At 45.7% G+C, this 528,668-nt stretch overlaps 3 protein-coding genes, 1 long non-coding RNA gene and 1 pseudogene across 55 annotated transcripts; 2 read left to right on the forward strand and 3 right to left on the reverse strand.

Moving 5' to 3' along the window:
- Positions 1-39,246: 39,246 nt before the first annotated feature.
- Positions 39,247-89,699, forward strand: HELLS (helicase, lymphoid specific). 2 transcript variants are annotated; one of them, XM_090056685.1, is made up of 22 exons: positions 39,247-39,386; positions 39,564-39,685; positions 43,848-43,970; positions 45,439-45,498; positions 46,115-46,151; positions 46,260-46,324; positions 48,704-48,745; positions 50,684-50,908; positions 55,055-55,237; positions 55,487-55,630; positions 59,390-59,586; positions 60,790-60,886; positions 62,168-62,329; positions 63,044-63,186; positions 63,439-63,577; positions 65,105-65,188; positions 65,280-65,399; positions 72,052-72,168; positions 77,119-77,278; positions 80,731-80,827; positions 82,423-82,499; positions 89,213-89,699. In XM_090056685.1, exons 1-22 carry the CDS (start codon positions 39,356-39,358, stop codon positions 89,308-89,310), a joined length of 2,523 nt encoding a protein of 840 aa, XP_089912811.1. In that variant the 5' UTR covers positions 39,247-39,355; the 3' UTR covers positions 89,311-89,699. The 2 variants fall into 2 exon arrangements, with proteins under 2 accessions (XP_089912811.1, XP_089912812.1); XM_090056686.1 differs by lacking the exon at positions 50,684-50,908.
- Positions 89,700-94,796: 5,097 nt separating this feature from the next.
- On the forward strand, positions 94,797-98,687 carry LOC149859610 (uncharacterized). The gene is made up of 3 exons (XR_016443500.1): positions 94,797-94,937; positions 97,206-97,248; positions 98,344-98,687. It is a non-coding gene; the product is annotated as an uncharacterized LOC149859610 (long non-coding RNA).
- Positions 98,688-109,934: 11,247 nt separating this feature from the next.
- Positions 109,935-182,005, reverse strand: PDLIM1 (PDZ and LIM domain 1). Of its 3 annotated transcripts, XM_090057191.1 has the most exons (9): positions 181,829-182,005; positions 157,696-157,847; positions 137,363-137,447; positions 135,942-135,944; positions 121,453-121,523; positions 120,449-120,757; positions 116,073-116,227; positions 112,803-112,920; positions 109,935-110,477 (listed from the first exon to the last, which is right to left on the reverse strand). In XM_090057191.1, the coding sequence occupies exons 1-9, from the start codon at positions 181,922-181,924 to the stop codon at positions 110,291-110,293; spliced, it is 1,176 nt and encodes a 391-aa protein (XP_089913317.1). In that variant the 5' UTR covers positions 181,925-182,005; the 3' UTR covers positions 109,935-110,290. The 3 variants fall into 3 exon arrangements, with proteins under 3 accessions (XP_089913317.1, XP_089913316.1, XP_089913315.1); XM_090057190.1 differs by lacking the exons at positions 121,453-121,523; positions 135,942-135,944 and adding an exon at positions 121,778-121,974 and having other exon boundaries at positions 181,829-182,002; XM_090057189.1 differs by lacking the exons at positions 120,449-120,757; positions 121,453-121,523; positions 135,942-135,944 and adding an exon at positions 121,778-121,974 and having other exon boundaries at positions 181,829-181,994.
- Positions 121,990-130,917, reverse strand: LOC149859612 (uncharacterized; annotated as a pseudogene).
- A 33,093-nt stretch (positions 182,006-215,098) lies between the features above and the next one.
- Positions 215,099-486,667, reverse strand: SORBS1 (sorbin and SH3 domain containing 1). Of its 49 annotated transcripts, none has more exons than XM_090057663.1 (35): positions 486,581-486,667; positions 413,836-413,891; positions 310,244-310,299; positions 302,969-303,040; positions 298,986-299,081; positions 295,286-295,405; positions 293,478-293,593; positions 290,059-290,892; positions 289,138-289,509; positions 285,211-285,358; positions 278,550-278,579; positions 272,747-272,922; positions 271,847-271,910; positions 269,804-269,878; positions 269,404-269,466; positions 264,570-264,617; positions 264,319-264,448; positions 259,791-259,905; positions 256,123-256,206; positions 251,702-251,767; positions 251,052-251,153; positions 249,676-249,725; positions 246,096-246,271; positions 242,298-242,386; positions 240,320-240,487; positions 238,376-238,422; positions 236,347-236,461; positions 236,116-236,241; positions 234,648-234,842; positions 231,209-231,964; positions 229,677-229,793; positions 221,188-221,247; positions 220,419-220,609; positions 218,768-218,880; positions 215,099-217,175 (listed from the first exon to the last, which is right to left on the reverse strand). In XM_090057663.1, exons 3-35 carry the CDS (start codon positions 310,251-310,253, stop codon positions 217,108-217,110), a joined length of 4,992 nt encoding a protein of 1,663 aa, XP_089913789.1. In that variant the 5' UTR covers positions 310,254-310,299; positions 413,836-413,891; positions 486,581-486,667; the 3' UTR covers positions 215,099-217,107. The 49 variants fall into 49 exon arrangements, with proteins under 49 accessions (XP_089913789.1, XP_089913817.1, XP_089913791.1 ...); XM_090057691.1 differs by lacking the exons at positions 413,836-413,891; positions 486,581-486,667 and adding exons at positions 243,124-244,641; positions 322,397-322,522 and having other exon boundaries at positions 242,298-242,383; XM_090057665.1 differs by lacking the exons at positions 413,836-413,891; positions 486,581-486,667 and adding an exon at positions 468,746-468,824.
- Between the last annotated feature and the right edge of the window lie 42,001 nt (positions 486,668-528,668).

The following is a 528,668-nucleotide window of genomic DNA, read 5'->3' on the forward strand; positions in this document are numbered from 1 at the left end:
AAAATATATTTTCTTATATACAAGGTTAAGGCAAAGGCTTAATCTGGTAACTTCTAAGCATCATAAAGTCATCTACTAACTTAGTCTTTTTTGGGAGGTTAGGCAGGCTGAATGATCAGTCTTGTAGCATTTGTAGTTTCCAGTAGTAAATTGTTTACAATAGGAATTGACTTTTCATCCAGTTGAATTGCTGGGTACAATGCTCTTGTCCGTGTAAGAAAAGAGAAATGATTCCCTTTTACCCAGTCTGAGCTGTACTTGAAAAACTGCATACCTTTTGTGTGATTCTGCATTATTCACAGGAACTGATAAAACCAGGGGGAAACCTAAAGGAGCCAGGCAGTAGGTACAGGCATCTGCACTGTGTAATCTATGGAAACAATGAACACTGTTGCTACCAGAGAAGAAGGAAGGATTTAAATTGTCTCGCATCAACCTCACCTCCCGCATTTTTCAAAGTAACCTCTTGTTACACTCCTTTCTGTTTTCCTTCCCTGTGGTGGAGCATATATGTACCGATGAGCTTCTGGAAGCCCCTCGCAGCTGCCCTCGGTATCTGTGTTGCCAGAGCATGAAGTGGACTCTGGGAAGGCACCAACCACTGAATGGACCATAGCAGCCAGCTAGAGGCACGGGAGTGATTACGCCCAACTTCAGCCACCATAGACAGTGGCAGATGCCATACTCCACCCAGCAGATACAGTTGAACTCTGCTGGCAAAGTGGAGTGAGAGAAACTTTGTATGCAAGCATGCCCAACGTTTTGCCAGTGGAAGTGCACTGAGACCAAGGCCTTAATGATGCCTGAAATTGGGGGCCTGCCTATACGAGAGGCTGCATAAATACAGCAGGAGAGAGGCAGCTTCTGCCTCAGAGCTTAAAGCATGGACAGGGAAACAAAAGTTGAGAGACTTAATCAAGGTCATACAGTAAGTCAGTGGTAGAGCTGACCAGCATGTCCCCTTGCCACCTACCTTCTCTCCAGTAATGCCTACTGACATACCTCAAACTCAGTTGGCCAGTGAGGCCACCCTGGGCTAATCCCTATGGCCACTGTCAAGCACACCAGAGACCAAGGGCTCAAAAGCAGGTACACAGGGACCAGCCTGGAGCAGTCTCATGCTGCATCTGTGGAGCTAGTCATGTTGTCTTAACATCGGTTCTTGTCCCACTCATTTACCCACATTGTTTAGTCCGATTGCAATGAAGGTGTTGGAATCTGTACTCTTGTACCTTTCAATAGTTATTACAGACTGACCAAAGGTAGACAATAGAAATACCTAGTCATATCCCTAGGGTTGGGAAAGCATGTTTTTTTTACTTCTGGAAAATTTCAAATGGTTTGGAAGTACTGTTGCTGAGAATTTGGTGGGTTTTCCCTCATCATGTCCCAGTATACATTAGGCTGCCTTCTTGGGAACCCTCTTTCTCTCCATTTCGGAGGCTTTTTTTTTTTTTTTTTTTACCCCCATTTTTCAGTGTAAATCAGTAAAAAATGATGGGGGGTGGTGGCAGCAGCTGCACATGGGGGGGCGGGGTGTGATGGTGAACATGCAGAGGCCGGGGGGTTTGGCTGGAGCCACTGCCTGGGGACACAGGGCTCCCAGCTCTGACCCCAGCTGGGACACGAGGGGCTGTGGGAATCGCTCCCAGGGCAGGCAGGTCTGAGCTGCATCCAGTGGCTCCAGCTGCGGCCCTGTCCTGGGGCAGGAGAGGCCAATGCTGGGGTCAGGGTTGGGTCCCCCCACCCCTTCCGGTTCCAGCCACACGCCACTCTGCCCTTCCCCCAAGCACCAGGGCAGCCTGGCAGCAGGCTCCTGCAGCAGGGGGGAGAGGCACGGCACAGCCTGGCAACAGCTCCTGGGGCTGCAGCAGGGAGCAAAGCAGAGGGAGCTGTAAGTGGGCATGGGGTGGGGAGTGTGGCTCTTGCTGCTATGCACCCCCTGGGAGGGCTGCAAGCTGGGGAGCTGTGCCAGGCTTTTCCTGGTTGATCTGTGCATGGGACAAAAGCAGGCTGCCGCTGCTGATTGGGGCACCAGGCTCTTCCCAGTGCTTGGGGTGGGTGGCAGCCTGCTGTTGTCCCACATGCAGATCTGGGGGCACGCACCCCCTCCCCTCCGGGAAGAGCCTGGCGCAGCTCCCCAAGCCACAGGCCTCCCAGGGGGCACATAGCAGCAAAAGCCATGCCCCTCCACCCCACCCTGTGCCATGCACTCACTGACAGCTCTCCCCACTTTGACCCTGCTCCAGCCCCAGGAGCACCCAACAGGCTGCACTGCACCCCTCCCCCTGCCCCTTCACTAATCCCAGCCTTACTCCAGTCCCTCCCTCACTGCCGTGGAAACATTATTTTCCCTGATTTAAACCAATTTCCTTTTCTTTCCTTTTCTTTTCTTCCTTTTATCCCAATTTCAACCCACTTTTTATGTTTGGAAGATAAACGCTGAAAAATTCCCAGAATTTTTTTTTGAAATAAAAACTGAAAATGCAGAACACTAACAATTTTGTTATGCTTACTATGTATTACCTAATAATCAGGGATTCTATTTTTCTCTGATAAAACCCCCCAAATCCATAATTAAAATGAAAGGCCACTATATATATAAGTATCAGTTGAACACAATGTTTTATTGATATATTTACAATTTTAAAGCAATTTGGAAGCCTACTAGTGCCTCAACCACTATAATAAAATACATTTTAAATACCTTTAAATTTTGGTATTTGATTTTGGGGGTTTTTATCATGGAAAATCAGAGTTCCCCCTGCCCCTTTTAACTCACAGAATGCAGGTCCAGGTCCCTCACTCCCCACCCACAGCCCCCTGCCCCAGTGGTGCCAATTGCCCTCCCCCCACAGCCCACCCAGGCCTGCTGGTGCCCCTTGCCCCCCACCCACAGTGCCCTGCCCCCCCCTGCTGCCAGGGCACACACTCTCCAGATCTGTATGTGGGGCAGGGGTGGGCATGGGCTGCCCACTGTGGGCTGTGGCTCCCTGCCCTGTTGCCCTCCACTGGGGCCTCTGCAGCCCAGTGGGTGTGACCCAGCACTGCAGGGCACAGTGGGGCCATATGGGGCAGTTCATTGCTGCTGTGAACTCCACACTGCCCTGGCAAGGCACCCCTTGCCCACACAATAGCAGTGGAGATGGTGGCACAGGGTTGTGCCCCTCACAAGCAGGGGATACCTCATTAGAGCAGCACAGAGCTCGCAGTGGCAACAGGCTTCTCCATATGGCTCTGCTGTGCCCTGCAGCTCCAAGGTTGCACTCACTGGGCTTCAGAGGCTCCAGGGGATAGCAGCAGGGTAGAGAGCCCAAGCCCACAGTGGGCAGCCCACACCGGCCCCTGCCCAATGCCCCTGGGAGTGCATGCAGCAGCAGGAAGAGGGCCCTATCACTCCACACCCTGGACAAGCCACCAACATCCCTGTCCTGCTTCCCGCTGAGGCCCTGCAACAGGGCACTCCATCACCAGGCCCTGGGCCCCAAGTCCCGCATGCTGCCCAACTGGGCAACAGCCCAGCCCTGCCCGACTCCTTCCTTCCCTCCCTCCCTATGGGGGCCTCAATTCCTACCCCACTCCTCTTACCTATAGGAGCTGCTCTCCAGGCTACCTGGTGGCTATGTGTATATACACATGCACGTGGGGCCCCCTGCCTGACCCCTCCTCCTCCTGTAAAGAAGGAAAATCCATCTTTTTCTCCATTCTTCCATGAGAAACAGAAAACCCCTATCCCTGCTAATAACACTGCACAGAAAACTATTAGCATGGCTTTTAACCACCATGCTACTGTGTTGTGTCATTAGGTTAATGCGCAGAAAGTGTCTCATATAGACATGCCCGCTATTTCTCACTTAAAGAGTACATATTATTTACTTGACATTAAAAAAGGAAGGAAAAGGGAACTAGTTGTTCAGCAACTTAGACTTAATCTGCACTTCCAGCTTCCACTGGGGTAGTTTATATCAGATAGAGCATGTGAAACATTATGATGTCAGCCACCTCATCCCTCCTTCCTCCCCATGCCCCCACCATGAGGCTGAAGTTGGTTCCTTATTCCCGGTTTCCAGATCCTTTTTCAAAGGCAATCTAAACCCAGTTTAAGATCGTTGTTAATAAATTACACATCCTAAAGAGAGAGAATTTCATTACCTATGTATATGTACTATATGTAAAATAATATCCCACATCAAGTGGGATACAGATGGACCTGGACAGACTCAAGAGTTGGGCAGATCAGAACCAGATGAAGTTTAACACTTCCAAGTGTAAGGTGCTCCATCTGGGGGCAAACCCTGAAAATACATACAGGCTTGGAGGTGACAGCTTAGAATCATATCATAGAAGTAGGGTCGGAAGGGACCATATAGATCTTCAAGTCTGACCCCCCGCCTGGGCGGGAGAAAAACTGGGCTCAAATGACTCCAGCCAGGTAGGCATCAAACCTCTTCTTAAAGATCCCCAGGGTAAGAGCCAGCACCACTTCCTTTGCAAGTTGGTTCCAGCTCCTAGCAGCCCTAACTGTGAAGTAGTTCTTGCGGATGTCTAATGTAAACCTACTCTCCAATAATTTGTGTCCATTATTCCTTGTCATGCCAGGGGGCGCTAGGGGAAACAGTGTCTCCCCCAAACCCTTCTGGTTCCCCCTAGTGAGTTTATAGAAAGTCACCAGGTCCCCCCTCAGCCTTCTCTTGTGAAGGCTGAACAGGTTCAGGTCCCTCAGTCTTTCATTGTAGGGTCTGCCCTGTTGTCCCCGGATCATGCAGGTGGCCCTCCTCTGGACCCTCTCAATGTTGTCCACATCCCTCCTGAAATGGGACGCACAGAACTGGACACGGTACTCCAGCTGTGGCCTGACCAGTGTCGCGTAGAGGGGGAGGATCACCACCTTGGCTCTACTTGAGATGCACCTGTGGATGCACGACAAGGTCCGGTTAGCCCTGCCAACCATAACCTTGCATTGTCGGCCCATGTTCATCTTGGAGTCAGTAATGACTCCAAGATCCCTTTCTGCCTCTGTGCTCTCAAGAAGGGAGTTTCCCATTCTATAAGTATGCTGCTGATTACTACTGCCCAAATGCAGCACCCTGCACTTGTCAGTATTGAAACACATCCTGTTTTTGTTAGCCCACTCCTGTAACCTATCAAGATCTTGCTGCAATCTTTCCCTCCCTACTAGCGTGCTCACCTCACCCCAAATTTTGGTATCATCAGCAAATTTAAACAGGTTGCATTTAACCCCGTCATCCAAATCGCTGATGAAGAAATTGAACAGCGCAGGCCCAAGGACCAAGCCCTGGGGGACTCCACTGCCCACTTCCCCCCAGGCCAAATATGACCCGTCCACCACCACCCTCTGAGTACGACCCTTGAGCCAATCTGCAATCCATCTGACTGTGCAGGCATCAATGCCACAGTCGCCTAGTTTTTTAATGAGGATGGGGTGGGAGATGGTGTCAAAGGCCTTGCTGAAGTCTAGAAAGACTACGCCCATGGCGACACCTGCATCCATTGCCTTTGTGACCTGATCATAAAAGGCAGTCAGGTTGGTCTGACATGACCTGCCCCTAATGAAACCATGCTGGTTGCCCTTGAGCATCATCCCTGAAGCCGGCCCATCACAGATGTGCTCCTTGAGGATCTTCTCAAAGAGTTTCCCCAGGATTGAGGTAAGACTGAGGGGCCTATAGTTGCCTGGGTCCTCTCTCTTCCCTTTTTTGAAGATGAGGACCACGTTAGCTATCTTCCAGTCATCTGGCACCTGGCCCAAGCACCATGAGCGCTCGTAAAGCCGTGTCAAGGGCCCTGCAATAACCCCAGTTAGCTTCCTCAACACCCTGGGGTGGAGAGCATCTGGACCTGCTGACTTGAACACATCTAGCCCCTCCAGAAGCTCTCTAACCCGGTCCTCCCCAACCTGAGGTCTGGAGGTGTTCTCTCGAGTCCATCTGGCATCACAGCGGGGAAGTCCTGGTCCCTGCACAAGAAAATGGAGGTGAAGAATTGGTTAAAGAGTTCTGCTTTCTCCTCTAGCGCAACCACCAGATTGCCCAGCATACTTTGCAGGGGCCCCACATTACCTGGTGCCTTCTTCATCCTCCCTATATATTTGAAAAAGGACTTTTTATTATCCTTGATCTTGGACGCTAGTCCTAGCTCTATGTCCACCTTAGCTTTCCTGACAGCCCCCCTACAGGCCCAAGCAGAGGATGTATACTCCTCTTTGGAGATAGCACCCTCCTTCCACCGGGTGTACACCGCCTTTTTGGCAATCGGGCATTCCTGGACGCCCTTGGTGAGCCAAGGGGGCTTTCGGGCACTCGTGCCCCCCTTGCTTCTTGTTGGGATGGACTCCCCTTGGGCCCTGAGTACTGTTTCCTTAAGGAACAACCACTCGTCCTGGACACTGAGTTCCCCTGCCCTCAAGGACCCCAGCGCCTCACCCACTAATCTCAACTTGTTGAAGTTGGCCCTCCTAAAGTCTAGGGCTACCGCCTGCAATGCAATGCTGTGGCTAATAAAGCGACCGAAACACTGGCTTGCATCCATAGATGCTTCTCGAGCAAATCCCAGGACATCATTCTCCCCTTATACTCGGCCTTGGTGAGGCCGCAGCTGGAGTACTGCGTCCAGTTTTGGGCTCCACAATTCAAAAAGGATGTGGAGAAGCTTGAGAGAGTCCAGAGGAGAGCCACGCGCATGAGCAGAGGTCAGGAAAACAGATCTTACGATGACAGGCTGAGAGCCATGGGACTCTTTAGCCTCGAAAAGCATAGGCTCAGGGGTGATCTGATGGCCACCTATAAGTTTATCAGGGGTGACCACCAGGATCTGGGGGAACGTTTGTTCACCAGAGCGCCCCAAGGGATGACTAGATCGAACAGTCACAAACTCCTGCAAGACCGTTTCAGGCTGGACATAAGGAAGAATTTCTTTACTGTCCGAGCCCCCAAGGTCTGGAACAGTCTGCCAGCGGAGGTGGTTCAAGCACCTACATTGAACACCTTCAAGAGTAAATTGGATGCTTATCTTGCTGGGATCCTATGACCCCAGCTGACTTCCTGCTCTTTGGGCAGGGGGCTGGACTCGATGATCTCCCAAGGTCCCTTCCAGCCCTGATGATGTCGATGTCTTGCTGCAGGCCCTTGGCACCCTGCACTGGATGGTGAATTCCAGCAAGCGATGATCGCTATCGCCCAGGTGGTCAAGAACCTGGAGGCCCCTTACCAGGTCATCACCTGTGGCCAGGACCAGGTCCAACAGGGCGTTTCCTCTGGTGGGACCGTGTACCTCCTGAATTAAGTGGAAGTCCTGTATCTCAGCCAGGAACCTCCTGGAATGGTCCGTCCTGGCTGACTGTTCCTCCCAGCAGATGTCCAGGTAATTAAAATCACCCATGACAACTACATCCCTTGCCTTAAGTGCCTCTGCAAGCTGGCCCGGAAATTCCCAGTCCAGCTCCTCCCCTTGGTTGGGGGGTCTGTAGTAGACCTCCACTGTCAAATCGCTCTCCCCACGGCCCCCTTGAATCTTAACCCAGAGCATTTCAGCCTGCCCTTCCTCTGACCCCATTCTGCTGGCAGAGGATGTGTATTGCTCCTTGACATAGAGCACCACGACCCCACCTTCCCTTCCTTCTCTATCCCGCCTGTAAAGCCTATAGCCCCTAATGCTAACTGCCCAGTTATGGGACGAATCCCACCACGTTTCTGTTAGCCCTATGACATCTGGGTTTGAACGAGCTATTCTGAGGGCGAATTCCTCCTGTTTATTCCCCATACTGCGAGCATTAGTATATAGGCATTTAAGGCCTTGCAAGACTGTGTGTGGCACACCCCATTTAGGGAGACTGTCTGGACCCCCATTCCTTACCTTAGGACTCCTTGCCTTTGTCACCTGTCTTGCTTGGATGGCGTCTCCTCGTCTTCCTGCAGCCCCCGGCGAGCCTAGTTTAAAGCTCGCTGTACGAGATCAGCAAACCTGGAAGAGAAGACACGTTTGCCTTTAGGAGAGAGATGAAGCCCATCCCACCCCAGCAAGTCCCCTGCCCGAAAGCATGGGTCATTATCAAGGAACCCAAAGTGGGCATGGGGCCTTGACTTGCACTATGGCCAAAAGGGACCTAGGAGTAATGATTGACCATCATATGAATATGAGCCGTCAGTGTGAGGCGGTGGTTAGCAGGGGAAACAACACACTGGCATGCATCAACCAATGCATCTTGTGTAAAACTAAGTGATGCTCCCACTGTACTCAGCACTGGTGAGACTGCAGTTGTAGTACTGTGTCCAGTTCTGGGCGTCACACTTCAATAACGATGTGGAAAAATTTGAGAGGGTCCAGAGAAGAGCCACCCATGTGATCAGGGACTTACAAGGCAAGCCATACAAGAAAAGACTGAGGAACCTGGGCTTCTGTAGCCTAAAGAAGAGAAGGTTGAGAGGGGACTTGATAGCAGCTTACTGCTATACCAGAGGAGTGCATCAGGAGCTTGGTAAACAGCTGTTCACTAGGGCATCCCTGGGAAAGACCAGGATCAGTGGATACAAACTCCTGGAAGGCTGCTTCAGGCTTAATACCAGGAAAAACTTCTTCACAGTTAGGGTGTCCAGACTGTGGGATAAACTCCCTCCAGAGATGGAGCAGTCACCTACTGTAGAGTTTTTCAAGAGGAGACTTGAAAGTCACCTCACCAGGGTCACCTGCTCCTGCCTTTGTTTCAAGGTAATTTGCATCATCGCAGATCCTCACAGAAGGTGAGAGGCTCCATACCAGCTATGAACTGCCTGCTCAGAGGAGTTTTCCATCTATTGACTCCTCTGTGAAATCGTATGAAATATGAACTTTCATTTCTACCTAGAAGAACTTTTACAATCTTTTCTCCGATGCCTGATGAAGGGTGTTTCTGCCCAAAAGCTTGCAATTAAAGAAATTTTTTTTCAAAACTCTTATTGGTCTAATAAAAGATATCATCTCTACTATGAGTCCTGATTGCCTTTTCCTTTAGACTAATATGGCTACAACCTGGATACCTGAGCCCAAAAGCCAGTTCCTTATTCAAGACATTATACTTAGTACAGTGGGCATGGGGGCTGTCCGTTGGCAGCCTGGCATGGCCAAATCGTGCTTTGGGCCGGGCAGGACTGTGGTCAGGGTTCTTTGGGACAGTCCTCCAGTGGCATCAACAGGAAGTTTGGGATGGCACAAGAAGTATTTTGCCCCATAATCCCATCCTAATCTGACCTTCATTTAGGACTCTGTACTTGATGTGGGATATTATTTTACATATTAATTAGTATATATACATTGCTAATTAAATTATTTCTCTTTATGATGTGTAATTCATTAACAACAAGTTTATATGGGGTCTAGATTAGCTTTGAAAAAGGAACCAGGAATAAGGAACTGGGAATAAAGAACAGGGAATAAATAACCAATTTCAGCTTCATCCCCCATCTGCTTTTGAATATCGAGTTCTTCTCTGCTGGCTAAACTCTCATTCAAGGAGATGGAGCAGCTAAATTGACTGCTTCTAACACACACACACATGTGCTGCTGTATTCCACATCTCCACTTTGGGGGCATGCAAAACTGGTAGCAGCAGCCAGAGGCGTGTCACATAAATAAAGTGCCCAAAGCAGATCTCTCTCTCTCTCTCTCTTTCTCTTACCCTACCACACAAGTTAGCCCATAGCAGCAGCAGCAAAGAGCAAATATGGCTGTGTCATGGATTGCAAGGCATTCTGGGAACTCTAGTTCTTAAGTAGCACTGGGGATCATTGCTACTGCTAGGCACTTTTACCGGGGGGTTTTTGGGTTTTTTTGCTGTTGAAACCTGAAGTAAAAAAAACTCTCTCTCGGTTCGTTTTCTTTGGAGGCTCATTGAATAACAAATCCTTAGGCACACATTGTTGGTGAGACAAAAGGTATATATTTGCAAATAGGGTCAGAGGGAGAAGACAAAAGATCAAAACCCTCTGCCCCTGAGTACAATCATTAGCAGGCTTTTATCCCCTCTTTTCTGGCACGTGTACAGAAACAGGAACTCTTACAACTCATTTCCGGTTCATACAAACATGCATGAGAATACGTCAGATCATGCATCCCATGTGTATTATAATTAACTACTTAAGTATGCGGGGCGGATAGGCTTAATATGTATTAGGTTATTGCGCTTGCCCAGAAAGCACTGGAGGTTATGGAGGGTTTAACCTCAAGGCTAAGATGGCAATTATTCTTATCTTAGCCTAAAAACCGTGGGAGCCATCAAGGAAAGTGTGATTTAGTGTAACAAAGAGATAGTAAATTTGCAGAACAAAGAGAGCTCTTGGAGTTTTTCCTTCAGTTTCCAACCCCCCCCTTCCCTCTCTCATTAAGGAGACAAGGAGGGCTGGCAGCCTTGCTTATTCAAAGGACAACCCTATTGATGGGAGCTAACAGCTATTGATAATGCATTTTTAATAATATTTCTAACAAACCCATGGGGGAGGGTGGGCAAAATTGCTGATTTTTTTTCAGTAGCAAAAAATAGGATCAATTCTCTTCCCTCTCTTTCCTCCCACCAGCAGTGAATTTTTGCCACTCTACAAAACCACAGTCCCCAGAAAGCCTTGTGCTTTATGACTAGGATGGCCATCATAGAGGACATTCCAGTTTTCTGTTACTCTGTCCTCTAATGATACAAAACCCGACGCCTTTCTGATTTTCTCTTCAAGAGAAAAATAGAGGACATAAAGGCATCCAGTTTCATATCAGTAGAAGACAGAGGACAACCAGACTGTCCTCTCTGATGGCCACCCCATCTCTGACACATACTGTCCACACTATGGCAGTGTGCAGTCAGGAAGTGCAAGCTAGGTGGGGATCTAGAGTAAGGCACCCCTCACCCCCCTCTCTTTCTGTGCCTCTTCCTTAGGCAGTGCCCAGAGCACATGCCCCTCTCTCCCACCCCACTTTATGCTGCTGGCAGCAGCCCCATAATATAACTACATAATATAAACAGTCCTTAGGCTACTGTGTCCTGAAACCAGTAAACATTAGGAAAGCTGACAGGCCAATGAAATGAAATAATTTGCCACAGAGGCTCTGATACTAGAAGGGGCCAAGTGAAGACCATATAACACACCCCAAAAAAATCAGTCTAGAGCAGTGTTTCTCAACCCATGGGTCACAACCCAAAAGTTGGTTGTGAGCATATATGAAAGGGTCGCAAACAAACTTTAAAAAAAAAGATCAACAAACTTTAAAAATGGAGCCTTTCCCTTTTGGGCTGTCACAGTTCCAGCCTTTGAGGGGCTGCTTGGGACCCCCTGCGCCACGCACTGGGGGGCTGGGGCTGGGGGCAGTGGGTCAGGAGTGAGGGACACTGGGTCAGGACAGGCCATCAATGTTTATAAAGGGGTCATGGTATAAAAAGGTTGAAAACCACTGGTCTAGAGGAGAGTGTTGTCTTGCTGCTAGGGGCTGGCCTGGATAACCCAAGCAGGTCCTTCCCAGTTCTACCGTCTGTTTCTTTTAAATTTCTTTCTAGAAATTTCTTTCTATTTAAAAGCTGTTTATTTGCAGTCAAATCAATGGTCTTTAGTATGTGCATGATTCCGATATACAGTTCTTGGGTGTGTATTTCCTGTGGACATCCCAGAGGATATATCTGGCTCCACTGTTTTTCAATTTAAGATGGTAACCTGACTGTAATAAGCTTACCATTACACCATAGCTTTTCCATGTGGGCACATAAAGCCACAGAATTTGTTGTGTTTTGTTTTTAGTTTGGAGTTTTTTCTATTAAATTTAGCATCCCCTCCATGTGGTAAATGGAAAACTGGGACTGTCACTACCAGTGACCTCTTCTTTGACCTTGGGTGCACACTTTACCTCCGGTGCTCAATCATACAAATGAAATAAATATTACCATTTCCTTTTTAAAGTTCTTAGAGCTTTTCCATCAGAAATCCTAATATAGGTGCTACATGATTTTATGCATAGCATGTAATCAGTGCTATAAACTGTAACAAAAAAATTATCGAGTTCATCATACAATAGCATGGATGGTTTTCTAAAAACTACCCCCATTTTTGGACTACTCAGTTCCAACTCAGTTTAGCATCAGCCTTATCCTGATCCAGAATGCATTGGAGTCAGTGAAAAAAGACTTCAAAGGGCTTATGGTCAGGCCCTTTCACTTTAGCCTTGGAAGCATTTCCTAACTTTTATCTGTCAAAATAGCATTTTTTTTGTTTGTGTTCCTGTTCACTGTACAATGAATGGCTATATGTGTACTGTTTTAATATAAATATAACAACACTTATTAACTGAAGGCTGCAGCTTGATCAGAGTTCTCCAGGTCTGCTACAGTATGCTCATAGGAAGGCCCCTACTTAAGTCAGGATTTTTCAGTTTTTGCGGAAACTGCAAAAAATGATGATCTCTGCAGTTGCCGTGAAAAAATGGCATTGGCCATGGTTTCCCAGAAAATCAACCTAAAAGAAAAAACTTTGATAAAAATAAAATGCTGGCTCCCCATTGGGAGCCAGTGGTCCTTACTGCTGCTGAAGCCCAGCCTCGCTGCCCACCCAGGAGGAGAAGGCACTGGCGGGTGGGGAGGCACAAAGGGCAGCAGCCAAGGCTGCTCCTTCATCCATCCTCCCCCCAGGGCCTCTCCACCAATCAGCACTGAGGGGAGAGTGAAACGACCTTGAAATCAGCTCTTCAGGCCATGACCAAGCCATGAAAATTGTTTTCTCTTGCCACAAGTTATGTAGGTCCCTATACATAGGAAGTCCATACTTTATATACATTGCTTTCAAGATTGATAAAAATTTTGAAGTTTCATGAGGCTCATGGAATGTAGTCTCAGGATGCTGCAACACCACCTTATATTAATTTGCAATAGGCAGACCAAACATCACAACAGCAGAATGAACAAATAATCGGTCTGATGCTTTTGTCTTACAGGGTGATTCTTAAATGAATGGCAATGAGTTGAAAACAAGCTATTTATTTTGTGTACCAATTTAAAGCATATTTTAATTTATCTTTCACTGGTTTTGCTCCAAAATTGTTTCCTTCCTTGCCTTCTAAAATAATTCCTGGGAGAGTGGGGTGTTTGTTTTTAAGAGAGAATATTGACCTTGAAGTGACCCAGCTTTAAATCTCAATAACCTGCAATCACAATAGCACTGTGTACTTGCTCCTACTTCTTGAATTCTATCTAAAGCAGAGTCCAAGACATGATGAATTTTGTTCAGATTCTGTTATTTCCAAGGCGCAGACTGGACTGAGAGATCACATTATCCCAGCAATCCAAACAGATTTGATCTTAACTGAATTAACTGCACCAGGGATTATCTGTAAACAACCACAAGGCAGATTTTGCAAATGAGATTTACATCCTATTTAGGCAATTAAACACAGTCAAATTTTTCAAAAATGTCCAAAATCAGAGGTTCTCATGACCAGATGTTACAAAGTACTTATGACCCAAAGTTCAAAGCAGCTCAGTGACAAACATACAGAGCTGCTTTCACCCATTTTTGGTATGCAAACTGGGGCTGAGCCCTTTCAAAAAATATGGCCCCAGTTGTATATTCTGACCTGCTTAGAAAAGTTACGAGGTAGCGGCTGAGGTCACTACATGGCTTGGGGGGCCCATGAGAGTGATTCTAAAACCAAACCAATGGATGCACATTGGATATTTCTGTAAACACAGGTTGATTTCAGGAAATAAAGGACTCGGGAAGAACATTTACCTGAAATTATATGTAGCAATGGACCATGGAACTTGCAGATATCATAGGTGGCCACAGGAATCTGTGAAGTCGGGGTGGGTGTCTGTAATTCCCCACATGTCATCTGTCATGAAATCAAATGACAGGTATATATAACAGGAACACAAGACTGACAGACATGATCAAGAGCCTGTGTGAAATACCTAGTCAGTGCTTTGAGAGCATTCAGAAGGGGCCCTCAGTACAGTGGGCAAATTGTGGAATGGCTAGAACATGAAAGGAAAATGGTGGGATTTGGAAAGGGAGAAGGCAAAAGAACAAAAAAGGGGAGGGATAAGGGCTGAAGTGGGAGATGAGGCTGAAACATGGGGAGTCCCTAAGAGTAGCAAAAACAATCACTTCTTCCCTCTCTATGTATAATGGCAGCAGAGTAGGGATAAAAGGGAGAACGTACCCAGTAGAATTAACCCTGGTTCCATGATGTAAAGTTGGGGAGCAGTGGGGAGATGGAAGGGAAAAAGAGGTAGGAGGAACTGAGGATGGAGGGAATAGTGAATAAGTAATACATCCCAGTTTCTTGCAGTGAAAGAGAAAGAGGATGACTTCTTACCTAACAGTCTCCCCTACTTCTGTCCCCAGGGTTCACATTGGCAATATCAGTCAAAAGGGGCTGAGAAACAGCTTTCTATCAGCAGCCCTGCCTCTTCTGGGCATCTGCTACCCCAAAGCTTAAGAATATCAAGAGTTTAGTGTTGATGTCCTAAATCTTCTCTACATTCTACTTACTTGCAGTGGTTTGAGTTACTGCCTATCTTGATCCCATTTGTGGTCAAACACTTGGCAAATGCTAAACCATGGAAGATATAATTTGGTTCCATGGTTGCTGCTGAACTGATGGATGGGAATAAAGGAAGAAAGGATAAATCAATGCCTCTTCTGGCTGTAATTGTTCTGGCTCTCTTAAAACAAGCCTAAGATCCTGTTAAACATTGTAAACTAAGCCGGATTGTACATGCTAAGCACTCAGATGGGGACAACTAAGAAAAAATTATGACACTTCTGATGTCAGTAACTTATTTTTCTCCAAGTGTGTGAGCCTGCTAATCTGGCCACACTTAGGAATAAAGAAAACCAAAGCCCTAGATCTGAACCCTCTGTAGTTTAGGGAGGCACAGATCCAGGTTTGAATTTGGTGTTTCAGACCCAACTCTAGATACCGGAGTAGGTAGGTGGAATATAAATAAGATAGATTTAGATCTGACTGATGTTCAGGGCTTTGCCAGTGACTCCAAGCATTGTAGAAGTCTGGTACAAGCCTGCTTGTCTCCGGGGTATGATTATAATTCTACTTTGATGTCAGGATGAAGAGGATGTAGGCCATCAAGAAGTCAACATCATATACTTGGAGATGAGGTCAATGTCATACAGTTGAATTTCAAAAAGGCTTTTGATTTGGTCTCCCACAGTGTACTCAAGGTAAAATTGGCAAGTTGTGGCCTCAACAACTTAATGGTCCAGTGGCTAGAAAACTGGCTCCAAGGTCAGATACAGAGAGTGTTAATAAATGGACCAAGTCAACATAGCAAAAGGTGACCAGTGGTGTCCCTCAAGGTTCAGTACTTGGACCAGTGCTTTTTAACATTTTCATCAATGATTTGGACACAGGTGTGGAAAGTGTACTGGCAAAGTTTGCAGATGACACCAAGTTATGGAGAAGTCCAGATCCACTGGAAGACAGGTTGAGGATACAGGCTGACCTGGACAAGCTTGTAAAGTGGGCGGATCTAAACCTGATGATGGTTAACACCAAGAAATGTAAAGTGCTCCATCTGTAGAAAAATAACCCACAATATAATTACAGGCTCAGTTGTGCTACATTAGTCATCATCACAACCAAAAGAGACTTGGTCACGATCGACCATAAAATGAACATGAGCCACCAGTGCAATGCTATAGCTGTCAAAGTGAACAACACTCTGGCATGCATCACAAGCAAGGCAAAGGATGTCATCCTCCCGCTCACTCAGCATTGGTAAGGCTGCAGCTGGAGTACTGTGTCCAGTTCTGGGTGCCGCAGTTCAAGAGGGATGTGGAGAAGCTGCAAAGAGCCCAAAGGAAGGCCACATGAATGATTAGAGGTCTGGAAACAGACCATACAAGGAGAGGTTGAGAGACTTGGGACTGTTCAGCCTGGAGAAGAGAAAACTCAGAGGGGACTTGGTGGCAGCCTTTAAGTATATAAGCAATGAATAACATCAGGGGCTAGGAGAACACCTGTTCACCAAGGCATCCCAAGGGAAGACTAGGAATAATAGTCATACACTAATAGAGGATGGCTTCAGATTAGACATTAGGAAAAACTTCTTTATGGTTTATGTGCCCAGAGTCTGGAATAGACTCCCGCCAGAGGTGATATAATCACTGTCTCTGGGTATCTTCAAAAGACGACTGGATGCACGCCTTGCTGGGGTCATCTGACCTCAGCAGTCTTTCCTGCCTTGAGCACGGGGCTGGACCTGATGATCTCTGAGATGCCTTCCAGCCCCTAACTTCTATGAATCTATTAATCATATGTGCTGACTAAACTGGTTTCCCTGACAGCATGTACTCAGAGCTGATATGTACCCAGTTTGCTGCTGAAGACCACTGTACCCACCATCTTGTTCCTTAGTCAGGAAATGTTTTCAGGGTATCATGTTTTCCTTCTCTACACTTCCAGACATACAGTTAGTAAATGGACCTCCTACAACTTGTACTGCTGCCTCCCACATAGATTTCCTTGTCAGGGATAGGCATGTCTGGGGCTGCCTCTGGGACTGTTCAAAATTAAAGGAAAATCAGACATTGTTATTCCCCTTGCTGCAAACTAGCAATTGTGCCTGGGGTGGAATGTGCTGTCTACATCAATGAAAGACAGGTCCCCATCATCTGGTCCTTTTATGTCCAATCTGTCTGGCTGTCAGTAGACTGTACAGTCTGCTCGTAAGCCAGTGGATCTGCATTCCTCTGTCTTAAGCAGCAAATCATGGTTTTACCAGATCCAGACTCCATTTAGTCTTCCCTTATCAAGCTGACATATTTCTTTTATACAGTGCTTTAGGGGCTGCACAGCTGGATTCCAATTATAGTGTTTTGATTTTGCTGTAATTAAAACCACCTCCTTTTCTAACTGGCTTACTGTACAATGGAGAGAGTGTGAGTTTGTGTATGGTTATTTTCAGTTGGCACAGGGAATGGGCATGGGCCAACAATAATTGATATTAAACCTTTCTTGGCAAACTCTCACTTCTTCAGAAATTACCCATTGCCAGAAGCCATGAAAACGTACCTCACCAGGTGTGTACATGAAGCACAGAGCTATTACCAGGAAATGTAACTTACATAGAAATGGTGCAGAAGCTATCATATCCCTTTCATATAATTGATTCATTTTTACAAGCAAAACCTATATGCAAATAATCTCCATAAATTATATGTCTCACTCTCCAATGAGAAAGCAGAGCTGATTGGTATCAGACTTGGAAAATGCTTGGCATCATGTTACATATATCACTGTAGTTTCTGCTGTCTTCAGAGAGTTTCTCAAGGGGGTGAATCTCACAGTTAATGAAACTGGGAAATGATCCGAAACCAGAGAGTATGGACACACACAGCACTTAAACTGTTTTAAATGCAGTTTAAATCTGAAGCAGACAGATCTGTGATTTAAACCTGCCTGGAATGGCTCAAAATTGTACCAGGAAAACTAACTACTCTTCTGAAGTTATTCACTGTTGTGTAGATACCAGGTGTTCTATGACACAGGTCTGGCCGGTCCTCCAGACATCCAACACTGCATCATTACTCACCACCCTTAATGCCTCCCCTCCCCAGCCACCCCCTGCCCCCGCCACCCAGGTTGTTGCAATTGAACCCTCTGTATGTAGTCAGAACCCTACTGCTTCCTTTTTTTTTTCTTTTACATGGCACTTTATATCAATGAACTCCCTTGCACTGCTTCAATAAAAGCTATCTATCTTTCTAAAAAACAGCTGTGTCGTCACTTCTACTTGACCAAAGCCCCACATCATGTCTCCACCTCACCCCGGGAAACCCCAAAAAATTGGGTCAAAGCACTCCCTCCCTCTCAGGCTCCCCAAGTTGGGCAAGCACACCACAGAGTTTGATCAAGTGAAGGCTAATGAACTTCACTGCACTTTTTTCACTTTCCCTTCTCTCTAACTAATGTTTAGGAGAGAAGGGAAAGTGAAAAAAGTTAAAAACCCCAAACACAGGTCACCTACTAATCTATGAATCTATGGGATCTCCAAAGCATTGGTGCAAGCATTTCTCCTTTTCCTCTTCCCCCCACAATGGACTTGTGGATACCTCTGACCTGTGACAATGGTGAACTAGTTCCCAACCAGTGATATCTGGGAACGAGTCAATTGTTCAATGTGTCCACACTCTTAGCTGGAACTTTTCATCAGTAGAACTGCAAGCACTTTACAAAGAAGCCTGTAGCATTCTTACCCATTTTGCAGATTGGAATAGTGTTCTGTCACTGAGGCAGGAGCAAGAGAAAATACTTTTTTCTTCTAGAGATCTGTTGTGTATGCACAGTGGAACGGTACCTCGCACAACAGAACTCTAATCCCTGAGTGAGGCCTCAAGGCACTGCTGAAATACAAATCAGTAATATTTCAACATGGCACTGAAAACAGGACAGTTTCTCCAAGGAAATGTGAAGAAAACTGAGAAGCCTTCTTTCCCTATGGTGGGGGAATTGTCATTTTCATTACTAAAATATTTGTTCATTGAATGCAAATAATTATAAATGGAACAAGCCACTGTTTTGAATAAATGCATTGCTGGACTTATTTTCCAGCAAATTAGTGATCATTTGCACTTCTCTACCTTCTTTGGGGGGTAATATAAGAAGCACCCTTTTTCCCCAAAGGATTGCAGACTTCATTTAGGCCCCTGGTACACATTATATTTCTTGTGCAATCAAGGTGTTAATCACTCCAGAAATAGCAACTGGCCACACATTCATGGAATTTATGGTGTCGTAAAATTGCAAACCAAGCATAGAGATATTACTTGAAAAATGTGTGACATTTTTGAGGCTGGTTTGTATGGCACCATAAGCTGAACATGTGGTATGCTGTCATTCCAGTGCCGACAATCAGCTGACTATCAGCCGCAGGATCTGGGCAGCGCTGAGCCTAGAACTTGACTGGAGGCTGTCCTGGGCTGACTCACTAAAACTCAGCAACTTAAAAAGCCTTGCCCTACAGGCTCCAAAAGGTCCTTTAAAGTGCCACATTTCAGTGCACCTCAAGGAAATTTCAGATTGTGGGACACAGCTCTCCCCTGCCTGATCCTCAGGATCAGACGGGGACAGATTGGGTCCAAATTGGGATGGCGCTACTTGGTGTCAAATCCCAACACTTAAATGAGTGTTGGAATCTCGCACAAGGCAGCCCTGGGGAGAGTGAGGCAGGAGGATTGAGACAGGTTAGGCTAGGCACAGCTTCAGGTCCTGAACTCAGCTGCTCCGTGCTTTATACCTGAGGATGCTGGGCATGTAGTGGGGGATGAAGGAGTCTCTTCCATCCCCAGCTGCACTCACTGACTTAAAGAGGCACCCACACAACCAGCAGGGATGGAAAAGCTCTCTCATCTGCAGTCGCTAGCACCAGACAGTTCTTTAAAAGATTAAGTGCAGCTGGGGGTGGGGCAGCTGCATGTGCCCCTTTAAAACAGTACCCAGCACAAGCATTTGGGGCTGTGGGAGCTTTTTCCATGCCCAGCTGCATGTACTAGTTTAGAGGTGCCTGCACAAGCAGCAAGGGATGGGAAAGCTTCCCCGTCCCCAGCTGGACTATGGGGGCATTGTGAGTCTGGCATCAGGGAGCCTCTCCCCACTGTTAGCAGCTGCATGCCCACCTTTTAATGTTCTGGGGCACTGTGAGCTCAACATCAGGGGAAGGCTTCCTTTTTGTTGGGCTCGCTATGCCTGGGGTCATATAAAAGCTGGTGTGCAGCCAGCATGCAGCTGGGAGCCCTAACTGCTTTTCTACATTCCCAGCTGCAGAGCAGGCAGCTTCTCACTCTCCACCTGTAGGTGACCTCTCCCCCTAGCCCCCTTGCAGTTGGCAGCTGTGTAGTTGGGGTTTGAGGAATTTAATGTCCCGTTCCCCAAAAACACAAATCTATTAATGTCTGATAGCAGCCTAAGAGTGGACAGGAGCATTCTGTCACTGTTAACATGATGTGAATGCCACAGTGCCACTAATTCACACAGCTGGGACATTTTAAGAATGCAGTTTATTCCAAATTATAATCTGTGTGGAAGCCCAGGTCTTATACTTCTGTTACCAGAATGATTGTGCATCAATTCAAGAATGAATATGCACAGTGCCCTAAACTCAAAGACATGGGGTATTTGCCTCCTTGTTCACAAGCACAGAAATGAGATTGATCACTGAATGCAGGATTGAAAAAGCATTCTGCTTCATGATGTTTTGGATTAAACTTTTCCTTTCAAGGAAGAAGTAGGGGGAAGCTTATTTTCTTTCTCTGGAGCTGCTGAGGTAAGTGAACAAGAGGTAAGCATATCTTTTATCGTGATCAGTTTTTTTTATCTGTGTCTGGTTTGAGGCCTCTCGGGGAGACGTCCATCAACTTGCAGCACTTTGTCTTCTGTTTCTCAGCTTTAGTAAATGACAATTTACCTCAAATGGACTTCAAATACTGTACAGGTGAAACTAAACCTAATACCTCTGCACAGATCTAAATACTTCCACTTTGTTGCTGTGAGTTTTCTCTAAAGCTTGACATGCTGTGATGTATAACTGTCACTTCCCTGTGATATGAGCAATCACCAAAACACCCTCTGGCTATTGTCAGTCTAGCTTAAAGCACCATGGCAGGTGTGGTCACAGCAGAAAAGCTGTGTCTGCACCACTGACAAAGAAAGAAATAATTTTCTTTCCCTTCTACCTACCAGGTAAGAAAAAGGAAAGGCCCATAAAGGGACTGCAGTAAGTCTGCTGGAGATGTCTTTGCAGCCTCTTTCTCCTCCCCAGATTGGAATGTGCTTAAGCTCCTTTGGTCTGCTTATTTCTTTTCTGGCAGCCCTTGGGGCAGGTACCTAATAACTTATAACAAATGTTATTTATGGGCTCAGAATTCCAAGAACAGGCCTTTACAAATATGCTATACGCTACATTCTGCACCTTCCCCACTGGCTCCTAAACATGTTAGACCACCGTGCTCAGGTTTCCTTGGGTTTTGCTTTAAGCCAAATCCAATTCTCCTGATATTTCCACAGAAGCTGAGTACTGTAATAAACAAAAGCGTACCTGTGTGTACCTGTGCGTCTTGCTGCTCAAATAGGTGCCATAGACTCTATACCTTTTGTAGCTCATGAAGATGCTTTCTTAGCTGGCAGGATACAGGTTTGTGCTTTAGGAGGAGGGGAATGTAAATTTTGCCTTGTGATCAAACTGCTTCAAATGCATCAAAGTTGCAACAATGAAATCTTAGATTATGTATAATAAGCTTGTGGTGCTAGGAAGAGATTTCTTTCAGTCTGCCCTAGTCCTTCTCTCAGGCAGAACATGATCTTCAGCAATTCTACACTCAGTTCAGACAAAGGGCTTCTCTGGATACCACTTCTAAATCTGTTTATACAGAGATTAAAGGCAAACTTTTATTCAAGGAACACTTTTGGACACTATGATAGACAGTCTCTATCTAATATTAGAACAAAATCCCCTCCTCCCTCCCCCATGGGAATTAAGCCTTGTTTTTTAAAAGCAGGATGACAAAGTTAGGAGGTTAGGGACAAACTTTACACACAAACCAGTTTAAGTGATCAGAAACTGGTTTAACCGTGTAACAGAACAGATGTTCAGTGCACGTAAACCAATTTGAGAATGGCAGAAACCGGTTTGAGATAACCCTGGATGAATTTAGTATCAGACTTAACTGATTTGACTCAAAACAGTTTATTCAATGTCTGTCTCAGACCCCTTGCTGGTATAAGATAAACCAGACACCCCCAGCATCCTGGCATGCTCTCTGGGCTGGGCAGGCTCTCTGCTCCACAGCAGGGTTGGCCTCTCCTCTGCTCCCTTGCTGGAGCTCCAGAGACTGTGGGCTGCTTCCCCACTCCACTCACCACTTCTTGTTAAGCAGGAATCTCCCCATCCCCTCTACCTTGTAGAGAGGTGTCTGTGTATTAGCTAGCAGACCACATGCAGGCTATGGTCGTGCTGAATCAACAGGTAGAATCAAGGGGTAGAATCAGCAGATAGCCAGTAATGTCCTTCTGTTGTTTTCTTAATTGGATGATAAAGACAGTTATGAATTCCCTGATGGGCTAGTCAGAGGTCCTGGGAACCTAGCCACATACCCCCCAGATCCATGCTGTGGAAGAAAGGGAGGGCTGCTCTAGCGCCCCCTGGCATCTAGCCTGAGCCGCTGCAGGCATGTGCCTGCATTTCTAGGATGTCTGTCCAATTACAAAACTGATTTAGCCTAGCCAAGTTAAACTAACCTGCAAAGATTTAATCAATTCAGACTCAGGCTTTTTGAATGTCTGTCCCTAGCCCTTGGGATCAAGAGAGTAGCGAAAGCACCAATATTCTGAGAGGAATAGTTCCTCACGGCCTGCTGGAAAGGAGGACGTATTGAGTTCTTAGGAGATTTAGTCTCTCTGTTCTATAGCATGTTTAAACCCTTGTGATTCCAAAACTCTTTACAATTCCTGTTTCAAAGACAGCAGGTTTTTAAGCAAGATATCAATACCAGTCAAGTTTATGACAGGAAGCAAAGAACATAATATCCATTTGAAACTCCAGAATACATTCAGATGGGCTGAGATGGAATTTGTCCAAGATGCCAAAGTAAAGATCTATGCTATTACAATAAATGCCATCAGGCCTTTATGGTTACAAGTGCATTCAAACTTTATGTTTGCATAGAAAAACATTTTCTGGTGTAAGTACTTTACACCAGAAAACAGCATTTTTTCTGGAGTAAATGCTGTGTGTCCTATGTCTACTCCACTTTCCCTCTAAAGTCAATAGGTGTCTTTACATGTGCTCCAGGGTGTGGGGGTAGGGGTGGTGCTTTAATTAGATGCCCACTAAAGCACCCACATTATTCAAAATAGTAGCAGGGGCACTTTAACTAAAGCTCAACTAAAGTTTTAACTAGAGCTTTGTTGAGCTTTAGTTAAAGTACCCCCACTGCAGTTTTGAATACATGAGACATGGAGGCTGCTGGAGCATGCTAATTGGCACACTCCAGCAGACTCAATAGAGACTCAGTAGAGTCTTCTCCTATGCATGCTAATTAACATGCATCAGAGCAGGTGTTGGGCATCTGTGTAGGTGTCCAATGTGCTGTGTGTCTGGACTTGCAGAAGGATGGCTGTTTACAACCAACACCGATTCCTAAAGCAGGGGCAGGCAATTATTTTGGGTGGAGGGCCACTTACCAAGTTTTGGCCATCGAGGGCTGCAAGGGTATCTCCGCCCCTTGACAGGTGCCCTGCCCCCTCATTGCCATCTTGGGACTGGAAGTCCTGCCCCTAACCCCTGACCTTTGCTACCTGAAGTCCCCCTTGTGCCTCATGGAAGTACTCCTTTCAGCAAAGGGTTTTGCCATCTCAGAACCCCAAAAATACCAAATTATATTCTAAAAATCAAACGTACTACAACTACATTCATTAATTTCATTTAAAAAATATTTTTGTCCTGATTTACATGTGCTTGTGTAGTGTACACATAGGTGATTGTATAATAGCTTAAAATGAAGTCTTACTCTTGTATATTGTGGTAGGGTCTGGGTGGATGGGTATAGGTTTGTGGGAGGGTGTTTTTATGGGGTGTGGGTGTGTGGAGGGGTTTGTGGCGGGGTGGCTAGGTGTGAGGTGAGTGGGCATGTGTGCATGTGGGTTGAGGGAACATGGGTGTGTGTGGATGTGTGAGCTGTGCATGGGTATGAGGTTTGTGGGGGGTTGTGAGTGTGTGGGGGGTTAGGGTAGCTGGGGAGGGTTGTGGCATGTGTGCAGGGGAAGGGTTTGCCCACAGCCCACCCCCCACATGGCAGGCAGAGGCCCCACCAGTGCTTCTACAAGCCTGGGCTCCACACTCCTACCACTCCTGGCCCTGGGGCACCAATGCAGGCATCGTGCTCCCACTCACTGCCACTTCCCCCTTCCATCTGTGAATGCTGCCCTTCTCATGCTGCTTTCCCATCCCCACCACTGCATGGGGCCCATGCCAATACACTGGGGTCAGCGCCCGCGGGGACCCAAGGTGGGGTGCAGGCCATCAGGGGCTCTATGGAGTTGGGCTGGGGTGCACCAGCAGGGAGAGAGGGGAGCCAGTCTGGCTCCATAGAGCTCCTGCTGACCCAGCCCTGTGCTCCTGCTGCCCTGCTCTGGGCCCCACTGGTGCTGGCTCCAGCGCACCAGTGCAGGCCCCTTGCTCCCACCTGCTGTTGCTGTGCTCCATGTGCCCGCTCACTGCCACCTTCCACAGCCATTTCTCTGCTCCTTCCCCCTCCCCCCCCATTCGCTGACTGCTCCAGTGCCACATGGTTCCCAGCTACAGCACCAGAACCACAGAAGCCACCCCAGCCTGGCCCTGAGGGCTAGGGTGATCATCCACGGTCCTTCCCTGCCTCCCTCCCCCACCCCCCTCTTTTTATCTGAGTTTCCCTCCAGACAGGCAGAAGCTTCCAGCTGGTGGGGGGGCGGGACACAGGGCCAGGCCGGCCTTGCTGCTGCAGCTGCTTAGTCCTGCTGCTGGCTCCCCCTGGGTCCTACTGCCACTGTCTCCTGTCGTCTTTGACAGGCAGCCAGGGGCAGATAAATATTAATTTTCTAAATTTTTAGGGGCCCCACAGGCTGTATTTTGCCCACCCCTGTCCTAGAGTGATCAGCCTTGTTAGTCTCCCATCCAAGTACTAACTTATCTCACCCATATACACCTGGCTTGTATAACCTGACTTGATCACAGCAGATGCTTTCCTTACAACACTGTAGACCCCCAAGTTGCAGATAAATATAGGGGGTAAGACTGTAGCCCTTACAGAATTCAGTGAGAATTTTATCAAGGATTTCAGTTAGGCCAGGACTTAGCTCCAGATATTTTGGTCTCTGGCAAACCCACATTGAGCGCAATGGCACTAGGAATTCCTCCCCTCCCTGGGGAATTTTGGAACACTTCTCTGAACCTCCAAGTCTTTTGAGGTTAATGTAGTACTGATCCTGAAAAGCAGCAGTCTTTGGCCTAATATGAAGCAAGGCTCTGGCATCTGTAGATTTCAAACACTGGTAGAAAAGGTGGGAGCTGCTGACTTCAGACAAGATTCCAAAGCTGTTGGAATTGTTTACAGTAGAGTCCCATCCAATAAAGATTCATTTAAAGAACACAGAGAGAGAGAGAACAAAAACAAAATACCTAGAGGTGCTTACTTACCCTCTTCAGCCGTCCTCCCTCACTGATAATTAATCATCTCCCCCCACCCCACCTTTGAGCCCAACAGACCAGATATGTTGCATTCCTCATCTTTAGTGTTAGGAAGGGGTTTGCTTTTTTGCATGCCATTCACAGGATTCAGAGGGCCTTTGCACTGAGGTGAGGGTGAGGGTTGCATATTTCATTCACCAGAACATATTTTTTAATAAAATAAATGCTCTGAGCTGAAGTCTTCACCCCACCCAAGCTCTGCTCAGACACAGTGGAGTGTGCAGCTGCAGAGGGCTGTGCCTCATTCTGTACCACAGCCTCAGTCACACAGCGTGGAGTTAGCAAACTAGAGAATTCAGATATAAATATACTGGTCTGTTATCTGCAAATTGCATCATTGGATGTAAATGTGTCTCATTCCTGTAGAACTGAAATCCCTGGGAGTCACTAAAAACTAGCTAGGGTGGAATCAGAAGGAATTACATTTCAAACAAGATAGGCACTCACCTTTATGGTCTGCTTATTTGTGTGAACCTAACTACCCTACAAAATGTCACATTTAGAAATATGGTTGTGGTCAAATCCTGTTACAAAGGTTTATCCTTCCATCTGTAGACAGATGAATTATGTAAGAGAATGAGGTTATATCCTGAGGGGACATGTACTCTAAGGCCTCTTTGTATTGCTCTGGGTAGTGTAAATTGGCCTGAAAGTGAATGCAAATGCAATTGAGGAACAGGTGTTTACTGAGGTTAAAACTGATCCTCTGGGCCCCCAAATCTACCAACATATCTAACACTATGTTCTCAATGAAAGATGAGACATGGATATGTAGATCTGCTTTCTATTACAGAGTTTATCAGCTGTGTCCCTTCCCCTGAACCCCATTTTGAAGTGGCATCAAGAAGACTTTACAAGCTGATGTAATTCAACAGCTGCATGGACCGGCAGGGTGACAATAATTTTAAAAGATGTATTGCCCACAGTGCAAAAGAAAAGATGAATCTGAAGCTCATAGGGAAAGTTTCAGTGACTTCAGTGGGTTTTGGATAAGGCTGTACAAAATTTCACCGGGTGTTTTGTTTTGACGCTGTTTCAACTCGTTTTGAGCTTGAAACAGCAAACTTGAAACAAAACAAAAGGCTTCAAAACAGCCTTGAAACAAAACAAGGCCAGTCAAAACATTTCAAAAGCTTCAAAACATATCAAGTTTCAAAGCTGGGCTTGCTTACAGGGAAACAGAAACTAAGGAGAGGTAGTGGGGAAGGACTGCTCTGATATTGACGTCTGCAGCTGGCCAGTGACTGTGATCCTTCCCTGAGGTCCCTTCCAATCCCAGTGCTCTGGGGGAGGGATGGAAAACAGCTGCCCCTTAACACACACACACAGTAACACGTTACGAGTTCTGCTTGTCAGCAGCTTGAGGTGCAGTTTCCCAGAAACCCCTGTACCTATCCTCCTTGAAGCCTGGCAGGCTTTGTGGCCTCAGCAGAGGCTGCCATCCCTGTAGTTTTTGCCCCCCTGTGCCTTCACACTTACAAGTAACACAAGTTTTGCTTCCAAGAATTTGAGGTGCAATTTCCCACACACCCCTGCATCTATCTCCTTGAAATTCGGCAAGCTTCATGCCCTCAGAATGGGCTACCATCCCCACTGTTTTCATCCAAATCTGCCAAGAAATGACAAAGTTATAGGAAGTTTCATGCTTCCCCATTATAGTCTATGGGCAAAACATTGAAACAGCATCAAAACAGTGAAACAGTTTTGACAAAACGAAACGGAACAGAACTCTGAAACTAAATAAACTTGAAACGAAACACTGTCCCATCAAAACAAAACAGTTCCGTTTTGCACAGCCCTAGTTTTGGATCAGGTTCCAAGAATCTGAGAGCTGGAATTAGATCATAATGCTCTGTCCACTAGAGTATATACAATTTTGGTGTATAACTAATGCACAGACATAAGTAGGCCCTTGGCCAACCTAGAAAGGATCAAGCTGTTATCAGTTCACCATTTACACATGTACTGGTGGTTGGGCTAAGAATGGCTACAAGTGTTACCGCCAACGTGAGAATTTACACGTAGTCTCCTTTAGTTTGGATAATAAGGTTGAAGTTAGAGTCTTGGTTTTGAACCCAAAAGTAACTCATTTTATTGCTCCTGATGCATGTGTTTGGTTTTTATTAGAACTTGGGTATCTGCTTGTATGAAGCCAATGATTTATTGGAAATTAACACCTGATTGAATTTAATGTGTGACCCATTTTGCCTGCTCAAGAACAAATTAGTCCTCTGTTGGTTGTGTATTATGACTGCTACTGAGGAGTAGTGGTTCATGTGCAGGCATAGTGCACTCTTCTGCTATATAAAATCAGACCTGCTCCAAAGTCTGTAACTATCTTGCCCTGTTGGGATGGCCTAAAAAGGAGCTATAACCTCTGAAACTGCTGACAGTTCTTATTCATCTCAAGTGATAGAAGTCAGTGGTTCTGGAGCAGAAGGTTATCAGGACGTGTTCTGTTCCCCATACTGCACAGTAGATTCTGGTGTCTGTGTAAATGAAAATGCAGTCACAAATCATTGCAAAGAGATAAGTATGGTCAGAGGAGACAGGAAGTGATTTTGTTACCATGGAACTTGAACGTAACACAGTAAATTCATCTCTGATATAATTACAGGCATACCCCGGAGATATTGTGGGTTTGGTTCCAGACCACCGCAATAAAGCGGATATCGCAATAAAGCGAGTCACACAAATTTTTTGGTTTCCCAGTGCACATAAAAGTTATGTTTACACTATACTGTAGTCTATTAAGTGTGCAATAGCATTATGTCTAAAAAAACAATGTACATACCTTAATTAAAAAATACTTTATTGCTAAAAAATGCTAACCATCATCTGAGCCTTCAGCGAGTCATAATCTTTTTGCTGGTGGAGGGTCTTGCCTCGATGTTGATGGCTGCTGACTGATCAGGGTGGTGGTTGCTGAAGGTTGAAATATTGTGAGAATTACCAAAATGTGACACAGAGACACGAAGTGAGCAAATGCTGTTGGAAAAATGGCGCCGATAGACTTGCTCGATGCAGGGTTGCCACAAACCTTCAATTTGTAAAAAACGCAATATCTGCAAAGCGCAATAAATCGAAGCGCAATAAAACGAGGTATGCCTGTATTTGACAATCAAAAGGGTTTGGACAAAAAATTTTTTATGTGGTGGTCACATTCTCCCGTATATGAGCAAATACAGTAATGCCCACATCTAAACAGAGTGAGAAAAGAGGTCATTGGAGCAATTAACTCAGTTTAAGTAAATAGGGTGCTTAAGTCCAACTTGTGTAGTATTCTAGTAATACGCTGAAATCTGCCTATACTTACTGATCAGTTTTGTTTACCATTTTCATTAGCACATTTTGAAAGAAGAATGAAGGGACCCCCAGACTCCAGGCTTACACTCCACAAGGTCTGTGAGATAACAGCTTACCTGCTGGAAGACAACACCATACCATCAATCCTATCCCTTGACAACTTTAATCTCTTGCTGGCCACTTAGGCAGGGAAATTCAACAAGAGCTGAAGAACTGACGAATTGATCTGTATACCAGGAACAGTCAGGCAGCCTTGTGTTGCCTACCAGTTACAGCTATTGAGATGTGGCTGTAAATTGCCATGTCCGTTTAGATAGCATTTTCCATAAGCCACTTTAGAATTAATAATTACATCATCTGCCCCAAGTCAAAGATGAAGTTGACAGGAGCACCCATTTCTCTTGACTCCTAGTCCTCTGCTTTAGCTACAAGACTCTCTTCTTTTGCCACAAGCTGTACAAAATATGTAAAGAGATGGTTTCTTCCATCTACCCCACTCCCCCTGCACCCCGCCTCAAACAACGGTCTTATATAAATCTATCCTTGCAGATAGGATAAGAAGTTATGGATTCAGGTATTGTTGGTCATGGTGAATGCTCTACAGAAGAAGTGAGTTTAAAGCAGGGATGGGCAAATTACAACCCACAGGCCAGATTTGGCCCACCAGGCACTTTCATCCAGTCCCTCGACAACCCCCAACAAATTGTGCCCTGCTCAACTCTTCCACCCACAAGGGTGGGAGCGAGGTGCCTACACCTGCCCCCAGCATATCCTATTATTCCTTGTTCCTGCCCTCATGGGCAGAAGGATGGACCCTGCTAGCACAGGGGAGGGCTCCCTCTGAGCAGCAGGTAGGGAAGTTGTGGGAGGGGGCAGGGCTGCAGCTGGGTGGGACTGCAGAGAGTGGGGCTGGCTGCAGCGCAGAGTCCTTGCCCAGGGGTGTGGCAGCAGTGTGGAGCTCAGGTGGGCAGGGCATGGATGTGAGGAAGGAGGGGTTGGGGACCCCTTTCACAACCACCTCCCCACATTGGCGCACAGCCCTGGCAGGCAGCAGGGGCTGGCAGCAGCAGCAGGGGGAGCAGGGAGCCCTCTGCTCGGTGCTGGTGCCTGGCTCCGGCCAGCGCTGTGAGGCGGACAGCACCCGCCAGGTTGTTTGTTTCTCCACGTGGTCCCTGCACTCATGGGGCACAAGAGGGAAGCCTCACACACTGGAGTGGGGTGGGGAAAGCAGTGGCTCCAGTGCCTGGGGCTTCCCTCCTGTGCCCCACAAGTGCAGGAAGTGCCTGGGGAAACATACAGCCTAGTGTGGGCTGCGCGTCTCACTGCAACGTGCAGTACTAGCCAGAGCCAGCCACCAGCACCCCCACCCACCCACCCACTGCTGCACCATGGTGGCACACCCCAGAAACCACCCCTCCAGTGTTGCCTGCATTGCCTGCAGGAGAGGACGGTGTGTTCCAGAGCCACACACCCACATGCCACAAACACCACACAACCCCACAATATACCCTATGTCCCCCCACACACAGCCACACCCCTCGCAAACTCCCCCCCATACCCACCCACACACCCACCAACATGCACCCCAACATACACACCCACCCACCATACACACACATCCCCAACAATATCTCTAATACAATATAAAACCATAAGAATTTATTTTTGAGTTATCATATGCATTCCCCTCTATATAGCGCACACAAAGAAAAATCATGACAAAAATATTTTTTGTAATAAAATTGAAATATGTTATAGTAGGTGTTTGACTTTTAGTGTATGATTTGTTTTTTTTCTGGTTCTAAGATGGCAACTCACCTTCTCCCAAAAGGAGTATTTCTGGGGGGGCAAAGGGATGGACTTCTTGTGGCAAAGGTCAGGGGTTAAGTGAGATTTCCAGTCCCAAGATGGCGGTCAGGAGGCAGAGCACTTGCCAAAGGTGGGAGGCTACCCATACAACCCTCGGCATCTCACCAAACCTCATTTAGTGGTCTTCTGCCCAAAATAATTGCCCACCTCTGTTTTAGAGGAAGGACTGGCATAAGGAAAAGAGTGGAATGAGGAGCAGATCACAGGGAAGATAGAAGGTTTAGTCCAAGGATAATATAAAGCTGAAGGTCTGATGCTCAGATCACATCTGTGTAGTGTAGACAGCTCCAAACTAGCTAGCCTGAAGGCTGGTACCAGTCTAGCCATGAAAGCACACAGCTCCATGCAGATTAACTATTCCGGTATTCAACCAGCTTCTCAGGCAGGTTTTCCAGCCTACCCTGAACTTTGTACTGCTGCAGCTAGGATGCTTCTTGTATCCAAGCTAGCTGGTTTAAAGTTAGATCCGTATGTCTGCACTATACTCCAGGCAGAGCAGCGACTGTAGAGTAACAACCAGTTAGTCTCTAAGGGCACCTATACACAAGCAGTGAGGCTGCTCTGACATGATGTAATTACAGCAGTTGAAGCAGGCTTGATTAACTGAGTTAGCTGGACCGTGGTAATTACCATGCTCCAGTAGAATCCAATGTCTCATGTAGTGGCACTTAAAAATGGCAGCAGGGGCACTCTAATTAAAGCTTGTCTGACAAATTTAATTAAAGCACCCCCATCACCATTTTTAAGCACTGGGACACTGATACATGAGATACTCTAGACACTTTAATTTGAGTGGCTTTCAGAACCACTCTAATTAAAGTACCCCCCCACCACCACTTGTGAAGCTCATGTATAAACACCCTAAAGTGCCAACCTAGCCTGCCTTATATGAGAGAGAAACAAAGGAATCAGGTAAGAGTAGGTTTGAATGGGATTGTCCTTTTCTGTGCACTGATGTGAGACTGTGTCATTAGCTGGCAGCACATTGATCAGTCCTCAAATGCAAGCAGTCCTCAGCTTACGACTCATCAAGTTATGACAAACAACACTTACGACCTTTGTGAATTATGACACTGTTTTGAGGTTCAAACAGGGTTTCGACTGTATGACGCTGGACACAGCTGCCGCCAGCTGGTAAGTGTGTTGTGGGGGGACAGATCAACACCCCTGCAGTAAGTGAGGGATTGGGGCTGGGACAGGGGCTGCCCAGGGAGAAGGGGGTGCGGGGAGGGGGTAGGGAGTCTTCCACCGCTCCGCACCCCTGGTCTGGGAGGGCATTGAGGGAGCATGTGCCCCCAGATCTGCGTGGAGCGGGCAGGGCCAGGGCTGCGTCGGGCTGCACTCCGAGCTAGTGGTGGAAGGCGCTGGGAGTGGGGGCTATGTCCTCCTTCTGCTCACCTAGCCAGGACGAGCAGCATCAGGGCATGAGTGAGGTATGTGCCCCTGAATCTGCACAGGGTGGCCAGAGCTAGGGCTGCATCAAGCTGTGCTACAGGCAGGCTGTGGGGGCTATGGGGAATTTTAGGGTGGCTGCAGCCCCCCCCTACAGCCTCCGCTTCGCCACCCACCCCGCCCTTATCTGGGGGCACACTCTCCCCGCCCCATGCTTTGCCATTGCAGCCACTGCCACTTACCCCGCCCCGGTGGGGCAGGGCAGGGCAGGGTGGGGGAAAGCCACACCTCATCCAGGAGGCATGGGGAGGCCGGGGTGGCTCTGACTGCTGTGCGTTGCTTGCCTATAGGCAACGCAATGACTCCACCCCACCCTGGCTGGGCAAGTGGCAGGAGGGCATAGCTCCCACACTCAGCACCTTCTGCCTTCCATCCGGAGTGCAGTTTGGCACAGCCCCGCCCCTGCCTGCCCTGGGGCTCATGCAGATCCAGGGGCATGTGTCTCCCCCTCTGTGCCCTCCCACACCAGCGACAGAAGCAGCAGTGAGAGCTGCTAGATGAGCTGCCAGATGAGCAGCTCCCGGACCAGCAGCCCACAGCGGTGGGAGACACTCACCCCCTCCCCATGTCCCCCCACCCCAGCTGGGCACCATTTGCCCCAGCCCCTGTCCCAGCCCCAGCCCCAGCCCCAATCCCTCCCTCACTGCAGGGTGTCGATCTGCCCCCTCACTACAACAGACTTACCTGCTGGAGGCAGCTGTGTCCATCCTGGTAAAGGAGCTAATCTGCCATTTATAACATTGTTTCTATGGGAAAATTGGTTCCAAGTTATGTTTCAACTTAAGATGCAGTTTTTAGGATCCAGTTGTGTTGTAAGTCTGAGGACTGCCTGTAGCAAACTTTACACAGCAGTGATACTTGTGTCATTTGAAAGATGCCCCAATTCAACCACCAGCAAAGACCTTTTAAATCATTTCCAACACTTCCCAATGCACAGCAGCTCTGACTTCGCTAGCTCAAACACTGCAAAGGGACTTTCTACATTTGCTGATGAAATGAGACAGACTCAAATAAAACACATTCCAGCTTCACTGATTAGCAAGTAATAGCAGCATCTGTCTTGAATATTTCAGGCCTAGAGGCTACATACTGTTATCCAAAACACCATGCAGGACTGCACAGTTAGTTAGTATTCTTGTGTGCATGTAGCTGGAGTTCTGCATCCAGTTCTGGGGGCTGTACTTCAGGAAGGATGTGAAGAAGCTCAAGAGGGTCCAAGGGAGGGCGACGCACATGATTAGAGGCCTAGAGACCATGTCATATGAGGAGAGGCTGGAAGACATGGGACTGTTCAGCCTGGAGAAGAGAAGACTCAGAGGAGACTTGGTGGCAGCCTGTAAGTATATCAAGGGTGTACATCAGGGCCTGGGCGAGCATCTGTTCACCAAGGACCCCCAGGGGAGGACAAGAAATAATGGGCACAAGCTGATTGAGGATTGTTTCAGGCTAGACATAAGGAAAAACTATTTTACGAGTCAAGTACCGAAGGTTTGGAACAGGCTTCCCCCACAGGTGGTAAAGTCACCCACCCTGGCAATCTTCAAAAAGCATTGTGACACCCATGTTGCTGGGGTCATCTGATCCCAGCAGTCTTTCCTGCCCAAGTGCAGGGGGCAGGACCCACTGATCTTGTAAGGTCCCTTCCAGCCCCTAATATTTATGAATCTTTGGATCTATGAACCTCCTTTAAACTTAATGTGCTGCTACAAATCAAGGTCAACTTGTAAGACCACCAACCATTTGGATTATTTCCTACTGATCTGTCTGGTTCTATGGATACCTACTTCTGAGTTAGGGGAGATATAGTCAAACCTGCTAGCCCATTGAGTTTAATATCCTTGGGGAAATGTAGTGACTGCACAAACTGGGAGGGCATGATCCTTCCTTTGTTCTACACCCAGCTACAGAAAGAGTAGACATATATAGCTGAGGAGAAAATTACTGTTGCAGAGGTGGCTGCACTTCAGTTGCATCTAACAGCTTCTGATATAAAGAAGGCCACATTCAGACTGGGAGTAAGTGGAGTAAACTTCATGAATTTCAATGCAATTCCACCAGTGATGAATTTGACCCAGGGGTTCTAAATCATCTTGTAACCTTTTTTGCTTTGACCCTCTTTGTTCAAGATGCTGAAGCCCTGTGCATTTAAGATGAATGAGCAATGTAAAGTAAGAATATGCTGACTCTGTGTATTGCTCTTTCTGATGACAAGAAAACCATCCTGCAGCAATGGTTCAGCTGTCTCTTTGGCCACTCAGTAGACAGGACAACTAGTCCAATGCATAACTTTTATGGTTATGGGTAGATTAAACAGAAAAAAACAGTTCTAGAGTGGGCAACAGCTTCTAATTAGCATGGTGAAATGACTTGCAGTCTCATGGTGTTACTTACAAGATTGACAGGTGAACTTCAAAGACAATGATCCAGGGTTTCTGTACCTTAGCAGCACCCATTTGCCTGACCTGAGAACAGAACTGTCTTTGTTTGCAATATTCTCCTTGTGCTGACTTTTATCTGTCTCTTTTGCTGTCCTGTTCTTATCCTTGCCCATAAGCTCACCCCTCCCTGAAAGTTTTGACTGCTAATTAGCCAGGTGTGTTATGACAGGCCTTTATCTTCTTCTGAAATATGTGGCAATGGTCACAAGAGGTGGGATATTATACTTGATAGGATCTCTAATGACCAAGCCATCCCCTCCCACCCAGGTCTCCTTTGGTGCTTTGCCATAACACAAAAGGCACTGTGATTTCATGTATGTAGCAACCACAGTTGTTTGCATGAATTGAACTTAGGACTTTCAGAGCCTGCTTGAAAATCTGACAGACGATAAATCCCTGCCTACTGAGATAAAGAAAAGCTCCTGTAACTGTACATTGCAGACAGTCCTAATAGAAGACTAGTCCCTGGAGCCAGACACAAAAGGGAGGCTTTACCCATGTACTAAGACAATATATTAAATGCACTTACCTGAAGAATTGAACATGAAGTTGACACATGCTCCCCCTGTTAGTGTCCACCTCTACAATGTTAAGTACTTACATGGTATGTGTTGCAATATGATTGTTATTATTATATATTTTAACTTTTTATTTCTGTGCAGTATTTTATGGAAAACTACATAGTAGCCCAGTCCCTACAACTGGAAGGCCTAAACCTGCAAATCGCTACATCTTAGAGTCATAATCTTAGGGGAAAAGTTGCCAATTGGACAAGTTGCCATTAAGAATTTATAGCATGGATCCCTTAATCAATAGATCAGTGGTGCTCTGCCTTCCAAACCTACGGGCTAGATGAGTGACACGGAGTTGAACCATGGGCCAGATCAAGAGTGGGGCTGGTGCATGGGGTTGGACTGCAGATGTGAGCTGGCATGATGTAACATGTTACAGAATAATGTATTGTGTATGAACAATGTTAATATGAATAACTACATATGGAAAATATAAACATTGGTCTCAGCCTCCAAAATAACTATTCAGTTGCATCAAAGTCAACCAGAATGTCTTTGTTGATCATTAATGGTCATTCCTGTAAATCTTTTTTTCTATAAAATATTGAGATAGGGAAATATCTGACAAATATCTCTCATGCTAACCTCTGAACTATGTCTGACAAAGCAACATTACCACCATTCCATAGCTATATTCCAACAACCAGAATCAGCCCTTCAGGCCTCAAGGAATGGTAACCGTGCCATCCATCTGAACAGGACACCTTAGTTATGACCCAACTGGTCATTCCTCTTTCTTTTGTACATCTCTTTCTATAATTAGCCATCCCAGTGGTTCTTGCATGAGAAAAGTTTAAATAGTTTAAATAGTAGAAATGCTTGGCAGTACCCATTATTTGACAATCAGGTGCTAGAAATCTTTAGCCCAGTGTAAGTATTTCTAGTTCGCCTGTTTTCAGGGGTATGATAAAGTAAGAGTTATTTTGGGGTGCTTGTGCTAATTAACACAAGGTAAAGGATTTCTATCTTGAAAATTTCAAATATGGACTCTTCTAGAAGCCATACTCTAGGTAAACAGAATGTCAGCCACCATAACAATGATCCGGCTAGCATGATCAGTGCTCCACTGCCCTCTACTGGAGTGAATCAGAACAACTCTGCCATATATTAGAACCTGACACTGGCAGAACTAGTTAATTATGGGTACATTTGCTCTGTGCACTAGGGTACAGTGTACAGCAATGATTCTTACCCTGGGGTGCCAGATCTTGTTAAGAGTGCTGCATGGTGCAGCTCAATATCAGCACTGATAGGTATGTAAATGAATATACATGGTTCACAAAATAAATGCAGAGATTTCAAATAGGATTCTACAGTAATAAAAACATTCCACGTGATCTGAGTCCTTTACAACAGAAGAATTGCTCTCTTATTTTTCTGCACTCAAGAAATGAGTGAGAGTTAAGAGCTGGCATTTTTGAAGGGGTACCTTGAGTCTAACAAGGTGTTTCTGAAGTCTGAGGAGGTTGAGAACCACAAGTGTAGATACATAAGTTGCCAAGAGTACTAGGAGCATCTAGCTGTGGTATCATACAGTCATAGAAAATTAGGGTTGGAAGGGACCTCTGGAGGTCATCTAGTTCAACCTCCTGCTCAAAGCAGGACCATCCCCAACTAGAACATTCCAGCTGGGGCTTTGTCAAGCCAGGCTTCAAAAACCTCCAAGGAAGGAGATTCCACCACCTCTCTAGGCAACCCATTCCAGTGCTTCACCATCCTCCTAGTGAGAAAGTTTTTTCCTAATATCCAACATAAACTTCCCCAGTTGCAACGCTTCTCCTTGTTCTGTCATCTGCCACCACTGAGAACAGTCTAGCTGCATCCTCTTTGGAACCACCCTTCAGGTAGGTAAAGGCTGCTAGCAAATACCCTGCCAGGCTCCTCTTCTGCAGACTAAATAAGCCTAATTCCCTCAGCGTCTCCTCCATAGGTCATGTGATCCAGCTCCCTAGCCATTTTCAGTGCTCTGTGCTGGACTCTCTCCAACTTTTCCATATCCTTTCTGTAATAGGGGGCCCAAAACTGGACATAGTACTCCAAATGTGGCCTCACCAGTGCAGAACAGAACAGAACAATTACTTCCCTTGATTTGCTGGCAATGCTCCTACTAAAACAGCCCAGTATGCTGTTAGCTCTCTTGGCAACAGCAGCACACTGCTGACAGGTATCCATCTAATTGTTCACTGTAACCCCCAGGTCCTTTTCTACAGAGCTGCTGCCATGGGTGACTGGTGCCTCTAGAGTTTGGGGGGGCACCAGCAGCCGATCGCCAACTGCAGGGGAGGGAGGCATCCCCCAGCGGCCAGTCACTAATGAGGAGTCCCCCCAGTGGCTGATCACAGCACTGGTGGAAAAAAAAACGGAAGTGCTGCTGGCGCTTCTCTGTGCTGCCAGGCACCAATCTCGGGGGACACCAGCTGGCACTTCACTCAGCATCCCCACTCCCCAGCTAGCAAGGGCCAGTCTTGGGGTGGCACCTCCCCCCCCACGTGTCGCCTATGGCTGCTGCTTAGCCAGTCCCCAGGCGCATGGGATTATGCCATCTAAGTGCAGGACTTTGTACCATACAGAAACTGAGTAAATTTGTCCACTGGAACTCCATGCTACCACTAGATTGCTCCTGGTACCTAAGATAGCTCTGGTATTTCTACACCACAAAGCAGCTTGCAGCACGGAAAAGTCATTTAATCAACACGTTTTAGAGCAGGCATCTCTCTCACTGTCACTGTGGGACTCAGGCTGGGTGCAAGATGCAATGCAATGACAGAAATGAAAGTCCAGCGCGATCGCTGTGCTTTACTGCATTCCTTTGTTTCAACTGCTCATCCCATAGCCAGGAAGCATCTGTGCCTACAGAGAGCAAGACACAGCACGTAACAGTGCTGAACGGGAAGTCCTGTCTGAATGGACACATTCAGCCTGAGGGCTATGTGTGTGCACGTGTGCACGGGCACAGCTAGGACTTTGAGAAAGGTGGGTATAGACAGTGTGGTTGCACAATGATATATAACACAACACATGTTCTCCAGTTAAAGAGAAACTAGAAGCTTTACCAATATACTAAGGCCCTAGCACAACATAAGTCAGTTTAAGATCAAAATGAAAACGCATATAACTTCATAGGACTGTGTACTGATTTGGTAGGTAATATATTAAGTTTAAGCAACTCAACAATTTAGGCAAAAATACAAATTATTTTATTAGTCTTGTTGTCATTACAAGTAAATGTCCATCTCTTATTTGGATTTGTTAAACAAGATCTAACCTTCCTGCGTATCTCAACAGTGCATCCAACACTTCACTGTCAGTTATTTCCACACCTGAATTAGCCTTCAGCTGAATTAATGTCACCACACCTAAAAGAAGGTTTGTAGCTAAAGCCAAAAATAGGCTGCAGGGCTGTGAAACTGGAGAAGGATGCTGCCAGGAATGGCTAACAGGTAAGTCACACTGCAGGTATTTTGAATAGTGGAAAATCAAGACCATTTAAAAGGAGATTGGTTGTAGCCCTGTTGGTCTAATGGCATAGGCAGACAAAACTCTTGGGGCAGAGGTGATATCTTTTATTAGACCAAATAAATAGTTACAAAAAAACCATATTTTTCTTTGCAAGCTTTTGGGCTCAGATGCCCTTCATCAGGCAAAGGAGCAAACAAAGATGTTAAGAGTTCTCCCAGGTAGAAAGGAAACTTCACCTTGCAGAGGAGAAACCTGAAATGTTGGGGTTTCTCCTGAGTGGAAAGGTGCATTTGTAAAAAGCTGCTCTGTGAGAAGGTAAATTAGGAGCAGATCATGGCTGAAGCTGTCTGGTTACTTGAAGGTGTCCAATGTCAGGCAGGGTGTTGAATTTGTCGTCTTCCTGCGTTAAAAAGGAGAGTGTGTCATGAACACGTGTGGAACAAAGAGAGATTAGCCTCAATGGTCTCCCTCAGTGCTGCCTGCCTAGAAAGGCCGGGTTTGAAGTTTGGGTGGAGCAGGAACCACAGGCGTGCAACTGCACCTGCCTGGGGGAGGGGGGTGCGCAACTCTACCTCAAGCCCCACTGCAACTGCCCCAGAGTCAGGTTTCTCTCGAGCAAGGGGGCTGCCACCGCCGCCCCAGACCTGCCCTGCCACCCCGCACATAACTGAGACAACGAGCGCTCTGGCCCCCGTGGCACACAAGGGGTTAAGCGCGTTGTGCGGGACGAGGCCCCGGATGGGCAACTCTACCCGCTGGGGGTGGGACGTGACGCTGCGTCTTCCGCGCTTGTCTGTTGGAAGCTCTCGCGACAGTGCCCGCTCTCGCAGGGTTTCGGGCAGCGCGCGGTTTTTGGGGGGCGGAGGCTGGGGGCGGGTTCTTGTGAGATCCAAGGGTTTCGCGGCGCGTGGTAGGAAGGCAGCGCGGGAAGCTGAGAAGCGCCGGACGGGTCCACTCCGCCCCGCTCCCCTCACGGCCTCTGCTCGGCGCGTGGGGCAATGCCGGCTCACAACAGCCCGAGCAGTGGCGGTGAGCGCTGCCCGGCCACGCGGGGCGAATTGTCTCAGGGGGGGCGAGCGAGGTGGGGGGGAGGATGTCGCCGGGACTGGGCGGGGGCGGCTTGTCGCCGGGGAGGCGGGGGAGCTGGGGGGAGGATGTCGCTGGGAGGGGGGCGGCCACAGCTCAGCTCCGTGCGTTCCTCGGCAGAGCTGCTACCAGCGGAGATGGGCGCGCAGGCGGCGGCGGCGGTGATCACGCCGGCCATGCTGCAGGAGGAGGAGCAGCTGGCGGTCGCGGGCGCGGAGGAGGAGCGGCAGATGCTGGCGAAGGTGAGCGGGGGGCGGCACCGCTGGGACCCGCGAGCCACGACTCCAGCTAGTTAAGAGCTGGCATCAGTTCAGAGGAATCCTTAGTATAAGAGCTACCCTTGAGTGGGTCATGGCCAGGTCCATCTTGCTCAGTGTCCTTTGTCGCAGGTGGCCAGCCCCATTGGATGGGCAACCAGCTGCCTACCCGGTACCCGCAATCCTTCTGAGTCCTGGTCCTCAACATGGTGCTGGCAGGGAATGAAGCCAGGACACTGGAAGTCCTCAGGAGGGTCCATCCGAACCACTCCTTGGACATTTGGTGCCTGCCAGCCTGAGGATGCCGCCACCACCTTCCCTTTCATAGGTAGCATGGAGGAGGAGGAATTGGTGCACACGGTGTTGGACTGTGGCAGAGAGTGGATGCTGAAAGATAGTGAGCTGGGTATAACCAGGGTTGAGGCTGTACCTAGGGTAGCCATCATAATAGAGCAGAAGTCTCCAAACTTTTTTGATCGCGTACCCCATCAGTAAAAAATTTTTGAGCACGCACCCCCAATATATGTATTTTTATAGAAATAGAAGTTCTAATATTTTCTTCCTGCACCCCAGTGGATCATCTTGCACACCCCCTGGGGTGCGTGCACCCCACTTTGGAGACCATTGTTGTAGAGGACAGTCCAGTTATCTTCTGGCGATATGAAACTGGGTACTCATGCCTTTTTATGTCCTCTGTTTTTCTCTTGAAGAGAAATAAAGGGCATAAAGGCATCAGGTCTCGTATCAATAGAGGACAGAGTACAGAAAACCAGAATGTCCTATGACGGACCTCTCAGTCCCATGCTCAGTCTCTATCTATGTCCCTTTCTTCCAAGAATGTGTCCAGTCCCTTTTTGAATCAGTCACCTTCCACAGCTCCCTGAGCAGAGATCCAAGGAGCTTCTGACTGTTGTAGAATTCAACTGCTCTACAACTTGTGTGGGCGAGGTGAGGGTGAAATGACTCTATTCTAGTAATGCAATTTTTTACTTGGACTTGTCAAGCTGACAGAGCTTGACATGGTTTAGGAAGGTTAACTGCTCTGTTTAACACTGGTCTTACAGGCTGATTCAAGATCAATATTACCTTGTTTGTAAACATAAACTTCTTTAAATTGAGAGGAAATGCAGTTTTCTGTATTCATTACTTAGATTTGGAGAAAATGTTAGTATGATTTTAAATCTAATCTGTTGTTCAAGTACCAGAAAATGTTGCTCATGTAATAATGCAGGATCAATTCAAAGCTGATTTTCCAGAGCTATACACCCTTATGTTTTATTGCTTCTTGTGGCATATATTCAAGCTTTGATATTAGAAACAGTCAAGTGGAACTGGCCTCCTTTCTCATTACCTTTTGGAGCAAGGGAAAATGATGGTTTATAATAGTAGAGGGTAGGAGGTTCTGAACTTGTGTTATGTATGCTCATTTATGCATTAATTTGAAGAAAATTAACCCATTTCACTTGCTAGGTTTTTTTTCTTAACTTTTTTTTTAAACAGGAAAGCATACTTGTCCATAGAGTACATTAGTTTTGATGTTTTGAAGTTAAATCTAGTTTATCTGAACACAGGGTGTGAGTATGGATATAACTTTCAACCTTGGAAAAATACATTTATCTGTTGCTATGGTTGGTCAAAACTGAGTGGCCTTCTTAGACTTTTAAAAGAAGGGCAACTTCTGTAGTGGAGCAAATACAGTATTTCAATCTGAAGGCTAATATTGAAAAGAGAAGCTTTAAATGCTTTCCCAATTTATACCAGAAACGTAATAGACTTATTAATTTCATTTTAAATGTCTATACAGTTTCTTTGGCATTCCTTTCTCTCACAGTCATTGTTCTATCCTACATGCTTACTGGTACCTTGCAGGCAAGGGAGGGGCCTACTTGTGTCATTACATTCAGGCCATTAGCAACCTGCAAGAACCTACATGTTCATGAGGCCTTATTTCTTTAATGCTTGTCACAACTGTGCACCCCCTGCCAAGTGATTTGTACAGCAGCTTAACAGAAGCTCTGCTTGTCTATTCTGTGGTATGACAGCAAATCTGATGAAAAAAACAGCAAAATCTTTCTAGCATTAGCAAAGCGTTAGGAAAATCTTGCTTGGGGTACAGGAGCAAATAGATGAACAGAATAAAAGTCTGTTCTGGACAAACTGAGTGAATCAAAGGTTTAAAATTCTTTGTGGATCTAACCATCCTATTCCCCTTTCTTGCATTTTTCTTGATTAGTCAAGGGGAAAATCCTTCAGATTCACTAATTGTTTGGAGTGAAACTGTGTTCTAGCCCAGCGACAAGTCAGCAATAGCAGTTAGCTGAAAAAGTAGCTTAATTCTAACTGGAGTCTTGGTACTGGTGGCCTTACAAATACAAAGCCTTCAGGAGCTCAGGTACTATTTAGCAAGGAAAGAAAACTGAAACAAGGAAAGCAGAAACTAATGGAGATTGTGTGAGAATGGGGTATAGTTCCAAAAAAAAAAAAGTGCGCTCATGGCTGGTTAGACAGTTCTTCCTATAGGTTGCATAGTTAGTCTCCCATGCCTGGCGAAAATGAAATGCAGGCAATTTGGGTGGTGGGGGAAGAGGTTGCCTGCATTCCTGCCCCCTTCTGTCTCCCCTGTTATTTATTCTTTTTCTCTAGAATTAGCCCAGAGTTGTTTATAGCATACTTCGATATGAGACAGTTTTGCCCATACCCTTTTTACCACATCATAGCCTAGGGTTGAGACTCCAGAAACTGCTTTATCCATTGTTACCTCTCAACTTAAGGGGTTGTCATCATTTAAGTGCATTTTGTGTGAAATTGATCAACCAAGGGCAGCAAGAATATAACAGTAAAATAGCAAAAACAAGACTTGTACACACATGTGTAGATGAACCTTTGAAAATGGGTGAAGCAACAAAGAGATAGTTTAAAACAAACTTCCGCTCTTGAAATCAATCCTGTCTGCTAATTTGCTGCATTGGCTCATAGAACTGCTTCCATCTTTGTTTCAGAACCTCTCTCATGTATTGACTAACATTTTCTAAGTGATTAATCTAGTTCACCTCCAGTGCTCACTGTCATGTCAAGGGGACAGTCACATTAGGATTGCCACAGATTAGCAGGATCCTGGTACTGTGTCTGAAAGAAATGAGCAAGCTTCCCTTTCTCTCCTAATAATTATTGTTCTATCATTCAGTTACACTGCCCTGCCATCTAGCTCTAGCACTTTTCTATCAGCATTACCTTCCTCACTCAATGAGGCTTTTGAAGATTTTGTTCAGGTAAGGCACTTGGACCGCGAGCCTTTGCATTTCTTGCCCTGGGGAACATGCTGCTTTAGAGATGCTAAATCATCCCCTTTCAAATGTTTAATAGCTATTCTAGCAGAAAACTTCCTGCATGCCACATTGTGCTAAGCTGGGGCACCCTGGCTGAGAAACACTGCTGGTTTTTTGGGCTTAGGAAAGGAATTCACAAACTCTTATTAGTGAGCTTTTACTCACATTTTATATATCAGAGTACCAGTATCAACTTTTGTTATCAAAGGTACTAAAGATAGTACTATCAAGTGCATGTATGATAATCTTTAATTACCCTGTCCAGTAATCATTTGGCTTCATCCACACTAGGAATTAGTTTGTTTTGTTGGTGTTGAACAGGAGTTATTCTAAAAGTTGTTAAAACAGATTATCTCTTTTATCTCTAGAAACCCTCCGTGTATTAGTAGGTATCACAACATGAACACTGAAAACTGCCAGTAGATTTAGATTTTGCTGTCAAGGTTGGCAAGCACCAGATTAATTCAAGTAAACTTATGCTATAGATCTGACTTCAGAGACTAACGTTTAGGTTTAGTTCACATTCAGCAAACTCTCTCGCATGCTGTTACATTAATATAATGAATAATATCTATTATAGTATGTACCATTGCAGAACTGTCATTCACGTGGCAAAGAAATAAACACAAAAGCAGATCATTTGACTATTTGTGGGAGGAATATGTTGTGTTCATAAATCTTTTGCGTATGATTATTGGGGGAAGGTATCTCAATACGTACAGTACAAGGGTATTTTATGGGATGAATAGAATGATATTTATTAACTTCAAGAACAGTAAAAGCTGAAGAACTAAATACTTTAATTCCTTCTGTATTTATAGGCCCGAATGTCCTGGGACAGAGACTCTAGTGAAATGCGCTACAAGAGGCTTCAGCATTTGCTGGAGAAAAGCAACATCTATTCAAAATTTTTGCTAACCAAAATGGAACAACAGCAGCTGGAGGTGGGTATTTTAAAGATAAATTAAAGAATCTTGTTTGTTCTTTTTATGTAGAGCAGGCTAAGGAGTAGATGTGAGGCAGTAGAATGAGAGATTAGTGGTTTAATTTTTATCAGCACTACCGATTCTTATGAAAATTTCCCCTCAAAGGCAAATCTAGAACAAATAAGGCTGTGGTGGCTTCTGATGCTTGCTTAAACCCATGTAAAAATGGGCTTTGGGAAATGTGGTACTCCAGGGCTCTTCTTTGTGGGTTTTTTTTTTTTTTTTTCAAGTCTCTGGTGTAGGAACTAAAGGTACCCAAGGGTATCACATGTTGTCATGTGAAAATTAAATTAAATTGCCCTTCACAAAGGATAGAGTCTAATATTGGAAGAGTTATGATATGATGAAGGCAAATCAGCAGAAGCTATATGGGCTAATCAGAATTAGATGAAGAACCCAGAATGTTTCCCTGTTGAACCTCATCTGGATAGGAAGAACCTTTACCATAGCTGTAAGATAAGTGGTAGCCCACTGGCTGGCACAGCATCTGAATGGGACCTGGCGATCACTATTGACCAAAAGATGAATGTGAGCCATCAGTGTGAAGAAATCGCCAGCAGGGCAAATAGAAGTCTGGCGTGCATCACCGAGTGTGTTGCCAACAGATCCAGAGGTGCTTCTCCCTCTGCTCAACATTGGTGAGACTGCAGCTGTTACACTGTGCCCAGTTTTGGGCACTGCACATCAAGAAGGATGCAGATAAGTTCGAGAGGGTTCAGAGAAGGGTCACTTGCATGATCAGGGGCCTGGAGGATAGGCCCTATGAGGAGAGACTCCAGGAACTAAGCTTGTTCAGTCTGACTAAGAGGAGGCTGAGAGGTGACTTGATAGCCACCTACAAGTATGTCGGGGGGAGCACCAATATCTGCGGGAGCAACTCTTCAGGAAGGCAGTTCTTGGGAGGATGAGGACCAATGGTCACAAATTAACAGAAGGAAGATTTAGACTGTTCATAAGGAAGAAATTCTTCTCCGTAAGGGTAACTAGAACCTGGAACACGTTTCCAGCAGAGGTGGTACAGTTGCTATTGTTGGAGGTGTTCAAGAGGAGGCTGGATGAGCACCCTGTTGAGCTAGTTTGAGCTCATTAACCCCCTGCTATTACTCTTGTGTAAAATAAGCTTAATGACTAATATGCTTCATTATTTTATAGTAGTCTACATATCAGAAATGCTTTATCTCCCTGATGGTATTTTATGAAGCTGTCAGAAAACAGGTGCAGAACAATTCCTCTTATTTCACCGAGTGTTTTCAGCTATTTTGTTTTGGCACTATTTTGAAATGTGTGAAACTGCAGAAGTAAATCAAGTCCCAGACTGTATTGTTCATGCAGATGCATGTCATTGGAATTCTTATAATGGTTTAAGTTACTACAGGTGTTCTGTGTAGATAAGAACTTTGTGTTTTGTTTTTGCTTGTTTTTTTAGGAACAGAAAAGGAAAGAGAAATTAGAAAAAAAGCGAGAAGCATTACTAAAAACTGCAAAAGTAAGATATATTGGCTGTTTTGTACAAAGCTATTCATTAATAGTGTGTTTTGAAAGGATTGGCATAAATAACAAACTTCCCAATATCGATTGTGTACAATGTGTTTCACAGTAGGTAGAATCCTTTTCCATTAAGTGTTATAGTTAACATTCAGCTAGTAGGAGAATGTAGATTCCCTTCCCCCAGCTCCAGCTATTAGCTTCATATTCAAATATGCCCATGGTGTACCATGAAAATTAAACATTAGCACTCAGTAATGGCTGATTAGTTATCTGGCATGGATGCCTTTATAGAAACGTCTCTGAAAATTATTATAGAGTGATTTTTAACTAGAACAGTTTTCTGCACTGCTGCTGGATAGTGCTTCCTACAAAGCCTTTGGTAGGTTGTAACTTAACTCAAAACTGTTTAACTGGTAAGTTTGAGCTTGTTAAACAGGCAGTATTTTTTTTTTTTAGCAACATATTTATATATAGTGTTATTTTGAAATGTAATTTCAAATGTAGTTACAAATACTAATGTGAACAGGCTAATTTTGATTACAGTTAAATGCTCTCATTTATCCAAATAACATTAGAAAAATACATAAAGTGATTTAACCACTTTTATTTTCCAGGGTCAAAATCTAACTGATGGAAAAGACGAGAAATCAGGTAATTGTTTTTACTTTGGAGTTTTTGTCCATGTTTAATTTTCTTTAGATAAAAAATGTATACCAATAGTTTTTGAGCTTTTATGATCTCTGTAATATCATTCAATAGCCATGAAAAAGAAAAGAGGAAGAGAAGATGGAACCTATAACATTTCAGAAGTAATATCCAAAGAGGTAATAGATTGACTACTAGAGTACTTTCTTTAGCTTAATGCAAATGTAAAATTGTTTTCTGTAAATTAGTATTAGATTGTGATATAGTTCACCACAGGACAGCAGTATTTGAAAGTAATGCAGCATATTCAGAATATATTCGTGTTGAGCTGGAATGTTCGTGATATTCTGGGTGCATCTACATGTTCAATTAATCTGGCCAGATAAACTCTGACACAGCTCAAACTGCTCCTCTGTGCATGTGCGCTCAGGACAGCAGCAGTTTGAGCCAGGGCAGAGTAGCCTGATAGTACTATCTCTCATATTCAAGGATCCTGGTTTTCTATGATTAAAAATTTGCAAATTCTCTGATTTACCGCCCCCCCGCAATCCGTGATTAAAATTAAATGCCCCCCCACAACCCTGATGGTGCCCCCCAGCCCTGCAGGATACAGAGGGCATGCTTGCAGCGGTTGTGAACTGGTGGAAGACGTGGGGAAGGCTCCCTGGCTGGGAGATAGTAGGCTGTGAAGAAGTCCCCAGGCAGCCCCACAGGGTGGGAGGGGGCTGGGGCCACAGCTGAGACCTCTTCTGCACATAATTCCCTTGGCTATACAGGACATTCAAAACTGTGTGCAGCAAAACTCAACATTAAGCAAAATTAATTGCTTTCTTAAAAAATATGTAAATTAAATATAACAATATTTGACTGGATGTGGGGGGGAAGGGTGGCGGGGTGGGCTTGAGCATGGTGTTTGTAGGCAGGTAGCAGTGGCGGGGGTGGTGTGAGAGCTGCTGCCATCAACCTGAGCAACCTCTGTACCTCCATGTGTAGCATTCTGTAGGAATGCAGGAAGCTGCACGTGGAGGTCTGGAGCCTGCCCAGCCTGGCACCTCCATGTTACACTTGCAGGCAGCTGGCACTCTGGCGAGCTGCAAACCCCCAATTCCTACTGGAGTGTCCACCTGCCTGCACGTGGAGTGGTAGCAACCCGACTGAGCTTGTTGCCTCCATGCCTAACATGTAGCTGGGCAGGTATTCCAGCCAGCTGCAAACCCCGATCCCTATCGGAGTGCCTGGCTTTATACTGGCGATTTCTACCCTGTGCAAACCCTAGTCCTTGCCAGTATAAAGCTGGGCACTCTGGCACGGATCAGGGATTTTCACGAGGGGTTGGGGAGGGATCACCAGTATAAAGCTGACTACTCCAGCAGGGATCAGGGGTTTGCAGCTGGCCAGAGTGCCTGGCCGGCTACACATGAAACATGAAGGCCCAAGCCCAGTTGGGCTGCTAGTGCTCCGCATACAGGCAGCCGGGCGCTCTGGCCAGCTGCAAACCCCTGATCCCTGCCAGAGTGGTTGGCTTCATACCAGTTATTTTCCCCCCACCCCATGCAAACCCCCAGTCCTCATCAATTTGAAGCTGGGCACTCCAGCAGGGATCGGGGGTTTGCACGCGGGGGGGGAATCGTTCCCCACAGCCCTGCCCCACAGTTCCTGCAAACCCTACTTACCTCTTCACAAGCTCTAGAAGGAAATGGAGCATGACCCAACACTTGGAACTAACTAAATGCCTCAGGCCCTGCTCCTCAGGGCAGGGCTGGGGCTTTCCCTGATGCTTTTGCAAACAGCTCTTGCAGGCTGGAACTCGGACACCCCACAGAACTCTTTGCAAAAGCAGGAAAATCCACGGGTTTCTCTGCTAAAAGAAAGAATCTGCATTTTCTCTGCTAAAAACAGGAAATCTGGAATTTTCTCAGTTTTTCCATGGGAAACGGAGAACCCAGATCCCTGCTGATATTACTGTCGTTGATGGTACTATCTTATGGCAGAGTTAGTTAATTTACTGCACGCTAATACTGGTGCACATGTAGATGGTGATGCTTTACTGCAGAGCTGTAAAGCACATGAGGGATGCTCATCCCCCCCCCCCATGTTTTAAGAGAGAAAAGGCCAGAATCTGCCTCATCCATGAATAATAAATACAATATAATTCCTTAATTAACAGTAAATTGTCAAGTGCAGTTTTGGAGAAGCTGCAGGCTAGAATTTGGTGTGTGATTTCTCTTTTTATGCTATCTAGCATAACTACATATAATTTGTTAAAAATGAGCAATCCTTAAATTGGAATGAAAGATGTTCTTTTCCTTTCTATCCAGCTGCTTTTGGATAAGAATTCTCAGGATTGACTGACTGTATAGCTTTTAAACATACTTAAATTTTCTGTATCCATTCCCTTATCTACAAATGGAAATATTTACTTTTATGATGTACTGAAATTCATTTAAAGTTTTTTCAGTTTCTTGGATTAAACATGCTACAGAAGTGCATATTGCAGTATTAGTCTTCAGGGTGGCTAGCAAGGCATGCTTTACTGTCCATTTGCTTTTTATTTCTAGGAAATCTTGTCAGTGGCAAAAAAAAGCAAAGTAGAAAATCAGGTATGTCTGCACAGATCACACCTTATAAGTGCACTTTATGCCAACTTACATATGTATCTTTAATTATCTGCCAAGATGCTTTTAATTTCTCAAGATTCCTTATTGCATTTCCCTGCTTCCATCATTCAGTTCTACATATAATGTCTTTTATTTGGCTACTGAAAACGTATTTATAACAGTCATGTATTGTTATAGTGCATACAATAAGAGATTTAAGGATATAGACAACAATTGAATAACTTGGAGCTTGAATGTCTTTAAACATTACACCTCTTTATTTCAGCTGAAAAGAAAAAAGCAAAAATCTGCATCTTTTTTATAAAGGATAAATGTAATTTCAGGAATGGAAGAACAATAATGCTATGATATTTTTGTTACTTAACTTTTACCTGACTTGATTGTATTTGTTGCAGTAAGCACTTTAAGTGCAACGCAGTTATAGATTTAGGAAGCAGGTTTTTAAACCTAGTGCTCTGAGAATTGACACAACAATCAGTTGATGAATAGCAGAAAGGTTTGTTTTAATAACTACTAATAAGCTACAAAACTAAATAACAGAAAAAGACTTTCCCAATATGAAACGAGCTGTTAGTCTTTGTATTCTCTTTAGCTGCAAAGTGATCTTTACCCAATGCGGGCAGGAAGCAGTTCTTGTACAGCCTCAAAGTGTGGCTCCTTTGCTTGTTGGCTGGGTGGCAGAATGGCTTCTTGGTCTACCTTGGACTGTCCACACATTGGTGGCAGTTCTGTCTTGTTTCTATGCTGTTGAACTGTACAGCTTCGAAGCATTTTTCCTACAGTTGTTAAATTGCCTGGCTCCTGTTTTGGATCTGTCTAGGTGTGAAGACTTGTTTGCAGCCACTTCAGTTAAATGTGATGAGCCTTGAGTGGGTAAACAGGATGCTTAGAGACATTGGTTACTCTTGAGTTTCTCTTGAGATGCATATTTAGTCTTTTGTTTTCTTTAGCTGCTAGGTCAATTGAAATGCGTATGTAGTTTCCTTGCCTTCACTGGCTGTCTTAGATACACATGTGAGGAGCAGGCCAGGTCTCTGCCAATACTTTTAAACATTACTTTTAATATTTTATGGCATGGGTCTGATATTGGGTGGCATAAGCACTCCACTGTCTTGATGCCTAATGGCTTGCAGCCATTAGCAGAATTTGACATTCTTGTGGCAGTCTTGTTTATCACAATCCAGTCTTGCCCCAGCCATTGTATTGCATTTTTTTGCAAGAGACATTGTCCAAGCTTTCACAATTTTCATATGCAGCACCTGTTATGAGGAGCTTGATATAATGTTTGTAAACTTGTCCTGCTACAGATTTGCCTGATCTGTTAGATTGGGGTGGCAAACCCATGGCACACATGCCAAAAGTGGTATGGGTAGCCTCCATATGTGGCAGATTGGAGAGGGAACAGAAAGCAGAGCAGAAGGTCAGGGAGGGATCGTGGTGCAAAGCATCAGATCAGGCAAGGCAATGGGATTCGTATGACACTTGGAGGGGGTGTGCGGCTTAAATTGTGGTATGCCTACCAAAAAAGTTAGGCTCCACTTTATTAAATGTTTTTAAAATGTGGCATTTAGTCATACATTAACTGAATGTTAAACCTAGGCCTTCAAAAGTGAAATCCCAAATTTTTATCTTTGAGAAAAATGAATTAAGTTTCTGATAGTACAGATATGTAGCATACAAGTTTGCAAGGGAATCAGCTATGTAGCAATGAATATTAAATTGGCTCAGGGCTATACCCCCCCACCGCCTCCACTCAAACTAAATCTTTGCTTTTATCTTTGACTGGAGGCTTATTTGTTTACCTGCAGCACTAATATTGACTGCAGATTTGCCAGAAATCTCAGCAGCTTACAGAGGGTCTGGGATAACTAAACTGTGCTATGTCTGTACTTAAAACATTCTCTGAACTCATCCCCCTAGGATGAAACCTCTTCTCATAAACTGTGTGCGGAAGACCTACAGAAGAATGGAGACTCTAATAGTGTCATTAAAGATAGGCTATCTCAAGCTGTGCGACACAATGCCAAGCACTTCCTTGATCCAGTACGGAAATTCAGTGGGCAGCCAGTACCCTTTCAACAACCAAAGCTTTTTACTGGTGGTGTTATGCGGTGGTACCAAGTTGAAGGCATGGAATGGCTCAGGGTATGAACTGATATTTTTAAACTGGTGGCAAAGAGAGGGCAGTAAAGAATTTCTAAAAAACTGTCAGCCTCAGACATCTTTTAGTTTTGCAATGACACATGAGGAACTGTCTGGATGTGTAGTGTTTTTAAGTCTTCTAGGGTTTGGGGGTATGGGGGTTTTTTTGGTGGGTTTTTTAACAGTGCTAACATCAAATCTAGTCTTCCTGCCTCTTACTGTAGTGATAATGTGTGTTATCAACTCTTCCCCTAAATGGAAAGGTGGAGTGTTGACTGTGTAACAAAGACTTCTTTATACATTGTTCCATGAATTTTCCCCCTTCCAGTTGCTCATTTTCTTTGTCTGTGTTATGCAGAGTGACCATAATAATAATTTTAGGGAAATCTGGGACAAGGTAAAGAAATCTGAGATGGGGGGGGGGGGTAGGGGGGAGGGTACTGCATGCATCCCCTGCAGTATAACCAGCCCTTCAGTGTGCTGGCTGCGATACTAGGTGGAGCCCATGTCTGTGCAGCCAGCATGATCCAGGTTTTCACTGCCTCCCAACCCCTAGCTTCACTGGGCTGGCTTCTGCCATCTTAGAGCTGCACTGCCATCTGCTGCTTCCATCCCCTGCCAGGATCTGGTGACTGGACATCCTCCTGTCCCTGTCTCTGTCTTCCTGCCTAGGGAAAAAAAATGCTGCTGGCAGGTAGGGATCTGCAGGCTGCCTTCCAACCTGCCTACCTAGAGCAGTAGCAGACTATGCAGCCCCCTTCCAGCCACTACCACCATCTGTCTCCTTCCACTGCACATCCTGGCTTGTCAGTGGCCTCCTACCTCCAGCAAGGCAGGAGAGGCTCCCAGCAAACAACAGCAGCGGCTCCAGCAATTTAATCTCCCCAGATCAGCAGCAGAGAGTTAGGTGCACCCCACCATGCCTTTGCACCCTGCTCTTCTCATAGACATGCACAAAAGCCCCAACCCTGTGGCTTCCAGGAGTCCTGATGGCAGAGAAGGGTGGGGCAGGACAGTGCAGAGGCCCACATCTGGACTCCACCCTTTACACAAAGAGGCTGTACCTGACTGGGAATGGTGCCCCTGGGTTCTGCCAGCCCATGCTGCACAGCCACATGGCACCTCCTCCTGGTGGCTACTGCCCTGGGATTCCAGTTGCATCCTGGGCTTTGGCTGTGGCTGCAGAATGTGAGGCTGCTGGCAGGGGAAAGGTGCAGTGTGGCACCACACTGTGTCTGTGCCCAGGGGATTGGGCTTAGCCACAGGCCTCTGCACTGCTCCCCCCACAGGTGCCCCAGCCCAACTAATCCTTCCAAGGGTGGGGATCCAGGCTCAGCCCAGCTCATCCCTGACCTTCAGCTCCTGCTCAGAGGAGCCAGGCCAGGCACTTGTGGGCAGGGTGGCACAAATCTGGGACTTCTTTAATTCTCACGAACAGCCAGGACACCAGAACAGCCTCTGAAATGTGGGACTATCTCAGCCAAACCGGGGTCAGGTGGTCACCGTACTATTATGGGAGTATTTATTAATCTGTCCCCTTTCAGGTCCTTCTGAATGCAACTCCTGTGGTGGTACTCCTCTACTGTTATCTCCCCAAATACAGAAACCTTGCGACCGTTAAGGCCCAACTCAGCTTTAAACACCTGTATTTCCTCTTTCTGCGAATTTGTATTTAATGATAGTGAGTCAAAAGCCTTCTTTAAATATGTTCTATTGAAAATAGAAGTAAAGTGCTAGATGTCTTAGTAACGGAGGAAAATGGATTTTATCACATGACACCCTGTGATGCTATGAGCTGCTTTTATATGAGCCATGCAATATTAGCACTGTTAAGTGTACCAACTCCTACATGAGATTAACATGATAAACCCAGAGATTTCAATTAGGAAGCCATGGTGTCAAAAAAACACTCTGACCTGGTATGGTTGTTCTGAGTTCTTTGTAACAGAAGAATTGTTGTATTTTTCTTCAGTCAGAAAGAGAGTTGGGATTTTTCACTTTCCACGGTGTACCTTGAGTCTGAGAAGTTTGAGAAACAGTGGTCTTGACATATGGCATGAATGAGCTAGAGCGGTTATTCTCAGTCAGATGTGGGGGTACGCTGGGGCATGTGAGATCCTCAAAGAGTTTGTAGATGAGCAGATAAGGGCAGACTCAGGCTTTCCCTCGTATAGTTGTTCCTCTACTCCCACTGCCTGACCCATCTGTAAGGAGGTAAACACTGTAAGAAATGTCATTTCTTGAAATAGGATGCCACTTAGTTCTCAAGTTAAGGAGGAGTGCTTTGAGTCAAAAGGTTGAGAACCACTGAACTGGAGACATTACTCTACTTACCCTGGAATGGTCTGTTAAGGATCCCTAAATATAAGCTGATAGGCTACTATTAAGGAGATAAGGTTCGTTCTTTGTGAGTAGAAAGGCCTTCAGAGCAAAATATCTGCTCTATATACAGATGCACCAAAATAGTTCCATATCTACAAGCTGTATTAGCAGTAACAACATCCTCGTATTTATCTTGCTCATCCTTTGTTCTCTCGTGGTGATATCGCTTTCCTGTGTCCCCAGTCATAGGACTCTGTCTGTCTCAAGGATTTCTGCAGGTAGTTAACGCTGGTCAGGCACTGGAGAACACAGCTCCTCATACCCCTAATGTAGACCGTCATGTCAGCATAAACACAAACCAGTCTGCTTACTTCTTCACACTTAAAGCATGAGCCTGCCTCTTACCTGATTATCTCCTCATACTTTGTTTATCTCTTCACACTTCCTATGGCACCCTTCAAAGGATCTTGTGGCACCCCAGCGTTCCCATCACCCTGGTTGAGAATCACTGGCTTGGGTTATAATATACCAAGAAAGAGCTCATAATGTAGCCATACATTTTTTTTTGGGACAGAATCAGACTTGGCTTCCTAACACAAGGGGGAAATTGATATACAGGAAGCAGGTTCAAAGGTTATTAAAAGGAGGGTGTGAACAGTTTCAAAGGGAAATTAAAGGATTCAAGCATGGGTTATCTTTTGCTAGTTAATTTTTAACCAAAATCAACTTACTGGCTTTAGTGGGGTGAAAGCAGGCAGTTGAAGTTAGGTAAAAAGTCTTGCTTCTTTGGCAGACTCCTACTTGTGTGCTGATATTTTTTTTTTTTTTTAACCATCTGTACTCCTCTCTGCTTTTTCTGAGTGTGCTTTGAAGTAGTCATCCTGGAGCTAGTCTAAGTGCAATTTTAATTTTTTTTATTTTTTCAATATTAAAAATTTCTAAGTGGTTGGAGCATGAAACGTGTTCTGCTTGGTGAGGTCAAAAGTACCCAAAGGATGCATTTACATATGAATTAATTTGAAGTAATAAACCCTGGAGCAGTTTGAGCTGGAGTAAACTACTCTTGGGTGCATAGCTACACCGGCACATGGGACAGCAGCTATTTGAGCCAGGGTGGAGCAGCTTACACCAGGGCCACCTAGCCCTGGGTTCCAGCTGGCGGTGGCAGGCAGCAGAGCAACTGGCTGGGGCACAAGGGTGCTGAAAGTGCAGAGCTATATGGCTAGGCACCTGTCTGCTCCTGGCTGGCTGGGCTGATGAGGTGCAGTTTACACTTGCGTTTAATCACAGTTAATTACTCTACTGTAAGATAGTACTGTCCCTGCCAGCACTATTTTATTACAGAGTTAATTAGATTACTATGGCCTAATAGCATGGAATGTGTAGCTGGTGTAGTAGTCTAATTAGCTGCTTTACTGTGCAGCTAATTAAACTACTCCACAGTTAGGTGCATGCATAGATATGGCCAAAGAGAATTATACCAAAGCTTTACTTCTGAGTTTAGGAACAAGCCTGAGAAATGTCAACAAAAAACTACCAGATAAATTGGACTGGGTTTTCAGTTAAGTACAAGCAAATATCTAACTTGTCCAGGTTTTTAAACTTTCACATGGCTGAATGGACTCAAAACTGACACTGTGTGTGCACGTGATTATGCAGTTAGTACATTCCTATGTATTGTTTCTATTTAATGTAGGCAAGGAAAAGACCTTATACAATTTTGCAAGGTATGTGGATGTGGAAAAATTGCTAGCAAAAACTGAATTGTGAATTCAGTCACAAGTGTTATATATACTAATGTAAAAATGTTTCTTTCTATATATGTAGATGCTTTGGGAAAATGGCATTAATGGCATTTTGGCTGATGAAATGGGATTAGGAAAAACTATTCAGTGCATAGCAACAATAGCACTGATGGTAGAGAGAGGAGTTCCTGGACCATTCTTAGTATGTGGTCCCCTGTCTACACTTCCTAACTGGATGTCTGAATTCAAGAGGTTCGCTCCAGAGGTAAAAAATGAAGTCATTTTGTGTTTCAGAAGAGTAAATTATTTCATGTTCCTAGCCAGTCTTCTAAAAGCGTGAGGACGATTCTTAATGTGATTGTAGAAAATGTTTCAATTGTTTCATATTAATAGAAATTTAAAAGTGCTTTATTTGGTAGTTTTATGTATAACTTCACAGTATTAAGTGTCTGTGCTACCTTCTCTTAGATGTAATTGTAAAATGGATTCAATGTTCAAATCTGATTTATATTAGATTCCCACAATGCTGTACCATGGAGCCCAGCAGGAACGTCGCAAATTGGTTCACAAAATTCACAGGCAACAAGGATCACTGCAGATCCATCCTGTGGTCATTACTTCATTTGAAATAGCCATGAGAGACAGAAATGCCTTGCAGGTACTCTCATCTTTTTTTCAAACATTTGACAGGGTGGAGGGCCTCATGACTAATCATTTAAAGCCATGTGTTCTGTTCCACTGAAATCTTCACATACACTATCTACCAAGAAGTTGTCCCAAAGTAGGAATAGGTATGTTTTCACGTGTTTGTTTTTTTTTTTTCAGTGGCTTGAGGCCTAGCTTGAATAGTTAAGTAAGTTCTTAAAATAGGATGCATTATTGAGAGGGATTTTGGAGAAATGGCAGGAAAATTGACAGACAAAAAAAGAAAACAAACAAGGAATATGGTAAACCCATCTGGAAGTGCACCTCTCCCTTAGTGTTTAATCCACCAGCTTTTTTACTTAACACACCTAGCCTTTCTAAAGTAGTCACTTAATAACAGTTGTCCTTTGGACAGGTTTCATGCTATAGTCTAGATGTGTTTCTGGTGCAGGGTAGCCTTCTATAGCCAACTGGATAAAATTTAAATTTAGTATCAGTTTGTGATGGCTTATAAATAAGGCACAAAAAATGGTTAAAGAACACAGCTTTGAGGATCAGCTGCTCAGGAGTTAGAGAATTAGGATAGCTTGTGCAACCTTGATTTGGCCACTTATGTATACATAGCGATCACATATTTAGACCTTAAGTGCTAATTTTGTGCATGAAAAATATAAAATACTCCCTACTCTGTGCAGTTACTGAGCAGCCATTCAGTATTTTCCCTCTCCTCTCCCCCCACCCCCCTTTATTGGTTGATAATTGGCCTTGGGCCTTATTTAACTAGGACTTTTCAATCCCTGCTCTAAAGATGAAATAGTCTGGGAGAAAATTAACAATGTCAGTGCACTACTTTTGCTAACTTAATAAATTATATTCACAACATCTGTGTGAAATAAAAAGAGAACTATCTCCATTTTACAGATGGAGAAATAAAAAGCACAGAGACAAGCATCCACTAATTCAGGCTACATGGTTCATGGCCTGACTGTTTCAGAGTATGTAACAACATAAACCATTTCATACATTCCAAGTGTGGCTTCCATTTCAACACAGACCCCAGGACCTGAATTCAGAAAACTAACATACAACATAATTTTTTGTGCATCATTTCTTAGAGGGGGGAAAACCAATTTCCATCATCCAGCATTGTTGTATTCATCAGCAGAATAGGAACCTTCTGTCTCTTGATCTAACACAAGAAATGACAGCTGTAACACGGTGGTTTTCAAACTTTGTAAAGTCACGGAACCCTTTCATATTACTGCTTCTGCTGTCAAACCTGTTCTTGGCTCTGCTGCCTGTCTAACCTGATAGAGTTAGGTGACCCGGGGTGACAAAGGTAGCACACCACCTCCCAACCTGCTTGACCATTAACCCCAATATCTTTGTGGAACCCGTGATGACCTAGTTTGAAAACTATTGCCATAGCAGGCGTTTGTCTTCTGCAGACCAAAGTTAGAGGGGTTGAGATGCTGTGCTGCAGGGGATGACCAGGAATCCTTGGTTTTCATGCCAACCTTTGGAAGATTGCATGTTCTTGTAGATACTCTTCTGCCCTTTCCCTTCAAATCTATCACAGTCCTTTTTCTTCCTGACTGCTAGCTCTTTGTTTTATACCCATTCTCTACTTCCAGATGGTCCTATTTTGAATTCATTATACTGCCTCCAAGCTCTCTCTCCTCTCCCAGGCCAGTTCCTAGCCCTTCACCCCATCAAAGCTCTTTGTCTGCTCTCTTATCCTCCCTGGTATCTTGTGCAGACTTAGTGTCTCTTCCCCCCACCTACCAGTTTCTTGACCCAGTTTTTATCCACATATTTCTAGGCTTTCCCGTTGCTCCATTTCCCACACTGGTTGTAGGGTCTAGACCTTGTCACCTCTAAATTTGATTACCCAGCCCAAACAACATAGAGGAAGCTGAGGTAATTAGAACACAGGAGAGAGAAGCCCCATTCTTTAGTGTCAGATCTGAAATGGCACAGTGTATCTAGAAACTGCAGTGGCTGGGAAGTTCTGCCCAGCTCTCCCATGTAGGTTGCATGGCCAGTGCAGATACAGGCAGTCCTCGGACTTACAACACAATTGGTTCCTGAAAACCATGTCTTAAGTCAAAACATTGCAACTCGGAACCAATTTTCTCATAAGAAACAATGTTATAAATGGGGGGTTGGTCCCTGAACCAAGGCCTGATGCCCTTTTTTCACCAAAGATACCCCAGAATTTTGTACTTGATCAACTATAGATGAGTAATATAGTTAAATTAATGTATTTATATTGTAAATAGCAATGATATTGATTTGGAAGGACTTCTTTGAGGTGTCTTTGCTAGACTTTTGAAGAGTTGGACTCTTGAAGGGTTCTTGGCTGGAGTCATCCCAGGAGTCTTGGCTGCAAGATTTCTGGAGTCTTGTCTGCTTTCTTAAAGAAAGTGTCCAAGCAGGTTTGGACAGATGTCCTCCAGGGAGATGAGCAACACAGCAAACTTATTCGCTGGTGTGGTGTTGCATCGGATCAAGCATTGTAAGTCAAAACTGGTGTCATAAAGCTGAAATGGTGTCAATTTATAAACGTAACTTGAAACGTGCAAAACGTTGTAACTCAAAACTTTGTAGGTCGAGGACTGCCTGTAGTATCGTCGGTAAATTGAGCTAAAAATTTCTAGTGCGTAAGAGAGGAGGACATGTGCCATAAAGGCCACCCCACATCAAATTTCAGATCTCCATTTCAAAGTATGGAGGCACTGAACTTCGCATAGAAAAAGTTTCTAGACTTTGGATGTAGGCAAAACCTTTCTCTCTCCCTTCCTCTGCCCCAACTTCATTCCTGGAAATAATTTTATCACTGTGGCTCCCTATACTCGCCTTACTATGGAGGTTGCAACATTGTGGGCTGTCCAAGGATATCATTCTCCTGTTGTACTTGGCTTTGGTGAGGCCGTAGCTGGAGTACTGCGTCTGGTTTTGGGTTCCACAATTCAAAAAGGATGTGGAGAAGCTTAAGAGGATGCAGAGGAGAGTCATGCACATGATCATAGGTCAGGAAAACAGACCTTATGATGAGAGGCTGAGAGCCATGGGGCTCTTCAGCCTGGAAAAGTGCAGTCTGGAGTGAAGCTGCTGGCCACCTATAAATTTACTGGGATGCTCATCAGGATCTGGGGGAACGTCTGTTCGCCAGAGTGCCCAAAGGGATGACAGGATCGAACGGTCACAAACTCCGCCATGACCAATTCAGGCTGGACATAAGAAAGAACTTCACTGTTAGAGCCCCCAAGTTTTGGAATAGACTGCCACCAGAAGCGGTTCAAGCACCCACTTTGAATGCCTTCAAGACACATTTGGATGCTTATCTTGCTGAGATCCTATGATCCCTGCTGACTTCCTGCCCCTGGGGCAGGGGGCTGGACTCGATGATCCTCTAGGGTCCCTTCCAGCCCAAATGTCTATGAAGTATATAGGAACTACTACACCATGAGTAGTCCCACCATGTAGCCACCAAACCCTTCAGTCAGATGGAGTTTATGGTCATACCCAGGACTGACAGCAATTGCATTGTTAGTCTAAATCTACAGTTCTCAACTTGGCAGCCGTGGCACCCAGAGGTGCTATGCGATTTTTTTTTTTGAGGGTGTCATGCAGTATTAGCTGAGAGAGATACTTTACAAAGGGTGGTCTCTGGCTGCTTTTATTAAGTAGTACTACTTATTCAGCATTTACTTTATAGTGAAGATCACGTTTTCTGAAGTAGTAGGTGACCTTTTCTTTTCTTTTGTAGCATTGCTTCTGGAAGTACCTGATAGTGGATGAAGGTCATAGGATTAAAAACATGAACTGCCGTCTTATCAGGGAATTAAAACGGTTTAATGCTGACAATAAACTTCTGTTAACTGGTACTCCCTTGCAAAACAACTTGGCAGAGCTTTGGTCTCTGCTTAACTTCCTGCTCCCAGATGTGTTTGATGATTTGAAAAGGTAGGCCACAGTCTAATAGTTCAGAAGCAATAATACAGTACACCAAGTATTTTAATTAACACATGTATTTGAGGTACATGGTTGTCAGATCTTCTATACATCATAGTTCTGTGATGAAAATAATGTTCTTTTTAATTTTACTTGTTGTAAAGGCATTTTTCATACTTGTGGTGCTTTTCAAGCATAACCCTATATTTGGTGTTGAGACTGGTTTTAGTAATAAAGAATAATGCATATGGAATAACTCGGGGGGGCAGGGGACAGTTATTTGAGCTGGAGGGCCGCTTAGAGTTTGGGTGAGCTGTCTTGGGCTGGGTCCACCCCTCCCCACAATGGCTCACCAAACACAGAAATACAGTGTGGCACCAAGAATACGGTGTGGCACAGAGGAGGGGAAGGGGGGCTAGGAGCCATGGTGTATCTAGGCCTAGCTAAGTTGGTGCTGAACTGTTTCTTTCTTTTTCTCCCCCCCTCCCCCCCCCCACTCCGCCAGCCCCAAGTCCCTGGCATGCAACGGAGCCAGGCGAGGCTGGTGCGGCACTGTGTTCCCGCATGACGCTTTTGGCCGCAGGGTGCAGCTGACTCGGCTCATGCCTGGTGCAGCTCTTCCCAGATGTGGCCGCTGGGGACTTGGGGTCAGGCGGAAGCCATGCCAGCTGCTCCCAGCTCTGCCCAAATGTCATGGCCCAAAATGCCATGAGGGAAGACACCACAGCACTGCATTAGCAGTGCCTATGTCCGTACCAGACACTGGCCTGGAAGGACCTAGATAACTTGTGGCTCCTGGCCCTCTTCCTGCTGCACACTGCCCCCCACCAGTAGGGAGAACCTTACCTGAGCATTGACTTGCTGGGGTCAAGGCTGTCTGGTCTGTGAAAGGCCACAGGGTCAGAACTGTGTAGAGACAGCCTCACCAGGCAAAAGCCTGGTCAGGAGCTCAGTGCCCCCTTCCTTGAAGCATACATAAGACAGGACAGGCAGGGAAGGGAGTGGCAGCTGCTGCTACTACTGCAGCCAGTTATGGCACAGGGCAGAGAAAGAAAAGAGGTGCTGAAAGCCAGGTTAGCCACAGGCCAGGTACTTCAGAAGAGCAGCTGCATACCATTTAGAATCATTTGGCAGGCCAGGTCCATCCTGTGAGCTATATTTTGCCCACCCTTAGAATAACTGCTTGTTTCTCTCTCTCTCTCTCTCTTTCTATAGCTTTGAATCCTGGTTTGATATTACAAGCATTACGGAAACAGCTGAAGATATTGTTGCTAAAGAAAGGGAGCAGAACATCTTACATATGCTGCATCAGGTCTTTAATTTAAAATTGTTCTCACTGATATTTGGGACTCATTCTAAAGTTTTACTGCACCATTAATACTGAGTATGCTTAGACTCCATTGACAAAGTATTGGAATAGATTTATTCTTGACAGTTAATATAAAGGCCAGACTTGTTTGTTGGTTTTAAAACCTTAACACTTGTACTTTCATTACTTGTTGAACCTTTTTAATATTAGAAAGTTGCATGAGTGATGCATCTCTTAATAATATTTTTGTTTTATCTTCTGACATGAGCAGAGAGTTCAGGAAATGAAAACTAATTAATTTCCATGTCTTTTAATACTTTTCTAATATATTAAGTCTTTAGTTTACCTTGCTGACTTGGTTACTAGCATTAGGATTTGTTTCATTTTGTAAATGACTTGATTTATAGGAGTGCTACTTCTGATATTTCATAAATAATGTGTTTGCTACTATTATAGCTACGTTCTGGTATTCTAGCTGTCTTTGCTTACCTCAGGATTGTCATTAGTTTAATTCCTTCTTCAAAGGTAAAACCAAACGGCTATTAAAATGGTATCATTTCTTTAAAAAAAAACCAATAAAACAAAACAGCACAGTGCTTGAAAACAGTTGCTGCTCTCTTCCTATTCTAAGTCTCTAAGGGAGTAATGTTTATCTCCCAGATATGCTGTGTGGTAAATGAACAGATGCTTATTCTTAGCTGACAAAGATGATAATGTAGTTAGGATGCTACTTTGTCATTGTGTTAGGATCAGGTCCACATAGGCCAGGGAACTGCTTTGATGTAGGGAGTGAAACTTGCAGAATAATTTGTTTTAAGATGCTTGTAAAAGTGACTATGGCACATATTCACCTCTTGTAAAAATGTATGTTTTAAATCCTTACTAGCATCCTGTGGGTGGTGTTCACCGTCTGTCCCTGCAGGTTAAACGAGTGGGGCAGGGTGGTCCTCAGGCCAGTTCTAGTATGAGGCTAGTGCACAGAGTTAGTCTGTGGGTGTGGACTCCACGTGCTGTATCCAGCCACTGCTTGGCCCCCACACTGGTGCATGAGACCACATTCAGCCTCCAGAGATTTTAACACTATTGACATAATGTATTCTAAATACTGGAAGGCACTCCCTTTCCCAAGCTTTCTGTAGCTTATAACGTAGGACTTAAGGGGTGAATTAACTCTACATCAAACAAATTGTCACTGTTCTATTGAAATCATGAAACTGCAGTGCCAGCTTAAAATTTTATGCTCACTTCTTTAGAGACTGTGATATCTTTTTGTTTAAATTCTAGATTTTGACACCCTTCTTATTGAGAAGACTGAAATCTGATGTAGCTCTTGAGGTCCCTCCTAAACGAGAAGTTGTGGTGTATGCGCCATTGACAAAGAAGCAAGAAACCTTCTATAAGGCTATAGTAAACCGGACCATTAGAAAACTGCTTGGGAACAATGAGGTATCCACTAATAAGGACTTAACAGGAAGTACAGGTTTTATACATTTAATGGTTCATGAATGCAACTACCATAGCTTTCGTCCTGCAGTTGTAATACTGAAAACACTATTTGCTTGTTATTAGCCAGAGCAACTGTAATTAAGCAGAAGTCGGTGGTGGTGGTGTTGTCGTCAATGAAAATGTATGGCTGCTAACTTCAGTGAGAACAGAGTTAAACGTATGTGTCAACATAAATTTAAAGAGCATGTTCTTACTGGCTAGTTGTAGCGCAAAACAAACAGAATGGTATTTTTGTATATGATGGTTAACTGTCCCTCCTTTTACTTCAAGTGTTGGTAAAAATGGTGTCATAAGCTTTAGGGCAGTGGATACATGTGCATTTCTTTAAAAAGTACAAAACACAGCAGATCTAAAAAACATAAAGCTAAGGACCTAGAAAGAAAGGGCAGTTTTACAAATTTGTAATTCTTATGGTGTTTTCTAGTTTACTACCCTTAATAGATTTTAGATAGGAAGACTTCCAACGATAACTTTTTAGGTCAAGGATTAAAGATGGTTAACTTTTTAAACTGTAAATGCTACAAAATGGTATATTGCTTACAGTGTTTTCACTAACAGCATGTATATTGAGGGTTCTGGGTCAAATCTAAGACGCCTTTTTTTCCTCTGTGATCAACAGTAGCTTCCTATCACTATTTGTATCATTTTCTACAGAAAGAAGTGGTTGAGTTGAGTCCTGCAGGCCGACCAAAACGCCAGAGTCGAAAATCCATTAGTTATCGTGAAATAGATGAAACAATACCTGATGATCTGGAAAAACTGATCAGCAAAATGCAGGAGGAAGTAGAAAAAGAGAGGTGCCTATTTAGAAACAAAAGAGTTCTTTTGAATATCTTCCATATGTCTACAATTGAACTTTGTAGTAGATTTGAAACTAAATGGCAAAACAGATGTCAAGATAGATGGAAAATATATGCCATGATACATTGGCTTTCCTTCCTAGTCACTGCTTTACTAATTCTGAAAATCTTGAGTGATCAGTTAAACTGTACTATACTTGTAGTGCATTGACATCTTGTTATACTAATAAGATTATATGTTTTTGCAAGGCCAGTGATAGAAATGAGCATTCCCATGGATTCAGAAATTAACCTTAAGATGCAGAATGTTATGATGTTACTGAGAAAATGCTGTAACCATCCATACCTCATTGAATACCCACTGGACCCTGCCACACAACAATTTAAGGTACATACTGTACAACGATTACAGTAGTGTTAGCAGAAAAAAGTTAAATGCCTTTTAAGTGCTGGTGATTTGGCTTTGGACTGAGTACTAGAAAGTGGTTATATCTATGTCTTCATATGGCAGAGTATCCCCAAATCCTACCAGTGTGATTGTCTTGTGAGAGGGACTAGATGCCTGTTCAGTTTTTGCTGCCAGCTGCAAGGGACGTTGTTTCTTGTGATGGGTATACCTTGGAACAAAAGAGCTGTGAGCTGGTGTAAAACTGGCCTTTTCCCATTTGACTCCCATGGAACTTTGGGAGAACAGCTGAGGACCTGGTCTTGAAACAGCAAGTACTACTTGTGCATTTGCTTTCAAACCTGAAAGTGCTGACTCCTACTATGAAATGTGTATGATAAGGGTTATGCGTGTTCCAGAGAATACAGCCGAACCTTATTTTCTTCTAAACTGGTACATGTTACAAAATTACCATCTTGGGTCAGCATCTAACACTCACTCAAAGAAAATACAAATATATCAAACATGCATTAAGGGCACATTTAAAAGTTTTATCCTAAATAAATAAGTTTGTAATAATGCAACATTGGAAGAAATTTGGGGTGAAAATAAATCATAAACTTCACCCTTTCTTGCACACGGGTGTAAGTGCACCCCCTACAAAAAGCACCGCCAATGCTGCAAGTGACACCCATGGGTGGTCGCTGCTCACCGCCCCCCCATTCCCCCAGCCACCAGTACTGCTGGCGACATCTGCGAGTGCTCCCCTTCACTGTTGGGTGCTGGCGACATTCGCCACCACGGCTGCCTGTAGGAGCTTACCACCGTCTGCGAGTGGTCACCTTGCCCCCTCAGCCTCCAGGGGCATGCAGCATTCATGACTTAATCCATCAATAATAACCAGAAGAGTACATTCAAAAATAGTCTTCCAAATAAACACAAGCTTGACTTCTGTAGAGTTGAAACCATTATTATTCAGTGGGATACTTCACAGTGTAAGATAGTCAAATCAGCAATCCATCACTGATGCAACCTAACATTCTCTAGATGGGACAAGAATGGAATATAGGATGAGTCAGATATATATAAAATGCTGAAGGGTTGTGTAGGTAATTGCTGCTGCCGAAGGTGCCTCTTGACCAGCCAGTGCCACGTTGTTAAAAAGTGGTGTTGGTAACTAATCAGGGGCTACAAACTTAAGCCAGTGCTTTGTAGCCTGAGGTTCAGCAGCTTGAAGTTCAGTGTACTGACTGTCAACCCTGTACAGTGGGGTAGGAAATCTTATTTCTGCCTTGTGAAAAGTTCATTAGAAGTGTCTTCCATTGAGAAACAGAATGACAATCTGTTTCTCACCAGACCAGCAAGAGTGTTTTATTTATATATTTGTGTGTGTATAATAAAATCTTGATTTCAGCTAAAAAAAATTTTAATAAAAAAGGTTCTAATTGGCTCTTACCTGTAGCACCGGCGTCAAAACCTTGGTTAGAAATGTACATATGCACAATCGCCCTTTCTTTTCTGTATTTTAAGGTTGATGAAGATCTAGTGAAGAATTCGGGCAAATTCCTGCTCTTGGACCGGATGCTTCCAGAACTGAAAAAAAGGGGGCATAAGGTAGTTTTGTTTTCTGTACTGATATTGTAACAAGTGTTGCTTTTTATTTTTCCTTTCTGATAAGTATTCTAAAGACTTTTAACTATTTTAGGTGCTGCTGTTCTCACAAATGACAATGATGTTGGACATTTTGATGGATTATTGCCATTTAAGAGATTACAGATTTAGTCGTTTGGATGGATCCATGTCCTATGCAGAGAGAGAAGAAAATGTAAGTAATCCACCCTTAAGCATTTAGGCTAATTACACCAATTCATCTAATAACTAATGTGCAGCATAAAACCAAACTGCTCCAAAAGACAGAAAACGGTTTAATGGGGTAGTCATGAGTGCAGCATCACTGGATCAGAAAACTATGCAAAAAGTCTTGGGGTATGCCTACACTGACAAGTACCCACCCAAACCATAGAATCTCATAGTTAGGGTTGGAAGGGACCTCAGGAGGTTAGCCAATGCAACCCACTGTTCAAAGCAGGACCATCTCCAACTATATCTTCCTAGCCAAAGCTTTGTCTAGCCGGGTTTTGAAAACCTCAAAGGATGGAGCTTCACCCCCTCTCTGGGTAACCTGTTCCAGTGTTTTACTACCCTCCTAGCAAGAGAACGCTTTCTGATTATCTAACCTAAACTTCCTTTGCTGCACCTTGAGATCGTTGCTCCTTGTTCTATCATCTGCCACCACTGAGAACAGTTTAGCTCCATCCTCTTTCGAAGCCCACTTCAGGTAGTTGATGGCTGCTATTAAGTTCCCTCTCAGTCTCTTCTTCTCAGTTTCCTCAGTCTTTTTCCTCATAACACAAGTCATGTCCCCCAACTCACTCGCCATTTTTGTTGCCCTCTGCTGAACTGTCTCCAAATTGTCCATACCCCTTCTGTAGTGGTGGGCCTAAAACGGGACACAGTACTCCAGTTGTGACCTTACTTGTGCTGAATAGAGAGGAATAATCACTTCCCTTTACCTACTGCCAACACACCTACCAATGCTGCCCAGTATGCTGTTAGACTTCTTGCCAACAAGGACATACTGCTGGCTCATTCAGCTTATTGTCCACTGTAACCCCCAGGTCCTCTTCTGGAGAGCTGCTGCTCAACCAGTCAGCCCCCATCCTGTAGTGGTACATTGGATTGTTCCATCCTAAGTGCAGGATTTTGCACTTGTCCTTGTTGAACCTCATGAGATTCCAAACCTCCAATTTGTCTAAGTCACTCTGAATCCTAGCCCTACTCTCCAGTGTATCTATTACTCCCCCCAGCTTTGATGTCATCTGTAAACTCACTGTATGCCATCTTCCAAGTTGTTGATGAAGACATTGAACAAAACCAGCCCACGACTGATCTCCAGGGCACTCCACTTGATACCAGCTGCCAACTAGACATCAAGCCACTGATTTACTGTTCTCTGAGCCCGATGCTCCAGCCAGTTTTCTATCCACCTTACAGTCCGTTCATCTAGCCCATACTTCCTTAGCTTGCCTATGAAAGTGTTGTGGGAAACCATATCAAAAGCTTTGCTAAAATCCAGGGTACTCCACATCCACCAGTCTCCCTGCATCCACAGAGCCACTTATCTCATCATAGAAAGCAATCAGGTTGGTCATGTCCCTGGTAAATCCATGCTGACTGTTCCTAATCGCCACCTTCTCCAAGTGCTTAGAAATGGATTCCTTGAGGATCTACTCCATGATTTTTTTTCAGGGACTGAGGTGAGGCTGAGTGGTCTATAGTTCCCTGGATCCTTCTTTTTTCCCTTTCTTAAATATGGGCACTGTTTGCCCTTTTCCAATCATCCGGGACCTCTCCTGATCACCATGAGCTTTCAAAGATGGTGGCCAATGGCTCTGCAATCACATCAGCCACCTCCCTCAGCACCCTCAGGTGCATCTCATCTGGCCCTGTGGACTTGTACACATCCAGCTTTTCTAAGTAGTTCCTAGCCTGTTCCTTCACCACTGGAGGCTGCTCACCTCCCTAAACAGCTGCCTGGTGCAGCTGTCTGGGAGCTGACTTTGCCTGTGAAGACTGAAGCCAAAAAAGGCATTGAGCACTTCAGCCTTTTCTGCATCCTCTATCACAAGGCTGCCTCCCCCACACTTTCCTTGATCCTTCTCTTGCTACCAACATACTTATAGAAACATTTCTTGTTACCTTCACATCCCTTGGTAGCTGCAACCCCAACTGCGTTTTTGCTGACTTCATCCCTTCATGCCCGAGCAATACTCTTATTTTTCCCTAGTTTGTCCAAGTCTCCGTTTTCTTATAAGCTTCCTTATGTTATATGGCTCAGCCCACATACTTGAGTGTGTCACTTTTTTCATCCATGCTTTGTCACTGATGTCAAGCCCAGCTTGCCTGCATCCCTGCCATCCTCTTTGGAAATTTTGTGTAGGGGTGTATCATATTATATCATAGCAAGTAAAACTGGGAATTGGCCTGTAGAACAACCAGTTTTTCCCAAAACAGTCCCGAGTACAGAAGTTAGTTTAGCCTGTCCTTGAATGCAGCCATCAGAAGCACAGCACACCGCTCAGTTTGGCCCATATGTGATACTGTCCGACAACCATTGTAATGCACAAGAGAGACTGGAGGAGCAGGGGCTTTTGAAGAGCCACATATGCCTTATTTGGTACTTGGAGAAGCACCAACATGGTGAGAGATTATCTGCATTGGTGCCTGTACCTGGTACTATGAAGAGACCTAACCTTCCACAGGAATGGACTTTGGTGCTCCCTAACCAGAACTCTCCATGGGGGCTTGATCCTTACTCAGACCTCTTGTCTGCAAGGGGCTTTCAGGTTCTGAGACGTATTAATCACCACTGTGAGCAGGCACTTGGAGAGTTCCTGGTCTGTCCCATCTGTATGGCCTCCCTCCTTCCAAAACCTCTCCAAGCTCTTCTGTTCCCTGTCTTCCAAAAGCAGAAGTAGCTGCCTGAATTCCACACCTCGTGCATTTTGGACACAATGTCATCTACAACATGCTTTCCTACTATACCATTTGTGTGCTCAGGTTTTATATTGTGAAGACTTGCCCTTTAAATTTTAAAGTGCCTGCAATGGGAAGAACACCCCTCCTCCCCACCACCACCAGTCCATTCAGTATCCTTTTTTAATGTAAGCAACATAATTCCCCCAGATGACTCCTGTTACAGGGACACAGTTTGCAACTTCTATCATTTTTCATGTCATCCATCTTATTTGCAAGACCAGCAACCTAGAGGTAGAAAGTGAAAATTTATCGAGGCAGAAACGGATCACGTCTTGGTAAGTGGTGAGGATTTTAACTCCCTTCATTTAAAAAATGCTTACTTTCCGAGGACAGCAGTTTTGTCTTTGGTACAACAGAGGGAGTTGGAAAGTGCACAAAGACGGGATAGAATGCTGATGAGCTGTAGAAGTAACTGCCACTAGAATGAGATCTGCAAACAATCCTCCCATAACTACCACCACCTGTGCTGCTCTTACCGAAGAAGAATCAGTTGGTTTGGACTTTACCACTGAATGATTAAGCAACTTAACTTCAAAGATACAGGAAGCGCAGTAGAACCTTTGGCATGAAACCTCTGTTGCCTCCCATGCTGATACAGCTCCCATGAAGGCACACTACCAAGGACGATACAAACTTCTGTGGAAGTAACACTAACAAACTACCCACTAAAAGGGCCATATAATTAATAGGCCAAGTCATAATTTCATTTTTATAAAATATATCATAGAAAATTAGGGTTGGAAGGAATGTCAGGAGGTCATCTAGGCCAACCCCCTGTTCAAAGCAGGACCATCCGCAACTGTATCATTTCAAAAAAAGTTTTGTTTAGCCAGGTCTTAACCTCCAAGGATGGACATTCCGCAACCTCTCTGGGTAACCTGTTCCTATGCTTTACTACCCTCCTAGTGAGTCTTTTCTAATATCTAACCTGAACTTCCATTGCTGCAACTAGAAACCATTGCTCCTTGTTCTGTCATCTGCCACCACTGAGAACAATCTAGCTCAATCCTCTTTGAAACCACCTGTAAGGCAGTTTGAAGATTGCCGTTAAATCCCCTCAGTTTTGTCTTCTCCAGACTGCATCTTCCTGAGAGTTGCATGACTATAGTCAGTGACCATTTGGTGCTTGAAGCACTTAAGTGCATCACTGAAGTCCAGGTATAAATGGTATGAAGCTGGGGTATCACTGGACCTCTGCTTCCTATCTTTTGCAGCCTTACACATCTCTGGTTGTCAGATTTGCTCTCAGCACTGCAGTATAGTCCAGTGCATGTCAAGCTGTGAGGTGGCCACTTTCAAAATGACCTGGTAGTGTTGGATGCTTCTGCTGTTGTAGCTGAAATCCTGGTCCTCCATGCACCTTCCAAGTACTAGTAAAGATTTGACTGTACTACTTCTTTCAGCCAGTTGCATTCTGAGAACAGCTGATTGGACTAACTTGGGCTGCATTTGCCCCTGTGAAATCAATTTATAGATCTTTAGTGCAGACATGATGAGCTTGACCCAAAACTTGCAGCTAATTATCGGTGTCAACATAGCATACCTTCATTGTTTATACAATTGATGCCAAATCACAAAGAGATTGGGAAATGAGAGAATGGAAGTACTATCTGTAGTTAATATTGTGACCAGAATGTCATTAAGTTGCTGATGCTTCAGTCTTCCTCCTCTCCTTTTTTCCACCCCCCTCCAGTTTCTTAGAATAGTGTGTCGCAACCCAAAAGTGGATCAGAAGAACATGAAAGTTATGAACAAACTTAAAAAATGGATTCTCTTTAACCCTCATCAGTTCTTATGAAAACGTAACCATTGTTGGTCTCATGGGGTAACTTGTTATCCTGCCTGCATGAACAAAAAGGAACCAGTGATAACAGTGTAAATGTACCAGAAACTATTTATTAAGCGTACAGATTGTTTGAAAGAGTATTTATGATGAGTTGAACCCAAAATATTATTTAACTAGAACTATGAAAAAACTAAAAGAGTTTCAAAACACAAACGAACTTGGCAATTTGCTAAGTCTGCAGTTCACACCATTTTCAAACTAACAATTCCAAAAACATTTCCTAACTGTTTTAACTAAGTATTGCATTCCTCGCAAAGCAGCAGTGATGTACTGTGGTGCACACAAATAGCTTAATCTTCACATTTGTTTCTGGGTTTTGCAGTCATCTGCCCTTGGACAAAAAGCACAACATCCGCTTATGCTTGCAGAAGGTTCTACTGGGGTGCATTGTGGCAATTTGTAATTTAGGGCAGTCAGACCAGACTTAAACTTAGGCAGATTGTATGTATCCATCATTCTTTGGTTTACTTGTCTATCAATCAACTGTTCTCCAAACTCCTGCAAAAGAAAAAAAAAGTGCCATCTTCTTAATGTGATCTTTGCTTCCAGTTTGTGTTGTGGCTTAGCCAAGTGATGAGGCTGGCAATGGCAGCCACATCCAGCATATTGAAAAATAGTGTCATTGGCCACCTGTTGGTTTTCCGTCTGCAGGTGGGCATACAGACTAAGTGGTCAACGTTGTTCACCCAGCCCTTTTTTGTAGTCATGGATCACGTCCAGCTTTCTTTGCTCTCTACCCACTGTCAGGTCATGGTGCAATGCTTGACAGCAACAGCACAACTTTGGACTTCTTTGGAACATAGGAAACTAGGATGAGTTCCCCATCAAAAGCAAAAACGGATGAAAAAGTTTCCCGTCGATTTTCTTGTATTTTTCGTTTGTGATATTGGCCTTGTTTTTCCAAATCGTACCCACATAGGTCAAGTTCTGCTGTAGCAGTCTTTCTGCCAAGGCAGTACTTGTGAAGAAATTGTGATGCACAATATTCCTTCCTGTCCTGTACCAGGGATGAATCAGTTTTTCAGTGACCTGGGTACCAGGATTACCTTGGCGTGGAGGTTCTGGTTTGCCCAAGTAGATGTCTCCAGACAGGGGGAATGATGTTGCTGCATCACTGCACCACTAAATTTTCAAGCCATATTTGGCAGGCTTGCTGGGCATACACTGTCTGAAGGGACAGCGACCCCTGAATGCAATTTGCTGCTCATCAGCCATCAGGTGTATTCCTGGAATATACCATTTCCTGAGCTGCTCCACAAATTGTGTCCAAATATCTCTGAAGGTAGCAAGCTTGTCCACAACTGTCCTTTCCTCATGTGTCACCTTGTTGTCAAATCTCAGGTACTTGGTGATTTGACAAAATTGTTTTAAATTCATGGTGGCACAGAAGCAAGAACGCCTGGTGTGTTGCTCTCATGACTCCTCCAGTCCCTTGTGACCACTGTGGTATAGACCACTCAGCAGTAGGAGGCCAATGTAGGCTTTCAGCTTTGTTTCACTCCCTGGGCAGCTTTTCATCCACAGAGAGCAAACCATTCATGTAAGGTGGTTGTTCTTTGGGCATATTGTACACTGCGGTGCCAGTGAGAATGTCCTAAAAAGAAAATTTTTTAGAATTAATTAACTTTAAGATACTGCACAAGATGTGTGTCTGGGGTAGGAAATTACTCCATGGGAATGTATGAAGGTTAAAGGAGAAAAATGTGGGGAAACCATGGTTTTTCCTTGCAGGGTTGGCAGAGTTCCTGCCTGAGAGAGGCTTCTTGGGGTTGCCCATGCTCCACACCCCCCCAATACCATACATCCACCCCACCCCCTGGAGGGCAGGCTGCACTGGGTTGGGAGTGAGAGGCACTGGGTCAGGACTGATCACTGATGTTTTACAATGGGTCCTGGTACAAAAAAGGTTGAGAACTACTGTCTTAGAACACAGCTCTGCCCCCTGTAGAGAGACAAGGCAATTGTACGTCTCACTTAAACTGAAATCTAATTAACTATTTTTTAAAGCCCTTTATTCTGTTTTCTCTTCCAGATGCAGAAGTTTAACATTGAACCTGAAGTCTTCCTATTCTTAGTGAGTACACGGGCTGGAGGTCTGGGCATTAACTTGACTGCAGCAGACACTGTCATCATTTATGATAGTGACTGGGTAAGTTAAACATTTTTTCAAATGTTTTACATGGTCAGATTTTTTTAGTATGTTGCTACATATTTGTTTAGCAGCTTTCCTAGGTTATGGGCTATCCTACTTTTATAGATTACCAGGAAAAATTATATAACAAACTTAGTGTTCTGCATTTTTGGTTTTTTACCGAATTTCACTGATAAACTACCTGACTCTTTTTTTTTTATTGAACTTATTAGGTTTTTATTGATTTACATCCATTTTTCAGTTCAAGTCCCTGTTAACTGGCACAAGTGGGGAATGGAGGGTGCCAGTAAGCTAAAAGTGCCGGTTACAGCACGGGTTTCCAGCCGGGGAGGGAGGGCGGTAGTGACAGCCATTCACGGAGCGGGGGGAGGAGAGGCAGCAGTGGTCATGCTGGGTCCAGGGTAGGGTGGCTGGAGCCACTGCCTGGGCTCTCGGCTCTGACCCCAGGAGGAGCTGCGGGAATCACTCCCAGGTTGGGTGGGTCCCAGCTGCACCCCGGCAGCTCTGGCTGCGGCCCTGCCCCAGGTGCTGGGAGATGAAAGCCGCACCAAGGGGCAGGCAGGAGAGCCCAGCCTTGCTTCCTGTGGTGGGTGCTTTACCTGGCCACTTCTGCATGGGCCCATGGGGATGGAGCTGCTGCCGAGGGACGCAGAGCTCCCGGCTCTGACCCAAGGCGAGAGGGGACAGGTCAGGGTAATGGGGCAGGGACTGTCCCTGTGTCCGGGCACATGCAACTCCTTCCTCCTCTCCCAAATGCCAGGGCAGCCCAGCAGCAGACTGCTGCAGCAGGGGGAAGGGGCACGAACGTGATCAGGGAAGAAAGCAGTGGGGCATGGCACTGTGCACCTGCTGTTGAAATTCCAGTTAATGGAGTTTTCTGGTTTACTGTATTTATTTTTATGAAATGCCATCCTGATAGACAGTTTGTGTTGCAGCACTGAAGCAATTCTTAAATGTATAGCTCACTCCAGACACACAGTGGATCCAGTCAGATTTAAACTGTTTAATATCACACCATAATTGGCTCACATGACATAAACAGGCGCTTAGTGCTTCTGTTTAATGTGGGGCTGAATAAAAACATACACAGAAAAAAAAGTAAAAGTTGAGTAGAAAGCGCAAATCTATGTGAATATAGCCATGAAAATCGGTGTTTTAGAAGTTTTCAAAAAGAGTAAACAGGAAGGTGAAGAGGAAGATGCATTGCGCTGCAAGTACAGTGGCATTGAAGTCAGTTCTTATGCTGACAGGGTAAAAGAACATATAGAAAGCAAGTGATATATTAAAGGAGAATGTGCGATTAGGGATAAACAGCCCATATCTGGAGCCTTCAACAGGGCATTAATGAAAGAGAACCCAACACAACTGTTTAATGATTTTGTGCATGCTATTTGTTTTGCTCGGCAACCACTGTTTCTCATAGAGGGATTGATCAGTGATTTTGCTGCTGGACAGTATTGTTGCACAAAAACTCTTCCTAATGCAGACGACCTCACTCTTAAGTACCTGAGAGAAAATGATGAAGCTGTAGTATCTAAAGTGATTGAAAGAATTAATGGAAATGTGGTTTGTTTTTTTGATGAATTCCCTGACGCATTGGACCACCTGAATTTGGCCTTTTTTTTTTTTTATTTCAAAGCCAAAACCTGCATTCTTTTGTGCAGATGTGATATTCATCCCATTTACTGATACCCCAAGCATTCATGCAACAGTAAATGCGGTGTTAGAAATGTACCAACTGACTTGGGGAAAATGTGGCCACCACTAACATGGATTCTGCCTCCTGTATGTCTATATTTTGGATTTAAAACTTCATTGTAGAACAAGAACGTTTTTTTGCCTCCCTGCCTGACACCTCCAGGGAAGAAATTCTACCTGATCAACACATCAGAGAGCTACTCAACACAGCTCACAGAGGTACACTCATGGACCCAGAGGGACAGACTTCCACCTTCAGCTCCCTCTGTGCAAAAATGAAGTTTATTTCCTACCTGTGGGGACACTTTACCATCTTGTACCATCTACACTTTTCCCAGAGCCTTACGAAGGGACTTTGATCCCAAAAGCTTGCAGAAAAGGACAGTTTTCTTGCCGTTTTCCAGTTGGTCTAATAAAAGGTATCATTTTGGAACCAAGAGTTCTAGTTTTTTGTATGTCCTATATGGCTAAGCTTTCATGGAAGAAAAAACTCAATCAGAAACCAGAGCTATTATGAGTTACTTGTCCCACTCATTTAATCTTGCACTATCATCAGCCACAGCTATTGAAGAAATGAGAGACACAAAAGCATCATTGGATTTGGGGCTGTTTTCAAGCATGCAAACAAGCTCAAGGCTTTGTTTTATGAAGTGCAAGATAACTGCAAAATTGACTGCCAATTTATTGACTCCTGTTGTGCCACATCAATGAATGAATTTCTGCCTGGCTGCATGTCTTGTAAATAAGGCATGGACTTTGCTAATGTGTGTTTTAGATCACCCTGAGTTTGTCAGTGCTAAAGCAGAAACTGAAGAAACAGGCAAATAATCTCAGTGGCCAGCAGATCCTGCACACCAAGGTCATGTTCATTGCTGAGAACCTGAATTCACTGTCTGAAATTCTAAAAGCAGTGGAATTCTCCCATGCTGCCTTCAACACAGTATTTTCACAATAATACAGATGTTCACCACATACTGACAACTAAAATATCATCTGAATTGAACAAAAAAGCTACAACAGAAACATCCAGTGAGAAAACGCAACTGTTTCATGAAATCCTTCTGACCTTGGAACACGAAAGAACCAAAAAAGCTTTCAAAGTCTTAAACATTATTCTCTGTGGAACATGGCAGGTGACTATAACGTGTAATTTGAACCCCAAAGTGTTTGGCCCCGAAGATTCATTTTGGAATGTCATCCAGGTGTTGAACCCCTTCCTCAAGGTGAATTTTGCAGCAGACTATGACCACTATGCCAGAGTGTTTCAACCATTTGTCGTCAAAGATGAATTTACACATCTTAAAAGTGAATGCACTACCTACATGAACATGCCAATCCCTGACGATGTGGAACTGGATGTGCTGGTTACTTTCCAACTTTAGTAAAATTGCACAACAAGCTTTGAGTGTAGCCCCCAGCTCAATGGATACAGAATGCTTATTTTCAAAACTGGACTACATCCAAGAGAGCAAGAGGCTCAACATGAGTATGGATGTGCTCAACATGAGTGAGGATACACTTAAGAAAACAATGTGAGCCTATGCAAACCAGGATTTCTGGAAAAATTATTAGTTTTGATGGGACACAAAAATTAGTTTGTATTTAAAAAGTTTAGCCTAACTTTACTATTCTTTGTTCTTTTTGTAATAATTCAAAATCAGTTCTGAATTGTGAGGTAAATATGCAAGGTAAGTTCACTCTCATGCGATCGGCATAGGCACCCCCCCACCCCCAAGCAGGTAAGTCTGTGGGAGGAGGGAAGGGAGAGGGCTGTGGGGAGAGGCGTGGCATGACCCATCGGCTACTCCCTGGGCTGCAGCAGGGAGCAAAGTGGAGGCAGCTGTCACTGCGTGTAGGGCAGGAGGGCACAGTTCTTGCTGCCACACACACACCCCAGATGGGCTGGGGAGCTGCGCCAGGCTCTTCCCAGGGGGACATGTGCCCCAGATCTGCACGTGGGAAAAGAGCAGGCTACCACCTGCCCTGAGAACCAGGAAGAGCCTAGTGCCTGCAGCAGTGGCAGCCTGCTCTTGCTGCAGCCTGCTAAGCCCTAGAAGAGCCGGCTGCTGCCTGCCCCAAGCACTGGGAAGAGCCTGATGCCACTGCTGGCCCCAACCCGCCACAGCAGCAGGCTGCAGCAAGAGCAGCCTGCCGAGCTCCAGGAAGAACCCAGTGCTGCTGCCAGCTCCAGTTGGCAGCAGCAGCAGCCTGCTCTAGTCCCGCGCGCAGATCTGGGGGCACATGCCCCCCCCCCCCCCCCCCGGAAGAGCCTGACACAGCCCCCACAGACCGCAGCCCTCCCGGGGTTCACATAGCAGCAAGAGCCACACCCCCATGCCCTGCACCCACTGACGGTTCCCCCCACTTTGCTTCCTGCTGCAGCTCCAGGAGCAGCCAACGTGCTACACCATGCCTCTCCCCCAACCCCTTCTCTAGTCCTAGACTTACTCGGGTCCCTCTCTCCCTCACTGCTGCAGAAACGTATTATTATTTCCCCGATTTTAAACCAATGTGTTCTTTTGTTTTTTCTTTTCTTCCTTTTATCCCAATTTCAACCTAGTTTTTATGTTTGGAAGATAAACCCTGAAAAATTGCCGGAATTTTTTTTTAAATAAAAACAAAAATGTGGAACACTAAATAAACCAGGGATGGGCAAAATGTGGTCCACAGGCCACATGCAGCCTGCCGGGCCATTCTATCCAGCCCACAAGGCCCCTAAAAAATTTAGAAAAATAATAGTTATCTGCCCCTGGCTGCCTGTCATGCAGCCCTTGATGGCTTGCCAAAACTCAGTAAGTGGCCCTCTGCCCGAAATAATTGCCCACCCCTCAAGTAAACCGTTGGACTACAGCTTATATTTAGCAAGCAATAATAGTTCAGCAGGCTTTCACACACTCTTTACTACCTAATGTCATAACTATGATAGCTTTGAGCCAACTCATTTGTGAAAGATAAACAAATTTATACCATGTCTCAAAGTACTTTTAGTAAAAGGCTGGTTTCCATGACAACTAAATAGTTGGTTCCATGATCCAGTTCAACTGTAAAATTAACTTGTTTTTTTCAATTTTATTAACGCAATTAGTTGTGCACATACTCCCCAGAAATTGGAATGATCTTTTCCTCTTTCTGCAGCACAAAGTGATGCATTTTCAGCTTTAAAGCCTGTAGAGTCAAGTGACTGAAAGTAAAGCCCATTGTGCATCTTTATCAGCAAAGTTGTTTGTTTGTTTTTTTAATTCCTTTTAGAATCCCCAGTCTGACCTTCAGGCCCAGGACAGGTGTCACAGAATCGGCCAAACGAAACCAGTTGTTGTATATCGCCTTGTAACAGCAAATACTATTGATCAGAAGATTGTGGAGAGAGCTGCTGCCAAGAGGAAGCTAGAGAAGCTGATTATCCACAAAAGTTAGTAAATTTACTCCACTTTTTTTGTATTACTCCATTAAAACCCAGTAGAGAATTCTTGCCGCTGCAGCTTGTTGCTTTTAGTGATCCTAGTTGGTTGTGAAAAACTTCTCCTTTTCTTTTCAAGAGTCAAAAGCAGTCTCTTCTCTGAAGGCATTTGTTAGCCCAGTGTAGCTGATTTCTGCTGCAGATTTAGAGTAAGACTTTTCAGGCTTCAGAAGAACTGGGGTCATCATGCTGCATCTGTTGACCGGGGAGGAGGAGGAAGGTTTGCTTTGCAGGAAGAAAAAATGGAATGAAGCCAGGCAGTAAGGTATTTGAGTTGTTAGAATAGTTGCTGTGGAGTTGTAGATAAGCATCAGCCAGATCAGCTTCCTGACGGATCATTTTTCACTTTAAGGGAAAAGAAATGTCTGACTGCAGTGGATAAAATTTGTTGTTGTTGTTGTTTTTTTTTTTTAATTAAAGAAAAATATATTTAAATGCAACTGAATTTTAAAATTTGCAACCTCCATAAAGGTATAACTTTCTATAATTTTATTAAAATCATTTAAAAATATTCAAGCAGTATGTGTTATCTTTACATGTTTTAAAGAAAGTCAAAGTACTGAATTGGTGCAAACTACTAAATTAGGCTAGGCACCTAATTTAGCATAAAAGCCATGTTAGTTACAAATCAATGTGTTTTAATAGTTACCAGTGATGGTAAGGTCTTCTTTAGGAAAGTAAAGAGACCATGATTAGGTAAATGAGTTAACTTTTTAAAGGAAGAAAGCTGTATTTTGGGTAAGGTACATGGAAAAAAAAGAAGCACCTCTGTAGCTATTGGCAGCTACTTGGTGTGATGGTTCTCAAACTCTAAACCAGAAGGCCCCAGGGGGTAAACGGTAGTGGCATGGAGAAGCAGCAGCACTTCCAGTCTCGCTGCTGGCACTTCTGGTCAATCATTTGCTGCCGCCGCCCGCCCCCCCCGGGCTCATTGCCCAGCCTGGGGACTCCCTGTTTAACCTGGTATCTGGTTGTGACACCAACCAAAAATGATTGAAAACCCCTGCTCTAGACCAGTGGCAGTCAAATTTTTTGGCATGTATGCCACAAATTAAGTCCCACATCCTCCCCAAGCTCCATTCCAGTCCCTTTCCCCTTTTATCCTTCTTTTTCTTCTCCCTGCCCTAACCTCTGCCCTCCCCAATCTACTGCATGCCCTACAGAGAGGCTGCCTATGGCACCTGTGTTACAGTTTGGCCAGCCCAGGTCTAGATAATTAAACCAGTGCTAGTTTTGGGTGATATGTTGAATTAGGTGTCTTTTTAGTATTACCCAAGTCTCTTTTTATACTCCACTTGCTATCATGGTGCTTCTGTCTGCCAGCAAGCTCCTAAGATTTCATGGTCAGTTAAAATAGGAGAAAAGCATCTTTCAGAAATGTCTTTGCCAGAAATGTAACTTTTGGTCTAGTTTGCATGTAGAACCAAAACAGGAAGAGTAATTTGAATCCATCAAGGAATCAACCCATGAAATGATGAAGCATCCAGTACAGAGTTAAATATGAAAGGAGAGAGCAATAACATGGGACAGGTTGCCAAGCAGACTTACCAATTTCATTAAGTAAATACTTGTTTAATTGTTTACTAACCACTGCTAAGCCCAAGTTTCAGTGGTTTCCTCTAGGAACCCTTGCCTCAAGTAAAGGTTTAGGGAAGGCTGCTGTGATCACCTAACTAAGTAATCTGATGGTACCTTCTTGCCATAAATATAAAAAGCACGTAAAGTTAATTCCATCCTCTTCTGACCCTGCTAAGATGCTTTAGACATGTTTTAAAGGTATCTGGCCACCCAGCCTTCTGAAACCGAAATAACTTGAGTTGAAATTTATTACAAACCAGCAGAGCTGTGAAATCTTAGTGTCAACATCCTTTTAATTTTTATTTGTTCTTTATCTAAAAGAAGGATATTCATTAAAAAAGCCCTAAGCTATTTTACAATTGGATGGATCAGGCTTGAAGTAAGGGAATGTCAGAGTAGAGTTAAATTATGTGCAAACTTCTCTGTACACCAGCACATATTATGATGGTGCCTTTAAAAGAATTTTCTCAGACATATTTCTGCCACCCTAGATGCATTCAGTCTAACACCATACTGCTACTAATCGTACTTCACAGGTGATAACTACTCCCTCCCTTCCCGAATAGTCTTCCTCTACACCTCCCTAGGTTGCCTTATATTACTGCATTTTACCTTCGTAATAACTCTTCACTCCTCATTCACAGTCCCTTTGTTTGCATTTACATATGGAGTCTTTTCTGTGCTATTTAGTTCAGTTTGTATTTGTCTCTTGGATCCAAGGAAGGGCACTTGCTGCTGAATAAGCTTTCAGGTGTTTTTTACTGGACTAGCTATATAGTTGGAAAAGAAACCTCAAAAATCCTTGCTTCTCATACAACAGTAACATATTAAATATGAATACATTACTTCATGTGAGAAGTATGTAGTTAAGTAGTGGAATCATTTAAATATTATATGCATGTATGTTACCCAGAAATAGCAAAACCTGTGTTTAGTGGATATTTGCAAACCAGACCTGAGCAAGGGCAGAGGAAGTGGGTAAGGGAGGAGGTGAGATTGGGCAGCTGCATCTGTAAGTGGCAAGGTTGGGCAAGTCTAGTGATAGTAGGAAGCTACAATGTTAGTCTCCCCTGATTTGTCTGCTTTTCTTGGCTTTGTCCTCAGTCAACTTTGGCCAGTTGGAAGTAATCTTATGTTTCTGACAGACCTTGATAACCGATCCAAGTGACTGCTGGTTTTTGTCAGTATTTAGATGTCTAGTAATGAGTTGCTTAGAAACTTCCCTTCTGTCTACACTCAAGTCTATTGGAAAACGTGGAGGTTTGGGGTACTGCTAAGTGTTAGGGTATTAAGAAATGTTAGTCTGAGCAGTTATATCTCATTTATTAAGTATATTGAGAGAAATTAGTCTCTAATAAATCATAAGCATCTTTCACTGCTTCTCTGTTCTGTAGTTGTAACCCTCCTCACTTTGTTTCAATCAGCTAATGTTATAATGGGAACAAACTTCAACCTTCTCCATCTAATTTTAATTGCAATGTTTTTACTGTAAGTAGAACTAATACCTTTTCTATCATGTGCATGTCACTGCTGTTTCCAAACCATTTCTTTGCATGCCAAAATTAGTGACAGGTGTGCATGTAAGAGTTCTGTGCAATGCTTCATATTTTTTTTGACCTTTCAGCTTAGTAATAATTTAGGCATGTTGTATGTGCTTGGACAAAATGGTGAAGCACGATATTCACTATGTGCCGTTGTATTGATGTGCAGCGTGTCCAAAATAGTTGATTATCTGTTTCTTCAGCACATGTTAGATGTGTCAATTTACAAATTTGGTGGCTGCCTTTTATAGATTTTCTTACATGGGGGTTTTTCTCTCTGCATAGATCAGTTTAAAGGTGGTAAATCTGGGTTAAGCCAATCAAAGAGCTGCTTGGATCCTCAGGAATTAATGGAATTATTGAAATCAAGAGATTATGAAAGGTATGTTTTCACATTTTTGTTTGATTTCCACCCCGCCCCACAATTGGTTCTCGATCTGTGGCATATAAGTAAGTGTCAGATCATCACAGTGGCTCTGCCCTTTTCATGATATTACCGTATTTTTCGGACCATAAGACGCACCTGACCATAAGACGCACCCAGTTTTTATGGCAGGAGAGACTATGTGTGCCGGTGGCCGGCCATTTTTATTGCCGGCTCCCGGCCACCGGCACGGGCGCCGGCTTCCGGTGTAAACAAGCAGCGGATGTCCCACTCGGGCTCCGCCGCCTCCGCGGGCAAGCTCCGCCCCGTCTCCCCGGGACACGGCATAAACAAGCGGCGGGTGTCCCGCTCGGGCTCCGCTGCCTCCGCGGGCAAGCTCCGCCCCGTCTCCCCGGGACACACACCTTCGGACCATAAGACGCACCCTCGTTTTCTCCCCACTTTTGGGGGGAAAAAAGTGCATCTTATGGTCCGAAAAATACGGTAAATGGCATTCAGGTCTGCCAATTGGAAAGAAGCTAGGTCCTTAGGGAACTGATACTGTTACAGGGTGTCACTGGTGGGGTTACCCTGGGATTTCTGTCCACAGCTAGCTCTGCACTCCCCTTCTTTCGCTCACTTGACATGCCTTGGTGTTAAATAATTGCAGTAAATTGCCTCACTCCAGAGAGGGTGGTGATCTAAAGCCAGGTGGCACTACCTCATCCTTATCTGTATCATTACTGACAATGGTTGGGTCCAGACCAGACCCTCTTTCAGGGCCTCAGCCTTCTTCCTTTCAAGGTCCCACCTTGCCCAGGCCATCAGTCCTAATTCTGTCCCTTCTGTGTCTCAAACCTAGAACCCTTGGTTCCATTGGCCAGTGAATCGACCTCTGGGCCAGGTCCCTTTAGTTCTCACCCTTTGCTGCCCTGATAGGTCCCTGTCTCAAGGCAAGCATTCACAACCTGCTGAGGGTCAATTACTGCAGCATCTTGTCTCCATACAGTGCTTTGCTACGTGGCCTCCATATTACCCCTTATGGCCTTGTCTGTTCTACCAGTTGTTATCAACAGGTATTTTTAATAGACTGCCCTGACATTTTGAGCTACCAACAAAGTTCCAGACATAACGGCCCTCTTGTTATCCTTTTTGGGCTCAACAGAAAAAAAAAAACCTACACAGTTTACCCCCACTGAGATCCACATGTCTTCAGGTCCATGCCCCGTGTGCCCCAGGGCTCTGCTAGCCAGTTTCTGGGGTGTTTCCCCTCTCCCCCTCAAGAGCAAGTTAGTCCTGGTTCTGCTACTAGGCCTTTCCTCTCTCCCCCTGGCATTGTACAGCCAGGCCCAGCCCCTTTTCTGGTCACCTGACCACCCTCCTCCCCCCTTATACCAACATAGGAAGTCCTTGTTCGCAGTCTCCAGGAAGGGTGGGTATGCATCTTGTCCTCAGCTGCATATCTTTATTCCTGCCTTGAACAGTCCTTATCTTAAAGAGACCAAGTTCTGTGGTTCTGTTCCATGGTCTGTACCCTGTTTTAGTATGGAACTGCTGAATTAATCCAATGGTAACTTGGTTTTACGTTGTATCATTTTATCTTATTTCTGTAGAGAGGTTAAAGGATCCAGAGAGAAAGTAATCAGTGATAAAGATTTAGAGTTACTGTTGGACAGAAGTGATCTTATTGGTAAGTAAAGCTTATTTGGTCTGTCTTTCCTGTTTGACAGTAAAATATATCTATATGTCTATGTCTGTCATCTGGAGTCTGTTGTTTGGGGTCTGTCATCTATCCAAAACCTGACATGGGTAGATATTTCAGTTCCTATACTGCCAGAAAGTCTGGGGCACCCCTCAACAAATATCAAATTAAATCCCCATAATGAGTATTCGGTGTACAATACAGAGGGTCCTGATGTGTACATTTGGCTTTTACACTGACAACTTAAGGTAGCTAAGAACATTTTTGAGGAGCAGTGGGGAGTAGAATGCCAGTTCATCAGAACAAACTGCTCTTGACAATGGGTTTCTTTTAGCAAATTTCCCATTTCAGAATTTTTCCAAAATACAGTGAAAGCCGTGTTATCCATAGTTTCATAGTTTGTAGGGTCAAAAGGGACCTGAGCAGATCATCTAGTCCGACCCCCTGCCATGGCAGGAAAGAATACTGAGGTCAAATGACCCCAGCAAGATGTTCATCTAACCTCCTCTTAAACACCCCCAGGGTAGGAGCCTACACCACTTCTCTTGGAAGCTGGTTCCAGACCCTAGCCGCCCTGACCGTGAAGTAGCGCCTCCTGATATCTAACCTAAATCTACCCTCTGCCAGCTTGTGACCGTTATTCCTGGTCACTCCTGGAGGTGCTCGGGGGAGCAGTGACTTCCCCAATGCCTGCGGATCCCCCCTGACTAGTTTATAACAGGCCACAAGATCCCCCCTCAGCCTTCTCTTTTGGAGACTGAACAGGTTCAGGTCCCGCAGCCTGTCCTCACAAGGCCTGCCCTGCTGTCCCCTGATCATACGAGTGGCCCTCCTCTGGACCCTCTCCATGCTGTCCACATCCCTCTTGAAGTGCGGTGCCCAGAACTGGATGCAGTACTCCAGCTGCGGCCTGACCAGAGGGGGAGGATCACCTCCTTGGACCTGCTCGAGATGCATCTGTGGATGCATGCCAAGGTGTGGTTGGCCTTCCTGACTGCCTCTCCACACTGCCGGCCCATGTTCATCTTGGAGTCAGTGATGACCCCCAGATCCCTTTCTGCCTCCGTGCTGATAAGAGGGGAGTTTCCCAGCCTGTAGGTATGGTGCCAGTTGTTCCTCCCGAGGTGCATCACCTTGCACTTGTCTGTGTTGAAACCCATCCTATTCTCGTCCGCCCACCCTTGTAACTTGTCGAGGTCTGATTGTAGCCTGTTGCATCCTTCCAATGTACCCACGTCCCCCCACATCTTAGTGTCATCAGCAAATTTGAACAGGGTGCTTTTTACCCCCTCATCCAAATTGCTGATGAAGATGTTGAACAGTGCAGGCCCGAGAACCGAGCCCTGGGGGACCCCACTGCCCATGTCCTTCCAGGTTGAGAAGGACCCATCTACTACCACCCTCTGGGTGCAGCCCTCCAGCCAGTTGGCGACCCATTTGACTGTGTGGGTGTCTACACCACAGCCCCCCAGTTTCTTAATGAGAACAGGGTGAGAGACAGTGTCAAAAGCCTTCCGGAAGTCCAGGAAGATTATATCCACTGCTACCCCTGCATCTAATGATCTGGTGATCTGATTGTAAAAGGCCACCAGGTTGGTCTGACAGGACCTGCCACTGATGAACCCATGTTGGTTGCCCCTAAGCATGCAGTCTCCTGCTGGCCCCTCCTGGATGTGTGCCAACGTAATTTTCTCGAACAGCTTGCCTAGGATCGAGGTGAGACTAACCGGCCTATAGTTTCCCGGGTCCTTCTTCCTTCCTTTTTTGAAGATGGGGACCACATTGGCCTTCTTCCAGTCCTCCGGTACCTCACCAGAGCACCACGAGTGCTCATAAAGTTGTGCCGGGGACTTGCAATGACCCCGGCCAGTTCCTTTAGAACTCTAGGGTGGAGATCGTCCGGACCGGCTGACTTGAATACGTCCAACCCCTCCAGAAGCTCCCTAACTAAATCCTCGCTAACCTGTGGTCCAGGTGTGCCTCCCCCGGGGCCCGAGGGGGGCCCAGCAGGGAGGTGGCTGTTCTGGTCCCTACTTAGGGAGACAGAGGCAAAGAAATCGTTAAACATGTTAGCTTTGCCGTCTGATGTGATGACCAAGTTTCACATTGCATCCTGCAAGGGGCCCACGTTACCTGGGACCTTTTTTTTACCCCCTACATATTTAAAAAAAGACTTCTTATTGTCCTTAATCTGGGAAGCTAGTCCCAGTTCCATCTCTGCCTTGGCCTTCCTAACTACCCCCCTACATCCCCGAGCAACTACAGAATAGTCCTCCCTGGTGATGACCCCTTCTTTCCATTGGGTGTAAGTCTCCTTTTTAGCAAGGAGACATTCCCGGATGCTTTTGGTGAGCCACAGAGGCTTGTGTGTTCTCCTGCTCCCTTTGATCCTCATTGGGCTTACCTTCCTTTGGGCTTGGAGGATCATCTCCTTAAGGAGCAACCACTCTTCTTGGACACCTGGCTCCCCTCCCCCCCAGGACCTCAGCGCTTCTCCAACTATCCTCCTTAGCTCGTTGAAGTCTGCCCTCCTAAAATCTAGGGCCACTGCCTTACTGCATGCCTTTGCCACCTTGCGCTGGATGGTGAATTCCAGCAGGCGATGATCGCTGTCGCCCAGGTGGTCGAGCACTCGCAGCCCCCTCACCAGGTCATCACCCGTGGCCAGCACTAGGTCCAACAAGGCGTCCCCCCTGGTGGGGCTGTGCACCTCCTGGGTTAGATGGAGGTCCTGCACTCTGGCCAAGAATCTACGTGAGCGTTCAGACCTGGCTGAATGCTCTTCCCAGCAGTTGACCGGGAAATTCAGGTCCCCCATGACAACCACATCCTTAGCCTTCACTACCTCTGTGAGCTGACCCAAGAATTCCTGGTCAAGCTCTTCACCCTGGTTGGGAGGTCTGTGGTAGACTCCCACCGTTAAGTCCCTTTCCCCTCGACTGCCTTGTACTCTAACCCAAAGCACTTCAGAGTGCCCCTCCCCTGGCTCCTTGCTAATTAACGAGGATGTGTATTCCTCCTTAATATAGAGCGCCATGCCCCCACCCCTCTTTCCTATCCTGTCCCTCCTGTACAGCCTATAGCCCTTGACATTGACCTCCCAATCATGCGTTTATCCGGCACCTTACAAGCCAGTGCACTACTAACCAGCATGCCGGCTTGTAAGGTAAAGTGAAACCGGAATTGCCCACCGTGGCACTTCTGCGTTCTCTGCACTGCCAAGCCCCCATGGCGTGGGGGAATAACAGGCTGCGTGGGGTCCGCCTCCCTGTCCTGCAGGGCCTGCGGGAAGGTCAGCAATGCTGCGGGAGAAGCAGCAGCCAAACAAGTAATGCCTTTTCGGGCTGCTCAGTTAGCTGGCATATTTTGTTATCCAGCATCCCTCATTCCCGGGGGATGCTGGATAACAGAGCTTTTACTGTATTCCATTTCAGCATTTTTAGCTACCTTCCGTATTTTGAAATATAAACTACTTAGTTTTAAATGTGAAACCCATATTCTGATGACACTCTTCAGTGGACCCAAACCATTTTTTTTTTTTTCAAATTGCAAATATTTGAGACTTTTTTTTTAAACTTCGGTAGGCATGGGAAACTTTAACAACTTCCCCATGATGGGTAAAATGCTTCCTGTCCAGCTTTATTCATTAGTAATATTTTGACCTGTTGTGTTTCATTCAGCATCATTATATTTGTGGGTACCATTTACCATACTTAAGACAAAAATAAGTCATCATAGGATTTACAGATGCATGTTGAAGCCTGTGTCCAAAAAAAGTTTGCCTGATTCTAGTACAGTGTACTTCATGTCATTGTATAGCTTTGGGACTCGAAATGGGCTACGTGCTTATTTAGTGTACGTATTTATCCAAACCATTAATTCTCATTAAGTTCGTAGCCTTGCCTTGGTATTAGCAGCTCTGAAACTGATAGGATTGGCTAAGATGTTACATGTTTTGCTATGAGTAAGTCACAAAAGAACATTTTGTTATACCACCAGAAGAATTTGTCTGGGTGTGCAGCACATTGTCGTTAGAGCTAGATTTTACTAACAAGTCTGCAGTTTAACTGCAAGTGTCTAGGAGGAAAAACTATATGTAAAGGTTTAAAACTTTTTATTTAGGTGGAGAACTCTGTTAGGCTGAATGAAGAAACAAGTCCTTACTGTGGTGTTAAAGGTTGCATTTCCTTTCCTTTAAAAAAAAGAAAAGGAGGAAACCTAATTCATTCAGACTAAAAACAACTGGTTATCCATTGAGATCTAGCTGACACATTTGTGTTTCAGTGGGTTCTTTTGTTTTGGGGGGGGGTTCATTATTGTTTCATTACAACATGCATCTAACTTGCACACTTGGGTAGTTTGGGTTTTGGTGGGGTGTTTTTGTTTTGTTTTGGGTTTTTTGTCTTGGTATTCTTATGAGTAGGGGTGCACCAATAGAGAGCCAATATTTAAGGAGGCATATCAGCCAATACTGATCCAATACAGCTGCCGTCAGCTGGTAATCTGGTGGTGGAAGAGGAGGGGGGAAGGGAAGCCACATGGGGTGGGGCAGATCTGCACCCCCTGTGATGGAAGGGGCAGGGGCAGGCACTGCCCAGCCAGGTGGGGTGGAGCTGCAGCTTATGGGGTGGGAGTGGCTCCTGCCTCTGCTTCAGCCCAGTAAGGCGTAGGGGAGGTATGTGCCCCGGATCTGTGTGGTGCGGGGCGGGCAGCAGCTGTGGGGTGGAGCCAGAGCTGTGTGGGACTTTTTTTTTCCTGGGGGCTGGGCTTGGAGTGAGCTCCAGCAGTGCTTAGGTGAGGCTGCAGCCACCCCAAATTTCACCTCCGCTCCCAGTCCCGCACTGCTGCCTAGCTCAGCCCCGACTTTTCTTGTTGCTTGGGTGGAGGAGGGGCATTCAGCCAGGACTGCATCAGGCAGTGGCACAGGGCTGGGAGTGGAGCGGCAGCAAAATTTAAGGTGGCTGCAGCCTCCTCCCAGTGCCACTAGAGCCCTCCCTAAGCCCAGGCGCTGGCAAGAAAAGCCCCGCACAGCACTGCGGCTGCAGCTCCACCCTGCAGCTGCTGCCCACCCCGCGCCATGTAGATCCAGGGTCACACTCCACATCCCTGCCCAAGTTACAGCTCCATCCCATGCCCCTCCCTGCCAGCTGAGTAGCACCTGCCCCTGCCCATTCCCTCCCCACAGGGGGCGTTGATCTGCCTTCCCTGCCCTTCCAACTTATCAGCTGGAGTCAGCTATCCACGCTGCTGGCTCTGCTCCGGTATAGACAATTTTCTTCGTATCAGTACCAATCTGATATCGAACCAATGTACACCTCTACTTATGACCTGTCAGTGACCTTTAAAATGTAGAAAGAATCTTGCAACCAAACCAGAAGTTCAGATCAGAAATTGTCTGGATATTAGTAAATTTGCTGTTTAAACACTTATCATGCATGATTAACCCATTAACTGGTTCTTGAATTAATTTTTTGAATGCGTTAATTATGCACATGGTTTTAGAGCCTGCACCCAGACTCTGGGCTCAGCAAAGCAGCAGTGGCAGTGAAGAAGACTGCAAGGCAGCCTAGGCATGGGCTTCAAGCTGCTGCAGCAGGAAGGGGCCGAGGGGGCACAGGCACACAGTTGAGCAGCCACAATGGACATGTGGCCAGGCATGTAACCTGGCATCATGTAGACCAGTGCCTAGCACAAAAGTCAGGGCGGATGGGGACATAGATCGAGGCCCCCAGTGAGGGAGGGAATGGGGCAGGGACTGAGGTGAATGGGGCTGGGGCAGGTCATGGGACAGAGCCACAGGGCAGGGGGGCTCTCAACTGCTGCATGCACCCCCAGAGGAGGCATACAGGGCATGTGCCCCCCAATTTTGTGTGTGGGGCAGAGGCAGGCTGGTTGCTGCATGATGCCATGGGGTGCCTTCCACCAACAGGCAGGCAGGAGGTGCACAGTGCAGCCAGCGCATGGCTCACAAGGCAAAGACAGCAGGGCACAGAGCCTCAGCCTGCCTCTGCCCTGTGCACAAATATGCCCCTTCCCCCAGGATGTACCACAGTGGCAGAGAGCTGTGCTCCTCCCACGTCCCTGGACAAGCCACCTGAAGCTCTGTTCCACTCCTAGCCCCAGGGCCCAATTCAACCCAACCCTTGCCCCTGCCCTCTTCCCTCTCTCACCATGGAGGCCTCGATATGCCCCCCACTTCCCCTCCATAGACTTACCTGTTGGGTGCTATTCTACATGCTGGTGGGTCCTATAGGGTTACATTATTTCCAGTTTCAAAAAAGAGGACACCTGTGGGGCGGGGGGCAATATGACTGGCGGGGGCAATGATATGCCCTGCCCCTGTCCCTCACTACCACCCCTGCCCTGCTGCTACCTCTCACTCCTGACCTACAGTACCCCACATCCTGCCAGAGTGTACCGGGACCACCCTCCCCAGTCTCCAAACCACACACACACCAGCCAAAGTACCTGCATAATTTTGTGTTTTTCTGGCATAATTGTGTTTTTTAGCTGTGCAATTAAAATCTCAACTAATTATGACTAATTTTAAATCATGCAACTAATCACAATATTTTTTTTAAAATCATTTGACAGCCTTAGTTTTTTATTTTAAGGAAAAAAATACGACTAAGCCTCTTGCTCTACATCATTTTACTTCTGATCTGAGACTACTGACAACTTTGTCAATCTTTTTCTCTTAGACCAAATGAAAAGGTCCCAAACAGTTAAAAAGGAAAAAGTGGGTGTCTTCAAAGTCTTAGAAGATTCAGAAAACTCCAGCGTAGAATGTGTTTTTTGAAGCGATTGGCCAGTAAGCTACATGCAGCTGAAGTCAGACCATGCAAGGCCATCATTTTACAGTGATTCATTACACTGACTTTTAAAGCTGGTTTAAAATTTTATGCTTTTCTGTGATTTGTAACATACTAATAGTCTCATACTTGTAGCTTTGTTAATCTAACATGAACAGTTCACATAATAAATGCATTACAGGCTGTCAGTTTTTTATGATCCAGTGGCAAACACTGCCAAATTTGTACAAATCTTCCTGTGGAAGTCTTGCAAAGCTTTTTGTTCTCTACAACAAGACAAAAGTATCAATGGTTTTTATTTAGGAGGGGAAGAATTTCTAGTGCATTTGTTTACAACCAGTTGTGTAACTTTCAATAAATCTTTTTGATAAAATTGTCCCTTTGTCCTCTTGAGTGGTATGTTTTTTGTTCTAAGAAAAAAAAATCTGTTTTCCTAGTTTCATAGCAGGAAAGACTGCTGGGATCAGATGACCCCATTAAGATGGTTATCAAGACAGTTTTTGGAGCTCACCAAGTTGGATGACTGTACCACCTCTGGAGGGAGCCTGTGCCAAACCCTCGGCACTTGACTTGTAAAGAAGTTTTTCCTTATCTAGCCTGAAATGATTCTCAATTAGCTAGTGCCCATTATTTCTTGTCCTCTCCTTGGGGGGCCTTGGTGAACAGATGCATCCCCAGGCCCTGATGTGTATGCCCTTCATATATATATATATATATATATATATATATATATATATATATATATATATATATATATATATATATAGGTTGCTTCCAAGCCCCCTCTGAGGCTTCTCTCCTCCCAGCTGAACAGCCTTCCTGCCTTAAACTACCCTCACTCTAGAAACTTAGAGCAAATGATAATTAATATAATTTATATTTTGAGCTAATGGTATTAATGGAGCACAGATAAAGACTTTTCTTGGTTGATACCAATAGCTGATACCCATCCAATAGCTGATTTACAGGAATGCAGCCCAGCAGCGTGGAGAGCAGCATCCTGCTGGTAAGTCTGTGGGAGGGAAGGATCGTTGGGGCAGGCGCAAGTGCTGCCCAGCCAAGGTGGTGGGATGTAGTTGTGGATGGCTTGTCCAGGGAGCACAGGGGTGAGGGGCTCCCTGCTGCTGTGCGCACCCCCAGGGGAGGTGTGTGCCCTGCCCCCAGATTTGTGCTCAGGGCAAGGGCAGGCTGTACCAGCCTCCTGGCAGGGGGCCTAGGTTTGGCATGGCTCAGTTGCACATGGCAGGAGGTGGCACTGGGAAGGGTGATTACAGGGAGATGTAGGGAATTTTGCGGTGGCCATAGCCCCCCCAATTCACCCCTGCTCAGGGCATTCTGCTCTGCTGCCTTTCCCTTAGCAGCCCTGGTGCCTTGAGCAGGGGCGGTGTTAGGAAGGGGCTTAGCGGGGGGCTATGGCCACCCCAAAATTCCCTGTAGGTGCCACCTCTTTCAGTGCTGCTGCCACCACCACCTGCCCTACGCAGCTGAACCTACCGCAGTTACCCATCCCCTCCTTTCCCCTGCAGCTAGGAAGAGGGTGGGGCAGCCCCTAGCTCTGAGCCCACAGTGGCCAACCTGCCCTCACCCCATGTACAAATCTGGGGGAGAGGGCACACCCTTGCCCTACTCCCTCACCATGGGGGCCTCAATCTGCCCCTACACCCTTTCCTTCCCCCAGACTTACCAATAGGGCACTGCTGTCCAAGCTGCTGGGCTATATGTGTGTTGCGGCTTCACACGTGCATGCGGTATTTATCAGTGACATTATCAACCAAAAAAAGCTGATTTTAGAATCAAGAGTTTTTTGGGGGGTTATTTTATCTTTATTGGACCAACTGCATGGTATGAATAAAGCTAGACAAGATTTTGAATGCAAGACATTCATCAAGTTTGTAAATTCATGCTGTAGGTCATGCATTCACCTGGCGATTCCCCCCCAGGGTCTCCATAGGTAGGGCATGCTCAGTTGGGTGGATGGGATGGGATGGGGCTGTGTGTGGGGCCAGGGCCTGAATCTTGTGGTGACAGCACAGGACTAGAGTTGAGGGCAAAGCTGCCGTCTGCTCCCAACACCCCTGCCTGCTACGGCTGTGCGAAGCGGTTAGTATGCATTTCAGATTCGGGGACAGCGATTCATTTTGGTGATTTAGATCACTGTCCCGAATCGATTTTTGGCAGAATCCAATTCAGAGATTCGTCCACAGCTGAATCAGCCAAATCTGCCCTGTTCCCGCCCCCCCGCTGGCTCTCAGTGGCCGCCCGCCCACTCTCCCAGCTCCTGGCTCTTTTGGGGGTGAGGTGAGAAAAACGCACTCACTGGCTCCTACCAGGTTGGGGGGTGATTCCCTGCTACCCCCCACTGTGTGGGGGGCTCTGCCATGAGTCCCCAGAAATCCCAAGGCTGCTGTAGTAGCCAGTGAGTTGGGGGGGGTGGGGGTTGTTTTTTGCCTCTTTAAAAGCCAGGAGCTGGGGCAGGCAGGGCAGCCAGAGGGGGGCATGGAGAGTGGGTGGGGGTCAGGAGGCTCATGGCAGAGCCCCTCATGCAGTGCGGGGGGGGGGGGGGGGGCAGAAGGGATTCCCCCCCGGTCTAGCAGCAGCCAGTAAGTAGCAGGGGTTTTTTTAAAGAGCTGGGGGGGGGAGGGGAGGCAGCCATGGTGAGGCTGGGGGAGCAGGCAGGTAAGCAGTGGGGGTGGGACTCTGGGCAGGAGCCCAGGAAAAAGCTGTGAGGGGGAAAGCAGCCCCTCCCCCACTCTGTGGTCAGCGCCCCCTGCTGCAGTCTCTGGCAGCCCGTGCGGAGCTGTCCTGAGCAGGCCACGAGCCACTGCAGTGCGGGGCGCCAGGCATGGGGCACACGAGGGGCCACTTTTCCCGCACTCAACACCAGCTTATAACCCACCCCTGCCGCCAGCCTGCACCCCTCACTGGCTCTGGGCTCACCCATGGGGGCTGTACTGCAGCGGCAGCCGCTGCAGCCTTCCTGCTTGCTGCAATGGACATTGTTTGCTGCTGCTGCGCTCCCAGAGCTCATGCGCTGGACAGCCCTGCGTGGCCTGCGAGTGGCTGCAGCAGGAAGTGCCGACCACAGGGTAGAGAGGGGCCACTTTTTCCTGGGCTCCTGACCAAGGTTCCCTGCCCCCTTACCTGAGGTTTGGGCGCCAGTGCAGCCTCATGGTCCCAGGCCAGAAGCCCCTGCTGGGGGGCAGGCTGGGTGGGCCCTGCTGTTGCAGGAGTACAGGGTCCCGGGCAGTAGAGGCTGTATGGAGCCAGGCCAGCTCCCCCCTCTCCCTGCTGGTGCAGCCCAGCCTGGCTCCATAGACCCCTGCTAGCCCGCACCCTGCTCTGGGCACCACCAGTGCTGGCCTTGGGACATTGGTCCCAAGATGGTGACCAGGGGGCGGGGCACCTGTCAAGGTGCGGGGCTACCCATGCGGCACTCAGCAGCTTGCCAAAACTGGGTAAGTGGCCCTCCGTCCAAAATAATTGCCTGCCCCTGGATTAGACTCATGTGGGGCAAAGTGTGCACTTGTGGCTCAGGGCAATCTGAGCTGGATCTGGCCTACAGACTCTGTCTTTCCCTTCTCCCAGCCTACCTCATCTGGCAGCATCTCCAGCTGATTTGGGACCTGTGCTACATGTGACACATATCCCAAAGCAGCTGGGCCAGGTAATGTGGTGCAGTCAGGCTGGAGTGGCACTGCACTCCATGTGGTGAACCCTTCCCCAGGTAATGCCAGACTTGCTGGAGCAACCATCAAATCAGCTATGCTGGGAAAAAGGTCCACACACCCAATCCAGCCTGCAAATCTGCCCCATGCCACTCATCTAGCCCACAGGGTCAGATGCCTTTAACACCCATAATCTATTTTAACCACTTTTTTTATTTAAGCTGGGAGAAATGCTACAGAAGCTAGCAATGCCTAAAGTTTTAAAGAGTGTTTTAGAAATGTATGTCTATGCTAAATTCAGTCATTAGGGATTACTGCCAAGGAAGAGTATGCAATTGGTTAAACTCAATCAAGTCTAAACAGTGCAAAGTTTCAAGCCTTATTAAAACAGATATTAAGGTTACTATGATCCATTTGCCCCACCATTTTCTGTCTCTTCCTGCATGTTATTCCTACTTTTTCTCTGATATCTTTAAGAAAGTAGCATCATACAATAAAAAAAATCTGCATCATGTTGAGGACTTGGCAGGTAGGCATGGCATAAAGTAAATAGTGAGCTTGACGGATTTTTTTGCAGCCAAAAAAAGGTGAAACTTAGTATTATAAAATAAAAATCATATTTATGTGAAGCTGCAACAGAAATATCTGTCTCAAATCTGGGCTGTATGCTGTGAAGTATGTGAGGCTCCTATTAGAAATACATGTATGTATCTATGTTTAATCTATAATTTCAGTTAAGTAGAATTAACTTGTATTGCTCATAGTATAACCAAACCAGGATTTAGTAGGGTCTCTGCTTCCTGAGAAATGGTGAAGGGTCTGAAAAATGGACAACTCTGAAGCAACAGCAAAATAAGGTCAGCACAGAAGACTACAGAGTTTGGAGACAGTCTTGTAAAATGTTACCTGTGCATCACAGCACAGATGTTTTCCATGGGCAGCCAAAGAAGGTCAACTCACAGCATAAACTGTATTGCTCCCACCTCACTAACACAAACACTTTTACATGCAAATATGCTGAGAATTTATGCACAGTTGGGTCAAAGCAGGTATGCAACATGCTTGGGCCCCAACCCATGAGGTCATAGTATTGCAGAACAAGAATGCAGCAGATTAAATCCTTGGCCCATTCCGAATCATAATGTAAATAGGTTCTTTGTCGAAATAGGAAGCCATTATTTCCATGTGATCAGACCATAACTGCACTTTAAAGAAACTTGGCTCAACATACTAATATGATAAAGGTTCTGCCTGAATATTACAATTCCCTAAGATTTTGCTGTCAGAGAGTAAGAAATTGAGGAAAAAGCTGTCCAAAACCTGAGAACTGCGTTTATTTTCCCATCCCTGAAACTTGCTTAATAGCTCATCTTGAATTGTTTCCAGTCATGAAGATGCAAGTAAACTTGCTGACTTTCCATCCACCTTAAACAACTGATTCTTAGGGAATGCAAATTCATTGCCTGCTCTGTGACATCAACTGTTTTGACTCCCCAGAGGACTGCAAGTTGATAGCACCATGGGAAGGGTGGAATGATCTGACTCCTACATCAGCAACACAATTAAGTTTGGTTCACTTTTGCAGAAGCTGTAGCTACAGAGTGGATGCTGAATTATTCATCTGCACATAGTCTGATGCCTGGTAGATGGTATTTTAGGGTAAATAAAATCTACGTATTTGTGAATAATTAATTTTTCAGCTTAACAGATGGTTGGCTACTTGGTGTATAGTTTATTCAGTGAAATGTAACAACCAGTCAAATAAAATATTCATGTAGATACAATTTTTTTTTCATCATTCAGTTGGTTCCCTAACCCTGGTACTCCTGGCCAACCCCATGAACGTTGCCAGCTCCACAAGGACATCACTTAACTTTCCTGTGTGCATCATCATCATCATCAAAGCAACCTGACCTATTCCCTGCACCTGGACAAGCACCTCAAAGTTTGTATGTACACACACACACACACAGAGCTTCTAAGACATGATACTAATAAGACACGCAATAGCCTCTGGCCTGGAATGCAGGGGTTCTCATACCCTAGCATCTGACCAAGTCGGCTGTTGCCTATGCAAGGTTATGCTTCATCGAACAAATGAGTCTCTAACGTGCCCCCTTGCAAACCTCCCTCCCTGCCTTGTGCCTGACTTCAGACTAACGTGCCTATCTACTGCTCTCAAAGGAATGGTGGGTGTTGGGGGAAAGCTTTCTGCACCCACAGCTACGCCTCGGAGGACAGGGTCTCCTTGCGGAATCGGAGATGGTTTGCTGTTGGCTGTTCCAGCCCCTGTCCTGTCCACCTCCCCAATGCCTTTTTGAAGTAAACACCTGACTTCTGTTCCCATTCCTGTCCCCCTGCAACTGCAACTGCCAAGCAATGAAGCCCCTGTCAGGGGTCCCCAGTCCCCCACCCCAACTCACTTGCTGGCCAGACCCCGGTAGCCTGAAGGGAAGCAAGAGTTTAATACCCTATTGCGGGGGGCGAGGGGAGCAGCATAGGCTTTGCTTGTGCACCCAGGGCGGTGGCAGGCAGATGCCAGTAGCCTGACAGGAAAAGGCGGGCAGGAGAGGGGGTTTAATCCTCCCATTGCAGGCAGCAGTGGCATGGGCACCAACACAGTGCCCTGGGCAGAGTCCCTCTGAGGAGCAGCCAGCAGGCTGCATGTGATGTGGCTGCAAGGAAGATGGGGAACGAGGGGAGCTGGGAACTCAGCACTGTCTCCCGCTGGGGCAGCTCCAAGGGGCAGGAGTCAGTGCCCCCCTCTCCCTCCCACCTCCAGCCTGGCACAAAGGCTGTGGTTTGCAGGTGGGCTGCAGCTGCAGCTGCAGCACGGCTCCCTGGCCTCTCCCTCTCCCAGCAGCAGTGGCAGCAGAGTGAACTGTCACAGCAGGCAGAAGTGAAGCACCTGTCACCCGCTGCCTGCTTATGGCGGTGCCAGGTCCTCATGGTGAACTGTTGCAGGTCAGGAGCATGAGCAGCAGTGAGGGGAGCCAATGGACCACCTCAGTCCAGTCCAGCCCGGCCCTGCAGCCCAGGGATGTGAGCAGCAACTGGCCCATGTCAACCTGCCCCAAGCACCCAGCGCCACTGTGAGCAGGCAACAGGTACGTCACCTCCACCCACTGCGATGGTTTGCTCTGTCGGTACCACCAGGAGAAGGAGAAGCAGGCTGTCTCGGGCCAGTCACTGCCCACGCCCCTGGGCTGCAGGGCCAGGCCAGACCACACTGGGCTGCGACCGTCCATTGCTCCCCTCGCCACTGCCCACACCCCTGGCCCATGGCAGCCCACCCTGAGCACCCAGAGCTGCCACAAGCAGACAGCAGGTGACAGGCACTTCCCCTCCACCCACCAAGATAGTTCACTCTGCCACCAGCTGCAGCCAGCCCGCCTGCAAACCGCAGCCCCCATGTGGGGCTGGAGGCAGGAGGAAGTGGATACTGACCCCCACACACTGGGGCTGCCCCAGCCTGGGCTGTGCTGCCCCAGTGGGAGGAAATGATGAGTCGGGCTCTGTAACTAACCCCAGCTCTCCCCCTCTCTCCGCTGCAGCCAGGTCACATCCCCCATCCCTGTCCCATCCTGTAGTCAGCTGGCTGCTCCTCAGCGGGACTCAGCCCAGGGCACCATGTCAGTACCCTTGTCGCTGCTTCCTGCAAGGGGGGCATTACACCCCCACTTCCGCTCAGGCTCCTGGCATCTAGTCACCCTGGCCCCGGGTGCACACCCCCAGGTGCACAAGTGGAGCCTATCAGTGCCATGCTGCCCATCCACTGTAATGGTGGGATTAACTTCCCACTTCCCCTCAGGCTACTGGGGCCTGGCCCGGTCCCTGCTCCTGCTGCTGGAGAAGTGAGGGGGATGGGGGAAGCTGACGATGCCTGGCAAGAGCTGCTGCCCACTTGCCAGGCAGACCCAGCCGCACTCTAGAGCAGGGTTTCCCACCCAGTGACGGTGCTCCGGCTAGGGAGGAGAGAGGTGAGGCCAACCCTGCTTTGCTGGAACAGGTAACCCAGACCAGCCCAGGGCTGCAGACCATGCTGGGATGCTGGAGGACTGTTATTTAACTTAAACCAGAAAGGGATCTGGGACCTTCCAGAAACCAGTTTGACCTCAATTGGTTAGTTCTGATACTACATTCAGCCAGGTTTATCTCAAACTGGTTTTGGCCATTTTGAAACTGATTTATGTGCACAAACTTATGTTCTGTTGCAGGTTTAAACCAGTTTGTGTGTAACTTCTGCCCCTAGCCACAAAGGTAATTTTGCAAATGTTATGAGCGGGGACAGGGGCTGAGAGAGAGAGAGAGAGAGAGAGAGAGAGAGAGAGAGAGAGAGAGAGAGAGAGAGAGAGAGAGAGAGAGAGAGAGTAATAAAAAGAGAAAAAGAGAGATCTGACTGCTCACAGTCACTAGCACGTTTAAGCTCCCAAAGTACATATCACATCTGTCCACACAAGACAACAGTAACCCCTTGAGCCCTGCTTGCACATGTATTTTTCTCAGTGCTCTCAGGGATTTGGCCTATTTTAAATGCATGTAAGAATAAGGGCAAAAAAAGATGGGAACACATGTTGTAACTTTAATCCACTCAGTCTAGCCCTGGTGTATCCTCCCCATATGTGCAGAATGGTATCCTCCCCATATGTGCAGAATGGTGGTAAAAGCACTCGTACTACTCACCCTCTGCAGGGTGAACCCACACCGGTCCTCGTGAGCAGCGTGTGCCTCTGGCAGCTGCGGAGGCACGGTGGCAATGGGAGTGCAGTGGTGGTAAGTGGGAGCTCCCACCGATGCCACCGGCACTGTTGGCGGCAGGAGGTGGCGGAGGTGGCAACACCGACCTGGGGTCAGTGACCACCCGCAGACGCCACTGGCAGCATCGTCCTTGCTGCTCGCCCTCTGCAGGGTCAACCCATACAGCTATGCTAACAGCAGACCACAACAGCATTAACAGCTCTTTTGATACATTCATGAGCATTTCCAAGTTGACTCAGCAGGGGGCAGAAGGATACACTACACAGTCACTGGGGATATGACAAACCTGCTGAGGCATCCTCAGATTCTCAAAGGGTGGGGAGGTATGCAGTTCCTGCTTCAAAGACTTTTTGGGGGGGGTCAGTTAGCAGCTGTGGCTGATCACTTACACCGAGTCCCCTTTTACATATATCTAAATTATTTTTAACTTCTTGAGTGGGAGGCTCAGCATATTTTTAGTTTTGCCCTTACGCTCTTTTTTGGCACATTCCAGCTGTCTCTTAGGAGAACTTTGGAAAGTCAGCCTTGAATGAATACAACTTCCAAGTATTTATAGTATGTCATAAAATCCCAAACATTCCATTTTCATCATCACAGAAGCCACCGAGGAGGACACGAAGATTTCCCAAGAGTAATGAATATGGAATAACTTGGCTGCCCTGGTTCCCATAGTAATAAATGTTATCAACTCTGGGTTCTGTAGCAGAAACCTACCATTCAAGACCCAGGCTACAAAGCTTTTGCAGTGCCCCCTGCTGCCTCAAGAAGCAGACATTGTTTTCCCAGAGCTGATGACAGCTTCCACCCCCACCTCCTCTGCCTCTGAGATAAAGCACTTGTTCCTACACAATGAGAGGTTTGTTGTCTGTTTACATTGAGGGCTGCTAATGGGGAGTGGAGGGGAAATACCATTCATGTTTTAGCCTTCCCTGTCTGACCCACTGATGCAAACACAAGCCCCAGAGGTTATCTGCAATGAGGAGCTTTTACCAAACAGACACTTTCCTACTCAGTACAGTAGAAAAAGTTTTACTAACTTTCCCCAAAGTGCAAGCCCTCTTCAAAGGTCCCAGACCAGTGAGTGCTGCTTGCATATGGGAAATGGACTGGCCCTTTCTTGCAACATTTTCTTTATGTAAGGCAAATGCCAGACCCAGCAGCAGGCAGCCAAGAGCTCTAGGCCCACTGACAGTCGGCAACAGGAAGTTTGCAGTGCTCAGTGTGGTACCATGTTAGGGCCATCTCAAACTGCATCATGCAACACAGTTCTAAATCTGAGATCAGCCATACACCCCTTGGAAGTGCCAGGTGATCAGCTGCTGGGGGGACCCCCTGTCAGGCGATCGACTCAGCGATCAGCTACTGGGGGACTCCCCTTTGGTCAGCAATTTGGTACCCTCCCAGACTTGGGAGGCACCAGTCACCCATGCCAATAAGTTATGATAGTTGCTTAATAATGTGATTGTCCAGTTAAAAACATAGCCAGTGAGGCCAAAGAGAATATTTAGAATAAAATCTGCGGATCAAAGGATGACATGGCATGATAAAGAGATACCACAGGAGGTCTCTCTCACATGCACAGCACTGTAGAGAAGGAACAGCAATTTCACAGGAATGTCCCTGGGAAGATAATATGGATATAAAACACAGGAGGGAGGTGAGGGATGAGCAACATTTCCACCCAGTCCTCAAACTCCCTGAGGTTCCCTACACAACAAGTAGTCTGTAACAGCCTAGATTAGTTTAGATAGCTCTTTGCTGTGCTACGCCCAAGGGCAAATTCTTTACCTTCCCCTAATGTAGTTGACACTAAAGCCAAACAGCATCCTGTGCCAACAAAGAATGACGAATGGTCAAGCAATTGCCCTTGAGAAGCCTAGCAGGCTGTGCTGTCATGGGAACTCCCCTTGCATAGAGCCCACTCATTGTGTCTAGAGTAGCCTCAGTTTCCCATTAAGTGTGTGCATCCCTCTAGAGAAACATTTCCACCAAAGTCCATAGAAGGCACTAAAATGTATTTAAAACAGTGCCTGAGGGAGTTCCCACAATCCAGATAAGTGTGACCTGAACACCCTCAATGCCCAGTAAATGTAGTGGGAATTATAGCTGGTCACCCACAAAAAAAAAATCAGATGGTAACACTGGTGTAGAGAATAATTTATAATGTATAGAATTTAGCTCATCCTCTACTGCTGAGAACCAACAGACCTGGTCTTTCAGCTCAGGACAGAGGCTGTTGCTTTTGGAGCTAGAGGTCTGCAGATGATCTTACAGAAGGGGTTAGGTAATTTAACCTGCATTTAGTTTCTCATCCTTTAGCAGCTGTTTGACTATCAGTAACTTTAGACTGTAAAAGCTTGGTTGAATTCAGGAGGACACCACTGGTTTCTAGAGCCAAAGGAATGATGTGGCCATAATCACATCTGGTGACTCTGGACTCCCCAGTCTCAATAATCAGATACTCATTCATTGCCGTGTTGGCAGAAATCTGGCCAAAAAAGACAAACCCATGAGTTCTAGAGCCATAGCAGGACAGATGACCACTCTGTCACTGTGTCCTGTTCAAACATAGGAAAATATAATAAAAACAATTACTATGACCTAGCAGCTTTCACTGGTAGAGCCAAAAGCATGTTATAAAAGAGAACAGTACTGTTCATTGTGCATATGAGGAAACTGAGGCATAGACTTGCCCTGTGGCAGCCAGAAAACCAGTGTCATAGCCAGCATAGAACCTTGGCCTCCATACTAATAGCCCAATGCCCTCCAGGGGATTTCTGTCAGTAAGTTTTATACAGACACACATGGGTGACTGGTGCCTCCTGAGACTGGGGGGACACAGTTTGTGGGCAGCAGCATTGGCAGCATTGGTGGCGGAGTGGCGAGCAGTGAGAGCCCGCAGAAGCCAACAGCGGTGGGAAGGGGGGTGTTGGTGAGTGGCAACCACCTGCAGAAGCTGGCGGCAGCATCAGCAGCATGAGGGGTGGTGAGTGGTAACCGCCTGCAGAAGCCAGTGGCAGTGGTGGGGTGGTGGCGAGTGGCCCACAGAAGCCGGTGGCAGTGGCAGCGGTGGTGTGGCAAGCAGTGACCACCTGCAGAAGCTGGCAGCAGCAGGAGGAGGGGAGTGGCGGGCAGTGACTGTCTGCAGCCACCAGTGGAGGTAGCATAGTGAGTGGCAACTGCCCACAGAAGCCAGCAGTGGTGGCGACCAATCTCAAGGGGGCATGTGCCCCCTTCACTAGTCGCCTACGCAGACACATACATTTTCATTAATGATGTGGATCTATGTGTACACATATATGCATGAGCAAGCACACACAAATTGTCAGCCACATACAGACATGCAGTTTCTCCTCAGAAAGTTTCTGCTCTCTCAGGAGAAACAATGAGTGTACAGATGTTCAGGATTATTCTCCCAGAGCAAAAATGACCACACCAGGAAAAAAAAATAACCTGGGAACAACCAGGCTTAAATTAGTCCCAGGAGAGTTTCTCCTGTAAGAGTGTATGCCTGCACACATTTTCTTCTGAGAGAAACCACAGTATAGTCCTCCAGCATCCCAGGGTGCTTTGCTTCTGACTCCAGCTTCCTTACACAGAGACAGTGTGTTGCTCAGGTTAGATTCTTCTGCTCCAGCCAAGAATCAGGCAGCCCTATGCATTGCTGCTAACTGTGGCCAAGAAGACTGAAGGAGCCTACAAAGTATGCTGAGATGTGAGCACAAGGATCCCTATGGGTACACAAAATCAGTGCTGCAAGCTCTGCTCTTCGAGGGCTAATTATTCAAATGTCTGTTCGGACAGCTTTGGACAAGTTTTTCTATCACAGGAACAAGCCTGGGAGAATTCTTCCAGATTGTTTGAACATGTGTACGCAGCTAACATTAACTCAGATGTGGCATCTTTCTCCCTCAAACAGACTCTAGACACCTCATCTAAGGTCTTTTCTTTGCCAACACTTTCTGTAAGTGAAACAGCTGGTAAGATTAATCATTTGGACTCTTGCAAACATATGCACTCATGCACATATACATACATACACATGCGTAAATATACACACACCCACATGCACTTTGAAGGCTTTGGGGGTTTTTGTGGGTTCCTCTCGCCTCCCCCCCTTAACTTACAAGGTGTAGCAGTTCTATGGTCTTTACACATAGCAAGGGAAATTCATCCAATTGGTATTTCTATACATCTCACACATGGAGGGAAAAAAACACTCCTCCACCCCCATCCAGAAATATTTGCCCTTATATTTGTCCCATTATCCAACCCTTGGGTATCTGAGCAGCAACTTAATTTCATTAACTTGTAACTGCTGGGACTGTATAGCAAAACTTCTGGTTTTAGTCTTCATTTAATACTAGCACTCTCTTCTACTCATATGGTGCTGTACTTTGCAACTGCTGGAGTTGTAACTGCTTTTAAACTCTATTTAATACAGTACTGCATCTCAGCTCTTACCTGTGAATGTGTCTTGTAACTATATAACAAACTATTCTCTTTTAAGTTTTATTGCATTTAGTATATTTACTGTTAAATTCAGAATGGTTTTTACATTATGTATCGTGTTAGTATGTATAATTCCTCATAAGATCCCACAGGTTCATATCTTCAAACAGCTTTTGAATTTGGATAACCAAGGAGGTATTGCAGTAGGCTTAACATGCTGGTGTAGCCATGATGGTCCAGGAAATGTCTGAGAGGCAGGGGTTTTCTGTGATATCTTTTACTGGACCAACTGAATAGTTGGGAGAGCTCCTTCTTACACTGGTAGCTAATTACTATGCCTGTGCGAAGCGGCTAATATTCGCTTCAGATTTGGATTCATCCAATTCAGGGGACAGTGATTTGATTCAGTGATTCGAATCACTGTCTTGATTCGATTCGGCCAAATCAGCCAGGCCAGGCCAGGCCCATCTCCCAGCCCAGCAATGGCTGCCCTGCCTGCCCAGTTCCCAGCACTTGAGGAAAAATAATCCCCGGCTCAGCAGATGCTGAGAATCGCCCCACGCTGCATGGGGGGCTTTGCATGAGTCCCCCCCACCTGCCCCACCACTCACCCAGCCCCCTCATGGGTGCCCCGCCCGGGCCAGCTCCAGCTCTTTAAGAAAAAAAACTGAAGAAACCCCAGATGGGGGGTAATCCCCACTGCTCCCCACCTTGTGGGGGGCTCTGCAGTAGCCCTCGAAGCCCCAAGGCTGCACCAGGACTGGTGAGTCCCAGGGCTTTTCTCAGATTTTTTCTTTTTTAAAGAGCCAGGGCCATGGCAGGCGGTGCAGCCGTGTGGGGGCCAGGTGAGCGGGGGCAGGTCGAGGGGGCTCATGCAAAGCCCCCCATGCAGTGGGGGGTAGCGGGGATCGCCCCCCCCCCCTCCCAGCCGGCAGCACCTGGTGAGCAGTGGGATTTTTTGTTAAAGAACAGAGCTGGAGCCGGCAGGGGCAGCCATGGAGGGGCTGGGGAAATGGGCGGGGGTTGGGGGGGGCTGGGGGAGCGGGCAGGGGTCTGCATCCTGTTTTGGGCGCTGCACTTCAAGAGGGATGTGGACAACTTTGAGAGGATTCAGAGGAGGACCACTCGTATGGTTAAGGGCCTGCAGGCAAAGCCCTAGAAGGAGAGATTGAGGGACCTGGATCTCTTCAGCCTCCACAAGAGAAGGCTGAGAGGTGATCTTGTGGCTGCCTACAAATTCATCAGGCTGTGTGGGAGGGGGCAGCAAGGAATAAGAGATGCTCTGTTTATCAGGGCATCGCTTGGAATAACTAGGAACACCGGCTGCAAACTGATGAAGAGCAGATTTAGGTTAGACATCAGGAAGAACTTCCAAGGGAAGTGGTGCTCTTCCCTACCTAGGTGTCTTTAAGAGGAGGCTAGACATGCACCTGGCTGGGGTCACTCTTTCCTGCATAGGGCAGGGGTCAGACTCCATGATCTGCTGAGGTCCCTTCTGACCCAAACATCTACCTGGCTGGGGTCATCTGAGCCCGGTTTTCTCTCCTGCCCAGGGCAGGGTGTCTGACTTGAAGATCTACAAGGTCCCTTCCAACCCTACTTCTATGAATCTATGAAAGGCTTTGAGGTTCCCTTACTAGTTCCTCAAAGGGATGCTCTGTAGAAAGAATCTGTTATGGGTTTATAGTTGCTGAAGCTCTGATCCTTATTACATGTCAGCATTAACTGGAATGAGGCTCTACTTAAAAGGTGAGTTTTCTACACCCCATGGCTCGTACTCACACTTAAAACACTAAAGTGCATCAGTAACAGACATTCTCAGTCACTGCTGTTTATCCCAGGGAGTGGTTTATGCCAGGAATAAAAATCACTATATTAAAAACACCCTTGAGTCACGGTGATTTATGAGGATTATTTAACAAAGATTGGCAGATGCTAAGCCTTGAAAAACTAGCACTCTTGGTAGAACAGACTGAATAGTCCAAAAAACAATTATTTGATACTGATGTAAGCAAGTTCACTCTTGTATTTCATACCCATTCCTCCTGAGAATTCAGATAAATCTCTTTATTCACGCCAACCAATGAAATTGCAGTAGCTTTAATGAGGATGGCAATTCATAGTAGCAACCATTCATTAATGTCCCACTCAATGTGCATCAGCCAATCAAATGCCACAAATAATGATTAGCAAATAGTTAGATGCAGTGAAGACACATAGGCTGCATAGAACTGGCTGAAAATTTCTTAAGCTATTTACTTATGTTCCTTCTTAATGTCAAACCTATCCAGAGAGATGCACAGGAGTTTGGGACAAATTTGTTAATAGAAATCTGAGATTAAATCCATCTGGTAATTCATTTGGGGTCCCATTCTTATTAAGTACAAAGCATATTTGGACCAAACGCTTTTCAGACAGGGCTTGTACAAGTCTGCAGCTTCCAAACCAACTGTGACCTTTACACTTTGCACTGAGTTTAACCACTCGTGTATGTATCCATCATCCATTTGAACCCACTCCCTTCACGCATCTTGTTCCATCATATTCCATGACAAAGACTTCCTGAGCACAAACAGGTCTCACCCATGTGCCTGAGCGAGGTACTAATGTAAGAGGGGTGGGGTGAGGAGAGGAATTCAACTACGTTACAGAGAATACTATGTTAACCAACTAAGCCCAGGGTGGGGGGAGGGGGTGGGGGAAAGGGAGGTGCGGGGGGTCGTAAAGTTGAGAGAGAAAGAAGATAGATGCACACAGACCCGTACAATGGTCCACAATGGTGGAGGGGGTAGGTTGAAGAAGTTTCTCAGTCTATAGTCTTATCACGGGGGTCCTCTTCAGGTGGAGTGGAGTGCTCTGTCATTGAAAATTCCTCTCGGAGTCCATTAGGTGCAGAGGGGGATTCAGGCAGTCCCCTCTGGTTCCAATCCGGTGGCAGTCAGCCTGGTGAGGTTGGTGTATTGGCAATGGTCCATGATGTGCTCAATGTAGATGTCATGGGACCAACGGATGGTGTAGGACACCATGAGGCAGTGCATCAGCTTGGCATAGCAGTGGGAGATGCAGCAGGCACACAGGATGCTCTCGTTGCTGGGGTCCAAGCATTCCTATAATCGCGTTGACCATCATGTCATAGCTGCGGCCCCTCAGGATGTTGGCCAGTGGGACGTAGTTCTCCCGCTTGCAAGCCCAGGAGCCAGTGAAGGCTTGGCACTGGTTCTCGAAGGGAATGGTGATAGCCACGATCACAATTTTCTTGGCCTCCTTGTGGGTGATGATGATGTCAGGATGCATCTGGCTCTCACAGCCCAGGATGGTGTGGTTCACAGAGATCTCCCCCACTGTGGCCAGGACGGCCTTTGCCAGGCACTCATGGACAGCATTGTGGCAGAGCTGCCAGGCTCTGGCATGTGGCCTGCATTTGCACAGCACATGGGGGATGGTCTCTGCAGCATAGCTGTACTGCAAGCACCTCTTGTCCTTGTGGCCAAAGCGGACAGCCCTGTTTGCTACATATCAAGCTTAGGCAAGACCAGCCAAGTTCCTCATAGCTGTAAACAATGGCTCCCTGAGTCATTTGATCCAAGTGGATTAGAATCAAAGTACTGAAAATATGGGGAAGTAATTCAGTATAATGCAGTGATAATGAAAATAAATGAGACCTGAGTTAGGACTGACTTGCTGGGGGACAAAGGGTGTAGGATGTTGATGAGAAGTGGCTACAAAACAATCCCTGGAGTTCTGCAATACATGGTGCAGGATCCTAGGAAGTCTGCTGCAGAACTCCAGGTATTCATGGATTCATAGATTATTAGGGGCTGGAAGGGACCTTGCAGATCATCGGGTCCAGCCCCTGCCCCACTCTAGGCAGGAAGACAACTGGGGTTAGGGGACCCCAGCGAGGTGACTGTCTAGTCTCCTCTTGAAAGCCTCCAGGGTAGGTGACTGCAACACCTCTGGATGGAGTTTATTCCATAGTCAGGAGTTTGTATCCATTGGTCCTGGTCTTCCCCAGGGGCGTCCTAGTGAACAGTTGTTTACCAAGCTCCTGATGCACTCCTCTGATATAGCAGTAAGCTGCTATCAAGTCCCCTCTCAACCTTCTCTTCTTTAGACTAAAGAGGCCCAGGTCCCTCAGCCTTTCCTCGTATGACTTGCTTTGCAAGTCCCTGAACTTTTCTGGACCCTCTCAAGTTTTATCACATACTTATTGAAATGCAGTGCCCAGAACTGGACGCAGTACTCCAACTGTGTCCAGTGCTGGATGGAGTACTCCAGTGCTGAGTACAGCAGGAATATCACTTCCTTAATTTTACACGAGATGCATCAGGTGATGCATGCCAACATGCTATTTGCCCTGCTGACCACTGCCTCGCACTCACGACTTATATTCATACTGTGGTCAATCATTACACCTTGGTCCCTTTTGGCCATGGTGCAAGTCATGCTGTCACCACCAAGCCTGTATGTATGTTGAGGGTTGTTTGCCCCCAGATGGAGCACCTTACACTTGGAAGTGTTGAACTTCATCTGGTTCCAGTCTGCCCAACTCTCGAGCCTGTCCAGGTCTGCCTGTATCTGCAACCTATCTTCTGACATGATCGCACTGCCCCATAACTTGGTGTCGTCCGCAGACTTGGCCAACAAGCTTTTCACTCCCCCATCCACATCATTGATAAAGATGTTGAAAAGCAACAGTCCAACCACAGACCCCTGAGGGACACTTCGCACCAGGATGGCACAGATCCATTCATGGGAACTCCCTGGGTCTGACTCTGTAGCCATTTTCCCACCCACTGAACTGTCAAACAGCTGAGCCCACAATCTTCCAGTTTTCCCACAAGGATATCATGGGATACTAAATCAAAAGCCTTTTGGAAGTCCAGGTATATAGCATCTACCATGTCTCCCATGTCCAGGTGGCGAGAGACCTGGTTGTTGAAGGAGATGAGATTGGTAAGACAACGCCTACCCATGACAAAAGCCACACTGGGTGTCATTCAGAATCCTACCTTCTGTGAGTGTACCGCACATAGATTCTTTAATGAACTTTTCCAGGATTTTCCCTGGGATGGAAGCTAGGTTGACAGGTCTATAATTGCCCAGGTCCTCCCTCTTCCCCTTCTTGTAGATGGACACAATGCTGGCCCTCTTCCAATCCTCAGGGATCTCCCCTGTGCACCATGAATTCTGGGTTTCGCAATGACCTCAGCCAACTCCTTCAGCACTCTCGAATGGAGTTCATCCGGTCCCGCTGATCTATAAATGCCTAGCTTTTCTAGTTGGCATTGCACCCACTCAGCATCCACAGTGGGGAGGCTGTCAGTCCTGTCATGTCCCCTCAGAGCCTTATCTCACTTGACTTTCTCCTTGGTCCAGTGAAATACTGAAGAAAAGTGGGCATTCAGGAGTTCAGTTTTTCCCTGAATATTGTTACCAGCTGTCCCAAAGTGTTAAGCAAGGGTCCCACACTTCCATTTGTCTTCCTTCTACTGCCTACATACCTAAAGAAGGACTTCTTATTGTCCTTGACTTCAGTAGCTAACCTAAACTCCATTGCCACCATGATTTTCTCTAAGTGCCCATCACTATTGTTTAGTCCTCCTTGAGGACCTTCCCTAGCTTTCACTGTACATACACCTCTTTTTTTCTTTTTTAAAGGACTGCAATGTCCCTATTAAGCCAGGAGGGTTTGCCAGCCCTTCAGCTGCCTTTCCTCTTTGCAGGAACGGTTTTCTTTCGTGCTTTGAGGATTGTGTCTTTGAGCAATGACCACTCTTTGGGCACCCCATTTGCCTTGCCTTCCTGGTCCTGCATCACCTCCCCTATTAATGCTCTAAGCCTGTTGAAGTCAGCATTTTTGAAGTCCAGGAGTTCAATCCTGCCGTTTGATTTGTCAACCTTGCAGCAGACATCGAACCTGGTAATTTCATGGTCACTGTCACCCAGGTTACCCTCAATGTTCAAGCCGCACAATTGAAATCACCCATGATAACCAAGTCCCTTGCACACATGGTCTCTGTCAGTTCTTGAGAGAACTCCAGATCCAGCTCCTCCCCGTGGTTTGGTGGCCTGTAGTAAATGCCTAGTTAGCTTTCTCTCACCTCCGCCCCCCCTTCTCTGTAGCTTGACCCAGAGGGTTTCAAGCTGCTTATCTTTGGAGCCAATGTCAGCCTCCAGAGAGGTGTACTGCTCTCTCACATAGAGAGCTACCCCTCTGCCTTTTCTCCCTACTCTATCCCTTCTGTGCTGGCTACAGCCCTCTATGGCTATACTCCAATCATGCAAGGAGTCCCACCAGGTCTCTGTGACCCCTACTAGGTCATATTGCCCACTACAAAGCAGAAGGGCTAGCTCCTGGCATTGGTGTACAGGCATCTGAGGCCCCCAGCTGACACCCTCGATTTCCTGGGATGCTGTGAGAAAACTGTTTGGTTAACATTTTCAAAAACAGTTGTGCTAGTGTCCTCCACCAGGGAGCTTTCCTGTGTGCCCATCCCCAGGCATGCTCCACTTGGAGTTTCTCCGCCCCCCAGCAAAGTCAGTTTTATTGTGCTGAGCAGGGTAATTTCTCAAGCCCAGACACTCATCAAAATCAAAAGCTAGTGCATAGTTTCTCACAAGTGTTGCCCAAATCATGGTTCATGAACCATCAGTACCTTTGGAGAGATCTCTAGTCAAATGGTGCCAAGTGGCAGCTATGAACAAAGTCCTCTCCCCCAATATTACTTTATCTCATGAAAGCAATTGCTATAGCTGTCATATGGCTCTTAACTGATTGTAAATCAGGTGGGTAGGATGCCTGTGGAATTGTGAATAGTCAAACAGGTGGCCACTGCACTCTTCAATAGGCAGGTAGTATCTTAATTTCCTTCATCAAATGTCCTCCTCACTTGTTGCTCTAGAGGTTTGAGCTTCCCTTTTTTCATCCACACTGACTTTGCTTTCCTCCAGGTCAGTGGCTAGACATGTTGCATCTAGATGGGTCTTACTGTCATGGGCTGTTGATCATAAACAATGTATTTTGTGGAGGACCTAACTGAAACCTTTTCCTGATCACCCATATGCTGGTGGGAGGGGGTTGTTGAAACCAGATACAACCTGGAATCAAGTCACTCCCTTCCCCTGCCCTCCCCCCACAGCTAAGACACAAACTCTTTTCTGCCCACAATTCACACATGGCCATATGCTGCTTGCCCACATTCAACACCAGTGACTCCTTAGCTTCATAGAAGAATCTAAGAATCTTCCCACAATGCACTGACTCATACACTGCAGAAACAGCAAGTTTGGTAGTTTCTAGATATTTTTTGATAGACATAGTTGAAGTATTGGAACCTGCCCTTATAAGCTATGCTAGGAGTAAAGGGGACACACCATGGGGGTGAAGAGCAGGTCCTAGGGGTTGCCACTCTATGCTCTCACACAAGCACACAGGTGAGTGAATAGGGTCAATGAAGATAGAGACCCATCTCCATGCTCAGCCTGCTGCTCAGGAGAGCAGTAAGACCCACTGATGAACAAGGAAGTGAACCAATGCAGTGGACCCAAAGAGAGGATTATGGCTTACCATCATAATTCCTTCTCTGAAGTGCTTCTGGGCCACACACATTTCTTTACAGAGGGGACAACATACTAAGCAGCACTTCCCATCTATACAGAATGAGGAACATGCTTGCAGAGAGGGGAGGAGTCCAATGTGTGTTTTCACAAGAAATGCAGACAAGTTTGCCACATGGATTCACCCCATTTATTGAAAGTGAACAGAAGGCAAAGAACTGAGACACAGCACATCTGTGATTTGGCTTTGGCTCCCAATTTCTGTTTGTAACCAACAGTGAAAGGAGAAGGATCTGATAGTAAAAGAAGGGATCCCAATGAGTTCCTCAGCTTTTTCTTCTAAAAAAAAAGAAAGTAAATGTGGAACAATTAGTGACAGCTATTGCTAACAGATGAAGGATTAATGTGGCAGCAAAATAAAAAGCCATGCCTAATATTCCTTATTGCAAGGAGAATTCAGAAAGGAGTGGGGGGGTTGTTTTTTGAGAAACAGCTGTGGAGAGGGGAAAAAATGTGTTGTTGATGCGTTCATTCACTTTGGGAAGACAGTGACCACTTCATAGCCCTCAGGGGGAGTTACCCTCTCCCGGGCATGCTTCTCGCAGTAGATGCAATCTTCCACAAAGAAGTGTCCTTTGTGCTTGAGGTTTGTTCCACAGTCGCTGCACACATAGCACTCTGGGTGACGGTGCTTGTCCCGGAGCTTCACAAACACGCCCCTGGGGAAAGCAAACAATGTTGTTCAGCTGCAGAGTACTGGCAGCCCATACAGGCCTCCACCCCACTGCTGGGCCATGTGTGCTTCCAGACCATGGTAATCACAGCTGGCAGCACACAAATGGGAAGAGCGAAGCGGCGAGTGAGAGAGAGAGAATGCCGTCCCCCAGCCAGGAAGAGCAGGAGAGGTAACCCGCAAGAGGCTAAGGATTCCTCTTCTCACACAAGGGGGTCAGGGTGTATGCCTACCCCCTGGGTAAGCAGATACTACAGACCTGATTTTTAGCGGATATAAACTGATGATATCCTAGTGGCTTCAGTGGAACTATGCTGATGTACACCAGCTGAGGATTAGCCCCATCACTGTCTGGCCTGTGCCTCCCTTGAGAAGGCATTTTTAGAACAGTTCTTCCCAGATTTTCAAATTCATGCACGAAAGAATTTCCTCATCCTCTTGGAATGGCACCAGCTCCGATGCTCAGGGGGCCATGGACAGGGGTAAGGGTCAGGATTAAATATCTTTCACTAAAAACTGACTCCAATGCAGCCAGTTTGAACTAAAGGCTGCAGAACCAAAGGGCTGACCTTAAACTGGCAACTTAAAAGTCAACCAGATGGTTGTGGGAGAGGTACATGGGGATGCCCCCAAGCTATATTTTCAGTTGTGGTGGATGGTAGCCATTGCAGTGAGCACTGCAGCTGTGGCATCAGACTGCTTCATTTAACATGAGCTGCCTCCTTTAGGAAAGCTCTGAACAAGAGTATTTTCAAATAATTTAAACTGAAAGAAGGAATGGAAACTACACAGCAACTCGGCAGCTACTGGGAAAAGCTCCAGAGCAATTCACTAAGAGTATAATTTGACGCAAGCCACAAGCTGTATTTTCCATAAATTAATTAGGTCCAGTGCTATTTACAGCAGAGTGTGTTCAAGATCTACCCAGCTGGGAGGCTAGCTGCAGAATCTGCAGTGGTTCATGTTTTACATTACATGACATACAGCTCTGTTGACAGAATTCATTTATGGCCCATCTCTTACGTTCATCAGTTCCAGCTCTCCCAAGTCTGTTTGATTTTGGTACAAGGGATCTGGGCAGGAGGATGTGAAGAGACTCGGGGGGCACTTACACTCAATGCACAGTAATTTGCTCTACTTGGCAGTTAATTTGCTACCTGCAAATGGCGAGTAATTACTGCACAGTGCTGCACGTGTAGACTCCCTGTGATTGCAGTTGCAGAGCAAGAGCTGGCAGCTTCCTACTGCTGGGACAGGAGGACATTTGTTCCCACCTGGACTCCGGTGGCAAAGTCCACCCCACCAGCAGGCAGCTCCCAGGGGCAGGGAGCAATCTCCCACTCCCTGTTGCCTGGCTGACCAGGAGCAAATTTGTGTCTAGGCCCTGTAATTACAGCACATTGGATCAATCTCCTGGCAAATCTACATGCACCCCCTGAAAATAGGACCCAGACCTCTAAGCTCCCAGTCCAGTGCCCTACACACAAAGGCATGCTGCCTCCTTCCCTCTGCCACCTGGAGCAGGTCATGGAACTTGATGTCATGTCTGGAAGAGCTGAGATGTAGGGCCTACCACAGGTTTACACCAGTGTAACCCCTCTCCCCTCCCACTGGGGTGAATTAGGAGAGGTTTATAGCCCTACATCAAGGTAGCTTACTAGAATCTGGTACAGAGTTACTCCAGGAAAAATCAAGGCATAAACTACCCCACTGTTGTTTACACTGGTGTTGGTGCTGTGAGTCTGCTTCTATCCCTGAGTAGCTGTTTGCTCAATGCAAACAGACTGTTTTTGGTTCACACATCACCGAGGGGTAGGTAACCTGGGGGAGCCTGTTGTCTGTCTGTTCTGGACACCAATATATATTCCATAAGTGTTAATGTGTCACATATCCAGACCCAAAAAGATATCAACCATGGTTTGGAGAGGACATTTTGTTTCCCATGCCCAGTGGCAGAGTAGTTTGTATGTATCAGCTAAGATACAGAATGTTACATGTAGCAACTGTATCTGTTCTATGTTAACCTAAAACCCAGAAGCCATCCACCTACACTGAGAAATCCAATCCTGGCTCTTTATGCAGGGGGAAACCTAACCCCACCACATAGAGAGGGACATGGGGGATATGCAGAATCCTTTGCAAAATGCCAAGAGCCTGATTTGTAGAAGTGGTGAGCACCCATAGCACCATCTGAGCTAAATGGAAGCAGGGAGGTTTTGAATCAGCCCTGGAAAATTCACCCCTACAGACATGCACAACATCTACCTGTACATTCTGCTCTGTTAACACTTGCAGCAGGTTAACAACTTACACAATGCCAGATCCACACTTGTCACATACGGGCAACTTCTGGGCATTCCCAATGGAGGAAGCCACTTTGGTCGTGGGGGGTTTCACGCTTCTAAAGCCAGAAGGTTTACTTGCGTCTCCTGTAGATGGGGAGAGAGCACAAGGATTAGGTGACTGCACCAACTTCAAATGAAAAATGGATGTTATTTTTCTAGCTTAAATGCAGCCACTGGTCAGGTAGGAGGAACGAATCCATGGGGGTCTGATGGTCTGTAATGTTGAAGATTAGACTAGGTTGGCTATTATCAAACTAGAGCATGTAGCCCCCCCAAGATATGTGCCAAACTTCTACAAGATCTACCAGAAGGAGGAATAGGAAAGTAGTAGAAAGAAAAAGGGGAATATAAATGGTCAAAAAGGAAGAAAAGGGATTAAAAAAAAGTCTGTATGTTGTGGGAGAGGTTGCAGGGTGCTGGGACTATCTGTAACATGACATCACAGTGATACAGAACAATATCACATGTTTTAAAAGGAACACATGACCCCAAATCATTTGAGAAGAACTGGACCAGATGATCTGACCTTAAAAATCTAAGAAGCCTAGTTTATGCAAGCACCAATATGAAGGTGCTTTAGAGCTCTTTTAAAAAGTAACAGCCTCTCTAAAAAATGTTTTTATATTTCTACATGGGTGGAAAAGAAAGTGAATTACAAAGAGCACTCAATACAGTGTGGCAGCAAAGAAGGATTGGAGAAAGAGGTTTTAGGGAAAGAGGCACGACACATTACAGGTCAAGATAGAATAAGCTTGCCCTCCAGCAATCTGTTTTAGTGCAGACAGGAAAGGGAGGGGAGGTGACACCCCTGCAGCTCTCTGACTTCTGTGTTACTCAAACAGGAGTGTGGCATGCACCCAGCCTTATCAGGGGAAAAACCCACAGAAACAGCAATAAGGTCAGAGTCAAGTCATGTTACAACCCTGCCTCCTCAGCATTGAGATAATAGAGGAGGAAGCTGGGTCTGTTGTGCAGTTGCCAGCCACACCTCAGTGTGTCACAACAGGGCAGAGAGAAAGGCTGAAGTATGCCAAACAGACTTTACAAGACTGAGGTTGCACTAGTCTGCCTGTAGGTACCACAGCTCTGCCGTTCAATGTTGCCTTTAGGCCAGCAGGCTAGCACAGCTCTTATCTACCACAAGGACTTTCATAGTGATGTAACTACATCAGTGAAGCAAAGAAGGTACCAACCCTTGATGCTGATGCAATGTACCAGCAAAAAGAAACAAAGCTTGTGCTAGCAGAGTTAATCCTTCAGCACACTACTGGACTATCTTTCAGCAGTGAGAACCCCACTCTGCACCAGGGCAATTCATTCATGTTCATGTTTGCAACAAGAGAAGTCTGGCAAAGTAGTATACGCCTCACCACATGCCAGGAAAGATCTAGCACCACCTCCAAGTCAAGAAGACACTGGTGTGCCTCACTTAATGTAATTCTTGTTGCTTCCTCCAGCATCTCTCCTAATGTTCAAGCAAAAAGGAGCACACAGAAAAGATGCTCAGGAACTGGCTCACATTTGCACATTTCAAAGATATTTTTAGTTAATTTTTTTTAGCAAAATAAACCCAAAAGCAATATAATAAATTATCAAGGCCTTTACATGAAAATTAATCCTGCTCCCCCCTTCCCCCCAAGCCAATTCTAAGAATGGAGAGAGATGCGAGTCAAAATACAGAGGGGCGGTGTTATTTCAAACATTATTAACAACATCCATATTCCAAGGTAAATAACGATCCCAAAAAACAGGTTAGGCTCTTTGCTGGGGTAAATTATCACAGCTAGTGAGGCCAGTGGAGCTGTAAGTCATGACTTACGCCAGCTGGGGATCTGGCTCACTTGCTGCTTACAAGCCATAGGATCCTTCAGTGTTTACAGTGATAAACAATGAGTTTATCACAGCAAACATCATCTGATTATGTAGCATCAAACATCTGAGCTGGAATGCCAGAGCCTGGGTGACATGCTTTAGGGGAAGCACGTTCTTGGCAATAAACATTCTTCCAGGTCTGCGTAACTTTTCCGCTCTTGCTGAGTACCAGCAGTAATCAGCTCAAGATGAAACCAAGCAAAAGGCCACTTTTGACTCTTTATCAAGCAGGCAAATCTCAGGCTGGAGGGTTCCAGGAATGCTACAAATCCTTAAAAAAATAAAATAAAGAGGCATTTGCCTCTTATCTTCTTCAGTGCTACTGAGCAAGAGGTGGATACTGGCTTTGTAGTTAACAAAAGAAATGAGAGTTCCAGACAAATCAGTTCTCTCCCACAAACAGGCAGAACTCCCAGCAACAAGTTAAAACATGTATCCTAATTACAGTGTCCCTCTTTACACCACAGCCATGAGAATTTATCTTGAATTAGGGAAGAAGAATGTAAGAATTTAATTTGCTTCTATATGCAGATTACTTAATTTAAACAATGGAGTTTAAATTTTGCTTGATCTGTTTCACTTTCAGGCTAACATGCACAAACTTCAATATGCCACTGTAGATCTTAGTTTAAAAAAGAAGGTTTTAATGGGCACCACAAAAATATTCAACACCATGTTTCTTTTCTTACTCAAGTTTTTTGTTTCTCTAACTTCGTAAAAGAAAACAGAATTCTGACTTGGACCTCACGTATGTATAGGCCTAGACCAGCCCAGTGAAGGCCAGATAGCATTTCAAAAGTTTAAAAATGTCTAGCTAAAAACTTCTAACTTCTCAGATTACTCAGATAATCATAACTCATATTTTCTATTTTGCTGCTTTTCCACTGTAACTGAACCTGATTTTCTCCCCTTTCCTTGCATAGAAATGAAAACTAAACCCTTTAGGATGCATAAGAAGATTGCTCTTTTATGGTACCTTCCTTCTATAGTATCACAACTAAAAGATCAACTCTTAATGTAAAATGATGAAACCTGGTCTTCAGCATTTCCTAAATTTTCTGGGGATTCCTTCTTGGTATTTTTTCACCTTGGCATCTGTCAGCATAATGTCCATGAAGTAAAAGTTAGAAATAATAGGCACATATAGAGAGGAACTATATGAAAAGTATATCATGTGGTGCAGAAGTTATGAAAGAACCTATTAGTTTCTTTGGAAATATGCAAATACCACTTTAAACAACCATCTTATGAGGAAGAAGAGTGTCATAGGCTTTTGTTGTGGTTATTAACCATAAAGTATATCCTACAGGTCACATTAGGGCAATGAGCAGGCCAGCCAGACTGAGAACGCAGTAACTGCTTACCTGTCTCTTCAGATTCCAAAATTTCTTGCAATACCAGGAAGGAAGCAGATTGTCTGGGTGGTTCATTTGCCTCTTGGTTCTCCTGCAGCATCTTGTACACCTCTGACTCCTTGTCTATGACAATGTTACTTGATGGCTGATGAGGTTGGTCTAAGCTGAGGAGAATTTAACACACATATATGATAAATGATTGATGATTAAAGTGATACCATTGCCAATGTATAGATGGATCATAATGTAAGATTTCTAAGTGCTTACACATATGCACATGCACACACATGTGCTCGTGCCATTAAATACTGGCAGTGCTAGTTGTGTTTGCATACGAAATCTGCAATTATAGGTGAGGTTCGCCTATGCGAGGCCTATTAGAGCTTCCCATTTCTGAAGGATTGCCATCATTCCTCAATGCATTTTTTTTGATGGCTCCCTATTTGCCCACTCCTGCTCCAGTCAGTGCTGCAGTTCAATTAAAGAACTAATAGTTACTTTCTGGGAAATCATAGTTCTACTGAAAAATAATGGCCTTCAGTGCCACAGAGGATTGGGCTGCCCTCAGAGTTTCCTCAGCCACTTTGAGGGAAGGCTACATGGCTTTCTCTTTCACATAGGCAGAGAACAGAGCATGGGGAGAAAGTTTATTTTAGGAATGAAGGAGAAAGTGTAAAGTTAAGATGGAGCTTCACAATATAAACTAAGTTTAAGCTTCAACGCAGTGGGGATCATGACTCTTCCTACCAAAAAAATGGCTTGACTCACTGCAATAAGGGCTGCCCAATGTCTTGGAACAGGGAGGCAAGCAGGGCCTGACCTGGCACCAGCTACTTCAAGAGATCAAGTTCCAAGAGCTATTTTTTTTAAGTGAGAGTTAACATTTCCATTTTACAATGGGGACATTAAGGCACAAACCACTTAGGCAATTTGCCTAAGGTTACAAAGCAACCCAGTGGCAGATTCAGAAATAAAGTTTCAATTCCTGATGTTTATGCTCTGGATTCATCTACTCAATCCCACTGACCCCCTTCACATTTCTGTTCTCATTTGAGTACTGCAAATACTCATAGAATCATACAAAATTAGGGTTGGAAGGACGTCAGGAGGTCATCTAGTTCAACAACCTGCTCACAGCAGGACCACTCCCAACTAGATCATCCCAACCAAAGCTTTGTCCAGCTGGGTCTTTGAAACAGTCCAAGGATGGAGATTCCACAATCTCTCTGGGTAACCTGTTCCAATGTTTTATTACCTTCCTAGTGAGAAGCACATTCTACTCAGCACACTCTGCTTTAATAGAAACCACACTGGAGCTCAAATATAAAAGGCATTTATGCCAAATAAAGCATCTTAAAAATGCAATTGGAAACATTACCCAAGATCAAAGCAGAAAAGAATGGGACATTTGACAAAGAGCCTCTGTGAATGCTAGGTCACATAAAGTATAATTAAATTTAAATGGTTGGTCAGGAAAAAGCATCATTCTTGCATTCAGTAATTGCCTGCATTGCATATAAACATCCTGAACTTCAGACTAATTTGCAGAGGAAAATCTTTTTCATGACGATGAGTGTATTTCCATGCCAATGTGTATCCAAGCCATCCAGGGGTTAGTTGGCATCTGAAATACTACAAGCACTAGAGGTAAACTGATTGCAAACGTTATAATACACATTACCATACAAGAGTCTCATAAAACAGGTCTATCCTGGTATAATATTATGGGGTGAATCCATGGTACAACGTTCAGTAGACACCCACATGTACACACATATACATGAACTTTTCAAATGTGTCACATTTACCTGGAATTCATATTCAGGACAAGATATCTGTTATACAGAAAATTCCCCAGATTATCCCATGCCCCCATTCTATTTAAATCATGTAAATTGCAACCTGAAGATCTCCCACTGCCTGTCCCACCTTTCAAAATACTGGGCTGACGCCCATCTGGAGGGCTAAGGTGATTTAGTCATGTGAACAGGAAAAGCCAACACAAAATTGTCTTCAGGAACATTTGAGTCAAAACAAACACAGAGCATTTTAACCATGCATTGTGACAATGCACAAAACTGTACAAATCAGACCTTCAGTGATAAGCAGTGATACTTACTTGTTTTTTTTTGGGGGGGGGGAGATATTGGAGGGGGTTAAAGAAAATGAGACATTAACAACAGAACAAAAATAATTTCATGTGTGTTCTCAGAAGAAGGTACACACTGATTGTGAGACAAAAGGACAGGTAGATATTTCTTGACTTATATTAGGAATAAGAGCTCACAGAGACAGCTGTTTCATAAAAGACTACTCCAACTTCCTTTTGTGGGGATTTCATAGTTCCAAAAAGAGGACAGCAGAACCTTATTAGTTCAAGACAGCAACTAGCTGAAACAATAAACTTTGAAAATCAGCAAGAAAGCAGCCAGACAGAGTAATGAAAGCCCACAAGATATAGGTCATGTCTACATGTGCATTTACACCAGCTTGAATTTAGTGGGAATAGGCCAGCGTCTACACACGGAGGCATTAAAGCACATTTATGCTGTGTGTAACTTTAGTCCCAGGTCAGTCCACACATGCAGTGTTACTGTGTAGTACGACATCTACACATGCGTTACTACGCAGTAACTAACCGGGTATAAATTTGATACCTCCATAATGCAGATATCAAATTTACACTCAAGTCAGCATAAGTCATCATATTTACTGTGCAGTACAGGTGTGCATGTGTAGATGTACACCCATACTGTGCAGTAATTTCAGTTACTGAGCACTAAATGCACATGTGTAGACATACCTGCAGTGCCAACTTAGTTTTGATTAACACTGGATATGATTATCATACTGTGACACAATTTGGAAAGGTAACTAAGGTCCTAGAGACACTGCTTAATACAACTGACACTAAACTTCTGCTACAAAGTTAGTTGAGACCACTTAGAGTTTTTGTTACATTATCCAGTGGTCTGGAATTGCCAAGAGAACTAATGATGTATTACTGTTCCAGAATTATGCAAAACAAGCCAGAAAAGTGACCTACCATGAGCAATTTATGCCCCCAATTCTACTGTAATAAATCTAGGGCTGCCCACACTTTTGCAGCTGTTGTTCTACCACAGCATCTGGGTGCATGGATCTTTACAGTGACTGTGGGGCAAGAACTCTTCTGTTCCAGAAGGAAAAGGCCCTTGCCAGTTGAACAGACATGATGGTCAGCAGAATAAGACGCATGAGGTGTGGTCATGCAGTTCTAGTTCATCTAACAGAAGGGAATGAGCCTGGACACAGTGGCCTGTTCAATGTACTATATACTGAAATAGGGGCAAACTATTTTGTTCCAACAATGAAGAGGTAAAACCATTTCAGATGTCCAACTCATTTGAAAGGATCTGGCTTCTCAACTGTTCTACAAGGGTGTCTGAGATGGTCAGACCTAGGTCCCAGCACCACAATTCCAATGCTGTACATGCTCAACAACAGGATGGCTTGGTCTTTGACACATGGTGACCACAAAGATTTAGGGTAACTCAGAAGCAAGACCCTGAGATACAGTGCTAGGGCCAGCATGAGAAATTTCCCAGGATCCGTACAGGTTGCTGTAAGCTAATATGATATTTAAATGGGCTTTCATTTCTAGGCCCCCAAACGCTGACCAAAGGTGATAAACATCTTTCTCCATTCCTCTTACAGATGGGGAAACTGAGCCAGGAGTCAAAACTCTATACACTAGGGCATACTGCTCCAGAATACAGGGTAATACCTGACTAAGAGGCAAGCTCTGGGGAGGAACAAGCTGTTGTTGCCAGAGGTCAGATCAACTCATCCAAATAAGTGGCCTCAACTTCCTTTGACACATAAACAACCTGGCCCATGGTTCATGATTTATTTCACCTAAGCCACTTCCCAGCTGACAGACAGCAGAGATTTCCAGCCACTGGCAAACTCGGGAGAAGGGGTGAAAGGTTCTACACTTATCCTTGTGGTTGGGTAAATCCAGAAGAAATACCAGTTCCTGGAGGCACATGTTCCACCGCCCCCCGCCTACCGCTGAACCAGCACATGCAAAACAATCACTCTGCCAAGTCCACCAACCATTTCTGTTGATTTCACCACTATGGTTGTGTGTGTAAAACAAGAGATGACAGTGGCAAACCGATCTGGCACACACTGGCGCTTCATGTGGTATATGACACACGATGGCAAGGGCCCTTCTGTGAAGAGTCATGCACTAAGGTTCAAAGGTGAAATGTAACACTTCATAGTCTGTGTGACAGGCCCACACCATGAGCAATGGACAAGTATGAATCATTTGTGAAGACCAAGATGTGGAGAGTGGCACGCGTGTCTAGTCAGCCACATGGGCAGCAGGCAAATATTACCTGAGAAAAGTCGGGCTAATGGAAGAGATCTGCCCTTGTAAAGTATCCAGGATGTTTTCCTGTGAATAGAGCTGCAGGGGAGAATTAAACTGCACATGCAGCACTTTGAGTCCTGGCACCTCCACTTCCACAGGGCTGTTGGGGCAGATTTGGGCGGCTTGCTTCAGCCGTTCAGGCCCCACTCGGACTTGGCTTGGGATGGAGGAGGTGCTGTGCCTCCGCTGCAATGGAGATGCAGAGGCCTGCAGCTGTAGAGGGTTATAGACTGATGCGAAGGGAGCCTTCAGCGCAACTGTAGGTGATAAATGGCTACAGACAGGAGGTGGTTACCAGGGTTTTTAGTTGGTTAGTTTTTTTTAATTTGGAGAGTTGAGAGACAAATACAGAGGAGAAAGAAAGAGAGGAAGGAAGACATTAATGAAAGTCTACATTCAGTTCCCAAGCAATACAGAAATGAGCACATTAAACCTGCTTAGGTGTTCCTTTCACTAGAAGAGCATGCCATAACAGAGATCCTCTCTAGGTTCAGACTTCTGGCTGATACTGCTGTTTCAGTTCACCTCTTTGTCTCCATAGCCAGTAAAGGTGTTACTGCAGTGCCTACAGGTACCCCGAGGCTGGCTCTAACCTACCTAGCATAGATAATAGCAGCAGAAAGACATGGTGGCAGGACTTCAGGGTGGGGTAGCAACCCAAGTACATACCCAGGGCCCGCCGCAGGCTTCCACAGCCTGCACTGAAGTCAGTGTTGCTGCCTTTCCACCACTAGGGAGATTACCTGTGCTGCAACCCCACCTGTGTTTGCAGTGTAGCCACACCCAAAGGCTACAGCCTAATAGAAGGGACAGTAAGCTCTATTTCCCTGTAAGATTTCAAAGCTACCCTGGGAAAGGAAACCCATCCCATCAAGGAACTCTTTCCCATCTACTAAACCTTCCCGTGTGCTTGCAAAGCCAGAATAGCTCATTAACTTTACAAAGTGCTGATGATAAAGTGTAGGGCACCTGTTTGGGCCAGAGCGCGATTTTAAAGGTTGGCATGTCATGCTGAATGCACGCTGAAACTGCTTCGGTCTCTGGTGAACAAAGAAACACAACATTGTTAAATTCTCTTCTGCATCTTGGAGGCAATTCCCCACCACAGGGAGCCGCTTCCCCATGGCCTGCATCCAGTCTCATGCCTGAGCGCCTTCCACATTCCTGAAAAAGACAGGCTTGGGATTTTCACTCCAGGTTAAAGAACTGATATCCTTGCGCCAAGGCTGGCTTCACAACAACATACGTTCTGTGGAGTTTGGGGACAAGGATAGAAAAGTGGAGAAAGACTTACGTTTTACTGGGGTCCTGTACACCCCCGGCTGACTTAGACTCCACAGCATTGTTGAAGGTCTGGATGTTTTCTGAGGAGTACAGGCGTGCTGGGTTGTTGTACTGAGCAGTGATTACTTTGGGTGCAGTGCCTGAAGCTGTGGCAGCAGTGAATGGCATAGCACTCCGGTTGTGTGCACTTCCTATGTGCCTTATTTCCTGCATGCAAGGGAGCAAAGGCAAAATCAGGAGTGTCTGACATGCAGGTGGGGAGTGCAGAGCAGCCTGACAAATGTGCAACCACAAGAGGCAAAGGAATTACTTCCCGACTGGCACTCCAATGTGACAAATAGGGCTGAACTCTCAGGAGACGGTGAGGATCATTGCAGTGAGCATCACTTCTACCCATTTACTAGTGAGCCAAGGAGTATTTTTTGGCATCAGAGTCAATGCCTCACTGAAGTGAAGAGGTGAGGGCAAACCTGTCAGACTAACACTCGGAGCTGCCTGCGCTAGCTTAGCTGCATTTGGTCTCAATCTGTTGATGAAATATTTTGATTCTGGATAATGAGATAACCTTGTCACCTCATTGTGGATATAGTGAAGTCAACTTGCTTCATCCACTGGGATCAGGTGTGCAAAGATTTATCATGCAACTAGGCTTCCCTTTGGATCCACTATAAGTTTAAGGGCCTACTTTTAGGATGCCCAAACTTGCACACTTTAAGAGAGGTCATTCCCAGCTTGTGGGTGTTCAGTGCTATCTGAAATTCATATTCCTTTACCATGGTATAAGATGGTCACACAAAGTCAATAGGGAAACTTTCTAAAACACTTTACAAAAGGTGGGTCAGTATTAAACTTAGAGGTGAGTCATCAGTGCAGAATGGTTAGTGATTATGATTATCTAATCCCCCTTCCTAACCTACTTCTGTCATGCTCCTCTCCAGGACTCTTGGTTATATAGACTTCCAGTTCTGTGAATATACCCTTGGTATTTCCAAAATACATGAAATATGGGGATTTTCTTGCACACAATGTTGCACATCCTGCCCCCCCACACATCCTTATCATTAAACTGCTCAGACCTCTTGGTCTCCTTTATCATGCTCTTCAGCATGGTACTGGAACAGATATTAAGGAAAGATAATTTGGCTTCTCTTAGTTAAAATATAAATGCTTTTGTAAGTTTTGCAGAATCTAATGTGATCCAAATGCTAAGCCATGTGACCTAATAATATAACCTCCTTTACCATAACTCCTGAACTGGCTTTCAATAAGCAAACTATCCTATATGTCTGAATCAATTTCCTGTTTACATCCCCTTAATGGCATTCTATTAAGAACATCAATTGTTAATGTAAGATCATCAATTTTTCCCTTGTGTAATTTACAGACTGAAGCCGTGATGATTTCTTACTAATATTCCCCAGCTTCTGCCGTGCGAAAGGCTATTTTTATGGTTAGGAGAGCAGTGTTATGCACCTTGAATGAGATTTTAACAAAGGGAGATTAGTTAATTATTCTGAGGGTTCTGCCTTGTACTGGTGTGTGGGAAAAGCTACATGGATAACTTCTACACATATTGCCTTGAGATGCTTGTAAGAACAGCTTCTTCCACCCCATGCCTGGATGACTCTGCCAAAGTCATTTCTTTTGAATTGTTTGATACTCATGAATGGGTTTCATTCTGTTTTTATCTTCTCTACAGGCTCTTGTACTGTACTCATCATTGTGGTACCTAAGGGTCCTGCAACAGTATTTTATATGTCTCTTTGGGAATGGGAGCCAGCTAGTTAAGAAAAGTTGGGAATGTAAGAAAAAATACATAACAGAAAGTCTTTGAGGAATCTGTACACATAACAAATGCTTTGTGTTAGATAGCCTAGTTTTCTGGGTATCAGTGGAGTTCACTTCTGTAGATATAGAGATGTAGAAGTAGAGGGCTGTTGTATTAAATGAGGTAGAAGGTTATCAGCCCAGGAAGTTAAAGTGTTAATGAGACTCTTTTGTACTGTGTCACTTGATTCTTAGCAACATAAAATAGGTACAATCTATAGACTAAAAAAATTTTAAAATTCATGATATCAATCCCATTTTTTCTATCAACAATTCAACCAAAAGGAGGGAGGTATTTTGGTTAGAATTTCACCCCTTGTTTCTAAAGGCTTTAGTGAGATCTTGTGCCATCTCTTTGCTTTGTTTTTGCCTTGTTCTGTTTCCCTGATAGATAAGCAACTGATCTTATTACCAGGGATCCAACTTTTCCATTGGTGGTGGAAAACCACAGATGTTCTCCTTTATAGGAGAAAATCCCAAATTCTCTCCTGTAAAGCAGAAAAAAACAGGAAATAGTGGGTCTCCCCTTGCAGGCCGGTGGAGTTCCAGCCTGCAAGGGGGTGCTTGGGGCTGGAGGCAGCAGGGGGCGCCATGCACACGTGTGCACTCACACATACAAGTGGCAGTCAGGCAGTGTGGTAGACACCAGCTCCAGCAGCTCACTCCACGTACGTCTACAGGGGCAAGGCAGTGGGGGGGCAGGCACAGGTGAGGGGCACAGGCGGGGAACTGGGGGAGCACAGATGATACCTGTGGGTGGGGTGGAGGAGGATAGGTTATGCATGGGGGGGCATGTGCCCACCCAGATTTCTGTGCCTACAGCGGGGCTCAGGACTACAGCCAGGCCAGACCAGCTGTAGGCAGGAGCCACATCCGTGGCCCAGTGGGCAGGACTTGGCGCATGAGGGAGTGCCATGCCATCATGGTCACTAAAGCGAGGTGTCCCCTGCCCGCCTGACAGCAGTGGGGGGCACAACTCCGTGCCACCGCCACACTTGCCTTGGCGGCCATGGTAGCACGGCATTTCCTCCTGTGCTGGGTCCTGCCTGCTAGGCTGTGGAGGCAGCTCCTGCCTGGAGCTGATCCAGTCCCTGCTCCTTGTCCTTCGCCCTGTGCCTTGCTGGGGGAGCATAAATCGTGGGGGGGCACATATTCCCCCCACCGGTCACCTGTTCCACCCTACCCTGCACACTTTATCTGTGCCCACACCCCTCCTTTCCCACACACCCACCCTGTTCCCCACACACCTACCCCCTTCTTTATACTGGGAGGCTGGGGGTGGGGGGCAGCAAGTCAGGAGTGAAGGGCACCAGCAGGGCTGGGGGGGCTGTGGCTTGGGAGTGAGGGGCAATGCAATGGGCAGGGGTAAGTCACCAGAATATCAAGGCTGCTCAGCACCACAAAACAGCAGTGGTGATGAGCAGCTAAGCCTGGGGATTCCATCCTGGAGGTGGAAGAGGGCAGGGGGAGCTCTAATTTTCCAGGATAAAAAAACCATAATATATATATAGGTATTTAGAACGTATTGTATTATAATGATTGAGATACTGATAAGCTTCCAAATAGCTTTACAATTGTACGTATATCATAAAACATCGCATTCAACTGATACCGATATATATAGGGGTGCTATATTTTAATTGCAGTAGAACACATGTGTTAGATTTTTAAATCAGATAATTTGCAATTTTTGAACAGAGAAAAGATCAGAACGCTACAGTACTGCTCAACTTTCTACAGACAGGTTTTCCCATTGCCCCAAGGCACCAAGTACACTCTACCTTGCCATGAGTAAAGCAAGGGGCTGAGGACACTGTGCATGTTCTGCCACTGCAAAGATAGAAGTAGCATGTCAAAATACACTCAAGAGATCCAAGGAAGAGGCTCTCGCCCCCCTTTCCAGTAGCCCCTCATAGCCCATTCCACTCTGACCTTCTCCTTGGTCCTGTGAGCAGAGGAGCCAGGAACTTCTGGATGTCTTTTTTCTTTTTTTTTTTAAGTCTCAGCAGGAGGACAGTCCAGTCAAAATCCCCAGGCTTAGCTGCTACCAACACTCAAAGCCTCTGAGGTAGGTAAAAACAAAAACCCAACCTCTGTAGCAAGAGGAGCGAAAAAAATCCTTCCCAGCTCCATGTGCCTAGAAGGGACAGCAAACACAACTCCACACATCATACACCTTAAGTGAATGTAAATAGGTGGAAATCAGGAAAACAAAAGGTAGAGCAGGGAAGGGAAGAAGAAAAAAGGCAGGGGGGCAGGGGGAAAACTCAAAGGTGAGTAAGGGTGATTCTACAGCAGGGGTTTTCAACTGGACATACGTGTACCCCTGGGGGTACTTTGGAAGGCCCCAGGGGGTACATGGCAGTGGCATGGAGAAGCCAGCAACAGTTCCAATTTCACTGCTCCCCCCTCCCCCTTATCAGCCAGCCGCCAGGGTGCCCCAACCGAAAAAGGTTGAAAACCCGTGCTCTACAGTACTAGCAATTCAAGGTAGAAAAGAGGATGACTATGAAAAAGTAAATAGCTGGAAATTAGGAAGACAAGGGCAGAAAAGGAGAGGAAGTGGGGGGAAAGAAAAGTGTAAGAGGTCAGGTCTGGCAGGTATCTAGTGGATCAGATGTCAGGCAGACTGTAAAGTGTCATAAATCTAATATCTATATTGAGTCCATGATTTTTTGTATCCAGCAGATTATGAAGTGAAGTTCCTAGGCTCATCTACAAAAGGTGTTTTATAAATTCACTTTGAGGATTAGAACCGAGAGACTGGAGATGGAGTGATAGTCTTGTGAGAAGTGTGCCCCCACAGGTAGTTGGGTATTCATGTCTCTGATAGATTTTTGGCGTATGGTTATTCTGGTTCACAGTTGTTGCTTGGTTTCTCCTACATATTTTCCAGCAGGGCATTTGGTGCACTGGATGAGATATATAACATTACTGGAGGTGCAGCTGTAAGAGCCGGGAACGGTTCTGTTGGGTGTGGTTATTGTGGGAGTGCTGCAGATGTGTTGGCAGGTTTTGCATTTCTTGTCCTGGCATGGTCTGGATCCATTAGGTGTGGTTTGGGTCAAAGGGAGTTTGCTTTTGGTGATGAGGTTAGTGAGGTCTGGTGCTTGTTTAAAGGCTAGAATGGGTGGTTCTGGAAAGATCTCTTTAAGAGCTGGGTCTTCTTCTAGTATGGGTTCCAATTGTTTGAGGTTTTTCCATGTAGGTTCCAGGGATAGGTGATATGTTATAACTAAGGGTGTGTGATTTGTGGGGATTTTCTTTTTGTACTGCAGCAAATTTTTGTGTGGTATCCAGGTAGCTCTTTCAAAAGTGTGATCTGTCTCTCTCTGGAACAGCATCCTTGTTGGGTGAAGGCCCTTTTGAGATTTGTGAGCTGACAATCATGGGCATTCTCCTTGGTGCAAATTAGTGGTATTGGAGAGCTTGGCTTTAAATTACAGCTTTCTTGGTGTGTTTAGGGTGATTGCTGGTTCTGTGTAGATATGTATGTTGGTCCACAAGTCTCTTATATATTGTGGTTTGAGAGTTACTATTTTGTATATTGATCGTGGTGATCAAAAAGAAAATGCTAGTGTTAGAGTATTCAAGTGATAGTCTGATGGAGCGATGATGATTGTCGAATTTTTGGTGGAAATCAACCAGAGACTGCAGGATTTCTGCCCAAATGATGAAGATGTCATCTATGTATCTCAGGTATACTAAGGGTTTGATGGTTCAGTTCTTGAGGAATTCTTCTTTCAGATGGGCTATAAAAAAGATTGGCATCTTGTTGGGCCATTTGGGTGCCCATAGCTGTGTCATGGTTTGGAGAAAGTGTTGGTTGTTGAAACTGAAGTTGTTGTGTGTGAGGATGAAGTTCAATGATATCCTGAGGTCTATAATTTCGCTCTTGTAGATACATGAGGCAGGCTTGGATGCCCTCCTGGTATATAAACAAGTGACATCCATGGTGGCTAGAAGGATATTGCTGGAAAGGTGATTTATGTTTTTGAGTTTTCGTAGGAAGTCTGTTGTGTCTTGGATAAAACTCAGTCTTTGGTCAACAAGCAGTTTTAAGATGGATTCAAAGAAACCTGATACTTCTTCTGTTAGAGTTCCATGGTTTGAAATGATAGGTCTACAGGGGTTCCCTTGTATGTGGACTTTAGGGAGCAGGTAAAAAGTCCCTAATTTCAATGTAGTCTCTAATTTCAATGCAGGTAAAAAAGTCCCTAAGCTCAATGCAGTGAAGAAACTGCCATGGCACATTCATTCTTCCTATCCTGCATTTCCCCAACACATTTTCTTTCTCAGTAAAGCAGAACCACAATAGTAGCTCTCTTCCTGAACATTTAAAGTTATTCTACCTGAAGGAAAATCCAAAAGTGCTCGACCCCACCCATCCTGCAAGAGACTTCAGTGGTTCACTTTCCTGGCTATGAATCATGTTTGCACAGGTCTCATAGCTCCAGGGAAGCAATGTGTTGAGTGGCATTTATCTTTCTTGCCAATTTGGGCAAGAATGATGTAACTGAAAGTGCTGTAAATTCTGGGGAGGGTTTTCTAAACTAAAGCATCTAAGGGCTTGTCTATGCAGGATTTTTTTAAACCAGGTATGCTGCTATACTTGTACTCTTATAGCTAAACTGCTGAAGTTGAACTGAATTAAACATGCATGCAGACGCTCTGGATTTGTCTACATAGGAACATTCAGAAAAAATAATGTGAATTAACTTTTAAAAGTGGGTTTCTTAAAACACAGTAATACATTAAAATAAATCGAACAGGAAAATGGACACTCATTCAAAATCAAGGTGGCCTTAATTTCTGTACTTCGGGTTTTTATTCTATCTAACCAATCCACATTAACTTTCTGAATGTCCCTCTGTAAACTGGTAATTCTTTATGCTCCCAATTAAAAGAAGCCACACAGAGTTATACTGGAATAGCAACAACTCTTTAAATTCACACCCCCACTGTAATCTGAACTGTCTGTCTTGTGCAGGTGGTTGAAGTGCATTATGTCCCACTAGCAGTTGTGTCCCTGTGGCAGATTAGGATGTTATGCTTTGTGTTTCTGTCAGGGTTGACTGTGGTAGCTTCAATAAAGGTTAGACAATGGATTTGTACAGGACTGTTTGGAAAGGGACAATCCTACCTCAAGCAGTGTGTTGTATTAGAATAGATGACCTGTGGAGGTCCCTTCCAGCCCTACTTCTCTATGATTCTATGATTCCCTGGTCTTTTAGACTACCAGTTTCCAAACAGTGGCCCAAAAGATCATGGCAAGTGGTCCACAGACAGCATCTCTTTCAATGATAAATTTAATGATAAGGGTGCATGAGAAGATTTAAAGCTAAAGGGTTATCCATTGGTCCAAAAAGTTAGAGACCCACTAGCACGGGCATTGCTGAAAAATCCCTTCTTGTTCAAAGAAAAAAACCCAGCTAAACCTGGTCTTAAGAATGAACTAGATGCCTGAAGTTGGGGTTTGCTGTGGAAACACAGCTTGTGATTACCTCTGGGTAGGTGGCAGGAACAAATAGCTGTTGCTCAAACTGCTGAGTACAGAAGGCTGAATCAAGTAACTGAGATATAGCTGTACTTTGAAGCAGGGATAGCCAGACTGCTTCTGAACCACATGTGACTGCTCATCTCATCACGTTGCAGAAAATGTTCTCAAAGGCTATGATTTTTTTTACTGTGTGCAGTGGGTCTGTCTTTCCAGCAGCCATAAACCAAGTCTGGCACCTTTAATTGCAATTAGCAGTCTCTGAATGGAAAAGGTCAGGGACTGATCAATACCATGCTACTTTAAATAACCATCAAGGATAGAATATGGTAGTTGAAGTCAGGAACAAAACATATGGATATAACAAAGTAATACAAAGGCCTCTTTTCATTTATGAGCCCATTAGATGGCAGTACTACTTGTTCACATACTCAAAGCCAGTTCATTCTACCAGCATATTAGTTTGTTATATTTGTGTATTTTGTCCCTGACCTTAATTACCATATGCTATTCCAGTTGGTGGTCCCTGGAGGGTTCTTTCAGCACATCCTGACAGTGACCAGTCCCCGACCTTTCTTGAGCCAGTTGCCAATTGCAATGAATGGTGCCAGACTAGTATGACGATGTGGAAAGAAACATTTATGTCCAGAACAGGAAGACAAATCAGCGTTTCCTACTCTGTTGGCAGAAGACAGTGCCATAGAGAAAAAGTGGAAAAACAAAGGCTGCTTCCTCCTGGTTGTCCCACCCACTCTACTCAGTTCCAAGTGAAATCAAAGCCTTGCTTGTAAACTCTCTACAATCACTGCTTGTCATCACCTCCAGTTTGATGGTCAGTAAGCACTGAGCTTGGACAGCTGGTTCCCCTGAATGAGGCTCTTGTGTCATCCTCCCAGCACACAAAAGAGATGGACACAGCAAATACAGTCTGTGTCACCTTTTTTGGTTAGACTGGGCGAAGAACTTTTTTCCAACTGTTTAGTTGGTCCAATAAAAGATATCACATCTACCCAAAGAGCCTTGCTTGTCTATTCCTGCAATTCAGCTGCAGTGCATATGACTGGCACCTGTACTGATATATGCAAGACATTTCCATAGGACCAATGCTGCTGAAAACCTGTATCAGATATTCCTTGTCCTCAGCATTTGTGGGTTTGGGGTCTTGTCATATTTAGTGTTCCTAAGGCCCCAGTACCTGGAGTCATAAGATTATGTAAGAATCCCAGACTTCGTTTAAAGAAAAAAAAAAAGGAGGTATCTTGCCATTCTTCTACCAAAGAAAAGTTACAAAACATGATCCTCCCTTGGCTCAAAAATCAGAGGGCAAGAAACAAAACCTAGAGTTTTTAACATCTCAGGATTTGGGGGGGATTTGAGTCATGATTTTGAACAGGTGGGGTTGGCAGTCCTGGATACAGAAGCTGAACATTTGCTCTAATAAAAAGAAGCTTAAACATTTCTCAGTGTAAATGTTTATGTTGGTCTAAATTAGAGGCAGGCCCAAACCCAAAAACTCAGCGATCTAGAAGAGCTCCAGTTTTGTTTTCAGGGAGATGAGAGAAGAGGAGGAATTCAGCCTGGAGCCAAATTTCTCAGCTCAATCCCCGTGTTCAGCCACAGGCAGTGCTTCTACTTTGTGTCCATGCCTCTACAAGCACATTTGACAATATACGATTAAGCCAAAAGATCCAGCAACTTCAAAAAAATTGTTGTGGCAAACTCTCTCACTAATACATGGTTTATGTCACAGCTATAATCACTACTATGACCAGCATGGATTTTCTTCATACTGTTCCATCTCCCTGTTGCCGCCGGTTTTTCCCGGTTTGAAAAAATGTTCTAGTGCTTTGAAACTTGAATAGAAATTTGGAAGGGTTTTTTTTTTTTGGGGGGGGGGGGGGAGGAGGGGGCCTTGTTTGTTCTGTTTTGTTTTTTTAATTGTGTGTGAGGGAAGGAAAGGGGTAAAAGAACATGTCTGTCTCGTTTCCCACATCCTCTCTTTTTGACTTTCCTAAAGCATTCCACGTGCATGTAGTAATGCTGCTCAAACAAAGCAAAAACAATAGGTCACCACAAGCCAGAAGAGTTCAGTCATCTCCAATGGGAGAGTGTTATATTATATACCTATTGCTTCATACATGTTGCCAATAAGCTCACAGCCTTATCAAAGGTCAGACTAACAACACACCCAGTTTCTACACCAAATTACTTTTAGACATCCATGGAGACAAATACACAAAATGGAAACAATGACATCATTCCTATATGATGTGATAGGAAGGCTTCTAAAGAAGCCTTGAGAAAGAAAATAACTAGCTATTTTCAGCCATCCCACCGATGTTGTGTTTCACCCCCAGAACCACCCAGATCACATTTCTGTAGGGGGTTTCTCATTTCATTAAAAAAGCCAGCAGTCTTCAGTTTTGAAATCCACACAATTTCTCTCTCTCTCTAATCTTAAGCCTGGATATTCTGTCCACATTCTTTTGGGATGTTCTAATATTTGTGCTATACAGTGTAAGAGAAAAATATATTCTCTACAGAAACCAACTGAGATCAGGATCCCATTGGGCTAAGAGCTATACAATCTCTGCTTCAATGACAATATAATCTAAATAGGCAGAAAAGACATAGGTTAGGGGGAAGGAATATTTATTCTTATTTTACAAAGAGGGAATTGAGGCAGAGATCTCAATGGGAATCAGCTTCAGATCCTAAAAAGCACTGAGGATCTAAAGTTAAGCACAAATATTCAAAAAGCTCCTGAAGGAAGTACTCTGTGGTTTTACTTAAAGCGCTATAAGTTAGAGTGGAAGAGAACTGAACAGACATTCACTGTTTAGTGGGGGGCAAGGCTCGGAGCCTGCCTGCATTGGATGCTGGGGGTGCTCCCCAGCCCCGCCCCTCTGCCAGCTGGTGACTGGAAGCAGCAGCTGGGGTGGGTGAGGGGGGAATTGAGCCCCCCCTGCCATAAGGGCACCCCCACAGATTGCTGGCTTGGGTCTTGGGGAGGGCCAGACCGAGTCTGTGCAGCATGGGGGCTCCATTCCCCCAGCTGTGCCGCTTTTCACCCTGCTGGGAACTGTGACTGGAGGGGGGAGGGAAACAGAGCCTCTCTACCACATGGACCAGGCCCAGCCCCCAACAACACCTGAGCCCACAAGTTTGCAGGTGGGATCCATGTGGCAGAGAGGCTCAGTTTCCTACCCCCTCTGGTAACAATTCCTGGAAGGGCAAAAAAGCAGCACAGCCAGGAGCTTTAGCACAGAGCCCCCCTACTGCACAGATCCAGCCCGGCTCCCCCATAGGTGACCCACACAGTGCATTCCCCCACCCCCTGCCCAGCCATGCAGAGGGGAGACAGAGCCTTTTCTGACTCTTCTCTGTGACAGCCTAGGGGTAGGACTTAGCCAGCGCTCGCCAGGAGTAAACGAGCGCTGGCTGAGGCTAGCAAGCCAACCAGAGAAGGACTCCCGGGATGCCAGGATAATGCTACCTACCTTGACTCAGGATGGGATGTGGTACAGACATTTGATAAAATGCTCTAACCTAAAGCGCTTTAGTCTTATACCTCATCCATTCAAGGTTAACTTAGAGCTGGATCCACCATTTTTAAAGTGCTTTATATGCCATGAAAAATTATCTTGTTTCAGTGTTCTGTACTGAATGCATGATAGATGTAATGTCTGTACCCAGCCCAAGGATTGCATAGTTAGAGCCAAGGATTTAACCTCTTTGCCCCCCAATTCCAGTATATCACCTTAACTTTTATATTAGGTTTTCTTTTATACTGGGATCATGTTTAAACAGAGATCTATAGCACAATTATCAGATGGGTCTGTTACAGTCCTTTTCATAGAGGATGGTGGAGAGAAGGATAAATTATGGGAAATGATGCTGAATTTCATGTCCTTAAGGCCTGGGTAAAACGCAAATGATGTAATTGAAAAAGTCATTTCCTTCCTCCATTGTTGCCATAGTCACACCCAAAACAAAAGCTGCATCAACTGGCTGACCCACCATGGCAGAAGAGCTGTAGGCCCTTGATTTTATCATCACTTTTGAATCAGCTTAAAATAGCAAGGATAACCAAAAACAGGGCTGTAACTAGGGCTTTTGATTTCAAAAGTGTGACTTTTGAAAAAGTAAAAGAACTGCTTAGTGAAGTCAACTGGACTGATGCACCCAGGCATATGAGTAAGGAGACTTGTAATTCAACTCAAAGACTTAAAAAGTAACTGGAATTCACATCCTATGTAAGGGATGGAAAGAACTTAGAGGGAAGCGCTCTAAACCTAGCTGTCTGAAAATCCACCTCAAAAAGGAGTGGGAGTAAGGAGTCTGCAAGGGTGACAGCCACCACATCCCATTTGGGGCATGATGATGGATATAGACATTTGCAACTAGCAAAATCATTCACCCCTCATCATTTGGTATTTCACAGAGCCCCAAATTAGCTAACATGGCATGTCTGCCATCTTTTCAAGAGAAATTAGTATTCTAGAGCTGCTACTGCATTCATGGAGTCACTTACTGCAGAGTCACTTACTGCAGTCAATCAACGAAAAGAGGAAAGAGGCGAATACTAAAACACCCTAAATCTTACTTAAAGCAGATGCTATTCATGACATTATTCCCTTTTCCTTGGCAGACTGGTGTGAGGCACTGAAGAGACACATTGTTGAGGCTAGCAGACTAAATGGGATCTTGTGGTTTGTACTGTAGATATCTTTCCTCACTGTGCCAGTTCACTTTCTGTGCCAGCTTCAGTAAGAGAGTGGGACAGTGGCATTTAACAAGAATCCCATGCTTTGAATTATTATGGATAACTCTTGCACAAGGTAAGGGCACTGCAGTTGACTTTACTTTTAACAGTCTGAGAGACAGCAGAGAAATGGCAACCTGGATGTGAGGATCAATGCACAGACTTCGACCAAGTCTCTTTGGGCCAAAGGGCAAAACAGGCCATGAGAGCTGTGTCATCAACCAGCCTGGAGCAGTAAGTGTACTGATTAACAAAATATGCATGACCCTAACATTTGCTTTCACATTCATATTTCTTTACAGACCAATAGAAACTACATGTCATCTCATGAGCAATAAAAACCTGCAGACAGATCAATTCTCTGTTTGCCTGGCACTTTGAGGAGCAAGACAGCCAAAGGCTGCAATTCAAGACTACACAGGCCCTATTTTGTCCATGCAGATGTTAGAATGTGCTCATTCCCAAGAGACCTTAGTCTGGCCCTTCTTAAACTGAAATGCCCTGCTAGGCATTTCAAAGTGGATTTACAAAGCAGAAAGTAGTGAAGCAGCTATACAGACAAATGCAGCAGCTGGCATAAGCTCAGACATAGTTTCTTGCTTGGAAGTTAGTACAGTACCTTTTCACTGGAAGAGGAGATATTAGCTAGGATAGGGAGGAAATCCCTCCTTTTTTAGAACAGTGCTGTGGGGTCTTTAGTTTCCAGAGAGACAGTACTCCAAGGGTCACTTCCACCTGTCCCTTCAAAAGGATGGAGCTTTCAGTGTCCTGCAGGGCTGCAGTCCCAGTGCCAACTTCAATACTGAACTTCTTCACTAGTTGGAGGTCAACAAGAGTGGATCATGCCCATTCTACACAACACTCACAAACACATGCAAATCCAGAGTGACTCTGCTGATGTCAGTGCTCCAAATCAGCACAAGTATAACCTTCTGAAACTGAGTCAAAAATGCCCTTTTACCCTCACCAAGGCCCCTGGGGATTAGGCAGAAGTGGCTGTATAAAACATGCTAGTAAGGCCATGCCACAGTAGAAGGGGCTTTAAAGAGCTCTGGGTATAAAAGAAAAAAATGTGTTTCTCAAAATGATCAAGTCTTAAAGTTGGACTTCCTCCTGGCGTAAAAATATAGGCAGCCTAAAAGTTAGAACTGGACAGTGTTACAAAATGGGCACATTATCTTTGAGTGTCTAAAACCAATCCCACGCATTTTATTAGATCTGGTACCACTTAAGGTACTGCCACATGGCAGAAGCAAAATGTACCGGCAAGGACTTCCCAGTATGCCCTGCTCACCTACTCCCACTCCCACATTTCCACAAATTTGGGAGTGAGGCCATTCTACAGTGTCCCTCTGAGCTCACTCTCAAGAGCTCAGTCTCTGGTGCGCAGCTGCACAGGAATGCTCTGGAGTGGCCTCACTACTGCACTTCTGGGTTTGGAGCATGTTAGTTGGAACAGCTGGACAAGGTCAGCCACATCATCTGCCATGATGCAGACATACAGGTTTCCCTCGATTTATGCTGTACATGTGTTCCCAGAGAACAGCGCATAAAGCAAACCCACTTTACAATGTAACAAATAGGGATAGGTTCTCATGGTGGTGAGGGAGTGAGGCTGGGATTAGGGAAGAGGCGGCGCTCCTGGGGCTGCACCAGGCAGCAAAGGAGAGGGAACAGAGCAGCACTCACCCCCGTCCCAGCTGCAGCGGCCCCCGGAGCAGCTGGCGCTAGCTGCCTGGAGCCACTGGGCTACACTGTGCTCTGCCTGTACCCACTCACCTCTGCTCCTGGGCTGCACCATGCCCTGGTGCAGGCAGCTGGTGCAGCCAGGGCTGGGGTGAGTCCTGTGCCCTGTGCCACCCACACTCCAACCCGTGCTGGAGCAGCCCCAGGAGCAGCCGACACCCGCTGCCTGCACCATGGCATGGGGCAGCCCAGGAGCTGGGGTGAGCTCAGGCATAGGGGGATAGGCGGAGTGTGGTGCAACCCCAGTGGCTGCAGGCAGCTGGCACCAACCACTCCCAGGGCCGCTGCAGCCGGGGCTGGGGTGAATGGGGCCACAGCCCTTTCCCTTCACAGGCTTACCTGCTTGGGGGGGTGGCATCTATGCTGATTGCGTAAGAGCAAATTTACCTTGCATATAACAAATTACAGATCTAAATATGCTCATCGCATAAGAGCAAATTCACTTATAAAGAACCCGCATAAATCAAAGGAAACCTGTACTGCAAATACTCTTAGTCATGCCAATCAAGGGGAGAAATTTTCAAAGGTGCCACTGGCTGCATCTACACAGTGATTAATGAACAGTAGTTACTGCACGTTTAGTTTAGTACTTCCTTAATGAAGTACTAACTAAACGCAGAGTAACTAGAGTAGCACTGGCGTACAGTTTTTTTTGTGACAGTTACTGTGTAGTAGCCTAATAACACTGCACAGTAGCTTATTAGCACCGTTTTTGACTGGCACACTACTGCGCAGTGTTATTAGGCTAACGCACAGCAAGCGTCTCATAGATGCAACCTGTGTTACTTATAATTCACTGACTTCCACTGGGATCCTAACTGAGTACCTAACTGCTTTTAGTACCTTGAAAAATCTCCCCTAATTTACCAACATTTAATTGAAACCGGCAGTAGTATAGTGGATCGAGGTCACATCTAAAAATGATCTATGGATACCAGGCCCAGGCCATGCCACTTGCAGGGACATCTGAGATAAAGAGCTGGAGTCTCCCTGTGAGTCACTGCAAGAGTGAATCATTTGTCCCTTGCTCCAGGTTAAGAACCCCTCTTATCAGGAAAAGCAAATACAGTTAGCAATGGTGAGAATTAAAGTACTTCTGTTTATTAGTTGTGTTCCAATGTGCCTATATACACAAGAAAACTAAGTCCCTGCCCTGAACAGCTCACCATTGACAAAATATTTAGATAAACTCTTCATGGCCCCAGCCTTTCACCTAGCCATTTAAAGCACTTCTGAGGCTACATAGAAATGACCGGGAGCCAACTATGTTTTAACACAGGGGTGGGCAAAACGCGGCCCGTGGGCCAGATATGAGCCGCCAGCCCATTCTATCCAGCCCACGGGGCCCCTAAAAAACTTAGCAAATTAATAGATCTGCCCCTGGCTGCCTGGCATGTGGCCCTTGATGGCCTGCCAAAACTCAATAAGCAGCCCTCCACCCAAAATAATTGCCCGTCCCTGTTTTAACAGGTTTAAGTGCAATCTAAACTTTATCACACCTGGGTTCCAAAGCCATGAGGAGGCCAGGCTGGGTCTCACAATGCTGCAGCCCAGAATGAGTAAAAACTACTATGAATAGATAAGGCCAGGGCATATATTTAAAAACTAGCTTAGACCTCAGCTGAGGCATAACAGTGTTCTGTTTTCCTAGGGTAGTTGGGTCTTGAAGCTACTAGGTCCCAAGGTCACCAGGCTAGCAAGCACACAATGATAAGACATAGTCAAGCAAGAATAAATAGTGCAGATTTATTGTTACTTACCTGGGGCTGAGAGGCCAAATTCATTTTATATGGATTGGTTTTTCCCTCCTCTGTCACAAGAGGTGACCAGATTTTGGATTCACTTCTGTAATATAATAGCATTAATGATTAATTTGGCAGTTTTCTTCACTGGCTAAAGTTACAGTAATTAAACAAAATTATTTTAAACACTTCAAGAACAGGAATTCAGTAACAGGTGAAAAGGGCAACAGCTGGAAAACATTCTGGAAAAAGTAGTAAAAAAAAAGGAATCAGCAAGGGAGGTATAAAATCAAGAACCTATTGCAAAATGAAACCTCTGTTACAAGACCAACTCCAAACCAGAGAAAAGAGGCAGCCTGAAAATTTTCCTGCATGAGACTAGATCTTGCTGACTGGATACATGAAACATTCTTAACAAAAATACAAACCCTCAGAACTGTCAGCAAGTGAACAGGAAATGTGACATGGAACTAGGTAAAGTGCAGCATCAACAGCACACAAATTCAGCACTGTTGGCTTCCATTTCAATTGTCCCCTATGGCAGTGATTCTCAACCAGGGTACCACCCAGAAATTTCACATAGGAATCCACAGCATCAAAAACATTCTCTGACCTGTTATGAGAGTTTTCTGCAGCAGAACTGCTCTATTATTTTTCCATAGTCAAAAATGAGTGAAAGCTGACAGCTGGCATTTTCCAAAGGGTGCCTTCAGTCTAACTACGTTGAAAACCACTGCCATATGATATTTAGTTTGGGTTTTTTTCCTTCTCTCTCTCTCCCTCTCCTTAAAGCCTTAGCTCCTGGAGGTATGTGATTGGGTGAGAAGCTCAGCTTTCACTTAAAACGATTGTCTAGACTTCATATTTCTGGAAAAAGCTTGAAAATGTGGCCCCCAAGTTGAATAATTACCCAAAGCCTTGATTTTTATTTAGGTTTTTAAGCCAATTTCTGGAACCTGACTCCTAATTTTTGAGTGCTTATGGTTGGCAACACACAAATTGCATGTTGTAAATTCCAAAGTGGTTCAGGCATTCAGCTGATGTTACTGTCAGGGAATAATTCTCGGCATTTTAAGCTTGAGTTGGAGAAAGAGTCACTTAATATGAGCTTAACATTGTAAAATGGCTTAGGGGATGCCTTAGAGGGTGTTTTTTTCTAAGAGAAAACTAGGTTTTAATACAGGATTCACTGTATAGAACATAGATGGGGCCAGATGGAAACAACTTTAATCCAGAGTTCAACTCCAAATGTGTGAAGGGGGCTAATGTGCCCTCTTCTGAAGGTGTTGGCAAGATTTTGGATCACACCCCCATTTCTTACACAGCACTACTAACAAGCTGAACTGAAGATGCAATATAGAGTCACGTTTTCAATAGACATTTATTAGTGATTGGCAAACAGACAGTATTAAACCAAATATTTTAAGCAAATAGTATACACACTGGGAACAGATGCACAAATGTTCTGGGGTGGATTTACTTTGCAGTAATTTACTCTACAGTAAACCCACCCTGGACAGGTAGCTAGCTACGCATGTGGGGAAGTGAAAGTAGATTTGCTGCTCATGGCAGCAGTTTGCGTCTGCCCCACGTCAGTCTTGCACCAGCCCCCTGCAGCAGCCAGGGGGAGTTCTAGGCTCCAGGCTTCCCAGCTGTCTCCTGGCAGGGGCTGGTAAATTGCTCCCCTGCTGCTGGGGCAGACTCAGCCACCAGTCCAAGCAGGGTCAATGTCCCCCTGCCCTGGCTGCAGGGAGCTCCCAGCCCCAGATCCCCTGCCCTGCAGCTCTTTCAAAGCCCCACGCCTCCATCGCCCAATGCCATCTTACATATGCCATACTCCACAGTAATTACTCCCAAGTAAATTTGCTACTTGCATTTACAGATAGCAAATTTACTCAAGATTAGCACAAATTACTGTGTAGTGGATGATTACTGTGTAGTGGGCGAGATGCTTACTACACAAGATGCTTCCTGATCCTAAGCCTAATTACACTGCGCAGTAGTACGGCAGTTAAAAACTATGCTAATAGCCTACCGCTCAGTGTAATTAGGCTGATGCACAGTAAGCATCACAAAATAACCATGTGCCGGCATTACTGTTAGTGCATTTGGTTAGTACTTAATTAAGCAACTACTAAACTAAATGTGCAGTATCTAAGAGAAACACAAAATTCTAAAACTCTTGGACACCTTTTATTACACCAACTAAAAATAGCAAACAACATTCTTTCTTTTGCAAGCTTTCGGGCACACACACCCTCCTTCAGGCTGAGGAGAAATTAAAGATTGTAAAATTCCTCCTAGCTAGAAAATAAGCTCCATTTTGCACAAGGAAAGTTTTAGGCTGGAAATATAGTTCCATGGGTCTGGGAGAGTCCTTTTGTGCGAGCTGTTTTTTGATGTACAGATAAAGCTGCCCTCATCCCTGGAGGTGTCAGATGTCAGAGGCAGGCAAGGAAGCACCAAAATCATTCTTTCTTGTTTAGCAATGAAGTTTATCTTTCCAAAAACAGCAAAAATATGGTATCTTCCATGTTTCAGGGCTCTATTTTGTAGCCGTGTTGGTCTGGTTGTAGCCATGTTGGTTTGGTTGGCAGTGCTGGCCTCTTTTTTCCTATACCAACTTGCCTACAAAATAGACCCCAGTATCTAAGGTGCATTAATAAATTTGTAGATGCACCCAGTAAATATCTGCATGTGTAGACTGTGATGCTTACTGCACAATAATTTACTCTAATCTCAAGTAAAGCATCTTGTATAGTTACGCCCACTAAGTACCTGACTCTGTGGCCCTCACTCATGGGAAAAGTACCTGATTTTAGTGGGAAAAAGCAAGCGAGCAAGGCTGTAGGACCCTCAGTGTGTCTAAGCTATTGTGACTACACAGTGAACGGTCCCACACATAGAAACGGTGAATATGTCACACCCCTAAGCTAGGTTGTTCTTTATAGTTATAAAGATAGTTTCTAATTTGTGATTTCAGAGTTCTCTTCTTTTTGTATATAAAAGACTGTTACAGGTGAACAAGCAGATGCCCACAGATGCCTCGCATGGGCTTGTACAATGAATTGTTCAATTCCATACACTCAGGACCAAAGGGATCCATGAAGGAAGCCTGCATTGTTTTTGCTGGTTTATGGACTAATCTGGTCACTCACAAGAACACTCCAAACAGCCTGCAGCGCAAGTAAAGATGCTGAAAACAGAACGTCTGATTTGTGTTATAGGACCCTTTTTAAGGAGAATCTAATTATCAGAAGGAATCCAGGATCCCAGTCTGAAGGATGTCACTTCTTGGCATGTCATTCCTCTGTGCCTTGACCTCCCCATCTATAAAATGGAACAACGTTTAACTACCACACACAGGTATTATAAGATGCTTGGTTAAGGTTTGTGAAGCTCTTTACAACATACAGGTAACTCCAAACGTCTCTTTCCAGACACAGGCTGTCGTGAATCATTGAACATATAGTGTTTTAATGAAAAAGTTTCTGCAGGAGTTTTCCCCATATTTAAAAATAGAAAAGATTCATGATTTTTAAAAAACATTTCCACCAGAAACCAAAAAAAGGAAGAAGGAAATGAATTTTGAAAGTAATATTGGAATCTTCCTAATGTTTTTCCCAAATGTTTTTTTAATTACAAAAAGATTCAGATCAGCTCTACTAAGTATCAAACTTAAGAGAAAGGGAAAAAAACTTTGCTAACAGCTTTCTGTTTTAAAACAAAGATAATCACTTCAATACAAACATCATGATAGCTAGACACTAACACTGTGGGGAAATTTGGCTGGTAAGTCTGAAAACTATAATATAGTACTTTAACAATATGTTAGGTGAGATTCTCAGAAGAGCAGAATGTGATATGTATTTAGTCCAAGAAAAAACATTGTGCTGTTTTTCACAGTATCTCAGTTACAAGAAACATGCTTGCTGTCCTGATAAATGAAGACCATTGCTCATTTTTAACTGTAAATGCTGTAAAACATGTCAGCAGGCAGCTGAAAAGCTCTTAGGACGAGTTTTGAAAATTAGGTCCTGTGTCATGAACTGCAGTTTTTCATCTCAACTTGGTAGGGTTGCAAACTCTGCTTTCTCAATATCTATGAATTACCTGCACCTACAAATTAGTTGGTGAAACAGGTGGATTGTACCTGCAATTAACATACAGGCTCTTTAAAAAACAGGCCCTTACAATGACAAGGTTAAGGAAAGGGCAGAGAGTAAATACAAGGCTACTTTCTACCTTAGTTGCTTGTGCAGGGATAAATTTAACCCACGTCATTTAATAAGCAGCTGTTCAATTTGAAATAATCAAAATATAAAATCTCACCACACTGTAGTTTAGAAACTGCTTGACCATTACGTAAAGGTATGATTTTCACTTCAGGGGAGAAAGGAGAAAGAGTTACGTGGATCAGCATTTCTCAACCCATGGGTCATGACCCAAAAGTGGGTCACAAGAATATATGAAAGGGTTGCAAACAAATTTTAAAAATGTGTTTTCCTTTACAAGAGAAAAATGTGGGAAAGCATGGCTTTTCCCTTTTAGGCTGTCAGGGTTCCAGTCTGCAAGGGGCTGCTTAGGGCCCCCCCATGCCCAACCTGCCCCTGCCTCACTCTGCCACTCTAGCCCCATACACTGGGGGCTGGGGCCTGGGGCCAGCAGGTTGGGAGTGAGGGGCACCAACCGGCACAGCTAGGGACCTATTTTCCACTTAAACTATTTACAAGGTTGGGACTGGCCTTCAATGTTACAAAAAGGTACAAAAAAGATTGAGAACCACTGACCGGAGGATAGGAACTGCCTGCTATTAGCATCTATATGTACATGAAGGGCACTGACAGACATGGGAGGGGGGGCATGCTTTACTGGAAGCAGCAGCGCATTAGTTTGACCCAGCTCCACAGCATTTATATAGATCAGGTGCTTCAGCAAGGCTTTCTGGCACTTTTATCTAAAATTGATACAATCAGCTATTAGATAAAAGCTCCAGATAAGCCCTGCAGAAGCACCTGATCTAACAGATGTTGGATGAGCCAAGTTCGCTAACGCGATGCCTCTTTTGGGCATGAGCTGCGCTTGGTATGGGGGCATATGGAATTTAAAGTAAAGCACTGTTTTTCTGGGGGGTTTTACAACTGTAGCTGAAATGTTAAACGCTAGCACCTACTTCTAAGGAAACATGATATGCTGGAACTCTTTATTTAGAGAAGTAGAAAATGACTGTGGTTTGCAAACAGCAATCGCAACATAGTGAACCTTGCGTACTGTGCCAGGCAGCTTAAAAAACAGCAAAACAAACAAAAAAAAAACAACCCACCAGAACACACTATGAGAGCCAAGTTGTTGTATGAACACACTGCAAACTGGATGACCTGGGTTCTTGGCTTCTGTTGGGAGTTTTTGGTATATGAAGCATGTGGAATGAAGTCTGCTGTATAACCCATAAGCCAATCAAAATGCAACCCCTTCCAAGGTGGAGGTGGCAGTTAATAAGTATCCAGTGACTAGGTTCTGCCCAGAGATCAAGAACAAACCCCTATGCTTCAGCATGCATGCCATTAAGACAAGACCTCTGACTAACAGACTTAACTAAATCAGAGATGCATAAGCTTTTCTGAGCCTGACCTCACTTCATCCATGCTGTGAAAGGACATGCACAGAGCAGTTAATTGTAAAGGTGTGACCAGCCATAGCAGCCTATGGTACTTTAATTAATTTGACTTCTGATTAAAATAATACAAAAATAAGTTTGGTTTCCAGGTTTGGAACCATTCCAATTTATTACTGGATGTAAATGGAAACAGCAAAGTCACAATGGGTTTTACTTTCTTTCCAAATTAGAAGTTATCCAAACAAAATGGTTAAATAGTCAACATTTTTATCTCCCTTGGCCAGAGAGGATAAGGTTTCTTTTTGTCTTCACAACAGCTGCAGCAAAATCCTTCAGTCAATCACACAATGAGCCATTTACAGCACCAGATAAGGGATGAGGAGGGGAGACATTAGCACCAAACATTTTCAAAGAGTAGATTCTTTTAACAGACTGACATGCCCTCTCTGACTATATAGAGCATATGCAGTGTGATGACTTGCTGGATTACTATTAAAGGTGCTCATTAAAAAGTGATCAGTTTAAATCCAGCCTAGATAGCATCAATCAAATCCTGAAAGTCACTGAGCAACTGACTGGTGTCCTAAAGACAAGAAACTGGTGGTCTCCAGTCCAGACTTCCTGGAAAGGAGTCCAACCCATAAGAACTACCAGAAGGACTGGCTCCTGCACCACCTTCCCACACACCCTTGCTATCAGCTTGGGCAAGACTAAATGTTTCTCCTTTTCACATTCTTCCCTGCTGTTTCTCCTTTCTGCTGGAGACAAGAGTGTACTGGTGGACCATTAAGAAAGCTGTCCCTGCTGCTACCTACATGGTCTTGTATTTGCAGGTCCATCAGACCTGCACTTTTCACCAGTGGTAGGGCTGGGATTTTCCAAGTTCTCTCTGGAAGCTGGACACTCGAATTTCATTGGAAGTTGATAGGATTTTTTTCATCAAGCACCTCACTCCCTTAAGAATCCGTCACAAATCCCAGCCTAAGTTCTCAGTTTCATTGTTAAGAATTTGGTTTACAAACTTCTTTTTACAAACTTGCCAAAAACAAAGGAAGTTTAAATGTCAGAGTGCAGAAGGAAAAGAAAGGCTAAGAATGTTTCATTCTGAGATTGAAAAATAAACCAGAGATTTTGTGCCATGCAAATCAAACATGAATATGTGAAAAAGACTCCCATGTTGTGTCTGCAACCCAGATTTCCATGCTTTTTCATTTACTACAGCAGACAGTATGACAGGACAGGGGAAGAGTCATCACCATGGATCTGGATTTTCTGTTTCCTACAGGAAAATGGAGAAAACTGCAGATTTCCCATCTTTATCAGACAAAATGTGGATTTTCCCTTTTAGCAAAGAAACCAGAGGATTTCCCACTTTTGCAAAGAGCTCTGCAGGTAGGCAGAGTTCCAGCCTGCAAGAGCTGACAGCAAAAAGGGCAGGAAAGCCCCAACCCTGCCTTGAGAGAAAGGGGGAGGGGGCAGAGTGTGGCCTAAGGCTTTGAGTCAGTCCTAGGCTTGGCTCAGGCTCACTTTCCTTCTGTAAGGTAAGTGGGGCTTGCAGGGGGCTGGGAGGTTGCACCGGAGGGCTGGCGGGGGGGGGAAGCTAGCTGCGGGGAGCTGGCTGGGAGCTGAGGGAGCACAGAAGTGTTGGAGAAAGACACAGAGTGCCCAGCCAGCTGCAGATGGAACATGAGTGGCTTGATTGGCCTGACCCAGCTTGGTGTCTCCATGTGTGGCTTCCCTTAAGGGCATGGAGGAGACAAGCCAGGTCAGGCTGAGCAAGCCGCTCGCGTTCCGTGTGCTGCTGGCCAAGCACTCAGTGTCTTTCCCCAATACATCCCCACTCCCCACCAGAGTGCCGGCTGCATGTGGAACAGGAGTAGCTTGATCAGCCCAACTGGGCTCAGTGCCTCCATGTCCTTAAAGGAAGCCACACATGGAGGCACCAAGCCCAGTTGGGCCGATCAAGCCACTCGCATTCCATATGCAGCTGGCCAGGAACTCTGGGTGGGAGTGGGAAGGTGCTAGGGGAAGCTCTAGAGTGGCTACCCAGCCAGTGGCGCATGAAACTGGAGCAGCCCTGGAGTGGCTGCCACCGCTAACACCCCGCCTGCTGCTGCTGCGCTGGCTGCATGTATCGGCCACCACCACCACACTGCCAGTGCCATGCCCTGCGCTGTTTTCCCATGGTCAGCCGCATGGCTCCACAGGCTGCATGCAAGCCGGTCGCCTGGGGGAGAGGGGGCTTGCATGTGGCGGCCACCATCACACCACTGCTGCCACTGTCACGCCTTGGGCCACTTGCCTGTGGAACCATGCGGCTGCAGAGCTATGTCCATGGAGCCATGCAGCCGGCTGTGGGAAGGCAGTGCGGGGCACAGCAGCAGCAGTCTGGTGGCAGCTGCTCTGTGTGAGCCCCCCCACCCCCAGCCAGCTGTGCCACTTGCCGGCGGAGCCACTACCATCTCACTGCCACTGCCACGTCCCGCACTGCCTTCCTGCGGCCAGCTGCATGGCTCCGTAGGCAAGCTCCACGGGCACAGCTTTGTGGCTGCACGGCTCTACAGTCAAGTGGCGTAGGGCATGGCAGCAGTAGGTGTCATAGTGGCAGTGGTGGCCACCATGTGCGAGCCCCCTCCCCACCCCGGCAGCTTGTGTGCAGCCCGCAAAGAAGCACTGCTGCCCTCACCTCCTTGGCCCTGTTCCTGGGACACAAACTCCCCTCCCCCCCATTCTTGATCTGCCATCCCCCAGCCCCTTCTCTTCTTCTCACACACACTTACCTGTTGGGGTCTGTGACTGTACCTGTGTGTGTAACTATGTGTGTGTGTGTGTGACTGCGGGGGCTGTTGTGGGGGGGAGTGAAGGGTACCAGCAGGGCTGGGAGGGGACTTTAATTTTAATCATAGATTTTGGGGTTTTATCAGAAAATTTGCAATTTTTATGAGGAAAAGCCAGGATCCCTGGTCATCACCTTGCTGTTTCATCAAAGTAGAAGCCAAGAACCCAGTTCAAGTGAGAATTACCTCAGATCCCAAAACATATATTTACAAGGAATTAGCTGCAAATGGGGTGGGGTGAGGAAAACTGATGAGAGGGGAAACAGAAAGTACATGCAAGTTAAGACAAGAGCCTGGAGCTACATTTAAGAAATTCTGAACATTTTAAAAACTTGGCCTGAACATGATATACTGTAAATGCAGTAGAAATCTAAAGGACTCCAATGTGTTCTCAGCATTCTGCATATGGAGATAAGCCTAAACATTTAGGAAAGCTCAGAGCTGGTCACTGCTCCTCTCATGCTATTCATCATGAGATTGTATAAATAAAAGCCATAAGAGGGAGAAACAGATTTCATTCTTACTGGCCACATGTACATAAGACACTGACTACATAGTCATTATTGTGCAGTCATTCAGTTAGGGTTACCACTAGGGGTGCACCAATAGACATTTTGGGGGCCGATACCAACAGCTAATTTTTCAGGAGTCATATTGGCTGATACTGATCAAATTTGCGATACAACTGCATGCAGCTGGTAAGTCTGTTGTGGTGAAAGAGGAGGTGGGAAGGAAGGGTGGGGGTGCAGATGAAGGCCCCTGTGGTAAGGAAGGGAGTGGGGCTGGGGTAGGTGCTGCTCAGCTGGGGGCACAGGCACAGGATGGAGACACAGCTCATCTGGGGGGCTCCCACCGCTCGTTCGGGAGGGCATGGGGGGGGGCATGTGCCCTTGGATCTGCATTGGGTGGGCTGGGAAGGCTCCAGCACTGTGCTCAGGATGGGTGGTGGCAGCTCTGGAAGGGGGCCACGGGGGGGGGGGGCTGAAACCACCCCAAATTTTGCTGTAGCCTCCCCCCGCTCTGCAGCTTCCTCCCAGTGCTGCCGCACTTGCCCCGAGCACAGTACAGCATGGTCCTTGGCCCAACCCCGCAGCTGAAGCCCGCCTGGCCCACCCTGTGCAGATCCAGTGGCACACACTCCCCTTCCCCCTCCCCCCATGCCCTCTTGGATGAGTGGTGTGCAGCGGTAGGAGCCACCCGCCCCCCGCCCCTCTAAGATGAGCCGTGACTCCGTCCTACACCTGCCCCGCCCAGGCAGTGCCTACCAGAGCCCCAGCCCTGTTCCCTCCCTCACTGCAGGGGGTGCCACCATGCCCCTTCCTACCCTCCTCCCCTTTTACCACAACAGACTTACCAGCTGCATGCTACGGGGCTCTGCACATGTGGCTGTGTGCACACACAAGCATTTATCAGCCACATCAGGCGATTTCCAATATAGTCAATTTTCTTTACATTAATGCCAATTCAATATCAGACCAATGTATGCACCTCTAGTTACCATACATCTGGGTTAACCCAGACAAGTCCCCTTTTTGAGCCCTCCACTCTCCATCCAGGTGGGTTTTTTAAATCTAACCAAATGTCTGGGATTTCACTTTGCTCCAGTGGTGGGAGCAGGAGGAGAGCAATTAGAGGCAGCAGGTAGCACCACATGGGTCTGTGTGTACCTCTGCAGCTGCAGGCAAGTATATCTTAGGTCTCTGCTGCCTTCCATAGCCCTCCCCCTGCTTCCAGCAGTGGAGCAAAGCAAAATCCTTGACATTTGGTCAGGGCAGGAGGGTCGGAGGCTGGGGCTGTGGCAGGGCATGGGGGTGACAAGGGGCTGCCTGCTCCTCTAGCAGTGGAAAGGGATGGCGGGGGTAGTGAGGGTAGCGGGGAACTCTGTGGCTGGGTTGGTAGCACAGAAGCCAGTGCCGGTGCTCACAGGGGCTGAGCGACCAGGAGACACTGTCCGCAGGGAGGAGGAGGGAGGGGACCTTGGCCAGGCTGACTGGCACAGGGTGGCAGCTCCATCCTATAGCAGGGTGTGCCACAAGCATCCCCTCCTCTTCACTCCAGCCCGCACTGGGGTCAGACACACTCTACCACTGCCTGCATGAATCGGAGCCACCATGCTCTGGCCCGGTCAAGATGGGGTGGGGGGGCAAGGGCTGCAGATCAGGAGTGAGGGGCACGTGGGTGGGAGGCACTGTGGGCTGGGAGTCTGGTGCATTGGCATCACCAAGGGCCTGTGGGTCAGGAATGAGGGGCACCAGTGGGGGGGAGGGGAGACTGTGGCTTTGCACTGAGGGGCAACAGAATGGACAGGGGCAAAGCACCAGCATGTCACTGCCCCCCCCCAGTCATAATCTCCCCTGCCCCCTTCTCCCTCTGCCCCCCCTGCTCATGACAGGTGTTCTTTGTTTTGGACCTGGAAATATGGTAACCCTAATTTAGTACTTCTATAAATACATAATAAGTGACTCTGCCATAACCTGAGTTACTGCGCAGTAGTGCAGACAAACAGGCTTTTAGAATGCTACTGCGTAGTAGCCCTGAGACTACTGCGCAGTAGCGTTGCATCACAGGTTCTGCCACATAACGCTACTACACAGTAGTCTTGGGCTACTGCACAGTCTGTGTCTCATGTAGACATGGTCACTGGAACTGTTAGGCTGAAACAGAACAGGTAATATCTCAAAGAAATAAACCCAGTATAAAAGTTCCTTGGATAGAACAAAACTTGAGACTAGAAGGAGTCAGGAGATACAAATGGGCAAGGAAACCCACCCTCAAAACCCCCACATCTTTGATGGATTTTTAACCTCTGTGGAAAGTGCTGTTATACTCATGCGTTTTACAAGTCTTCTTGGCTAGAGACAGACATTCAAAAAGCCCGAACCTAAATTGATTCAATCTTTTCAGGTTAGTCTAACCTGTAAAGCTTGAACCGATTTGGAGATGGATAAACATTCCCTTTTCATTACAGAAATGCAGGCATGCCTGCAGTGGCTCAGGCTAGAAGCTAGGGGGAAGGGGGAGGGGCACTAGAGCAGCCCAGTGCTAAACTGAGAAGGGGCAGGGGCAGGGCCAGGCTCAGGCAGGATGCTCTGATTAGGGAGGGGTTTAAACCCCCACCCTGGCCTGCACCATCTTAGGCTTTTCCCCACTTGCTGCTCAAGGAACGAGGGTGTTGCCAGACCCCATCCCCGGACTAGCACTCTGAGGCAAAGCAGGGTGTGCAGTGTGCGCATCTGTTGATGATACTGAACTTTTCAATCTCCCTCTCCACAAACCTGTCTGCAAACCTGACAGCAGAGGGCTGATAAAACCACAGTGTTTATCAGCCCATCATCAAAACAAAAGTCTATCATTAGTTCAAGTTCTTCTTAAACAGCTTCTTCCAAAGAAAGAATGGAGGGACATTACCAACTGACCTGTTGATTAGCTCTAAAAAGCCCTAAGTGGACACTGTTCTGTCTGCCTTTGTCCTATCTGCCTGTCCCAGTGAAACTGGAGACACACACACACACACATCTCAGCATTAGCTAGCATACCACATGCCTAGGGTCCATAGGGCTGGGGTCCATGCTGTGGGAGATGGGTGGGAGGGAGGAAGGAAGGGGGGAATCCCTGCTTGAACAGCCAGCAGCAAGGGAAGCCATGCAGACCCTGCTGTGCCTGCAGTCTCCCCCAGAGCTCTGGCTAGGGAGGAGTGGGGCAGGACCAGCCTGTTCTCTGGAGCAGAGAGCACAACCTGGCCCAGGCCAGCCCAGCTCTGGGCTGCAAAGCATCTGGGATGCTGGGAGACTCTGGTTTAACTTAAAGCAAGAAGGGGTGTGGGACAGACACTGCATAAACCGGTTTGACCCAAATCAGTTAAGTCTGATACTACCTTTAACCAGGTTTATCTTAAACTAGTTTCAGCCATTTTGAAACTGGTTTATGTGCACTAAACTTAGATTCTGTTACAGGTTTAAATCTATTTCTGATCACTTAAACCGGTTTACGTGTAATGTCTGTCCCTAGCCCTTAAAAGCAGCACGGTACAAGCCCTAGGAAAAAGGTAACAGGCAATAACATTTATTGAGTTTTCTACTATATGATTGATTCACTTTGGTGAGTAGATGCCATTTAAATAGGCTGCCAGAAGGCTGCACACTGGGCATTCAGAACTTCATGAGAACAATGAGGAAGGAATTTACCAACTTATTTTGATCCAAGAAGCACATGCCTCTAGCTCTTGACTTAAAAGGCTTATCCTTCCATTAGCCACAACAGAGGACCACAATAAAGTCAAGCAGTTTCTGAAAACGCCTTAAAATAATGCAGATCCAACTGCCCCACAAACCCACTTTCCAACCTGTTCAGTTACTGACTTAACTATTTTTGTATGAAGGAGAAAGTCTACAGAAATGAGGCACGATGCAGATTTTACTTGCAAATCATTCTGAATGCACCAATCACAAAGAAAGTTCTCAGTACACACAGAGCCAGTCACAGGGATCTCCGGCATTACAGCTGAGCATTGAACAATCTGCACGTCCATATATAGACATATACAGAACATCATGCTTTTTCTCAGGGCCACAAGAATTATTAGTAATATGACAAGGCTGGAAAATTCCTGCTGGCAGGATGACAAAAGGCAGACCACAGTGAGTCAACAAAATCCATGGGTCTCCTGGAACAAATTATTTTCTCTTGTGGCTTCATACAGTGGTCCCCACGCTGAAAACTGGCAACATGAGAAAAATGGATTGATGCCTCCAGTAGCAAGGGCATGATATATATAAACTGTTTTTACATAATCTTTTCAAACCAAGCCCCGTATTTTGTCCTCCTCATAATCAGCATTTGGGTATCTGCAGTTTTTACTTTGTTTTGATACAGCCTAGTAGCAGAGCTTCCATCAGCTTTTGGATGTTTAGCAGAATGAACATGTAACTTCTCTTCTTGGCACTGGTTCTGCTAGGGTAACTGGTTCTGCCAGGTTGTTTTTCCAACCTTTTAAGTGCAGCAAGAATTAATGTACTGGCAGCAGAGCTGTGGAGAAGCAGCTAGAAAATATGATGAAAAAGGTGATAGGAGTTGAGAGAAAGGTTATACATTTGTAATCCTTTTTGCAAGTATTCATATATTATTACAACCTCTGTGCTTCAAGTCATAGCAGGAAAAGGAACATTCAGATAAAAAAGACTATTTATTTTTTTAATGTAGAAATGTATGAAGAATTTGGCCTTTCAGCTAGTTTGGTTACATACCAGTCTGGCACCACAGGTCCAAACTATGGTCCTTTCTAATTTAGCTGAGCAAATAAGAAGAGCCAATTCAATTAAAATTAACCCTAACCTGAGATAGTGAAACAGTTTTTTCTCTAGATCATCTAATTCCATTTTTTCTTTTGGATCTGGAACCAACTTCCAAGAGTAGTGGTGCTGGCTCCTACCCTGGGGGTCTTTAAGAGGAGGCTAGATGTACACCTTGCTGAGGTTGTTTGACCCCAGTACTCTTTCCTGCCACGGCAGGGGGTCAGACTAGATGATCTACTCAGGTCCCTTCCTACCCTAGAAACTACGAAATTATGAAACATGCAGAGAGTTTGCATAGAGCAGGATCAAATTCAGCACGTGCATTTCACCAGAGCTAGAGAAATGGTGCCTCTTTACATAAGCAATGAATTTGGCTGCTTCCCTGAGGTTTTCTCTTCCTCATTCTGTTCCTTGGTCCTTGTGGGTTCCATTCCACTGCCAAATATTCCAAACCAAATTTCCTCAATATCTTGGTGACTTTCTCCTCTGCTGCTCCTGCCTTGCTTGTTATCCCCCTTATGGCAAAAATCAGATACCCATTCTGAATAGATACAGCCTTGGAAGAGAGGTTTTACTTTGCTCCAAAACCCCACTAAGAATATGAACAAGAATAAAAGAACAAATCTTAAATAAAAAAAAGATAATGGCTCAGATCAAAGGCTTTGGTGCTGAATCCAAAAATTCCATCTCTCCAAGAATGGGACAAGCTCAGAACCCTGTCTATGAAATTTCTGATTCCTCTACTACAAATGCTGCTTTCACTTTGTCACTTCCAAAGATCACCTGCTATAGATCAGTACTTTTCTGGCTATGTAAGGAACCTGAGGGATAAAGCTTGGCCCTTCACCACTGGCCAGAAGAAAACTTTACCATTTATGTCTGCTATGCATTGAGAAACAAATTAAACTGTGTGGGGGGAGGGGGCCTCACTGCATGTCAGCTGCTCAATGGTAACAGTTTTGTGTGCATGCTCCTATCATGTTGAAAATGGAAGCTAAATTAACATGACTGTGCTGTTTCACTGAAAAGTAACCTGCCATTTTATATTCTACTTACTATGGCACTGGAGCAAATGGTAGCTGACGTGCACTAAGTTCCCTATTCTATTTTTAATTTGATTTAATTTGTTCATTTCTCCATGCCCTTTGAAAATAATGTTTTGTTCTTGAGAAGTGATCTTTAAACACTCTCTTGGTCACCTTAGACAACAAGTGAACACATGAACAAGGTCACTGACAGAATGAATGACATATACACTAAAAAATCAGCTGGAATTCGGGCAGTGTATCAACATTCTAGAACTATCACACTTAAACAGGAGGGAACAGAATCTTCCAAAGTTTCTCATCACGTCAATGAGCAAAACAGCAGGCACTGCATTTGTGCACTCAGTACAGCAAACTCATGCTTGTTGTTAACTCCTTGGAAGTTAGCAAACTTTCATGAGGGATGAATTTTCCCCATTGGGTAGAAAAGCAGAATGTTCATGCTTTCTTAAGCCAGTAAATTAATCCATTCCCAACAGCACTGTGAGTTAAACTATACTTCCTGACTACAATCTAATCTGAAATATTTTGGGGCTATTACCATCATTAAGGAAAACGCTGAAACAGGAAACATTGGAATGCTGTTGATATTCGTAATCAAGTACACAGCACAAACAGCATTTCCTTTACCAGAAGCTTTTACATGTTTCCAGTTATTACAGCTAAATGTTTCTTAAATAATGTAGGTATATCCAAGGATAGGAAAAAATGAACCATACAACTCCCATTAAAGTATAAGTGGATTGAATGACTAACCACCCACAGAGTCTGGAAGGGTAGTAGTAAACTTGCATAATACCTACAAGGTTTTTGGACATTTAAAAATTAATGAAAAAGATATTAAATCAATATCTTTCTGCTCTACACTTTATAAAATAGAGTCCACTCAGAGTTACCTATCTCTGCATGTATGAAATCCCCATCACCATTATGAGAGCCTAATTCAGCTGGATTCAAATCCATGACTCTAAAAGCACTAACTACTAAACAGAGCACTGGGGCAGCTTCTCCTCCCAATCTTTGTTCTCAAAATGTTTCGCAGATTGTAAGGAATAGCCCTAGTCCACAAGCCATCATTTCAAGTGACTCAGATCTAATATTAAAATCACTAGGGTTTTAGGCTTTTACAAAGTGTACATGGTAAATGGAGAATTCAGAGATTCTTCTCCCCCTTGAGAATCCTTCCAGTGCTCAAATAAATTGCACACACAGTGCTGACTACGCATGATGGCCTGACCAGATTGCAGGGCTCCTTGTTTCAGTCAGCAGAGCTACCTAATAATACAGAAACAAAGACAGAGATCCAAGCAGGGACCAGGTAGCAGATAGTGCTTATGGGTTAAATGCAGACAGTCAAAAAGCTGGAGGCTGAATTGATTCAGTCTTTGCAGGCTAGTCTAAGCTGCAAAGATTGAACCAATAAACAAATGAACAGACATTCACTTTTGATTCAGGGAATACAGCCACATGCCTGCAGTGGCTCAAGCCAGAGGCTGGAGGGCACTAAAAGCACAGCTCTCTGGCATGTAGCCTGCATGGGCTATGTGTTCTCTTCCTCTTCCTGCTGCCCCTAAGGTCTCTGGGATTTGCAGTCCAGACTCACAACAGCAGGACTCTTCAAAGTTGCTCATCACTTCCTCTTCCTGCTTCCAGGGGCCTCTGGGATTTGTAGTTTAGAGTCACAGCTGGCACTAAGTAAGCAGGGCAGGGCAGGGCAGCTCTGTACTTGGGGGAAGGGCATTTTAACCCCCCTCCCTGGCCCCAGACCCCAGCAGAGGTTTGCTGGGGGTGGGGACAGTGAACCACCCAGTGAGGCCAGTGAACCAGCTCTCACTGCTCCAGCTAGGAAGCAGAGAGGAGGGGCCAGTCAGACAGCATAGCACAACACAGCCCAGGGCTGCAAAATGCTGGGGTCTGGGACAGAAGTTGAATAAACCAGTTTGACTTAAAACAGTTAAGTTTCATACAACATTCAACCAGGTTTATCTTAAACCAGTTTGAGCCATTTTGAACCTGTTTTATGTGCACCGTACTTCTATTCTGTTACAGGTTTAAACCAGTTTCTGATCACTTAAACTGGTTTATGTGTAACTTCTGTCCCTAGCCCCTAGATCAAACAGTTTTCAAACTAATTGGGAGAGAAAAATCCAACCTAACCTGGCTGTATTGTCCACCCTGGACATCCTGATGGAGTTTGGCCTGATTGCACAAGCCAAAGCTCAGGAAACCTTAAAAAAATATTAGATGTCCAGGTAGCATCATTTTCCAAAAGCACCCCTTCTCCTCCAGCTCACTAGCAAACTTCATCTCTTCCTCCTGGAAAAGGACTTGGTCATAGTGCTTCTGCACAGGTTACCTCCATGCTGGATCACTGTAAGACACTCTATGTAAAGGTGAACACGCAGGTGATGCACAAGCTCCAAATGGCATAGACTGTACCTGCTTGTCTTCCCCATGGGTTAGGCCACCATGAGACCACCACATCTGTATACTCTCCACAGGCTTCTGATGCTATCTTAAGGCCTTGGTAATAATCTTCAAAGCAATTAATAGATCAAGCTTCTGATTCAAAGACCGAACATGAATCTGTGAGCTACCACAACCAGCTGCCGTCTTCTGGGACCAAGTAAATCAAAAGATCCAGGGTAGCTGGAAAGAAAGTTCTCTCAGCTGAGGGGATCTGTACACAGAGTAATGTCCCAAATGAGTTCAGGTTAATCCAGAGCTTCTTTTTCATGACACGCTCTTCCAACCTAAGTGATGCTCACATAAAAAATACACCCTCCTTCATAAAATCCTACCAACTCCCTACAAAGCAAAATAAACTCCATGAAATAGTCAAATTTTTGCTTGGGGTATGGATTGGCTCTCCATGAGATATGAAGTACTTGAGGAGTTCTGTTTGCTTTAAGGATGCCATGAAGTCCACTAGGGACTTGACTATTAATTTTACTTGGAATGCACTTAGATACCTTGGTATACTCCTGCCATACTTTGCTACCCAAAGATAAATGGACAGACAAAACATCACTCCAAGTCTACCTAAACAGAAGTATAAAAAGGTCTATGATTTCTCCTTCTTGTCTCACAGGTAATGTAAGTCTTGCTTCCTGAGCCTATCAGCATAAAGGAAGAAGTTCATATGAAATAGCTTGATTCCACATAAGGAGGCCACACTTGAAAAAGAAGTTGCATTGTGTTCATTCAGAGCCATTCCACAGTTCCGCATGACTACACATCCAGTTAGACTTATTCTCCAGGGCAGTTTCTATGCCCTGATCTAATTGAATGCTCATTGGGTAGTGATAAAGTTAACAACTTTTTGATTAACATTAGCAAACACATTCACAAACTAAATGATCTGTAAAGTGTGAACTTGCCTATGGGCTGAAACAGCCCCCTCCTCCTGTTTTCACTCAGCCAGAACCACACAGTATTGCTTTGTTCAGTTAGGAAACACGTGATTTCAAAAAGGCCAATAAGCACATTTCTGCATGAAAATAATGATTACTGAATTCAGATTTTTCATGAGAAAAAGTGGGGCTAATAAAACACTGTACATTCAGTGACCATGCATCCTGCTTTCATGCCATTTTCTCTCTACCAGCTTCATATTGCACACTGTTTTGCAATCATTTTGGGTTGGAACTACAACTTTTTGTTGGACTATAAAGTGTCTACTGAGCTACTGACATCACCCAAACATCACCCAAACTATAAAGTGTCTACTGACATCACCCAAACATCAGTAAGAGAACTCTGTGGACTAAGAGCACTAAGAGTTATCTCTGGCCTGCAAAGCTATGACTTTCTATCACATGCCCTCTAGCATTAGGTCCAAGAAAGCACTCCCACAGCAGTGGCAGGAGGTTTACAAGTGCTTTTAAGGGAAAGGAAAAAGGATTTAAAACTCACTGCAAAAGAAAGTGGCTTCCAAAGACCAACTCTGTCTCCATGCTCATATCTAGAGATCCCACTGAAAACTAGGGCAGCTGCAAGTTCTCAGAACCTCTTTTTAAAAAGTAAGGGTAGAAGGGAAGATTACAGTTTCCCCATCCCACAATGGTTCCAACTCTAGGCAGTGCGTGGTGAGGGACCAGGACAGTCTCTTTTTCCCCAGCTCAGAATGGATGATTAAGAGCAGACTGCTGGGCTCGTATAATCCCATTCAGAGAGTGGCTCAGCAGTGGAACAAAAGAAAACCTACAAGACCAACAGTGGTACCCAACATAAGTGACTTGAGGGAACCTGCAGGTGCTTGAAAGCAAAGCTGGATAATGTGAAGCACATGAGCGTGGGCTGAGGTTTAAAGAAACTTTGAAGGACTTCCTGACGCTATTTTTCTCTCCCTGTCTCCAGAAAAGGACATATTTGATGCTTTATCCAAAAGAAAAAAATAAGGTTGGGGTTGGCCTGATTGTCCATGGATTACTAAAGGAATGCCATTCCTGGACCTCAGTAAACTCAAGTGAGGCCACTTGGGAACATGCAAAACTAAGCTTGCAGCCATCCACATGGATTGTTGTGAGGCTGCATAAAGGCAACTTCCAGTACAGTTCACGATGAGCCAAGGACAGTATCAGATGGTCGAAGGTGTAGAGCTCCTGAAAATAATTTGAGTAAAACACAGCGTTGCAGATACCACCCAACCTGTACTCTCTGACTGAGAAAATCCATTCAGTCTTAAGATATGCAACCCTTCCTATCATCCTCATGTGTGGGAGGAACTGGGTGGTTATGGGGTCCCACAACAATTAAGTCTTGCTCTGCTTACTCCCCAGGGGGTGCGGGGAGCAGCAGGGGGCAGCACAGGAAGTAGCAGTGGTGCAGGGGCCATGGGAAGCAGTGGTGTGCCTGGCTGCATTGCATGAGGCTTACATGCAGTCCTCAAGAGCGGCACATGGTCTAGCCCCGTCTCTCTCTCTCTCTCTCTGTCTCTCACCTCACCCACTATAACCCCACACCCTCCCACAGCCCCCACCCCAACCACATACCCATCTACACCCACCCACCATACCCACATGCCGCCACACACACACACACACTCCGACTCCCCAACCATACCCCCCTACATATACTCCCTTACTGCCCACACACAGTATACAGTAGGACTGTATTTTATCTATTATGCACTCACCTCTAGATACACTTTGCAAACACATAAAACAGTACAAAAATATTTTTAAATAAATTTAAATAAGTTATAGTACGTTTTATTTTTTTTGTATATAATATTGGGTTTTTTTGGTTTCAAGATTGCAGCACCCTCCCTCCCAAAAGGAGTACTTCCAGGGCAAGCGAAGGGACTTCTGGTGGCAAAGATCAGGAGTTAGGGGGTGGGACGTATGGCCCAAATATGATGACCAGGGTGGAGCAACTGTCAAGGGGTGGGGCTACCTATGTGACCCTCGATAGCTCAGCAAAACTTGGTAAGCTGCCCTCCACTTGAAATAATTGCCCGTGTGGTCCAGAGAGGTCAAGACAGGTAAGCCAATCAGATGTGGTTGTTATAAAGAACCAACAAGTCCTGCCTCCACGTGGGCACATCTCAGTAACTTACCTTCCAACAGTCAGATTTATCTCATCTGTGCAAGCCTTAATTTTGTTCTGTGCTTCTAAGTGTGTCATATTGTCTGTGTTCACTCCATCAATTGCCATGATGACGTCTCCTATACATAAACTGGCTATTGCAGCTTTGCTCCCAGGAGTCACCTAAGGTGGAACAAAAAGGGATCCATTACAGAGAAACAGGAGCTTTTCCAAACACATTTTAACCCTGGGTGACTTCCCAGACAATGTTTCAGTAACAGAGGATAGCCCATAGGCTTGTCTTGCTAAAGCAGAAAGTGAGGGGTGGAAATCAATTAGAGCTGATTATAAATAAAAGTGGACCCAAGCTAATGAAATTTGAATCTGGACCTCAATTTCCTGCCATAGCCAGAAGTATTAATCTAGGATTTTGCCTGGGAATCATATGGAAATGGAGGTGTTACATTTTCCCTATATGCAAAGCTCAAATGTGTACTTTTCAGCCTCAGTTACTGATTTTGGACTAAAGAAAACAACAGACAAGAGGGGACACATATGAGAGAGACAGAGCAGACACCCAGTGACTCACTCACATCTAGCATAAGCAACGGCACTGAAATTGAGGGTATAGCACCGGACGATCAGGGAGGCGGATGCTCTACAAATAGAAAGGTACAGTCCACCCAAAAGAGAGAATATAGAAAAAACAGCAAACACCAAAGCGGCCAAATGCAAAGACTCAGCTCTGGAACAAGCTTTAAGAAATCAGTATACCGTGAGGCAGGGAGTCAGGCTTGGACCCAAGATTTTGGTTTGGGTTCACCTCTGCTTTTAATAAATCAGTAAGACCCAAAAAAAGAACCCAGGTGGGATTTCCAGCTTGAAATAAACAGTTTGCATAAAGATATAAATAGAAGCAACATGGGATGGAATGTTGCATAAAATGGCAGAGCTTCAGAAATTTAAAACCCCTCCACAAGGGCTGCAATAAATCTGGTATCATTTAGGAACAACAAAGGTAAAAAGGAGCAGAGGATCAACAAATGGTGCAGATAATCAAAAAGCCCAGATACTGGAGTTGGCCTAGCTAAAGCAGAACTCAAGTATCTACCCAAGGCTCTTGTGGCTGATTTCCATTTTTCTATGGATACTAAAATGATCTAGAAAGCACTGCAGAATATATTTTGCTGGGCATCAGAGTGGATTGCGGTAAGGTCTCTTCCAGTTTTAATAAGGAACATCCTTAATTATTCTCTGGGTCCGCTGAGGATAGCTAGGCATTAATGGCCATTTTTCCTTCCACCTGTGAAGTTCCTTACCATCTTGTGCAGTGATGGTCAAGTCAGTTATTATAAGCCAGCTAGCATGAAGTTTAGTGTAAGATGCTTATAATATGGGCCTGTTCCAAAGTCCACTGAAAACAATGTAAAGACTCCCACTAATTGCAGTGGACTGTGATTTTCTCCAAAGACAGCGTTGACTTAATCAGCAGACCGATGAGGGTACAGCATTTCCAGAAGTATCATCTTTTAGGTAAGATGCTAAACCTAACTCATCAGCCCTTATGCAAAGCTCTTTTTGTAAGAACAGTGGAACTGACTCCAGCAACCTAGCCTACATCCACAAAACCAACTCATGCTTGTGACATTCTGCCTCCAGAAAATATCCCTTTCCATGTTCAGCTCAGTCCAGTATTCTTTGCTTCTCATCCTAAACTACTGTGCTGTTAAACAGCTAGGCTAGGGACAGAAGTTATACATAAACCAGTTTAAGTGATCAGAAACTGATTTAAACCGGTAACAGAATAGAAGTACAGTACACATAAACCTGATTCAAAATGGCTAAAACTGGTTTAAGATAAACCTGGTTAAATGCTGTATGAGACTTAACTGATTTAGGTCAAACTGGTTTATTCAACTTCTGTCCCAGACCCCTTCTTGGTGCAAGTTAAATCACAGTCTCCCAGCATCCCAGCAGTTTCAGCCCTGAGCTGGGCTGTTCTGTCTGCTCCAGAGAAGCAGGAAGTGATGAGCAACTTTGAAGAGTCCTGCTGCAATGAGTCTTGAGTCTGGATTGCAAATCCCAGAGACCTTAGACGCAGCATGAAGAGGAAGTGAGCACACAGCCCATGCTGGCTACGTGCCAGAGAGCTGTGCTCTAGCACCCTCCTCCCCCTCACCCCCCAACTTCTGGCTTGAGCCATGTAAAAAGGAGATTTTTGAAAAACTAAGCCCCAGTGGTCCTGTCATTGCATCAGAACAAGAAGATGAATGTGCCTGTATACAGCTCCATTGATTTTAATGGGGCGAGGGAGTTGTGTGCACAGATCCAGTTGCAAAGCCACAGCCTACATCACAAACATCCACTTGTAGTTCCTTAACCACTAAGGGAAGTCTTATATGGCTTAAATGATTTTGGGGGAGAAAGGTAGTTATTATACCAGCTTTAATCAATTATTAATGCAGGCAGCCCAAGGATATGAAAAGGGTGGACTGATCCAAAATACAAGCACAGATTAAAGTATGTCTGAGAGCTGGTACATGCCCAACTTGAGAACCTGCTGCTATAATTATTCATACTTTGGTTTCACAGTCCTTCTTGGCACACCAGACTAGCTATGAATTATCTGAGGAAACCCAGCAAAGCCTTCAGTTATAAATATACCTTGTTTACAGAATATAGAGAAAGCATGCCTAGTATGGGCTGCAAGGCAAAGAACTTCCCTTGGGGTGAGGGGGAGAGAGAGAGAGAGAAATCTACACTGCTATGCATGAATATCACTGTGGTGCTGCACTGTTTAATGGGTTTGTCATGTCTCTTGGGCCAGACTGAGGCTGCTTAGTGTATCCCTTCCCAGCCTCAACAGGACACTCCCTGCACATGGAAGGGTGTCGTGGAATTAGATGTTTTTTCTTCATGCCTCTTCGCTATACAACAGAGCTTTGTGTCAAGCCAAGGTGAACACTGATGTGTTTCACCATAGCTGGATACAGACATTTGACACTAATCCAGAGATCTTCAGAAAGTGTTCAGATAACTACCTAACACTTTAAATCAACTTTTCATAGACAGCATGCCCCATCAATAGCTATGCTATTTGCTAGGCAGAATACAATACATCTGTCTCCTTAAAATATTAAGACTGCCCAAATTCAAGACCTAGCTCTGGGGAAATCAGGTCTGGATCCAAAGATATGAAGACTGGGACTGTCACTGAGCCAGCTAATTGTGCTCCAGTGCAGAGGAGTTCTGGCGTTCTACATTTGACTTAGTCTGACTTCCTCTGTGACCCTGGGCAAGTCACTTAGCTTTTCTTTGCCTCTGTTTCTCTAACTGTAGAACAGAGATAACTGCATTGTATTCATAAAGAGCAGTGAGGTTTAGAGATGATTATTGCCATTCCCTCTAATTGAGAGGATACTAATATTGCCAAATGCTTAAAATATATTATATTTCCAATAACCCTGGAAGAATTTCACCGAACTATGCAACTTTATAGATTAAAGCTTTCTGAGGCCAGCTATCTGGAATGATCCTATACTAAGAAAAATATCAGAACCAAGGCAGAAAACTAAGGTTTTAAAATAGCTAAGCCTTCTAAAGAAGGCCCAGTGAATCAAAATGCCATTAGGTTGAGTTAGTAGTGTCTGCAGGCAAATATCTGTTCCAGTCCATCAACACTCATGGTATTGTGTTCCCCTACTTTGCCCACTTCAGGACAGTATGGAATGCTAGCATTGTGGCTGTATCAGATAAATGCTATTTTGGGCATGAGGAAGATGAATGCTATTCAGGTATAGTGCAAACATCTCCCCTAATGAAAAGCCAGAAGCATGAGCAATGAAAAAGAGCAAAGCCAACTCACTGAAAACGGAAGGTATTCTTTTATATTTCTTAAAGTAATGACTTGCCATGAAATGTCACCTTAATTCAATCCTCTACCGTACTGCTTCCAGAACATACACTCTTTGGCAGGATGAAACTTGTCAGCACAAGAGCAGACTGCTAAAGTAAACCAGTCCCTCCTTAAATTATTAATAATGAGTAACAAAATTTCTTCTCTTCTCCATTTGACTCAGATCAGAGACCATGCCATATTTTAGATGCCTGGCAATGCTGCCTTTGAAATTCTCTCCCTTACCAGCGAAGTCACTGAAAGAGACATTTCAAATGTTAAAGAAATAGGATAAGATTGTGGTTTTATTATTGGTTCCTTTGCTAAGTTTTAGTGATGTTCCTGACTTGTCCATCTGGGAGGATGGAGAGAGGTGTGTGGCAGCAGGAGGAGACTCAGATGACAGGATGTAAACTTATTTGAAAAATGCTCGCTCCCAGCTGCAGCACAAAGCAGCTGACCAGCAAATCCCAATAAAATATTTCCAAAATTAGCATGAGTTTAAATTTGTTTTGGAGGTCAAAAGACAATGCACCATGACAACTGAATTCAGAGAGCCAGCTTTGAAGAGACAGAAAAATCAACTGGGCAAGAGGTTTTCAGAAGGAACTGGCAAAATATTGGAAAGTATCCCCACCAAAGCATGACATGAGGATAGTGGACATAGCTTTCTAACTGCTTGGTAATTCATTGAACTCTGCTAGTTGTGCCTCATTGTAGATCAGACACAGCTGGGTACATTTCTGTCTAATTTACCAAGGCTGGAATTTCTTCACAGTAGTGTAATTAAGGGTGGGTAAGTTGGGCACCAGCCCCAGGTATCAAATTAGAGGGGGCACCATAATGGTGGCCACCATAAAGCCCATACCATCACTGCTGCTGCAGCTGCTTTGTGGGGAGCCCGTCCCACAGCTGCAGCTTGAGCCCACACCTGCACCATGGCCAATGAGGCTCAGGACAGACATCCAAAAAGCCTGAGCCTGAACTGACTCAATCTTTGAAGGTTAGTCTAACCTGGCTAGGCTAATTCAGTTTGTAACTGCACAGACATCCCACACATGCAGGCAAATACCTGCAGTGGCTCAGGCTAAAAGCCTGGGGTGTTAGAGCAGCCCTTCCTTCCCTTTCACACTGCTGAGCTGAGGAGGGTGTGGCCAGGCCCCAGCAGGACCTATTAGGGTGGGATTCCTCCCCCACCCCAGCCCAGCAGGGAATTGATAAGTAACACACTGTTTATCACCCCATTAAGAAAACAACAGAGTGATATCAGCTGGCCCGGATGATCTCCACCCTAGAGTTCTAAAGGAACTGGCCGGGGTCATTGCAAGTCCCCTGGCACAACTTTATGAGCACTCGTGGTGCTCTGGTGAGGTACCGGAGGACTGGAAGAGGGCCAACGTGGTCCCCATCTTCAAAAAAGGCAGGAAGGAGGACCCAGGAAACTATAGGCCGATTAGTCTCACCTCGATCCTAGGCAAGCTGTTCGAGAAAATTATGCTGGCACACATCCAGGAGGGGCCAGCAGGAGACTGCATGCTTAGGGGCAACCAACATGGGTTCATCAGTGGCAGGTCCTGTCAGACCAACCTGGTGGCCTTTTACAATCAGATCACCAGATCATTAGACGCAGGGGTAGCAGTGGACATAGTCTTCCTGGACTTCCGGAAGGCTTTTGACACTGTCTCTCACCCTGTTCTCATTAAGAAACTGGGGGGCTGTGGTATAGACACCCACACAGTCAAATGGGTCACAAACTGGCTGGAGGGCCGCACCCAGAGGGTGCTGGTGGATGGGTCCTTCTCAACCTGGAAGGACGTGGGCAGCGGGGTTCCGCAGGGCTCGGTCCTCGGGCCCACACTGTTCAACATCTTCATCAGCGATTTGGATGAGGGGGTAAAAAGCACCCTGTTCAAATTTGCTGATGACACTAAGATGTGGGGGGACGTGGGTACATTGGAAGGATGCAACAGGCTACAATCAGACCTCGACAAGTTACAAGGGTGGGCGGACGAGAATAGGATGGGTTTCAACACAGACAAGTGCAAGGTGATGCACCTCGGGAGGAACAACTGGCACCATACCTACAGGCTGGGGAACTCCCCTCTTATCAGCACGGAGGCAGAAAGGGATCTGGGGGTCATCACTGACTCCAAGATGAACATGGGCCGGCAGTGTGGAGAGGCAGTCAGGAAGGCCAACCACACCTTGGCATGCATCCACAGATGCATCTCGAGCAGGTCCAAGGAGGTGATCCTCCCCCTCTGGTCAGGCCGCAGCTGGAGTACTGCATCCAGTTCTGGGCACCGCACTTCAAGAGGGATGTGGACAGCATGGAGAGGGTCCAGAGGAGGGCCACTCGTATGATCAGGGGACAACAGGGCAGGCCCTATGAGGACAGGCTTCGGGACCTGAACCTGTTCAGCCTCCAAAAGAGAAGGCTGAGGGGGGATCTAGTGGCCTGTTATAAACTAGTCAGGGGGGATCAGCAGGCATTGGGGAAGTCACTGTTTCCCCGAGCACCGCCAGGAGTGACCAGGAATAACGGTCACAAGCTGGCATAGGGTAGGTTTAGGTTAGATATCAGGAGGCGCTACTTCACAGTCAGGGCGGCTAGGGTCTGGAACCAGCTTCCAAGAGAAGTGGTGCTGGCCCCTACCCTGGGGGTGTTTAAGAAGAGGTTAGATGAACATCTTGCTGGGGTCATTTGACCCCAGTATTCTTTCCTGCCATGGCAGGGGGTCGGACTAGATGATCTGCTCAGGTCCCTTCCGACCCTAGAAACTATGAAACTATATTACCAGCTACCTGTTGATTCTGCCTTTGTCCTGTCTGCCACAGCACATGTGGTCTGCTAGCTAATACACAGACACCTCTCAGGAAGGGAAAGGGGACGGAGGAATTTCTGCTTAACAGGGAGTGAGCGGGTGGGGGAGCAGCCTGCAGTCTCTGCTGGAGCTCCGGACAGGAAGCAGAGGGAAGGGGCCAGCTCTCTGCTGTGAAGCAGAGAGCCCTGCCCAGCCCAGAGAGCATGCCAGGATGCTGGGGGAGTCTGGTTTAACTTAAACCAGCAAGGGGTCTGGGGCAGACATTGCATTAACTGGTTTAACCGAAATCAGTTAAGTCTGATACTACATTCAGCCACGTTCACCTCAAACCAGTTTCGGCCATTTTCAAACTGGTTTATGTGCACTGAACTTCTGTTCTGTTACACGTTTAAACCAGTTTCTGATCAAACTGGTTTATGAGTAATGCCTGTCCCTAGCCTAAGACTCTGCCCTCCCCCATCTTTCCAGTGCTCAGCAAAATGGCCCTCTGCAACTCTTCCGACCCTTCCTTTGCTGCACAGGGCACAAAAATGGCTAGCTACACCTCTGCTTTCTCACTCTGCCTTCTGCATCCTCCTGACCACCAGGCAGACTGAGCCAGAAATGCTGACTGGAGCCGGGAAGGTATGAAAAGAAGGGAGAAGAGAGTGGGTAGTCACATGAAAAGGGCAGGTGACACCAAAATGGCCTCTGAAAGGCTGATGGAGGAAGGAGAAAGATGCAGGCCACCAGACAGTAATAGGAGGGGAGCGAACTTGACTTTGCAGGAGAGCTGGCTCAGATTGGCACAGTTTCATGTGCTTTGTAGGTAACCAGCCAACAGCTGCTGGTGCGCACACAAGCACAATCACTGTTCAGCACTGAAAACTCTCTCGGCTCATAATAAAAGGTGTTGCAATAAAGCAGCTCCTGCAACATCATGCATGAGGCTCTTTTCAAACAAACTTTGCTGTATGTTGGCCTGTTTCCTCAAAGACAGTTGTGCAACATTTTCACATTGGGTCATCTCACTGTTCAAAGGACAAAGCGGAGGTGTGCCTAATAGAAGTGGCTCAGAAAGCCAACCTGCCCACTCCCTCCCACTGTGCACAAATGCCAACTCCTGGAAATAAGACAGTGCAGCTGTCTTACCACAGCCCTGAGCTCTGAAGCTCTGTGTCAGGCCTGCTTCCTGGTGCATACTCCTGCAGCCCTAAAGTGGCCTCATTTCCACTCATGGAACAGGAGCAAATATGGGGGGTGGGGTTACTGCTTCACAGCAGTACTCTAAGGCATGGTACTGAGATGGTGTAGACAAGCCCATAACTGCCCTCATTAACTGGCATAGGAGGGAAGGCTGGACCACCTTAAGTATGCAGCCTGTGCTTGTGCAACTCAATTAGCATTGGGAAACTAGCTGCTTTTGGTCTGTTGGAAGAAAAGGGAAAGGGAGGCTTCTTGCCTCCCTCAACCTCTAACACCCTTTCTGAGCAGCATCTCAAACCCTTTCTCTGCCTCTGAAAATTCTGTCCCATAATCACCTAAATGTGGTGGCAGCTGTCCTCCTGGATCATGGTATATGCACGAGGGCCACCCAAACCCTCGATGCATATGTCTGGGCAGGCATTTTTGGGGGAGTGGAGGCTGCCCAGACCTGCCACCATCCCTTTAGGCCACTGAGACAGAAGGCAAAGACCAGACTGAGTCCAGACATTTGGTGCCTGCATGGCTGTAGCTGTGTAAGTGTCTGGGAATCAAACCCAGGTCTCCTGCATGGTAGACAAGGAGTCTACCACTGAATCACAGGGGACTCCTCAGCCAAAAGTAACCATATATCAACTAACCCCCTACCCCACAGCAGTGTCAAAGTCTGCCAATAAGCTTCCCAACTCAGGTAGCACTCACCAGTCATCCCATATGCCTTCTCTGCTGTCCTCAGCCACTCCCTCACCATGGAAAGTCAGAAACTATGAGAATTTGAGGCTGACAACTATATATAGTGAGATCTTTCTACCAGGAACTACTTTAACAATTAAACTGCACTGTGACAGACATCTGGCATTCTATGGAATGAACAGGTAGATCACCTTCAGAAGTGTTACCAAGGACAGTGGCCCAATGGGCTTGGTAGAAAGCAAGTGATGGGAAGGGCTATTGGTTTCATTCACTACTTCTACTGGGTTGCCTAACCCTTCCCATCCACAAATGCATCATACCCATGCTTTCCCTGTTTGTATTATCCTTTCAACTTCTCTCTGGGACTCCACAGCCTCTGGTAACCCACTGGTCCACATGCATACAAGCCAGAAGAAGGTAATCAGAAAACAAAACAAGAGCAGAAAGGCAAATGAGTTGATGTGGGAAGAGATCCATATAAAAGGGCTACAACCTGAATACCTGACACAGGGATACTGAATTTTGGCCGATTCTTTAAATTAAATCTTCATAATTTTACAAGGAGGAAGCAAGTTTGACCACCTGAAACCTGAGACTCTGCTCCTGCCTTTGTTTAAGGTAATTTGCATCATCACAGAACCTCATCACAGAGCTCAGAAACACCTAACCGCGTAAGAAATGTCTGCCCAGAAGAGCAGTCCATCTTTTTACTCCTCTGTGAGATATGAAACACCATAACCAGAAGGAAATGTGACTACACCCTGCTCACCACCAAACAACTTTCAGGTAAACACACTATTCCAACATTGCTTTGAGCCTAATCTGCATATAAAATGAACTGCTCCAAACAGGAGAGTTTACCACACCTTCAGCTCTCCTATGAAATATGAACTTTCATTTCTACCCAGGAGAACTTGTACAATCTTTTCTCCCATGCCTGAAGAAGGGTGCTTGTGCCCAAAAGCTTGCAATTAAAGACTTAAAAAAAACCTCTAGTTGGTTTAATAAAAGATATCACTTCTACCACAAGTCCTGATTCCTTTTGCCTTTAGACCAACACGGCTACAACCTGGATACCTGAGATAATAGATCAGTAATTATTAGCCAGGGAGCCTGGGGTGCCACACAATATTAACAGCTAATAAAAGAAGAGATTTCTAATAGGAATAATTCATAGTGTCAGTAAATATTTTAACCAATTGTCTGAGACTTTTGCAACAAAAGAATTGCTCTATTACTTTTCTTTAGTTGAGAAACAAGTCCAAAAATGTTGAAAACCACTGATCTAGTTATACAGATGTTGGTCAGACAGGCTGATGGCTACATAAGTGTAAGATCCATCACCACCTAGGAGACAAATTCAAACACTAAATGTAACACTGCTCCACCCACGCATGCTTCTGTTTGGCCATGAGTAATATGTTCAGCATTTGGAATAGTATGCTAAGCAGACATGCTTTCTGCCAATGAATGCATACAGGTGGGTCAGCAGAGATCAGAAGCTATGAGAGAATTCAGGCAAATACATTTTCCTGTCTCATTAAGGGAGGAAAAACAGGTACTGCTATTCCTTTTATACCATTCTGTGATACTTGACATCTAATCATCTACAGCAACAAGTTAGGGGAATATTTAGTCAGCCACTGCAGCAGAAGGAAGATTGCAGGCTACTTTTGATTGACCTATCTACATATTAGCTCCAGGAGAAAGCAAATCTAAGTGACAATTCTACTACTCTTTTGAGAAACCTGTTTTAACAGTGGCAGCAAGTTTCCATGAAGTCAGTGCTCTATTGTGTAATAATCCCTGGCAATACCCAGGCCATTATCATGTTCCTGTTTGCCTTCAACCTGTTTAATTAAATGGATGGGGCACGTGACCCCCAGAAGAACTGCTGGTTTGGTTCTCAAAAAGCATGCATGTAGAAAAGGGAAAAAAATCAGGCATCTGACGCTGGAAATAGTGAACTGCCCTGAAAACGACAGTGCAAATTTCCAATTTATCCCCTAGGAAAATAATACACTTGAAATCTGATAAATGAATAACCGACTAGCCCTCAGCAGATAAACAGACTAACATCATCTTGCAAGTGCAGCACCTTCACCCCAGGTGCCACCCTGCCCTGCCCTTTTTTATAGCAGTAGATAATCCCCAGGTCGATATAGCCTGGTATTGGGTAGTTTCCAGGATGCCTTTGGGAGTCTCATGCCAAGGTGGGTTTCTAGCAGCTATTCTACTGGTTGGTACAAGTCTCTACTCACCCAGCCTCTCTCCCACCCCACTCACCTCCAGTATCAGTAACTGTCCCTCTCCCTAAAGCAGGGATGGGCAATTATTTTGGGTGGAAGGCCGCTTACCCAGTTTTGACAAGCTGTCAAGGGCCACGTGGTTAGCCCCGCCCCTAGACAGGTGCCTTGCCCCCTGGTCACCATCTTGGGACCAATGTCCCAGAGTCAGCACCAGTAAGGCCCAGAGCGGGGCTCAGGCTGGCAGGAGTCTGTGGAGCTGGGCTGGCCTGCACTAGAAGGGAGAGGGTGTCGAGTGCTGGTGCTGAGTGCAGGGAAAAGCGGCCCCTCCCTGAACCCGTGGCTGGTGCTCCCTGCTGTAGCCACTTGCAGCCCACACAGTGCTGTCCGAAGCAGGCACAGGCAGCCCCATGCAGGCTGCAAGTGGGTGGGTCACGGGGCTTTTCCCCATGCTCAGCACCAGCTTGTAACCCACCCCCGTGCCAGCCTGGGACCCACGCCAGCTCTGGGCTTGCCTGTCGGGGCTCCGCAAGGCTGCAGCAGCTGCGGCCCCCCTGCTTGCCATGCCAGGCAGCGTTTGCCATCACTGCCTCTGGGCTGCCCAGCGCGCAAGCTCTGGGCAGGCAACAGCAGCCAACACTGCCTAACATGGCAAGCAGGGAGGCTGCAGCTGCTGTGTGCAGCCCTGACAGGTGAGCCCAGAGCCACTGCAGGGCCCAGGCTGGTAGCAGGGGCAGGTTACAAGCTGGTGCTGAGCATCAGGAAAAGTAGCCCCTCACCCGCCCTGTGGCTGGTGCCTCACACTGCAGTCACTCACAGCCCACATGGGGCTGCCTGTGCCTGCTCAGGACAGCTCCATGCAGGCTGCGAGCAGCTGCAGTGTGGCATGCCAGCCATAGGGCAGGCGAGGGGCTGCTTTTCCCCAGGCTGCTTCCCCTGCCCCCTCCTCCCCCCCCACACACTTACCGGAGGTTCCGGCGCCGGGGCAGCCACATGGTTCCAGACCAGAAGCCCCTGCTGGGGCTTCTGGGTGGGCCCTGCTGTTGCGGGAGCCCACTGGGCTTCCCTGGGTCTTACTGCCCCTATTTCCTGTCATTTTTGACAGGAACCAAAGACAGATAAATATTAATTTTCTAAATTTTTTAGGGGCCCCACAGGCCAGATAGAATGGCCTCACAGGCCACATCTGGCCCATGGGCCATATTTTGCCCACCCCTGCCCTAAAGCCTCTACTTTATATGTATCTGATTCTGCATTGCATCAGGGACAAATGGGGAAGCCTTGTCAAGCTGGCAAGTCGGTAAGGGAATGCCAACATCTAAATGGCAGCTGTGCAAGGTGTGTCTGGACCAGAAAGCTGCCAGCTGCATTGTGACCGGCTACACTAAATCCTCCACCATCACTAAGACAGCAGAGGTGTACTAAGGGGAAATTCAGGTCCTGTTTTTGGACCAGCAGACAAGGCCTACTATTGCTTTCCATCAGGGAAGAGCCTAGGGCAGTGGTCACCAACCAGTGGATCTTGATCCACTGGTAGATCTCTGCATACCAGAAAACTTCCACACACACTGAAAATTGGAGAGGACTGTACTCACCAGCAGGAGAATGAAGCAGAGCTCCACAACCAGGTTAAACTGGAGAGACTGGGGACCAGAATCTATTCCACATATTGGGCATCCAAGTGGACTCAGGCACCTAACTGTGATTTATTCCACTGTGTTCAAGTCCCTGAAAATCCATTAATGAACCTGTTTTTGTAACAAGCCATCTTCTCATCTTTAAGGCTGACTCAAAAGAGCTGTATGGAGGAAATGCAGTAGAATCTGGACCTATATCACCAGTATTCTTCTACTGTGCATCAGCCTCCCTCCTAGTCCCACAGACAGCCTCCTCAAGGCAGCTCTACTAATGCTACGTTACAAGGTGAAAGTAAATCCACTTCAGTGTGATGGCTGCCTTGTGTTTCATTTTGTATACAAGTTCCTTATTTCATCTTCTTGATAGCAGGACTCTTGGATACATGGGGATATGACAAAAAAATGAGGTGAGCCTATCTCTGCACACAGGGTCTAGAAACAACCAACTGATGAGAAGACCCACATACCAAAGGAAGAGGGCTCCAGAATTTCTTGTTAGGGTGCTCTCACTGCACCTGGCTTTCCACTTCAGACCACTGATAAGCTTGAACCCCTCTGGTTGCTGGAAAGAAGGAAAAGGAGATCTTTCCCTCACTTTTTCTCGCCTTTTGGATGTTGTGTACAGCCAGGGCAGACTGCACTGGGCAGGTGCAGGCAACACATCACCTCTATGCATACAATGACAGTGTGGGTTCTGCACAAATTGCTAGCTTTGGTCCTTACACCCAGCCAGGAAAATTCCCTACTGACCAGGAACAAGGAGTCCTCATACATGTATATGTTAGACAACAACCCCATTGTAGTCAACAGAACCACACACATACACAAGGGTTGCAAGGTCCCTCTGTCATATCTTGTGATAGGAGTGCTGAGACCCAGTATTTCTATTGAGCAATCCACCTGATAACCTATTCCTTCCCTTCTACAACGGAGTTCAGCACTGGCTTTCAGTTATCGTTAAAGCCAGCAAGTGCTCTTTTATCATCTTTTGGATGATCAGAAGTCACTGACAGCATCTACCTGATGTGCCAGGTGTTCTGCAAATAACTTGAGCCATTTGCCCATTAGTTAACTGTTTCACAGTTCATGGACCATATAGTTCTGTTCACCCAAGCTGTGCCATAATGTTGCAAGGTTTAGTTTTGCTGTAGCACCATGTACTCTGAGTGTAATTCATGTGTCAAGAACTGGTTGGTAAAAATCCTTCAGAAATGTACATATGAAGCCACATTTGCACCTCCTCAAAGCCCCTTCCCAGCCTGCCTCTAACAAGACATCTGAAAGACAAGGGGAAGAGGCCTTGTATATCTCTAATCAGAAACACCAAAGTGTTAGAACTAGATAGTTCTGTGGTAGGTATGCAATCCTAGGTATATTCCCCCTTCCTGGCTCTTAGCTCTTTCCTTGCTTACACACACTGGCTATCTTCTCCATATGGAAAGCCAGCCCAACCCTAAAACCTATTAAAGTAACCGCACCCACTGTTTCCTTTGGCAGACAGCGTAACATTCCAGATATTCTCTGGGTGTAAAAGCCCATCCCATATCTAGCTTAGTCTTCTCCTTCAATTTTATACCGTGACTGCAGGTTATTCTTTCTGCACAGGAAAAAGGCTACATCCTAGATTCTGGCGTGGCCCCAAGGCATGTTAGCATATTATGACTAATCCTCCTCATACTGAGGAGGGTGAATAAAGAGCTAGTCAGTAGAGTTCAGTTTCCTTGAGCAGCTCACTACATGGAAATGATTCTTCTTTTCAAGGCAGCCTGTAGCTTGCTCCCCTGAGCTGCTCCTCTCCTCCTTTCTTCAGATATTTTTCTAGCAGTCTCAGGCCAATCTCAGGCCTGGCACAGGCAGCTACTCTGCACTGATGCGAAGAAAGTTGCAGCTGTTTATGCCAGGGCCAATTTCACACAGAGTACTCACATGCATTTAAATGGGCTAAGTTTTTCCCTTGAATAGGGCAAGCAGGATTTGCCCCCAAGTCTACTGTTGGGCAATAAAATCCAAATTATAACTGTAAATCACATTGCCCAGTTTACAGAAAAGACTGAGGTTAAATAAACTTTATGAATGCAATTAAAAGCAAACAAAAAACCCCCTTTACCTCCCTTTACATCCTGCTACCTCTATTGCTGAATTTCATTACTGGATAGTACATTAGACTAGTTCAGGATGCTGTAGTTGAAATTAGTGATAGGCATAACACTAAGATCCCAAAGATCTTTAACACATCCACAAAACTGGACTGCCACATAACTGCTTCTACTGAGAAAACAGTTATTACCGCAAAATATATTAATACAAGTACAACTGCTCTGGGCCTTTATAAAGATTTTTTTAAATTTATGGGCCAGACTGTTTTTGTTATGATATGACATGTTTTGAAGCCAAAATCCGTAGAGCCTGCATTATTTCAGTCAAAATTCTGTTTAGGATCAGCACAGTATTGAACATAAATTAGGTTAAGAACATGGGTTTCTAGGATAAGACCAGACATTTGCGACTGGGAAGATAAGCAAGTCTAGGAGGTTCCTCAACATAAGATGGAAATGAAACAGAGGAAATAATCCGTGTTTCATTAGTCCCTAATCAGAGAGGGTTCTATGATGTGTATGCCCTTTATACCGACATCTACCTTATCAGCAGGGATCCGGGTTTTCTGTTTCCCATGGAAGAACAGAGAAAACCACAGATTCCCTGTTTTTATCAGAGAAAACACGGTTTTCTGGTTATCTAGTTTGCACAATGTTTTAGGGATGCAAAGCGTTTGATGATATGTCCCAACAAATAGACTTCTGCAGTGCGGTGACAGCCATGGCCGCCGTGAAGGTGGGATGGTGGTGGGGACGGCTGCGTGCCACGCGGCACCACCACACTGCTACTGCTGCCCTGCTCCCAGCCGCACAGCTGTGGGCACAGCTCCACGGTGGCGTGGGAAGGTTCTGTATGCAGCAGCCGTCTCCGCTAGCACTGACCCACAGGTAAGTGGCAGCGGCCACAGCGTGCAAGCCCTCTAGCCCCGCCAGCCACCATCCCTCACTGCCGCTGCAGAGCTGGCCAAAAAGCGGTGCAGCTGCCCGCATGCAAGCCTCCCCTTCACCCTCCCCTGGGCAGCCGGCCGGGCGGCATGTGTACAGCCCACACATGGCGGGCACCACCACGCTGCGCCCTGCATCACTTGCCCACAAAGCCCACTGCAGAGGAGCACCCCTGCCCTCACCCCCCCACCCTTCACCCCTGCCCTCACCCCACAGCCCTACACCTCGATGCGGTGTGCTACCTGGGGCTGGCAGCACCCCCCACTCCCTCAGCCCCCCAACCATCTATCCCAGCCCTCTGCCACAGCCCCCAAGCCCCACTTACCTCTAGGATCCAGGGGTGAAGGGCGCGACTCCACAATGGCAGCACTTGCCCGCAAAGCCCACCCCCCCCAACCAGCACGCAGCCACCACCACCCCACACCACCGCGGAGCCATGCAGCCGGTCACAGGGCATAAGCAGCGGTGCAGTTGTGGCCGCTGCATGCAAGCCCCCCTTTCCACCCTCTGGCCAGCTGGCATGTATATGGCCCGCACATCGTGGTTACCACCGCACTGCTGCCGCCACGCCCTGTGCCACTTGCCCACAAAGCCATACGGGTGGCCAGGGGATGGTAGCACAGGATGCAGTTGCAGAGTTGCAATGACAGCCTCTGCATGCAAACACCCTGTCAGGTCAGCCAGCGCATGCGTCACCCACAGAGTGGCACCTCTGCCATCACCCCCTGGCCCTGCTCCTGGAAGTAGGCACAGTAGCACACTCCCCACTTCTTGATCTACCCCCCAGCACCTTCCCTTTCCCCCACCCTGCCCCACCCCTTTCCCACACACACACGTACCTGCTGGGATGGGTGTCAGTGTCTGTGTGTGCCTCTGTGCCTGCGTGTCTGTGCCTGTGTGTGTGGGTCTGGGGGGCTGTTGTTAGGGGCATCAGGAGGGCTGTTGAGGCTGTGGGGGGGAGTGCGGGGCCCCAATAGCTCTGTGGGGGGCCTTTAATTTTTATCATAGTTTTGGGGGTTTTAATCAGAGAATTTGCAATTTTTAATCAGAGAAAACCAGGATCCCTGCTTATCAGTGCCTCCTCCCATTCAAAATCTGATTTAATTCCATTCACCAGATCCACTAATCTCATAGGACATTATCTGGGGGATGGGAAGGGGGAAACAGCCACAGAGTAACTCCCAAAAATCCACTACCCTGTATTGTGTCAGTCCAGAGCCTGTAAAGTATTTGAGATAAGATGCAACCTAGCAATCCACAGCACAGCATCTTCAAAAGGTTAACAAAGACATGGAGCAAGCCCTATCTGCATGAACAAACTGATCTGAATTTGCTTCCTAGTATGTCCATGCAAGGTAGTTTGTTTTTTATGTTAAAAGAACTTGAAACAATTGCCTTAACTTAAAACATTTTTGGAGATTTTTTTTAAAAGGAAGTTGAATTCAGCATGAAAGTATCGTGAAGAGGTGTTGAGAACTCCTCCCTGCTCCATTCCAAACATCATACCAATGACTTGAGTGATTTAATGAGATCTGGGAGCAGACTATGATTGGACTGAGAAGACCCCATAGCATGTTGGAGCCCAAAGCAGTTTCAAACATCTAAGTAAACGATAAGAAGCGGTAAGAAGCACAGTGGAAACATGATAGACTTTTGCAATCTCTCTCATCTAAAATAAAATAAGATCTCAATGCCATTGGCTGCTATCAGTGCATTCAGGGCACTCTACTGCAACTCAGGAGACTTCTGCTCTCAACAGCAAACTTCCTTATGAAAGTCATTTAATCTACCATTTGTTATCGTCATTGCTAATAAACTCAAGGGGAGAAACCAAGTGCTCTGAAACCTTAAGTGAAAGTAAAACAAAGAAGATAAGTAAATACCAACTTTTCATGTCTTGAATCCTTGGGGGTAAAATACAAGAACAAATAAATCATGAAATGGTTTTGGGGCTTTTTTTCCTTTAGCTTCACTCATAGCCACAATCTCACATGAATAACTTTGCAATTATTAGTGCAGTTGAAGGCAGAAAAGCTACCCTGTTATTATGTACCCATCAGCACTGACAACAGCAAGAAGCAGAACTATACATTTAAAAAGCTATCAAATTAAACATGCTTCTGCTTAAAAAATCTTTTTTGCCTGCTACTGCTGAAAGGCACAGCAAAGATCAGCTAAATCAGAGATGTACAACACCTCATAAAAGTTCACAGTATACATCTCTGATTCAGTTAGTCTATAAGGTACAAATCTACCTGCCTGATGCCTAGCACAAAGGATGCATGTCTAGACTGGGGCTAGCAAAGTCCAGCCCATGGGCCAGATCGGGCCTATGGTAGACTCCACTTCCCAACAGCCCCTGCCCATGTCACTGCAGCCAGTTCCCACAGAGACCCCACCAGGGCAGGGACATGGGGTGGGGGGCAGGGTTTTAATGAAGACCAGCCCCAGCACACTGGCAGGGCATGCAGCTGGATGCACTGCTGCTCCAGGGCTGGGGTCTTGCAGAGGTGACAGCACGGAGCCATGCCTGCACGACCCAGGCAGGGGCACGCAGGCAGTGGATCATGGCTCTGCCCCAGCTCTAGGCCATGCAGTCACCACTACAAGATCCCAGTCCTGGCCACCACAAAACAACTCCCTGCCCAACTGTGCTCCCTGTCAGCGCTGCTGGGGCCAGTCTCAACGTGGGAAATGGAGTCTGGCTGCCAGCTGGATCTGCCATTTTGGCCACCCCTGCACTAGATGTTATTACAGTACAAATAAAACGAAAATACACAAGTCATAGATCAGTGGAGGCCAACCTTCCTGGCAGACCTGCCACAAATTAGCCCCACACCCTCCTCAAGAGCCACTCTGTTCCACTTCTCCTTTCTGCTCCCTAACCAATCTGCTGCTCTGTTTTCTGCTCCCTCCTTTACCTGCCACAGTGCTGTCTGTCCCTTCCCCAGTCTGGTGCATGCATAAGCCATGAAAGGCCAGGGCTAACGGGGCCTAGCCCCCCAAAACGTGGGCCAGCGGTGCACTCCTAAGCTCCAGCCCTGCCAGTGCCCCTCACTCCCAACCCACAGCCCCTGCCTCGCCCCAGCCCTACCCGTGCCCCTCACAGAGCACGTCACCCCCGACACCCAGTCACCTTGCCCCAAGCATCCAAGCTGCTCATGCCTGGGAGAAGCGGAGGCAAAGCAAAAACCCAGACTTTTGCTCAGATTTTAAAAACCCACATGGACACAAGGACAGGGGGCCAAAAAAGAGGACGTGTCCATGAAAACCCAGACGTATGGTAACCCTAGCGCTGCTCTACACACGGCTGGGCCAGGCTGAGTTCCTGGCTGCCTGCAGGCTCTGGCTGCTCATCTGTGTCTGTGTGCACTGCCACCGCCCCCCACTGCAGCCTGGGTGTGAGCTCTGGTGGCTGCAGCAGGGAGGGAAGGATGCACGCGGACCCCCGCAAGTAAGAGTGAGTGAATGTGTGTTTGTGTATGTGTGTGCATGTGTATAGGAAGTAGCTGAGTAGGCAGCAGGGCTGGGAGGACAGGGGGCTCTAGGTCGGAAGCGAGGGGCACCAACAGGGCTGAGGGGCAGGGGCTCCAGGTCAGGAGTGCAGGGCACAGGCAGCGCTGGGGGAGGCAGGGCTGAGGGTCGGGACTGAGGGGCAGTGGCAGGACTGTGGGGCAGGGGGCTGTGGGTCAGGAGTGAGGGTCACTGGCAGGGCTGGAGCTTAGGAGTGAGGCGCAGGGGCTTGAAGTGCAGGGGCAGAGGCAGGGCACAAGCATATCACTGTCAGCCCTGCAATCATATACCCCTCCCTGTCTCCCCTGCTGGCTCCCCGTCCCCTCCCCCACAGGTGTCCTTTTTTGATCCTGGAACTATAGTAACCCTAAACAGCAGGTAAGTGTGTAGGGGGGAAGCAGGGAGGGAAGGGGTGTGGGGGGGGCAGATCAAGGCCCCCATGGTGAGGAAGGGGGTGGGGCAGAGGCAGGGGTGAATGGGGCCCCAGGGTGGGTCATGGGAGGGTCAGAGCCCGGGCAGCTCATCCAAGGGTGCAGGAGGTCATGCCACTGTGCGCACCTCTGAGGCAGACATGGGGGGCACATGCGCCCCCCAGATCTGTGCACTGTGGACTGGGACTCTGTGCCCTGCTGCCAGTACCCCAGCAGCTATGCAACTCCACATGCCTGCCACATGCTGGGTGCACTGAGGACCCTCCCCGCCCAGCAACAGGAGGCATGTGGCGTTGGGCAACTGCCAGGACACCAGCAGCAGGGCGTAGAGCCCCAGCCAGCTGCTGCAGACCGCCTCTGCCCTGCACACAGATCCAGGGAACATGTGCGCCTCAGGCCTGCCCCAGGGGTGTGCACAGTAGCAGAAGACCCCGCACCCCTGGATGAGCAGCCTGGCCTCTGACTCTCCCATGACCCACCCCATTCAACCCAGCCCCTGCCCTTGCCCCTGCACCAGACCCACTCCCTCACCATGGGGGCCTCTATCTGCCCCCATGCCCCTTCCCTCCCCTGTGCCCATTCCCCCCTACACACTTACCTCCTGGGCAGTGTCTGTGTGTGTGTGTCAGCCTGTGTCTGTGTGTCTTTTAAGATTTTCTCCCTCCACTTATGGCTTCATGTCACACACAGAGGCTGCCCATGCCACAACTTGGCTTCCCCTGCCATAGATAAACAATACGCACAATGCCAGATCTATGAATCCAGTGGGTAATGCTAATGAGAACAAATCAGCACCTTGCAAAATACTCTAGACTTCACTTTACCCACTGTGACTTCATTTGGGGACAGCAAATGAAATTATTTTGTTGCAACATCTCCCCTTGTAACTGCCCTCTAACCTACTTCCTAGCTTGCCTTCTTTTCCTCCTAAAAGACAGGGATATGATGGAGATGTGGAAAGGCAGCCAACAGCAATTTACAAAAGCATCTGTAAACACAAGGGGAGAGTTTTAGCTAACAATGAAAGCAAAATATGAGAATTAAGCACCACATTAATGTAAAGGCGTTACTCAAAAAATCCTCTAAAAATAGCCTGTAAAACCAAACATATATAGTAACCTTCACAAAAATTGAATCTTTTAATCTTTTTTGAGGGTTTTATTACTGGCCTCAAAAAGGAATTGGCACATGAAAGCTAAAATATTGGCACAATGTAGTCACAGGCCAGAGTCAGTTATGATTTCTATCAGCCAGTCAGATTTTTCAATTAAGAGTAACATTAAATTGATCTCCATTATTCAAAATAGTTTTTAGCTCAGCAGCCATCCAGCCACCTGAGAGGCTATCACACAAACTTGACTTCTACAGCTATTACTTTGTGGGTAATGAAATCCTTGTTAAACACTTGACTGAAACATCCCACAGTGAGCAGAGGGAGATGAAAAGAACTGAAGGTTCTCAATGGAGGGATCTGGATTCAGTTCCTGGCTCTGCCTCAGGCTTCCACTGCAATGCTGAGGCTAGGACTATAGCTATAGGTTGTAGATGCTGTATATAGGATCGTCTGTTGTCTTTATAACTGTAGGGTCTGAGATGCGGCAGGCAATTATTTCAGGTGGAGGACTGCTTAACGAATTTTGGTGAGCTGTCAAGGGCCACATGGGTAGCCCTGCCCCTTGACAGTTGCCCCGCCCCGGTCATCATCTTCAGACTGGAAGTCCCGTCCCTAACCCCTGACCTTTGCCACCAGAAGTCTCTCCCCGCTTCCCCCTGGAAACACTCCTTTTGGGAAGGGAGTTGCCATCTTAGAACCAGAAAAAAACCAAATCATACAGAAGTCAAACACCTACTATAACATATTTTATTACAAAAAATATTTTTGTTGTGATTTGTGTGTGTGTACTGTATGTAAAGGTGTTTACATAATAACTTAAAAATAAATTCTTAGTCTTGTATATTGCGGGTTTGTGTGTGTGTGGTGTGTTGTGGATGTGTGTGTGTGTGTATGGCAGGGTAGAAGGGTGTGGGGGGTTGTGAGGAGATGTGGCTGTGTGTGTTGAGGGCATAGGGTATGTTGGGGGGTTATGTATATGTGGGGGGTTATGGGGGCCCGCTGTGGGTATGTGGTGTTTGTGGGATGTGAGGGTCAGGGGTGGGGGGACCCCCCTCCGCACTCTCCCGATGGCCCAGCAGCAGTGGGCGGGGGCACTCAGGATGCTCGTGCCAGGTGCAGGCGCTGGTGCCCAGCAGGGCGCAGCTCTGGCCAGCACTGCACATCACAGCAAGGGGCGCTGCCTCTGCTGAGCAGTCTCTGTCACCAGTGCTACCTGCCATGCACGTACAGCCCCCGCATTCACACGGCATGGGAGGGAAGCCTTACGTGTTGGAGCTGGCTGCCTTCCCTGCTGGGGTTGAGCAGCACAGGAGGGAAGCCCCAGGTGCCTTCCCCTGGGTGGCAGGAAAGGCAGCCAGCTCCAGTGCGTGGGGCTTCCCTCCTATGCCATGTGAGTGTGGGGGCTGTTCATGGGTGGTGGGGAATACCAGTAATAGAGACTGCCTGGCAGAGGCTGCACCCCTTACCGCAATGTGCAGTGCTGGCCGGAGCTGCGCCCCGCTGGGCACCAGCACCAATGCCAGGCACAAGCACCCTTGCATGCTGCTGCTGCTGCCACCATCACCCCCCAACCCTCCCTCACCCACACGCTGCCCACCCAAGCTCTGCACTGCTGCTAGCCCCCTGGGCATAAGGTCCGTGCTGCTGCCACCCCCAGCCCCAGGCTCCGTGCTGCTGCCCAGCTGCAGCTTGGCCCCCACCCCTGCCACTTCCCTACCCGCTGTCTGAAGCAACTGGGAGGCAGGGGAAGCAGAGCAGATCCCCAGGGGCTGTAGCAGTGGCAGCAGTAGCTCTGCCCAGAAGCTGCATGCTGGCTGGGCCCTTCTACCCATGAAGGTGAGAGCGAGGCACAATAGGGTATGTTTGGGGGTATATGTACACATGGGCTCCCACCCTCATGGGCTGAGGGGCTGGGCAGGGTGCAGGTCACTAGGGGGTGCCATGGGCTGAATGAAAGTGCCTGGCTGAGCTCTCTTTGTACCTCAGTTTCCCCACCTCCAAAAAGACACTTTCTATCTCAGAGGGAGTTGTACCTCAGGTCATCAATGTGTATGTGCAGCTCTCAGACTCTACAGTTATAAAGACAACAGATGATCCTATATACAGAGCCCTAGAGCTGTCTCTATGCTGAACTTCCTTTGGGAACCCTCCTACTTTCACACAACCGCCTGGTGACTGCATGAATGTAGGCCAGGCTCGACATTTTCCCACTGTACTGTGTAATGCTGCCAATAGTCCTGAAACCCAGAATCACCTCTTTCCCCACCGTCTGCCACAACAGCAGTTTCTGGCTAAAAGGCTGAGACTTCAAATTTGGGTGAATCTTCCAAGCCCTGAAAGTTGCTAATTAAACCATCATCCTTAGCCTTTGATTCAGCTACTCATTAAGATAAATAGAGGCTGACTGTTCTTCCCTAAGAATTATTTTTCTCTCCTTTCTGCAAGTCCGGTGAGGGAGCCCTGTTATACAGCATTTCCAAATCCGGTAATTATTCACATAGTGGTGGTGCGTGTGTGGGGGGGAAATTCCTTATGTTAATACTATCTTAATTACAATAGATTAGCCATTTAAATTAGCACTATGCTAAAATCAATTGTTTCAAAAACAGGATAAAACAAAAGGTGCTTTTGCCTAGTGGCAGGTGTTCAACCAGGGCACTGAGCCACATTTTCAAGGTTTTACATCACACAATCCCTGCCCACACCTCTGACCCTGTCTCTTTCAGCATTACATCACCCTGGATGTACCTTTGGTGTCTTACACCAACACAAAGGTTTTTAAACCTCCCAGAAAATACTGGCCAAGCATCTATCCTCACCAGCACAGTGCCCCAAAGCCCCACTTCTACTAAAATAAGGTATATTACAATATAGCCGGGGGGGGGACTTGATATTGCAATTCAAGTCACTGAAACATAGATGACTACACACTTTTAATCAGTTCACATCCCTCCTGGGACTTACTCATCCTAGGCCATTATAACTTCACTTCTCTATTAAATCGCTTTCAGGCGATGAACTCTTCAGAACTGCAAACCCTGCTCAGGATGGGAAGTGATCCAGTGCCAGGAACATGGAAGGCCAACACAGCAGATGCCATGTATCAGTGCACTCCGTTACACACGCACACTCACAGGGCTCAGACATGCATTCGGCTCGCACACGCACGCACGCGGCTCACAGAGACACACATGGCTTGCATGCACACACCCCCGGCTGGCACACACACGCGGACTCACACGCACTGGGCTCTGGCACCGGCTTTTTTTTTTTCTTTTCTTTTTTTTTTTCCTGTTTTTTTGCACCGGTCCTGGAAGCACTGTAATACCAGGTCAATGCATGGAGTGGATGGAGCACGCTCCGGTTCCACCACCCAATACCAAAAAGAATCTGCTCAATATAGACCTCCTATGGAGAACATATCAGAAACAATTACCCCGGGGACCTCGCTACGTGGTCACGCTGCTTCTGGACTGCAGACTCGCCCTCCCCCCCGCTAGCGTCGCCACGAGCCGAGCCCGAGGCTGAGCCGCGGCAGGTGGCGGTGGGCTCCCGTCCCGCCCTGCCCCGGCCCTCGCAGCCCCTACCCGGGACACGGTGAGCGGCTGCTCGAAGTCCTTGCCCCCCACCAGGCGGAAGCCCCACGGCCCCGGGCCCTGCAGGGCGACGCGGTGCGTGCTCATGGCTGCGGCTGCGGGACGGGACTGGCCGGGCCGGCACCCGGGCTGCGGGAACCGGCCGGCGGCTGCACCGCCCCGGGGCGGGGGCTGCGGTGTGGCCCGCCCCCGGCCCCGCCCTGGCCCGCGGGGGCTCCGGCGCCCTCCCCCGGGCCAGGCGCGCGCAGGACGCGCCGCGCGGGTGCGGGGCGCCGGGCACCAGGCCCCGGCGTGCACTGAGGCACGGGGCCGGGCGGGTCCCGGGGAGACGCGAGGAGGACCCGGGGCCGGGAGCGAGCACAGCGCCCGGCCTGCCCCACCGCCCTCCGCCGCGACCCGGACCCGCTGGGCACTGCCGGACGCGGGGGCGGCCCAGGGACGGGCAAACGGCCCTGCCCTTCCTGCCCAGGCCCTTCGAGGTGCCAGCCAGAGCGTGCGCCAAAGTCCCCCTGACGAGGGGGCCAGTCACGGATCACCTGGGAGATAGAGAAGGTGAAACAGGGACAGGAGTGACAGTCAGGGGCGCAGGATGAGTGCCCCAAGGGGGGACACCGGGTAGAGAACACCAGGCAGCACCCACTGGCCTTCAACGTGTCGAAGAAGCCGCTGCACACTGCCAGTGAACCCCTGCCCCAAGACATGAGTAGACCAGGGATGGGAAAACGGCATCATGGTTCCCAGGGTCCCCCCAGCCAGTGCCTCCCTCCTGGGCAGGTAGATGGCGAGTGTGGCTGTGGCCGGGAGGTGCCAGGATTGGTGGGTCTGTGGATGGGGAGCAGTGCAGCCAGGACCTCAGCAGGGGGGTCTGGAGAAGGCAATGAAGGGGCTGCAGCCTGGCACACTCCATGTGGGCTTGCAGCAGGATCTCCCTCTGCTTGCAGGAGGGACAGGTGTCAGGGCTCTGTGACCTGTGGCAATGGCTCTGTGCGGGAGCTGCCAGCGGTGGTTTGCAGAATCAGGGAGGCATACAGGCTCATCCACCAGGGACTTTTGTCCTCACCAAGGGCATCCCACCACTTAGTGTCTGGGCGGGACAGGAGGACAGGATGATGGAGGGTGCAGCCCATGAGCGTGTAGAGCTGGGAGTGATGGGCTGTAAGGAAGCAGATAAGCTCGGTATCTCTCAGCCTGCCGAGATGGTATGGTGGGGAGTGCCATGGGCCCTGCTGAGGAAGGGAGCTTACAACAAGCCTCGGGGGGCTGAGGGGTACCAGGGGACAGGGGCTCCCCTCGTGCACGACACATCGTAGTCGATGTAGGTGATGGCAGTGTCTGGCAAGGCAGCCTTGACCTCCTGAAGGAGGCACAAACACACTGGAGACTTGGGGAAGTCCCATGACTCCAGGAGCCTTGCCTTCAAAGTAATCACTGTCCAGGGCTGGATCCAGGGGGGAAGGGGCAGATCCAGAGGAGAGACAGGGCTGTGGCTGCACCCCCCGCCCCCTTTTTGGATTGGATCCAGCTCAGGAGCCTCTGGGGACTTTTTTGAAAGTCTCCAAAGCACCTAAGAATCCCCCTCCTTCCCCCTTGTGCTCAGAAGCAAGTCTCCACTGCCCCCCCCGCCCCCCAACTCAGATGATACCAAATTATGAGGTAAAGTTAACACACTAGAGGGGAGGGAACGAATCCAGGTGGATCTGGACAGGTTGGAAAAGTGGGCAGAATAGGAACAGAATAGGATGCAGCTCAACAAGGACAAGTGCAAGGTGCTGCACCTAGGGGGAAGGAATCACCAACACACTTAAGGCTGGGGGATGACCTTCTCAGCAGCACAGCAGCAGAAAGGGATCTCAGGGTCATTGTTGACATCAAGATGAACATGAGTCATCAGTGTGACAAAGTGATCAGTAAAGTCAACAGCATTTTCTCATACATTAGGTGCATAATGAACAGGTCCAGGAACATGATGCTTCCCTTCTATGCAGCACAGGTCAATCCGTAGCTGGAGTACTGCATCCTGTTTTGGGCGCCACACTTCAAGAGGGATGTGGACAACCTTGAGAGGATTCAGAGGAGGGCCACTTGTATGGTTAGGGGCCTGCAGGTAAAGCCCTACAAGGAGAGATTGAGGGACCTGGATCTCTTCAGCCTCCGCAAGAGAAGGCTGAGAGGTGATCTTGTGGATGCCTACAAATTCATCAGGCGAGGGGGGAGGGGGGCAGCAAGGCATAGGAGATGCTCTGTTTACCAGGGCACCCCTTGGAGTAACTAGGAACAACCACAGACTGACGGAGAGCAGATTTAGGTTAGACATGAGGAAGAACTTCTTTATGGTAAGAGTTGTCAGAATCTGGAATGGGCTTCCAGGGGAAGTGGTGCTCTCCCCTACCTTGGGAGTCTTTTAGAGGAGGCTAGACATGCACGTGACTGGGAACATCTAACCCCAGCACTCTTTCCTACCCATGGCAGGCAGTCAGACTTGATCTACTGAGGTCCTTTCCGACCCAAACATCTATGAATCTATGAAACTCCCTGCCTGCTGCTGCTGCTTTCCCCATAGTCTGGGGTAGTAGAAGCCCAAAATGCTTCTGGGGTAGGCTCAGCTGGGGACAGTGACAACAGGAGAGGCAATTGCAAGGGGGCCCTCTTCCCATGCCTCCTTCCCGGGGAATCCCCTTATCTAGCTGCTGCAGCTGTTACTGTTCCTAACCCCCACACAGCCCAGCTGGAGCAGGCAGAGCATCTTTGAAGCTTCCACATGCCCAGGATAGCAGGGAAAGATGTAGCAGCAGGGGAGGAGGTGGGGAAGGGCTGTGCCACTCAGCATGGACTAGGGATTCAAAAAATCTCCAAAGGCTGCCAAGACATGGAGTGTCCCTACAGAAGGGGAAAGGAGGTTGGAACCTGTCCCTGCACCCCACTTTTCCAAATCCTGGATCTGCCCCTGCAGTGCTGCCTGACTAGAAATGCCGATGCCACTGCCAATTGGTTTTAAACTTTTGGTGGAGCAGGAATCAAAGGGGGTGCAACTACACCACTGCATTTGCCATGGCCTCTCCTATCCTAGGATTTGCACTTATCCATGGGCTGATCTAGGATTTTGAAAAGCAGTGTGCAGATGGTGCAGTGCAATATCACATATAACAACACATTTTTATCCAGTTAGACTGGAATTAGAAGCTTTACTAATATGCAAGGGGCCCAGCATTATATCATTCAGTTTAAGGTCAAAGCAAAACCAAATTTAACTTTCTTGCAATGTTCACAGATTTACCAGATTATACATTAAGTGTAAAAAAAACATAAGAAACTATGCAAAAATGGTCAAAATAGTCCAAAGGTATTGTTTCATTATTCCTGTAGTCATTATAGTTATATGTACCTCTTATTCACATTTGTAAAAGAAAATCTCATCTTCTTGAGAGTCTTGGTAATGCCTCTAATACCTCCTGTTAGTCATTTCTACACCTGAGTTATTATACCCCAGTTAAGGTTTTTAGCTAAAGCTAAAGATAGTCTGCAGGGGTGTGAAACAGGAGAAACACATTGCCAGGAATGGCTAACAAAACAGCAAAATTGTAGAAGAAAGGATCATTTGAATAGTGGAACATCAAGGCCATTAAAAGGGAGAGGGGGTCATTTAACACCTATGGGATGAAGAGATACTAGCAGGCTTCAGGTAGATTATAATGAGCCATTAAGTCAATTGACTCCCACAGTGCTGTCTGAATAGAAATACTTCTGCTCCTCCCAGGCAGTTGGTTTTAAAGTTTGAATAAAGCACCACTGCACCCCTTCGATCCACCCCTGCATTCACCTCACAAGAAGTGAAAGTACTATGGCTAGTCTTCCCATGAACTAATATACTGTAAATAATAATGATAGCTCAAGATTTTGTGTTACCAAGGTTTATCTGACAAGAAATCACAGGAAATGTACTAGCATCCTCTAACACAGTGACTCTCGACTAATGTGCCGAGGTTCTTCAGGGTGCCTTGAGATCTTTTCAAGGGTGCCACAGTAAGCCACACAATGTTAGCACTGTTAGGGGTGCAGGTATGATTCACAAGATAAACCCAGAGATTTCAGATAGGAATCCATAGTGTTAAAAACATTCTGATTGCTATGGTCTTTCTGAGTTCTTTGTAAAGAGAAAATTGCTGAATTAGTTTTCCTGTAGTCAAAAACTAGGTGAAAACTAAAAGCTGGCACCTAGGGGGTGCCTTGAGTCTAAAAAGTTTGAGAACTGTTGCTCAAACCAAAGTATCTTTGGGGAAATGGTGTCTTTATTTCTTAGTTTTGTACCTCTGAACTGTGTGCTTACATTTTCACAAATTCAATCATGTTGCTAGCAGTGTCGCATATTAATAAGGTTTCCCGATGTGTTGCACCACTGTTTCCATCATAGAATGCAAGGGTGCCTATACATGCAGCAAGGCTGCTCCGATACACTGTAATTCCAGATTAATCAAGTCTGCTGGACCACGGTAATTACAAATGAGAAAGAGATGACACCAGAAACATTATATCCAGGAGTAGCGCCATGTGTATCAGTGTCCCCACTCTGAAAAATGGCAGCAGGGACAAACTTTAGTTAAAGCACCCCTACCACCATTTTTCAGTGCGGGGATGCTGATATGCATGATACTCTGGGCTTTTTAATTATAGCAGTTCTTAGAGCCACTCTAATTAAACAGCTCCTTCCTCCCCACACCCCCCCAGCACATCTATAAACAACCCAAGAGTCTAATCACTCTGTAAAATTACGTTGTATTTCTACAACTGCCCCATAAAATAACTGGTGTCCAATAAAATATGCCTTTTAAAAGAATTCTTCCACTTTAATAACCCTTGTAACTGGAACCAGAGGAAGCAAGTACGTACGGTAAGTATTCAGTTTATGGTAATAAAGCAGTCAAAAACTCAAGAGGAAGGTGAGACTTTTGCATGGTATTTGCTCCAGGCCTCACATAAAAGTTTTAGATTTATTCAGGCCCACTAATAACTGGCTGGTGAGCAGATACCACAGTGGAAAAAAAGATAATGTTTCTGATTTATATCAGCTGAGTGCTTGATAGCAAGATTCTGGCTTTTCTCAAAGCCTGAAATAAAACTCATGCTCTGAAGGTTTTGTTTCTAGTGACAGAAGTTGAAGGAAGTTTAAAGTTCATCCTATAGCAACCACCCCTGTCAGCCCCAGGGAGTGTGGGATTTCACTTCTCCTCTGTAAAACATCATTCATACAAACTGTACCCACAAAATGTTTTAGAGAAGGGAAGAGAAATTAGGGAAAGTAGGTGAGACATTTTTTAGATAAGAGAATAGATCAGGATTTACTGATTATATTAGGGCAGTGTCTCAGGACCCCAAGGAGGAGAATAGAGTACAATTGTGAATCACTGAGTTTTGTTTTGGCTGAACCAAGAAAAACTAACAACAATTATTTTGAGTCAACACAAACCATATGGATAGAGTCCCAGCTAGTCATAAGGGTGCTCTTGATGTGGTTTCATTATTCAAACTTTCAACTTATTGTCCAGGGGCAGGGCCAGGTATGCTAACAGTGTGCTCCAGAAGCATTCACAAGTATAACCATTGTGGTGACAGGCCAGCCACCAGGGCAGTAACTTATGCAACAGTGTCTGTGCTCTTGGGCTTAGTTCAAGTCTCTGTATATGGCATAGTTTAGTTAAAAAAATTAAAAGCGATTGTTTGCAACAAGCCATCTGGGTGGGTTTAGGACAATCATTATTGTATGTCTGTTATGACCTCAGTAGCAAACATTCAGTCTTCATTACTTTTCTATGATTAAACATTTGGCAATGAAGAGAGCAACACTTGTGAATTCCCTTTCATGCTTATCCAAACCTGCTTGGGACAAGTCATTGAGAAGACAGAAGTGTGGGAATGTGTTTTGAAGCATGTTTTGGAAACAGCCTAGAATTTTCCTCCACAATATGAGTCACGTCAGCCACAGGACATGATAGAGGCCCTATGACACTTTTCCCTGTGTCACATTTCTCATAGTTCCCTTCATCTCCTGGATGTAACGTTTCTGGTGTCATCTCTTTCTCATTTGTGAAATTTCATGGGATTTTCTAAGGCAGGGCTGTCCAACATTGTGTGGGCTGCACCAACAGAAGCTATGGGCCTGCCAGGCTATGTATTGTGTAGGCACCCACATCCACTGCCCTGTACTAAACCATGGGGGTGCCCCAGGCTATCGGTTCTCCTGGGGTGGGGAGGGAGCAGAAGCTGGAGGAGGGAGGGGGAGCCTAGAGACCTTGACTGTTGCTGCAGCTGGACCACTGAGGAGGGTATCAGCAGCTGGGAGGGAGCCCAAGGGCTGCCAGTTATTCCCTTGCAGGCTTCATGCAGTCTCCAGGCTGCAGGCTGGACAGCCGTGTTCTAAGGAGAGAAGCTTAGGTTTTCTTATTATTATCCACTAGGCTTTATTTGTAATGTTCTACATACAAACAGACCAAACTTCTTGTATGGATTCTGGGTAGTAGGACCCACAGCCTGTGATGAAGTGAGCTCAGGCTCACAAAAGCTCATGTTGGGCACATCTACATGAGACACTTTACTATACATTAGACTAGTCTAATGCCCCTTTCATTACTACCAATAAGATACAAGTACTAAAAAACTGCATTAAGCTAATGTGCAGTAGTGCACATGTAGATGCTGCTGTTGGGTGCAAACTGCACCTGGACAGCCACACTAGCAGGGTGTGCCAGCACACAGAGCCCTGGCCAGCCTCCTGCTTGATGCTGAGCCACATGGCTGGCAGGTTCTGCAGCCATGTAGCAGGGACAGATCTTTGGCTGTCTGAACCTAGCTTCTGGGCTCCTGGCTTGACCCCCAGGGCCTGCGCTAGCATCTGCCTGCTCCATAGGCTCTGTACCCCACCAATGCATGCACATGCTGGGCACTGCAGCTCTGTGTACCCCAGCTGTGACCCTCAGGACTCCTGATGGGCAGAGTCTGCCTCCCATGCACTGTGCCATATGCTAGCAGGCGTATGCCAACTAACACCAGCATCCAGAGCTCCGGCTTGACCCCTTGAGGCCCCTGGCAGCAGCTGCCATGTCAGGCTCTCTTATGGTGGAAACAGTGACCTGGGGGCCAAACTGGACAAAGAAAGAAACCACAGACCTTATTGCCATTTGAGGCAATGTGGAGGTCCAGTGCCAGTTTGCCTGAGGCCATGAGAGCCAATGTCCACATATACATAGCCATGGCTGAGCACACATGGAAACGTGGCCACCAGCACCCCAGCCAGCTGTGCCACATAAAGGTGAAGGCACAGGCACAGTGGGTGCAAGTCAGGGATGACAACTGGTCGTCTGGGGCTGCCTGCAGCTCCATGCCCTTCCTGCAGCAGCTAGACCAGTTCTCTAGCATGTTTTCTCTAACATGGGTGGGTTGCTGTAGCCTGCACCACAGCCCAGAGAGCATGAGGACTCAGCAGGGGCTCCAGAACCAGGTCCCAGTATGCTCTCCACACTCTGCCTCACCTGGCGGATTGGTCAGCCCAGGCCACCACGTGCCATGGCAACTCCGGCAGTGGCCAGCAGTGAGAAGAACAAGCCAGGAATGGCCCCAGAATCAACCAACCAGCTCCAGCTGTTCCCTGGAGGAGGCCACTGCCTGGGTGGCCAGGTGCCTTGCCTTGGTGCCCTGGGACACTGCAGGCAGCAGAATCACTTCTCCAAAGCTGGACATGGAGGCTGACTGCGCTTGCCATGCTTGCCCAGTAAGCCCCACACAGGGAGGAGGACCGGGGTGGGGGGCACCATGGCCACCCATGCCCACACCAGCTCACCCACCTGCCCCTGGGTTGTATACCTGGAGCCACGGGCCCTGCACAGGGGGGTGAAGTCACACCTCAATCTACCACCCTATGGCCCTCCCCCTGCCTCTTCCCCCACAGATTTACCTAGCTGGGCAGGGGGAAAGGGACGCATATGCACACATGCATGCATGCGCTCACTCCCCAAATAATTTTTCCCCCTCTGCCTATGCTCTGACCACAGGCATGCTTGAGGCACAGGCCACATATAGCAAGGACCCTGTCCTGAGGCACCTCTCCAGAGAGGCATCACCAGCTCTGTATTCCAGCTGGGTGAGAGCCCTCATGCCCAGAACCCAGGCACCACAGGCCTGGCACCACAGGAGCAAACTGCCTGGTTTGTAGGAAGGATTAGTGAGGGAGCTGGTCTGGAGCTGCTGCAGCAGCTGTTGGCAGGGGCCAGCCCTGGCCTGGCCTGGGTAGGCTATGGGGAAGACAGGCTACCTGTGGCAAATGGCCCACCTGTGCCTGCTGTGGAAGGGGGGCTCAGCCAGCAGGTGCCTGTAAAAGGGCCCACCTGGGCAACTTACAGGTCCCCAGGCACCTGTGCACACAGTCAGTCTCTGAGCTCAGGCTGGGTGGTGCACAGAGTCTCAGTACAGTGTGTGCTCTCTCTGAAAATTTGCCAAGTTTCACAGAGCCTGTCTGCCATTGCTCTGCAGGACCAGCAGCTGCATGCAGGGAAAACCCACCAGCTGCCAGCGGGGGCCCTAAGGACTTTGCCACCATCTGTAGGTGCCTTCTGTATGTGGTGGCATCATCAGCACCAAACTCAGGACCGCATAGTGATGCTAGAGCAGCTGCTCATTGTGGCAGAGGAGTACCTGGAGGACTCTCAGGCCTGGCAAGCCAAGCTTGGTCGCCCAGTGGCCTGGCCCCCTGCCTGGGTGATGGCTTGCCACTCACCTCCTGCCATGTAGCCCCTAAGCAGCAGCTGCCCATGGCTGGTTCAGCTTCCCATGTGGGCCCTGCTGGCCCTGGCCCTGTGGAGGAGGAGGGAAAGCAGGCTAAGCAAGCTGGACAGTGCCCGCCCTTGCCTCCAGGCCAGCCCCCAGCCCACCAGGCTTACTGCCAAGGTGGTGGCAGCAGAGGCTGGGGTGCCAGGCACTTTTCCCTGGGGTCTGTAGTAAAATCAAGGCAGTTCTAACAGTTCCTGTAGCTGATATCACATAAAGGAGCAAGGTGGCTGGCATCACTTTCAGCTGGATTTGACCCCCTAACTTGAGTTTCTTAGAGCTGGGTCAACAGAAGGCAACTGCCTCTGGAGCCCATGCCTCTGAAGTCATAAGAAGACATCTTAACCACCATGTCCCAACTCATCTAGTTCTAAGAGGTGCTATTTGGTCAAAGCAGCAAACTTGGATTCTTCCATGGTTTTGTTCTTCAGAAGGAAAGATGATCTATAGGATGAGACACTGCACTTGGAGTACCTTTCTCATCTTGAGAGTTCACCCCTATAGAGAAGTTGTGAAGATAAAGTCCACCCACGATTGTGAGGACCTCTATTGCTTTGTGATCTGGGGCTCAATCAAACAGTCCATAGATCAATGTTAGCAACTAGAGCTGGAAGTGAAACACAGTGGGCATGTCCAGACGAGCAAGTGTGTGCCTCTTGCAGCATCTTAAACCTTTTTGCGACGCTGCAAGAGGCACGCCAGGAATAAAAAAATATTCCCCGCACTGCATATTTGCAGCACAGGGTCAAAATTTGATACCTGGATGTAGCCCGGGTACACCCAGCGGGGTGTGCCCTGTCCTCCAATGACAGTGGTGGGAATCAGGCAGGGTGTTGATGAAGGGGCCGGCTACTGGAGCAGTTCCCGCTCCTCTCTACAGGCTGAGACCAAGTGCTTGACTACATACAATTTGTTATTATAATAAATACATATACTTAAGATAAAACATGAAATATTTACAATAAAGCTTAGCATATGACACTACATATAATATCCCACAATCCACATAAAACATATCACTTACAGCATATATAATAATTAACATGTTAAACAAGATAGTTAAGGTTACAACAATAAAGACACATGGGGAATCAACTTATATAACCCAAATAAGTTAAGAATAATATTCCCTAGACCTACCAAGTAACAATACAAATATACATATTAATACATTAAGAACACATGAACCATATAAACTCGTTTAAAGAATCCCTATAGATATATAGACCTTGACACAACAACAATCACCCAAAATAGGGAGTGCACTCAGTACCTACCCGAGGGGTTTCCTTGGACCCCTTCCCCTTTAGGGTCCTGGGATGTGGATATGCCCCTCCTGCAATATAGGGTAGAGGTGCTAGACCCTCCTGTCCCATGCCCGCTTCACCTGTGGAGCCCACTTCCCCAGGAACTCACACTTCCTCTCTGAAGCAGCCATGGCTCGTCCCCTGGGGGCCGAGCCCACAAGAGTCTCTCTCCAGCAGCGCCTTCGGCTCTCCTCGACAGCCTAGCACCTTGCACTGGGCAGCCGAGGGTTTTCTCTCTCACAGGAGCTGAACCCTTACAGTCTCGGGTTCCCTGGTCTCACACTGGGGGTCCTCCCTTTCCTGGGCCCTGCTCTGGGCACCGGGGCTCTTTTAGTTAAAGTCAGAGCCGGACTGTGGGACTCCAGTCACTCAGCCTAGGGCCGAGGCTAACTTGAGCAGCTGTGAGCTGCTCCCAGGTGGATTCTCCTTGCATTGACCCACACACCAGGTGAGGCCCAAGCAGCCACGAGCTGCTCCCAGGGCAGATTCTCCATGCACTGATCTGCACACCATATGGGACCCAAGCAGCCTCAAACTGCTCCCTGGGCCAGCTCTCCGTGTGCTGATCTGCACGTTGACTGCCCAGCTGCTTGCCAGGGTCGCAGGCTCAAGCTGCATCAGGCGGCTCCTAGAGCCTGGTCTCCCTGCAGCAATTCACACACTGCTGAAGCTCAAGTGGGGTCCTGAGGATGGCCATCTCCAGAGATCCTCTCTCCTTGACATCCCTCGTTGTCTCTCCCCAGTGTGCCGAGCACACTCCCCTTTTAGACTCTTCAGGGGCTCCCCTCCAAAGCTCTCCAGACCTGGCTGGCACAGTTCTGATTCAGGTCCAGCTGCTCCTCCCTCCCTCCCTTCAGAAAAGGGCGTGGCATTGCTTCCCTTGTGCAGCCTCTGGATTGGTGGGTGGGCTCCACCGATCAAACAGCAGTCCCTCCAGCCTGGGACTCAACCCAAGCCCTGAAAAGGTAAGCCTGCTACATTGATATCCAGGCATCAAAAAATACCTCAGGAGGGGAAAAAGCAGGACAGAACAACCCAGGAGTTGGTCCTCCAAGAGAGACACTCTGATTTCTGGCTAGAGCGTCTCTATGGTGCTCCTGTTGCCCCTGGCACTGTCAAGGGTAAGTCAGGGATGTGGGGGTGGGGAGGGTTTATGGGTATGGGTTGGCATGAAGAGTGGCAGGGGAATGTCGGGGGGTGGCGGCAGTGGAGGGGGATGTCGGCAGTGTGGGGAGCGGTGGGGGGATGTGCTGACTGTGGGTGGGTTTGTGGAGAGGCTTGAGCAGGAACTGCCACAGGCCTGCCCCTGCATCCAGCCCCTGTGGTGCTGGCAGCAGCAGGAAGCAGGGCTGTGGCTCTGCTACAGACACAGCCAGTGGCAACATGGCACTGTGTGACCCGGGCTCTGTACATGCTAAATGGACCCAGCCCGACCTGCTAGTGCACAGCTTTGGATGGGTCAGGTCCGTTCAGCATGTACAAAGCCCGGGTTGCACAGCGCCATGTCACCGCCAGCTATGCCTGCAGCAGAGCAACACCTTCGCTGCCTGCTGCTGCCAGCACCGTGGGGGCTGGGTGGGGAGGCAGGCATGTGGCAGCCCCTGCTTAAGCCCCTCCATAAAGCATGCGGCAGGACCTGACCCAGCCCAGCCCAGCACAGCTTGCTATCCCAGCTTTGCATCAGAGCAGGATGCACGGCTCTGGGAGGCACAGCTCCTGTGCAGATGCACACAGCCTGCATGGCCTGGGCCAGGTTGGGTCAGGCTGGGCTGGCAGGGCGCATTTTCCATGAGGCTTAGGAGGTGGTGCATGGCCACAGCCATGGCACATTGCTGCCGAGCCTCATGGAAAATGCGCCCTGCTGACCTGAACCCAACCTGGACTGGGCCTCACAGCTAGCATGCACTTGAGCAAGAGCCATGCCTCCCGGGCTGGTCCTCACCACACACCTCCTCCCCGCCTCCTCCCTATAGGCACCATGTGTCTGGAAGAGCTGCCACCGGAGGCAGGACCCAACTCAGTGTGCAGGGACAATGAATCAAGCTGAGCCAGGTCCTGCTAGCACTGGGGCCATTCACACCACCAGGGTGGGCCAGTTCCATGGCAGCAGGACCTGGCTCAGTGCGACACACAGTTCCCACAACTGACACCAGCCCCCAGGTGACAGCACGAGTGGCCCCGGGGATGCAGAAGGGCAAGCAGTGCCGTGGCAAGCTGGGCCAGTCCCACAACAAGTGGCACCAGCTGTGAGCCACTTGGGGCCATGCCATGCAACGGGGAGGCTGGCAGCAGCAGATCCTGAGCACCCCACTCCTGCTGCTGCTGCACGGGGTGAGTTGTGGGCCCTGCACAGGGGGGCGGTGGCTCTGCAGGGTGGCTGAGACCCTGCGGGGGGCAGGTAGCTGTGGCTTTGCAGGGGGGGCAATCCATGTGCTGTGGTGGGGCTGCACCCTGTGGAGGGCAGGTGTCCCACCCCTCCTGAGCAACTCCTCCCACAGAGTCCCTCCACACCCACAGTCCCCACACACCTACCCACACACCAATCTGTATCCCCCCACATCCCTCCACACACCTACCTGCATCTCCCCACACTGCTTCCCACCCCCCTTCTGAAAACCCCCCATCCCCCCATCACACACCCATTGTATGAAAAGAAAACCAGAAGCACACATCAACACACATAGATATTTAGAATTTATTTTATTATGATGCTAGAAACACTGGTAGTTTTCCAAATTACTTTAACATTGTAAACATATCAATAAAAAATTGCCCAACTGATCTCTCTCTCTCTCTCCATATGTATAGTGGTCTTTTGTTCTAATTGTGGAAGAACATGGATTTTGGGGTACTTTAAAAAACAGATTTGGGATGCTGCTGCAGCAGTCCAGCTAACACCATGGGCTAGTGTCCCCAGACACCAATTGCCCAGGCCCCAGAAGCTCTTGTCTATTTGTATCCTTCAAGTAAACATGGGTCTTAAGGCCCGCCCAGCTAACTAATAGTCCCTACTGTGTGGGGTAAGGGGTGGAAGATACAACTAAATATCTTGGGACAACAAAGGCAAAAAACAGGCTGGGAGTGTCATGTGGGTCAAAGGGTCAAAATGTGAGAATGAGTACTTCTGAGTGGTGCTCCACTCAGGTGTGTACAGACTAGTGAGAGCCCCACAGTCCCCAGGCACCTTCCCGGCCAGAGCCTCATTCCTGGTTACATACAGTACCCACTTGGCCAGGGCCAGGAGGAGGTTGACCAGGAGGTCTCAGGACTTGGTGGGGCCATGGATGGGGTGCTCAAAAATAAAAAGGTGGGGGGTAAAGTGCATTCAGAACGTCAGGAAGAAGTTCTGGAGGTGGAGGTGGAGGGACTGCAACCTGGTGCACTCAAGTATCATGTGTGCCAGGATCTCTCTGCCCTCAGAAGAGGCGGGAGACCAGGGTGTCTGCAAAGCTCACTACATACATGCTTATGGCAATGGCTCCATGGAGAAGCCACCAGCTGAGGCCCCCAGTGGCTCATGGGATGAAGGTAGAGTATAGACTCAGCCACTGGAGTGTCCCAGCTATGCCCTCACTGAGCAGGTCCCACCACTTAGTGTCTGGGCAGGACATGAGGGCAGCATGGTGGATCCTGTGGTGCACGAGTATGTAGAGGTGGCGGTGATGGACGCTTGAAAAGCGGACTGGTTTGGTGTCCTCCACCCAGCTCAGGTGGTGGAGTGGGAAGCACCGCAAGGCTGGCTAAGGTGCTGGCCCCATGACAAATTCTGGTAGGCTGGATGACACTGGGGGGCAGGGACTGCCATCAAGCGGGACCTGGTCAACAAAGGCAAGGGCATTGGAAGGCAAGGCAGATTTCACCTCCTGGACTAGGGGGCAGGTCACATGCATTGTGGGTAGACCCATGTGTCGGGCCAGTGCAGCGGGGTCCACCCACACCTGCCTATCATAGTCCAGGAGATCTCTGATACAAGTGACACCACCCAGGATCAACCTCCTCTGCAAGGAGTACATCATCGGCATACCCATCGTCAGCATAGGGTATGAGAGAAAGTAGCCTTGAGCTGCTTGCTAGGGCAGATTTTTATACTGCTGGGGTCAGCACAGCCTCTAGCTCCTCCTGGCTGCAGATCTAGGAGGAGCTGGGCAGGGTTATTTTGCCCCAAGTGGCTCAACTTGCCCCACACCGAAGTGCTTGTCCGGGCACGTGTGCTGAGGCAAAAATCCCTAGCTGAAATTTGTGCCACTCCTATTTGAGCTGCTGCAAGCACACATGCCTACACATGTGGATGTGCCCAGTGGGCATGTCTTCACGTGTGCTTTAATGCCCAGCCTATTTTACTGTACATTAAAGCATCAAGTGAAAAAAGTGCAATTATACTAATGTTCAGTAAAATAGGTTACAGTGCATTAAGCATCACTTTAAAACCATGTGCGTTGGTTACTATGCATTAAGGCAGCCTCATGTGCATTTGTTTAGTACCTCAGATTGGAGGTACTAACTTTAATATTCATTAGAAAAAGAGCTTTAATGCACATGTAGACTTGCCCACTAAATCTCTAATTACTATTATTAGTTTTATGATGATGCTAGATGCCCAAACTGAGGTTGGGATCCTATTGTGATATGACACTAAGACTCTTCAACACCAAACAAATGGATAGTGACTCTTTTTTACAAAGTAAATGCCAGGTTGTGTCTGTAAACAGCTGGTTTTTGACGCCTTCTTATTACTTTTGCATTAGCCTTGGAAACTCAGAGATGGAAAAGCCTGCCCTCTTGTGGCTGTACCTTAGGCCTGCCACATAGCAGTCACAAAATGAAGGAAAGGTGAAAAGAGCCCTGCTAAACAAGCCTGGCAAGCCACAGTTATGCTTCTGAACTTCTGGGCCAGTATACATTATCCTGACTTATGCTAGGAGAATTCTGAGCCGGAGTGGAGCTGTGTGAGTATTTTAGAAGCATAACCTAACTTAGATTTTCATAAAACACACCAATAGGCTTCCTTTCTCATAGGTACAGGCCAAAGCAATGCAGGGCTGATGGCAGCTCTGGCTCAAAGCCAGTCCCTGTTTCTTCGAAGGATGTAGATGCACATGGGCATGTCAAATAGATTGGGTCCATGGACATAACGTACATGAATGGGCCCAACATATTACAGATTAATAAAACAATGTTGTGTAGCAGTGAGCATTTGCCAACTGGTAAATTGTAGCTAGATGCACAGGATCTCTTGGGTCACCAAATGCAGTCCATGGCTACTGTCATATTCTTCATAGACATACGAGCTCCATCTTAAAAACAGTTAGGGTTTTTGCCTCCATTATGCCTGATGCTCCAGAACCTCACCTGTCGAGTGGTTCAGAACCTTCTTCTAATTGCCAGTCTTCATTTCATTGTCCAGGAGGTTTAACACATTTGTTCTTGTGCTTACCCCGTCCTGGAACTTAAATAGCTCTTTTCTTTCCCTGGCAGTGGCATTTGCTCCTCTAATGTATTTATACATAGCAATGATAATCCCTTTACTTTTGTTCGACCAATGAGCCCTCCTCTTGTCTCCTTCCATATAGCCTCTCTCATACCTCTTCTGAATCATCCTAAAAGGAAAAGAGTTTTTTGTGATATCTTTTATTGTACTGACTGCATCGTTAGGAGAGCTTTGGACAAGGTTTTAGGCATAATTTCCTTCTTTAGATCACAGCTCCCCAAAAGCAGTAGAATAGCTAGGGGTGGGTGAGCGGGGCACTTGCCCCAGGTGCCAAGTTAGAAGGGTCGCCAGAATCACTCCTCACCCTGACAGAGTCTGTGCCCTAGCAGCAAGAGCAGCCCTATGGCTTACCCATGCCAGGGACTCCAACATAGTCTCCTTTAAGAACAACAGCTGGGGTGGGCCAGCGCAGCTGGGGACTGTTTAGGAGTTGCAGGCATGGGTAAAACTGCTGTGCTTCCCCTCCCCCCCACACCACTCTCAAAACTACATGTGCCCCCCGCAATCTCTCCTTCCCTGTCATCCTCCCACAAGGTTGGCACAAACTCTTCCTGTTACAATACTGGCCAATGTGTCTGCCAACTATTAGGGCTGTGTGAAATTTCTCCCAGTCTTTCATTTCAAAGCTGTTTCAATGTGTTTTGAGCTTGAAACAGAGAAAACAAAAAAAAAGCCTTCAAAAGAGCTTTGAAACAAAACAAGGGCACTTGAAATGTTTCAAAAGTTTACCAGCTTACTGGCATCAACACGGGTCCCAGTCGGCAGCAGCAGCCTCCTGTCATATGTTAGGCAGATCGGGGCCCACCTACACCCCCGGGGAGGGTCCCCACATGGCTGATTTGCCCTAGGCCCTGCACCCTCCTTGGGCCGGCTCTGGTATGGGACCCGGGGCATATCAGCTTGTGCCGGGACCCTCCCCCAACCTGGGATTGGGGCAGTGGGTCCTCACATGATCTATGCCCCGGGCCCTGTACTGGAGCCGGTCCAAGGAATGTACGGGGCCCAGAGAAAATCAATTCATGTGGGGACCCTCCTTTGCCCTGGTATTGGGGCGGTGGGTCCCTGCATGATCTGATTTGCCCCGGGCCCACCTGCCGCTAGCCCCAGCTGGCAGGACCAGCCTCCTGTCATCTGGCAGGCCACCTGTTCTGGTCCCAGCAGTATAAAAATCTGCCCTGGCCAGTAGCTTAGGGCTATTTGCCCTGAGGAGCTTCTGGGGTGGGCCCTGTACTTGACCAGGAAGGAGGCTGTGGCTAAGAAGGTGTCCAGAGACTGCAGGGCCGCTTTTCTCTCACTTGTCCATGCACATTTTGGGGCAGAGCACCCGTGAGCAGCGTCCACTGGCTCCTTGGATGCCTTGGAGGCCGAGCGGGTGTGGCCCAGGGGGCTCTGCTTGGTGTCCCCCTCAGGCGCACTTATTTTCACGTTTTGACCCTTTGACGCACATGACACTCCTGTTGAATTAAAAAATCATGGTTCGTTTCTCGGGAGGTGGAAAAAACTTTCAGCTTCAGACACACTTTATTAGCAATACAAAAGGTATATATTTGCAAATAGGGTCAGAGGGAGAAGACAAAAGATCAAATCCCTCTGCCCCCGAGCATAATCATTAGCAGGCTTTTATCCCCTCTCTCCTGACCACGTGTGCAGAAGGAGGAATTTTTACAACTCATTTCCGGTTCATACAAACATATATGTAAACATGTCGCTTCATACGTCCCATGTGCATTACAATTAACTACTTAAGTATGCGGGGCGGGTAGGCTTAATATGCATTAGGTTATCACGCGTGCGTGGATGGGACTCAAGGTTACTCAAGGTTCATCCTGAAGGCAAAAAATGGCATTTGCTCTTATCTTAGCCTTAGGAATGTGGGGTCATGAAAGAAAGTGTGATTTAGTGTGACAAAGAGATAGTAAATTTGCAGGACAGAGAGGGAGTGATACCTTTAGTACAAAGGGCTTTTGGTGGTTTTTCCCTTCAATTTCCAACCCCCCCCTTCCCTCTCCCATTAAGGAGACAAGGATGGGTAGCAGCTGTGTTCTTTTTTTTTTTTTCTAAATCTGCTATTGATAATGCATTTTTAATAATATTTCTAACAATATCCCCCCTCGAGATGCTTTCTGATCTTTACTTCATTCGGGCATATCAAGATAATTACGAGGAATTTTTCTGAGGACCATGACCTTTGCAGCAGTCTGTGCTTTTAGAGGGACTGCTGCGACCTGCATTCCTTCCACTGTGGTGGTTATCAATCTAGTGAGACAAGGAATAAGGCAAGGGATAAAAATCAAACCAGTTAGAGCACACAAAAGCACAAACCCTACCTTTTTCCACCAGGGTCCTCCAAATAATTGAAACCACCAGTCCTTATTCCATGTGGTTTCCCACGTTTGTATTGGTACATGGGCTATTTTTCTAATCTCTTTGGCAATCTCTAAGACTGCTTTCCCGTTGTCATCTATTTGGAGGCAACAGTTAGAAAGGTTGAGCTTTCCGCAGACTCCGCCTTCCTCTGCAAGTAAATAGTCTAAGGCCATCCGATTTTGGTATATGGCTGCTCTCATCTGAGAACTTTGTCGGGCCAATAACTCGAGAGCAGTGGCGGTCTGGTTAGTAATTACTTCCAAGACTGCCTGCAACCGGATGATTCTATTCAGCATATATATTGGTGTCCGGTATCCCCAACTCCCATCATTAGCCCATGTAGCTGGTCCATAATACTCAATAATCCTCTGAGGGGGCCACTCATCCTTCTTCCACTTTTGGGAGCTACCCTGTGTCAAACTTACATCAATACTTCTCTTGGCCCTTTTCCAATCATCATACAAAGAGACTCCTAGCTTATTTCCAACCTCAGACGGTAACAAAAAGAAAGCTGGTACAATTACTCCCATATAGCAAGTTCCCGTCCACCCCTGTGGTAGTATTGTATAGGCCCGTCGTCCGCAAATCCAATAGTATCCTCTTAAGGCCCTATTTTCTCTATTGGTGGCATTTGGAGGGGCCCAACCATAGGGCATCTCGGGAAACCCCAAGCCTCCTTCTGGACCCAAAGGACCAGCAACTGCGTGGCCTCCTTTCATGGAACATTCCCATAGCCCATCCTGGTTCTTGTCTGTACAATCTGTCCGATCATCACTTTGATTTGTGGCACTCCAATATTTATTAAACCACACAATTGTTCCATTGGGATGCTGCCACACTAGCCGATTATACCCTGGGCTATTAGGATAATAAAGCCGTTCTAATCTTGTAAGGTTCATCCACCTTACTTTTAAAGTCCATATGCAACGGCTGTGTCCCAACCTTTTTCCTGTACCATTATTACTGATGCAATACTCTCCTAACGCCACTTGGGAAAGTTCCCAACTGTGGTTCTCATCCCATTTTTGACTAGTACTTTTAACATCTGCCTTACTACTTACTAGCCATTTCGGGGCCAAAGGAAAAGCCCTCCAAGGCCACTGGCCTCTGGCCTCCCGAAGCCCCCCACAGGCCCAGCAGTTGGTAAGATTAAAAGTACCTGCAATTCTTTCCATCATATCAACATACAAATTTGTCCCTGGGGGAGCAATTTGGGAAAGCGAGGGTGTGAGCCAGCGGTTAAGGCTGCTCAATTCTGCTTCTTTCATTATGCAGATAACAACAAGGCACATTAAGATTCCCACCATATTTTCCCTTTTACTTTCTTGTCTAATTTTCTGAGCTTTGATTAAGCCGTCTCAGGCGCACTTGGAGATCACCAGTAGGTTCACAGCTCCACTTGCTGGCTTCTTGTTCCGAAGACGACTCAGCTTCCGGAGTGAGTTCGTCTTGGGAGTTGTTGTCCTCTGACGCTTGTGGATGTCGTTTCACACGGGTATGGTGTATCCAACGATCATGGCCAGTAATCTTTACAGCGGTGTGGGTTGTTAGAAGTACCTGGAAAGGGCCACTCCACCTCTCAGTCAAAGGCTCCTTTTTCCACCGCTGCACCAAGACCCAGTCTCCCGGGGAGAAGTCATGTACCGGTACATCTAAAGGCAGACGCTGAAAGGAGGCTGCATACCTGTGAAGAGAAAACAAGACAGACTGCAAGGCAATAACATATGTATGAAGTTCACTATTACCTAATTCAAAAGTTACATTCTCTCGCATCCCAGGAGGTAAGACTCGAGGCGGCTTGCCAAACATAATTTCATATGGGGTCAATTTGAGGCCCCGTCGGGGAGTGTTTCGAATACAAGTAAGAGCTAGCGGCAATGCTTGAGGCCACTTAAGGCGTGTTTCAATACAGATTTTGGTGAGCAAAGTCTTTAAAGTTCTATTCATGCGTTCCACTTGTCCTGAACTCTGTGGTCTCCATGGTGTGTGTAGTTTCCAAGTAACCTTGAGAGCTTGTGCGACTTCTTGAACCACTCTTCCCACAAAGTGTTGTCCTTGATCCGACTCAATGGACTCAGGCAGGGAATACCGGGGAATGATCTCCTGTAACAAATACTTCACTACTGCAGCTGCAGTGGCAGTCCTGGTGGGCCAAGCCTCGACCCAACCAGAGAGCTGGTCTACCATGACAAGTAAAAACCCGTGATGTCCAGATCGTGGGAGCTCGGCAAAATCAATCTGCCATGCCTGTCCAGGGTACGCTGCCCAGGGTCTACCTCCCATTGGCACAGGGGGTTTCCTTCGAGGGTTTACTTTCTGGCATGTAATGCACCTGGTAGCAATGCGCTGAGCTTCTACATATAGCCCTGGGGCTACTGCTTGGTGGATCATTAGATCACCCATGGCCAAACCTCCCATATGGGTTCTTGCATGGAGCTGTTGCAGCACCTCCCGAAGCAATGGCCTGGGTATCATGACTTTCCCTCCTGGTACTATCCACCACCCCTGGGAGTTCTTTTCTGCACAAGCTTTCTGTGCAAATTTATCTTCTTCAGGGGAATACTGTGGGACCAAATCCTGAACGTATGGCCATATGGCATGGGACATAGCCTGCTTGGATACCTCTTCCGCTTCTCCCCCAATAAATGCAGCTTCCTTTGCTGCTGCATCAGCCTTTGCATTTCCAAGCTTATGCTTTTTCTCAGCAGCCTTCCCATGGGCCCGCACATGAATGACTGCTACCTCTTTAGGCTGGTGGAGTGCCTCTAGTAGTTTGATAATCTGGGGGCCATTAGCAATCTTATTCCCAGAGGCAGTAATGAAACCCCTTTCTTTCCACAATAGTCCGTGCGCATGGACTGTAGAAAAAGCATAGCGAGAGTCAGTGTATATATTAACTCGCTGGTCTGTCCCCAGCTGTAATGCTCGGGTGAGCGCAGTGAGTTCTGCGGCCTGTGCCGACCATGAGCTCGGCAATGACTCCCTCCATACTACCTTATCCAAGGTTACCACTGCACATCCTGTTCGTCTTTTTCCATCGATGACAGAGCTGGAGCCGTCCACAAAGTATTCAACATCTGGGTCTTCAATTGGGTCCTCAGCAAGATCAGGTCGCACCTGCGTGGTCTGATTCAGGACCTCAAGGCAGTCATGCGTCGGTTGCCCTGGCTCTGGCAGCAAGATTGCAGGGTTTAAGGCTGTAGTATGTTTGAAAGTAAGTCCTGGATTAGAGAGCAAAAATATCTCATACCGTGATTGTCTGGAGGGGTTAAGAAATTTCCCTCCCTCAGTCCCTAGGATCTGGGGAACTCCATGAGGAGTGAGTATTTCCATATCCGCACCCATGACTATCTTCTGGGCTTCTTCAACAACCACTGCTGTGGCTGCCACAGCCCGAAGACAGGCTGGCCACCCGAGTGCAACTGGATCTAGAACCTTTGAATAATATCCCACGGGTCTCCAGGTCGGGCCCGATGGCTGTGTCAGCACCCCTGATGCAACCCCTCGATTCTCATGAACATACAGTCGATATGGCTTTTTACTGTTTGGGATGGCTAAGGCTGGGGGCTGGGTTAATGCTGCCTTCAGCAGATCAAAAGCATGCTGCATTTCTTTATTCCATTTCCATTTAGTGAGACTCTCCTTAGTCAGGGATTCATACAGTGGTCTAGCCTTCCCACCGTAATCTGGTATCCATAGTCGACAGAACCCAGTTAGCCCTAGGAATGCTCGCAGCTCCTTGGGTGACTTAGGTGGGGTTAGACCTTGAATCGCCTGTATGCGATCTGCACTCAGGGCTCTGACTCCTTTTGAGAGCTTATATCCCAAAAATGTGACTTGAGGCTGACATATTTGGGCTTTTTCTCTAGAGACTTTATATCCTTTTTTTCCCCAGAGTGTTTAGGAGTGACCTGGTGGCTTCCTCGCAGAGCTGCAAGTTTGGGCTTGCAACTAGCAGGTCATCCACATACTGGAGGAGAGTCACTGCGGGGTGTGATCCCTTCCATTCCCCCAAGTCCTTCTGAAGGGCAAGTCCGAAAATATGGGGGGCTGCTATAAATCCTTGTGGAAGAACTGTCCACATAAGTTGGGCTTTATGGAAAGTATCTGGATCCTCCCATTCAAAAGCAAACAATTTTTGACTCTCTCGGTGAAGAGGAATAGAGAAGAAAGCATCTTTCAAATCTAGCACTGAAAATATTTCAGCTTCCCCCGGTACTTGTGTCAAAATCGTGTGAGGGTTCGGGACTACAGGATGGTCTGAAAGGACCTTCTTATTTACTGCCCGTAAGTCTTGGACCAGTCTGTATGAGACCCCATCTGCCTTTGGCACTCCAAGAATGGGGGTGTTATAGGGTGAAGACCCTTCCACTAGCCATCCGTACCTCTTGTATTTCTCTATTAACAGCTTGAGTCCAGCTCTGGCCGCTCGGCTGAGTGGGTACTGCTTTACCCGAACGGGCCCCTCCCCTTCCTTGAGTACGATCCTTACCGGGGAGACGAACTTAGCTCGCGCAGGGGTTCCATCAGCCCATACCGAGGGGTCTACTCCGGTCATGTGATCTTCTGGACTTACTGCAGGGCGTCGGTCCTCCAGGAGAGCCATCTGATAGTTCGAGCTCTGCTTGACAGGTAGCTGGACCACCATCTGATCGTCTCTGAAAAAGATTTCAGCTTGCAATTTTGTGAGTAAGTCCCGCCCAAGGAGTGCAACCGGGCAACTTGGAGAATACACAAAGGAGTGCTCGAGCAAATGGTCTCCCACCTTGGTGAGGAGTGGTTTACAAACAGGGAGTCAAGTTTGCATTCCCTCAATCCCTTCTACAAGTACATGCTGTTCACTAGTTCCTGCACAGGGGGTTTTTTCTGGAATCATTGAAAATGTAGCCCCAGTATCCACCAAGGCTTCAAAGTTTTTGCCACCAACCCTAATAGTTACCATGGGATCTTCTCGGGCTCCAACCCGAAGGGTAGTGGTCTTAGATCCCTGTCCCCTTCATTCTGAATCCTCACCCTTGTCTTCTGCCCGCATGAGGTGACCTCTCGGTTCCCCCTCTCTCTTCTCCTTCAACTTCGGGCATTCCCTCTTCCAGTGTCCTTTCTCCTTGCAATAAGCACAAACATCTGCTCCCACTCTTTCTCCCTTCCTCTTCTGTATCCCAGCCTTTCCAGGGTTCCCTCCAGTTATAGCAGCTGCTAGTGCTGCCATCTGTCGCTGAGCCTTTTTATCCTCCTTGCGCTCCTGCACTTGCTCACGATTCCCATACACCTTATATGCAATTTCCACCAGCTCTGAAATCAGTTTCCCAGCACCTCCCTCAGTTTTCTGTAACTTCTTACGGATATCAGCAGCAGATTGACCAATAAACATAAGATTTACCATGCGCTGGTTATCTGGGGCTTCTGGATCCAGATCCGAAAACCTGCGAAACGCCTCATACAGCCTCCCAAGGAAAGCTGAGGGATCCTCCTCTCTTCCCTGTCTCACCTCATACAATTTAGACAGATTGGTAATCCGAGGCACTGCCTTTCCCATTGCTTCCACTATAATTCCCAAATACCGTGCACTCAGCTCTCTGCCCTCTGCAGTATGATTGTCCCATCCCGGCTCTTCTACCGGGTAGGTATCACGCAGAGTACGACCAGCAGCACCCTCTGACTCAACTCTGGCTGCCGCAATACGCTCTGCTGTACCTAACACTAATCTCCTCTCCTCCGGGGTTAGGAGAGTCTGGAGCATCATCTGGACATCAGCCCAAGTGGGTCGATGAGTCTGCCCAATAGATCGAAACAAATCCCTCATCTTTTCAGGGTCTTCACGAAAAGAGGGGCTCTGATTTTTCCAGTTAAATAAATCTGAAGTGCTAAATGGGGTGTAGACAAAAGTTGCAGTGCCTCCTTCCCCAATAACCTCTCGCATCGGACAGTTCAACACCGGCTGTGACTCTACAGGCTTGCACAAATAATAACCCTTATTTCCTGATTCAGATGAGGCACTTGGCTGAGGCTCACGCTCTAACTCATTAGGTATGCATTGGTACGTCGGTGGTGGTCTCTCTAAGGGAGGGGGCGGTGGTGCAGAAGGACTGGATGCCGAGGAGGCGTCTGACTCATCTTCGCTACCCGACAGGGCAACCGGAGCACGGGTCCGGTACTCAGCCAATTCAGAATTCCCCCCCTCATTAGACTCAGGAAGTACAGGCGGCCCCCCCCCGAGCCTTTTTCTTAACAAGCATCACATGAGACTTTGCTAAGTAATTCTTAATCCAAGGTGGCTGATTTTGAACCACCCACAACCAACAATCAATATAAGGAAACTGATTCCAATACCCATTTTGCATAACAATTTCATGGATAGCTATCACTTCTTTTAGCACAAAGGATCCTTTCGGGGTCCAGTGGACCCCAAATGTTGGCCACTCGAGTTGACAAAACTTAGTTAAATCACCTTTTTTCATTTTTATTCCATAATCGGCCGGCCTTGCAAATTTATTAAAATGACGTAATAAGACTTTTAGAGGGGTATCAATATTGTTTTCTACACGAGAGCTACTCGTACCCATTTGCCCACAAAAATGCGCCCAATGCACACCAAATACCAAAAAGATCTCAACAACAGATGATTTACAATGAGAGCTAAGCCTAGAATTTCTCAGCAAACTTACACATCCTTTGTTTTAGATCCGTACACCAGATTGAGCAAAGGGAATTCGTATACTCACTCAGATACCCCAGAGATCTCGATCCAAATTCCAAAGTGTGTCTGCCTCTCCAGAAACTCAGAATTTACATAGGATACTTCCTTTAACTTCCCGGATATTTGGACTTAAACCTCAAATACCAGGGTGAGTCCAAAGTCGGCTCGGTGTGCACAAATCCCTGGTACCGGAGGTGCTCCGTCACTGAATTCCGGGGTAGTCCTCGAGAAGCCCCACGTTGGGCGCCAATTGTTGAATTAAAAAATCATGGTTCGTTTCTCGGGAGGTGGAAAAAACTTTCAGCTTCAGACACACTTTATTAGCAATACAAAAGGTATATATTTGCAAATAGGGTCAGAGGGAGAAGACAAAAGATCAAATCCCTCTGCCCCCGAGCATAATCATTAGCAGGCTTTTATCCCCTCTCTCCTGACCACGTGTGCAGAAGGAGGAATTTTTACAACTCATTTCCGGTTCATACAAACATATATGTAAACATGTCGCTTCATACGTCCCATGTGCATTACAATTAACTACTTAAGTATGCGGGGCGGGTAGGCTTAATATGCATTAGGTTATCACGCGTGCGTGGATGGGACTCAAGGTTACTCAAGGTTCATCCTGAAGGCAAAAAATGGCATTTGCTCTTATCTTAGCCTTAGGAATGTGGGGTCATGAAAGAAAGTGTGATTTAGTGTGACAAAGAGATAGTAAATTTGCAGGACAGAGAGGGAGTGATACCTTTAGTACAAAGGGCTTTTGGTGGTTTTTCCCTTCAATTTCCAACCCCCCCCTTCCCTCTCCCATTAAGGAGACAAGGATGGGTAGCAGCTGTGTTCTTTTTTTTTTTTCCTAAATCTGCTATTGATAATGCATTTTTAATAATATTTCTAACACTCCTATCCTGTTTTTTTCATTAGTTGTCCCAAGTATTTTGTTGTAGCCTTCACCCGTTAGCCCCCATGCAGTAGGGGCTACTAGTTAGCCGGGTGGGCCATAGGGTCCATGGTATTCTAATGTTACACATAGACAGGAGCTTCTGGGAGGAAGTTGGCCACACGCCTTCCTGTCCCAGGCTGCTGCTGCTGCTTCTGGCTCCTGCTAGCCTGGTCTCAGGAGTTTCTGGGAAGATGGCCAGGCCCCTTCCTGCCTCTGGCCGCTACTTCTGTTGTTGTTGCTAGCTGCTGCTGACCTACTCTCAGGAGCTTTTGGGGGAAGTTGGCCATATCCCTTCCTGCCTTGGGCTGCTGCTGCTGGTCCTCTGCTGTATGCTGCTGCCCCACATCGGGAAAGAGCTCACTGCGCTGCACCGCACCCCAGTTTCTGCACTCCTGTTCCAGCCTGCTGCCCAGCCCACCACCAAGCCATGGTGGGGGACAGCCTGGGGAGGGGGCCTGTGCTGCCTATGGGCCCCTCCCCTACCATCACTGCTGGAGCCTAAGGGTGCCTGCCTTCCCCAGCTGCTTTGGCAGGCCACCCTGTCTTCACCTTCACTTTTACCTGAAGCGTGCCCTGAGTGGCTGATCTGGATGGCTGCTACCACTGCTGCTGCTGCCACCTGTACCGCTGCTGCCCACTCTCGAGAGGGAGATTCCCTGCTGCACCACCCAACATGGCACCTGCAATGGATTACTCCCTAGTTGACTGCTTGCTTCTGCACTCCCCCACAGCTGCCTCACCGTGTCTGATCCTGCTTTGTTTTCCGGCCTGATGCTGAGTGCCTGGCTGGAGGTCTGAGGGGCTTCTGGACTGGGCTTCAACAAACAAAGCCCCTCCACCACTCCAGTCATCCTTTACACCTGCCTCAGCAGCCCCTCCTGTGTGTTTTGCCCTGGTGTTAAAAGTCTTGTGGCCCACTCCCCCTGCCCTGGTGTTTGTTGTGTGGCTAAGTAAGCCAGGCCAAGTCTCCCCAGCCCTTGTATCTATGTGTCCCCTCCCTCACTTTCCCCAAGCATAGCCTGCCTGGTTTCCATTGAGGCTGTAGCTCAGTGAACTTCAGCCTCTTTCCTCTCCCCCCTCCCCTTCCCCCACAGCCCCAACCTGCTCCTATTGGATTCAGTGATTTGGACGACGGGGTGAAAAGCAACCTGTTTAAATTCGCTGATGATACCAAAATTTGGGGTGAGGTGAGTTCGCTAGTAGGGAGGGAAAGATTGCAGCAAGACCTGGATCGGTTACAGGGGTTGGCTAATAAAAACAGGATGCGCTTCAATAGTGACAAGTGCAGGGTGCTGCACTTGGGCAGTAGTAACCAGCAGCACAATTATAAGATGGGAAACTCCCTTCTTGAGAGTACGGAGGCAGAAAGGGATCTTGGAGTCATTATTGACTCCAAGATGGACATGGGCCAACAACACAAGGTCACGGTTGGCAGGGCTAACCGGACCTTGTCGTGCATCCAAGTAGGGCCAAGGAGGTGATCCTCCCCCTCTACGCGACACTGGTCCGGCCACAGCTGGAGTACTGTGTCCAGTTCTGTGTGCCCCACTTCAGGAGGGATGTGGACAACGTGGAGAGGGTCCCCAGGAGGGCCACCTGCTTGATCTGGAGACAACAGGGCAGACCCTACAATGAGAGACTGCGGGACCTGAACCTGTTCAGCCTTCACAAGAGAAGGCTGAGGGAGGACCTGGTGACCGTCTATAAACTCACTAGGGTGGGCCAGAAGGGTTTGGGAGAGACACTGTTTCCCCTAGCGCCCCCCGGCATAACAAGGAATAACAGCCACAACTTGTTGGAGAGTAGGTTTAAATTAGACACCCGTAAGAACTACTTCACAGTTAGGGCGGCTAGGATCCGGAACCAACTTCCAAGGGAAGTGGTGCTGGCTCCTACCCTGGGGTCTTTAAGAAGAGGCTTGATGCCTACCTGGCTGGAGCCATTTGAGCCCAGTTTTTTCTCTTGCCCAGGCAGGGGGTCGGACTTGAAGATCTACAAGGTCCCTTCCAACCCGACTTCCATGATTCTACGACTAGCCCTGCTGTATTTTTTGTTTTTCCTTATTGGTTTCCCTTTCCCTTTTATGTAAAACCATGGCAGAGCAGGAGACTTATGTGAGGGGCAGAGCCCACACAGAACTTCTTACAGCCCCCACTGTGGAGGCAGATCCCAGCCAAGCCCCCGAGGGGGCGCATGCCCCTACAGCCCCCACCCCAGAGGTATAGTCCAACTGGCCCCCACCGGGGATAGAGATGCCTGCAACCCCCACTGCCCCCCACCCCTAGGGGTTCCCAAGCTCCTCTCCCCACCATCAGTGACCAAGGGCAAGGGCAGTGGGAAGGGCTCTTCAGCACTCTTTCCTACCACGGCAGAGGGTTGGACTTGATGATCTGCTCAGGTCCCTTCCGACCATGAAACATGCTCCACAGCTGGGGGTGGGAAGGGCAAGGGCCCTGCCCTCAAGCCTAGACCACTGATGCCTGAGGGGACCAGGTGCACCACACCACCCAGCACACCCACTCAGCCTGTCCCTGGCCTTAGCTCTGGCCCCACCAATGCAGCCCCCAAACAGGGGAACCACAGCTATGCACAGGTAGTTATGGAGCAACTCACAGCCTTGGAGCCTGCACCCCTGCACTGCTGGCCCTTCCAGCTCAGGCAGCAGGGCCCCCTTTCCAGCACTCACCCACAGGCGTAGGGTGAAGTTCCAGCTACCCAAGCGAAAGAATCTGCACTTTGAGACCTGGGTGCAGGCCCTGGCTCAGGTGGGAGCCCCCCCCAAGATTGTGGTGGCTTCCTGCTTTCATGGTAAGGGGTTATTTTTTTCTTGCCTTGGAGGCTGCTGCACAAAAGTCAGTGGAGAGGGGGCTCATGGTAGAGGGCAAGTACATCTCCCTCAGACCCCTAGAAGATATGGGGCCCCCAGTGGTCCTGAGTTCCATCCATATCCCTAACTGGGCCCTGCTCTCCCAGCTCCAAACCCTGGGGAGGGTTATCTTCCTGGTGATGGCCCTCTTGCTGGGGTGCCAGCACCCCGGCCTCTGCCACATGCACTCATTCCATTGCTAGGTCATGAGCCAGCTGGAGGCTGAGGGATGCCTCAGAATTCCTTTTCAGGGGGCCCTGGTGAGGGTGGTCTATATGCTGGGGGGCATGTGGTGCTTCCAAGGACACGCCCTGGGGCACTTGCACCACAAGTCCCCCACGGGCCAGGCAGGGTGGGCATCCACAGATCCCACTGGTGAGAGGGGTGCCCCTCCCTCCTTATGCCCCCGGCACCCCAACTGCAACATCCAGCCCCCCTGTGAACTCAGGGGACCCCGTCCCTCAACCAAGTTTGAGAGAATTTCAGGGAGGGGAGCAGCAGCCAAGGGGAGAGGGAATCGACCCCCCCCCCCCACAGCTATACCCCTGCTATACAAGCCCCAATCCCACAACCCTCACCTCCAAAGGTCTGGCAGCAAAACCCTCCCTCTCTGATGATCTGTGGGAGACAGTGAATCCTGAAGATGGAAGTGCCCTCCCCCAGAACCCCAAGGCAGATGACCGATGCCACCCTGGTGCCTGACAGGCCTCCTTCCCCACCTCCCAGGAAAACCTCACCTCACTACCAGTCTGCTCTATGGTCCCATACCAGAGGGGGTTGAGGTGGGGGCCCCTGACCAACAGGCTGGTCTTGCTGGGGAACCTGTGCAGACCCCCTGGGGCTCCAGCTCTACCTTGTCATCTTCTGAGGGAGCCCTACCCCCACCCATGTCCCAAGGGGCTGCAGAGCTCTCCCAATTTCAGCCAGAGTCCAGGGTCTTAGCGGACCAGGGAGTTCAGACAGTGCCTAGGGAGCCCACTGAATCTCAGGACCAGGAAGAAGACATCCAAGAACTAGTGGGCTCCATGAAGCCTGCAGGCCTCTTGGTCCCAGCAATCCTCAGGGGTGAGCTACTTGCATTTCTTGGCCCCAAGCACACCTGGCGGTTTGCCAGCAAGGTGCAACTCCCAGATTTATAGGAGGGCCTGCAGTTTCATAAGCTCCTTTTATGTTTATGGGAGGGCGCTACATGAGCTGGCAGACCCCACACCAGGTGCTCAAAGCTCCTGCTGAACGGTTTACTTCACCCTCCCAGTCATAAGATCATTTAAGATTGTGACTCTCAATGCCCACGGCTGCAGGAAGCGTCTCTGGAGATGCCTGGTGCTCTCTTTCATTTCAGGGGTCGGGGCTACCCCATATTCTTGCAGAAGATCCTGATGACTGGCCAACAAGCCTAACTGGCAGCTAGAGTGGGGAGGCAGGGTCTTTTTTAGTCCCCTCTCTGCCACCTCTTGGAGGGCGGCCACCCTGTTCTCCCCAGGCCTGCTGCTGGAGGGCTGCCAGAGTTTTACCAGGACCTCCTCTGGGCCTGGACGCTGGTCTCCACCTCCAGGTCCCCTGCAACACTCACCTATGGCACTGACCTGCTCGTTGAGCCCCTCCTCTGGAATCCCCAGCTGGAGGTACTGATAACAGAGGTGTCCTGGTTGCAACAGAGGTTGATCCTTAGTGGGGAGGTCTCTGTGTCGGAGACCTCCTGGACTATGATAGGTGGGCATGGGTCTACCCACAACGTGTGCAACTTCCCGCTTAGTCCATAAGGTGAAATCTGCCTTAACTCCTGCCACCCTTGCCTTTGTTGATCAGGTCCTGTGCCATGGTGTAGTCCCACCCCCCCCGGAGTTTGATGTGGCGCCAGCAATTTTTCCAGCCTCGTGGCACTCCCCGCTTCTCCATCTGAGCTGGCTGGAGAACACCAGACTGGTCTGCTTTTCAATCGTCCATCGCTGCCACCTCTACACACTCATGCGCCAAACAAGCTAACATATTGCCCTCGCATCCCACCCAGCCATCAAGTGGTGGGACCTGCTCAGTGAGGGCATGGCTGGGACACCCCAGTGGCTGAGCCTGTATTCCACCTTCATCCCATGAGTCACTGGGAACTTCAGCTGGTGGCTCCTCCTTGGAGCCATCACCACAGGCGTGTATGTGGTGAGCTTCACAGACACCCTGGTCTCCTGCCCCTTCTGTGGGGAGAGGGAGACTCTGGCACACATGACACTCAAGTGCACCAGGCTGCAGCCCCTCCACCTTCAGAACCTCCTCCTGAGATTATGGATGAATTTCACCCCCAACCTTTTTATTTCTAGGCACTCCATCCATGGTCCCACCAAGTCCCAGGACCTCATCAACCTTCTCCTAGCCCTGGCCAAGTGGGCCCTGTAGGAAGTAGGCTCTGGCCAGGAAGGTGCCTAGGGACTGCGGGGCCACATTCCTCTTACTCATCCATGCACATTTCCAGGAAGAGCACCAATGGGTAGCATCCACAGGCTCCTTAGATGCCTTGGAGCACCAGTGGGTGCAGCCCGGGGGGCTCTGCTCGGTGCCCCTCTCTGGAGCCCTTGTTTTTACATTTTGACCCCCACATCACTCCTTTCCTGTTTTTGTTTTCCTTTTGTTGTTCCTTAGTCGTCTACCCCTTGTACCAGCTGGACTGGTAAAGCAGCTCTGAGAGTTCCCTGCACCCTCTACACACTGCAGCAGTCTGGCAGTAGGGGCTACTGCCTGGCTGTGACCTGCTGCCACCTGCAACAGCATGTGGCCCCAAGGCTGCATGCTTGCCAGACCCAGATGGGGACAGTATGGCTATTAGAAGCATCTGCACCTCTGGACCAGCTGCCAGTGGGGCTGTGGCTGAACAGTTGGACTTGTGTGGCACTACTGCCATGTTTGCCAGCACCTGGCCATCTGGTCAGCTATTGCCCAGAAGATGTTCCCAGTGTGGTGGCCTGCTTTGAACTGTCAAAGCATGTCCTCCTGGTCCCAAGTAGTCAGGAGGTCAGACTCCTCCAGCTGGGTCTTGGTTGCCAGCTCTGAGCAGGCTCCTCTGCCTGGGTCCTGCCACTTGCTTCCCTACCAGGAATTCTAGTATTCCCCATTTAAAAATTGCAAAACCCCTGGTAAAAAAATCCCAAAGTCACTCTTTAAAATATCCCAAAAGCCATGTCCTTCCACAAGTAAAACAAAAGACCACTAGATAGAGAGATCAAATCACTTGGGCAAAGTTTTATTGATATATTTACTATTTAAAAGCAATTTGGAAGCCTACCAGTGCCTCCATCATCATAACAAAATAAATTCTAAATATCTATAGAGTTTGGCATTGACTTTTGTCTTTTTTGCCATAGAAAAATCAGAGCTGTCCCTACCCCATTCGGTCACCAGGGTAGGCAGCACTGACCAGCACTGATATGCCAGTTCCCTGATCCTGCCCTTGCCCCTTTACTCTCAACCCACAGCCTGCCCCCCACCCCAGTTCCCTCACTCATGACCCACAGGGCCAGGTATGTGGGTGAGGGGTTTGTGGAGGGAGTGTGGGTGTGGGTATATAGGGGGAACTGCTCAGGAGGGTGCATCCCCTGCCCCCTTCAGGGGAAAGCCCCGCACAACTTATGGACTTCCCCCCTAAAGGGGCCCACAGCCCACCAAGAGGGGCAAGAATCCCCCAACAGGGGGATACATCCCCCGCAAGGGCTCCCCCCCCCAGCAGGGTCGACATACCCCGCCCCCAATTGGCCCCATCCCCCCTGGCCCCAACGGTGTCCCAGCACTCAAAAAACAAACAAACAAACCCCTCCCCTCACCAGCTGTAGCAGTGGCCATCAGGGCTGCTGGGGGCTCATGGCAGAGCCCGTTGCATGGTGTGGGGCAGTGGGGACTGGCCCCAGCTGCCTGGCACCTGCGCTGCCTCTGTCGCATTATGCGGGTGCAGTGTGGCTTGGCAGGGCACTACGCACTGTCTGGGAGCTCAGGGCCACTGGGACTGAGCAGCACCAGGCTCCAGGTCACAGCTGGAGCCACCCCAAGCTCCCAGACAGTGTGTGGCACCGGCATGATCCAACAGCAGCAGCGTGGGTGCCAGGCAGCTGGGGCTGCTCCCCACTGTCCCTTGCTGCCCCATGCCATGCAGGGGGCTCTGCCATGAGGTACAAGAGGCCCCAATGACCACTGCTACAGCTGGCGAGTGCTGGGTTTTGGGAGTTTTTTGTTTTGGGGTTGGGGTGGGGGGTTGAGTGCCGGGACACTGGAGCTGGGCAGAGGAGTGTTATGGGGGCTGGGGGAGCAAGTGGGGGATGGGACCAGATGGGGCAGTGATGGGCGGGCTGGGGGAGTGAGCGGGACCTGGAGCCAGGTGGGGATTCCCCCATGGTCCCCTCCCCCTCTCCAGCCCCTTCACTGCCTACTTACCCCACATGGAGCCTGGCTCCTTGCCCTACATGGGCAGCCAGTGTGCTTCAGCATCAGGGCAAAGGCCAGCCATAGAGATACTGACCCAAGTATCCAGTTGCCTCAGGGCAGTCTAGGATTGTGCCTTTCCCCACTGTTTCACAGCGCTTTTTTTTTTGACCCCTGGATATCCACGGGTCTAATTTTGTCCCTGTGCTGCAAATTTGCAGTGTGAGGAAGTTTTTTTTGGTTCCCGCATGTGCTCTTACAGCTTCTCAAAGGAGTCTGAGACACTGCAAGAGGCACATGCACACTCATGTGGATATGCCCAGAGAGTCTCAGGGTCTAATACTGAAGACAACCAATGAGGGGCAGCAATACAAACGCATACATCCATAACAACAACTTGGAATATACTTTATTTAATAATTTGTACAAGGAACACAGTAGTAACTCAATACTTCCATTTATTAATTGTCAAACCATAATCCACTGCAATAAGAAACAAAAATAAACAAAAAAGAACTTGTGGGGTGTGTGTGTATATAACTAAAAATGGCAAGAATAGCAGCAACAACAACAAAAAATAAACTTTTAAATGAGTTGGTTATATACAGTCAGTATCATCATGTTATTTTGCTGGATAGATTCATTTGGTGTTATCCAGTCCTAGCGACAAGTTTAAATATTGCTGCAGATAACATGAATGCAAATCAAAAGCAGAAAACCAAAAACTATAAATAAGGTAAGGGCTAAAGATAACCCTCCCACATAAAAGTAATGGTGCTGTGTGTCATATCTGTAACCATTTTATAGCAGATACTTTGTGCTCAAACTCTTCAGGTGAACTCTTAGGTGGAATTCCTTCATTTAAATAAAAATGGAAAAAGAAAAAACAACCTCAACCTTTCATTAACTGCCTTTTTTTCTCTTTCATTCAAAGTGTTTAAATTATTTTTTTCTATACAAGGTAAGTACATTGTCTGTACAAAGTTAAATATACATATTTACAGTCAAACTTCTGAAGCACTTTGAGTCTTTTCTTCCGCTGATTTTGGCGAAAGATAAAGTTAATTTGTTTTTCAACCCAGGAGCATGGCTATTTTATCAAAACGTATTGCAAGTCATGCTAACAGTTAGTTGCAGTTACTATTAATAAATCTGTATAAAAGCATCAGCATAAAAATAGGCATTTTATATTATTAAATACGGCTTATGACAAAATAGCAATCTAAACCTTTGCTATTTGTACTATAGCTGTTGGAAGCAGAGTCTGATGCAACAGGTTCTGTTTATGCTTTTTTTTTTAAACAAAATTTCTATCAAAAAGAGCATTCATTTTTGACTTACAGACAAGTATATGGGCAATCCGTGTTTTTCAAAGTAGTACAAATATATGCAGCTGGTAAAAGCTGTGTAAGTGCAGCTTACAAATCAGCTTGACTTTCTTGTTTCATTAGGAGGCAGCCAAAATGTCTTAATTTATTCAAGACCCACCATCAAAACCATAACCAAAAAAAGAAAAAAGGCACACATTAATATTTTGCTAGCATCTATCTGGATTTTTAAGGTAGAACACCAGGAAGAAATGACGTCTTCATTGCAAAGGGTACACTTCAAAAGGTGTCATCAGGGCCAACAATTTTAAGAAAATAATTATGGCCACCGTTGTTGCAAATAAGATTTGTACCTGAAATTTCAATTACTTGTGCAGACAACTGTAGAAAATACAACCCTATTGGGTTTTGTGCAGTGTTTTTTTCTTTTTCTGTTTTTGGCCTATTCCTCTGGATTGAACTACCAATTCAAAGCTCTCTGCATGATACAGTGCCCTGTAGACTAACCACAAAAAGCTGTTGTGTGACAGCTCTGCCTGCTGAAGTGCACGTCAGGAGGAAAGAGTGTAGAATTAAAGTAGGAGGCAGAGGGAAATAACCTGTTGGATGGGGGTGCCCTTATTACGGGAGGAGGGTACCTTGATATTGAAGAAGATCTCCTTGCCCAATTGTAGAAGGGAAGCAGTTGAAGGGTGGTGAGTTACCTATTCCATCCTGCTGCTGTCCTCGGTTCTGTCTTAGAGCTAAGTACTCACTCAATAAAAAAGCCTATGAAAACTAAGATTATCATCAGAACTCTTGGAGGGGAAGGGGGCATATACAAAGGCAGCACTGTAAACTAGAAACATTGTCTCTTCTTCAGCAAATATGCCATTTAAGCCCTTCCTCAGTAGAACCAGGGCTGCACATTCAACGCAATACTGTATGTACCACATAACACATCCCACTTACACTTCGCATCTCCTGTCTATTACATTCAAAATTATCTGATTTCATAGGTTGTTGCTATTTATATGTTGTCTGTAAACAAAACACCTAACAACCATTTACTGCAGTTTTAGGATTGCTTTACAAATACAGAAGTTTCACATAGTTGCCTGGGAAAGTGCCGAACTGCCTTGTCCTCCTGGATGTACCTGTTGGGAAAGGAAACAGGAGTTAGCAGGCATTAAATAAGATACATCAGGATGCGTCCCCCTTCTCCTAGCAATCCCTCCTCTGTTCTCATGGATAACCAATTTCCTCTTCAGCTATCCTGCTGAAACTTAACTTGTTCAGACTCAGCTCTCTGAGGTTTGGGAACTGTGTATAACATACAATGTGATGCTGAAGCTATATAAATGCCTCATAATAATTTGAGATGAGTGATTTTTTTTCTTTCAGACTTATCTTGGACTCAAAGTGCACTTTCAAGCTTTTTTCAAATTACTTTGATACATACATAGATACATACATAGATACTAGGGTCGGAAGGGACCTCAATAGATCATCGAGTCCGACCCCCTGCATAAGCAGGAAAGAGCGCTGGGCCTACATTACCCCAGCTAGATACACATCCAACCTTCGCCTGAAGACCCCCAGGGTAGGGGAGAGCACCACCTCCCTTGGGAGCCCGTTCCAGACCTTGGCCACTCGAACTGTGAAGAAGTTCCTCCTAATATCCAATCTAAATCTGCTCTCTTCTAGCTTGTGGCCATTATTTCTTGTAACCCCCGGGGGGGGCCTTGGTGAATTATTTTTTTTTTAACATTTTGTATTTTTTGTTGAAAACAGAAATTAATATTCTTGAAATTTTGACTATCCAGAATGTTGGGTTTTCCTCCATTTTCCCCCTTTTTGCTATCACACTCAAGGGGATGAGAGAAGTCAGGGCTGTTTTCCTCCTTTTCTCTCATTTCCCCCCCTCCCCCTTTTTTTTTCATTTGCCACTTTTTGAAACACATCAAAGCTTCCCTGATTTTGGAAAAGTTATGAAGTAGCCAAAGGATAATTGGAATTCTGCAGTTCTGCTGCCTTTCTGAATCTGGGAAAGGTTTGGATAAGTTCCAGAGCAGCAAAAGGAAAATGAACAACAGTCAGTGGGAAAATCCCAGGTCCTGAGACATAATTTTTATATATTGTTCTGAGTGGGTGCATCTACACACATGTTTTACTATGGAGTTGACTAATTAGTTCCACAGTAAAGCATCACTGTCTATACATACACCAGTACTAGGGCACAGTAAATTAACTCCACTGTCAGGGACAGTACTATCTTATGGCAGAATAAGTATGACAAAACACATGTGTAGATGGCGACAGCGACTGGCTGGGGCAAAAGGGTGCTGAAGTGCAGGGGATGCCTGCTACACAGCTCCTCATTTTAGCACTCCTGTGCCCCAGCCAGCCCTCCCACCACCTGATGCCACCACCCTGAGCCTGCTGCTAGACCAGGGCTGCTCCATGACAGCTCAAAGTACTACTGTCCTGAGTGGGTGCACATGTAGACACTGTGCCCCAGAGCAGTTAACTCCAGTGCAGACTGTGCCAGAATTTATTCCATTGCCTTAATTTCATATGTAGATGCACCAAGTAAGAACAGAAGGGGAAAAAGGGAAAGAAAAACTTTTATGGACATTTTTCTCCATTTTGAACCCCGCAAAATAGAAACAAATTCTTTTTTTTTTTTTTTGCAAAGCTGATTTTCTGATATTCAAGCAACTCTCATGATTTTATTATTAGCCCTTACCCACAAACCAGCCATCGTCACACTTCTCCATGACATCCACAATATCCCCATCCCTTAGCTCTAGCTCATCATCATTCTGTGGCGTATAGCTGTAGAGGGCTTGGTAGCTAACTCTAAAACAAGAAAGAGGAAGAGGTGCGGTAAATTATGTGCTGCTGTTCCCTGACATCCATGCAATAACCTGTCATTAAAATATGAATGGTATCATACAGGAGTACCAGATTTGTCCAGTACACACAGCATTTAAAAAACAACAATATATACCTCTTCTGTTTTACATTACGGTTCCAAAACCAACTGCAAACTACCTGTGTTGCTAAAGAAGGGTGAAGTATGGTCACATGGATGCAGTCCATAGTAAAGTGTGTTGTGCATCTGCACTATACCAAGAACATCCTAGGGAAACAACCACGAATTACCAATCCCAGAAAGGGAGGTAATAAGTGAACTGTCCAACCCACACCCATGTGCCTGCCTCCATAGTCAGAGGTACCCTTACTCTGGTGCAGAATGGTAATTCTATTCCTTTGCCCAAGCATGTAGTTCAAAGGAAGTTCTAGATCACACTAACCATATTAGATGCTTACAGATGTGGAACACCCCCCCCCCACAAACCCTCAAAAATGGCACTTTACTTTATACTCTGTGCATTCCCATGCCGAGCCCAACACGTACCAGAAAAGGCAGCGCGTTAGGTGCACCCAGCCTTCCTAATCTCTGTAGAGATTGGGCACTTTAGCGGGGCTTTTTTGGTACTTGTTTCTAATAGTTGACTGAATTGGCTTTAGCTAAAAATGCCAAAAAGCCCTGCTAAAGTGCCTAATTTTTACAGACATTGCAGCCTCAAATACTCAGTGTTGGGATCTCTGGAGTGGTAACCTAACTCGGATCCTGGGCATGTATTAATTTGTATCAACACCCACTTTCCAGCAGCACTTTTCTTGGGAACATTTTTTATACCATGTATTCAGATGCCACTCCCTATAACAGCACCAACTGCTTAGGAGCAACATAGTACTGATGTGTTACTAACAGCTACTGACTATATATATATATATATATATATATATATATATATATATATATATATGCGCATTTACCCTATGCTAATGAATCTGCAGGTACTCTACTGTACTCTGCTTCCCCAATAGAGAACCCTTCTTTCTCCATGAAATGACACAACAGGCCTGACTCTCTGCTGCTTTGCTATTGTGTTGTCATTTACACATGTAGAAAATTGTACCCAATCCAGCCCAGTTTAAATAGCATCACAAAGGGCAAGGCAGTGAAGAATTAGAGCCCGGGACCACAAACTTAATGACAGATTTTCCCCTTTCATCCATACACATAAAACAAGAGTTCAAGCTTCCGACAGTCATGATACAGCACTAACAAGCCAAGTCTTCCAAAAGCACAAATCAAGACCTCAGTGAAGCCCCAGCTGCGATTCAGAGTCTGTTGTGCTTAGTCCAGTACAAATACAAGGCTCCGGTTTTCAGCCCTCTCACTGCAACAGCAAAAGCTGGAAATATTTTTTCCCTGAAAGCTAGTGGTCTCATATCCATAGATAGCACATGAAGAAAAGCACCAAGGCAACCCTGATACAGGCTAAACCAGGTCCCTGATAGAGCTGATAGCCTGAGAAACTTACATGTCTCGTGGTGTTTGACTCCTGTCAGGGCTGGCTCCTTGCTGCTGTGCTTGAGGTTGCTGAGAAATGATTAGAGATGGTTTATTGTCATTAGAGGTGACCTTGTGGCGAGAGTCAAGAGGCTGAGAAATAGTACTGCAGTAATGAACAGACTTTTCTGCAATGTTTATGATCTCATTGCAAACTGCTTCCTGCGAGGTAGGCAGCATTGACATCCAAGAAACACCCACAGAACAGTCAACAAGGGGGAAGGGAAAGGGAAAAAAAGACAGGAAGAGATGGGACAATCCAGATGCAGCACATAAGTCCAGTAAAACAACAGAGTTGTAGATCCAGGTATATATCCAGGTAGTGGAGTGCAGAAGGGATCCAGGTTGTAAGCATGGAAAAACAGGCAAGATACAGAAGAATTTGGTATTTAGTTTGAAGATTTGTCAAAAAGCAGCAGCATTAGAGGTTGCAATTAGTTAGCAGTGGCACCATCACAGACTCTAGTCTACCAATCCAAGAGTGTCAATTGGCACTCTCCAGTCATGCACTATGCATTTAACTCTAAGTCAACTACACCAACTCCTTGTTGGTTCTGGTAGCTGTTCCAAGTGCTAAATTCTAGTTCTCCATTACAAATACGTTGATTTACACACACGCACACACACACACATGTATATAACTAAAAAAGCAGTTGGCACTTTTAAACTCTACTGAGATGTTACTGTCTATGATCAGAGAAGCTATATGACTATGCATCTTATTTAAACAACAGCCTTACCACATAGCTTTTTTCAGACTCTGTGAGATCTGGTCCTGCTCTCAATGAATGGTGAGAAGGCTGTGTGATCACCAAGCAAATTATAAGGAAGACATTTTAGCAGATGTTATATTGGTCAGAATTAAAATAAAAAACAAACAAACAATGGTGCACAGACAACAGAGTAAAACAAAAAACACCCGCCACCGCTAGATTCACACGAGATTTTCCAATGGGGGATGCCAAGACTACAGCAATGCAATTGCAATGCAGCACAGAGTGCTGCAAAGGGAAAGGCAATGGCAAAACACAAGGAAAAGGGTTGGAGCAGCAGATAGGGTGGGCGAGATGAAAGGTTAGAGACACAGCTAGAGTTGCGGAAGGTGAACGGTGTTGCATTGCATTCCTGTAGGGAAAAAAAGAACATGGACAGAAAGCACAAGTTTCAGACCGTCAGACTCAAAGGCCAAAGACCACAGTGAAAGGAAACATTGTCATTATTTCTTGAAAGGCCCCTGATGACATCTGGGACAAGACCAAAAAAAAAAAAGCCAGCTGGCCTCCCACCAAGGATTAGACCAACTCCTTAGATGGTGCAATGCAAAGTAGTTCAGTTGAAGTTACTTCAGTTACACCAGGCAAGGATCTGATATGCTACACTAATTCTATGAACAAATCAACCTTTTGGTGGGACTTGTTCTTCAGAACAGAGGCAACCCTGAACAAACTGCAGTAGAGCTTCAGGGCCTTTCTGTAACCTTCCACAAGAACTAATTTGAACCCTCTTCCTCTCACTCACATCCTAGTAGACAGCCATCCCTCCCATATGCCCCAAGCCATTGTCAAGCTCATCCAGAGAACTCCCAGGTCTCCCGGCTCACTTGGAGGGTCTCAAAAGCACAACCAGCGCAACAAAAAAGCAAATCCACAAATATATTTTGTGGCCTGATACTGCACTGTGCGTGCCCCCTGGGAGTGCTGTATGTATAGGAAGTGCCCTCTGGAGTTTATGACTATAATCTGCACTAAGGATGGACAATGTGGGTTGGGTATAAGACACGTTGCTCTGCTGTAAATATTCGGTAGAGCCAACATCTTGTCTGGTGAGTCCAAAAAAGCCCATTTTGTGTTCTCCCACCTGGGAAGTTTTTGTTGTCATTAATTTCTGTGCCCCTTCTACCCCACCAGGCTTTGTAAGGACCAGGATGTACTACAATCTCAGAGGAGACACAGGAAACCAAGAACCTCAGACAGGTTCACAAGATTTTTTGCCCACATCTGTGCATTCAGGTGGCTCAGATGAACTCTTCCACAGTGCACTCTCACTGGTATATGAAGGACATGTTTGGCTTTGAAGCTTCTATGAACCCATGCTCCAGTCCTTGGGAGGTTCATTCAGCATGCTGTTAGACACAATGGGCATGTCTATGCCAGGCTGGGAACTGCGGGGGAGAGTTGCCATGAAAACAAGCCCCGCCCACTCAGTGTTCCATGTACAAAAAGCATCAGGAAGTGGCTGGCTAGATGGATGAGACCCCTGCTTGTTTTTATGGAAGGGCTCACTAGCACTGCCCAGGATGGCAAGTCATAACCCAAACACTTCTCAGTAACCCTGACCAGCAGTGGCCACCCAACCCCTAACAATGACAGACATTCCCTGGTCCAGGGGTTGTCAACTGGGGATACGCATACTCCTGGGGGTACTTCAAAAGGTCCCACGTGTATGCAGGGGAAGGCAGGGATGGAGCGCTGCCACCCTGTGCCACCACCTCACAGGAGCAGCCCAGGACAGGGAGAGAGCAGGGTTACACAGACGCTGCACTGCTGCTACTTGCCATGCCCCCACTCTACATCCGGCTGCTCACCACCCCCACACCCCCAACATCTGGCCACTCAAAACTCCTGCCCCAGGGGTACACTTATTAAAAAGGGGTCTGCTGGGGCTACACTTATTTAAAAAGGTTGAAAACCCCTGCCCTGGTCAATCCACACCTCTGGAGTCTAGTCCTTACTTGCTCCATTTTTTTTTCACTAAGATACTGTAACTACATTTCCATACAGAGAAAATAAAAAGTAATTTGGATGGGTTTACCACAATGGGATTAGAGTTTATGGCATTTACTAAGGAGTCTGAAATCATTGCAGGACTTTTGGAAGTCCTTCCTGCATGGCCTTCAGTCCTGAAAGGCTAGTGAGATGATTACAAATTCAAAATTAATATTGTGCAAAGGAATTAGATATAGTACATCAAACTAAAAAAACTAGTGCTCTCTCAGGAGGGAGAAGATGGCTAATAGGAACAATGCCCAGGGACCAGTGATGCAGGATATTCTCCATCTCTTTCTGTTTGTCATGTTAAAAATAAATGCACAATGACACAGGTGTCAAATGGACAAATCTGCCCAGCAGGGGTTGGGAGTTTTGCAGGGAATATTTTTTTAAAAGAGTAAGATTTTGTGGAACTAAACTATTTTTTAAATAAAACAACAAAGCCATAGGGGAGAAACCAGCATGTCAAAAGAACATCATGTGCATCAGTACTGATCATACTTTGAGTGACTGCACAGCTAAGTCAAAAGGGAGACTGGGGCAACTGCTCAGATTGGGTGCAACATTAAATCTGTAAAATAGATTTCATGAAGAAAGTAATCCACCTCCACTTGGGTTTAAAATAAAACATAGCACTCTATTAGGAGCAGTCCACATAAAAGAGTCCATTCATGATACTAAATAGGGGTATGTGAAACAGGCCGTATTTGATTCAGATTCGGATTCAGCCCAAATTGGGGGACAGCAGTTCCATTTATTGATTCAGATCACTGTCCCAATTCAATTCAGACAAATCCAAATCTGAAGATTCAATGCTGATTTGGAGAATCAGCGATTCGGCTTGAAATGTTTTTTCTACATACCTTGAGGTACCAGGGGCAATGCGTGAATGTTGAGATGCTGGGGCAGATGGAGCATCTCACAGAAGCGCAGCCCCCCCCACGGTTCTCCGGCTCAGTGATCAGCCACAGTAGGACTCTGGGTGCCCCCCCTCCGACCCAGGAGACTGAGCTGGGGGGTAGGGGGAGGTCCCCTGCGCACTCCCTGGCAGACCCAGAAGTGGACCAGAAGTGCTTCTGGTCCACTTCTGGGTCCACTGCCAAGTGTGCTGGGGACCCTCCCAGTTTCCCATAGGATGCTCCATCCACCCCACCATCTCAGTATTCACAAGCCACCTGGTACCTTGAGGTACGTAGAAAAAAAAAAACATTTAAAAGCTGTGTCTGTCTGAATCAGCAAATCTCTCTGAATTGATTTGAGGGTTCCAATTTGATTTGGAAAGATTAAAGGGTCTCCCATTTTGAATTTGGAGATTCGGCCGCCAAAATTGGGCCGAATTTCCACTGAATCAAATCAGCAACTGAAACTTCACACAGCTCTGATGCTAAGTGCTCAATCCCCAGGTCAACAAAGCACCTAAGTAACCATTAACTTAACAGCACTTCATGCCGTTGTGGACAGGGATAAATTTAAGTACATGCTTAAGGTTAAGGGTGGACCTCAGTGCTTTGCTGAATCAGGACTTTGCTTAGCAACTTCCTCACATCTTCAAAGCACAATCCAAACATTGCCTAACTGATCTAATGGATGCTGCCTGCCTTTGATCCCCACACTGCATACAGTTGGAGGCTCAGATACAAGTAATTTTACAGCTCTGTCACCATGCCAGAGGGTGAGAGTCGGGGAGAGGAAGGATTGCAATATTAGTCTGGGTATGCAGTGAGTTAAATTCTTCTTGTTAGAATAAAAGACTATGGGTGGGATTTGCAATAACTTATCTCTGCTCCCTCTAAAGCTAGTTAACCTCAGAATTTTTAATTAACAAAAAATTTGCTTCATAAATAAAAGATTTTTTCCAGCTTCCTCCCCTTTCCTTTCAGGTGGGAGTTAATGAACTGCATGAGCAAAAGACCGTGTTTTAGCAAAACAGACAGACAGATATCTGGTATCATTCCAAACAAAACAGCACATCAGCAATGATACAGCTAAATGCAAATGGACAGTCATGAATGTAGAGGTGATTCCCCCAAGTCAGCAATAAAGCGGAGGGAAAAAAACCCAACAAACTGGACAAATGCCACCCCTCCTGGAAAGCAGATTACACGACTCATCTCACAAAGGATGCTGAAAAGGCTGTAAAGCAGTGAAGGACAAGGCCCACTCACAGGCCTTTTAAAGTCAATGGAAAGGCTTCCACAGGGTTTGGACCAGGCCCTACAACTTCAGCTACGGTAGAACTTTTCCCTCTACCTTTACATGTGACCTTGGAACAGCAGCTGCTGGCAATGTCATTACAATGTTGTATAGTCCTGGTCTGAACAGGGATTACATCAATGGGGCTCAGCCTATGGCGTGTGGGCCAAAACCAGTCTCTGAAGTGACTGAACACAGCTCACAGCACAAGGTGATCAGTGACAAGGAGCTTGGCCCAGAGTTTTCCCTTCCCTGTGGCCTTTCCTGCACTCTCTTCTCTAAGACAGGGACATACACTGTTTATTCCCTCCCTCCTTTCTCCCTTCTCTGCTCCCCTATGACAGGTGCTTTCTCCCCACTCCTACCCTCTCCCCATCCCTCTCACATTGGCAGCCACCTCCCATCCTTCCTCCCTCCGTTACAAGAGGGAAGTGGTGGCCTGCAGCGAGGGTGCGACTGGGTCACAAGCATCCAGCTGGCACCCTAAAAGACTGATGCACTGGATTAGATCATGCACTGTCTAGGGGTCATGAGGAAACTTGTCTGCACTCATTTCCCCTGCTGCCATTGCCAGTGGTTATCAGGAAGAGAGGGAAATCTAGGGGAAACAAATCCTAGATCAGACATGTTAGTAGGTTACAAATAAAACCTAAGGGCATTGTTCTGAGGCCTGTTGGGGCTCAGTTCTCAGTCAGCGCGCAGCTTCTTCTACGGCTCTGTCTTCCTTCTGCTGAAGTGAACAACTCCCTTGCACGAGATTCCATTCACACACAAAGCTGCGTCCCCACTCCCAGAACGGGACTTATTGGACGGATTTGAATTTACCTTAAGGAGAAACTGGCTGATCCCATGAGGCAGATTAGAGGTAAATACTGAAATCTGACTTGCTGAAGAGGAGGAAAGGTCCCAGGTCACACCGAAAATCAGTAGCAGAGCCAGGACTGGAAGCCACTCCCCTGAGTTCTATCCCAGGGCCTTTGCTGCTCATCCAAATCCATTAGCAGCTCCTGATGTTTTTGGTAAAACAGCCTCCAATTCCTACCTACTCTTCCCCCTTATCTACACTGAGCGTTCACTTTGTTTCTCCCATAGTGCTGTATGTCAGATTGGCTATGTAAAATGTAATTAAAGCAACAAGATCCAGTCTTCCATGCTGCAACATGGAGCCTATGCTGTGACCTCCTGGCAGGTTAGTTCACATGGTGTGGAGAACTCCTGTATCCTGGCTACAGGCAGGAAATAGAAGAAAAAAACTCAGAGGAGATACTATCTTAAAATGATCATTCTCGTTATCCACTACTCTATGGAGCCCCACTTGTCCAATTAGAAGAAACAACAGGGAACTGCTACTTAACAAAAAAAGGCCAGATTCTTTGTAATTACTTATTTTTCTATTTTTATTTACATATACACTTTATTAGGATATGAGGACTAGAAATAGGACTGACTCTGAATCTCAGTCTGAACCGCTCCAGAGTGAAGAAGTCTGACATTTGGAGTGAAACTGAAGTCAGAACTCTGTCACTGGGACCTGTTTTTAGAATGAGCCCCACTGAAACTCCAAACGGGAAAATACTGGGGATGAACAAGCAGGGTCAAAAATCAAGACAGAAGCCAGAATCTGAGTTCTGTGGCTCAGCTTCACCTCTGAAAAGTACATTTAGCAAAAAACGAAAACAAAACAAAAAACCCAACCAAAACAGGAGGCCAAAGTTTCCAAAAGCATGCTATGTTGGTGCTTGCAATTCTACTTATGCAAATATGGTCTCCAAAAGCTATTCAAGCTCAGAGGACAGATTGAACTTGTGATAAAGTACAATTGTCTGATGCTGATAAGGCATAATTTTAATTTGATCCTGAATACAATATCATAGCTGTCAGAGCACAGGGAATAAATACTTGGGCTGGGTTTTTAACTCTGTGAAAGGGCAGTGAAGTCATCATGATACAAAACTAATTAAAATAGAACAAGATTCAGAACTTAGTCTGAAAATATATCCTAAGGTCAGCATTTTATTTTTGTGCTTTTCAGCATTCACCCAAGAGTCCTCCAGGACTATGTGAATTAAGCATCGGAAAAAACACAAACCTACAGGGATTTTTCTGCAGTAAGTAGAGACAAATGAACCAGTGTCCCTAAGCACTTTGAAACTATTTCTGAAGAGATAGAGGATGGATTTGGGAAGTTGTGGCCTAATCTCTAAAGTACTCTCTCTGCCCTGACTTCTGCTTGACTTCAGGCTAACACAGCTAACTACATCTCTAGTTAACAGAAGTTTGTGAATGTTCCTGGGTGATGGAGGACGCAAAACTGAGGGAAGGAAAGTGTCCGTGCACAACTCCACAGATCACCCTAAAAGAGCAGTCAATTGTTTAAACAATTAAAATTACATTAATTTAAACAATTTAAACAATTGAATTAAATTAAACAATTTAAAATGGCAACAGTGTTCCAGATTCACCCTCTATCTGCAAATTCTTGATCTAATTTTGCTGGGTCAAAACCAATATTGTTTTCCAATACGCAGCACTACAAATTCAGCCTAATCCCTGCAAGTTATTTCTCCTTCTTATATTGCCACTTAGTGGATCTTGGCTGAAAGTACTCAAGGTGTATAAATTAGGGCTGCGTGAAGCTTTGGTCCCCGATTCAATTCGGTGGAGATTCAGCCCTATTCAGTGGCCAAATCTTCAAATCCGAATCGAATCAAAGGACCCTTTAATATCTCCGAATCGATTCAGAGGGTTCTGATTCTATTCAGAAAGATTCAGCAATTTGGACATAGAGACAGCTTTAAATGTTTTTTCTATATACCTCTAGGTAGCAGGGGCTTGTGAGTGTTGCAATGGTGGGGCACGTGGAGTGAACCACAGGAGCACAGGCAGAAAGGGGTCCCCAGCACGCTCCGCAGCAGACCCAGAAGTAGACCAGAAGACCTCTGGTCCACTTCTGGATCCGCTGGGGAGACTGCATGTCGGGGCCCCCCCATGCGCCCCCTCCCCCCGGCTCAGAAACTGGTGCCTCCAGAGTCTGGGGGGACATCTGGGGTCTCCCTGCAGCCGATCACCAAGCTGGAGGGTCATGGGCCGCCCCCTCCAATGCACTCCCCGGTGGACCCAAAAGTTCACCAGGGAGTGCGCTGGGGGCCCCCCACGCTCCTGTGGTACGCTCCATCCGCCTCAGCATTGCAGCATTCATGAGTTCTGCCTGGTACCTCGAGGAATGTAGAAAAAACATTTAAAGCCATGTCTATGTCCAAATGGCCGATTCTCTGAATCGGCACTGAATCTTTAGATTTGGATCTGTCTGAATCGAACTGGGGACAGAGAGCCAAATCAACGAATCAAATCACTGTCCCCGATTTGGGCCGAATCTAAATCTGAATCAAATAGGGCCTGCTTCGCACACCCCTAGTATAAATAGCCTAGATGACTGACTTCACTCCCGGGCCAGTGTCAGCAGTGACGTGCTGTCAGCTACTACATCGCACATCAATGCTTATTCTTTTTGTAATGCTCAAAGCTTCATGGGAGAGGGTGTGCTCTAAATTCCAAAGAAACTGATGAAAAGCTGTGGATGCACATTAGCATCTATGCCAGAAAAAACTCCCCCTTCACTACACAAAATCTCAAAATTTCTCGTGTGCTGCCCTACAGATTTGGGTCAGATTCTAAACTCTTCATCCAAATGTGCACAAAGGCCATTCCCCAAACTTGAAGCTACCTCCATTTTGAATTATGATCCAATATTTGCAGCTTTCTAATAAGCTAAATCAAAACTCCAGATCCTAAAAAGCCCCAAACTTTGGGGCATCCAAGCCTGAGCTCTCAACTCTGAAGCTCTTAGTAATGCGAATGCTGATCTTGCTGGCGGCTGAACACGTGCAGCTCCCAGTAAAGTTAACAGAAGCTTCAGTCATTCAAGACCATGTCCTCTTAGCATTTGGAAGTGCCACATATGACCTCAGTTAGTACTTTGCACGCATATAGTGCTACGTCTCCAACTGGCATCAATTGGTATAACACCAGTTTTTTAAACACAGCTATGCTGATTTACTGCTGTTGAGGATTCTCCCCGCCTCCCTGTAAACCCTTGCCCTTCTCTGTTGCCCGGGACTTGAAATAAATAATATTCATGCTCTATGAAACCCAGTGGATGCACACCACCTGTGGAAGCAACATATGGAGACACAGATAAATAACAAACCAATGACAATAGCATGGAAACATCCAAAAGCAGGAGAAAAATTATCAGTAACAATGGTTACCTGTGGCTTATTGACCTTGCGTGCAAGTCTGGGAGGTGGTTGTGTTGGGACAGCAGAGGAAGAGAGGGCAGAGGAAGAGAGAGAAGCAGACGAAGAGAATGCGTTTGTGTCAGCAGTCTTTTAAAGGAAAGAAAAGTTGGTCAGCTACACAAGTGATCTCCTTTCAGAGCCATTGCTACCGTCTCTTGTAACGCCATCCATTATATAGGGCTAAATAGGGTGCAGACACTGCAAACTTAATGAACTCCATGCAAGGACAGATGCATCTTCCTAGCTTAGCATTCTGTGTTCACTGCTCAAGTGCATCTTAAACATGCAGAAAGTTAAGTCTACAAACCAGCCACTGAAAATATGGACAGATAATAGTATAATTTTGTGATGCTTTGGGTACAAACTGGTTTAGTTTCATATCAGTCAATTTCATATTAATCATCATACAATTTTGTAGCATGACAGTCCTCCAACCCTGCCTTTTTTAATATTGGCCTAGATGTTATCCTCCACCAATCACTGCACTGTAGAAAGAGTGGGGGAATAAGTCTGGTTACAGAGCTGGTTATAATGCCCTGATTCTAAAGCCACTTTGACCCCTGATCTGGGACAGAGTGAGAGGGAGTGACCATATGCTGCTAACTTACTCTAGTTGGCTATCAGCTCCATGAAACCACTGACACAACTGAGGGAAGACAAAGCAGAGCACATTGTCTCTGTCAAAATGGGCAACTGGGGTAAAAGCCAGCAACTCCATCTTATACCATCTGAGAGCTCCACTGAGGCTCTAATCTCAGTGCAGAGGACAGATCGCTCTACAGCCAGAAATACTATTTTAAAGAAATAACTGAATCACTCTTGGGAGTGAACAGTGCTCAGTGGGAGTCTGATTTGCACTGAGGTCATCTCACAGCAGTCTGGCACTAAAGCTGTTTGACAGTGGGTGAAACTGTTTACATAGTAAAAATAAGAACCAGGCCCATTGATTTTGCACTGGTTGTGCCAACTTTAATTAAAATCAGTTAATAAACCTCAAACTCCATTAGGTTCACTCATCCTTTGTTTTTCATGGATGAGAGCAGCATCTGCTATTACAAATGCTAGGACCCTGAATCCCCATTCTTCAGGGCCTGATCACCAAATGGGGACAGGAAGGAACTGCCATATTCCATAGAAATTTTACAGTGAGGTTAACTGCATGCAGATAGGACTTCTTTAGCACATCTGGTAATGGACATGCTTCCATGCCAGCTCCTTACTAGGTGAGGTTGGGTCATGTCGGCAGAGAAGTCCCATGCCTTTTACTGTGCTAAAATACATCTTCCTAGATCATCCCTAAACCTACTTCTAGGACTTTTCTACCCAATGTTTTCTGGAGATACTACTCCTACTTGCCACTGTCAGCCTATGGGAGATGCTCTCAGGGTCCAGAAAGGAGCAATGATCGCCACTAGCTCTGACTAGCTGAACAGGAATTTGAGTGCACACACACGCACACAAAGGTAGGGTTTCAAAGTAGCACACACATGCAACATAAGTACCTTTTTTACCCCGCTTTGCATCTCTTTCATTTCACCACCTTTCCTCACACTTCTTTTCTCAGTGTTATTTCCCTGCACAATAGCTATTAGATCCTGACATGACTGGCTCTCCTCAAAGGAACCAGGGGGCCTCTTCTCAGGGCTCATGAACATATCTAACTCTGAGGGTTTCAGACACCCCTGAAGAGAGATTTCGGGAGGGACACTGGAGCGTCTGTCTGGCTCCTTCTGTTCCTTCCTTTCACTGCTGCTGAAGCCTTCTCTATTCTTTTGCAGCTTGGCTTGGCTGCCAATGACATCACTGAGCTCCGAGAGGAAACTACTGGGGCTCCCAACAGTGGCACTAGGGGAGTTACAGTTATTCATGTTTGGAGAAGAGGAGCCAACAATTTTTTCTTCACTTTGTGGAGTGGCATGATTGAAGCTGCGAGCAGAAGACTGTGGTCTGGACGGGTAAGATGGCAGTGGAGATATGATGGACCTGGGAGTTGAGGAGCCGGAGAGATTAGAATGGTGAAGGCTGACTGAGGGGGAAGGGCTGGACAAAGCAGAAGGAGTAAGACAGCCAATGTGACTGAGGCAGGCTTCAGGCAGAGGAGGCAATGGAGGGGTTATGGCAGGAGTGCTGCTAGGAGACACTCCTATGGTCAGGGAAATCCACTCGGATGTGACTGCCTGCACCTCTGGAGACAGGGCGTGGCGTGGGAAAGGCAAAGGCGGAGGAGTTGGTGTGTGCAGCAGCTCAGAGCTGTGAAACTTGAAGGAAACAAAAGAAGAGAAGGAAGAAATAAGCAAAATAAAAACAAACATAAGAAACATACAAAACGATTAACTGGAACTGAAATGGGGAGAGAGCAGAGCAAAGCAGTCTCATGACAGTGCACAGAGGGTAAGCTGTCAGCAGGGGCTCCATCCTGTGGGTGAAGCCCTCACTGGCACTTTTCTCAGTGTTCGGCATCACAGAGAACAGGATCCATGGCTACAGCAGCTAGGATGAAGTTTATAACCCCCATTCTTCAGGGCATAAACTGATCACAAAGGGTCAGAAGGAAATGCCCATGTTCCAGGGGATTGTACTATACAGTTCCTGAGGGCTTTGGCTGGCATTACTGAGGCTGCTGGAGAAGAAAGGAACTGCTCAGAGGGAGCAAGTGTCATGGGACTTGGCCTTCTGATTTTAAAGCAAGCTCTGTGTTTACAAAGGTGCCACGCTGAATTCTGCCCTTGGCTGCTTCTGCAGGACTACCCTCATATTCAGCTGCAGCAGCAGTCAGGGGCACATCACAGCCTGTGCCCCAGTTACACATGTAGATCTGCCGTGCTGTGCAGAAAGCACAGACAGCTATGGAAGGAACAATGTCTTTCATCCACAAAATTAAAAGGAGAAAAAAGGCAATTACAGGCCTACCAAACCAAGGGAAGAGTTTGCAGGAAGCTGGGGGAAACATCCTTCCTGGCACAAAGGGAGCGACAAGCCTGAATACTGTAAAGCTTTGCTTTGTTATAGAGAACCCCAGGCAAGCAAACGGGGCCTGCTCTTCCCTCAGTGCCAGGAACAAAACGATGCCCCAATGAGAGCCAAAGGAACACAAGGAGAGAGGTACCAACCAGTCCTGACATTTCCACTCCTACCCCTCCCATTCTGTGCCACCTGCCCCATCTCCCTGGTGTTCTTCCAATTTCCTTCACAATCTAATCTCCTCATACAATCTTCCTCCCCCTTTTGCCCATAGGATCCAGACCTTGATCCTGGTCAATAACTGGTCTTGTGCTAAATTTGGCAGGATCAGTGCTAATAAATTAAAGACTGAGAGCCTTGGAGCCTCTGCTGCATTGTGGATTCCCAGAAAAAATGGGGAAAAGCACATTCCCAAACTACCGCCTGCTCCCATTTTTGTTATTTTGATTTTCTTCTTTTTGGATGGAGTTTAGACATAGTTTAAAATGGCCAGTCTCAGGGACTTGAGTCCTCCATTTAACTGCAAAACACACACAGCATAGACAGCAGGAGTGCAACTCTCCTGAATGCTGCCCTGGCCCATTGCCTCAACACTTGGCTGGCACTGCTACCTGCAAGAATAAGGCAGAACAGTGGTTCTCAACCAGGGTGCCACAAGAACCTGCCAGAGGTGCTGCAATACTGGCACCACCCCTGTCACAGGGTGATGCTGCCTTGCGCATCTCTGGTTTCAGGTGGTATATCGGGCCTGCACAGAGAAGCATCTGCAGCACAGGCTTGCCTGTTTGCACTACATTAAGGTGGCAGCTTGCTGCTTCTGCTGTGGCTCTTTCTAGTTCAGCTCCAACGTGCCTCATGACAATGGAGGTGTCCTACCTGGCGGCTGTGGCCTGTTATACCTGATGGCAGTGGCCTCTGTCTGCAGGGCTGCTGCTCATGTAGATTGAAACTGCCTTGCGTGCCCCCCTTTTCTGAGAGACACCATGCAGGGTTGGACCAGGAAGGGCTGTGCAAGGACCATATGCTTCTGCCACAGCTGCTTCCCAATTTGGCTCTGCAGGAGGTGTGATGCAGTTCCATCTGGCTATGGTGGCAGTGGTGGGGACTGTACTGAGGCACCCCCATGACCTTTCCCTCCTGCCTCCGGGTCCTCATATGTCGTTTTGCCCATCCCTTACTGGAGTTCAGATGGGCGTGCCCTGGGAAGCTAAAAGGAACTTGGCTCAGTGGTTTCCAATCCACACCAGTGGCCTGGAACCATCCATGTCTGGGGAGTACTCTGCTGCGCTGCTGAGCTGAGCCCGGCAGAGCTAGGGGAGTACTCCCCACCAGCAGCTTGAAAGAGTGGATTTAAGTAGAATGACCTAGTCAGTTATTAGCACATTAATTAATAATCAAATTATAACATTTTTATGATCATATTCATAACATTTATCATTGCTTTTGAAATGGGGTGCCACTAAATTCTGAAATGTTTTAGAGGGGTGCCTGGAGTCTAAAAAGGTTGAGAACCACTGGTGAAGAGTTTAATCCAAAGCTGACCACAGTCACTGGAAAGGCTTCCCCTGGAAAAGCCCTGTGGTCACAAAGAATGCCCATCACTGGCATTTTGTGCACGGCAGACCGTCATCTACTGGAACTGGAACTTGGTTACCAACTCATCCCCCTCTGTGGCACTGAAATTTATGCACATGGTCCCAGCTTTAAGTACCTTCCCATTGGGCCTGGATTTAAGCTAGTGATCAGAAGCAAAAAGTTGCCACTAATTCCACCAACTAAACAGTTATGTTCTTTTCTGATTAGTGAAGCATAAACTCTTCATCTCAGCTCTCTCTGGGCAGGTGTAACAGGACAGAAACATATTGCATGGAACTACTTCACAATACACTCTTGCTTTGGCTAGGGCTAATACAGATATTCTTTCCCACACAGAGATGGGAACATCCTACTGTTCTGTAGGCTGCATCCAAGTCCACATACCTGAGGGGATGCTGTCATACTGCGATTAGGGGAGTGGGACATCAGTGGGTCAGCATAGTCAATGGCATTCTTCACCACTGGACGTTTGAGCACTTCCACATATGTGACAGGAAAGATGCCTTGGCGACCAGTGCCAGAAATTTTTCCTTCATACCAGTTCTCATCAACTCGTCGAATCAATGTGATCTTTTCTCCCTGCAGGGATGAATGGTTACTCAGTACTGATGTTAACCTGTGCTGTAATTCCAGAGGGGCTTTTTTGTTTTGTTTTTAAAGAAAATTGTTGCGTTTCAAGCCAAATCAAGTCCAAATTCATGAGTCAGTCCGGAACCGTAAGTGGCCCTACAACCGGTAAACATCCTCCACCCCAACCAGGGACTTCATATATTTCCAACATCTGAGTTGGTAACTGCTGTAATTCCAGAGTAAGAAGCCACTTCCTTTACTGAAGGTGAAGCAAAGCTACCTGCAGCCTATGGTGCTGCAGCCGTTGTTATGGCTCTGTCTCTTCTAGCTAAGATAAAGTGTTTGCATTTCAGTAGAAGATCAGACCTTCTGAAACTAGTTCAGGCCATCTACAAACTCAGGGAAGCCTCAGTTATACACTGCTTATGTTTTCAAGGCTCTCTGCATCCATGAAACTAGAACCATTTCTTTTAAATGAAAGTCATGGTTCTAATCTCACTGTGGGACTCGAGCACCTTGGGAGCTACACACAGGTCTGCACTACTTCCATCTTAAGCCAGGCCTCTCTATTATTCCATTTTCCCTTCTGTTATGCAGTCAAATGAATGAGACTGACTTTTGAAGGTTGAGTACAAACAGTAAACTCCAACTCTGATGCACAATGAAGAATAAAATGGGAGATACAGAATTTTAATATATACAAACTCTGCAAGCATCCACCTCATTTAAGATGAAGTTCTGCTCTTCAAGGTACTTAAATAGATTTAAGTGACTATGGAAATGCAGTCAGAGTCCTTGTGTAATCCCTTCAGCATCATGGGCTATTAGTTCACTCCTGTTGGCCAATTCGGCTCTGCTGTTCTCTGGGTGAAGGGCTGGCTTTAATTCTTTCCAGATGTCATGGCAAAAGGAGATTAGCATTGCCCAGGGCACATTCAACTTTACACCAATGAAGAGAACGGCTAGAGAGGCATCAGTAAAGACATCGATTGTCCTGAAGAACCAGGCCTCCCCATCACTGCATCCACTCTAGCTCATCAACCAACTTCTGAGTAAAGATGGCCTATTCACAAAATACTTATTATGCTGTAACATGATGGGTACTAACTAAAAGCCCAGAAGACTAAATTTGGATTTTATTTGTGGTATTTTTTGCTAATATGTGTATAAATGTTAATTTTAACTAATTAGTTAATTTTAATGAGACACCTCCTTGGCAATTATACACCTTCTTGCTGGTTTAGACGCATGGATACATCTGTCATCATAAAGCAGTTCCTACCTTTCTGAATGACATTTCTACTTGAGTATCTCCATTGAAGTTAAATTTAGCAACAGCATCTCCATATTCTAATACTTGTAATGGTGACATCTTTTTCGGCTGGGCTTTTTCAGCTGGTGGGAGTAACTGAATAAACAAACAGACAAAAGCAAAAGTAGCACTAACGAGCTTAAAAAGGTATCACTTTAAGGAGGCTTTTTGGAAAGACAGCTTTAAAGAGAATATACATACCTCTATGTATGACCGTGGGAAGATGCCAACTCTGCCATGGTGTTCTCCTTCATACCAGTTCTGGTCAATCTGCTTGTATATGTAAACTATATCTCCTTTCTGCAGCGGAAGTTCCCTGTTAAAAATGCACTGGTTACAGCTGAATTATGTATCACATTAGCAAACGAAGAACAATGAATTTGACTGAAGAGAGGGGCTAAGTATGTTTATAACACAGGGGTAAAGTGCTAACTCCTATGCAGGGTGGGCATCTTACAGTTACCAAGAGATCTCCATTCATCCTTTGGGGAGAGGTATAGTTGGTAACCATCCATTCCATATGTTCCTTACAGAGAGAAAGCTATACAATGGTAGATGCTATTTGATAGTGCTCCCCATGAGGTGTAAGGGCTTACTTGCTGTTTCACTGCACCATAGCAAAACTGCGGGGGGTGGGGGGAAGGCTCTTAAAAAAACAAGCAGGTTCAAGGCTACCTTGATCATGTTCCTCTTTAGAAGCCACAGAAAGGAAAGGGAGCAAATCAAAGGAGTCCAAGCCACAGGTTGCTCACCCTGCATATGATGGGTGCAGCACTCACCCCCCTGACTTGGAACTGGTTCTTTTCCCCTATGCAGTTGTTCATTACAAAAGGAAATAACTAGCTCCAAGGTGTTAAAAGGAAGCTAATCTGCTATTAATGGAAATAACCATCTGCAAATTGGGATTGTACTGGATTCCATGATGTTCATGGCTGGTCAACTCTTAGAAATAAGGGAACAAACGTGCGATTTGAACCTGCACCTTCTGAGCTAAAAGCATGAACCATTCCAGCACGAGCAAAAGGATTAATTTGCATTATTAGGAACTATAGCAGGCTCATCAACCTACTAACAGGGCCAGTCACTGGAACAGGCAAAGGCCCAAACTTTCCCAGTACAGATTCTACAAGCTCCTTTTCATTTTGATCTGTGTGGTCCTCCAAGAGCTACTCCCAGGACATCAAGAGGATGCTGATCTGCAGTCCTCACTAGTCCTGGAGTCATTTTATGTATACTGTCAGAAGCCATCAAACACAGGTCATCCAGTTTCTCTCAGAGGTGTCTGAGAAAAGCAACAGGAACTTCTTCTCAGGGGGCCTGCTTTCCCTTCCTCTTTCAAGGGTTTCATCAGCAATGATCAGAAAGAAGATCTAAGCACACAGCCCAGCAATGAAAATAACTGCAATCCCATGCAGAGGAAAAAGGCCTTATGGACAATTAATATACTGTTGTGTTTGAAAATGACCAAAGACCTTAGAAAGCCCTCAGAACCATCCTTTAGTGACAGTGGAGTCATCACAGGGAAAGACACTTACAATGCCAAAGATCTCCCAGACATAAAAAGATGTGGGACATAGTAGCAGAGGTGAAAAAGCATTTTCTGCACACTAGGCAGCTGTGATGGCCGGGCCAGTAGCAGGGTTGGAAGTGGTGGCAGCTGCCATTCTTGTGCTCTCTCAAATGTGGCACTTGGGGCTGGTGCCCCAGTTGCTCACCCTTAGTTATGCTACTGTGTAGTAGAAAAATCCCACCACCATCTCTGTATACTCCACATGGGGATTAAGTTTCCAACTGAGTTCTTTCTGCTTCTTAAACTTCAAAAGTAATTTTAAAAAGGCATAAAGCACTGAGGACACAGCTGGCAGTCCTGTTAACAGTGCACAAGGTGAAAGACAACTCTTCCAGAGTTGTATCAGACCCTGGTAGCAGCCAGCAAGAGTGCACACTTATTTCTTTCAGAGTCCCAAGTGGATTACCCTCAGAGGTATGGAAACAGATGCTCAGAATAAGACAACAGCATTTGCATGAAGGTACCTTGCTGACTATAAACTAAAGATTCTCTATTGACTGATCAAGCTTTTCATTGACTGTGCAGGGTTTGCTTTGAACTCTTGCATGGAAAGATATTCCAAACTATGAATTAGACACTATTAAATTTAAAAAATATTACACTATATTTAAAAAAAGCTGTGAAGGAAAGAAAGAAGCTATCATCTCCATGTATACTCACTTTAATGTCTGTGCTTTAAAGTCAAACTTGGCTCTAGCAGGTCTCATCTACAGATCAAAAACAACAAAATAAAGATGATAATTACATCCTTCAACACCCTTCTGAAAGTTATATGGGAATGCACCCCAGCCGCAGCAAGGACTAACACCCACTGGGGACTGAAACTAGCAGTTCTAAATTCAGATATTCTGCTACGTATATGCTTGGATCTCACCCCAATGTTCAGTTCTGATGTATAGCTCTGAAGAAACTTCTCCCTTGATACTTAAATAAGTGCCACTCTCTTGTATAAATGTCACCAATGCCATGTACAGGAAGGCAGGGGGCAGTATAAGAACAGTAAACATTTAAACATGAGACATGGGCACGGACAGACGACATGTTTACAGCAGTGGAACTGGCCTGTAAACCATGTAAAATAAGGAGTGAGCATACAGCAGTGCAACCCTGCACCCAAGTAACTTATTCTACTATGCTGAAACCCAGGGAAAACCAAAGGTAACATTTCACCAATGTAACTTATACCAGTGCACGTCACCCATGTACAATGGCCACCTTCCATGTGCCACTACTCTAGAATAGTTGCAGAATGTCCACTCTGGATCCTGGTGTAACTTATTTTCACTCTGCACCACTAATGTAAGTTACCCTGGTATAACTGTGTCATGTGACCATGCCCCATGTCAAAACTGGTGACTGCCTTGGTAACTGCTAAGAGTCTATGGATTTAGGTCCAAATTTCCCTCAGATCCACATGCAGTTAAAGGCAGGATTTCATGGCAAGAGAAAAGCAATAGAATTTTACTCATGTGGCACTTTTAAATTTTTAATTTTCCCCCCAATAGGGCAAATCTTTGAACACTTAAGCTATGATCCAAGTACTATAGTTGCCACTGGCTCGATTAGTGGGAAAGAGACAAAGGCAAGGAGGTATTAAAAATGAGTACACATCTGAAATGTCTCAAGTAGTGATGAAGGCAGACAGGACATTTAAGAGCTTATGTATGAATAGCATCCAGGGTATGATTTAGTTGGTCGTAAATTATTCTGATGATTTATGACTTGGGTAATAAAATAATAAAAAACCATGAGCAATCTTCAATAGAAATAATAATCAGAGTAAGTAATATTTACACTCACCCGGCACCTTTTTTGCCAAATTATCCCAAAGCATATTACAAATAAAAAGGCTGATTTCAGATCTCAGTTACATCCATACCACAGAGGGCAAAAGTTAATTCTGCTTGCATACAGGAATCATCTCTGTTATGCCTGCAGTGCAGCCACCTCTGGGGTGCAACATGGCAACTGCTGGACACCACACAGCAACAATATACTGCGGGCTCAAGGAAAGAAGTGGAATTTGGCTAGAAAACCTCACCTAACATCAAATTCTTGTGAAAAGTGCCACGGGACCCTCAAAAAGTATCTCCTCCTTTGTCTCTTTTAGAAGAACCAAATCATGTAGCGTTTAAAGAGACTTGCTGGGATTTCTTCCAACTCTTTCTAAAGGCATTACGAGTCTTTCAAAGACAGAATGACATACTGTAGCACTAAGTCTATAAGGCAGTCAGGATCAATGATATGGAATTTCTACGCATAAGGCACAGACAATAAGGAACGCATAAGGAAAAGCCAATGTAGCAATATGTAGCAAAGGATGTAGAAATGCCTTTGATTCACTAAAAGTTGTTGATATATAAATGCATGCATCACAGATGTGCACCAGCAATTCTCAGTAGACATGCTTTAACATAGACAGCTTGGTATAGAGATACCAATTAATTCACCAGGCACAAGAGTCAAAGCAATTCTAAATGAAGCCAGAATGGAAGGGAAAAAAAAATGCATTCTCTGGAGAGCTAATGTCGGCCTCAAGCGCAACACCGTGAGAGGCAAATATTGCTTTGGGTCAAGCAGCAGACTGAGGCAACTAAAACAGACCTCTGACCCAGATTTCCTCTTTGCTGTATCGTCTACATTTAGGAGGTCCCCAAATCGCTCATTAGTGATAAACTGATGGTGCGTTGGAATAACCCCCGTGTGCCTTCTAGCTGCAATATCAGCTTCTTCTTGCTCACGTTTAAGTCGTCTCTGGTCCTCTAAAAGTTTCTGCCATAAAATTGCATAAAATGGGCAGTAAATCATGTAGTTTAGGGCATTTGGCAACTCCTAGCAAAAATTACTTCAATAAAGAGCTTACACAGGTACCGGCATAAAGATATAGCTTTAAGTTGGAAACAGACATCACCTTTTGTTGCCTTTGTGTCACCATAATAAAATTTAATGGCAGCAGAAAGGCCAAGCAAACCAATGCCCCTAACCCTCATCAAGTCATAAACAGTGGCTTGACAAAGATGATATCAATTTGTGTCACTATTTAGTGACAGATGTCTACTTACTTTATGGTGCAGGCAGCCCAGAGCATCTCTCTAAGCAGGGAAAGCTCGGCAGGTGCTTCAAGGACCTGGGGGCCCAATCCTGCACACTTCAGGAATTCCTGTGCAGGACTGGCCCGCTCCAGCCCTGGGAGCACCTGCCCAGCTTTCTCCGTTTAGAGAGATGAACCCATGGGATCCTTCGGGCATGCCTTGGTAAACAGAAAAGTTGGGGTTTCCCACCCTACACGTACCAGAGATCCTAGGGGTGCATCTTGGAAGGTAGAGGAAGCCAGGCAGGTGCTACCAGGGCTTGAGGGGTCCAATCCTGCATGGGAACTCCAAGGCTGTGCAGGACCAGGCCCCGCCAAGGACAACACACTGCCCATTGTCCCACGTCATCAAGAGGTAGGACAATAGGCAACACGCATTTTGCCCAATGAAGCAGGACACACCGCAGAACAGCTGACATGCTTTACTTGGTGACGTCAATTTCTAGCCTTAGAGAAACCCAGAAGATCAAGTCGACTAACTGCACAATAACTTCCCTTTGATTTAGCTGGCGTACAGAATACATTTCTACGATTGTATACTTGAAGGCAACTCATTGGTAGAACTTAATGGAGTTGTTTAAAATCGAACAAGCCACTCCACATACCGAGGGTAGGAACTGAAGCTCACAGAAGTCAATGGGTCTTTCCATTTTCTTCCATGGACTTCAGGTCACACCTCAAAAACTTCTAAAGGAAGGGGGGATTTTAATTTGCTGGCTTCTCAGACAAGCAAATAGATCATTAATGATAGACAATAACCATTCAGAGAACTAGTAGTTTGCTTCTTTCTTCAATAATGAAATCACCATGTAGCTCATCTTTGAAAAGACTGTTAGTTTGGCCACATATTAGCCAATGATTTTAAAAGGATCTGATAAATTTGGGGACCGTCAGTTTAAGACATTACAAGGGACATGGCTTGCAGAACATCAAGATTCAGCACTTGCAGATAATCAGGGAACTTTAAAGTATATCAAGATCAGTACTCCAAATAGGAACACTCCCGCCCCACCCCCCACATATATACAATCACTAGTTGCTTCTGAAAACTTCAGTAAACATTATCTTAACTGATTAATGATCAGCTGAGACGTTGCTGATGATACACTTAGCTTACTGATGGACCACTTTCCACTACTGCCAAGTGCACATTCTGAATTATGCCATCCACCTGATAGCAGATCTCCAAGTGCTTTGCATACAGAAAAGATCCCTCAGGCCATCCTTGTGTGGCTGGCAAGTATCCTCTCCATTTCCTGTAACTGGCAAACTCAGGCACAGAGAGATACAGAAATGCCTGAGACCATACAGTAAGCCAGTGACAGAAGCAGTAACGGAGCTCAGGAGTTCTAGCACCCAAGTCTCTTGTTCTAGCCACTATATAAAACTTCCTTCATATGTGACCATGTGGACACACAGGCAACAGCAGGATAAATGCTGTACTCTCCTCATCTGTAGCTGTTGAAAGCACTGCAGAAGAAAAGGCTTTACCTCTTTGTCATCGTGACGTCGGCGGAGAATTTCTTCTGGAGTTTCCATGTAATCAACTGGTACAAAATGTCTTGGTGATTCTGAATCTACTTCAAAACAACATAAGGTTGTTAAAATACAAATGGACTTCTCTGGCATAACCAGAAAGGAAAAAATGTTTTCAGATAATTTGTTTCCATTGTGGCAATTAGTAATTAGCATTGACCAAATGGTCAATCAAATGAGGAGACATTTTTGGATTTTTTTTTCCTTTTTGGCTAAACAAAGATTGAAAACAAAGGAGAGTACAAAGGTGGGGAACAGAGTAAAAAACATACAAGGACTTCGTGAAGAAAAGATTTGCTGCCATTGAAATATTATTTTGCACATTACGGTTGATAAAAATTGTAAACACACATGAATACACACACAACAATACACGCACACATACACACACACAATCTTGAGAAACGGTTCCTCAAAAAAAAATCAAGTAGTTTTGTTTTATTTTTTTATTTACACACACACTTTTTTTTTATATATATATATAAATGCAAATGATATAGGACTCCAGATATCTCACTGCAGGATCCTCACATCCTAAGAGTTGCCTGAGACACAAATGGAGCCAGATGGTGATCAGAAAGGCAGCAGAAATCATTTCTCAGAAGTGCAGCCCGTTAACGAGTCCTGAACAAAAAAGCTAAGCAAGACACGCAAAGGACATCAGACACACTAGAAGGATGAGCACTGGAGGATGCAGAGGTTGAGGGAACAAAAATACAGAGAAAATAAGCAAAGTAGGAAGACAGATGAAGGGACACTGGTAAAGTTCACAAAAAGCCACCTCTGGGGTATGTCCCAAGTTCACTTTGCAGGTTGTTGTTTGTATCCAAGCTCTGACAGAAAGCAAATGGAACAATGTTCCCATTATTTATGAAGTCTGGTGTAACAGCTCGGACAATGGAGCTATGGCGGCTAAATTCCAGGCTGGGGAAATGGCTAAGCCTTTCCACAACATCAAAGGAAGACAGGCGCTTTGGAGCTAGAGGCCTGTTTTCAGGGCACAGTCCATAGAAAGGGTGGTGGTTCTTGTCTGCTATGCTTCCTCGCAGATGCATGGGGTCATTTTGGTTCTCGGGGCTGTACAGCGATGGGGTCCCTGGGCAATCTAAGGGTGGAGTCTTTCTGGGACTGTGTTGAAAGGGCTTTTTCAATCTGAAGGGAAGTGGGCTCATCAGGTAGACATTTCTGGGTAGCATGTGCCTGTCCCCCTGGACACTGCCTCTGGAATCAGGGGTCTTGAAGGCCTGCTGCTGCTCATGCCTTCGAATGGTGGTGAACCTGGTGTAGGAAGCTGGGCATGATCCTTTGCATTTGTTTATTTTATATTTCTGGGGCCCACTGGTATTGTTGATGCTGCTGTTGCTGTCATTAGATAAATTGGACAGGAGATCCATCTCATCTGTGCAAACTGAGAGTGTATCCATAGGGACAATGTCACTATGATCAGATGGCATGTCCTCCACATTACTACAGGAGCGAGAGGAGCTGTCAGCCAAGTTGGCATCACCTTTCTCTTTTCGGTTTGGCTTTGGTAACTCCAGGAGGGACTCTGCTGAATACGCGGCACCCAGGCAGCTCTTAGACTGGGGAGGAGTGGGGGATTTGCTTTGTGCACTGGAGAAGTCAAGAGAGGGCATTGACCGGGATCTCTGGATTAGCTGCTCGAAGGCAGTGATGCGGGATGCCACAGTGTGTTTAGGGATCTGCTCCGAATTCTGCCGACCAGGGCTGTGCTCCATCCTGTCCTTTGTTTCATTCTCGAACTGGGAAGCTATGTCCCTCACGCTGCAGGATGAGGCAGTGCCCAGACTGATCCTGGACCGGTTGATTTGATGCATGTTTTTATACAGCATGGTAAACTCCAGACCACTCTTCCTGGAACTGGGTAAGAGGTACCCTTTCCTAGACTGGGTGCCATACTCTTGCAGGCTCATGGTGCTGCCAGATTTGGTGACATATTCCTGCTTCGATTTCATTAACAGGTTCTCTATGCTTTCCCCTACATCTACCATGAAAGCTTTTTTGATATCAAACAGGGCAAAGGAGCTACGAAGGTTCTCGCAGCTTTGAGCTTTCTCGTGAGGTAGCAGGATATTCTTGTCCTGCCCTAGAGCTGTTGGAGCTGCTAGTTTGGGTTTGAATTTGGAAGGGAGAATTTCTGTAATGCAGGCTTTTGCAGCTGATAAGGGCTTCTTATGTTTATATGCGTGACCTAACATACCAGTATTACTAGCGTTAAAGGTTCGGCTATTAGTTGAAGAGGGTGCGATCATATGAGCATTCCCACCTTTACGATCCACTGGTAAGCATGCAGAATAAAATAAATAAAACCTGTTAGCTTAAATGCCAGAAAGCTCTTGAGAAAGGAGAGAAAATATGCTTGGATTTCACAAAACACTTTAAAAAACCGCTGTCAAAAAATAAAGAGAAGCAGAGAGACAGCACAACAAGCTGAACTACTGAAGCAGGTGCAAAGGTACAGATCATGTCCGCAATGTGGCTTAGAGCCACATGCCTGATTCAGGACTGCAGCACTTTAGGGTTGAATCCTGCAAAGTGCTGAGCACCCTCAGCTTCCATGGGAGTTGCCACCCCATGCACAAGGCAACTCAACTCCTGGCAGCGTCACTGCCTTAGCATTGAGGCAGAGGTACTAATGTTGCAAAAAGCATATTAAAGCAAGCCTGGAATGAGACTAACTATGGTCGCCACATAACACCTGCCAAGTACATTATTCTCATCTGGGACAGGCAATTCAGAGATTGTCTGCATTAAAACAAGTAGGCTATATCCACTGACCCCACCCAAGCACTATCCCACAGTGTCCTTCTCAGGGGCTCTCCTTATTGAGGACCAGCTGAGTGTGCTCTGCTTGGATAGTCTTGTTTGCCTAAAGTGCCTCTTATTGTACTGAAAAGCAGCTGGAAGACGAAGACAGACAGACATCTGTGTGTGATGCACTATTTTGCAGGAGGACTAGTGTTTGGAAAGTGAAAGAACCAGTTCCCTCCCGCATACACACACTTCCCAAGCCATTTTTAGCTCAGGGTGAATCCTGTTCTCCTCCCTCTGACCCACAGGCAGGCTTCTGGCCTTTCCCAGTGCTCTGCATGCTCCAAGATGGTGGGAGCCAGTGAGGGGAGGCTCAAAAGGTCCAGCAGTCTCTGCTGGGCTGGCGTCTGTCTTGATACTACATGGACTTCAGGGTGGTTACTGATTTCAGCAGTGTCCATCGTATTGTGTGGCCCCTTTGAGCCAGGTAAGCCCTGGAGTCCATGATGCAGAAATTAAGGGGCTGAAAACCAGCAGACACCACTTGGCCTGCTGAGACTCCATATAAGAAACAGCAGCAGAGGCTGGGAGATAGAGGTAGAGCATGGGAAGGCAGGGCAGGAGAGTCCACAACACAAGGAACAAAGGAAAGTGGGGGTGGGAGACTCCAAGGTGAGTGTTGAAAAGGGGGAGGTAAGAATATGGGAAAATGACCAGAGGAGTCAGGGTCCTGTTGAAAAAAGGGACCTGGGCATCAGAACAAGTGATCAAAGGAAAAAAGATGACAAGGCTGGATTGGGAAGAGACAGAAAGAAGAAGGGGGGACAGCAGAGCAGGAGACAAAGGAATGACAGATGAGATCTCCTTAGGTTTGGACAATGGCCCAAACCCTCGTGGCGCTCCCCTCTTACCCTCACTATCACTCAGGTTCTGATTCATTATGTGGAATGGAAGACAAGGGATAAGGCTCTGCTGACCTACCTTTAGTGGAAGCAGAGCTAGATGGGCGCTTGAGACCGCTTAACCCCTGTAGCGGGATATCTCCACCTTCCAGCACGCTCTTATAAATCTGCCTTTCATTGTCCAAGCCAGCAGGGTCCCCCGGTGCTGATTCCAGATCTCGCCTTACTGCATAGTAGTTGGGAGAATAGGCTGAGCTAGAAAATGATATTTTTTTTAAAGAGAGAGAGAGAGAGAGAAAAGTGATGGGCCTTTTCCTGTTTGCTTCAAGAGCACTATGAGACAGGAAGAGGAAATTCTGCTTCTGTGCAAGGGGACGGATTAGATGACCCTGGACGACCTTTTTAATCCTATGACTCTAGGAAACCAGGCTTGTGAATCAAAACAGGGCCGTGCACACAAATCATACACTTCTGCTGGCAAAACAGTAGATGCAAAATTTCTAACTAGAGATCATAAATTTCCAGAAATAACATGCTAAATACTCAGCATTGCTAGTGCCATACATTCCAGTCTCTCAAGGATCTTTACCAGTAAATGAGAGGTGGGTAAGTACGCTCTCTTTATTTCATAGAGGGGGAAACCGAGGCACAGAGAAGGTCACAAATTTGTCTTAGGCTACAGAAATTCAGTGGCTATGTTAAGGGCAGACAGGCACCTTCCACATACCCATGCTCTAACAGGAAAATCTTTCTGTCTGCCATTTACAAAGCTTTTCTTCCCATGAACAACCTATAGAATATACTGCTTCAAATACATTCCTGAGTTCAAATTCTGCCCAGAGCATAATCTCAGTTTTTACATTCCACTCTGCCCACATGCACAGAACTCCCTCTCTGGGGAGAACACATTTCTGCAGTCCAAGCAGATCTAAGAACAAAATTTTGTCCCTGGCATTGGATATACATTAGTTTAAAAATAAACCTGACTTCAGATATTTAGGCTGTAAGAAACTAAAATGATTTACTACCATCCCTCAGCAGCCAAAGTGAAAGAATCTTCCTGAAGGTACAAATCAGTGAAACATTTTGCCCAGCATATGATCCATGCGGTCCTTTGTTCTCTTCCAGATACAAAAGACCAGCACTATGACGGTATAAATGGCTTTTCCAGAAGCAAAATACATGTCAAACAGTCAAGTAGACTGCTTCTCATAAGAGCTGATTTCATCCAATGCCAGTGCTTGTACAGCTTCAACCAGACTCTTTTTAATAAGATGCAATGTTAACATAACAAGGCTGTTCCTGGGAGCAAAGTACAACTGCTTGTAAGCTTTAAAAAAAATCAACTCATTCACTGATCCAAGCAAAGTGTTTGGAATCAGGTTTGGATCTCAATACCCAGTGGCAATTCCACCTCCCATGTCAATAATAACATATAGCACCTATGATTATCTGTGTGTGCCTGCCTGTGTCTGGTATATCAGGATAGATATGGTGTTTACTGGGTAAAGGAAGGTTTTGGAACATGACAGAACCGTTTATGGAGCTGGAATTACAAAATGTCTAGTACCCCACTCAGTCCCTGGATGACACAGAAGATTGCAAGTGGATCACACACATTCAGTCCCACAGGTGGCTCCCCGGGATGATAAAATTGCTGCCAAAATACAAAATTACAGGCAGCAACAATTCCTTGCTCTTTCAAGCCCCGGAAAAGCTTCCACCGACTTCAGTGGGATTCATAGGGGCCCTGTTCAGTACTCTCTAGTCTCACCAAGTTTTGCCCAGCGCCTCTCTTTGCCCAAAGAGACCACACCAGCTGTTACCAGGGATATGACAGCTAGACCTCTGAGGCCCTCCACCTGGAAGGTGGAATATCTTAGCCCAGGGCTCAGATGAGTCCTTCTTAAGGAAAGTACCTGTGGGAGAGGACGCATCTGGGAGAATCCTCTTATTGACTTCTCCCCATCTGTTCCCACCCTGTGAAACAGACCGCAGTGCCGGCAGCCCCTGGTATCCGCAAGAAGGCTCTAAGACTCCACTCCAGCTCTGGCAGCAGAAGCACCCCTACCTCAGCAGCCTGGTGGTTTAGCTCTCCTGGAAAAGGCCTGTGAATGGGCTCAGGCTGTTCATTCCCAGCCCCAGCAGCTCCAGGCTTTCTCCCCTGCCCTAACAAACCCCGGAGTTGTGGCATACGCCATGAGACACTGCTGCAAATGGGGCAACCTGATTCCCTTCTGTGGGGGAGATCAAAGTGCGGAGTTGCAGAACGATTTCACCTCACAAAGTGAGAATCAGAAGACATGGCTTATTTAAAAATTTAGAATTAATAAATTTACTCAACGATAATTGTAATTATGAGATTATAATTATCTCCTGGAGTCCTAGGGACATCAGAACCAAGCATTTTGGTTTCAGCCCCTCTCCAGTAATTATGGTATTATCTATTTATTTAGGCCACTTCAACTTCTGAGGAAGTCAGTCACTGGCAGGTTCCCCATGAGCTTTGGTGAGACCTATGAAGAGCTCTGACATCGTGATTTCAGAAAATGGAAATGATCCAAGGAGCAGCAGTCTGGCCTGTCCATTACAAACAGAAGGTTCACAAGGTTTGGAACTCTCCGAGGACAGTCAGGAATACGGGTTCTTCTCAGACACTGGCGAGGAAAACCTATACTTGTATATTTAACACTGGTTTACTTTAGCACAGGTTTCCTTTTTTCTTTACTACACTCTCCTTATTAGAACAGATTATGGAAATGACTGACTTGATAAGGCCAAGACACCTGCCCAATTACAGTAATAGAAATCCCTTTACAACAAGTGCATGTAAAACTGACTGCAGGAGAGCTCAAAAATTATATATCTTAAAAGGTCCAAGTAGGTCAACATACATAAAATTAATGGACAGCACAGAGGATGACATGTCTTTCCCCACCACGCATTCATCTGAATACGATAAATATGCCACAGTGGAATGTTAAACATCTGTTTCAATTAAAGAGAATAACAGGTTAGCAGCGAGTGCTAACAACACAGCTAGCATAAATCCACAGTGCTCAGGATCTTGCCCTGGAATTATTCTGCATCCTTTAAAGTAAAGCTGGATCCATCTGCAATCCACTTTCTGAATATTCGTCTAAAATAGCAACATGCCATTTCCGTCTCCAAGCACTACTAAACTGTTTTTCCTTCTCAGAGTTAAAGGCATGACAATGGTTTCTTCTGGTACCAGCATCATTTTCATTTGACAATGAAGATGAATAGACATTATGCATAGTCGTGAACATCTGACAGGAGTTTCTTACTCATTTTATGCAAGTGTTAGAAACAATCATAGCACTTTGAGACTAGCTTACTTTACACACAGTGCAACCAATTATTTGCAAATTTCATCCATGGATAAATTAAGAGTTTTGTTTGCATTTTAAGCAGTAACTCTGTGGAACAAGGATCTTCACTGAATTAAGTAGCAATTATGTGACAATGTTAAACTTCATTCAAAGCTATTCTGCAACATTCTACATTCAATGAATGAGTCTAACCAATGCACAAATATAACATGCTTGGTAAGTGTGGGCATGTGTCACCACTTCCAAAATCCTCAGAAAAACCCAAACTGTCAAAAAAAAAACACAAAAAGTCATTCTGAAACTTACTAGGATGAATGATCTGTGGAAGTTTCCAGAGGAGTGGTGCTTGCTGTACTCTGCAAAAGTCCAAACAAAGAAGTCACAGATACAGACTTGCATTCAAAGAGAAAGAAAAAGCCTTCCTTAAGAAATTTTCCATCTCTAGCTAAAAAGTTGGCCTTTGGGAGATATTGAGATTTAAATTTAAACACAAGCTAAAGCATCAATGTCTCCACAGAAGAGCGACAATTTTCTTGGGTTCCTTCAGGGCAGTGACAGGTTTTAGCACAGCCGATGCCTTTTCACAGTGCCTATTCTTTTGTCTGCGAATGAGTCATTGTGAATAAAGCCAAAAGCAAGACGAGATAACCAGCTGGGCCAGGACCAGGAGACACATGCTCATAATTATTTCTCCAAGCTTTCCCCCCAACCATCCCTAGCCCCCCCTTTTCTTTAAAGGTATATCACATTTCTGTAGCACATACATTCATAATAATATTCCTCATAACGCTAACAAGAAAGGAAATGTTTCAATCCAGTTTCCATACTTAAAGGGAAGCAATGCCAGCTGCACAAGTTCAATAGCAAAAGCCAGTTCTCAGCCACTTGTTTAAATCCATCTAAAATTTTCTAGGCATACTGTTTAGTAAATCTGAAGAAGTTTGGAAGATACATTTTGATTTAGGATTTCTACCCCCCTGCACACAAATCTAGATTCATGGACAGTTTGAAATGCAGCTGTACAAAAGTAAATGGGGCCTTTGCAATAGCAGCTTTTGTGAGTCCTGATCAAGTCACTGCAGATTTTTGTTTTCAGTGAATAATAATTTGAGCATTACCCAATGGGCATTTCTAGGCTATCACTGTTTGAGTCGCATAGATCATCAGAAGGGCAGCAGCTGCTATTCTGCCCAAGAAGGCTACAGTAAGTAGAGCTTAAGGAGAGTTGTATAAAATTTTTTCATAAAAATCCAGATCTTGGATAGGCGCAGGGTCTCCAAAAGGCAGCAGAGAGTGGGGTATGTATGAAAAGAGAAAAGGCAATTTGGCTGAAAGGCACAAGATGATGATGTGACGTCAACCAAGAATTTTAAGCCGCTTGCTGCTGCCTATTCATGTGAAAAATAGCAAGGGGGTTTTGCTGAGACACCAAACTCAAAACAAACCTTAAAAAGGAGTTTGGGGAGGGAGGGAGAAGGAAAACACTGCATCTGAAATGGATTTCAAGCAGGATTCTCAGCTTCACGTTCTATCATTTCTGACAGCTACACAGCAAGCCATGCAGTCAAAACGGTCAGAACCATTATTTATCTCAATCTCATTTAATAATCATCCAGCAGTGAATAGATTAGAGCAGAGAGTTTGGAAACAAGGATTGACAGCATGAAAAGAATAGGAAATACCTTCTGTGGCTTTTTATCTGGCGTTTTATAAAGCTTCTCCATTTTTTCTAAATCTGCCTCTAACTCAGTCTGGTAGAGGTAGAGGTCTTTTTCTAGATCAGTCTGGTTAAAGGAGAAGAAGAAGAATGGGAAAATAATGCTTAGGGTTAGGGGAAACCAAAGGAATGTTAATTTTGAAAAAAAAATAAGAGAGCCTTTTTATTGAAAAAACAGACTAAGATGGTACAGACATTCACCAGTAATTAATTACTTATCAATAATTAGAGACAATTGTTTTAAGCATTTCACATTTAAATTCAGAGATGCACAAGGCCTGCTAGAATCTAATTTTACAAAGCATAAATGCCACAAATTACACACCTGTTTAAAAAAAAAAATCAATCATACTGTAATATCGATGCAATCTGCTGTTAGTGCAATCATTGCTGCAGGTCAAAAATCAATGCCACCATTTAGATCTATGGCAGATTATGCTTTAAGGATTGTTTATTAAATAGATTTATTAGCCACTTAATAGGGTAATAAGATCAAACCAAATTAGCAAAGGAAAAAAAAATCACCCACAAGCGCACAAAATCCACACAGTGCTAGAGGAAAAGAAAAACTCCCCCACACCATACACCACAGTATAATGTATGTGAGACAATTACCTTTCTATCCTCTCTAGTAAGGATAGAGCAATCTCCAGGAGTATAATCCCATATCTTTTTTGGAGGCTGATGGAAAGCAGAGGAAGGAAATGAGGAAATGAAGATAAGGAAAGACATCACAGAGAATATGGAAACTGGATTAGAACAGAGGGGGTTACATTAGGGGTCTGCATCTACACCAAAAAATAAAATTAAAAAGAGAGAGCGAGAGAGAGAGACGAGAGGCATAAACCGGCTGTAGCACAAAATCCAGAAGATTATCGGAGGCCAAGGGCACATGCATGGGTTGAGGGGGTTTGGTTTTACATATTGGTTGGAAGCCATTTTTAGTTTTGCAAGGTGCTTTACGGGTTTTATGCTCCCCAGAGGGAGCATGTGGGCAGTGGTTAAAGCAGTGGTTCCCAACCTTGGGTCATGACCCAAATGAGGGTCGTGGGGGCAATACCAATGGCGCCACGCACAAAGGACAAACCGTGCTGCGCCCCAGGAGCTTCCTCGCCCCCACCCCCGGGCCACTGCCACCGCCACCACACTCCACTCTCAGCAGCAGGTCACAGCAAAAAAAGGTTGGGAATCACTGGGTTAAAGCATTCATAACATAAAAGCGAAAGAAAAAGGGAAGGGATTAACAGTCAAAAAAAAGCATTTGCTTGCTCATTTTTCTATCTAAAAAGGGAACAGCAGAACGAAGGCCTTTCATAAATAAAAAGAAGAGAAGTTTTCTCCCTGCCCAACTCTACCCCCATTGCAGACTGTATATACATACCATGTTAACAAATGGCTGAATTTCCATGTTTGCATTGTAGGGCAATGAGAATGCAGAACTGTTATTTTCCATTCCACTCTTTGGAGTGGCAGGTATGAGGTACAATGAAATCTGGGAATCAGTGATTTAAAAACTCAACCTATATGGGATGGCTCTTGATTTTAAAGAAATTTTGGGTCTTTGTTTAAGTTACACTTCTGATGGAATGAGTAATACTGCAGAGCATTGATCAGGCCTTATGTCCTAATGTCTCCTCCTACACAGATAACACCATGCTAGGCAGTCCCACCAGCACACAGTTCATGCATGGGGCTGAAGACACAGCCACAGGAATGGCTATTCTTTCTATGTGGATTCCTTTCCACACCCCCAAACCAAAAAGTATGATCTCCCAGTTCACAAATTAAGCAGTCCTAACTTTATATTTTTCCATCTGAGGCATGTCACAGAGAGAATAAATAGAGAGCCTGCCAATGTCCATTCTACTGGAGGTAGAACTGAGCTGAAAAATTTTGGAACTTAATTCAACTCTCTCCAAAATTAATTTTTTTCTATTTCTACAGCCACTTTTTAGACTGCAGATACTTCAAATGACTATTACTTATCCCAAGAAATCTGTGGCTATCATTCATCATTTGTTCACAGTTATGGCAGATGGACCTATAGTAGAATCAGCGGAGGTCTTTCGAGTTGAACAAGTCTCTTCTTCGCAAAACTTTTTCCTTCCAATGTTATAGCAAAAAACATAATCACAACTGCCCTGGAAAGATCGAAGTGAAGTTGCCAACAGATGTGGTTTTAAGCACCAGGAGAGCACCAGGGAAATTGCCCATGATACCAGGCCACAAACAGACCTCACAAGCCACCTAATGTGTGGATACAAGAAGCAGGGATGGTCTTACACCTCTTCAGCCACTGTCCAGGCTCCCCACTGAGTCTAGTACTGGATAGACATGCTATAGTCTAGAGCTGGTTAGACAGGCCAGTGTTATTTGATTCCCACAATGAAAGACAATGGAACTGAATGACAAGTTCTAGAGCCTGGTAGCTACAAACCATAATTAGGGAGCAAGAGAACAGGAAAGTCTCACTGAGGGCATCCCCACATGCGGGCAAAAACACCAGTGGCACATTGTCTTGGGTGGATTCCTAGGGGTCTCCTGGGGCAGCAGTGGTGGTGATCCAGCTGCTTGGAGCCTGGCTGGCAGCTAGAATGTGGCTCTGACTGGCCAGGCTTCCTTTCTGGCGCACGCTGCTACTATGTGCACAACACCACTTTTTTCAGCAGCATTTTCTTTCAAAAAAATCCACCATGCTGCAAATTAGCAGCACAGTGAACAGGTGCGTGTGTGCTGCATGCAGTTTGCAGTGCCTCAAACCACACATGCACACCTGTAGGGACTGTCCACTCTCCACTGAGCCTCAGCAATTTGGCAAAAAAAGGAACCCACGCCAAAGGGGCTGAATCCCACTGAGACAACAGGGCCTTTGTTCATAGGGCGCACATGCTGCCAAAGCACCACTGAGACTTCCATGGCACTGGCTAGGAACAGATATGGAACACCAAATGAGAAAAGTGCTGTTTCACTCTTCCCAAGACAGCTGCTGTGACCTGTCTAATCCAAGTCATGTCAACAAGGGACCTTGCAGGGCCTGGTTTTCCATGGCTTTGTGCCTAGCAGTCACGCTGCCTAAAGCATAACCCAGCCAGAATTGTACCAATGGCAGCGTTTCATGCCTACTTCATGAGTAAGGAAAAATGCCACAAGACATTTAGACCTAGGATTTCAGTGGAAGCCAAGCTGAGCCAAAAAGCATTTTGAAAAGCCCAGCCCAAGCCAACTCAAGCTACATTGCCCTGATTGGACATGTGGCTATTGATGGTCTGGTTCTCTACGGGCTTGGAAAAAAGTTCTACAGCTGGGAGCTGCTCTTTAAGTCCAGAACTCATTTTTCAGAGCTGTGATTCAATGGAGTATTGTCAGACTTTTATCATTTTCCAACAAGGGGAGACTGACACATGTGGCTGTAACATTTCTTCTTGGAACGCTATTCTCCTCCAGTCATCCTACCTCTGAAACTGAGCAGTGTGCACAGAGCAAGAGTGCATGACTTGAACACTCAAATATGAAAGTCAGAGACAGATGCCACGTCTTCTGACAGCTATAACTCTTCTGCCCAGGTCTCTGACCCCATTCACCCAGCCCAGCCCGGGTGGCAGGGGGCATGGCTCAGCTCAGCCATGTGCATCCTGCCGCTCCCGATTTCAGTCTGTCAGAGGCTCCGCAATCAACTGTCAGAGGCTCCATGATCGACCAGTCAATCTCTGTGGTTGGTGTCCACTGCTCTAGAGGTCTTAAGAACAATGTGGGGATAATCTTTTTTCAACAGTCTCCAACAAAATGACATCTGTCCTTGTTGGATAATTAGGCTTTGTTTTATCATTCTTAGAGCTGTGAAATCAAGGGATTCTTTCAAGACAGCTGTGCAACTTGACTTTTAATAAAAGCACATGATTTTCTTGATTCCACTATTTGTAGGGGATTGTTTCAAGAAATAGTTCTGGAACACTCAATGCAAACTTGGGACACTATGCTTGGGACACTGCAGGTGACATGCAGACGGGAGAGAGCAGGAAATAGTGAAGATCAGTTTGTGGACTTTTCAAACAAAAAAACCTAAGGAACAAGGGCTGACATAAGGGAATGATTTAAGTTGTGTCATAGGGTAAGTAACAGCGATCCTGGACCTTGGAGAGGGAACAAGTGAATGGAAAAGGGGACTTAAATTATTGAGAATGATGGGCATCTGTACATGAGTGCTGAGGCTGTTCTGATGTGCTGTAATTACAATGCATTGGAGCAGACTTAATTAACCAAGCAATTAGCACATTCCAGCAGCTTCCTGCATCTCATATATCAGCATCCCCACATTTCAAAATGGCGGTGGGGGCAACTGAACTAAAGTTCATCAAACAAGCTTTAGTTCAAGCTCCCCTGCTGCCATTTTGAAGTGCAGGGACACTGATACACAAGATGTGGGAAGCTGCTGGAGTGTGGAAATTGCCACATTCCAGCAGACTCGATTAACCATGCTGCAATTATAGCATGTCAAAGCAGCCTCCATGCTCATATACAGGCACCCATCGTTCTTAATAATTGCTTCTTGGAGCTGCTCTAATTAAAGTGCCACCCCCATCCCCAGAGCACATGTAAAAGTGCCCAATGGCATTTACAGCTCCCATTAAAAAACAAAAATTCAATTAGAACTCCAACATGTGAAAGGAACATAGGCACCAACTTCTATTTTTGCCAGCGGAGGGGGGCCAAAGATGATGGACATGTGGGAAGTTTTACACATTTCAGATGACAGCCCTCTTCCCAAGGGGGCCAGGGCCCTCGGGTCCCCATGTACTTGGCACCTCTGGAAAGGAAGGTTGCCCTTCAGCATGTTCTCTTTTGAAACTGAAATGCAAATGTTAAGTCTTAAAAATGTTGAAAGGTGTCACAGAGCAGCAAAGTGTTAATGTCCAGTTATGAATAGCCATTTTTCAAATGGGAAGGCTGTTGTTCAGTGCCTGGGACCTACAGTAGTTGTAACAGCATCATTACATATGTAGGTTGACTTCATCATTCATTGTAGCTATCAAACTTACCGGTTTCCCAAACTCCAATTCCGAAAAGAATTTATACCAAGGTTCATTCTTTAAATCTATCTCTTCTGGGCTTATATCCCGAGTCTAAAGGAGTTGGTGATAGGGGAATGAAAGAAAGAGAAGGATAACATTATGCAAAGAATACACAGGAAAGGGACTGGTAGAGATGCAGTGTCCATGCTTCCAATGTTATCATGTAGATATTTATTTAACCTAATAATTTTTCACTTTCCTAATTCTTCTCATCTGAGGAGCCCTGAGAACTTTACAAGCAGTATTTAAGTTTGACAGCTCTCTCATAAATACTCTTTACATCCTACAGGTGGGGAAAATGAGGCACAAAGAGTTGAAATGACCTTCCCCAGGTCACAGAACAAGTCAGTGAAAAGGCTGTAAACAGACACACCTCAGGACTATTTGTTCCTACTGTTGGACTTTCCCTCCGATTCAAAACTAAGCTTTGTTTTATTATCATTAATTTTCATGTGAAAAAAAAAGAAACTAATCAAATGTTCTGAGCCCCAGATCATTGTTTAAAAAACCACTGGAGGACACTGCATCTTTAACAGCACATGGATATGTGAGAAACCCTCTTCTATACACAGTAAGCAGAGTGAGTAGTGGTATTCTATATCAAAGAGGACATGACCAAGGGACACATTTCTGATAGATTGCTAAGGGAATGATTGCAAAGACAATACACTTTGCTTATTCACAAACAAATGTTAGAGAATCAGACAAAACGAAAATGAAGGAAAAAAAACCAGACAGGACAAGTAACAGAACAACTGAAAAGAAAGGTCCTTTTGTTTCCTCATACCTATTTTAACGGAACAAGCTGCAGCTGCTTAGTGATGGTATTGGCTATGTGAGAAAATAAATTTATTGCTCTGGGTTATGAAGAGCCACTATACAAGACAGAGTTGGTTCAACTACCCCTAAGTTTAATGGATACAAGCACACTACTCACTTACATGCATTGTGTGACTGCAGCATAACACAGAAGCATCTGCGATGGGCCCAACCTAACCCTCTTTATGTTGTTATGATGGTGTGTACAAGAGCTATGCACAGAAGCCAACATATGTGGCTTCATTCTGTCCCCTGCCATGGGTCTTAAACTGAGCTGGGGGATTAAAGTGGGATGGCAAGAGGGAGTGGTGTTGGGCACTAACAGGGACTCTGGACTGCTTCAAATGGAGGGCTCCTATACATTATAGCAGCTGGGCTACTGTCCAGCACCTCTCTTATACACAGCAAGTGAATAAGTATCATTCCGCCCCCCCCAGCCCAGCTTGCCCACCCTTAGTTTACAGGTGGGAAAAATGAGCCAGAGACCTGAAGTGACTTGCCAAAGACAACGACAGAACTGTGTGCTCGGACTGGATTTACAGTTCAGGAGCTCATTGCTCCCAACTCCTGAGCTCCGCTAGGGATCCATTGCACAGAAGTAGGGGCCTGCCTGGTGCATTTGACTAATGTTTCTGGGTCCTACCTGAGGAAAGGCACTTAAAAGGACCAAGGCCAAAAAGAGAGCCATGCTGGGGCTCAGACTATAAACTAGGAAGTCCCAGTTCTATGCTCCAAACATGATAGCAAGACTCTCATGCCGACTTAATGCCAACTCAGACTTTGCTCTTCTGATTTTTTCATTTCATTTTTCTATATTGGCTGCTACCCACAGCAATTCCTTCCATGGGAATAATTCCTGCCATATTTAATCGTCTGGGGATGGCAGGGGAAGGAAAATGCTATGTCTATGAGTGGTTAATCTTTTTTCTACCATGGTAAAACCATTACAAAAAGGAGTTAATGCCTGCATATGTCAAGTGAACCTATTGAAACCACAAGAATTGGAGAAAAAATTATTACCTGCAGCCAAAACAGAAATCCCATGTTCTTTGGTTTCTATACATTATGTATTAACTCCTAAAACATTTTTCATTTATCACATACGGAAGTTTTCAGTATACAGTGAAACTGGTCCAAACCCCACTGAAAACAATGAGATGGATGTCTTTGTGCTGATGTCTGTGGGCTTGAGATCAGGCCCGGATAACCACTGCTTTGCATATGGCATTGTAATACACTGACAGCTTGCAAATTCTCTTTAGATAAGTTTTTTGCTAGGTTCCCTGCAACATAAAACAATCTCTATGCATCACTATGATACCAGTCAATGAAGACCACAGACTGAAATCCCATTTCAGTCTCACCATATTTCTAAACCTTGTCCCCTACTCCTCTCTGATCTTTGCTTTGAAATGAGAACTGCAAACATGTCAAGAACATCATAATCATGCACCTTTCCTTTTTTTATTGAACTCCCAGCTTCTCCATTGACTGTCCCTTTTCTGGCTTTCAATTTGACTTAGAAATCTATTTAAGGATATGTTTCACTTGGAGCTCGACAAAAATTCTATGGATTACACTGGGTGCAAGCAGATCCTTAGGGGCTCTGATAAATCAGCTGTAAATGATAGGGTCTGATCCTGTAAAGCTTACTGAGGCAAAGTTCCCACTGAAATCAGCTGCAGTTTTGCTCTAGGAAGAACCTAAAGTGCCCCAACTGTCCCTTTCCTTACACCTGTGGAAGGGGCTAAGCCAGTGCTCACTGAAGTCAAGGAGAAGACTCCTGCTGATTTCAACAGGCCCTAAACCAGGTGTAACTTTGCTGAAGTGAATGAAGCAACACTGATGTGGAAGTAGAATCAGTCCCACGATCTTTCAAAAACATTGGTTTTTGCCAGAACTGAACAGAAGCACCTACTACCCACGTCAGGCTTATTTTCAATAGCTTAAACTCAGGGTAGGCAACTTTTTCTGGCTACTTCTTGGGTCGGAGGCAGGGAGGTGGCCAGGAGCTAGAACCCAGCCACCACTACTGTCAAATGCCACATGTCCACAGGTCAGATCCAGTGGTTCTGCTGACCAAACCCAGCCAGTGGGCCATAGGTTGCCAAACCCTAGTTTAAATGCATATTTCTATTGGTTTAAATCCTTTCCATACATTTTTAAGTAAAAGCAACTGTATGCTCTGCAAAACTCTTCAACCCTTCTCCAAGGATTAATGAAAACATGACCTTAGAATCTACTTTGAATATCACAAATAATTAGCACTTTAACCCAAGCCTTCCAAATCACAATTTTAAGGATGAAAAATTTTCACTTAAAACCAACTAATAAATGTTTTCTAGGACTTGCATCATTTCACTTGCAATGCATAAAAGCTGAAGGTTAATTTAATTAAAACTGATGACATAGAAGCACACAAAGTTGAACCCTTGCCAGCCTGGTACACTGCATCACGACTTCAGACTCTCCTGAATAAATTAAGACTTTGCACTATAAATAAGCACAGTTGACAAAGCAGCCATCAAACAGGTCATGGTGTCAAACAGATTAAAAACTGGGGATAGTGATCCATACTTCACAGAGAAAACAATACATCCAGAAGAAAAGAGAGCCTCACAGCTCTCCAGCTCTGGTTTTGTATGACTGACAATGGTTAAGAGGTTACTCAAACATTTGCAAAACAAAATATACAGAAATACACTACATAGGCAATATAAGGCAAGGGTATTTATCGAAATGGAAACATACAAGTGCCTATAGGATGTATTACAATTGCAGGACCAAGCTATAGAGTAGGATAAGATAAGCATTACCATCTTTTCGTTGTTCAAGACTGAGGACTTTCCTGGTTGATAGTCGTAAATGCTCTTGGGCTCTGCCCGGTACTTTCTAGTATCCACCTTCTTGTCAGGGGGCTCCCAATCATTCCTGGGGAAAAAAAGGCTAATTAGTTCAAAACTCTGTTTTTACCATGGAAACGATTTTTTTCTTTGGATGTGCTCCTTCTGCAACTAATCCTCATTTAATCAAGGAACTTTCTGAATCTGTGCAGGATGTCTCTGCAACAGGAACAGTTCAGACAGCTTTGGTGTCTTTTTAATGGTAGCCAGGGTTAGATTTATGTATGCCTGTCAGCTCCTAAAAAAACCTGAAGGGATGGGAAGGGTTTGCAAATCTTTTCTATTCATTGTCAAACTTTCACTAGAGATGGGTATGAACTATCCTGGAGAATTCCCAACACACCCAAACTGTGAAATGCATCTATTTTAGAACTGTTCAGCTGGCCCCAGCACCTTAACCTCAAACAAACTCACCCAGTCTCCATGAACACTGGGAAAGCCAACTTTTGTGGTGCGCACCTACCCTTTCTGATGCTGTGAGGTTTGTCTCCACTAGAGAACTGAACCAACTGTACTGGATTGGTGTAAATGGCTCAGAGCATCCACACACGCCATCCTGAACTGGTTAAGATTTGCCCCGTGTCCACACTATTTGCTTAGACAATTTCTGATGCAATGTATTTTAGGTACTTATCCCACAATTCCCAGCTCATCCCCCTTTTGTGCGCATAATGAGGGTAACATTCAGGCAGCACATTCTGACAGATTTTGCAAGGCCACCAGGAGGAGAGTAAGGAGGAAATTATACCATATTAGCTTCTTTGAAGCTATGTTGAATATACTTCTATTTAGATCAGATTAGTGGAGTATTAATTGGTATTAAACTTCTTGCTGACAGTTTGCCTGTTCTGGCCAGTTTAGACCATTTGCAAAATTGGCTTGCATGTGGGTGGGCACGAGTTCTACAAACATTCTATGGGCTTCAATCAGTTTGGTTTCAATAGCAGATCTGATTGTATAGCAGATATGATTGTTTTAGCATTTCCAACTCTAGGAAACATTCTCTCCAGCTGAGTCCTGCTTTTGTTACCTGCTAGTGTAAAGCATTAATTAGTCTAATCTTTTGATTTGCAAGAGGCTACAATACTTCCCCTTTAATTGCTGTGTTGGAAAGCATATCTATCAAAGAACACTGTCTTCTGATCACATGCCTTAGGTCAGGGGTGAGCAAAATATGGCCCACAGGCCTGCAGGCAGCGAAATTGTGAAACTGGCAGCAGGCCAGGGGGAAGGAGCAGTGAGCGGGTGTGCAGAGCTCATTGACATCTGGACAGGAGTGCAAGATCTGTGTCAGTGCACTGGGGCCAGGGCCGGTGGGGCTCAGAGTGAGGTGGCAGGAGTGCGGGGCCCAGGTTGGCAGGGGCTCTGGAACCAGGCTAGCTCCCCCTCTCCCTGCTGGTGCAGGCCAGCCTGGCTTCAGAGAGCCCTGCTGGCCCACTCCTTGCACTCCTGCAGCCCCACTGTGGGCCCCGCTGGGGCTTTCACTGGGGCTGGTGCTGGCCCTGGCACACTGCGGAGGCCCTGTGCTCCCACCAGGCTGTTACTGTACTCCGCACACTCATTCGCTGCCATTCCCCCCTGACTGCTGCAGCCTTTTACCCCTCTCAGCCCCCGCCAGTTGCTCTAGCACCACATGGTTCCTGGCTGCAGTGCTGGGCTGAAGGACACAGCAGGAGCCAGCCTGGCCCCTGAGATTCTTGGCTGGCTGTGTGTGGTGCCCGCCAAACTGGTCCAGCTCCTGCTGCATCCTACTGTTTAGGTCATGCAGCTGAGATGTGGTGCCAGAGTGGTAAGCTGGGGCAGGAGTGGGGGTGGACAGGGAAACAGCAGAAGGGCAGCAGTGGCAGATGGGGGGGAAGTGCTGGCGAGCGGCAGCATGGCGCCCAGCTCCTGCCCCAGGGGCAGGAGGGGCAGAAGCATGAAACCCAGGCTTGGAAAAGTATGGGGGGTGGGCTTCCATGGGGGGCTGTGGGCAAACCCTCCCCCTCCACACATGCCACAATCCTTCCCAGTCACCCTCCCCAACACACTCACAGCCCCCCACAAATCCCTTACCCACCCACACCATATACAACCACATGCTCCCTCATCCCACATACACCCCCATGCCTATCCACTGCCCCACAAAACCCACACCCTCCCCTAATCCCCACATACTGCAAACCTATACCTACCTCCCACACCTACCCACAATATACAAGCTTCATTTTAAGCTAGTATACAATCACCTTTGCATACAGTACACAAACACATGTAAATCAGGACAAAAATATCTTTTGAAGTCAAATTAATGAATGTTGTAGTAGATGTTTGATTTTGAGAATATAATTTGGCATTTTTCTGGTTTCAAGATTGCAAACCCTTGCTGAAAGGAGTACTTTGGGGTGGGGGGGGCAAGGGGAGGGACTTCTGGAGGCCAAGGTCAAGGGTTAGGGGGTGGGACTTCTGGTCTCAAGATGGTGGTGGGGCTACTCTTGTGGCCCTTGATGGCTTGCCAAAACTCGGTAAGTGGCTATCTGCCCAAAATAATTGCCCGCCCCCGCCTTAGGTTCTTGCTGTGTTGGCACTCTTGGAAAATATAATTGCTCATTTAAAGGAGAAAGTGCAAGCCAGTAAAAGAAGATGGAAACAGAAGGCTTTAAGAGCTGGTTGAATTCGCTGTGGCAAAAAATATTTAATGTCTACTCTTCTTTCCCCTCACCCTCTGCTTTCTAGAAACATGAATTGTTATTACAATTACCTTTAAAACATATAGTTTTAAAATTAGGAGAGAAAAATTAAGAACTAAGTGATCTTAGTTAAGAATGATACTGTATCTGATGTTAACTAGGACCTGCCACAATTTCCATTAAAGTCAACAGACAACTCCCAATGACTTCACAATGAGTTGGCCTCCAAGTGATGAGATAACAAGACTTATCTTCCAAAAACCATTCCTATGACCTAAAGCTGATTAAATACCATAAATATTTTATGTTATTGATGTTGTCATTAGTATTTATGTGTAGTATGGTAGAGTCTTCAATACCTCAATCTGAAAGTGGGGGCTCCTTGTGTTCAGAGCTGCACTAAACAAATAGTAGGAAACAGCCCTTGACCTAGAGAGAGCTTAAAAAAACTGGACAAGACAGACAAGGATAGGGACAAGACATGATGGCTGCTTGCAGACTTTAGACTCACCCCCTTCACCCCCTCCCACCAAAAAAACCCAAACAAATCTGCGCTTTACAGGAAAAAGCAGTGTGTCACTTCAACTTGGCTCTGCAGCATCTGTATAGATCAGACACTTCAGTGGGGCTTTCTAGCACTTCTATCTCAAGTTAATTCAATCAGCTATTAGATACAAGTGCCAAAAAGGCCCCAGTAAAGCACCCAATCTATACAGACAATCGGGCAAGGTTGGTCCAACTAAGGCATTGCCTCTTCTGTGTATGCACTGGGCTCCGTGCAGGAGCACATGGAATAAAGTATAGCACCATTTTTGGTTTCTTTGTTTTTTGTGTCTTTTTTTTTTTTTAACATCTGCAAGCAGCCCTAAGATGTTAAGTGGCTTGCCTGAGGTCACACAACAGGTGAATGTTACAAAAGAAAATGCAATGCAGGTCTGTTTTGCTCCCACCTAGTGTCCCAGCTATTAGATAGCATAGCTCTATCCTTTCCATTGTTATATGTCTCTGTACTTCTAAGGACTGGCTGGCTCTAGAAGTGCATTTTTCAAGGAATATCCAGCTCTGCTCTGCATGACGTGAAACCTTAGAGAAACTCTGGATAATCATTAATATTATAGTATAGCAGCTAGGAACTGAAAATCAAGGATCAGGGTCCTGCTGTGCTAAGCACTATACAGACATGTACCCAAAAGAGTCCTTGTCTCGCATGTATGATGACAAGATATGACTGGTGGACCCAACAGAGACAGATAGGTTGGCAAGATGAAGGAACAAATTACAGTTTCAAAGCCTATTGGAGAAATTAGATCAGTGGCCAGCCAAATATGGCCTGCAGGTCAGATGCAGCCTGCCAGGCCATTCTATCCGGCCTGCAGGGCACCTAAAAATTTAGAAAGTTTATATTTATTTGCTCCTGGATCCCTGTCAAAACCTCTTGCCGAAAGGAGTATTTCTGGGGACAAGGGGAGGGACTTCTGGTGGCAAAGGTCAGGGGTTAGGGGGCAGGATGTCTGGTCACGAGACAGCGACCAGGGGGGAGGGCACCTGTCAAGGGGTGAGGCTACCCATGTGGCCCTCAATGGTTTGCCAAAAATTGGTAAACAGCCCTCCGCCCAAAATGATTACCCACCCTTGAATTAGAGCAACTCCTGGGCTAACGTGAAATCCAAACCACCCTGAATCCTGGTTCCAGATCTAGCTCCAAACTTTCTATCTCCATTCCCCGCTATGGTTCCTCCAGCACAAACCTAAGGACTTTTCATTTGGATTACCTCTCGAGGCTGGATTTTAACGATGACGTGCGAGTTGGCAGTGGCAGAGTAGCAGATCTCCTAATGACCTTCTCAGTGTCAATGTTGTCCATTGCACTCTTGGACCGAGGTACTGAGGGTTGGGTTCTTGCTGCAAAAAAGGCATATATAAAAATCTTAGTAACTTTGGTAGGGGGGCAACAACAACAGCAGTTGATACTTGTGACCATACAGGCAGACTAAACCCAAAACATGAAATGTAAATTACTTACTATCTTCAGAATAGGAATAATGAGGATAGGATGAATCAGAATCTTCATCTGGAAAACAAAATAATTTTCAAGTGAGCTGGAAGAGCTACCACTCTGTCTCTCTTAAATAGTATGCCACATTAAAAATATTAATGTGAACATATTAGTCCTTGACAACAGAAATATTTCTTGCTACAATTACATGTAGCCTGGAAAAGTGCATGCTCTAATGAGCTTATAATTCTAAATGAACAAGAGGTATTAAAAGGTGGAAGAAAGGTATTGTTACTATCCCCATTTCAAAGAGGGATACACAGCCTGATGCAAAGCTCATGGAAGCCCTTCCATTATCTTCAACAGGCTTTAGAACAAGCCCAAAATGAATGGCCCTTGGTAGACATGAAATCAGTATCAGAACTGGGAACTGAACCTACATCTCCAAAGCTTAGTCCAGCACATTTACCCCAACCATCCTTTCCCTTTCATGATGACAGTTTACACTGAAGGTCCTGCAGGTGTTTTGGAGATGTACACAAGCTTCACTGGGGTAGTGTAGGATACTGTACTGCAACAAACTCTGTTCAAAGAACTCTGTGTTGAGGCTTGACAGTGTCCATGCGAAGAAGTAGCTAAGAGGGTCTGCACAGAAAGGTAACATGAAAGCAACTAAAAAATACAGCTTGGACAAAACAACTGGAAAAAAAGATGCTTCAAGAAATGTCACGTGGATATGATGGTGCTGATTGACTCCATGGGGTAATCCCTGTCTGCCCTCTTTGGGAAGGATATCCAGTAAGCTGCTAGATGCATTCACCCCTGATGGACCAAAGCATTTGGGCTCCCCACGGAACTGACCTGAACCTCTTATTCCTGACTTGAGCCAAGCCTTTATAAAAGGCTCAGAGAAACCTCCACATTTCAGCTCATTTGTTGAATTCTCTGTGAGCAACATGCTTAAGGCATCAGTGGCAGGTTTCATTTGAAACAGATGGTTAGTGACCGCAATGTAATTATAATAATCTCGAGTCCGCATAATGGTTATGATAAAACTTGAGACTAATTTCCATATTCCAAACCCAAATGACAGAAACCAGAAATGTAGGTCATACCTGTTCCTAAATGAAATTCTTGAGAAAAGTGACTGTTATGCCCACATAAAAAGATGCACTTTTCTCTAGCTAGTCTGATATTTGGCAACTCATAAAATTAGCTGTTCCTAAAAATGTAAGTGAACAAATATCTAAAAATATCCCATTAGCCAATTGCTTCTTGAAGATTCATTTGAGACTGACAGAATAATTAAAAACAGTCACAATTTATGTGAAGGAAAATGCTAAAATTCATTGTAGATAACAATTCACACAATAAAAAAAATATACAAAAATGCATTTAGTTGTCTTTGCTTGTTTCTAGTAAACATGTTCTAATGAAATTATTTCTTTCATGCTTGTCGTTCCAAGTGTTTTGCAAAGATTAGTAAGTACTGAAGCATACAGAGGTTGGGTGACTTGCTGAAGGTCACACAGGGATACCTCTATATCAGAGCTGTTCAGTTGGTAGACTCTGTCCTGGCCACTGCTGCCCTTATCCCTCTGGTAGCAGCAACAGGAATCTCATGGTTCACTCTCTCTCCTCTGGCTTCTGCTGCATGCCCCCAACCCAGGCTGCAGGACAGGGCATGAGGAGGCTGCATAGCCAACACACAGTGCTACGGGAACTGGCTGCCTGGAGCACCCATATGGCATGATGAATTGTGGAAACCTGAAACTAGGTAGTTGAAGGTGAGGTGGGCTGCTGTGTCTGATGCACCAGGAGGATGCTTATAGTGCCAGGGCAGGGAGGCAATGGGAGCTCCCATGGATGCACATGGAATGTAGCCTGGGAAGCCCATGGTCCCTGCAGCACATGGCTTCTGTTGGTGTAGGCCATAGGGCACAGCTTCAAGCCACTTATAGCTGGACAGCCCTGGCCCACATCATAGCATTAAAAGCCATCAATGAGGCATTCCAGGGTCATCTCCAACAGCTACTTGCAAGCATTTTAGAGGCAGAGGCCTCAAAAGCAACCACAACGGGACACCCAAGAATGTGTCTACCAGTTATTCCCAGGTTTTCAGCATGCATGTAGCCATGTGGGGAAAGACACAGTCAGGAATGGCCAAGATGCCCCACTCCTGCAGAACAGATATGTCCATAGAATGTCAGTAGAAAATCTGGAAATAGAATTCAGGTCTCTCTAGTCCTTGTTCTGTACCCCAGCTTCAGGGCCTAGTTATGAGAGGTGGGAATCCTTGGTTCACAGTTTCTGTATGTGACTCCTTTAGGATTTTTCTCTGTAGTTCTTGTAAAATCCATGGAAGTTAAAATTCTTCTGGGATGGGTGGCCCAAAACTTTGGATCCAAACATCCTCAGGCTCCTCAGGTATATGAGATCTGAGTCCAGACCTGAATTTTGGAAATGGCTCCTATCTTTGCAATAGTCTAGATCAATTATTCTTAACCAGGGTCCCATAAGAACTTTTTAAAGGAGCCACAAGGTGCTCCACAATCTTAGCACTGTTAGGTGTGCAAACACCTACACAAGATTGACATGACAAACCCAGAGATTTCAAACAGGAATTCATTGTTTCAAAAGCACTCTCAACTATGGGCTTTCTGAGTTCTTTGCCAGAAAAAAATTGCTCTATTATTTTTCCATAATCAAAAAATGAGTGACAGCTAAGAGCTGACATTTTCCAAGGGGTGCCATGCGTCTAACATGGGTGCCTTGAGTTTAAAAAAGGTTGAGAACTACTGGTCTAAATCAAATCCTTCACTTTAGATTGTCTGAAATTTGGATTTAGTTCGGAAGTTTCACCCCATCTCCATCCAAACCCTTCATGGCTGAATACATTATTTGGAAGGTTTTCTAAGCATGAAAGAAAAGCTCTGAAGCTATGCCCATACTGCCTTCCATGCTCACTCAAGGGTCACAGCCTAGGAACATGCCATGCTTACCTGCTCCTGATTCATAGATTTTGGGGGTCAGAACGGACTTCAGTAGATCATCGCCCTAGGCAGGCAAGAGTGCTGGGGTCAGATGACCCCAGCCAGGTATACGTCCAGGCTTCTCTTACAGACCCCCAAGGTAGGGGAGAGCACCACCTCCCTTGGAAGCCCACTCCAGATTCTGGTAACCCTTATCATGAAGAAGTTCTTCCGATGTCTAGTCTAAATCTGCTCTCTGTTAGTTTTTGGCCGTTGTTTCTAGTTACTCCAAGGAGCACCCTGGTAAACAGAGCATCTCCTATCCCTTGCTGCTGCCCCCCTCCCTCCCCACCCCTGTCGAATTTGTAGATGGCCACTAGATCACCTCTCAGCCTTCTCTTACAGAGGCTAGAGAGATCCAGGTCCCTCAATCTCTCCTCATAGGACCTTACCTGCTTAGTTCATGCCAAGCCTCAGAAATTAGGCAGCACAGCCAGCTGACAGCAGCACTAGGCTTTGCTACAGACTGAGTTGGAAGGAGTGGACAGATTATTTCTTGGTGGCAGTCTGGAGTTGATTCAGAGGTCGCACAGACAAGCTCTGCATAGTCTAGACCTAACAAAATGAACCCAGTTCCTGTCACCATTTTGTATTCTCATGAAGAAAGAAGCCAAGCTGATCATAGAAAGCCAAACCCAATTTGTATGGTATTAAGAAAATGACAAGTGTTTCACCCAATAATACCGCAACTAGCTAAAAAATAAGGGAACGTATTGGATTAATCAGCGCATCTATAAGTGAAGGAGCCATTTATAGGAATACAACCTCTTAATTTATTATCATCAGTGTCTACTACAAGCTACATTAGTTCTGCCAAGAATAAAATGGGTCTACAAACTTCACTACAAAAAAAAAATAATCAAATCATCTTTGTAAAAGCCCTTGGTCTACAAGTCAGTAAAGGGAGTGGTATGGGTCAATTAAAGGGAGCGGTTCATGACCTGGGGGAGTGATCATCTTTGACCATGAAGGACTGTTGCCGCCACCACTTCCTGTTTGTGTGCATGTGCGTGTGCATATGCACACATGTACATGCACACATCCCTGTAAACAGATATGTATGAATATACATATAGGCATATACACGCATATATAGGAGAATTTCTCACACTGGCTACCGCAACACTTTTGACGCATGAGTGCAAAGGATTCTGGCTTGGGCTTGAATATTAAAGATATCCATTCAGCATTCACCACCAAATTCTTTCCGTGCCTAGAAATACCACTGCACTGAACGCTAGCCCAGACCATAGAAACAAAACAAGACTTATACATAAATTTAAAGAAAAAGACATTAAAAGCCTGATTCAAAGCCCCAGTGAAATCAGTGGGTATCCTTCCAACAAACTTCAAAAGTCTTTGGAGTCAGGCCCTTATCTTGTGTTAATATTAAAAATGTGAGTGAAGATTAAAAGGTATTTGTTGATCCTAAGGGAAATAAAAATGCAGTTAAATTCCATCTTTCAAAATACATTTTTTTGTATTTTTATATATAAGTCAGCATTATAGGCAAGTTTTTACATGTAAGTCAGCATTATAGGCAAGTTAAGTAACCACTGCACACGCATGGCTAGGTACAGTTCACTAAGCACATGAATCAAGCAAATCTCACGAAACCAAGTATTGTAGCATTAGTCAGAGGCTAGTAAGAAAGCTGGAAGAACACTGCAAAGCCAGAAAGGCATCACACGATCAAGGCAATGCTTAGAGGGCAGCAAATTATTAGGAGGCAGCATAACACTCAGCAACTAGAAAAACTCGAGGGAGAAAATCAATGTACAAGGCAAAGGTTGTGCAGAAAAAAGGTATATATTATCCTTTACTGTTACCTTCAGATTTAGGGCTAGGAGTAGACGCAGGAAACTGGTATGTAGGAGAATAAGGATTGTGTTCTGCAGCAGAGAAAAGTAGTGGGTTTTGAGACTATCCACCATGAAGTGGAGGTACAATGCTGTTCCCGAATTTCCTATCACCATAAGCTTTTATCATCTACTTTAATGATATCAGAGCACAATGGCATCATACTTTCAACATATTAATAATTGGTTAGGAGGGATTAGGTCAGTTTATATATCACATAATAAGGCACACTGGGTGCAAATGAATTTCTGCCAAAAGTAATAAATGGATCATGGTAATTTAGTAACTGGATCTAATTACTGTTAAGGAGCTATAGTACAGTTAATTCAAAACACAAGACAACAGATACTCTGGCTAAACTTGTGGTACCTTCGGGTTTTTGCTGGATTTCAGGAAGTTCAGGAAATTTGTAGGTAGGGCAATAAGGGTTTTCTTCAGGAGTGTCTAAGCAGAAGGAACACATTTTGGAAAAAAGAACAGACAGGAAAGATTTAAAGGGTAAAAAGGGTGAGATCAGAATGCATGCAAGCTGCCGAAGATCCATCTCATGTCTGTGTTAGACCACGACAAATCTGTGGGCATGTCAATGGTTATCACGATGCACCCCAGCCACTTGGAAGGTAATGGAGTCAGTGGGAACTCCTGCTGCTCTGTAAGCATGCACCTCTACCATTTGCAGTGGAAAATATGTTAGCAGTACAGAGGCTAATGACACACCGAGTAATTCTCAAATCAACCAAGCAGAAGACACTGGTTACATATACACTAGTCAACTCATCATAGCAGCATCTGAATCAGCAGATGCAAATCATCGTATGTTATTTTGTAGGCATCATGTTTCATTTAGTAAGTACAGCTTGGAACTCATTTGAATGTCAAGCCTTCTGCAAACCTGGATTGTTAATACATCTGAAGTCATTTCTCACAATGAAGACAGAATTGAAAAGTATCATGTTGTAGGGCATGCAAAAGTAATGGATTCATTGGTGATGCACTGTTAACCAGTCTACCAGTGCGCACCATAAATGTTGCTTTTGAAAGGTTTCAAGAATATTGAAAAATCAACATTCTGATCCAGAGACCACTGAAGTCTAGGGAAATCTTGCCCTTGACTTCAGCCAGCCTCAGAGAAGGCTCCAAATTATTCTACGCATAAATAGTTCTATTTTTACAAATAACTTTCTTTTGTCAATACAGTTACAAAAACTAGAAGGACGCGGATCTGTTTCCTAGCATCATCTGGTAGTATCATTAGCAGTTAAATTAGTGACAGGAATCTCTGCCTGCTCCAGTGGTTCTCAGCCTTTCCAGAGTCACAGCACCCTCCACAACTTTTCTGAATGTGGCATCACCCCTGGCTGAGAACCATCGTTGTACTGAACTTACCTCAGTAGTTCTCAACTGGGTGCTGCTGCCACTGCAGCCAGGTAAGCCCAGCCCAGGAAGGGCTATGGCATATATGCGTTCTCCTGCCTCAGGCAGGAGAGCCAGCTCATACTGCCACGCTTTCCAGTGCAACCCAGCATGGTCTCTGAGAAACAGGGATATAGCAGGTGAAAATGTCCAGAGCACTTCTGTTTCCAGGAAGAGCATGGAGGAGGTAGGGCCCAGGGGTGGGGGTACAGATCAGGAAACGCTACAGCATAAGCCAGTTCTTCTGCTACTTTAAAGTCATCAAAGAACCTAATGCAGAATGATTGTGCACCTGTGCTGCAGTTCTGTACTCATGCCAGTTTTACTTGGCCACCACTGCTATGGCACTTGCATCACAGCACCCTTGATGGGGTCTTGTGGCGCCCTGGTTTAGAACCACTGCTTTAGACATTAATGATGGCTTTAAACAGTAGCAAGGGAACCAAAGCAATCTGAATTCTGCTCTTAGTAGGAACATTTTAAAATCTCCAATTATTTTGTTTTCAAATATGTTTACTTGGAAATGCTGGACAATTTAATCCCCAAGAATATTTCGTATGGAAGGACTAAAAATAATGAAATGAGTTTTGCTTCCTAGCACCAATCTCTGAGAAGAGTCAAATGCAAATCTCCCTTCTTCAGGCCCACACCTGCATTCCGTCTCACTGCTCTGAATGACTGATCCACATTTGTTACAGCATAACCATGGCAATGTTTTTGAAATTCATTCATGTAGACACCAGCCACAGCCTACACAACCAACCAGCTAATGGTTCGGGATCTCAAACTTCTTTGTTAGTGCTTTCAACAAAGTATTTCAATTCACCTTTTAGTGCCAGTCAGACCTCTCCCTGGGTTTATTAGCGTCTCTCCTTTGATTCTTTCATTTTAAATGTCCTAGCTGGTGAAAAGCTTCTATTCAATATCTAGTACAATGCTCCACATTGGTAAAACACAAGTTCTCAAGGTAGTTTGTTTAAAATATGTATGTTACAGTACCTTTTGTTAGCTTGTGAATCTGTTTGAACATTGTCTTGTACCAATCCTTTGATCTGTCTATGTTCTAAAGTAAAAGAAACAACACAGGTTTCAGTAAAACACAGGTATGAGTTCCACCAGGTTCTCAGTGGTTTAGGATTCTTTTAACAATACAACCCATTTAGCACCCTTCACTGTATTTTATTTATTTTTATTGACCAGAACCATTTGCAGGGTTGCACTAAAATCAGATGGGCACAATACTGAAAATGCTTCAGCAGTCGAGTAACTTCTCTCAGGCTTGTAGTCCTCTTATACCAAATAAAGCTACATGCATTTCTGTTTCTTCACAGCAGATGAGTGTCCTTGAAAGGTGAATTTTGTACAGTAGCTCATCAGGATAGATGAGTCCCAAAATCTGAAGCCTGGTCCTGCTATCTGCCCCAAACATAGGGGGAAGAATTTTGGGTGCCTATCCCTTCCTGAGCTGAGATCCCCAAGAGTGATGTAAACATTTCCAGATTTCTTTTATTCCAATTACAATCATTTTGGGGCCTAGGAAAATTTGGCCCTACCAATAAATCTAGCATTTGCATGGTCCTTTACAGTGTCTGGGGTCCAAGCTTTGCAAACAAGGAACTATCCCTTTATAAGAGTGAAAATGACTGACCTAATCTTATAAATGGCACAACGTGAAATGAGGTTTTGAAAATTATTTTACACACAGCACCTGAAGAGTTCATCAGAAACACAGGGAAGACTATAAATGTAAAAAAAAACAGGGGACCATACTCTCTTTTCAGTCAGATCCATTCTCCTTAGTTTAAACAAAAGTTGCATAGGTCTAAAGGAAGACAGAATCTGCCCTCCTCAATTTTCATTTTCACCATGTGCCTATAAGTCAGTGTGTTGTTCTCTTACCCTTAGAGGAATGCCTATATCATCCACAGAGGCATCAGCCATATACCGAGGACCACTAACTACTCGTCTCTTCTCCTCCATTGCTGGTTTCTCACTTTGAGTGATGTCCTGCACTGGCTTTTCCTGTATTAGCACAGAGTCTACTTTATCAGCAACTGAACTGACTGGTACAGGATCTGGAAATGAAGGTTAGGTGGAGAGCAGTTAGCTTAATTCCCAAAAAATTTATCATACCACTGTTTTACTAAGGCAAACCCTTGGCAAAACATTGATGGGAGAGACTGTCACTGGTAACATGCGCCTATGGTCTGGATTGATGCAAAAGTTTGATGCAGCCAAGAATGGTCTGGAATAACAGACGCCTTGTGTTTTTCTTGTGTTCAAAGTTGGCTTCGGCATCAGACCTGTAAGGGAGGAAAAATGCTGCTGCTGCTTCCTTCACATCTAAAATAATTAACCTCCTTCCTAATATAATCTAATTCTTCAGTACTTTGCAAACCTCTCTTTCCCCATCATTTCTGTCTATTGCACCAGCTTGCACAGCAGCAGTTCCCTACTTTTTGGGCAACCTATGCCAGTTTACCAGACTCAGATGCCCACTATTTCAACTAGTGCATGACACTGCAATTTCCAACTTAAATGGGGTTGGAAGTAAAACAAACTTTACTGTTCATTGGACTGGACATGGCTAAACCAGCATAATGAATCAGCCTTAAGCCAAAATCAGCCAACACCGTATCAGTGGATATGGACCATTTGCTCTTCAAGAAGACACAATACCATCACAACTCTATGCTTACACACTGCGTTTGAGAATGGAGTTCTTAGCATTCTTCTCTATCGCATGAATGAGATGCTAACATAGTGCTGTTGTGGGAAACATGTTTTTTAGAAAAAGGCAGAGGTGTCTGGAAACACTAACATATATAATCAGGAACCAACATGCAGAATCCTGACCAAGTAACAATTAGATATTTAAAAACAGCATGAAATAAATACAATGAGGCTGGTCAAAAGCCTTTGGATATCTAATTCCCATCAAAAACCTGGGAGAAGGCAACCAGGTCCCCTAGACAGCTTTGACATATACACCCTACAGACTGACAGAGTGGGTTTTTGTAGTGGACACAATTTAATTCCTATTGAAGCATCTTACCCAGCATCATTGTTGCCGAAACAGAAAATATATATACTGTAATGTGGCTTGATTACATGCATCTTATGGATATTTAATTTGTGTGGTTCTGATCAGTGTGTGTCAAGCTCGGTCTACAAATCATGTGGGTCATGCTCAGCTACATAGCCTGGCTTTTCAACTCAAGGCAGTGAACAGCTTCTGGTTTTTAATGTATGGCAATTTAGAATTTAATCTAAACCAGGATAAATAAAAAATGTCCTCAAATTTTGAATCAGCCTGTAGTGCATGACTACAACCAATCTCCTCTGAGTACACAGCTGTTATGTCATTGAAAGCCTGGGCTACCTGCAAGTATTCTGGGTAACTCTAGCCAAATGCACCTGCCTTACTGCTGAAACAGCCCAGATATCTCTTCACTCCATCCACTAAGGGGTTAAGTGTCACAACCAACACAGGTGGAGAGAAACATGCCCTCCTCACACTACACAAATACATTAGAGCACGCTTTTTGTCCCCCACTTTCTTATCTGGTCTCCAAATATCCATTTGTTTCAATCTAAGTCCCACACAGGTGGCCAGAGACCAACTCTTTCTCTCCCTTTCAGTGAATTCAGCAGAAATAAATTCTGCAAGAGCCATGAGATTTAAAAGAAAATTAAATCAACTAGTGCCTCTGGGTGTGGGTAGCTGTAGTTCAGAATGCTGTCTTGGCTTTAATGGCTCTGCCTAAGGTTGGCATGTGCTGGCAAGTAAAATTTAGGCTTAAGCAGTCCGTTATAGCATGACTATTTCTCACAGCAGCTTCTACAGTCTGTTTTCCCCTGACTTTAAAAGAGGATTGGTGGCTGTAACCAGTTATTGGAAAACATAAGTCAAAAAAATCTGTTTCCCAAAAGCACTTCCTTCCATCCTTGGTCTCCTCCCCACCTTCCTCCATGTGCTCAGACAAGACAAAGGACCATCCAAACATTACCTAATTCTTCTCAATGCCCAGGGATAAGCAGTGTCCGTGCCAGATGCAGATGAGGACAGAAACCCCGAATGTTCTTTAATTTTGGGTGCCCAGTATAAGATAAGGGCCTATTTTTCAGAGTTGCCAGGCACCAGCTCCTTCCGAGTGCTCCCATGTGGGCACCTCACAGCGGGGACACTCATAATTAGAGACTAACTTTCCACACTTAAGTTTAATTAATTTGCTCAAGGCTATTGGACAGGTCAATGACATGGCCAGGATTAGAACAGAGGTGTTCCTAGCTCACAATAGCCCTTCACATTTTATGCCTTTGAAGTATGTCTAGTTCCTTCAATCTTCTCACATATGTTAACCCCTGCTACCAGGCACAACACCAATTTGGCAAGGAGTGGATAGACTGTTGGCTGCTTTGAAGCTATGGTGTGCCACGTGGATCTGCAGCACAGAACTCATACCGCAACACTTCAAGGTCTCCAGGACAGGATTTTACCACAAGGATTTTGTGTAGCAAAAATGTCCATGCTTTTAGAGTCTATCCCATCAAAGCTTTGCCAAGTCCTATCCTTGGTATTACAACACCGCATGCATCTTAGAGAGAAAGGAGACTCTTTATTTACATGCACATCACCACAGTGCCCAAAGCCATTACATTTGCATAAATCCGAAAGGGGTGGTTAGCAAAGGAAAGGATCGTGCGTAAAGCCAGCAGTGGCTGGACAGTACCCACAGCAAACACAATTCTGCATGGCAAAATTCCCTCCATTGGGTTTTTTTAGCTTGGTTTTCAATGCCCATCAAAATTCCTCCTTCGTTTTTTCTTTTGAAAAAAGCAGGAAGTTATTTATTAAATGGCAAGAACAGGGCAAGGCTAAAATAAATCACATATTCAGCATTTGTGTCCTAGGTCCTCTCTCTGGGACCACATATGCTTTCTCTTTTAGCCCTATTGTGCTCCTACTACAGAGGACCCTCTGTTCTATATTCAGCATTTACATTTTTGTATGTAGTGCTTGGCCTGTTCCCTTGATCCAACTACTTGCTTCCTCTGAAAAACACAGTATGGGAAGACATGGTGAAAGTAGGCTATTCTTCTATGAGTCTGAAGACTAGAAGGAAGTGTTGAGGGTATGTAAGGATATGAACTCTGGAAGAGATCTTAGCTTTTTCTCATCTCTCTCACAGCTTCTTGGGAAAAAAAGCCTGTAAAATGATAGCAGCAAAAGGCTGCTCTGGATCAGCTCTTTCACTGTGAACGTTGGAGATGAAAGTCACATGCCTGTGCTACAAAGAGGAAAATAGTTTGTCAATGCCTGTGCAATTCACTGGCAGCAAAGGTCACTGGGACAGGGATTGTGACTGGATTCTTATTAAAAGGCCTGAATGATCTTGTAACTGTTATAGTGTTACTTTTATGAAAGTTAAGATTATCAATAATTAAAATAATTATTTTTAATGAATTCTAAAATAAAGTAATTATTGTCATTAACAATTAAATGGCATGGTTCATGGTTTAAACACACAACCTCCAGGACTCAGGAAAGGCCAACTCTCCAAGCCCTCTTAACCTGTACTGGCTAATTCAGCGCACACAGCCCACCTAAATATGTGGGAAGGGGGGGGGGTGGGCGGCACGCAGGGTGGGGGAGGTTTTCAGAATACCTTAAAGAAACAGACAAATTGACCTAGCCAGACTGATGGTCTCCTATTGCCATTCTTCTAATGAGATAAAGTATTAACTCTGAGGGCTGAGATATGATTTGGAGCTGGTTTGCACGAGACCAATCCCACCTAAAGCTGTTAACATGTTATTGGTGCAGTCAAAGATTTGTGAATTTACCATGCTAGGACAATAAATGGGAACCTACATGGAACATATCAACCAACTAACCAAACAAACCAGGTGTTTTGGTCCGTTTTGCTTGCAGTGTATTTAGCATTCGTGAAAGGTTCTGGAATGATAACCTTAGAGAGAAAAGGCTTTTGTCCCACAGACTAGGGATGGCCTGGGAACATTGAAGCAAGGTCTAACTTTGTGCCAACATGCAACTGTCTCCCCAGGCAAAGTCTGAGGGCAGTTCAGTTTCCATGGCTCATTCAGCTATGGCCATTTTGCTACAACTGCCAACAAGGAAATCCATCTAGTGCCAAATACAACGTGCTTTTGTGGACAGGGGCACTTTACCTAGGAGGCAAACTAAAGCAATCATCTCCTTTCACTACTTGCCTCCCGCAGCCATCTAAAATCAAAACAACCCAGATGATCAATCAGCATGAAACAAATTCCACCCTGACTTATTTACCACACAACAAAACTTCTGTAGGGCTGCAGAAAGTGCATGACAAGGGAGAATATGGCTCCAAGTTATTTGGAGCACACCAACTGCAGGGTATCCAGTCACCAGACAAAATGCTCCATATATCTTTTTGAGCCATCCACTTTGGACAGAAACAGCATGTGGTCATCCAGCCACAGAGTTCTACTCATGTGATCAAGAGGATGTAAAAAAACAAGAGGCAGAGGAGACGGATGGCCAGCTCCACATTACTGTTGTACCAGGCTACTCTCCATTATTCCAGATTGGGGATCATTTGGGCTAGAATAAAAGGTACACAGAAATAGTCCACAAAGCTGGGAGGATTTCCAAATGTTTCCAGCTGAGAAATTAAAAATGTTCCTCACCATGAAGGGAAACACCTGGAGAAAGAGTGAACTGAGAGGAAATCTGTGTCTGAACTTGCAGCCAAGAAATAAAATCACAGCCTGCAGGTGTCTATATGGATACCAACTCTACTGGGGGGGAAAAAAAAAGATATGCATGTGAACTATTACACTGCTTGATGTCACCTAACCAGGCAGTGTAACCTTGTCACAGACATCAGGGTTGCAAGTCTGCCCCTGCAAGTTGGTGAGTGCCTCCTAACTACACAGCAGGGTTTGAAGTGCTTTAGGCCCCTTAAGAAGAAGGCCAAGAGCAAGTAAGACCCACAATCCCAAATTTATATACTGGGAGGCTGCATGCTGACTGCTAACTTGCTTGCACTCTCCCTCTTTCTTTTCTCCCTTGTTTCAGTGATTAACACTTGAAGTTGAATAGGTAATCTACCACTCTCTCTGTTCCCATAGCCTACTACTGAGTCTATGCCAGAACCAGCAGGAGAAATAGAACAGGAATTTGCAACCCTGCTGAGACACCACACAGGGGAAATGCCATGTGCATTCAGCTTTATTGTGAGTTGTATTACACTCAGCTTTCTTACTAAAGCCTCAGCTCCCAGAGTCCTGCGATTACATGTGATTGTAGTTTTCTTCATTTTTTTAAGGGGAAAACAGGTCTCAAGTATTTTTAAAGGCTCAAAAAGCAGAAGGCAAGTAAGGGACTGAAAAGCTTTTTAAAAATATAATAAATTTTGACATTTCTTTTTAAAAATTAATCAACTTCATAATTTGATTAGTGGTTTTGGGTGACTGAATTAGTAAGAAGGAGGGGGCCTGCTTGTGACTGCATTTCCACCGTTCTGAGGCTCAGCAGAAGTTGTTGAGCTGGGGGATACATTTGTTTTATGAAATTCAGCTCATTGCCTTGCAGTTACCAAGAAGTGTGTTTGCTAAAGGTACTTTGCAAGCTAACAAAGTAGCTGCTTCGCTCCAGCAGAGGCAGCAGCTGGGGAGTGGCAGACCTTGTGCTTCATACCTGCCAGGCTACTAAGCCTTTTTTGCTGTTCTGTGGTAGAGAGGGAAAACAAGAATACAAAACAAGTGGGTGAGACATAGAGAGCAATTGCCTTGCTGCTGTGCTTCTGACAGGCAAGAAATATGCTGTACATCAAATAGCTGAAGCTACTGAAGTGGATCCATTTTGAAATACCCTGCCAAAGTGACAAACCCACAGCATCCTCTCCAAAAAGCAGATTGCAGAATTATGTTGCAGTCTTATGATGCACAGTGACTAAATACATTTGCAAAGAGCAAGTATCTTCATGTCTGAGAAGGAAAAAGCTAAATAGAAGGTAATTTTAAAATAACCATAAAGCTAACTTAGTGTCAAACAATCCAACACATAATGCTCAGTTGGTATCAATATGAAAGTGATATTATCGTTCAATAATAATACTGTAGATTCATAGACATTAGGGATGGAAGGGACCTCGGAAGATCATCGAGTCCAGCCCGAAGGCAGGAAATCAGCTAGGGTCATAGGATCCAGCAAGATAAGCATCCAATTTACTCTTGAAGGTGTTCAGTGTAGGTGCTTGAACCACCTCCGATGGCAGGCTATTCCAGACCTTGGGGGCTCAGACAGTAAAGAAATTCTTCCTTATGTCCAGCCTGAAACGGTCTTGTAGTAGTGTATAACCATTCAACCCCATCATCCCTTGGGGCACTCTGGTGAACAAACATTCCCCCAGATACTGGTGGTCACCCCTGATAAACTTATAGGTGGCCATCAGATCACCCCTGACCCTGCACTTTTCTAGGCTAAAGAGCCTGGAAATTAATGCATATACAATGTCTTTGAGCCAAGGATTGCAAAGTGCTTTGTGATCACCTAGATGCATAATAGCTCACTGCGTTATGGAACACATGATTATTCTGATTCTACATATAGATAAACAGACATAGATCTGACCAACATTTTCAGAAAGGTCTACTCATTTTATGTGCCTTCATTTCTGAGTTCCCAGCATGAGACCCTTGAGATGTCTTATACTGGCCACATACAAATGGCGGGATTCAAAACAATTGGCAGACACTTGGCACAAACATTTATTTAAGTAACTCACTAAGTCACATAATGAGCTAGCAACAGAGCTGGTAACAGAACCCAGGAGTCCTAGCTCACAGTCCCCTGTTCTAACCACTAGACAACACTTTTTTCTTTTCTTTTTTTAAACAGCTAGTGCATTCACTTGAAGTACATGGGGTGTCTCAAAAGACACGTTTTATGCACAAAAGATATCATTTTGCTTGGAAGTACATGTGGTGAATTCCTGGAATTTTAAAGCTTTAAAGCATTGAACACTGTTGTTTTTGATTATAAAACACTTAGAACATGAGGAAAGCAGAACTTTCTAGGGGAAAGTCAATACCTCAGTCATGGTAGTATTGTACTCAAAATGCATGGTCTGACTGTTTCCTAGCAGCAATAACCCAATACCTCACTGGAAAATTACTGCACTTTGGGGATGCTTCATTACCCATGGTTTTCACCCTCACCCTCCATGCAATTCTGCAGTATGCAACAGTCCATTAGACGTATACTGAACAGTTAGAATTCTCTATGTCTTGTGTGCAAAGTGGAGCTACTCACCATGGATGAAATTTCTCTTCCCTGAGTGCAGCCCTCTCTGCATGGATGGATGCTGTCTGCAGGTGTTCCACGAGCCTTGTCTCCTAACCCACGCTACTTCCTGCCCCCACCCTCCACCAATAGAAAGCTGCCCAGGAGCATCACTTCGAATTCCACTAGCTTACAGAAATAACCAGTAAGCACCAAGAGAAAGAGAAAGGGCTTCAGACAGAGACGATTACACTTGATAAGGGAAATGGGAATCAAGCTACTCACTACAAAGTTTCCTCTTCTGAATTGGGTTTCAAGTGAGGAAGGGTAGATTCATACATGTGTTATAACACATAACAGAAGACGAGTGCTGGACTTAGCCATCAAACAGAGGGTTTCTGCTGCAGAAATTAATGCTTTTGTTTAGTAATTATGCAAGTCTTCTGAGACAGGTGGTTCAAAAAAAGGGAGAGCTTGAGAAATGTTTACTCGTTTCTCCTGTGAGAAAAAGAATATTTACTGGGTAAATTACCTCTAGTGGAACAAAAGGGTGCTTTCTGCAGAAAGGAGGTTTCCTCTATATCAGCTTTTCTGACAGTAGCTGAAGTAAAGAAGTTGGAGGAAAGGGAGGTACAGGTTGTTCCATTCTTCTGTATTACAGAAGCCACAGAGTAGAGACAATCACATGAGATGATAAGGTGTTTCCATGCTTATTCAAATGTTTGAAGACTGTCAGCAAAACCAAAAGGGCCTGCCAGTTGTCCAGAGCATGCATGAAAAGATTAAAGTAGCTGCCAGCAAGAATGAAGAACTCATTAATTATAGATGCTTTCAGAGCTCCCAGAAGGGTGCTGAAAGAGGAATATTCAAATCAATTTTCTTAAAAATCCTTACTGTCCTGTGAACAAAGGAAGAAAGAAGACAAGATATTTTGGAAGAGGTATGAGGTACAGTTTCAGTTTTGTGGAACTGTACCACCTTCACTGAAAAGAGTGGGGCTGAACAGTTTGGCAGGCCTGTATTTCAGTAGAGAGAAAGCTGGTCTTATATAAAACAAGTTGGCTAAGCTAAGCAGAAAGATGTAACACTAGCCACAGAATGGGAGGATGAAGAGAGGGAGTTGTTTCAGAGTCACTGCCAAATAAGAAGCAAGTGATGCTTATGGACTAATGTTCTTATTGATTAAGCACAAGATTTGATATGGGAGCACACTCCTCTACAGACCACTCAATCACACAAGCAAACTGTATGACTGACCCCTAAATCAATCATGTGTAGGGGGAAAAAGCTGCAATATCACAAAGCTTTCCATCTGAGTGACATGCTGCCAATACCAAACTACCTCTGAAATTTCCTAACTGAAAAAGTACTGAAGCCAACCCAAGGGAATTCTGTATTAAACCTCATCTTGAAAGATAAAGAGGAATTGCTCTTGGGAGTAAACAGTGTTTGTTTAGATTCAGGTGACTATGACTTTATTGACTTTCTTCTGTTTGTACATAAGAAATGTAATTAAGTTCAAACCAGTAATATGTGTAGTGCTTTTAAAGGGCCAATTTCACCAAGTTGCAAACAAAGTTTCACCAAGTAAGTACTTTCACCAACATTCACAAAATAAGAAAAATTGATCAGAAGAAACAATTTAAACAGAAAGCATGAAAGATGATTAAGAACCATTTGACAACGTTCTACTAAGTGACCAAGAAGCCACAATCCCATTATTTGAGAAAGAAGATTGTGCTGGTTAAAGTACCACCAACCTGGCTGGTGATAAGGGAAAGTACTTATTAAAAATAACCTCAATATACTGTACAAGAAATGGAAAAAAAAGAAATTGATAGCACTGAATGTAAATTAGTTGGTAGGAAGTATAGAAAACTGATAACGAACCAAAAGGATGCAAAGAGAAATCTATGGATGATGAAGTTAAATAATCTAAAAAGCAGGTTTTTTAAAGCTATCAAGAACAACATTCGTCTGGCTCCATCACTACATGGATATGGCAAAATTTTGAAAAGTAATGAAAAGACTCATAGTCAATCATATTAGGCTGAAGTCAAGTAGAAGGCAGGGTAAATTTACACCTGATAGATTAACTAAAGTGTGCGTGTGCGTACATGCATGCATGTATGTGTACACACATACACACACCACAAGCTTTCATAGGCTGCTCACTTTTGTAACAGCATTTAAAGACTTCAGTATTTGATGAAGTGAGCTTGTGATACAGAGGTAGAGGTAGAGGTCAAGAGGTAAAGGTAGAGGTCACTTCATCAAATGCTGAAGTCATTAAATAATGTTACCAGATAGATCATCTAGATATATCTATATCAACTTTAGTTTGTCTGTAAGCTGCAAATCTACCCTGCCTTCTCAACAGCAATGAAGAAATCAAAGAAGGGGTCAAAGGATATTTCTACTCTGCATTTGAGAAAAAGACAACTGATGTAGTCATATCATATGATGATTAATACCTTCCACTCTGACAGTAACTAAGAATGATGTTATATGGCACCTGTTAATGTTACATATTTTTAAATTAGCATGTCCAAATAAAATGCAACAGTTTTAAAGTGGTTGTGGATCTGTTGCCCCTTAATGTTGATTTTCAACACATCTTGAAATGCTGGTGAAGTTCCAGAGGACTGGAAGAAAGCTAATATTGTTCCACCATTTAAAATGTTTAACCAGGATGACCCAGCTAGCTCTGGCCTTCCAAGCTAACAACAGCCCTAGCAAAATAATGAAATGCCTGGTATGGTCTTGGTGAATAAATAATTGAAGGAGAATATAATCAATGCTAATCAATGCAGGTTTATGAAAAATAGGTCTTGTCAAATTAACTTGACATCATTTTAATGAGATTACAAGTTTGGTTGATAAAGGTAATGGCATTGATGTAATGGACTTTGTAAAGCATCCACATTTCAAAAACAATGCTGGTAAACTGGAAATGGCTCAGAGAAGACCCACAAGAATTATTAAAGGACAAGAATATGCACCTTTATTGTGTGAAATGTTAAAGTGTTCTATAATTTAGCTTGTCAAAGAAGGTTAAGGGAAGACTTGATCACAGTCTACAAGTACCTAGGATGGGGACTAGAAACGTGATAATAGATGGTTTTTCTATCTAGTGTGGAAAAATCTAATAAGAACAAATGTCTGAAGCCTGAAACCAAATACATTTAAGGGAGAGAGAAAGCACCAGATTTTAACCCATTGAGACAAATTATACCCAGGGCTGTGGTGGATTTCTCCATCACTGGAAGTTTAAGTCAATTTTTGATGCTTTTCTGAAGTTCTGCTCTAGTTCAAGCATAAATCAACCTAGATTTATAGGTAGAATTAATACAAGAAAGTCCTGTGACCCAAGTTAGGCAGATTACACAATTATAATGATCCTTTCTGGCTTTAAAAATTATGGAAGAAAATTTCTGTATAGCAAAGACACTTAAATAATCCACATGAACTACAAATAACAAGCAAGGTTTATAAAAATCAAAGGCCAATCTTGCTAAAGGGAAAGGGTGTGCAGCTCAAAAAACTGTAATAGCTGAAACATACCTTGAATCATACGTGCTCATCTAAAAGCAGCTGAAAGATTCTGAAATCTGGCTGCTTGTTTGAGGCACCTACAGCAATCTAAAACTGGCATTCGGAAGCATGTAGCAAGGATGCTTCAAGCTCCAGGAGGGAAAAGTACTTATGGCCCCCTTTTGCCCAGGAGGGAAACAAGAGCCGAGTGCAGCTTCACAGCTTTCTCATCTGTCCAGCCAAGACAGTCAAGTTACATCCCACTGAGGACAAGTTAAAAGCAATGCTTTCCATAAAGGGAGAAGGCTCTAAATAGCTACTAAAATAGATTCCAGCTGGAACAGGGAGTATCATCCCAATTGTCAGCAATAGGTTTATTTAATTATGCTCAAGAAGTGAACTGCAGTCACTCACTGTGGGGCCAAAGACAGAAATCAGCTTTAGAAGAACTGACTGAAACATTTCAGGAGTGTGAAGGAAACTGACCTGGGAGCAGCTGCTATCAGGAAAAGAATGGCCTCAGTCCCTACTGAGTGATCTTTGATTTTCTGGATAAAAGGCAGGTACTAACATCCTCAGAAGAGCTCTTCCATGGAGCCTGAGAGACTCAGATGTCCATATCCCATTGGAATTCAATGGGCATTGGGAACTACCCTTCATTAAGCTCTTTGAAACATACCAGTACCAAGTAATACAAATGAGGCCAGGTTAACATCATGCAGAAGGAAAGAGGAGAGGGAGCAAAGTGTCTCTAACTCCAAGGATGTGGGTATGATACCTATCCATTCAGAGGGAGCTGCTCTGAGGAGGGAAAGGCTTTGATCTGTAATTAGAGATGAGCTCAAACAAGGAAATTCAGATCCTGATCAAAGTTCCCTAAGTTTAAGGGATGCTGTATTCTGGGGTTCCAATGCATCTAGTTCAAGAGATAGGGATGAGTTGGAAGTTAAATCCCGAACAACGCCACTCCCCCACCAACCTCTAGGGTATTTTGTAATCCAAGGTTTCCATTTGGGCTCTGCTATTTATTAATATGATGTACTATACCAAGTCTGTGGGCACGCAGAAGGACACTTTTATCAGAGTGCTGCTGGCCACAGCCACTCATACCAGCACAAAGGCAGCAACAGGGAGAAAACCCACACACTTGTGTTTCCAAAGTCCACGCTCTATTGTCTTAGAGCAGTACAGAGACTATGACAATAGCTATGATTTTGTCATGGAGTCACAGAGGGCACAAACCAAGAGTTTAAAAAAAATCTTTGATTCTCATGCTGCACTCTGCAACTCAGTCAGGGATCACAAGAGATGTCATTCAGTCACAGATGTTGGTTTATGGGAAAGAATGGGGGCATAAACCCTCCCGACCACCAGTGTTTCCAATGTACACAGAAGTGAAATGCACTGACATTTTTAGGTATTTCCAAAACGACTGCTATTGTTCTGCATTTCTCTAGTTCAGTACATTATACTTCAACAGCTGTCTAAATTAAAAATTACCCAGAGCTATGGGAAAAGATATAACTGCAGGGCTCCTTACCTCTGTTGTGCTGCAAGAGGACGATGGTAGGATTGACAATGGTAGTGGAAGGATACACAGAGGAAGGCTTGCTGACTGATGTTAAAGAGCTTTGGTGTTCAGTGCCAAAACTAGGTTGGGAAACTTCATTTAGCACAGGACCTGGGTCCTGAAAATGAGAGGACAAGTTATTATTGTTTTGTCCATGTGCCACTACATATGGGTGTTTCTGGAAAAAGTAATTGTACAAAGAATAAGAAATACATGATAGCAAATTTTAGCAGAAGGCATAAGCACAGAATGTTACCTAGACCTTTAACATGCTCCTTACCCTGTTAATTCCAATTAGTATATTAAGGAACAGCTATTATTCTTCTGCACTGGGTTTCTCCACCCAAGAAGAGTTGTCACTGAATTCAGTCATCATGACATACAAAGCATACACTTGGGGGCAGGAATGAGCTGGTACTCTGTGTGGGGGAAACGCACACAAATGCACGTGTGCGCGCAAGCACACACTTTTTAAAGCAGTATTCCTCTCACAGCAAGTAGTAAGACATACAAACTCATGCAATTCTGAGTGAAACCCAATTACAGCAGCTGGCTTTGTAAAGAAGATCAGAAAAATAAGTTTAGTGCCTTTGCTTAAGAGACATTAGACAGTGTGACACCAGCCCGACCAGAACTGCAAAAAACAGATGGAGAGTAACCAATAGGACACTAGCAAGAAAGGTATACAACACGGCCTTATGGATCAAGCCTCATCTGAGCTATGCTCTCCCCACAAGGCAGCCAGCTCCCTTTTAATCTTTCTTTTAAATCAACCCTGGTATCACAGCAGAGAAATTTTACCACTGAAGTAAAGGCTGTGTGGGCATGGGGATTTTAGACAGAGGCTAAACCTGGAAATGCTCATGCAAGGTGTATCAGGAGCACCAAGGTTTGTTAGCAGGAGAGGGGGGATGGGGAAACAAACAAAATGCCAGTTTAGATATTTAGCATGAAATTTTTTTCCAAAGCTGCTCATGTGATGGAGATAAGTATGTCCCATTTAAAGTAATGGAAAATGAGCTCCCAAAAAGAGAATAACATTTATTTCTACAGTCCTGTAATACCACTGTCAAACTGAAATGCTCCAGGACACCAGCTGTCATTCCTTAATGACAGAGGACCAATGACCAAAGTTCCAAGCCACAGCAGCCTGTTGCTGTTGGCTTTGTCTTGGCTCAATTACAGGGCACTGGCATTCATGCCATGGGCACCCCATTGAGTTTCATGGCTCTATGAGTAAAAAGTGCCTGCAGGATGTGGCACTAACCTACCTCAAGATAGGGCCTGGTTGCATATAACTCAGAGATTGTTTATGATCAGGCTACATCATTAGCAAAACAATAATCTACAATCAGATTCACTTAACCACAGAAGTAGCACGGGAAGCAGCTATTCAGCCCCACCGGTCAAGGGGCTACTGCACCTAACCATTCCATGAAGATAAAAAGGGACATTACTGTTCAACAGCCTAAAAAAAAGAGAGCTTCTAACACTCTCCAAGGGGTAGAGCCATTCTACTTTCATGGCTATGAAGATATCTCAGGCAGGAGAACCAAAGCAATGTTTTGTGGGGGAAGGGGCATGATTCAACAGCCCAACACAGCAGACACTTGCCAAGGACCAGGTGAGCTTGTCACCGTATATGGAATCCACAGAGGGTGAGTGAGTTGTGCAGCAAGAATAGGCTGAGCCTGAAAAGGTAAATGACCATAGCAGAAGTACAGTGGGCTCAATAAAACATTGTGATAGTTTCACAGCCAAACACACAGACCCAACCAAGAATCTGGGAAACTCTGAGGAGTCCTGTTCGCCTAACTTTGTTCCTACTAAAGTCAGGTGGAATAAAACTTGGACTGGCAAATGCAAAATGTCTTAGAAGCCTATGCACTACTGAATCTTGCTGGGACTTAGGATCCAATGCCATGTAGGTGCTTAAGAATTCACAATGATAAAAATCTTACAAACCACAGTGGGAGCAGAATTAAGCTAATACTGAAGACTCCTGAAAGTGCCACTTTCTTATTTCTTTCAATTTCCCATGTGTCTACTATTGCTTCCAGGACCAGCCAAGAGCAGGGAAATCATCCTCATGAGAAAAGTAATTTTGCTGGCATTTTAAGTCAGGAGGTACAAGAAATCCAATAGAAGGATAGTGCTTGTGAACAGAAGTGAATCCAGGATTTTAAAATGGTGCAGGAGCAGCAACCACCGCTGCAAGGGTGACTGCACCCCTGCTCCCAGCCTCCTCCTTTCCATCCTCTCCACTGGGGCAGGCAGACCAAGTCCCAGGGCAACAGCTAGGGATTTCAAGTCCCAAAAAAGCTAAGCATTATCCCTCCGTTCCCCTCCATGCTCAGAGGCACATCCCATCTCCTCTCCGTACCCTCCCCAACCTACCACTGCTAGTATCCCCACTCACCATGCTATCCTGGGAGGTGAGGGGAACTCCTGTTCCACTCCAGCCATGCTGTGCAGGGCCTGGGGTCAGTCTAGGACAGCGGCAGTGGTGAGCAGGCAGGTTCCCTTCTCCATGCCTGCTCCTAGGCTGCAAGGAACATCCAGCAGGGAGCAGGCTGGGAAAAGTAACCCACCTCCACCCACCCACCATTACCACTGCTGCCTTGGGATGAGCCCAGGCCCTGCATAGCCTGGCTGGAGTGAGAAAGGCCTATTTGTTACTTTAGAGGGATTCTGAACCATTGCCCACTAAGAAATGCTATAAGCCTCCCTTAAAAAGCAACAACTAATTGCTTGGGACAACTGAAACAACAGGTTGGGAGTGGAGGTCAAATGTTTATAACTAGTGCACCAAGGGGGAGATACTGAGCAGAGAACACTGGACAGTGCCTAGGGGTCCTTGAACTCCTCTCTCCCCCAGGACATTGAGGACACTGGCAGTGGCAGACGAGAGTGGAGAACGGGAAGGGAGGGGAGGGGAATGGACATGTCTCTAAGTATGGAAGGGAAGGTAGGGCGAAAGTTTACCTTCTTGGGGACTTAAAGTCCTAGGTTGCTGCTCTCGCCATGTGACCAGAAAGCACTGCACGGTTAAACCCCTGTACCCCTGCCCATGAGATTTCCCTTACAAAGAGGCACATTCAGGAAAGTATCCAACCCATTGAACTTTTTTTTTTTTAAGTTCAAATTTCTCCCTTCTGAAAAGGTCAGCAGATTTAAAGACAAAATAAATCAACACAAAAAGCATGGCAAGCTGCTTTAAAACTGAGAATATTGAGAAATTTAAAGAATGCAACAGGTGCATAATCCAAATTTTGGGAACACGTTCTCCCTAATCCCTCAGTACCTACATGCATGCAAGAGTTTCAGATGAGTAAATGACATTCTGATCTGCTGGTCAATATGCATTAACACCAATCTTCAGGTAATATCAAGACCCTTCATTTCCATGTGGGACAGAGTGCCAGCTTAACCTTTAATTACCTTACTTTTCTCTGCCTTGCACGTTACTTATACACGATTGGAGGGTGCTGCCAAGAGGCCACTTAGATCAGCTAGTTGCAATATGAGCAGCAGGTGCTATTTCTTTCCGACAAGAAGTATAAATAACATGCATAGTACATAGCTCTGAGCAAATACTGGTTAAAACCAAAGCCCTGTATTTCTGCACTTCTGTAGAGTGCAGGGCAGGGGTGAAGAGAGAGACTGTAGAACGATGGGGGAGTGAAAAACCCCCAAAAGAATTGTAAAGTCCCAAGCAGGGTAAGGCAGGCAACATACATGCAACTAGAAGGACATACAAAATTTTCAGTTGTCGTGCTGCTGACAAGAAGCTAGCTGGTGCCCCTCTTTCAAATTTTAGTATGCCAAGGAGAAAGTCATTTTAATCTGAGAATGTAAGTTTAGGAAAGGTGCAAGGAGGGTACACAGTGAGCTTACTGTATGTGAAGTGACTCCAGTGATTTCAGGCTCCAAGCCTCTGTGCAAAGCCTCTGTGACTGGAGGGACCAATGGAGGTGGTGGTGAGAATGATGGCAGTTTCGGGCAAACTGGGGGCAAGATGCCAGATGAAGTGGGTGGTTGGTGATGGTGGGGGCCCCTCTGAAGGTGAGGGGGAATGAAATCATCTAGTGTCGGAAAAGTCAGAGGTGAGCCAGGAGGAACGGTCTCAGGGAAGATGGTGCCTTGCCCAAAAGATACCAGAGGTGGTGGTGGAGTGCTGGAGCTGCCTTCTTGCTCTCTGTCTGTATTAACCTGGAGGAGTGGGACTACTATAACCCCAGGCTGAGCTGTGGTAATGCCAAATGCATCCTGTAGGAAACAAGGTGTTGTTATGCAATGGGGAAAATCCATAATCCATAGTACTGCAGCCACATAGTAACATGCAAGGATTCACCTAAAACAAAAGTACTTTTAGCTGACAGTCTTTCCTCAGAGAGCACATTCTTCAGCAGTAGAGTGGCTTAGGGGCCAGTCTCTGTAAACATATGGGAAAATTCACACAACTTCTGTTCCCTGCCCTTTTATTTACAATCCAGATTTTATCAAACCAAATTATCTACCCTCTCCTGTCACTTGAGGACAGCTAACTAGGTTACTGAAGCATTTGCTACTTTCCTGCCTACCTAAAATAGAACTATTTCAGATAACCCAAGCCCACCAACTTCAGCCTATGAACAGCACACAAACACAGATACCAATATTTTGAGAGAAGTTAGAAGTTATTGGAGAAGATACCACAAGATTCAGGTTGCACAAGATCCAACCATGTGCAGAAATTAGGAAGGAGGTACAGCATTAGGGGATACTCTAATGAACTGGAGAACCAAAAGAAAACAAGATTATGGAGAAGACATGTACCATTTTGCGTCCCTTCGCCTTGTATTGCTGCTGCTGCTGCTGCTGTTGTTGCTGTGGTGTAAGGTACAGCTCTTTTCTCATCCTGTTTTCACTGCCAGCCGTATTCTGGGACTCTATCGCTCCTTCCCTCACAGTTTGAGGAGGTGGCAATTGAGTTCTGGAGGGATGGCTTGCACCATAGCTAACTGCGTCTTTACTGAGGACAATGTTAAAGTATGGCCTGGGAGGGATAGGAGGAGGAGGAGGAGGAGGAAGAGATTTTCCAGTATCTGTTACAGAGGAAATAATGTTGGTGGCTAGTGCTCGAGTGACCTCAGCTCCCAAACCGGTGCTGTCTGTTTGGTCATGTGCAATGCTGGTGGGATTTTCAGATGCGTCCGAGCAAGTGCTGTTAGATAAACAAGCTACATATAGACTGCTGACCTTTTTATTTGCTTTCGTCTCATGACTGGAATTCATTCCAGCTGTACTACTGGGATCTGCCCTGGCAGTGCTTTGTTGTTTGGATGATGCGCCTGATAACAAGCAGCTACTTCCCAAAAGTGACTGACCAGCATGCATCGCATCCTTGGGGGTCAAACCAATTGCCTGGGGGGGATGCCCAGCTGGATAGCCTTGCTTTCCACTGAGGATTGTCCCAAAAGGTGTAGGTGATGACGTGTAATACTTCCTACTGGTACTCAGTGATGCACACTGTGTGTAAGGCTTGGGTGCATTCAGGTACACACAATCCATGATGGGCACTGGCAACAGGTTGGTTACTTTAGTATCAGTGCAAGGACGCCATGCAAAGCTTTCCTCTTTTGGAAGAGGAGGACGGGGAGGAGAAAGGGGCTGTCCAGGCAGATTCAAGTGGGAAGGGGAAAGGAAATCAGCCAAAGAAAAGGAAAAAGGGGAGGGTGGGGGAAGAAACATTGAAAGAATGAAGTTGGTCATTAGATTTGGGTTAACAGGATTTAATGCAGTGAGAACAAAAAGCTAACACAGTATCTTCAAGTTCAGCACACAACTTACTCTCTCCTGTTGCTGCTCCGAGATAAGTGACAGGGTATCCAGCTTTCAAGCCCCAACCTATACAGTGTGTCTCAATTCTTTCAGGAGTCAAGAGGGAAGCTGGGACAGTCAAGATCCTAAAATTCCCTGGGACCTTTGGGGAAGCTCGGACACAGATCTGAACATAAGCAATGATCCCTCTGTCCCTGACTCAAATACTTGAGGGCGTTTGACTCTAGAAGAGAATCAAAAATCATCTGCCCAGAGCCATCTTTACTGTGCACTAAGCAAAGTGCTGAGAAATGGTTTAGAATGTCATACAGAAATTCATATGCAGATGCAAAACCCGACCACAGCGATATGCTGCATTGTGCACATTCCATTACACAGAGAAAAATTAAATAAAAAGCCATCCTTTATTTTCATTGGAGGTTGACACTCCAGTTCCCTTCCAAAAAAGATCCCTGGTCCTCAAACTGCTTTCAGAAAACCTGCATAGTATTAATCTACTGAGGAATTGGGTTCCTAAGAAATTGTCTTTAGAGTGAAACTTGCTGAGAGCAAATCTTTGTCTCTAGTTAAGCAAAACAAAAGTCTTCAATGGTTTCCCCTCCACTGCAGTGTATTAGATTGTAATTCCAGTGCAACATGCAGACTGCAACTCCAATTACAGTCAATCTTTGCTCACAGCCATATTGTTCGGTAGCAAAATGAGTGACTTTACCGCATGGAAGTTTTATTACATTTATTGCTTCATTGCAAATGACTGAAAAACGATAATCTCCGAGAAGGCAAATAACTAAAATGTCAGCCTTAAGAACAGTAATTTCCTACATACTTACAAGTTAACCCACAGGAGATGGGGTAAGATAGATTTTATGTATATAGCCCCATCACTGTAGGCGTACATTTGCCAGGGCAGTGGTAAAATGGCAGGGATAAAAAGGAAAAGAATGTTTTAACAGTCTTAAATTTCCAATCCATGATAAATGTTTTCCTTTGAAGTTCATCTCCCCCAAGCAGCTTTGGGCCACAAACTACTCTGGCGTACGCTGCCACAGATCTAGGGTTACTCCACTGATTTTGGGGAACCTGTGGCTTTCCTCCTTCATCCTAACACTGATATGATTGGCAGAGGCACTCAAGCTCATCCTTGCCCCTTCCTCTCCAACCTTGTCTGTCTTCCCGCCTGCCCAGCACCACCACCCTTGCCTGCCTGCCCAGCTACCGCCAACACCCCCAACTTAAAAGAGCTGGAAAGTTGATGATAGAGTGTTTTCTGCAACAAGCCCTTTGATCTGACAGAAACTTCTGCACTGGTTAGAAATGATGCGACTCTATGGATCTTATTCTTAGCCTCAGTCTAGGAAAATATCACTGTGTTTTCAATACTGAAGCATAACAAGTTGCTGGTAAATGCTAACTTGTTAATAGCAACAGCTGTACTCCTGATTTACACCCACATACATTATAGCTGCATTTGCCCCTCTTGTTTTTTGGAGTAGCGTAACTGTTATCAAAACTTATCTGTAAGAAGTACTCTGCAAAGCTAGAACTGAGCTATCCTTGTTCATTTACATGCTCAGTTAACTGACTGAGAAACAGCTGCCCATCTTATGCAGTAAGTGGCTCTCTCCTATAACATGTTTGCTTCTGGTGCTGTTGGCTGAGTGGTGCTTTTTATCTTCCACTTAAAATTTCAGGCACGGTGTCTGTCTGCAGCTTCACCAAGAGCCAGTAGTGATTAAAGCAGTCACCCTGAACTGGGGAAAAGGTTTTAATAGGGGTCCATTTCACACTTAGCGGAGCAGTAACAGATGTCAAGAAAGCAGTATATTTAAAAAAAAAAAAAAAGGGTTGTTGAGTTTTCCTACTAACCCAAAAACAGCATCCGTGCAGTCCAGTAAGATATCCATAGCAATGGAAAGGACTCAGCAGTTCTCTCCCATTAACAAACCAATCCCAAAACTTTATGTTAGACTACGGAGAAAAATTACCTTTTCCATTACAGATTTTTAAAAGTTTTTGCCATTTCCTACATTAAAGAAACTGGGCTTTTCCACTAACATTTTAGGCCATTCTGTGGATTTTAGTAGTTTAACTCTCCACTCAGCTTGCTGCAGGTCACACAAAGCCCATACAATAACAGGTCACTACCCTTTTTCTGACCCTTCTCAAACTAATTACATTGAACAATACTTCGCTTTTTATTGCACCTCTTAGCCAAGGATCTCAATGTGCTTTATTGCACATTAATAAATTTCTATGAAATAAGCATTATCACCAGCTTACAGAAAGCAAAAACTAAGGCAGAGACTTACCCAAATGTATGGCAAAGCTGGGAATCACACACAGGACTCTTGACTGCTACTGCTGTGCTTGAACCCAGAAGATCCCACTCTCAAAACCTCTGAAGAGATGCTTACCTGTGATTTGCCCTCTGAGGAGAGGTTTGGACGCACACTTCTATAACCCTTGGCAGCCAGAGAAGATGGTAGGGAATCTCCATTGGAATCCACATTAGATGATAACTTCCATTCATCTAAAAGTGAAAGGACAAACTTCATGTCACAGAGAATTCCCTCTAGTTATATGGGGAGCAAAGAGAAAGGACTGTTTGGTTTTTTTGCTGGACAATAAAACAGACATCCAGGGAACACAAAAGCAATCAAAATAAAGCAGCTAGCGTTTGTACCTGTTTCTGGTTTTTCTGGCTCCAGATCTAAGTGTTTTGCAGAGAGGAGGGAAAGAAGAATGGGGTTAAGAGGGGAATAGAAAAAAAATAAACGATTCCATTTACAGAAAATATGTACCAATCGAAATTAAGAGTCAGGATACTTCATTTCACACACAAAATACTTTCTGACAGGGAGGCCTAATTACCATAGAAACTGGCCCTAAACATGATGCCCTCACAGTTTCTGACCTTTGTAAACACAAGGCAATTCATTCAGACCAATGAAGAAACAATTGTTCATTGACATTCTCACTTCAGAGGCAAAAAGGCAGCAGAATTATCTGCTCTCAAGCCACTGCCTGGCATCCAAATGCCTCACATAATTCCAAAAGCAGGGTCTCCATATGTAACCATGAGCTCAGCTGGGACAAAACATATCTGTCCTTATAAACGTTACTATGTATGAATAGCTCGTGCAAAGAAACATCAATAAATTGATACTCATTTGAGGGGGAGGCCAGGGTATGAAACACGGTGTCATTGTACAACCCAGGCTCTGTGGGTAGGTACATGGATACAGGTTGTTATTGACTGTATACCCATCTCCCACTGAGTTCCTCCTCCCTCCTTCTCACATTAGTCTTTTTGATGTTCACATTATGTGCAAAGAGCTCTTCCAATTCCAAAATGCGGTTCATAAAGTGATTGAGACTAAGGAAAAGAAGTATTAATGAACTCATTTCCATAGTAATGGGATCATTGCCATTCAAGCTGCTGAAAATTTATGAAGCCATCAGCAAAAAGGAGAAGCAATGGGGGCAGGAGTGAGGAAGTATGAGAATGGAGCAAATGAAAAGAGGAGGTCATGGGTGGAACAGAAAAGGAGGGGAAAGAGGAGGTAGAAAGAAGAACATTAGGGCTGGAAGAAATATAATCACCCTTCCCTTGACAACTGGTCCTGTAATTGTGTGCGCTTCACTTCCAGGGGCAATTCTGAACACCCCTAACTTTTAATGGCATCTTGCCTTCAGGAGTTCATTCTCTATGCAAGACCCAAGGAAGAGGCAGGGTTTGTTATGCTTTGCTTGTCCCTACAATTAAGTAATTACACATCTGCTATTTAAAGATGACAAAGTTTTGTGGCAACACTGTCAGCTTGGGATACCATCCCAGTGTCCTTGACAACCACGGCAAAATGCCATCTCAGCAGCAAGCATGGCAGGACATTTCCTGCTCCCACTCTAGGCCCAGAATGAAAGAATATACCACAATCTGTTTGGGAAGAAGATACGATTGTTTTTGGCACTCTTGACAGCAACATGAAGCAGTAAACAAACAAGCATATCTTTTCCCTAAAGGCAAGCATGAAACCCACACCAGGAAACTGTAGGCCTTTGTCTCCACCTACTGGCCTGGTCTTTTGTAAGAGGTTTTTTTGCAACTCTGGTAAAGAGGCAATTGGCCCAAAAAAGAAGTGCTCATTCAATATCTGGCTTTGAATGCAGCAAGTCCGTTACAGTCATATCTTATGGTTAACCTTCCAGACATCAGACTTACTTTCAGATTGCTGGACATCTTGAGAACATGGGGAACAGATAGCCTGACTTTCCTCATAGGCTGGAGATGCCCGTAAAGTCACAGCTCCTTTTCCGCTACAGACTTTAGCAGGGTCCGTGTCTACAGAAAACATGCACACAAGGGAGATGCATTGGATCAGAGAACACTGAGCTCAGAGGAGTCATCAGAACAGTATGCAGTAATTTTAGCATGGATGTGCCTGTGGTGAAGTTTTCCAGTACGTTTATGCAGATGAAGATTATCTTTGGACTTAAAGCATAAGGAAATCAGAGTAGTATTATATACACACCCTTTTTTTTTTTCTTTTTTTTTTAAAAGGAAAGTAATATGGATATAGCTGTAAAATTCCAAATTATTGAAAATGAACTAGGAAAGCAGAGCTGCTAGGTATGTGAACCTGCTAAACATTTCACAGGTTTGCTTGCTTTATTAGGCCTCTTGTACACACCAATTTTATGCCACTAACTTTTGTACCATTCTAATTGCTTCCATACAAACAGGCAATGTACTACTTATGATACTGGTTTGAAGCATTACAGCCTGTGAGTACTGACAAGAAACAATGAGTCTTGGGCAGGACTGATGGAGAAACAAGATTTAAAACTACCCCACATAACCGGTGTAGCCCATGCATCATTATAGGAGACTCCCATACACCTCACCTCAAGGCTGCACTACAATCCTGATGCAGAGACATCAAGTGCAAGGAGCAGAAGGGAGTTCAAAACACAACCACTAAGATCATGCCTCTGTTCTTCCTGTCAATTGGAACATGCCAGCCTTGTCTTTGCTGCCCCAAATCAACACAGCAAGTAAGAAGTGTTTAACTTTGTACATCCGAGTAGTCCCACTAACCTTAAACCCTTCAAACTAAACCTAGAAATCACAGAAATGTGCGGATCTCAAGAGGCCATGTAGTCCAACCTCTTGCTCAGAGGCAGAATCATATGTACTTGCATCACTCCTGACAGGTGGTCATCTAACCTGTTTTTTAAAACTCCTACTGATGGAGATGCCATAACCTCCCCTCACAAGTCCAATATTGAACTATCTTTAAAGTTAGAAAGTCCTTCTACAATACTTAACCTAAATTTCTGTCTGATTTTAAGCCAATTCCTCGTGTCCTACCTTGGTGGACTAGGAAAACAGCTGAGCACCTCCAATTTTATAACAGCCTCTAACATATTAGAAGCCATCTGTCCTCACAGGGAAACAGGTCAGTACACCATCGATGACTTCAATACAATAATGCCCATTTACTGGATCTGGCCCAATGTCTGTACAGTGCCTCTGTTCCGTGACAGTGCCAGAGCTAAGGCTGGAGGCACTGCTGCAACAGAAATAAACAAAGCGTTACAGTTAGCCTCAAGGTACTGCCCCTTAACAGTGGCTTAAGGGGGTTGCAGGTGTATGTCCTGAATTAGGAGATTGAAAAGGGGGTCAGAGAGGGACTCAATGCTGCAGTTACGGGCCCCAATTTAGTCTGCACCTAACTCATTGCACTGGAGCAGATTCAGTGAAATCAGTGGGAGGATTCACTTGCTTAAAGGTAAGTGCATGGTTAGTAACCTGCTGAATCATGGCTACAGGGACTACAAACCCAAACAATGCCTTTTTCACTATGCATTTGTTCCTGAACCAGAACTGCCCCCAGAGGCTTTGTTTTAAAATAAATGTTTTATCAAATGATAAAACTTGTATGATTAGAGGCCTGAAGAGCAAGCCATACGAGGAAAAGCTGGCAGATATGGGATTGCTCAGCTGAGAAAAGAGAAGACTTTGGGGGATTTGGTGGCAGATTACAAATATATTGAAGACAGCATCAGGGGCTAGGTGAACAACTATTTATCAAAGCACTCCATGGGAAAACCAGGAGCAACAGTCAAACTCCTAGGAGGTTTCAGACTGGATATAAGGAAAAACCTTTTTACAGTCTGTGTGACCAAACTCTGGAACAGATTCCCAATGGAGGTGGTACAGGCACCTACCCTGGAGATTTTCAAAAAGAGACTGGAAATTCACCCTGCTGGGGTTATTTGACCCCAAGCAGTCTTTGCTGCCCAGAGCAGGGGGGCTGGACCTGATGATCTAACGAGGTTCCTTCCAGCCCTAAACTTCTGTGAATCTGTGAAATGTTCACTTCAATTCAGATTTTCTCTTTGAAATGATATTTTATTTCATGATCTTTTCATCCCCTCATTTTTAGGAGCTTCACAAAAGTTGGGACAAGTGGGTGTACCACAGTGGCTTAGCTGTGATCCTGGATACAGCATGGGGGCAGTGCCAACATGTATATAATACTAATAATTAATAACACTATTTCCACCATGCTAAAAACTATGTTATTAGCTTGATCATCATATCAATATGAAATGGAACAGAAGAGTAGGAAATTAGCAGTATATTAAAGGCACTTCCACTGATTTTTTTCTTCCTGTAAGGATCCCAGAAGATAGCGTAGGACTGTTTATCACCCTCTGCTAAACAAATGAGTCATAACCGTCCTCTTAAGCTTTGTGGGAACACCAGCCATGGACCTACCTATCTGTGTTAGCAGCTGTAGTAACAGTATTGGTTATTATTGGTTCAAAGATGAAGTCAATGAAATTTAGGGGAAAATTTAACCATTAAAAATGTCCATCAGATACTTAACATGCATTCCATTTGATCCTTTGAAAATTTTCTTAGTCCCCAGCATTCGGTTCTATAAAGTGTTTCCGAGGTCTGCCTTGGAATTGGAGCAAAAATAATTCCATGCATTACCCCTGATAGCATGTCATGAAAATTTAAAGACAGGTTAGAACCAGAAACCCTAAATCTGAATGCCCCTGAATTTTGGGCTCTAATAATTCTACATACTGATCCAGAGATGCACACTCTTGTAGGCTCAGAGGGTCTTAAGTTTGGTTTTGGTTTTTTCCCTTGTTTTTTGTTTAAATTGTAAAGAACCACCCTTTCCATTGCTAGATATTAGAGCTGATTGGAAGTTTTCTATTAGATCAGTTTCTCACTGAAAACGTCAGTTCAATTAAATAGAAATATTTTGCAAGAATATTGATTTTATTGTTTCAATTTTCATCTTACAATATTTTGCAAAAAAATCTGAGATTTGTATTTTTCATCCTAATTTGAGATAAAGTCAGTTTTCAAAATCTCAGAATTTCTTCCAAAATACAAATACAGTTTTCCCATCAGCTTTGCTAGCAACTGCACTGCACTAATTCTTTAGAACTGCATCATTTCCCTGAAACAATTTAGCAGCATAAGTGTTCTGTAAAACCCTGACAAACACACAAACAAACAAAAAAAAAAAAGGGAAAACAAAGATGCTGAACTAGGGTTGAACCTTTAAAATACAACCGCTGATGTCTGTTTACTTGCATATGGACCAAAAATTTTGAACTCGTCAGGAGCTTGGTTGAAAATGAGGTTGCAATAACAATAATTTCATACCAAGTGTTAGTACAAGAGCTTACACAGAACCCAGCTTGCAGAGAAACAAAATAATTGAAGACAGTACACCGTGTCATCGTGAGCTAACTCTATTAGCTATAGATGAAATCTACAGCTCTGGAAAGCAGGAAAAGAAGGATGAAGCTAAAGAATATCTTAGCAAGAAGGTGAAGCAGAGGGAGGTGGTCATGGCCAGTTAATACAATCAGGGAGGGGAGGGAAATACCTGTAGGCAGCACTAGGTCAGGAGAACTTTTCAGTTTCTTCACAGGGATTATTTTAACAGCAGAAACAGAGCGTGCAGATAAAGGAACGTCAACGGCTGCAAACACAAAAGTGTAGATGGTGCATCCAGAAGGGAAGAACACAATTTGGGAATTGTGCCACAAAGTTTTCTAACGTACTTGGGAAATCAGAATTGACAATACCAGGAAATTTCATACACAAAAGCATTCCAACATGCAGTGATGCAATCATTAAAAATAGCCCCTTGTTCACCCAAATTCAGGATGTCTCTCTTTTATGCAGGGTACAGTAATGCTTACTGAACCGATCAAGTCCTGGCTATCACTATCCTGCAGGGGAAAGAAGCTAAAGCACTGGTTTTCAGAAGACATAGACCAGGGGCAGGCAATTATTTCGGGTGGATGGATGCTTACCAAGTTTTGGCAATCTGTCAAGGGCCACATGAGTAGCCCCGCCCCCGGTTACCATCTTGTGACCAGAAGTCCCACCCCCTAAGACCTGACCTTTGCCACCAGAAGTCCCTCCCCTTGTCCTCAGAAGTACTCCTTTCAGCAAGGGGTTTTGCCATCTTGGAACTAGAAAAATACCAAATTATATTCGAAAAAAATTGAACATCTACAACATTAATTTATTTTGAAAAAATGTGTTTGTCCTGATTTATATGTGTCTGTGTAATGTACATAGAGCTGATTACACAATAGCTTAAAATGAAGTCTTACTTTTGTATATTGTGGAGGGGTGGGAGCATAGCAGGGTGGATATATGTTTGTGGGTGTGTGGGTATGTGAGGTGTGGGGGAAGGTGTGGGTGGGGTTGTGGGGTGAGGGAGCATATGGGTGTGTGTGGATATGTGGGGTGTGGTTGGGTATGGGTTTGTGGGGGTCTGTGTGGGGGGAGGGTGTCTGGGGTATGTGAGGGGGTGTGGGTGCAGGATCTATATGTATGGCAGTGTGAGGGGGGATGTGGGTACATGTGTATGCTGGGGTGTACATGTGGGACTCACCCTACACACACACACACACACTCTCTGTCCCTCTCTCACTGTGCATGCACGCACTCACACACGCACGTGCACACACACTCTCTGTCCCTCCCTCACTGTGCGCGCACACACACACACACGCGCACACACACACACTCTCTGTCCCTCCCTCACTGTGCGCGCACACACACACACACACATTCTCTCTCCCTCTGTCCCTCCCACACTGCTCTCTCTCTCTCCCCCTCCCTCACTGCACAATGGCACGTGTGTGCACACACATGCGCACCCCTCCTGCTCCTGGCCCCAGGGTACCGGTCGGTGCAGGGCCCATGCTCCAGTGGTCCAGCCATGTAGCTGGGAGCCACATGGTACAGGAGTGCCCAGCCAGTGGGCAGGAAAGCACTGAAAGCAGTGGCAGGCAGTGAGGCGTGGAAGTGAGCAGGCACATGGGAGTGCAGGGACAGCTGGGCAGGAGCATGGGGCCCACACCAGCTGCAGGAGCTTGGCAGGAGTGCGGGGTCCTGGCTGGCAGGGGCTCCCTCCTCCCCTCTCCCCCATGTTATCTGAATACCCCTCTCCAGCTCATGGAGGCAGGAACAACCCTATGGTCCTTGGCCAGAAGCCTCTTCTAGGCAGGGGCTTCCGATTGGCAGGATAGGGGGGGAGGCTGGGAGGGGAGGGGTGGGGCTGGGCGGGCCTTACTGCTGGGTCCTGCCGCCAGCTTCCCATGGGCCCTGGCTCCTGTCATCTTTGACAAGAAGCCAGGAGCAGATAAATATTAACTTTCTAAATTTTTTTAGGGGCCCAGTGGACCAGATAGAATGGCCTGGTAGATCAGATGTGGCCTGCAAGCCATATTTTGCCTGCCCCTGACATAGACAAAGCTTAGTTTAAACCTTTAGCCAAGATGCTACATATTACATGCAAAAAAAAAGTTAAAAAGCAAAGCAAGAAAACAAAGATTAAAGATGGTGCTGGATTGTAATATTAACCAGCCACACTGCATGAATTCTGTTTTTATGACATATTTTTATAACATCAATAGCAGAGGGTAGACAACTATGATCCCATAGCCCTGAAAATAATCTCTAAGCATAAGGTAGCAGCAAGGTAACCAATCTGGACACACCCATTCATTCTAGCAAGAAATCAGAGATTTCTATTTAGAATCTGTTTTTTTCCAATACACGAATCTTATTAGAAACATCGGGTTTTACGAACAAGCACTAAATAGGGGTGCACCAATAAAGAATTTTTGGGCTGATACCAATGGCCAATTTTTAACCAGCCAGATTGGCTGATACTGATCTGATTCTGACATGCAGCTGGGCAGCATGGGGAGTGGCATCCGGCTGGTAAGTCTGTTGTTGGAGAAGGGGCAAGTAGGGAGGGAAGGGGCATGCAGAGGGAGCAGATTGAGGTCCCCACAGTGCAGAAGAGAATGGGGCTGGGGCAGCTGCTACACAGCAGGGGCAGAGCAGGGAACAGCTGCAAGCAGCTTGTCTGGGGGGCATGGGGAGGAGGTTGTAGCTCCCACCACCGCATGCACTCCAGGAGAGTGGGAGGGGTGCCCTCAGATCTGCACACAGGGTGAGGGTGGGCTGCTGCTGTGTGCTGGGGCTGGGGTGGCACCAAGCTCTTCCTGGCAAGGGCTGGGCTGGGCTGGGCAGCGCTTGGTGCAGGTGGGCAACACTGCTGGGAGGAGGGCCATGAGGGGGGCTGCATCCACCCCAAAATTTTCCATAGCCCCCCCCCCAACTCCCCTCCTAGCACTGCCACTGCCTGCCTTGAGCGCAGCCCAGCCCCCCGCCAGGGAGGGTGGTGCCATCCCAGACCCAGGCCGCACTTGCAGCCTGGCCTCACCCCATGTGCGCAGGGTGAGGCCAGGCTATGCACACCCTCACCCTGAGCACATGGGGCACACACTCCCCATGACCTCCCAGGTTGCACGCAGCAACAGGAGCTGCCTCCCCCTACACCCCCCACACAAACAACTCATTGCTCCATCCTGTGCCCCACCCCCGGCTGTGCAGTGCCTGCCCCAGCCCCAGCCCCACTCCTTCCTTCACTATGGGGGCTTCAATCTGCCCCCACCTCACAAAAGACTTACCAAGTGGACCTGGCTGCTCTCCACACTGCCAGGCTGCACTCCTGGCCGCCTGCGTGTTGTACTGTGGCTGTGCGTGTGCACAGGGCATTTATTGGTGGCATTTATTGGCGACATCAGCCAAAAAAAGCCAATAATGTCAATCTTCCTCATATTGGTGCCAATTTGATATGGGACTGATGTATCCATGGGACCTCTAGCGCTAAACATTGTCTTAAGAGTTTTTGCTTTTTGAATGGTTCTACCACATTATGCAAATTGAGCCTTTTTGAGCCAAATTGAGCTTAAACCAGACCTGAACATTACCTCCTCTTTGAGCTACTGCAGTGGGGCTAGATCCAGTGTAATTCAGACCTAAGCCATCTTTTATTTGTGACAATTTTGCTAGCAAGTTTTTTATAAAACAGATTCCTATGGCTGAGCTGTAATTCCATTTCACTCTATAACCAGCTCATTCACACCTGAATTAAAATTCTACCTACAATGAAAAGGAACTGAAGGAAGAATAAGACCACAAAGCATAAACTTAAAGCAAAATCTCCCCCATCATTTCCCAAAATATATCTGTGAAAGGATAAAGCTAACGCTGCAAGATCAACTCAAACCTACTAACAGCAGTGGAAAAAACTCATTCACCTCAAAAGGCTTGGGATTCCCATCTCACTGTCAAAGAAAGATTTCCTCAAAACAGTACAAGTTACTTCCTGCTCTTTAACACTAAGCCCTGGGTTGCTGCCTCTACATGCAACTCCCACTGAAGTCAACTGAAGTCACACACACATAGCAGCAAGCCAGCAGCTACTGAGCCCTTGATATGACAAGGGGAATCCAGTGTGCTGTATAGATGGTTTTGAATCCCACCTTCACTCACCTTTCTCTTGTCCATTGCTGCTTGTGATGAGCCCGTTAATGACTGTTTTCACAACACCGACTTCTTCATGTTCTGAAAGGCAAATGGGTAGAAAGATCACCCTGAGGAGAGAGGAATTAGCCTGACTGCCCACAGCCCCAAACACCTGATGCTGTTTGGGATTTCAGACAAGGAATTTATTAAACTTACACAGTAACTGCAATAAATGGGACTATGGAACCTATGATCAAAGATGTGGGGTGGAAAATTTTCCTGTACTTTATTTTCTGTGGGAAATTTTCCATTTCTAAAAATTCATTGTTTCATAAAATTCATTAGTAACGATGAATGGATGCCAATACAATATTAGGCAAGGTTGGCAGTTTCAAAGTTGTAACTAATGTTTTTCAGGTGATTATCCCTAGGAAGTGTGTGAGAGTGCATATATATTTTACTGATTTGTAAACAGGAGGATAAATACACTCACACAATAATCCAAACCAAAAATCAAGTTGTGAATTTACCTAACTGGCTGTGCAGGTCAAATCAAAACCAAAGCTAAAATTCTTGTTTCATCTCAGACTGCAAGTGAAAGTGAAGTCGAAACTAAAACTGTGATTAATTTCAGTTCAGTAAACACACAGAGCAGTGTCTCATTTCTTTTCTTGAGGTGGGGAAGTTGGAAGTGTTTGCATAAGATCTGTTAGTTTTTTAGTGCTTTTGGTTTGAACTAGTCATCATAATGCCCAATCAGAAAAAAAATTAGTGTGTGGCATCACTATAGTGAAGTTCAAGCAACTGAAGGAAGGAAGAAAGTTGGTAGATGGAAATATTGTGGGCAGGAGTATGCCAACAATGGAACAAGAATGAAGAAACATTTAACAACATGTAGAAACTATCCTGAAAGAGTACAAGCCGTATACAGAAAGCTAATACAACCAAGTGGTGGAACAACATCCTCTGAAAAAAGTCGATTTCAGGAATCCTATGCAAGTAAACAAATGAATATGTTAAACAACACACACTACAGACTGGCATCTAGATTGTTTTAAAATATTATAAATTTTAAAAGTTGTTAATGGAACTCTGAACCATTATTTACTTATTTATTTAAAATATTTGTATCCTGCCTTTCTGCTTGCACTAAGCACTTGAAGTGTTTTAGCCATAACAATAATTTAAAAAAAAATTACATACCACATTCTCTCTTAGATAGAGAGTATGACAGAGTTCAAACAATGGTTATTCAAAGGACTGGTCAAGCAGGATCACTGCCTCGGATGTCAGCTGGATGGACTGATACACAACGAAATCCTTTACTGAACATTATATTAGCAACATATTGTTGAAAGCAATCGCTACTAAATCTTCTCGTCATACAGGTGAATGCATAGCCAAATTACTGAGTGAAGAGATTGGAAGTGCAGGTCCCTCCAGGGTACAGGCCCTCGTAACTGATAATGCAAGTAACATGAAAGCTACGTGGCAAGTATTAAAGACAAACTATCCTCATTTAATAGGATTTGGCTGTCTTGTTCATAGGTTGAATCTTCTGTCAAAGGACACAGTAAGTGTGAATACAATGAAGACAATATTGGCAAACTGCAAATCAACTGTGAAGGAATTGAACAATCATCATGTTGCTAATCAGACTTTGAAGAAATTACAGAAAGAGACGCAGGGGAAGGAAAGTGCCCTTTTATTGCCAGGAAAAACTAGATGGGGCTCAGCTGCAAGTGTTTACATAGTTTGTTGCGCACAGAGAACTGTTTGCAGTGTGCTTCAATAGATGACACAGTATTCCAGATTATTCCCATGAACATTCAGAAGCAGATTCTTGACAACAATGTGTTCTGGATACAAGTTCAAGGAGCATTCAATTTTCTACTACCAGTTTCAGTGGCTATCAAGAAACCTGAAGGAGATACAGCAAGCTTTTCAAATATTCCAGAGATATTCTGAAAACCAAATGAAAATCTAATTGAGTTTTTGCCTTCTTCACCTCTATCCAAAAAAAAAAGGAGTAGTTTCAAGCTGGATGTCAAGGAATCGAGATAGATATCATGTACTTGGATTTTAAGAAGGCCTTCAATACGGTATCTCATCGATAAACTAAGTGGCTATGACGTAGATGATTACACAGTCAGGTGGGTGGCAAATTGGCTTAGGGGTCACACTCAGAAAGTAGTGGTGGATGGGTCGGTATCAACCTGGAAAAATGTGGACAGTGGAGTCCCAAAGACTGAGCCTTGTGAACCTGTGCTGTTCAATGTCTTTATCAGCGACTTGGATGAGGGCAAGGAGAACACTCTGTCCAAATTCTTGGATGATATCTAGTAGTAAAGTTAACATACCAGAGAGGAGGGAATGAATCTAGGGAAATCTGGACAGGTTGGAAAAGTGGGCAGAACAGAATAGGAAGCAGCTCAACAAGGACAAGTGCAAGGTGCTGCACCTAGGAAGGAGGAATCACCAACACACTTACAGGTTGGGGGAGGATCTGCCCAGCAGCACAGCAGTGGAAAGTGATCTTGGAGTCATTGCTGACACCAAGATGAACATGAGTTGCCAATATGACGAAGCAATCAGTAAAGCTAACTGCACTTTATCATGCATTAGCAGGTGCATGACAAAGAGATCCAGGGAGGTGATACAGGTCAGGCCGCAGCTGGAGTACTGCATCCTGTTTTGGACGCCACACTTCAAGGGGGATGTAGACAACCTTGAGAAGGTTCAGAGGAGGGCCACTCATATGGTTAGGGGCCTGCAGGCAAAGCCCTAAGAGAAGAGATTGAGGGCCCTGGATCCCTTCAGCCTCTGCAAGAAAAGGCTGAGAGGCAGTCTTGTGGCCACCTACAAATTCATCAGCGGGGAGGAGGGGACATGTTCTATTTACCAGGGCACTCCCTGGAGTAACTAGGAACAATGGCAACAAACTGATGGACAGCACATTTAGGTTAGACATGAGGAAGAACTTTATGGTAAGGGTTGCCAGAATCTGGAATGGGCTTCCAAGGGAAGTGGTGCTCTCCCCTACCCTGGGGGTCTTTAAGAGGAGGCTAGCGGAAGCTAGACATGCACCTGGCTGGGGTCATCTAACCTCAGCGCTCTTTCCTGCCCAGGGCAGGGGTCGGACTCAGTGATCTACTGAGGTCCCTTCCAACCCAAACAACTATGAATCTATAGTAAAACAAATGTTTACTAAGAGATCTTTTTGCTCTCACCCAGTTCACCTGGCAGCAAACCTTTTGGATCCTCAATACAGAGGACAACATTTATCAGAAGATGAATTATCTACTGCTCGCAATACAATTATGGAAGTAGCCAAGAATGTCCCCAACATCAACAAAATAGCCGTGATGACAGACATTGCCGAGTGCTGCACAAAAGAAAAACTTTGGAGCAAAGATACCATTTGGAGGGCCAGCAGAGGATACGTCTCCTCTCACATGGTGGAAGGGATATTGTAACATCAGAGTGTTGTCCAGGATTGCCCTAAGCGTAAGGGTGTGCAAAGCTTCAGCTGCTGATTCAATTTGATACGGAAAAGATTTCAAGAGCTTCTATTATATGGATAGTCCTCGCCCGCTGCAGCACAGAGCTGCAGCCAGATTCAGAGCTGGTAAGTAGGGGCTGGAGTGGGGGGGCTGGAAGAGAGGGTAGAGGGGGAGCTGGAAGGGGGAACCATGGGGGACCCCTGCCAGGCCCCATCCCCACCCGCTCCCCATGCTTAAAAAAAAAAAAAAGTCCCACTTGCCAGGTGCTGCCCAGCAAGGGGGCGATTCCCACTGTCCTGCACTGTCCCACACTGCATGGTCCCCCAATCCCCACTTGCTTCCCTGGCCCCACCTCCCCCCATGGCTGCCATGCCCAGCCCAGCTCCGACGTTTTAAATTAAAAAAAACAACAACCCTGGGACTCACCACTCCTGCAGCAGCCTTAGGGCTTCTGGAGGTTTGTGGAGAGCCCCCCACGTGGCACGGGGCAGTGGGGAGCAGCAGGGATCACCCCCCACTGGGCAGGAACAGTGAGTCCAGGGTTTTGGGGACAGTTCTTAAAGGGCTGGGGCGGGCAGGGCAGCCATGGGAGGGACTGGGGGGACAGGGGGGCATTGGGGGGCTTGTACAGAGCCCCCCGTGCAGCATGGGGCAGTAGGAGGCAGCGGAAATCTCTCCCACCGCCCAGCAGCACCCAGTGACTCAGGCCTTTTTTTTTTTTTTCTCTTTTCCCCAAAGCGCCAGGAGCTGGGGCAGGCAGGGGATGGCCCTGGGCAATTTGGAGATTTGGCAGCAGCTGAATCTCCTAATCAGATTTGGCTCAGTCCATTCAGGACAGTGATTCGAATCACCAAATTGAATTGCTGCCCCCCTGTCACTGGTAAGTGTTATAAGGCTTTGGTCCCTTTCTGCCCCTTGTTCCCTAGTGATGTCAGGGTGAGACCAGGCTCTGGTGCCTCCTAGATGGTTCGGACACTTCTCCTACTCACCTGCCACATCTTTGATGTTGGTTGATGGGGAGGCAGTTCCTGGGCAGTAGCTCCAAAGGGTTCTTGATCCTGGTCTTTTCTTCATGGGGCTCCAAACCTTCCCTTTACCCCACCCTTACCACATCCACAGCCTGGGAAAACACTGCTCCCTGTAGCCTTCCCCAGGATGATCTCACCTCAGACACATTACCTGCCTCGACCTGCTTTCTGGCTGTCAATCTCTCCCAAGTCTATCCCTTGTCTTTGGACCAGAATTCAGGCAACTAGACCTGCCCCAGCCTGGGCTGACTGTAACTTAAGACAGCTTTAACTGAAAATGTGTTCAGCGTCTGCCAACAGGCACCTGGGATTCCATCTCCCAGGACCCCCTTGGCCCCCTGGGGTGGGGGAGGGAATCCATCCATCTCTTCCCTCCTAGTAGGCATGGGGGAAGGCCACCTCCCCATGTGACTTTCCCGGGGCCCAACTGATTCAGAGTTAATCACTCCTGGTCCCACCACCTGGTGGTACCTGCCACTCCCATGTGGGGCTCCAATGCAACCGCCTCCTGCTTCTCCCTCTTCGCCATGCTGCCTGAGGGGGTTAGCCATCCCTCGTTGCCGTGGTACCCGAGCTCTCCGATGCAGCTGTGGCTCTGCTCAAGCATGGTGGGGAATTGCTTTTCCCCGCTGAGGCTCCACGGTGGGGTTTGGGCTCCTTGTTCCTTCTGCCGGGATTCCCCGGCAGACGCTCAGCTTTCCTCCCTGTGCTCAGGGCCGATGCTGCCTGGCTCTGCAGCCAGCGTCTCCCGGCTGGCATTCCACTCCTCTCTCCCTGGCCAGCTGACTACCTCTCCAATTGCTCTTTGAGCAGCCCGCACTTTTCCGAAGCCCTGCCCCCAGGGCTCGCTGATTTGCAGGCTTAGGCAGCTCCAGAACTGCTGAGCCTGCGTCGCATTTCTCCACAGCTGCCGCTTGTCTTAGTCCCTGCAGCGAGTACCACGGCTTGTCGGGTGGGGTCTTGGGACGTGTTGGGGGTGGCTTTTGCCTCCCCTCTCACCCCCAAATCAGCCGAATCTGAAGCAAATACTAGCTGCTTTGCACAGGCCTACTATGCATCCTAAGCATTCCACCAAGAGCAGCTTCTTGCTGACAGAACTGGAAGGCTTTCAGCTCAAACAAGACAAAAAAGAATAGACTAACAATGAATGCACCGCTAAGCCTGTTTCTATTTCTCAAAATCTCTTGCTTCTGGAAAATCAGTCAGAAGCACAATTAGTGAAGATGAAGCATGATGAGAAGCTGACCTTGCCCACAGAGACTCATTGGTAAAGCCATTGTTTAGCAAAAGACAATGTGGTTCAAGTAGTTCTAAATCAGATTTGCCTCTACCCGATTCTGAAATGGAACTAACAAGTAGTGTTTAGTATTAATTTTTTTTTCCCTAATCAAATATTTCAGTTCAAACACTTGTGGCTACTGAGACATTGAATTAACACAGGAGTACTTTTTTAGTTTTGTTTACTAAACATAAGTCAAGTAAACATGCTAAATCAGATCACACTCTATTTACGGGATTGGAAAATTTTCTGGAAAACCCACATCTCTGCCTAAGATATAATGCCATTCTCGATAATAAAAGGACGGCATGGATCAAAATTAGTCCCAGACTCTCAAGCTAGAGGGCGGGTATCTGCTATCATGCAGCAAAGGAAGTGATTTGGTTTATGTTTGCCATATTTCTAAGATGATCTGATCACTGGATCTGGGAACAGGAATTCACTAGGTTCCTTATGCCCTTCCATCTTCGTTTGCTTTGCCAATTTACCTTGTACACCCTTTGAGGCAGGGACTGTCTCCATCTGTTTATGGAGCACCGACCATGACAGAATTCCAACTCTGATTAGGGATTCTTCCATAAAAATTTACATACCCTAAATTACTATCTATCAGACAGTTACACTTGAATGAACCCTCTAGAGCAGAGGTTCTCAGACTGGTCCACAGACAGCCACTGGTCCACGAACTCCATTCAGGTGGTCCGCAGAAGGGTTTCAGAACAAATCAAGAATATCTGTACTTGTAAGGAAAGACTACTGATGTTAAAATATGAGTTGTGTGCTTTGATTTGTAGAACAAAAAAAAAGTTTGGTCCTCTAAGACCCTCGGCAATTTTCAAGTGGTCTGTGAAAGAAAAAAAAAAAGTTTGAGAACCACTGCTCTAGAGATCACAGGGGTGTCCAGGTGCCCTTCACTACTCCACCAGAGTGCCATGATGTGCCAGTCAATGGTGTCAAGTATTACCCCTACACCTAAAGCAGTTCCAGGGTTGGGGAACCCAATAGCTCCTAAACAGTATATATAACAGTTCAATATAACTGAACAAAATTCAATGATTTTGGTTCACAGGGTTTTGTGAGTAATTTTACTTGTTCACACCAGCTGGAGCAAAAAGACCCAAGCCCACAGGAGGTGGAGAGTTTCAAACCTACTGAGATCCTAGGCTTGTGCAAACCAGCCCGACTCCCATGAAGTCAAAGAATCTACGCTGATTTACACCACCTAGAGATGTGACCCTTTTTAATGAGTTTGTCCAGCAGACAGGCTGAGGGGGGAGAGGGAAAAATGACAGAACTTTGAATCAGGTCATGAAAACTCCTTGGGGCTCTCCCAAGAGTTTGATTTCCTCACTGGAACAGCAGGTTCAGAGACACTGCCTGAGCATTCAGAGGACTTCTAATCCCATGCAAAGTGTAACAAGCAGGCAAAGAATCAAAAGCATCTGGTAAAAGGCAGATTTGTGGGGGAAAGAAGGGAGGGGCTTTGACTTACCAGAGCTCATTGTGGCTGAGGGGTTGGCTTTTTCCACTTCCAGATTCTGGTTTTCCCTGTTTAAATGAAAGGTAGAAGGATTACACAATGTTTCACATGCTGCTTGAACAGAGCAATGGAAGCTTGCACCCCTTGCTGTGGGTGGCTCCACTGTTCTCCAACCTCTTCTGTACATCCCTCCACTGCTTTGTGCCCAAGATGATTTCAAGGACCTTATCAGACCCTTTTCAAAAGGAAGACTACTGTCTTCTCCACAGCCCTGGCCTGCAACCTATTCTTTGCCTACCCACGCAGAAGCAGGCATGACCTACATTGCCCATGAACAATCTCTATTCCCACTGAATTCAGACAAAGTTCCATTTTCTTTGGGAGAAGTAACCAGAAATATCCCAGATTAGCAAAAAGGCAGAACCCAACTGAGCTGAGATCAAAGCGAGACAGCATTTGTTGCTAATTAGCAGAAGGAAAATAAGAAACAAAAAAAAGGCTTCCACTCATTTCAGATTCTATTGAAGGAGCCGTCAGACAAGGTCTAAACTCCAGGTAACAGGATGTTGATTAATGCAAATTAGCCTGCCTGTAGTAAGCTAGAAACCTGTCCGACTTCCAGCAGCCTAGGAAACATGAAGCATCTTTAAAAGGTATATCAGCAGAAAGACCTTTGAAAGCTAGTGACCCTTACAGAGAGGTGCCTAAATACCATTGCGATCCCTCTGTGCTCAGCCTTAGGGACATCTTTCCTGTTCTAAAGATGTTACAACACAGTATTTTTATTAGCTTTGTCCCACCTCTTATATCCTTCCCATGCCTATTTGATATCCAAAGCATCCAGACAATACTCCTTCAAGCTGACTTCTGTGCCAAGCAAACAATGCAAAGTGAGATGTACTTTGAGACAGTCAACTGACACTGCCAACCACACACTGCAAACAGACTGCCTATCTGTTGGAAAAAATGCATCTTTTTGTCCCTACCTTTGCACAGCAGACCTGATGGGCCCAATCCTGAGCTGTTGTTAACTGGCACAGCTCCACCAACCAAGAACGTAGCCCAATGGATTCACCAGTAATGCATCTTTGAAACCTATGAAGTTCCCACTTGGCAGAAAATGTAACTATTTTGCTATTGTCTTACAGAGAGAAAAGAGTACTTTAAACTACAAGTTCTTCAGCTCCCTCCAGCCAAGCTCTGTGCTAAAGCATTTGAAAAAGGACGTAATATTTGTAGACAAACAAAGCTATTTTGAGGCAATCTCATCAGGGTCAATACATCAGGCACCAAGTTATTTCCTTGGTCAGAAGCCCCCAGAAGGGATTGGCACTCAGTGAGTTTTAGCTCAGTTCATCCCACTGTAGGGGCTTGGCTTTCAGTGCAAGGCCCCCATAAAAAAGCTGATCCGGGAGGAGAAGGAACCTGAAGAATTACCAGGAGTTGGAGGCACCATCATCTGCAAACTCCAAGGGAAACTCAGGATCAAATGCTTTGCTGGATCAGGGCCTGTACCCACTCCTCTGAATTCCTCCCATCATTCCAGCCAGCTACAGGATTCTTCTTTGCTTCCTGTCCCAAACTAGAAACAGATGTTCCACTCTAGATGTGCATCTATTTCTATATTACTGATCTTTGTACATAAAGCATCCACAAAGCATCCACACTCTGAGGTAAAGATGTTACCTACATTGAAGAAACTTTAGGTAAACAACATTGCAGAAAAACATTGGATGGTAGGAAAATGAGCACGCCAGACCTCCCCTTAACAAGTGCATCTTTCCACATTATACATTTCTTCTGTGTTAATTCAGTCTACTCCTTAACCCTGAGCACCCTCACCAAATGTTGCTGAGCTAGAAAATTAACTGTATTGAGATGGAAACACAGCAAAATGGGAGTCAAGGATTCCACATAACTGACCCAGTTTTTCTGTTTTAATTTCCTGTGCCTTTTGTGAGATGCTGTAGAGAGGAAAGTGAGAGTCACCTACACATTTCATGAAGGCCTGCTCAAAATGACAGCAATGAAAATGCTCATACTGAATTCAAGGGGCTTTGACACAGCTTTCAAAACTGTATGGATTTCTTATGAATTACAAGCCAGCATGTACAGTATCTATATTGTTAAGATTTTTGGGTCTCTTTTCAGGAAAAACAGGAACCAAAACTGCAAAGGCACTCTGAATTTAATGGCCTCCTTTCAGAATCACCAGCCTTGGCATACATGGTAATATAAGCCCATAATTAGGAGGAAAACACAAAGAAATGCACAATTACCAGGCTGTAAAACAATGAACCACTTTTCACTTTAAGAGGTTCTGGGTATAAAAATAACATGGTAATTAAAGAAATACATTTCCAAAAAAAAAAAAAGAAAAGAAATGGAGGAGGTCAAGTTAATTAGAAACAGACTTAGAAAAATGACTTTGTCACATGTTCCCAAGCTAATTAGCAACTACAAGATTTAATTAATATAAATGAGAAGTTAGTGTATATTAACTGTGCTGCTAATCAGTGCTAATCAGATGTTACCTAAATATTCAGCTGAATTCACAAATAGTCCAGATCCCACACAGCAGCCTGGATTGGCCTGTCTGGTATAGACTGGCTAGCTTCATAGACTCTGGCTTTAAAAGCTGATTTATTTCAGCTGAAGGTGCAAGCAACTGTCATCTTGATTCAGAGAAGCATTCAAAATTATGCTAAAGGACAAACTTGTGCTCGAGTGATTTCCTGAACCAGGTCTGCAGTTTATTCTATGTGGCTCTACTATGCTCAGCTTTAGCCTAGGAACAGACATTACAAATAAACCAGTTTAAGCGATCAGAAACTGGTTCATGAATGACTTGTGCCCGCAGCAGCTGTGGGAGTACGGTGGCAGTGGAAGCACAGCGGTGGTAAGCAGGGGAGCTCCCACAGCTGCCACCGGCACTGTCGGCAATGGTGGGGGGAGAAGGGTGGCAAGCATCAACCAAGGATCGGTGACCACCCACAACCGCTGCTGGCAGCAGTGGCAGCAGCCAGCAGGAATTGTGGACTGCCTGCACAAGCTGCTGGCAGTGGCAGCAGTGCCTTTTTGTAGGGGGTGCACCACCACATGCAGGGGGTGCATGTGCACATACATGTACCCCCTATGCATTGCCCCTGAACTGGTTTAAACCTGTAACAGGACACATGTTCAGTGCACATCAACCAATTTGAAAATGGCTGAAACCGGTTTAAGATAACCTGGTTGAGTGTAGTATCAGACTTAATTGATTTGGCTCAACCAGTTTATGCAATGTCTGTCCCAGACCCCTTGCTAGTTTAAGATAAACCAGGCTCCCCCATCAAAGCTCTCTGGGGTGGCCAGGGCTCGCTGTTCCACAGCAGAGATGGCCCCTCCACTCTGCTCCATGGCTGGATCTCCAGCAGATGCAGGTACAGCACCCCAACCCAGCCCTCCTCCTAGGAGGCAGCAGCACAGGGTGGTGGGTGGCAGCACTGTGTCCCTGCCTCCACTGTGTATGCTGATCTCCAGTTTCACTGGGACAGACAGATAGAACAGTGACCGCATAGAGCTTTTTGAAGCTAATTAACAGGTCCGCTGTTAAACTGTTTGAGAAGAGTTTGAACTGATGGACAGAAGCTATTGTTTTGCTCATGAGATGATAAACACTGTTATCAGTCGCCTGTTGGCTTGCTTGCCTGCTGGTCTGCAGTAGACAATATAAAGAATCAGGGAAGGAGATTGAAAAGCTCCATATCATCAACAGATGCATACACTGCACACCCTCAACCCCCACCCAGCCTCAGTGGGCTAGCCACAGGCTGGGGTCTGGCAACACTCCCACCCCTTGAGCATCCAATGGGGAAAAGTCTGGAATGGTGCAGGCAGACCTCCCTAATCACAGGTCCTAACAGGGCCTGGCCACGCCCCCCCCCCCCAAGCTCAGTGCTATGGAAGGAGAGGGAGGGGTGATTTAGCACCCCCTGGCTTCTAGCCTGAGCCACTGCAGGCATGTGCCTGAATTTTCCTCAGTCCAGAGAGAATGTCTGTCCAGTTACAAACCGGTTCAGCCTAGCCAGGTTAGACTAAACTGCAAAGATTGAATCAGTTCAGGTGCAGGCTTTCTGAATGTCTGTCCCTAACCTTAAAGTGTGCTTAAGTCCCACTGATTTTAAAGTTAAGCATACACTTAACTGTTTTCATGAATAGAGACTGCTTTCTTGTACAGGGTTGTACATCCTTCAAAAATATAGAGGAAATAATGCTATGCTTAAACCATTACCTGTAACCAATGTTCTCAAATGCAACCAAACAGTAGGCTCCATCAGGTCCAGTTCATAAGAGAAGGCCATGCTGCACAGCCAGGAATAGAATCCAAGGGCATTTATACATGTGCTCCAGGAGGCACAGGGCACTTTAATTAGAGCAGCTCATTGAATGAACTTTAAAGCACCTCCATTTTTCAGTGTGGGGACACTGATACACATTACGCTGGAGTCTGCTGGAGCACAGTAATTACCACACTCCAGAAGACTCGATTAATGAAGTCTGCTCCAATGCACTGTAATCACAGTGCGTCGGAGCAGCTTCAGCACATGTGTATAGGTGCCCCATGTTTCCTTCTTTCTAATGCCCTGCTCTAACCAGCAGGTCACTGTCTTCTCACCAGGTTTCCATGCTTCTGCTGAAATGTGACCAGTATAGCACCAAGAGCTTCAGAGATGTAAACATTTAAATCTTGGTGAAAGGTAATAAATTCTTAGGAGAACAAGTCACAAGTTTCTCATCCTGAAGGTGCCTGTACATCCTTGTTGCATTCTCTGACTCCTTACCAAAATCCTTGTGCTAATAAACCAACATTTAATGGCTCTTTCCTCCCTTTCACTCTCAGCATGCTTCTTCCAAGACTATAGCACTTTCCCTACTTGGTGTGGAAAAGAGACCAGTGAATTTGGAATCCTAGTTAGAAGGAATGCAGATAAGTGGTGACTGTTTCTGTACAGCATGTCTCTGGATTATCTCATGTTTCAAATATTCAAGGACTTCCTCCTACAATGGCAGCGGGTAACAAACAGCTCATTAATAGTTCATCTTAAGGATGTACATTCTTATATAGTTGTGAGCTTTGCTAACAGCTGAAGTTTCTAACTCCTCCCCTCCACCCCCCACATGCACACATACACACACACACTTGTGAAAATCCTCCTCGTGTGTAAGTTATTCTTGGTGGTTGATTGGTTCATGTCTCTCTCAGATTGTTCTCTCAAGTTTGGCAACCTGGGCTGAGATTTGCAAGACCACCCAAGAGATCCAAACCCTCAACTCCTGCTAATTTAATCTGGACATTAAAATCCCTTAGATGGCCTTACAAATCCCAGCCTTAAATGGAGAGTGTCAGTTTTTAAGTAATTTTGTTGCTTCTTTCCCTTGTCATTACTGACTATTCAAGTTTATTTCAGATGAGGTTTCTTAAGGTGGAAACTGCCAACCCTGAACATTCAAAAAGCATGGCTCAGGCCCTCCTCCCCCTCTCCCAGTCACAAAATGTACTTAAAAGTCATATCAGGGGTTTTAAAGTGGATGCCTCCAGTAAAAATAGAATTGTTAAAGATCTTCAGGTTTACTTCTCAGTGTCTTTGCCCAACTTAGTTTCCTCAGGCTGAGTTAAGTAAAATGCAAGAAATGATTCAAAATGCAATCTTACTTTGTGTTTCTCATCAGCTTCACTTACAGGTTCTTATGTGGAGGCCTTTGAATTCCAGTTGAAGGAATCTCCTGTCTTCCCTAGGGATACGCCTAAGCTATATGGCGGATCCTTTCATCAATAAACAATCCCTCAGAACATATCTGCCTTACAGGACCTCGGGCGTGATCTGTATTTTGTCATGCCCTGTGGTAGGTTTCATTTTGCACCTGGAGTTTGATCCTGCAAGGTCTGAATGTCCCAAGTCCAGAAGAATGGAAAGGTGGAATGCTCCTCTGGGCAGGCCATCTTTCCACTCTTCTGTGAAATATGAAACATCATAACCAGAAGGAAATATGATTCTACATACTGCTTACCACCAGACCACTTCGAGGTAAAAAGATTTTTCCAACTTTTCTCTCAGCCTAACCTGCACAAAATGAACTGTTTCAAAACAGAAGAACCTTCACCACACCTTCAGCTCTCGTGTGAAATATGAATTTTAATTTCTACCTAGGAGAACTTTTACAATCTTTGCAATCTCCTATGCCTGATGAAGGGTGCCTGTGCCTGAAAGCTTACAAATAAGTAATGTTTTTTGTAAATATCTAGTTGGTCAAATAAAAGATATCACTCTCTCCATGAGTTTTGATTCCTTTTGCCTCTAGACCAATACAGCTACAACCTGGATATCCAAGTCCAAAAAAGCATTTAACTACATGTTTAATCTGAAATCACTTTGAATACTAAGCATGCATGCAGTCCCACTGGCTGGAAGCTAAGCATGTGCTTAAGAGCACTGCTTCATCAGAAGCAGTGTGCTCATCATCTTCTTGAATCATACCTACTTATTTTCTTCTCACCTGCTGTTCAATAAAAGGAAGCAAAAGAGAAGAATTTCAAGATACTGGAGATAGGCAGACAAGGTTCTTTGGGTACATGTGTTATCTTTTATTAGACCAACTAAATAGTTGGAAAAATTGTTCTTTGTAAGCTTGCAGATACAAACACCCTTCTTCAGGCACAACCCTAAAATGCTGGAGAGAATTTCAACTCAACCCAGACCATCAGCTCTCTTACAAAACTGACAGTTCTCTTCTGCCTTGAAATACCAAAGGAAGTAGGTTGATCATCATGTTCCTTCTAAGGGTTAAAGAACATCTTGTCATTCCTTCAGAGGGCATTATACTCCCAAGAATGAATGGCCTAAAAAGGACTATGAATTATACCAGAGAACTCTGCAATTCTAAACACAACATATGAGTCACCCCACACTTCTCATTAAACATTAAAGCAGCAGATATACAGTAGCAAGGATTTCATAAGACTTATAAAATAAACTCCAAAACAGAACACATTTTGGCATATCGTGAATCTTATCACGAATAATGAAAACTACAACTGGTTAAATGAACATGGCATATTTTGCATACTGTATTCTTGCAATTTCTTTCATGCTGCATGTTTGTCTAGTTCTTAATTTGCAAAACACTGCAACATGCAATGGCCATGCTGATCATTTGCACAAATTACCAGGGCTGTACTGTACTGTGTAACAGAAGTTGAATAGGAAATATAAACTTGAACATGCTGTTTGAAGAACTCAAGAGATGTTTCTGGGTGAAGTCATCTTTCAGTGATGTTTGTTAGAGTAAACTCACGTTAAGTCAGTACAAGGTCAGGACATAGGAAAGTAGGACTGAAAGGGACATTCAGGGTCAGCAAATCCAGGCCCCGGCTACTGCAGGCAACTACATCATATAATCATGCTCATAAATTTATCAAATTCCACCTTCAAATTGATTAGGTTTCTTGCCCCCTCTTCTCCTACTGGAAGACTATTCCAGAGCCTCACTCCGGTTATGGACAGACAGATGTCTGCTTCTAATTTCAGACCTAAATTTATTTCATGACGTATCCATTTGTTCTTGTGCCAGCATTGTCCTTTAGTTTAAATATCTATTCTTCCTCCCTGGTGTTTACCCCCGATGTATTTAGAGAACAAGCATGTTCCCAACTCAACACTCAAAATGAGTGCTCCCACTCACTTTGCTAGGCTACGCTAAACATATTCAAAGCAATGGGGTACAGTTCTACATACTGCCATTCCTGCCCATTAAATCAAAGATAAAAATTACAATGAAAATAATTGAGACCCTGGACCAAGAAAGGAAATTCTGTGCAGATAAAAACTGTCACAGATCGACCACTCTGCAGACTAAATTATTGGTCTCAGAGATCAAAAGAGCAAAGCTTTGCCTACATCATCACCAACTATGCACAATTCTTGAAAAGGGAGAGCTGCATGTAGGTGTGAGATCAGTTCAGTGTCCATGCTCCATTCCTTTTCTGTCCTGCTTACTGAGGCAATTTAACAAATCCAGCAGCAGTCAAACACTAATAAAACTAAGCAGATTGGATGGGTATGAGCCTTTCCATAAATAAATGGACAGGAGTTATTCAGCGGCCTCTGTAAAACAAGTCATCAAACTGCACTGACAGAGGTCTAGAGGTAAAAAGATCCCTTCTCCCCGAGTCAGCAGGTCCCCTCAAACTCTAACAGAGCAGAAAGCAATGAGGCAATGGTTTGTTTTGTACTGAATAGTCTGAACGCAGAGCTGGCAAGTGCAGCCTGATAAAAGCTTCCTTATGTGAGTCTTCTGCTTACTTGGTACCTCCAGGACTGAAAACACTGCTGCCCATGACAACAGATTTTAGTTTAGGGTACTTAAGCATCGATTTACTCTGATCCTGTCATGACTGCTCCGGGACTTGCACCTTGCAGGTAAATAAGACAATTATAGCAGTAGTTGTTAGTACAACCTATCACCTACAGCAGTAGATCTGTTAAAGAAATATGGCTGCTCTCTTTACTAGCATGAGAGGCTTGTATTTTTTAAACCATGTTTCTATATAAATACAGACCTCCACATGCACCAACCAACCATATCGTAACATATCAGACAAACATTAGACAAAGAAAATAGTGCTTTGGGTTTGATCTTAGTAATATCTAGTTTATATATAACTGAGTTCCAAGACACATACACACACCCCCACACCCCCCCAAAAAAACCAACAAAAAACTGGTGCTACTGAGCTCTGAGGTTTTGTTTCAACCCCAATCACATAGGAACCTAAAACACTTCGCAAATTTACACTGATTTACAGTCTATATATGGGAAAACACTATGTACCTGAAATGCTGCCGACTTTGGGGTGGTATCAGCAAACAAGGAACAGCACATAGCAACAATGAACAGGTCAGGGTACCTAATCTTACGGAGGCTGTGGGAGAATGTAATAACTAGAATTTCAGTACGGTCGGAATTATGAGAGGAAATGAAGTTAATGACTCCAGGTTTACACCCTGTTCCTTCAAAAAGTATTATGGGATCCACAATTACCATAGGTGTTTGGTAGGGCTATGTAAGGCTTCGGTAGCTGATTCAATTTGGAGGAGATTCAGCCCAATTCAGCAGCCAAATCTCCGAATCCAGATGAAATTCAGAGACTCATCAAACACTCCAAATTGAATCCAAAGCCTCTGAACTGATTCAGAAAGATTTGGAGAGATTTGGAGATTCAGCCATAGACTGTACAGGCAGGCACTAGGCAGTGCTGGCAAAAGCAGCTGGGGGAGCAACTGGATGAACCCTGGCTTGAGCCAGCAGCCCCCCACCAGGATAAGGCAGGTAGGGCTGGCAGCCCCAGGAAAAGCTGCAGGGGCTGGGGGGAATGAATGGGGAGCTCGGAGGAATGGTCAGGAGCTGGGGGATTGAACTGGGAGCTGGGGGGAAGCCCCTGTTTATTCTCCCAGCCCCTGGTCATTTCCCCCAGCTTCCCAATCATTCCCCCCAGCCCCCACAGCTTCTCCTGGGGCTGCCAGCTCAACCTGTGGCTCGTCTGGCTGCTCCCCCACCAGGGCGAGGCAGGCAGTGCTGGCAGGCAGTGCTGCCAGCCCCAGGAGAAGCCACAGGAGCTGGGGGTCTGATCAGGAGCTGGGGGGAAAGATCAGGGGCTCCAGGAACAAACAGGGGCTTCCTCCCAGCTCCCAGTTCAATCTGCCAGCTCCCCAGTCATTCCCTCCAGCCCCTGCGGCTTGTCCCAGGGCTGCCAGCACTGCCTGCCTCATCCCGGTTGGGGGGGGGGGGGGGCAGCTGGGGCAGCTGCCAGACAAGCTGCGCCTTTTCCCAGGGCTGCCAGCTCAAGCCAGGGCTTGTCCGGCTGCTCCCCCAGCTGCTCCTGCTAGCACTGCCTGCCTGTACAGTCTATGGCTGAATAGAATTTGGTGCCAAATATCTTCAGATTCGGCCAAATAGAATCAGGACAGTGATTCGAATCACCTAATCGAATCACTGTCCCTCCAAATTGCCAAATCCAAATCTGAAACGAATACTTTCCATTTTGCACAGGCCTAGTGTTCAGAGGTTATTGGTTTTACATTTCAGCTCAGCGAAAATATGTGAGCTGTATACAATGGACTCATTTGGCCCAAGCTGGTTGGAATACGTGTGCAATTTAGAGACTCCTGTACTATGCTTATGGCAATGGGCACCTTGAATTTGGGGGAATTTCTGATTTTGCAGAACATCTGTTCCAAATGAATGGACACAATCATGGCTGCAAATTCCAGAAACCCCAATTATTTGCAGCGCTAAAGCCATGGAGTCATGCAGCTGGCCACAGAATTTTGATGCAACAACTCTCCAGAAACACAGATACATAATAAACTGCCTGTTTTCTACCCTGAATGGCACACTATAAACACAATAGATTAGATAATCCCAAAAGTGTCCATCAATTTCCTCATGATGTAATTTTGTGCAGTAAAACAATGTTGAAGGCAGCTTTCAAGTTATATAGCTACTAACAAATGAAACAGTAAATAAATCTGAGTAAAAACATTTGTCATTGTCAAAATGTTAAGAAGAGATTGGCCTAAACTACAACATTTATATACAGACACCAGCTCCCTGCAAACATGAGTGGGGAGGTTAAGATTTGCAGCGAGATGCATGAATAAAGCAACTCTTTAATAATACTGCCACCTAAAATTAAACAAGTGGTGTCTTAGAATAGGAACAGTCACTGCACTGCAGCATCTGATGATACCAAGCTCCCTAACTGTCTAAGGTATGGGGAATGCATTTCTGATTATGCACTGATCCCTGGTATCTCTGATCATAGACTGTGAAAACTGTTAGGTACTAGTACTGAGTTTTTTTTAATTGGGGACCAGTGTTAACACTTCACGTTTTTCTTCAAAGCACTGCACACAAATGTTCACAAATTCAGCAGCACATAAGGTAGGCATGTAAGCAATAAGGCAGCATCATACAGCGATGGGAGATGCAGGCCTCAATTTCTAACCGCAGCTAAAATCAGCTAAGCTGGTACAGGATTGAAGGGAAGATAGGAACCAAAAAGGGAATAATCTGGTCCTTTCCAGCATAAACTAAAGCATCACAAGAGTTTGCTTTTATTCATGTACAGCTGTAACAACCTGTTGCAAAATCCAAGTTTAACTAATGCACAGCGGTAACTCTAGATGTGCTCTCCTCTTCTGGGTCACATACTCTTATGCCAGGAACTGCAGAGGAGGTGTAGTGTAGTCACTCTGCTGGGTCTGTTCCCCCAGGGGGCTGGTTGTGCTGGCTTTTGTAGCCAGTGTGATTGGCACAAACTCTAGCTGAACACAAACGAGTGGCCACAGTGACATGCTCAAAGGCACATAGCATGCCAGCAGCACATCTGCGAACAGAGTCAGAAGTCCTGACTCTTAATCCTAGGCTTTGTCCACTGGACGATGCTGGATCTGATGTCATTTACAGACTCTAATTGAGATTGTAATTGCTATGCATACGCCCAGTGGTAGAAAGGCCCTAGGAAGAATATTTCACATATATCTTGATCTGAAATGCTAAAAGCAGATGCCAAATTTGATCTCACATTCCAAGTGCCTTCAGGAATAGCAAGCATAACCCTCAAAAACCACTTTATATGCCCATTCTCTTCATTTTTCTAGTTTAATACCCACACTAGTTGAATTGCCCAAGATAATTAATAAAAGCAAAAGATAAGATTCAAAACACTTGAGCATAAGATGCAAATTAAAATTGGCAAAAGCCCAGATTTGTGCCTATCACTCTAAATTCAGTGACAAGCCAGTATTAAAATAAATACACAAATTTTGCAAACTCCCCTTTTCCCTAGTACTTCGGTAGAAAGGAAGAAAAAATGGAGGTCAGGACTTGTCCATCTCCAGGAATGCAGGGCAACGTGAAACCCTTTCAAAAATACATGGATAACTCCTCTCTTCTAACTGATGCTTAGCCACAGATAGATGGTCTGCAAAGTAATGAATATCACCCCAGCTGGTGCAAGCTAAGACTGCACTCATCCAAGGCCAGTACCACACAAAGGCCTGGGAATGATGCAAAGCACCGGAGGCATTTTGGTAGTCAGAAATCAGACAGTAGCATCCTTACCTTGAATCAGGCTTTTCGGTTAAAGGTGCCATTTTCTGGCACCTCCCCGGTTTAACCAGAGGCGAGAAGTGAAAGGGTTAACAAAGGTTTGCTCTATGTTGCTCTGCTGCTTGGCTCACTGAAGTGTAAGAAGTTTGGGGAGGCCTCACCCTCCCTGGCACCCTTAAATACTTTGCTCCTCCCACCTCTGTGCTTTAATTAGCCAGCTGGCTCTTAGTCATGTCATCCTGTCACCAGGCTTGCTCACAATCAACCGCCTCCTCCCAGCCTGCCTTGCATTCCTTTACCTCTGACATCATGCATACATGGACTATTCCAGCAGATCTGGTGCTCAGGCGGATACAGCATGGGGAGGGGGTGGCAGCAGGAGGGGGATGGAAGGCAAACGAGGGACAGACCTTTACAAAAATAATTGGTGAAGCACATGGAGACTGCCGTGCGCAGGGGGGGCAGGCAGGCAGCGTCTGCCCGTCAACGAGAACATTTTCGTTACATTTTCATTAGCGTGCGTCTATGGGAGCCAGAGATCCCGTTTCAATGACTAGGATGAGAGGAGCTGGCTTGTGTTCCCGCAATTGGCAGACTGAGGTCTGTAGTATAAATACTTGACATGATACACAGAGAAATCATGTGCTTGAGAGAGAAAGAAAGGCTCAGCTCCATGGGGACTCCTGTGAAATATATCAGGCAGAGGGAGCCATAAAGTCTGAGCTCACAGTGCGGTGCCTAGGGAAGAGAAGGGTCTTTAGAAGAGGCTGGCTGAGCCAGGATTCCTGCTGGAGGGAGACGCACGATACAGAAGGAGCAGTGTCAGCCTTTGGACGAGGGTAGCGAGTACCTCTCTTGCAACAGCCTTGATCTGCCAGGTACTGAGGCAGGAGGGTAGGGCCACACCCCTCTTCTCTCTGAGCAGCAACTCTTCAAGTGTATGCACACAGGCAACAAAGAGCCCAGGAGGGCTGTGTTCCTATAAGTGACTTCTCCAAGGCCACCCAGAAGATCAGTGTCAAGACAAACCTGGCAAATACACTACGCCAGACTATGCATTCCAGTCCAATGGTTTCAGCCACTGACTCAGGCACCAGTGCTAATACTGCAGAAGAGGCTCTCAAGGCTCACATTTGTGAGAGCCCGGCAGGACAAATTATGCTGAGGGGAAACCAGCACGGGTTCGTGGCAGGTAGATCGTGCCTGACCAATCTAGTCTCTTTTTATGACCAGGTCACAAAACGCCTCGACGCAGGAGGAGGGGTGGATGTCGTATACTTGGACTTCAGGAAGGCCTTTGACACGGTATCCCACCCCATACTGGTGAACAAGTTAAGGGGCTGTGACTTGAATGACTGCACAGTCCGGTGGGTGGAGAATTGGCTGGCGGGTCGCACCCAGAGAGTTGTGGTGGATGGGTCGGTTTCGACCTGGAAGAGTGTGGGCAGTGGGGTCCCGCAGGGCTCGGTGCTTGGACCGATACTCTTTAATGTCTTCATCAGCGACTTGGACGAGGGGGTGAAATGTACTCTGTCCAAGTTTGCAGATGACACTAAGCTATGGGGCAAAGTGGACACGCCGGAGGGCAGGGAACAGCTGCAAGCAGACCTGGACAGGTTAGACAAGTGGGCAGAAAACAACAGAATGCAGTTCAACAAGGAGAAATGCAAAGTGCTGCATCTAGGGAGGAAAAATGTCCAGCACACCTACAGCCTAGGAAATGACCTGCTGGGTGGCACGGAAGTGGAAAGGGATCTTGGAGTCCTAGTAGACTCCAAGATGAACATGAGTCGGCAGTGTGACGAAACCATCAGAAAAGCCAATGGCACTTTATCGTGCATCAGCAGATGCATGACAAATAGGTCCAAGGAGGTGATACTTCCCCTCTATCGGGCGCTGGTCAGACCGCAGCTGGAGTACTGCGTGCAATTCTGGGCGCCGCACTTCAAGAAAGATGCGGATAACCTGGAGAGGGTCCAGAGAAGGGCCACTCGTATGGTTAAGGGCCTGCAGGCCAAGCCCTACGAGGAGAGATTAGAGAAACTGGACCTTTTCAGCCTCCGCAAGAGAAGGTTGAGAGGCGACCTGGTGGCTGCCTATAAGTTCGTCAGGGGGGCACAGAAGGGAATTGGTGAGTATTTATTCACCAAGGCGCCCCCGGGGGTTACAAGAAATAATGGCCACAAGCTAGAAGAGAGCAGATTTAGATTGGATATTAGGAGGAACTTCTTCACAGTTCGAGTGGCCAAGGTCTGGAACGGGCTCCCAAGGGAGGTGGTGCTCTCCCCTACCCTGGGGGTATTCAAGAGAAGGTTGGATGTGTATCTAGCTGGGGTAATGTAGGCCCAGCACTCTTTCCTGCTTATGCAGGGGGTCGGACTCGATGATCTATTGAGGTCCCTTCCGACCCTAGCATCTATGAATCTATGAATCTATGAATCAAGTCCTGGTCTCCAGAAAGCCTTTGCAGCTCCTGCTCATCTCCCATTCAACTGCATAGGGTCAAACCTGCTACCGAGCCCCAGTTTTAGGATCTGGAGAAATTTGAAGTGCTGCAGGCCACCGCATAATACAGCGTGCACAAACTATGACAAGGCAAGCATCTCACAAGGGCCTGATAGAAAGGAAAAGAACTGTCTCACTGGCCAAGAAAGGAAAAGAAATGCAGCAAGTTGCAAGCTGTATGTATAGGTACATATACAACACAGGGCCTGTTTGAAATCTAGAGCCAATTTCACGATAGCTAAAGCCTATTTCTATTTTCCAACCCATCTTCTGGAATTCCATTACCAACCTCCCGTCAAATGCAGCATTAAAGTATCATCATGGACACCTAAAGTTCTGGTCTCATAAATTGGGTCACATATTTGAAGAGGTTAGGAGGCAGCTTTGGTCTACCCACGTACTTAAGAACTGATTGCACATCTGAAGGTCAGTGTATCAATGTACTAAATATGCGTCATCAGTTATTGCCAGTATTAAAGGGAATTCCAATCCCAAAAATTCATATCTGGTTTCAAATGTGCAAGCAGTAGAAAAAAAGGCTTAGATCTGGAATTGTGTGGATTCAGCTCACCGTGAAATTTGGATCTGGGCTGCGCTTGTACACAACTTGAGCTCCATGTACGTTGGGATTCAGAAGTTAGTTCAGGCATATTTTACAGTCAATCTAAAGGATCAAGGAAAACACTTGCATTCTGAGTAGTCAGCCCCGACTGTGGCCCCTCTGCAAAACAAACCAAGTGCACCAACAAAAGCAGGAAGACTGACCAAAAGGAACACACAGTTTCCAAAATAAACGGTGCATATGTTGGCAGTTCTGATTAGATTAACTGCACACTGTTTACATGTCCCTACAAGATAGGAGACCCACCAGAAGATATCTTGGTCCTCTTGTCCAAGTCTGTTTCTGGTGCCTAACCATGTGAGAATGCCTGCCTGCTGGAAGGCCTCTCTGTCTGCTGCGTACCAAGGGTTTGTAAACAAGCCTCTGACAGTTTGTTTTCAGATAATAAAAATGAACACCATTAAAATGTCAAGAGAGTACTCTGTGTAAAAATAACAGCAAGAGGAGTCATGAGTGACACAGACTAGATAGAGAGGAGCCAGGGAGGCAAGGCTTGGATCCAGAGCCAAGGTTCAGAGGAGTTCAGATAACAGGTTAGGCTGGATTTGGATTTCCTTGGTTTAGAATTTGCAGGGCCTCAAGCCAAGAGTTAATGAACCAGGTCTTCTGAATCAGGTGGGACCCCAAAAGGGGAGAGAAAGTTGTGTACATTTTTCCTCTGGAGTACTGCTACCATACACATTAAAAGACCAAGGATGGTGGGCTCTGAGCTACTAAGGTTACTGCACTAGTCCAGGAAACATGCTCTGCTATGTTTAAAGCCACCCCTGAAGATAAGGTGCAAAACTTTGCAACAATGGCAGACATCCTGCAACAAAGCTTCAATAATAAAAACTAACCCAGCAGTAGCTTCAATTTAAAAGCCCACCGGTGTAATTAAAGCATGGGACAGCACCTCACCTTTAATGTTGTTTGCCTTCCTAACATCCCATGCAGTAGGGAAGTGTATTATTAATATTATTATTACACATGAGGAACAGAAAGTTAAAGGGCATGTCAACATTGCTTCTGTAGTAGTCTTAAAAGTACCACCCAGAACCATGGCATTTCACACACGCTAGTCTCAAAATGAGGCAGTGCCAGACAGATCTTGACAGCAATGGTACTGCCTCATTTCCAGGTTTGACCTGTGCAAAGCAAAAGCAGAGAAGTGGTGCATGCTCTTCAGCAACAAACATGTCAGGAGTGACAGAGACTCGCTCAGAAGTTGCACAGAAAAATCTTTGGCAGGCCCAGGATTTGCTGGCACAAGATCCAGACTATTCTCCTGACCATTAAACTATCCTTACACCTACTGAGCCTCTTCTCCCCAATTAAAGTTGTATGCAAAACCAATTCTAGAATGAATGGGTTTTGCTTTTAGTTCCAAAACAGGCAGAAAAGTTCATTGCAGGAATAGCACCCTTCATACCAGGACTGCCTTAGACAACTACTCATGCATGACTCCCCTCAGATGTATCACAGTTTCTTGTGCATCTGGTCCCTCACAGTGTCAGTGGAGGTGCCAGGTCACTGTTTCAGAAGAGGTACTACCAAGTTCTGTGCCACAGTGGGGGCTTGGTGAAAACCGGTTCCTGAGATCTCAGGAGGAAGTACTTGGGAAGGGGCAAATTGGCTTCTTTAGCAGGAAAAGAAGGGGAGCTCGTCCCTGACACTTCCAGAGCAGTGTAGAATGCTGTAAATTCAATTCTATTCCTTTTGAATTCTTGGGGTTAAAATTGCAATGTTAAATTCAGTTACAGATATTGCTTTCACTCAACTTCAATGCAATACTATAAATCAGCAGAGACTCATTCAATTGTCTGCAAACCTCAACAAGCCTTGTTTGTGTTTCTAGCTGGTTACCAAAAATCCACATGCATTCTGATTTCAATGTTTCCCAGACCCCTAGGAGCAATCAGGGATGAGCCCAAATGGACCTTGCTGCTCCAAACTCCTGGATCTCTAAGGCAGTTCAGAACTGAGACTGGATTTTGGAGCCTGGTACAGCAAAACCCAGTCATGTGATGCTTAGAATACTAAGGCTGGCACCCTGATATATCTGGTAGGCAGCTTACTGTAAAAGCAGTACGGCCCAAGAGGCACCTGAAGCATAGCACTGTTTGTGTCCTGTTCAGGTAGTCACTAGATGCCAAGCTTTTCACTCGCTGTGAAGAGATGGCCTCTGCTGGCCCTCTTTAACACGTTCCTAACCCCCCCACCAACCTCCTTCAAACCCCAGACTCGTTCTTAGAAGCAAGAACTCTTGCCCCTATATCTAGTCAAGGCAACTATGCAGGGTCAGCAGAGGTCAAGAGGTAGGGAAGTGGCCTCTTTACAGTAATCTGACCATTAATCCAGCAGGAAACCTGTAACCAGCTGACCTTCTGTGGGAAAGGGAAGCGCAGGTCAGAGACAAGCTGGCAAAAAAGGCTCTTCCCCAAGTGACAGGGAAGGGAAATACACTTGTTTAATCTCCTAGCTGCAATCTAAGGACTGAAAGCAGCACCCACTTTAGGAACCCAAGCAGAGAAGTACTTTAAACAGGTATGTTTCCTTAATAAACATGGTACCTCAGGGAAGAAGAGAAGAGTAGAGACTCAGTTAAATGAGGGTAAATCCCACTGAAAAGAATGGGAGCTACACCAGTCACGAAATACCTAGGCCCAGGCCTGCTGCCACCTCCAACAAAGGGCCTGATTCACCCTCTGGCACGCTGTACTGTATTGTGGCAGTAAAACACAGTAATTAGGACAAGGTAATAATCTCTACCACCCCACACCTTGTACAAGTGCAGGGCAGGGGAGGATCAAACACACTGTATCCAATAACTCCTGGATGGCAAGAGAACTCGAGCTCTGTTACCCTCCTATAAAAGAATAACAAACATTGACCTTTTATAAACAGTATTAGATAATGACAAGCCAGACTGTAGCCTTCTCTTGCCAGCCTGCACCTACTTCACATAGACTCCCATTCATTTCATATAACAAGGTAATGATCACCAGCAGTGTGATGGACTGGAAACAGCCCTTAAGGCTAGGGACAGACATTCAAAAAGCCTGAGCCTGAATTGATTCAACCTTTGCAGGTTAGTCTAACTTGGCTAAGCTAAACCGATTTCCAACCACACAGACAATCTCTCTGCACTGAGGAAACTGGAGCCCTGCCCTTCCAGAGCTAAACTGAGGCCCCAGAAGGGCTCTGATTAGGGAGGGGTGTAAACCTCAGCTATGCCTGCAGTCCCAGCCTTTTCCCTGCTCAAGGGGGACGAGTGTTGCCAGCCTGCACTCTGAGGCAAGTGGGCGTGTGCAGTGTATGCATCTGCTGACGATACAGAGTTTTTCACTCTCCCTCCCTACTTCTATATACCGTCTGCAGCAAACTGACAAGCAAGCAAGCCTGGCTGAGGGGGGAGCTGATAACAGTATTTATTACCCTTATCTCAGTGTTTATTGCCCCATTTAGAAAACAAAGAGAGGTTACCAGTGAAGTGTTAATTCAGCACAGACCCAGCATGTGGTCTGCTGGCTAATACACAGACACCTCTCCCAAAGCAGAAGGGAGGGAAAAATCTGTGCTTCACAGAGAATGGTGAGGGAGAAAGGGGGGAGCAAGAAGCTCTTCTCATACAGCATTTTCAGGGAAGGACATTAAGCTACCTGTTGATCAGCTCCAAAAAAACCTGTCTGCCTTTGTCTCTCCCATAGCACAGGCTGTAGCCAGCATGTGGTCTGCTAGCTAATGCCAAGGTGTCTGCATAAAGCAGACAGGCAGAGGAATAATCCCTGCCTAGCAGGGAAAAGCCAGGAAGACACAGAAGGGAGGGGCCAGCCCTGCTCTGGAGCAGAGAGCCCTGCCCAACCCAAGAGCATGCCAGGATGCTGAGGGAGACTGGTTCATCATAAACCAGCAAGTGGTCTGTGGCAAGCACTGCATAAACCAGTTTGAGCCAAATCAATTAAGTCTGATAGTACATTCAACCAGGCTCATCTCAAAACCTTTTCAGCAATTTTCAAACTGGCTTATGTGCACTGAACATCTGTTCCATTACAGGTTTAAACCAGTTTCTGATCACTTAAACCGGTTTATGTGTAATGTCTGTCCTGAGCCTAACTGGTCTCAGCAGCACCTGCTGTCATGCTGGCTACTTACCAGCACTCAATCTTCATGTGTTCAGGTTTAAGCAGATCATCAGCTGGAGTCACAAGTTAAACATTTGCAGACTTGCTTCACAAATGCTTAGGTTATAGCTCTTTAAGGCAGGGACTTTTTGTTCCGTGTTTGTACAGCAGCTATCACAATGGGGGCCTAATCCCTACCTGGATCTCCCATGCACTTCTAGAATAAAGACAACAAGTGGTATCATTTGGCCTTTTTCAGAATCATCTGGTTTTGTATTAAAGGTCAAACTCCTCTGTACCAGACACTGAGTTCTTACACTTCCACAACATCAAATGAAATGCAGAAGACTCTTTCAATGTAACCTTTTTATACTGCTGTAAGACACCCAGAAATGTTACTTCTCATTGCCTTATGGTTAGCCACTAAAGGTTGAAATGGTCTTGAAATGTGCTCATTCATCAGCTCCTTTGCATCACTTGCTGACAAGTGCCAACTGAACAGACCAATTTACCCACAGCCAGCCAACCTCAGGAAATGTTGGAGCAAGTCCTTGAAGGTCATCCTTTGAAGGTCAACCTTTTATAGTGATGAAGACTGATAGAGGTGGCAAATTCAGGAGAAATGGACTTAGTGCTGAGAATGCTCTTACCAGCTTCTCTTAGCTAAGGACTGGCAGGTACCCAGAAGCCAGATAATGGTATCCTTGCTCACACTCAATGGTACCTTCCTTTACAACTGGTTCCAATGATTTCAATGGGACTATGTGAGGCATAAAGCACAACTTAGTGCAAATGAAGGCTTCATTACCTGACCCATTTTACAGTGTCCAAAGATTCTAGCACTTTGGATAAACTCTGGGTTCAGCATCTGAGCTGGAAACTCATTCGCATGTGATCAGTTGAGAAGTTGCCCAGCACTATTTCAGAGTGTTTTGAAAAGAATCTGGAAATGCAGAAGTTACAGAACTAGCAGAAGAGTAAAGTTTTGACAGGCACAATGCAGACAGGAATATTTTTCTAGGCTGTGATATTTTTTCCAAGAACACCCTTTCCCGATTCATTTGCTACCTAATGATTCCCAAATACAAAATACAGAAAAGGGCAGCCTGCTGCCCATCACCCTTGCACCTAGTAACAAAAGCACCCTAACCAAAAAGCAATGTGCTTTACCACAGAGAAGAGTGGGTGCTCTTAAGTCTCAGCAGCTGTGATTGCTGCACTTACTGTATAAGTCATTAACAGAGATGGACCCAGACCAGAACACCAGATGGAGAAGAAGTTTGGACGTGGCTCTGTCCTTGCCAGCTGGCTGGCATTAACCAATTACAGCTGCAGCTCCAAAAGCGAATGTGAAGGGTAATCAGTTTTCATGCCCTGGGGTTTTAGAACTATTGCCTTTAGGATTTAAGAAGAATTTAATGCCACTTTTCCACCCCTAACCCCCTACCAACCCTTAATGAATGCAAAAGAGAGAATTTGAGGCAGCAGACACAACCAAACTTAAATGCACATCCTCATAGCATGGCAGCTCCTACATGCAAGGGTGCAGAAGAGAAATATGCTGAACAAATGGTACAACTTTTGCAAAGGGACTGAAGAAAAGGCTGGGCCAATCTTTCTGTTGACCTCCACCCTGGCTCTCTCTCCCAACAGCTGAGAGACCTTGGGATAATTACCAGAAATCATGAGCACTGCAAAAGTCATGCACTACATAAAATACTGAGCCCCAGTCAGTTGTTATCAGCTTGCCAATAGTATAAAAAGACAGATACCCAATATACAGCCCTACCCAGTGTAATTCACTCAAATCAGGGATAAAACTCCATTGGTGGAAGTTACATGGAGGTACATGTGGTTGGTCCAGAATTTATTTAAATATCTTTGCTCATGGTAGACCTGCTCCATTACCATCTAGGAACAAGGTGATGTAGTGGTTTCCCACTGCATGCAGTTTCCCTTGGATGGATGCTTGTCAATCCTACTACAAATCCTGGTGTCTTGCAGTTTAACATACAAAAGTAATAAAAATTACATGGTTTTAACCTGTCGTGGTGGGCCCCAACAAAGCTTAAGCATGAGAGAAGCAGCACTGACTTAATGGACTGAGCAACTATCTAGAGAACTAGAACTCTTAGGTTCACACATCAGTTCAGAAAAGGACAGCATAAATCTTTATATAGCCTCCATCATGCTCAGAGTCTCATGAGCACTACACATTTACCTCTGCAACAGCCTGGGTGAGGAAGTGTCCTCCCTGTTATACAAACAGCTAGTGGAATCACTCAGTGATTAGGGGCCTGATTTTTTCACAACTCAGTCTGTGGTTCACAGGGTCTGCAAGTGCTCAGACCCAGGGCACCAGAAACTGGGAACCCAAGTCCCAAATCTCAGACACCACTTTTGAAAATACCAGACAGAGTAAGTCTACATCACAGGAATAGGATGCTCAGCCATGCTGCCAAAGAAATTAAGCCTCACCCACATGCATCAACCCTGGAAGTGAGGTAGTGAGGAAGCCCCCTGGCACGCCAACACTGGCCAGCACTCCAGAAACGGATCCTGAGTATAAGACCAGAAGTGACAGTCATGGAGCAGGAGCAGTTGTGTGGGGCTTACTGCCATATTTTCTCACAACCACATGCCCTGGAATATAATAGGTACCTTGTTTTTGAAAAACAGAATGAAGAAAAAAAGAAGATTTTTCCAGAGTTTTGGAAGCACGCATCAGGTACAGAGCCTAATCTTCAGCTTATTCTCCCTGCTGAACTAAAGCTGAAAACCTAGGTATTGCTGAAGACTAGTCTCCATGGTGGATCTATGATTTTGAAAAAAGGTCTATGAAATAGGAAGCGAGAGACAAAGAGCAGCTAACAGACAGCAAAACTGTCCTAAGAAAGGGCAACTTGATTAGTGGAACATCCAGATCAATCAAAAGGAGAAATAATTGTTCAAATCTCTGGAGTAACAAACAATGACGTAATAAGTCAACTGACTCCCTCAGCTGACTGAATAGTAATACAACGGATGATGCAGGGTGCTTCTAGTCCAGTCAGAAAGTCTGCTTCTCTGTTTAATACACACAGCCCAATCCTGAGAGGCTAATGTGGGGAAAAGGTGTGTGCTGAACGTTAAAAAAATATGATGGCACAGTACAGACCTAAGTGGGCATGCCCAAGATCATGCAATAAGTCTGTGGTGGAACTGAGTTCAGAACAGAATTGATTAAATGGCCTTACAAATCCCATCCAAAATTTCCTGACTCCTCAAGTAACTGATAGCTTGGTTAAAATCAGTCACAGGGAGTTAGGAGCTTTAAGGGGAAAGATGCAACAGAAAACTGCCTAGGTGGAAGGAAAAATGGCCCATATGAACAAGCAGTCATGGGTCAGAGACTATCAGTGCCTACTGCAGTGCTCCCTGCTCTACAGTACGGCAGTAGGGCAGAGCCCTGTTATATGCAACAAGGGCACTGCCAAAGCAGTCAAAACAGCCGTTGCAAGCTGCTCAGACAGCTATCCAGCAGGCTCTGATTAGAAACCCCTGGGGTGGCTGGGGAGCCATCTGACTGGAAGGGGCACAGCTTGGGGGGAGCTTATAAACCCAGAGCCAGAGCCAGGAGGGTAGTCTGGCCCTGCTGCTGCTGGAGAGAGAAGCTCCCTGGAAGGGAAAAGCTACCTGAGGGGCCTTTAACCAGAGCAGAGTGGCAGAAAGCAGTGAGAGCTCAGGGTGTGGAGGCTGCTCCCAAAGTGAGAGCTGCTCTGATGGGGCAATCTTCTTAAAGCAGTAGTGCACTTTTCCTTTCATAGCATTTGTTTGCCGAGATGAGGTGTCTGGTGTAGCCAGTGGGCTTATTTGGTTGAGTTATACCGGTGGATTAACAAGGACTCTCAGGGGATGCAGGAGGTCCAGTGGTGTTTGCAAGGCATATGGCAACTTGAGCCCTGCCGGGGCAGGTGCTCAGAGCAGTCGACCCGAGGCTGAGAGGGCCAAAGCAAAAGTCCAAGAGAGGAAATAGCCGGCCTGAGGCCAAGAAGGCCAAACCACAATGCTGCGAAGGGTAGAAAGGACCAAGAGCCCACAGCTTAGAGGGGCAAGACTCGAGCCCTGGAGGGGTGATCCCAGAGCCAGGTGCCCACACCCCTGAGAAATAAGACGAGGGCCAGCAGCCCAAAACTGGGGAGGATGAGACAAGGGTTGGTTCCCAATAAATTAAGGTTTGGTGCAGTGGGCCAAGGCCAGCAAGAAAAAAGTGGTAGAGGCTGAGAAGGCCAAAGCCCCAACAAGGGAAAGCAACAGAAATGTAACACCTGCAAGACACAGGTATGGCTGTAGGGGAGGTCAGAGGACACAGAATTGGCCCTTAAGACAATTACTGTACTGGAGCACAGATGGACCAAGAGGGCCCACCTAGCACCTGAGGGCCAAGTCTGAGACCTGTGGAGTCTGGGGGGGACTTACTAGCTGCGAGCATGGATGAAGGCTTGCTCTGGGATCTTAGGGCAGCCTCCCTTTCCATCAATTTGACTAGTTACAATAAGGCATGGCAGGTGAGAGGGAAGGAAGGAGATCAAGGGAGCTGGGATGGGTGCAGAAGCTGAATGACCACCAGAGGGTGTCACAGCCACTCCTGGGCCCAGTCCTGCTGCACAACCAAAACGCAAGTTTTGCCCATCAGACCAGTAAGTTCCTTCTTTGACAGCGTCACTGCCCACTGAAACCACTCAGCCCAGCCTAGTCAGCCTCAGAACATTCTCCTCCGGAGATGTGTGGTGCTCAAGTGCCGACGTCCTGCGCTCTGTCACATGGAACCAGTGGGAGCTAGAATCTCAGAACAGATTGAGAAGACATTAAGGAAAATATTTGAAACATACTGTCCCTTCCAGCTTCTCTGCCTCATTGACTCTCCATCTGCTCCCAAATGTCAGCTGAAAGAATTTCTCTCTTGACTTGTCTATAAGGGCAGTTTTGTTCCTCTGATCTTTAGTACAACTTTGCACTACTTAATTCTGGCATTCTGAAGTGGGCGGCACTAGCAGGAAAGACGCGACACATTAGTATGAATTAAAGTGAGATATCGGGTATCAGCTCCCTCTGGTGAAATCTTACCTTGCCACACAATAGGTGTAAAAGGGATGGAGAAGATAATGCAGGGCAGGATAACCTTCTAGTGCCCACTTAAAGCCCTGAGCTGGGACACTGAAAAAGGCAGTGGATGCAGAGCTGTTTGCCCCATAGCGTTTGGTCCATCAGTCTGGAAGTGGAATTAGCACCTCCGCCTCCTCTTCCATCATTAAACTATACTGGTCACCCACAGGCACTTAGGAAGACTAGGAAGTAGAAGGTACCAGCAGTAGCATACAGCCCCACAGTAGATGTGCTTGGACCCACTGAGCATTTACCACTTCCTGTGTCTCACTATAGTGTTTACAGGTAAGTGCAGCATTTGCAGATCTCATCCTGGAGATTCTTTCCCCAGCAAAGCACAACTCTCCTGTACCAACCAAACCAACAAGCCATTTGCGTCACTGACGTTTCCTCTCAAGCCGTCGCTCCAGATTGTCAGACTTGGAACTGTTTAATCTCAGCTGAATGCCAGATGCCTGGGCTGGGAGCTGAAGCAAACATTTGATCTGTGAAGTGTGTTGCCTTGTATGTAAAAAACAATTATGTAGTAAAAAACAGATATGAGGAACAGTACAGAACAAGAGCAGTGCCCAGCATTCCCATTTCCTTGGCAAAAAATTCATACCAGAACAAAATACATCCCAGCTCCTAAATATCTTCAACTACCTTGATTTCTTTTTCCTTTATATAACTAGTGAGAGGTATACAAAGGCCTAAGAGGGTGTGAGATCATCCCAACTCCTTCACAGGCTCTTCTACATGTGCTTGTGTACTCCCACCCCTGGGCAGGGATGGCTAGAAGCTTGAGTACATGTAGTGCCCAACCCAGCTGAGCTGGCCTGGGGATGTTTCAGTTTGCTGCTGGCATAAGCCACTGTCAAATTATTACTAATTCTTTCCCGTCCCTAACAAAGGAGGAAACCAGGAGGATCTGCAATTCAGAGAGAGGTCTCTAAGGCTCAAGGCCTCTTGTGGCAACTTCTTACTTGGGACTATGCTTAACAGCACAGCCTCTCCTTTAGGTCAAATAAATATTAGCTTCTAGTCCGGAAAATGATATTGTAGAGATGACACAGAGGTGAATTCAGACCTAATGTAAAATGTTGCTGATCCATCAAAATTAATGGAGTCATGCCTATTTAACAGTGAGGCTGAGCACATTTGCTTGCGAGGCTGCAGAAGCTGATTGTTATAAACCCTGGTAAGGGGTCTCTGTGATACCTTTTAGTGGATCCCTTCCCCCCCCCCCCAAAAAAAAAAAATCACCAAAAATCCCTTACTTCTCTCATATTTCTTGGACCATCACAGCTCTGAAAACACCCTACCCTATTATAATAACTGGCTAATTAAAACCAACATCCTCCCAGCAGCTTGAATAGTGATTTTTCTCACTAGAAGGAACTGTCTCATAAAAGGCACAGCATTCACATGATGCTAACACTTTCTGTGCACTCAGCATGGCAGATTTAGATACAGCCACCTCATCTGCCTCTTACCGGAAGGGATCTGTGTAGCAGAAAGGGATAAATGCAATCCTGGAATCTCAGCTCCAGTGCGTGCACTTCACAGAGAAAAAGCATCAGTTCTGCAGAAGATAAGTTACCCAGACCTGAATGCTAAAGTCTGAGAGTGATATTGTATATAGGGGGTGGAGGGTGTAGAGAGGGAAAGAGACAGGGGAGGCTGTTCCCCCAGTGTATTCCATGTATGGAGGCAGGATACAGCGGCACCTTAGATCACCCCTGCCTGGCTTCAAACTAACAATGTTAACTACCTCTCCCTGCATGTACATGTCCTTTGAGAGGCTATGGTGCTTGAGAAGGAATAATCTTCTGATAGTACTCTGACTTTTAACTTCCTGATTACATAGCCCCCAACTCGACTGGACAGGGACATCATGCTGAGAGAAAGAGGGTCCTGTGTTTCAAAGAATGTGCTTCGTCCTTGAACACGTCTCCAAACTTTTTTGTTTCATTGTGCAGCTCATGGGGTGCTTGTACACACAATGGAGGTTTAGTTCAGTTTAGTTCTCCCTGCATTGAAATGGTGGGGTTTTAAAAACCCACCGTTTCAATGTAGGGAGAACTAAACCAAACTAAACCCCCATCACGTGTATAAGGGTGAGAGGACACAATCCTTACCTGCCTCTCCCACAGGGGAGCGAGCTGCCAGTGGGCCAAGCAGTCCCTGAGCTGTGGGGGACCCTGGTGCTTCCCTCTGCAGTGGCGGTGCCCCCCTGCTTGCATCCAGCCCAGATGGTCCCAGGGGGCACTGCCACCATGGAGGGAAGCACTGGGCCCCATGCATCTCAGGGGCAGCAAGGGTGGGTGCAACCTGGTGGCAGCTCGTGCAGGCAGGCTCAACTGAAGAAGAAAAACAAAAAAGAGCAGCAAGGAACCCGATCTTTTTTTTTTTTCTCTCTCTCTCTCTCTCGGAGCCCGGCTGCCTGAACTGCGCAGGGCCTGGTGCTTCCCTCTGTAGCTGTGGTGTCCCACAGGCAGCTCCCACCTGCTAGCGGCCCACCCTGGATGCTGCCCAGGGGGTGCCACAGTCGTGGTGGAAAGCACTGGGCCCCACATAGCTTAAGCAGGCAGGCAGGCTCTGGGACTTAAAAAAAAAAAAAAAAAAAAAAAAAGAGAGAGAGATCGATCAGGCTTCCTCGGTGCTTTTTTTTCTTCCGTCAAGCCTGCCTGCATGAGCTGCCGCTGGGTCACACAGCCCCTGAGATGTGTGGGGCCTGGTACTTCCCTCTGTGGTGGTGGCACCCTCCAGGACTGCCCAGACTAGTTACCAGCAGGTAGTTGCCACCTGGGGGGCAGCACCACCATGCAGGGAAGCACCGAGATCCCCCTGCAGCTCAGGGACTGCTTAGGCCGCTGGCAGCTCTCCCTCCCACTGCAGGAGAGGCAGGTAAAGATTGGGCCCCCGCAGGCTTCTGACTGCATGGGACCACCAAGGAACCGCCCAGGCAGAGCGGCAAGATGGCAGGAGGGCGGCTAGGTGTGCTAGCAGCAGGAGAAGGTGGTGGGGACAGTACGCAGGGGGCTGCAAGCTCACCGGGCCCAGATTTCCCTGAGCATGTCAACTTCCAGCAGTCCATGTGCTTTGTCACATAGCAAACTAAAATACCTTAGATGGGTTTTACCTTGCTATGTAACAAAGTCATTTAAACTGTGTAAACAGCAACGCCATTAAAGCAGAATATGCCACCGAAGGTGTAAATAACAGTGCCATTAAAGCAGCGCAAAAGGGCAATTAAGCCGCTTTAAAGGCCAATTTTGTTGCATTACAAAGGCCCTTAAAACCTCTAATAAAAGATATCATCTCTACTACGAGTCCCGATTGCCTTTTCCTCTAGACCAATATGGCTACAACCTGGATACCTGACACATGGAAGATACTGAATTTTAGCTGATTTTTTTAAATGAAATCTTCATATTTTCCCCAAGCAGGAGGCAACTGTGACCACCTGAAACCTGAGACCTTGATCCTGCCTTTGTTTCAAGGTAATTTGCATCATCACAGATCCTCACAGAAGGTGAGAGGCTTCATACCAGCTATGAATCAACTGCCCAGAGGAGCTTTCCATCTATTGACTCCTCTGTGAAATCCTATGAAATATGAACTTTCATTTCTACCCAGGAGAAATTTCACAAACTTTTCTCCAATACCTGATGAAGGGTGTTTGTGCCCAAAAGATTGCAATTAAAGATTTTTTTTTTTTTTGCAAAAATCTTGTTGGTCTAATAAAATATATCATTCTCTATTATGAGTCCTGATTGCCTTAAAGCCTAAGGCACTTGTGCCTTGCTGGGGTAGAAAGATCAAACCGTATCTCCAAGCTGCCAGCTCCCCTTCAACCTGGAGCTTAATCTAACAAGCTGAGTGAGGCTGAAATAGAAACTGAGGACCCCACACTGTCTCCTAAGAAAACAAATCAGTTTCACCAATATATTGTCAAGGATCTATCAATCCCTGCCCTTCCTGTGTCGCCCAGCCAGCCCCACAGCAGAGATTCAGCCCCTATCTCTGCCTTCCCATTGCAGATCTGATCTCTTCCTTCACCAGATACTTTTTGCACCGACTTCTTTGCACTGGAATTACCTCATGGAGTCAATGAGAGTGTGACACTACATTACCAACCCTGGAGCAACCCAACAGAATAAAACAGTACAAACACATTCAATGAGCTGCAGCACACCCAGCCCTAGACATTTACAAACAAAGAGTCAGGCTCCAGGATATTATGGAATTGGTTACAAATTTACAAGATTTAAACCAAAAAAAAAAAAAAAATCCCTAGAGGTTTTTGTTTGGATTTTTCTTTTGCCCTCTGCTTTGCAAGCCTCCAGGGATGACTCAAGTTCCTGATGTCAAGCATTTCTCCACAATCATGAGGGCTAGAAACTTACTTATTTTTACAATTACATTTGAGATCCTAATCTAATTACGTCTCTTCTTGTTGGGTCAAAACATACCATATATCATGAGACTCAATAATCACAAGCTGCAACCATAGATAGCCCTATGCAGAAAAACATTATGGCACTCATTTGGTCAGAGTGAGGCAATAAGACAGAGCACAATCTGTGTTTTCTGTGAGTATACACAGCACTCAACATTCTGGGTGTTCCCATGGTAAATATAATAAATAAAAAGTACTTTCAATGGTGAAAGTACTACATTTGAAATTTGCTGGGGACAATAATTTTTGCATTTAAGGCAGGCATCAGCAATCTATGGTCTGTGGGCTGGATCCAGCCTGCCAACAGATTCCATCTAGGTCACAAAGTTGGATATTGATGGCTGATTAGAGGCAGGGGATACTGGCAGCAACGTGGTGGTTGGTCAGCAATGTGGTAGACGAGGACTGCACTAGTGGGGGAGTGGCAGATCAGGTTAAGACCTACCAGTGTTAAATTTAACCTGCCACATCTAAAAGATTGGTGACTTCTAATCCAAGGCATCAAGGCAGTATTACAATATGGTACCTCTACACAGATCTTTGGATGCACATGGACTTTGGCCAAGTTTGTCTAATAGGAATATGTGGTTTCTTGGCAAAAGACAGATAAAGCAATCATGTTGCCCTCTGCTAGCCAGTCCTGGTAGGACATCTTGCTAAAACAACCAGATGGTAAAGGCTTTGTGTTTTTTGCTAATATTAAAGTCAGGGTTTGAGTCCCCATTAACGCCCCCTGCATTAAACATACTCACTTCAATTAGCTGGCTTGAGTTGTCCAGGACCAGTGGAAACAGTCAGGATTTTCTGCCAGCAATTCCCGCCTCTTTTTACATGCAACCATCACATAATACCACATACCTACAAGACTCAGAGGGAGAATTACAAGTGCTGGTATTAGAGCCAGTGCTTCTAGTGTTCAATGCAACTATCCAATAGGGCTGTGCAAAGCTTTGAGTGACGATCTGATTTGGAGGAGATTCGACCTAATTCGGTGGCCGAATCTCTGAATCCAAATAGAATCAGGGCACCAATTAAAAGGTCCGAATCAATTCAGAAAAGATTCAGAGAGCTTCAGTGATTTGGGCAGTCCTTGCTCACTGCTGCAGGGAGCTGGACCTGGACTCCATGCTGATAAGTAGGGGGGTGGGGGGAGGAATGTAGGAGGAAGAAAGGGACCATGGGGGGGCCCCTGCCAGGCCCCATCCCCTGCCTGCTCCCTCAGTACCCCTGAGTATCCCGAGCCCCGCCTGCTCCCTTAACCCCCCCATGGCTACCCTGCCCAGCCCCAGCTTCCATTTGTTTAAAAAAGCCCCTACTCACTGGGTGCTGGCAGGCAGGGGGCTGATCCCCACTGCCCCCCAGTGACCCACACTGCATGGGGGGCTCTGCCGCAAGCCCCACAACCCCTGCCCACTCTCCCAGCCCCCGCCTACCCCAGCTCCTGGCCCTTAAAAAACAAAACAAAAACAAAAAAAAACGGGCTCATCTGCTGCCACAGCAGCCTTGGGGCTTCTGAAGGCTCATAGAAGAGTCCCCCACACAGTGTGGGCCAGTGAGGGGCAGCGGGGATCCCTGCCACCAGGCAGGAGTCAGTAAATCCAGAGTTTTTTGTTTGTATGTTTGTTTTTAAAGGGCCACTTGCTGGGGTGGGCGGGGCAGCCATGGTGGGGCTGGGATAGCAGGTGAGGGTCCGGGGGCTCATGGCAGAGTCCCCCCACGTGGTGTGGGGCAGTGGGGGGAAACAAGGATTGCCCCCTGCTGTGCAGGAGCCGGTGAGTGGGGGCTTTTTCCCCCCCCCCCACCAAAGAGCTAGGAGTTGGGGCCGGGTGGGGCAGCCATTGAGAGCAGGCAGGGGATGGGGCCTGTGTGATTCAGAGATTTGGCTGATTTGCCAACAGCTGAATCTCCAAATTGGACTCGGCCAGATGGATTCAGCCCTGAGTCAGCTGGATCTGAATCCAAAAGTGAGTAGTAGCCACTTCACACAGGCCTACTATCTAGGGTTCTTCACTGACTACTCCTAATCAGAAATTGCATGACTTTTAACACGTTAGTCAGCCAGTTCACCACATGGGGATACATTTGCTACAGGCAAAATGCTGAACGGCTCTACAGGCTGCCTCGCATGGTAACCATTGACAGAGGGGAAAGGGATTTGCATGCTACAGCCCTCCAAAAGTAGGGTACACCCATTTCCTTGCCCAGTTGGAACTGGCTTCCAGGGGTGGCTAAAGACATGACTCCAATGCTACCCCAGGCTCTAGTGAAGTCAACTATGGCTCAGAAGAGGGATTATCTGTATTCTCAGACTGATGTTTGTGTAAAATGCCCAACAAGTACAGGGTGGGGGGGGTGAGATGAGGAAAAAAGATCACAGGATAAGGTTAAACTACAGCTACTCCTCGCTTAACTTCATAGTTATGTTCTTCAAAAATGTGACTTTAAGCAAAGCGATGTTAAGTAAATCCAATTACATCACAGTAGTTACCTACTAGCAGGCGGTGGCCAAACAACGTTATAACTGAACATTGTGCGACTTTAAACGAGTATGTTCTCTGATAGATGAACAACATAATAACAAAACAATGTTAACCGAGATGACGTTAAGCGAGTACCTGTACTTATAAGCATGGGTCAAGTACCAGTTCTGACTGGTGCCCACACTTTCCCTGGCCACCAATGGATCTGTAGAACTAGTTACCCAGGCACCATCAGAAATGCAGGCTAGAACAAGGCCTGCTGGGCAGGGAGGAAATAAAATAAAAACCAAGCCTTCTCAGGATAGACAGAGTCCCCGAGAGTCTGGGAACAGGGAGACCAAAGGGGGACAGCAATGACTATTATTGCCTTCCAGGAGATGCCAAAGGGACAATGTGAAATAAATTAAAATGATTAAAAAGGAAGAGGAAAAAGAGAAAACAGAGAGGATAAGAATAGATACAAGGAATAAGGATAAAAATCAGAACATGTTTGCTCAGTCAGAGAGCAACATAGTGCTGAGCAGCTCTGTCCCAGGAGCCAAGCTGAAACCTAGCAGCCACACCCCAACCCTAGCTGCTGTGGTTACCTTAGTCTGTGTAAGGGGTCACTGTGTGCTACCTATCTTTGTTCAGAAAAACTGCATAAGAGTTCAGTGACTGGTCAGCTGCTTGGTACTGTGAAAGGAACAACTTATAAAAAGGTACAGAGACCTTATATAGAATTTTAAGTTTTTCTATTATAAGTGGGTTACATTTTATGGGCTTTAGGATAACTTCCCTATATCAAGATGAAAACTCCAGAGGGTAAGTTGCTTGACTTAAAGTTCAGTTCCAGAATAGAAAAATTATTGAAAATGTCTCATTTACAATGAATGCAATGCAAGTTTTAGTCTATTTTTAATCTTGCTAATCACAACAAAAAAATGTTGTGCAACTAGTAGTGCTGCTACATGTTCCCCCCAACAAGCTATTCTAGAATATTTTTATACTAGGTTTTCTAGAAACTGGTGACAATGTCAGGTCCAGGACTTTCCATCCAGACAAACTGCCTCAGAAATAATCTAAGATATCCAGAGCTTTGATTCTTTGAGGAGCAAGGCAGAGAGAAACATGTCTACCTGTATGGTACAGAAAACTAAATTTTAAGTTGATCCAACTGTAACAGTCATGCTTAACCACTCAGAAGAAAAAATTATCGTGTGGACTTGTCTCTCCAGTCAAAGCACCTTCCATATGCACAACATATAGTTAAAAGAATGATCTGCAGAAAAGAATTAATCTATCTGAGAAAAATCATTGTCTTTAAGTTAAAATTAGAAGCGATAAAACATTTTAAAAATTCTTCCTACTGGCTTCCGTGTGAGCAAGGATTTCCCTTGGTGTTTCAATAAATCTCTTGCAGCCCCAGCAGAGCCTGCTAAGTTGCCACTTGGGGTACAAGTCTCTTGCAGCCCCAGCAGAGCCTACTAAGTTGCCAGCTCCCACAGGCAACACAGCCTCAACTGTAGCTACCACCCCCGCTCTCCCCAAGACAAAACGCAAAGTGTTTGTCATGAGAGACTCCATCCTGAGGGGGACTGAGGGGGCAATCTGCCACCCCGATCCCTTAGCCCGGGAAGTCTGCTGCTTCCCAGGGCACCGCATCCAAGACGTTGTGGAGAAGATCCCTAAGCTCCTCCAGCCCACAGACCACTATCCCATGCTCCTTATTCATGTGGGCACCCATGACACGGCTCGGAGTGCTCCCAGCCAGGTCAGGAGGCGGTACAAGGATTTGGGAGCGGGACTAAAGGGTCTGGGGGCACAGGTGGTGTCATTAGGAAGGCTTTGGCTTCCATGACCACAGCCTGCTCTTTGGCAAGAGAGGCAGCGAGCTGCTGGGAAGAGATGGCCTCCACCTCTCTCCCCTGGGGAGGAGGCTCTTCTCAGCCAGACTGGCTGACCTGCTCCACCGGGCTTTAAACTAAACTGGGCCGGCTGGAGGGTGGGGGACTACTGCCACTGCTGGCCCACTGAGCAACCCTTGCAAAGCCAACAGGTCAAGGCATTTAAGGGAGCCCACCCCTGCCCCAGCCCTGGTACAATCTGTGGGCAAGGCAAGAGTCCCCAAGGGGATGCTTGCTTGCCTGTATACAAATGCCAGGAGCTTGGGGAATAAGCAAGAGGAACTCATCCTCCTGCTTAACACAAATAATTACGACGTCATAGGGATAACGGAGACCTGGTGGGACTCCACCCATGACTGGACCTCGGGTATAGATGGCTATACCCTGTACAGGAGGGATTGTGTAGATAAAAGGGGCGGAGGTGTAGCTCTCTATGTTAAAGAAAGTTATGTGTCCCTGCAAGCTGATATTGGCGACAAGGGTGGACAACTGGAGACCCTCTGGGTTAAAATCCATGGGAAACACAGCACAGGGGACACAACAGTGGGAGTCTACTACAGACCTCCTATGCAAAGTCTTGAGCTTGACCAGGAGTTCGCCTGGGAACTGGCTGAGGCCGCATGCTCCAGGACCATGGCTGTCATGGGTGACTTCAATTACCCAGACATCTTGTGGGAGGATCGCTCACCATCCACCGTAAAGCTGGCAAATCAGTCAGCAACACGGAAGTCCTTGACTTCAGGAAAGCCGACTTTGACAAGCTCAGGAGGCTTGTCAGTCAGACCCTAAGGGATCATGACCCCAGGGAGAGGGGAGTTCAAGAAGAGTGGTTGCTCCTCAAGGGAGGAATCCTCAATGCACAAGCTAAGTCTATTCCATCTCAGAGGAAAGGCAGCAAGAGGGCACAGCAGCCCCCCTGGCTTTCCAGGGATCTAGCAGACCTCCTGAGGCTAAAAAGAAAGACCTACAAAAGGATGGAGGATGAGATTCACCTCCAAGGAGGAATATTCTGCACTGGTCCAGTCCTGCAGGGAGCAAACCAGGAAAGCCAAGGCTGCAACTGAACTTCAACTAGCTTTGAGTATCAAGGACAACAAAAAGTCCTTTTTCAGATATGTGGGGAGCCGGAGGAAAAGCAAGGGCAATATTGGAACCCTGCTAAACCAGATGGGACATCTGACAACTGACGCCCAGGAAAAAGCCAACCTATTAAATGGGTACTTTGCGTTGGTCTTTCATCAGTCCCATGGGACGCCCATGCCCACTACCGATGAGGGAGATCCCCTGCCCTCCATTAATGCTGACCTCGTGAAGGAACACCTTGAGAAGCTGGATACATTCAAGTCAGTTGGCCCTGACAATCTACACCCCAGGGTACTCAAGGAGCTGGCGAGCATCATAGCCCAGCCCCTGGCACGGATCTTTGAAAACTCCTGGCGCTCTGGTGTAGTGCCCGAAGACTGGAAGAAGGCCAGTGTGGTACCCATCTTCAAGAAAGGGAGGAAAGTGGATCCGGCAAACTACAGGCCCATCAGGCTGACCTCTAACCCAGGGAAGATCTTAGAAAAATTTATTAAAGAGGCCATCCTTAATGGACTGGCCGACGCCAACATCCTGAAGGATAGCCAGCACGGCTTCATTGCAAGTAGGTCTTGCTTGACCAATCTCATTTCCTTCTATGACCAGGTGACCTATCACCTGGACAAGGGAGAAGAGATTGATGTCATACATCTTAACTTCAAAAAAGCCTTCGATCTGGTATCCCATGATCACCTCTTGGCGAAACTGGCCAACTGTGGCCTTGGGTCCACCATGATCCACTGGCTGGGAAACTGGCTCTGTGGTCAGACCCAGAGGGTGGTAGCTGACGGAAGTCAATCGTCATGGTCAACATCTTCATTAATGCTGTGGACACTGGAGTCAGAAGGTGACTGGCCAAGTTCACTGATGACACCAAACTCTGGGGCAAAGTATCCACACCTGAAGACAGGCAGGTGATCCAGGCTGACCTGGACAGGCTCAGCAAATGGGTGGACAAGAACCTGATGGTGTTTAACACTGAAAAATGCAAGGTTCTCCACCCTGGGAGGAAAAACCTACAGTATCCTATAGGCTTGGCAGTGCTACGCTGGCTAGGACTACGGAAGAAAGAGACTTGGGGGTCATCACTGACGACAAAATGAACATGAGCCTGCAATGTCATGCTGCGGCTAGTAAAGCGAGCAAGATGCTTCTCGAGCAAATCCCAGGACGTCATTCTCCCCCTGTACTCGGCCTTGGTGAGGCTGCAGCTGGAGTACTGCATCCAGTTTTGGGCGCCACAATTCAAAAAGGATATGGAGAAGCTTGACAGAGTCCAGAGAAGAGCCATGAGCCTGATCAGAGGTCAGGAAACAGACCTTATGATAACAGGCTGAGAGCTATGGGGCTCTTTAGCCTGGAAAAGTGCAAGCTTCAGGGGTGATCTGGTGCCCACCTATAAGTTTATCAGAGGTGATCACCAGGATCTGGGGGAACATTTGTTCACCAGAGCACCCCAAGGGATGACAAGGTTGAATGGTTATAAACTACTGCAAGACATCCTATGACCCCAACTGACTTCCTGCCCTTTGGGTGGAGGGGCTGGACTCAATGATCTTCCAAGGTCCCTTCCAGCCCTAATGTCTATGAAATCTATCTAGAGCCAGGTGTTCCGCCCCTTAAATCCACTCTAGTAAAGCAGAAATCCAGGCGTGAATACACTGGGTGTGGCCAGCCATACACCATCCCTTCATCATCAAGGCCTCTTTTCCTTGTGCCAGGAGGTGGTAAATCCCTGTCAACTCCCAGGCTGTGGAGACAATCAAGCCATCAAGACCTCCTTTATTCACCATGTTCACCAGCCACTTGTCTGGCACTGACAGAGTTCACATGTGATAGAAACACTCCACTGAGGGGAACATCAGGAGCACTGCAAATAATGAGGAGGAAATTCCTCAGGCCACAGGGTTTCCCTGCTTTAACACAAGGACATATATGATCCAGTGAGTCCACCTATGGATCTAACTCCTCAAGCCCAGGTAATTCTAACCGAGGCTATCAACCCACTGAATCTACATTTGTCAGTTCAGCATGTCTTTATTCTCACACAGCATGATCTCCTAGAACAGTCATTACGCAGACAGCACAGCTTCCAACCCCACCATGGGTGGCAATGGAAAACCACCGGCAAGAGTCATTTTACGCCTGGGCACTCTAGGAGGGTGCACAAAGTTCACATGAAGCCTCCAGTGCAAAAACCTGAGCTGCCAAGCTAAAAAAACAGAAGTTTCACATTCTTTTCAAGGTAAAAAGAAAAAGAGGCTGACCCTGCTCAACTTAAAAATGTTATTTATACAGTGCTGATCTGCTTGCCAAAGCACTCAAAAGCGCTGCAAAATCAAAGGAAATACAATGCAATGAAAACATAATCTAACATACCACAGTGTGGTAGCCAACTTTGAAATCAGAGAGGAAGGACTCAAAAGGAACAGAGAAATACAAGGCCAGAGATCATTCTGCAACCATTTCAGGAAAGAATACTTTAAGGCAAGAATTCTCAAGCAGATTCTCATAGGCACCTTGGTGTGCCATGAAAGCCTTTTACAGATGCCACCAGAACTGACCCGAGCAGGGTACAGGGCCCAGGGCAAATCGGCCCACATGGCACTCCGCCCCTGCTCCAACCTGGGCCCTGGACCTGATGGCAGCAACTTCTTCATCGGCAATAGCAGTGTCAGAATGGCTCCGATTTGCTCCCCCCTAGGGATGGCTCTGGATGCCATGCAACACTAGGTGTGCAAACAGCTACACATGATCTACAAGATGAACCCAGAGATTTCCAATTAGAATCCAGAGCATCAGAAACATTCTGCCCTGCTGTGGTCTGAGTTCTTTGCAACACAAGAATTGCTTTATTATTTATCCATAGTCAGGAAACAAGTAAAAGCGAAGAGCTTTTTCCAACAGGTACCTCAAGTCCAACAAGGGGTGCCATGAATCTAAAAATGTTGAGACTCGCTGCTTTAAAGAAACTCTTTAGATCTAGGGACATTATAATGGCTATTGACTACAAATTGGGCACCATATAAAAGACAAGTGCCATGCTGAGGTGCCTAAGTTTACAGCCTGATCAAGGACAGGGGAGGCAGCAGGCTCTGAGAGGTGAAATGATACCCCCAAGTCACCCTCCATAGGCAGGACTAGAATCTTTGTCTCCTGGTTCCCAACCCAGCACCACGTCATGCTGCCTCTCCAGCATGCACAGATGGGGGGAGAAGATATTATTTGGGGGAGCAGGGCGGGGGGGCTGAAAACACAAGAACTACAACTCCCATTGTGCTCTGCACGGTGTGATGCATGTGCAATTAGCCTCTTCTTCCTTCAGTAGCATAGAGCTGGGCATGTATGGGGCACTGGCCTGGCTGCACACCAAGTGGTGCCATGGTGCTGCTGCTGTTGCCAGCCACCTCAAAATTAATTTGATGAGGGTGGGGCACTAAGCCCCCACCAAGCCCGGGCCTTCTGCCGCCTGTGCCATATGACTGCATTTGAGCTTTGTGAGGACTTCAGTCATAAGACTGGCTAGATCAGATAAGGAAAACTATCAGCAGATCTTCTGAAGCACTCTTATCTGAGCCCTCCCAGCTTGTGACTACCAGTTTAATAAGCATCACAAGCAGCAGTTCTAAGAATCATCATCTCAGCTGCAGGCCCTCTCTGGCCTTTATGAGCTTCTGCTATAGATGATTTAGTGAGATCTTGATATTACCAACCATAAACTGCTCTTAGGTATTTGTTATAAAGCACCAAGGAAACACAGCCACCTGAGCTGCTCAGTCTAAGTCCTACAAACCATCACATTGCCACTGGTGGGAGAGTGAAAGGAAGACACCACTAGTACTAATCTGCCCAGGAGGCCAAGCTCTGCTCTCCACTGTGGTCTGAGTTCTTAGCAACACAAGAATTGCTCTATTATTTTTCCATAGTCAGGAAACAAGTAAAAGTGAAGAGGACACCATGAAAGGCAACAGAAGCAGAATATAGGAAAGGATTTGGCCCTAAGAGTGCTTTACATTCTCCACAGAAGGCTGATGAACTTGTAACCTTAGCTGGCTGATTTCAACTGTCACTTTTCCTAACCTCTCAGCAAACAGAGTCCATAGAGCATGTGAATACCAAACTGCCTCCCTTAGATCTTTCCTAGTGCTTGGCTTTACTAAGAAAAGTAAACAACCTCAGTAGACTAACATATTGAGTAGCTCAAAACCTCCTTCCCAAGCTTGGCTGTTTCTAGGGTCCCTCCTTAGGACCACTTAACTTTCACCCAATATCCTCTCTTTTCAAAGAGCCAGTCCCATCAACTTTATATCTAGACGGAGCAACGGGTCACCTGCCCCAGAGAATCAGCAGAACCCTGCTGACAGGGTGTGCTGTCTCAGACAGACACTGATTCCCTTGAACAGGTTGGCATTCTCTGCTTGGAGGTAACAGTCCTTTCCTATTTTTTGTCCAACTGAACCACTCAGATTCATGCTAGCATATAGATGGCAAGCAGCCAATGTGTGTACCAGGAAAGCATAGAACAATGTAGCCAGTCCAACAAATGCCTGTGAAACGCATCCGTACACAAGATGACAGGCAGTGGAGAAGGGCCAGTGATGACTCACTCCCATGTGGTCACAGCCTAAAGCTGGTACCTGCAGGTTCCAGTTAGTATGAGAAAGTAAGTACACATTCAGCTCAAATGAGCAAGCTCACAAGTCTGTAGCACAGTCTTAAGGACCTTTTTGCATCTCCAGCTTACACCTGAGGGCTAGGGACAGACATTACACATAAACCGGGTTAAGTGATCAGAAACTGGTTTAAACCTGTAACAGAACAGACATTTAGTGCATATAAACCAGTTTCAAAATCGCAGAAACCAGTTTGAGATAAACCTGGTTGAAAGTAGTATCAGACTTAACTGATCTGGCTCAAACCAATGTCTGTCCCAGACCCCTTCTTGGTTTAACTTAAAACAGAATCTCCCAGCATCCTGGCATGCCCTCTGGGCTGGACTCTGACCCAGCTGAGCAGGGTTGGCCCCACCCCTCTGCTCCCCGGCCGGAACAGGGACAGGCAGAAACGGGCAGGGGTGGGGGTCTGGCCAGAGAGGTTTAATTCCCCACCTCCCTCTCCCACCAGCAGAGACCCGAACCAGGTCTTCAGGGCGCTCCCCTCTCGCTGCTGCAGTGGCGGGCCAGCATGGCCCTTGAGGCAGCAGGGTCAGGAAAGGGAATTATTCTCCCCTCTACCCCTACTGCCCCTGGGGGACAACAGCCGGGTCTGACCACCACTGAGCAGCAGAATAAACTCCCTTCTGTCCCCTCCACTGGATGCCAGAGGGAGGGGGAATAACCCCCCTTCTTGCCTCCTCCCACCCCCCAAGAGGCCCTGTTGGCCGGAGTCTGGCCCTGCCAGGTGAGGGCTGACTGCAGAGCAGGCTTCCCTGGCCAGCTTGGAGGCACTGGTGGACCCTGAGCCTGGCAGCTGCCACCGCTGCGCCCCCCCTGCCCTGTGCAGGTGCTGCATTGGGCAGAGGGTGTGGCAGTGGTGGCTGCTGGGCTTGGGGCCCACTGGTGCCTCCAAGCTGGCCGGGGAAGCCCACTCCCCAGCCAGTCACTACCTAGCTCCCAGGTTGGGGAGGACTGGATCAGAGAGTTTCTGGAGGAGCTGGGTGTGTTCAAATCAGCGGGTCCAGATGCTCTCCACCCCAGGATGTTGAGGGAGCTAGCAGGGGTTATTGCAGTGCCCTTGGCACGGCTTTACAAGCGCTCGTGGTGCTCGGGCCAGGTGCCAGATGATTGGAAGACAGCCAACGTGGTTCCCATCTTTAAAAAAGGGAGGAGGGAGGACCTGGGCAACTATAGGCCCGTCAGCCTTACCTCAATCCTAGGGAAACTCTTTGAGAAGATCATCAAGGAGCACATCTGCGATGGGCCGGCTTCAGGGATGATGCTCAAGGCAACCAGCACGGTTTCACTAGGGGCAGGTCATGTCAAACCAATCTGATTGCCTTTTATGATCAGGTCACAAAAAGCATTGGATGCAGGTGTTGCTGTGGACATAGTCTTTCTGGACTTCAGCAAGGCCTTTAACACCATCTCCCACCCCATCCTCATTAAAAAACTAGCCGACTGTGGCATTGATGCCTACAGTGAGATGAATTGCAGGTTGGCTGAAGAGTCGTACTCAGATGGTGGTGGTGGACGGGTCATATTCGACCTGGGGGGAAGTAGGCAGTGGAGTCCCCGAGGGCTCGGTCGTTGGGCTTCCACTGTTCAATTTCTTTATCAGCGATTTGGACAACAGGGTGATGATGATACCAAAATTTGGGGTAAGCTGAGCACGCTAGTAGGGAGGGAAAGACTGCAGCAAGATCTGGATAGGTTACAGGGGTGGGCTAACAAAAACAGGATGCGCTTCAATACTGACAAGTACAGGGTGCTGCACTTGGGCAGTAGTAACCAGCAGCACACTTATAGAATTGGAAACTCCCTTCTTGAGAGCACGGAGGCAGAAAGGGATCTTGGAGTCATTATAGACTCCAAGATGAACATGGGCCGACAATGCAAGGTCACAGTTGGCAGGGCTAACCGGACCTTGTTGTGCATCCACAGGTGCATCTCAAATAGGGCCAAGGAGGTGATCCTCCCCCTCTACGCGACACTGGCCAGGCCACAGCTGGAGTAGTGCATCCAGTTCTGTGTGCCCTGCTTCAGGAGGGATGTGGACAACATGGAAAGGGTCCAGAGGAGGGCCACCCGCTTGATCCGGGGACAACAGGGCAGACCCTACAATGAGAGACTGCAGGACCTGAACCTGTTCAGCCTTCACTAGAGGAGGCTGAGGGGGGACCTGGTGATCATCTATAAACTTACTGGGGGGACCAGAAGGGTTTGGGAGAGACCTTGTGTCCCCTAGTGCCCCTCGGCATAACAGGGAATAACAGCCACAAGTTGTTGGAGAGTAGGTTTAGATTAGACATCCATAAGAACTACTTCACAGTCAGGGCGGCTAGGAGCTGGAACCAACTCCCAAGAGAAGTGGTGCTGGCTCCTACCCTGGGGTCTTTAAGAAGAGGCTTGATGCCTTCCTGGCTGGAGTCATTTGAGCCCAGTTTTTCTCCTGCCCAGGCGGGGGGTCGGACTTGAAGATCTACAAGGTCCCTTCTGACCTGACTTCCATGATTCTAGCGTGGCTAGACACCAGCCAGCAGGGCCACATTGTTGGGGGGGGCAGGGACAGGTTATTCCCCCTACCTCCAGCGGAGGGGACAGGAGGCGGCTTCTTCTGCTGCTCAGTGGCAGTTGGGATGGGCAGACTCTTGCTGCAGTTCCCCGGGGCAGTGGAGGTAGAGGGGAGGATAACCCCCCTCCCTGCCCCCTCTGCCTCAGGGGCCACACTGGCCCATCACTGCAGCTGCAAGGGGGGAATGCCAGACAGACCCAGCTCGGGTCCCTGCCAGTGGGATAGCAAGGGGGGAATTAAACCCCTTTCTGGCCAGTTCAGCCCAGACTGGCCACGCACCTCCAGCACAGCTCCCCTGCAGCCAAGGGCACGCTCCAGCACCTGTCCTGAGCAACTGCAGGCATGTGCCTGCATGTCTCTACTGTTACAAACTGGTTCAACCTAGGTAGGTTAGACTAACCTGCAAAGGTTAAATCACTTCAGGCTCCAGCTTTTTGAATGTCTGTCCTGAGCCGAATAGTCTAAGGGAAGGGAGTCAGCAGGGAACCAGCAAGGTGGTGCACATACAAATACTCTGCACAAATTGATCTTCCTGTACAATCTTCAGTGCCCAAGAAAAATCAGAGACCTATAATGCTTTCATGAGTGACACTGAAGGACCACAACAGCACACACACCTGTGGCAAATGTGGCCCTCTGCATAAATGGATGCAATTTGCATGACATCATGGCTGTTTACAGCAGCAATCAGTTTGTCCCATATGCCTTCTGGAAGGGGAAAGTTAACATTACAAAGGGAGTAAATGGAAAGAGCAGTATTTTTTGTGCTTACAGTGCTAAGGGCCTTGCTCTACTCAGATCAGCTTTACACCCCAAGTATTACTCCTGATTTCCTGTGGGATAATGCCAACGCCACAGACATTAGTTCTGATTTACATCACAGTAAACAAGATTAGCATCAATCTCCCCCTCTGCCATGCTGGGCACCTCTATATTTAACCAACGGTTAACTCATTTCCTCTTTCTCTGTTTGAGATTAAAGTGAGCCCAAGGCAGCCAGTCCGAGCACAGCATCACCATGCTCCCATGTAAATCACAACTCATTACATCTATTAAAGCATGCCAGGGAAGAGATTGAGTAATGCTCTTCATACTGGCAAAGCTAAGGATCTGCCTCTCAAGGAAGCAGCTCAGGGAGCTGGAACACATCCCAGGGCCCAAAACAGTAACAGATACCTCCAATTCTAATCTTTCATCAACTGTGGCATACATCTTAAAAGACATGTAAAGTGCCGCTACCTTCCCATACATTAGACTGTTGAGGGTCAGTGACTAAGGTGGAAGGCCGCCTGCACAGCACTGCGGCTGTAACATGCAACAAACTTCACTTTTGAGATCATGCTCACCCACTGGGTTCCTGAGAGGCTGTGGGTGAGGGAATAGATATGGAACTGCAGATACAATACAGTGAATGGCATCCCAACAAGGTGCAACACCATTACTGAGGCATAGTACATGCAGGATGAATTGCTGTTTTCTGTGCACTATACCCTTAAATGTGTCAATGTCTCTCTTTTCTTGGCAGAATTACTCTTAGACCATGATACTTAGCTTGTCTATGCCTACATGTAAGAACAAAGAGTTTTCTGTAATGCAGAGTATCTTCAACTCGGGGCCCACAAATAGCAGTTGGGGGTTGTGCTACCCAGATTGCTATAGGGAGAGGCTTGCTACAGGTTGCTCTTGGCTAGGTAGGAAACAGCATTGGGGTGAGGCACATTCCAGCATGAAGACTGGTGCCATGCATTAGAACAAGTCATTTCTGCACCAAGTGCAGTACCCTGCCTCTGGCAATAACCAATGCTTAGTACTTCAAAGGCGGTCCCTCTTGCTGTCATTTTCCACCCTCTGCCCCTTAGTAAGGTACTTGGCTAATCACATCTAATGAGGTGAATGGGGAGTCACTTTTTTACCTGATGTTTGTGGCAATCAATTCAAGACCTGAAGTATTAGGCTGAATAGCTTCATCTCTTCTAGCAACAAATATTATTAATAGTTGTAAGGGAAACTGATGCTTTAAATTGAATCACGTGATTTGACTCCATGGCAAATATAATTTTTCATGGCTAACAGCTATGGTAATGAGTTTGAGCTGGAGGGATATACAGGGTGAAGCATGCAAGACTCAGAACAGGAACTAGCTTCTTGACTTAGATTTTATATCAATTATTCTCCTTTTAGACCCTTACCCAATACTTCCATCTCCCTAACACTAAGGACTTTTATTCTCACACTTCAAGAAGAGAAGCAGCCCCTTGATTTCAAGCAGCTCTGAGAATGGTTCTCCATGTCCTTGCAAGAATAATAATAATAATAATATTGCCAACAGCAAGAGGGAAATGCACAGAAAAGCCACTGGTATTTTCTTAAACAGAACGGCTGGAATAAATTGTCAACTTCACTTACGGTATCTTCAAACTACACTGCCTTGCAAAGGGGACAATGAAAGAAGGAGTTTATGACATCTCAAAAGCGATAACAATGTTTCAGTTATTCAAGAAGCTACAGAATGACAAACAGATGGAAATGAAAAAGAAACAGAACTAAGTTATAAAGCAGGTTCCTCTGCAAACAGGGGCAACAGGGTTTGTCAAGCAGATGTACTGCTGGCCAAGAAAATGAGTGTTGTTAACAAATTAAACCACAACATGCTGTATACAGAAATACACAGCTCCTAAGACTTGGTCCTGCTCTGCATGTGCAGAAAGGATGCTGACCACACATCAAAATGCAGAGAGGAAAGGCAGAGGGACCTACTCTTTAAAGATTTATTAGTGCTGAATATGAAGGTACCAGTGATTTGCTCTCAGCCTTGGGTGTTACAAAGGGATTGCAGTGCATTGCAACCAGATTCCATTGATTTCATAGCTATACACATTGGGGGATTCCCAAACTCTCGGATGTTGCAGTCTGGAGTCACTGCCTGAAAAAGACTGAGAGCACTAGCCTGAGGGAACATTAAGCAAAAATTATATGTACACAGCTGTGTAACTAACAGGAGGTCCCATTCTGTTTTTTCCATATTGTATACACTCTGGGGAATTATGCACAGAAAAAAAATCAAAATTATGTGCAGAACAATTCAAAATTACTTTTTTGGTTTTTTGCTTTTTTTTTTTTTTTTTTTTTTTACAAATTCAACCTAGATATAACATTATTTGAACCTTTTTAGAAATATATGCAGGTACTTTGCATTCATACAACTATATAACACATTTTATCACAGAATTTTTAGTGCTTTACCAGTCTATGAACAAAACAAAATTATGACCCAGCAGGTGTGATTTTTTAAAACTAAATAAAATCGTTAGGATTTGTTATACTGAGATTAGATTTTGTAATTTTCAGCAAAATTACTGTTTTCTTTTTCAGTAAATTAGACACTAATTTATTTTCAAAGTCCAAGTTCAAAACAAAATCAATTTAAACAAAGGTGTGCTAAGAGTCCTTGTGTACAATTATATTGGGTTCTACACACAGTCAAAATACAAACAAAAGTCAAATAAATGAAGTATCACTAATACTAAAACAAACATGTATTTGTTAACTTAAAGTCTTTTTAAGTTCCAAGGTTGAATACAGGAAAACCAGCTCTTTCAGTTTGTCTTCCAAAAGAGAATGCCTGAGACTGGAGGACTAGGTTGTACAGTGAGTTGCTGCGCTCTGCATCAGCTGTGTTTGTTACAGCATTTATGTAACAACCAAATCATATACTAAAAATCAAACATCTACTATACATATTTTAATTTAATTTTAAAAAAAATTTGTGTGTGTATGCATAGTGTACATAGAAGTGACTGCATAATAGCTCAAAATAAAGTCATATATATATATATATATATATATATATATATATATATATATATTGTGTGTGGGAGGGAGTGTTGGGGGGAATTCATTGGTGGGTGGGGAGGGGTTTGTGAAGGTGTGTGGGGTGTGTGGGGGGGATTTGTGGGCAGGTGTGGGGCTTCTGGGTGGGTGTGCCCCTGGGCCACATAGCCCCCTCCCCCAGCACTATGCAGAGCCCCTGCTGCCAGCAGCAGCAGCAGACCCTCAGGATGATCATGGTGGTGGTAAGCAGAGACCCCCAGAGGTGCACAGCTCCAGCTGAGCCCAAAAGCTGCATGTGGCAGCATGGAGTCAACCCAGTCCACTTGTGTGCCTTCAGACTGGACTGGGCAGGCTCCATGCCATCACGTGGGCTCACAGCACTGCAGATGGGAGCCGTGCGCTACTGGGCTGTGCCAGGCTGGCTCTGTGCCTCCATGTGCAGCTCCCTATGGCTCCTGGTTTGCGTGCCATCGGGCTGGGCATGTGCCTTCATGTGCAGCTCCCCACTGGAGTTCTGAAAGCCCGACATGCAGACACAGAGCTGGCCCAGCCAAACATTACATGGCTCCACCTGCAGTGCTGGGAGCCCTATGTGCCCCATGGAACCAGCCCAGTCTGGCCTGACGGCATGCACCAGCAGGCTGGGCCAGGCTGGCTGTGCGCCACCATGTGTAGCCCCTGGGACTCAGTCAGAGCTGTGCGCTGCTGGGGGCTTCTGCCTGCTGCGGCCATGAGCACCCCAAGGGTCCGCTGCCTGCTGTTGCTGCTGCCACCAGCAGGGGCTGTGCACCATGGGGGAGGGGGCTTGGACAGGGGGGCCCACATCCAGCCACATACCCCACACCTACCCACCCACACATGCCCATGCCTACCCCCACTCCCACTCTCTACAGGCAGGGCTCCCCACCCCACTTACCAGCTGTCCAGTCACACACTACCATACTCAGTGCCTTCACCTGGGGCTCCCAGCTGGAATATAGGGAGCCCCACAGAGGTGGAAGCACAGAGCTCACCTGGGTTAAATTATGCAATATTATGCAATTATGCATGGTCATATGCATAATCCCCCAATGTGGAATTGTACCTATAAATGCACAGAAGTCTCCACTTTGGAATGAATCTGCCATTTTGTGTTTCAGGTCACACCTCAGAAGCAATTCACATTGACAGTGTGCGTGCTCACATGTGAGAGTTTGCCTACATGCACACATGTTGTTCTCTATGCTACCTTGGAATAAGATTTTATATTAGTACTTTCTTTGTTGTTTGTGTGTAGAAAGAAAAGAGTATTTCCTGGCCTAGGTGTCCATTCTCACCATTCTTATTCAACAGACCAAATGTGGGCTTGGTAGAAACAATAAAAGGTCCCTGATAGGACATTTATTGTAACCTCTAGGGGAAAAACCTTTCATTGCATGTGTTTTTTCCCTCCTCCTGCCCCTTACAGCTGATACTTGAACTGCAAACAAAATAAATGAAATCATCCTGCATATGATTTTCATTTACATTAAGGAATTTTCCTGCTATTCTAACTGTATAAAAGGCCTTAAAATAGGCAGGAACAGTTCCCTGAAAATTAATCCCTGTACAGATGGCCTGCAGAGGATTGTAGACCTGACATCTGAGCTCTCAGCAACAGCTTCAAGAGGATCAGAGGCCTGGCCAGAATACATTGTGTTGCAGCTATTCAATGTTTCTTAGGAAATGTGGCTAGCAGGGTGTAAGTTAGACCAGCCCTGGTTATCTTAAAGATCATATAGGCCCCTTCATAACTCCAGACTAAGGGGAACCCAAAAATATTGTAAAACTTGCCCCAAGAGCAGGAACAGAGTAACAGTAGGTATGGACCAATGAGACATTTACACCAGTATAATCAGCAGTCCCTTGCAGTCAAGGATAATTGGTCTTCCATGATTGTCTTACCCTTGTGTTCAAAGATGGCTGATGAGGCCTATGTAGGGTCAAGACTCTACTGCAACTCAGACATACGTTTCCATGTGAAGTGTGTGGCACTGGATTCTTGATCTGGTCCAAGACAGCTGTTTCTGCTGCTCCTGCTTTTCCATCTCCTGTTGTTGTCATGAAGTTTCAAAATACTGAGATCCTTGCAGCAGATTCTTCCTTCATTTAGGGTGGTCCTAGGCAATAGTCTCCCACATGTTGACATTGATGTTGCATTTTTTCAGGTTGGTCTTGAGGACATCCCTGAAGCACTTTCTCTGCCCTCCTCTTGAGCATACGCCTTGGCTGAGCTAGAAGAATAGAACTTGCTTCAGGAGTCTGGAGTTGGACATCCGAATGACATGGCCAGTCCAATGAAGTTGATGTTGGATGATTATTGCCCCAATACTTGTGATGTTTGCTTGCAGGAGGATGGTAACATTGGTCCATCCGTCTTCCCACTGGATTTACAGGATCTTCCACAAGCAGCATTGATGGTACTTCTCCAGTACCTTTAGATGGTCTCCTGTACATTGTCCATGTCTCAGATCTGTACAGCAAGCTGGGGATCGCAACTGCTTGGTTGCGATCTTTGAACACTCATTTCTTCAGGTGTCCAAAGGCAGCACTTAAACATTTGAAGCTATGCTGGATTTCTTCATTGATGTCAGCCTTCTATGAGAGGTGGCTTCTGAGGTATGGGAAATACTCAATGTTCTCCAGAGTCTCACTGTGGATCTGGATTACCAGAGCTGGAGTCTGTACATTAGAAGCTTGTTGGTGAAGGACCATAGTCTTCTGACTGTTAAGTCAGTCCCATTTTCTTGTATGCCTCAGTAAAAGACACTGACAATTGCCTGCAGGTCCACTTCTGAGTGAGCAAATGCTACAGCATTATCAGTATACTGGAGGTCAATGATTGAGTTTGGGATGGTCTTGATTTTAGCTCTGAGTTGGCTGAGGTTAAACAAGCTTACTACCATCCATTTGGTAGTTAGCTCCACTCCAGCTGGAAGCTTGTTAGTGGTCAGAGGTAGCCTCGCAGTAAGGAATATTGAGAAGAGTGTTGGAGCAAATGACAGCCTTGCTTAACTCCCATTTTAACCTCAAAAGGATCTGTGCTAGATCCATTACTGAGAACCACTGTTCATATACCATCATGGAGCAGGCAGAGAATGGTGACAAATTTCAGTGAGCATTCATACTCCAGAAGGATCCTCTATAACACTTCTCAGCTGACAGAGTCTAAAGCTTTTGTGAAAAAAAAAAAAAGCTATGGAGAGAGGCTTATGTTGTTCCTGGCATTTCTCCTGCAGCTGACAAACTGTGAAGATCATGTCCTAAATCTACACTGAGATTCTGGGAGGAGTTCTTCACCAAGTAGAAGGAGATGGTTCAGGAGGATTAACACAATGATATTTCCTGGGATGGACAGCAAGGAGATCCCTCTGTAGTTTCCACAGTTAGACTTGTCTCCTTTCTAGAAAATTATCACAGTCATGGCATCCCTGGGGTCATCTGGGATTTCCTCACCATTCCATATCCTTAAGATGAGGGCATGATGCTCTGATGTAAGCTCTTCTCCTCCCTGCTTGAAGATTTCCACAGGGATTCCATTCACTCCAGATGCTTTGTCATTCTTCATCTTCTTGATGGCTTTCCTCACCTCGTCAAGGGTTGGTTGGATTCTGAGATCATCTCTGACTGGGTGTTGCGGAATAAGAGTTGAGAACACTCTAATCAACAACAGTTTTGACTTAGATATTGAAAAATGCTCCTTCCAACAGGCACTGCTGGCTCCCCTTTCTTTGATTAGATCTCTTCCATCCTTAGGTCTCAAGGGGGTTAGTGCTCGAGTGCTCAGACCATAAGATGGCTTAGTGGCACTGAAGAAACCACGCATATCATGGCTGTCAGTGAGATGTTGAATTTCTTTAGCCTGGTCTTCCCATCATTTGTTCTTCATATCATATATCCTCCTTTGGACCTCTGCCTTGGTTTGTTGGAGATTCAAATTTCTTTGCTTGGAGTTGGTGTTGTTTTACTAAGCACAAAAGGGCTTGCACTTATGATGGATCAACTCTTGGCTCTCCCAGTCACTCTCATCAAACCAGTCTTCATGTTTCCTGGTAGAGCATCCAAGTGTCTTTTCATGGGCACTGATGATAGTGGCCTTGAAAGCACCTCTCACACTACTGACATTCTTTCACTGTTGTTGACTGGAATTCACCAACTTTTCATTGAGACACTGGTTGAAGAGGTCTCATTTGCTTGGGTTCTTGAGTCCTTCAACACTGATTTTATGTCAGCATTGCTTCTGCTGCAGGCATTGTTTGGGTGCCAATTGGAGCAACATAACAGAGTGGATGAGTCAGTGATCAGCCCAGTATTCATCAGCTCCTAGCATAGCTTGGGTGACACAGACATCTTTACAATCCCAGGCACAGACAATCACACATTGCCTGCTTTTCTGGCACAACAGGGTGTTGTTGATGGTAAGTTCATGTTCCACACATTTGGTCAAGAGGAGGATGCCACTTGAGTTGACCCTTCTTACTCCTTCCTTGCTGATGGTTCTGTTCCAGAGGTTAGAGTCCCTTCCAACTCTGGTGTTAAAATCACCAAGAAGAATAAGTCCATCTTCTCTGGAACTTCAGAAAGGACTCAGTCAAGGTTGGAATAGAAGTCCTCCTTGGTTTCATTGATGATATTAAGAGTCAAAACATATAGGCTGATGACAGTGGCATAGACTCCCCACCAGTTATCCAGTCAGGAAGAAGGTAGACAGGTTATGTTTATGGCACCTTTTCTAGTCTCTTCCCTATGTGGGGCAAGCAGAGCAGATCCCGAAGACATCTGCTGAATCACACTCCTGTTTCATCCAAGTGCTAGATGACATTCTTCTAACTGCCACCTTCATACTAGTTCGTGACTAGTAACTTCCAGACCTCACAATCCTGCTCCCGTTGCCATTAGCTGGTCAACAGATGGCTTAAAGGAATGTGTTGGACAAGCAATTTTCATGGAAGATGCCTGTGCATGACTTCTTTTATCATGGAAAAACCACTGCACACCAGCTTCCACACAGCTCCTGACAGAATGGGACCTTGATCCAATGGCAAGATGACCAAGAGAACTGGGGATCTCATTCCGTGGCAGCCTTTACCTGCCTTCACAGTCATTGAGATTCTAACATTTTCTTCCACCAGCTCCCCCATTGAGGACTTATAGACCTATGGCTGGGAGCAGGGCAAGCTTACCATAGCAGCAACTTATACTTGCCATGTCACAGCACCATCAAAAGGATATATGTGGCTTTTCAAGAGGGAAAGCATTGCTATCTTCATCACATCCTGGTGGTGCTGCTGCTGCTTGGTCTGTGACTGGTTATTAAGCAGGTTACCCTTGTTTATCTCACAGTTAACCTTCCCTGAAGTTCATTCCATTATCCACCACCTGTGGATGTGCTGGGTTGCAGTACAATTCTGCCCCACAGCTGTAACCCAGTGTGAAGTCAGTGGACAGGCAATGCAATCCCTACACCAAGACATCATTGCACAGTCTGCCTGGAAATGACTCTTGAAAGAATCCAGGGTAAAACTACTAGTGTCAGCTATACCACTGTATGATTAAACTGTTGGCATACATTCCAAATTACCCATTTGCTCAAGGAAGATAGTATTTTCTGCTCTGTACCACATGGCAGTAAGGTGCTGTAATAACCAGATCCAAAATGAGCTAATACCAGCATAGCTGCCTGTTCCAAAGCCAGTGTTGATTACACTATAATATGTGTTTGTCTGCCCAACTTATCAAGGCAATGAGTACAAATTTGCTGGCCTGGGTACAGGCAAGCTGTGCGATTCCTACTCACGTGCTGTCGCCTGTTCTGGTATTCACAGCATCATTTCCAGATGAGCAAGAGAGGGCTCCCATCAAGCTTCCAAGACAGCCATCCAGAAAACTTGTCTTGCTAACCAGTATATAATTAAATAATAAAAGCAATTTTTGGAAGGTTAGAGGAATTAGTCAAATGAATGCTGTAGGGAAAGTAAAATGACAAACATATGTTGAAGGTTACAAAAGACGGGAGGATTATTTGGCTGGAAAAGAGGCAAGGAAGAGGGAGACCTCATTGATTTTGGAGTAGCAAGTGAAATATGAATGAATAATGGTGAAACAGGATCAGGATGTCCTGATTTATCCTGCTCTGCTATAAAAAGGCAACAAATGTAACACAAGGCCATGCTTTAAAACAAAGTAGCATAAAATCAGCTTGAGGAATTTATCACCACAGGGGCTACTAGAGGGAAAACTCAGTTTTAAAAAGGATTAGACAATTAGAGGAACATAAATAATATCTACAGCTGTGAGAGCTCCAGAAAGAGTTACAAGGGCAATCAGCCTTCAGGAATTTCCCTCTCTTCCATAAGCAGCTTTGTATTTGTGCATTCTGGAAGATCAGCCTTACTCCAAACTGGAGGTTGGCTGAAGCTGAGAACTTTGGAGCTGTATTTCAAGTGGCCTCCAAGTTTCAGGGTGTTTGAACCTAGGGGGATTGCTTCAAGCTTCCCTCTACTCTAACATATGGGGAAGTCACCACTGCTAGTGGCAGGAATCCGAACTAGGAGCACCTAGTTTTTACCTGACCTGGAAGCTCATGTTTTTAATTATTTATGGAGTGGGGAAAGTTACTAAGTGCTATACAAAGTTACTTTATATCAACAAACTCCACAATGCCCCACAACGATTCAATGCACTCCTGAGGGATTTCAGCTCCCAGTTTCATTCAGTCTTTGGTCTACTACTGACAGTGCCCATAAAGCATGGGAGTTCCTATGGGACCCACTTCTTTTCAGCCTTTTTTCTCAACAGTCCAGTGTCCTCTACAGCCCTGGTCCTAAAACTTTAACGCACACTATGGCAATTCCTACCAAACTCACAGTCTTCTTGCATGGATGTAGTCAGGTAACAGTTTAATTTCTTGACTAAAGATCTATTCAAACCATTATATGATTATGTTTATTATAGCTACTCTTATTACTATGGTAATGAGAAACAAAACAGGTAGATAAGTAACCATTAGCTAGATCAGGCACCATCAAGTGAAATCAGCCAGTACTTTCCTAGTTCTTTCCCCATAGCAGGTGCCCCCACCACCCCCTTCCCTTCCCTTTTCTATATATCCTCCCCCGATAATTTACTGTCAAGGATATTTGCAGAGAAACAAGATCTTAGTCTATTAAGAATTCATATTTTTCCTTCATTTCTCTTGTGCTAGAGAAGGCTCTTTGGGAAATATTTAGGAATTCACAGGAGTAAGCAGCTAGTGCTGTTAAATGCTTAGTGTGCATTTACACCCTAGATGAGAGGCTGGCAATCTAGGAGCCAAGGACCAGATACAGCCCACAAAAGAGGCTGGATCTAGCCCTGGAAGTTCCAGCCCAACACAGTGGATTGCACAGCATGTAGATATGCCAGCTGCCTTTCCCCTCCATAGCATCTACTTCAAGAGCCCTCCCTGCTGCTCTCTCATGCCCATACTTACCATTGCTGCAGCGGGACTGGGTATCTGCAGCAAGGGCAAACTCAGGCAGATTAAGCAATCTGAGGGGTGGGAGGAGGGAGTGAGGGGGAAAAGGGAAAGAGATCTGTGGCCCATAACAGGGGCTCAAGTCACAAGCTCCAGCTCACAGCAGCAAAAGGTTGCCAACCCCTACTCTAGACTCTACTGTGTTCTAGTGTAGCAAAACCCCCAGTTTTTCTTTTTTTTATTTATTTAAAAATGCATTCCCTCCCCTTCCCCAAACCTTTCTGACTTTTTCTCTCCCTCTCTATTCCCTATAGATAAGTATAAGTAAACCAAGATGTAGGATAAGCTTTAACATGTTATTTTAGGTAGTAAGTTTTATTTTTCTCTCCCCTCTTTGCAAATAAGTTCCCTGCTATTTTGATATTGATAGCCACTGTTTTATAAGTGATAATTATTATGTTTGTAATGCTTTTATATTGTGTGATTACTGTTTTAGGCCTATATATGTAAGTTAGCGCAAGTCATGTCAAGTTCCCATTTTGTATGTCAAGGCTCCACCTTGTGTCCTCTGCCTGGGCATCCCCTGTGTTGCAAGTGTATAATTCATGTACCCCTCCCATGTAAATTGGTTCCCAGATGAATGGGAGTGATTGGGAATGATTGAAATACAATGGTAGCAGGCCTCTACTGAATGGCCTGTAATGACTGGGCCATCACCTTGCATTGATTCATCCAGGAACCATGGACCTCACCCAGGCACAGAGACAAGAACCCAGCATTTGAAAGACAAAAGACCCTACAGAACCAGCAACTCTACCTCTGTACTCCACCATTACAGACACCTGAAACTGCACGTCCCTGCACGGAGCACGCATGCTCAGTACACCAGGGGCTGACCCTTGCCTGGGCATGCCTCCTGTTACTAGGGTCACACAAGGTCTGCCCCTATAAAAAGGGGCAGTGAAGACAGACCCAGGGGGATGCCCTCTCCATCTGGACCAGCACCATACCACATCACCTATCCTCCCAGAGGCCCTGCCGGTGACCCCTCGCTGGACAACAACCCCTTTTCAGCCTGGATAGGTAGCTATCATGCCCCACCCCTCTTTAACCAAGGACTTGGACTCTGCTTCTCTTCCCTACCTGGACTCCAACCCTTCCACTGAGTCTCTTTTGCGCGCGTGCATGCGTGTGTAACTTCATGGGGCTGTGTAGTGTGCTGTCTGTTTAATAAAACCGTTATTTGGACCCCTCAGTTGGGTTTTGGTTTACTATGGTTTGGCCCTGCTCCAATCCCTGCTCCTGGCCCCTCTGACTTCTGTCTCATTTCTCCCTCTCCTGCTTCTGGCTCACTGCCACCTCCAACACCTGTCCTGAGCTCCTCTCTGCCTCCAACCCCCCTGTTTCTTTGCCACTATCTTATCCCCACTGCCTTTTCCTTTTCCCCTGAGCAGCCAGGTTTCTGCCTCAGTTTCTTTCCTGGCTGTCTCCTCCTTCCCACCACTTATCTGCCTTCCCTTCCCCCTCCCACACAATATCTCAGCTGTCTGCCTCAGTTTCCAGCCCCAGTCTGCCTAAGTAAACCCAAGCCTCCGTTCCTCAGCCAGCTTCTCTGTAGTCCACTGGTTCTAATCCCGGTTCTGGCAACTTTCACTCCCTACACTTTAATTCTCTCACCTGAACCTTCCTCCAAGTATCCCAGGTACTCCAAGCACACACATACACACTGTACCATCCAAGTTAGGAATTTACCTGTGTGTATATGTAGGTGGGTTGTATGTGTGTGTATATACACACACATACATATATGCGTATGTCATTGTGTGCATGATATACGAATTAGTGATCTGTGCCTAACTTTTGGGGTGTATAGTGTATGTGCTTGAATTGGTGATAGGTATGCATGTGCCTGAGTTGGTAGTGTGTGTGTGTGTGTGTGTGTGTGTGTGTGTGTGTGTATTCGCCCAATTGATTTGTGTGTTTGTATATGTGCAATTGTGTCACACCCTCCTGTCTAACAGCACAATACTGAGATCCTCAAAACTGGCCTGACCCCATAGGGCAATGCTAGCATCATGTGGTCTGTCAAGGCTCTGACACAACCTGTATGATCTGATGGACCAGACAATGTGGTTCTATACCTAGCTGGTATCACAGGCTAGGAACTATTTGGCCTGGGCTATAAAAGAAACCTTTAATGAGGTTATAGAAATGAACTATCCTGTCCCTGGGCCCACAGCTATACAACCATATGCCAACATATTGTCTAACTTGTAGAAAGAGATTTTCCCCCTACCCAACAATCATTACATGCTGCTTCACAAACCAGTCCAGGAAAAAACAGCCTCAGACAAGCCACTATGTAGGGCTACTACAGAAAGCATGGGCTCCCCGCTTTGTGCATCATGCTGGGAATGAAAGAGCTCATGTCCATCATGCTGTGAAGGGAAGGGCTGTCTACAAAGCACATGAAGAAACCAGGATTCTAGCCAGCTGCTGGTTACAGAGCTGCTCCTAAGTAGCTCAGTAGCTGTTTTATGTGGTCTAGGAAGCCACACAAGGCCACAGTCAGCCTGTAATCTTGAGGGTACAGATGTGCCACCCATCCTGGACACTGGATTTGCCAGTTCTTCCAGTACTTGGGTGTTTTGCTTAAAGCCAGAGCTGACACAACCAGATCACATGAGAACATCAGTTTTCATTTTATAAAGGAAGTATGTTGCTAGACACTGTACTTGCACAGAAATGATTGCAAATGTAAAATGAGTGCATTCTAACAGTCTGGAAACCAGAAGACACCAAAAAACAAATTCAAAACATTATTAGAAACAAAAAAACCCTCCTGATTTTAGGCCAAACATCATTTTTTTTTAAGACCAGACTGGCAATTTTTGAATGCTTGGGCTTGCAATATTAAGAACATGTGGTGTATGGCTCCCTTTCTATCCATAGATGTGTTCTCTGAGAAAACACAGATCCTATCTTCTTGCAAAGTTCTGCACAAACAAAGAACAAGGGAGGACACATACTGAAAATAAGAAGCTAAATTGTTGCCAAGTGAAATGGTTTTCAAAATACTCTGACATTTTTCAGGAGCCACTGCCTGGCTTTGATCAGTGTCCTGGTATTCTGTGCGTCTAGTGGGAGGGGTGACACTGCACCCTTTTAGCTGAGCTCAACTTAAAAACAACTTGGACTCGACCATTCCTGCCTAAACACCTACAGACTGGGAGTGTGGAACAGTTCAGATCTCTTCAATATGCTAGGTGGCAGGCACAGCTAGCCAAGATCCAAACCTGAGCTAGGAGAACTGGCTTCCTTAGATTCAGTTCCTAAAATTCAAAACACTCCAAAAGCTCAGGAGACAGGCAGCTGAACCTGGAGGACAAAAATACCTTTAGCGAACATATTTGACAAGACATTGTATCCTTTTTTTTTCTTCTCCAATTGTATGTTAGAGCAGAGGCAGGCAAAATATGGCCTGCAGGTCAAATCAGGCCCACTAGGTCATTTTATCTGGCCTATGGGGCCCTAAAAAAATTAGAAAATTAATATTTATCTCGCCCTGGCTGCCTGTCAAAGATAACAGGAGCCAGGGGCAGCAGGACCCAGGGGGAGCCAATGGCAGAACTACCCAGCCACAGCAGCAAGTCTGGCCTGGGCCCCTCCCCCACACATACATCCCCAGGAAGCTTCTGCCTAGCAGGGGCTTCTGAAGTCTTCTGGCCTGGGGCTGTTGCTGCCTCCCTGTGCCAAGGGAAATACAGATAAGAAATGGGGGCAGGGAAGGAGGCAGGAGAGGACCATGTGCAATCGCCCCAGTCTTCAGAGGTGGCTGGGCCAGCTTCTGTGGTCCCGGCACTGCAGCTGGGAACCACATGGTGCTGGTCAGCAAGTGGGTAGAGGGAGCGGGGAAATGGCTCTGGCAGGCATAGGGAAGGGGCAGCGAGTGGACAAGCAGAGCACAGCGACAGCCAGGTGGGAGTGTGGGACCCGTGCTGGTGCACTGGGGCCAGTGCCAGCAAGTATGGAGCAGGGCGGCAGGAGTGTGGAGCTGGGCTGGCTGGGGCTCTATGGAACTGGGCTGGCTCTCTCCTGTCCCTGCCTGAGCAGCGCAGCCCGGCACCATAAAGCCCCTGCTGGCCTGTGCCCCATGCTCCTGCTGTCCCACTCTGGGCCCCGCTGGCATTGGCCCAGGTGCACTAGTGTGGGCACCGTGCCCAGCTGTCACTGCACTCCACACACTCGCTTGCTGCCCCTTCCCCCACCTGCTGCAGCCACTTCCCCACTCACCCCCCCACCCACCTGCCATGTTCCAGCATCATGGTTCCCAGCTGCAGCACTGCAGGAGCAGCTGGGATGTGGTGCCAGAGCAGCCAGGGTGCGGGGGATGGGGAAGCAGCAGGAAAAGGGCAGCAGTGGGAAGTGGCAGCGAGCCGGATCATGTGGCCCATGCCAGTGCCCCGGGGCCATGAGTGGCAGAAGCGCAGAGCTTGGGTTTGCAGGAACACTGGCAGGGGCTCTGCCTGCCACCAGGTGGTTGGGGGGGGGGGGGGGCAGGCTGTGGGCAAACCCTCCCCCTCCATGCAAGCCACATCCCTCCCCTGCCACCCTCCCCCAACACACTCACCCCCCCACCACAAAACCCATATCCACCCACATCCAAAACACCAACACACACCTACACCCCCCATAAATCACACACACACACACACCACACACCCTGCCACTCACCCCCCCCACAATATACAGGAGTAACACTTTATTGTAAGCTATTATACTATGACCTCTATGTACACTACACAAACGCATGTAAATCAGGACAAAAATATATTTTTTAATGAAATTAATGACTGTTGTAGAACATGCTTGATTTTTAGCCTATAATTTGGTAGTTTTCTGGTGCAGAGATGGCAAAACCACTTGCTGAAAGAGTAATTCTAAGGGGCAAAGGGAGGAACTTCTGGTGGCAAAGCTCAGGGATTAGGAGGTGGGAATTCTGATCCCAAGATGTCACCTGTCAAGGGGTGGAGTTACATGTGGACCTTGTAGGCTCACCAAAACTCGGTGAGCGGCCTTCTGCCCAAAATAATTGCCCACCCCTGTCTTAGGGAAACTCTCCTTCATTTAAGAAACTTCCCATTAGTATTTATTACAGGTAAATAAAAATAAGGTGTGTACATGGAGGGTTTACTGGCATTAAGCTGACTTCATAACCCACATAGCAAGGCCCCCATAGAGCCTGGAGGGTTTAATTTACCATGAACTCAATGGACACAGCAACAACAACTACTGCAAACCAAGTGTAGACTAAATACAAAGGGCTCCTCTATTCCTGGGCTGAAATACTGAGGTTGGGAGGCTTACTTTCTCTGCAGCAAAGACAGAGCACTCTGCCACTGCAATGCAGATATACCCTTAGAGCCAAGTGTTCTCTCACTACAGTTTAACCCCATATTGTTAGACAAACAACCTTAGTCTGTAATGTCTATTCCTCCCCCACAAACAAGAGCCACTCCCATAGCCCTGAACACTTCCTTTTAAAGGTTTCCTTCCATCATGATGACTTAGCACCCAGCATGTTCCTCCAAAAGGAGACAGCTCCTATACCTTCTCCTTGTAAAAGCATATTACTCCTTAACTGCAGGAGGTCCACAGTGCCCTCTCTTTGTAGGGGAGGTAGACTCATTCTTAAAGGGCTAGTCTGATTTTTTTTTTAAATAACTCTTGCTACAATTTGTATATTTGAAAGCCTCAGCTCCTGGAATCATGTTATTCCTAACAGTCACATAGCAAAGCTTGAAAATATGACTTGAGAATAGCTCAAAGATTCAAAAGCCAGATGCTAAATAAAATAACTCGAAATGCCAGGATGTAAGGGGGATTCTGTACGGCAGCCCCTTTTCCCTTCCGGAGCTTATGTTCTCAGGATTTACTTCAAAAACCAGAGGCATAGCAGCTTCATAGCTAAATGTACCACAAAGTGTGAAAAATAATGGCAAGACAGTTAAGAGTAAAGTTGGCCCATTGTGTAAAATGATTCCAGGGAAATACAGGATGTCTAAATTAAATCCTCTCTCTGAAAAATGGATATCATAAAAACAATGTTACCCTGTGCCAATAAGCAGGTCCAACATGTTCTGAGAGAATCATCTCACACAGTAAAAGAACAGTCCAGTGACAACACCCAGGGTACCTTTGCTCTCTTTAAAGAGGCTCTTCATATCAGATGTTGATCACAAACATATTAAACAACTGGTCTTTGGTTTTCTGGTATCTCAAATGAGAAATGAAGAAAGCATCTGTGTCTGCAAGTCAGCCAAGCTTTGATCAGCCTTTTGTTGTTTGTAGTTTTGTATAAAGTGTAAACCATCATTATCACTTTGTTTTTCAAATTTCCCTAATGTTTGCTGAACACTCTGAACTTTCAGAACTAATCCCATAACCCAGATTCTCTTTTAGAGAACCTCTCTGAGAGGTTCCCTAATATGGTTATTAAATATCTGAGAGATGAGGGGACATCACAAATATTCAAATAAACAAACTGAACTATAAACATTTTGGAGTTGCGCTTAACAAAAAATGAGACACAAAAGATACAGCAGATTACACAGCCAAGCGGAGCCATGTGCTTAACGAGAGCCAGAAAACAGCCTTAGAGGCATTCTATAACTCAGTCAAATATGGTTGGAGAATTTCAAAAGAAGAAGCTCGGAGAGAGGGGGGCCGCTCAGGGATGACTTGGGCAAAATTATCCAGAATACTCTGAGTTGAAAAGTATTTCTAAGGTGACACTGCTCCACTTTTCAAATTTTAAAATACGCAAATTTAATACAGAGTTTGTTATAAACACACATTAGCCTAATTCAGCTGGTATTAAACACTGGATGCTTATCTTGCTGGGATCCTATGACCCCAGCCGACTTCCTGCCCTTTGGGCAGGGGGCTGGACTCGATGATCTCCCGAGGTCCCTTCCAGCCCTGATGTCTATGAAATTTCATAGATTTCATAGACATTAGGGCTGGAAGGGACCTCGGGAGATCATCGAGTCCAGCCCCCTGCCCAAAGGGCAGGAAGTCGGCTGGGGTCATAGGATCCCAGCAAGATAAGCATCCAATTTACTCTTGAAGGTGTTCAATGTAGGCGCTTGAACCACCTCCGCTGGCAGACTGTTCCAGACCTTGGGGGCTCGGACAGTAAAGAAATTCTTCCTTATGTCCAGCCTGAAACGGTCTTGCAGGAGTTTGTGACCGTTCGACCTCGTCATCCCTTGGGGCGCTCTGGTGAACAGACGTTCCCCCAGATCCTGGTGGTCACCCCGATAAACTTATAGGTGGCCATCAGATCATCCCTGAGCCTGCGCTTTTCCAGGCTAAAGAGTCCCATGGCTCTCAGCCTGTCATCGTAAGATCTGTTTTCCTGACCTCTGATCATGCGCGTGGCTCTCCTCTGGATTCTATGAATCCACACCAAACTTAGCCTGATTCCTGTAAAGATTTGCAAGAAATTGTAGCTATGTTAACAGATCCCTTTACAAGTGCTTGTGTAGTGGATCTCTGGAAAAAATGTTCCCCCATGCTACCATTTCTGGGCACCTGGCTACTCCAAAAAAAAGGATCAGTGGACAGTTATGCAGTGGAAATTCACTACCACTGTGGCTGCACTGGTAGCATAGGGTGCTTTTTCCCCATTCAGAGTAAAAATCTGAATGGGAAGAAAACTGTTATCCACAAGCTTTAAAGTTATGATTAGACTACGGTGCATGCCAAGTTGTGGACCTTGAGTAACTCAATTTTCTCTGTTCAAAACTAACCCAGAACACAGGGGTGCACTAGCTAACACAAGAGAGTCCTACCAATGGAAAACAAACTTTCTGTCTCGTGAAACCCAGTTATTTTAACAAACTCCTAGAAACCAGGAGACTTTCTGCCTTCCCATTACCATAGGCAAATAGGAATGAACGTTTAATAGCAATGAAGATGATCTAGCCTCACTGTCACTCTGTCCCAAGCAAAAACCATGGAGATAAAATATTTATAGGACGTTGCTGGAGGCCAAAAATGAGACTAAAGATGGTGGGTCAAACTAATGCCTAGTATGAATCTTTTGATTTCAGTAGAGTTTCATAGTTTCATAGTAGCTAGAGTCGGAAGGGACCTAGGTAGATCATCTAGTCCGACCCCCTGCCTTGGCAGGAAAGAGCACCGGGGTCAGATGACCCCAGCAAGGTGCTCATCTAACTTCCTTTTAAAAATCCCCAGGCTAGGAGCCTGCACCACTTCCCCTGGAAGCTGGTTCCAGGCCCTAGCCGCCCTGACTGTGAAGTAGCGCCTCCTAATATCTAATCTAAACTTACCCTCCGCCAGCTTGTGACCGTTATTCCTGGTCACTCCTGGCAGCGCACGGGGGAACAGGGACTCCCCCAATACCTGCTGATCCCCCCTGACCAGTTTGTAGCAGGCCACAAGGTCCCCCCTTAACCTTCTCTTGTGGAGGCTAAACAGGTTCAGGTCCCGTAGCCTCTCCTCATAAGGCCTGCCCTGCTGACCCTTGATCATACGAGTGGCCCTCCTCTGAACTCTTTCCATATCGTCCACGTCCCTCTTGAAGTGTGGCGCCCAGAACTGGACGCAGTACTCCAGCTGCGGCCTGACCAGTGCCGCATAGAGGGGGAGGATCACCTCCCTGGACCTGCTCGAGATGCATCTGTGGATGCATGACAGGGTACGGTTGGCCTTCTTGACTGCCTCCCCACACTGCCGGCCCATGTTCATCGTGGAGTCAATGACGACTCCAAGATCCTTTTCCGTCTCCGTGCTGGCAAGAGGGGAGTTCCCCAACCTGTAAGTGTGGTGCCGGTTCTTCCTCCCCATGTGCAACACCTTGCACTTATCAGTGTTAAACCCCATCCTATTCTCATCCGCCCACCGTTGCAACCTGTCCAGTTGTATGTACTGGACCTAATAATCAGTATGAAGAGACACAGCTACTGGCAGGGAGGAGGTTAAGACCTCACTGAAAAAAAAAACCCATCCCCTGCGATATGCTAATTAGGTGAGGATAGACTAGGACAGGGGTTGACAAAATGTCCCATGGGCCAGACCCCGCCCATGGAGGGGCTTTGTCCAGCCTGTGGCAGGTCCCTCAGTCCTGCCTGGCCCAGGCACTGTCAGGCAGTGGCACGTTCTGTTGCCTCTGGGCACACAGTGGGACTGGGGCAGCTCCGCAGCTGGACTGCCTTTTTAGGCAGCAGCAACTTCTTGTACCTGGGCTCCTCTGCACTGCCACCACTGCCCCGCAGGGTAGCCCAGAGACAGTGGTGACAGTGGCAGAGCCACAAGGCAGCCCAGCATGGGCTCTGGGTGGCCGTAGCAGGGAATACCAGGCAGCAGCGAGGGGGAGGAACAGCTTTTCCCCTACGCTGAGCAATAGTTTCTGCCAGGCCAGAGCTGCTGCTGCCTGTTTAGCATGAGCAAGCGAGACCGGAACAGGCTTAGGGCTGTCACAGCTGAGGCATGGGTCCCCACCGGTACCTCAGGGCTGGGGCCAGCGGTGGCAGCAGAAGATACAAGAAGCTGCTGCCACCTGGTTTGCCTAAAAAGGCAATCCAGCTGAGGAGCCACCCCAGCCCCACTGCGGGCAGCAGAATGCACTATGGGCTGGTGGTACAGAGCACACGTGGGGCACGTCTGGTTGGGGCTGTGCCTGGGCTCTGGCTGATCCACTTCTGGGGTGAGTCTGGAGGAGTCATGAGATGGACCTGGGGCTGCAAGGTATTGGCACTGGCAGGGAGGCACTGCAGGGCATGTGCAGGCTCCAGGCTGTTGCAGGGTGGGGGCAGGTGCTGACTCGCTTGGTGGGGATGCATACACAGGGCTCCCATGCACACCCCACCATACCAACAAACCCTTCCCCAAAACCCCACCTTCCCCCACACAAAAATCACCCCCCCCAAAAACACTGCATCCACCCCCCCGCTCACAAACTGCATACCTCTCCCCATATGTACCCTCCCCACACACCCATGCACTTCCGGAGGCAGCCCCACTCACTGCTATGCACACACAACCCCCACCCCACACACACACACACACACACACACACACACACACACACACACACACGTGACACCCCCACCCCCAGCCACCCTCCGCCTCCATACACCTCACAAACCCTATACGCACCCACATCCACACACACACACCCACAGCCCCCCCATAAGCCTCATACCCACCCACCCATACCCCTCCACAATATACAAGAGTAAGCCTTTATTTTGAGTCATTACGCAGTCACCTCTATATACATGATGCAAATGCACAAAACAGGGTCAGCCTTGACTGTACTGTCAAGCTGGAAGAGATGGAGCCCGCAGGATCCCCACACCCACCCCACATTGTCCCCAGGAAGGGCGTGGCACAGCCCAGTGGCTCCTCCAGAGGTGCAGTGCCAGACAGACAAGGGGGGGGGCACATGGCTCCCCAAACTTTGCACAGAGGGGCAGGCTGCAGCTGTGAACTGCATTGTCTGCTCCCTGCCTTGCTGCCGCCTCTGAAAGTAGCACAGTGCAATGCCATGTGCTTCACTGCCTGGCCCACTCAGCAGCAAGACTCACATGATGATGCGCCACTTTCAGAGGCAGCAGCAAGGCAGGGAGCAGGAGGAGCACACTTGCAGCTGCAGGCCACCTGTTGCCTGTGCAAAGACCAGGGGTGCCACGTGCCCCACCCCCACCCCTTGGCTGCCCAGCGCTGCACCTCTGGAGAAGCCACAGGGCTTTGATTCTCCTACGACCCGACCCAGCCAGGACCCCATTCACTGTGAATAGGGCCCTGGCCAGGCCAGGTCATGGGACAATCAGAGCCCAGAGGATCATCCGGGGTGCAGTGCTGGGAAGCCAAGGGGGGAAGGAATGTGCTCCGCCTCCCACAGCTCCCCTACAGTGCGCACAGTGGCGGGAGCTGCTCGCCTACACCCCTGAACCAGCTGCCAGGTTCCAACTGCCCCATGACCTGGCCCAGCCCCATGAATGAGTTCTGAGGCAATCCCCACAGTGCTGCCGGAAATGGAGCAGGGGCAAATGATTCGCCCCTGCCCCTACCCCACTGCCTCCTGCACCATGGGGATCTTGATCTGTTCCCCTCCCCCCGCCCCCCCCCGCAAGCCCAGGTAAAGAAAACAGAAAGAAACTAACCTGCCTGCTGGTGGGCCGGCTGTGATCCTGGCTGTGCAGGCTATGTTTGTGCGTGCCTATCCCCATGCTGCAGCAGCCTGCAGCTGGGCTGCCCTGGGGGCCTACCTGCTGCCTGCATTCAGGGGGGGCTGAGCCCAGTTAGCCCCCCACTTCCACTGCCTATGCCCTCCAGCCATGCTGGTAATAAATAAAAGAGGTGTAGTAGCAGAGCTGGGCTGCAAGGATAGTTCACCAGCTTGTTCCAATATGATTGTGTTTGTTGTAAAGAATGGAAGACTTTCTTTGGACAGAAGAGCACGTATTTATCAGTCTTAATATTTATTAATTTAAAAAATTCCATCAGCAGTTGCTCAGACTTCAGTGCCAGCAGGCAGTGTTGTTGCCTATACTACCAACACCCACAACTGAAAAATTAGAACTTGAACCTTTAGGCAGATCCTTAGCTGGTGTTATCAGTATAATTCCATAGGTGAATGATGACCCCTCCTTGCCCCCCACCCCCAGGAGCCCCACAGCCGAAACATCAAAGGTTGTTCCTGTGATTAATATATATAGAATCCTTTATACTCATATTACTTTCTTACTAACATGCTTAAGTCCAAAAGACAAGCAAGCAGCAGAGATGGATGTGTTTAATCATTACACATTGGTCTTGAAAAACATTGTGGCCATACATGGAAAAATATTTCATGTTAATGACTTCATGGCCCTCAAGTGGTACACAGAGCAGACTCTAATCTGGACTAAATATGTAGGAGATAACATTTTAATTGCATGAAACCCCTATAATTAACAACTCATATTTTTTTACTCAATATTCCAAATTTTATCTGATCGGTCACTCTGTAAACCAGTGGTGCCCAACCCTTGCACTCCGCAGGCTGGATAGCGGGTACGGGATGGGTTCATAGGCCAGATCTACTCCGTGAACTTGATCTGGTGTGTGGGCCTCAATCCAGTGTATGCTGGTCTGGCCCTGGTTCCACACACCATATGGTACCCATGGCCCTATGAGGGATTGGGCCTTCTGCCCCTGCCCCAGCCCCAGCCCCAGCCCCCCACATGCTGGATCAGGCTCCACTACCCCAGTCCTGCATGCTCAAGATCTGGTCCAGTCACCCCAACTCCACTCCACCTGACTCAGGATCAGGCCCATGGGCTGGGGTTGCACACCCCTGCTATAGACCATAGGTTCCTTCCAGGCTCCCAAACAAAAGATATTACAGACTTCTATCAGAGTGCATTGCTACAAGTCACATAGAAAGCCCTGGCTTCTTGTAAATTACGTTCAACCCATGAAGCAAGTACAAGGTTATCAATATCTTTATGCAACACACAAAGAAATCACTAAGTCATATTTCTCCTTCTGCTAGGGGAGCTTTTGAGTAAGGCTTGCCCTTCCTCAAAGGCTCTTTTGAATAAGGTGCCTTTGTACCTGCTTGGTTTACCAACCATGAAATGGTCCTTCTACATTTAGGTTGTAGACAGAAGTTCAGCTCCCCACTGTAACTTACTGTGCTTTGCAGGAGGTGCCATGAGTTACAGCAATCCCCAGGAAACAACAGATGTTCTCTGTTGGCTTCCAGGGGTTGAGGGATCCAGCTGCAATTTGGAGCAACTGCAAGTCTGCAGCTGCTCTCCCCTATCCCCATTCCTTCCCTCTCCTAGCCCCAGCCCTGTATTCAGAATAAGAGAGGGGGGGGGGAAAGGAATGTGTTCTGGCATTTTTTCAGCTGGCACTGGAGGGTAGAGTGGGTGGATTGAAGCCCTCCCACATTGGTGGGGGGGGGGGTTCAATCCACCCACCCCACCCTCCAGTGCCGGCTGAAAAAATCCCAGACCAAGCTCTCTCTGCTCCCTCCACCCCCTCCCATTCTGAAGACAGCACTGGGAACACTGCTGGGCTCCATCAGCCCAGCCCTGCTCCTGGTGCACGCTGACACAAGTTAATGAAGATGCTCTTCTTTGGAGCACCTTCACCTGAACCCTCCTGTAATGAAGATTCAGATAATCGCAGGATCAAGTCCTTTTAAAATGCTTTGCAGCCATGCTCTTCTGTAAGGTCACAGATGTAAAGTGCTTTCAAGGGGCTGATCGCAGGATAAACATAACTTCTGTCTGCATCTTTAGAATCTAATCCTGCACTGCCAACAGCAAACTAACACCAACTTCAATGGAAAAAGTGGCAGACCCTTGATGCTTCACTCAGAGGCAAGCATTTATTCATACCCTTACTGAACAAAGGAATGAACCCTTCAATCAGGCCCATGTTGATAAGGAGGAACTAAAAGAGGGAGAAAGACTGTGTCTATATCTGCCTTACAGGTTTCTGATAGCATGGTCATGGGCATGAAAAGGTATGTCCCCAGTTAATGTGGCTGTGATGGCAAAAACCTATAGTGAAGATGCTGTGCTATCAGCAAGTATTCACTAGAATACTTTGTTTTGGTAAACATGAACTAAGCTGGATCTATAAAACCACAACTTTGTCACAATCTGCACTGAGGATGGGATAACCTTGAATGTAACTGCATTCAGCAGCAGGTCCATCCAGAGACTAAGCTTGCCTTCACCTGTGTCTAGCTATGCACTTTAAAGCAAGTGACATACATTGTACTGAAAGGGTACTCATGAGAAGACAGTCAGTGACTTGCATTAGCAAACTAAAGTCACAGGCAAATTCTTCCTGGCAGAAAAGTCAATTCTAAAATGCAAAGAAATCCAGTTTTAGTTGATTCAACAATGTAGACTTAGACCCATACTGCACTTTTTTTATTCTGGTTACAATTTGCATCATTCATAACAGTCTTTAATAACACTGAGATAATCTAAATTTACTCCAGTGGAAAGCCTATTTCCTCTGGAGAAAAAGAAAAGGCCAGATTTTAACTCTTGAGTCACAGAAGTACATGCATCAGGGATAGGCAACCTTGTCCACCTGAGGCTAGACTGGCCCACCTGGGTCAGAGACAGGTAGACATGCACTAGGACCTGGCCACCATCACTGCTTATTCTCATGGGAAAAATTCCTGCAGCTGAAGCCCCCTGCTGCCACATGCTGCCAAAACCTCACATCCATGGGCTGGTTCCAATGGTTCTGCAGGCCAGATCCAGCCCCTGGGGCCATATGTTGACAAGCCCTGACATTTATAATTCAATGGATGCTCTTCAGAATGTGTCAGCTGCTGTATTCAGTTGACACTAGTTTGCAGCAAAATCTGGTAAGAGCAACAAACTCTTAGCAGCAACAGTTCCCGGGGATATTTTCTAAGCCATATTTTCACACAACATTCTTTGTAAGAGCAACAGCCGCTGAGGAGCAAAATAGCACCATGGGACCAAGATGTTCTTACTAACAGGCGTCAACTGTATGACTAAGCATTTCTTTGTAGTTAATTAACTCAAGGTTTGCAGTGCTTAAGGTGCTACCCAAAAAAAGTAGAGGAGAGGTGCAGTTACAGAAGTAATTGTATCCATTTACCTTCAGTGCAATCAGTAATCTGATTAAAATATAAAGACCACCACACTCAGCAGACAATAGAACTCACGGCACCAGCCACAGAGGAATATTCCATGGGGAAGCTGCACCAACCCATACATTGGATGGCTTTCAGAGAGGAGAGGGCCTAAAACCCCAGTCCTTTTCCCCACAGCAAGCACCATTATGCCATGCTACACACAGCTCTGTCCCATAGGACTTGGTCCTAAGATTGACCGACAGTCACCACAGGTCAGTGCCAAGATGGTAGCAGCAGGCATCTCATCTGGAATTCAGAGCAAAGTCTCTATCAGTTCACATTCACTGTCCTGTATTTTGCTCTTCCTGGGTCCCTTTTGAGCCAGGCTGAGCCAGATTTCATAGTTTCATAGTTTGTAGGGTCAGAAGGGACCTGAGCAGATCATCGAGTCCGACCCCCTGCCATGGCAAAAAAGAGTACTGGGGTCAAACAACCCCAGCAAGGTGTTCATCTAGCCTCCTCTTAAAGACCCCCAGGGTTGGAGCCAGCACCACTTCTCTTGGAAGTTGGTTCCAGATCCCAGCCGCCCTGACAGTGAAGTAGCGCCTCCTGATATCTAGCCTAAATCTACCCTCTGCCAGCTTGTGACCGTTATTTCTAGTCACTCCTGGTAGTGCACGGGGGAACAGGGACTCCCCCAATGCCTGCTGGTCTCCTCCGACTAGTTTGTAACAGGCCACTACATCCCCCACTTCTCTTGTGGAGGCTGAACAGGTTCAGGTCCCTGAGCCTGTCCTCGTAGGGCCCGCCCAGCTGCCCCCTGATCATGCGAGTGGCCCTCCTCTGGACCCTCTCCATGTTGTCTGCATCCCTCCTGAAGTGCAGCGCCCAGAACTGGACGCAGTACTCCAGCTGCGGCCTGACCAGTGTCGCATAGAGGGGGAGTATCACCTCCTTGGATCTGCATGAGATGCATCTGTGGATCCATGACAAGGTGTGGTTGGCCTTCCTAACTGCATCGCCACACCTTGTTTATTCCACCTTTGAGCTGAAATAAAAGTCAAACAAGCCGTTTGCACACTTGGCAAGGACCATCCTTCCCCCATGCCCTTGTACAGGTGCCAAGTCACACTATTTTACTGACTCGACTGGTATAAATCAAAACAGCACTCTGCATAAACCCCACTGTAGCTGTGATATTTGGGGAGAAGGAAATAGAGACTTAGGCATTGAGCCAAAAAGGGCAGGATAGACAGTGTCCCACCAAAAGCACAGAGGGCCCAAGCTCCTCAGTGCACAAAGAGCCTCCCATCATGGCATGGCATAACCCATGCCCCTACCATGGTCCTGACCCTTTCTCAGACAGTAAGGCCATTGCTTATTCCCAAATCCTTTCCAGGCAGAGGAGAAATGCTTTACGCTCATCACCATACTGTGCTTCTCCATTGAGGGTCCTGGGTGGCCTCACCTGAGGTCAAACTGGTTTTCATCAAACATTTTTTTACAAAGCAGAAGGCAAAAAGGCAAAGCAGCAATATTGTTTACTGAACACAGTATTATGGAAACATCTTGTAACAGATCAGTATTACCTAAAGTCTCAGAGATGTAACAGCTGATTATGAATTGTTTAGTGATAGGTGGCAGGGCAGCTGGCAATCAGTTTGAATTGCTGTTCAGAGGATAGTTGAGAAAATTGAATGCCTCACTGCCTATCAGGCTAGCTGCCTGTTCCAAATGTCAGAGAGACACTACAGTAAGTATCATAATGCTGTCCATCATAAGAGTTACTTGACATCTTAATAAGCATCCCCAAGTACAAACAGTTAATAAGTCAAACCCCCTGTCTCTCTCTTGAATCAACAAGTCACTTATATCTTAAACAGTGCTAATAACACTTACCCACTATTGGGGATGGTGATCAACACTCAGAAAAGCAGCCTTGCATCTGTCAGGCTTCAGTAATGCCAGCCCATTAAGGTGAAGAGTAAACATCAGAACGAAAACATTTAAGCCTTATTTAGTCTCAGTAAAGCCTGAGTATTCAACCCGATTAACTGCCAAGCCACTGCTTCTGGATTTAGTTTCTGAATAAAGTATCTATAGAAACAAATAAAGTGATATAATCCAGTCCTAAATAATGTGAGATCAAAAATAGACCTTCATGGCAAATGGAAACTATGCTGTTACAAACAGCAAATCTCTAACTGCATCATGGGATGAGTCTTGTTAGCAATAACAAAGCCCTGTAATGCTCTTTATAAAGCTAAGTGTGAGGGTAACAGGGAAAGATAAAAAAAACACTTTGCATTTTTATTTCGGGATCTAAAAAATTAATTAAAACGATCTTGTCCCTTGGATCAATGGAGGAACTAGGGCTCCAGGTATGAGATGATTTGTCCAAAGTTCCCATGGCAAGTCACAGGCAAAAAGCCAATAACTGAACATAGGTTATAGTCATTTACTCTAGCCACTAAACCACACTGCTTCCTTTAATTGATATGGGGAATTCTTTATTGTTTATTTCACTCTTCTTGGGCTCTGTTTTTCTACATATCCAGCACAGTTCAGGGTTTATTGTCTAGTCAGGATTTTAGGAATGAATTAATATACTTTTACAGAGGAAGCCAGATGCACATTATAGATGCACCCTGTGAATGTTAACATACCATGTGATAAAATTACTGAATAACTGGGGGGGGGGAACTGCATATAAATCACTACTCAGCAAAATCACTGGCTTGGATCTACTTCAGGAGAGACTAAAAGTCACTACCATGTCACAGATGTTTGGCTTCCCAGGTGAAACAAGTTAACTCCATCCCATTTCTTATGGGCAAGAATTCTTGAGAAATATGTACAAAAACCTCATTCTATCAAAATGGTCCCTACATCAGCACAGATATCAGGGACTACACCATAGAGACAACGTGACTGGAAATGGCACTGCTAGCCCAGGGGGAGGTAGCTGGGTAGAGAAAAAAAGCATATGGAAGCTGGCACTTCCCATGTTGTACCAAGGCTACAGGTCACTTGATTATCCCAGTTCAACGTCTTTCATTAGCACCCAACAACAGACAATACATGGCATCTCAGCATCGCTGTCATTGTCATGCAAATGAACACAAAACGCCAACTGTTACGGTGTGGTAGGTAGCTAGGTCTGTGTGTACTCACTGCTCATTAAGAAAGATTCAGATCCACTTAACTTCCACTTCTTCTAGAGGCAAGCCTCATGTTTTGGAAAAAGTTGGGCCTTGATCCTGCACACACAAACACATATTCCCCTTGCAGTGTGACTGTAGTTCTATTGAAGTAAACAGAACTACTCATGGATCTAAAGTTAAGACTATAAAACAATTGCCAGACCTGGACCTCAGAGCACCGGACAATGATTCAGCAAAGCACTTCAGTCTGTGCTTAAGGCTCTCTCTATTTAGCAAAGCATTTAAGTACATGCATAACTGAGTGCTTTGCTGAACTGGGGCCATAATCACTTCTCATAACCAAGGTCGATGAATAGCATGCCAAACTAAAGTTTTTATTGAGGGAAAGCAGCAACAGAGATCTCAGGTTTGTTAGTTGTTTTTTTGTCTGTTTGGTTTTTGGGGGTTGTTTGTTTTTTTTTTTGGGGGGGGGGGGGGGGCTTAAGTGTTGTGTTAAAACACAAAAAGAGAGTCAACACAAAGAGAAATAGCAACCTGACAGTAGAATAAGGACAGAAATAGCTAGAAAAAAAATAATGCAGCTGTTAACCCCAAAATATGATTTAAAGGAAAAATCATAAGTTTTTTTTTGACTCTATAGCACCTTGCAAAACAAGCCCAATCTGAGTGTGACCTATAAATATTATTTTAATATAAATGTTAAATTAATTAACAACAGTAACAACAATGGAGTTCTCACTAAACAAAGGGAATGCTTGTGGATTCATGTTATGGACATGAGGAATAAAGAAATAGGCGTAGCTAGCATCTGCTACAGATTTGGAAACCACAGAGATGAGATTAATAGATTCCCATTTCATCACAACAGGATTAATAAAATCATGCCAAGATACAACAACCATGGTAGACTGTGGGGTCCTACATTAGGAAATATGTCGCATTAGAAATGATTCAAGAGGTGGTTTTTGACATGCATTGGTATTGTTCATATATATGTTATGCAAAAAAACCGAGTGAAGCAATATAACACAGACTATCTTTTGGGCCTAGAATTCCAAACAGGCCTTGGTTCCCCATCCCATTGCTGCTAGCAGACTGAAAGCTTGCTTACTTCATGATATGCATATGGACTACAGATTCCTCAACACTAGTAGTCTCAGACCATGAGAATTCTTATTTTTTTAATGGTTTTATTAGCAAAGAGAGAGAGGAAAAATTCCTATCAAAGGAATACAGGGTGCAATTGATACCCCATTTTTTCCACTTCTCAAAACTTGGCACTTTAGCTATACTGGCTTGGTTCTACTGTATTAGTCCATGGTGGTAGAGCTAGCATAAGTCAGTTGAAACCATGTTGGCAAGCCTGTCATCTATCCCTGAATGGATCACATCCAGATAACATGGTAATTAGACAGCTTTTTATACACTAGAGGTTAACTTGCATTAGCAATAGCAGGAAAAGACAATGGCTAACGTTTTCAGAAATGCCCACATGACCTCCAATAAAATACAGGCTCCTTATTGCCTAAATAATCCTTCAAACGGAACTTTGGCTCCCAAGTCACTTTGGAGCTTTTGAAAAATTTGAGACAGAGTCTAGTATACTGCAAGTCATAAATAGTATGAAGGCAGATCTAGCTTTTCAGTCCACATTAGCCTAAGGCAGGGGCAGACAAAGGGAAATAAATGTCCTTTCGCAGTCCAATGCTCTCCTCAACACTGGCAATTGCAGACTCTGCCCATCAGTCCTTCAACTCCATCTTGGAATGAACTCTACTGACATGTTATAAGAAAGCTTTCTGGATCAAGAAATGCAAACATCTAGAACTCTTGGTTCCAAAATACTTTCTGTATCAAGTAACTCTACTTGTAAAGATGAGACTCAATGTCCTGCTCTAAGCCCTACCTTGACTAATTACATCCTGTTTAAATTACCAGTGGACGTTTCACTTGGAAAAACTATTATGCATTGCCACTTCACATTGTTAAGGTCTGCTTCAAGGCCAGGGGAAATGCACAGGACTCTATGCCTGAAAGCTAGTGAACTGCAGATCAACCCCTAACATCACAAACCACATTCTACTTCACCTGTTGGACACCTAAGTGAACTACAGGGTATTCACAGAGATTTTGGGAGGTTAGAGCAAAAGTTAGATTGTGTTAAAAAAAGGCCATCCAATACAACTTAGTTCACCCAGGTTCAGACCTTACACTTAGATCCCTAGTCAGATCTATCTAAGTGTAAACTTTACAGAAGTCCAGGAAGGTTAAATTGGTCTAAAAATCGCTGATCCAATCTAAGCAAACTGTACCTTGGACATAGCCTCACTTAGATAGGATCCAGCAACACCAATATAACTGAACTTCTTTGATGTTCTCAGCACAGCCCCAGGGCTGGGAAAGCCTACCCGCTGGCCCCAGCCCCAGGGGTTCCCTTTTTCCTACCCATTCTCCCGCGCCCCCCCCCCCCCCGGCTATTTTTAGTCCTCTGGCTCCACCCTCAGACAGACAACCACCCCCTCGCGGACAGCGAGACACCATTGCGCCCACCAAAACCCCATCCTGCAGCTGCTCCTAGTGCTGGTTTTACTAGCATTCACTGATGCTATGAGCCAAGGAAGTAAATTGTGGGTATGTAGTTTATTTTGTAAATCACTGGGGAGGTGTGGTTTATCTTGGGGTGGGGGGGTCAGGGGGCTAAAAATAGCCCCAGATCTCAGGGAAGGAAGAGTCCTCCTAAACCCCCAAGCCTTCCTGCAGACCCCGCTAGCCCCTCTGACCCCCACCCAAAGACGCTGCTTGTACCTCCAATCCTGCAAAACCCTCTTCAACCTCCCCAAACCCCTTTGCAGACCATAATCCCAATTTACCTTACATTGGGTGTCCATTTTTAACTTGATCTAACCTCCCCCAATGTATAGTATCTACGTGCAATCCTGCTCATCCGCCTGAAAAATGTTAAAACACATCCACCTTTGCAACACGCCATCATCTTAGCGTTAAGTCTAACTCACAAAGCAGTGAGCAGGAGAAGGGCACACTCACCTTTTGTGTTAACGGTTTTTAAGGGACTTGAGCAGGGTGTAATAGGAACTTATGTAGGTACCTAATAAGTGGAACAGGATATGGGCTCAAGTGTCTATCCATCATTTCAGTGTGGTGAAGAGAACAATAGCTGGCATTCTCAAAAGGGATGGATCGAGTTAGGTAACACTTCCGTGACTTTAAAAAAATCCTTCAGAATATCCCCCAGCTCCAAAAGAAGCATTCTTTCCCCCAAAATACAAAAGGAAAATGTTGTCTTTATTCAAAATGACAAAATGTGTATGCCACAACTGTCCATTTTTAATTTACAAATTCTTACACAGAAAAGGGTAACATTTTACTCAGCTCTAAATAACCATTTAATTTCATAGATTTCATAGACATTAGGGCTGGAAGGGACCTCGGGAGATCATCGAGTCCAGCCCCCTGCCCAAAGGGCAGGAAGTCAGCTGGGGTCATAGGATCCCAGCAAGATAAGCATCCAATTTACTCTTGAAGGTGTTCAATGTAGGCGCTTGAACCACCTCCGCTGGCAGACTGTTCCAGACCTTGGGGGCTCGGACAGTAAAGAAATTCTTCCTTATGTCCAGCCTGAAACCGTCTTGCAGGAGTTTGTGACCGTTCGACCTCATCATCCCTTGGGGCGCTCTGGTGAACAAATGTTCCCCCAGATCCTGGTGGTCACCCCTGATAAACTTATAGGTGGCCATCAGCTCACCCCTGAGCCTGCGCTTTTCCAGGCTAAAGAGTCCCATGGCTCTCAGCCTGTCATCGTAAGATCTGTTTTCCTGACCTCTGATCATGCGCGTGGCTCTCCTCTGGACTCTCTCAAGCTTCTCCACATCCTTTTTGAATTGTGGAGCCCAAAACTGGATGCAGTACTCCAGCTGCGGCCTCACCAAGGCCGAGTACAAGGGGAGAATGACGTCCCGGGATTTGCTCGAGAAGCATCTATGGATGCACGCCAGCATTTTGGTCTCTTTACTAGCCGCAGCATCGCATTGCAGGCTCATGTTCATCTTGTGGTCAATGATGACCCCCAAGTCTTTTTCTTCTGTAGTGCTAACCAACGTAGCACCGCCGAGCCTATAAGGGTGCTGCAGGTTTCCTGCATGCCTGAAATGTTTATAACCTAAAACTCTCAGCTTTTGGATTTGTAAAAAAAATTGGGATTTGCTATCAGCTGCAAGTTATATTTTTATGACCCAATGTATTTCCTGCCTTCATCCCATCAATACAAAGCAACTCTGTAGTGTTTACCAGTGTCTAGGTTTTCCCACAGAAATTTTCCAAAGCATGGCTTGCAAACTAACACAACCTCTGAGGCTGTCTACATCATAATGCTAACTCAGAGTTTTTGATGATATTCTTGGCTCTACACATTTGTGGCCACCACAGTTATTGACTGAGGTAAACACCTATAAACTAACAACTAAACATGTGAAAGAAGCCTGGTTTCCAAATGGTTGTCCTTCTACAACCAGATCACTACACTTAGACATGAACCCTAACTGTGTTTGGACATTCCTTCTCATTCCCACATCTCTGCAATTGGCCTTCCCAGAATGCTCTGCACCATAAACTGTCCTAAAAATACTCTGTCCTTTGCACAAAGCTAAAGAAACAGTTGCCCAGATTTTGTACCATGTGTACCAACAAATATATGATTAGGTACTATCAATGTGAGCACATGCAGAGTCAACATGCTTGTGATCTGTAAAATTAGATCTTGCTTGCACCCTGCTCATCTCCGTTTGGCGTAACTACAACAAATTAAGTTCATATTACCCATTACCAACCATTCCCAACACACCCTGGCTGTGTCAGCCCTCCAAGACGGAGACATTATGTTCATGAAAGTTATTGCATATGTGCCTTCAAATGACGTTCTGGAAAGCTGTCATCTCTGTCTGTTCTGACATTAAAGATCCCACAAGCTTTTTCATAAGCACAGAGATTCATCCTAGCTTCTTCAGATTAAATTTGTCCTCTCCTGCTTCCTGTGGAGCATATTGGCAACTGCAGGGCCAGTAGCATAAACAGGGGCAGGGGGTATAACCAGGACAGCAGCTCTGGACACCACCTTTGTGGGGGGACCACAAAAATAGCCACTGCCACAGTGGCAAGCTGATCACACCACAGTTATCAGGTCCACCATAGCCAGTGCTGCCCCATGCATCATGGGTGTCCAGAGCATGGTGCTGCCACGTGTACACCTCTGTGTAGGACAGCTGCAACTCCACAGTGCTCTGTGGGTATACAGTTAATGAAGCATCTCCTTCTCAACCTGCTTTACTGCTCTCCTGTGTAACAGAAGTAGTTTATCCACACAGATAAAACTACATCTTTTCTAATTACGTACATTTGCTTTCCAGAAATAGTCAGTCAATGTTGTTAGCTGTATTTAATAATCTGCTCTAATAGATCCTGCTTCTTCCAGTGTTAAGAGAGATAGAATATGTCACAGAGATCGAAATATAAAGTAAGTCTATGAAACATTTATGTATCTTTATTGATTCTGCACATTCATAGACCAAGCTGGGGAGGGAAATGAAATAAGACATTTCCTTTGACCACATCTCAGATCAACATCACTTCTGTCCCATAACCACTTACTCACTGAAAAGGCAAGAGATACACAGGATCTGTGCTTCAGGGCAACCCATCACTATCTCACAGGCTCTGCCGCCCCCAGCACACACATGATGTATCCTGCATTTTGTTTCTGATCTTGTAACCTTGTACCCAAGTGAACAGTCCTTCCATGAGCAATCTCACTAACATCAATGGAATTGCTTGCATGAATAAGGATGACTTCTACAAATAGAGGTTTACAGAATGAGGCCCTTGCTAGCCAGCTTGTTTGTGGTTGACACTTAATACAGTGGTCTCTATTTATCTGACAACTGACTCAGTTCAAATAACAGAACACTTTAAATTTTTTTTTAAATTTACTCTGGCTAACATTTTAATACAAACTGAGAGACATTACCCTAAGCTACATTGCAAACTATTAATGGGGGGTGAAGCAGCACATTTCTGAAACAAAATGCTCCATTTTAAACCTGTAAAATGCTTGTGGCAGTTAGAGAAAGATCTTTATATATCCTTGTAAACTTTAACAAGGATCTGTTATGAAATGCCACAAGCAACTGGGAGACTGTTGCAATGTTATGACAAAATTTAACCGTCTCCCACTAATAGTTTTGTGATCTATGGCATGGTTAACACAAGACATAATATCCCCCAGAATGATGCAATCTAGAGCTTCAGCAGTACATATCAAATGTCAGGTTCCTATATCAATTTCCAATACCTGTTTTGGTTAATAAAACTAAATCACATGACTTTGGTACAGTTCCTCAGAGGAATATAAAATACCTTATTAATTCTTCACCAAACAGCTAATAAATTAGTTCAAGTTAATGACGTGCCTTGGTACTTACATAGCGTTGGATATCTTCAAAGGGCAGGGCAAACATTAATTAATCCTCTCTGCAGCTGCATAAGGTAGGCAAGCTTTATTATCCTAATTTTAATGATCAGGAAACAGAGACACACAAGATGGGATTCTGCAAAGAGCTTGACATTTGTTTAATTCTGCTGGTTGAAGCCAATGAAAAAAAAAAAAAAAAAGATTTCCAGGGCTTCAGTAGCATTTTCATTGAAGTCCCTTTATACCAGCTCTTTTAAATTGCAGTGTAAAGGGGAGTTAACATACATAAGAATTCATCCTCAGTTGAACTGAATGGATGTAGAGTTTGACCAATACAGAGTGCTTTTGAAAATCCTGTCACCCTGGCTAAGGGATTGGTCCAAGACCATGTAGCAGGTAGGTGGCAGAGGCAGCATCAGCACTCATAAGTTCCTGCCTGACCTTGTCTCAATTTCATTTCAAGAATCTGTCTTAATTTCATTTTCTTCCCCAACCATCCCAAAGCTATCATCAGGGTTCAGCCTACTGCACATGAATTTTTAAATTACTCCACAGGTTTCTTTAAATATAAACTTGCAGAAGCAAAAACTCATAATGCAGGAAGAGTTTAGAAACTTCTGTTTACCTTTTATGCTAACAGTCAATGAGTCCTGTATATACTATACTGTTGCAAGCAGAGAAATGGATGAAACTATAAACAGATTGGAGTCAGGTATGAAGTCAATGAAGTTAACCTACATATTTCAAGGTGAAAGAAGTAAAAGATGAAGAAAGGGCCTAGGAAATCGGAAGATAGTGAAAACAGCAAACTGAAGAAGGGAAAGCTGGAAAGATGGGCATAATATGACTTTTGGGAAAGGTCCATTTCTGTCTAAGTAACTACCTTCTCATCATCAGCACAGTAGACAATAATATATTGTTCATCATATACATGAACCACTGACTTACGGTCATTAAATTTAAAGCATGACTTATTAAAAAAACATATACAGCAAGAGGCACAGCAACTTGCATAAGCAAACTGAGAGGCTTTTCAAGCAGCCATGGAAGTTTGTTTGAAACTTTAAACACACTGCCCCTTCCCCTCCATCAATGGTTACTTTAACCATGTATGGAAAAGATTTTAAGAGTTCTGAGTCATTAAATTCTACTGAGAATAAAGGAACTTGGCAAATATGAAAGCAAAGCATTTTAAACAGATCTGTAGCAAACTGATTCCCCCCCGCCCCACACATGCTACTGTAGATGTTATAGACAAGCTGCAATGAATACACATGAACTGATAATTTTGGTTTTCTGGAGGACTCCACAAACTTAAATCCCAAAGAATGAATCCAAAAATCAGTGAAAATACAAAATTATCACACCAAAAACGTGGGTAGTTTTTTGATCTTATTAAGAAGCCATTTAAAATGGTAGTCTTGTGGGTTATCTGCAGACAAACTTCCTCCCAACTACCTTGCCCCTGCCAAAACTGGTGTTATTTTTGGATGATTTCTTATTTACAAACCCTCAGTGCCTCAGAGTATGTGAAGCACTGATGTTTTGCCATTTTTAGGAGTAGCCAATCACATGAGAAGCTCTGACACAACTTAAAGCTGCACTGCTTTACAGCACATGCTGAGGTGGGGAGAACATTTATGGCAAGTTTCTTCTACCCTATGAAATGCAAACATTTTCGAATAAACAACACTTGGAGAAAAGCTCCAGGACATATGAAATACTGTGTGGGAACTTAAACAAGGACATTACATCAACGTTACAAACATGTAGGACTTAACAGGGTCAATTTCCTATTCTTGGTTATGCTATTAAGTACTTAAACAAGAGGTAACATGCAAATATCATCAACAGGCTTATTTATTTTTTCAGCATTCATCTGGCAAATCTAAAAACTGTTCTGGATCCCATATGTATAAAGAGACTTGCTGGTGCGAACTGGTTTAAAAACCCTTTCATAAACACCCAGATTCTTTTGGGAGCAGAAGCACTGCTCAGATAATAAGCTTCAATGTGATTTTTTTCTAAATGATAATGCCCTGAGACTAGGATTTTCAAATGAGCCTATAAACCAATGCAGCCTACTGGACACACTAGGTGGGACCCCAGGAGACCTAGATTCTATTCCCAGATTTGTTGCTAACTATCTGGGTGACTTTGGGTGAGTCACTTCACCTTTCTACGATTTGGTTTCCCCATATGTAAAATGAGAATAAGGATACCAAGTTCTTTTGTACATTTACAGCATGCTTTCCTGAGTTAATATTTAAAAGCTAGGTGATGGTGATTATAGTTTTAGATACTCAGCTCACTGAAAATAACCAATGGGATTTGTGTCACCTCCCTCCTTTAGGTCCTTTGAAAAGCCCAGTCTAAAATAATAATGATCAAACTGTGCAAGAATTTTTCAACAATATTTCAGACACAAATATTTCAACATAGCAAAATGAACACGAACTATCAGATAGCATTCATGACTACTCCAGATTCAAGCTTTAGCAACCTGAAACTGGAGTTACCTCTGATGTGTGAGGCAAGGACTTTTTGGAGTGTGACTGGCCCAACTGCCTGGTTGGGAGAGATTTTAGACAAGTTTCCAAGCACAAAGTTACCCTTCCTCAGGTCAGGTAGTGTCTTGATGCTCCTCTATGCTATCATGCTGGCTGCGAGGTAGCTCTTGTGATAGTCAATTCCATTTTTTCTTCTAATGTTGGATGGCCCCCCATCAGGCTTTTCTGGTACAAAGTGTGGTTTTGTTGTATAGTAAGAAAATGGGTCTCCATTAGAGGTGCACCGATACATTGGTCTAATATCGGATTGGCACCAATATAAAGACCAGGGCAGCATCAGGCTTTTCCCAGCAGGGGCTGAGTTGGGAGAGGGGGTTGGAGGGGGCTATGGTAAATTTTAGGGTGGCTGCAGCCCCATACCTTTCCATAGCCCCCTACCAGCTCTGAGCACACCCCAGCCCAGCCCCTGCTGGGAAGAACCCAGCACCACCCCAGCCCCAACCTGCAGCAGTAGACCACCCCACCCTATGCAGATTGGGAGGGCATGGGGGTGCATGTCCCCAGGAGTGCACACAGTGGCAGAAACCACCCACCCTGTGCCCTCCAGACAAGCCACATCTCCGCCTTAGTTGGACAGCACCTGCCCTGACCCCTGCTCCAGCCCCAACCCCTGCTCCAGCCCCAACCCCAGCCCCAGCCCCAACCCCAGCCCCACTCCCTCCCTCACCATGTGGCTCAGCCTTGATCTCCTCCCACACCTCTTCCCTTCTCCCTCCCCTTCCACCACAAACTTACCAGCTAGACATTGCTCTTCAAGCTGCCAGGCTGTGTACTGGACATCACATCGGTTGATATGCCCTCCTTAAAAATCAGCTATCCGTTTCAGCCCCAAAAATCTCTATTGGTGCACCCTAGTCTCCATATTTTGTGCCCAGACGCTTGTCTAAAATCTCTCCTAACCATGCAGAGATTTAAGAGATATCCATTACCCGATTCCAGTTATACCCATGTATATCCAAACTGTGGCCCTCCTTCACCTTGCAAATCTGATCTGTGTGGGTCCCTGTACCCATCGACAGAGCCCTGCCTATTATGACAAATTTCAACATCTTGCAGAATTGTGAGCAGTAATTTCTAGATAAAAACCAGCACAGCTTACAGATTCCCAACTCCACCCACTTTCAAATTTTAGATTTCACAGATTTCATAGACATTAGGGCAGGAAGGGAATGCACCAGATCATAGGGTCTAGCCCCCTGCCCAAAGTGCAGGAAGTCAGCTGGGGTCAGATCATCCCAGCACGATCATCATGCAAGCATTTCTTAAAGGAATCCAGAGTAGGTGCTTGCACCACTTCTGGGGGGAGGCTATTCCAAACTCTGGAGACTCAGACAGTAAAGAAGTTTTTCCTTATGTTCAGTCTAAAATGGTCTTCCAGCAGTTTGTGACTCATTAGGCCTCGTCTTCCCTTGGAGTGCCCTAGTAAATAGACATTCTCCCAGTTCTTGATGCACACCCCTTATATACTCATAGGCTGCCACCAAATCAGTCCTGAGCCTTTGCTTATCCAGGCTGACAAGTCCCATGCCTCTCAGCCTCTCCTCATAAGGTCTGTTCTCTTGACCACTAATCATGCACATGGCTCTCCTCTAGACTCTCTCAAGCTTCTCCACTTCTTTTTTAAAATGTGGAGACCAGAACTGGATGCAGTACTCCAGCTGTGGCCTCAGCATTAACAATTACTTTCATTCCTGTCACTGTTCCCCATCCCCTTTTCCTGATTCCCAGTATAAAGACCATTGTGTTGAGGCATAATACAGGAGGGGAGCAAGAAAGCAAGCTAAACCTCCATGTTGTTTCATCTAAACATCATGGAAAACAACACGTTTCTTTTACAGCTTGTACATTTTGTCCAGAAGATGGTCTATCATTAAAAATATGAGGCACTGTTTTTTTATGCTGTGAAGAACACCAACTTTCTACACTCTTTCAAGAGCCACTGACATATCAAGGACAGCATCTTTGTTCAGTTATACATATAGATGTTCTATTTCACTCTACCTCCTTTCTTGCTACAGCATCCATCACTTATTAGAACTACATTATGCAGAGCACTTTTGATTCTAATAATACGAGCTTTAAATAAGTGGCAGCAAAGTAGAGAGCAAAGTAAGAAGCCCAAGTGGACACAAGGATCACGTGTGCTCAGTATTGTAACATGTGCACTGTACTGCAACCTAGCTGGGCAGGTAATAGGCATCCATGTGGACATTTTTTCTAATAGCCATAACAAAAAAACAAACTCTTGTATTTACAGTATAAAGTGTGTTTTCAGAACTGGACATTGATTCCATTAAGTAATATTCTTATACGTGGTGGAAAATGCCTGCAATACAGTGGTTTTGGCATTTGTTTTTGGGAAGTTCTGAACTTATTTGAAGCTGATTCTATTAAATGAGATTCTAATAACTTGCCAGACATTGTAATCAGGACATAATTTATTTACTTTACTTAATTTATTTACTCAGACTGATTTATTTCTTTAATATTACATCAACTTTTTTGTGACATCAGATTTGATTGTCAGGGAAATTATCCTGTGTGAGACAGGAAAGATCAGGAGTGAATAAGAACTAAAAATGCAAAAATTTTTAACAGTGAAGTGCAAAGATGATGTCAACATACAGGCTGGCATGTCTCAGTGTCTATCAAGGTGCTGAGAAGAAAACAGAATAGAAACAGGTTTCTGGGTCTTGCTTAGGTTTCATGAAAGCCTACAAAGTTCATTGGGTTTTTTTGGTTGCTGTTTGTTTTGGGGTTTGTTTTTTGTTTGTTTTTTTGTTTGTGGGGGGTGGGGTTTAAGAGTTATGAAATATTCCTGGGAACCCTGAATACATAAATTCTTGGAAGTCAGATGTCAACCATGTCAGGGCTGTATGGGATTTGTTGTGTTGTAGGACAGCCCTGAATTATGCATTCCAGGCTCTATGGAGTTTTGAGTGAATCCAGATGGAGCCAGTTGATTTTAATGGAGCCCAAAAATAATTTATAAACAGGTAAGCTAAAACTTTGTTTGTGTGCTAAATGTTACTCTAGCCTGTTCAGTGGTGGTCAATCAACACAAATCTGTACTTGCCACACTAGAGGCAAAGTTCAACCTTTTTCTACCATGGCTGTTTACCTTTAAAAAAACCCTAAGATCCCAATTTTGTGCTGTTAATGATCTATGCTTTCTAAACAGAAATTTCAGCAAAATTATCCAAGTAGCATAATTACAACCCCTAAACAACAACATAACTACCTCCATATATTACAGTAGCTCCTTTTGGCTTAAATCAAGTTCATGTGTCATTGTGCTTAGTGCTGTATAATAAACAGCCAGAAACAGTTCCTCCCCTGAAACAATTTACATTCTAAATAGACAAAACAGACATAAGAAGCATTATTGCCTCCATTTTATAGATCCAGAATGATTAAGTTAACTTAGCTTAAGAGTCACAGAATCTCTGTGGCAGAGCTGAAAACTTAATACCGATATCCTAACCACCAGTCCAGCGAGCTAGCTGCAAGACTGCTCTTCATTATCACAGACTAAGCTGGCCTTTTGAGGAAAGTATGCTCCATTCCACCTATGCCTAGTTTTCTGGCTCTCAGGTGATGATCTTCAGATGCCGCTGGATAGGTGACAGCAGTACAGAAGTGATGTCTCGTATTAAATGAAACCTACTCACTCACTTATGGAGGTACTGAAATGGATCATGGAGGGCTATGCTATACAAGAATATACTATCAAGTTCTCTCTAACAGTCTGGCCAGGAGTAGAAAATGGCCAGAAATTGTTGAGGGGAGAGCAGGATCTAGGAAAGACTCAAAGGAAGTCTGCCAAGAGAGGCCCAGAGTCTGAAGAGGGGCTAGTGAATATCTTCTGCAGGGATCTACTGAGCAGAAAGGATTAAATGAGCAGTTGGATATACAGTGGTGAATGGAGGGTCCTTCAGGTGGACAAAAAGCTACAAGGAGCCCCGAGCTGAAAAGGGAAGGGTCAACAGGACCCTGCATTGTAAAGCTCTCTGTTTATTCTGTTGAGAGCCGAGGCAGAGTGGCAGACATTACCATTTCACTTTCTCCCAAATCATTTAGATTTTGTTGCTCACCAAGATGATCTTGCTGATCTCCCAAACTCACACTAACTTCATTATCTCATGTCACTGGCTGGAAAACAAGGCAGGAATTCAGTGTATTCTCAGACACACAAGCTGAACAAAGCTCTCACGTGTGAGACTACTTTGTATTTTGAGCCAGCAAGCTCCATGACTATTTATTTTCAAAGAAAAGTAGCAGAGCTCTAGCGCTCCATGGTTGAGAAATACCTATAATGCCTATTAAGCAAGGGTATTCATATGTTTCCATTAAGTATTTTTAAAAAATAAGTCATTCATGAAATACCTGGAATTGCATCTTTACCTATAGTCCAGATCCACCTGAACAGAAACACTTGCCATTTTTCCAGCTACCAACCCTGGGCCAGCTTAATTTAGCCCTTGCTATCACTACACAAAACAGCCCATGCTTCACTCAACTAAAAAACTAATAAAGGTAAAGCAGTCAGTTGTTTTCACAAAAGCCAGCAATCTTGATCACTTACAACAGCCTGATCTGCATAATGCATGGCTGCCTCTGCCTCAGGAACTATTCCAGCAGCTGGTAATTGCAGGTGTGAAGGGACACTGGTGCTATACCCCTTTTTCCTCACATTCCTGGGAAAGGGGCAGTTTCATTCTAGCCATATGAATTCTCTGCCACCCCAAGATGACAGAAAATGTTATCTGGCTAGGTTCACCAAGTTACCAGCTTGTTTATGTTGCCAGAGCAGTGCATAAGTAGCACAAAAGAGCTTAGGATAGTAAATCTGGAATCATTCAGTTCAGAAGAGTTCATCAAGATCTGCATCAACTTATCAAAGAGCAGAATCTAGCCATAATACTCTTTTTAAATATTTAACTTCCCTATGAATGATAGGCCCAAGTCACCAGCTCTGGGTTTCATCATCAATAACACAAGGTGCAACTATGAAGTCCTGGACTGGATCTCAAGTCCAGGGATAGCTGAAGGCAGAGTTTGGTTTCAGCCTTTATTTTCTGTCAATCTAACATGATCATTTTTTAGCAAAACATTTTTTAAAAATCATTGACTTTTAAAAAGGCAACAAGCTGAACTTATCTGGTCTTCCCAGCTGCACAAATATTTCTCAAAGCCTAATGCTGTTATATCTATAAAAGTTATAAATAGCAAGGTTTCAGACCAAAAGCATACATGCCCTTCTGCTGCCAATGATTAACTTGCACTTGAACGTTCACACAGAGGGCACCTCTTGCATTTTTGATTTGGGGAGGTTCATTAACAAGAGAGCTGCCATTCCATTCTGAGAACAGAATCAATCAGGAATGTGGTTCTAACTAACAGAAGGTATTTCAGCAGACCATAGAAAAAAAAGAAAGAGAAAAAAAACAAAAACAAAAAACGGGAAAAAATAGAAACCCTGCTACATGAATCCTCCAGCAAAATGTAGCTGTATCAATTCTGGCTGCTTAGCAGAATTCCCTTTAGAGTACTGTGATTTGCTGAGTTTAGTGAATGTAATCTGATGTTGAAGCAAAACCAGCAAACAAAAAAAAAAAAAAACCCCAAACCTCTCTCTCTCTCCCCCTCTCTCTCTCACACACTACTTTCACCATTTTCTTGGTTCTCTAATATTATTAAGTGCACACAGGAATAAGAAATTTTCTGGCTACTGAGAAGCTGGATAAAAATCCACGATTTAGATACTCTCAGTGTGAACAAGATGGACTGATTAGATGACAAGTAATAAACACATCAAAGACAAAAATCAACTCAGCGCTCAGAGAGGAAGCGAGAGAAAGAAGAGCCAAATAATTAAGTTCGGGATTAGGGTTTGTAATGCTGAATAAAACCACATTCACTTTTGCAACCTAAAGGAATCATCATGCTCCATTCCATATTTTGCATAATAACACCACTCTGCATTTACATAGTTGCCTTCATATAAGAATCACAAAGGATTTTATAAAGATGGATAAGGACTAAAGATAGTTGTTTCCTTTTCTGCACAGTTAACAGGAAACCTAAAAATGTAGTAATTCAAATACAGTTCAGCGCCAAACCTCTAACAGTTATTTAAGCTGGAAAAAATTGTTAAAGGCTGTGGAGGATTAAAGCTTCCGAGGTTTTGAATACTTACTTCACATAGTCAAAGTCACCTCAGACTGAAATCCAGGGAAAATAAAAAAAAGCTTGTATCAAGGAACTTAACCAGTCAAGAACATGATGTAGCCTTTCCTCCAAACTTGCCAGCTATAGGCATTTACTCATTTAACACAGGCAAAGAGCACAACACACCAGCAAAAACTTTGACGGAGGGGTGCCAGAGGGAAGCCCTTCCCCAAAGGCTTTTGGTTCAGCCCACTCATTAAAATACAGAATGAAAACAGCTGCTGTAAGAAGGAAAAGGACATTTTCTTTTTAAATTCCTTGTGCGTAAAATGGTTTTGTTGTGGAATCCCAGTACGCAGAAAAAGTCAAAAGATCGTTTTAAAGCCTTTTCTCCAAAGCTTCGATCTTCCTCTGCATTGGGCTTTAAAAACTTGGTCTAACTTACTTGGTGTCGGAAACTTACTTCAGAAATGAGTTTGCCTGGACTGCAAATGTCTCATTTTTCAATGCACTGATCTACTATAGGGAAAATCTAGACCTAAAACAGAGCCCCGCTTCCACACATCCTAAGTCAGTTTCTTCAAATGTGTTACAAGTCTGCTTTGGTATAAAATATGCTTCCTCAGATAAAATATGCTTCCATATTGCCACTCATTCAGCAAATCCCAAGCATGCTAGAAGTGTTAATTAATGCCTATTACTATTTCTAACTGATAGAGTGTTTTTCTTCTGTAGACCTAAACACACTGTAGGGCCACACAATCCCTTACTGGGAAGCTGTTGGTATTATGACCATTTAATTAGCTACTGAGGTTAAGCCCCAAAATGTCAAAAATTGACCTGGATCTAAACTGGCAACCAGAATTAGAAGCCAGTGCTGAGAATACACAAGAGTGGTCCATTCCCTTCAATACCCATATACACACATGATTTTACTCATTGCCTTTGATGCACTACTTGTATGAGCAAAGTTATTCATAAGCATAACCATTTTTAGTATCCAAATCCAGCAGTCTTGATTTCTAATTATTGTTCACTATCTCATACTTTATCTTCCTTCCTCGCCTATAATTATTATACAAGCTAATGCATTCCCATATTGAAATGTTCCTGATTATAATAAATTTTTTTTATATATATAGCCAAATGGCATTTCATAGTCTAAGGCATGTAGACAATGGCTGGTTAATTACTGGTCCCCTGGCAACAACTAGCTATTAGTGGTGCAAAAACATTTTTGTTTTTTAATAAAAGACATTTTAAAAATCCATTTAAAGTAGCCAAGCATTCAACAATGCTACAAATTCCAAAGGCAAAGCTGCCCACACTCTCTACAGGGTCAACAATTGATATTAATTATTATTTAGAAATGGGATACTTTAAGCAAAATAAGCAAATCTACGCTATTCACAGTGGATCTGAGAAAAGTAGCCTCCAATCCCCCACCAATTTTGAACTGGCTGGTTTAACTGTTGGCCCATTGTGCGTGCTTAATGTTTCCTGCAGGTCTGAAAAAGCATGTAAAATATTTTAGTTCAGGGCCTTTCCACAGAAGTATTTAGATGGGGAAGCAATAGGAAATAAATGTCTCCCTTAAGGACTCCAGCTAGTAGAGACAGGACTCAGCCTTGATGACAGCAACTTCTGCCTTGTGTATTTCACAGGGGAGTAGGGCTAAACATTCAATGGTTGCCCCAGACATGTTGGAAAATGGATGTTGGTTATTTTTTGGTTATTACTCTTTCCCAACTAGAGATCTGTCCAGACTGAAAGGAATGCTTCAACATAAGGATCGCCTTCTTGTGCGTTCTTGCTCTTTCATATCAAAAAGAAAAGTCAATACCACATTTGCCTGCTAGCTCTTTTGAGAGGAAAAGAGCCTGACAAAGCAGCATCTTGGGTTCCTACATTACAGGCAGCTTGAGGCTGACAAAAGTGAGACACCCTGTGCCTTATGTACCACAACCATGATCACTAAAGGCAGGGGGGTTGCAACCCCATTCGTTTAAGAGGTGGTGCTGGTGGCAGGACATTTTTGCCAAGAGGATTTATAGCTGGATGCAAAACAATCCTTCAGGGATCTCTTCAACACCATCAGTGCTAGCACTAATGCTGGCAAGGTCCCACTCGTTAGACACAAGCCCTTCTTCACACCCTGCAGTTTATCCATGGAAAAGTGGGGCATGATGCAAGAAAAAGGGCCCCACTTCTCCCTTCTGCACCTACCCACGCCTAGAATCACAGGGTCCCCACCCTATGCAGCAGGGCAGAAAGACCAGGGCAGCCCCAAGTTTCTGCCCCCACTTTTCACTGGTCTGTCCCTTCCGTCACTCCACTGCTTCCTTCTCCTTCCAGCTTCCCAAATACCTATAGCAGGAAGAGCTGCAGAAGTAAAACCCACCTTTGAATGCTGTTTGATGTGCCTTCTCTTTCCCTGGCATTTTTTCTTTTCTTTTTCTAGCTCGGAACTGCAAGTGCCCTTTGATGAGAAAGCTTCTCTGTCCTTTTCTTTTTATGCCAGCACATGCTGTAAACGAAGAAAAAGAATCTCTAGGGGCTAAAGGGAAAGACCACTGTTTCCCTTCAACTGCAGCCAAGCTTTTAAAATTAAAGCTCTGACTGTGTGCAAGTCAGAAGGCATTAAAAAAAAGCAAACAATTGATGAGAATGTTTCTAGGAAGTCATGCAGGTAGAGCATGGTGTTGGATCCAAACAACCACCAAGGGACATTCAGATATTCAGTTCATTAGATGAAAGACAGGTCAACACACTAACATGACAAACTGCAGAAGGCTTTCTGTTGTAAGTAGCCACTCTATCTTGTTGATGCCCTATCAAGATCTCCTAAGCTAACACTGAAATGAGCAAGCAGTTAGATGGAGAACATCTTGGTGCAGGTAGTGATACTGGTGGTTCAGTAAGCAACGCTTCTCTCTGAGCCAGTGCTTCCTCAAAGAACTTTTGAAGACAGTTTTGGTTTGTTTTTGTTTGTTTGTTTGTTTGTTTGGGGGATGGGTTTCATTTTGGACTACAGCAGGGGTGTTCAACCTCTGGTACATAGGCCAGGCCTGGCTGTGAAGAGGTGTCACCTGGGTGGCAGGGCTATCCATGGACCTGAAAATTTAACAGGACGGAATAATGGCAGCATTATTTGCTGCTCCCCTATTACCAAATATCCATACCAAGGGGGAGGAGAGGAAAGACTCTGGGGTTGGGGGGCTTGAACCCAACCCAGGTATGCAGGCCAGACAGAGGCAGCGCAGTTCCTGATTAAGGCACATGGGGCTGGGATGATGCGGGGCCTAATCCTGGCATGTGGCGCTGGACAGAGGTAGCACAAGGCCCAATCCAGGGCCATACAGAGGCAGCGTAGGGCCTGATCCTGGTATATGAGGGGCCAGCCAGCCAGTGGACTGGCCCCCTGCCACTCATACAGCCCACAGGACTAAGAGTTTGAACGCCACTGACCTATAGGTATGTGCATATGCACGTAGCCATGCATGCACACACACACATATACACACACACACTATAATAAATCACTGGTATTTCAAGGCCTCGTTACATAGTCTTTAGCCAAGTCCAAAGACACTGTTATGGCTGCATCTGCTTAAATGGTTAAATGAAATTTTGAACAGTAAGGAATGTGCTCCTGAGCATCTGTAAAAGTGCTTTTGCACATTTATAGTCATTTTATGGCATCAGACAGATAATTCCTACTGAATATTAAAACTTAACCTGGAAAAATGTATTTGGTGATTTTTTTCCCCCAACAGGTAAAGTTGAAATGAAACAAAACACAAATTTTGCTTTGTTTTATTTCAAATTATTATTTAAGCTTTTGAAAAAAAATAATTAGCCTTTTGGTTTTTTGATGATGGGCATCTTTTCTCTCCCAGTTCCCCTTCGTTCCCTTTTTCTAGTGAGAATTGGTGCTGGAAGAGAAAATAGAGAAAAATAGTTTTATTTTCCTTTTCGCCTAGTGGAAAGGCCTTTCAAAAAGAGAAGCAGGGGAATGTACAAATGGAAAACTGACAACTAAATCTTTTCAGTTTTTGGAAAACAGGATCCTATAGTAGTGCTACCTTTTTACAACACCTCTTAAGCTGAAGAAGCATTTCTATACTGGCAAGCAGCAGCTAGCCAAGTTGTAGGGCTTTTCAGAACAATGGTAAGTCAATGGCTAAGGTCACCAAGACAAGCCACTAGTGTCACAAATAAGTACAATGGAATTTTAATATACATCCAGAGGAAACAGGACTTGGGTTTTTCAGGTTTAATTCAAAAGGTCCATACAGGGCATGGAACTGAATAAGTTGGATCCTCAGCTGATACAGTTCAATAACAAGTCTATGGAGCTGTGCTGATTTACAGCACATCCAGACCATATCTAACTGAGGCAAAAAGGCTAGGATAACTCTACTGAGTATCAAATGTGGTTGGCCAGCTAGATCTTCCACACCTGATGCTCAGGCCACCTCCTCCAAGAAAAGCCATCTCCAAGCAAACTGGGCCCACCTCTGCTGAAAGTGTTCTGCTTTGTGAGCAATTTCTCTAACCAATAAAGTGAAACCTGCTCTTAATGAAATATTTATCTTATTCATCACAGGAATGTTGTTGCTCACTCTCCCTAGTTTAAAAAATGAATACTTGCAATTCAGCCTACGAGTACACTCAAGGACTCTTTCCATTTGTGGACAGTTCTTTTCAACTCACATTGGAGGCTCTGTCAGAACTGTGGCTCCTCACTGAATTGCAATTAAAATGATGATTGTGGCCCAGCCAGAGAGGAAATTTTACTAGAATACTTTGATCACAGTAATTGCAGGGTATTTTGATGTGCTTTTATGCAAAACCGTATTATGAAAATAGGAATTATATCAATCTGAGGGAATTAGGGTCTTTAAGCTTTGGAAGGCCCCTCCCCCCCAAAATTCAAAGAGCAATCAGGTATGCAATATAAAAATTCTCAACGCTTCCTCTTATGTATCAACTGGTAAAGCAGGGTCACTCAACTTTTAGCAGCTTAAATACCCATCTACACAGCAAAATTTAAGGGAAATCTTTTCCTGGTCAGTGGATAAAGAAGAGTTTAGGAACCGTTATACGTGGATCACATCAACAGACTAGCTAACCTAGTAGCCTTTCTCCAGCATATACCACCACGTTACCTTAAAAAAAAAAAAAAAAGAAGTGACAGAAATACTTCACAAGGCAGTTTTGGCTCCTGTTGAGCGCAGAAGATGCTAAGAAGCTTCTCACTGCAGATAAGGGCTTTCTCCCAGAGACCTCTTAAATTACAAGGGACAGGGTTTTTTGTTACTCCTTGTCAAATCATTCCAATTAAGATTTAAACAGGATCTTGTCACATTTTCACAAGCCATCAGAGCCCTTACTTCCTTAGGCTCCTATACACAATGCCTGTTCCAATGCAGTGTAATTCCAGGGTGTCGGAGCAGCCTCAATTAATCGAGTCTGCTGGAGTATGGAAATTAACACGATCTAGCAGCCTCCAGCATCATGTGCATTAGTGTCCCCATGCTGAAAAATGGCAGTAGGGCACTTTAAACTAAAGCTCATTTAATGAGTTTTAGTTCAAAGCACCCCACCACCATTTTTCAGTGTGGAGATGCTGATACATGTGACGCTCTGGGTGCTTTTAATTACCGCGGCCCTCAGAATTGTGGTAATTAAAGTGTCCCCCCCCCCATGCCTTCCACAGCATGTGTTTAAATGCCCTGTGAAAGTAAAGTTACTGAGGAAAACTTACAAAATGTATACATTTTCTTGGCAAAAACCAGGTTAATAGAATATTAAAGGTGGCACAGTTAAATATCGAAATGTTAAATTTGCATGAACAACTTCAATATCACATAACTAGTTACACCTACCTGCCACCACCTGACCTGGGTTCAGGACTGGAAGGGGCAGAAGTGGGCTTGGCTATATGTAAGAAAGGGCTATTGTGAGAAAGATGGGAAGAACCTCTAGGAGATTATGAAGAAATGGAAAGAGAGCTCATGCATGAACTTCAAGCAAGATGGATATTTAGGAATAAAATATATTCAATGTGACTGCAGAATAAAGTATAGGTTAAACCTTTCATTCTCACGAGCCATAAAATGAACTAAGCAACTTGCCCAAGATCACAGAGAGAGTTTATGACACACATCAAGGAGCTGAATGTAGGTCTCATGGCTTAACCTGTGCTTGGTTGTTCCATCACATGCTCTTCTCTCACAGGTTGATGTGTACCCCTCACCCCAAATTTTCATGTCTACATGCTCCCCCTCTGCAGTACTAGTTCTTTCATGCTGCTTGAGGTAGGTGTAAGCAGCAGAATTAGGGCAGAAGTTGCACCGTTCAGTTAGGGACCAGCTTCCAGTCTCAGACAAGGTGAGGAACGTAACTGCAGCGGGTGTCTGCATCTGGGGGGGAACTTTACACCCATCTCTAACTCTGCCTCCTCTGCTTTCTCTTCTGTTGCAGCTCGGGTACTCTATTGCATGCCACACAGATATCTCTCTCTGGCTCCCCCCTTGCTTGATGCTTATTTTTAAAGTGCCTTCTTAGAGCAGATGTTTTCCATGTGCATTTTCCCCTTTTTCTTCTCGTGCTTGTTTCAACACAAGTAGTAATTTGCCTCATCAATTTTTCAGATCCGTGCCCAAAAAATGCCCATTAATCAGACTGCTCGGCTCTGTCCCAGTCCAGGCACACAATGGCATACTCTGTCTTGTTTCCTTGGCTTACACGTTTTCTCCTCCCCCAGGATTTTGAACAGTGCTTCAGTTCCCATTCCTCCTCCAAGGCCCCAAACTTTGGCCATGGCACCATTTGTTTTCTAGCCCAAGATGAAATCTCACTTCTTGGCAACATCCACCCAGGCAGGATTAATAACTGCATCATTTGCTCCTCCCCCCATCCCCACTCCCCAATTGCTACTGTTAAAATCCTACATGGTGGAGAAAAGTCTCAAACTTAAAGCTCTTTCACTGACCCAGCCCCTCTCTACATGACCTTTGCTTTCTCTCCATCATTGCCATGGTAATTTGCTGTCCTCAGCACCAGAGGCCCTTGTGCTTACCGGATAATTTATACTGAAACTATACCAACCTTTCCCATTTCAGGTTTAAGCAGGATGCCAAAACTCGGGACTGTCAGAAACTGGTACTGACTGCATAGAAGCCAGATGCAACACAGTTATCTTGATCCCAAACCAGCCCAAATGTAGTAGTGAAATGACAGCTTTTCAGTGACTTGTATATCCTTGCTCTGCCAGCCCAAACAGCATAGCAATTTACTCTCAGCTATGAGATATATTAGTCTTTTAGCCACTGTGAGCCCACCTCCTTCTATTCTTTCATCCGTTTACATACTTTAGTGACCCTAGAGTGTGCCAAATGCTCTGGTTCCTGATGCAGATATAAAAGTCATATGGCGGTGTATTGTGTAACTACAAGGTGGGGATATGTCCTGTGCCACTGACTCATGCATGGGGCACCATCTACCCATTACTACGCTGACAGCTGCCACTCCTGATACCATTTACAATAAATTACAGAAATCATAGAAGGGACCTCAAGGATCACCTAATCCAATCACCTACATATAAAAAGGGAGGAGGGGATGGACCTGTTCTGCATCATTTTCCAAGATATCTAATATTGTTTTAATCACCCTGATAGCTGGGAATTTTTTTTAAATTTGTCAAAAAGAGAAGTAGACTCTCTTTCACTATCATTCTTGCCTACCCTTTTCCCTCATCCATTTGAAAATGAGAATGTACTTTGTATAGGTTCTTGGTGCATGCTATTTATGGGGAGATGGGTTAGAGCAGAGGTTTTCAACCTTTTTTAATAAGTGTACCCCCAGCAGCCCCCACTTTAGTAAGTCTACCCCGGGGGCAGAGGGAAGAGAAGGGTGGCAAGTGGCCGGACACTGAGAGGGTGAAAGTTGGCGAATGGCAAGATGCCAAGCATGAGGGGAGGGGGGATGGTGAGCAGCGAGACACCAAGCAGGGGTGTGGTGAGTGGCGGCAGCACAGTATCTGTGTGGTCCGGCTCCTGCCTCACCCCAGCCCTGCTCCTATGAGGCACCAGCATGGGGCAGCAGTGCTCAGTCCCCACGGATCCCCTGGGACCTTGCAAAGGACCCCCAGGGGTACACATACTCCTAGTTGACAACCCCTGGGTTAGAGAGTGTGGAAAGATTCCCTCACAGGCCTCTCCTCCAAGAACAAATCCTGGCAGTGCACTCAGCCCACCAACCCCCTTAGGCTGGCAGGAGCCACCTGGTGCAGCTGGGCAAAGGGCAAGTGCATGAAGCGAGGGAGGACCCACCTGGTGTTGCCACCACCTTCCACTAACCTGGTCACAAGGCAGGAGCCCCAGGGCTGCAGGGAGCAACTGTGCAGGGTGTTGGACTGAGAACAGGGGCAGCAGTGGCCAATTTCACTGGCCCTTTCTGCACCTGCTCCCTAACTCCCAACATCCTGCAGCTTCCATGGACCTGGGGCTCCAGCTGGGTCTCATCCCATTCCCCCCATGTGGGCAAACTGCTGCATCAGTCACATCTGCAATCAACCCCTTTTTTAAATCCTGGATCCACCTATGCTGTCCTCCTGTGTTACATGGTGTTCCCTGAACAAGGCAGGACAACCCCTACGCGATTTTAGTCAAGTTCCAGTTGTTCTTGCATGGTTGTTTGTAGAGTGCACATGGAAAGAAAGTATATCCCCTGTAAGGGTAGTGTACCATACTTATCACAATGGATCAGAAGCACCATAGAAGCTCAGTGTGAGGTTTTAAAGCAACTGCTGATTGGATGGATCAACAGAAAAACCCAATCATGCAAAAGGGCAGAGGCCAAGAACTGAACAAGACCATAGGACTGAACTCTCCTCTTGAACCTATAGGAGGCTTTCCTCATGTCAGGATCAAGGTCTACCAATGGGAAGGAGCTTACATGGATACTTGACACAAAGTCTTCTGTGGACAAAGGACTTTACTCTCCATGGCTCTTACCCTGGCACCAGCCATCAGCAGCAAACTCACTAAAGTTAAGAGTTCTGCTCTTTACCACAAGTTCTGTGGACATACTATTTGCTACACCACTGAACTGCTCAGCAATGGACTTGAACTGCCTGCGCCCTGGCAGCCAGAATGGATTGTACATCAGCTGTGGCACTTTGTTGGCAGCTGTGTCAGGGAACAAAAGCTGGCGACAGAATGTTCCTTTCCTGACAGCTTGCTCTTGAATTTGCTATCTTGGTGTGAGCAGGTCTCCAACGTGCAATTTCTCACATCCCAAGTGTGCTATAGTAGGAATAATTGTGTTCAGCTGAATGTTTAATAACTCCTCTGATAGCCATGTATTAAAAATGACTGTGATGGGTGAAGAAAGGGGAGAAAGGGAAAGCTTCCTGGGTATTTAACTGCATTTCTAGATGAAGAGCCTTTCAAGTTCCAAAAAATATCAAATTGACTGGAGAAGAAGAATGGGTCTGTGGGTAAAGCAGTGGATGGAAAGCAAGGCTCTACCCCCAGCTCTGTCACAGGCTTCCTCTATAACCTGTGATGAGTCACTTACTCTTTAAAAAGTATAAAATGAGTTTATTATACAGCATCTCTCAGTATTGTCTGTGGAAACTACAAGTTTTACACACCAGCAAATGTTTCAGGACTGCAAGCTTTACAGACAAAGCAAATGAAACAGGATTCACTTATTAGCTAGGTTAAGATCTAAATGCTACTGCATTACAAAGAACAAATTAGTTCTCAGCTTTCTCTGGGAGAAAAAAAATGCAAAATTGCATGCTGTCATGATATAAGCATTTGTGCAGCAAGCTAAGTGCCTGGACTGATCGGTTTTCATTATCAGTAATATCTTTCACATCAGTACCTAATCAAATGCTTGGTTCAAGTCCCATTTAGCTGAGAGTTTATTGGATGTTATTTCCTGTAGCTCCCTCTAGGCACTGCCTTCCATGCAGGACAGTACCTTGAAAAGGCATAAGTTGGAAAGGCATAAGCCATTACTACAGCTTCAAGTGATGGAAACAGATTCCAGGTAACAGATACTCTGTACAGCAGTGGCCATCAGCTCTCACGCACACATTCATGAAACACAATACCAAACTGTTGTTGTTGAATCCACTGTCTTTTCATTTAAAAGAAGAAAAAAAAGAAGACAAACTCTAAGATTTTGACATAAATTTGGAGATATACCCAGGACAGTTCTAAGCACATGCTTGCAATGGAACAGGGCTCAGAAGTAAAGGAGGCAGTTCTTGGAAGGTAGACTGGGTTGTTAAAAGCAAAGTCCATTACATTTCAATCAGTGCAGACTGGAGCCATAACCCTATTGCTTCCCAGGACATGGACTTTTATAAGTTTGGTTCCTTTCTACTACAACTGTGGGGAGGACAGCTAAGTAGGTAGGGGGCTTGGACAGGAATCAGATCTAGACTCTGAAGATGTCTGTCCTATTTTTGCAGTGTTCCTGAGAGTACCACTACAACTGATGTCCTGCTCATCTACTCCAATGCCGCTTATGCCAAACCCAGCAGTAAGCAGTGAAGTTACCTTGAGGACAGCCCCCTCTGCTTTCAAGACTTCCAGAGCAGTGGGGGTGGGCACCCACAGCAGCTTCATTTCTGGGTTTGCCACATGCTGAGTAGGAATGGATGGGCAGGGATCTGCTTTTCTGCAGGGTTCTCAGGTATAAATATGCTCTGAGACTAGAGGCCATCTCTGTGGACAATAGGAGAGAGACTTCTCTTAGGTGTTTTGTACTATCTTGGTTTCAAAGTCCTTGCAGTTACCTCTGAACTACCAACATCTTTCCTACTTCTTATCAACCTTCCAGTCCTCTTGGTTATCTGCTCCTGCTCCATCCCTCAAAACTTTGCTGGCCTCAGGCCTGAAACTCTTTTCCCCTCCCCTCCAGTAATCTTTAGCCATTCCTCTCCTGAACAGCTAGTCTGTGTATCATTTGGTTTAGTTCCTCTAGGCTTGATTTTGGCACAAAGCACAGCTCTTATCCGTCTTTGTGAAGTCCTGTCTGACTTTATACTTCCATATAAATATTTAATAAGGAATAATGCATTCACTGGAACAACTTGTGTGTTGGTACTCCAGGGAGGCTGGCTGGACATATTTTTGGTGATAAGAAGTTCTAGGAACAATAAAATTTAGAGGTGCACTGATAGAGATTTTGGGGGCTGATGTCGATATTTAAGGAGGCATAACGGCTGATACCGATCCAATACAGCTGCCATCAGCTGGTAAGTCCATTGTGGTGGAAGGGGGGAGGGGGGAATGGGCATGGGGGGGGCAGTTCAGCACCCCCTGCAGTGAGAGAGGGGGTAGGGGCGGGGGCAGATGCTGCCCAGCCAGGTCAGGAGGAAGGCTCATGGGGTGTGGCTGGCTCCCACCACTGCTTGGACCCCAGGAGGGTGTGCGCCCCCAGATCTGCGCAGGGTGGGGCAGGAGGCAGCTGCAGGGTGGAGCTGGAGCCAGCACTGTATAGGGCCTTCTCACCAGGGGCTGGGCTCAGAGTAGGCTCTGGCGGTGCTGGGAGGAGGCTGCAGCCACCCCAGATTTCACCACAACTCCGCTTCCAGCCCTGCACCACTGCCTGCTTGCCTGGTGCAGCCACAGCTTTTCCCAGCACTTGGGTGGAGTCAGGGTGTTTAGCTGGAGCTGTGCCAGGCAGAAGGCAGCAGAGCAGAGTGTGGGGTGGCTGCAGCCTCCTCCCAGTGCCACTGGAGCCCACTCTGAGCCCAGCCCCCAGTGAGAAGAGCCCCACGCAGCTCCGGCTCTGGCTCCACCACGCAGCTGCAGCCCACCCAGTGCCGAGCAGATCCAGAGGCACATGCCCCATCCCCTCTCCCAGGGTGCAAGCAGTGGTGGGAGCCACCACCACCCTATGAGCTGTGCCTCTGTCCTGCATCCCTCCCCCCCGCCGCAGCTGGACAGCGCCTGCCCCTGCTCCCTCCCTCACTATGAGGGTGTTGATCTGTGCCCCTATGCCCCTTCCCTCCACCCATGCCTCTTCCCTTCCTCCTCCCCTTCAGACTTTCCCAGCTGGAAGCAGCTCTCCACGCTGCCATCTCTGCTCCATGCTGCACTGCAGCTGCATACAGCGCAGTCACTTATTGGCCAAATTATCAGCCCCATCAGGCTGATACCTAATATAGACAATTTTCTTTATATCAGTACCAATCCGCTATTGGACCAGTGTATCGGTGCACCTCTAATACAATTTAGCAGCATAGTGCTATTGCCGTCTCCAAATTGCAAGATGTACCAGCAAATAACTATTTCCTTCACCCAAGGATCACAAGCATTATAGTCTGCAGCACCAGAAAAGTCAAGATTTGCTCACGCAATCTTGAAATCAACATGAAAGCCAGCATGCTCAGCACTTTATAATTCTTAGCTAATGCTGAGCAACTAAAGACATCTTGGTAGTTCCAGAGACATAAGTTTGAGCCTTGCACTGGAGTTGTGCCAGAGTCAACCCAGCTATAAATGGGTGCCTGAGCATTTGAGCTGGGGAGTCAAAGGTAGCCAGATGTGGTAATAGCCACTTCACTGTCCCAGCACTGACTACACAAGTTGGTAGGCTTTAATCACACCAGTTCAATAGACAACCAGTTCAGGTGAATTCTTAACTTTTTTTAACCATTGGTGTTAAAATTATCTTTAAAAACCATTTAATCTCCCCCCTTTCCATGTAAATCTCAGCTGACTGAGGTGCTCCCAGGGTATTCTGGACTATGATTATGCCTGCCTGATTTTGAAAATATTGAAACCTTGTAGTTAATAGTTTCTCTTTAAAAAAAGAAGATAATTCAACAGCAGCCAGAAGTGCAGGCCTCCTTTCAGGGTTCAATAGCAGCAAACACTTCAGCCTGACTGGTAGATATGGAACAGATACACAAGGAAGCAGACAGTTCATGACACCTTGGCCATAAGGCCAAAGAATAAACCACCATGATGGCAATGGTGAAGATTCAGTGGGACAGCTGTAGCTTGCATCATGCAGTTTCTTTAAGCTCCAGATTTAAGACTACCAACTAGATCACAATGGGAGGCCCTAAAAGTAGCTGTAGGCAGGGCCGGACACAGGCATGGGAAAACCAGGCAGCTGCTCAGGGTCTGGACAGAAAAGAGGCCTGGAAAATCGTAAATTTCATTATTATCATCATTATTTGTGTCAAAGTGGGGCCCAATGCTAAAAGTTCATCCGGGGCTACCTGGAATCTAGGTATGGTGCTGGCTGTAGGTTTAACAAAAGTTAAAGCTATGATTCCTTTAATGTTCCCAGAACAGTTTAACTGGTTGTTGGGGAAAACAAGATCAAAAGGTGGTAGCTTCATGGCAGTGATCCACTGGGCTGGACATAAGGAAAAACTTCTTTACTGTCCGGACCCCCAAAGCCTGGAACAAACTTCCCCCAGAGGTGGTGCAAGCACCTACTCTGGACACTTTCAAGAAACATTTGGATGTTTATCCTGCTGGGATCTTTTGACGCAAGCTGACTTCCTGCCCCTGGGGCAGGGGGCTGGACCCAATGATCTTACGAGGTCCCTTCCAGCCCCTAATGTCAATGAAATCTATGAATGGCTTACACCCAGCCATGGCAACATGTGTCATGTGCTCTCCCTTCCCTCTGCATTTGAAACACTGAAAGGACACTGCAAGCCATCAGGCAGTTCTTCCCTCCAACCTGGCCCCTCTTTTACCTGTTACAGTAGCAGCCTTAGGGGAGGGCAAACCGGTTGACCGCTCAGGGCCCCACACTTTAGGGGGTCCAAATTTTTTGGGGGGGATGAAGTTTTTGCAAGGAAGTGGCTCTACTTGCATTTTAACACTCGGCTATTTACCCAATTCCTCCAAAGAATATTAAAAAGATCCACCATACAACTGTGGTGGGTTAATATTTACCTGAATACATATATCTAAGGGGCCCCAAATGACTCCCTTGCCCAGGGTCCCAACAAACCTAAGCCCACCACTGCCTGTTACCACAATAATGTGTCCTTGCAGAAGAACAAATTATGCACAGACCTGCAGAGAGCAAAATGTTTTACTTTAGGGGACAAATGATTTTAAAAGAATTTTCGTATACATATACTGTCAACTACAGCATCTGAAAGAAATAATGAAACCACCTAATAATCTCTGTTCTCTACCAGGACATAGCTGGTTTTGCCTTACATTTATTAAGTGACCCACAGTTATGGGCCTCAATGACAAAGATTATACTGGGTCCCAAACATTTCGAAAGCCTGAACTGTTCAGATCTAGAGTTCTGATTTAGACCCGCAGTGCCACATTATGAAGCCCCGATCCCAACTCAAGGTGTTAAGACTTTGTTTCACTCTAATGGAAAAATGGAGATGATACTTCTTACCTTGTAATAGGAATATCCTTTAGCTATTCCCTCCAATCATAAAACACTCAACAATTTATCTACTGAACACAAATCTCAGGAGTATATTCATAATCTTGGTCCAATGATGACTAAAGAAGGTTACACTGTCTGTCAACAACCATGTATGCATGTAGTGTTTTCAAGATCATATAAAAGTCCTTGTTGCCATGGAACCTACAACAAGAATGAAGGGAAACTGAATCTCAAAGGAATAATTATAAATAATGGAATGGAATTAAGCAAAGAAAAGTTCAGGCTGACCATAAAGGAAAAAATCCCCAAATAATGAAATCTGCTAAGCTGCAGATCGCTTCTGAGAAGGAGTAGCAGAAACTCTTTCTTTTGGAGTCATTTAAAACCACACTGGACCAATCAATCAGTGGAAAAATATTTCAGAAGGAACACAAAAGACAAGGTAAAACAGAAGGGCTAATAATTATTTGCCATATTTCATTGTTGTAAGTGCATATAATACGCTTTCAAGGCAATCAGTGGTTATTAACCCATAACTGCACACCTTCCAGAGTTGGCTCTATGGCCAGTTTTGTGTGGTCAGTGTTTCTGTGGGGCACTGAAGCTTATACCAAAGTTCCCTTTTCAAATCAAAAGTAATTGGTTTCCCAAAAAAGGGAGAAAAATCTTATGCATATAAATTAGGAGTGAAATGTTTAAAAAGAACTCTTCCCATTCAAAAAGCTGCTGGATGTTAAACACCTTACACAATCTAGTGTTGCCTAAATGTGAGCTAAGCTCTTATGAAATCCCTTGCCCCAATTATGAGTGCCGAGTCCTTGGAAAAAAAAAGTCTGGCCCCAGCTCTAAACATTATACCTGGGATCAGAAATATTTCCCTTGGATTCTTGATCATTTTCATGACTTCAGAACTCAAATGTCACACTCACATCTGAGAGGATTTTTAGAGTGAATACAGTGTTTCAAGAGACCATTCTAGCTATTGAAGCCAAACTAAAATTGGTATAAGCTCCCTTTTAAAAGGCTCAGTTAAAATAAGACTTTCTAATTCTCCCTATCCAAAACCCAGAAAAAAATGTTTTTGTTTTTTTTCAAGTGGAAGAATATAGATATTAGTTAAATCCTCACACATCTGAAAGACTACAGTGCTTTCAAGTTAAAATGATCTCTACTTCATACAAACAGGCCCAACTGCATTCTAGTTTAACAATGCTGCTTTTTAAAAATAACCCTGGGTTTTAAGGTCAATTGGTTTTAAGGATCCAAACAAAAAAAAAAAAACAGTTGATTTGGTGCCTACTTCAAAAGAGTTCATTTGGTGCATCAGACACTGCAATCAAATGGAACCATTGGATGTGCCTTTTGCAAGCATCACAACACATATTTCAAAAACAACATATTAGGGAGCCAACACAAAAGCCATAAAAATACCTTCCTGCAAAAGCCTCAGCATCTAACTTTGTATATGCATTTTGGACTGTCTCAGTTTCATTTCAAAAACAAACTCTGACTCAGCCTTAATGAGAATAATTCCACCTAATTCTATCACTGAGCAATTCTACAAAATCTTGTACATTCACAAAAGGAGGGAGATCTTCACAGCTTTTAAAGGATAAACTGCTGAGTCTCAAGGGGAAAGAAAAGTTCTGTCAGATGCGTAATTGGGGCCGAAAAAGACATTTAGACTTAAAAATAATAAATTAACCCATTTGGAGACAAAAGCCTATTGCATATCACTCCCTCCATAAAAAGAACCACATGAGAAGATGATAGTTACTTAGGAAAACTTAATGAAAACTCACACAGCTCTTGTCTTCTGCTGCTGGAAAGGAATAAGAGGAAAAGGAGTCACCAGTTGGCCTACACAGGTCAAGGAGATACTGCAGTCCAATGGCATTGATACCCAAAATTCCGGACAGAAACCTCAGAGCAGAGGTCCAGTTGTTGTTGAAGCAGAGGCCCAGTCTCTGTAAGCTGCTCCCTCTCTGCCCCATAGCTTGGTAGCAAATTCTTCTGTTAGTAGCTCCAAGCACAGGATGGTGTAGGGGGAATAAGACAAGCCCAGTTTCAGTTTGTCATGGAGCGGTGGTTCAGAGAGCAGATTTCCCTGTTGTCTCTCTCCTCCTCTTTAGGAAGGAGAAAAAAAATGTGCATCTATTTTTCCTCTTTCCATGGTTATCAGCCAGGCTTGACCAATGTTGCCACATGGAAATTTATATAGAGTTCAACAGAAAATGCAACGTTTAATAGCTGTCTAGACAATCCTATGAAGTTATATAAAGATCATCATCTCCATGTCATAGATTTCTTCATGATGGCTGAGAACAACCTCTAGAAATATTCTCAAATTTTTAGAGTAATTTCTACAGAAGCTTGTTAATTTTCCATACCACCTTATTGTTTTAAGCCAAGCCTATTCTCTGCAGGATGGTGCATTATTTATTTTTTTCAAAAAAGTGTATTTGATTAAGTTTCAGTTCCTCCAAGTTACATAATGGGTTAGAGAAAAGATGTAGTCATAAGCACCTGAACATCAATTTCTTTTTTACTCCACCACCATAACCTTAGTTCATGATTCTACACCTCCTCTGAAAGAGATGACAACTCTTTTAATCTCCTGTGAAGAAAATGCACATACTTAATTGAAGAATCAGACTGCCAAGGAAGATCTTATGAAGGGCTAGCATGACCAGGGTCTCAGCAAACATATAAAGGCACTGCTCAGGCCATTAACATTGAGTGAGAGTATGAATTGGAAAAGTCTCACTAATTAATAAGATATTGAGCATAATTTTGCAGTATGGAAAACAGCAATTGAACACAGCTTGTCCTTGTTACGAATTAATCCTATGGGTGGCCAAGCATTGTCCTATTATCCGATGATATGCATTAAATATGACTTGTCTTTATCTACATTGGCTGCAAAGTCACTGTCAGTATGGTGTTAGCTGGATGAGTTCTTCCCCAAGGTTATATTCTAACTCAGTGTATCTTTCTAAGTAAAGTCCCTTTATTGTGTGTTGAAATGCAAGATCCCAAATCAAGAAAACAAGATGTGGAGAAACATAAACCCAGAAATAAGGACTTCAGAATACTTTTGTCAATCTCTTTGTACTTCACCTCTATCAAGCATGGACATGTCCATAAACCATGATACTAATATTATGGGAAGCAACATTCTGTAAAGTCCATACCTTGAGCAGAAATTGTGTGAAGAAAATCTACAGCTCTACCTGTAAGTTTCTGCCCACTGGAAAAAAGAAAAACAATGAACAATATAACACACAATGTTCTAATGCAGCCATTAAAAGAATAAACACCAAAATGTTCCGTCAGCTAAATAGTAATAATAAAACATATCACTTTGGATCCTCTATGAAACCTGACAAGTATCTCTTTTCTATCTGATTCAGCTAGTAATGCTACTTTTAAAAGTTAATAGTCACCATGTGTCAATAAATAAACTTCTATGAGGCAACAGCATCTTCCTCCCTGGCTATATGAAACCCAAGGCAACATCATCCGCATTTATTATTCTGTAAAGAAAAGTGTGGCCAGCCTTCCTGCAACATCCACTTCGGATGCCAAAATCCAGAGGACTGAATGTGTTGCTGCTGGAGTTTGGAGACAGGAATGTGTCTTGATCCAACGTATCAGACCCAGGCTCACTTGGTAATAAGGAGGAATTGGATTCCATAGCAGCTTAAAATAGTGCCAAGTACTGAAAGTGCCTTATATAACTCAGGTTTCCAGGTTGTAGCTGTATTGGTCTAGAAGAAAAGGCAATCAGGACTCATCATAGAGGTGATATCTTTTATTAGACAAACAACATTTTTGCAAAAAAATGTATTTATGTAACTCATACATTTTCTTTTACATAACTCATAAGTGTAACTCACATTTATTCTCTTCAACATGTTTCATATTAATGTTTTAAGCATCCTAAAAATACCATGAAAGTTAGCAGATAGCACTGAAATCCTTCAAGCTTGTTACATACATGCAGCTTGATAGGTATGTATGACTGCTTTAACACTTTTCTTACATTTACTGCAACTACATTACACACAGTATGAAAATACTTATGAGTAGTCAGCATCTAGACTGTGGCAAATTCACTAGAAAATATAGATTAATTTGCCTATGTTCCCATGAGTACCACTGCTTAGTCAAGTGTCTATCATCCCTACAAAGCACAGCACACCAGGACAGAGGAATCAGCATGCTAGAAACGTACTGCAGATCTCCTGACTTTCTCAGCGGGTCAAATAAAAAGAAACAGCAGAACCATGTGATGGCTCCAAGAGCGACTTTCTCTCTGCAGGTCTCCAGAAGGGTACAAGCCAGTGGGAAACGGAACTGCCTCAGTGCTAGATCCACAAATGGATGTAGGTGACTAACTTTCATTATTACTGATTTTAACGGGAGTTAAGTGCCTAGGTACCTTTGAACTTTCCTGCTCTCTATTCTGAGCAGCATGTAAGATTTTGCATCACCTCAAGCAAAGTGACACAGGTAGGGACACCCCTGCCTCCTTTCCTCCTGTGACTCAGCATCTTCTCAAGGTTTCCATGTATGATATGCCAGGTCCTGCCTACAGTTTCTTAAACACCCATACACATTACCAAGCAACCAAACTTTCACACGTGCTAGGCACTGTACATGAGAGTCAGTCCTGGCCCTGAAGAATTTACAGCCAAAATAAATAGACAAGGAGTAGAGGGAGAAATGGAGTCACACAGGTGAAGTGACTCAGCCAAGAACACACAGCAAGTCAGACACAAAGCTGGGAGTAGAACCCAAGTTTCCTGGTTCATGCCCTGTTCACTACACAGTATTACCCTCAGCTTACAGTGCCCTCCACGTGCACAACTTGAATCACGTGTTAATGTTCACTAAGGGTCCAGGACAGTGATATGATGGAATTCCAGGGAAGTGCTGGAGGGAGAACAAAGCAACAATTCTGCATTGAGACCAGCTCTCTGTTTCTTTATTTCCCAAGTATCAGTTTTCCACATATCCCTGGACTCAGTTACCAGATGCCAGCCTATGCCTGTGGGAAAAGGCATTGGGGTTAGAAATATTTATTCAGCTGACCATATAGTGTGTTTCCATCCAAACTTTTTCTTTTCCTCTTCACAAGGAGATTTTTTTTCTGAGAGATGCAGACAGTTGCAAGAAGCAACAAGTTACACTTCCTACAGCCTGACAGGCACTGCCTGCAGGCTGGCAAGTATGGTAAGGTGTCAACAATGCTTCTAGCACCTCCCACATGGGAAGGACAGATCAGAAGAGTTATGTAGTGTGCTCCTATGTTCATTTGTCATCATGCACCATTAAACAACTCTTTCTCCATTATGCCCTACCTTTAGGCCAGAGGTTGGCAACCTACAGTCTGCTGGCCAGATCCAGCCCATTGTGCCATTTAATCTGGCCTGTGGATATGGGGAATCTGGCAGTGTTCAGTGGTGGGTGGCTTAAGCAGCAGCTGCTTTCCCATTGCACCATTGAGAGAAGCAGCAGCAGGGTTCTAGTACCTGCCATTCTCCCATTCTCTCACCTGTGACTTGAGCTCAGTCATTCTGGCCCCTCCTCAAAAAAAATTATCAACTAGAGGTGCACAGATACATAGGTCTGCTATCGGATCGGCACTGATATAAAGAAAATTGGCTGTAGCGGAAATCGGCCTGATGTGGCCAATAATGTGGCCTATAAATACCCATGCATGAGCACAGCCACAGCACAGCACGTAGGTGACAAGGAGCACAGCCTGATAGCTTGGGGAGCTGTGTGCAGCTGGTAAATCTGTTGTGGTGGATGGGGGTGGGGGGAAAGAAGAGGAGGGTGCAGATCAAGGCCCCCGTGGTGAGGGAAGGAATGGGGCTGGGGCTGTGGGAAGCGCTGCCCAGCTGGGGTGGGGTGGGGCGGGGCGGGGCGGGGCACAGGACAGAAACACAGCTCGTCCTGGGAGCGTGGGGGGGGGTGCCCCCGGATCTGCGCAGGGAGGGGCAGGATGCAGCTGCAGGCTGGGGCTGTGCCAGGCTCTTTCCAGTGGGGGGGCTGGAAGGCGGGTTGGGAGGGACTATGATGAATGTTGGGGTGGCTGCAGCCCCCTACCCCCCATAACCCCTTCCCAGCTCTCTAGTCTTGGTGATGGCTTTCAAGCAAATTTGCTTCTGCCCTTATTCTTTCTCTCTTGTTTAGGATGAAAATAGAGGCAGGGGTACTCAGTCTTGTCATGACTTCTCATCTGTTAAAGGAGAACAGTAGTACTATTCACCACATCAGACTGCTGTGAGATGCTGAGAACCTATGGCAGTGAGCCCCACAGAAGAGTCTCTAAATCAAAAAAAAAATTAAGAGATGATAGAATATCAGTTTCCTTTGTATTTGGACCATACTCATTCTAGCCCAATCTCATTCCCAAAAACCTGTTTTTTCTTGATTAAGCCCTCTCACCTCATATTTGACTTCATTGGCCTCTAAACGATGTTGTAGACATTTTTTTAAACTTATGAATCCCTTACAAGGTAAGAAAAGCACCGAGTACAAGGAAGCTGCCTATAAATATACATTCATTTTACCATATTTACACAAGTATAAGATAACTCTGATTATAAGACAATAATTAGATTCAATATACGAAACATTTGTAAATTTGATCTAATGTTCCAGGTATAGAATCTGACTATTGGAAGTTTGTCTTGCATTTGTCCCTCTCCCACTGTTACAGCAGGGAAAACAAATTTGGGGGGGCCAGGTAGCCTCTTTGCCCTCTTCCCCCTCCCCCCAACTTCTCCCCCTGCAGCTCTTCTCCCCAACGCCTTCCTGTCAGATCCTGCTCTCCCTGAGCACATGGAAGTCAGTAACAAGATGAAAAACATGACCCTGAAATATGCAAACTGCTATAGCTATGTTTATAATACCCACTGACTTATTTAATCTAGAGTGGATGCATTTTACCTTTTTCTGAAACTGCTGCAAGTTTTAGCATGGGTACTCCATAAACACACTTTTAACTAGCATTTTATGATCTATTTATATACAGAACAATCACATTTGATTTTTTTAATTTCATTTCAAGGGCCAAATCAGTTCCAAGTTCCATATTTCAACTGAGCAGAGCTCAATCATTCAAGTCTGTTCAGGCTCTACCACCTGGCAAGTATTCTCCTTCCCAGGCCCATTGGTCTGAGGCTTCAGATACTCCGCAAATCTCCAACAGGAATCCTACATCCAAGCCCAAAGCTCAGAGACCCTAGGGCTTGGATGTACCCTAGTCTTGCTTGCTCCCAGCCAAAAGCCTGGGGAACAAGCCAGGAAGAATGCAAGAAAGCAGTCCCCCACTGTCACAAAATTGTGCAGTCTAGTCTCCTACATTTGGGGAAGCTCAAAAGGGTCAGCCCGCCCAGACTGCAATGTACAGACATCACCCTGGCAAAACCTCATTGGTGATCATGGCATCTCCCCTGCCTTGCAGTAGATTCCCATCAGCATGTCTGCCCAATATGGGACATGTACTTTATAGTCATGCTCAGTGTCGGTTTCCCTTACTGACCACATGCTGCTTTTAGTACCAGTTCAAGAACAGACAGGCTACAGACAGACATCCAAAAAGCCAGAGCCTGAATTGATTCAACCTTTGCAGGTTACTCTAACCTGCCTAGATTGAACTGGTTTGTAACAGGACAGACATGCCCTCTGGACTGAGGAAATGCAGGTACCTGCCTGTAGTTGCTCAGGCCAGGAGTCGGGGAGTGCTAGAGCGCACCCTTGGCTGCAGGCAAGCGGTGCTAGAGGGGGAAGCGGGGGGCGGTGATCAGTCCAGACTGAACTAGCCAGACGAGGATTTAATTCCCCGCCTCACTGACCCTCCAGCAGGGACCCGAGCTGGGTCTGCCAGTCACTGCCCCCTCACTGCTGAAGCAGAGGAGCACCATGGCCCCTGAGGGAGGGGGGAGCAGTGACGAGAGTCAGTCTCCCTTCTACCCCACTCGCAGCCGGGTCAGCCCACTGTTGCCACCACACTTGCTCCCTGCAACAGAATAAGCCCCCTGCTGTCTCCTCTGCTAGAGGTTGGAGGGAGGGGGAATAACCCCCGTTCCTGCCCCCGCCCCCCCCACAAGGGACCCTGTCTGGCCATGCCCCCTGCCTGTCCCCACTCAGGAGCAAAGAGATGGGGCCAGCCCTGCTCAGCTGGAGCAGAGAGCCCATCCCAGAGAGTGTGCTGGGATACTAAAGGAGTCTGATTTCAGTTAAACCAGCAGCAATGGGTCTGGGACAGACACTGCTTAAACTGGTTTGAACCAAATCAGTTAAGTCTGATACTATATTCAACCAGGTTTATCTCAAACCAGTTTCGGTCATTTTGAAACTGGTTTACGTGCACTGAATGTTTGTTCTGTTACAGGTTTAAACCAGTTTCTGATCATTTAAAGCTGTTTATGTGTAATGTCTGTCGCTAGCCACAACATATTTAATGTGGTTTCCTTGTATGTAAATATAAGAAGAGGGGCTTTTTCTCCCACGCTGATTGGGGAAAAAAGTCTTGTCTTGTATTTCAGTAAATACGGTATGTATTCACATGAAAACTATTTGACCCAAAAGTGCCCATTGCTCTCTGCACTTTCACAAGTAAAAATCCTAGAAAACAAGCAGCAAAATCAAACCATAAAGTTCAGCCTTTTCTTTAAAAAATTTAAATTTAAATTTAAAGGATTATAGCTAAAACTCAATGCTGAAGACTAAGAACACAATGTGATCTTGCTATACAATCTAGTTCCAAGAACAGTACCCAAGGAAAAAAAAGATGAACTTTCTATGTGAGATTACTCAGCTACATTGCATATTATTATTAACAGCAATAATAATAATAATAATACATGTTGCTAGTAACTCCAACATGAACCATTCTTATCTAATGTTAATTCAGACTGCCAAAGGAATGTTGTTTCAACTGACTTGGTACAGCAATTCTTTTCAGAGCCCAATTAAGTTCAATCGCCAGCACACGGTTCCTGTGGATATCCCAAAGGGTCAGACCCAAATTGGGCTACATTCTTAATGGTTAGGAGGGAGATAAAAGGAAAATGAAATTCTGCCACTAAACTATTGATTTACAGCTTGAAGAAAGAACAGGCAGAGAGTGCTGCCCACTCCCTATAACAGTTTGACACGGACAAAACACTTGCAGCTTGAAGCTGCAGTTTCTGTTTCAACAGTCAATTTGTGCAAGCTGGAGTCGCCTCTGGAGAGATGACAGCACAAGCAGATAGTCTAGCTGAGGGTGTTTATTTTTTATATTAAATATTATGCAAAGTCTGTATAATATTATACAGTAGTTTAAACCTGCATTTCTAGACATAGTCAATAAAGTTGCTGTAGACATAAAAGATGTCAGACTATGAAGGCATGTTCTCTACAACATTCCCCACATCTTGCTGTGTGCAGATCCCACTCATACATATTTCTCTTCATCGTCACATTCCAAATCATTCTTCGCATTATTTATTTAAATTGCTGATCACTACACACCTCCCCTTGAGTGCTGCTGAACCTCCCACCCCATAACCTTTTCCCAGCTGTTTTGGATTTAAGTGAAAACAACTCTGTCCTGGCTGAGACAACAGCTGACAACTCTGAGCAGAGTAGGACACAGTGCTCTACACAACCTCCAAACTATGGAGACTTTTGCATCACTAACACAAGCTGGTAGTTTGGGGGGGGAACAGAAGACCATTTTTTTTCAGCTTTGGGTTTTGATTAGCAGCAGTTTAGACACAGAAAATGGTCCTGAACTTTAGAAGAACAAGTGTCAGCCACTTCCAAGCTGGACTGCAAACAGTAAGAACTGGGAGGATCTCCCCGTCTCCTCATTCATCCCCTTCCTCTCCCACTTTAAATTAAGATGCAGAGAAAGGACCACAGCAATACACACCATAGCAGCAACCTAACATAGCACGTGGCAGCATAGCAGCATTTGTAGGATGGATAGGAGAACCTTTCTACCTGCTACTTCTCTCATGTAGGGATAGCCTGTTGGGTGCTTTGTGTAGGCGTCAAGAGTTCAGCTCTAACCACTTCAAGAAAGATTAGGGAGTCACTTTTTGACAAGTATTGAACAACTGGCAGCTCCCATTTAAGGAGCTCCACTTGGAAAATCCTGGACTGAAGATTTATTGCTGGGAGTCTACTCAGATAGAAGAGATCCTTCCTGCTACAGTTTTTAGATGATAAAATACAGAATTTGGAATAGAGACCTTGTGAATTGGTAAAGTGGTCTGAATCTAGTACCATGGAAATAAGACACTAAACCAGGGACAGGGAAAATCCAGCCCGCAGGCTGGATCTGGCCAGTCAACTGGCTGGATCTGGCCCACGGCTGCCCCTGCAATGCTCCTAATGGGGCTAAGCCCCACCCACCCCCATCCAGGATGCTGCTTCTGGCAGGGCTGTTCCCTGTGCGGCTGCAGCCGGCTGGATGTTTCTCTGCTCCCCCGCCTCCAGCGGGAGCAGTCAGGCTGAAGCTTCTCTACCCACCCAGAATGGCACAGCAAGGGGCAGGAGTGGAAGGAGGAGCGACCACTGGAGGCAAGGGGAGCACAGCAGCACCCAGCTGGCTGCAGCCACATTGGAAACAGCCCCATGGGAATTTTCATGCACTAGCCGGGGCCAACAGGTCTTTTCTGCTCCCCTCATCCCCAACTGTGGCTCCTGCCATGCTGCATTGTACTGCGCCATTCTGGGCAGGTGGGAGCTTCAGTGGGAGGCTGCCCAGCACATGTAGATCCAGCTCCTGGCTCCCTTCCACCCACTCCACCTGCCCCCAGGGACTGCTCATCAAGCTGGGCAGATGAAAGGCAGCTGGAAGCCGAAGCTCCATTTGCTGGGCAGGAGCCTCCTGCTGAAGCTTCCTGCCCACACACCCAGAGCAGTGCAGTACGGCAAGGGCAGTGGTAGAAGCAGCGGCAGCAGCAGCCACAGCTGGAGGCAAGGGAAGCAGAACAGCTCAGCCTGACACGACATGGTTGTGGCTGCAAGGCTGGGGACTGCACAGCATGACACAAGGCCAGGGCATCCCGGCCTGCCCCCTCCATGCCGTACATTGTGGATGCCGGCTTTGCAGCAGGGAACCGTGTGTTGCCAGGACAGGATGGGCTGGCTCTATGCTGCACTGTGCAGGTCCCAGCTGTAAAGCTGGGACCTATACAGCACAGCACAAAGCCAGCCCAGCCCAGCTCATCCCAGCTGCCAGACTGGCACCCACGCAGTGCAGCACAGAGGAAACAGGCCGGGCTGGGCTGGTTCCATACCATGTCATGCAGTCCCTGGCCTTGCAACCAGATGCATTGTGTCAAGCTGGGCCAAGCTGGCCTGGTGCCATGCCATATGGATCCTGGCCTTACAGCTGGGAACTGTATGCTACAGCTGAGATGGAATGGGCAGGGCTGGCTCCCCACCTCTCACCATACCCCCAACATACCCATGCACACTCGCACCCTCCCACACCCACATCTTCCCATATACCCCACACCCACCTTTCACCCTTCTCACTCACCATAACTACTCCCTACATACATACCCCCACACCCTCATACTCATTCCCCAACCCCACCCCAAATACAGCCCCTTAAATGACATACACACAGTATACAAGAGTATATTTTGAGCTATTTTCCAATGCCTCTAGATACACTACTCAAACATAAAATCACGACAAACTATTTTTTTAAATAACATTTAAATAAGTTATAGTAAATGTTTGATTTTTTTTTTTAGTATATATTTTTTTTCCAGTTACAAGATGGCAATCCCCCCCCCCCACCACCCAAAGGAGTACTTCCAGGGTAAGGGGAGGGACTTCTGGTGGCAAAGACCAGGGATCGGGGGGGAGGATACAGGACTTCCAGTCCCAAGATGATGACTAGGAGGAAGGGCAGTTGTCATGTGGCCCTTAACAGCTCAGCAAAACTCATTAAGTAGCCCTCCAACTGAAATAATTGCCCACCTCTGCACTAACCACACTTTGGAGAAGGCCAGACTGCCTCCAGTGAAGTGCTGAGTGTCCTGGGGCTTCAGAACACTCCAAAAGGACCTTTCTGCCTCCTGGGAGAGGCCCCGTAGTCACTAAAGATTTTAATACAATATTCTTTTGGCTATTCTGAAGGCATATTTAATTAAGGTATTAGTGGGGTCCTAGTGAGTATTTTGCTGGAACCTACCAAGAAGGAGTCAAGCTAACAACCTTAGATTCAGTACTTTCAAACTTTTGGTGGGCTAGAACCTAGAAAACAATGCAGGTTGTGTAGTTTAAGCATGCTGATGAACAGGCTATGCCCAGAAAACAAAATATACAGATCATGCTATACTGAAGTGACTATGTTTATTAGACAGCAAAGAGCATTTATATCCATCCTGCTGCCTACAGAATCTTGACTTAGTGTCACTTCTTGCCTGCATAAATTAATCTAGCATGTCAAAACTCTGCCAAGACGACAGCTGTGGCACCACTTGTAGCAATATGAAAGCTGTCATTTTCTGTCTCTCTCCTATGAGGGGCTAATGTTCCAGGGTTCCACATTGTACTTGATGCATTAAACAATAGCCATCCATCTTAGAATCCTTCCTGGCAAAAATATCAGGACTATGCAACACAGGGTTATATATTTAAACCCACTGCTCTTTGTCACTGGTTTTTGAAGCACATCTCTCTTCATCTCATCACGTTACCCCAAGCACAAGATCCTGAAGGTCTGATCTGCAATCTAAAGTGCTATGAAACATTCTTTGCAACTTTGTCAGATTGCCTTTTGAGTGCCCTTCAACTGAAGAGCCATGGAAAGCAGCAGGCAACTGCTCACGATGATGAAAGGTTCTTACAACATAGCAGCTATGATGAAAGGTCTTATAACAAATAGACCTTTGGGAAAAGTGACCTAAATAATGCAAAGAAGAACACAAGATCCCCGAAGAAAGACTGTGATGAAGGGATAGAAATTATTTTCTTCTAAACATATATGTGGTCTGTAATCCCAGCAACCAAGGTTGTCCCAAACTTTGGGTGGGAAGATGAGGGAAGTTGGGGGGAGGGGGAAGCAGGGGCTGACATTGCTTATAGTACATAGAAATATAGATTACAGTGGTAGTCAAAAGAGGAGAATATTTTTTTTTTTATGCAAGAATGGAAGAGCAAAAGGAAAGAGTTAGGTAGGGGCTATTACAGGAGCAGGCAAAATACAGCCCACAGGCTGCATCCTGTCTGCCAAGCCATTCTATCCAGGCTACAGGGCCCCTAAAAAATTCAGAAAATTAATATTTAACTGCTCCTGGCTGCCTGTTAAAGATGACAGGAGTCAGAGGCAGTAGGACCAGGGGAAGCCAGTGGCAGGACCCAGCAGCAAGGCCTGCCCAGCCCAGCCCAACCCCCAGTGCTAGCCCCAGGGCACCAGCACATGCCACTCCCCCCCCCGCCTTCCCCCCCCACTTGTAGCTGCCATTTCCCTGCTTTCCTGCCCATCCACCACTCCAGCACAACATGGCTCTCAGCTTCATTGTCAGAACGTGGGAGCACAGAGCCAGCTGTGGGAGTGGGTGCATGTCCAGACAATGAAGGAAAGAGAGAGAGAGAGAGAGTATGTGTGTGTCATTCGGCGAGTCCCACATGCACCCACACCCCCTTGCACTGCCATACACAGACCCCCATACAGCCTCCCACAAACCCCACATATCCACATGTTCCCTCACCCCCTCATAACCACCCCTCCCACAAACCTATAACCACCCCTCCATGACCTCCCCCCCACAACAATATACAAGAGTAAGACTTCATTTTAAGCTATTGTGCAGTCAGCTCTGTGTACACTACACAAACACATGTAAATCAGGACAAAAATATTTTTTGAAAATCAAATTAATGAATGCTGTAGATGTTCAATTTTTAGAATATAATTTGGTATTTTTCTGGTTCCAAGATAGAAAAACCCCTTGCTGCAAGCAGCACTTCTGGGGGCAAGGGGAGGGACTTCTGGTGGCAATGGCTAGGGGTTAGGGGGTGGGACTTCTGGCCACAAGATGACCAGGGAGCGGGGCACCTGCCAAGGGATGGACCATATGGGTAGCCCCTAGACAGCTTGGCAAAACTCAGTAAGCAGCCCTCCAGCCAAAATAATTGCCCACACCTCGGCTATTATAAGATTTGTAGTGTTCAGAAGAGAAGCCATATTATGGGAGGGTTTTCCAGGGGAAAAGATAGGAGATGTATTAAATCATGTCATATCTTGAATAGTAACTACCCCATGTTATCTGAAGTTCTGTTATTAACCAGAGGACCAGAAGGGATGCTGGTCTGTCTCATAATTTCCACTTCCCTGGGAGAAACGGTCAAACATCAATACAATCAGCTATTGCGAGATGGGGACTGGCCAAGATTTGTAAGCATCTACATGGGGATTACCAATCTGAGATGCCCCTAGTGAGTTCTCAAAGAGTGGAACTCAACCCTTTCTGAAAATAAACCTCTGGAAAGATGGCTCAAGTTATCACCCAAAATTTTAGCACCCATCTCTAGGCACTTCTGAAAATCTTAGCCATTATTTCAGTTTTCCAGCTAAAGAAATGGAAGTACACAGAGGGATTTAGACCAATAGGTGCTCAAGTTTTAAGAAATATCTCTATCAGGGGGCCTTACCACCTTATAAGGTGATTAGATTTTTCAGAGTGTGAAGCCGCTGTGACTACCACTAGGTAAATTCCCTCCCTAGTACAGAATACTCCAAGGTAGCTCAACACCCCAGCAAAAGGCACCTATTAAATCCTATACGAATTCAGGGCAATGTCTCTAGAACTCAACTGCTTTCATATTTATCAGATTCTACATATGCTTACCGACAATATTTTGAAAGTCAAGCCACTTGGGGAGGTACTTAAATAAGGATTTTGATGGCTCACATTAGGAGCACAAATTTGAATACTTATTTTAAAGGCAGGCCTACTCAGTCAGCAGGCAGTAGCATTCTCAAATACACTGTGCACTGTGCAGGCAGCCTAAAACAGAAGCTGTGTAGCTATGTCTATACAACCCTCTGAACAGGGGTTTATCAGCACAGCTGAGTGACTGTGCCAAAGAGTCTTGACCATGTTAATTAGCTTGCCCACACTACCATTCAAATGCAACTACACTGTGTTGGTTTGAGAGAGAGAGACTGAATGGAGCAGGACCATATATTTGAGGGCACTGGTATCTAGCATCCTAAGTTTATTGCGTAGATACAGCTTAAGGCAGGGGTGTCAAATATCCAGCTGGCAGATTGGATTCGGTCCATAGAACCCTATCATCTGGCCCATGGTGCTGCCTCTGGGTCTTAGACTACTAGCTCAGCATGCTACACGTAGCACATGCTGGCCCCAAGCCCCATGCACTGCATGTGGTGCCCATGCCAGACCAGCATTGGACCAGTCTTGTACAGATGCCATGTGCAGTGTGCCATCCAAACCAAAAGTGCGCAGTGCATGGGGCATTGATCTCCACTGTCACGTCTCTGATGACTTGTCTTTCAGGACATGGTTACAGCCAGTTAAATCCTTGCTGCCCCTTGCACATTTTATTCTAACCAGTGATCATATTCATTCTCACTACTTTGGTAGCTGTTACCACTGCACCTCCTAACAAAGCCTACACCCCTTCATTTGGTGCAATCATCTATAAACACCAACAAACAGGCAGCTGAAGAGCAAAAAGTCTTACAAAACTGGGGAGGGGACAGGGGGAGAGATTTATGGAAATGTGCTGAGGTTCCAAAAGAAACAATTAAGTTTTGTCACACTCATTTCCAACCAATCTTTGATTCTAGAGCTAGCTTTTAATAGATGCAAAGAAGATAAATGTCTCATTACCAAAAATAAATTCATCCATTACAGATGACAGAACAAGCGAGAGGCAATACAGTGCCTATTATGGTATCAGACAACAGATTTCACTCCCTCTGCTACATGTCCATTAATTTAAATCTGACAAGCTTTTCAAAAAAAACTTTCTGGCCTCCTTTGGTTCCTCTTTAATTCCTTTATAATTTTTGTGTATATAAACATGTCAGGCTAGAAAGGAGTGGGACACTATGGCCAATTTACTGCAGGATGTCATTCCTATTCAAGTACAAATGATGTGGTTAAAGAAGCCAAAACAGAGTCAAAAGGGTAAAAATGCATGAAATTATCATAATACAACTAACATGCCTTCCATTTTCAGCCTAGCCTCTGGATGAAGTGGCTTACCACCATGGCCACATTTTTTTTTTGCATCTCTGACCACACAGACTTGGTTGTTGGCATTAACCCATACTTGAACTACATTCATCAGCCTCAATGGAGTTGGTATAGCCTCCTTTTCATTAATCTGAGGGACACCACTCTAAGATGATACAATGGCTTCCTTCAGCACTGACAGTGTGCTTTGAAGCATACATATGCTTTGAAATGGTGAAACCTCTGTTTTCTGCCTACTCCACTACATTTCTAAGAACTCACTCCATCTGTTTGGGCAGAATGGACATTTTGTTCCCACTGTTGCTGCAACCTGTACAGATCAGACATGCACACAACACTGTGCTCTCACTCAGAGCTAATTTTTGCACTTCCTTCTTGCTTGCTTTCATTTAACATAAAAATCACATAAGATAAAAAGGCAAAGATAAAAACAGAACCATTTTTGCTCAATCTAATCCTAATTCTGTGCATAATACAAGGGAACGGTGGAAACCACATTGCTCATTGGCAACATGCAGGGGATTCACGTGGGTGCACATACACTCCCTGAGCATGGCAGTGCATCCCCTGCAAAAAGGCAGTGCCTGTTTGGTGGCACCTGCAGGTGGTCGCTGCCCCCCACCCCCACCACCGACACTGCTGGCAGCATCTACGGGCAGTCTGTGACTCCCGCTATCAGCCACTGATGCTGCTGGTGGTGTCTGCGGGTAGTTGCCAACTGCTGGTCGACACTCACCACCCCCTTGCACCCCCATCACCAATAGTGCTGTGGCAGCTCCCCACTTGCTGCCGCCACGCTCCCACTGCTGACAGCACCGCCGCCACCTGCGGGAGTTTGCTGTGCCTCCCCAGCCTCCGGGGGCACGCAGCATTCATGACATTACTCATGATCCTCCAAGCCAGTGGGTGTCAACCTTTTTGGCAGACATGCCACAAATTAGACCCTCCTCCTTCCTGAGTGCCACTCCAGTCCCCTTCCCCTACTCAATCTGCTGCTCTGCTTTCTGTTCCCAGTGCTTCCCCACAATCTATGTGGCTCTGCTTCCAGTCCTGTGCTTCCTTTGCTTTTTGCTTCCTGCCCTATCTGCCCCTGCTGTGGCCCCTGCTTCCTTTCTAATCTGCCACATGCCAGAGGTTGCCCATGCCACTTGTGCTGCAGGCTGGTCACCTCCTGCTCAAAGCTACAGACTGAACAACAAATGTATATCTCTGAACAACTTCCCATGTTTAAAATAACACTTCACTCAGGTATTAAATGATGAGAAATTAATTGAAATCAATTGATTAATGAGAAATTAAATGATTATCAACTGGCAAATAAAAATTATTACATTGTTCTATTGCCTTCTTTGTAGCCACTAGGAAACCAAATCGGTAGTCTGGTCAGGTAGGAATTTAACCTTTCCTGAAAGTCCGGAATGCTACACCTAAGCATGTCAGCCCTGACTAGGTTCATAACTGCCGGCCAGTAAATGTGTCAACTTCTATTGCAGAGGGAAATGAGCAAAGAGTTCTAAAGCAACTCAACAGAGTTTGAAAAGCATAGCTGCTCTGAATAACAATACTTGAAGCACTGTAAATAAGCACTGGGAGCTATTAAGGGGATAAAAAAGAAAAGAGCACCCTATCTTTAATTTCTCAGTTCCCTCAACACAGTCCTCCCTAGTTTCTTAATAAATTACAAGGCTAGACAGTCATTTGGGGACAGTCGTTTGACCCCAGTACTCTTTTCTGCCATGGCAGGGGGTCAACTTGATGATCTGCTCAGGTCCCTTCTGACCCGACCAACTATGAAATTAGTTAGTCTTTTAGAAAAGAAACAGAGGAAACAGAGGAGATGTAACAAGTCAGCAAGTCTAACCCTAGCAAAATAAGCTCCAGGCCTTCTCTCAGTCCAAAGTAATAGAGCTTCCATGACTTTCCCTAGGAAACTGCACCAAGTACCACTGTTGGGAAGATTTTCCCTCTTGGTCAACCTATAATGATCCTTTTCTTAATGTGGGCCCACTGCTCCTTGTTTTTCTTCTTCATACCATGCTAAATAATTCCTACCCCGCCTTCATGTTCACACCCTTTTATTATTTATGCAGTTCTATCCCCTCTGCTGCAGTACAGCTGTTGCTTAGCCAACCAAACATTTAGTCTTCAGTAATTTTGCTCTGAGTCAGTTCTTCCACCTGCCTCATCATCTTTGCTGTTCTTTCTGAACACTCCCCAATTTTTCCAAACCTTTCTCATATTGAGTCTTCAAACTTAGATACTCAAACTAAATTTGCAGTTACATGCCAATGTGCATAGGGGCCAAGCACTTCTTACCCCTTAGCAAGTTTTACAGGTCCCTCCCTGTGTCCCAGTTCACAGACAGTACGGGCACCTCCACACATGCAGGCATGTGCACTTGCAGCAGCTCAAATAGCAGTGGCACCTGTGCTGATCCCAACAGTATAAAAACCTGTTCTGTGCTGGCCCCAGCAGTATAAAAAGCTGCCCAGGCAAGCAGCTCAGGGCTACGTGCTCTCAGGAGCTTCTGGTCAATTGGTATCTGGGACACTACCCCTTGTGCCAGCTAGACTGCTGAAGCAGCCCTGAGAGCTCCCTGCACCCTCTACCCACTGCAGCAGTCTGGCAGTGGGTGCTGCTGCCTAGCTATGACCTGCTGCCACCTGTGACTGCATGTGGCCCCAAGACTGCTGGCCTGCCAGACATGGATGGGGACTGCATGGCCACAGTAGAGGCATCCGCCCCTCTGAGCCAGCTACCAGCTCCCTCAGCATAGGGCTGTGCACCTTTGGGCAGCTCAGGGCCACCGGGCTGTCACCAGGGGCCCCGCACTGCTTGCGAGGACTGCATGTTGCACTGGGCCAGGTCCTGCATGCATGGATCCAGCCCAGCACGATGGCACATGGGGCCTGTGCATGCAGGACTCAGCCTGGCAGGACAGGCAGTCCCCGCAAGTGGCACAGGGCCCCAGGTGACAGCCCAAGCAGCCCAGAGCTGCCCAAAGGCACACGGCCCTGAACTGAGCTGAGCTGGGCCTGAGCAATTTGGCACAGGCAGTGCCTGGTGCCAGGCAGCCAAGGCTGAGCTCCACTGCCCCACACCGTGGTGGGGTTTTGCCAGGAGGACCTTGAGACCCCCGATGACTGCTGCTGCAAGGGGGAGGGCAAGTGGGGGACCCACCCCTCCTGAGCAGTCTCCTGCCCCCACAGTCCCCTTCCATGCCCAGTCCCTTACTTACCTCCAACAGAGCCAGGGTCCACACAACCTGCACCGCTCCAGGCTGCCCTGCACATGGATGCAGCATGCTTCAGCACTAGGGCAAGGGGCAACCATAGAGACTCTCTGGCTGGCTACCAGAGCATCGCTTTGGAGGACCCAAACTTCCGGTTACCTCAGGACATGATCCTGGACTATGCTCTGCCCCAGTTTTTTTCCTTGGGTTTTGGGGGGGTCTTTTTGATACCTGGATAGCCTTGGATTACATTTTACACCTATATTTGGCTGTGCAAGAACACTGGACAATGGTGATTCAGGTCCCAGAAGTTCACTAAACGTAGACATCTCATATGTTTAGCTTGATACAGTGCTCTAAAGATGTAACATGCTATACAAAACCGCCCTGCCTCCCAAAGGACTAAAACAGCAAAAAGTCAAACCTCATTCGTTTAGGAACTATTTTGCTTTGTTTCTTTACTTTGTTTGTAGGCATTCAGGCCTCACAACAGAGGTTCTTTTCAGCCCCATCCCCCACATAATCCCTTAACATAGAATAGGAGCGCTTTATGAGCAAGCAACATTTCTGCCCCTGTTCCAAAACAGTCAGATTCACGTAATTCTCACCCCCTTGCTGGAGTTTGAATTTATTCACAAATTAAGCATAAAACAAACACAAACTCCAGAGGAAACCTTCTTCCCAGGCTTCACTGCTTCTAGGATTGCTCCCTCAGGGCTCCTCGGCTGCAGACTGATTGATTGAAGGAAAGAAACAATCCATTGTTCAAGAGAGAGAGCAAGAGAGCACACAATTCCCAGAGATCATATTTACACTGGGATTAATGAACCACCTGCAAGACGGTCTGGATTCTTGTTGTTTAGTATCTCCCAGCAGGACCTACACCTGGTCTCTGGATGAGATAAATGGAGAATATCCCTCCTCCCTCCCTGTTAAAAACATAGATAATGTTGTCTCTGGCAGAAAGGCCATCCCTTTTAAGATCTAGCATATATTCAGGCTCTAAAACTAAATTCTCAGGTCAGCAGCACCACACTGTCCTGGGAAAACCAAGTCATAATGGCAATAAAAAAAATCAGTTCTTTTTGATGCTTTTATTTTTGGATGCCCATGCTGCAAAGCCTAAAAGGGGCCTGATTTTACTGAATCACAAAACCCTTTACAATTTGGACCCGCTGTTGTGATTCAGTGGTAGACTCTGGGTCTCCCATGTGACAGACAAGGATTTGATTCCCAGATGTGCATACAACCATAGCTATCAAGCACTGAGCATCCAGACTCAGTCTGGCCTTTGGATTCTGTCTCAATGGTCTAAAGGCGGGCACGGGGGGGTGGGGAGGAAGGTCTGCGCAGCCAGCACGCCTCCATACTCCTGCCTAGGCATAGGTATCAAAGGTCCTAGTGACTTCTCACGCATACACCATGATCCAGAAGGATCAGCAGTTGGCTAGTACCTTACGCACCAAAGAATGGAGGTAACTAACTTCACTAGTTGCTTTTTTTAAAAAAAGTCTTGGCCAGTAAAAAAAAAAAAAAAAGAATAGAGTATAACAAGGCACACTATAAAATCTAATGAAATGTTATTCTCTACAACTGATAGAGTCCTATGAACAGATTCTCATCCTCTGAGTATATATTTTTGATGAGATCCTTACTGATTTCATAGAATCATAGAACCGGAAGGGACCTGTAAGATCATCAAGTCCAGTCCCTTGCCATGTGCAGGAAGTTATTGGTCTCAAGCAAACTTAAAGTCCCTGTCCAGCCTCCTCCTGAACACCTCCAAGGATGGTGACTGCAACACCTCTGCTGGGAGTGTGTTCCAGATTCTGGCGACCCTTACAGAGAAACAGTTCTTTCTTATATCTAGCTCCGCCTACAAGTACATCGGGGGTGAACACCAAAATCTAGGTGAGCCACTCTTCAGGAAGGCACCTCAAGGGAGGATGAGGACCAATGGGCTGTGCCCCACAGCAGGGAGTCTCCCACAACTATCACCCTACGTTGCTTCCTTGCTGGGGTTGGCTGATCCCATGTGCATGCAATGTCCGTCAATGGTGAGAGGGCTGCATAACTGTTGCGGAGGGTTATTGGTGGAGTAGCTGATGCATGTTGTGGCTTCAGTCCTGACGTGACCAGTTTCCACCTGCTATCGGTTGGGGCATTATGGTCAGGTCTGCTCTTCTGCCCGGTCTCCACAGCATCCTCCTCCAGATGCAGGACGTGGCAGTACGTGTCAATCTCTGCCTCATGTTCCCTGATGATCTGCATCCTGTCCACCTTCTCCTTTGGCTCTCTCACCTGGCCCTCCAGAGTCTCCAGCAGTGAGCACATCCCACAAGTGGGAGCACTTATGCCCCTGGTCCCAGCAACCAGCAGGCACGTCAGGCAGCCCCTGCAGCCTGGAGTTAAGGGCTCCATCTGCGTGGAGGCCGGAACCACAGGCTGTCTGGGAGAAGGCCTCCAAGGTACCAGGTGGGGTGGTCCATCCAGACCAGGAAGTCTAGGGGTGCGGCACATACCCATCACCATATTGCAGGGTGACCCCGGTTGGGTGGCTGCATAGGTGTTTGTATAAGTAGGAAACCAGGTGGATGTTAATGTCCCCATATGGTCCCCACCAGCTGCTGCTGCAGTGGCTTAGCAGGCAGGCTCAAGCAGCTGCCTGTAGGGGGATCCCCTAGCTTCCTGAGCAGCTGGGGGATTCCCAGGGTCCCCGGGACCCTCCCTGGAAGTTGGGGGAGGATTGGTCCCTCATCCCCTTACCTGACGTCCAGCACTGGGAGGTGGGATTCTCCTTGGCATGGAGGGGCTACAGTTCCCCAGAGGGTGCCCTGCCATGCGTGGGGCAACTGAGAGGCAACTCAAGACAGAGTGCCTATTGGTAGCCCTCCCATGCACCATCCCAAGCAAACTCCTGCGCTAACTTGCGTGTCAGGCCAGAGCACGCCTGTCTGCACACTCTGTTCATGCGGCTCACTCAGGGTTGGGCTAAGAAGGAGCTGGAGGGTGGAGGGGGCATAACTCTCGTAAGCTCCATTCAGTCACCTCCCACCACTACTCCTCACTACCCGCTGCAGTCCCCGCTTACCTCCTGGCTCCATACTGGAGGTTGGGGGTCAACAGTTTTTGGGAGCGCAATAGGCTTCCACCCATGCATCTCCACCAGAGAGCCAGTCCTAACTGAAGAAAAAAACTTCAGTTGGGACCCTTTAAAGTTATAAAACTCGCGGAATCTCAGGGAGAGTCTCACGAGATTACTCACATGGTGCGTGTGCACAGATGGCCATGCTGCGCCACTTGCAGGGTCCAGAGTACCAAACTCTGCCCTGACTATGGGGAGAAGGCGGCCGGTAAGTACCCAACCCCCACCCCTACTCCTGCACTAACTCATGCGCTGGGCCAGAAAATAGGACTTTTCTGTAAGGTTCACTATACAAACATGGCAGAGTCCCAGGTCTCATGGGTGCATAGTACATGGGTCTCAGCTGCCTCCTCACTCCAGTGTCAGAATCCTCAGGGCAGTTCATGCACATCCTTATGACTGCAGCATCTGAGCACTTCATAGGATAGTAACAACCTTATCCTTACAACCCTCTGGTGAGGCAGAGAAGCATTATCAACATCACTTTTACAGATTGGGAACAAAAGCATAAAGAATAAAAGTGTTCAAGATTATGCTAGAATACTATGGCATAGTCAGAATTCAAACCCACGTCTCCTCCATCACAGCTCAGTTAAGGTTGGTCCACACCACAAGAAGTTTTACCCTTATGCCTACAGTGTCATCTGTTATGTCTGCATAGCTTCAACCTGTGCCCAAACAGGGAGATTTCCTGCTCATACAGCTACACTATAGGGCTGTGCAAAACAGGCACCATTTGATTCTGATTTGGCCTGAATCAGGGACAGTGATTCAATCCACTGATTCGGATCACTGTCCCCAATTCGATTCAGCTGAATCCAGATCTGATGATTCAGTGCTGATTCAGTGAATCAGGGATTCAGGCACAGGCACAGCTTTAAAAGTTTTTTCTACATGCCTTGAGGTAGCAGCACAGCTCATGATCTCTGCGGTGCTAGGGCAGATGCAGTGTCCCACAGCACGGCGGGGGCACTCTTCAGCATGCTTGGTAGCAAACCCAGAATTGGAACAAAAGTACTTCAGGTCCACTTCCCAGTCTGCCAGGAAGCGTGCTGGGGGGCCCCCTGGCCCAGTGATTGGCCACAGGGGGACCCCAGTGCCCCCACCAGACCCAGGAGGCACCAGTTGCCGAGCTAGGGAGGCATGTGGGACCCCTTAGCATGCTCCCTGGTGGACCAGAAAGTGAAGTGGAAGTGCTTCTGGTCCAATTCCAGGTCCCCTGCCAAGCATGCTGGGGACCCCCCATGCTTCTGTGCCGCCTGCTACCTAGAGGTATGTAGAAAAATCATTTAAAGCTGTCTCTGTCTCTATGTCTGAATGGCCAAAACTGTCTCAAACCCTCCGAATCCATTCAGAGGGTTCCAAATCCATTTGGAGAGATTAAAGGGTCCTCCGATTCAATCTGGAGATCTGTCCACCAAATCGAGCCAAACATCCACCAAATCAAATCATGGACCGAAGCTTCTCACAGCCCTACTACACTGTCCCCAAATGACAAACATTATTCTGTTGGTGTAGCTAAACCTACTAGATCCCGACAGCGAAGCTACGTTAGCTAGTAGGGGTGTGATTTTTCCCCACACTTCTAGCTGATACAGCTATGTTGGCAAAACTCTGTGATGTGGACCTGGCGTTAGCCACAAACCTCCACCACATTTATCTTTTCATTTCTTCTTTTTGAGATCTTGGGTTTTTCCAACACCTTCACTTGATTCGGAAGCACAAAAGTCCAACTGGGATCTGTTCTCCATCGGGCAAATCCATTGGGCAATGGTGAAAATCTGACCTCTTGAGATCTTAAAAGTCATTCTACTTTTTTTTTTTAGTGTTATATACAAGAGGATGGGGATCAGAAGATTGGCACTGGGATATATGGGCAGTTTCCCAGAAACTGCTGGTTTATATTCAGTCCTTGAATATCCCACTGTTGTGGCTGTTGTGTACACCACACTCTGATGAGTCAGCAGTCCCAGTCCCATTTTTAGTGGATGAGTGGCCACAGCCTCAGAGCCCAAAGAAAAAATAACCACCTTTGTCACTAATAGGAGACATGAACCCTTGCTAGAGACTGAGCAGGGATTCAAGTATTTGCTCAGCAATTGTCAGCCCTCCAACCTTGGTAACTGCTCCACTGATTAGATCATAAAACTACTAGGCACAATAAAAAGATACTGTGCCCATTGTGCTCAACAAGCACAATACTTAATCTATGGACATGTTACAAACCATTTCCCCTGAAATTTTGTCTCGTTTCAAGTGGTCTTTTTCCTTAGTTCTCACTGACCTTTATGATGAGTCTTCAAATTGCTGCTAAGGGTAGGAAAACAGCCAAAACTCACTGTCTATGATATATGCAGTCTACATTTCCCAAGCATATCCCAGGCTTGCTTCTGTTTCAGGTTTTTGTTTTGTTTTGTTTTGTTTTTTACAAAGCACGAGGTGCCAAGCACATGACATCTAGAAATAGCTATATTCATTAAAATATGTGAATAGACAAGGCTGCAACAGATGAGTTTAGAAATTTAACCCTCTCTTGGAAAAAAAAAAATATCAACAGCTTGTTATCATGGTGGAAAAGGCAACACTTCCTGAGACGATTCTCATGATATCAACGGAACCTAGATGTAGAAAGGAAGACAATGTAAATAACTTTTTGTAATTCCATAGTATCAACAGAAACACATGTAGAGCTGATGAGCCCATTGAGATCCTGAGCTGCTGTAAATTGAAGTAACTCCGCTAAGTCAACAGCACTGTACCAATTTATGCAAATAAAAGATCTGGCCAAAAATTGCTTTCATAGATGCTCATTTTGCTTTAGTTGCCAACATCAAGAACTTAATCCCTGGTACTACCAAGTTTCCCCTGCTACACAGACCCTATAACAGATTCTGATCCTGATTATAAGAGTACAAATCCTGATCAATTTAATTTAATTCTGCCCTAACAAAAGAACTTGAGAACACACAATACATATCCAATGTTGCAGATCTGATTCTTTGCTTCACTACACTGGAACTGCATCAGTGACACTAATGAAACAGAGAATGAGGCCTCATGCATGACTCCTCAGTTCCAGCCCACCTCTTGCTCATAATTTTAACAGATGCACATAACATATGCATTATGTGGGATTATATCCCAGGGCTGTGAGAAACACATTCAGGTATACAGCATTTACATTCTTATGACTAAGATCTACCAGTAAGTGAAGAAATACATCCAGAAGGTAAAATTAGCATAAAAATGTAAGGGACAATGCCAAATCTCTCTCCTACCACAGGATAATCTTCACCAGCATTAAGATTTGAAAACACATGATGAAACTTGTTACTAAATTCAGCTCATGTATATCTTACACCCAGTCAGTTCCCTGGAATGTACTAGATAATACTGGTTTATCAGATACTTTAGAGATGACTAAGTGAAAACCAACTTTAACATGCTGAATAACTCACTAAAGATAAAGGTTCATAAATAGCTAGAAAAGGCTGGTATTCTGCCTTCAATCACTATAATGAAATGGATTTTAGAGGTCATGTATAAAGAATAAAGGTCAATATTTGGCCTCCTCCTGTGTGTGAAGGGAGCATCTCCAAAAGACAATTTCCAGTCAAAACAACCCCCTAAAAGTGCAGGAGGGCAGAAAGAGATTCAGCTCTGAAGTCACAGATCTAAAATGTCACTGTCTCCATCCACAGAATCTGAACTGCATCAGCCAAGAGGTCACTACAATGTTTCTGCTCTGCTGGAGAAGGAATAGATTTCATAGACATTTGGGCTGGAAGGGACCTTGGAAGATCATCGAGTCCAGCCCCAGGGCTGGAGACAGTAAATCATTCCCTTGAGAATTTTTCCCAGAAGTTCTCAGGGGACCAAGGGTGCTCAAATTGTTCGAAAGTTACAGTAAAAAGCTGTAACTCAAGGAAAGCAGCACTATCATCATGAAAAGAAAGTAGTTCTCATTTCCTTGAGGGTATGAAAGAGGCAAGACTCCAACATGAATGCAAAGATCCACTTGCTGTAGAAAGTTTTCAGATGAACACTCCAGTTTGATTCTAACCATCAAGCCAGCTAATAAAAACTTGCAGTACCCAACATCACAACAACAGGGAAGAGGAGGTCCTGCCCTAAAGCCTGGTCTGGAACTGGAAGTCACAGCATGAACTGTGTGCAGTAATGCATAAATGCACTAAACAGCATCAGTTATGGATGATGAATACTACAATAACTGGAAAGACTCGCTAGGCAGGTGTGTCTGGGACCAAGTATTTACTCCTCAGTTCCATCTTCCATAGAGCCAGACCTCTACTGTTCATTTTCTACCCTCGGAAGAGCTATGGGTAAAGAAAATAACTGTGCAGATCAAGACTCAAGGATGATGCAAGAAGTGAGAGATCAAGAAAACCAGAAGAGGAAAGAAGTGATTTACCTCTAATTCCAATGCTACTAACAGTAAGATGGAACATTACCAAGGAAGCACCAAGATGATTAGGGTGATGAAAAAGTTTCCTCTTACACATTAATGTTCTTACTTACAACCTCCTTTTGAAACATAATAGATCAAGGGTGTGACTCTCAAAGGAAGATTAACGTGGTGTTTAGGGTCCTTACCTGAAACTTTGGAGTCCCTGTTTCGATTCCCTACTCTGTAGCAGACTTCCTGTGTGACCTTTAGAAGCTTTGTAAGAGCCAGATCCAAGAAAGGATAGAAAAATTAGGCTGGAAGAGACATCAACAGGTCATCCAGTCCAACCACATGCTCTAGGCAAGAACATCACTGTCTAAATCTTCCCAGACAAATGTTTATTTAACCTGTGAGTAAATGCTTCCAACGGCAGAGATCCCACAAGCTTTGCAGGCAATCTTGTTCCAGTGCATAGTTAGAAAGTTCTTCCTAACATCCAACCAAAATCAACCTTGATGCAACTTTAATCAATTTCTGCTTTTCCCAAGCCCTGGAGTTGGGGAGAAGGGATGGATGGCCACTGTGGTGATCCTCTAGCCCTGGGGACTGTTCTGCACCCCAGGGCAGGGGAATTATAATCCCCCTGCCCTGGGGGTGCACAGAGTGCCCTCACAGCTGGGAGTCCTTCAGCTGGGGTGCATGGGGTTCTCAGGCATGGGAGCTTTCTTCTTGCTGGTGCCAGGGGAGCCCAGGATCTAAGGCAGGATCCCACAATCATGCCTACTGCTCTGCATGTGGGGCATGGCAGGTGGTACATTTGTGTGAATCGCACATTAGATTCCACCGTGCCTTTACCTACACATGTCGAGGGAGCCTTCGACAGACATTAGCCATGTTAGTCTAAAGTCAAGTAGAAGGCAGGGCAGATTTGCTCTTTACAGGCTCTGCTTTCAACAGGTCCTTTCATAGCATCTGATGAAATCAGCTTCAGCCCACAAAAGCTTGTACAGTAAAATCCCTGATATACAACACGAGTGGGGAATGGGGGGTGTTGGTAATGTAAAAATGTCAGTTACCTGAGGGCACAGGGTTTCTGCCCACATGCAGAGTGTGCGTGCATGTGGGGGGGGGGAGGGGAGGGGAATGCATGTGGAGCGGCAGCAGCACACCATGGTGGGTGGTGGCAGTTGTCTGTGAGCTTCCCCACTCCCCTGCATCTGTACAACAATTCTGGTTACTAGAAATGTCAGTTAGTAAAATCCCCAACAACAGGGATTTTACTGTATTATCTACTGTGGTTAGTCCATAAGGTGCAATTATACTCTGCCTTCTAGCTGCTTATTTAACTGATGAGCCCTTGGCTAAGGGGTGCATGTAGCCTGTCAGAGAAAACCCAGTGGCCCACCACAATTTTTTATTAAGCCATTTTATTAAATGAAAAAAGGATTTGAGAAGCAAGACAGCAAGTCCCATGTGCTTGCTGTACAGTGATTCCTTAATCTGTCTGCGTGTGCAGCCCAGCCACTAGGGGTGGCCCTCAACTGGAAAGTGCACCTTGCAGGTTTGATTTGTGCACTCTGGTTTTGGCTCCTCCAAAGACAATGGCTCGCAAAAACTGGTTGCTCTTGTCTTATTACCCTACCATTTGGACTGGGCACAGCGATTTGGAGATGGTCCGCACAGACCCTCTGTCTCCTTCCTAGTCAGCCAACAACTCACCAGTGATTCTCCTTTTCCTCCATTACCTTCTTCTGTACTGTGGCGAGATAGTAATGCCCTCCTCAGAAAAGACCTCAACCAGTAAGTTACCAAATGTCAAATACACAATAATAGCCTGAGTCAATCTCTCTGTAAATAGGTCCTATTTTCACAAAAATGGCACAGTGGTAGTAGAGACATTACTCAAGTCCCAAGAGAGGGCTCAGAGATTAAGCACTGGAGCTCAGTTAAAGAAGTAGGATTTTTTGCCAGTCCCTAAACATGAGTGAGACTCAGTGTTTGCTTTCTGACAGTGCCAAGGTAAGTTAGAACCTGGGCCCCACAGTGCTACGGGCAGCGCAATTCACCTGTAAACAAACAGGCTTTGCCCTAGAGAACTTGCAGTCTAAGTTAAATGACAAAACACAGCAAGGGAAGTCAGGTGAGGAGCTGGCAAATAAGGAAACCATAAAACTCTATGTCAACTAGGTAACGCATCATTTGCAGACTTTCAATTTTATTAAGGACTAGCAAGTTGCCCATCAAGAATGACTGGGGGGGCAGGCGGGGACAGAGCCCTGTGTCTGCCCATCCCACTGGGGCCTCTTCTCCCTCTACCCCACCACTTGGGGTTCAGTCCCGCTCCCCCATGCCCCCACAGCCTTGGACCTGGGCCCACTTGTCCTCAGGTCTGCTCGTCCCCTCCCCTCTCCCCACCCTACCACCACTGCTGCCATGTTGGGCCCAGACCCGCCCCTCTCCTCCCTGGTGAGGCCAGGGTGAGCAGCACTGGCCTCACCTCCCACTCTGTCCCCACCGTCATGGTGGCACTCCGCCACTGCCTCCTGTCTGGAACACTGCTGGAGCACTGTGTGAACACAGTGTTATGGACAGACTGACTAAGGCTTTTATAATATCAGAATTCTATACCATGCTCTTTGCTTGGCCTAGCTCTTAGCTTTGCAGCTTTATATACACACTCTTGTACATTCCCTTTGAAAAGCAGTCCCAAATTTACAAAACCTACTGCTATGTGATGATGTTCTTGGAGAGAAAGTAGGTGGGATTTTGTGAAGATAGCTGTGCTGCAGTCACTGCTGTGTTACAGCAGTGCAGTTTAGACACACCTAAGTTAGCTTCCAGTGAGCTAATTTGGCTACCAGTAGTGGTATAGCTATAGCAGCATACAGTTCATTGTAGTCAGCAAATCCTATCTGAGAAGCAGACTACAGTAAATACTCACAAAGTTAGTTTGTGCTGAACTTCATGCTGTTACAGCTCAACTGCTTCCAGTAACTAAGCTGGTTTGGGTATATTTATACTGTGCTACAGACACAGCAGTGACTTCAGCATAGATGCCCTGTGTGAAGCGGAGCGTAGTGGGAAGGGACAACCCCTCTCATGCCCCCCACAAAATACAACACACATTTCCCAAATGGCTTCAAGCACACTGACCAGACTCATTAAAACAGAAGCCATGAAAAACAGTTAGTCTGAGATCTACTGAGTTTTGCCAGAAGTTAACAAATTCTAACACAGCACTGATACACGGCACTACCAAGCCTGCACACTCTTGCAAAACTTAAATAGGAGCTTAATAGAGACCGAGTCATATACACAGTCTTGTTTCACTCTGCCACCACCTAATTGCCATTTTCCTGCCTTACTCTCATTAAAATACTTGGGAAAAGAATGGTTTCCCGTCTCAGCCCATCTTTGTTAGAATCCATGAATGGACTATTTTTGTTACATTTTGCCAAAAACAGATTTGTGCTTATACATCAATGTTACAGTTCCGTTCCAACTAATTATCACTCCAAGACAACAAGATTGTCCACCTTTTCTGGTGTCATTTACAGCTTTCTTGTTTCTTTTTGGAACTGCATGTAAATCAGAAATAGATCTTACAAAACAGAAACATTTTTCAATCAAAAAACAGACTAATCATATAATTGTGAAATGCAACATATAGCACTCTCTCCCCACAGGAAGCTTGTTAGGCTTTTTTAATAATATATAAGCCTCATCTTATTCTCTTGGAATGGAGGAAGTTATGTTTAATGCTGCCATGGATGTCATAGTGAAATGTTCCTTCACAAAGATAAGAGGAATCAAATTCTGTCCTTGGCCAAGCAAGCTGGGCTACAAAGCTCCACAGACTTATCCAATGGCAGAATCTGGCCTTCGTTACAGTTACATGTCCAATGATATCATGGTGGATACAATATTTTATGAGATCAAGGGCAACAGTACTTTGTTCATGGGCTTGTCATCATTTCCAGTTAGATCCTGAAAAAAGAGCTTATTTCCTGCCTCCTCTGAGATGCAGGATAAGTAGCTCCCAGCTCAGAAATGCAATGTCTATTGTTTAACTACCAAATTTCATAAAGCAAAAAGCTGTGTCATATAACAAGATTCAAGAAAACAACACAAGAATTTGTGCCCTTCTTCCAATGCTCTGTTCTCTCTTAAACAAAACCAAAAAGGGATATTTTCTAAGTTTTTTCTGCTCTACTTTATCAGGTTTACATTTAATTAAGTTATAATCAGAAGTTTAACTACAGGAGAGCAAGGATGAACACATTTTCTCCTCGGTCTGGTACAGCAAGAGCTCCCCGCCCTGTTTCAACCTACTGTAACCACTGGATATTACAGATTCCCACAGGAAGTTACAACAGCCTTAACTGGTCTAGGATAATAAAAGACTTTTAAAAGTAAATATCCTTTTCACCAGAGACTTATGTGAGTAAAACATAAGGGGATCTGGCCTGGAACGGTTGTGGCAGCACTGCTGTTCCTTCAGCGATCCATATCAGTGCATTTCTATTCATGTTAGCAAGAAAAGGGCCTCTAGTTTAGGCCAGCAACTGGACTGGATCCACCTGGTAGTTTATCCCATGGATAGCAGGTGGAAACTATACAGCAATTAAACTGTTAGCAGTTACCACTGTCTGAGAGCATTCAGGATGCTAGTGCCACACTGGGAGATGCTGAAGGAAATTCTAGCGTAAGCAAAGCCAGCGACTCCTGTGAATTTTCCATATTAATGAAATAATTACATAGGTTATAGTTAAGAAATATAACAGAAGATAATAATAATCATCATTTCTTATATAATAAAGGGATCCACTATCCAGTCTGTCTGTCTGTAACTCTCTTAGAGCACTGCGATTGGCTAGTGAAACAACCAATCAGAGTGCGGAGTGCTGCCATGACAGTGGGGAAAGTGTGGGGGGCAAAGTCGGTGCTGCTGGCCGTGCCCGCTTCCCCACCCTGGCCCTGCTCCTCAGAGACAGCAGAGCGCTGCCATGACAGCAGGGATAGAGGGGACCACCAAGAGATCCCCCCATTCCACAGGCAACTGGTAGGGGAGGCACGGGGGGGAGGGGAGGTGGAAAACAGATGCCCCCCTGAGATTAGACCCCAACTCGGCACTGCTCTGGTAGGGCAGTTTTTTTCCTGTGCGAGACAGAGCATGTTGTGGGGGGCACTAAGCCATGGCACAGAAGTATAGGAGCGGATATGGGGCTTCTGGCCTGCCCCCGGGCCCGCCCACAAATTGTGCCCCCCCTCCCCGCCAGACTCAGGAGGCACCAGTTATCCCTATCCTTGCCCCGCTCCATCCCTGCCATCATGGTGATGCTCTGCCACCTCCAAGGAGCAGGAATGGGAGGGAGAGGGCAAAGCCAGCAGTGCTGGAGGTGATGGCAGCGCAGGGTGCTGGTGGAGGGGGATGGAAAAGACGGCTGGGCAAGCTCCCTCCGCCCCACCCCCCCTAGGAGGCAGCACCCCATCTCTCACAGCACCCCATCTCCACTCCCCACATCATTCTTGATGAGTAATTCACAAACAAGAACAACAACAGTATCACAAAATTTTTCCAGGCTACTTTAGTTTAGATCCCAGGGGAAAAAAAACAGTAAGTGTAAAGTCAGACCTAAGAAAGAAAGAGAACATGCCCATGTAAGTGTTAGAAATGGAGTATTGTTATAATATTGTTAGAAATGGAGTGTTGTTAGAAATGCACAGTTTGCATCTCGTACCTGATAAGAAAAAAAACAAAAAAAAAAAAACCACTGCCAAGGACTTTTTTCCCTTGGCCAGCCTTGCCACAGTTTTTCTTATACTAAATCACATACTCCCCCAGCCTCTCTCATGCAGATTACAGAAGCTGGAATTCAACTGACTGTGTCCTTGAAAGGGGGGGGGGGGGGATTTAAACTCTTGGTGACCTAAAGAACTTTCTGAGCATGCGCAATTAGCTGATGCATATTTACTTCTCCGCCCTGCATACTTAAGTAGTTAATTATAATGTACATGCGACGGATGTAGTAACGTAACCACATACATGTTTGTATGAAACGGAAATGAGTTGTAAGAGTTCCTGTTTCTGCACACGTGCCCAGGAGGGAAAGGATAAATACCAGCTGAAAAATTCCTCAGGGGTTCAGAGTAATCTCAGTCTTTGACTCTGCTCTGACCCTATTTGCAAATACACCTTTTGTGCTGCTAATAAGTGTGTGCCTGTGATTTTGGTGGCCTCCAGAGAAACAAACCGCTTTTTGCATCATAAGCATTAACTCTCTTTTAGCTTTGAAAAACATCTAAAAAACAAAAACGACACCTACCTGGCCAATCAGTAAAGAATTCTCTTTTTAAAGGTGCTATACACAGAAAGCAAAGCATCTCTCTCATTCCCACAATTACAGATACAACCTACCAGAAATGATGCCACCACGCACATGCACCCCTGCACTTGGTGTTCCCACACAAAGAAACAGGTCTCATTTTTAAAGAGAGAATAATCTACAAAGGAAACGGATTACAGAATTCCATGAAGCTTCTGGCATGAAACAGCTGAAAAGGCCCTGACCCCTAAGATCATATTGGTTTTCCTTTCACAGCAGAGAGGTAGAATGGTACAGTAGTTACTGTACTGGAACTGAACCCAGGAGATCTAGGTCTAATTCTCAATTCTGATACAGGATTCCTCTCTGATCTTACAGAATAAATAATTTACTCTCTGTGAAAAATGGGGATAGTACCATATTTACTTGAATCTAGGATGGCCCTGAATTTAAGATGCCCCTCCCCATAAGTAGATTGTATGTATGGAAAATTTTAAATATATAAAATTTGTTATAGTCTTCCCTGTATAGAATCCAATTACTGAAGGGTCATCTTGAATTAATCTGCCCCACTGCTGCAGGGGGCAGAGCAGCAGGCAGTAAGGTAGCAGGTAGGGGAGGTCAAACAGATTGTCTCTTGCTTGTGCCCACCCCTCTGCTCCCACTTTCCCCTCCCCCCCAGCCTCTGCTTCCTTCCTCCCCCCTTACCCTTGCTCTGTGCCAGCAGACTCCATCCCCAGCTCCCATAGCAGCTGTGTACCTCTGTTACAGTCTAGGCTGAAGCTATGCTCAGTGCCTCAGGCTGCATCAGGGATAGAGACTACCAGGGTGGAGTTAGAGTAAGTAGGTAGGGGGGAGGGGGACAAGGGAGAGAAGCAGGCAGGGGAGTAGAAGTTATGTTGGGAGGGAAGATGGGGGAAGAAAAGGCTGCGTGGGGGGAAGGGATGGTAGGGTGCAGAAGTGGCAGGGGTGGGGGGACAGGCAGCACCTGTGACTATGGCCCCAACCCTGGCTAGGGGCTGAACCCCAACCCACAGCAGCCGTTTGCCCCTCACACACACACACACCCATCCCACACTTGATTCTAAGAGAAGGGGCTCTCGCCCCCCCCCCCCGCCCCCATGTGTAAATAGGGAAAAAAACCTTATCTTAGAATTCAGTAAATACAGTAGTGCTTCACAGAGGTAAATGTCAATGATTCTGAGATCTTCAGCTACCAGGGTGAGAGCAACCATGTAAGTATCTAGATAAAGAGAACAACAGACACTCAAACTGCTCTTACCAATATAAAGATGGTACTACATCCAGATACAAAAAAGTAATTTGTTTTATTGGGAATTTCATAATTTTTAAAATTGGTATCCTTCCAACTTCAAGCAGAATCTGAACATTTTCAGGTCCTGACAAAAGCCGAACTCTGGGCAGATCAGTTGTGTGAGAGGAACCAATCTTGGAAGCCCAGGTCCCCAGTTCAGAAACAGTCCGCCCAGCAGGCTCCTCTAGACTTTGAAAGCCCTAAAGTCCCCAACACAGAGACAGTCTAGGAGATGGACTCTCACGAGTCAGAAACCTGCCAGGGTTCCATCTGTACTTTGGTGAAAGCAAACTACTGCCTGTCACCATGCAACCCACCAAAGGATCCATATTCCCCATGCTTTAAAAGCATGTAGTCCCTGCACATGGGGAGGCACGCAGAGTTATGCACAAAAGGTGTGCCAGGAGAAGCAGACAGAGACAGCTGGGACAGCCTCCTTACTCCAGCACGGCCAAGACCCTGTGCCACTGAACTGGTGAAGGCAGCAGGGAGAGGTCTCTAGCTCTGGTAAGTCCAGGAGCACAGGACACAGAAGGCCAACAAGGGAGCCAGCAAATAGAGAATTCGGAGGATCTTTACACTGGGAAGGAACACCCTAAAAGGCGAGTGTGAACCCCAAAAAACACTGGATGGAGAGAGCTGCAGGGCAATATTTTCTTTGATTTCCTTCTCTTTCTTATTACATGGAGGCCTTGAAGCCTGAATACACAGGGTACCCACACCAGCACACCATGAGGGATCTGTCAGAAGGATATTTATTTGGTTCTGCTCCAGTGAAGGAGTTAGTCAAGTTCTGAGTTATAATTTATATGAATATGTTGAGAGTGGACTCTGAAATTATATTGATACTGCCATTGAGAAAAGATTATTGGAACTGATTTAGTCCCTCAACAGGGGCTGCCTAGGACTATGATATATACCAATCATCTTTAAAAGTACATTTTTGGTTCTATGTCTGATAGCCGACAGGATCCAGGATTGTGAAGCACCATCTCACTTACATCACAGTTGGTGTACAGAAAGGGGCGAAGGGGAGGCGGAGCCCCATGAAACGCAGCTAGGAGAATATCCCTAAGGGAAGGGTATCTTCCACTACTGAAGCCTTCCTCCTTTAAGTATCTTTTCTCAATCAAGGCATGGCAGGTGAGTAAAGAGGGACCTTCTTCTCCTATGGGAAACACTCCTGAGATTCAGAGGGGGTAAGCACTGGACACTGAACATTTTTTGAGTGACATGAGTCACCTCATGCACACCGCCCCCAGCCCCCCAATTGGGTACACTTCCACAATATGTTTCAATTTCAATGAACTGCTAAGTCCAGGTACAAAAGAAGTTTCACTAGAATTTTTCCAACTGGCTCTACCTGAGGCCAAGTTGTACTGAACTTTAATGTTGCACCAATTACAGAGAACATTATACTTGTACAGAAAACTCTTAAAGCTAAAGATAGTTGGAACAGTTTATCTTCGCTGCACTGCATGCCCAAGTTAAACAAAGCTACTGTATGTTTAAAGTTAAAATTTCTTCCAGTAACAGGAAATTAAAAAATGCTGTAAAATTCAAAGGGGCTGTTAATAACTCAAAGTTTCCTCATAATAGTCCTGTTCAACCAATGTCTTTATTTTAGTTGTGTTCATCCTCTGCACACACTGGACCAAGAACACTCAAAACAGCATGGGCTCAGTGAAGTGAAACTTAAAATAAAAGTGGTCTGACTTTTCTATTGAAATCCACAGCATGACAAGCTTCCACTCTTAAATTGCTACTCAGTTGCTATGACATTATTGTTTTAAGAACATCATTGCACAAGGTAAAAAGTTGGTAGGCTTGGATTTGTCACCTAGATGTCAAATGAAACCAATGCAAATAATTTTTTAAAATGTTTCTCAACCAAAAATTGATCAAGTGAGGTGTAGTCACAATTGTCACCCTAACCTAAGAGTACTCATCTGTGTCACTAGGAAAACTACAAAGGATGGCCCAAGACCAAGTGACAATGCTTCTGCTTTCCACCAAGCTTCCATGTGTTCACTGCATCCTTTATCTAGGCAGACAAGCAAGACATTCTCCTTCAACTGAAGGAAAGATATTTGTACAGTGATGTCTGGTTAGACTGTAAGTTTTTTCAGGCTGGACTAACTCCTATTTTATATACACACAGAACTTAACAAAATGGAGGCTTTGGTCCAGACTATGCTTTCTTGACTGTAGGTCAGGTTAGGTCTGTGAAAAAATCCTCTCTCTCTCTCTCTGTCCCCTGGTTTATGATAGCCCTATCCCAGCCTCTCTTCCCTCCTTCTCCTCTCCCCCTCCCCCCCATTTACTCTAGCTACATGATTTAAGTCAACCAGGTCACCTGGACAACTGGGCCTCGTTACCTGGGTGACTGAGCTGTAAAACTTTCAGAGGGTGCAGGGCATTCTCTCTTCCTCTGTCTTGCAAGGGGCATTTTGGGAAGGGGATAGCCAGTCATTTTAGAACCACAGACACAGAAGCATTAGAAGCATCTAACCTCCAGAGCACTCTCTCATCCTCTGGAAGAACATGCAAGTAACTTACCTGAAATTCAGCAAGTAATTTAGGATTAAGTGAACTAGACACATATCAAGAGGGCCAAGAAGCCCATTCTGTTTTGCTCAAGTAAGTTTTCTTTCAATTTTCCATCGTTTTGTATTCCTTCCTCACTCTCTCCTTCTTTGATCAATAAAGCTACCTGTTATAGCATGCCTTGCTGTAAATGCTTATGAGGATGAGACTAGCCTTTAAAGCTCCCTTCACTCAGCTGGCTAAGGTGGATGTGGCTTTTACTTTCCTCCCATACAGAAGACTACTTGTGAATGCTTCAGGCTAAAAGAAGCACCCCAAAAATACCACAGAGGGCTAAGCACCCTCCAAAGCCAACAGGGTCTGTGTACCACAGGATGCACAGAGCCCTAACAAAGACCAGGGCCCAGGTGGTGGCAGTGGTTACCCCAGGCTTGCCGGTGTGCTAAAGTAAGGGGGTTTGGCCAGATGTAGGCACCCCAGAGGAGACACCTGAAGTGTGGTTTTTGGTCAGGCCCCTTACTGTCCCACCACAAAGTCAGGTCAGCTTCCTCCCAAGGCTGCTGCAAGTGTTGGGGCACCCTAGATCCATGTTTCTCAACCCATGGGGCGCAACCCAAAAGTGGGTTGCAAGAATATATGAAAGAGTCACAAACAAAATTAAAGGATCTCAAGGCACCTCTGGGTAAGAAACACTGTTCTACACCTTACAACCAAGAGCTGTAAGACTTGAGGGAAGAAGTGTGTAAAGATAGCACAGTTCAGGTTAGCAACCTGATGAATCTCTGAAGAAAACAGAATATAGTGAAGTTCAGAGCCAGGTTCTCAGGTGGTATAAATCAGCAAGGTAATAGTATACATCTACATAGCTCCGTGGAATCTATCTAAGGATCTGGCCCAGTCTTTATTGGAGCTGCTTTTAGATTCACAAAGGTACATGGTTTTAAAAATAACACCTTACAACTACACCTGTATCCAGTGCAGGGACCAGGGAGACGGTCTCTTCCTGCACCTCATGACACAACAGGATGGAGCACTGACAAGTGTGCAGTGGTATATGCAGCACCCAGTCCATGTTCAGAGAAAATCTGAGCACTATTTACTTCGGCTTTGTGTTAACTAAGGGAGTTTACAACACTTCTAAGAAGCACCTTGTGGAGGCTAGAAGGACAACAGGCCTATTTAAAATGCACAAAGAGAAAATGTCTCAACTCTTTACAATCAATAAGACAATTCAAACCTGTTAGAAAAAGGTGCAGCATCACTGGAAAATCTCAATTTGACCTCCTAAATTGTGGCCAGCACTATACAAACCCATCTGTAAGCACACCCAATTTCACTTAAAAGATGCAGCATGATTCTTCATTATTATTTTTTAACTAGCCAATTGCCTGTCAAGAATGACAGGGAAGGGATGGGGGATGGAGTATCGTCCCCCCCACCCTCAGTCCAGCTTCATGTGCTAGAGTTGGGGGGGGAGCCCCCCAAGGCCAGCACTGCGCCACCAGCACTCCGGGCTGACGCCACTACCTCCACTGGCCTTACCCCCCTGCTCCATCCCCTCTGTCCCTGATATCATGGCAGTGCTCCGCCATTGCCACCGTCACCCTCTGACTCCTTGGAGGCAGAAGGGGGTGCTGGGGATGGTGCTGCCATGACAGTGGGGGCTTAGGGGCCAGGGTGTGAGCAGTGCTAGCCTCACCAACACACTCCAGCCCCTTGGTCCCCACTGTCATGGTGGCACTTCTGTCTGTACAGAGCACCCTGATTAGTTGTTTCAGTAAGCATTGTGACTGGCTGCCGAGACAATCAGTCAGAGTGCAAATAAGGCATTGTGGACAGACAGACAGACAGACTAAGGCTTTTATAGTATTAGAATGTTGCTTTAAAAAAAAAAATTAAAAAAATCAGCATCAACTGTCTTTCCTGAAGACAATAAGTAGCAGCTCTCAAGAACTAGCCATGTAGACATTTCAGCTGTAACATTTTTTCATTCCCCACATCCCATTCCAGAGTCCAAGCTTGAATAAAAATTTAGCATTTTATTGTTAGCAGTCAAGAAGAAGAACAACTGAATGACCTGGGAAAAGCCTTGGAGAGAAATCTAAGAAGCTTTTGTATCTACTGAGAAACTTCTGCCATTTTCTTCCAATTCAGCCTGAAGGAAAAAAGATTGAAAACTTAAACTCCAAGATAACACGAAGTCAAATATTATTTCCTGATTCTGGTTCTTGTTCTTGGCATCAAACAAAAGAATTATATCCACAAATCTTCAATGCACTTTTTTTTTTTTTTTAAGAGCTTTTTCTATGATACACAGCATCCAATTTCCCACAAAATATCTGATCAAAACTTGAGCTTCTTATCTTTTAGTCCCTGCCTCTTCTTAGTGAGCTCATCTCTCTGGGAATAATGCTACAAAAAGCTTCCTCTGAAAAGAGACAGATACTACAAAGAATTTGGTGTGAAAAGAAATTTTGCTTTCTGTGTTTCAAATCTAATCACTTTTCATTTTGATTCCTGACAAATCTTTATTTGATGAACAAACCATTCAGAGTGAACTATTATGGGTGGATTGTTACTGCACATGAACCATCCGATATCCCTTGTGCCTTACTGTGAAGGGCTCAAACACAAAATCTGAGGACATTCCAAACATGCTATCAAAGGACACATCAATATGGCATAGGCATGTGCTAATAAAGATGCTCAAGAGCATGCTGCTCTATTGTCAGACTTCAGAGTAACTAATCAGACTATTTTGTTCTTAGAGCCCATAAAACCCCATTCACTGCTACAGCTTGTGCTACAATCAAAAGGGGGTTAATGCAGGATCCATGCTCTAAGGCAGGGGTTTTCAACCTTGTTAAATGAGTATTGCACTTCTGACTCAGTTTCAACTCCTGTACCCCTTTTTTTTTTCTAGCTTTTGGGGCAGATTGACGCCTCCACAGTACAGGAGAGACTGGAGCTGGGGAAGGGTACGGGAGCCATGAGTGTGGGGACGGGGAATGGCTCCTGCCACTATGCACACCCCAGGAGGGCACAGGGTGGGGAGCATGTGCCCCCTGATCTGCAAGGGGGGGGGGTTCCTGCAGTGCTGGGGGAGGGAGTGGGCCTGGGGCTTGGGCAGGGGCTGCTCAGCAGGGGTGGGACATCTCCTGATGCTACCAGGACCCCTGGGAAGGCATAGGGTGGGCATGAGCACCCAGATCTGCATGGGGCAGGGCAGGTTGTGGCTGCCTCAGTGGCGTGGGAGAAAGTAGGGCTGGAGCAGGCACTGCACAGCTGGATCAGGATGCAGGACAGAACAGTGAGCGGTTCATCCAGGGGGCGCAGGGAGGAGGAGGGTGGCTCCCATTGTTACACACACCCTGGGAAGGCTGGGGGGGGGCGGGGGAAGTGTGCCCGTGGATCTGTGCGGGGTGAGAAGGGCTGCCCCAGAGGTGGGGGAGGGAGTGCACATCCAGGGGATGGGGGAGAGGCTCCCATCACTATGCATACCCCCCGCCCCATGCATGGTTCAGTATCACGCAGATACCCCATGCAGATCAGGTGGCAGGTGCTACTCTTCCCCCCCCTCCCCACACCCGCCAGATGAGCTGCTCGCAGCTCCATCCCACCCTGGCTGTGGAGCACCTGCCCCAGCCCCACTCCCTCCCACACCACAGGAGCCTCAAATCTGTCCCCTCTCTTTAAAAACAGGAAAAAATATAAGGGGTACAGGAGCTGAAACTGAATCAGAAGAGAGACACTTAACCTCATTTCTGTAGGCCCCCATGCTGAAGAAGGGAGTGGGAGAGGGGCAGGGGCAGGCACTGAACAGCCAGGCAGAGCCTAGGACTGAGCCGCATGCACCCCAGGAGGGCACAGGGGCTGCGTACCCACAGGGTGGGCTGGGGCCATGCCGGGCTCTTTCCAGTAGGCACTAGGCTGAGCTGCACTCGGGGCAGGTGGCAGCAGCGGCTCTGGGAGGCGGCTCCCCACAGGAGGGACTTGCAGGCATTCCAGAATTCACCATAACCCCTCCAACCCCCCTCCCAGCGCCGCTGCTGTCCACCCTAGCGCAGCATGGTCCAGCCCCCACCAGGAAAAGCCCAGTGCCGCCCCAGCCCCAGGCAATAGCTGCAGTCCGCCGTCACCCACGCGCAGATCTGGGGGCGCTTGCTCCCCATACCTTCCCAGGGGTGCATGTAGTGGTGATGCTAGCAGGGGGGTTGAATGGGGGAGAGTTTGCATACATCAGCCACCATCGCCACCCACTGCCAGCTATTGGTTGAGGGCAGCGGCCCAGCAGCCAATCAGGAGAACGAGCTGGGGTTGGGGTGGTGCCACAATGTGCCATGTGGGGCCAGCAGCACTTGATGTGCCCCTCCCCCTGGTAAGAGGCAAATGTGCTGGGGGACACGGTGCCACTACACCCCGGGGCACGCTCCATCTCTGCCCACCCATCTGCGAGTACCCCCGAAGACCTTTCTATATACACTTGGGGGGTACACATACCCACAGTTGATAACTCTTTCTCTAATGCAAGCAGGGTACCCAAACTAAGCATTGGGTCAGGCTGGTAGACAGCACCACAAGCCACAGTAAAATCTTATCAGGGGCTGTTTCTTGGAAGCAAAAAAAACAGCAGACACAAGGAAATTGTTGCTTAAAACAGAGTTCAATCCGAAGGCTAGACAGGGACCTACACCTTTGATGGGTGCAAGTGTAAATCACTCTTAGTTGCAATGGATCACACACAGCTGTACGGAATTAGATTGAATGATTCACCTTCATACAATCATAGAAAATTAGGGTTAGAAGGGACCTCAAGAGGTCATCTAGTCCAACCCCCTGCTCAAAGCAAGACCATCTCCAACTAGATCATCCCAGCCAAGGCTTTGTCTAGCCAGGTCTTCAAAAACCTCCAAGGATGCAGAGTCTACAATCTCTCTCAGTAACTTGGCTCCTTTTTCTAACTCTGCTTTAGTAGGTCTCTAATTAGCCTTTGTCCTGCCTGCTTTGTTATTATTTCTGATACTAGTTCATTGTGACATGGTGCTTGGCTTGCACCTGTCACTTTAAGGAAAGATGAGGCTGCAATAAGTTCCAAAACCAAACCATTTCAAAACAGAGTAAGCCAGGAATAAACTAGCAATCTTTCCAGAGGTGAATATTCAGAACTCCATTTCTGATTTCTACCAGACTTCCCTTGGGGAAAATAATATCAGTCCCTACCCTGGGATTACACTGAAGGATGTAAAATTTCAAGAAGATTGATTCATCTTTGTTAAAGTTTGGTAGGGCTCTTTTAAAGCAGAAAGAACAAGAATCTTCAGTTTTCATTAAAGAACAGCCAGTTCCATAATAAATGCATGCAAACACAACAGTAGCAAAAGCAGTAGTGTAAGGATACATATGCTGTTTTACTTTTATTTAAAAAGATAACCCTGCAACCTTCCTATTCTTATCATGTTCACTTCTTACCTGGATTATTAGCTCTTTGAGGCAGGGAGTGCCTTTGTTCTGTGTTTGTACAATACAATCGGGTCCTAGCTTATGACCAGGGCTTCTTCATGCTATGGTTATACACAATGGTACAGGAATAATACATTGTTCACATCTTATTAGCACCTACGAGCACTGTACAAAATAGTTATTTCTACTTGCTTCTTCGGTGACAGATTAACAAAAACTGATTCTTGCTCAGCTTCCCGGAACTTAAAGCCTACGCTCAATCAATCTGAATTTCCATTTCCAAATTACAGGGCACTGAGTTCACAGTTTAAGGATATTGTGGGCCTCAAACTCTTAGTCCACATCAACAGACCTGCCAACGTTTTAAAATATGACCCACTAGAAATACTGAAGATTTACGGTCTACTTTTGTCCTCACAATGACTGATTTAAATAAGAAAAGATTTCCACAAAATTAGTGGATTCATTCAATGAAAAAATTAAGATGAGAACCAAATCAGTTATTTCTTGCACAACACACTGTCTTTATGTAACAGTTGCATTAAGAGCAACTAAACATTAACTAACTGTATTTCGCATGCAACCCAGTGTAAAACAAACTGCCTAGCATAGCAAAAAACAAGGGGCATATGTATTCCAGAAGCTGCACTGGAATACATTAAAAGGTATATTAACAGGCTTCCATTCACTTTTCAGTTTCAACATTTTCAAAAGGAAATTAGTTGTTGTTATTTATATGCATACAATCGTATTTTCCCAGCTGTATTTATAAAGCCTTGCACAGCTACTTTTGAAAGAGATTTACTTTGTCTTCTCCCTATGTAACTTTTTGAGAGAAGTACTACCAACTTTTCCCAGACAGGCAAGCAAGGTAAGTATTTCCAAAGGGTTCCTAACTCCTTAAGGCATGTCACGTCTGAGATTCCCAAAGGCCCAAAATAGTTTGCTTTCACTTTTTCAGAGCTAATTTTTGGAGAGAGGGTATCTATACAACATTGGAAGGTCATGAATATAGAATGGACATTTCTGTTACCATCCCAGATCCTCCTTTACTCTTTTTCACTGAAAAGCTGCAATTTTCCTGAGCACTTGAACTCCAGCATATCAAAATGCTCCTATAAATGTGAACCTATTAATTTAGTAATCACCCGATAAGAGTGCTTGATAAGTGGCAAGTGGCAAAAGACATTAAAATCAGAGAAGATTGCTATTGTAGGATTCACTGTCCATCTTGGTGCACCTTAGAGAACCGAAATACACAGTTTAATTGAGTCAGTCTTGTAGGCCTGAAGTTCCCTGGCTCTAAGACAAAATGCAGGCCGGTAAGAGTCCTAAGAGTAGCAAAATATAGAATAGCAGCCAAACTCAAGCCTGATTTAAGTGGCTGCAACTCCAATGAAGTAAAGGGGAGTATAGCTGGACCCACTTATTGCCCAGGAAATTTGGCCTACATAATTAAGTAATAGATTATGAGAGCCGTGCGAATTTCCTCTTAAGAGACAACTTATATCATGGGATGTTTCAATTAGGTGATGTCCATAATTAAGTTGACTAGCTAGTGAAGTCATGTAGGTAAAAGTTGCTCTTGTCAAGCTACGTGGGCTCAATCTTGCAACCACTGAACTCTGACAGCCATGTCACCCTTGAAAGGATCCTAAAGCTCCCCAGGGTACAACAGCACCCTGGTTCATCTACATGGATGGCAAAATTTTGCTACATGAGAACTGCTTTCACCAAAAAAAAAGATACTGAAATAAAAGTGAGAGCAAGGGCAGCATCATAGGAGGGCATTGAGGCTGGCAAGGAGAGGTCTTTCTTGGTGGCCTCCAAAATATTCTGCTGCATATCCCAATTCCCTGTTCCTGTTAACAGGAGGAGGTGTGGACTGATCAGAATGCTACCCAGATGTGTTTGGGGAAGTAAAGTACAAATGTTTTGTTGAGTTACATGTTTACGCTGAACCAGCTTTCTGTTCCATGGACTTCTTTAAACTCACGCAGTCACAATCATAAATCAGGGAAGATGAGGCATGTGAGATGACTCAGGGGCTGGTAACAAAGTACAGAACTTTTCAACAGCAGTTTGAATCCTGCTCTGTTCAGGAGCCACTGTAAACCACTGAGTGTAGGAGAAACCAGTCAATGCTTTCAGTTCAGCTCCTGTTGCATATATAAAAAGCAATTAGGCATCTAAAGATGCAGAAAGATGCCTAGAGGGATGTACAATGGGAGTTAGGCACCAACTCTGTTTAGGCAGTAACAAGGAATAAACGGCCATAAGTTGTTTGAGAGTAGGTTCAGCCTGGACATTAGAAGACACTATTTCACAGTCAGGGCAGCTAGGATCTGGAACCAACTTCCAAGGGAAGTGGTGCTGGCTCCTACCTTGGGAGTCTTTAAGAGGAGGCTTGATAATTACCTAGCTGGGGTCATATGACCCCAGAGCAGGGGGTTGGACTTGAAGATCTACTTAGGTCCCTTCTGACCCTACATCTATGAAAAAAAAATCTTAAGGCCCAAAGAGTGACTAGATCTAGTCTGCCACTAGGAGTGTGCTCACTAACTTTGCCCGATACAAAAGGTGGGTTCCTTCCTCACATCTCAGGCAGACTCCCTGATTTCACCTTTTGAGATAGTGTGGCTTTCCATTACCCTTCACCCCCACAGATTCCTGGATGATCCACATCTAGCCCTAAAGATAAAACCGTAAAGAAGAAACATGCTGACTAAAAGGTTTTTTCCCTTTGTTGGACCAGTTGTTCTTCTCCAGCAATTTACGATCATGTGGAAAGCACTAGTAGATGGCAAATACCCCAGTTCAAGAAGGCTGAACTGTGAATGCTGGGACCAGATCTTGAGCTGGTGCAAACTACTGCAATTCCATCACATCAATGCTGATGAATGCCTACAAGAGATCTGCATTTTTTTTTAAATGAAACCCTCTGAAAAATGATAAAGGCTCTGAAAGTTCTCCCACCAGCTGGTCTCAAAACACTAAAATCTGAAAATTCAGTTTTAACGAAACCGAATTTTAAAAAAATATCAAAAAACCCACACACACAGCTCAGCTGGCACCTGCAAACCTATGCCTCTTCACTGAAAGTGCATAGTGTGCCATTTCAGAGCAACATAGCTGCCCTATCAGCCAGCTAGCGTACATAAACATAAATGAAATTACAGCTCACAAAGACATAATTTCTGGCTTCCTACTAAAATAGCTTTGGAAGACCAGGCCCATACATGGAATAAAATGGCTTTCACTGCAACCATAAGCCAAGCTCTGTTCTGGAATGACTTTTTAGGTAATATAAACAGTTTCAGGCAAAACACAGAACAGACCAGCCTGGGTTTTATACAATCAGTGCAACAAAAGTGAGATTTATTCATCTGCTGAATTAAGCTCTTTATATTGTTTCTACTTAAAAAGGAAATGTCTTGAATGCAACAGTTCTTACAGATTTATCTTTCCTAACAAATACATTTATAACCTATTTTAGATTCCACCAAGCAATTCCAAACCTAGTAAAAATGAACACAGCATTTCTGAGCCTCTCATTTGTAAACAGTATAAAAATCTTTCTTTCCCTCTCCACTGTTCCAGCAGCTTTGCTGGGTGACATTCACCCACCCACTCCCATCACAATACACTTTATAACAATAGTTACATAAAATACTTAAAATGCATGACTTCAGATACAGAGAGGCACTTCTCGAAATACTTGTTCACAACTGTTTGCTTACAGTCCTCTGTACTCTTTACATGGTCAAATATGCTCTGTGATTATTAATTAGCCTTGACAAATTTCCTGTGCATTACCTATAATCATTCCCAAATTACACACAAGAAAGCAAAAGGAAAGGTTAAGTGAATTATCCAAAAAAAACACAGAGCCCTGGCCTCAGTTTTCAAAAGCAGTCAGTGATTTTTGTTGCCTCCATTTCTAATGTCAGCTTTATTTTCAGAAGGGCAAAGGGATTACAAATCTAACTAAAATCAGCATTTGCTGACTGTGCTCAGTGCCTCTGAAAACAGCGTAACCCAAATACTGGAGCAAGCAAAAATGAAAAACTGTAGAAAACGTTATCCAGCAACCGGCAGCAGAACCAAGTCTTAAACACAGGCAGGCACTCATCCCCCTAGAACAGGGGTAAATTGTTGTATTTGATCCTGGTTGTTGTCCTTTCTGCAGTAAATGCAAGTAAGATGCATTATATTCATTCACCAAACCTACCTGCACACCAACCTAGTGAGATAGATATAAAATATTACTCCCCACTTTACAAATGGATAACCTGAAGGGTACACTAATGGATAGCACTAGAAAACAAGAATGAGGTTTAGGGAGGAATCTAGATCGGTAAGAGTCAGCAGATCCAGAATGGAGACAGGGCTGGGCAGTTGCTAGGGAATCAACGGAGTATCAGCATGTAACACTGGCCTCTCAGCATGTTTAATATAATTCTATTTCCTATTGTGCCTGCCTGCCACATCACCTCCTGCTAATGAAACACGAGGGACAGAAATGAAGCAGCTTGTCCAAGGTGACGCACCAAGATACTGACAGAGCTGGGAAAAGAAGCTATTGTTCCATCTCCCAGTTTCCTTCTACAAATATGAGACCACGTTCTCCTTCTGTTATTGTATATCATGTAACTGAATCATAAACTGTATATCGCACACTACTGAGCAGCACAATACAAGTTTAATAAGAATCGTATGCACATGTTATGCCAATGTTGGTAATGGCTAAGTAGAAAAATATATTACAAGATTAGTTCCCTAGTAACCTGCCTCTCAGATGCATACCAGAAATAATCACCTAAAGACTAAGAGCAAAAAATTAAGAATGAAGGACATAGTCCACAAATACAAAACAAAAGGAAACTTGGCTGATAGTTATCTGCTCAGTCAGGGTAGACATGAGGTCAGAGGAAATGGAAGGTCTAAATTCTGAGCACACCAGAGCAAGAAACATTCAGTTTGTTTATTCACTTTGACTAGTAGGCAAAATAATATAAAACAAGCACATGTAGCCAGTGTAACAACATCATGACACTGAAATCAGCAGAGTATTACAGGAACATGAACAATCCTCATTAGCACTCTGTGGGCTGAAGGACACAGCCTAAAAATATTTGAGCGCGCAAATCTCACGTAAAAGACTTGGAAAAAGGAGCATGAAATCATTTATGCCAGTGAGGGTTAAACTTTTTGTCAGACATGCCACATATTAGTCTCACACCCTCCCCAAGTGCCACTCCAATCCCTCCCCCAATGTGTTCTGCTTTCTGTTCTCACCCTGATCTACTGCTCTTTCTTCTTCCTCTCCTGTGCCTCCTGGCCAATTTGCTGCCTTGCTTTCTGTTCCCTGTCCTATCTGCTGCTGTGCGGCCTGTCCCCTCCGCAATCTGCCACGTGTCACGCAGAAGGCTGCCCGTGACACTTGTGGCATCTGTAATCCCTAATTTATACAATGGAAGAGTAACCTGGCCAACATGAGGTTTTGTTCCAATGTGCTGCCCACTGAAAAAATGGGAGCACCAGTATTTCCACTGACTACACAACAGTAGTCTCCAACCTTTTTATCATGAACGACTCATGCCTCTGGCGGCTGAGGGGGCACAGCGGCAGCAGGAGCGCAGTAGCGTGACAGCAGTAAGCGGGGGAGTTCCCTCAGATGCCACCAGCGATGTTAGCAGGTGGGGGCAAGCGCTAACCAAGTGTCAGTGACCATCCGCAGCTGCCACCAGCAGCCGGCGGGGGTCATGGACTGCCTGCAGATGCTACCAGCGATGTCGGTAGCAGGGGTGGGGGTGGCAAGCACCAACCAAGGGTCAGCCAGCAGGGATCGCAGGCTGCCTGCAGATGCCGCCAGCGGTGTTGGCAGCGAAGTGGCGAGTGGTGACTGCCCAAAGGCACCTTTTTGAAGGGGGTGCACACGCACCTGCGTGCACCCCTACACGTCACCTCTGCTTTTTATGGTGATATTTTTTACATGTAAAGGGCGTCCAAGGATCTACTACGCCCCCGCTCCTCCCTCTCCTCCACCCCCTGCGATCCAGGACTGCAGAGTATCCCAGACGCATCTGAGCCGGGTCGAGGTCCAATGCCACTTCTGTGCCGCGGCTGCAGTGAGCTGTGCCTGCCCAGCAGGCAGACAAATGTGGCATCAGGCCCCAACCTGGCTGGGTCTAGAAGTCTCTGCAGTCTAGGGGCGTGTGGGTTCCATGGGTATGTGCCCTCCCCACCTCTGATCTGGGAGGAGGTTGCTTCGGCTGCCCGCTGCACCCAGAGCACAAGGTAGGGAGGACACAGACCCCCGAAGCCTCTGCTGGGCTGTGCCCAGAGGCAGGAGCCCTTCCACGTGCCCCTGGGCCATGGAGACTTCCAGACCCGGCCAAGCCAGGACCCAACGCCCCATTCATCTGGCTGCAAGGCGGGTGCAGCTCAGCACAGCTGTAGCACAGAAGTGGGATCGGCCCTGGCCTAGCTAGGTCTGGGAAGATCTGATCATCCATCGGCGTGTGGAGGGGGGCACTCCCACCATTCAACATGGCCCAGCAGCAGCCTCAAGGGCCTGTGACCCGCTCCACACCTGTGCTTGGGGCAAGGCAGCTGCTGCTGCAGGCTACCCGCTTCACCCCAAGCAGTCCAGGGTCTCCACCGGGCTGAGTCCAACAGCGGGAGCTGCGCCCCTCACGCACCTCTGGATGATCAGATCTTCCCAGACCTGGCTGGGCTGGACCTGCCCCCACGTAAGTCCCTGCTGATAAACTGAGCCATGTTTGCACGTGGTCAGCTTGCAGTGGGGTTTGAGGTGCAGTGGCAGCAGCCTCTACTGCCTCCACCCCCACAGGGATGGTGGGGAGCCCCCTCTGCACACCTGGAGGAGCCCCCTGGGCTCCTATCCTCCCACCACCTAGCCATGCTGGGGGCCTACTTACCTTTGCCTGCTCCTGGCTGGGCCATATGATCAGTCGCTCGCAGCGTCAATCTAGCCCCAGCTCCTTTCCACCCCCACAAATTGACCTGCTGAAGGGGGTGGGGCATGCACAAGCGCGCACACCCAGCTCTCCTCCAGCCCACGATTGACCAAAAGAAGCTCCAGGATCTACTTGTCGATTAGGATCAATAGGTTGGTGACCACTGGACTAGAATGAACTTTGGACAGGGCCCTGTTTTCCTGTTTATCTATATTCCATGATCAAGTGTAAACTTGTAAAACTTCCAGAAATTTTGACGCCATAGAAATAAACCATTCCTCCCCCTTTTAAAAAAAAACCAAAAAAACCCCCTGAAATTTTGGGAAAAATTGAAGTATATGCAATACTTATTTTCTTAGGACCCTTTACATATCTAAATTCATTTTGCTACTTTAAGAACATAAAATGTATTATGTATAACTTGGTTTGCTCACAAAATTATCATGGTTGGTTTATTCATTAAATTTAAAAGTATAGTTTATTCAGACAATAATTACAAAATTACTAATTGAATTTACTTAAAATGTTGTAAATATTTGTTATAAATGGAGCTACAAGTTGCTGAACTCTGGACCTAGCATCTCTTAGGTTTTGCCAGTTTGAGAAGCAGATAAAAATTAAAGTTGAAAATAGAAGAAAATATCAAACATTATAGTAAAACAAATTAAATTATTATGTATTCTGCACTTAGTCTCCTCCAGTGTCAAGCAGATACAGAAAACACTCATTTTTAGAAAAAGAGCTGAGAAAAAAAAAAAAGGAGGAAAAAACCCAAGACCCATTGAACACAAATTTTGCTACCTGAATCTTGGTCTAATCAGTCATTTTCTGAGCTATCACTATCAGCAGTTTCTGCTTCTTCTGATCCTTCATTTTTATCAGCTTCATGGACTTCTAAAGACTGAAGGTTTGTCTGGATTGAGACAAGCTTTTCTGCTCTTCCACATGCTAGTTTGTTTCTTGATTTGGTGCGAGTATTTCCAAACATAGACCAGTTTCTTTCACATGCTGCAGAAGATGAAGGACTCTGAAGCAGGTGAGAAGCAACAGGAATCAGAGGCTGCGTAGTGCAAAGGCCTTGCCACCATGTTGCAGGAGGTATATGCTTGGCAGAATCCCAGACTGCATTCCTGGACCAAATACCTGAAGATGTTCTGTATTCTGCAACATTTAAAAGTACCTTTCCAACATCAAATTTTAAGTGTGTTGCTTGTTTTGTAATCTAGTCAAATGCAGTACCATTTCTGCCTTTCTTAACATTTCTACCTTTGAATCTTGGATTCAAAAAGACTTGCAGTAACATGAACTGATTGGCAACAAATTCCTCCCATCTGTTAACAAAGTCTTTCACTTTTCTTTCATCTGTACTTTTAAGCCGAGAAACACTTAGATTCTCAAAAAGAGCCGATTTTGTCTGGGTCATTTAGTACAGAATGTCTGACAAAATGCACTGTCTGATTCAGATGCAGTGACTGATGAAGAAATTGGCTTTAGAATCTTCAAGGAGTTCTCTGCAGCTGAACCCAGAAGACATCCTCATCACGTACAGTTACTACTGATATACTGTGCAGTTTGCTTGTTCTCTCCTGTTTCAATGCTTCTGTAAAAAACTGCTTGAGGTGTTGTTATCAAAAAGTTTATGATTCCTTCTCCCCACACATTTGTCCATCCATCTGTAAGTACTGCAAGATACAGTGTTTTATTGATTTTTCCTTGCACGGACTGCATTACACGTTCATATTCTGACTCTAAAAGAAGCTTGCTCAAAAAATGTCTGTTGGGCAAATGGTATGATCGTCTTAGTAATTTTAAAGCTTCCTGCCAGTATGTATTTTCAGTTATTGACAATGGCATCCCAGAAGAACACTTTGGTCTTGCAAGAGCTTGGTCAATTCTTTCCTGATCTTCAGGTGTCATCTTGTCTAGAAATGAAACTATGGAGAGCCTGTTGTATATAGTTGGTTGCAATATTTGGTTACTTGAGGATGTTGATTGGGCAATCCTTTGTGATGTTGATGTTATAGAAGGAGCAGCAACAGTAGGAGGACTTCTGAACTGAGAATATTGAAAAGACCTACTTGGACTTCCATCATCATGATCTACCTCCTCCTCACTTACATTTAGTGGCTAGTATGCATATCTAAACATTAAGCCACAGCATGTACAAATTTAGGAATGGATGGAGGAGAGGCCTCCTCAGACTTAACTGTGAACAACTTCCTTGCCCTGCATCAGATTACTAGGAAGTCAATTATGAATTACATAGGTTATGAAAATATACTAATACAGCTAAAATATAGCTTAATATACTGAATTCAGAGAATTTTAAACTCTTACCTTTCAATAAAGAAGTATACTTTCTTTCAGCTCCTTTGTACTGCGCTTCTGTACTTTTGTGGATCTCAAGGTCACAGGGCCAGGAGGCAGCAGGTTCCTTCCAACTCCAAAACCTTTAGATTTGCTCCGTCTCCTCTCCTGAGGCTTTTGAGCAAGCAGGGCAATAAGCTTGTTTCTAATCTCTACAGAAACAAATGGCTGTTGCTGCCAGTATCCACTCCCAGTCCTTTGAGGCCTAGTCAGGAGAACAGGAGCAGATCCACCAACCTCTAGATCAAAAGTCAACAATAGAGGAAGTCCACAAACAAAGAAGGCACTGAATCCTCCTTCCTTCTCTAGTGAAAATGGCAGTGCCCCCTGGGGGCAGAAATCTACCTGACTCTTGCATCTGAGACTTGTACTGCACTGCTTGTCCTCAGTGTACAGGAACTGTAATGATCTGATACTGTAGACAGTCTTACATAAAAGTCTTCCTATTACATAGTTATCAGAAAACATTTTTCAGGAGTAAAGGGTAGCAATATATGAACACACTGTCTTAATTTATTCATCACTAGCCAATTGCCTATCAAGAATGACAGGCATGGGGGGGGTGGGGAAGAGAGTGGGTGGGGACAGAGGCCTTCATCCAGCTCTGGCTCCCCCCACCTTCAGAGCTGGGCCTGCTTCCCCTCTTCCCCACCCTCCCCTTCGTGCCCAGAGCCAAGCCAGCCCCCTCTCCATCCACTGGCCCCCACTTCCCCTGCTCTGTCACCTGGCCCCACCCCTCCGCTCCATCACCACCACCGGCAGGGCTGTGGGGCATGGCCAGCACTGCTGGCCCCACCCCCCTCCATCCACCACGTCACCAGTGCCTGCAGGGAACAAGGAGAGGCATGGCCAGCAACGCTGACCTTGCTGCCCCCCTCTTGTCCATCCACTCTGTTCTCACACCCTGCAGGGTGTCGGGGGCCAGAGCCAACACCACTGGCCTCACTCCCCTGCTCCATCAGCTCTGTGGCTGCCGTCTCCTATCCCCCCCTCCGTCCAGTCTTGTCACTGCTGCCTGCCAGGGGGGTGGGGGGAAGGGAGCAGGGAGCAGGGAAAGAAACTTGTGTCCGCCTCCCCCTGCTGCTTTGTGGCAGGGCCCGCTCCCTGCATCGTCACTGCTACAGGGCTGGGGCCTCTCTGCCCACCCTACCCGGGGGGCCGGCAGGGACAGAGCTCAGCATCTGGCCCTGCACTCCCATTCCCCTCGTCTAGTTCCAACCCTCCTAATTCAGGCCTGACCCCCTTCCCGCCCCATCCCCTCCCCTGCCACAGCAGCCTCACCCCATTCCCTCACCCCCTCCCACTGCTGCCACCACCTTTTCCTCCATGGAGCCAGGAGGGGCCTCCCCCCCACCATCCCCTCTGTCCATTCCATCATGGTGGCACTCTGCCACCTGCTGTCTGGAACACTGTTGGAGCATTCCAATTGGCTGCCAAGACAGCAAGAGTGCGAATAAAATGTTATGGATAGACAGACAGACCAAGAGACAGACACCCTATGGCTTTTATAATATTAGAATGCTAAAAAAATATATTTCATGAGAGATTTTTCAATTTTTCCAATTTTTCAGAAAACAAAGAAGTCCTTTGGAAAAAACCCGGAAAAAAAATGTTTTTTTCCCCCTCAATTTTTCTGTTTTTTTCTTCAGGCCTTTACATCTCTAATCAGGTGTGATTTTAGCATCCAAATACAGAATTTGGGTATCTTAATAAGACAACCACATTTGAAATCTGAGCTACCTCCACACATTCAAAATTCATGAGTGAAATTCCACAATTCAGAAGAATGACTTTAAAAATCATGAGATTTTTTATCAATGTAATGTTTAAAACATTTTTACTTTTCTTCTTGGTTCTGAGCATTAAAGGGTCACATTTTCAAGCTTTTTTTAAAACTATTAGGGCTAGGAATTTGCCTTTTGAAAAAGAAACAGAAAGATGAATCATTATATAATCTTCTGAGTGCATGTGCTGGTGCTTCAAAATATTAGTACTGCCATGCTCATGAAACAATCATGAGATCTGGCATCATTTTGAATCTTCCCAAACAATTATCTGGCTTACAAGAACTCCATACAATTTCCCTTCTGGCAGTAAAATAATAAACTTGCAGTTAGGATGTGCAGATGTTGTCATGAAAGTAATGGTGAGGTCTAAGAATTCAACATCTTGATTTTCTTGAGGGCTCAGAGAAGTGAAAGGATAAAAGGGAAAAAAGCTCTTATTTAAGTGGCTTTGGTGAAAGGCCCAGCCATGCTTAGAAGGTCATCAAGCTAGTATGGCTCAGACACACCAGTTTCTATGGCCAATGGCTTTCAAGCATTACATCCACCCACCTTGAATCCCCAATCCAAATGACCTGAAATCCATTTGTAGCTGGCACTACTAAGGGCAGCCTTTGGCCCAAATCTGGAATGAGACTCAAATTCATATCTGTGCACCCATAGTAATGTACCTTAATCACTCTGCCACTGCAGCCCAAATAACTTCAGTTCCCAATAAATAAATTTAAAATGTCTACATAAACATCTAAAATTGTTAAATCATAAGAAGGTGAATGGAATTTCCATTTTAGTCTGATCAACTGGATCTCAGTCTTGTAATTCAATTTCAGTTTTCCAAATTCCACAAACATATTCAGGGATCTTCAGATATAAACTTTGGTTTCAGCCCGTGCAAGAAAAAGAGAGAAGAGCACAAACTTCAGAACTAAATCCTGTAACCACCCACAGAGTCTGGATAATGGTTGGATCCAGGGTTTCTAGAGGCAGTTCTTCCACTGTCATTTTCTCTATATGGAAACAGAGAGCTTGAGGATTCTCTTTAAACACTTGTCTAACTACTTCTCACAGTGCACACCATCAGCCTACCCATGTGGGAAAAGAAAAAGAAAATATGAGGGCCAAGGCAGGACAGAAGTTTATAGTGATCTTATTTAATTGTGCCCCATGGCACCAATAAACCATTTCATTTCATTTCTAGCACAGACACTGGAAAGGCTGTACAAGAGATTGGAGTGGAGAGCTAGACAGTTACCAAAACAGGTATAACGGTCACTAGAATCACCTGGCTGTTTTTCTCAGTTACACTTGTCAGTGGTGACAGTGGGTTATTTAATCTGAAAATTTAAATCTTCCCCCGCATGTTTGGTGAGAGATAGGATGCGTCATACGAATCCATATTACTTTAATTACATATCACAATTACAGCAGTACCACTAACAGGATGATTGTGTTATGACTTCACCTCTCAGAACCACATTCCACATTCCCTTTTGCAATATTTTCATATTGCCTTACCTGAACATGCACCCCAAAAAAGTGTAAATGTAATATAAACTTCATCCAGGTGTCAGAACACAGACTGCCTGCTCTTAGCAGCACGATGACTGTGGAAAATATTTATTTAGGAGGTCTCACAAAAATATCTGGAACTAGGTGAAGGTATTTTAAGAAGTCCTTGAGGAAAAAAAACAGAAAGCTGGGAAAAGTGATGTTGATGATAATTCCAAAATAATAATGCTGTCCTTATTCAACTGGGCTATTCAAATTCTTCCTTGCTGTGATTTATAATGGAATAAGGAAAATACAGTAAGACAGGCTTCTCTCCTGGTATTTCAAGGCCTGAAGAAAGTATGCAAAGAACAGAGCACCACTGCATAGTGACACTACAGAACAAGCTGCACAGCCTAGGCTACAACACTGTAGTCACTTAGGATTTAACAGGATTACCATGTTGCACCTAGGCTACTTGGAAGTTCCCAGAAACAGTGAGAATAGAAAGAAAACTTTCCTGCTTTAAAAACACAGATCACTACTTTTGAATTAAGGTGGACACTCCAATAATTAGTAGCAGTATAGACCTTAACCTAAACTACCGTGCTTTTATGGGCTAGCTCAGTTAAAGCTAGCTCATGCATTTCTACTTGAAAGTAATACTTCTGTAGGTGGCACGTAGACATTTCCTAATCTATTCAATAGATTAGGGTACATATATAGCCAAGTCAGTTCATTACAATGTTTAACAAACTCTTGAAATCCACAGCCTACAGAATCTGCATTTATAATATGAGAAGAATATTTTAGCAGTATAGCACTTCTAACCTGACCCCTAGAAATCTCACAAAAAGCCTGATACCATAAGATTTCTAGAGAAAGATGTTCAGATACATTGGAGTGAACTTAAGAAAAAGAATGTTTTCTTCTTCCTCTAAATCACCTCAGAGAACTAGTCACATAATTAGATGCCTAACTTTAGGCAGCCAAAAAAGTTCCCATTCTAGAAGTTTACCCAGTATTAAAGAGATACATAGAAGTTAGTGGCAGAGAAGCAGTTTGCTTTCTGTCTGAAACTGAAGGATGGGACAAGTCAATGAGCTTTCTTGTTTCCTAACATCATTACTCTCAATTAATCAGCTTTTTCTTACACAATTTCCTGGAGATAATTCTACCAGAACTAGAATCATACATAGAGTCTTTTAGGAAAAAAGAAAAGTCACAAGATTGGCACGTCATGATTTTCAAATATGAGAAAGGGCAGGGAACAAAAATCTTGGGGGGAAAAGATGTTTTCAGACCTTGTTATACAGCACAGCACACACAAAGCATGACCATATTTTTCTTATTTTGTGATCACCTAATGACAGTCTTCAAAGGACCTCAGTGGAACAGCAAACCTAATATTCATTTATTTCAGCTACTTTGCATTGAGGAGGGATGGCAGAAGGGACAGTGAGAGAGCAAATGCACGTACTAAATGTTTGGGATGGCGACAACTGGGAACTGCTAGCAGGAAACTGCTCTGCTACTATCTATTCTTAGACTTGAAAATTACATTTTGTAACCAAAAGTCAGTCGCAGAATGTGATGGCATCATTATATCTGCATAACAAATTGTGGTTTTTAAATCAATGGAAGTTTAATTTTAAAATCTAATCCTGTTTACTGGCATTCAGGAAAGGAAAAAAAAAGCAGAGACGGCTACTATTTGAGGGCAGAGTAAAGGAAGTTTGTGTGTTGAAACAACCATCTATCACTGCTACCAGCATTTCCTTCTGTTTCCTTGTGCTCCCCATCTGTGTGTCTGTTTTTATACTTAGACTAGAGCTCTTCTTGTTCTGTGCTTGAGCTCATAGGCACTACAGTAATCTTAAGTTATAAATAATGAATGAAATTATTACTATGGGACAAACTCATGCATGTCATTCCACTGAGAGTGAGAGTACTGTCTACAGACAAGGAGACGCAGGGCAAGAGAAGGAGGCAACAGGAATGGCAGAATAAGTGTGAGCTGACAATCACTTGGGGCTTCTTCCAGTGTATGGAGGAACCAAATCAGGGGAGAAGACAGCTATTATGGAAAATTGTGGTGTGAAAGGACAAGGGACACCCTGTCACCAAGCTATAACCAGAAAGGGCATGATAACAAAACAAAGGGAGGTTATTAACCACAGGGCTAAGAACAGCTAAGTGTAGAGCCCAGATTCTGTTCTACCTATTAGATGCATAAGTGGACTTGGGTACCTAAGTGTAATCCTATTTCATCCTGCTCAAGTCCTTAAATAACAGTTAATGCTAAGGTGGCTGGATTCTCCTCCTCCTCTCTGCTCTTCTGTGACTCAATCTTGACAATGAGATGATGGTGACTTATTACAAGTGTAGCTACAACAACAGATTTTTGTGACTTGAACAAGGTAGAGTAGAATTGTGTTTAGATGCCCAAGTCCATTTTGACATCTAATAGGTGGACTAGAATCTGGCCTTAGATGCCTTATGACACATGCAGTAACAATGGACTCGCCTTGCAAAGTACAGTTCCAGATATCAGCCCCACCCAAAATCCAGGAGCAACTGAATCTGAGGTTCAGTCATCCCTTCAAATACAGAGGTCCTTTAGAGCTCCTACTGTGTGTAGAGCAGATTTATATAAATTATTGATGCTGCCAATGGGGGATATGCAATTTGAGTTGAGCTGGGAAATTGACAGGTCTCTTTATTTTAGTTCATATTTTTAAAGTGCCAAAAGGTAAACAGAGGCTAGGGTGGGTGCTCTTTTATTTTACCTTGCATCTGAATCTGAATCCTTCCTACACGGTCAGACGTTGTTCTGACATCACTGTCTATCTGACACCACTCTTTGCATGTCTTCTATGCTGTATGTCCTGTATACACCTAAGTAAACAAATGTACAATTCAGATTCAGATCTAGGTGTAGGTTTCAAGCAGCCTTAAGCAGTCTGCCTGGGTTCAAACCCTGTTTCTAACCATCAACACTGTACATTACCAGAACAGAACACAATGCCCAAATTGAGACTGGGATCCCTGCGTGTTAAGAGCATTGCAGTAGACATCCCAAATGGAGCAGGAGTCCACATCATGGAGTTATAGCTTTTTACAAAAACACACAGTCTACAACTGCTCAACGGTTATGTGTACCTCATCATTTTACTAAGGGAGGGAAGAAAGGAATTTTACAAAATGAAGGAGAACATTTTCAGCTTCTGCAAACCCACAAGCTAGCAAGCAACTCTATTCTCTGCCCACCCCCTCAAAGTCATAGCAGTACAAACAAAGCCAAGATTACAAAATATAAATGCTAACGCTTTCTTAATTGTCATAATTGTCGAGTCTTCTTCTGCAATGATTTTTCAACAGCAGCAAGATCTCACATGGATATAGTACTTTCTATCCACGGGGAGCCCAAAACACTCCACATGCAGTAAAGGAATAATTTTATTCACCCCTGGGGATTCAGCGGAAGAACGCAGACACCTCTGGGGTGTCCTACAAGAGCCGTTTAAGAGTATTGCAATATTACACAATAAGAAGGGAATTAATTCTATTATACACAATCAAAACTAAAGGGGGAAAAGCAGTGCCTCAGGTCAAAATTTATACAAAGCACTACAGTTAAACACCTGTATACTCTTGCAAAGTACCATTTTTCCTGAAATAGGGCACCTTCAGTAGGACACTGACCATAAGCACTGCACAAGGACATTGGTTTGATTTGAACACAGAGGAGAGAGTGCCCTCTGCTGAAATCATCAATGCTGCTTCCAGCAGCATCCATGTTTACAGGTAAATTGGAATATAAGCTTCATATATGAACCAAACAGATCACCTACTCCTGTCCAAGATAAAGATGATCCTCTTTTGCTCTAGGAAAAACCCCCCATCTGTCCAAAGCTTTCAGTGTCCAAAACGAAACAAACCTCACAAGGCCCATGGCAATAAGGTCCTACTTTACAGAATCCAGAACATAAAGTTACAGGATTAACTCAAGATCATGAGAGTTAGGAGTAAGCATTTCCTCTGCCATCAATGCCAATAGGGTGCTTCTCAGGACTATTCCCCAAAGAATTTACAAACTAGATTATTATCCTAAAGCAAGAAGAAGAGGGCACCAACGTGGGGTCCAACATAAACAAATTCATTTAGTTCATGTACATTTCTTGGTGAGAGAGTTTTCCATGGAACCTGAATGCTAATCACAAGAGGGGTATCAACTACTAAATGGCCATAGTACTTGGATGGCTTCTTGCCACTTAGATGCAGGAAGAACGATGGCAGGAAGGGTTAGTTCATCCATGGTGTTCTAAACTCACACCTAATTCCTCCTAACTTCTGAGGACTTTCTCCCAAGTATAAACTGAATAAAGTTCACTGAACTCAGCCTTATTTTACTCAACTAGAAGGAAGAAGACATTGGTGGTCACCCTGAATTTATGCAAGCCCAGCACTTGTTTCAGAGAGGTATCAAGAACACATTCCCTTGCAAGGCTAAGCCCTCAGTGACAATTCAGAAGCCCAGTCAACCAAATAAGAATCACCACTTAAGCACAGTCAAATTCACCTGACAAGAAGGCTGTGACATTCAGCAGCCCAAGAAACCAGAGTTTGTTGTTATTTGAATGTAACTGGAATAATGCAAGGTCTCAAATATATTTCTGTATGGTTATACTTTGGGATACACACAAAGAGTGTCTGTTGTTAGCTGACTGAAATGTATTAGCTGATGTGTCTCAGCAATATCACACTCTTCTCGAAGGTCATGAGTTTATACCAGAATTCTTATAACTGAATTCCTCTTTGGGAACAGCTAGTTTTCAGCTGGAAATATTGTAATGTGCTGGCTCACGTGCACATGTACCAGATAAATACCAACTAAGCTGTGAGTTACAGCCCTTTCTAGGTAATGGTGGTTCTCTCCTTTTGCTCCAGTGGCAGGGATCTTTTACAGCACAAGGATCTTGGTTATAGCTCCAAACTCTCCCTGGAGATTCCACATGGCCTTAGGAATTTCATATCTACAAATGTGAAGTACTTGGTGGTTCCAGTTTTGTTTGGATAAAATGACCACGGAAAACCCTGAAAGAATCGACGTCAGACAGCAATATAATAGTTTCTAATCAAGTTTTTCAAATTAGGCCTTCATAAAAGAAACCAATAAAACCCAAACTACCCACAAATTTAAAAAAAATCACCGATCAGACATCTTAGCCATGGGCTGACATTCTTTTAGCAAGAGAACAAGGCCATATTCATTTTTTACCATTTGTAATTTGCTTTTCAGCTTAAAGGAATTTCACATAGTTGAGCTGAAAGCAATAGGGTCTGCAAGTGAAAAGCTAAGAAATGGCAAATCATTAATGCAATGGAGCATTTTAAAATGCAATTTAGGAGCCTCCCCTTCCAGTACCTTCTAGCTTCATATACTTTCATTTAAGAAGGCATTGGGGAAAGAGTTTGTCATTAAAGAGAACTGGCACTACATTTCCTCACTAGTTTGTTTTTCCATTTTTGTTGTCAAAATTTGTTTGAACAAAATAAAATCTACCAGCCCTGCTTTGAGAATGGAACAGGGAGATGGCCATGCTGTCTTCTCATAATGGGGGACAAGCTGTGACACAGGCCACCTTAATAGCCTCTCTACAAAATGCCTTAAGGTGACAAATGTACAAGTTTTGGGTTAGCAGGGAATAATGAGCACTTGGAGATTCACCTTCACTCAGGTTCCTGGGACTTCTCATCTAGAAACTTCACTTATCTTCTCTGTACAGTGAGAGGGAGACTCTTCTTGGTATCAACAGGGCAAATGGCTTAGCATTTAGAAGGAGTTTCTAGCATAAGCGCCAAGATATCACTAACACTTTGGCTAGGTACAGACATTCAAAAAGCCTGAGGCAGAACTGATCCAAGTTACGGGGTTTTCTGCAAGTGGCGTAGTTCAGATTGGTAGTGAACAGAACACATGTTCACCTGGGGGGGTGCAAATCTTAGACTGAGTTCTGCCATTTTAAAACCAATCTGTGTGCCAAACTTCTGTTTTCTTACAGGTATAGACCATTTTTGTGTGTTGAACTTCTGTTCTGTTACAGGTATAGTCTGGTTTCCAGTCACTTACATTGGTAAAAGTGTGATGTCTGTACCTGACCTCTGGTGGAGGATAAAGCAGTTGAGGCAATTGCATCCCTTAAAACTGAAATGCTCCTAGAGTCTAACAAAACACTGAAAACCTGCCATGGCAGGAGTTCCAGGCTTTTGGTCTAAAATTCATAGGGGTTGTGTGAGTGAGCAAGTCAGCTCAATTTAAGTCACAAGGGATCATTTATTTAATGGCCAGACCAGCCAACTCAGCCAAGGACCTTCTTTGACTATCCTGATTCAGAGCCCACAGAAGCCAGAAAGACTCTTTCCACTGCCTCTAGTAACTCTAGATGAGGCCATCTGTCTCGCATCAGCAAAAAGGGTCTGATGGAACACAGCTGACAGAACACAAAACAGGAGGCACAAAACAATCCTGGTCGTATTATGCCCTAGGTCTATTAACACTGTAATGCCAGAAGCAGTAGCACTTTAGCTATATAGCTAAGCACATGCCTGATGTTATGCATACACATAAGTCTGAAGGTTCTGGTTTATTCATTTGCCATAGGTGAAAGGGGTGAGGGAGGGGAGGACCAAAAGAAAGAGCACACAGATATTGTTTAAACTCTGTCTTACAAAATGGCAGCTGCCCTTGCAGATGGTAGCTCCCAACCCTTTGAAGGTGTGCTTCTCAGAAAAAAAAAATCTTAACAGTGGTCATATCTACACATGCAATTAGCATGCACCAATAAACTGTGGGATATATCATGCTAGAGTTTATTGCTCCTGGACACACCATTTGAATGTGCACCCAGAACAGCAGCATGCTGAGCTGGGTTGAAGCAGCCCCGGCTGGCAGAGGGCCCAGGTGGTCAGCCTGCCAGCCTGGGGCTGCTCCAACCCAACTCAACATGCTGTGGAAGGGCTGCCTGGGGCACAAGGGTGCTCCAGTGCAGGGCTAGCTAGCAGGCAGCCCCCCACTGAAGTACCCATACACCCCAGCAAGCCGCATCAGAGTCTATACGTGCACTGCTGTGGAGTAAAGAACTCTGCAGCGGCGTAATCTGCAAGTACTACCCTGCTGTGGAGTTAACTTCCTGTGGACTATCAGGGCTGCACATACAAACACCAAACTTTTACTGTAGAGCTAATTAGTCTACTCTGTAGTAAATGTCTCATGTAGATGTGCCCAGTTATATACACCTCACTACAGAAGCAAAAACACCAAGTCAGAAGTTCCTTTTCACTCCTGCCAGGAATATGATGGCTAGGACTGCAAAAACAGAGGCTTGTATTCCTTTTAATTTAAAACCTTAACCATGGACAAACAGAAAAGCGAAATATGCAAATCTGGGAGAAAGATGATTTAGCAGCAGTTCTACAAATACAAGCCAGTTACGATCAGAAAGAAATATTCTTCCCGTTCTTATTCACTGCACAGAACAGAACTATTTTATATGAATGATTTTCCTGTGATATCTGTGAGACTCACCACCATCCAGGGCCAAATTACAAGATTCCCCCATTTCCCACAGGGCTGCTGAAATGGACCCTACTGTTGACTGCTTTGCCTGATGTTGGGTTTCCATGCAAGCTCCTACTGCATTTTAGTACTATAGCATAGCTTAGTTATCTCACTGAAGGTCATAACCCATACTGCCCAACATCCGCACTGGACATCCTGACTAACTAGAAATAAAACTTGATCAAAAATGTCAACACCTACACAGTCAAATGGGTTGCTAACTGGCTGGAGGGCCGCACCCAGAGAGTGGTAGTAGACAGGTCATTTTTGACCTGGAGGGATGTGGGCAGTGGGGTCCCCCAGGGCTCAGTCCTCAGGCCCGCACTGTTCAACATCTTCATCGGTGACTTGGACGAGAGGGTAAAAAGCACCCTGTTCAAAGTTGCTGATGACACTACGATGTGGGGGGATGTGGGCATGCTAGAAAGGAGGAACAGGCTGCCATCGGACCTAGACAGGTTACAGGGGTGTGCGGATGAGAACAGGATGGGATTCAACACCGACAAGTGCAAGGTGCTGCACCTGGGGAGGAACAACCGGCACCATAGCTACAGGTTGGGGAACTCCCTTCTCGTCAGTACAGAGGCAGAAAAGGATCTTGCGGTTATCACTGATGCCAAGATGAACATGGGCCGGCAGTGTGGGGATGCAGTCAGGACGGGCTACGATAACTTCTTATGCATCCACAGATGCATCTCAAGCAGGTCCAGGGAGGTGATCCTCCCCCTCTATGCGACACTGGTCAGGCCGCAGCTGGAGTACTGCATCCAGTTCTGGGCGCTGCACTTCAGGAGGGATGTGGACAACATGGAGAGGATCCAGAGGAGTGCCACCTGCATGATCGGGGGCAGCAGGGCAGGACCTACAAGGAGAGGCTATGGGACCTGAGCCTGTTCAGCCTCCACAAGAGAAGGCTGAGGGGGGATCTAGTGGCCTGTTACAAACTAGTGAGAGGGGACCAGCAGGCACTGGGGGAGTCCCTGTTCCCCCGAGCACTTCCAGGAGTGACTAGGAATAATGGTCACAAGCTGGCAGAGGGTAAATTCAGGTTAGACATCAGGAGGCGCTACTTCACTGTCAGGGTGGCTAGGATCTGGAACCAGCTTCCAAGCAAAGTGGTGCTGGCTCCTACCCTGACGGTCTTTAAGACAAAGCTAGCCAATCACCTTGCTGGGGGTCGTTTGACCCCAGAACTCTTTCTTGCCATGGGTCGGACTTGATGATCTGCTCAGGTCCCTTCTGACCCTACTAACTATGAAACTAGGTAAATGGAATGATCCCTTAATCAGCATCACAATCACAAGAACTGCATGGCAATTCTGTCTCTTGTATATATCCATTCTTTATATAGCAGACCAGTGACACAGGAATTACAGTTTAAGATAGTCATCTGAGTTTTCTTTATTTTTCTCTATATATTTTTTTAATAATGCCACCCAGCCTTGCGCTTAAATTCTGACACAGACATTTAAAAATGTTGTTCCAACAGGCATCGAGCAAACTGAGATTATAAGGCACATGTATTTTAGGCACACTCTAAATAAAAATCTTATTGTTAATAAAAGGGAAAGGATAACAAGGTTTGCAGGTCTGTTTTTATGGAGGGGAACATCCATACAGCTGATTAAAGGCAGCTGTCTTCTGCGTGGCTGCCATTCATATCTTTTAAATGTTTGTAATTTTTTTTCCTGAGAACAATCCATCCCATGATTTAATAAGCCATTAATTATTCAGAATAAAGTTGGGTTCAGAATGAAAGTTGCCTAAAACCACACCGGTTGCACAAAAGTCAGTCAGAAAACCTGGGTTCTGCTCCAAGCCCTGCCTCTGCATTTCCTTAGCCAAAATACTTAAACCCACTGGTTCTCCTTGCATCTCCTTGACTATTTAGATGAGGATTAAATTGTGACCACTGAGCACCTGTTCAGCCCTCACTCCCCTCATCCCTCTTGCTGCAACAGCTACAGTTTCCGCTCCTCCCCCCTCCAGTTTTTCCTGCATACCCCAAACCCAAGGGCAGGATAGTGCAGCATGATACGCCTCTGGGAGTGGAGGGGGAGCCTGGGGCAGCACAGTGCAGCTGTTGAGGGGGACATGCAGGTGCTGGCTTGCCCAGGTGAGCAGTGAAGCAAGGGGGTAAGAGGAGGAAGGAGGGGAACAGGAAGTGTGTGGCCCAGGAGGCCTGTGGATCACTCTGGTGTGGTCCACAGTCATGTTGCATATACCAGTCATGCATTGGTATGTCCTGAGGGGGCTTTGGACTCAGATACTTATAAATCAGACAGCCCTGATTTAGATTATACATAATCCCATGCCAAAATGTTTTCATGCAGTGCCTACCATGCTAGAGAAGGCTAATCTCAGTCAGTACCTCCTAGTGCTATTTGAATACAAGTATAAGACAAGCTGTTTCAAAAGAGGGCAAGAGGGACTGATATTTACAATTTACTGCATTTCAGCAGTGCCAAAATTTGACACTTCATATTAAGCTCCTCTTGTAAAAGGAAGATGATATGGTTGCCTAGAGCTTTTGAAGTATTCAGACTTCCAAACAGCATGCAAAGGTATACAGGGCTTTTTGACAGGTGCCTAAGCCACTAAATTCAAAATCCTAGTTTCTGCAAATCTCGGGAAAGTACGGGCCCACGTCTCTCTCTCACAACAGGACAGCACATCTCTCACAGATATGCCGGAGCTAAAAATGACCAAGTAGGAGTCAAATTGCAATTACTGCTTGCAATTGGCCAAAAATAATGTGCGTCTTATTGTTACTGCCATGGCTCTTCTACCTACTGTTTGTGGGTAGATTATGTCTCGCCTTTGAGAGGTTGAAACATTTAGAGCAGGGATTTTGATTTACTCCATGTTTGAATGGCACCCGGCATAAGGGGGTTTCACCACAGTTGGCCTCCCAGCGCTTCCATAACATATACACTACTAAGGCAGCAACCGCCACCTCAACAAATATTTTCAAAGATGATTGCCCAGAAATGCAATCATACATTATTACAGTACTGGGAGCCAGGAGAAGGACTCCTAAGTCAGGATACAGTGCGGAGCACATTTTCTATGATCGGTGTTCTCTTTTAGAGCTAAAGAAGAACTTAAAGTGGCCCCTTGTTTGCTGAAAGTCACTCCCCACCCCCCCCGTGGCTGGAGACTCTTCAAAAAGAAAGAAAGAAAATGTATCAATAGATCAGGGGGTGTCAACTGGGGGTATATGAACTCCTGGGAGTACTTGGGAAAGCCCTAGGGGTATGCACGGGAAGGCAGCAGGGACAGAGCGCTGTCGCCTCCCAGGAACAGCCAGGGTGGAGCAATGGCAGGGACACCCCTCTGTGCTACCATCCACCACCCTGCACTGCCGCCGCTCTGCATCTGGATGCCCTCCCCCCACACTCTGGGTCCGGCCACACACCACTTGTGTCCCACCATGCATTACCCCACCACCCCATTTCACATCCGGCTGCTGGGGGTACACTTAAAGGTTGAAAATCCCTGCAGTAGATGAAAAGATAAAAGATAAAAAGAAGGTGTAAAATATTTAGCGGGCTCTTTTAATAATTAATCAGCCCAGGAGTTCTCAGTCTATCTGTACTGATGGCACAGCCAGGCCTTTCAAAAGATGAAACAAAACAGAATACTTATTAAACTGTGTTGTCATTGTAATACTACCAGTTCCCAACATGTTATGTTGTGTCGGGAGAGGTTGCCAGACATTGTCATTTTTCTTCAAATGTTACTTGGGGGTCAACAGCTTTTTGCTGCCACCCAGCCTGTTTGAATGTGGCTACAGACATCACTTTTGTGCCACCAAGAACATATATATGGTGGCACAAAACCCAAGCAAACGGACATCTTGGCTTTTTATCATGCCACAAATGCGCTATGACTCCTAGTCATAGTTTGTGCTGCCATTTTGTGGGCAGCATCTGTTTGTTTATGGTGGGAGAGCACAGACAACCACGGTCTCCAGCCACCAGACACAGGCTCTCCCAGGACTCCAGGTGCCTGATCCTGCATGCCCTGGGAATCCCCCTGCATTGTGATTCCTGAGGAGTGCACTTCTCATTGCTATGCAGACCCCGCCTGTCCTGGGGCATGTACAGAAAAGAAAACCCCTCCCCGCTCCGGTGTATCACGTTGGGAGGCCCCGACTTGGGGCGTGGCACCTGCAGATGCTGTTGCACAGGGTTGGGTTCCTGCTGTTCCTGGAACTTCAAGGGCTCAATCCTGTGAGACAATACCTCTTTCGATGTCTGTAGATGCCAAAGTGGATCAACTATGTTAAGACAACAGCTGATCCCAGTCCAAACATAACATTTATTTGTATCCTGTGATGTATGTTCCCAATTACTGCACCTGGTAGTTTTCTAAACGGTCATTTTTCTCCCCTTAAGAGATGCTTTACAAAGAAACAAGCAGTCACTCACAGAAATGCTCATCAACAAAACCAGACTTCCCTGACAACTCAGTCACCTGACAGATTATCAGCCATAGAACAGAAGAGATGGAACTCAGCTGCACTGAATAAAGGCTGCTGGACATAAACCCTGTAGTTCTTCCTGCTTCTTTTCTAAGACGGTCCGTACTGCCTTCTGTCACTATGCAAGCCCTTTAATGTCTGCTTGGATTTAGCAGTCAAAGGAAAGAGTGGCAGCTACACTCCAATATATATATTAGTGCACTTAAGAAGACTAATGCTTCACTACATTGCATCTTCCTGAAGACAGCCCCTTAAAAGACATATGTTGGTAGAGAACAAAAAAAAAAAAAAACTAGTCTGAAACAGAAAAAGAGGGCTTGAGATGCAAGAGGGCTTGAGAGGTAACCAATCCATGGAACAAGGGGCATCAGTGACAAACCCTGAAACACAGGTAGGCAGGCGTGGCAGAGCACTGTTTGTCCCTGCCACTTTAAGGGCCTGAAGCTAGCAAACACCTGGTGCCTGATGAGGGCAGCCATTTTGGATCTAGGGCTGCCCATACAAACAGGGCATTTGCACTGCCCCAGACAAAGCATCCTGCAGAAGGAAGTAGGAGTAGTAGAGAAACAGCTGTTATATTTATTAGTTGAGCAAATCATTTACAAATCTTTAACATAAAGACAGATAAAAGTCTGCCTATTCACCTGGCCTATGACAGCTTCCAGGATGTTCCAGCATCATGGTAAACATGACATATTTAGACTTGCAGATAAATTGATATTGCACCCTCTGATCATTTGATCTAACACCTCATGCCAAACAGAAATGATCCTACTGCTATTCCTCCCCAAAGCTCAGATAACCTTTGCTTGGTTCTCTCTAAGTCATGGGGTCATGCTGAGAAACACAGAATACCTCAGTCTTCCATGTAGTTTCTGCTATTGACACAGCTGGGCAGAATTCCAAGTGTGCAAAACCTAAACCTGGCCTCTTCCTCCCATCTGCTCCAGGGGCCCTAGCTGCAGGCTTTTCACCACATCACTAACATGCCTCACCCCTGCCTGACTTGCAGAGACCAAGTCTAGGAGCGGGAAGGAATTCAGCTTTGAGAATCATTCAGTCTTGGCTTCTCTACAGTGGCTGCCATCAAAGGTGCTAGTTGAATACCTCTTCTAGGGGTCTGAACTAGAAATGGACTAAACCCCAAACTCGTGTAGATGGCTAAAGAGCAGCAATATCTGTTCCTTATTGATCAGAGGCAAATTTGAATAGGAAACAAAGGCAAAATTGCTCTCTTTATTCATCCACTCATCCAGCCATCCTTGTTATAACAACCTTTTTCTTATTTTCCTAAAATCTGAGGCAGGTAAGAGCTGTGCTGCTTATTCAAGATTAGAATGGCTCTTCTGGTTTTTGGAGAATACACATTTGGGCAATGTTAGGTAAACAACTTGTTTCTCAAAAGACCAGAGTGGTTATGAATCGCATTCATTGGGTAAATAAGAAACAAAGTGGCAATAATAAAAATACAGTTTACCAATCTGATAGGACCCACAAAAATTCCCAGCTATAACAATACCACATGAGGTCACTGGAAGTAGAAATTATTTCAGTGTTTTTTCTAACAACAAATAATAATGAAATGCTTCACATCTTCTGGCAGGACCAACTGCCACAAAGCCTGTCTATCCATAAAGAGGTTGGACCTCAGTGCAACTTTATAAGGTATGCAGTGAAATACAAAGTTCATTTTATCCATCATTCAAAAGCAGTCTCCTCTGAGGCAGAATGCCAGAACAGTGCAAAGCAATGTTAGAAATGAAATATTGTTAGAAATGGAGTATTGTTAGAAAAATGCACAGCTTGCATCTTGCACCCGATAAGAAAGAAACACTGCCAAGGACTTTTCTCCTTTCCCAGCCTTGCCACAGCTTTTCTTATGCTAAATCGCAGACTCTCCCCCAGCTTCTCCCTAGCCTTTCTCATACAGATTACAGAAGCTGGAATTCAACTGACTGTGTCCTTGAAAAGGGGGGGGGTTTGAACTCTTGGTGACCTATTGTAGTCTCTGAGCATGCTTAATTAGCTGATGCATATTTACCTCTCCGCCCTGCATACTTAAGTAGTTAATTGTACTATACATGCGATGTATGTAGTGATGTAACCACATGTATGCTTGTATGAAACGGAAGTGAGCTGTAAGAGTTCCTGTTTCTGCACACGTGCCCAGGAGGGAGGAGATAAATACAGCCTGCAAAATTCCTTTGCGGGTTCGGAGTAATCTGAGTTCTTGACTCTGCTCTGACCCTATTTGCAAATACACCTTTTGTGCCATCTAATGAGTGTGTGTCTGTGATTTTTGTGGCCTCCAGAGAAACAAACCGCTTTATGCATCAGCAACATGGATTAAAGCAAGAAAAGAAGTATATGCATCACCTGCTGCATTCTTCACAAAGGTTTTACTTTTATAGCACTAGTATTGTTCAGTGATGCTGCTCAGAGGGTGAAGCTGGCATCCCTCATGGGAAAGACCCAAGTGCCCTTGATGGGTATATTCAAGAGGGATATGAAGAATGGGGTGGGCTGGGACTCAAGATTCAGCAACAGCAGCATCTGGTGAGAATTCCCTTAATACACAAACCATCTACCCTGTCCAACAATAGTTTCAACTTTCTGCGCCTCATTTCCCCTACCTGTAGAACGGTGGTTGTACTGCTCTCCAACTCTAAGATCAGGGTGGGCAAAATCCAGCCCACAAGTGAAATCCAGCCCACCAGGCAATTTAATGTAGTCCATGAATGCCCACCAATTAATTGCATCATACCCAGCCCATGCACCTCACTCCCACCCCTGTGCACAGAAGGGCCCAGCTGACTCAGCCCACACAGTTTCGAGGCAGGACTCCTGCTGCCACTGCTGCAGCTGTGCCATCCTCCAGCTGCTCCTCCTGTCCCTCCCGCAGCAGTCACTCCAGGAAACAGTTAGAGAAGCAGCAAGGGCTGCTATTCCTTCCCAAGGATCTGGGAAAGGCTGGGGGAGGAGGCGGGAGCTGCAGCTGGGCAAGAGTACAGAGTATGGGGCTGGGGAGAATGCAGAGCCCATGTCTGGGGTCAGGTGGACAGGGTGTGGGTGTGAGTGTGTGGGATAAGGAAGAGTAGATGGGTGCAGGAACCCTCTCTGCACCACACTCCCCCACCACTGGCAGCAGTAGCAGCAGGCAGTGGGCCCTCAAGGTGCTTGGGGCTCATGCAAGTGCTGCCATCCAGCAGGCGTGGCTATGGCCAGTTCTGGGAGCTAAACTTGCCAGCACAGGCTGGCCTGCTTCTATTACGAGGCTCCCCATGGCACATTTGCAGCTCCTGGTACTCACGCACCACGAAGGTGAGGGGGGAAGAAGACTCATGCAATGGAGCCAGCTGCCTTCCCTGCTCCCTGCTGCCACATGCAGCTGCTGGGATTCCACTGGGAAGCAGGCGACAGGGCACAGACAACCTGCTTTGTCCTGCACGCAGGTTTGCAGCTCCACAAACCACATCTGCCTGCACATCTGGATCCAATCTAAAAGGCTATGTCTCCTGTAGGCCATCTAGCCTTACTGCCATGCTTGGGCAATTTCAGCCCTGACTCAAAAAGTGAAGGAAGGAAAATTCCTTTCTCTGTACTATCTATTGCAGTGATTCCTTTTTGGGTAGGAGATCACTATCTGAATTAAAAAGCAACCCAAGATCTACCCTGAGCCACTCCTCCCCCCACCCCACTGGTCAGTCTATGAGGAGAGAAGGGAGGGGCAGACTGAGACAGAGGGAGAAAAAAAAAATGATTTGGGGATACACCCTCTCCCCAGCAAGTAAATCTGTGGGGGAAGGGGTGGGAGGAGGGAAAAGCGCTGTGGGGGAGGCAGGGCAGATCAAGGCCCCAGCGATGGAGGAGGAAGCGGGGCACAGGCAGGAGCAGCGACTAGGGGGAGTGGCCAGGCCACCTGGTGGGCAAGCGGAGGCCCAGGGGCCTGGGGGAGGGTCAGAGCCCAGACAGCTCATCCAGGTGCACGGGGAGGGGTGGCTTCTGCACTGCACACACCGCAGCACAGGACCGTGGGGCATGTGCCCTCTAATCTGTGTGTGGGGCTTGGGGCACAAAGCCCAGCACACAGCAGCAGCTACCTCTGCCCCATGCACAGATTGGGAGGGCATGTTGGGCCTGGGCCTCCACTGGGGTGTGCAGTGCAGGAGCCCCCCCCCCATGCCCCTGGACGAGCCTCCAGGCTCCAACCCTCCCCCAGCACAGCTAGGGCCCCACTCACCCCAGCCCCTACCCCAGTCCCTCCCTCACCACAGGGTACGGAGGGGAATCCCCCCACGCAACTGGCCCAGCCCCGGTGGCAGGGGACATGGCTCAGCACAGCCATGTATGTCCCGCCACTATCTTGCCACTCCTGGACCGCATCCCAGCTGCTCCCAACCACGAAGCCTCTGACAGTTGATCTCAGTCTGGGGGTGCTGAGCATGCACACACTCAGCCCCCTCACACTAAGATCAGCTGTCATACGTTCCACGATCGACCACTGATCTATTGTAAATGTCCCTTGGATGTGTCCAGCCAAGTATAAATCCAACCTATTTACTAGCATCACAACACATAGCAATATAAACACAGGGAGAGGGTCAGGTATCCATAAAAGTGTCCAGATTTTGAGAACTCCCAAGCACCCAGGAGCTCTTATGGAATCAGCTGGGGATTCTGGATACTCAGGACCAGATTCTATTCACTTATTAGGCACAAGGGAATGTAGGCACTTAAGTGATTCTATTCCACCCTGCTTGAGTCCCTAAAACATAGTTAATCCAAAAGGCATCTGGGTTCTTTTCCTCCTTGCTGCTTTTTTTGTGACTCAGTCTAGAGGGTAAAATGAATCTAATTACAAAAGTAGATGCATTAACAGATTTTCAGAACTTAAGCAGGGTGCAATAGAATTGCACTCAGGAGACTTAATCCACTTAGATGCAACCACAATCTATGAAAGTCTGGTCCCGAATTTAGGAGCCCAAACTTTAGGACTCCCAAACTTCTAGTTTTGAAAACCTTGACAAGAAAGCAACATGTTCATCTCTGTAATAACCAGGCAAGCCCATCTGAAAACATACTACAAATAAAGAACTTCAGAGGCTCAAGTTAATATTCATTTTCAAAGAACATTTTTTAACCCAGCTGCCTGTGCATTTCCCACTTCTAAATAAGACCCAAAACAAGAAACCTCATAAGAAAGCTCTTTTTCTTAGGGTTTCTTGCCCAAATTTACAGCAGTTTCCATCTACCGGCGGTACCTATTAAGTGTTAACAATATTATTTATTATTTGTAGTGAAGTAGAGTACAAGAGATCTAGTTATAGCTTACAGCTTTTATGTGCCAGGCACTGTTCAAACAAGGCAGTCTCTGCTCCAAACAGGTTAGGATATAACTGGTAATTCAGAGCCAAATTCAAAAAGCAGTTCAGGTTCTCCAAGCACAAGTCTGCAGATTGTGGGCAGTGAATGACTGAAACTCAGGTGAAAAAATAGAGTTTGCAATTCCAGAAATGTGAGGTGAATAATATACATTTCTTATATTAGCTACTAGCTTAGGAGGAAAATTTAATGGCCAAATTATAAATACCCAGGTAAAACTAGCTGTTTGTTTAGCAGCAACCTGTGCAGTAATGTTGGTTGCTACATTATTCTCAACTCCCCCAAATAGGTGAGATGCAGAAGCATCATAGATTTCCACATTGCTCGCAAAACACACAGCAATGACCAGCTCCAACATATTAGCCCCTGCAACTTACAGGGAGAAGGTTCCTTTTTGAATAGGTCCTTTGCACAGTAATGCAAAGTACCCCAAGAAATGAAAGTGCAGAACCAGGGCCATAAACTTCACCTCTTGCAACAGAGAGCCTGATTCTGCAAGCCTAAATCATGTGCAGACCACCACTGTGGTCAGTCAGATTAGGCATGTAACTGGATCAGGCTCACAAGATTTTTGGCTGTTTCCTGGGCTTATTGTAAAGGATGGCAAAGAAAGAGAACAGTTCCCAGAAATGGCCAACCAGCCTAAAAGAGCATAAACTGCAGTCTCTGCTCTTTAAAAATAATCAGCAAGGCTGATTTGGCATTCCCACTTATCCTGTCCGAAATGCATGAAGGAGACACTCACTGAAATGCAGAGCCAAACTGTTGAGAGAAATCCAAAGAAACACCTTAGGCAAGACATAATTAACCAGTGGCTCTCACTGCTATAGGATACTTTTGAAGTAAATGATGTTTCAGATCAGCTTCATAAATGAGTAATAACCACAGCAGCTGCAGTGACTCTAACTTGGATAAATAAATTCAAGGACCAAAAATTTAAGTGAAGGACAGGAATTTAACCCCTCTTCCCAGATGCAGCCTTTTCTGAAGCATTCTGGAAACGCTGAATTACCAAAATGTTGCTGCTTTAGGTTTCACTGAGATCTCGTAACTCCCTTCCCCACCCCCCCTTTCCCACAAACCCTTTTTCCTCCCCGGCAGAGAAAATGCAAGAAGAAACCTGTTCATTGCATTATACTCCCTTGCAAGAGTCTTGTAATTTGGTCCTCTCAAAATCACCTGTACACTTACCACTGACAGAGAAGGCACCTGAAAATACCATTCATTTTCAACATGCAATAATTCTTACCTCCCTAGCTTTTAGCTTATCCTTTCAGCTGGACAAAATTTATTAGCTACCATTTCTCCCTGTCGTTTTTTTTTTCCCCCTGAAGAGTGTGTGGGAGTTGTGGGCGTTGATTCATGCATTTCAAAAGGACACAATAACTGTACTTGTGACTGGCACATACACACTTATGTCTGTGTTTATAGATATAGCCACTGACATTGGCTTTAGACACTCAAGAGTATCTTTAAAAGCCATCTCTATATTTTACAATAGTAAATAAATCTAAAGAGCTGAAGAAGCAGAGTGCATGAGTGGAACTAAATCGCTCATGTGACAACAAAATGCAACAAAAGAAGTATGGTCCAGTCACTACAGACTGGCCTGGGACATAGCTTGGCTCTGCTATCAAGCTAACATGTGACCTTGGACAAGCCACTTTCCCTGTCTACTTCTCCTTTTATTCTTGATCTGTCTTGTCCATCTAGGCAATAAACTCTCTGAAGCAATACTCTTGTTGTACATTTATATAAACTAAGCAAGCACAGGCAGCTCTGACTGCAGTAAAACAAATATTATGAAAACCTCAGTAACTTAAAAAAAATGTGAATGGATCAAGCATTTTGCATGGGGGGCAGCCACCCCAATTCCGGCACAACAGAAATACTGCTATAAACGAGTCCTGGAGCAGCAGTTACAGTAAGGGAACAGCTACCCCTGGGTCAAAGATTACACAGACAGTCCTGCTTAGAGAAATCCTATTAATGACCTTCCAGGTCCTATTTTGGAGCCTTTGCTTTGCGAACTAAAAATGATACAGGCAGTTTGCAGGCACAGCAGCCCCAGGACTGGCATGGACACAGTACACTTACTGTTTAAGAAGAAGAAAAAAATTAAACACGAGTAAAAGCTGAAGAACAGGCAGTTTGGCTGAAATGAGATCTGCACAGCAGGGCAGGCATGGCTTTTTTTCATTACCCTAAGAGGCTAATAAATAAATAACTGACACCTTTGTTTGTGACAAACACACTGGGTTTTTTTCCCCTTCTAAGACACCTTACAAAGGGAGCATATGTACCAGGGCTGCATATAAATAAAAAAGTGGACCATAAATACAACTCTTTCTATCCCAGGCCAAAATTAAACTGCAGGTGAATTCACAAGCAGTGAGAACTATCCATCCATCAGGCAACACCTGAAGCTGTTGCTGGCGTGGTTTTTTTTCACTCCTGAATTTTTTATGAACAGGTTTGAAAAGGGTATTTACACCTACGTGTGAAAGCACAGGCCATACCAACCCTTGGAAATGAAGGACCGATGCAAAGGAAACAGCAGCCTCCTCTCCTCCCAGGGAAACGCAGTCCTGTATTTTATTCAAACTACAGCAAGTGCTGAACCCTTAAGTCCGGCTGCCTCCGTGTGCAGCACAGAGCTGAATTCATGCACTGCTGACTTGGTAATTGCATTATCTGCAGCTACTGATGAATGAACAACTGTAATGCACACATCCTGCTTTTAGCTCTCTCAGGGCCGGGAGATGGAGATCCAGAGAGAATGAATGCATGTGTGCCTTTCCCCTTGTAGTCACAGCAATGTCTTTTTTTTCCCCTCCTCCATAAAAAGCAAATGACACTTCTATTTAAAGCCACAATTCCCAAGCCCTCCCTGACCCCAACTCCCTCCTCCTGCAGACAAAGGGGGGGGAAAGCCAGATCAGACCTTCAGCCCAACACCATCCCCCAGGTAAGAGGACAGAGAGGAGACGAATATCATCACGGCCCTTTAAACAACACCTCACCTCCGGCAGAAAATGGAGCCAAAGGGACGCAGGAGCAGAAAGCCGGCAGCCAGAAGCCGCCCCGCAGGGAAAGCCCGGGTGCCCTGGGAGGGAAATGCCCAGAGGACCTTACCTCGCAGGGGAGGAGCGGGATCCCTGCTCCGGGCTCGCGCTGCGGAGCTGCCGCGCCGCTTCCCCGTGGCATGAAGTCCGGGCTGCACCGACAAGCGGGCGGCCAATGGGCGGCGGCTCCGCCCCTCGGCCCCGGCCCCGGAGTCATCCGCCCGGCTCGGCCCTGGCGGCTCCAGCCCAGCCGGTCCTCTGCCCCCCGGAGCAGCAGGAGATGCCAGCCTGCCTTTTTGGGCTTGTGGCATGTATCAGCACCTCCGGATCTTCGGGAGGGATACAGAAATCCCTTGCAGGGCGGGTGGAAAGTTACACCGGGGTCCCGAAGGTGCAGACAGAAGTAAATAGTATGGTGCAATAGTTCAGTGATATAAGCCAAGATATTTCTAAAGCATCCCTTCCTAGCATCTGGCAATAATGCAACAACCCACCCAAAAAAACCCAGAGACAGGAGCAGGGAGATAGTTCTTTGGCTCGTAAATGTCTGGAATAGATCCTGGAAAGGCAAAGGGCACTCCCAACTAACTAATCCCAGCCTAACAGACCAGTAAAACACTGCACCCCAGAGAGATGGTGGAAGCTCCCTCCTTGGAGGTTTTCAAAAGCCTTGGCTGGGATGGTCTAGTTGGGGATGGTCCTGCTTTGAGCAGGGGTTGGACTAGATGACCTCATGAGGTCCCTTCCAACCCTAACTTTCTATGATATGTTACACAGCATTAGTATGGCATGTATGGCAGGAGTAAGAGCCCCAGTCATGGACTGGGAACCCCGTGGTGCTGGGGGTGCTGTAGAGGCCCTGGCCAAAGAGCTTATGTGCACAAAATACACATTTAAAGGAGCCCTCTACCCCAGAATCCCTCCCCGGGACAGAGATGCCCCTGATGGAGAGTGATATCCCACCGAGAAAGAGAAAGAAATATTTATGTAATCCAACACTGAACCAGGAGCTAGAAAATCCTGGATTCTAAACTCACCTTGGCCACAGATTATTTGAACAAGCTTCTACCCTTCTCACTCCACCTTTTCTTCCTCCTCCCTGATGGCAGAAGGGAGATAAAACTTGTAGCACCCTTACAAGATTGCCAAGGAAACTTATCAGATCAGGACTAGGCTTTTTCTCCCACCCTGGATGATATCAGAAGGAGAAGGGAAAATTCCCCAGTTTATTCACCAGATCCCCTCAAAATACCCTTATCCTAGGAAACAGGAATCTGCAAAAGTCATTTATAGGAGGCTGTAAGAATGACCTAATATTTGTAAAGCACTCTGGAATTGGGCATTGTTACAGGAGTGCAAAGTATGCCCAGGTAAAACACACAGACCCTTGATTCTTATGATTTCGTCTCCAAGCTCAACACCCTCAACTGCAAGATTGTCCTCCTTAGTCTTTATTCCTGCCTGCAAAGGGGGCTGGGAGGATTATTTTTGCATACCACTATCCCCATAATGGGGCTTCTGTGAGAAACAGTTAATTCCCTGTGCAGTCAGTAGCTGTCTTAAACCTGTGCCTAACTTTCCCTCTACCCTCCCCTAAGTAGACACTGGAGCCTTTTATCTGTCCTGAAATGACAACTAGCAAAGTCCTGGCACAATTTAGCTACAGCTTTCAAACCTGAGGCTTTGGTTACTAAACCATCCCTCCCCAGGACAGTAGGGAATCAGAGGGCCAGAACGAAGAGAATTGAAACTATTGAAAAATAGCCAATAAGGCCACACTTTTGAGCCAGCCCACTGCCCAGCATGCTGATCTCATACAAAGATCTGGCTGCTAATTTTGGTGCCTGAATGGGAGTAAAATTCTTGATAGATGAGGTCCATGTTTGAGTTTATACGAATGAATGTTGGGCAAAAAGTACTCAGGATGACGAAGACACAGCCCATGTCTCCTGAGCAACTGGAGAGGTTCTGAGCCTTCATGCTGTCAACAGCGGTGTTACTGGTGCCTATATACTGAGAGTTCTGCATGTAGGAGTTCACACCTTATATAGAAAACACTTGTCCATTAAAATGTCCTGTCTTCTTATTCCAGTCTCAGATTTGCTCTCCCACTGTGCTACTGCAGTGTTACAGAAGATGGCAATTGAATGATACATTGCTAATTGCTAGTCACTGAACTTCTACAGTGACATGTACTCAGAAAAAGAGCATCAATACCACCACATGTGTAACATATGTGTAACAGTGACTCTCAACCAGGATGCCCAGCCCCCCCCATCGCACACACTGCTGGGCCTCTCTGCAAGGAGGTAAGCACGGTAATATCTAAATTAACTTTTGAAACTGGGTGATACTCAATTCACAAAACTTATGGAGGGATGGCTCGAGTCCAAAAGGAGTATATGAATATAACAAGAGTAAGTGCTACATTTTGTAATAAGCTGAGTGCTCCTCTGTGGGCACATCTACACAAAATGCTAACTACGCAGTAGTCTAATAACACTGTGCAGTAGCATGCCAGAAAAAACCATGCTAATACATTACTGTGCAGTAAGCATCACTAAAATACTGTGTACTGGCGCTACTGCACATTGATTTAGTACTTGGTTAACCAAGTACTAAACTTAATGCATAGTAACTGTAGCTCATTAATGAAGTGTAGCCATGCCCAGTAACAATCAGCAGGTTCCCGCCAGGGTGGAACACATGTTGGGGTGGGGATGACTTGGAGAAGACACCAGGAAACTCCATATGCTTGGGGAATTTCACACAAGGTCTGAGCACACAATGGACTTCATGGTTGCAAGCGGCAGTACTGAATACACAGCACTTCCATAAAAAGTAGTTTTTGCAGTCCAAATGGGATCCCCTTATAATTACAGAGAGCTCTGTGTGTGAAACACCCTCAGCGGACCAGTACACAAGAAGAGACTGTTGGGTCTTTCACTACTAAGTCACTCTGCTCAGAAGTGTTTACCAACTGAAGGCTACTTGGTGTCCCAGAGTGCATGAAGTGTCAGCCCAGACAGTCCAGTTCCACTTGGACAAGTATTCCAAAGAGTATCTTTGTTCAAAGGTGAGGACCAAATGGACCATGGAGGCTAAACATCATTTTGACAGGGGAGAGGTGGAATGTTTCACTGCTGCTACAGGCTGCTTCCATTTTATGCATGGAGGATGTTGACCAGGCCTGACTCCAGCATCCTTCTAGAATACCACACTAAAACCAATTGGTCAAATCTTCTGATGGTATAAAACCAAGTGCAGTGCTGATTTACACTGGAGGAGTATATGGCTGAGAGCTTATAGGTTTTCTTCTCTGGAAAACTGAAGTCCCACCACTCTCCTGCATTCTTTTGTCTATTCCTCTGACATTTTCTGTGTATACAGGATACAGAGATACAAACACTTGCACCTGACAAACCACCAGAAATTGGACTGCCAGAAGCCATAAAGCCACTGCTGGGATTTCCTGTGCTCCACAAAGCCAGGTGGCTGCTTAAATTCTTAACACAACACAAAGTCTCATTTCCTGAATGAAGTCCATAGACAAAGGCTTTTACCACTGCCCTTACTATGACCAGGATTTGTCCCGTTAACTGTAAAGTACCCAGTTCTCCAGGCTATCCATGCCCCTGCCTTTGAAAGGAGTGTCAGGCCTGAGGTGCAAATGTCAGGTACTAGGCTCAAGATGGGAGTCAAAGACCAGATTAGGGAGACTTTCACTGCAGAAGACATCATCCAGCCTGTAGAATCTCCAATTCTGGTACAGATGTGAGAGAAAGAAAGATCCTAGCTTAATTCAGGTCCCAGGCAGAGTTTACAGAGCTGGACATTTATCTAAACTGCAGATTTTATACTGAATCTGAGAGGCAGCCTAATCTCAAATGCCACAATGCCATTGATAGAGAATGACATCTCAGAGCCAGAGTGTACTTTAAGGGTGAGTAAATATCCCCTGTTTTTCAGAAGGCAGCTGAAGCAACAAGGTCAAGTGACTTAACTAAAGGTATTCCACCAGTGGCAGAGTCCCCTGATCCCAGACCCCTCTGGCTGTAACCACCAGAAAGGCTGTGCCTCATTCAACATGACAGCATTTAAACCGGATGCAGATAAAGTCATGCTGATCCTGTGAAGGCATGCAGACAGATCTACTCCAACACTTTCCAAAAGCAAAATCATAAAGGCCAGTGAAAGGGAAATGAGTTTATTGACCCTTTGCACTGCTAATAAGGGATTTGTGAATGCACGAGCTGAGTTTGTTTAACCACAGCTGAAAATAAAATTGAAGCATATGAAACATTCCTCTAATCCATGAAAGCAGGGAGCATGATGGCCCCAGCTATTGTGTCAGTGCTTATTGCCAGGGGTCCTTAATCCTCCAGATTATTGGCATGATGCACTTGCTCTGTAGTGGCTCTTTCAAATCTATTCCAGGCTGCTGTGTCTCTTTATGCTTGGCTAACTGAAGGGAAGAAATGAGACATGGTTGTTTTTGCTGTTGATTTAGGCCCAGCCCAGCCCTGATTCTCCACAGCCCAGGCTCTTGTGTCTGGCTTGCTTACACCAATCTTACTTCTGTGGAAAGGGCAGTTGTAGTAAATTATCAATAATGTAAAACTTGCCTCCCACTTGGGCTTGGGGAGACACAGCTGGCACACATAAGTGAATACACAAGTAAAAAGCTGGAGAAAACAGGACCCCAAATGCATTGGATCCAGACCAATGGCCTGATTTTCCCTTTTATTTACCTCAGAGGGTGAGTGGACAGATGTACATGCCCTATGAAGCACTTCAAAAAAGGCCCTGGAAAAAACAACTACTCTTTGGAAGCACTTGAAAATGAAACCCTTCCTGTTACGTGCAGCCACTGTATGGAGCAAAACCCAAGTTGCTCAGTGCTCCGGTATCCCTACTGCTCCGCTCTTCCTCACATACCTGTCACAGAAGCAGGTGGGGAATGCAGAGGAGACAGCCAGTGAGTTCTCTCCTGGGCACCTGGCTGTCTGGGGGGCTGAAAAGTCAGGATCCCTGCATGTCTTTGTTTCCAGGCTTCTGGTTCCAGCAGGGAAGTGCTAGGGCTCTGGTCTCCTAGTTCTGTTGGGGGTAAAGGGAGATGCTCCAAGGCTGGAGAGAACAATTCCTTCCATGGCTCTTGGCTTCTGGAATCCAAAGACTAGAAGCAGAGTGCTCAGGAGAACATTAATTTCATTGACCATCTACCCTGCTCTCCCCCCTCAGTCCCTCATGGTGATGGGAAGCAGAGCTGAGGCCTGAGCAACTCCAGTGGATACTCCCTAGATGGAGATCATGACACTGCATGCCACTCTGATGATTTTGAAGCCCTCTGACTTGGGGCACAGCCCAGGGTCATATATCTGCTGTAGCTTAAGTGCTGTGTTTGTGAAGATCAAAGTGCAGTGGCACTTGAAGTGCTTAAACAGTTACATCTGTCCAGGGACTTAGTGTTCAGCCTCAGCCAAGTCACTCCCCCTCTCCATGACTATTTATACCAGTTACATCAGTTTAACTGAAAGGTGTGTTTGTAAATCAATTTACTTGAACCAGTGCAAGCCCATTTATGGACACACTTTGATCCATTTAAAACTTTCTAAACTCTCATGATAAACTGATAACTCCAAATATGGATCTTACCGTATTCAAATGGGGCTTTGCACTGATTTATCTGCAGCAGAGAGCAGCAAACCTAGTAGGTGTGGTGGGCCAAAATAGTGCACCTTAGTCCAAATCAAGCTAGCGTTATCAACCCAGCTACCATTTCTGCCTTCTGGACACTGCTGCCACTTCTCCCAGATGCCTGGTTGCTGCCACATGTGCGACCCAGAAAATACCACAGAATCTCCCCACCACAAGATTGCAGCCAATACCCAGGCTTCACAGGTCAGATGAAATCATTCAGCAGGATGGATCCAGCCCACAGCCCACAGGCTGTAGGTTGCCAGTAATTTTTAAAAGATTTTACTTAAAACCATGCAACTTACAAGGCAACATCTCTACTGTATTCAAGGTATGTATTAACCAGAGCAGCTGTCAGATACAGAGATGCCAGAGTATGGTAGAGTTCTTCCTAAACTCAAAGCTTCTCAGACTCTCTCCAGGGTTGTGAAGATTTCTGCTCACTTTGTGCAAAACTCTTTACAAAGACGAGTTTGAAAATATCAGATTTCTTAGGTAGCTAGTGGGGAGCTACTGATCTTTGGTGCGTGTGAAAAAAATTCCCTTATGGCACAGAATTAGATGATTATTGGCATCAAGTGTAGGGGCTGGAAGACTGGAAAAATCTCTAACATATCTTAGGCAGCACAGTTGACGCAGAGGTGGGATTTCATTTCCTATCAGCAAGAAAATGATTGGCTTCTTCTCCCTTCTGAAAAAGAGCTAAAACACAGGTAATAATCAAAATAGTGATATGGTAGATCTCAATCATAATGCTATTGAAGATGACAGCTTACAGACCAGAAAGGCACTGTTTCTTTTTAGCGGATTGGCACAACTTTACATCCCAAATGCATCCTCTCCACTCTTATCATAAACTCAATGACAGGATGGCAAGACAAAATACTCTCAAAGTGAGGACCAAATCCTGCTCTCAGGTATGAAACAGAAGTAACCCCACCAACTGCAAAGGAGCTATTTTGATTTAAAAGTATAACCAAAGTCAGGGTCTTCCTCCCAATAGCTTTTACCATTTTCCCAATTTTTGAAAACCATTTTTATTTTTCAAAAACATTTAATTTCTGGCAAACACTTCCAGTTTCTGAAAGCCAATCCCATGAAAATGTCAGTGTCTGCTTTTTCAATTAAAACAAAAAAACCCAGCAAATTTCAACAAAAATGAATATTTTACAAAAATGTTCGTTTTCCTTAAAACATCTTCTTTTAGTCAAAACATCCAACCAGTGGTACCATGGAGTTATACAACAGAAATTTAGCATGAAACCGCTGTGATTTAATTTAGAATTACACCATAAGAGATAACCCCTGGTACCACCGTAATTTTGCCAGGCAAATCCGTCTGCCTCACAGGTGGCAGCCTACCCATGCTGAGCTGTGTTTTTGTCTTAGCAGGTTTATGCCACTGCAACTGCACCCTTCCTTGGACTGTGGCAAAAAACCCAAGGAGGTAAATGTTGGTGCGGTACATAACAGCAGCACACCTCACTGTTGCTTTGCCAATCCCACTTGCTCACTTTTCACAGAACAGAATCAAAACTCTGTTCCTAACCTACAAAAATGTAGGCCCTTATCCATGAAAGGTATTTCAGTGCTTTACTCCCACCAATTTGTACGGGTCTTAGAACACGTACGTATCTTTGAGAATCCAGACCTCAGTGAATTGGAACCTGACTACTTTAGAGGCCACCTCATCATCCCAAGCTCTGCAAGAAGTCTGTGCTTCTGAGAATGCTGGGATAAATAAAAATGTTTAAATGAAAACTAGAATTTAAAGACAGGATCTGATTAACTGAAACTTAGGCTCCCTATATAGCAGGCATGTCAAATGTATGGCTTTTGGGGCAGATCCAACCCCTGGAGCCACGATCTCTGGCATGTGGAGCTTATAGAGGTGCCAGAAATTTAGGGCCAAAATCACTGCCAAAATCCAGGGCTCAGAGTCCTGCTGGGGATACATCTTGGTCATGGGAGAGAGCAACAGCTGCGGTAACCCCTATAGTTGTTACTCCAGCCATTTACCTCCTCACTGCTCACCCTGCTGTCACTGCTACATCCAGATCCAAACCAGGAAGGGCAGGATCAGTTTGACACCTGTGTTATAAATTATACTGTAGTTATTATTTTCATTATTGTAGTGTGTAGAAGCCCTGACCAAAATCAGGGTCCTACTGTGCTAGATGCTGTACAAACACATAGTAAAAGACTGTACCTGCCCCAAACAATTTACATGCTAACTTAACAAGCAAGTCCAAAAAGTGTAGGAGAGAAAACCAGGACAAAGACCCTTCTACCCCTTCCAAGAGAAACCCTGAAGATTAACAACTAGCATACACCTAACTAATTAAGCGCAATGCTTAAAAAAGCATCATATGAAACAGAACAAAAGTAGGTGCCCTGCTGAGAGTAAATAATTTATTTAGTGAATTTTACCTTTTATTTTAGGTTGGTGAATGCCCTGGAAGAGATCCATATTCTTGAATTGCATTTGCTGTTCAGGGTTAATCACCATATTGCTTCAAATACTAAGTTGTCCTCTGCAACTTAGTCATGGGTATGTTTTAATACAGAACAGACTTTTTGGTTACTTTTTGACTGAACTCCTCAATCCAAAAGATACTGCTGTATTTCCCAATTAGATGTACTCTTACTGTTAGAATAAGGTTTCCCATAACCATATTTTTGATTTATAAATCTGAAATCTGCTTTCCACAAATGTTTTCTATCAGTTTCTTAAAATATCTGTGTCAATGAAGACTCCTTCAACAAATGAACACTCCTTCAATAACTGCTTCAGCTGGTTACCGACACTCAGGAGAAAACTGAACTCCTAAATTAATACTTTGCCTCAGTGTTTCACTAGGCCATGGGGAAAATCATGCCAGATAGGGTACAGAATGAGCAGGGCAGAAATGACCACTTCCCTGTGGTTGCTGTGGAACTGGTGTGTGATCAGTTAAAGAAATTAGACATACAGGCAGTCCTCGGACTTAAAACACAATTGGTTCCTGGAAACTGAGTCTTAAGTCAAAACTCCGTAACTCGGAACTGATTTTCCCATAGGAACAATGTTATAAATGTGGGATTGGTTCCTGAACCAAGGCCCTATATCATATTTTCACCAAAAATAACCCAGGGAGATGGGCGATGCAGCAAACTTGTTAGCTGACGTGGCATTGTGTCAGATCGAGCATTGTAATGTCAAAACTGACATCAGAAAGTTGAAACAGGGTGTCAATTTATAAGTGCCTAAAGTGCTGTTCTTTGTCATTTGAAATGTCTTAAGTCAAGGACTTCCTGTATATAAGTCACCAGGACTGGATGAACTCCATCCAAGGGTGCTGAAGGAGCTGGCCGATGTCATCACAGAGCCCCTGGTGAAACTGTTCCAAGACTTGTGGCACACCATAGAGGTCCCTGAGGACTGGAAGAGAGCCAATATTGTGCCCATCTTCAAGAAGGGAAGAGGGAGGACCTGGGTAACTATAGGCCAATTAGCCTAACTTCTATCCAACAGAAAATCCTGGAAACATTCATTAAGGAGTCTATGTGTGACAGGCTTGCAGAAAGTAGGATTTTGAACAATAGCCAGCATGGCTTCATCACGGGCAGGTCTTGTCTAACCAACCTCACCCCCTTTAATGATCAGGTGACTCACCACCTGAATAAGGGAGAAGTGGTGGATATTGTATACCTTGACTTCCAAGAAGCCTTTGTTCCCATGATGTTCTCACAAGAAAATTGGAAGATAGTGGGCTTTACTGCGAGACGATTAGGTGGGTATGAAGCTGGCTGTGGGGTAGGGCCCAGAGAGTCCTAATGAACGGATCTGTGTCACCTTGGCGAGAAGTGGGCAGTGGTGTCCCACGGGTCAGTGCTTGGTCCTGTACTTTTCAACATCTTCATCAGTGATTTGGATGAGGGAGTAAAGAGCTCACTGGCCAAGTTCACAGACACCAAGTTATGGGGAAGTGTGGTTGCGCTTCAAGATAGGTTACAGATATAGGCGGATCTAGACAGGCTAGCAAGTTAGGCGAGTCAGAACCAGATGAAGTTTAACATCAAGAAATGTAAAGTGCTCCACCTGGGGACAAACAAACCTCTACACACCTACAGGCTTGGCAACGCTAACCTGACCAGCACTACGAATGAAAGAGACCTGGGGGTAATAATAGACCACAGCTTAAATATAAGCCGGCAACGCAACTCTGTTGCCAATACTCCGGCATGTATGCATCTCCAGCAAGACCAAGAAGGCGATTCTTCTGTTCTACTTGGCACTGGTAAGATCCCAACTGGAGTACTGCATCTGTTTTTGGGCACTGCACTTTAACAAGGACATGGCACAACTTGAGAGAGTCCAGAGAAGGGCCACCCATATGGTTAGAGGCTTGCATGACAAGGAAAGGCTCAGGGAAGGGTGAGGGACGTGGGACTCTTCAGCCTGAAAAAGAGAAGACTGAGAGGGGACTTGGTAGCAATTTACTGCTACATCAGGGGAGTACATCAGGCTCAGTGAACAACTGTTCACCAGGGCACCCTTGGGGAAAACCAGGAACAATGGCCACAAACTCCTGGAAGACCGTTTCAGGCTTAACATTAGGAAAAACTTCTTCACAGTTAAGGAGTCCAAACTGTGTAATAAGCTCCCTCCAGAGGTGGTGCAATCACCTACCCTGGAAATCTTCAAGAGGAGGCTGGACAGTCAACTTGCTGGGTTCACCTGACCCTGCCTGTCTTTCCTGTGTGGTGCAGGGGGCTGGACCCGATGATCTTCCAAGGTGCCTTCCGGCCTTACAATCTATGAATCTAAATCCCTTTGGTAGAATATTCTTGATCAAACAACACAAAAGGGACATCCAGAAAATCAAAATGCAGGTAGGGTTTTAATCTGAAAAAATCTGCACATATTTTGTGTGTGTGTACGTGCACACACTCATCCCTGCTAGAACTCATTGATTTGATCATACCTTGAGGACTAGATACCTGTTAACCTGGCAACCACTGAGAGCTAGCAATGTAACATCTCACTGGATAGCATCCACACCTTTCCTAAGAAGAAACTTTGACATATTTCAGTCAGCAACTGGATTAGGTCAGCACTGAGAGCTGTGCTATCTACCTGCTCAAGTAGCAATATATTCTGTCTTTAAAATAGTGCTAGGCCATGCTTGGGTGTACCTGGCCACTGATCTGGGGAAATAACATTTCTAATCAGTAAAAGGGACAGCAAGAGGGAATGAGGTTTTGTTAAAGCTTGGGGAACTACCCCCCCCTCTGACTGGCTGCTTTCCCCACTGCCTTGCTTCCAAGGGCAGAACAGCCATTCAAGGCTGCTGTAGCCTTCCATGCTCCAGTAAGGAGCTATCAGTTTCAAGGGAGTGGGGAAGTGAGAGAACAGGAAGACACTGGTAGCTCAGGCTGGCTTTGCTCCCTTCTTCTCACTTCCCTTCCTTTGCATAGTGGAAGGGATCTTCTGCTCTCTCTGCTGCTCTACCCCCACCCAACAACACCAAGTCTAGGAAAGGAGAGAAACATGAAGAATCCATGGTACTGCAGAGTTAGGGCTGAGAGGGATGACAACTGGTGGGATCTGACTTGTGAGTAAGGAGCATAATTAATTGTTGGGCAGGGGGATGAGCAGATGTGGGGCTGATTAGAGACCGTGACCCATACATACTTTTTCCAGACCACTTTAAGCACCAGGGCAAGAAAAAAGTAACTCAACCAAATGTCTCTTGCCTACTTAAAATACAAACTGAACTGGTCTGTAAAGGCTCAATTAGCTTACTATTTGCTATTTAGCAACCACCACCAGTCCTGCAGCTTTATTCCCTTAGTTCTAACCTAAACTCAAGGGAACAAAAATACCTTGAGAAAAGGGTCTTCTTGGGAGATTTCAAGCTATGCTGAAGCCAAATAACATTTGCAGTTTATCTTTGATTAAAGCCTAAACTTTCAATATTTAAGACCAAAGCCAACCACCAAACCTTTAAACTTTGAGTTTCACCCATCTCCTCACAACATGAAACCAGCCAATTTGATTTGTTGGTCTTTGCACTTGTAAGACTGAAGTCTTAAAAGCACTTTAGGATAGCAGCAAAGTGATTATTTCCCACTGGGAATTAATTTGTTTTCTGTCTGCATTTCCAACAACTAGAAAGGATTCTGGACCCATGGCAAGCCCAAAACATTAGCAGTATAAAGGAACAGAGCAGCAGCAATTCTTATCAGACTGGAAAACAAGAAATAAAGCTAGGGTTTGAAAGAGCTTTAGAATCGATCTGGATTTTTTCATCTGATCCAAGTAGATCTAAGCTAGGAAACAACTCCAGATCTGCAATTTGCAACTACCATGAGCCAGAGTCAATAGTAGACAGGTTCTGACATTGAAGCATCTGAATAATTGTTATTATTAATAACATTTCCCTTCAAAGCATTGCTTTCAGATACTGCCCAGGAATGCATTTGCATCTCACATAAAAATGGTGGGACCAAAGGCCTGACTAGGACACTGTTAGGAAGAAAAGCCTAGCTGAGTCAGACCTAGCAAAGACCATAATGGTCTGCTGTCAACCAATTGCTTCATCTACCAACAGTTGCAATGGTGCTTGTGGCTGTGCTAAACGAAAGCAAGAGATTCATGCATCCCCTTTTTCCTTCTTTTGTTTTCCCAATTTTCCTCAAAGCCAACAGGGTTCTGGCTCCAGATGCCTAGAACATTCTCTGAAATCTTGGCACTGAGCAGAGGCATCGTTCACAAGTTGTTGCGCTGAATGCATGCAGACGCGCCAGCAGAGAAAGGCTATGGTTAAGTGTGGGGATGCATAGAGGTTTCCTACATCTACACTGCAAACTGCAGGGCACAGTAGAGTTACCCAAACTAGTGTTAAATGAGCTAGGTTAGGTACCAGAAGCAGTCTAGCCCAGGCTAATTTTCCCTGATGAGTGTAAAATCAGCTAGGAGTGTCTACCTTATAATACAACCTGCAATGTAGAGATATTCTAAGGAGTCAGCCCACATTGGGTAATGACTTGAGATGCTTGTATATGAGCCAGGAGGTTGCTCTGATGCATTGTAACTGTAATAAGGGAGTCAAACCGAACCTAAACCTGAACCAAAAACCAGAACAACCCTTTATTTTTTCCTGAACCAGAACAGAACCTGAACCAGAACAAAAAGAAAAAATTCAGGTTACCAGTTCAGAATAAGGATTCAACCAAACAAAACACACCTAATGTGGTCAGAGAGTCAAACCATTACATTTTTTGGTTCAGTTCTGGTTCAAGTTCAGTTGCAGCGAAAGTTGTTCTGGTTTAGTTCCAGTTCAGGCCATTAAAGGTTCAGTAACTGGTCTGGCACACAAAACCAACCAGTTCAGTTCTGGTTCACATGCGAAAATTTAAACAAGGCACATTATTTATAATGATGATCATTTGCACAATGGGGCAGATCAAGCTAATAGGTCTAAAACTGCTGCAACTAAGTGTCAGCAATAAGTACTATGAAGCATGCATGAAACAAAAAATTAACTCTAAGTACTTAACAAATCAATGTTTATTTTATTTGTACTGTTTAATTTTAATTGTACAATCAGAAACATGTGTAATAGGTGAAGAAGCAACCAAATCAATTTTAAAGAGAAAGGAAAAGGATTTAGTAAAGAATCAAAGAACTGTCACTGTGATTAGTTAACATCTCAAGATGATATATTTTTCAATTTATTTAATAAAACTAGGGAAATAAAGTATTATCAACCTTAAACAGATGGATCTTAGGCCTATCATATTTCCAATATGCTTGACCTGCACTGTTTTGTACTCAATATTACAGTTTTCTGTAATCTCTGTTCAGTCTTGCTAACAGAACATCCTCCAAGATTGCCTCCCTCATATTGGATCTTTGTGGTGACAATGTGAATTTTAAACTAAAAAATGCCCATTCAGCACTTACTTGAGTTGATAGAACTGGCAAGGCAGCCTCAGCCAAATGGTACAGCTCACATCCAGATATTTTCTGAGTATCCCAGTATTTAAAATATTTACATCTTTATTCAATCTGGCTTATCCACAAATGAGTCCAGAAATGGACAAATCCTGTTTGACTGGGTGCCAGAAGATGTTACTCTTGCCACTTCAAGTTCTCTCTCAAGTCAAACATAGTGGAAATTATTTACTAAATCCTTTTCCTTTCCTTCCTCTTTAAAATTGATTTGGTTGCTTCTTCACCTATTACACATTTCTGATTGTACAATTAAAATTAAACAGTACAAATAAGCATTGATTTGTTAAGTACTTAGAGTTTATTTCTGGTTTCATGCATGCTTCACAGTACTTATTGCCAACACTTAGTTGCAACAGTTTTAGACCTATTAGCTTGCTCTGCCCCACTGTGCAAATGATCATCATTATAAATAATGTGCCTTATTTAAATTTTCTCATGTGAACCAGAACTGAACTGGTTGGTTGTGTGTGCCAAACCAGTTACTGAACCTTTAATGGCCTGGACTGGAACCAACCCAGACCAACTTCAGTTGCAACTGAACCGGAACCGAAACTGAACCAAAATATTTTATGGTTTGACTCCCTGGCTGTAATTACAGCATGTCAGAGCAGACTCAATTAATCAAGTCTGCTGCAGAATGATAATTACTGCACTCCAGCCAGCCTCTGTATTTCGTATATCAGCGTCCCTGAACTTCAAAATGGTGGCAGGGGTGTTCAATGAGCTTTAGTTCAAGTGCCACTACCACCATTTTGAAGCACGGGGATACTGATATACAAGACACTCTAGGCACTTTAATTAGAGCAGCCCACAGAGCCACTCTAATTAAAGTGCCCCCCCACCCATTCCCCAACTTGGAACACATGTAAAAAAGCCCTTGGTTTCAAAATAATGGGAGCTATGACTCAGAAATGTGCCTTGGTTGCTGTTGTTTCATTGTATTTTTCCTTGCAAGTCCCTGAAACCAGCCAGGCAACCCACACACTCAAAATCAGGACTGCAGTCATGTAAACAGCCACTATTCTACTGAATATTCACTTCAATGAAGTGCCATTTGCAGACCTCAGAGCTGGCTCTCCCAGCCTACCCTTATACACAGGAGCTGTTCTCAGAACTTTCTACACCTACCAATGTTTCTAGAGTAAAAGTAACCCCAACTGTGTGTTCCCATATTTGTCTTGGCCTAGCTGAGATTTGAATTACGTAAGTAAAAATTATGGATCAGGAGCCTCTGGAAGTCTGATACATTCAAAATCTGGATTCTAATTGTACACTTTGGGGCTCATCCTTGGTTTGAAAAAGACAGATGAAGTGATAGAGAAACATTAGATGAGGCAGTGTGAATCACTGGACATGCCATGTTACCTGTTTACTAATTAGCCCTCTGCAGCCAGGGAGTGTCAATACTATGCATGTTTCATACACTGGGACACAAAGCTATATTCCTTTGACAAGCTCATTACAACCACTTAACACTGAAACTCTTCTCCTATGTTGCATAGGATTTCTGAATGACCAGATTGACAGTCAGACCTTGACCCTTTCCCCACTTGGCAAAGGCTCCTTCCCTAGATGTCAAGGTACTTTACAAAGGAAATTAAGTCTTACTGTTCCTGTTTTGCAGGAAGTTGAGGCATAAAGAAATTAAGTGACTTGGAATAGGTTACACGGCATGTTAGTGGTGGAGCCAGGAACAACCCTCAGGTTTCCCAACTCCTGGTCTAATGCTTTTGCCCTGGGACAATGGAGCCTTCCATCATCCTCTGTAGCATTACAGTCTGCACATTGATTATATAGTGCAACTTTGATTATTACAACTACCATTAATTGAAATTCTATATTCCAGAACAGAAGTCTGTCCTCTGACATCTATGAATTTTCTTCAAAATTTCCTTGATTATCTCAACAGCCCAACAGGGCCTATGGACAATACAGGCTTTACTTTATCCCTAGGTACTTCCACTATCTTCTCTGCAGGTATTTTCTTTCTCAGCCTGGGCAACGTGTACAACTGGGAAGCCTGCCCAGAGAGAGGCCTCCACCTGAAAACTATCTATATAATACAAAGTAAACCTTTGTCAAAGAAATCAATAACCATTTAAAATAAAAGCAATATGCAGCCAAAAGGAAATATAGAACCTCCCACCTCTGGGGCATTGGCTGGAAGCCAGATGAAGCTTGTAGCAACAATGTTACTGTTACTAGCAGGGCATTTCACTTGTGTGGGCAAAATGGTATGGTCATTTTTGCTGTGCTCATAAAAAAAATAAGAAGTACCTCTATCATTTAGCCAGTACCTACTTTTGCAGGCTTCACTTGAATGAGCAAAAGAACTAGTTTTTAACATCTATACTGCAGCAGTAGCCAGGAACCAGCTGGCACTGACAGACATGGAGCTCCCCAATCTAACTCATGGTGCTTCACAGAAAGTGCCATGAGTTAAAGTGATCCCCTGACCCAGAGCTGCCTGCCTGCAGCCTCTCTCTCCTAGCCTGACTCCACTCCCCTCCCAGCTCCGATACTGTCTGCAGGATGGGAGGCGGGAGAAGGGAGAGACGGCAGCTCTGTGCTGGAGTTTGGAGTTTGCCTGGCCTGAGCTAGAGAGGGAGGGTAAGGGCAGGGGTTGCCGGGGGCGGGGAGCGGTTCTAAGCTACCCACTCCTGAGTCAGCTCAGGCTGGGAAAACCCTGGCCCGGAGCTCCCTCCCCTCCCTTCTCCCCCCTCCCATCCTGCAGACAGCAAAAGGACAGACAGAAGTTAATGAAAATGGAGCGCCTTCAGCTGATCCCCCATTAGAGGAGGGTCAATTTGTTGTGTGATTACTTTTAAAGTAAAGTGCTCTGCAACCATGTACTTCTGTCAGAGTGTGGCTGTACAGCACTTTCAGTGGGCCAATTATGTGACAAATGTCACTTCTGACAGCACCTCTAGGCATTACCTACAAGACTGCACAAATGTACACAGTTAATCTGACTGCCAGATTTACCCAGCAGGGGTGGGACATATTTTTGTCTCTCCATCAATATACTGTGTTTAACTCTGGCAAGCATGTGAAGGGTAATTGAGCATTTCCTCCCAGCCAGCTTTCAGCTTGGGGTGAGGAACAACAATCTCTTTCTCCAGTATGAAACTTTTGGTTAGGTAGAAAAGAGAGTGAAGAGAAGTACCAAATGGATGAGAAGTGTAAGGCTGCTTGGGCAGCAGTTCATCAGACACTTTCCTTGACAGATGATTGATCCAGCTGCAGCTGGGGACTCCTACCTTTCCCTTTTACTTTGCCCTGCTGGCCAAGAAGGAGTTTGCAGAAATCTGTGGGTATAGACCTTCCTGAATTTGCAAGCAGAATGACAGTAGAGGAATGTTTCTTTCCACCCTCCTCCACACATCCAGCTTCTTGGGCCAAGTTGTTCCTCTGCCAGTAGCCCTGAGGGTGATCTGACTTCTCTTGGAGCATCAAGCAGGGATTATGGGTTCTGTGGATTAAATGCATATGATCCTATTTCCTGCAGTTTCAATGGGTGGGCACTGGTGGCTCCTGGTTTCTGCAGTCTACTAGAATGGCTCCCTAATGACTCATTTGGGTTAGTCCTAAACCAGCTTTTCTATCTCTTTGTATATCCTGTTTTAGCATTAACTATTACACTACTTGATGCTCTCATTATGCAGATAAAAACCCAAGGTCTCTTTGAATTTTGCTAGAAGTTTTGGCCTCATTGACACCCTTTGGCAAGCAGGCTGAAATCTAATTGCATACCACGTAAAAAAGTATTTTCCTCTTTGCATTAAACCAACACATTACCAAGGTTTTTTGTTATTCAGCCTTTTCGTTCAGCAACATGAAACATTCCCAGTCTAGACTAGCCAGCCAATTAAAGCAACACTCATGATGGAGTAAAGCATACAGTTCAAAACAGCAGCATATTATTTATGCATATTCTAGAAATGCAGATATATTTATGTCACCTTTGTAAAAAGATATTTTGGTTAAAGGAGCAATGGGCTGAATCCCTGCTTTGTGAAATTCCATGCAAGTTGATGGATTTAAACATAGGATTGACTTAAACCTAGGGGGTCTATTTTGAGATACGTGTCCAGAGAGATATGTGACTGTCCTCTACCTGGACTATATTATATTTAATGAGAATCTGTGCACCAAGTGAGAGATTTCCATTCTCTTCTGTGTGATTGCAAAGAACTGCTCTGTCTTAGCTTAGCAGCCCCCTTTGACTTCTCAGCATTGGGAGGCTGCCTCTATGTATGGTCTTTTCATCCTTCTCATCAAATTATGTGTTTGTTTGACAGCCACAAACAGTCTATAACATATGCTACAAAATGACCCACACATGGATATGATTTATGGGGACTAGGAGATAATGCCCAGGCCACATCAGGAAAGGGCCTGCAAAAGGGGCCACAGACTAGCCAGTCCACTGCCATTTGATGACCCAGTAAGACTCAAGATGAAAACCACAGAAGAAAGGAGTGTGTAATACTTGCAGCTAGGGGCAAGAGAGAAACTGTGAGGAATTCACTATTCTGGGGATTTATTATGCAGTAAAAACTAAGCAGCATATCTAGCATGATTAACATAGCAGGGCTGACATATTTTGCAATTCTTATACCGGTAGTAGGGGCTGCTAGATGTTGTCTGTCAGAGCCTCAATCAATGATTCATAAAATAACACTTAGAAAGAGGATGAGAAAAATATAACCCTGCTGTAAACACACAGAACCCTGTGCTGTTCCCCAGGGGTTAATTAGTCCCATTGTATTTACCTAGCTATATTTTATATCATTGTACACAGCATCTTTTGCCTTGGATCATTTCACAGACTATGTGTGATGTAGCACCTTGCACATGATGTGTCTGTGTGAGTGAGAGAGAGAGGGAGAGAGAGAGAAATAAATATACAGTATATAATCTATATGTCAGTGCCAGGACCTATGTATAAGCCCCAGTAAGTGATAACTGCAGGGTGGGAGCACAAAGATTGCCTTTCGACTCTCCCAATTTGGTTTCATGCCCATGATAGAAGGGAGCAGCTTGAAGTTGCACAAGGATCTATAGCCCCAAAAAGAGTGTTCTACCCTGCAATGCCCCCAATACTATTTGCAAACTGGTGTGAGGCAATGAAGAAAAAGGGAAAGCCTATCCCCATTTTATGCTATCAAAGAATTATCCTGTGCCAGGATGATCTCTCCACACTGGACTGGGCTAGCCTTGCAAGCAAAAATCTGCCAGCAGCGCCAGACGAAGCAATCCGTCCACAGCAAAGTCATCCCATGTAGCAGACAGCTCTCAACTAGTACGTGAACACGGAATTCAAATGCCTTTAATATCAGTGATTGTGAGCTACTACTGACATGTCTCTGGTCTCTCTGGGAACAGAAGGAGCTGTTCTGCAAAGGCTCCCACTCACTTCTGTGTTGGAGGATCCAGAGAAAAATATGTATGTGCTACAAGGACTCCCTTGCAGGAGCGTGGGAGAAAGAATCAGTCAGTCACATCTCTTGTTCAGTGCATAAGCCACTTTCAGTATAAGTGGAATCATCATGCTTTCTCCAGCAAAAAGTCTTTAGTGAGGACTATAACTACAGAGAAACAACCAATTGCAGTTTGAGTTCCCACCTGTTCTTCTGTTTGCATTTATAAAGGGCCATAGTCTGCCTGAAAATCTGTAGGCAGCACAGGCATCAAGGGTAGAGGATTAATAACATAAAGTATATAAAGCATGTCAATACATCACAGCCCACACTGCCTAATAGTCTCTTCCCATGACTGTAAGAAGAATATTGCTAACACTCCATAGGCAGGTGTTATATCCTGCCATACCTTTTAATACCACTTGCAAGTAGGTGTGGAGTAGGGTAGAAAAGAAGAATTTTATTTCAGGGTGTTTGGTAACAGCCTCCAAATACATGAAGATTAATTATAGAGAGGATGGATATGGGCTTTCTGCTCTGACAATAGGGCACAGGACTAGGAGCAATGGGCTCAGGAAAAAGCAGAGGAAATTTAGGTTGGGTATTAGGAAGAACTTTATGACTTGAGGGTGGTCAGGCATTGGAACACAAAAATTGTGGAATCTCAATCCTTAGAAATTTTCAAGATCAGCTTGGACAGACATGTTTGGATGGTTTCATCAGGGACAATGCTGCCCAGAGCAGGCATTTAGGGGCACAGACAGAGGTGCAGCTCCCCACTGTAACTGAGAACGCTTTGCAGGAAGTGTTCTGAGTTACAACGATCCCCCAGAACAAAATGAAATTCAGTGTTGGCTTGAGGGGGGAGGAGGGGGCAACGACTAGCTGCTGGATGTGAACTTGCAGCCAGTTTCTCCTAGCAATAGCCCCTCTTCCCTCCCAGTCTGTCCCCCTTCCCAGGAGGGGGGAAGGGAGCAGAGGGAGCTCATTCTAGGAGTCGCCTAGCTAGCACTGGAGGGTGGGGTTGGTGAATTGGAGTCCCCCACCATGGGGGGACTCCAATACACCTGCCTTGACTCCCAGCAGGGCCTGAAAAAACCCAGACTGAACTCCCTCTACTCTCTTTCTCCCCCTCCCATTCTGAAAACAGCTCAGAGTCTGGTAGGCGGGCAGACACAAGTTACAAAAGACTCTAGGTTTGTCTTCATCTGACGCCTCATGCAATAAGGGTTCAGATTTTCACCTGATCAGCCATTTTAAAGTGGTCAGCAGCTGCTTCTGTTTGGTCACAGCTATACTTTCTGTGGCCAGATCAGGTGAAAAATGTGACTTCTGTCTGCGCCCTAGATGACCTCATATGGTCTTTTCCTGCCCTACTTTCCTATGATCCTATGAACACTCAGCTGTAGGCCTCCATTTCTATGTATCCATATGATACAACTTTCCCAGTGCTTACCTGAGAGAGAAGCCTGGGGAGAGCTGTCTTGCTGAAGCGCAATCCAAGCAAGGTTGAGGTGGTGGTAGAATACTATGAGAAACCGCCAGAAGAAATGGCAGAAACAATACCTGCTCCCTTGCTGAAGGGTATTTACCTGCATAGTCTGACTCGCATTTACAAGTAGGTGGACCTTGTTAGGTCTTTGGCTGCTTTCAGATGTCCAGACAACTATGGTCAAAAGAGAGTGGTCAAGGGATCCTCATGACAGTGGTGTTCATGAAATGGTATTCAGGACCAGTGTATAAAGAAGTGACATGACAACTTGTTCAATAAATGACAGAAAGGCTTTATTTACAACAACTACTCACTGTTAAATGAGCCTAAAGCAAAGTCCAGTATATTTAGCTGTAAAAGTGACAGTATCTCACCAATACAGGCAAAAGAGGAGGTCTCAATCTTGTCAGGTTCTCAAGGCATGAATACATTCACCAGAAAATCAGCTGGGTGCAGTAGCAGTTCTTGTCAGAATGAGTTCTTGAAGTGTGCCCTGTTAGTTGTTTTGTTCCTTTTATAACCTTTAGCTCAGCATCTTCAATGGATTCTTGTAATTGTGTAAATCAAGAGAGAATCTCAAGCAATAATTAACAGGAAAACCTGTTAATCAAACTGTTCGTTATTGGTTATCAGAAAGTCCCAGTTTTGACTGAATTACCTTCCTCAGTAACAAGTAGCAATTCTTACTATGTTGGAACATATCAAGAAATTGATTAACAACCAGGAAAAACACAAGGTTTTTGAGGAGTTGTCCTTGGAAGATCTAGGGAGCCACTGACGCAAAACAAAAGTAAATCAGAAGGAAACACCTATCAAAGCCTATATGGAGAATGTCTCTTTCTACACATAAACATGAGTTAATTGCAAAGAAATATTTACTATACTAATTAATCAAGGATAGACATTTCATAGATTGTAAGGCTGGAAGGGACCTCAGATCATCAGGTCCAGCCCTCTGCAGCAAGCAGGAAAGGTGATTGTCCAGTCTCCTCTTGAAGATTTCCAGGGTAGGTGATTGCACCACCTCTGGAGGGAGCTTATTCCATAGTCTGGACACCATGACTGTGAAAAAGTTTTTCCTAATGTTGATCCTGAATTGGTCTTCCAGGAGCTTATGGCCATTATCCCTGGTTTTCCCCTTGGGTGCCCTGGTGAACAGTTGCTCACCAAGCCCTTAATGTACTCCCCTAGTGTAGTGGCAAGCTGCCACCAGGTCCCCTCTCAGCCTTCTTTTCCTCAGGCTGAAGAGTCCCAGATCCCACAGCCTTTCCTCATATGGCTTGCCTTTTAAAACTCTGATCATATAGTTTCATAGTTTCTAGGGTCAGAAGAGACCTGAGCAGATCATCAAGTCCGACCCCCTGCCATGGCAAGAAAGAGTACTGGGGTCAAACGATCCCAGCAAGGTGTTCATCCAGCCTCCTCTTAAAGACCGCCAGGGTAGGAGCCAGCACCACTTCTCTTGGAAGTCGGTTCCAGATCCTAGCCGCCCTGACCATGAAGTAGCGCCTCCTGATGTCTAGCCTAAATCTACCCTCTGCCAGTTTGTGACCGTTTTTCCTGGTCACTCCTGGTAGTGCTTGGGGGAACAGGGACTCCCCCAGTGCCTGCTGGTCCCCTCTGACTAGTTTGTAACAGGCCACTAGATCCCCCCTCAGCCTTCTCTTGTGGAGGCTGAACAGGTTCAGGTCCCGTAGCCTCTCCTCATAGGGCCTGCCCTGCTGAACCCGATCATGCGAGTGGCCCACCTCTGGACCTTCTCCATGTTGTCCACATCCCTCTTGAAGTGCAACGCCCAGAACTGGATGCAGTACTCCAGCTGCGGCCTGACCAGTGCCGCATAGAGGGGGAGGATCACCTCCCTGGACCTGCTTGAGATGCATCTGTGGATGCATGACAAGGTTCAGTTGGCCTTCCTGACTGCATCCCCACACTGCCGGCCCATGTTCATCTTGGAGTCAGTGATGACTCCGAGATCCTTTTCTGCCTCTGTACTGATGAGAAGGGAGTTTCCCAGTCTGTAGGTATGGTGCCAGTTGCTCCTCCCCAGGTGCATCACTTTGCACTTGTTAATGTTGAATCCCATCCTATTCTCATCCGCCCACCCCTGTAACCTGTATAGGTCCAATTGCAGCCTATTCCTCCTTTTTAGCATGCCCAAATCCCCCCACATCTTCATGTCATCAGCAAATTTGAACAGGGTGCTATTTTCCCCCTCGTCTAAGTCACTTATGAAGATGTTGAACAGTGTGGGCCTGAGGACCGAGCCCTGCGGGACCCCACTGCCCATGTCCCTCCAAGTCAAAAATGACCCGTCCACCACCACTCTCTGGGTGTGGCCCTCCAGCCAGTTGGGGACCCATTTGACTGTGTGGGTGTCGACACCACAGTCCCCCAGTTTCTTAATGAGAACGGGGTGAGAGACAGTGTCGAAAGCCTTCTGAAAGTCAAGGAAGACTATGTCCACTGCTACCCCTGCATCTAAGGATTTAGTGACCTGATTGTAGAAGGCCACCAGGTTGGTCTGACAGGACCTGCCGCTAATGAACCTGTGTTGGTTGCCCCTAAGCATAATCTCCCCTGCTGGCCCCTCGTGGATATGGGCCAGAATAATTTTCTCTAAAAGCTTGCCCAGGATCAAGGTAAGACTAACTGGCCTATAGTTTCCTGGGTCCTCCTTCCTCCCCTTTTTGAAGATGGGAACCACATTGGCCCTCTTCCAGTCCTCCGGCATCACACCAGAGCACCATGAGTGCTTGTAAAGCCGTGCCAGGGGTCCCGCAATGACCTCAGCCAATTCCCTCAGTACTCTAGGATGGAGATTGTCCAGACCAGCTGATTTAAATACATCCAGTCCTTCCAGAAGTTCCCTGACTAGTTCCTCACTAATCCTTGGCCTAGGTGTGCCTCTCCTGGGGCCTGAGGGGGGCCCAGAGTGGGGGTGACTGTTCCTGTCCCTGCTTAGGAAAATGGAGGCAAAAAAATTGTTAAATATGTTGGCCTTGTCATCTGGTGTGATGACCAAATTTCCTGGAGTATCCTTCAGGGGCCCCACATTACCTGGTACCCTTTTTTTACCCCCTATGTATTTAAAAAAGGACTTCTTGTCCTTGATCCGGGAAGCTAGTCCCAGTTCCATCTCCACCTTGGCCTTTCTGACTGCCCCTGTCCACGCGTCCGGCAGTGATAGCGCTGGTTCGGGTGTCCGCGGATGATTGTTCCCTCAATCTCCGGATGTGGCCCTGCTCCGGGTACGCTCACGCCAGGTCCGCCTGCCACGACTTTGATGTTCTTTGGTTCAGTGAATTATGCTGGCGCGTGCACGTCCAGAAGCGGGACCTCCCGTCTTGTCTGGTCCAAGGTCCTTGAGGGCTCCTACCTCCCCTACACCCTCGCCCAGGCCTCCAAGCAAGTCCGAGTTGCCCACCTCTCCTTCCCTCTGATGGGGTGAGGGGCAACTCCTTGAAAGCAAACACAAAGTTAGCAACCCACGAGCCGCCCCGCAGCCGGGAACTGGCGGGGCGCTAACTTACTGGGGTTTGCCGTCTGTGGCCAGAGCACTCCGTTCCCACCTGGGCTCCGCCTCGTGTCCAGTGCCCTGCGGCCGGGACTGCAGACTGCCGCTATCGGCTACCGGCCATGCAGCCGAGCGCTGGGGTGGGGAGCTTCCCCCCCCGCCAGCCTTCACAATCCTTTCAATGGCCTTCGGGGCCTTTCGCCCCTCACGTCTTGCCCCAGCGGGGCCTTACCCTTGCCCCAAAACACTCTTGCTGGGTGCGGGTCGGCAGTCCTCCGCCACTCCAAGCTTCCGCTGGGGATCCTCTCCTTCCCCGGCTCTTCTGGTCTCCCGCTTCTCTGCGCTGGCGCCGCTTTTGTGCCCGCTGGCACCCTCGCACACCTGGGGGATGTAATTAGGCCTTGTGCCTCGGGGCACCGCAGGGGGCTCGCCTCCTGAGCCGAACCCACTCGGCGACTGGGGCGTGCTCTCGCCCCAAGTCCGGCTGCACCACCGCTATCACGCCCCACGTCCCGCTGCTGCCGACACTTTCCGGACGCGGTTGGGCCGGCCTTACTGCTCCCGGGGCTGCCTGGGGCCGGGGCTCTCTCACAGCCCCCTGCATCCCTGAGCAACGGCAGTATAGTCTTCCCTGGTGATGGCCCCTCCCTTCCATTGGGTGTACGCCTCCCTTTTTGCTAGGAGACATTCCCAGATGCCTTTGGTGAGCCATGGGGGCTTATGTGGCCTCCTGTCCCCTTTGATCCACATTGGGATTACCTCCCTTTGGGCTTGGGGTATCATCTCCTTAAGGAGCGACCACTCTCCTTGGACACCTGGCTCCCCTCCCCTCCGGGACCTCAGTGCTTCCCTGACTATTCTCCTTAGCTCCTTGAAGTCTGCCATCCTGAAATCTAGGGCTGCTGCCTTGCTGCAGGCCTTTGCCACCTTGCGCTGGATGGTGAATTCCAGCAGGCGATGATCACTGACACTCAGGTAGTCGAGCACCCGCAGCCCCCTCACTAGGTCATCACCCGTGGCCAGCACCAGGTCCAACAAGTCGTCTCCCCTGGTGGGGCTGTGCACCTCCTGGGTTAGATGGAGGTCCTGCATTCTGGCTAAGAACCTACATGAGTGGTCAGACCTGGCTGACTGCTCTTCCCAGCAGATGTCTGGAAAGTTCAGGTCCCCAATGACGACAACATCCTTTGACTTCACTACCTCTGTGAGCTGACTTAAGAATTCCTGGTCTAGTTCTTCCCCTTGGTTGGGAGGTCTGTAGTAGACCCCCACTGTTAAGTCTCTTTCCCCTCGACTGCCTTGTATTCTAACCCAAAGCACTTCAGAGTGCCCCTCCTCTGACTCCTTGCTAATTGAGGAGGATGTGTATTCCTTCTTGACATAGAGTGCCACACCCCCACCTTTCCTTCCTAGCCTGTCCCTCCTGTACAGCCTATAGCCCTTGACATTCACCGCCCAGTCATGCATTGGGTCCCACCACATTTCAATGATCCCCACTATGTCCGGGTTGGTGTCAGCTAGCAGGAGGGTAAGTTTCTCCTGCTTGCTTCCCATACTATGAGCATTTGTGTAGAGGCATTTGAGGCCTCCTGTGGATGTGTGCACTGGCCCTTCTTTGGAGTGTGTGGCTCTTCTTCGGACTCTCTCAAGCTTGTCCATGCCCTTGTTAAAGTGTGGTGCCCAGAACTGGATGCAGTACTCTACCTGCAGTGTCACTAGTGCTGACTAGAGCAGAAGAATCACCACCTTGGTTTTGCTGGAGATGCATTGATTGATCATGCCAGAGTATCGTTTGCCCTCCTGGCTACAGCATAGGACTGCTGGCTCATATTCATACTGTGGTCTATTATTACCCCCAGGTCCCTTTCATTCGCGGTGCTAGTCAGTTTGGTGCCGCCAAGCCCGTAGGTGTGTTGGGGGTTGCTCATCCCGAGGTGGAGCACTTTTCATTTCTCAATGTTGAACTTCATCAGGTTCCAATCTGCCCAACTTGCCCACTTGTCTAGGTCTGCCTGTATCTATAGCCTATCTTCAAGTGTGACCATGCTTCCCCATAACTTGGTGTCATCTGTGAACTTGGCCAGTGAGCTCTTCATCCCCACATCCAAAATGTTAATAAAGATGTTCAAAAGTACTGGACCAAGTACCACTCCCTGTGGGACACCATTGCCCAGGATGACACAGATCTGTTCAGTACAACTCTCTGGGTCCTATCCTACAACCAGTTTCTCATTCTCCTGACTGTTTCGAAGTTAAGTCCACAATCCTCCAATTTTCTCGCAAGGATATTGTGGGATACTTGATTAAAGGCCTCTTGGAACTCAAGGTATACAATGTCAACCTGCTCTCTCATGTCCAGGTGGCAAGTTATCTGGTCATAGAAGGAGATGAGGTTGGTAAGGCAAGGCCTGCCTGCCTGCAATAAAGCCATGCTGGCTGTCATTCAGAATCATACCTTCTGCAAGCTTATCACAGATAGACTCCTTGATGAACTTTTCTAGGATTTTCCCTAGGATGGAAGTTAGGCTGACTGGCCTATAGTTACCCAGGTCCTCCCTCCTGCCCTTCTTGTGGGTGGGCACAGCGCTGGCCTTCTTCCAGTCCTCAGGGACTTCTCCAGAGTGCCACAAGTTGTGGAACAGTTTCACCAGGGGTTCTGCAATGACTTTGGCCAGCTCCTTCAGGACTCTCAGATGAAGAACATCCAGTCTCGTTAACCTGTATATGTCTAATTTTTCTAATTGTTCATACAGCAGTTCTACAGCAATAGTAGGAAGGTGATTATGCCTACCATGCTCATCCTGTACTCTACTTAGCATTGTTTTCCCCTTAGTCTGGTGAAAGACTAAAGCGAAGTAGTCATTCAGGAGTTCAGCTTTCTCCTGGGTGCCAATAAGCAGCTCTCTTGAGTTGTTAGGCCCCCATTGGCTGCTGCCCATCATGGTTTCCCAGAGCGCGAGCCCCTTCCTAGTGGGGCAAGGGGCTCTGCGCTGCGGGGCAGGGAAAACTGCTACAGACTACAGCACTGGGGGAGCTTGGAGGGCTCTGGCCCCCTTCAGGCCCCGGTGCTGATGCGCACCATCCACTGCAGCTCTGCCCAGCCTGCAGTGCAGCGCCCCAACAGAGAAGGGGCTTGCACCCAACACTGACAGTGGCTGCTGCTCCCATCAAGGGCTCTGCCCCCTCCTGCTGAAACAGTGGGTTGGTGGCATGGCCAGACACCAGCCAGCAGGGCCCCTTGACAGGGCAGGGACAGGGGTTATTCCTCCTCCCTCTATCATCCAGCAGAGGAGACAGGAGAGAGCTTATTCCTCCACTCAGTGGCAACCGTGGTTGGGGCAGGCAGACCCAGCTGTGGTTCTCCAGGGGCAGTGCAGGTAGAGGGAAGAAAAACCCTCCTCTCTGCCCTTTCTGCCTCAGGGGCCATGCTGGCCCACCGCAGCAGCAGCAAGGGGGAAGAGTCCAGCAGACCTGGCTCAGGTCCCTGGCCAGTGAGACAGGAAGAGGGAATTAAACGCCTCTCTGGCCAGACCCCCACCCTTGCCTGTCCCTGCTCCGGCTGGGGAGCAGTGGGATGGGGCCAGCCCTGCTAGGCTGGAGCAGACAGCCCTGAGAACATGCCTGAATGCTAGTGGATTCTGGTTTAAGTTAAACCAGGAAGGTGTCTGGGACAGATGTTACGTAAACCAGTTTGAGCCAAATCAGTTTAGTCTGATTCAACCAGGTTTATTTCAAACCGGTTTCGGACATTTTGAAACTGGTTTATGTGCACTGTACTTTTACAGGTTTAAACCAGTTTTGGATCACTTAAACTGATTTATGTGTAATGCCTGTCCCTAGCCCTAGTGTGATAGCTCAGTGCTGAAATTGGTTGAGGTAGCTCAAGATGCTAGCACCCAGATTCAAAATAGGGACAGGCTGTTTCCAGTGAAAGGCTCCCCCATCTGGGACTCAGTCTCCTTCCTTGCTGACAGAGCTCCAGTTTGTAGACTTACCTGGCTCAATGGGGGTTTATTTCCACAATCAAGCAGTATGAGCTATGGAGGGCTGACATGGGAGGGACCTCAAGGATTATTAAGCAAGAGCTTGGGGCTCACTGGAAGGACATATGTTTTCTTAATCATTTGTACATATCCATAGAGCTTTGAGCAGTCTCTTTGAGCAACTCTTAAACATTCAATAAAAAAATACCAGTAATTTCTATTAAAGAGCAAATATTATTATTGGAGATTCCAGCCAGCCACCAGTTACATCTGCCTCAGCTCAGCTCATGAAACCCCCAAAAAAAGGATCTGCAGAATCTATAACATTTTTATAACATATAAATAAATTTTGGCATGCAGGATTCTTGATATACCAGTACTATATTGCATATATGTTTACATACTCTCAGGTCACTTCTAGGATAATAAACCACTCAAACTTTGTTCTCTCTGGGTTTGTGAACTGTTTGTGACAAGGTATTTAGCAGAATTCACAGATTTACTGGAATGGCAGGACTGTGCTATGGACTTCTGCTATGGCCTCAATCTTGTGACCACTGGGTTGCCAATCATGGGTAGGCACCACCCCAGCCAACCCTTGTATAACTGATGAATGCCTGTAGGGGAAGCACACTATCTTGCACCTTGATCTAGGCATGCTCAGAATTCAACTCATTTGATATCCTCTGGTAAGGATTTTCATCACTAGGAACCCACCACTAAAAGCTTAGTCTCAAGCCCTGCCCCTGAGAGCTTAACCCGAAAATTTCAGCTAGGCAGCAGAACTTGTAGAGGACATTGTTTAGGCATGGTTTATATAGTTCCTGACTGCACAGTAACTTGCTGCTGCTTCTGTTTCATTCTGCTTCTCTCTCACCTAATGCAAGCAGCTTTTTGACTGCCTTGGGTATTTTCAATAGGCAGGGATGGATTGTGCACATCTCTGAGCACCAGTTTCCTAGAGGTAAAGAGTGTTACAGGTTCATTGACCTGCTTTGGTGTCACAACAGCCTGCTGACTTCACTCTTCCCTTGTGAGATGAAGATTTTGCTTCTCTGTACCTGTCTGATTAGGGGAATTCATTTTTTGGTGTTTTGAAAGAGCATGCTCATTCGGAGAGGAAAATCAAACAGTTGTGTGATGTTGTGCATGTAAACTAGTTTCCACCAGCCTAAGAAATGATTTTGAATAAACATAAAGGAGGCAAAGTGTCTTGTATGGGATTACAACTGATGATGAGAGCGCTTCTTGTTATTATTTAATTGGGGGAGTTATTTGAAGACCTACCTAAGTTTGGCAGGTTTGATTAGAGAAGATGAATTACTGATTTGCTTTGCTTTCTGTTGTGCGTGGGAGCTTGTGGGTGAAAAAGCAATACTGCAGCCTAAACCATGCTCTTGTATCACATGTTCAAGATACACAGTGTTTTTCATCTCGACTGAAAAGCTGATGAGAACACACTTTATGCGTTCTATAAAACCCATATCTAGCCTGTGCCTAAATTTGACCCAGGTCCAATGATAAACTTCTTGGACCCAGACCCAGCTGAGAGAGAAGAGGGAAAAGAAAGAATCCAAAGGGTACTTAAAACAACAGGCCAACATGTGTCACCTGGAGAAAAGATCTGGTGGAGAAGGATAGAGGCACCAATTTTCCATTTCCCGAGGTAGGCAAGGGGGAAAGGCTAGAGCTTGAAAAGGTGGCATGGTACCTGGTAGAATAAAAACTGCGTGAAATGCAGCACAGCTTGTTGACAGTTAAATATACAGACTGCAAATAAAACACAACAGAATATATCCACCTCTTCACATTGCCTGGTGAAAGAGCCAAAAAGGATACACAAGTATAATTCAATTTAGCTCATACACATTTTATCCTGCTAATACACAATACATCAGAGAAAAGTTTAGTGCCTTATGAATGCACTGCTGTTTTATTTACTAAAACCCACATTTTTAAGCCAAAATGAATCATATTTACAGCACTATATTTATACATTATAGTCATTATTTGGCACAGAAAGCTTAACAGAGATTGGAAGGGACAATTAATTTAGAATAACTCAGTGTGCTATTAAGATCTCTCGCATTGCCTTTGCTTTTGACTCTCAGTGTTGGCTGTATTCTGCTGTGTATCTGAATGGTTGGATAAACTCAACTGCTATCATATCCAGATTAATTTCCTGAGTGAGGTATTTGGGACCATGTAGCAAGCAGTATGATTCAGCTTACTCCGTCCCATGAAATGTCACTGCCCTACAAAGGCACCAGAATAATGTCTCTGCAGTGGGCAAGGACATTGCACAGGTTCTGTTTGCTAGCTACAGTAACAGCCCTTACAAATGCACACTTTTTTGCACACTCAAGATTGCTGCATCCTGAAGCAGTAGTGTCACTCGAGCGGGATGAACACTACACCTGTACAGCCAGGTCAGTAGCACGATGGCAGCCAGAAGTCACCACTGCCTCCGTATCTTGTACCCTGGGTATCCAGCTGTGTTGGTATGCCTCTGTCCTGAAATGTCACCAGCCAAAGGTGGCATTGGCTTGCAGTGTCCATGAACAAACCAGGATGCAGCTGAAGTCCACCAGCATCAAAACCATGCTTGTAAAGCCTTCTCCTATAACAAGTCTGTTGCCACACTGCACAGTGCAGTGGTAACACTGTCCAGCATCACCCTGAACTGTACTTGGCAAAGTTTCTCAGGAGAATGGCACCTACAAAGGCCAAGGGGTGTTTTCCAAGCAACATCTTGACAGAGTAGGAGTCAGTTTCCAGCTGTCCATCCTCCTTCATGGGTTTTGCTTGGAAATGGCTGAATTTGAGGCACAATCAGCTTGCACTGTCTTTAGCAGCCATAATCATCCCCCCTGCTTAATAAAGCTGCAAATTATTTCTGTGAAACAGGTAAGAACCATTCAGCTTGGGGAAAAACAAACCCAAGTAACTGCAGAGTGAAATATCTTTCCACCTTGCTCAAAACATTGTCCAGACACTAAAAGTACAAATAGAAGATTTTTCATGTGATCAGCCCCCTGAAAGCACTCTACAGCCATGTTGTGACATGTGCATGGCTGCAGAGTGCTTTTAGAGTGGCTAATTGAGCACAAAATTAACCGTCCTCAAATGAGGTAGTAGATGAAGGTACTCTGCTTTAGAGTGCCTTTAGGAACTTGTGTTTCCTAGTGTTAATTTGTTGCATGATCTGGACTGAGCTGATGCAGCCCAGCCTGCCCCCAGAATTGTTGGCAGGAAGGGAGGGAGGAAGGGGAAGCTGGATACCAGCAGCAGTGAGCTACTGGCTAGAGTTTGCATGGCCTGAGCTGGAGGTGCAGCAGGTAGATCAGAGCACCCCTGTGTCATGGTCTCCCCTGGCCCCCTCACTCCCCCAGCTCAGGCCAGGCAAAGCCCAGTCAACAGATCACTGCTGCTAGCTTCCTCTTCTCCACTCCCTTTCTGTGAACATCCCCTGAGCTGGGGTGGGGAGGTGGGGGTTGTGGAGAGGGACGATACTCCTTGGCTGACTGCTTCCCTGTAGGCAGGCTCAATCCCCCCACCTGTAGCCCACCAGGCAAACATTTATTGGGTTGGGGGGAGGAAGGGCATGCCCTAATGCATGGTGCTTTATGTAAAGCACCATGAGGTAGAGCAGGGGCCTGCATGTTTGTTGGTGTGTAAGTTGCACGTGCCATGCACTAGCTCAGGGCTATCCAGTTAGCTGCCTGCAAGCTACATCCAGCCCCCAAGGGGTTAACCTACATCCCTCCAGCCCCCCAGTCTGGACTCTGCTCCCCACATTGCTCTTCTGCTACTGCCACTGGAGTCTCTAGGCTCCCCCTCCTTCCTCCTGCTTCTGCTGCTTGCCCTTGCTCGAAGGGTGGGGCAGCACAATATGAGACAAGTGGCTAAGGGAGCCTGTGGGGACCCTGTGTTGTGTTTTGGTTGGGGCATGTGATATGGCATGCAGCCTGCATAGTGTGCAGCCCTTGACCACTCAGGATTTGGACTCCCCTGCACTAACTGATCCCAATCAGAGGTCTTATTAGCTTTCTGTCTTTTACAACTGAGGAAGCAGATGTAGGGAGAGATAAAGGGATTTGCTCAATGCCAATCAGTAAGACTAGCAAGGCTAAACAGAAAAGAATCTCCTGACTCCTCATCATGTGTTCTGTTGTCAGGAACATACCACCCTCATTTTCAAAGGCTGCTCAGTATGCCCTGAAATGTCACCCTGGGTTTCAGTTCAGCATACACAGGCCAAGGGCAAATTCTAACCAAACGTGATTATTTTTTCCACTTGCATAAAGTACATTCCTTGAATAAAGTACAAATAGCCATACAAAAAGTAAAGGCTGTTTGTTCTGTTTTGTGTTTAATATAAGAGGGTAAACTAAATGGCTATATTTGCTAAAATCAATGCTGGTAGTGATTCATCCTAATATTTCTTTATTGCTACCCATAAAGCCTTTAAACATGAGGGGTGGTTATTTCAAGCTGACACTGAATGCACAAATCCGTGTGTACATGACAAAACTGTCAAATAAATTAAATACAGCAAATGGAAATGTATTTTGTGGCACGTATGGTAGGAATGTAATAGTGAAGTGAGGGACAGGGCTGAGCAATATGGGAAAACTAATTACAGGGAGGAAGGAATAGTAGCAAATGTGGAGAACAGCATTTCTCTAAGTGGCCACTAATTCTAGAGACCCACCCCTAGATGTGTCAGGTCTGATTTTCAGAAATGTTCAAGCACCTGCAGCTTTTGCTTATCTCAACCTGAGCTTTGGCATTCATTACTTCTGCAAGTTGACATCTAACAGGTAAAAGGTTAGACAAAGGCAAATTGTTTTGATAGGCAAGCTGTTTCTGTTAATATGGAGAAGCACACTTTGTGAGGTGAGGTAATATCTTTTATTGGATTAACTCCTATAATTGGGAGAGACATGAGACAAGCTTCTTAAAACCAGCCTGAATATGTCAGAGTTTTCAAAACTTTGGTTAATGAGATAAGACCTACCCTTGCTCCCCATTTTCTTCATCCCGATTTTGACCAAGATGCCATAAAAGAAGATATTTTTAGGTATTTTCAGCTCTAATCACAAGTGATTTCTCGCCACTGTTTTGAAGTGTGTGTTATCAGTTCCTCATGCAAGAACTGCAACTCATGCAGGGAGAAGGAATGGGCACTAAATGTATTAATTTGACTAGGAAAATACCTCCTCACATCTGATGGCCGGTTGGATATTACCATGAACACAAATCTCTTGGAACATCTAAATAGCAAGTCAGTTTTCAGAATGGTTGAAACCCCAGGGAATGAATCTACCACATGTTCTGGTATTGATTTTTCATAAAAGTATCTAGATTGTTTTGTCCATGTTAACATGCAATAGTTTGTTACCACTGCGTTTCTATTCTAAGAATAAGGCAGCTACGCTCCAGAGAAGCATCTCTGCCTGGTAATCCATGTTTTAGGACCTAGTGGGCATATCTACACAAGATGCTTTACTGCACAGTAGACTAATCTACTGTGCAGCAAAACATTATTTATATGTGCACATCATTTACTGTGCAGTAAATAAGGCTACTGCACAGTCAGCTACTACCTGTAAATACAGGTAGCAAACTAACTGTGCAGTAGATAAGGTGCAGCAGCACATGTACAGGCTGGGGAACTCCCTTCTCGTCGGTGCAGAGGCAGAAAAGGATCTTGGAATCATCACTGATGCCAAGATAAACATGGGCCGGCAGTATGGGGATGCAGTCAGGAAGGCCAACCACACCTTGTCATGCATCCACAGATGCATCTCAAGCAGGTCCAAGGAGGTGATCCTGCCCCTTTATGCAACACTGGTCAGGCCGCAGTTGGAGTACTGCATCCAGTTCTGGGTGCCGCAATTCAGGAGGGATGTGGACAACATGGAGAGGGTCCAGAGTAGGGCCACTCGCATGATCGGGTTCAGCAGGGCAGGCCCTATGAGGAAAGGCTAAGGGATCTGAACCTGTTCAGCCTCCACAAGAGAAGGCTGAGGGGGGATCTAGTGGCCTGTTACAAACTAGTCAGAGGGGACCAGCAGGCATTGGGGTAGTCACTATTCCCCCGAGCACTGCCAGGAGTGACTAGAAATAATGGTCACAAGCTGGCAGAGGGTAGATTCAGGCTAGACATCAGGAGGCGCTACTTCACTGTCAGGACAGCTAGGATCTGAAACCAACTTCCAAGAGAAGTGGTGCTGGCTCCTACCCTGGCGGTCTTTAAGAGGAGGTTAGATGAACACCTTGCTGGGGTCGTTTGACCCCAGTACTTTTTCCTTCCATGGCAGGGGGTCAAACTTGATGGTCTGCTCAGGTCCCTTCTGACCCTACCAACTATGAAACTATGTGTAGATGCTGACTAGGAGCAAATTTGCTCCTGGTAAGCCCCAACACCAAGGGGCCACAGGAGACAGGGAACTCCCCTGGTCCTGGTGCTGCTCATCTCCTGGCTTCCCCTAGGAGCCAGAAGCTGAGCAGTGCTCAGCACTCTCAGCACTGCTCAGTGCCAGGACCGGGGACCTCTCTGCTTCCCCGTGCAGCCAGGGGTTGGCCAGGAGCTGTTTTACTTCTGAAGCAGCTCCCCATGAGAAGCCCTAGAAGTGGGTGAGCTCCCAGTCAGCCTCCATACTCAGGGGTTTCCCTGCCCAGCAAGGGGCTTGTGGGGAGCTACCCTAGAAGCAGGACAGCTCCTGGCCAAGGGAAGCCCCACCAGGCACGAGGATTGTTCCCATGTGCATAGGCCAGTAGAGCTCTGCAGTGGTAGCTGTTTCCTGGCCCCATGCACATCAGAACACCTCCCAATATGCATGAGACCAGGATACAGCTGCCACTCTAGCCAGCAGGGCTCCTGGTCCCATGTGCATTGGGACTGATGACTCATGCTCCCTGTCAACCCCAAGGCTAGCACCCTAGGGGAGCCTGGAGCTCCCCCTGGCTGCTGCAGGGGTCTAGAGCAGGGTAGGAGCAGCCCTGTACCAGGCTGCTCCCAATGGGGCGCATGTGTAGATGTATTCCCAGGGAAGGCTTACTGCACAGTATTTTACACAGTAATCTCACCATCCATGAATTTGTAAATTTCATCTCTTAGTATTTAATCTCTTTTATGTCTTATTCATCTCTTATTAAGATTCCATAATGAGAGATGACGTGAAATAGTCCAGGTTCAGATCATATAACCGCATATGTCCTTATCAGGCATTTTCAAATGAGATGGAGTTTGTACTAAAAATATCAGGATATGGTTTTTTTTCAAGAGCACTTCAGCTGCACCATGGCTACCTGCATTTTCAACTGGTTGTCTTATTTCCTTTTTTTCTTTCTCCCTCTAACAAAGAGGCTTTTCTTACTTAAGAAAAACATGATTCTAACAGCCTTTTGTTCTCCAAGGCCAGACAATTATCTCAGCCAGCTAGCCAAGGATAGTACAGACTCAATCCAGAGGAAACTGAACTCAGGGGTGAAGCTGATTTGCCACTGTCTTCCTGAACGACACTGGGAAAGTCATTTTACTTGACTCAATTTCCCCATCTGCATAATGCTGATAAGACCAGCCTTCCTTTGGAATGGATTTTATATATAACCTTCTTTCATCTACAGATAAAGTGAGAATCATGTTCTCCATTATATTTTCTACCTCAGCTGTTAAACTGTGGCTCATAAACAATTGGTATCCTGGGATGATCTTGCTAGAGCCAGGTCTCTAGAAATCTGGCTAATCTCATAGTGTAGGGTCTCCTTATTTCCAAATAACAAGAGTAGCTGACATTAGGACTATATTTAATCTGTAATTGCTATAGTTGTTTTAGAGATGTTGTGTGATCAGTAGAGGGAGGAGATGCTATCTGCATCACGGTTTAGAAAGCCATATCTCAACATAAGAACAAAGCTATGAAAAAGTTTGAAAGCACCTGATTTGGGCTTTAGGGCAGTGGCTTCCATTTTTTTTCTGGTGTGACCCCACTTCTAGTCCATACCTGACTGCTATGATTGAATTTTGGTATTGCTCACAACCCCACTCATTAAGTGCTGTGACTTCATTTGGGGTTGTGATACCTAATTTCGGAACTGCTGCTATAGAAGTTTTTACATCTATTCTCAGTATTTAAATTAATTTCTAAGGCAAATAGCAATAGCAAAGCCAACCCAATAGCCTAACTGTTAGAATGTACCACCTTAAAATTAAATATAATTTTGTTTTCCCTAGATTAGTGGTACTCAACCCCTGGCCCATAGAGTCACGTAATTCAGCCCATGAGGTTCCTCATTGGTCCAGAAATCTGATGGCAGGGTGTGGTAGAAGCATGAATTGTCCCAGAGCTGCAGAAGTTAACACTGCCACTGCTCCCCCACTGCCAAATTTCCAGAGCCCCACAGTCCCTATGACATGGCTCCACATGCCAGATTATCCCAGCATGCAGTCACTCCATGGCTGGATTCAGTGTGTGGGGTAATGCCACAGCCAGATCTAGGTTGTGCTGGCTCACCAGACTGCAGCCACAAACCAAACCCATGTGCTGATCCCCCACTGGATCCAGCCTTGCACCATTCAGAGTGATTGAGTACCACTGCTCTAAATGATAGTTCCTTACACACATTGAAGATGATAAGGCTCTCAAATCCTGCTGTAATGAGGAATTCCTTAGTATCTAAACTTAGTCTGGTTCTTGTTGAAATTTTTCCATTTTTGGGGGGTCAAATGTAGGATTCCAGGGGATTGGAGTTTGCAGATTCAGGAAGGAAAACAGTGGTATTTAGATGCCACATCTCACATGAAGTCTTATACAATATACAGAAACTTCCCTCTAAGTGATGACTATGAAATAAGCTGTTTGCTCTGTTGAGTAAGGCTTGCACTAGCTTCTGACAGGAAAATTTAGCCTCCAATTGCTTTTTCAGAGAAAGGAAAGAACTGAGCAAAACTAGGATTTACTATAATCCAATATGAATTGCATCCTCTTGAAAGACCAGCAGGGAGAGATACCAGGTGCGGCAACTTTGTAAGATTCATACCGACAGTCTACCTTATGACTAGCTGAGTGAGAAGGAACTGGTATTGCAAGTCGATGATAGCCAACGTTGTACCAAAGACGGTAGTTGCTGTTTCTAAAGAATCCATTAGGAAAGGTTTCTAGTGGGTCTGAACAGAGCTCCTGATGTGAAGTAAAATAATAAGGGCAACCCAAGTGAAAACAACAATGATAATATCTGCCTTCCCAACAACCTCAGGATGCAGCCAGTCTCATTTGGAGTGCCCTATATTCTGCCTACACCTCCCCACACTAGCAGTAGTGGCAATCAGTAGTGACAGTGCTGTCATGCCCTGCTGCCCAACCACCACTACCACTGCTGTCCCCAGCTGACACAGGCACAGGGGAACCCAAGCCTCTCCTGCCCCACTCCAATTGCAGACTGCAGGGACCAGCTGCACAGCATACCAGGCACCACCAGGAAGAGCAATAGCAATGGGCAAGTTTCCTCTTCTTGCACTTATTCCCTGCCACTCCCCCTTCATGATCCCTGTTAGCCAGTAGGAGGCGCTGAAAGGAAAAACCTACTCCCATTGCTGTCCCCACCTGACACAGGCAGAAGGTGCCCCAGAGCTGCTCCTGCCCTGCTCCAGCCACAGGGAGCAGCTATGCAGGGAGCTGGGCTCAGCTGGAGACAGTGGAAGCAGCACACAGGTCCCTCCATCTAGCGCCTGCTCCTGACCAGTCTGGGATGCCTTGGGGAGTAAGCGGAAATAGGCACTGGACTGAGCATGGCACCCCCAGAGCCTTTCCTCACAGGCCCATATCCAGGTCAGTTAAGGGCAGCAGCAGCAGTGGGCAAATCCCCCCTTCTTGCACCTGCCCCCTGGTGTTCCTTGCCAACCCAGGGACTCCAGCCATACTTCACCCCATATTCTCCCATGGTCTGAGCAGCAGTGCATTGCACCCCCTTCAAGGAAATCCTAAGTCTGCCCATGCTTGTGCACTGGTCACATCCCCACCTCCTGCCCAGATATGTGCACAGGAATCCAGTTATTCTAGGACTAGGCTAAGGCAGTCATTCATTCACCATATTTTCTACTACCTTTCTCTTTGTAAATAATGCAAGGTGATTGTCTGTACAGAAACAGGATCTAAAAACAAGTATCCAGAGCCATATCCTTCCTTGAACCAAACTATCTGCCACAGAACCTTGGCAGCCCTTTAGAAATTCAACAGCATTGGAAGGCAAGATTTGTCAGCTTTCTACAAGACTTCAGTGCAGAAAAGAAATGAGGAGACACTTACCTGGCAATTTCTCCTTCTACATCCTAGTCTTCCTCCCACTGTGTCCTTCAAAGAGTTGTACTTAGCTGGGAGTCACAGGATAATTTTTACCTGCTCTGGAAATCAGGCTGTGCATACAGTTAATGTACAGACTTTTTAAAATAGAGGTTATCTTGTACGTGCCATCTTCATCTGGTGGCTAGAGCCCTGGACTGGGACTCAGGCAGCCTCGGTTCTAGTCTTGTTTCTACTATTGACCTGTTGTGTGACTTCGGGCAAGTTTCTTCATTTTGATGCCTGCTTCTCCACTTATCTTTTATCTTCTGTTAGCAGCTCCCCAGACAAGGGAATCTGTATGCATGTTGCCTAGTATAGATATGTTTGTACTATAATATATTTCATAACAAGAACCTAGAGAAATTCAGTACTCCTTTCCAAGCAAATCTGAGAAGCAATTGACAAGCAATGTTTTATACATGGCACAAGCAAAACTCCAATATGACAAAATGGCTATGCTACTAGCTGGAAGGGGTAGGCCAGGATTTTTACTGGATTTTCACCTTGAAAAAAAAGAATGTTGGTGGCAAATGCTTAATATCTTTATGATCAGAATTGTATTGTATAACCAGAAAAACAAAATACCAACACTTTGTGTCATTTTTAGGCATTTCTGATCTAAGAGTCCACTGGAATCTGAAAAGTTATTCACATATTCTGTAATATGGTAAAACAGTCTACTTTCTCTAACATAGCTACAAGCTAGCTTTGGCTTACAGTACTGAAGCCTGTTCAGAACGAATCATCCTGTAACAGGGTAACAGGATGAAATTACATAATCAACCTGAAAACCCTTGCTCAGTCTTGAAAAACCTTGACCACCTTTTCTAAAAGCTATGATATAGCAGAACGCACAGAAGACATCCAAGGTACACAGAGCTGCCTTGGCGAATTTCAGGGTTTTTTACATCTCTGAAAAAATATCCCTCTTAAAGGCATACCACATCTTTATGTGCTAATTTTCCATGGTTTTCCTACATCTTGAAACAAGATTCAAGTGATATGACGTAATTTGTTCTTTATTAAATATTTGATCACTGGGAACCATCAATAAAGATCAAGTTGTGTGTATGCTGGCTGGTAACAGTCATAAGACTAGACAAGCTAGGAGAAAAGAAGGGTGCAAAAAGTGACTATTTCTCATTCGATTAAGCAGTTTGAGGCAGGGTCCATATCTTCATAAAGCGCTCATAAACTGCAGTGGGTCCCTAATCCTGTCTGGAACCTTTGGGCACTACTGCAATACACAGTTAGGCTAATTATAACTAGGAAACTTTATGGAGAGGGAGTAATTGTTTTAGCTGTAGAGCACTGTTAAGTACATACAGTCCCTTACAGGTAAATTGTGCTTTGAAGTCCACTAGTGCAGCCACAGAAGATACAACATTGGATGAAGTAGTGTTAAATAGGGCTGCACAAAACAGTTATGTTTTATTTCTGTTTTGGATTTGGCTATTTCAGAGGGACAGTGATTCATTTCTGAGTTTCGGATCACTGTTCTGTTTTGATTTGGCCGAATCTGTTTCAGAGTTCCAACTCTGTTTTGGTGATTCAGCCATAGGCTATAATGGGGAATCACTAAAATGCCTATAACATTGTCATTCCTTGCCTGATTTGGATGAAACTTGTAGGGATGCTAGTTTCTTCTGAGGGCGTAAAGTCTGTCAAGTTTCAAGGAAATAGGTACAGGCGTTTTTGTGAAACTGCACCTCAAACTGTTCAAAACAAAGCTTGTGTCATGTGTATGTGTTAAGGCAAAGCAAGATGAAAACAGCAGGCATGGTAGCCCCTTCTGAGGGCATGAAGATGTCAGTCTTCAAGGAGACAGGTGATGGGGTTTCTGTAAAACTGCACCTCAAACTGTTCAAAGCAAAACTTGTGACATGTGTGACTTGGTGTGTGTGTTGAGGTGGAGCAGGATGAAAACAGCAGGCATGGGAGCCCCTTCTGAGGCCATGAAGCCTGTCAGGTTTCAAGGAGAGAGGTGCAGGGGTTTCTGTGAAATTGCACCTCAAACTTCCGAAGGCAAAACTCATGTTGCTTGTGTGCGTGTAGGCAAGGATGGTACAGCAGGGATGGTAGCCTGTAACAGAGCACTGGGATTGGAAGGGACCTCAGGGACAGATCACAGACACTGGCCAGCTACAGATGTCACTATCAGAGCAGTCCTTCCTCCCTCTTCCCCCTCCCTCTTCTGAGTTTCTGTTTCCCCACAAGTTCACCTCCAAAACATTCTGAAACATCCGAAACATTTTGGATGGTTCTGTTTCATTTAGGAGATGTTTCGGAGCCTTCTGTTTCAATTCAGATTTGGTGTTTTGGGCGCTGAAACACCTCCGAAGTTTCACACAGCCCTAGTGTTAAAACGGAAGCCATTTTGCTACATTTGTATCATGTAATAATCAGAACATAACAGATGTTGCCCTTGTGAATAATAAGTCCCTTGTGAAACAACTCTGAATGTACGTACCCAGTAATGATTCCCCATAACTGGATCCAAATCTGTGGAGGTCTCAAGAGGAATGGACCAACTGCATATCACCATTGAGTTCAGAAAAAACACTTAAGAGCAAGCTTAGTCTAACAAAAGTCCTAATCCTCCTACTGCAAGTCACTACTCTAGAAATCTAGCAAGATTGCAGTTCTCAGCAGGCTGAATTAACCAAAACTGAACTCTGTGCTGCCACAGCTGGATTGCTGCCAGTATCCAGCCTAGGTATTTAAAGCAAGCTTCAGTATTTCTGTAAACCAGTCATTTGCGTATCCACCATGCGAACAGAGATTTCTTGCCTAGAATCATAGAAAATTAGGGTGAGAAGGGACCTCAGGAGGTCATCTAATCCAACCCTCTGCTCAAAGCAGAACCATCTTCAACTAGATCATCCCAGACAGGACTTTGTTGAACTGGGCCTTAAAAACCTCTAAGAATGGAGATTCCACCACTGCTCTAGGTAACTGGTTCTTGTACTTCACCACCCTCTGAGTGAGAAAGTTTTTCCTAATATCCAACCTAAATCTCCCTTACTGCAACTTGAGACTGCACTCTATCCCATCTTCCAGATCATTAATGAAAATAATGAACAGAACCAACCCCAGGACTGCTCCCTGGGGCACTCGACACCGACTATAAACTAGACCTTGAGCCATTTATCACTACCCATTGAGCCTGACAATCCAGCCAGCTTTCTATCCACCTGACGGTCAGTTCATCCAACCCATACTTCCTCAGCTTGTTTGCAAGAATTGTGTGGGAGACCATATCAAAAACCTTGCTAAATTCAAGGTATATCATGTGCACTGCTTTCCCTGCACCCACAGAGCTAGTCATCTCATCAGAGAAGGCAATCAGGTTGGTCAGACATCACCTGCCCTTGGTGAATAGATCCTGACTGTTCCTAATCACCTTCTTCTCCAAGTGCTTAGAAATGGATTCCTTGAGGACCTGCTCCATGATTTTTCTGGGGACTGAGGTTAGACTGACTGATCTGTAGTTCCCTGGATCCTCCTTCTTCCCTTTCTTCAAGATGGGCACTATATTTGCTTTTTTCCAGTCGTCTGGGACTCTAATCACCACAAGTTTTCAAAGATAATGGCCAGAGGCTCTACAATCACATCAGCCAACTCCCTCAGCACCTTTGGGTGCATTGCATCCAGCCCCATGGACTTGTACACAACCAGTTTTCTAAGTAGTCCTT

The sequence above is a fragment of the Crocodylus siamensis genome, chromosome 7 (genome assembly GCF_052110815.1).
Source record: "Crocodylus siamensis isolate JL-2025a chromosome 7, ASM5211081v1, whole genome shotgun sequence".
Lineage (NCBI taxonomy): Eukaryota > Metazoa > Chordata > Crocodylia > Crocodylidae > Crocodylus > Crocodylus siamensis.

Coding starts and splice junctions, on each gene's coding strand:
- PDLIM1 (XM_090057190.1), bottom strand. CDS start 181,924: ATGAGCACGCACCGCGTCGCCCTGCAGGGCCCGGGGCCGTGGGGCTTC. Junction 157,848..181,828: donor AGCCGCTCACCGTGTCCCGG/GTAGGGGCTGCG, acceptor GTTCCACCTTAG/GTGACTCCTGGGAGCAAAGC. Junction 110,478..112,802: donor AAGTGTGGATCTGGCATTGT/GTAAGTTGTTAA, acceptor TGCTTTCCCCAG/GGGCGTGTTTGTGAAGCTCC.
- HELLS (XM_090056685.1), top strand. CDS start 39,356: ATGCCGGCTCACAACAGCCCGAGCAGTGGCG. Junction 39,387..39,563: donor CAACAGCCCGAGCAGTGGCG/GTGAGCGCTGCC, acceptor GTTCCTCGGCAG/AGCTGCTACCAGCGGAGATG. Junction 46,152..46,259: donor TGGAAAAGACGAGAAATCAG/GTAATTGTTTTT, acceptor ATCATTCAATAG/CCATGAAAAAGAAAAGAGGA.
- SORBS1 (XM_090057691.1), bottom strand. CDS start 322,428: ATGGCACCTTTAACCGAAAAGCCTGATTCAAG. Junction 310,300..322,396: donor ACCGAAAAGCCTGATTCAAG/GTAAGGATGCTA, acceptor TCATTTAAACAG/GGAAAACCAGAATCTGGAAG. Junction 244,642..246,095: donor TAGCTCTGCTTCCACTAAAG/GTAGGTCAGCAG, acceptor CATGCTTACCAG/TGGATCGTAAAGGTGGGAAT.